Source organism: Filicampus tigris, chromosome 18, assembly GCF_054856515.1.
Source record: "Filicampus tigris isolate MCC_2025a chromosome 18, RoL_Ftig_1.0, whole genome shotgun sequence".
NCBI lineage: Eukaryota > Metazoa > Chordata > Actinopteri > Syngnathiformes > Syngnathidae > Filicampus > Filicampus tigris.
Genome location: NC_141234.1, coordinates 8,886,217 through 9,292,500, shown reverse-complemented (window position 1 = coordinate 9,292,500; position 406,284 = coordinate 8,886,217). Strand labels below are relative to the sequence as shown.

General features: G+C 41.8%; 28 protein-coding genes and 1 long non-coding RNA gene across 80 annotated transcripts in view; 15 read left to right on the top strand and 14 right to left on the bottom strand.

Moving 5' to 3' along the window:
• Positions 1 to 953, top strand: part of tomm7 (translocase of outer mitochondrial membrane 7 homolog (yeast)) — a 4,201-nt gene extending 3,248 nt beyond the window's left edge. Inside the window, exon 3 of the mRNA XM_086014625.1 lies at positions 703 to 953. Within this exon, the coding sequence (XP_085870751.1) occupies positions 703 to 718 (16 nt within the window). The 3' untranslated portion in view covers positions 719 to 953. The remainder of the gene's footprint in view (positions 1 to 702) is intronic.
• A 492-nt stretch (positions 954 to 1,445) lies between these two features.
• On the bottom strand, positions 1,446 to 5,570 carry il6 (interleukin 6 (interferon, beta 2)). Its single transcript, XM_086014651.1, has 5 exons — positions 5,114 to 5,570; positions 4,833 to 5,026; positions 4,648 to 4,746; positions 3,531 to 3,674; positions 1,446 to 2,011 (listed from the first exon to the last, which is right to left on the bottom strand). Exons 1-5 carry the CDS (start codon positions 5,202 to 5,204, stop codon positions 1,796 to 1,798), a joined length of 744 nt encoding a protein of 247 aa, XP_085870777.1. The 5' UTR covers positions 5,205 to 5,570; the 3' UTR covers positions 1,446 to 1,795.
• A 6,578-nt stretch (positions 5,571 to 12,148) lies between these two features.
• rapgef5a (Rap guanine nucleotide exchange factor (GEF) 5a) lies at positions 12,149 to 48,836 on the top strand. 2 transcript variants are annotated; one of them, XM_086014562.1, is made up of 26 exons: positions 12,149 to 12,516; positions 18,640 to 18,690; positions 20,162 to 20,268; positions 20,744 to 20,865; positions 20,942 to 21,119; positions 25,355 to 25,436; positions 25,525 to 25,573; positions 25,720 to 25,793; positions 26,566 to 26,709; positions 31,055 to 31,194; positions 32,927 to 33,027; positions 40,199 to 40,277; positions 40,381 to 40,525; positions 41,074 to 41,165; positions 41,280 to 41,310; positions 41,725 to 41,803; positions 41,896 to 42,045; positions 42,147 to 42,244; positions 42,486 to 42,608; positions 43,475 to 43,653; positions 43,763 to 43,853; positions 43,948 to 43,998; positions 44,070 to 44,157; positions 44,445 to 44,509; positions 44,858 to 44,912; positions 45,228 to 48,836. In XM_086014562.1, exons 1-26 carry the CDS (start codon positions 12,373 to 12,375, stop codon positions 45,344 to 45,346), a joined length of 2,637 nt encoding a protein of 878 aa, XP_085870688.1. In that variant the 5' UTR covers positions 12,149 to 12,372; the 3' UTR covers positions 45,347 to 48,836. The 2 variants fall into 2 exon arrangements, with proteins under 2 accessions (XP_085870688.1, XP_085870691.1); XM_086014565.1 differs by lacking the exon at positions 12,149 to 12,516 and adding an exon at positions 15,161 to 15,738.
• Positions 48,837 to 49,645: 809 nt separating this feature from the next.
• Positions 49,646 to 56,166, top strand: cdca7l (cell division cycle associated 7 like). Of its 2 annotated transcripts, none has more exons than XM_086014617.1 (10): positions 49,646 to 49,848; positions 50,191 to 50,334; positions 51,216 to 51,316; positions 51,536 to 51,755; positions 51,871 to 51,933; positions 52,477 to 52,665; positions 53,353 to 53,505; positions 53,660 to 53,809; positions 55,024 to 55,160; positions 55,314 to 56,166. In XM_086014617.1, exons 1-10 carry the CDS (start codon positions 49,831 to 49,833, stop codon positions 55,333 to 55,335), a joined length of 1,197 nt encoding a protein of 398 aa, XP_085870743.1. In that variant the 5' UTR covers positions 49,646 to 49,830; the 3' UTR covers positions 55,336 to 56,166. The 2 variants fall into 2 exon arrangements, with proteins under 2 accessions (XP_085870743.1, XP_085870744.1); XM_086014618.1 differs by lacking the exon at positions 49,646 to 49,848 and adding an exon at positions 49,941 to 50,107.
• A 316-nt stretch (positions 56,167 to 56,482) lies between these two features.
• Positions 56,483 to 74,568, bottom strand: sp4 (sp4 transcription factor). Of its 3 annotated transcripts, none has more exons than XM_086014579.1 (8): positions 73,456 to 74,568; positions 69,542 to 69,710; positions 62,634 to 62,704; positions 61,521 to 61,868; positions 60,094 to 61,300; positions 59,771 to 59,969; positions 59,055 to 59,254; positions 56,483 to 58,433 (listed from the first exon to the last, which is right to left on the bottom strand). In XM_086014579.1, the coding sequence occupies exons 1-8, from the start codon at positions 73,459 to 73,461 to the stop codon at positions 58,174 to 58,176; spliced, it is 2,460 nt and encodes an 819-aa protein (XP_085870705.1). In that variant the 5' UTR covers positions 73,462 to 74,568; the 3' UTR covers positions 56,483 to 58,173. The 3 variants fall into 3 exon arrangements, with proteins under 3 accessions (XP_085870705.1, XP_085870706.1, XP_085870707.1); XM_086014580.1 differs by having other exon boundaries at positions 59,055 to 59,248; XM_086014581.1 differs by lacking the exons at positions 69,542 to 69,710; positions 73,456 to 74,568 and adding an exon at positions 62,953 to 63,677.
• Positions 58,201 to 74,771, top strand: sp8a (sp8 transcription factor a). Of its 4 annotated transcripts, none has more exons than XM_086014583.1 (11): positions 58,201 to 58,353; positions 59,083 to 59,172; positions 59,792 to 59,975; positions 65,460 to 65,521; positions 65,864 to 65,946; positions 66,581 to 66,633; positions 66,704 to 66,798; positions 70,269 to 70,305; positions 70,659 to 70,728; positions 72,830 to 73,106; positions 73,503 to 74,771. In XM_086014583.1, exons 10-11 carry the CDS (start codon positions 73,071 to 73,073, stop codon positions 74,634 to 74,636), a joined length of 1,170 nt encoding a protein of 389 aa, XP_085870709.1. In that variant the 5' UTR covers positions 58,201 to 58,353; positions 59,083 to 59,172; positions 59,792 to 59,975; positions 65,460 to 65,521; positions 65,864 to 65,946; positions 66,581 to 66,633; positions 66,704 to 66,798; positions 70,269 to 70,305; positions 70,659 to 70,728; positions 72,830 to 73,070; the 3' UTR covers positions 74,637 to 74,771. The 4 variants fall into 4 exon arrangements, with proteins under 4 accessions (XP_085870709.1, XP_085870708.1, XP_085870711.1 ...); XM_086014582.1 differs by adding an exon at positions 66,018 to 66,114 and having other exon boundaries at positions 70,659 to 73,106; XM_086014585.1 differs by lacking the exon at positions 66,581 to 66,633 and having other exon boundaries at positions 70,659 to 73,106.
• A 743-nt stretch (positions 74,772 to 75,514) lies between these two features.
• Positions 75,515 to 89,390, bottom strand: itgb8 (integrin, beta 8). Of its 4 annotated transcripts, none has more exons than XM_086014907.1 (17): positions 89,029 to 89,390; positions 88,890 to 88,919; positions 87,543 to 87,628; positions 86,435 to 86,606; positions 86,240 to 86,346; positions 85,679 to 85,818; positions 84,329 to 84,494; positions 83,659 to 83,817; positions 83,458 to 83,553; positions 82,275 to 82,367; positions 81,472 to 81,612; positions 79,710 to 80,118; positions 79,364 to 79,586; positions 79,173 to 79,279; positions 78,244 to 78,354; positions 77,380 to 77,543; positions 75,515 to 76,919 (listed from the first exon to the last, which is right to left on the bottom strand). In XM_086014907.1, the coding sequence occupies exons 1-17, from the start codon at positions 89,270 to 89,272 to the stop codon at positions 76,797 to 76,799; spliced, it is 2,571 nt and encodes an 856-aa protein (XP_085871033.1). In that variant the 5' UTR covers positions 89,273 to 89,390; the 3' UTR covers positions 75,515 to 76,796. The 4 variants fall into 4 exon arrangements, with proteins under 4 accessions (XP_085871033.1, XP_085871034.1, XP_085871035.1 ...); XM_086014908.1 differs by having other exon boundaries at positions 78,244 to 78,351; positions 89,029 to 89,389; XM_086014909.1 differs by having other exon boundaries at positions 88,890 to 89,179.
• On the top strand, positions 83,718 to 109,132 carry tmem196 (transmembrane protein 196). 5 transcript variants are annotated; one of them, XM_086014920.1, is made up of 8 exons: positions 83,718 to 83,837; positions 83,920 to 84,043; positions 84,981 to 85,059; positions 92,252 to 92,364; positions 105,687 to 105,743; positions 107,420 to 107,555; positions 107,634 to 107,752; positions 107,826 to 109,132. In XM_086014920.1, exons 4-8 carry the CDS (start codon positions 92,302 to 92,304, stop codon positions 107,895 to 107,897), a joined length of 447 nt encoding a protein of 148 aa, XP_085871046.1. In that variant the 5' UTR covers positions 83,718 to 83,837; positions 83,920 to 84,043; positions 84,981 to 85,059; positions 92,252 to 92,301; the 3' UTR covers positions 107,898 to 109,132. The 5 variants fall into 5 exon arrangements, with proteins under 5 accessions (XP_085871046.1, XP_085871045.1, XP_085871043.1 ...); XM_086014919.1 differs by lacking the exons at positions 83,718 to 83,837; positions 83,920 to 84,043; positions 84,981 to 85,059 and adding an exon at positions 88,728 to 89,407; XM_086014917.1 differs by lacking the exons at positions 83,718 to 83,837; positions 83,920 to 84,043; positions 84,981 to 85,059; positions 105,687 to 105,743 and adding an exon at positions 99,566 to 99,696.
• A 276-nt stretch (positions 109,133 to 109,408) lies between these two features.
• polr1f (RNA polymerase I subunit F) lies at positions 109,409 to 113,237 on the top strand. The gene is made up of 4 exons (XM_086014911.1): positions 109,409 to 110,016; positions 111,125 to 111,266; positions 111,520 to 111,728; positions 112,367 to 113,237. Exons 1-4 carry the CDS (start codon positions 109,715 to 109,717, stop codon positions 112,980 to 112,982), a joined length of 1,269 nt encoding a protein of 422 aa, XP_085871037.1. The 5' UTR covers positions 109,409 to 109,714; the 3' UTR covers positions 112,983 to 113,237.
• Positions 113,238 to 115,623: 2,386 nt separating this feature from the next.
• snx13 (sorting nexin 13) lies at positions 115,624 to 152,917 on the top strand. 9 transcript variants are annotated; one of them, XM_086014906.1, is made up of 30 exons: positions 116,950 to 117,019; positions 117,703 to 117,776; positions 126,352 to 126,453; positions 129,348 to 129,419; positions 129,567 to 129,654; positions 133,046 to 133,100; positions 142,187 to 142,299; positions 142,371 to 142,473; positions 142,567 to 142,656; positions 143,942 to 144,063; positions 144,244 to 144,362; positions 144,507 to 144,611; positions 144,693 to 144,781; positions 144,870 to 144,953; positions 145,033 to 145,171; positions 145,252 to 145,340; positions 146,472 to 146,571; positions 146,635 to 146,828; positions 147,295 to 147,399; positions 147,518 to 147,688; positions 147,772 to 147,841; positions 148,314 to 148,456; positions 148,556 to 148,663; positions 148,746 to 148,856; positions 149,058 to 149,219; positions 149,281 to 149,352; positions 149,433 to 149,578; positions 150,338 to 150,406; positions 150,478 to 150,590; positions 150,761 to 152,917. In XM_086014906.1, exons 9-30 carry the CDS (start codon positions 142,579 to 142,581, stop codon positions 150,994 to 150,996), a joined length of 2,625 nt encoding a protein of 874 aa, XP_085871032.1. In that variant the 5' UTR covers positions 116,950 to 117,019; positions 117,703 to 117,776; positions 126,352 to 126,453; positions 129,348 to 129,419; positions 129,567 to 129,654; positions 133,046 to 133,100; positions 142,187 to 142,299; positions 142,371 to 142,473; positions 142,567 to 142,578; the 3' UTR covers positions 150,997 to 152,917. The 9 variants fall into 9 exon arrangements, with proteins under 9 accessions (XP_085871028.1, XP_085871032.1, XP_085871031.1 ...); XM_086014905.1 differs by having other exon boundaries at positions 126,352 to 126,476; XM_086014901.1 differs by having other exon boundaries at positions 126,352 to 129,276.
• Positions 116,951 to 126,101, top strand: twist1a (twist family bHLH transcription factor 1a). 2 transcript variants are annotated; one of them, XM_086014913.1, is made up of 4 exons: positions 116,951 to 117,019; positions 117,703 to 117,776; positions 124,190 to 124,813; positions 125,631 to 126,101. In XM_086014913.1, exon 3 carries the CDS (start codon positions 124,213 to 124,215, stop codon positions 124,783 to 124,785), a length of 573 nt encoding a protein of 190 aa, XP_085871039.1. In that variant the 5' UTR covers positions 116,951 to 117,019; positions 117,703 to 117,776; positions 124,190 to 124,212; the 3' UTR covers positions 124,786 to 124,813; positions 125,631 to 126,101. The 2 variants fall into 2 exon arrangements, with proteins under 2 accessions (XP_085871039.1, XP_085871038.1); XM_086014912.1 differs by having other exon boundaries at positions 116,969 to 117,019; positions 124,172 to 124,813.
• On the top strand, positions 118,018 to 124,184 carry LOC147132359 (fer3-like protein). Its single transcript, XM_086014921.1, has one exon. It carries the CDS (start codon positions 121,178 to 121,180, stop codon positions 121,589 to 121,591), a length of 414 nt encoding a protein of 137 aa, XP_085871047.1. The 5' UTR covers positions 118,018 to 121,177; the 3' UTR covers positions 121,592 to 124,184.
• Positions 152,918 to 153,023: 106 nt separating the features above from the next.
• Positions 153,024 to 154,264, bottom strand: LOC147132356 (distal membrane-arm assembly complex protein 1-like). Its single transcript, XM_086014922.1, has 2 exons — positions 153,783 to 154,264; positions 153,024 to 153,711 (listed from the first exon to the last, which is right to left on the bottom strand). The coding sequence occupies exons 1-2, from the start codon at positions 153,988 to 153,990 to the stop codon at positions 153,647 to 153,649; spliced, it is 273 nt and encodes a 90-aa protein (XP_085871048.1). The 5' UTR covers positions 153,991 to 154,264; the 3' UTR covers positions 153,024 to 153,646.
• A 1,946-nt stretch (positions 154,265 to 156,210) lies between these two features.
• LOC147132355 (uncharacterized) lies at positions 156,211 to 161,090 on the top strand. 4 transcript variants are annotated; one of them, XM_086014545.1, is made up of 10 exons: positions 156,211 to 156,353; positions 156,418 to 156,619; positions 156,689 to 157,720; positions 157,829 to 157,954; positions 158,168 to 158,237; positions 158,461 to 158,549; positions 158,669 to 158,732; positions 158,802 to 158,889; positions 158,958 to 159,574; positions 159,664 to 160,590. In XM_086014545.1, the coding sequence occupies exons 3-8, from the start codon at positions 157,637 to 157,639 to the stop codon at positions 158,804 to 158,806; spliced, it is 438 nt and encodes a 145-aa protein (XP_085870671.1). In that variant the 5' UTR covers positions 156,211 to 156,353; positions 156,418 to 156,619; positions 156,689 to 157,636; the 3' UTR covers positions 158,807 to 158,889; positions 158,958 to 159,574; positions 159,664 to 160,590. The 4 variants fall into 4 exon arrangements, 1 of the variants encoding a protein (XP_085870671.1); XR_015082075.1 differs by adding an exon at positions 160,644 to 161,090 and having other exon boundaries at positions 158,168 to 158,732; positions 159,664 to 160,489; XR_015082076.1 differs by having other exon boundaries at positions 158,168 to 158,549; positions 158,689 to 158,732.
• LOC147132354 (uncharacterized) lies at positions 158,327 to 171,806 on the bottom strand. Of its 3 annotated transcripts, XM_086014546.1 has the most exons (14): positions 171,296 to 171,806; positions 171,030 to 171,231; positions 169,930 to 170,960; positions 169,697 to 169,822; positions 169,372 to 169,484; positions 169,096 to 169,184; positions 168,913 to 168,956; positions 168,756 to 168,843; positions 168,151 to 168,687; positions 167,911 to 168,061; positions 167,010 to 167,124; positions 166,025 to 166,940; positions 165,896 to 165,961; positions 158,327 to 160,684 (listed from the first exon to the last, which is right to left on the bottom strand). In XM_086014546.1, the coding sequence occupies exons 4-8, from the start codon at positions 169,743 to 169,745 to the stop codon at positions 168,839 to 168,841; spliced, it is 300 nt and encodes a 99-aa protein (XP_085870672.1). In that variant the 5' UTR covers positions 169,746 to 169,822; positions 169,930 to 170,960; positions 171,030 to 171,231; positions 171,296 to 171,806; the 3' UTR covers positions 158,327 to 160,684; positions 165,896 to 165,961; positions 166,025 to 166,940; positions 167,010 to 167,124; positions 167,911 to 168,061; positions 168,151 to 168,687; positions 168,756 to 168,838. The 3 variants fall into 3 exon arrangements, 1 of the variants encoding a protein (XP_085870672.1); XR_015082078.1 differs by lacking the exon at positions 158,327 to 160,684 and adding an exon at positions 165,519 to 165,828 and having other exon boundaries at positions 168,913 to 169,184; XR_015082079.1 differs by lacking the exons at positions 167,911 to 168,061; positions 168,151 to 168,687; positions 168,756 to 168,843; ... (5 more) ...; positions 171,030 to 171,231; positions 171,296 to 171,806 and adding an exon at positions 167,438 to 167,904 and having other exon boundaries at positions 167,010 to 167,354.
• A 796-nt stretch (positions 171,807 to 172,602) lies between these two features.
• Positions 172,603 to 175,869, top strand: btd (biotinidase). Of its 2 annotated transcripts, none has more exons than XM_086014560.1 (6): positions 172,603 to 173,347; positions 173,791 to 173,940; positions 174,019 to 174,170; positions 174,230 to 174,407; positions 174,626 to 175,162; positions 175,418 to 175,869. In XM_086014560.1, exons 1-6 carry the CDS (start codon positions 173,126 to 173,128, stop codon positions 175,721 to 175,723), a joined length of 1,545 nt encoding a protein of 514 aa, XP_085870686.1. In that variant the 5' UTR covers positions 172,603 to 173,125; the 3' UTR covers positions 175,724 to 175,869. The 2 variants fall into 2 exon arrangements, with proteins under 2 accessions (XP_085870686.1, XP_085870687.1); XM_086014561.1 differs by having other exon boundaries at positions 173,198 to 173,347; positions 173,861 to 173,940; positions 175,418 to 175,868.
• On the bottom strand, positions 175,779 to 192,139 carry ankrd28a (ankyrin repeat domain 28a). Of its 2 annotated transcripts, none has more exons than XM_086014559.1 (29): positions 191,982 to 192,139; positions 185,944 to 186,027; positions 185,305 to 185,383; positions 184,495 to 184,565; positions 184,138 to 184,338; positions 183,976 to 184,063; positions 183,138 to 183,280; positions 182,967 to 183,074; positions 182,771 to 182,875; positions 182,235 to 182,313; positions 182,048 to 182,162; positions 181,748 to 181,830; positions 181,607 to 181,670; positions 181,459 to 181,527; positions 181,183 to 181,323; positions 180,989 to 181,100; positions 180,824 to 180,850; positions 180,488 to 180,562; positions 180,134 to 180,335; positions 179,678 to 179,765; positions 179,437 to 179,554; positions 179,098 to 179,317; positions 178,924 to 179,011; positions 178,759 to 178,842; positions 177,602 to 177,750; positions 177,441 to 177,523; positions 176,986 to 177,068; positions 176,811 to 176,902; positions 175,779 to 176,744 (listed from the first exon to the last, which is right to left on the bottom strand). In XM_086014559.1, the coding sequence occupies exons 1-29, from the start codon at positions 192,006 to 192,008 to the stop codon at positions 176,446 to 176,448; spliced, it is 3,177 nt and encodes a 1,058-aa protein (XP_085870685.1). In that variant the 5' UTR covers positions 192,009 to 192,139; the 3' UTR covers positions 175,779 to 176,445. The 2 variants fall into 2 exon arrangements, with proteins under 2 accessions (XP_085870685.1, XP_085870684.1); XM_086014558.1 differs by lacking the exon at positions 191,982 to 192,139 and adding an exon at positions 187,844 to 188,406.
• Positions 192,140 to 192,899: 760 nt separating this feature from the next.
• On the bottom strand, positions 192,900 to 196,751 carry LOC147132351 (uncharacterized). Of its 6 annotated transcripts, none has more exons than XM_086014781.1 (8): positions 196,354 to 196,751; positions 195,373 to 195,504; positions 195,159 to 195,284; positions 195,007 to 195,042; positions 194,773 to 194,925; positions 194,559 to 194,684; positions 194,325 to 194,357; positions 192,900 to 194,025 (listed from the first exon to the last, which is right to left on the bottom strand). In XM_086014781.1, the coding sequence occupies exons 1-8, from the start codon at positions 196,574 to 196,576 to the stop codon at positions 193,409 to 193,411; spliced, it is 1,446 nt and encodes a 481-aa protein (XP_085870907.1). In that variant the 5' UTR covers positions 196,577 to 196,751; the 3' UTR covers positions 192,900 to 193,408. The 6 variants fall into 6 exon arrangements, with proteins under 6 accessions (XP_085870907.1, XP_085870909.1, XP_085870908.1 ...); XM_086014783.1 differs by having other exon boundaries at positions 195,400 to 195,504; XM_086014782.1 differs by having other exon boundaries at positions 195,373 to 195,501.
• Positions 196,752 to 196,829: 78 nt separating this feature from the next.
• LOC147132350 (progranulin-like) lies at positions 196,830 to 199,479 on the bottom strand. Its single transcript, XM_086014789.1, has 5 exons — positions 198,833 to 199,479; positions 198,570 to 198,707; positions 198,314 to 198,496; positions 197,381 to 197,521; positions 196,830 to 197,084 (listed from the first exon to the last, which is right to left on the bottom strand). The coding sequence occupies exons 2-5, from the start codon at positions 198,705 to 198,707 to the stop codon at positions 196,947 to 196,949; spliced, it is 600 nt and encodes a 199-aa protein (XP_085870915.1). The 5' UTR covers positions 198,833 to 199,479; the 3' UTR covers positions 196,830 to 196,946.
• Positions 199,480 to 199,638: 159 nt separating this feature from the next.
• fam133b (family with sequence similarity 133 member B) lies at positions 199,639 to 203,867 on the bottom strand. Of its 2 annotated transcripts, none has more exons than XM_086014787.1 (11): positions 203,680 to 203,867; positions 202,814 to 202,911; positions 202,320 to 202,398; positions 202,058 to 202,177; positions 201,950 to 201,979; positions 201,762 to 201,839; positions 201,332 to 201,430; positions 201,164 to 201,205; positions 200,972 to 201,043; positions 200,200 to 200,250; positions 199,639 to 200,106 (listed from the first exon to the last, which is right to left on the bottom strand). In XM_086014787.1, the coding sequence occupies exons 1-11, from the start codon at positions 203,701 to 203,703 to the stop codon at positions 200,011 to 200,013; spliced, it is 789 nt and encodes a 262-aa protein (XP_085870913.1). In that variant the 5' UTR covers positions 203,704 to 203,867; the 3' UTR covers positions 199,639 to 200,010. The 2 variants fall into 2 exon arrangements, with proteins under 2 accessions (XP_085870913.1, XP_085870914.1); XM_086014788.1 differs by having other exon boundaries at positions 201,164 to 201,202; positions 203,680 to 203,862.
• A 1,163-nt stretch (positions 203,868 to 205,030) lies between these two features.
• On the bottom strand, positions 205,031 to 230,072 carry cdk6 (cyclin dependent kinase 6). Of its 5 annotated transcripts, none has more exons than XM_086014685.1 (8): positions 229,679 to 230,070; positions 228,514 to 228,861; positions 225,025 to 225,160; positions 220,815 to 220,982; positions 213,437 to 213,546; positions 208,347 to 208,397; positions 208,131 to 208,266; positions 205,031 to 207,430 (listed from the first exon to the last, which is right to left on the bottom strand). In XM_086014685.1, exons 2-8 carry the CDS (start codon positions 228,735 to 228,737, stop codon positions 207,278 to 207,280), a joined length of 978 nt encoding a protein of 325 aa, XP_085870811.1. In that variant the 5' UTR covers positions 228,738 to 228,861; positions 229,679 to 230,070; the 3' UTR covers positions 205,031 to 207,277. The 5 variants fall into 5 exon arrangements, with proteins under 5 accessions (XP_085870811.1, XP_085870813.1, XP_085870812.1 ...); XM_086014687.1 differs by lacking the exon at positions 229,679 to 230,070 and adding an exon at positions 229,253 to 229,364; XM_086014686.1 differs by lacking the exon at positions 229,679 to 230,070 and adding an exon at positions 229,157 to 229,341.
• Positions 230,073 to 239,053: 8,981 nt separating this feature from the next.
• Positions 239,054 to 250,280, top strand: hepacam2 (HEPACAM family member 2). Of its 4 annotated transcripts, XM_086013719.1 has the most exons (11): positions 239,725 to 239,798; positions 243,074 to 243,158; positions 243,662 to 243,740; positions 246,930 to 247,289; positions 247,422 to 247,709; positions 247,927 to 248,226; positions 248,829 to 248,954; positions 249,044 to 249,065; positions 249,156 to 249,190; positions 249,269 to 249,342; positions 249,432 to 250,280. In XM_086013719.1, exons 3-11 carry the CDS (start codon positions 243,683 to 243,685, stop codon positions 249,540 to 249,542), a joined length of 1,374 nt encoding a protein of 457 aa, XP_085869845.1. In that variant the 5' UTR covers positions 239,725 to 239,798; positions 243,074 to 243,158; positions 243,662 to 243,682; the 3' UTR covers positions 249,543 to 250,280. The 4 variants fall into 4 exon arrangements, with proteins under 4 accessions (XP_085869842.1, XP_085869845.1, XP_085869843.1 ...); XM_086013716.1 differs by lacking the exon at positions 239,725 to 239,798 and adding an exon at positions 239,054 to 239,148 and having other exon boundaries at positions 243,123 to 243,158; positions 249,138 to 249,342; XM_086013717.1 differs by having other exon boundaries at positions 239,760 to 239,798; positions 243,123 to 243,158; positions 249,138 to 249,342.
• On the bottom strand, positions 250,238 to 252,264 carry LOC147132346 (uncharacterized). The gene is made up of 3 exons (XR_015081977.1): positions 252,147 to 252,264; positions 250,453 to 250,519; positions 250,238 to 250,339 (listed from the first exon to the last, which is right to left on the bottom strand). It is a non-coding gene; the product is annotated as an uncharacterized LOC147132346 (long non-coding RNA).
• Positions 251,950 to 307,849, top strand: vps50 (VPS50 EARP/GARPII complex subunit). 8 transcript variants are annotated; one of them, XM_086013709.1, is made up of 29 exons: positions 251,950 to 252,113; positions 252,896 to 252,964; positions 256,940 to 257,062; positions 257,829 to 257,900; positions 260,709 to 260,762; positions 264,680 to 264,750; positions 265,635 to 265,752; positions 266,163 to 266,198; positions 266,600 to 266,682; positions 271,198 to 271,240; positions 272,126 to 272,224; positions 274,112 to 274,252; positions 277,600 to 277,732; positions 281,402 to 281,493; positions 281,565 to 281,659; positions 283,088 to 283,186; positions 284,040 to 284,130; positions 284,429 to 284,614; positions 286,318 to 286,436; positions 287,710 to 287,816; positions 288,533 to 288,654; positions 291,596 to 291,673; positions 292,095 to 292,175; positions 298,324 to 298,472; positions 299,222 to 299,318; positions 300,150 to 300,308; positions 303,038 to 303,159; positions 305,566 to 305,755; positions 306,917 to 307,849. In XM_086013709.1, the coding sequence occupies exons 1-29, from the start codon at positions 252,081 to 252,083 to the stop codon at positions 307,034 to 307,036; spliced, it is 2,982 nt and encodes a 993-aa protein (XP_085869835.1). In that variant the 5' UTR covers positions 251,950 to 252,080; the 3' UTR covers positions 307,037 to 307,849. The 8 variants fall into 8 exon arrangements, 6 of the variants coding, with proteins under 6 accessions (XP_085869835.1, XP_085869838.1, XP_085869836.1 ...); XR_015081976.1 differs by lacking the exons at positions 251,950 to 252,113; positions 306,917 to 307,849 and adding exons at positions 252,357 to 252,663; positions 303,800 to 304,881 and having other exon boundaries at positions 305,248 to 305,717; XR_015081975.1 differs by lacking the exons at positions 251,950 to 252,113; positions 306,917 to 307,849 and adding exons at positions 252,357 to 252,663; positions 303,800 to 305,379 and having other exon boundaries at positions 305,566 to 305,590.
• A 6,785-nt stretch (positions 307,850 to 314,634) lies between these two features.
• On the bottom strand, positions 314,635 to 348,793 carry calcr (calcitonin receptor). Of its 2 annotated transcripts, none has more exons than XM_086013714.1 (22): positions 348,494 to 348,793; positions 331,146 to 331,210; positions 329,478 to 329,619; positions 329,015 to 329,116; positions 328,430 to 328,515; positions 328,188 to 328,323; positions 328,001 to 328,111; positions 327,767 to 327,879; positions 327,182 to 327,254; positions 326,980 to 327,090; positions 326,237 to 326,349; positions 325,040 to 325,199; positions 324,841 to 324,954; positions 324,652 to 324,764; positions 323,649 to 323,740; positions 321,629 to 321,755; positions 319,415 to 319,568; positions 318,638 to 318,698; positions 318,438 to 318,504; positions 318,085 to 318,303; positions 317,065 to 317,106; positions 314,635 to 315,637 (listed from the first exon to the last, which is right to left on the bottom strand). In XM_086013714.1, exons 2-22 carry the CDS (start codon positions 331,191 to 331,193, stop codon positions 315,419 to 315,421), a joined length of 2,403 nt encoding a protein of 800 aa, XP_085869840.1. In that variant the 5' UTR covers positions 331,194 to 331,210; positions 348,494 to 348,793; the 3' UTR covers positions 314,635 to 315,418. The 2 variants fall into 2 exon arrangements, with proteins under 2 accessions (XP_085869840.1, XP_085869841.1); XM_086013715.1 differs by having other exon boundaries at positions 324,841 to 324,951.
• Positions 348,794 to 356,006: 7,213 nt separating this feature from the next.
• On the bottom strand, positions 356,007 to 358,120 carry tfpi2 (tissue factor pathway inhibitor 2). Its single transcript, XM_086013720.1, has 5 exons — positions 357,966 to 358,120; positions 357,698 to 357,868; positions 356,658 to 356,837; positions 356,405 to 356,578; positions 356,007 to 356,262 (listed from the first exon to the last, which is right to left on the bottom strand). Exons 1-5 carry the CDS (start codon positions 358,036 to 358,038, stop codon positions 356,192 to 356,194), a joined length of 669 nt encoding a protein of 222 aa, XP_085869846.1. The 5' UTR covers positions 358,039 to 358,120; the 3' UTR covers positions 356,007 to 356,191.
• Positions 358,121 to 359,178: 1,058 nt separating this feature from the next.
• On the top strand, positions 359,179 to 360,131 carry gngt1 (guanine nucleotide binding protein (G protein), gamma transducing activity polypeptide 1). Its single transcript, XM_086014624.1, has 3 exons — positions 359,179 to 359,327; positions 359,411 to 359,509; positions 359,690 to 360,131. Exons 2-3 carry the CDS (start codon positions 359,414 to 359,416, stop codon positions 359,813 to 359,815), a joined length of 222 nt encoding a protein of 73 aa, XP_085870750.1. The 5' UTR covers positions 359,179 to 359,327; positions 359,411 to 359,413; the 3' UTR covers positions 359,816 to 360,131.
• Positions 360,132 to 360,895: 764 nt separating this feature from the next.
• Positions 360,896 to 375,353, top strand: LOC147132341 (putative acyl-CoA dehydrogenase 6). Its single transcript, XM_086015124.1, has 9 exons — positions 360,896 to 361,132; positions 366,921 to 367,041; positions 371,132 to 371,261; positions 372,744 to 372,850; positions 372,945 to 373,112; positions 373,203 to 373,376; positions 373,888 to 374,049; positions 374,136 to 374,286; positions 374,771 to 375,353. Exons 1-9 carry the CDS (start codon positions 360,899 to 360,901, stop codon positions 374,859 to 374,861), a joined length of 1,338 nt encoding a protein of 445 aa, XP_085871250.1. The 5' UTR covers positions 360,896 to 360,898; the 3' UTR covers positions 374,862 to 375,353.
• A 179-nt stretch (positions 375,354 to 375,532) lies between these two features.
• On the bottom strand, positions 375,533 to 377,410 carry bet1 (Bet1 golgi vesicular membrane trafficking protein). The gene is made up of 4 exons (XM_086015125.1): positions 377,149 to 377,410; positions 376,808 to 376,914; positions 376,668 to 376,724; positions 375,533 to 375,760 (listed from the first exon to the last, which is right to left on the bottom strand). The coding sequence occupies exons 1-4, from the start codon at positions 377,165 to 377,167 to the stop codon at positions 375,605 to 375,607; spliced, it is 339 nt and encodes a 112-aa protein (XP_085871251.1). The 5' UTR covers positions 377,168 to 377,410; the 3' UTR covers positions 375,533 to 375,604.
• Positions 377,411 to 406,284: the final 28,874 nt, after the last annotated feature.

Genomic DNA, 406,284 nt, shown 5'->3' with positions numbered 1-406,284 from the left:
AGCCTAAACTTATTGATGGCATATTATTCAAATAATATTATTTCAAAAACATGGCTGGCGTCGTACCACTGCTTTTCCTGAGGGAGACGAGTCTTGACTGTCGCCTCGACTCTCTCTGAGCTCTTGCAAAACTGCCAGTCATGTTGTCATTTCTCGTGGTAAGACAAAGTGGTATCACGGGCAAGTGCCTGATGTTGCAATGCATGCGTGTGGAAAAATACCACTGAATTGTTGGCATAGTTTGAGTGAACTGCTGACATGTGGCAGCACTGAATGGCGTCATCAACTCATTTTGTGTCAGCGTTTTCTCTCGTACGTACGTACGTGCGTGTGTGTGCATACGCGTGCAACACTGCAAGTAAGTTCAGAGTTTAAGAATTGCAATTATGCTTACGCCACACGTTTGGTTGGATTTTCTGAAGATGTCGTCGTGAATGCTTAAAAGACTGCAAGTCAAGGTGTCTCGTAAGTTAACAATTCTACCGGTAATTGAATTACATAAACTTTAGTTCATATTGATTCATGGTTCATTTCATGTATAATACATCTGGTATTTTTTTTTTTATTGTAATACAGATGAATTTATTGCTTGTGTATGTTTAAAATTACATGGGAAGAGAACCTTGACAAAAAAATAGCATATTAAATCGAACGTAACAATGAAAAAGTATGCATCACCACCTATTATTTGCTTATTTTCAGTTTACTTTGGGGTTGAGGAGCGACAACGTCCACATCAACAAGCCTCTCCTGAAGATGACGTCAACCACCTTGCAATGAATGTTTAGTTTTCCATATTCGTCTCTGAAAGTCATAATTCATTGTCTGTCAAATGTTGTTCTTTATACAGTATGTTGATTTGGTCACAGATATTTATTGGTTGTTGTTATGGCACCCTTTACTTAGGTTTGCTCTGTGTTCCATGTTTTTGTCAATAAATGTCTGACAATAGATACATAAGTAAAGTGTCTTTTTTGTTGTTGAAAATATATACAGATGGATCTCAATTTATTCAAATATCATGGAATTAATTTTTTAAAAATTCCTGTAAAGATTCACAACACACGGAGTGGAATATTTTGTAAGTTTTTTGTTTTTTTTTTCATTTTGATGACTCTCAAAAATAAATAGAATAACCCAACAAACCAAAAATGATTTTCAATAGAGAATTTGTTTCGGTATTGGTCAAGTTAAAATGATAATCATTTCCTGTTTAATGAATCTGCATAATTTTTTAACTCAACTACAGGACTACATTTGTGACATAGACTTTGATGAAACTTCAGAAAGATATCCAAGGTCTTATAAATGGGAATTATTCATGAAATTATATTATATTTAATACTTTTCTTTGCAGTCAAACAAGACACCTGACAAAGTGTTATTTTAAAATCAAGGAGCTACATTCATAAGTAGGCAAATACATTTTTATTCATTTTTACAAAATACATTCAGTTAAACAAAACTCTTGACATAAATATATAAATATAGTTACCATTCCTTCAAGTATAAACACACATTAAATATGATAAATATACAGTCTTCAAATAAATTACTGCAATAAATAAGGTATTACACCCAGAACAATGGGTTTAAATGTGAGCAATAAATAGTTTCTTCAAAAAATAAATAATAAAAAAAAAAAAACGTCTTAGTGCGTCATTCAAAAACTCATGAATGCATCATCCCGTCAGTGGATTACGACACCTCAGTGCAGATCTGATAAGCACTTCCCTTAATTTGCTTCATGTTTTGCCCAATTTTCCTGAGACGGCCTTCATTGCGGATGTGACTCCTACAACGTATTATACATTGCGACCTTAGCAGGTCTTCCCCTCCGCCTGTGTTTCCGGTTCAGCGCCCTCTTGCCGTCAACCATGTAGATGTAGAGCTGCCGCAGGATGCTGTGTGCCGTCATCTTTCTGTGGAAAGCATCTGGGTTAGCCAGTGACCCCAGCAGGCTTTCCTCTTGGCTGCTGCTCAGGCTTGTTACCTCTTCTGGCTTTTTCATCTGCAGGACGGAGTAACCCAACACATCGTTAACAATGTTTTTTTTTATTTTACATTTTAAGTCATATTTATAATTGTTTTTATTAAATTTCTTTTTTTTTTTCTCAGCCCTGCTATGTATTGGTCAAGCCAATCTATAGCATTGTGAGGGAAAGAAAAACTGACCAAAAGGAAAGTTATAGTGCTATTTTGACCGACTGTGGGTAAAATGATAACAGTCACTATGCTAACGTATCGCAAAGTAGCATCTCAAGCACAAAGGTAAATCGAAAGGATTTTACATTGTGCTCAGGAACCATTTTAAAATGAAAGTCAACCCGAACATAACTTTTTCAAGAATATGTCCCCAGCAGGCCCACTAGTTTGCAACACGGCATTCTGATTAATTTTGTGTTTGTGGAATATAAGTTAAGTAGCAAAATGGACTCGTTTTTAGCCCTCTCTGGGGGCGGCCATTTTGTCTTCTGTCGACTGAAAATGACATCACAACTCCTCACAACTACCAATCACGGTTGACCTGTTTTCTGAATCTGAGCCGTGATTGGTTGTTGTGAGCAGTTGTGATGTCATTTTCAGTCGACAGAAGACAAAATGGCCACCCACCGAGATGGCTAAAAACGAGTGGATTAACATTTATTCTACAAACACAATATTTATCAGAATGCCTTGTTTCAACTAGTGGGATTGCATAGAACATATTCTTGAAAAAAAATGTTTGTGTTGACTTCACTTTAAAGAGATTACCTTGAATGCTAACATGCTAACAGTTAACATATCGTTATCTTAATTTTGAATGGAAAAACACAGTGCAGTTGCCTCAGCTCAACTTGCGAATCATCATGACATTGACAACTGAGAATTTACACAAGCATAAAATAAATTCCAGTTCAAACGGATTTAGTTGCATTCCTACATCTTAAGTTAAATTCAAGATTTTTTAAAGACGTTTTAATTGCATTTAAAATTAAATTTAAGACCAACTTCGCAAGGTTCTAAATGTCTCATGTTTTCGAAAGTTGTTACAGTACACAAGCCACATTACTGTTTTGTTGGTTTCGATATCGTAATTGTGTGATATTACGAGAGTCATCCTGTCAATTTTTTGTTTGTTTGTGAAGATATGAGTCGACAATAATCAAACCTTACTTCTTGTGTATTAAAAAACAAGACTTCTGAAAAATAGATTCAACACTTTCTGCCTTGCTTTTAGATTCATGGATTCAATGTGTTTTCGGACTTTTTAACGATCCGCAGGAATCCTGTTCAGGCAATTCTGCTCTAATGCTAACAATGTAGGAAGTTGTCATTCAGGTAATGTGGGGCAACACCTTGCCGAATGACCACCATCCCATGTGCGCTCCAAGTTATAATGCGTTCCAGAGTTTTTGTTTGACAAGTGTGACTATCATTTGTCTTATTTTATTACCTCACCCAAAGAGGGTCGATAAAAGAATTAATAATGGCACCGGAATCGTTATATCAATTCCTAACCCTAAATTGTCGACCTGCGCATTACCAACCTTTTGTTTGATGTTCCAGAGCAGGAGTACAGTGTAGTGTTTGGCCTCGGACAGAATTCTACTGCCGGGATATTCCTTCTCCGCGAGCTTCAGAAGACTCGTGTAAGTGGACAGACCTTGGGCCAGCTTGTGGAGACAAGCCTCCTGGAGAGAAGACATCAAATCAACGTAAGCCAATCAATCATTCATGAACAGTGATGGGGAAGTAAAACATCGGTGCCTCGAGATGTGAGTGACCCGACTCGTGGGTTTTTCAAGTTACGAGCCGTCATTCAGACTTGTTTTGCTTTGACTCGCGAGGGCAAACAGATACAAGCGCTGTAAGGTGGCAGTAAATTTAGTTCAGATCACTTCACAGTAAGCGGCAGTTTGACAAATATTGAACTATTCATCTTAAAACAGTCCTCAAGCTGTTTAATGCCACCCGCAGTTGAAGTTTACTGTCAAAATAGACATGAAACAAAGACAGTTATACATTGTGTGTTCAAAACAATCACATAGCTTTGCCGTATCAAAGTGCATTTAGCGTAATGCTAACAAACAATTTATGCTTGCCGTTAGCACCTATAGAAATGGCGGATATCTGATCTGAGGCACCACTCTCTGTTTTTTACTTGCTGGAATATGCGTTTATTGGCAACTTTGAACTTTTATTCCGTACATTTGAAAACAAATATCTGTTCACCCTCTGCAGACGACCACACAACAACAACAAAAAAGACGTAGTTAGAAAAATTCTGTCTCATTGGAAAAAACGACATTATAGTAAGGTGTATGTTTTAGGATGAACTAATTTAGCGTTTTTTGTTAGCCAGTTCAAAATGTCAGCAAAGTAATGAGGATGCATTGTTTAGAATACACAAAATTCAAGCCTATGCTAGCAACCAATTAAACAACGTGACATGGAAAGTGATTTTTTTTCACTGTGGCAAGTTATGAAAAATGATATTGTACTGTATATAATCAACCATAAATTTCATTTTTACTTTTGTGCTTAGGTACATTTCAGTCTGTTTGCTTTTACTCAAGTAGCCTACGTGAGTTGAATCAAAGTCTTTTTCAGTATTTATGCTTCTACAGTACAGTTTTTTTTTTTCTCCCCACTTCTGGTTCTTACCTTGCTGAAGTTGGAGCTGGGGCAGTTTGTTGGAAGCTGGGCTATTTTGTAGTCCTCCAGTAAATCAAACTTGACATTGTTTTGGAATTCATCTCCAAACTGAAATCGGAGTTGAGGAATAAGAATAAGAAATTAGCATTACAGACAGAAGAAGACAATGAAGAGGCTTTTGAAGTTCCACTTACAGCTTTCTGGTGGTCTTTAGCAGCAGCCAGAACCGATTCCCAAACGTGGGAAGAGCTCAGCAGCTCGGAGGCCTCCGTTTCCTCCTGACTTGAGGTCTCGCTCGATGAAAAGACAGCGGGTGCTTCTGTAAGCGGAGCTCCGGTGGCACGCAGTGCCACAAAGGCCAGCAAGCCCGCGGCGAGGATTTGCGCGTCTATGTGGAAGTATGAGAAAAGCATGAATGGATGGCAAAAGAGGAAGAAAAACAGGAAACATTCATCACTGCAAGTTGTTGACTTACACATTTCAGAGGGCATGTTGCGTCGCTGGCCGAGTTGAGATTCCTCTTGTGTTGACCGCCCGGTCTCGTGGAACTTGTCATGTCTTGACATCGCCCCGCCATTATATATTCTACTGACCGCAGGGATTTCCTAATACCTTCCGGCTTCAATTATCCATTTGTATGACTGATATTTATTTCATTTTTTTTTTGTGGAACCTCCCGAACGCATTGTGTCCAATCAGTGTATTTGTGGCCTCGTTTGTTGTACATAGGCCTACATCAGCACATATTTGAATCTGAGATGATTCCTTTCCATAATGTTTCTAGAAATACTTCCGAGCTGAACGACAGTCACCGCATCAACAACCACATCATAGTTCGCGGCTCAGCTTTGATGAAGTGGAAATTTTTAGTTACCTTTGTGCTGACCTTATTGTTGGAACTTCATTTTGTAATGGGAAAAGCCAGCCTCAGTCCAAATCTAATTATACCAATAATGTTGATTAGTCATCATTCCTTCCCTTGAGGGATCATATTAGCGATATACAAAACAATTAAAAAAAAATTGTCGACTGAAAATGACATCACAAATGCTCAGGTAGCGACCAATCAGTGTCAGAAAACAGGTCAGCCGTGATTGGTCGTTGTGAGCAGTTGTGATGTCATTTTCAGTCGACAGAAGTGACAAAATGGCCGCCCACAGAGCTGGCTAAAAACGGGTGGATTAACTCTTATTCCACAAATGCAATATTTATCAGAATGCCTTGTTTCCACTAGTGGGCTTGCGTAGAACATATCCTTGAAAAAAAGATCTTTTGGTTGACCTACGCTTTAAGTTTTACCAAAACTCTATTAAATAAATAATACAATGTCAGGTAAATACTTAATGATATAAATGAACAGAAGTACCTGAAACAAGGTGACAAAAATGGAACATGCAGTAGTCTATCACAAACCTACGATAATACAGTCGCATTAAAGCCATAATGTTTATTTTAACACCGCAAGGCCGTGAATATAAAACCGTTCGAGTGACGCTTTAACAACCTTTATTGTGGTTGTTTGCGGTGGTGACGCAATCTTCCCATCAGTGAGTTGAGTCACTGATTAAAAAGAATAATGGCCAAACTTTCGATACTCATGAGTCACTGTACTTTAATGACTTGCAGCCTATCGCAGAGGTGACCAGCCTTTTTGAAAATTAGAACTACTTTTTGGCTACCAGTTTGAAATGCACTTTTCTCCAGCGAACGCTATGAGTTATGGTTAAGGTACAGTGCTGACCTTTGACCTGGACTAGTTTTTTTCTTTTCTAATACTGTCATAACTCTGCACAATATCATAGTGGTTTACTGTATTTTATTAGCCATTATGATGGTACTCGGAGAGCCAAGTATTTTTTGAGGTGGTACTTTCTGTGACTCGTCGATTAGTATTACTCAGAGTGAAAAAACTCGCAGTGTTGACACTGGATCTGCTGTCTTGAGGCTGTTGTAAAAACGGGCTTACGTGTTCATGTTTGATCATTTTCATTTATGTGACTCAATCCAATTGATTCATTTCCTCAGACCGCTCATCCTGTTGAGTGTCACGGGGAGATGGATCCCATCTGATTTCAAGTGAAAGGCAGACTACACCCTGGATCCCACCAGTCAATCACAACAGGCATGTGTGAATTTACTACGTAGAGTATACTGTGTGTATTTTTGGAAAACATTTTTTTTTTCAGATTCCCATTTCTGAATCCCTGTTTTTGGACCAAATTCATTTGGTGTGTGTAGAAAACACACATTTAAAGAAAATCAAAAATACAAATCACCATTGCCTGCACAAAAAAAATCCTAGTGTGTCATAATGTACATTGTGCTACAAATAGTAATACAAATACAGTGTGTTAAAATAGTTTGAATTACCTGTAAAGTGAAAATAAATATTTATTTTAAATTCAGCACACAAGAGATTTTTTTTTAAATTCCAAGTACATAAAATGAGGCTTGAAAATCATGAAAAAACTAAAATAGTATGAAATCAAAGTTTAAGAAAAATCGTCAACCATACTGTACATGAATACAGGTAAATATTGCAATGAAATGAGTTAAATAACAAAACAAAAAGATTGCATTATTTGAAAATATTTGTTATATGTTGGTGAACTAATTTAACCGTTTTGAGGTCAAGTGTGTTTGGAGAGCTACTGTACAACAACGTCTCGTGTCAAACATCAGGCCAGACTTTCCTTTCCTCTTCTTTGTAGCTTTCCAATTCCTCTCATGCTTCTAGTGAAATCTTGTGTCACATTATTGTCTCATCATGCTTTGCCGGGCTTAAATTGCGATTTCACAAAATCGAGTCTCCACATGACTGTTCCTCATTTTGGCCTTTCATTGTCAGTGAAAAATACCAAAAGGGAAGTTTGGGTCATTTTTGGTTTCGTATAATGTTGTCATTGTGCTCTCTGGAAAAATTGTGTTATATGTCACGATTGCATGTTTGCATCGGAAACTTCATTTTGTTTTGCGGTCTTTTGTTGCTGTCACGACGTTTGCATGCATGAATCCCCTAAGTTGGCCTTCAAAGAGATCTGAATAATGCATTAATGCACTTTCAAAGTTTTCTATGAAAAATAGCACTCTAAAAACCTGATCATAATAACAATAATATTTTGAATATATAATGCACTTTATGTCAGGGAAATCGGCACACAGCAGACAGTTAAAAACAAATTACAGTAAAATATAGCAGACTTGAAAATAAAATATCGCAGCAAAAAAAAAAAAAAAGCAAACAGCTTGAAACATTTCTTTGCTTCACTTATCTGTCTGCAGCTCCTTTTGGTGTGCGCATCATGGCCACTTGGGGGCAGTATAATACAACAACAAAAAAGTCCAAAGTAATATGTCGCCCTCTTGTGGCCGTCCGTCCCCTCGACCAGCTTCAGCCTGCATTTGGAATCAGCATTCAGTTTGACTGTAGTCTGCAGATTACTATTTATATCGCTAGATGGCAGTGTACAGAAGAGAGCACCCTTGTAAAACTTTCTGCAATACTACTTGTCCTCATGAGGGTTGCAGGTCAGTTATTTCCTAGCTGACTTTGCAAGAGCCGAGGTAAAATTCTGGATTATGGCAACACACAATGCAGAGTCAGGTAGTTAGGAGCGGGTATGGAGTTAAATTGGAAAAATTGGACACTAAAGTTTGACTTTTCCATTCATGCAGTATGTATGCAAAGTGTGTGTAAAGTATAGGATTTATGTGAAATGCTACATGTCATTGAGTAAACATTGTGTGTGGAAGCAGTTGACTACTAAAGAAAATGTACACACTAAAAAATGCTGAGTCATTTTCCCAACCCACTTACTGGGTCGCTGTGGATTTTGAGCAGGTTGGGTTACTAATTGCAAGTCTTTATTTGAATTCAAGTGGCGCCTCGAGATAAGTGACCGCAGTTTTTTCCAGTTATATGTTCTTTATCCTCTGTGTAGAACGAGTATTATTAGTGCCATACTGATGAGCTAAGGAGTTGAGTTATGAATCCATTCAATATTTTTGAGTGATATTTTTCCTCACTAAAATACACATTACAATATTTGTTGTGGAAGGACAGAACCGATTATTGATATTTCCATTCATTTCAACTGGAAAATATTCACAATGCTTTTTTCTCTGTTCAAAGTGGGGTCACGGAACGAATTCAGCTTGTATCTCAAGGCACCACTGCATTCTTTTTTTTTTTCCCCTGGTCTTCTGCTTTTAGCTCACTCTACCCCCTTCCGCGGATGTTGAAATCCATAAGAGGAATTGTATCTCGGCTCGGCTAAGCTCAGGCGGGCACTCTTCAATATTTAATCAAGAGTGCATTTGTTTGAACGGCGTTCTCTGAGTAGTGCGTGCGCGCGTGTGCGATAAAGGAAGACGTCCGACCACGTGTGTGTGCGGACTCTGAGTTTGTATGCAGGACACAGGCTTGGGGGAGGAGAAAGAAAAAAAAATGATGGGACTGCATACATACTGTATTTGTGTGTGCGTCGTGACAGTTTGTGGATGAAAGGCTTTACCCAACTCCTATGGTAATTGCTTCACTCTCTCTCTCCCTGCTCGTTCCTCGTGTTCCTCATCCCCTCTTTCCCCTTCCCATTATAATCCATCCTCCCTTTTCCGCCTATGTGCAACCCGCAGGTGTTATGCTGGGATCATCTATTCAACATGCCATTTTATCAGGTTTATTTGCTGTGTGTGCATCTGGTGCTCTGTATGCACAAGTACCGGTGGCGGGTCTCAGTAGAATCCCTAGGGCCCACCAAGCTGTTTATTTCATCTTCCTACACAGTCTGAGGTGTGTATGTATGTATGTGTGTGTGTGTGTGGGGGGGGGTGTCCCTTTTCTTGTTTTTTTTTTGTTTGTTTTTTTTTTGTCCTTCTCAGCAATTTAGTAAAGACAACATAAGAAGGCCTGTGAAAGTGTTGCATTTATCCAAAGAATGGATGGAATTGCTTTTGTTGGATTGTTTTTAATTGTCTTATCATGGGGCATTACGAGGATTTATTTAATGTATTTATTTAATGTATATATATATATATATATATATATATATATATATGTATATGTATGTATATGTGTATATATATGTATGTATATGTGTATATATATGTATGTATATGTGTATATATATGTATATGTGTATGTATATATACATATATATGTGTAAATATGTATATATATATATACATACATATATGTGTATATATATGTATATATACATATGTATGTATATGTATATATATATATATATATACATATATATATATATATATATACATATACATATATATGTATATGTACATATGTATACACATAATAATATGACTCACTGTAAGGGGCTAATTATCCCAGATTACAAAACCTATCAGAAAAGTTGAGCTGACATCTGAGTTATGCAAGTGCACTGGAGATGAACTGTGCACAGCTTGTCATGTCACCCGCAGGAGCAAGTTCAGCTTCCTTCAGAAATCTTCAGTTGGGAAAAAAAAAAAAATCTCTTTCAAACTGTGTTCATTTGAAATCTTCAATGAAATGTTACGTATTTTCACATTCTGCGGCAAGGTCCCAAAGCGAGCGTCACCCTCATCAAGGAAGCATATGTGCATATGTAAACACCCGCCCTTGCTAGCATGCTTCAATCTGTGTCGACATTTTCATAGACTTCATTTGTACTGATTTTGTAGGTTATCCCGACCTTTTACCTCCTTCACAACTCTGACCCATCCCCCGAGTCAAATTCTGTTTTCTCCTGTTCTTCCCTTCGTGTCTCTGGTGTCCTTCAACCTCCATGGTGGCAAGTTGATGCAGAACCAGTTTTGACCTAACGGCAGCTTGGGACCCTGGTTCCAGCCCTGCGGCAGCCCGAGGCCCTGCTTCTGGTGCAAACTCGGCGATAACATGCAAACTCCACAAAGGACATCAGAACTGTAAGCAGACGCGCTCGCCACGACTTCACCGAGCTTCCCGGGAAACCTTTTAATTGTGATCAAACAAAATGCACAAAACGTCACCTTTAAAAAATGCGGAGCCGCTTCGTCCGAACGTCACCAAACGGTCCTCTCATGTTTCAGCTCACCTGCCGTCTGCTTCAGGTTAAACTGGAATGCGTAGCAGAACCCCCAAACATGCACACGCGTCGAAGACTAGCTTTGTTTATCTTTGGAAAAGTAATAAATGTGCTGACGTTATATTTAAGAACAAGTACAAATGTCTGTGTAAAAACAAAAGACGGGTAAAAGTATAATTACTGATTTCGACTCATTTTCTGCAGTAAAAGTAAAAAAAAGCACAGACTGAAAGGTACTTATTATGTTAATATGTACAAATATTAATTTTGTTAACTTGGCACAGTAAAAACAAGCCAATAGCCAGCTATTCTTGGGTATGGTTTTTATGTTATCAAAACAATGCCTCATAGCTTGGCTTATGATGTCAACTGTCAAACTCAATATGCTAAGTAGCTAATGGTAACAACTGAAAAAAAAATACACTTGAACTATTTGTGTTTTTTCATACGGGGCGGATAATCTTTGAACGCCAGAGGCTTGCGGTTTTTAGGTTGGCAGAAGACACCGCGTGAGCCGCAAATCATTCGTGGTGGTGACAGCATTAATAGGCTGCCAATGGAACCGGTTCCCTTGTATTTATTGGTGATATGAATGCTGTCAAAAGCAGCAGGATGAATTCTGGAGTGTGTCAGGTGATATTATCTGCTTCACAGTGCAAATGGCCAATGACTCAAAGCATACTGCCAAAGCAATTTAGGAGTTTTTTTTTAAGGCAAAGACGTGGAATATTATGCAATTGCCAAGTCAATCACCTAACCTGAATCCGATTGCCCTTGGATGCAGCAGCCCATCATACTGCAGTGGTGTGTATCCATCCTTAAACTTGAGTAGGTAATAACACCTCATGGGCATAGATTCTTGATCCTCTGCAAAGAATGACTAACATTACTGCCATACTGGAAATCCAACAAGGTATCTGCCTCTCCAGTACAGCACTACAACCGTATGTCTGTCTTATATGGCCCCCGGGTGTCCAAGGCATGCACAGTGGAAACAATCGGTCAAAACCTTTATTTAATCCAGAAAATGAAAAAAAAAAAAAATGAGAGGGAGACTCTAGTCTTTTTCAAGGGTAATCTGGCCATGAAATCAGAGTACAATTCACCTAAGAACACGGTCAACATCAAAGAATACATCAAAGAACAGTACAACAAAGAGAAAATTACTTTTGAAACCCTATAGCATCCACCCAGAATGGAAAGACGTATATACTGACCAAAATGTACAAAATGCAAGCGCTTCAAAACAACAGCAGTCTATACCCGAATAATATGGAAGATTTACAAAGTCATCGTGCACTTATTGAGTGCCCCCTGCCCAAAAATAAGAGCATCAGTTTTTACTAACGCAGAGAGGGAAATGCCATCCATATGAATGGCGAACGTGACCCCCCCCCCCCCCCCCCTCCCCACCACAATCACGCGCACGCCTAGTCACGCTGCTTGCTAACCTGAGGTGCGCCACTGTGCCGTGCTGCGGAACAAGCCAAGTCGCTCGTTGAACGCGCGCGCGACCCTTTTACGTTGCGGATGCACGTCGCCGCTCCGTGAGACGCGGAAAGCGGCAAGGTGGGGGGGGGAGACCGACGAGGGGGGCTAGTTAAATGGCGAACTGGCGGCGGCGACGGTGCGCCCGTTGAGGAGCCACTCGAGGACACACGCGGCCGTCATGGACGACTCGGAACCCGCAGAGGACGGCCTGCTCGCGGGCTTGAGGTGGAACCGGAGCGCGCGGGACCAAGCTCAGCTCAAGCACAAAATCCGGGACCTGCCGGGACTACTTAAACACGGGCTTCACCTGCGGAAGAAGAGCGTGAGTGTCCCGGTGTCCTTCCGCGTTTGATGCCGCACGATAAAACTGTCGGGTTGTTTTTAAGCGAGGCTGAGGCTGCTTTTGTACACACGTCACGACTTGTCCCAAGCGTGACTGTCGCAGGGGAACCGTGCGTGTTTGCGCCTTCGTCCATAATTACTCGAATTGCTGGTAAGACACCATACCTTCACACTCTGGTAGTCAAGGCAACCGCCCTCAGGTTAAGCTGCACACCCACGGTTGTACTAATGATCATGTGTATCATCATATACAGTAGGTAGATTCAATTAAACTGTCAGTGAATTCATCGTCGACCCGGTGGGGGGGAAAAAAACACAAAAGAACATCCATCATTCACAGCCTAGACGAGTTAAAATGACGTGATAAAATCATCACTGAGGATCATAAATCTTGCTGCAGGCGCATCCTCAGTATATTATTATTTCATAGTGGTCGCAATCTTGGCTCTATTGACCTAAGGTGATGTACTGTCTAAATATGAGTTACTGGACTGTACTGGTATGGATCATTATTCATAAGTAACGGATTTGCAGTTGCTTATTAACATTTTGACTTGTCTAATTTAATTCGCCTCTTTGAGTATATATTTTTGTCAAATTCCTGGTAAAGTGCAATCTCCAGTATGTATGGTATTTATTTTATTGTAGCATCTCTTTAAACAGACAATGAACGACAACTGTCGGCTGTAAATTGTAGAAATGCACTGAAAAGACAATTCTTGAAAATGAGGAAACCAAAGTCGAAGACAAAGAAATTATAATACCTTTAAATACCAATTTAAAAAAATGTACTCAGCTGGATCATTTGGCCAAATTTGTCTATGTTCATACTGCCGGTCAGTTATGATTATGTCAATGTGAACAGTAAAATTAAGATTTTTTTTTCGCATGTGGATATGAATAAAATGCTTACGTGCTCGTCCTATACGTCATCAGAAGGCGAAAAATGTCACGATTTTTCAACAAGACAGACTGGCACGTAAAGTAACGGCAGTCAAAGGAGCAGAAAATAGTGGCCAAAATAAGATGCTTTAGAACTGATAAATATATGGCCACAAAATGGGCGATGATGAGCACACTTGATTTCTCAGGTCAAGTGTCCCATTTGATTTCCTGTCTGTCAGTCAGGCCAAACTGCGCAGCGACCATCAATAATACATTAATGGTTTTATAGCAGGTTCGAAGAGTAACACACATTGGATTAGTCCACTGTGGAATTTTGTCGTGCAACCTTCTAAGAGATAGTTAGTCCATCTTACTACCTTGCAATTATGACAGATCCCAAAAAATAGATACTAAAACATCAATAAAACGTGAACCAATGGAGGATTAGTTTGTGGTATCATATCACAAGCTTCAGGACAAAATCTTCACGCTACGCTGATTATTTTACCTTTTGCTTGACTCATTATAGCTTCTGGCAAATGGCTCACAATTTTGCAATAGGACATTTGCATGTGTAGTATAAAAGTCTTTTGGAGTGATTATTTGCTCATGAAATACAGATTTTCAGCAAGCCTACTTATAAATCTGTCGTCTTGACATAATTTCCAGTGGTAAATCCAGTAGAACAACTGCTGTGATATGTTGTAGTGTCTCATAGCAATATTACACAGCCCTAACTGCATTATAGATTAATTTAGGATAGATAGAAGCAGGGGCGGAGCCAGAACGTGGCTAATGGGTGGGCCTGGAAAAATCAGGGTGGGCGTGAATATTCCTCTCACTCAGCACAATCCTCCTGTCCCGACACATCGTATATTCAGATAAAATGACAAACCGAATAATATGAAGATCTTCAGATCTTCCTTAGACAACCACAATGATGCCATTCTTAATATTCAATAAAATAAAAAAACACAACGTAACACAAATTCAAAAATAATTTAATAATTGACTAAAAATTTAAAAGTGTGTTGCTTTTTTTTTTTTTTTTTTTCACGAATCTCACTGGGTGGGCAGTCTGTCAATCTGGGTGGGCCTGTGCTCCGCCCCTGGACAGAAGTTAAAAAAGGGGTATTAAAGAAGTAACAGACACAAAATCCACCCGTTTTTAGCTAGCTCAGGGGGCGGCCATTTTGTCCCTTCTGTCGACTGAAGATGACATCGAAGTTGCTCAGGTAACGACCAATCACGGCTCACCTGTTTTCTGAAGCTGAGCCGTGATTTGTCGCTGCCCGAGCCCTGAGCATTTGTGATGTCATCTTCAGTCGACAGAAGTGACAAAATGGCCGCCCCCTGAGCTAGCTAAAAACGGATGGATTTCTCATGTTGCACAAATCAGAATGCCGTGTTTCAACTAGTGGGCCTGCACAGAACATATTTTTGAAGAAAGTATGTCAGGTGTGACATTCTTCTTGAAAGAATCATGAATCATATGGATGCGAGCATTTATCAGAGGCAACCGCTCTGTGCCAAGTGGTGTGCTCACAAGCGTGTGGGAAAATCCAAACTTGGAGATGTCTTTCATGTTATCCCATGAGGAAGCTTCCCGAGATGAAGGTTTGATGAAAGGAAAAGTCACGCTGTGCACCAAATGAAGCTGTAGGGGGGGGGGGGGGGGTCGGTTGAGAAAGTCACATGTGCAAGTCGCATCCATCCATTTTCTTCCGCCTACCAAATGTCGTGTCGCGGGGGGCAGCCGTTTGATAGAAGCCCAGACATCGAGGCCCGACTAATGTAGATGACCCCTAAACTTAAATGGCAAGGTATGTTGTTGTTGTTGTTTTAGCAAAGTTCCTCCTTGTCTGTCCATTCATTCATCGTCGCTTTGACGTCTCCATTTGGATTTCCTTGTGCGCGAGCGGTCTGTCAAGGAGTCAGCAGCAGTGCGAACGTCTGCGCGCGCGCGCGCGCGCGCGCGCTGTTTGCAATCTAATCTGAGAGCGATCCATTCCCGGCAGATAATGACCTCACGCTCTGCCGCTGCGCTCTTTTCTCTTCGCTCGCCCAGACAACACTTTGAAGTCGTCGCGCAGATAAGCGTGTCAGCATGTGCGCGCGCTTTATAGCCCTCATCTCTCTTCTCCGCTGACAACTAATGTGCGCCCCCGTGTTGGCGGCGTGTGTTTTGGGGAGGGGAAGGGAGTCCAAACACAGAAGACCTGAGCGCGCACAACAGTACGAACGAGTCACCGAGTGGTGAGTTTGTCAGATGAGACGACTGAGGGGAAAAGCAGACTTTGGGAACGTTAAACATTGGGTAAGTTGAGAAAAAAAAAAAGGAGACGGCTGACTTGCATTACAGTTCAGTGGTGCTTTAAGATACGAGTTTCATTTGTTCTGTGACCACAGTTGTAAATCAGACACATATCTCAAAGCATCCATAACAAAAACAAACCAACAGTCATGCAGACACAAAAGAAGAGTTTCATAACAACTGTAAGCCACACATAAAGCTGAAGTGATATTAGTTGTTTTTCGCAGAGGATAAAGAAAATGTGCCTGTTATATTGTCCACATGTATTGCAATTGGAAGTGGCATTAAACACTTTTTTGAAGAAGAATTGTTCTCTATATTCCAAGATGCTGCCTGTTTTGAAGTGAGTGTTGTTGAGTTCATTGGCAACATTCATCGCTTGTATATACATTTGTTGCTTGCAATTCCCACCCCAAAAATCAGCTCAAGTCATAAATCAGGTCACCACTGTAGTTTGATAGTTTTATTACTTAAAGGGGAAGTCAACCCCAAAATTGTCTTTACAAGAATATGCTCTACGCGCCTCCACGAGTCTAAATCCACCCGTTTTTGTCCATCTCAGGGGGCGGCCATTTTGTCACTTGCTGTCGACTGAAAATGACATCACAACCGCTCAGGGCTCAGGTAGCAACCAATCACGGCTCACCTGTTTTCTGAAGCTGAGCCATGAGCAACTGTGATGTCAATTCCGGTCGACAGCGAGGGACAAAATGGCCGCCGCGTGAGATGGACAAAAACGGATAGATTTGACTACTTAACCCACATTCCACAAACAAAATCGATTCCCTTTTAAATTCCTAATTTGAACACATTGTGGACACGAAAGCGTAGCCAAAATAGGCGTTGTGTCCCTCCCAAATTGACATCTCCAGCTGTGATGTTTTGACTCGCCTGTCTCTTTTAGCGCGAACCCGTTGATTGGTCTCTCTTCCCGCTGTCTCCGTCGTGTTGTGCGTTCTCTTTTTAATGAACGCAATTGAGATGATCCCCCCCTCAGCTCATTTCACTCCCTCTCCATCTGTCACGCTCGTATCCGTGTCATGTATATTCATGAACTTTTGTCAACGCGTCGTACTGTATCCTCTCTTCCTCCCTTTTCCGCGACGGTATATTGCTTCTCAGTCGTCTCCTCATTCGACGATCTTCTGAATTCATCACCGTGTGGGCGGCGAGTTGCTGATCTCTGATTTCGAACCCACAACTTTGTCAGCCGTCTTTTACTACCTGCACTCCTTGTCTCATTGTTTTGACTGGTGACATCGGCGGCCACGATCCTGCACGTTTCAAACGTCATTTCAAAGCACTCCGATGTCCACGGTGCGGCTGCTCTTGGAGCTCTTTTTTTTTTTTTTTTTTTTGCCGCCCGCCGCAAACATGCTGCGGCGGGGAAACGACAGCGGATGACAACTTGGTGTACAACCACTAGAATAATAATGAGGGCCGAAGTCAAGAGGAAGCGGGCTACTCGTGGCCCTATTTGTTAGGTTAGCAGTCACTGGAAAAGATATAATGCCCAGGCCAGCGGTATATTGATGGTTTGTCCGCTCTTTGTTATGTAGAAATATTTATGCGGATTAATTTTGCGTTAAAAAGGAAGTCAACCCAAACATTTTCTTGACAAGAATACGTTCTATGCAGGCTCACTAGTCCAAACACGGCATTGTGATGAATATTGCGTTTGTGGAATAGGAGGAATCCAGACTTTTTTTTAGCTAGCTCAGGGGGCGGCCATTTTGTCACTTCTGTTGACTGAAAATGACTTCACAAATGCTCAGGTAACGACCAATCACGGCTCAGCTTCAGAAAACAGGTCAGCCGTGATTGGTCGTTACCTGAGCCATGGGGAGCTGTGATGTCATTTTCAGTCGACAGAGGAGACAAAATGGCCGCCCCCTGAGCTAGCTAAAAACGGGCTCATATACCACAAATGCAATATTTATCAGAATGTCATATTTAGACTAGTGAAGGCACATAGAACATATTATTGCAAAGTTGTTGTTTTTTAACAACCTGCCAAATTTGAAATGGTAAAAAAAAAAAAAAATTGCCAAATATATAAATAATGAAAAATCAATTCGTCTGTTCTGAAACCACGCTTTGTTCAACTGTCAACTGTCACTTGTATGACCTAGAAAACGCGAGCATCCGTCTTATAACATACATATCGTCGCTGTCCTGTGAAAAACATATTTCCAATTTTGGAAACTTTTTCATTTTTCACTTTAATGCGATGTCTGTAACGCGCATAACATGATTCATGTAAAAATAAGAACATGGAAAAAAAAAACGGAGATAAATGTTTTTCCACACGACAGCAGCGATACAACATACACGTTTGAGCTGCAAAAATATTGACTTGACACCCGTACGCCATTTTGCAGCAGTTAAAAAGTGAATATTTTGCCTATGATTGAATTCCCGGGAGAAGCGGTCCATTATTCCAAACAAATCTCCCGCTTCGCTTTCCGGGCCCTTTCATTTCTTTTTATGTGTCATTTGAATCCGTTTTTTTATTTTCACGTCAAGGTGCCAAACGCAGTTGCCGCCGTCATCATCCGTAAAAAGATTAAGAGGCTATTTCCTGGTAGCAGAAGTAGTGGTAACTTGGGTGTGCCCAGGGCAAAGGCTTGCCGAGAGAGGAAGAGTGTCATATTTCGTCGATTTTTTTTTTTTTTTTTTTAGGTCAAGATAGTCATCACCCTCACACAAAAAGTGCCCTCTTAGGTAAAGTCAATCACAGGTGAATAAAAGGCGGGTGCCGAGTCTATTGAATTGTACACACTGTGACTAATGTGTTTGGCATTGGAAAAACTGGTCTTGCTCAGGTTGGACTTTTGTTTATTCTGTGTATTTGCACGCACGCGCGCGCGAGATCTCATGGCTGCGTGTTTGGTTTCTCAACAGCAATCGCCCGACACAGTCCCCGGACCAAGCGCCGGCCCCGCGGTAAATAAGGTGAGGGCTGTCGCGCGCACACGCAGATGATGTCATCGCTCGAGTTTAGCTAGGAGGCTACGGTGTGTTTGTTTAGCCTCAACGCAGGTGAGCTCGGTGCCGATTTTCACCTTGGGCCTCGTTTTGGGGCCGTTCCCACAATTTGCGGCAAATGCGAGTGTGAGTGTTTGTAAAATGTCGATGATTTTTAACATCGTGTTTAATTATTTTTTTTAGATTTCATTTGGCATTTTCTGAAATTACTTCATATTTAGTCTTTAAAGGGTAAGTCAACCCAAGCATATTTTTTTTCAAGAATATGTTCCCAGCAGGCCCACTAGTCGAAACACGGCATTCTGATTCATTTTGCGTTTGTGGAATATAAGTTAAGTAGCAAAATGCAATCATTTTTAGCCATCTCTGGGGGCAGCCATTTTGTCTTCTGTCGACTGAAAATGACATCACAACTGCTCACATCCACCAATCACGGCTGACCTGTTTTCTGAATCTGAGCCGTGATTGGTCCTTGTGACCAGTTATGATGTCATTTTCAGTCGACAGAAGACAAAATGGCCGCCCCCGGGAGACGGCTAAAAACGAGTGCATTAACACTTATTCCACAAACGCAATATTTGTCAGAATGCCCTGTTTCAACTCGTGGGCTTGCATAAAACACATTCTTGAAAAAAATATGTTTGCGTCGCTTTAAAGTCAGTTTGTTGTTTGTATTTTGTTGTCAAGCGAATGAGGACTCTGAATGGGGAAAAAATAAATAAAATGCAAAGCGGTAAACTGTCACCATTTGTCAAATCTGCAGGATTCAATTTGATAAGAACCTTCATTCAAAAAGCTCCAATATGAGCTTTGCATTGTGTTTGCTGCTGTCTTTTTTCCCCCGGCATTTACTTTGTCGTTTTGTTTTGACAAATTGTCTTGCCCGTGTTGACAAAATATGGAGCAGAACACCTAGATTGACCTTACAGGAGTGCATTTGAAAAAGGTCAAATCGAGTCCACGATGCTGCCGAGTTGAACAACAGACGCGTGTGGTCTGTGGCCCATGTATGGTCCAAGCCGTGGAATATTTGTTGCCTTACTTAATTCATTTTTTTCCTCTCGAATTGGTTGGTTAAAATGTATTCTTTTATTTCATGTATTAAGCAAATATATGAATTATTTGGGATGAAACAATTCACTCAAGCCTCGATTCGATTTTCACTTCCCGATTTTCGTTTCAATTGGATTTTTTTTTTAATCGGTTAATTGGTCTGAATCGATTTTTAATCGATTTTTATTTTCCGATTTTCGATTCGATTAAAACAACAGTGAATTGGTTTGAATCGATTATTAATCGATTTTCGATTAATCCTTGCATCCCTATTAAACTTGAATGAAGCGTCTTTTTGTGTTCGGCTTTATATTGCATTGTGAAACTTTTCCATACTCTTATGTTGTTGTTGTTTTTTTTTTTTTTTTCGTGTTGTTTGTCTCAGTCGTGCTCCCAGAGTTTTCCATGTGCCGGCCGAGCTGTGAGAAACGGTTTCCTTTCCCATGGACCATACCCGGCTAAAGACAAGATCCACCTCGCCAGAATCATACGGTACACTTGACCATTTTCCTTTGCATGCCATTCCTTTGGGATTGATCGACGTGTGTGATGAAGCATAACGACCGATGAACCGGTCAGAGTCGACATCAGTCCTGACCGACCTTGATAATGTAGTTTCGCAGATGTAATATCACTTTCCCATTCGGGAACGGCCCTTGAAATGGATGTAACGAAAACCGATATTCGGCGTTTTGACGAATGCCGAAATCGTCGTTTTTGAGAAATCCGATTCCTGACAATGGGTCAATTTCAAACTGCGTTGAAATTGAAATTGTTCTATCAACATATGCACAAAGACATTTCAACAAAATGAGGAGTTTTCATTTCGTGGGGAAATTTTGCTGCCAATTTTTTGCCGCCGAATACCGCTCGTCGGCCTCCTTGACTAATAATCGGTATCGGCCCTGAAAAAACCTCATACGGGTCTATCCCTAGCACATTTGTGAGCATTTTGTGTGTCCGACAGGCGCAGTTATGTGGGCGTGGAGCTGGTGCAGTGGCTGTGTGAGCAATGCGCCTACGTGCGTTGCCGGACCAGCGCCGTGCGCGTCTGGCAGGTGCTGCTGGAGCTGGGGGTCCTCCTCTCCGGTAAGGCCCAAAATGGCAGAAACATTAAAAGCGAGCCAGGAAGATTGCCTCCTAAATGAATGCTTGTCTTTGCCAGTGGACCAGCGAGTTGTCTTCTCAGACTCCAACACTTACTACCAGTTCAGTTTTGAGGAGTGCGACTCGACCTCCTGCGACTTTCGTGCCAATGAGGGGGATTGGCCCGAGGCGGTTAGGCTCCTCCTACAACTTGCGCCCTATGTTCAGTTTCGCTCCGCCGACAGAACCGACAGCCCGTAAGTCTCGGATGACTGGTTGTGTTGTTTTGGGGAATAATGGAAATCACGATTATTCAAACGATCATTTCCTTTTGGGTGCAAAACACGCACGTTTTTAAACATAAAGAAATATAAGACACATAAATGTAAGTAAGTTCCTTTTGGATCTACAAAATTATTTTTGATCAAATTCAAAGTTTGAAATTCAAGTATGATTTCCTTGCGTAAGCAAACAAACAAAATTTGAAAAATCGTTTTTTCTTTTAATCAAGGCGCAAATGCCAATTTGTCGATTTTGTGTGTATTCTATTGTGCATTGATGCATTTTTTACAAAAATGTAGTTTAAGCAGTCAAAATGATTAGTTCATTTTACAGGTTTTGTTTTTGGACGTTACAAAATGTTATTGTTTGTAACAAGGACAAAATGCAGATGTTAAAATCAAAAACATTTTGGTTTTAAAAAGAGTCATTCCGATTGTTAAAACAAAAACCACCGACTCGAGTTTTTTTCAAAGTAAAAATTGTTCATTTTCTCTCGCCAGCGATGTAACGATTCACAAAATCTTTCATTTTCTCCAGCTAGCGTTGTAACGATTCACTCAAGCCTCGATTCGATTTTCAATCCTTGATCTCGATTCTTTCATGTCGTCGCTGTCATGTGAAAAACACTCTCCATTTTTTTCCCCATTTTCTTATTTTTACATGAATCATGTTTCCGCGTGACAGACATCGCATTAAAGTGAAAATTTAAAAAAAACTTCAGCGTTTTTCACAGGACGGCGACGATCCGAAAGAATCCAAACCAAGAATCGAAAATCGAATCGAGTCTTGAGTGAATCATTACCGTGCTAGCTGGAGACAATAAAAGATGTTGTGAATCGTTCCATCGCAAGCGAGAGAAAATGACCGATTTTTACTTTGAAAAAAAAAACTGGAGTCGGTGGATGATCTGTGCGCAGGAGCAGGCGCGCGCCTGCTCACGCCGCACGCTCTCCGACATCTTCCTCTAATTCCAGCACGAGTCCAAATCCCTTTTCCGAGTTGTAAATCCTGGGTGTGCGCACCCCTCCGCATCCAGCGGGTGTCAGCTAAAGTTAATTTTGCCTTTCCGGTCGGTGCGCGGGATTCCTGCTGAGGCTGCCACTGAACTCAAACTGCCACTCAGATAAATGAAGAAAAGTAGCACGTGCGGCATTTCCAAAACGCCACCCCACAGCAGCTTTTTCAATCGGAAAAGGTGCGGCTTGGGCACCCTGAGAGTGAACAGCGAGCCCTGCTGCAAATTTTAACTCTGTATTATTTATATATATATATACATATATATATTTATATATATATTTTTTTAAAATAGTTTTTCCCCCCTATACACTGGCTTTGAAAATCTAGGAAGAAAAAGTGTGCTCTTTTTGATCCTAACTATTGGCCCAAATCATCGGTGCTGAGGATCTGCACAGATGCGATTATGCACTCAACGTTCTCATTCTCGGTCTGGCGCTCTGGACCGCCGTTTCTCCTTTGATTGCTGCATTTTTTGCTCTGCTGGCACCCGCTGCCCGTCCACCGCGCACGCCCCCGCCCACTTCATGTCCTTCGTCTGTCTCTCTCTCTCTCGCTCTCCAAAACGTATTGCTGTAAATGACAACATCAGTAGTTGTGTCGGGAAACACTTGCGGGTAGGGATGTGACGATTCGCCCAGGGCCCGGTTCGATTCGATTTTCAGGTCCCGATTTTCGATTTGATTCGATTTTTTTAAAACAATCGCTACCGTGCTTGTGGTGTCCTGCTGCGGCCGTCCACAAACGAAATGCGCAGCGACGTTTGGCGCAAGTGCATAATTTGATCGACACATTCGAAATGTGCTGTGCATCTGGAAAGAAAAAACGCTTCAAGGCATCATTTTCTAGGGGGGTAACATTTCGGTATGGCATGTTCGGTTCGGTCCACTGTAATTTCTTAGAATATCACCCGAATGGTTCACTTTTATTTATTTTTTCTAAATAATTGACCATTTACTTGTCATCTTTTCAAAATAAACATATATATTTTTAAAAAAATGTTTTTTTTGTTTTTGTACCGAAAATATACCGAACCGAAGTTTCCAAGAAACTGAACTGAACCGAAATGTGATTTAGCGTACCGTTACACCCCTATCATTTTCTAGATTTTTTTTTTTTTTTTTTTAAATAGATTTTTCGAGTAATCGAATAGATTAATCGATCAATCCGGGCAAATACATTTGAAATCATTCTCGATTAATCGTCACATCCGTACTTGCAAGTAAATCTGCTGAAATAAAAGTATACTTTTGTTTTATATTCCCTTTGTGTTTTTTTTCTTTTTTTTTCTGCTGTCCTAGCAAGAAATCCTGCCGGTAGGGATGCGACGATGAATCGAAAATGGCTCAAAAATCGATTCAAACCGATGAATCGAATAATCGAGACAAATTGAACCGGGACATCTGAGCACTCACGAGCCCTATATAGCGACACCTAACAAAAGACATAACATCCCTAGCTCATTAGAATATGCAAATTTAGACTGCAAAAAAAAAAAAAAAAAAAAAAGATGTCTTTCAATTTGTTTCCATTCCAGCAGCAGAGACAAGCACGGTAGCGTTTAAAAAAAAAAAAATCGAATCGAATCGGTTCTTGAGTGAATCGTTGCATCCCCACCCGCCGGCAATCATCATTTTCGGGCATCCATCACGATTAGGCATAAATATTATGCACTTTTGAAACGCCAAACCGATTTTGTCATCGCCGGGTGTCATAACCGTAATTGGACTTGAATTCCGATGAATCGCGCAGCCCGCGGCATGCGAGGTGAACACACACCTCGCGGCATCTTTTTACGGCAAACACGGAGGCGTTGCAAGAGGCAGTCATGCTAATCCGCCATCAGCGATGCACTGGAGAGCGGAGAAAAGGCAGTTGAGCCCTCAAGGGCCTGCGCGGATGTTAATTGCACACGATGACATCATCCTGAGCCGTTTTGCTTGTAAACTGCTCAAGTTGCAACTGTCACTCTGCGTTTGGTCCATCGACATTTTGCTTTGGTGTCTCATGCCTACACGCGCGCGGATCGGAAAGCATTTGCTTCGGTTCCGCCCGCGGCCGGGATCCTTCTTCCTCCAGAACAATTGCACGTTCCGCTGGGTTCCGTTGATATGAGAATTATATGCAAATGAGCGCTCACTTCTGCGAGAGAGTGTTCGGCCAGGAAGGCCATTCCGAAGTGCTGCTTTTCGAATGTCGACATATCGGGTGAGGGGCCCTCGGGCGCAGGTCGCCGATGAAGACAAAAGCGTACGGCCGTGTGTTATTGCTGGGGGGGGGGGGGGGGCTCACACTGTTTCCTGTGTACATCACACGCCAGTGCCATGTATGCAAGTTATGTTTTCACATATTTGCAAAGAGTGGAAAACCCCTTTGGAAAATGTAGAAACAGGGCGCATGGGGTGAATTGTCTTCTACATTGGTAGTCAGTTGGGATGTAACGATTCATTGAAAATGGATGAAAAATCGCTTCAAGCTGATTAATCGAATAATCGATTCACATTTGAAAAGGATGGAAAGCCAGCCCCTTTGGAAAATATAGAAACAGGGCGCATGGAGTGAAATGTCTTCTACATTGGTAGTCAGTTGGGATGTAACGATTCATTGAAAAAAAATCGCTTCAAACTGATTAATCGAATAATCGATTCACATTTGCAAAGGATGGAAAGCCCCTTTGGAAAAAGTAGAAACAGGGTGGATAGAGTGAGTACATGTTTTCTACATTGTTAGTTAGTAGGAATGTAATGATTCATTGAAAATTGATTAAAAATCGCTTCTAACTGATTAATCGAATACTCGATTCACATTTGCAAAGGATGGAAAGCCCCTTTGGAAAATATAGAAACAGGGTGTATAGAGTGAGTAGATGTTTTCTACATTGTTATTTAGTAGGAATGTAACGATTCATTGAAAATTGATGAAAAATCGATTCAAACCAATTTGTCGAATAATCGAGGCGAATCAAACTAGGACATCTCAACGCTCACAAGCCCTATACAGCAACACCCAACAAAAGACATAACATCCCTAGCAAGCCATGGTAGCAAATTTTTTATTTTTTTTTCAAATCGGAATCGGAAACCGAAAACGGAATCGAATCGGGCCCCGAGTGAGCGTATGGTTACACCCCTCGTGGGTCGGTCTTTGGATCGGACCGCAATGAATTAAGTGAAGGTGTTTTTGTGGTCTCTCCAAGGTCAGAGGAGGACTCTGAGGGAAACCGGGACGTCTGCGGCGAAATCCTCCAGATGAAAGCTCTAGAAAGGCTCACATCCACAGTACGTGCGTCGATGTGTGCGCAAACGGCTCCGGCCCAGAGTATTTGACGCTGTGCAATTTCCTCCCTTTTCTCGCCACGTCCGCCAGGTGCAAAGCGAGTTGGCCGCCGCTCTTGCCCGAAAGACGCGCAAAGCTCGTGAGTAAACACGCAGTCTATCGGGACAACTTGGCGTCGCATAAAACGATTACCCCCCCCCCCCCCCCCCCCCCCCCCCCCCCCCGCCGCCCACCCACAACCCCCACGCTTGTCTCTGATTTTTTTTTTTTTTTTTTTTTCTGCAGTATCAGAGCAGGACTCTGACGCGGCCGAGACGAGCCGGCAGGACGTCCACTCGCCAATCGCGGAGCCCGGCCCGGTAAAACAGACATCCGTTTTCGATTTTTTTGGGGGGTCGACGTGAAACCAGACACGAGCACAAAATGGTCCACGATGACGCGACACTGCGGGACAGCGGTGACTCAACTCTTAAGGAAATGAAAAGCCCCTAAAAAAAAAAAAAAAAAAAAAAAAAATCAATAGACTAATCTCCTGTTAGAGTGCTGGGATGCCCGATTCGAATCGATTCATCGTCCATTTTGATCGATTTTTCGATTCATCGTTCCATCCCTACTCACTCCCTGCAAATGCGTTTTCCACCTCGTTTTCAGGCATCATGAGGCACTTTGCTCTTAATTCAGCAAAGCCAACATGCTTAAAACTTTCAAAATCCCGATTCGAGGAGAGGCCAACACACTCTCTTCCCCGCGCGCGCGCACGCACGCGCACGCACGCACACACACACACGCACGCACTCCCGCCCACTTAGGCTGATAATCACTCGCACTCACTCTTTCTCCGCCAGATCTGCTGACATGGAGACAAAGAGAGAAACGCAACAGATAGCGGGAATTAGAATGTCGAATGAATAGCATTTGGAATAATGAGACTTTAGAGACATAGATAAAGAGTCCCTGGATGACTTTTTTTTTTTTTTTCCCCGTTTTTCCTCAAATGGGCCGAGCGAAAGTCATCACCAACTTCTGGATCAGGCGCAACTTTCCGATCCATCGCGCGAGCCAAGTGCGACTCTTCCCGTCATGTCTTGGGACTGCGGCTTGAGATATGTGTTCACGCCCTCCGTGTCGCAGCTGGGCGGCGGCGGCGGCGGAGGAGGCGGAGGCCGCGAGGAGCTGACGGGCCGACTGGGCTTGGAGGCCGTTCAGCGATTGGCCAAGGACGGCTGCCGGCTGCTGCAGAACCACAACTACCGGCTGGCTGACAGGAATCAGGCGGTGAGTCGCCGACGCCTCGCATGCTAGCCGTGGGCACGAACAAGAAAATGTTGAAAAGTAAGCGACAAATCAATTCCAAACAAAACTTTCTAAAATTATTATTATTTTTTTTTTTTTTTTTAAAGTGCAAATGTATAAATCCAAGTATGGTTTCCTTGCATAAACATAGAAATGCATGTTAATAATCGTTTTTTTTTGTTTTTTTTTTTACGATTGTGCCAATTTTGTAATCGTGGAGTTAGGGCCGCGCAATGAATCGAAATTCAGTTACAATTACGATTGTTACACTCCTCGATTATAAAATTGTCATAATCGTAAAAAAACGATTATGAATATCATCATTTACATTTCGATCCAATAGGGGTGGACCGATTATCGGCGCCGATATTTGGCTTTGTGACGAATATCGATAAAAACTCTGCCGGCCGATAATAAATCAATAGAAAAATGGAAACCAAAAAAAAAAAAACGATTTGTGGAAGTTTAATATTTCTGTCAATTTGAAATTTACTGTAAAAAAAAACTACATGGAGCTATTGTTTACATTTTTCCTTTCTCCTTTTTGAGATGAGATGTTGACGATCCTGGGTGCTCCCTGAACTTTTTGTTCGAATTTTATAACAGAGATGTTGATTGTCCAAAATTTCTTATAATAATGATTTAAAAAAAAAAAAAAAAAAATCACCGCTATGCAAACCTGAAACATTGTTCAATAAACACGCTTAAAGGCGTTACAACAAAGTTAAGAGTACATTTTCGATTTTGACGCCAATATTTTCCTTTTCGGCCTCCTCGACTACTAATAATCGGTATCGGCCCTGAAAAAAAGCATATCGGTCTATCTCTAATATCCAATATTTTTTTTACACAAGGAAATCCTACTTGAATTTCTACATTTGCACCTTTTTTCCAATTTCTTTGGTAATAACACATTTGATGACTTTTGTTTGATCCAAAAGGAATTATATCATTTATAGTGTTTCAAAAAAATGCAATTGTCTTTATATTTCTTACGTTAAAACATTTTCATGTTTTGTACCCAAAAATAAATCATCGTTAGAATAATCGTGATTTCACTTACTACCAAAATAACCGTGATTCTTTTTTTTTTTTTTTTTTTTTTTTTTTCATAATTTATTTCACCGGTTTTGATATCGGAGAAGACGAGAAGGAACGACTGCTTTTCCTCGACTAGGTTGTCATTGCGACCTGGTTTGACTTCTCTTTTTCCATGACAGCCAAGGCCTGACGAATTAGCACGGTCTGTTGCCATAGCGATATGATTCATGTGCGCATCACTGCCTTCTATTCACCGGACGTGAGTTTGATTTCATGCAATTCAGCGAGACGGCATTCTGCCCATAAGGTAACATGCACGTATAATTGGGGATGGACCGATTATCGGTCGCGCCGATTATCGGCGCCGATATTTGGCCTTTTTCCAAAATCTGATGGTTGATAAAAAAAAAATCACTTTAAAACTGTGTCAACCTCAAGGGACTATTTCTTTAATTTTCAGTTAACTTTATAAGAGATGCTAGGAACACTCTGCGCCTTTTGCTTTTGTTTTAAAAATAAAAACAAAGACAAGTGAAAGTGGAACATTTCTGTCATTTTGACGTTTTGGAGAACTTTATTTCCTGTGTAGAAAATTATCGGGAAATTTTCATTGACGACATACCGATGACCCTGGGAGATCCCTTTTTGTTCGAATTTGACAGCAAAGATGTGTATTGGCAAACATTTATAATAATACTTTTTTGAAAAATGAACGACGCAAATCTGAAAAATTGACGAAAAAAGACGATTCAACAAAGTTGACAGTGTTATTTATTTTTGAAGCCAATATTTTCCTTTCCTTTTTACTAAGCATGACACGATTCACTCGAGTCCCGATTCGCTTTCCGATTCCTGATTTTCGATCCTTTTTTTTTCCTTTTTTTTTAAAGTCGCTACCATGCTTGTCTCTGTGCGCTAGTCTGCTGCTCCGGCCATCCCCCAATGCAATTTAATCGATTTCTCGATTAATCGGCACATCCCTACTTTTCACCGAAAATGAATATCGGCTCCAAATATCGGTTATCGGCTTCCCCGGCTACCAATAATCGGTATCGCCCCTGCTTTGTGTGCATTGCTGCCCTTCCAATTAATGTGCTGGTCAACAATTGCTGCGGTTGTGTATTGGCTTTTCATTTTCCGATCCGTCATTTCCAGGAATTAGGCACTCGAGCTATCATAACACAGATACGACACACACACACAAGAGTGTTTCCTTTTTGTCTTTTCCATGAGGCCCGCCCGCCCGCCTTTCCTCCGCACGGGACGTCATGTGCGCACACACACAGCAGGGCGCGTGTCGTTTCGCCTCCGGCCGCTGTTCCCAAATCCAAATCTCCGCGGCGTTAAAATCTGCCCGCTGAAAGGCCGATGCGGGGACCCACCTGGCTTGAACCCACTCGGGAGAGGAAAGAGGAAAACGAGGTTTTCGGGCCACTGACAAACAGGATGCACAGATGGTCGCAAACTGGATTTCATTTCAATATTATAAATTGAGCTGTATATGTTCAGTTGAATCCATATTCAACTCGATTACGTAACACGCCATCAACACACATACACGGCCTTTCAATTTCCTACTTTGTATATGTATATTTTTGTACTTTCTGTGCCTTACATGTTTATCTGGCGCCCCTCTACTTTTTTGGGGTGTGTTTTCTTGCGATACTCGCATCACACAGCATGACCACTTTAAGCGTTGCACACACACACACTTCCTTTTGATCTTATGTTTGTGTGTGTGTGTGTGCGTGTTCACTCCTCCACTCTGGGATTGCTTCTGTTGTTCTTGGCTGTCTAAATGGTGGCTCTAATCGGATACATCAACAATTCGCTACTTTTATCGCCAATGCGGCAGCACATTCCCACAGCTCTTGCTAATGTATTTATAATCAGACCGCTTACATAATCGTTGCATTTTTTTTTGTTTTTTTTTCCCCCGTCGTAGTCGGTTCAGTTGAAGATGTAAGGGCGTTTGTGCACAGATTACATTTGGCATCAAAAATGGATTTGAGACCTTACAGTATGACATTTAGTTCCCGAAGACATGAAGTCTGCTTAAAATACGCATCGGTGCAAAAAAAAAAAAAAAAAAAAAAAAATCAATTAATCGAATAATCGATTCGATGCAAGGTGCAGGTCTGCTTCCACTGAACAAGCAAAGTCATGCCCGATTGTGTCCTTTCATGCATTTTGTGCTATGGATGCGATGGCATGTATGTTTGATAGGGATGTAACAATTAATCGAAAATTGATTTAAACGGCTTAAAATATACAGCCATGCAAAAAAAAAAAAAAATCGATTAATCGATTCGAGTCAAGATGCAGGTCTGCTTCCATTGAACAAGCAAAGTCATGCCCGATTGTGTCCTTTAAAGCATTTTGTGCGATGGTATATATGTTTAATAGGGATGTAACAATTAATCGAAAATTGATTCAAACGGCTTAAAATATGCAGCCATGCAAAAAAAAAAAAAAAAGCGATTAATCGATTCGATGCAAGATGCAGATGTTTTTCACACACTAGCGCACAAAGACAAGCATGGTAGCCATTTAAAAAAAAAAAATCGGGAACTGAAAATTGAAAAATGCGAATCGTTCCATCCCAAATGTTTCATACCATTTGCCCATCCATACATTTTTGAAAAAAAAAAATCGGGAACTGAAAATCGAAAAATGCGAATCGTTCCATCCCAAATGTTTCATACCATTTGCCCATCCATACATTTTTGCTGTTCGATGTTCGTACCCGGAGAAACGTCATGTACTTGATATGATACCCAGGATGCATCTGGGCTGCGAATTGAGACTGGCCGTCGCAGCAACCGCGATTGTCTGCCGGGCCCTCGGGCTGGCGGTGTGCAGCCAACATCTGGCGGAGAGACAATGCTTCTTGATCTCCTCTTCTGCTCCTGACGTCTTCTTTTGATCCTTTTGCTCCACCAGTATGCGATGACCCCCCCCGCCCCCCGCCACAAGCCCCCCCCCCCCCCCCCCCGCCGATTGTGCTCCCTTTTTTTTGTCGGCCAAGGTCTCGTCTGGTGCCAGTCGCAGATCGGGTTGCGCTTCCTGTTTAAAAGTAAAGCTCGTCAAGTCTCACCCAGCATTCGCCTGGAGAAACTCCAAACATAAATTGGAAAAAAAAATTGCCGATGAGATTTGTTGTATTGGCCTTTTCTACGATGTTTTTTTCCAATTATCGCTGCAATATGCTCGCAGATGAAGAAATGAGCCCTCTAGAAGTCAAATGTGAGTGTTTTCGTTCCGTTTTGTCCACTGTGTTGATCAGGAGGTGGTTGGACGGGTTTGTCTGAAGGAGCGAGGACGGGACGTGTTGGTGCTGCAAAGAGTGACATCGTCGCTGACGTCGCCATCCGAACGGCCCTCGCCCACATCGTCGGCGGGCGGGCCCCGAGAGGAAGACAAAAGGTCGGTCGAACTTGCAACCTATCGCCTTAGTGGGCGTGTCTCTACCTCGACTCGAGGCATCACTTTTGACGTATTTACCAAAGTCATGTTTTGTTGGTTTTAGAGATTGTAACGATTCACTCAAGCCCCGATTGGATTTTCGGTTTTCAGTTCGCGATTTTCGATTTTTTTTTTTTTTTTAAATGGCGCTCGTGTGGTGCTGCAGCCATCCACAAACGCAATACACAATTATGTTTGGAGCATGCGTGTAATTTGATCTACACACTCAAAATGTGGTATGCGTCTGGAATGGGAAAAAAACCCAAACATTTTTTAGCACTCTAAATTAGCATATTCTAATGAGCTAGGTTTGTTAAGTCTTTTGTTAGGTGTTGCTGTATACGGCTTTGTGAGTGCTCAGATGCCTGAGATCCATTTGAATCCATTATTCGATTAATCAATTTTTAATCAGTTTGAATCGATTTTTAATCGGTTTGAATTGTTTTTAATCGGTTTGAATCGATTTTTTATCGATTTTCAATGAATCGTCACATCCTTTGTAGGTTTGCTTTCTCACATAAAGTAAATGGTCTTTTTTTTTAATCAATTTTTAAACGCTTGAATCATTTTTGAATCAGTTTGAATCGATTTTTAATTGGTTTGAATTGTTTTTAATCAGTTTGAATCGATTTTTTATCGATTTTCAATGAATCGTCACATCCCTTGTAGGTTTGTTTTCTCCCATAAAGTAAATAGTCTTTTAATCGATTTTTAAACGGCTTGAATCCATTTTTAATCAGTTAGAATCGATTTTTAATCGGCTTGAATTGTTTTTAATTGGTTTTAATCTATGTTTAATCAATTTTCAATTCATCGTCACATCGCTTGTCGGTTTGCTTTCTCCCATAAGGTAAATAGTCTTTTAATCGATTTTTAAACGGCTTGAATCCATTTTTAATCTGTTTGAATCGATTTTTAATCGGTTTGAATTGTTTTTAATCGGTTTTAATCTATTTTTAATCGATTTCCAATGAATCGACACATCCCTTGTAGGTTTGCTTTCTCCCATAAAGTAAATAGTCTCTTAATCGATTTTTAAACGGCTTGAATCCATTTTTAATCAGTTTGAATCTATTTTTAAATGCTTTGAATTGTTTTTAATCGGTTTGAATTGATTTAGTCATCGATTTTCAATGAATCGGCACATCCCTTGTAGGTTTGCTTTCTCCCATAAAGTAAATACTTTTTTTTTTTTTTTTTTTTGGCAAGTGCATTTTCTTTCGTGTTTTTTCGTCCTTGTATGCTCAGACTGAAAGAACGACTAAGGGAGTGTTAACAGACGCAGGTTAGTAAGTGGGTGTGTGTGTGTTTAGCAATAGTTCCCTCCCAATTGTCTGCTGTTGCTATGAAAGGAAGTGCTCAAACTTTGGAGCTTGTACAGCAGATGACAGGAGGCACGTAGCCGGCAAGTTTTTCTCCCCAGCTGCGCAAAAAACGCCGATGCACTCAAACTGCCGAAGAGCCGAGCTATGAGGGCGGCCGCCAAGCAAGCGAGTCTTGCCCAGGCCGAGGAAGACTTTGATGAAGACGACGGCGATGAGGACGGGGGGGCTCCCATGCATGAGAACGTCGCCCGCGCTTTCGATGTTCCCCATTTTCGTTATATCGATGACGATGAGAATGTCGCGGGACGGATCAGCGGAAGCGGGTCGCGCCCTAGCGAGGACCGTTGTCATCGGTCTTGGTCTTTCAGGTATGTGGTGGTGTCGGGGACGCCGCTGAAGATCTTGGAGCATCTGCTGAGTGACCTGCGGCTAGACGACCAAAGGGGGGCGCCCGAGAGCACGGAGAGCGGTACGTTTGCCTACTTCCTAATAGGGATGGAACGATCAATCGAAAAATCGAAAATCAAACTGCTCAAAGTATGCGTTTGTGTAAAAAAAAAAATCCCCAAAAATCGAAAGAATCGATTTTTGTGATGGTTTTAAAATGAGCCATTCATCGAATCGCAATCGGGACCCGAACAGGCTTGAGTGAATCGTTACATCCCTACCTTCTAATCATATTAGTGATTTAATCTGGGAGGGCATTTCTGTATCATAAGTACGCGTGCCTTTGTGGAAAAAGTTTAAATTCCTTCTCTGAGCAGGCTCGTATCAAAATTTACTCCAAGTGTATCAAATCAGTTTTCGATATTGAAATGAATTGAAATGTCATCAGTCACATGTTTTCGTCTGTTAGAATTAGTGCTGTCAAGCCATTAAAAAGTTGTAACGAATTAATCTCAGCATTTTCCATCATTGATCGCGATTAATCGCATTTTTAATCGACATTTTTTTTTTTTTACGAGGCTTGGGTCAGCTATTTACTAGAGTAAAACGAATGTGCGGCGGGGGGGGAAAAAGAAAAGTACATTTCTTTTCAAACACTCTCCTCTTAGCTTTCTTTGATCCTTGAATACGATTCCTTTCCCGTAAAATATGACTGGCCCAAAATCTTTGATGACAAGCAACAAGTCGGAACAAAACCCAGCGCGTGTACGTTTTGTGTTTGCGTGCGCACGATCCAGCACTCGCGCAACAACCACATTCTGGTGCCGCCTGCAGACGTTGGAACTATTCCAAGAGATGAAACGCTCCAATGGCGATTGTGAAATGAGCCCCTCGGGGGATTGCAGACATTGCCGCTGCTAAACAACTGGAGCGGGCTGATGATTTCAAAGGATTCCTGCAATTAGGGCTGTGCAATTCATCGAATATCAATTCCGATTATTACACTCCACGGTTACAAAATTGGCATTATTCGAAAAAAAAACAAAAAAAAACGATTAGTGTAACCACAACTACTAGGATAGCTGGCAGGAACCAGGCGGTGCGTCGCCGACCCGTCACATGCACGAACAGGAAAATGTTTAAAAGTAAACGACAAATTCCAAACAAAACTTTCTAAAATTATTATTATTATTTTTTTAAAAAGGTGCAAATGTATCAATACAAGTACGATTTCCCTGTGTGAACATACAAACGCATATTAATAATCTTTTTTTTTTACGATTATGCCAATTTTGTAATCGTGGAGTTAGGGCTGCCCAATTAATTGAAATTCAATTCAATTACAATTACGATTATTACACTCCACAATTACAAAATTGCCATAATCGTAAAAAAAACGATTATTAATATAATCATTTACATTTATGTCCAGCACACTGTTTACACAAGGAAATCATACTTTTGTTGATACATTTACACCTTTAAAAAAAAATAAAAAAATTCTATAACTAATTTCAGAAATGTTTTTGGTCCAAAAGGAACTTACATAATTCTAGCGTCTTTATATTCCTTACGTTAAAACATTTTCATGTTTTGGGCCCCAAAAATAAACGATCGTTAGAATAATCGTGATTTCAATGTTTAGCAAAAGGAATCGCCATCACATTTTTCATCATCGAGCAGCCCTAAGAAAAACATTTACGAACTCTCTGATGAAGACAAACAGACACATTTGTCAAGCTTGTTCGAGCCAAACAAGCTAGCAAAACTTTTTTTTTTTTTTTTTTATGCAGAAGTTTATTAAGGCAGTTAACAGGAACAGCTTTGAAGAATGACTTTTTGGAGATTATGGACCACCAATGCAAGAAGTGTGTATAAATGCTGGAACCACCAATAGGTATTCGTTTGTGTCCAAATATAGAACGTAAAGTTTAAAAAAAAAATCATGAGAAATCGAGTCATTGGGCACGCTAAAACGTGGACGCTACGTCATCCAGCATTTTTCTTCTGGCTCCACCTCTCGGTACAAAAACATGTGGAAAATATCGTGGGAAGAATATCGAGATTTCACTCGACTGGGGTTTTAAAACTGATTCTAGCACGTTTTGGACTTCATTTTGTGAACATCGATGTTCGATTAATTAACTTTGATTAATCTGAGCAATGGGCATAGGGATGTAACGATGAATGGAAAATCGTTTCAAACGGCTTAAAATCGATGTAAAAAAATCTAAAGTAAAATCGGGATGGAAATTTTGATCACAAATTGATGGTTGGAAATTTTTTTTAAAATAAAGTTGATATGGAAATTTTGATGACAAATTGATGGTAACAGTTAAAATCTATTTTACAATTGTTTATTTTCCAGTTAAACTAACTAAAAAATTATTTGTTCATTTTCAGGTTTTTGTGTTTTGTAAAGTTACAAAAAGTTAGTTTGCAGCGATGGCAAAATGCAGATCTTAAAACATCTTTTGGCTATATAAACAAGTCGAAAAAAAAAACCCAGAATCGAATGAAAATCGGGAACTAAAAATCGAAAATGGAATCGGGGTGGGTTTTACGCGAATCGTTACATCCCTAATAAGCTATTGTGAAAAATTTCTATCAATTTTGCGGATTGTCGATTGTGCCCTGTCGCAACCGAGGCCGCGCTTTTGCGTAAATATCGAAATGCAAACGATTATTTTTTTTTTGTCGCTTCGGCCGCTTTGGCTCCGCGCGATGCCCGGGTGACACTTTTCCCGTTCTTCTTCTTCTTCTTCTTCTTCTCCTGTGCTCCTTGGCCGCCCGCTGCCACTGCGCAAATACGATTTGAATTTGACGATATTACGGATCTTCATCTCCTTCCTTCCTCGCCTTACAGATTCTTACTTCGGCCGCCCTTGGAAAAAACCCTCTTGTTCATTTTCCTTTTCCAGTACGTTTCGAGTAAGTCGAGTTGTATCTGCGCGATTCGCTTGGTTTCCATCTTTTCCCGATGCGCCTCCCGCTCTCGGAATTGGCGAAAATCGGCGATGTCTTCCTGAATTTCTTGGTATAATCTCTTCTTGGCCTCGGCTTTGCTCTGCGCGGTCTCCTCCTGTTCCTGCGCGTACAATTCGGCCAGGTACTTGAGCATCTCCTGTTCTTCGGACTTGGCCCGCTTCTCCTCCTCTTTGATCTTTTGCCTCTCTTGCATTTGTTGGTCCAGGCCTTCTCTCATGCGCTTGTTGTTGAGCACCCGCTGCCGCTCCTCTTCGGCCTCCGGGTCCCACAAGTCCTCCGTCTTTGCGCCGGCCTTGGCCCTCGCCGCGTCGCTCAACGCCGGCTCCTTCATCCTCACCATGACTTTGGTGGGGTCCATGTTGGTGGGCGTCTCGGGGAGGCTGTGCGTTTTCTTCAGCGGGTTGACTTGGAAGGTGACGTGCGGCTTGACGGACCGCTCGGCTTTCAGGAACATCTCCGTCAGGAATTTGTCCCGATGGACAAAATTGATTTTTTTTTTGTCGTCTTTCGACATGGTGCGGATCGGATCGGGCCGGGGGCGCGCCGGGTTTTTTTTTTTTTTTTTTTTTTTTTTTTAAAGCCGGGGTGCGCCGGTCCTGTCGGTGTTTGATGTATTTTTTTTTTTTTTTTTTTTTTTACCCAACCCAATACTCCAGTTGATGAGGCGCGACTGTGGTTTTGATTTGTGATGCACGCTAGCGTTGCAGCGCATTGTTACAAAGGCGGCGGCGATGCCATCATAAATGACATCAGTGATCATCGCCGCCATCACTGAGAAGCTGACTCCAAATGTGTTGATTGCAACGCAATTTGGAGGTTTTATCATAAGGCTTGCGTTTCCACGCGCAGGTCAGGTTCGTCTTTAGGTTTTCGGTGAACGCTGTTGACGATTGACCAAAGTATGTAATTTGATCTACACATTGAAAATGTGGTATGCATCTGGAATGGGGAAAAAAAAGTCAAGAAACCAGTTCTTAGAATTCCAAATTAGTATATTCTAATGACCTAGGTATGTTATGTCTTTTGTTAGGTGTTGCTGTAAACGGCTTGCGAGTGCTGAGATGTCCCAGTTCGATTCGAATCAAATCGATTCATCGGTTAGGGTTAGGTTAACCCTTGAATCGATTAATCGGTTAGGGTTAGGTAACCCTTGAATCGATTTTTGATTAATCGGTTAGGTTAACCATTGGATCAATTTTCGATTAATCGGCTAAGGTTAGGTTAACCTTTGAATCGATTAATCGTTATGGTTAGGTTAACGCCTGAATCGATTTTTGATTAATCGGTTAAGGTTAGGTTAACCCTTGAATCGATTAATCGTTAGGGTTAGGTATCCCTTGAATCGTTTTTCAATTAATCGGTTAAGGTTAGGTTAACCCTTGAATTGATTCATCGTTAGGGTTAGGTAACCCTTGGATCGATTTTCGATTAATCGGTTAAGGTGAGGTTAACCCTTGAGTCGATTTTCGATGAGTCGGTTAGGGTAAGGTTAACCCGTGAATCGATTTTCGATTAATCGTTACATCCCTAATTCCTAATGTTGGATATTTCTTTTTCATGATTTTCCTTTGTCAGACAAATAATTCTACTCGCCATTCGGTGTTTGGTGTCTTGCTCAAGGGCATCGTGACAGTAATCAGGATTGTGGACTAGTGGAATTTTCGACTTGCCCGCCGCGGGACTTCAACCGTGACCCTCATGTATCTCCTTCCATCCTTTTTCAACTTCTGTTGCTTAGCAACAACCCTGAGCTACTGCCGCCATGTTTTATGATATGCCCGACGCCGCGACTACCGTTGGATGACAAGACGGGACCTGAAAGAAATGGAAGGTCACCGAACGCACTCTTCACTATCATGGACGATCAATCCCGCACTTAAATCAGTACTGCAGTGATCAGAATCATTTTTCAACTTTTTTTTTTTTTCAGGGCCGATACCGATTATTAGTCGTCCAGGAGCCCGATAACCGATATTTGCCGCCGATATTCATTTTCCGTAAAAAAGAAAATATTGGCATCAAATTAAAAAAAAAAAAAAAAAAGCCCTATTACATCTTCATAAGAAACCAAGTTGTTTTGAGCAACTACGCATAGAGCATCGTTGTTCCTTTGTAGCCGACCTTGCTGCGCATGCAATTTTTTTTTTTTTTTTTTGGAACAGGCCGGAACACGCTTCTACGGAGGGAGCAACCCCTCCCCATGCATGCACATAACAACACACACTTCAACAACAAAGTACACCCACGGATTAGTGTGATTAGTTCAGCACGCAGACACTTTTCTGTGCGTCTCACGCGAGATGAAGTCCCCCAAGGTTGGAGCTGGATTGGGGGGGGGGGGGCGGGGGGTTTAGTTGACGATGCGTGAATGTTTTTAACTTTGTAGGCACACGCAGGGGGCATATGTTGAAGAAAATGGAGATTTATCATGGTAGAGAGTGTACACGGGGCAAGCATAGCAGGAAAATAGTAGATGTGGAATATAACTGCGGGAGAAGACAATGAGAGGTCGTTTTGGTTAACTAGCTAGAGGGCGGTGATTGTTTAGGGTGCAGGGGGCGAGAGATCGACATCAAAAGTGGGGGGATAGCCAAGAGTCAAGAAAGAAACAGTTTCACCTTTTTGGGACTCATGCGGAAAAGAATGGAGAAAGACCGATATGGTTTTTTTCAGGGCCGATACCGATTATTGGTAACCAAGGAGGCCGATAACCGATATTTGGAGCCGATATTCATTTTCAGTGAAAAGGAAAATATTAACATTATAATCTCCCCCCCAAATAAAAAATTTGAAGCTCTTTACTTTGTTTATTGAAAATTTTTTTCGATTGGCATAATGTCGATTTTTTTTTTTTTTTTTATTACAACAAGATATTTTTGACAATATACATCTTTGTTATAAAATTCTAAGAACAATTTAGGGAGCCAGCTCACAACTTTAAATTGATTTATTATCGGCCGTCAGATTTAAAAAAAAAAAAAATTTTTTAATCGATAATCGGTCTATTCCTAGAAAAGACACAAAAAGAAGTCACAGACAAATTCTTCAACAGGTAGGCTAACGTGGAGCCAAACAAGCTTGGTTTATTGCCCAAAAAGATGTCGCTTTTTTTAAGACAGCCAACAATTTCAGGATTTCTCTCTAGCACAAAATATCCTCGCAATTTATGCTTGAAGTGGCAATTTTTCTTGCCTACCTTTACCTGCCGTCCTCCGGTACGCACCAGAGAGCCAAAGTAATTAGCTCTTAAAATGTGATGAGCCGTGATAATGTCGCCACTCTGACATATTTCCCTTGGCTGCCTGCGCTTCGACTTTGTCCGTACGTGTTTGGATCGGAGCTGTGTGTCTGTAATTGTAAATTATCGCTAGCAACCGTGTTGTGGGGCAATTTCCCTTGAGGGCAAAACAAACTGATCAACTCAAAGTGTCAATCAAAAGTGGGCTTAGTAGTGTGATACATTTCTGGTAGTAGAGGGTGTGAGGGTTCATATTTTCCTGCCATTCTAAATGATGGCGATGTAACGATGAATCGAAAATGGATTAAAAGTTAGGGATGGACCGATTATCGGCACCGATATTTGGCTTTTTGACGAATATCGGCATTGGCTTTTTTAAAAACTCTGATAATAAATCAATTTGAAACTGTGGAAATCAAAACAAAGATGTGAAAGTTGAACATTTCTGTCTTATTGAAATGTTCGTTTACTGTAGAAAACGACATGGAGATATTGTTTTAAAGTTTTCATTTATCCTTTTTAAGACAGCCTGGGTGCTCCCTGAGCTTTCTGTTGGAATTTTATAACAGATGTATATTGTCAAAAATTTCTTGAAATAATAATTTTTAAAAAAATCAACATGATGCAAATCTGAAACATTGTTCAATAAACATGCTTAAAGACATTGCAACAAAGTTAAGAGTACATTTTGATTTTGATTTTGATACCAATATTTTCCATTGAAAGTGAACATCGGCTCCAAATATTGGTTATCGGCCTCCTTGACTACTAATAATCGGTATCGATATTGGCCCCGAAAAAAGCATATCGGTCTATCTCTATTAAAAATCGATTCTAATCGATTCAAACCGATTAATCAAATAATGGATTCGAATCGAACTCTGACATCTCGGCACTCACAGGCCGGATACAGCAACACTCAACAAAAGACGGAACATACCTATATCGTTCGACTATACTCATCGGGAAGTGAAAATCGAAAATTGAATCGAAAGTGAATCGTTTAATTGTGTTTGCCCTGCTTCAGAACTGCTGTTGGATGACTTCCTGTTAACCTACCTGGTGTTCATGACCACCTCCGACCTGTGTCAGGCTCTGCTGGGACAATATCCTTCAAAATCGGTCCACCAAATCGGGTCCACAAAATCCTTCAAGGCTCACCAAAATCGGGTCCACCAAATCTTATGTTGTCTCCTTGACTACGCTCACCTATAGCAGTGCGCGCAGCAGGGGCCAGGAGGAGGGCAAGGATACCCTCTACAGGAAGCGCAAGGTACTGCAGTTGGTCTCCCACTGGAGCCGACTCTCCAAGGACTTCCTGAAGGAGGAGGAGCATGTGCGGGCTTTCATGAAGGTAACGCCCACATTGCGGAGAAGCTGACAGACCCCCCCCCCCCTCCCCCCGTCGGTGCATAACCGCACGCTCGCCAAATACGCCGGCTGTTGCCGCGGAAACCAAAGTGAAGTGTTGCCGTGGGTCTAATCTCGTATAGTGTGCAACCGAGGCGACGGTTGCCTAGTAACAGAAATGAGAGATGGGGGGGGGGGCTCAAATTGGGTATTCAGTTATATATTTAAAATTACATTTCGATACAATGGATACCTGGAAAAAAAAAAGAACAAATATATTATGCTGCCGAAGGGGTGCCAGGCTAGATAATTGACTTCAGGAAATTTTCCGATTATTATTATTTTTTTATTTTTTTATTTTTTCTTCTCTCCACATCCCCCCAGCCCCCCCCGTCCCCATAAGGAAAATATAATTTTCCTGAAAAAAAATGGGGGGTTTGTAAAAAAAAAAAAAATAATCGGAAAATGTTTTACTTTAAAATTTGACTTTGCATTTGGTTTTGTTGGCATGCCGAACGATCACCTCTCTATTTGATAATCGTGCTCTGCTAGACTCTTTACAGGTGCGTCCTCGAAGATCTGTACGAGTTCCCGACGCTTGAGAAAGACCTGAAAGAGTTCCAGAAGCTTCTGCGCCGTAGACAGTAAGTGCAAATAATGCAAACGCTCTGCATCGTGCCGCTTGCGGAAAGATTGGAATTGATGAATTCATTGTCTTTGACGCCGTCCCTCCTCATTGCCTCCTCGATTCGTTGCAGCACAGTGGATGACTGTCCGCCAAACCAAAAGGTAAATAACATGCGCCGGCCAATAAGTATTACGGATGTAACGATTCACTCACTCGCCCTGATTCGATTTTCACTTTCCGATTTTAATTCGATTCGATTTTTTTTTGCGGGGGACAAAATGAATGGCTCATTTTAAAAACCATTTTGTCACTTTGTGTAACTTTACCCGCAAAAACTTGAAAATGACATCATCAAACGACATTTTTGTCCGATTAGTTTCTTTTATGAAAAAATCAATAACATGTGCTACAGATTTGACTGTCATCATCAATTTTGCGACCAAAACGTCCACACAAATGGATCCTTTTAGTATTCGAAGCAGCCGAACTCGATTCTCGCATCGATGGACTTTCGCCGATTCGTTACACCCCTAATAATCGGAACACCGCGACGTGGCTCTTGCGTCCTCTGCCAGAGCAAGCAAATGCACCAGCAGCTAAGCCTGAAGGAAAACCGCCTGCAACTTCGCACGCCGCCATGCGAGACGAGAGAAGGTAAAAGAAGATTTGAAAATGGGCATTTTCCGAATTTTTCCGGGCGTGTGACCTCTCAACGCCCCTTTCGTGGGGCTCTGCTCACCCGCCAGTCATCTGCTGCGTTTACGTCAGCGCCGATTCGTACCTGAGCGTCCACACGCATCCCTCGCTGGAGGCCCACGAGCTGCTCGCAATCGTCAGACTGAAGATGGACAAGTCGGAGGACGACATGGCGCTCGCCGTCATCTCCCACACCGGAGGTGAACGCCCGCCGCCCCCCACCCCACCCCTGCGGCCGCCGCGCACTCGATTAATCGTTTGGCTCGCGTTTGTGTGTGTGTGTGTGTGTGTGTGCGCGCAGAGCGCAGGATGTTACAGCCCGGCGACTGCGTGTACTCGGAGTCTCTGACGCCGCGGGGCAAGCTCGTCGTGTGCCGCGGGGATCCGGCTGAGATCTTGGTGCGTGGATGCGGTGCCACCGGATGGTGGCGAAGCGCTATTTTTGTCCAAAACAAACCCCTCGACTCATTCCCGCATCGAGTTCCTTGTCGCCGGCATGGCAGCGAAGCGCCGTTTGCGTCCAAATGAAACGCTCGTCAATATAGTTACTTGACATCAAAATGGCAGCAAAGCACTGTTTTTGTACGAGCCGAGCGCTCGGATTCACCTGAAAATGAGCAGCTTTTGATTTGCCCACCAGCCCCCTTTGACGGAAAGCGCCGAGCTCGGCAGGAGGCCGGTGCGCCTTTTGGGGATCAACACCTGGGACGTAGCCGCAGCTCTCACACACCTGGACTGGAGCCTCTTCAAATCCATCCATGAGGTATAAAACCACGCGTGTAGGGAACCTTCCATCAAGGGGATGTCACGATTCACGCGAGCCCCCATTCGATTTCCGATTTTCGATTTTTTTTTTTTTTTTTTAAATCGCTACCGTGCTTGTGTCCGTGCGCTACCGTGCTGCTGCAGCAGCCATCCACAAACGCAATCACGTTTGGAGCATCATTTCATCGAGACATTCAGAATGTGCTACGCATCTGGAATTCAAAAATTTAAAAATGCAAGACATTCTTTTTTAGCACTCTAAATGCCCGGGTTCCATTTGAATCGATTCTTCGATTAACCGCTTTGAATCGATTAGAATCGATTTTTAATAGACCGATATGCTTTTTTCAGCTCCAATATCGATACCGATTATTAGTAGCCAAAGAGGCCAGTCGCCGATATTTGGAGCCGATGTTTGTTTTCAGTAAAAAGGACAATATTGGTATCAAAATCGTAATCTTCTTTTTAATCAGTTTGAGTCGATTTTTGATCAGCTTGAATCCATTTTTAATCGGTTTAAATCCATTTTAACCGGCTTGAATCGCTTTTAATCGTATGAATCGATTATTAATCGTATTCAATTAACCGTCACATCCCTTGTCGGTTTGCTTTCTCCCATGAAGTAAATAATGACTGTCGTTGTTTTTTTTTTTTGCAAGTTTTTTCGATTCGTCGCGATTCAAATCGATTATTCGATTCATCGGCGTCAATCCATTTTTATGCATTTTCGATGAATCGTTACATCCCCACTAACGTATCGCAACACTTGCCGTTCAACTGTACTCGAGTAATATACATAACAATAATATGATATGAACATAAAGTATAGCATTTTGCTAACGGTGCCGATGTCTGGTCACGCAGCAAGAGCTGGTCTACTACACCCTCAGGCGCATTCCCGGCGGGGCCCACACAGCGGCGCTCTCCGTCCTGCTGCAGCGCTGCAACGAGGTCCAGCAGTGGGTTATGTCTGAGGTGCTCATGTGCACGTCGCTCAACAAGAGAGTGCAGCTGCTCAAAAAGTTCATCAAGATCGCCGCTCAGTAAGCAAACGCACTCACGATGGGCGAGAATCCCTTTTTTTTTTTTGTTTGTTTTTTTTGCCGCCGCCGCCGCGATGACATGCTCGATGTTTGTGCGCCGCCGCGCCAGTTGCAAAGCTCAACGGAATTTGAACTCCGCCTTTGCCATCATCATGGGCCTCAACACGGCGGCCGTGAGTCGACTCAACCAAACCTGGGAGGCGAGTGTGAGGCGCTAACGTTTGCGTGTTTACACTCTTGATTTGTGTTTTCAATTTGATTTTTTTTTTTTTTTTTTTTTTTTTTCTTGGAAAGAAATGTCCCGGGAAGTTCAAGAAGCTTTTCGCAGAGTTGGAGCTGATCACGGTGAGGGCAAATGTACGACTTCTCTTTCCTTTGCTTTTTATCATTGTCATCTCGCTCTGATTCTCTTTCAGGATCCGTCTCTGAACCACAAAGCCTACCGAGAAGCTTTTAAAAGAATGAAACCGCCAAAGATCCCGTTTATGCCGCTTCTCTTGAAAGGTAATCTCTCTTTTTTAGCACATTTGCGACATAGTGACATAAAGACCTAGGGATGTGACGATTAATCGAAGAGCCGTGTAAAAATCGACTCAAACCGATTGATCGGATCATCGAGCAAGACGCCAAACACGAAACGGCGAGGAGAATTGATTCATTGTCTGATGAAGAGAACTCATGAAAAATGAGGGATCGAAAATCGATTAAAAATCGATTCAAGGCTTCACCTAAATGGAATCGTTACATCCCTATAAAAGACCTTCGATTTCCCTTTGAATCTGCTCCCCCAGATATCACCTTTATCCACGAGGGCAACAAGACCTTTCACGACAACCTTGTGAACTTCGAGAAGCTGGTGAGTGAGTCTGCCTTAACATTTTCTACTTACATCATCGGAAATTGGCCAATTTATCGCTATTTTCCCAAGATAGGCGGATAAAGCCCTGGCGGCTACGTTGATGGCATGTTGCTTTGCTAGGCGTACCGAAAAAAAAAATTGCATTATTTTCATTTCAGATGTACTTGTCAAATAATGCTTTTGAGAACAGTGGATTACGCCTTTAAAATATGGAATTTAAATATAGAATGGTTTTTACTGTTGGTTTTTTTTAGATTAAAAATACACTAAGCTTCAGTATACACATTGAAGGTGATTTTTTTAAATTTTTTTAATTGAAACTGACATCTTTTTCTCCACCATCAGCATATGATCGCAGACACAGTTCGGATGATTCGACACTGCCAAAGCGACCAAACAGGTGAGTGAGGAGGAAAAAAAAAATACGAGCATGGCTCCCTCGCTTTTGCACTTTTGAAAAGATTTTGTTGATGCAGTTGAACCATTTGTGTTCAAGTATCACTTGCTTAAAAGGTTGTAAAACTATTGCCGTTAACCGTTATGGCATTTTCCATTCATGTTAGCATTAAGCTAGCATTAGGCTAGCTTGCTTGCTTTAACTACACATGTACCGTCTTTGTTGTAACAGCTTGAAATGTCTGGGGTTTTTTTTGTTTTTTTTCTCCAAATTTGCCACAAAGCCCCTTTTTAACGGTTGCGTTCATCTGTGCGGCAGGCAACGAGGTGATCGGCGTGGACAGCGCCGAGTTGCGGGCCAGCGTTCACTACCTACACATCATCGACAATCAGCAGACGCTCTTTGAACTGTCCCACAAACTCGAGCCGCGGGCCTAGCGCGCGGGGGTCCGCCCCGCGGGCACAGGGAAGTAGCACGGCGCCGACGCGGTAACGCAGGGACGCTGCACGGCTAAGGTCATGCGCACGCGCGCGCGCGGCAGCCAACGAGCGGTCGAGGTGCCAAGTTGACCACGAGGTGCCATTTCTTTGGACGTAACCACCACATTGATCTGTGTAGAGAAGGATGTATTTATCTTGTACAGTATCTATTGGACTTCATATGAACTTGATTTTTTTTTTTTGTGATGAGCTTTTGCTAGGGAGGTAACGATTCACTCAAGCCCCGATTCGATTTGCAGTTCCCGATTTTCGATTCGATTTAAAAAAAAAAAAAATTTTTTAATCGCAACCATGCTTGTTTTTGTGCGCTAAGTGTGCTGCTGCAGCCATCCACAAACGCAAAGACGTTGGTTGTTGTTGGTTGCATAATTTGATCTACATGTGGTATGCATTTGGAATGGAAGAAGAAAAATTGAAAGACCATTTTTAGCACTCCAAATTAGCATATTCTAATGAGCTAGGTTTGTTATGTCTTTTGTTAGGTGTTCCTGTATAGGGCTTGTTAGTGCTGGGACGTAAGTGTTCGATTTGAATCGATTAATCGGCTCGAGTCGATTTTTAGTAAATTTTCAATTAATCGTTACATTCTTAGCTTTTGGTTATTTCGATTTTTAAACAATTTTCGATTAATCGCCACATCCCTATCTTTTGGTTATTTCGATTTTTTATAGATTTTTCGATTAATCATTACATCCTATCTTTTGGTTATTTTTCTATTTTTAATCGATTTTCGATTTATTGTTACATCCCTATCTCTTGGTTATTTTGATTTTTAATCGATTTTCGATGAATCGTTACATCCCTATCTTTTGGTTATTTCGATTTTTAATCGATTTTCGATCAATCGTTACATCCCTAGCTTTTGGTTATTTATGAGCCCGTCAAGCGGGCGGAATGTTTTTGTTTGCGCTGTTGCCTCGGTATACTGTTGGCCTCGTCATTTCAGTTGCAAAAAAAAAAAAAAGCCAATTGAAGACTTTCACGCCATCATTTGCTACATCGCGGATGATGTCGCCTCCGTATTTATCCACTTCATACAAGATTACACGTGCGTCGAGGATCTTGTCACAGCTGCTAGGTGTACCGCGTCGATGTTTGTTTTTTTTTTTGTCCTCCCTCGTGCCGTTGTTTTATGTACCTCAAAGAGACGAGTCAGTGTTGAAGCATTCAATCGAACAGGCGCCCGCGTTTGAACCTTTCGCCGCCCGGAACGTGTTGAGCGACGAACGCGGCGAAGCGCCACTTTAATAATGTACAGTTTGACGCCGAAACGCACTTGACTGACTCCGAAGCCGCGAGTTCTCCCGAGCAACTATCGATTGTCAGGTTTTCCTAAACATCAATTCTGTAAAATGACTATTTCTCTTAATTAGGTCATTGTGTTCTCTTATTATAACGCAGTCGAAGCAAGTAGGAGTCATCTGACAATTCAAAGAGCAGTTTCGAAGGCCTCCCGCTCTGTCTGAGGTTGCTACGGAAACAAAGGTATCAAGTAGCTGTTCTTTATCTCCAAGGTGCAGATTGTTGTCCGACTTCAGGATCATTTTTGACAGCGCCTCTTGACAAGAATTGTATCAAAAGGTTGGCTGCTTCTACTGCTTAATAAGGCTCATTTGATTGCCACGATCAAATGCTTTAAAAAGCGCCTCACTTTTTGCGCGACTGAACTAGGTGACCAAAAATGTCAAATAGTAATTCAGTCTCTGTCTGACCGGTGATCAAACTTGAACAAATGAATGTTTGTGGAGACTGAATTTTTTTTTAAACTGATCTTACCGGTTGATTTAAAAAAAAAAATTTTTTTTTTTTTTAAAAAGTCTATACAAGGGAGTGAATTGAACGGGAGTCAGCACAGTGCCACCATTTAAAGTGACTCGTGATTAACGTCAAGATTTTGTGCGTTCACTGACTGTGGGTCTTTGGAACTGTTCATAATTGCCTCCATCTTGATTAAGGCGCCGGTTCAAGCCGAAGAAAAACAGACGCAAAGCATGACTACAAAAATGTCCGAAAAAAGCCAACTAGAACATCCAAGCTTTATTTGGGGTTTAATCCGAGGCACTTCTTAGTGCTGGAGCTGACTCGCATTTAACAGGAGTTTGAAATGTGATTTATTCGGAACACTCCCCCGGCTGCATTGAACCTCATTAGATTGCGTTACTATACCTGAAAAGTATCCGAATAAATTCATTTTTTTTCCATTCATTGAAAAAAACATCACCATGCAATATGTAAACACCAGAGTTGTTCCTATGCCTTTTGGACAGTTGATGTCAAACAAACTTTAGGTTATTTTGATTTTTAACTTGACTGTGTAGCTCGAAATAAGCTGCGAGGTAGTAGTTATGTACGTTTTTACAAACACACACTCCACTCGACGTGTTCAAATGCAGTTACATTGTGCTGTTACGTTATTCCTGCTAATATCTCGTTTATTTATGACTTGCTCGTGTGGCCAAATGTAATGCCCCGAAAGTTCAGTTCTGAATGTCCATGTACTAGTACACTCTAGTTGGGGACAAAGAGTGCGCTAGTACTGTACTAGTAGAGGACCTTAAGATGGATATTGATGCTATGGAAAGCAATTAGACCCTACATTATTCGGGTAGGCGTTACAGTGGTAATGCTGTAACGTTGTATTGTCGCCACTTGAGGGCGCCAGAGGAGCTGCTGTAGAGACGATGGTCCTCTCCCGGAGGCGTAAAGCAAGGGTCCCCAACCTTTTTTTCCTGCCACGGACCGCTTCATACAAGTCTATCCCCTTCGCGGCCCTGTAACTATTCGCCGTGGGGGCACTTTCCAAATACATTTGTTTATTTTACTCATTTGCCAGCGTGCGTATTTAATATTAGCCTTTCGCGACGGAGACAAGTTGACATGCGTGAAGAGTCAGTCATAGATGGATGTAACGGAGAGAATCCGGTCACTTTTCAAAATAAAATGTTTTTCAGCCTCGGTTAATAAGTAAACCGGAACTACTGTACTTTTGTTTTTGTTTTTTTTTCATCTGTGCAACCCGCCGCAGAGTGGTTGGGGACCCCTAGCGTAGAGTACTGTGAAGGGAGAAGGAAGGTCTCCTCTACGTAACAATTTAATGTTTTAAACAGTCATGACTGTGGAAGGTTTTCCTTAAAGCACCATTGTTTGAATTTAAAACCTGTTTGCATGATAAAAAAAAAAAAAAAAGATTTAACGCAATGCAAGGGAGGGCATGTTGAAGGCTTTGTACTTATGTAATATGTGTAAATTTATGCCTATGTACTGTTTATTTATTTGTTTCAAGTGGTCATGCGAAAAAGAAAAGCGAACCACAAAGCAATACATTCATGTCCACTCGATGTTCTGAAGCCACATGTCTTTTCTATAGAGGTGTTTTACTATGTGGACCTTTTAACTGAAATGAATAAATTATACGTTTTATGTGTAATCAGCAGGTCTCGTGTGAATCTGTGCATCTGTGGTGTGTGGAGTCTTTGGCCAATGATATGCCAACAAAGAGCTCAGAGTCTGTGGAAATAGTGAAATTATAACGCTTTCTTCCTGTATTCATGCTCAACTTGACACAAAGCCCACCTGGCATTCATCCGGAGTCTCAAAGAATGTGTCTTGCTTTAAGGTCTCACCCAGATTCGACCCTGCTCAAAATGATGAGCTTTTAATATCAAAGTATGCTTCAAAGAACTGGGACAATATAGCAATAACGCTATATTCTTCACATACTAATGTATGTCAAATCTTGAATTACACACGTACAATTTCCTATAATATATTAAATATAAGGCCATCATTCAATAGTGAGCCAAAGTTGCAAAGGGGGCTTTTGCACAGGGTGCCATTCAAGCAAGGAACGCCACTGACTGTGCTCATGACGTTCTGTGGCATGAAATGAATAAATATTCCAGTTCAATCTTAGTTTAGAAACTCTAATACTGTAACTAAATCATCCGAATTTGCTGTGTGCGAGTCTTTTCCAATTTCGACAGATGAATGACTCAATGTGCCTAATTGTTATACTGTATATATTTTGTAAAAAAAAAAAAAAGGCTCAATGCTTCCGGCAATAGGCCACGCCTACACCCTACTTTCGCGCGGAACACCAGACTGCTCCATTTGTTGTAGTAAAAGGGTGTTGAGGAAAAGACAACTTTTTTTAATATTGTAAAATATTTTTAGGAAATTCAAATCAAAGTGTAGTTATAAATATAAACGGTCAACGTAATAATTACCAATGGATTGCTACGGATATAGGATTACTTCTTCATAAAATGTAAAGTTGCAACTGGCGATAACGCCCCTTGGTTTACAGTCAATCAACTTACCTATGTTAATGTTTAAATCCATTTCGACTCCCTGCTGTTGTAATTTCCCAGTGGGAAAACAATAGATTTTTAATTGGAAATTTGCTGTTAAACGACGACAAAATGCCGCTCGAGTCAAAGGTAATTGTTTTTAAGAATCTTTGTTGGTGTTTCTCACTGTTTCCCGTCGGAAACGACAAGTCTTTGTGAGTCGAATCAAATGCAGCTTGTCCATTCGCCGGTGACAAAAAAAAAATACCCGAATTCAAGGTGCTGGTTAGCTAATTGTTGTCTCTGTTGTTAACTGTTGGGCAGTCGCTAGACGACTCTAAGTGAAGAATAGCACGTAATAGCAATAGACTTAGTTGTGGCTCAACACAAACGAATAGACTCTCAAAAAGTTTGTAATACATTCTGAAGTTTCCTCGGTATTTTACTTCATTCACTTTCATTTATCATTGCTCATTGTGTGTCGTCCTCAAGGCGCTGCGTTTCAAGTCCAAGTTTATTACTGCCGACCTGGCTCGTCTGTTCAGTCAGTCGGACAGCGAGGAAGACTTTGAAGGCTTCAGTGAGGAAGATGCAAGAGTCGACAGAAGACATTTTAACATGCAATTCAAGACGAAGGTAACACTCATAACCTCCAAGGCTTGGCCTTAACTCAAATGTGGTGGGCGCAATGTTTAAATTCAGAGGTGGGCATTCCGTCCCTGGGACGGACGCCCATTTTGTGGACCGGAGGACGGAGGTAGGTCTTCGTGTGTCCCTCTAATCGTCCTTAACCGGGTAAAATACCGGCGGACGTGTTGTGTTGGGTTCTTTTAAAAAGAAAGACTGCCAGCATAACACGGTGCAGTGCTCTTTTTCATGTGCGTTCCCTCCCTGCAGCCTACAGTATTGTAGCCTATAGGCATAGTCTGCCTTCTAGTGGACGCCAATTTCACTGACGGGGAAAAAAAAAACACTGAAAGCTATGACACGGAAGTGGAAGACGTTCGTTCTCCTCCTAAAATAACACTGGTTTATTTTATGAAAAAGTGCAATAAAACCCAATAGTATCGTGTTAATGTGCAATCTTAAAGTGGAAGTCAACCCAAACATATTTGTTTCCAATAATTTGTTCTATGCAGGCACATTAGTTGAATCAAGCCATTCTGATAAATATTGTGTTGTTGGCATAAGAGTTCATCCACCTGTTTTTAGCCATCTCTGTGGGCGGCCATTTTGTCACTTCTGTCGACTGAAAATGACATCACAGTTGCTCAGGTAACGACCAATCACAGCTCTCCTGTTTTCTGAAGCTGAGCTATAATTGATCGTTCTCGTGGGTAGTGTTTTTGCATATAGACACTATGTGTTAAAATAACACACTATGGTGTTGAATTTACACCAGTGTCTCGCGTGACACCATACGCCACCAATGTTCCTGCCATTTTAGACACATTTTTCCTGATTATTTTTTATCAATTCCAAAATGTACGATCTCAGGAGTTTCCATTTTTTGTCAGATGGTGGAGTCAGAGGATGGCAGTGATGTGGACACAGGCTTCTATTCTGATGGTGAGGAGACACCAGCACCTAAGAGAGGAAGTCTCCTCGTCGCTCTCAGGTGTGTGTACTTTTAGTAATAGCAGTGTTGAGCATGTACTGTATTTCGCACATTTGATCTAAAGTATGCAATACTGCACTGTTTCACTCTTTGTTATAAACTGTCAATGATTTTCACCTATGAGAACAAACCGCTCTAGCTAAATAAGTTCACAAAAACATTAGAGCCTGATCATTTTATTGACATCCATGTCGATCACATATCAATTTGTCTTCTCAGATTTCCAGTCAAACAGTCGCCCGCGCCCAAAAAGGAGCCAAAAGCAAAAAGCATCATAAAGCCGGTTAACGAAACCGTGGCACAGAGGGTGAGGCAGAGGATGAAGAAGCAGGAGGATAAACAAAGACAAGCGAAGACAGAGAAGGCGCAGGGAGAAGATGAGGATGTGTGCCAAAGCCTCAGCAAGCGGGACAAAAACATCCAGGAGAACAAGGCCATGGTTGTTATAGTAATATACAGTGCCCATACAATGACAAACATTATGACGCTGTGCAGCTGACTGTCATAATGTAAACGTCGACAGCTCATTTTTCTTCTTGGTTGTTGTATTCCAGCTTGCCAAGCTATTTGCTGATCTCACCACGATGGCGGACTTGACTTTGCCCGACACCCCTCAAGTGAGCACTGCCGCTCAACTAAGCCCTCCAGTTTTATTTGTAGTGCTTAAAGCGGAAGTCAACCCAAACATATTTTTGTCAAGAATATGTTCCCAGCAGGCCCACAAGTTGAAGCACGGCATTCTGATTAATTTTGCGTTTGTGGAGTATAAGTTAAGCAGCAAAATGCTCTCGTTTTTAGCCATCTCTGGGGGCGGCCATTTTGTCTTCTTTCAACTGAAAATGACATGACAACTGCTGAAAACAGCTCAGATTCAGAAAAGCAGGTCAGCCGTGATTGGTCGTTGTGAGCAGTTGTGATGTCATTTTCAGTCGACAGAAGACAAAATGGCCCCCCCCAGAGATGACTAAAAATGAGTGCATTTTGCTGCTTGACTTAAGTTCCACAAACGCAAAATTAATCAGAATGCCGTGCTTCAACTTGTGGGCCTGCATAGAACATGTTCTTGAAAAAAATATGTTTGGGTTGACTTCCGCTTTAAACAAACCACATCTGATCTCTGCTTCCTAATACGAGCTCTTGTTATGTTCACATCAACGCAGAAGAAGAAGCGTTCTCCGGTGAAAACAACGCCTCGCAAGCGCAAATTCGAACAGGACCTGAAATCTGGATCTGAAAGGAGGAACCCGTCCCGTAAAGCCCGCCCCCCTGAGAACTTTGCCGTGGACCAAGTGTGCGAGCCATTACCCCGCAGCGGTCCCAAGGCGATCGACCTCAGGAGACTGGTCGAGGTACAATGGGAAACTCCGCAACAACTCCACCAAGCGGGAGCTCCAGTTGAAAACAAATGTCCACCTTCTTGTTAAATCCTGCGTCCGTCTCTAAATAACTACATTATATAACTAAATGCATTGTTTGATAACAATTAAACTGGTGAATAGGAATTCAAGCCTAATGCAGCGAACACCAGTTTAATACTGGGGATACATTCTGGACACAGCCGCAACAGGTGAAAATCCTCATTGTAGCGGCCACATTTTTGTTTTTTTCTTCAATCCATCCCACACGCTTTAAATATTTAAGCATATCAAAGCACACTCCTTAAAGTATTCCTTATCATCTGTTCTCACATTCGCTGTCAAGAGACTGTCGTGCAATATCACTTTGAGGAAATGACAAAACACTTTTGCACAATTGCACAGTTCTTAGAAGAGGACAAGCGTGCTTGCGTCAAGCTGTTTGTCACCCTCGGTTAATAAATGCTTCAACATTGTATATTTAATCACCAAAATGTGGTTAATCCGCTGTCTTAATGCTAACAACAGGCCATAGAAAGGTTAACATAAATTAGCACGGATATTACAGTAATTAAACTTTCAGACTACCGCTGCATAAACACAGAGAGAAAGCAACACAGGCAAAAACAGCATTCAGTAGTTTTAACCTCTCATTGTTTAAGCTGGTCCCGTGATTGGCAGGTGGATGAGGAAAGTGCCGGCAACAAGCCAAAGAAGAAGAGGCGGAGCCACCGTCGCAGCCAGTACGAGTTCAAGTCAATCGATGACATCACCGACAGCGACTTGGACAACATAGCGTACCGCAGCAAAGACAAGATCTGGGACAAGGACAATGTGAGTCATCAACACGTCGATGGTTGTTGTGCAGGTGCTGCCGTACAGGGCGGTCCGCTCAACACGGCAAGGAACCAAGTCTAAGTGCTTTGTTATTTGTCTGATGTCAATTTCCCGATCTGTACTTGTGTAATGCGTGCGTGGTTGCCCTCAGGGAAGCTCGTGCCACCAGTGCAGACAGAAAACCCTGGACACGAAGACTGTGTGCCGCAGTGGGTTCTGTTCTGCGGGCAAAGGCCAGTTCTGTGGGCCGTGCCTGAAGAATCGCTATGGCGAGGATGTGCGCACCGTCTTGCTCGACCCGGTCAGTATCAACTACTTGGCCCACACAATGAGAGAAATGACCCAATTTCATTGAATTGCTCCAAAAACGATTTATTTACTACAAATAACATACTGCATCTTTGTTCATCTATCTATGCCGGCGACGTGTAGTGACTGGCAGAACAATTCAATTGATAGCAGAAGGTACAATTAGCCGCCTGTTGCCATGTTGACGTTTTTGTTTGTTGTTGAGGTTTTTCTCATGCATGCTTTGGAAAATTGTTTGAATTGAAGACTTGTCTTAGTGTTGTGTTTAAGGACGGGAGTGCATAACCGTCTTTCTACCCTTAAAGCCTGGAGGGCATATGCGTCTTTTTATTTTTATTTTTTTTTATCCAATTTTTGTTCTCTTAACCAATGAAATGCATCAGAAAATACACGTGATGGTCTCCTGAGCCCGCATAGGATGTTCTGGAATTCTTTCGAGTCGTGATGGCGGACGCCATCGATCGCGGGAGCTTTGACACGAGTAACGGCAGTGATATAGACGATGCGCTTGTGGACTTTGAGCCAGAGATATATGATTAAGATGTATGTTTGTAGACAATGACAATATTGACGTATTTGTTACAAAAGAGAGGATGGTAATTACCACCTGATTTTTAAAATGAGAAATAGTGCTTCTCTTACATTGACACTCTATTTTACATCTTCGATTGAAACAGTAAAGATAAATAAATTCGGGCCTGTGTGCAAGCCACATGTCTGAGGTCTCAAAATCTTTTGGAATTATGTTTCTTATTTGTAGGTGTTGAATTTCTGGGAAAACTTGAGGTTTTCAAGGGTAACTCCAAAGACGACCGACGGTTTTGGGGAGCTGTTGAGCCAGGCTCTTCAGGTTTTAACGGGTTAATGGTTCATAATTTGTCTTTAGTCTCTGGCATTTCTTCTGCTCCGTAATTTGCTTTGCCATGAAGTGATGACTTCAAAATAAAAACCAGAGACACCTTTCTCAGATGCCAAAAGATGTCGCCTTGGACAGAGTTGCATTTCAAACTATGATGTACAGTGGACCCCCGCTATTCACGCCCCCCCCGAGTATGCGGCGATCCACTATTCCGAGAAAGAATTAAACTGAAACGGGAGCTAGTCTCTATCTTACTCGAGTGTCCTGCAAGCAACCCCGCATCATATTATCAAGGTTTCTATTCACGCAAAAGACAGTCGATGAAGACAATCTTGTCCTTTCTTTAGACATGGTCGTGTCCCATCTGCAGAGGAATGTGTAACTGCAGCCTGTGTCGAAAGAAAGAGGGGCGCTGTGCTACTGGCATTTTGGTCGGGCTCGCCCGCTACAACGGCCACGACAACGTCCATGAGTATCTGGAGAGGTACGCACACAGCATCATCTTATTGACATCCTTTACATTGGTGCGTTAAGTGTGGAGTTTGCTGATCAATTTGTATTTTGTTGCATTTGCAAATTAAGGTAAAGTTACCATGCCAAGTAAGTGAAGGTTTGCCTTGTTTTGTCGCCATGCCAGAATTCAGAAGGAGCTGCAATAAAGTGGACGGAGAGTCTCCGCATACAGATGATCCGCTGCAAAGTACTGTAGAACTCATTCATAAATGTTTATTCTTTTAGACAAGTGTTTTTTTTTGATCAAACTAGAGTTACATTGTTATCCTAGTGTAAAACTAACAGTAATTAGTACTGTACTTTTTTTCCACCCCCCCCCCAATTGGTTTTCAACCTTGCATTTTATGTTCGTTTTCCTCTGAGTGTTTTTTTTTTCTCACCAGAACAATCAAGCAGTTGCAAAACCTGCAAACGACTTTGTAACCACTGTGTACAGTTGTGCCTCTGGTTGTAACTCAAAATGCTCAAATCATAACCATAAAACACCCAAAAAAGGAGAGGAAAAATAGCACTTTACATAATTGTACTTTATAAACGCATACAGTAATAACAGAATTAAAAATAATTCCTCCACAAGCGGACAATATAATACTGACGTCCAGATGTTCAGGAAACTGTCAAAAATTCTCAGTTGGCTCCTAGTACTAGTTGTTTTTTTGTCGTGGATAAGGATTATGCTTGTATTATAGTTTCTGTCTACACGTGTTGCTTCACTGTTTGTTTTCAGACATCCGTTGCTTCAATGCCATAACACCAAAGCTTGTTTCAATAGTCCATTTTCCTTCGGCAAAGTTATTTGGTTCTGGGGTGTGTTTCAAATTTGTGCTCTCAAGTAAAAGCATCAAGTCATCTGAGCTAAGGCTTGTATCTCAAAAAAGTGATGAGTCAGGTCACTTGTATGTCAAGTTACCCCTGCATTAGGATTCTAGTCATTTTACTGTAATATTGCTCTAATAAAGGCTGACTTTTGTTTGGTATTTTTCTGTTTGTGTGTACTCGTAATAAATGCAGATTCTCAACCAGGCTGCTGTGGCAACACTAGTGTGCCGTGAGAGGTCATCAGGTGTGTTGCGGAAAATTTTCCAATTTCACTTAATTTGGTTGAACAGGCACTGAGTAGTAAATCGTAACAAGATCGTTATTTCGGGTCTTTTTTTTTTTTTCTTTTTTTTGATGGTGTGCTGTGAGATTTTTCTAATGTAAATTGAATGCTTTAGCTCAAAGGCTGCGACACTGGGAAACCTGAAGCAGAGCAAAAGTCAATATGTTGGCAATCAGACAGGTAAGGCTGTTTATAATCACTTTATTGTCACGTGTTATGCAGGCAAATCATATTTTCTGCTTGACGTTAGGTCTTTTTTTTTTTTTTTCCCCCTCCCCCATTCTTTTTACCGACATAACACATTTGTACAAACCAGTTTTAGAAATCTCCACAAACCGGAGCCTTTGAGGCTAACCTGGCAAAAAACCCAATATCAAATGTCATGGCGAAGAACACGGTTTAGAAAAAGATTTACAAATGAGATGTTGCTAGAAAATATCAAAGAAAAAACAAGTTGGTTGTCACACAAAATATTACCAAAAGACATCTAAATCGGTTTGGTATCAACTTTTTTTTTTGTTTGTTTTAGTTTGAAACACATTTTTTTTTTGCTTTCTTTTATTTTCTCCCAAAAAGAAGAAAAACATTACGGCGCAAGGAGTAAGAAAACAGAAAAGAACAAAAAAAAAAAAAAACAACTGAACCATGCCATACACAACTTGAGAATCAACACACACAAATACAAGTCCAGCAAGAAGGCAAATATTACAAATCAAGAATAATAAATTAGCTTTACACAGTGGGCTGCTCTGTGTTAACTGGGAGGGGCTGGCTTTCAAAGCAAACTCTATAAAATATACTTTTATTTTTTTGTTGTTTGTTTCTTTTTTTTTTTTGTAAATAAGACTGTACGCACTGGACTAACACTGAGCAACACCACCAGAAACATCTCATCACCACATAAACAGCCGGAACGACATGGCCCCCCACAGCTCACCGCACCTTGCCTGTGCTCCATCTCAGCGCCACCCACCCACTTGGTTCACTCTGACCTTCCCTCAGCTTGGGTTAAGGCAGTCGTAGGTCACAGAGCAGGCTGAGGGTGGCAATCAGACGAGCACAGTAAACCAAAAGCGTCATCGCTGTCCCTTCCAGCCGCTTGAAAACAAACGCACAATAGTGATAAAAATGCCAGGAATTACCAAACAACCGCTCTCTCGCGCATGTGTGTGTGTGTGTGTGCTCTTGTTTCCGCCAAACCCTCCTCCCTGACAATGTAAACATGTTCCACTAGATTGTCGTTAAAGTATTGCTTTCATCTCACAAACATAGTTGTAGAAAGCTAGATTGTTTTCTTTCATAGAAACTTTTTTTTTTTTTTTTTAAATGGCCACTGCCGCAAGAGGAATGCATTATATATAAATCTTTCCATATGTGCTTTTTCTTTTACTGCTCCTTTCTTGTTGAAGGGATTCATCTTTTCTTTTGTAACAGTTCATGAAGGAATCCACACCTGAATCGGATGGGAGGACAAATCTCAAATTAGGTAGATCCTCTTCATGACACGCACCCAAACTAGTCATAGGTTGAGTCGCACACGCACACTTTCCCAAGACTGCCACGGCTCCGCAACAGCCCCGTACCTTGATTGACCCTCAGCCCTGTCTGACAGGTAAGAAACAGGTACACTTACTTTGTGCATAGAGATAGATGTTAGCACGAGAAGAAAAAAAAAAAAAATCATTGAATGTTTTTCTTGTGTTCATTTCAACACAACTCTCATCCCCTCACCACCATAGAGCTTATCTTTCATAACTACCGGTACTTAATTGTCGTTGGCGTTTGACCGTGTTTTGAACGATGCTAATCTCGAGTCTTTTTTTTTGTTTTTTTCAGTCTGTAAAATAAAAAACAGCCGCACCGGGGCGTCAATGAGAACTGCCTATTCAAACTCCTCCTCTTCCTCCTCTTCCTCCAGGTGATTGGAGGTGTTGGGCGTTTCGGGCTCGGAGTCACGGGAGAGGGTGACGATTTGAGGGGAGGCCCGCAGGCCCTCGGGGGCGTCGTCCTCCATGTTGTCGGTGGTGATGATGGCCACGGCGGCACCGCCCTTTTTGTTCTGGTGGGTTTTGATGTGCTTGGAGAGGTGGTCGCTGCGCATGAAGCGCTTGGAGCATTCGGGACACTCAAAGCGCTTCTCTCCTATTGGAGGACAAACTATCTTAAAAGTCATTCTTTACAAAAGGTCAAATCATTTTTCAAAGGACTCCCTTATCATGCTGACACCAATACCATAAGTGCCATAGGAATGAAAACAGTTGACTCTATTTGAGAAATAAGTTGTCATTTTCCAATAACAATTTTATTGTTTTAAATTTAAAAAAAAAAATCTAATGGAGTATTATGATATTAAAGTAAAATTCAATAGGAGAAGAGAGTTAATCTGGTGTGCATGCCTTGACCACATGGGGGCAGTACAAGACATACGGATTTACTGTACTGAAGTCTCTCCTCTCTTGGCCCTTCAGTACGGCAGTAATTAGTTCTTTGCGGAGGATAAAGAATATCTGTCTGTGACTGTTGTGCGGTCTGTCTACATGTTGATGAACCCGTCTGCTTAAGGCTGAAATGATTTGTTAAACTTCAAGCTAAGGCTTGCAGACCTCAGTTTCAGAACCACTGGCAATGACAAATACGGTCTAACAATGGTACGTTACGAGTGGGCGAAATATGTTCACGTCCAAATTTTTCTCTTGAAATGTCACGGTTCATTTTCAGCACCCGCTTTAGGCTCAAATATGCTTGCGTGTGTGACCGTGGCACCTGTGTGCGTTCTCCGGTGTCTCTGCAGCTCGTCGCTCCTGGTGAACCTCTTGCCGCAGAAGATCCAGTTGCAGACAAACGGCCTCTCGCCCGTGTGCCAGCGCAGGTGGGCCCTCAGGTGGGAGGTCTTGCCGTACACTTTCCCGCAGCCTTCCATGTGGCAGATGTGCTGCTTCTTCTTCGTGGGGTCGCCACTGTTTCTGCGCCAGAGGGCAGGAGTCTTTTTACTGCAGCACTTGAGAGTTAAGATTGCATAATTTCAGCTGCGGGTTCAAGTTTCACTTTGCTAGATGCTGATTACCAGCTGAGTTGTGCCACGTCTGTCCGCGTCAGTCGTTTTAATTGTAATTGCAGCATATTTGTCAATATGAGAGAGTATCTCACAAAAGTGAGTAGCCCTCACAATTTTGTAAAGGACACTTTGCTACAATCTTAAAAGTGTCACAATTGTGGATATTTTCGCTCAGGGGTGTACTCGCTTTTGTTGCCAACGGTTTCGACATTAATGACTGTGTTGAGTTATTTGGAGGGGAATGTACATTTAGACTCCTCCGTGAGATTTTTCGAAACTAAAATATGTGCCTCGGCTCAGTTGAGGTTGGGAAACGGCGCGCTTCACTACTAGAGCTAAATTTGACTTGATTTATGATTCAAGTGTGTAAGCCAAAGCACACCACATGATCCATCCTAGACCAGCTTACTCACATACTCCCTACCTTGCCTCGCCATCTCTGCAGTTTGGGCAGGAGCAGGCGACTCGGCGTAGCCTCTTGCTGGGCGGTCCCTCCTGGTCCGAGGAACTCTGCACAGATCCTAACTGGTCTGGACTCATTGACGAGCTGGACGCCACGTTCCCCACGGTGACCGTCACGGGGGACGACTGAACCTTGACCCCATCCTGCCCTTGTGGTTGACCTTATGGTGAGAAATGACACACAAAAGCATTCAAAAGTTGTTTGTTCGCTTCTGGCTTGGCGATACAAAGTAAGGTTCTGGACTGGCGTCCAAAACTGGACGAATTCTATCAAGGCACCCTTACCCTGTAGACCTGTAATAGTGAGGGGCACACCCTGCACCTGAACGCCGGCGCCGCCGAGCCCAGCGATGCTGACCGTCTGCACGCCCGATCCGGGGTTGATCTGAGCTGCGCTCAGCGTCAGGGGAGTTCCGCCCAGGGAGACCAACCCTCCACTCCCCACAGTTGTCCCGCCAGCCACTGGGGCCAGCGTAAGCTGCTGTGGCAACGCCGCTCCCAGGCTGCCTTGGAGCGAGACGCCACCGGGGAGCTGCAGCGTCTGCCAGGCGATCTGCCCGGAGGGGGACAGGGTAGGTGTGCGAATAAGGACCTGGGCTGGATTCTGGAAGGCCTGAATGGGCTGCAGGGTTTGACCAGGGGCCAGCTGGAGAGTCTGAATGTGCTGCTGCTGCTGCTGCTGTTGCTGCTGCTGCTGCTGCTGCTGCTGGCCTTGGTTTTGACTCGGTGCCTGGGGCTGCAGCTGGATCTGCTGCACCAACTGATGTCCCACTTGCCCCACGATCACCTGCTGAATGGCTCCCGGTGCGTCCGTCTGGCTTTGGACCCCGTTGGCCTGATTCTGACTTTGAGAGTCCGCCTCTGTGTTTTGTGCTTGGTTTTCATTGGTTGCGGCCTCAATACCAGCAGAGACCACTTGCGTCCCGTCTGACACGCCATCCCCTTCGGCGACTGGCGTTGGCGCTGCCCCAGAGAGCGCTGTCGTCGTCATCAACTGGTTGCCACTGGCAACAGAAAAAGTGCCATCTGCTGATTGGATAAGCTGCACGGCCCCGCCTCCTCCGACATTATTGATCACAGGCAAAGCCAGGGTCATGCCACCAAGGTTGATGGGTACCGTGGTCATGACAGGAGTCTGAGATCCCTGAAGGGTCTGCAGCTGCAGGGGGAAAGACTGAGCGGGACGGATTTGCAGGGGGACCGTCTGATTGGCTGAACTGGACAGGATAGCCTGCTGGTTGGCGGTCTGGAGAATGGCCTGAGCCTGGCCTGGACTCGGACTCTGGATGAGCTGAAGCTGCTCGGGCATAGTCCCGATGGAAGCCTGCTGAGCTGGGTTGATATGGATCTGCTGTCCATCGGCGGTCTGCAGGTGAGGGATGACCTGGTACTGGACCCCGCCTCCAGCATTGGGCAGGTTCTGAACCTGGATTATCTGGAACTGCTGCTGCTGATTGGCGGCCACGCTGTTGGTCCCAGCTACGGCTTTCACCTTCGCATGGGAAAGAAGCAGTTAGCAGAAGACAAAAATACAAGTGGCGGCGTCATTAATCAAATGAACCCCTGCTATTCGGAAAGTATTTGACACCACCCTTGTTTTGCTAATAACAGAAAATAGGTTTCAAACTAAAAAAAAAAAAAATAGGAGATTTACAAATGCCGGATTGAGAATATTCAGGGGCTCAGTTTAGTAACACAGAGTCATCCCTGACCTTGCGTCCAGGTGAGCTGTCATTAGGAACGGTAGTGGCCACTGTTACAGCTACCGGCTGGTTGGTGTTCTCCTTGGCCATGGTAGCTGGCGCTGTAATGATCTGCCACCCGTTCCCCGTGAACTGAGCCGGGACCAGTTCCAGCTGCTGGGGAACCAGGGCCTGGCCCCCAGATGTGTCCACTACAATTTGGCCCTGGAGCTGACCTGCTTGCAGTTGAATCTGACCAGCCTGCAGCTGGATCTGCTGGGGCCCAGCCTGCACCTGGCTCCCCTCCGCTCCCCCCTGCCCGCCAATCTTACTGCAGGTGGCCGCCAGCAGAGCCAACGGAGAGGGCTGGGAGGAATCCTAGGAAGGGCAAAGTGGGAGAGTAAGGAGAAGGGACAACTCGGGACTCGTATGCATACGCAAACAAGCGCCACCTCCGAGTCAAGAAAGCCAACGGGGAGGGATGGGCTGAAATTATTCTGCACGCAAACACAAAGTGTGACACAAGACGGAGGAAGAAAAGGCGAGCCATTGGTGGTGAAAATATGGTGTTGTGAAGAGAAACACAAAGCTGACAGAAAGCGAGCTGTCAGTAGAAGTGGGCGGTATTACAGGAAGCGAGTGGGCGGGCGTGTGAGAACCACATTTTCTCTTTTTCTCAGAACACTGCAAGAAAATGCCGCCTTCTCTCTCTCTCCTCACAGGAAGTAGGTCGCAGAGCAGGTTGATTTTGCAACTAATACAATGAGACTGCAGCAAGACGTGCGCGGACAATAGGTGCATTTGAAAACGAGTCCCGGACAATCATCCGCAAAATATGGACTGGAAATAGAAGTCTCATACCAAAGCCGCAGGAATCCATAAGCAGAATTAAAGCATTCTGAGGCTAATTCAAAGTGACACTTCCATAGTACAATGGCTGAAGTGTGACAGCCGCGCAAAGCTACTCATGAGGCTTTCGGGGCTGGCTCTCAGCTGGGCTGCACACAAGCAGGAAGTGGAATTGACGAGGGGAACGCCCCCAGAGGTGTCTGGCTTGCTGGCGGGCTGGGAGCGAGAGAGCGAGTGCATGCATTTTCTTGGCCCGAGGGCAAAACAAAAGTAATCAAAGTCCTTTTTGAGTACCTGCGATCCAGAATTTTTCCCCTTTTTTGATGCTTTCCCTCCTTCAGTTCCAGATGATTCCTTCTTGGAGTCTGGGGGGGGGGGGGGGACAATTCGAAAGTTACAATTGCATAAGTCAAAATATCATCAAGTGTGCCTTTTATAAATAGATGTGCAGGATGGGCGACCTCAGTGAAATAGAAGCATATAGCCAATATAGCGCGACAATGGTGCTATTGATCATTAGTAACCTCATCAGCAACATCACAGGCTTCCTATCTGCCAGACAAGGGAGGGAGAAACGGGGGGAGGAGACGGGATTGAGGAGGAGGATACCTACCACTCATAACGCATGAATATACCAAGAGGGAGAGGGTGTAGTTCACGGTAGAAGGCCGGCCGGCCGGGAGCGGAGGCGGAGGACGGCCTATATGTTGGGCTCTGGGCCGTGTCGGATCTGCCCGTTTTCACGAAACCACCCACCGTCCAGGAAGGGCGGTGCCAAGCGGAGACACAGCCGAACGGCCCCCACCCCTTCCCGGTGAACAGAAATAACGGAGAAAGCTCCGGCCGTCCCCCGCAAGGCAGCTGCGCCCCTCGCACACACGTCGCACGTCTCTTGAGCCGGATAGAGCGTCCGTAAACGCGCAAATTAGCGCTTGTCAGGTTGGTCTCCACAGCGGCGTTCGCAGTGTGTCACCGAAGAGGCCCACCCACTTCCATTTAAGCATCAGGACAACACCCCTGTTGTGCCGTGGCCGCTTGCCGCCGCTGCTCCCGGCACGTCGTCGCCGTCCGTGAGCCTACCGAAAAGCAGCCACTATTTGTATTATATTCGTATTCCGCTTTTATTCGTTCACACTTTCATTTTTGGGGCTATAAAGGGGGAGATACGCTCAGATAGCTGTGGCTTTTGTGGGCGGACACGCTCCTCCCACTTATTCAGATTGGTCGACGGGGTTTGGCGTGCGAGGGTTCAGATGGGAGTTGTATTTTGCTCAAGCCTCACCTCCTCCAATGCTATTGGGCGAGTGGGACTACATTTCCCATGACTCCCCGGGGCCGCCTTCGTCTCGCTGGTGGAATGGTGCTAGTCATGTTGGTGTGAGAGCGACAGGAGGGCGGTGACTATTTGTAAAGGCTTTAAATGAGGAAGAGAGGCGTGTATGGAACGGTGTGCACTACTGGGGAAAAAAACAAGACCGTGAATGCTCCTACATTTTATTCTGCGCAGACAAAAATAAAAGATTATTCTTAATACATTGGTCAACAGCAAATTTTAATCAGAGATGGCCTGGTGTCCGTTAATGTATTTTTGACACTGATTTAAAAAATGCCTTTACTTTTTTCTAGCACATCTGGTGTTTGACATTTTCATTTTTTGTTTGTAAGTTTGACCTGTAAAAGCTTGCACAATACGGATTTTTGCCATGCATTGTGATTTATAGCTATGACCTTTCGGGGAAAAAAATCCACCTGTTGCTGACCCTAACCCTTAATTCACAAATATTACGGAATACAGTATATTACAATATTTTTGTTGATATATTATTAATAAAATGAAAACCTGATGTCCTCAAGAAAAAAACAAAGGCTCTCTATTTGTTGTTTTTCCCATTGTGTCATCCACGTGGACTGGAAAAAGCAGCAACAGGCCTGACAAAATAATTATAAAGTACAGCTTTTTGTCTGTGTATATTGTAAAAGTAAAAACTTGTCAGAGAATAAATAGAAAAGAGAAGTACAAACCCCCCCCCCAAAAAAAGTACAGAAATGAAGTGAGCAAATGTACCACCACTGTTGTTTTTGCTATTCATTTGTTAGTTGTATTATGCATTGAATTATTTATTTGAGCCCTCTGATCACTCCCCAAGTCTGGACTTCTTCCCACTCCTTTTTGATTATGGAAAACAAGTTGTCTATTGTTGATTGTTTTGTTTTGATGGTCAAATTACCGTTCAGATCAAATCAAATGATTACATCAGTTTGACTTTGTAACATCCAAGAACAAATAAAAAATGACATTGTGGGCGAGGTTGTATAATCATAAGTAAAAAATAATTAATTGAGCAAGGTATTGTTATTTTTACTGTAACACTCTCCATTATTTGATTTTTGTGTGCACAGAGCTGACTCCCACGCCCACAAGCACACGCTTATTAACTGCGGCTTAGCAGCCAGCCAAGTGCCCCCGCCCCCGGGCCACCTTGCGAGGCGTCGCTAGGCAACGAGGGTTGGCCTGGAAAAAAGGGGAGTCTCCTTGTGCGAAATTATTCGGTACCCTGTGCATTTCAGAGAAATTTGACCATCAGTATGGATCATGCCCATCTCTGTCCTTTTTAGAAAAAAACCCATTTAGATTGAATAAATGTGGTGTTTTCTTTGGAAATTCAGTCAAAGCAGTCAGGAAGAGTATGTTGTTCATACATTCCACCGCTAGATAGCGTCATACACAAAGCAACACAGTACTGTATATCTGAAAATGTATTTTTCCCGTGTATTTGATCTTTGTTTTCATTCAAAATATCGTTGACGCTAAGTTTAGCAAAATATCATATACTAAATAAATTACAAGTATTCTTATTTTTAGCGCAGAGTAAGTAATAGTACCTTAGATAACTAACTCACCAGAGTTACTGTCATCACATAGATGTGCTTCAGAAATACTTTTGACTCACAATATTGTCCATCTTGATGATTGCATTTTGTCATGAGAGCTCTGATTAACAGTATATTTTTGGTTGAGTGATTTTTTTTTTTTTTATTCTCCCCCACCTCTGTCACAGTAATTACACCACAGCGTGAGCCGATGCATGTTATGCACTAATGTCCTCAATCTTTTTGCAGAAGCGCGCATGGGCGGCGTGCATTTGTCGCTGGAAGCAGTGGCGTCAGGGTGTCTCCTCTCGGTAAGGTTGTAAAGACAGAGGGATTTATGACTGACATGAGTTTTGGCACAAACTGTTTTTGTGTGTATGTGTGCGTGCGTGCTATTCACCAGTGACTCACAGAATTGGACTTTTGGCAAGGGTACAGTTGTAATGAGTGGCTTGACGAGATTGCATCCTATTGTTTGAATGAAGAAGAAAAAACAAAAGCCGTTCTTGTCTTGCCTGACGTGCGAGAGGATTCCATTTTTGTGTGTGAGAGTGTTTAATTTGCATAGGAAATTGCTTTAGCATTTCAATAGGGCCTAATGTATACATTATACTGAAACACTTCCACAGTACGGATTTTGCTTTTCCTCGCAGCTCAACACGAGTCATCTGCTTCTGTGAAGTTTCACGGGCTGAGAATTTTCAGAATGCGTCCATTGGCGTCTAGACAAGGACAGGTATTTACAATCACGTCAGCTCCTAAAGTACACCGAGTACACCTTCTTCAGTACTTCACATACTCGTACAGAAGCCACCAAATGACGGAACAACTCATGCAGCAGTGATGCATGAGAGTACCAATGATCCCGAGGGGTCGATGAAGACAAGAGAGGAGATGCCTGCAGGTAGCACTGCCGGTCGCTTGAACTGAGTGAACTCTGGGTGGGACCGATAAACCAACATCTACTCCAATTTGAGTTTTAGCTCATGGAAATGTTATTGTCTTGGTCCTGTCATGGATCAAACACCTGTTTTGAATTTTGCCATTAAGCCCCTTCAAGTTGTCAAAAAAAAAAAAGAGAGAACTGCGATACAGAACCAGTGGACTGGTTCCACTGGTTCTTCAAAAGTTGGGAGGTCAAATTAAGTTCACCTGTGATTATGGCGCATTTTTGTTTCCTGAAATTGTCAGTTTTGATGGTGTGACTGAAAAGTTTTCTGGGTGTGAATGAGCTTTTTTTTTCTGTGTGTGAAGTTCCTTGTTGACTATGAAAGATGAAATGTTTTTTGGGCCTATCAAACTCTATATTATTGTTATTATTATTATTATTATTATTATTATTTATTTGACTTTGTTCCATTTCCACCCAGCTGAACTGAAAAAGTGGATGACAAAAGGACGAGCTGTGTGCTGCTTTCAGATGGTGAGCAGGCATGTGGCTGGACTCCCTTTGAAGCAACGTGTGTTTATGTTTACATGTGTGTGCACTCCAGCCCACTTTCCGGCTTTGAAGACGATGCCCATGAATCGAGGACGATATTTACAGTGGCCCTAAGTGTAGGGTGCAGCACGCCATAAAGATCCAAAGGTAAGTGTGTCAAATTGTGCATCAAGCGTGCGTACTCCTGCACAGGGCCTGACCCGACTTGCCGGGGCTGGCGGAGCTTGACGCCATCCCCTCGTTTGGGGCCCGTCTGTGTATGTCCTGAATGACGGCTCGGAGGCACGAGTGGGCTTGAGGTGGCAAAAAGAAAAGAAAAAAAAAGGTTGACGGGAAACATCAATAAAACAGCGGTCGCGAAACCACCTGAAGCTGCGTCGCTGAAAAGCCGAGTGTGTGTTTGTGTGCGCGTTCACCTCTGCCCTGATTGATGACCTCACACGGGCAATTCCACATACAGTGAGCGTCACGTGTGCGCTGCTTTTTGCTTTCAGGAATAAATTAATTGCACGGCAATTTGCATGAAAAAGCGAGCAGGCCGTTTCCGGTCAATTTAACAGCGGGTCAGCAGTAGGCGCCCCCACCCACCTCCTGTTCCTTGAACCTTAAATGCAATGGCAGGCATTGTGGCGAGGTAAAGCGCAATGTGTGGGAGGAGCAATAGTTAACCAAAAATATGGAATGAATATATGGAATGGAATGGAACGGTGTGGGTGTGTTGGCATGCAGGCTGTTAATCTACATTCATGCTAAAATGTTTTGATTCTCCGGGCAGGATTTTTTTTTTATCCAGTGGTAATTTCACCTTTTACGTACAATCATATTTGCTTTTGGGCGACTACTACAGAAGAACTGATTAAAACAAGATTCACCGCAATAAATTCAGTTTTAATGTGAAAAGCACACTGTGACGGTTACCAAAGGTGATGTGCAGGCTCACCGTTCAGTTGTATTTAACTTTTATGTGCAATATGTTTGTGCTGAATCTTTAAGCAGGGTTGTTTTATTTTCCTATATTTTAAAAGCAGGGTTAATGTTCATTAAAATAGAAAATAAAAATGTTAAAGTGACCGACAAACATATTGAATAGAATTTTTAAGAATCTAACCTCTGTCGACTTTGAACATTTCAGTACATGCCCGTGTTTTAATGACGATCACGATCAGGGGTGCGACATAAAATTATGGCGGGCTTCTAAAAATTAGCACCAGAAGTGGTTGTTTTTTTCTTCATTTTTAGTTTTTTGTTCACCGACCTCACGGATGAACTTAGACTTAAGGCACATCTGGGCAAAGCTGATCGTTCATGTCATTTTAACATAGCCGAATATTTTTTTTCAGTTTTTATTTCCTAATTACAGCAACAGAATTATATCAACGGCAACTTCTTCAAACAACGCAATTGACTGTTTTATAAAAAGACGTTGAATTAATACAGTGTTCGTAAATACCACCCACCCGTCCTACAAAATGATTATACATTGATGGCGTCAGACTGCTGGCTAGTGCACAAGTGGACCCACCCCCTCCCACTAGGATGACCCAGACCCCCCCCCCCCCAAATGCTGAAGTAGCAGTGATCAAATCCAAATCCAAGTGAAAAATGACATCTGGAAGTACATGATTATGCTCCTGGGCTTGTACGCATCAATCAAAAGACACCGTGGACACGCACACACACACGCACACTTGACCACACGTTAACCTAGAGAAGACCTGAAAAATGAAGAGGAGCAAATTAATCTCGCGGCGGCCACTGCGGCAGTGAGGGATGAAGAGCGTCATTGGCGAGGAGAACGGGGATCACGGTCAGAGCAGGATTTAATCAAGACGGCGGAGTGAGATAGCAAGTTTGTGTACGTGAGCTTGAACAATTTCTCCCTCAGTCCTTGAACATCATCAGCTTTACTCGAGGGACAAAAAATAAATACGTTTCAAATGAACCCCGAAGGCCCACGCAATGAAATGAATTGACAAAGACGAAAACGACGAAATTAGTTACTTTTATAAACGTAAAATGTATTTTTTTTTTTTTAAAAGCATTCTTGTTTTTTTTCCCCCATTTTGTTAACATAAATGCTTTCTCACTTTTAGTTTACTTTGTTAACTTGAATAACCTTGCTTTGGTGTCCTTCTGATGATTCCCTCCGCCCCACCTTTGACCAGAGAGGTCAACAACCCCCTTTAATTATTTTGTCACTTTGAATCACGGCCTCCTAAAAAGGGCCACGAACTTAACATTTTCTAAAGGGAAGCGGGAGCTATTCATTACAACCACGATAAGAAGCATGATTATGTTCTCAAACCTTTACGTATTGGCCTCTCTCTGCAGCCTGCTGAGAGGAAAAATAAAAGCATGCCTTCAGTATTACCGGTGGCAGAAATGCGCCCTGTGATTTACTTGTTGAATTCACATTCAAGCCAGACTTGTCGCCTATGAATATCTCATTTTAATCCTCATTTCATGAATGCGAGTTACTGTGCGTCGTATGTAAATGCGCCGTATACATGAATGTGAAGTAGGCGCTTTCGCGGCATAATTGTGAGGCGGGAATCCCCTCATTGTGCTGCGTCGACAGATGAGATGACATCCCTGACCCTTGCACGAGTCCCTTAAAAAATTAAATGCCCGCGGAATGAATTGTTCTCAATTGCAAGCGCGTTTGGGAGCGCTCGGCCGACTGCAAAATTAGCATGCCAAGGTGTGGGGAAAACCCGTGATATCGCTTGTCTGTTTGTTGTTGTTGGTGTTTCTCTGGTTTTTGTTTGTCTAGCTTGTCAGATCGCTTTTGTTCACGCATAATTAGGCAGATTTGCGTAATTGGCAAAGGCAGTTGTTCCAGTTTACGAAAGGCGATATTGTACACGGGAATGTTCTCATTGTGGCAAACCTGAAATGTTGTCCATCAGCTCCACGCCGGGTAGCGACAGACATGCCCGCGTGTTGATTGCAGGGAGCCAAAGAGGAGCAGCTCCAGGCACATGCATTAAAATTCTTCTTCCCCTTCTTGAAAACCAGAACGCAGCTCCATTTGTTTGGAGGGGAACCATTTTGATGGCCTGCAAAGACAAATTCATGTCGGTCAGAGGTGACCTGAGCAAAACTAAGGGTCTTGAGGAGAAACATATTCCGGGATCTTCTGCAGATCTGTCATCCATATGTCCCCGAAACGAATCCCCTCCATGTGTTAGGTAAAGACAAAAAAAAAATCAAATCAAATCTCTCAGAGCCAGGTTGGGTGAATAAGGAGGTTTCTCCAGCATGGCGATATTCCTCTCGGCCAGGAACTGTCAGACGCATCGGGCATTGTGTACAGGCGCGTTATCGCGGTGGTCGCCTCGCCTCTTCTCACGCACTGAATGAAGCAAATGCTGCGGGATCTCTTTGTAGACGTGATTATTGATCATCTGGCCCACCTTTAAGGGGGGAAAAAAACAAAAAAAACTCAGGTGGCAACTACTTTGTAATGCTCATTAGTCCAACTACAGTATGCGCTACGTATAGAATTGTTTGGTAGTATGGTCAGGCTGTGGTGTTTAATAACATTTAGAAAAAAATGGTTTGTCTTTCATATAATCAGTAGTTTTTCCGCTCTTTTTTGTTTTTTTGTCTTACAGCAACACAGATGACGCTCAAGTGGAACATGGAATACAGGTGAGCATTTATGCCCCCCCCCCCCCCCCCCCATAATATAACATACTTTACCTAGTATACAGTGCAATGTGCTTAAAATGGCGGCCTGGCCAATGTTTGATGACCATTGCGATCATTTGGACAAACTTCAATTCGGAAGCAGCGAACATCTGTACCAGTTTATTCCCTAGAAAATGTTGACACAAAGCCTGGACATGCACCACAGGACTGCACAGACGATGAAAGCGTTTTGCTTTGTATCTTGTTCTTCTACTAATTGATTGCATAACCCCCCGGTTGTAGTGAATATATATTTTTTTTCACGTTTAGCCGCTCCTCTTTTGACTCGGTCACCCCCCTTCTAATTGTCCCAGCAGGGGCAGCTGAGCAAAATGGCCGCCCTCCAATTGCAAGAGGATCCCTACGAGGGCAACAAAAGAGGAGGTAAGCGCAACTCTGAGGGGAAATAAAAGACGCCACCCATCAGTCTTCCCCCGAGACGTGCCAGATCTTTATTTCACTCTTTTCTTCTCTGCATTTTCTGTCTCAGTGGCCACAAAGTGAGTGGAGAGTGCGCGGCAATCTTTTTTTGTTGACGTCTGATGGCGCGCGATAATGTGGTCATTATCATGGCTAAAGGAACAGGTTGGGGCTCAGACAGGGTTTCATTAGGGGGCCTTTCATGCTGGCGCGCACACACACACACTTTCAGTGTGGGAAAAGAATGCGAGGAAAGGCAGGACAGCTGTTTGGGTGGCTCATGAGGATGAGGATTAGGTTGGAGTGAAGATGGCCTACTGTAAAGTCCACCTCGTAAATAGAACAATGCCCCAGGGAGGCAAAAGCAAGAGGGACTCATTTGGTCATGTCCACTGGGAGTGTAGAAATAGCTACAACTACAACAGATTAAAAAAAAATAACAATTTATTAAAAAAAATATATTAATCTGAAGATTTGAAAGTTTTCACAAATGAATTGTCCCGCCCGCATGACCGCAAAGACTCACATAACTGACACCAAAGCAGCACCATTTTAACCGGTTGAAATCATCACATCCCCTTTACATTTACATCGTATTGCATGTCGTTAAAAAAGGAAGCATCGTGACGTGTCAAAGTAAATGACTTTTCAGTCTCTTTTTAGCGTTTCAAGCGTAACTGCAAAAGAGGGAAAATGTATGAAAATTATACATTACGTACATGGTACTTATAAACAACAGACTGTGAGAGCTACGGTTCCAATCACTCAGTTAGCTCCACTGACTTTTATTAGGCTGTCCCACAAGAAGATGTAAGCATCAAAACATTAAATAAAAATGAGTTATTTGTCAATTCAGTCGTCAGTGTCATGCCGGCGAGGCTTCGAGTTGTGATTGATAGACTCACATGATTGATAAGAATAGGAAAAGCACAGGAAGAGGTGTTTTGGGGGAGGAATCCCACATTTGTTTTGTTGAATGACGTGAAATTGCAGAGGTAGTGCAGTTGGTGTCCTCCCTTCCCTCCCCCGGGGCTGACAGATCCGCCCCAGGGACAGGATGGGATGGACCGGTCCGGCCTCTCCCTCTGCCAGGTCTCGACATCTTTACAAGCGTTCGCCTTTAACCACACTTGTCTATTTGACACGTTCAGCCAGGCCATTTCACACATTTGGTAAGAGGCTTGTGCGCAGCAGGGTTAGCATAGTTTATGTTTTTTAAATTTTCATTTGTTTTTAATTCAGTTTGTCGTTTTTAGAGCAAGCTCGTTAGGTTTTCGTCTTGCGTTTAAACAATTCTTTCATTTGGGTTTTTATTAGTGTCAGTATTAAGTGTTTTTTTTTTTTTCTTCTAATAAATATGGAGTGATCTTCCTTCTTCTGTACATACACGAATTTGGCTTCCAGTACATATTTTGTATTTAAGACAGAGCAGTCCTTACATTAATTCATCAATTTTCCCATTAACACCTATGGACAATTTTCATCTTCAATGAAGGTGTGACTTGGGAGGTGTCAATCAAACAATAAAAGCTTCAAAACCGATAACGTTTAGTTGTTAAAATAACACTCCATTTTGAATAAGGTGCTTTTCTGGGGTAACAGGTCAGCATGAGGACGCAGAGATGTGCCTGCAAATTAACGCAAATGATTGACACCTCATAAGGAATACTTTCTGGCTGATTTTCCTCTGGCATTCTGGTTTCACTTATCTGAAATTAGAGGAAAATTGAGTTTTCCCCCCCCCCACCATTCATATTTGTCCTGTGAAGTCATAATGACAGTTTCAACATAAATAACAAAAAGTCATTCTTGGACGAGGAATTGCAAGCCCCTCCTTTGACTATTTTTGATGGGCTCGCCTCACGAAGAATCACTGCTATAAGTTGTGATTAAAAAAAAAAAAGTATTTGTTGTTGGTACTTTAAACCCAACTGCTTTGGAACGCAATTTAGGATTTAAAAAAAATGACATTGTTCTATCTAACTAAAATGACTATTTATGAGTGTGTAGTATTAAAATACTCATCTTATTTTCACCTCTCATTTGACTTATTGTGGCACTCCAGTACTCTCAAATCGTCGCGAATCATTTATCATCTCGGACGGAGATCCCACTGCTTGCAACGAACACCTTTTTTGCACGGAATTTTACGACATCCTGGAGCTGCTAAGTGCAAGAGACAACCTGCGTTGGCCTCTGATTGGTCCACAGGCCTCCAGGCTTCCAAGGCACGAGGAAGCATCAAGTACAAAAGAGCAGACAAACACGAACTGTGACACACGCACACAAAAAACACAGACGTGGAAATGACAGCTCAAACCATGGCTGCAACACTACTGGGGGTAAGTTTACATTTGTCTCTATTACATTAAAAGTGTTTAAGATGTGTTAAGAAGTGTTAATGTGGACAAAAAAGTGTCTGTATTGGAATCAAGTATCCATGTCTTGACTTTAGTGGACTTCTGTTGTTATTTATTCATTCAAGACCTCTGCATGCTAATAAGTGTGGACTATGGAACACTATACACTTTTTAATGATTAAAAAGGCCTGATGGGTATTAATTAGATCGCTTGAGTTTTAATGTTATCATAACTGTTTACAGTATCTGTTTTATAGTCAAATAAACAAATGAAATGACTGCTCTTCTCAAGGGGCTATACTGAACATTGTAATTGAATTGTTCACCTTACATTCATAAAGTTCCACCCAGTTGTAAACACTCTGTGCGTCCCCACAGGAGGAGCCCCGGCTGGGTAGCACCCCACTGGCCATGTTGGTCGCCACTTGCAGCAGAATAGGTGAGTCAAGTCCCGCCAGCTCCACCCCTGACCTCTCCTCCGGCATGCCCACGGGCCCCTCCAACGGCTTCCACCCGTGGAAAAGGAGCGTCCCGGCGGCCACTTGTCTCACCTCCAGGAGTAACGTGGTGGGATTCTCGGACACCTCGAGCGCCTTCTCGGTGACCAACACCAACGAGTTTCCCGCCTACCAGACCTCGGGGCAGTCCGACGCAAGTTTTCAAGAACAGCGGTCCATGTTTCTCACCAAGTTCCCCTCCTCCGTGGACGGGATCGCTGGGATATACCCGCGACTTCACGCGCATCCGTACGAGTCGTGGTTCAAGCCGGTGGCGGAGGTCGGCAGCGGGCCTTCGTCTTGGTGGGACGTCGGAAGCACTTGGGTGGATACTCCCAACCCAGCCGGGATGGCCTCCTCGCAGGGCGGCTACGGCTCCTCCGAGAACAGCCCCTGCGCCGTTCAGCAGCTCCTCCCCGGCACGCAGCATCTGTTCGACGGCTTCAGGCCACCCTACTCGGAGTCCAATCCCTCCGGATTCTCCCCGGGGAGCCCGGTGGTCCCTCCTCCGGCGTCTTCGCGCGCCTCCTCGCGTCGCTACGCGGGCAGAGCCAACTGCGATTGCCCCAACTGCCGGGAGGCGGAGAGGCTCGGTCACGGCGCGGCGAGCCCCCGGCGCAGGGCCGCGCACAACTGCCACATCCCCGGATGCGGGAAAGTGTACGGCAAAACGTCCCACCTGAAGGCTCACCTCCGTTGGCACACCGGGGAGAGGCCGTTCGTGTGCAACTGGCTCTTCTGCGGGAAGCGCTTCACGCGCTCCGACGAGCTGCAGAGGCACCTGCGCACGCACACCGGGGAGAAGCGCTTCGAGTGCGGCGTGTGCCGCAAGAAGTTCATGCGCTCCGACCACCTGAGCAAACACGCCCGGACGCACGGCCCCGAGGGGACTGAGCACGGAGAGGAGAAATCCGGGGTTGGTAAAGGCAACAGTGACACGGACAACAGTGTGGGCGGAAGCCCGAGACAGTCTCCAGACGTGCACCTGACTGTCCACACGAACGAGGTGAAATAAATAGCTTTTTTTTTTTTTAAACATAAAAAATATAAAAAGAAAAATGAAATGGCACTTTATGATGAATGTCAGACTAAACACGCATACCTCATGTTATTTGTAGCCTTCTAAAAAATAAACATCCTCTTGTTTTTACTTTGCTTCATTGTTTGCATTTACTTGTGATTACTTGTATCATTTGTTGGTTGCATGTACGTCATTTATCATCACTATTCTTATTTTAAGTGCAAATTAAGTTCGTATATCTGGAATTATTTCTTTAGTTCTTGATTAGGATTTCGTAATTTGTCTTGTACCTCACTGCAGGTATCAATTAAACAGGTCAAACGAACTTTTCTCGTTGGGCAGCTCGTTTGTCACAATGGACTGTGTATTACAACACAGCAACAATATCCTAAACAGGCCAACTCACTTTAGATATCTCTGCATATTGAAACAGTCAAACAGAGTTTCGTTTTGTTGATCAATTACATTTAGACTTGTGATTGCCGTGAGAAATTATCCAATTTCACTAAATTAGTCGGCAAATGACTTCTTGTGCAACTTTATTCATCAATGCATTGATGAATAAAGTTGCACGTATATAGTGCCAGCGATGTATAGTGACAGGCAGAACGATTCAATGATCTTCCACTAGATGGCAGAAGGTACGTAATTAACCCGTGCATCCGCTTTTTGTGACAGATTCTTTTTGTAAAATATGTGCCTAGGCTCAATAAATGTTGGGAAACAATATTTTCGACAGCGGTCGCAAGGGTTTTGCTTAATCTCCATGTCACGCTTGAGTTTTGTGTACATCGCCATCTAGTGTTCAGATCACGAAATGTATTGACGGCAAAACATTTTTGGGGGGCCACAACTGCACGCATAAAACGACATTTTTGAAAAATCTTGCACTTTTTTATTGTGATAGAATGACATGATACACATGTCACAGTGGACACCGAAACCACACAAAAGTGCTTCTGTTACTTCAATGAGATGATTCACTTATTGCTCATAGCTGATGGCCATTTTTTTTTGACAGAAACCAACATTGCAACTCATGTAGACTCATTACAGAATAGTACAACTTACATATCAATTAAGAAAATACATTACAATAAATAGTAGTGTTCCATAGCAGAAAAAAAAAGATGAAGCAGCTATTGCTGTAAACATCGCCTCAAATTAAAAATCACACAAAGGAAAAAGACTGGAAAGTCATCTAGTGCATGAGGAGAGGAGTGGAAGAACACTTACACTTTGGATCGCAGTACCTTTCGAGCTTAGCTTGGACATGTACCAAAGAATCAAAAGTACAAAGTCATCAGCCCGGTTCAGTTAGTTGTGGCAGATGACCAACATACAGCAAGCGCACTTCTCAATTTGAGGTCACATGTTCATGCTTGTGATTTTCTGTCGTTCCCGGTCAATGTTACACTTGTATTGTTATTCCAGTGGATTTGTTACTGCCCCCTTAATGCCCCCAGTTTAGCACAAAAAATGTTATTTCAATCCCACTGAACAGCTCTCATGCCCTGTAATGAAGAGACACCTCAGTAGTATAATGCAAAACAAGTGCAAGTCTAAACAGATTGACAACTTCAAATCACAAGAAACCCCTCTGATAGGAAAAAAAAATGCAATGTCGTTGATCAGCTAACGCAAACAATGAAATCAATTTACCAAAAACCTAACACTAAATAGAAAATAGTCACAAGTGCACGTCATAAATTAAACCCAAAACAAGTACCGTGTGCAGACAGTATTAACGGTGAAATAAAAAGAAAAAAAAACGTTGTACCTCATGTTGGCCACAAGAGGGCAGTCCATGTCTGAGCCATAATATTTGGAGCACAACCTTATGACTTGAAGCCCTCTCACCACACATACACGCAAACACATAAATTCGAGTGGTAATGACTGCATGATCACCTTTGTAGAAGACGTAGTGCTACTACACATTGAATTTGGAGGACTTGTGCTTTTTTTTTTTTTTTGCAGGCCCATATCCACAATACTGTACTGGCCATCTCAGTCCCAAAGTCTTAAAAATAAAACAACAATCATTACATGGAGGTTTTAAATTACTTAGTACCATCAGACTTTGCCCATCTGCAGCAAAGTAGAACCGTCCAACTCTCCTCCAATGGAATGTGTCCACTTGCCCCCCCCCCATCACTGCCAGGGTTCGCCAAGGGGCATCTTGACATGGACGGTCATCTCCACCGAATGGTCAGGCGGTCGATCTCTTCTGTAAGTTACTGTCTTCTCGTTGCTTGTAGGGATGTAGGACAGTTCCTGAAGGGCGATTAGGTAAATGCAGTTACATACTTTGTGACACGAACGTACATAACAACTTGGCAGTGTTAAACAAACGTGCGGCGCTTCATCGACTGCATGACTCAAGAGCTTCTAGCAACAATCCGAGTGCGTCCCAAGATGTATTTATGAATCGTAGTTGAAGTCCCATTGTGAACTGCAGTAAGTCAACGAAGTCCAAAACAGCTTTGACACCCCCCCCCCCCTTTTCCTCAGCGCTTCCGTAAATCACGTGAGGTTGCATATCCCAACGCTGTGTTTACGAAAACTGGGAGGCAAGCGGAAATGTAAAACGCAGATGTAAGTCTGTTGCCTCGCTCCAACCCGGAGTTGAGCGGACCAATTCTGATCGGAAAATGGTCTTTTTTTTATTTTTTATTTTTTAAAATTTTAATGTCAGGTTCTGTTTGCCCCTTGCTGTGCTCACTGGTGATCTTACCTTGCCGGTGCAGATATATTCTCCATCCATACTGGCATCTCCTGGCGACCAGCCTTTTTTCTGCAGAAGCAGCCTGGACACTGCCACCACCACCAGCCCGCACAGAACTGTCAGTGCGCACACACTTAGAAAGGTCCCAACCAGCCGGCCTCTACTGGCACACTCTGTGGACACAAGCACAGGTGTCATTTTTAGTCTGATTCCTAGCATATATTCATACGTAACCTTTGTCACTGTCACTTTTTTTTTGGGGCTCCCCGAATCGCCTCATGAATCAAGTTCTCAGAACCTGAAATCGCGCGCAAATAGTCTGCGCTTGGCCGCACTGTGCCGCAGAAAGAAGGATGCACGCCCGCGCACAAACCGCGCTCTGAATAGTTGGCTATTAGCTGCGTCTCTGCGGGGACCATGTGTAGATGACAGCCTCATGGCTCAAAACAAAGAGCCCAAAGACATTTAGTAACAGGGTTGCCATGGAGACCTGGCTCCGGCTGCACCCGGGAGGAGCAGGCGTCAGCAGTGTCCCGTCGGGTTGAGGGGATAAGGGGAGATGGAGGGAACATGCACAATGAGCAGTTTTGTTCCAAAACTCAGGCGGGGACGAACTGTAACACTTGGATGTGCAACGTGTGTGAAAGTGTAAACCTGAGCGTGTGTATTTCAGAGTGTGTACGCATGTGCGAGTGTTTTTGCAAGTGAGAGTCAAGAACGAGGGCTGGGAAGAGAGGGGAAATGTAAAATACAGCTGCAACACTGACAGCAGGCTTGCTGACTCAAATGCACCAGAGTGCAGTTGACCTGCAATAGGAGCAGAGCTGGAATGAAGGCAAGTGTTTGTGTGTGTGTGTGTGTGTGTGTGTGTACCTGCTCTTGTGCTAATGTGAAGCCGGTTCCGTCCAGACTCTGAGCTTGTTTGAAACCAATAGCGACAGCTGTCACTACTCATGTACATACATCGAATCCACTTGCCCCCTGCTTGACAGAGAGATAAAGATCTTTTACGTGATGTTCAGTGTAAACATAGTGGTTAAAATCCCAATCTGTTAAAAAAAAAAAAAAAAACATATTTGAGAAAGCCTGTCTGTGGCAAATGCTTAATGCTGTAATTGGAAATCCATATTTTTCATGCTAAATAACAATATACACTTTAAAATATGTCAAAAATTTACAATAAATACTTGGTCACTACTTCGCGGATTTCCTCTATTGTGGGGATGGTATGGTACGTAACCCCCGTGATGGACGGGGGATTACTGTACATGACACAGTATATTAAGTATCAAAAACATAAAGTTGAAGCACTAACATCGTTAAGATAAACAAGCTACATCAGCAGAAATTGGCCACTTGATTAGGCTCAGCAAGTCGGGGCACTGCCCGGTTTATCGTCCCCGTATTTGCACATGAAAATAATGTATCCCAACATTTTGTATCCCGCGTATAAAACAGGGTTTTGCGCCTTGTTAGTTGAGGACGAAAACATATCACTGAGGTACAGAAAATAATTGGATCACTTGTATAATATAAGGGATAAGCGAAAAACCGTGGTTGATAAGGACGTGTTTTACCGTACCGAACGGCTCTCAGTTTTTAGTAAGCCAAAATAGTTCTACTAGTGCTTCCTTGTGATTCTATTTATGCACTGAATTGCCTTTATTAGTGAGGAAAAATAGCGTACGAGTACATACAACAATTCATTGCACTAGTGGGATGTTGAATAAATACTCAAACGGCTTGCCATACTGTTGTGCAACGGGAAACGCCAAATGGCAACATTAGCCCAAGAGCTCTACCTGACATCATGTCACCGATGTAAACGACGTCTGAGTCGCAAGTGCGGTTGCACTGTCCCGCCTCATGCTGTTTGAGACCACGTGACATGTGACAGTCCACGCACTTCCTGAAACAGACACACAAAAACACCGTCAGCTCCGTGAACACAGCTACCCATCATGCTTTGCGGTCGAAAAACAAAAGGAAGTACCAGTTTGATTGGCAGGAGCTTTGACAAGCAGGGCATCTCTCACACAAGTCTCCGGAGTATCTGTGATTGTCGCACACACACCGGCCGCACGCACACGTGCCTCGTCCGCTACACAACGAGCCATCGGGTGATTGGCAGGTCGCTGTGGAGACGGGACAACCGCAGCTATCGCCTGTCCAATTGTCCTCACACGCACATTCACCCAACACGCACGCACCCCGCCCTGGCAGGAACAGACAGAAGGAAGACATTTTTTTTTTTTTTTTTTTTTTACAACAGTTTTATATTATTATTATTATTGCTTTTTTTAACGTGCAATTCTGTGTTTAGAATTAAGAAAACGTACCTCCGCACAGCAGCCCGTCTTTATAAGAACAGGAGAAGTCATCACTCTCGCAGTATTTCCCGTAAATTGTGCCAAGTCTACTGTGCTCGCACACACACCTCCCACATTCACACGCCCCACGGCCGCTGCAGTCCACGTTCGAGCTTTCCGCTCGGCAATTCCAGTTTGATTCATTAGCAAGTCCCCGATGCGGCTTCTGCTCCCGACCGGTGCCATCTATTGTCCCCGCGCATGGCGAGCGGCCGCTTTCGTGGCAGCGTTTTGCTGGCCCACAACCGCACTGACATTTCGAGTGGATCCTAACAGTGGCGGATTCATTGTAGCCCACGGGCCGAACCGTCACTTGAATGTCTTCGTCTGCACCGTGGTCAGGACAGGAGTTCAGGCCAATGGTGATGTTGAAGTAGACCTGTGTTGAGTAAAAAAAAAAAAAAAAAAAAGTAATCAAAATCATGTCAATGGACAAATTAGGTTCATAATTGGTTCAAATCGGGTGTAGGTGCGAGTTACTCTATTATTAATAGTTGGTATGCTATGATATGTTCCATGCGCCGAATCACGTTTTTGACCACGAGGTAGTTATCCTTGTTTGTAGTGTCATTGGGAAAACATCTGGATCAGCCAAATCAACAGATGCTAAACGTACCTATTAAGGGTTAATTGATGTCAATTTAACGATGAATCGTGGAAGAAATGACCATTGGACTAGGCAGATGAGGCATAATCTGAAAGTTTGAATATCTGGAAAATTATCTTTTTTTTTTGTAATTATTCCAATTTTCCAGGCTTTTTTAATGAAATTGTCGGTGGTGTGCCAAAATGTAAAGACATATTTTCACTGCTGTTTGTCAACCCGTGGGAGACCAATTCATGACTAGTGGGATTAATGAAAGTTGTACCCTTCCCAGATTTCCTTCATTGTTGGATGCTTTTTCCCTTAGATGTCAGAGGCTTATAGGGGAAAAGGAGGTTGAGCCAAAAATAGCATCTTTGTTGCCCCACTTGATAAGGACGTTTAGGCGCTTGAAGGCTATTGAAATGCCAGCTTCTGTTAAGACTGTATGTGTGCGAGTTGAAAAGGTTTGAGCCTTGACAAAGTGGACATTCTACAGTTCCACATTCAAAACAAAACAAGGAAAAACAAAAAACCCCCAAAAAACTGCCACAACTTTTGCCAATGACGCTCTTGCAAAGGAAACATTTTGTCTACACTTATCAAAGTAATTTAATGGGCGTACACTGTTGATATTAATTAGAATGGAAAAGTATGCACATTTTTCATTTTATTTTTATCGCTATGCAGATAACGAGTGGATACTTTCCATAATTCATTTTCTCCATCCACGGATTAAAGGGCTGAACTACTGAGGCATGATTCAGTGGGAGGAAAGGAGACTCATGGGGAGATTAGGGAGTGAAAACAAAGCAAAAAGACAAAACAAAGACATTGCTTAGCATAACTGAATGTCACATTTTTACACAGGGTTGTGTAATAATGTGATACAATCCTGCAGTTTGGCAGTATATTCTGAGCTATTTCCAAATACCCATATTACAAACAAACAAGTCATGGAATCACATGGCAATTTTTTTTTTTTTTTTTTGCATTTAATACAGCATTTAGCCTAATCCGCTCAGTTTGGATTATTTTCCCAATCTTTCATGATGTGTATATTGTGTGATGAAACTAATCCAATACAACTACGGTAAATAAGAACACGAATGACAATGGAAACGTGACTGTTGGTATTTGCGGCTTTACCGTCTGATTAGGTTGCACCCCCAAGCAGCTCTGCTCTTTAGCAGTTGCCCCTTCAGGACAGATGGGGGTCACAGAAGTCCAGTACCTGCTGAATGCCTTGTCGTCCACTGACACCGATAATGTCACTTCTGTCAACAAGCTCTATTTAAAAAAAAAAAAAAAAAAATTGAATTAGACAATGCTCTTGAATTCAGCCAAGATAAAACCTTGCATACTGCCATAGGAATGCAGATGCGAGGGAGGATAAACAACAGTGACGATGGGAAATTTGAGACCAAAAGCGATAATTGTGACCATTGAAATTTGCAACTTGTCCTCAAAATGCCCTCATTGTTGTGTGTGTGTTTTTTTTTTTTTTTTTTTTTTTTTTTTTTTTTTGCAAGAGGCTTATGGGAAAAAGGAGGTGGGGCCGAAAATATATCTTTGTTTTTGTACATGGTCGGGACACCTAGTTTGTGGGAAGGAATGAGGGGGGGGTGTGGGGGTTCCGATGGCTATTACAATAGCAGCTTCTGTTCAAATTCAGCTGCCTTGTGTGTGTGCGAGCGTGCACCCAGATCTGTGGATTCGGACGATTCTTGAAACAAACAATGGAGCGCTGTGCTGGAAGCGAGATTATAGGCCAGACTGCAGCCAAATGAATAAACCACCAGTCACATACACACAAACACGCGTACACACACACTAGTCTGTTTAAATATTCGCACTGCTGCAGTCTCTTTTCCAACCTGGGCCTTCTTCTGTCATCGGAAGTTTGGACATAGAGAAGAGAAGGGAAGTCTAAAATAAAATTGAGTGTGTACCTTATACGAGTCCACAACTAGATCGATGAGGTTTGGAGACTGGAAGAAACCTATCTTCCCCAAGTAGGAGCCAGGTAGCAAGCGCACTAACTCCTACAGACAGAAAATGTTGCAGAAACATTTGCGACATATCATATCCAAGACAACATTTTTGTTTTTTGCGGAGGTGGCAAAAGTACTCACATTCTGTTCTTCAGTAGAAGAACAGATATGTGTTGGGGAAAAAAAAAATCTTCCTAAAACAGTACAGACTGAAATGTGCTTAAGTTCCAAAGTAAAAATGGATGTTTAGTGTCCATAATATTCAATACCAATTATGATTACTTGACACAACAGAAAACCCTTCTCTGTACACAAGATAGTTTAAAAAATAGTCTCTTTTATTAACCTACACAGTGCACGTACTGACTAATAAAAAATGTCACGTGAAGAGCTAAATAGCAAAACAATGTTGTTACCTTAAATGGCAACAGCACAAAGCTAATGTAAACTGACGAGCAAAGAATGGTAAATTAGCTAATGCTAACGACTGAAAGAGAAGGCTACGCTTTATGTTTATGTTCTTTTTTTCAGAGTAATAAAAAATGTCACATGTTAAGAGCTAAATAGCAAAACAATGTTGTTCCCTTAAATGGGAACAGCACAAAGCTCATGTAAACTGACCAGCAAAGAATGGTAAATTAGCTAATGCTAATGCTAACGACTGAAAGAGAAGGCTACACCTTATGTTTATGTTCTTTTTTTCGGGTTTGACGGAGAAAATTTTAAAATGTTATTTTTTTAATGTCATATCATCCATGGAGGTTTAAAACACTAAAATGTTGACAAAGTACGCAATAGAGAGTACATGTACTGTATGTTTCCAAATGTAGGAAGTGAAAGGGACAGTATATATCGAAGTATTCTTACTTTACTTTTCCACCACTTGTTTTTAGTAGCAGCTTGAAGTCTTATGTGAGTTGTTTTTATGATGCAAGGGACACATGAATAGTCTTTACTGTTACCTTAATGACGGCACTACATAGCAACCCCCCCAGTTGTAAGCACTTTGCACTCATTCAACCAGTGACTAATGATGGAGAAGGCTACCATATAAGCTATAAGTGAAAAAGGAACGGTATGACCGTTTTTTTTTGTTGTTTTTTTTTGCAATTTTAACATGTCTTTACAGCCTGAATATTACCTCATACCACTGGTACTGCTGTTTCTCCACAGCAAAGATGGAGTAAATGTGGTTGTCCAGCAGCTTGTCAGACAACTGGCCCAGACTCGGATGGTCCTAAGGTAGAATGTCAAAAGAGTCAAATTCACTTTGTTGTCCTGTTGATATGACGTGCACAAAATCATCTGCGTTGCCACTGTGGGCTTCTCCCCATGCACTCACCATGCTGGTGCTCTCAGTGTAGATGTTGTTCTCCAGGTGGCACAGGCCGTCGTGCGGAGTGACAATTCCGGCCAGTCGGCTGTCCAGGGCGAGGTGAGAAGGCTGGTCGGTCATCAGGAGCAACAGACGTTTGGCCTCTGGACGCCAACCCACAGCTTTCTGAAAAGAGACAAAGCTAAGTAGGTGGAAATAACATCCGCATACTTTCCCTCCGGCAGAGAGGCGGCGTTTTCATCACTGATATGTTGTTTTTGTTTGCAGAATTACACTGAAATGACTTCAACCATTTCCGCATATCTTTGCGGAGTTCTCGGGAGAGAAGAGCCCCCCTGCATGGCATGACTCAAAGCCCCCCTGCTGACATAGTATGAGCTACTGCCACTGTGTGAGTGTGCGTGCATGTGTGGTGAGTGTGTGTCAGTCATAGCCAAGTCGGGGCGTCTTTACTTGGGATTCCAGTGGTGCTCTCCGACGCTGAGTCACAATGCCACTTTGGACCGCAAGAAAGGTCTCCCTTTCGCTATTGAACTGACTGCTAAAATGTAACAGTCTCCTGTATTTATTGAACTATTAAAAAAGATCAGGGCCCAACGCACGGAATGAAAGTAATTTCTTAAAAACTTGAAGTCATCACTTTGGTTCATTAAGTAACCAACCAGGACTCACACACCTGGCACACAGCCGCCTGCAGCATTGCGTCCAGGCCTCCCTCAGGTGTGTCCATGTTACCCGAGATGCGTTGGCGTTTGATCACGCGTGTGAACTCGCTCATATTTCCAGTCATGCTTAAGACGTGGTGGAAGCCGTGGGCCGGTCGGCAGCGGATCTCGTAGTCGCTGGTGGAAAAAGCCCGAAAGAGAAACAGTTATCGATTGTGGCGTCGGCATTCAAAAGCCTCTTGTTTCAGTCTCCCACTCAGTGCACTTCAACATTGGAACAATGCTGCGTCCAGAAATGCTAAGTCACACTGAGTCAGATGGCAAATTCTCAGACTTTACATTGGTAGTTGTCTCCCTGCTTTGGTCTAAAAATATCTTTGCAATTAAGTTAGTGGATGATGGATGGAGGTCAGCATGTCTGCCTCACAGTTCTGAGGTTGGGGGTTCGAATCTCGGCTCCCTGCCTTCCAAAAACATGTCATGTACCAGTGAGTGTGAATGGTTTGTCTACTCTGTATGTTCTCTGTGACTGGCCGGCCGGATAAATGGATGAAACATAAACATAAATGCACAACCCTCCAGCCATCCCTTCACCTTTCCTCGGCATGTTATCTAAAAGAGCTCTTACTGCCTTATCACGCCACTTGAACCTTCTCTTCTCAGATCTACTTGAGCTTCCCAGAATCTTCAAAAGCAGACTGAGACTTCAGCTATCGGGCTCTTCTCATCTTCCAGATATACAGTACGTATTTATATCTATTTATACCTCAGAGCAGATGTAGAACCGTCTTTTTTTTTTTTTTTTTTTGATGAAAGGGGGCCGGCCCCCTCAGGCTTGTGACCTGAATCATCTTTTAGTTATGCTGCCCTGCCATAGACCTTGACTGCTGGGGGATTTTCCCATGATGCACTAATATCCTCCTCACCATCCCTGACATTCATTTCATATTAGTATAACTTGCATCTCTGCCTTTTATTTATTTACGCCCATATACAGGAAATAACGTTAGTATGAATATTATTGCATTATAAATTTCCTAGCAGTAACACAACATATTATTGATAGCTACATTACACTCTGACTACTATGGTACCACTGTCGTTATGCGTATCAGAGAAGCAAGCGCCCCATAATAAGTCTTGGTTCTGTTTCGAGTACCCTTCCGTTCATGTGCAAATGCGCACAGTACACGAGCGAACGTCTTTGACTTATTTTCTCCTCTACATGAATGACTGCTTTCAAAACAACATTCAACACGCCTCGCACAGGATGCCGTGAAATCCAATCCTCACTAACTTCAGGACACCTGTTGGAATATTGTTTCAATATGCTACTCCAATCAGCAAATGATTCTTCCAACCTGCAGGGGTTGTTGATCTTGGTGGGATGGACGTTAATGTAAGGCGACACCGGCTTGTCCACGAAGGAGCCGAAACCTAGCCAGAGATCTGAGGAGTACTCCGTCATACGCAGGGACAGAGCGACGCCCACCGTCTTGAGCTGTGAAGTGGGGAGAGGAAAATGTGCATACGTGATGAGGAGAACGTTTATTTACATCCTTAAAGCTCCCTCGTATATTTATACTGCCGGACGCGCTCCGGCCTTCGTACGCTGCTTCTTTTGAAAGATTCTCTTTACTCAATTCTGTCTTTACTTTAAGGCCCGTTTGAGTCAAAAGTTCAACACGAAGGAAAAAGTTCATTAATTGAATAGATCACAGAGATTCTAATACAGTATTCATGCCCCGCCAGAAATGATTAGAAAACAGCGGCGGCTACACATCTTTGAGGGGGTTTAAGAAGGGCATTTTTGAGCTGTTATGTGGAGGCGAAAATGAGTCTGCAGTAATTCCTAAATCCCGCCCGAAGGTCTTTCTCATGCGTTTCGTGTTCATAACGCCTCCGTTGGTGGAGGCACTCACATGATCGAGATTTTCTTGCATGGATGCGGATACGTCCACCAGGTAGTAAAGATCCACCGGATACCGCGGCAGCTGCTTGACGGCGACAACGAAGCTAGCCTCCGAACCTGGCACGCACATGGACACGCGGGACCAAATTACAGGCGCGCTGGGCTGATTGAGACGATGCGGCGTTTGGATCGGGCTGCGGCCTACCTGGCGTGAGCGTGATGCTGACGTCTCGCGGGGACACTTGTGTGCTGCTGACGCTGGCGTTGACGTCCACTTTGACGTCTGATTTCTCGGTGAACTCTGGTCCGCAGCCTCTTCTGAGCAGGTTCACCTGCAGGTCACAACGAAGGCCGGCACCTGCTCCCTCCAGAAAATCCTGTCGTAAAATAGTACGAGTGAAATCCAATATCCGGAATAAGAATAAGGAAAACAGTTTGTCGAGCTAATAGTCGTATGAGGAATAGGCAGGTGTCCATAGAGCTGTAATGGTTTCCTTAATATTTCCTGTGGGAATTTTTTTGGGGGGGTTGTTTTATAGAAATTGGCATGAAAAAGATGTGATGGCGTTTTCTGTGCTTGGACTATAATTTGACTTCGGTAACAGTCATCTGACCCAACAAAGCAGCAGTGTCATGCCTAGTGGCTTTGGAATGGATTAGTGGCCTTTGCTCAAACGTAAGCATTTTAGACCGTGCCGATATGTGAAACGTATCTATTTCCTTACTTTGTCACATAGAAAAAATACTGAGCACATAGAAACAAAGTAAGTGCACTTTGTTATTTATTTCCCACTCCTGGTGAAAGGTGTTTGAATGCTTTCACACACCATTGAACACTACCCGGTGATGCTGGAAAAAGGTCACGGGTCACATGGTGGGAAAGCACCTGAAGCTTGTAAACACATTCGTGTGGACTGTGTAGTCTAGCCGGCCATGTGTATGTTGCTTGATGCGTTAGTTCCCAAACAGGCTGCCGTGTTTGGACCTTTTTTTTTTTTTTTTTTTTTTTTCCACATCCCCAAGGCTGGGCAGTGATCCTGGGTGGATGCTTTATGAGACAGAACTCCCAGGCCGACGCACACGATCGCAACGATGACTAGACTAAACATACGGGTCAAATGTGGCTTTGCCTCTGCTTGCTGCTATGTGAGAAAAGAATAGAAATGGCATGGAAAGATTTGCATGTCCACACGAGGGTAGCTGAAAACATCATGCTCACATCTGGGGATGGTCTAAAAAGCAAAAGCGCGTGCATCACCCGAGGAATGCCGGGGACGCGCTTATAAGTACGCGCTTTTTGACACATTCCATACCTCCTTGAAGCACCAAGAGCACTGTGGTCCACGTCCGAGACACTCCTCGCAAGACGTAATCGGAGCAGATGAGCACAAGTTGTCGCCTACAAGGGAAGATGGCGACAAACGAAGGAGAAGAAAGGAGAATTTGCATATGGAATTGGAGAGGGTGTGGAAAGTGGAGCCTGCCGGGATAAGCGTTGTGATGGTGGAAGCGTCACTTCAGTATGCGTCAGGCTGCGGAAATGCAGTGAAGTGTGGGAACAGGTGCTCGTCGATTAGGCCACATTAGCACATTACAGGAGTCGATCGGCTCACGTTATGCACGCTCACGTTTTGAAAGGAGCCGAAACTGTGACTGCTGAAACGAGAAAGCACTCTTTATGCAGTCGTAATATTTCTCGAGTGACTAAAGGTGGCATTAATGATTCATTGAGATGACGTATCTGCTGAGATCCCTTTTTTTTTTTTCAAGCGCAGGATAAAAGCCGGGATAAAACGGAATAGCTGCAGGTTGTTCTGAGCGTCGCTAAATTGGCATTATGTCACAATTAGCTCAACATTTAACTGGTCGCAGTAAATAATTTTTTTAACCAATCTTACAGGAAAATAGGAGGTTTGGCTGTTTGTTTTTTAACCGCCAGTTAGGAATACTTTTTTTTAATCTGTGAAATTAGTTACATCTATGTGAGATCACATCTTCATTCACCAGGTGAATAATGTGGCTGCAATAATCACAATGTTATGAGATGCTTTGAGCAGCATTGGATGGATGGCTGGTCTAAGTTTTCTTGTTCCCTCAAAAAACTCAACACACAGCCATTATTGTCGCAACAAAAGCGAGCACACCTCTGATTGAAAATCCATCTATCCATCCATCTGTCTATTCACAGTTAGGGGCGTGCATCTCGCCACAAAAGACGGTTCGATAGGTTTTTGATATGCAGGGTGCGAAACAATTCAAGGACAGTTTGAAAGTGGAACAATCCGATTCAGTTCAACTGTGTGGGATTTAGATTCGATATGGCACGGCTCAGTTAGTATGATGTAATGGCTTTTTTTGGTTGTCATTTTACATACATTTGAATGAACCTGTAATGTCAATATGGCATTTCCTTCTGAGATATGAGAGTAGAAAACGGATGGATGGATTTTTTAATTTTTTTTAGTAGCCTGAAGTAATCAATATGAAAAATACAACAAAGTCATACTAAACGATAAAAGAAACAAGAGCCCCCGCAGCGGAAAGTACACGCGTGACTGTGGGTTGAAGTGATGCTGCACAGGGAGACCATGAGACAGAATGTAGGTTAATTGCAAAGATACAGTATGATTATAATTGGACTCTAATGAGGCTCCACTCACCAGGATGGGAGGTTCCAGCGCAGACAACCACTATGAGCAGGAGACACAGAGGGACGCTGCCATATGTTAATGGCCAGGAAGTCATATTATCCACGCCGGGTGGTTGATCGGACCGAGCGGTGAAGCTGCGCGGACTCACTGGTGGGAGTCTGGAGACCCGGGACCGTGTGTCCTCCGCCTCGCCAACAAAAGCCGCGAATGGCGCGCCGAGCCGCGGAGCATTGTTCCTCAGCCAATAACCCTCTAATCCCGGGGAGGTATTCACATCCTCCGGTTCCAATCAGCTTAGAGGCGCGCTCCCCCGCGCACCAGCGCCAGGAGGGCAGGTAAAGAAACGGCTTTTGTGCGGCAACGGTGAGCGCCCGCGCCCACCCCCTCTCCATCCACGCACTCCGTCAAGATCGAGCCGGAGCTGCGGTCCACTCGCCCACCCCAAATAAGTGGCCGCCAACGTGCGCCAGCATGCTGACTGAACATGCTGCACGGGGCAGCGAGTTATAGCCGCTGAACTGACTCAGGTAGGCGATGCCATGGCAACGAGCGAGGGAACAAGAGAGAGAGAGAGAGAGAGAGAGAGAGAGAGAGAGAGAGAGAGAGAGAGAGAGAGAGAGAGAGATCGAGTGCACCGCTTGCAGACAAAGCCATACAAGTCATTTGGCCGAATGGCTTGAATGATGATTTTAGCATTCTTCTTTAGCGTCATAGCTTGAATGTGTGATGCGACTGTTGATAATAAGACGTTGCGTGATTTAAATTGCTTGGAAAGGGATCCAAAGCTGTAATTTACATTGTTGACTAAATGATTAAATTGAGATTAAAATGAGATGTGTTGGAAAATCAAACCTAATCATGGATAGCGTGCTGCACTGACATTAGCTAGCAGGCTAGCTATTTTGCCGCAAAGTCACGATAACAACTGTAGTGTTTTTTGTATGCCTATAAGGGGCGCGGCCTTGTGAGTGACACCGGGAACGTGGCAAGTTAGTCTTTGTGTGAGCGCTGAGATGTGAGTTTTGGCCTTCTGTAGCTGCTGGCAAGTCTTCCCATTTACTCTCATGTACAGATTAATACACGACTGAAAGTGCGTCAGGAACTGTGGCTCTCTTTGCCCGCACGTGGGGGTATTACAGTCCTTTAAGTGCTTCAGAGCAACTCAAAATCTGTGGTATAGAGACAATGTTTTCAATTTTTCATGAATATACCCCTCTCACATTTAAATTTATTAAAACTCACTTTATAAAGTTTTTCTTTAGCACCTAATTTCTTTGCACAGTCCCCCCCCCCAAAAAAAAAGGATCCCAGCATGCTTGCTTCAAGCTGTTTGTCACTCCAAGTTAAAGATTACTGTAAAACTATAATACATAGAACAAAAGAGAACTCTACAGTGCATATTTAAACACCCAAATGTCCAAGCAAACCGTAATTTAATCTAATGAAATTCAACTAGCTAAATGCTAATTTATATGCAAAATTCCATTGACGGGTTAGCGGAACTTAAACACAATGAGCAGAGACACATAGTTTATAAAACACGTTAGGTCAGAATATACTATAATGGATTGTCCATGTTTTAACACAACAGGGATATAGACAGGAGCAGTGTGGTGCACTCCATTTGAACTATGGCCTCAAATTGAACACTTGTGTTTATATTCCTTCTTCTGGGAGCCATTTAACCGCAGCGAGCGCTCCTGTGTGTGTGTTTGAGGATGTGTGTGGATGTTGGGGTTCCAGGATGGAGTGGTGGGGGTCAATCAAAGCTACGCTCTCGTGAAGGGATTCACATGCTGGCGCTAAAGTAGTAGGAGGAGGAGTGTTTTTTTTTTTTTTTTTCGGTCCATTGTGCGCGGATTCTAATGACATGGAGTAACCTTCGCTGGCCGCTCTTCTGAGCAGGAGCCAAAAATGTCCTAAACAAGCAGGAGAGCAGCAGCTGTACGCCGACAAAAGACACAATCTGGAGTCCGCCATCTTTGGTGTGATTGGATGTGTGTCTCCTCGCGAAGCCCACCAGATAAAAGAGTCATGTTGTGATTGGCTCGCTGCCCAAACTGCGACTGTGAGCGTGCCAATAGACCCGATCAATACGCAGCCGGCAAGCGCGCACACTCACGCGGGTCCCTTATCTGATCCGTTTGACCCAATCTGTTGTTCACAAGGCTGGAGCTGGGCCGACTGTGTCCTCATTCATTCATTAGCATAATTTGTCAAACAGGAATTTGAGGGTGGGGGTGGTGCCATTCTTGCTACCCCCGCAGTCACTCTCAATTATGGTAATGATGCAAACACACACACCGCGCTGCGTTTACTTGACGGCCGAGTGAAAACGGGAATGTTTTATTTGGCGGTTTGACGACAGCGCTCTCAAAAATGCAAAAACAAGGGACGATGCTCCTTTATGCCTGGCGGGTCAGTAGTTGGGAATGTCACTTTGTAAAGAAACACTTGTGCTGCAACTGCTTGGACTTCTTCCTAACCCAAACCTTTTAGGACTGCCTTTTTTTTTTGGCATCAAATTAAATTGATCTAAATTGGACATAATCCTTTATGTGGGCCGTGTCCTTTTTAACAACTTCCACTTATAGACCAGAGATGGTGCTTAAAAGGGGAATTTGTCATATTTGTTAAAACTTCCAGTATAAATCTGACATTATTGAAAGGATCTGTGAAAGAACAGCCCTCACTGGTTCTGTCTTCTACTTCTAATATGATTTTTTTTTTTAAAGAAACCACCACATCTGAGGAAAACCAACCAATCAGAAATGGACAATGTGACTGACGAAGTGTTAATTGTTAAAAAAAAAATATATATATATACTCAAGTATAGATAGACACCCGAAAAGTCAATAATAACATATAATATTATGTAATAATAATAATAAAATTAAATAACAAAATATGTGTACATGTAGTTGTAGTATTTGTGCGATACAGAACCTCCAGTGAAGTGGCACAAAAAAATCATTAAATTTTTTCTTTAAGCAAATCACCCAGTATGTTTCTCAGTATGTTTGAGTTTTTTTTTTTTCTTTTTCTTTTAGTTAGCGCTCACTATGGCTCCCAAGAAAGTGAAAAGTGTTTCTGATATGAATGAAAGTGTTTGAAACCTAACCTCCACTAAAGAACGACAGAGGGCCTGCCTGCTGTAGCAGCTATGGCGCCCGGCGGGGAGCTAGCACGCACATTTCGCCATTTCAAGTTTCGGCACACGAATCTACTGCATTGCTCAAGAACAAGTGTTGATTTTCAGCTTTTTTTTAAAAATGGCATTGTCATCTCATTTTCAGCTCAAATGAACAGTGTGTGAACCATGTCTAAAATCCAGATTCCAAGCCCCTCTCATAAAGTTCTTCTCTTCCAGGGCGAGGGTGGTCAAAATATGAATGTGTCCTCCACGCCGCCAACTTGATAATGGACTCTTGTGTAAACACACCCCTGGCCTTGCCAATACTGCTCAACGTCAGGATGTTGGAGGTAGATCCTTGTCATAATGATGACACTAAACACTCTTCCCCCAATCTACCTTCCCCCCCCCCCCCTGTGGTCCTCTCCCAACATTTGTTTGTGTTAGCAGTCGGCTAAGCTTTCCCTCACGCTGGTCTGGTCTCATCATTCTCCAGCGGCGCACACACAAATACCAGTTAGCATCCACATGTGTAGCACCTCTCCCCCGCTAGCACCTGCCCACCTTCGCTTTCCGTCTCCCCCCCTTCAAAGTTGACTCCCCTCACTGATTTTTTTTTTTTTTTTTCTTCTTTCTCTGAACTGTCTCCCACGCTCTTGTCAGCCGCGAACTAGATACGCTGATGGGAGGACAAAGTCGGGGTTAGAGGTTAGATGGGAGCAAGGCAGGGATTCCCATCCATGCATAAACCCACAGCAGCTAGCCCAAATGAGCATGGTGAGAGAGTTATGTATGTATATGTACATATACACGCCTGCGTGTCAAGGTGACATTATGAACGAGTTATTTTGCGTACACAGTCACCTTGTCTGGCATATGAACTGCCTAGAGGCACTTCACTATTTTGAATGTCACAGTGGGAACTTGAAACCAAATCTCAAAATACTTACGTATTTCATCTTGATTTGTGACGTGAATAAGGTGCGCATTAAAAAAAGATAATAATAAGTTGGGGAATTATTATGAGGAAACTCTAGAAAGTTGTAGGGGAAGCATTGTAAAAGTTCTCTCTGTTGTGAAAAAAAAAAAAAGTGTCAATGCACAATTGCAAGGAATTCAGGAATGGAATTTAGTGATGCCCATGACCGCTAATCCGGCAGCTCATAGCTCTGCATTCTAAACAGAAATAAGCACCTAAAGGCTTTGTTTCCACACGGACATCTTTTTCCTGCCATCTGAATTTATATACTCTCCTCCAAAAAGTAGTGGAACCGTGAGGCGGATTCCTTTTCATTTTTTTTTTTATGTATCCTAAAAACATTTGTGTTTGACATCAAAACTTGAACTTGTGTGTCATTTCTTCCGCCAAGCATGAACCTTTTTCCATCACCTTGGTAAAGGTCTTTGTCTCAGTTCATAAATTTTATTCCAGATTTTTTTTTATTTTATTTTATTTTTTTTAAGTTGTCTCTGTGCTTTGGCCTTTTTGTTCTTCTTGCAAATGAGTGCCTCTCCTGTGTTGCCGCTGATGTCACTAACAGGTGTTTTACGGTCTTTCTTTCAAGCACTCAAAACGTTTCAGTTGTCAAGGGCCGTCCTTTTCCATGGTTGACCTTTCTGTTACTTATAACACCTGTGGGTTCGTTCTTTTTCAAAACTTTCCAAATGGTTGTACTGGCTAATGTCAAATGCTCATGCAATGGCTCGGATTGATTTTTCATCTTGTTTCACCTTTAATGACTATAAATGTCTATTGATTTTAGAAACAACGAAATGGGAGGACAGCAGGACGAGGGTTAAGCAATCAATCGAATTAAAATCAGCATAGCAATGTAGTAGAGTGCAGTTTTCAAATTGCAAAGGCTGCAATTCCGAAACAAAAAACAACCTTTGCTACTTCAGTTCGTTGGTAGACTTTATTTTTTATTTTTTGTATGTTTATCTTATTTAGCCATTTGAATAGTTTGTAGAAAAGTGCAGAGCTTAAGAAGGGCAGTCCGCATGTTTTTGTAATTAATTGAGATTAATTTCAGGTTAATTTATTGCTTGTTTGTTAAAAAAAAAAAAAAATAATTAATCAAGTATTACATCGCAATATTGAGGAAAAAAAAAAATCTAAGGTTGTTTTTCAAAATCGTTCAGCTTTAAAAAGGACACACCTTGGCAACAAAACAGAGCTGTCAGTCACATGTTCATATTCTTTTGCTCACTTGAAAAACGGATGCATTCAAACCAACTTCTAAGTTGTGAATCAGATCCAGATGCAAATGAAAACTTTGCGACTCTCTCGCCTCATTCACTTCTTTTGATGTCAAATCCAAACATCTTCAGACTCCAGCCAAAATGAAGGCATTGGCCTCGCTGTTCCAATACTTTTGGATGTGGGGTGTATGCACAAAAAGAGAGCGGGTAAAAAAAAAAAAAAACCATTAAATACAATGTATGTGCAATAAATCCACAGCTGCTGGGTGAAAAGCGAAAAAGCATTGACTTTATTGCTCTTTCCTCGCAACTGATAAAATATGTCATAAATACCTCAGGATGTTATTGCTCTTTAGTTCCGCATCAATACCTATAAAATGTGTCCACTTGTTCCTCTAAAATTTTGATTTGTCACACCCTTGTTCCTCTTTACCTACAATGAAACCCCTGTAAAATAAATACCGCATCCAATAGTCGCAAGGCCCAAGAGCTATTATCCACTTGAATGCAGCCCCTACCTTAACAAGTGTGCTGTTTGCACACGTGTTTTTCCACATTGAATCCACAATACCTTGAACTTGGCGGATGCTACCTCATCAGTCAAGTGTCAAGGTTAATATCCGAATATGATCCATTACTATGTCACTTTTGCATTCTGTGGTCGGATGGAATATTGTTAAGGTGAAATGTACTTGACTGGTTACGAAGAGCATAATTGAATACTTTGTTTGCGGCTTAGTGGTTGCGAATGATCATTTGAGCGTCCAAAAACATCCGCCCTGTGTACGTAACCGAGGAAAACCCCCGTAATTGCTGTCATGTCACTGCTGACATTTTGTTTTCACCGTCTGTGGTGTTTATGGCCAAATGCGTTTGCGCAAAAACATAGGCGGAATGCTGCACCTCATGCAACCGCGAGCATGACTTTCATCTGCTCCACTACCACAGTGACCAGTGTTTTTTTTTTTTGTTTTGTTTTAACAAACTTTTAGCCCCGAGGAAATGTAATTTCCCTAGGCAGATTTAAAAAAATGGATCTTTGAAAGCATTGTCCATCCAATGAAGGGCTAGCACTTCAAATAGATAAAATAAAAGGTTGAATATCAGCATTTTAACTTCATGCATATTGCAGTATTCTATATTAGGAGATAGAGTTGAGCACAACAATTTTTAGTATAAACGGTGCCGCAACACATGTAGAAATACAAATATAACCGTTTTCACAGTCGTATACTCTTTATCTACTGCGACGAAGAACATATAAGTGCTGTACTGATGAGCTGAAAAGGTGAGGAGATGTCAAAATGAAAATTCGGTGTTATACTGCCCCCAGGTGGCCAAAGCTGGCACACCGAAGAAGCTTTTATTCTAATTATGTAGTTACTGTATGTTTTTAAAAAGTAAATGGAATATTTTCCCCGTTAAAATACACATGACAAAGAAAATAGTTTTTGGGGGGGCAAAGGCTGGAAAGGATTAATGGCATTTCAGGAGGGTTTTTTTATTGTATTTTTTTTAATCATATGAAGAAAGAGCAACATTTATGTTTTGGGGAAACTTCAAAGTGCTTATTAATTAAAAATGGAACGTGGCATGTAAGTAGTCGAAAAATCGGCCATCAAATACAATACAACGCCAAGGTCTTTGGCTAAAATGTCCGCCAGTTGAGCGCAGACATTTATCAAGGCCAAACTACGGTGTTAAAAAGACATTCGTTTGGCTTGTGAGCAGACTACTTCCTGGTTCATGGACGGTGACAAAAATCCTGAATCTCCACATTGATCCAAATCTTCACCTAAATTCAAACGCTTCGTTTTTGCTGCCACCTACAAAGCTTGACAAAGATATTTTTAGGTACACGCATCTGTTTCACCGTCAACCGCTTTATTGCAGTAGTTTTTGCTCAGTGTTGCTCACATTTTCATTTCGATTAACACCCAAATATAAATATTACCTCACAGTAACAACAACAGTCATGGCAAATTAAAAAAAGAAAAAAAGAAAGAAAAAGTCAAAACTGTTCAGAATGACATGAAAGGCCAGAATCCCCGAGGGCCTCGCTCATTCAATGCCCTCTTCATGCCCACTTTCACTCACCAGGGAGTCTTGGAGAGTCCCGGAGTTTCTCAGCCACATCCTGGGTGCCAGCTGCCGGGAGGCGTAATTCTGTCAAGGCCAAACAGAGCTGCGCGGCTCTCTGCCAACCTCAATATGAGAAAGAAAGGTCACCAGTTTGTGGTCCTGGGGCCTAGATGTCTGTAATCAGGGGGGAAACACATTTTGGACTACAGCACCGAGGAGTAACCATCACATGCTTGGTGGTTTGGTCTTGTCTCGTACACACACAAACAGTGTACGCTGTGATTTTGTGTGGGTTGTGTTGGTGTGTGTGGAGATGTGTGTAACCAGACCGGGCAATCGTGTTTGTAATCTCCTCTGATGTCCAACTCCTTTTATCCAGTAAAAAAAAAAAAAAAAAAAAGTCTTGCTGATAACTGATGACCAATGTGGCCCCAATGCAGCCATTGTTTGCTTCTTCCAGTCATGCAGTAATTAATGAGTTGCAACCTGTATTACTGAGTGGGCCGGTACAAAGGAGAGTCACACACACCAAGAAAATCCCCTAGGAAAGTGGTTTTCAAAACCACCCAAAACATATTGACCTCTGTGATCTCCAATATTCAAATACCGCAACATAGTAGGCACGTGTGTTCATAAAAAAAAAAAACGCAGCACGGTTTGAACAGTAAAACTTGTGCTTGAATATAGGAAAAGAAAAATGAACTGATTTTGAATAATGATTCATTACACTTACACTTAACATTTTTTTCTCAAGAATATGTTCTCCGCAAGCCCACGAGTCGAAACAGGGCATTCTGATAAATATTGCGTTTGTGGAATAAGTGTAAATCCACTCGTTTTTAGACATCTCTGGGGGCGGCCATTTTGTCTTCTGTCGACTGAAAATGACATCACAACTGCTTGCAACGACCAATCACGGCTCAGATTCAGAAAACAGGTCAGCCGTGATCGATGAAAAAACATGTTTGGGTTGACTTCCGCCTTAAGGTAAATTGAAATTGTATCTTTTTTTTTTTTCAAACAAGCAGTTCTAAAAGATGAAATGCCAATGTATGTATAATTTATGCCACTGTCGCATTATGCACAGTTTGGACATTTAATTCAGTGATTCATTTGCGTACCACTAGAGGGAGCCGACATACCGCCCTAGGAAATATTCCAGGGTTATTTTTGTTTAAATGAGCACAGTGTTAATGTTCAAAATGCATAGCGTTATTGCATCATACAAATATATATATTATAAGTATATATAATGTACTTGTTAGGATTTTTGATCAATTTTTAATCCTAATCTTCTGATTTTAATGTGGGTCATCGTGGTAGTACTTGGAGAGCCAAAGTATTTTATTTTGGCTGGTACTTGAGAACCACTGACCTGGAGCATATTCAGTTTTCTTAAACACAAGGTGAAGTAAGCCACCCATTTCCTTCCAATTTTCTGCATGCGGCCTTAAATGGGAAATGAAGATAAACCCAATCGGTCATCTTCCCAAAAATTCATTAGTGAATGCTGTCGGTTTCTCTTTCACCTTCCTGCTCCTCCCTTCCCGAAAACTGCGTCCAAGATAATCTAGTAGCGAGCTGATATCAAGGACGGTCAGAACTGTCAATGATGGCTTTGTAGTATCGGGCGAGAATTCACAAAAGCCACACTTGAGTAAAAGAAATCGTGGAAAAATGAGAGCGTCTTTGATCGTGCGCACGCTCTCTCAAAACTCCCAGAATACATTTTGTATCATTACCTTGTGGGGACGGGGGGGGGGGGAAGACTCTGACAACAGTGGCGTGTAAATGGTGTGGCGTACGTACTAGTAATTTATGTGTCTTTGGCTGCACTGTGCCGTCTGTATGTTTTAACAATAGACTGGGACCCAAATCAGTCACTTGAACCGCGGCGAACAAAAAGCCTCAGTGAGCTATTGCGTCACCTTTACAACTCTACGTGTGTGTGTGTGCGAGTGAGCATTTATTTGTCCAAGTATGGTTGATGGTGTGTGGCTCTCCCACTCCCTGTGCGTCATTCGGCATGATGTCACCATAAAGCAGAAAGTGATTCTCTGTAGTGGACTTGAAAAGGTCCATGTGCTTCCCTATCGTCCTTCTTTTGTCCGCATGAACACACAAACACACACACAGCTGCGAAAGTGGACTTTGGACCGCACCGTCGTCCTATGGGAAGTTTGGGGGTTTTCTTCCCAGTTATTCTGGTTAAGCGTGTCATGCCGTAAGCTTCTCGCGTGGTAAGGCCAAGTCACATGAGGAAGGGAATGATAACGTCGGGGTGATTGTTTGACACGTTGGAAACACGCAAATCCTGTCAACTGAGCAGGGAGTGTGTTGCTCATTTAACAAGATTAGGATCGCAGGGAGACGGCAAAGTTCTCAACATACTCTGAATATTCCTTTCAGAAACAAAGATGCAACCTCGTCTGCATATTTCATGTAAGACACATAATATTTCAAATCAAAGGTACACATATGAGTACGTGATGATGCGAACTGTGCTTCGGCCATGTCGGACTCTGGCAGGCTGCATTTAAAGAAAAGAAAGGAGCCACTTTGTCTTTAATTGAGGTAGGCTCTGAGCACTCCCACAGCGGCGCAGCCCTCGCCCTCGTAGATCCGCCGTCCCGTGCTCGTCTGCAAAATTACTCAAATTGAGTCATCACCACCGTACAGAGCTATTCCATGTGACACGCTGGATTTACTTTTTGTCACCTCAACGTTTTTCTTATGACAAAAACAAATGAAAATAGTTAGGTTTGATACTTTTTTTGTTGGTCTGTTTATTTAACACATCTAAAAGAAAAACTCAATCATATCATCCGATTCTGCATTTATTTCACTCAACTAATTACATAATAATTTGAGTTGGTTGAAGGACAACAGGTATACAATTTACCGACATTTTTCAGCAATTCTGACAGCTGTTTTAACTACTCCAAAACAATTTGAGTAATGCCAACTTATTCCAGGTCGCATTTTCTTCCTGCTTTCAGCCGCTTTTCAAACTCATACTTTGCCGCTGTCAATCTGGAGTCTCTGCGTGACTCACCCTGTGAGGTGGCGCCCTCTAGTGGCCTTGTTTGTCAAGAGCCCTACAATTCTCCCCTCAAAACCGAATGACATTCTGCGAGAGGAATCTAAAAGTGAATTATTTCACAGATTTGGTGTGATTTGTCATCTTTGTTTAATCTGCGTGTTATCCTCCAAAAAGAGTGTATCATGCTCCCTGTCCCTTTACTTACGTTGTCATTTCATCCTCAGAGGGAGGGCAAAATAGTGGAGGACGGTTTAATGTTCGAGCTCCTCACACAGGATGGAGGCACAGATCCAATTTCACTGAGATGAGAGGAAATTTAGAGGCCACTGACTCGGCACTGGGACTCTCTTCGACTGTATGTAAGTGTGTGTGTGTGTGTGAGGGGGGGTGCGTCATAGTGGTTCCTGCTGTGATGTGTTTAATACTTTATAACAACTCTGTTTACTCTGCAGAGGAGCTAGCCAACGCAGCATATGTGACTCAAATGCTGAGCGATACATCTCAGGAAATACAGGAAATAGATCCCAAACACTATGTGGACATGTTGACCATGACAACCCAAAAACGTGGCAGCCATTTTAAGTCTGTTTTTTTTTTTTTTTTGTGTCTGTATGTAATTCTGTTAGTCGAGACTCAATCAAATGTTATCATAGCAACAAAATTGTCTTTATAAAGAACAAAAAAAAAAAAAATCAGCACAAATTTCTACATAAGATTTGCATTGTAAATATATTGGAATGAAAAGGACATCAAAATATTAGAAACGGCTCTCATTATAATACAATGCAAGTCTAAATCAATGTTGTAACCACAATAATAAACACATCCTTAAATGAATAGATCTTATATATGTCACACTTTCAAAAAACGTGCACATTTTAGGTTTAGGATACATTTTACTACAATGTATACATATACATGTCTAAAATGATGATATCCGTTTATATATTTCATCACGTTATCCACCTCGTTTTTTTTTTGTTTTTTTTTTTAGTCCATACACTTTCCTTAGTGCCACAGCGATGCCTTTAATGACACTCGTATTGAGTGCACAAGGACACCCGGAGCGAATGCAGCATCATTAAGCAGCACCTTTGACTTTTAGCATATGCAGCTAACAAGCACCTTTACGGTGACAAACGACCTCACGACGTGGCCATCATGTAATGTAAGACGTTACATTGATTTCTACTGTAATGGCCCCTCATCTACGGCCGCTGCATTGTGTCTGTATGGTTAGCATGGACCGGAAGCGTGCGTGTCCACCGGGAGGACACTTGTCGTTGTTGTCATCGTATCTGGAAGAGTGCTGTTATTTTAGAAGACTATTGCTCAAAGTAAACGATAATCCTTGCAAAGACTGCGATTGCTGAAGTAATGTCCGCGAATCAAGTCGGCCGCGTTCTCGGCCGCGTTCTCGCCCGCAGCGGCGCAAAACACCCTTTTTGCACCCGCTTGCACGGGTTTGTGAAAATACCAAAACTTAGTCCAGCCTGCCCCTGCGCATAACGTGGGACTTCACTGGCAATGCAATTTTAAAAGCTAATCAATGTGTAAAGCTGCTAGCCAATCAAAAAAAATGACATCTGAATACGACCCCAGTAGTGTTGTCATTGAGCATTGTACTACTACCGTCTCCGGCGCAGCTGTTTTCTCCAATGCAGCTACTGTCTACCGACGCATTAACACTAACGCTATCATCATGGGGCTTCACGGGTTGTTTAGTAAAAAGTCACACACAACCGCACAACGGTCTGACTTCATGATGTCACAACTGCACTGATGCAATGGAAACAAAGTCAATCTCTGAGTGACCCGCAGCCTCTTTGCTTCATTTCCCTCCTCTGCTCTTGTGGGAAAGATGACAGATTTTCACTGTCCTCTCCCAGCTATTACAGACCAGTCATCTAATGATTGTGGGCCCACAGTGGCAGTGGATGGCAACTGGGAAGCTTATAATGGGCCTCGAGGGATAGCAGGGTCCCTGGCACCTCCTGCTAACTCCTTTCTTTATCCACTTAAGTGGAAGCAAGTTTATATATCTTCAATAGCTGCACTCGCTTACTTGCTGCCTTTGGCTTACTTGTAAGTTATCCGTCTGGGGCTTCTCATGCTTTTATTTTCCACACTTGATCAAACTTCTACCAAAGTAATCTTTTTCAAATATGTTCCTCAACTTGTTTTTACTCTCTGTAACCACCAAATAATATTTTGTAAAACTGGATTTATGACCGCTGCAGGAAAACTATGGCGATACTATATGTTTTTATCGAGTCGTTATTTTTTCATTTCTTATGGACTTTTTGGTGTTTGAAGCGGAAGTCAACGCAAACATATTTTTTTCAAGAATATGTTTTATGCAAGCCCACGAGTTGAAACAAGGCATTCTGATAAATATTGCGTTTGTGTTAATAAGTGTTAATCCACTCGTGTTTAGCCATCTCTGGGGGCGGCCATTTTGTCTTCTGTCGACTGAAAATGACATCACAACCGCTCACAACGACCAATCACGGCTCAGATTCAGAGAACAGGTCAGCTGCGATTGGTGTTTGTGAGCAGTTGTGATGTCATTTTCAGTCGACAGAAGACAAAATGGCCACCCCCGGAGATGGCTAAAAACAAGTGCATTCTGCTACTTCATTTATAATCCACAAACGCAAAATTAATCAGAAGGCTGTGTTTCAACTAGTGGGCCTGCTGGGAACATATTCTTGAAAAAAAATATGCTTGGGTTGACTTCCGCTTTAAATGAATCTAGACATCCCGACATTTGATTGAATACATTCCTATGGAAGATGTTACAGATTGCCCCTGTAGCACATTACGTAAAATGTTTAAAAATAGTCTTGTGGGTTATAATCCGAAGTGCAAACAGTTCTTTTCCTCATATGTCACTGACTGAAAGGGTTGTCATGCAGAGCGCGAAATGCAAACACATTCCATTAGTCAGTGTACAGTAAAAGACGCCGCTTCATGTTTCTCTACAAGCTGCTTTTACCTTCAAGCTAGTCAATACTATGGTTGATTGATCAGTTAAAAAGCCGGCAGTGGCGCGATAAAAAGATAGCACAAACTCTGATGTCTTCATGCATTGATTTTACATAGGAGCCGTGGCTGAGTGCGATTACTCGGGAAAGCCTGCAATCATTGGGGGCTTTTCCCTTCATCATCCATGGTTGCTAAAGAAAACTAAAATCATTCATTCAACTCTTTTTGGAATGCTGATTTAGTTTGATTTTTTTTTTTTCTGGACATGTTTGCTACTTAGTGTGCCTTCCTGTTTTTTTTTTTCAGTTGTGTAAATGACTTTGAAGAGTTTGATTTTGAAAAAAAGGCACAACACATGCGGCAAAGCTACTCTGTAACATCCGCTAACCATCCAGGCGAAACTCAGCTGCTGTCCAACAATATAGTGCTTGTCTCTCAGTTGACATGCATCACTTCAACATACATCCTTGACACCAATTCCTCTTTGGACAGGGTTTGGTGGCATCTAAAGGTGTTTCATATAGCACAAAAAAATGCATATGGATGAATTTTTCAACAAATAGCTGGATATAAGTTCCACAAGAAAAATCTAGAATCAACGAGTTTGTAAAATGCCGATATATCTTGGCCACAGTGCTGCACCTCATTTTCAGGATGCTGGCTTTTTTTTTTTTTTTGCCTATAGGCCATCTTAAAGAAGAGCAACAAAAAGATCTTCCTTGCCATGATGTGCCACATTGAACCTCCAGTGACCAATATGAGAGTGCCATAGAGCCAAATTTGACACACCTGCTCCACATTTACAACGGAAAACTTGTAGCATAAGTCATATGACACTGTGGAGGAAAATGCCTAAGTGGGCCCAGTTTGTATAGTTTCACTTCGGGGTGTAGGCACTTTTGTTGCCAGCCATTTCAACAGTAATGGCTGAGTGTTGAGTTATTTTGAGGGCACAGTAAAAGTAGCCTACATGGGTATACAACCCGCACACCGATTATTTTACATTAGAAGTCGATTTTTTGGGTGTGTGTGTAGAAATTTGTTTAATGAATATATGAGTTTAACTTTTTGCAAATGATGTATGAATGAACGTTCATACATGAAAACCTATTGAGATGCACCTGTGTAGATGTAAATAATCAGCAACGTGGATAGGTTAACGGCGTGCGCACTCGCGTGCACGCGCCTCTTCGTGGCCGTGCCCGTGCCGTGGCACGTCGCGTGAACGTCACATCGCAATCTTCTCATCCCTGCTGCCGTCAAGTGGCGCTCCTCATCTCTCATATTCTTCAAGTGACACTTTTTGTAGACTTTGGACTCTCGTTATTACTTTTGAACAACTCGAAGCAACTTGTTTGGATCCGGGAACCCCTTTGCCGATGTAGTTGGCGCACGCACGTCGCGCTCCCGGCAACCGAGGAGCGGACTTCTCCTGCCGGAGGCGGAGAGATGCCCCGGGCGGGATGTGCTCCAGCCGCAAAATCCTGTGGAGCCTTCTCCTCCTGTCCGTGGTGGAGGTGGGCCTGGGCGTGGCCAGCATCGTGCTCGGAGCCGTGGGCATCAGCTGGGGTCGGGGGGAGCACAAGCCGCAGCAAGGCGACGCTTCGCCCGTGTGGAGCGGACTCTGTGTACGTGACTTTCTTACTTTTACTAAGTGGCACGTGGACCAGAAATAGTCATCGTTTTATCAGTTCGCTAAGATTTACGGTGCATGTCGTCATTTTCAAGATAAGAATAACACAAAAAGTGGGTTGTCTGGTGACATCATCTTTCTCGTCAATGCTGACTTGTAATGTTTTTGCAAGTGTATTTTTGTAACCTCCTTTGTGAGGTTTCTTTTGCCTCACAGTTCCGAGGCTCAGATTCTGGCCTTATATGAAGCTTGCGTTCCAAAACATGCATGTATGAAGAGTCTAAATTGACCAGAGGTCAGAATGTGAGCACGAATGCCCCTTTTCCATTTTCATATATGTTGCTGAATGACTGCTCTAATAGGATAAGCTGTGCTGCATAGAAATGGTTGGATAGATTTGGACATTTTCATCATTATTAACAGTAGCCGGAGGTCATTCTGCAAACTTTTGACAGTGAAATGTCAGTCGATACGTTTAATCTCGCTGACATACTTTCAGTATAGTTCATTTTCTCCCTTTAGCACTCGACATAAAACAGCTCCTTCTGCAGTTTTCATTAATATTAAATGTTCTCATTCCATGTTGACTTTCTGGAAATACTTTTTTTTCCGGATTTCTTAATACACTGATATCAACTTACATGCAATCAATTGTCATGTAAAAAAAAAAAAAAAAAAATATATATATATATATATATATATATATATATATATATATATATATATATATATATTCAACGTGCCTTAAAGTTAAGTGTCAAAGAAAATCATTCTTCTCCCTTGTGCACAGTGCACTGTGAATGGATTGACCTCTAGTCAGTGTGAGTGTTCGGGAGATTTAAAATACATTCATTCCTCCATATGACTTGAGCCTATATCGCTGCTCTATTCGCTTTTTTCACGACTAAACATTGATCGTGATGATCTGATTATTACAGTAAGGAATTGCTCCATTATCATTCATTGCATTGAAATGCTTTTGTGCTTCCATGTGTGGTCAGTGCAAAGGGTAGGATAGTTCTTTATTTATTTACTCATGAATCTGCATTTTTCTTGCGCGTTATCACCCTCACAGCGTTATTTTGGCAAGGGTGTGCAGGAAGGAGTAGCTGACAACACAAGCCGAGAAGCCCCCCCACTGTTGATTGGCTAAGATAGTGTAAAATGGAGCAGGTGACTTTGCTTGTGTCTGGGATCTTTTTTTTTTTTTTTTTTTTTTTTTTCCTTCATAACAATGCTCATGCCAACTAGCATTGATCAAAACGACTGCTTTCACCTATAAATGACAAGGCAAAAAGACAGTGGATCCTCAAATGTTATTATTTTTGGTGATGCTGGTTGACTGCACGTTGTTGTAATATTTAAAAAGTCCCCCATAAGATATCACGTAAAGTGAATTACATCGATCCCGATTTCAGATTTCGTTTTTGATGTGCCTGTTTGGTGTCGAGTCCTATCATGACTGCCTCACGATCGATGGTTTGAATCTCAGCTCGGCCCCTCCCTCTGCCTGCCACATTTTTCAAAATACCTGCTGCGTGTTTTGTTCATTGAAAACTGGAAATTGCCCCATTTCGTTTGCATGGGAGGGTGTTGTCTGTGTGTGCCCTGCGATTGGCCGCTCGCCAGTCCATGCTGTACATTTCAAACAGACAAGCACTTTTTATGACGTTTTCGCACCTCAGACCTCTTTCGCACTCGCGTCTTGTTTCTCCTTTTTTCAGTTTCTGCTCTGCGGCATGTGTGGAGTGTTGTGTGCTCGAAAGAGGACCGGCCTTACTGTAAGTACAGTAAGCCTTCCTTTGTTTATGCATCCCGTCTTGTGCCTAATACCTGCCCATTTCTCTTTGGATGGAGACTATTTTTGCTGCAGCAAACAGGAAGAGGACTCCAGCAGCTTGACACATGGGGAGTCTCGATTATTATTTCATGCTTTTTAACCCATTTGTGTCTCTTGCTTCATCTGGCTCTGACACTTAGTATCACTTACAAGGTTCTCCGTCACAGATCTACCTTCGGCCGGCATCTTCTTTTACAATTTGGCATCTTGTGTCTTTACGGCACTAGTGCAAATGTGTGCGTACAGTGAGAGACGTCTGAGGAAAGCAGAGGCGGCAAGCGGTCACCTCTCCTCTTCTCTTTCCGCGTCTCTTTCAAGTCCTCGTCTTTCCTCGCCTTCCACTCTGGATGTCTGCTTGTCTGGCTAATGATGGATCAGTGTCAGCACATTGGAACAGAGACCTTTGTAGCCACCTCCACTTATCGCCGCTTTCTCCAACTCTTACAGCCACTCATGTCTTCATCTCTGCACGCTTCCTTTCATTTTCAATAGTCAGTTCTCCGCCCGTCGCGTCCCGCCCGCGGCCTCCCTCACGCCGTGCCTTCGGGCCAATGGTTGCACGAGCGAAGTCTGGTTCCCGAGTCCAGGGCTGAAATTGGAGATGTCCTTTTTTAAATGTGGTTGGAGGCAGTGAAGGCACCTCCGCTCACTCCAAAGAGACAGAATACAATGCTCAGCAAATCAACTTGACCTGATGATTTGACTTGCCGAATAAAGGGGCCTGCGTTAAACTCATCCTGGTTGGAAAAATGATTGCCGGGCTGCGACTCGGAGCCTGCCCAAATAATGAGGTACCCGGCAGTTTCAGTATACTTACAAAGGAAATCAAACAGCATTGTTTTTACCATTAACTTTAATTCAGGTAACATGTGCCCCCAATTTACATGCGGAATAAATCACAAAAAATCTTAAATATATAAATACCTTTACCACCAAATCAAACTCCTGTAAACAAGTGAATGCATAACAATAATGATAGTAATCAATTCAATTGAATTACAAGAGAGACAAGGAGTGTATTATATAAAAATGCTGATTACTTGAATCAAAGGAAAAACCTAAAAGATACATATTGTCAACTAGACATGCATAATATGCAATGCATGTGTTTCTGAAGTGCATATTACTTACATTGGATACAACTTTGTTGTCATTACATTGAAATGATGATTAAAAGGCACAAAGAAGCTGTAAATGAGTTTAAAATGGCATGTGGGAGGGTTATCATAACTGAAAAAAAAAGCCATTTCTGGAGGACTTGCGTATGAATGATGAAGTGCTGAATGGGGAAAAAAAATATGGAGATGTGGAATGATTTTGGTGAGAAATGTGGAATGATATGGAATGGTATTGAAAGATGATATTGACAAAGATGGAGTGATGTGGAATGATGTGGTGAGAACATGGGAATGGGAATAATGCGAATCTGTTTTGTTGAATGTATCATTGTGATTTTTTTGGTGGGTGAAAACTTTAAAAAAAAAAAAAATGCGTTATTCTTTCACCCAAATTGCAAATTTAAGGATGTCATGAAGATTGACACTTTTACTGTCTGGCTCTCCCATCTTTATTATTTCGATTTTCTTCCTCCACTCAACTGTCCTCTTGTCTTCTTAGATGATTTTGTTCTCAGCCTGCTGCATCTGTGGTCTGATCGGCGGCATCCTCAACTTCCAGTTTGTCCGCGCGCTCAGTAAGCGGCCAGATTCCATGCAATCCGTCCACCTTGCTGCCATGACGCTGGCCTGCCTGGGTAAAGTGGACGCGCAGCGTGACAACCGCCAAGCGCACGTGTGACGATATGCCTTCGAGTTTCCCGTCTTGTCCCTAGGGATCTCCTCATGTACATTATCCACTTGGCTCACCTGCCGTCTGGCGAGCTCTGAGCAGCAGAGGATGTTCCTGGAGAGAGAGCACTCCCTGCACCATTCGCACGAGATGACAGAGAAGGTTGCGAAAAAAAAAAAAAATGGCTTCCCTTTGGGTAAGTTGCGCAATGACGCATTGCTTGTGCGTTCAACAGGATGTCCTGGACAACTCCAGTAACGGTATACCTCAGATCTCCTACAACGGACACGCCAGTGCATCACCATGACGACGACTTGAATCACTCGCTGTCAACGGCGATATCAAGCCTGGCTCTGTTGCAGGCTGCAAATGCTTTGACGTATAACGGTATCAAAATTGGACTTTGCAGACAATGAAGTGAGATTTTTTTGTTTTTAAATAATCACGTGATATCATCGAACCTTTAAATGAATGAGCGGTATGGAAGGATTTCTTTTCTATACTGCCTCAAAGCCAATCATTCGGCCTCTATCTCAGTGTGACTTTGATGTAGGAGAGAGTGAAATGTTTAAAATTTTTGGAATGCTGAATGAAAATACAGTGAGGCACAATATACTGCTTGTACACTGACCATAACATTAGGCATATGATGAACAGAACAATATAGTTATAATTCCCATTGTGTGTAAAACTGCGCTACATTCTAATATTTGGTTGTACAAGTTCATCTCCATAAATCTGAAATTATATGTGTCGAAATTAGGTTGAATTGGCCTGCTGAAAGGTGTAAGAATCGATGATGTACGAGTTTCAGTTGTTTAGTTGAGCTCCTGAAATGAACTTTTGTTTTTTTAACTCTTTTCTTATGTAGCAGTAACATCTCTCAGTAAACTCACGGCCATATTATCCTAAAGGCAAAAATATTGATAGCTATATTTGATAACTAGAGTATTGGATATGGATAAGATTAAGATTAAGCAGGTGTACCTAATAAAATGACCATGTCAGAAATGTAGACAATAGGTAAACATATTTTTTATAAATGCTTCTTATCAAGGGTAAGTCAAATAAAAGTCTAATACAACATCTGGAACTGAAAGGAAAAAAATGCGCGCGTGTGTGTGTGTGAGAGAGAGCGAGAGAGAGAGAGAAAGACCTCAGGTCACCTGAATGATCTTATTGTGGTAGCGCAAGTGAGAAAAGGATACAGAATCAATGACCATCTGTTGATGAACAGAGTCGGCGCTCCCCTTGAACCGACCTTATGTAACATTGGTGTAACTCACACTGAGCATCGCGGCTAATTACAGCAGGCACGAGTCACTGATTATTTGTGGTTTAGACTTTCAACAACGTTACATACTGAATTACCATTTAAACCATTTTACTGTATAAATTAAGACAGCGCAGTTTAGCCTACTGCATAAAATGATTTCTTGGAATGGAATGGGATTGCACAATGACAGTATTTGTGTCCCCCTATATGGTAGTGGTTTGGATTCCTGGTGTTCATCCAGGCAGAGTGGGTTGAAGCTCCCAGTATGGGACATTTGTGGTTTCTGCAGTTTCAGTCGGAATTACTGGAAAGAGGCCTCATGACTTCCTGTGTCCTGATCAAGACACCCACGTCACTTCAAATACAACAAAACTTTGTTTTATTTGATCTAATTTCCCTTTGTCCGTGTTCACCACAACTGTGCTTTATACATTTGTTGAGGACTATTTTGTTTAATAATTTTACTGTATTGGATCCCATTAGATTTTGACCGTTTGCCTAATATTGTAGTCAATGTTTGTACAAATAATGTTGGACACTACATTATCGATAAGGCTTCTCAGTTCTCTGCAGTTCAAAATGGCCCCTTCCCTTGTACTTTATTCTCCATGATGAACTCATGATAGTATAGTGAATGTGTTGCACCACCAAAACAACAGAGGCCAGCTTTTTGTTTGAACATTTGATTTTCTTGAATTTACTGTTTTGTGAAAGGAAGTCATCTTAAAATAGCTTTATGTTTACTTGACTGTTTATCTTTTCGCCAGCAGAGGGCAAACTAAACGAAAATTGAACGATCCTCAAAGCGGAAGTTGGCACTCGTTGACTTTCCGGTCCTCCTTGGCAATATGGCGAACTTGAAGCATGTCGAACTCGACCCAAAACACGTGAAGATGTCTGGTGAAATCCCCGAGACTTGCCCTCAGAACCTGGCAGCTGGAGAGTCTTCTGCGGCGCGCGTAGTTTTGGCCGAGATTCCGTGTGCTATCCCGTCTTTTGCCGCTGCTTCCGAACTTGTGTCAGCGCCTTACTCGTGTCTGGTGATGAACACACACCGAAGACACGTCGTCCTGCCGCCCGTGTTCTTGAACAAGAAGAAGACAGCATTACGGGAGGAGTTACAGGCCGAGCTTCTCAAGTTTTCACCGAGGTAACAACATCATGTGTTGGTTCACTTTATTTGGTGATTTAGCGTGAGCGTTTTTCTAAATCACAGCAACATTTGTTGCCTGGCTTTATAAAGGTTGAGAAACACTTTTGTGGAGCATGTTGCAGTCTCAGACTGTATTTACAAGTAGTGATGGGTCAATGGGGCATCAGGTATCGTTTCAACACACTGCAACACTGTATTGATATGAGTCAATACTGTGTCAGTGTATACTGACACCTGCTGGACCTTAAACATCACTACAGGCAACTTATTGACAGACTCAACTGACAGTGATTTAATGACCTAGTATACACAAACAATATTTGAGTCTTGTATTTGCTATTGTTTTATCTCGTTTCTGCATTCAAAATATATTTGATATTGTTAGATGCATTGAATAAAAGTGAATATGTATCATAATGTGGCGTTTTAATGGACCGTGTGAATGATGATGCTCATGGACATATTATTTATATTCAAATGGATACATTTTCCAACGTTTTGTAATAAAATCTGTTGCGCTTTTTGGATACAATGTCCCCAGCTGTGGAAAAGACCCGCTCACCTGGGACATATGATGCTGAGTACAGAGATTCTTTGGAGGTGCTTTTGTTGCAATACGACATTACTGTCCAAAAAATGCGACAGTTAACTTGCAAAACAAAAAAATATTATATGAATAGTAAACCTGGCGTGAGTCACTTAGAAATGTTTTTTTTTTTTTAGTCAGCAAATCAAATGGATGCTGTCACAAGGAAATCAAAACTAATACATGAGATCAAAATGGTAGCATCAAAAGCAGAGGCTTTTTGTTTGGCAGCCTGCTCCATGATCCGTGTTGAATTTGCCCAAAAATTCAAAATCGCCCACGAATTGACATTTAGGAAGATGCATCATGAGTTGCGCTTCCCCACAAAGGCAGTTTGGTGCATACCTGTCCGTTCGCATACCTGTCACGTGACTTTCTTAAAGCGCTACATAAGCGCACACACAAGCGCTTACAGTTCAAACCTCATTTAAAGAAAGAAGCAATGAAATGTTTGTGACCTGTACACTGTGACTTTGAATGTGTGTGTTGACCAATGGATTGTCATGCTTTCTCCTGCAGCCTCCAAGGTGTTCCTCTAGCCTATGACAATATACAGATTGTGCGCCGCCATGGAGACATTTATGATGACAGCGGCTACATCCACATGGACATACAAGCCAACTTTATTATATTTCAACCTAAAGAAGGACAGAGGTTGCTGGTGAGTATTGCAATTAATCCATTTGAAATCGACATTGCAATTTAGTAGAATGCAATATGGGCAAGGGGAAAAATAAATTGTGCTTCATTTCATTCGGTCACTGGGCTGAGAACACACCTTGAAAAAAAAAATCCATCTTAAGTATCAATATTGAGGGAGTAAAAATCTCAATGAAAATAAGCCCTAGCTGCTTTTGTCTTTTTCTTGGTAAAAGTAGTGTGAGGAAGTTGTGACTCCTTGTGTTTACCTCCAGGGGAAGGTGAATAAACTTGGTGTGAGCCACGTGGGCTGCCTGGTCCACGGCTGCTTTAATGCCAGCATTCCCAAGCCTAACCTGGTCTCTGTGGATACCTGGAGAGAGGCGGGGCCCAGGATCGGAGCGGAGCTGGAGTTTGAGGTGATTGCACTTGATGCTGACACTGCCGGTGTGCTGCTTATAAGAGGAAGGCTGAACAGAACCAGGTATGGATACTAGGGCTGTCCACTTTCAATTTGATCAGGCTATCGAGTCATTGGTTGGATTTCACAACAAATTTCTCTTATTTGTCTTACGAGCCCCACTGTATGCGTTGAAACTGCTGGGGTTTGTTTTTTTGGCTGGGGGGTGTTTCTGTGATATAGAGCGACCACAAAGAAAAAAACTACAAAAAAAACCACAAACACCCCTATACATAAAAAACTCTTTTTAAAGTATTCCTTAGCACCTGTTTTCACTCTCACTTGCACTTCTCCAAATAAGATGTCAAGCATGCTTGCTTCAAGCTGTTCAACACTCCCAGTGGAAATTTAATATAAAAGAAATTTACAGTAAAATAAATTACTGTTAATTGTCTGCCTCCAAAAATTTTTATTGTAAAATACATTTATAAAGCAAAAGGAAACTAAACATTGTCTATTATTCAAACAGCAAAATGTTCAACAAAACCATATAATTTCTTTGAAATTAAATCTGCTGTCTTAATGCTAACATTAAAAAAAACACTATCGCAGATTTTCGTTGTTTTGTACCATTAAAGCATCTGCTCCAAAATGTTTATTTTGTTTACCATTCCCAAAGCTTGGTGTTTGTCTTAAACAGTTATACTGTTTGTTTACATCAGGGTTCAGGAATTGTTGGCTATTGCCGAAAGCTCCGATTCGGGCGTCACCGTCGACCAGGCCGAGCTAGAAGACGCAGAACCATTCGCAGAGCCCGCCGAAGAGTCTATTGTCCAAGACTCCAAAAAGAAGAAAAAGAAGAAAGAGAAAATCAAAGAAGTGATCGAAGAGGAACTGGTGTCACCGTCGCGCCAAGACGATGGTAACGCTGCGCTCGCGCTGAATGGCACCGAGAGCGACGCAAATGGTGAGAAAAAGAAGAAGAAGAAGAAAAATAACGAGAAAATCAAAGAAGAAGTGATGGAAGAGGAAGCGGCGGCGCTGCCCTGCCAAGACGGCGGTCACGCTGCGCTGGCGCTGAATGGCACAGAGAGCGACTTGAATACTGGGAAAAAGAAGAAAAAGATGAAAAAAGAGAAGAGGATCAAAGAAGAGGAGGAGCAGGTTCAGCTCTCTCCCGTGGAGATCCACGCCAGCGACTCGAGCGGCTATCACAGTGACAAGCCCAACAAGAAGAGGAAACGCGAAAAGGAGAGCCAAGTCACAGCAAGTGCTAGTCAAGATGCTGAGGAACAAAAGTTCAAGAAGAAGAAGAAGAGAAAAGGCGACATTGCTTGAAAAATGGATTTTTATCTCATTTGGGAAGTCAAAACTGCGATGCCTTCATGGATGAACGGTGTTCGCCAGCATCTGCAGTTGCCATCCTTGGCCTGATGGGGGCGCAAAACTGCTTCACAAAGCAGCTCAAGTGGACATGGATCTCCTCTGTGCCTCTCCACAATAAAGGCTATAAAGAAACAACGATGTTAAATATTAAGGACGACAAACCGCAAGTTTATCATAAATAAATAAAATCTAGTCTATTTCTCGTAATTCAGAATTGAACTTCATTGATTGATGCCAAAGTGTAATTGCTCTGTCCTGATTTATAACAGCATCAAATACTTTTCGGCCATCTTTTATGCTGACCAGCGAGTGTCGGGTGATGAAGCGTCGAGAGACAACTTAAAGGGCCGCGTGTGTTTTCTTTACCTCCCGCCTCCCCACACACACACAAATCCTGCCTTTCAGCGGGGAGTCTTAATTAGTGGTGAGGTGCAAAAAGCCGCAGAGCTTATCGGGAGCCGTCTAAAGGGGAGAGATAAGGTGATGCAATTAAATGGTCGCGGCGACATCCGTCACATCTGATCATCTGTTTCTGTTATCGCTTTATGGGCTAGCCTATTGCTAGGCTGCTAGTCGACGCTCAATCTTTCTTTTTTCTATAAACCTTACACATTATAATTCCATAAGAAGGAATTTTTTAAAAAGTTAGCCAGTTAACAGCTAGCAAGCACTACGTTCTTGTTTGCCACGTCACTCAACAGGCCTGGCCCCGCCATCACAGATACTACAGTATAGGGCCGGATGATTGTGGTGTCGTACATGGACGGCGTTGACGTGTAGAATGAGAACAGAAGAAAGTTGTGATTCAACTTTATTAATATAATTTGTTTTAACACCAACTGGGAAGGATTTGTGCCTTTGAGTAGTGTGATCTTACCTGTTTGAACGTGTTCCCGCAGCGTTTGTGTGTGACCATTCGTCTTCAGAATATCACTCGGTTAATTTCCCGTTAGCATTTGAATGTGATCCTCCGTTGTCTTTAGCATTAGCACAAGCGCTGTTTTAAAAATGAAGCAATTTGTATTTCAATAGACTATCCTCATTAGCTTTTCCTCTCCACCTGTTCTTGTCAGCACCTCACAAGCATACATTTTGGTTGGTATTACGCGGTAAGCTTCAAAACATATAAAAATAAACCAAATATATGGACGCTGCTTTGCATACTTTGGTCCCTCGCGGGGCTTGGCGGAACGATGGACAAGGGACTAATGTAATCTAAATGATTTGTCCCTCGCTGACCTCCCTCTTGCCTTTTTCCTGATCTCCACTGTGGCCCGCGTGCACCTGCACCCCTCCATCGCCTCCCATTCATCTTGTCATCCCCGCTATCTCGCCCCAACGCAGACTCCCCCTTCTCCTCCTCCTCCTCCTCCTCCTCCTCCTCCTCTTTGCTCCCCCCACCAAGCCTTCCCTCTCCTCCTACTTGTTCCCCTGATTTATTGGAGGCGGAGTGCAGTTCACACGCATTCCACTCCAGACTCCCCTCCTGCCACTGGGCCCTCATATCTAGGCATGCTCGTTTATCTTCATGATCCTCTGATGGCCAGAAGAAGAAGGAGGAGGAGGAGGGAGGAGTGTTTTTGTTCTTGAGCAGGCCAGACAATCTTTCCCTCACACCTCTGTCTGTTTCACAGTGCGCGCGCGTGTGTGTCGGCGTTGGCTGCGTGTCTTTCTCCCGTGTCAAAGTTTCCATGCCTGGCGGGCTCCTGCAGGAGAACATTCCCCCGCTGGAGAACACACACAGGCGCAAACCGAGTGCCACACACACACACACACACTCGCTGGCTCGCTCAGCCGCGCAGCCGCGCATACGCACCTCGGCCCCGATCCTCAATCCGCAAATCTCCATCCTTTGGCCCGGGTAATTAGCTCCTCGGCTCGGTCCCCGAGCCCCAAATGGCGGCAGGTCATAAAGCTTAAGTGTTCCACCAGTCAGAGCTGCGCAACTGCGGCCATTAATCGTCCGACGCGACCCGGGCCAGGGTCGAATCGTATCAAAGCGCTTCAGTCGCAGTTGTACTGACATCCGTGAAATCCCTTTATGGCCCTTTCAAAGGCATCGCTGGGAGATTTTTAGCACCTCTGCTTTGCATCAGCCTCATTTCAATGTTCAGCTCAGGCCTTCAGGTAGGCAAATATCTACTCGGGTTCCAAGGGTCCACACGCTACTATACAAGCCCACACACTATTAACCCAGAACGTAAACATTACTTGTGCTTGTGGAGCCGGATTCCGATATTTTGGGCGTTTCCCTGGCACTGACTGACCTGCTCATGGTAACCACGGCGATTAGGAAGCGATTGGCTGTTTCTGCCAGCTCATGGTTTTGAAAAGTTTTTTTTTTTTTTTTTGGCACCCAAAAGCTAAAGAATTTTTTGTGGGAGGATAACAAAAACCTGTGAATTAACCCGAGATGCTGACTGATGACTGAATTTAGCTTAACGCCCAATCAAAAGATGAAAAATGCTGACGTCAACGAAAGGCAGTAATATACAAACTCATAGAGTTTGAGTTACATAGGTCAGTAGTGCAGATTGGCCCTGGGCAGATTAGGTTGACGTGTCAACACAAAAGAGGCTGAAATCTGATTGGACAAAAATATCTACTGTAACACCCACGTGCATATGCTGGAAGCAGTACGGTCCAGAGAAACAAACCACGAAATGAAGAGACTGAGCTGAATTAAGACAAAAATGTAAAGACATTCCTCCATCACAGGCATCAACGTTGAAGGTGAGTACCTACTTGTTTTTGAGTTTTGCTTCCATGTGCAGTGACTAACTTCCTTTCACGCTTGTGTCGCAGCAAACCCTGGCACCCTAAGACCAGGGTCTCGTTTCTCTGCCATGCGTCCTCAAAGGGTGAGTAGTTCGATTTTACTGCACGCATCAAATGTCCCTTTGCACATGTTAAAATGTTCCATAAACAGCATGCACAGACATGAAAGGTATTTTACCTTGGAACGCAAACATTTAATTTTCATTTCCTATGGGGGAAAAATGGAGTACAAAACAGAACATGCTCACATTTCTTTTATTTTTTTTAATTTTAATTTTTTCTTTGCACTTGATTTTGATTTGACGGTGACAACATACACCTCAGGGACGACTGTTAACAAATATCTCCAATATGAAAATACTCATTTTGACCTCTTAAGTCTAGTGATCCTCTGTGGGTGGAGTAAGTGTATGTGTGCGTCACCCTTTGCAACTGAACCCTGCTGAGGGGGGAGAAAAAAAAAAAAAATCATTTCACAAGACAAATAATACTCGGACTGGAATCCCAAAAAGTCATTTAAATTGAAAAAATGTCTGATAGAGGAGACCAGCCAGGTATAACAAGCTAAGTAAATATCTGGCTCATCTTAATTAAACTAAACAAAGCTAAAAGCTGTTAGTCAGTTAATAGTGATATTGCTGCGATACTGTAAATGATAGTTATGAACAAAGAAAATATGTTGCCCTCCATAAATTCCTTAGTATCATTAAGCTCCCACATACTGTCTATTATGCAAGAAAAGTCAAATACTCCCTCATCCCCCGAGGGATTGCAGTGCACTCAATGGCATGGCCAATAACTAAAAGGCGTCTGGACCAGGCAGCTTCCCTGCTGGGTTGCACAAACATTTTCCTGTTTGGGAGCCACAATGTTCAAAAGAATGAGAGCCGAGCTCACAGGCTCCTCCCTAATGCAGCCATGCTTCAGATTTTTGAAGATTTGAAGATCCGAGGGAGATTACACTCTTTCCACCATATTATCACCCACCAAGCCTTATCAATGACCACATTCGGAATGCTATGACCCTTTTGCATTCCACGACAACTGGCTAATTAATAACGATAGAACTCTTTTACAGAAGACAAATATGATCATTAAAACATTTTTTTTTTTCCTAACAGGACGTCATGTCCCCACCAGTGGGTGAATTTCAGACAACTCCATACTACTAAGCAGCAAAGTGAAATTAACAAAGGCAACATAATCAGGAGGTAATCGCTGTTGTCTAGACAGTTGTTCATAACTGCCGAGCACAAAGGCTACCAATGGATTTTTTTTTTTTTAATCTTATTAACCTTATACAAACACCGGCCACAACATTAGGCATACCGCGATAGCGAGATGTAAATTAATAAATCAAAATTGCGCAACATACAGATATTAATTCCTAAACATCTGGCAATAAAAGTAAAAAAACTCCCAAGTGGAATTGTCAAGTTTGCTCCGTATTAGTCATATATGTGAAGGGTGTACTCACGTTTATCAGATGTTGTAGCGAGTTAGATTGGTTGATAACTAGATTTGTCACCCAGCACGTAGGCACACGCAGTTTGCCGGTTTGTTTTTTGCTTTTGATTGTTTCATATTTTTGGCTTTCAAGGTTTTTCATTTCTGAAAAAAAAAATCCGGTAACATTGCCACCGTGGCAACAGAACTTGATTATTTCTGACAGCTTTTGAATGCAAAGTGGAGACAAATGTGGAAACTTGAGTTTGAAAAGTGGGGCGGTTTGCAATTAGAATTTAGATTTCCCAATGTAGACTAGATTAAAAAAAAAAAAAAAAAATCAATCAGATGTCAGCTTCTATGTTAATAGCAGTTGGACTAATTTCATATTTTCTGCAGAGGCCCTACTAGCTGGCCCAAAATAACTTCCGCATTTTTCCATCCTCAGATTGGTGGATCCGAGGAAAACAAATCCGACGAGGAAACGCATCTGTGGCGATCACACAATCAATAATCATCAAAGTGAGTATGATGTTTTGTTTTTTTTTCTTTTTCCCAATGCTTTTGTTATGTTGTTCGATAAATATTGATTCCGAAGTGAAGTTTACAGTTGAAAATATGATTTGAAAAATCAAAACATGGCACCTTTAGAAAGCTTCTCTCACAAGTGGCCAGGCTCCTTTTGGGTAAATAAACAGTCCGAGACAGCGGAGGGGGGGAGAAGGGAAGGTGTTGACATGTTGTTGGATGGTGGGTGGGACAGCAAAGGGATTTTCAAGTGTGTTGCTGGAGAGTTTAGGCATTGGATTAAGAGGAAGCGAGGGAGGGGTCACCCCGAACGGAGGAGCTGCGGCTTGGCGAGTGGGTGGCGTTGAAGGAAGCGAGATGGAAGGTTGCTGGGTGTGTTGTCGTGGAGATATATGGTAGGCCCGCTGGCTCTCATCCAGCGGCGTCCATGAACCACACACGCTTGCGTGAGCCCCACCTTTAACTGGCCACCCAGCTGTGTAAACATCCCGCGATTGGCGATTGGCCGGCCGCCTCAGCCAGTCCGAGGCGAGGACGCTGTGAAAGGTGAGACAAGCGAGCCAATGAGTCAGTTTGTGGGAAGAAGGGAAAGAAAGACTGATTGGGTTCATGGTGACACACTAAAGAAGTAGAACGTTGGTCAAGAGTTAAACTCATCGACATTACTCACTTCCTTGCCCCTCCCTTTTTCATGTCCAACTCCAAATTAATTCCGCAAGAATGGCCTTCATCAAGTTCGCTGCGTAATTCCCTTTACAGCATCACGCACCATTGCTTCGAGCCTTTGTCATCTCCCGGCATATATAATGACCCAATATGATTATAAGGGAATGCAGAAGGTTGCTTGTAGGTGACCTAGCGCCAAAAACAACATTACTGCACATTGCATGTATGCACTCTATGGGCCACACACGCAGAGGCTTTTTTCGGATGTTTTGCCAAGTGTCTGCGTAAGGAAAAACAAACAGAACAGAACAGATTAATGGCATTTCCATTCGTTTCAATGGGGACGCGTGATTTGAGACGTGGACGTATTCAAAGGATTTTACGGCAAAAACTCCGAAATGAATGCGAGGAATGTAAATCCCAGGATAAAAACAGCATCATTTTAATTCATAAAAATGACTCGCGGACAACTTCCCTGGTGAAAGTTAATTTAGTGAAGTTTTACTTTCCAACACAGGACCTTCATTCACTACCTCCCAAATCTGTCACTCACATTTTTACTGTCCGACGTGATGTAGAGTATATGACTAACATCCAATAAAAGAGGGATTTAGTGTTAAGTGCTCCCTTAGCTGCGACCAGGCATGTGCAGAATGTTGTATTTATGAGCAAAGGTGGGCTTCCAAATGTTTAAATCTGTCTGCAAATGTGTCGTTTTTTTTTGTTGGGTTTCCCCCTCCCCCCCCCCCCCCCCCATTTTTATCGCTTGCACGCCAGATGTCATCACAAGCTTTCAAGTACCACTTCTTTGTTTGGATGTGTCCGACGGCCAATGTTTACTTCCACAAACATTGAGTCACGCCAAAGAAAAAAAAAAAGTCATCGTTCATTTCACACCGCGCGACCGATAATAACGGCGCGGAGCAGGAAGCGGCTCATTATGAGTCCGTCTTGTGTCTTTCCACTCAGACAAAACTGGGATAAACCCCCGTAGGTGTGTTTGCGCGCCTCTTTTCGGGGCTTTACTCCTTATTTAAGACCAATATTTACCCAGCAGCCCCAGGGTGAGATTACCTCATATTCTACCGCCCAGCTGCTCTTTCTCAGCGTTTCCACGACGACCGGCGGAATGTCCCATCATGTTTATCTGCCCGACCGAAAAACAGCCAGGCAGCGGAGGGAGATGATGACAATCCAGTCGTGCGAGCGTGCACAAGATAAACACTCAGATGAGTTCGTATAGAATCATTTGTGGATGCTTTTCCTTTAACCAGCCCGTTTATACCACGGATAACATCTCCAAATAAGCATTTAGTGTCGACAGGTTATAGATAAATAATACAATATAACTCACCCTTATCTGAATGATTTACTGTATGTTCCTCTGTACAAAAACAACTGTGAATAGTTTATTGTATTTAAGTGCATTACATAGCACAACATGTAAAAACAAGTACTATTAAGACATTAAAATCGCTCCACACACACACAATTATGTCAGCAGTCAATGCTGTCAAACTCATTTTTGTCGCAATCAGAAGCCACTATTTGCCTGTTCGACTATTTGCGCTATTCTTTAACGAATTAAAACTAACTGAATTAAACATTTTCTTTTCAATAATATGTTCTATGCGTCTCAACTAGCCGAAACGCGGCATTCTGATTCATGTTGCATTTGTGGAATGTGAGTGAAGCAGCAAAATCCGTTTTTAGCCATCTCAGGGGCGGCCATTTTGTCCCGACTGAAAATGACATCCAGCAATCACGGCTCACCTGCTTTCTCAGCTGAGCCGTGATCGGTTGATTTCCTGAGCCCCGAGCAACCGTGATGTCATTTTCAGTCGGCAGCGAGCGACAAAATGGATGGGCAAAATCGGGAGGATTTGACTACTTATCTTATATTCCACAAACACAATATCAATCAGAATGCCGTGTTTGGACTAAGCGGGGCTAGAAGGTATTATTGCAAATAAAATTTTGGGGTTGACTTCCTCTTTAAAAAAAAAACAAAAGTTAAAGTGAAATAAAGATGAATTATAATTAATAAGTAATCAGGCCAAAATGTTTGATGAAAATTTCGGATGGGCGCCAGGACAAATTTTGATCACTTTTAAGATTGATGTAAACACTTTGAACGGCATCATCATGCTTATGACCAAGCATTCTCTCGGGCGAACACAAATACACATTGGAGGCCCCTTCGGCACCCCCCCTGCACTGTGGACACTCCTCTGCCATGGGAACTGACCGCTATTTGCTCTAATTTGCAACAGAAAGCTTTTTTTTTTTTTTTTTGCTGTGTGGTGACTGTTCGGGAATGTTCTATTTGGTCTTCTCCCGCGGGCTCTTGAAGTGCTAAAAAGTCTGGTTATTTAGCCGGCGAGGTAGGCGGCGACGCGCAAATACGACGGCGTGACCCTCTCGTCAAGAGGCTGCCGTCCTCCAGAAAGCTCGCGAATGGCCTCCAGGAGGACAATCGCGTCACTTGGAGAGCTTCTTCAAGCCGTTTCGGGCATGGGCGCGCCGGGGTGCCGCGTGCAGGTCGCTTCCTGAAAGAGTCGGATGAGGCCTTTTGGACTCCGGCCAAATAGGATCTCGCCCTGTCGTGCTTCATCCGGATTCAGACAAAGGCTGGTTTCTACTTGTGACGGATGCTCTCCTCCTTTGCGATAACGCGCGCGTAAAAAAAAAAAAAAGGGATCTTATCGGCGAAACGTTTGGACTTGGGGATGGAGATGCCCGGTCGACGACTGGACTCCGCCTTGGTCCGCTTTGACGTCGACCTGGTGGATTTCCCGCCCGAGCAGCAGGCGGACGACAGTGCGTCCAGCGACGCGTCGTGGAGCCCGGAGCCCGCTTCGCGCACGGACGATCACCTGGCGGTCGGCCAGGGAGGAAGAGGAGGAGGAGGGGGAGGAAGAGGGCCCGGCAGGTCCAAGCGGAGGAGGATCATCACGGTGGTCCAGCGGCAGGCGGCGAACGTGCGCGAGCGCAAGCGGATGTTCAGCCTGAACGAGGCGTTCGACGCGCTCAGGAAGAAAGTGCCCACGTTCGCCTACGAGAAGAGACTCTCCCGCATCGAGACGCTGCGGCTAGCCATCGTCTACATCGCCTTCATGAAGGATCTTTTGGAGAGCGCTTGATGCCCTTGCCGCCGGAATCGCGATCCATGACAGTCAGCAGCCCCAATTGTGTGTAAAGTCACCAGATGAGACCAAATTGACCAACTAATTCAAATCTATCTTGGATTTATTAGTTTGAATGTTTTTGATGCGTAAAGTGACGTTTAAATCAATAGTCACGCTTCGGTCATAATAATAGGTACACCTGCACATTGTCTTCTATATTGTAGTGGACTTAAGTGAAAGGTTTTTTTTTTTTTTTTTTTTACATTTTGTAACTCAGACTAGTGCAATTTTGTATTGTGAGGATTTACGACTTAAATTAAGAAAACAAAAAAGGGAATAAATAACTTAATTTAATTCAAGTCAATCCAATGGAGATGGCGCCGTATCATCTTTTTGTGTCCAAAAATGCAAATTAATAGCAATAATAATTTAAAAAAACAAACAAAAAAAAAACCATTATGAAATTTGTTGAATTGCATTTCATTGTACAGGAAAGGTGTTTTTAACATTTTGCCCCTCTCAGGTTAGCAAAATAAGGTAAGCAAAAACTTGATTCCATTGCATTCGACTGTGCATGTGTACCTAATGAAGTGTGGATTATATTTCATTCAACTCGTATTGTATTCTCATATTTACCTTTTTTTTTTTTTTTTTAATGAATACAAACCAGCACGTCTACCTCACAGTCCAGACTGGGATTCTTAGGTTGGAAACGCCACCGAGTTCAATGAATTCCAAAAACATGCGTGTTAAAGGCTCCAAATTGTTCCCAAACGTGTGAGTGGATGGCCTTGCAACCAGTCTAGAGTCTCTACCACCTCTCCCTCAAAGTCCGATGGCTCCGGCACCCTCGAGCCGAATGACAGGCAATGCAGAAAATGAGTCGATTTTATCTGCAATTTTACACCAGGTGAGACATCAGGCAGGTGAGGGTGTCTTCAGCACCTTGGAGAGCGAAACACTCTCACCTGTGTGAGGGAAAACTCGAGTCCGAAACTGAAAGTTTGACCGGCACTGTCGCCGAGCTTTATTATCCGTTCCAAGTGCAAATAGAGATTTGCATCACAAATAGGGGTTGGATATTATCTTTGACGCTGAGGTGTAAATTGGCTGATGCAGAGCCTGTTGCGATTAAATGTCTTCGCAGTATTGGTCGACCGTCGCAAAAGGGACATCGTTGTCACTGGCCTCAAATGGACTGCTGACATTGCAACCTGAGAACGTTCCTGTTCCTGTACTGTACCATTTTTTTTCTATTGTTGCAGAGATGGCAAAAATACTAATAATCTGTACTTAAGTAGAAGTGCAGTACTTTGGTAAAAATAAGGTCAAAGTCCCAATTCAACTCCTGTATTTAAATAGAGCATAGACTCTGAAACGTGCAACAGAACCAACACATTTTTCCTTGTAACCTTATCAAACAGAGGTCCTCAATCCTGTTCCTCGAGGTCCACTGTCCTGATCCCCTTTTGCAACACATCACATCAAACGATCAGATAATCAGCAAGGTTTGCGGAAGCTGGATATCGATCCTGATCGTTTGAATCGGGTGTGTCGCAGCAGGGAGAGACAACAGGCAGGACAGCTGACCTGTTGAGGAACAGGATGCATGACCCCTGTTATAGATTAATGGATGGATGATAACTATATGAAAAAAACAATATTTTGATAACCAGTCCTTGACTTGAAATTTTGAGTTCACCCAACACTTTTATTTTTTTTAAATTATGATTATAGCAGTGGAGGCAACTCAGTTACTTCCCATGACTGTTTTTTGGGGGGGTGGGCCCCCCAGTTGAGTGCAGTCATTAGGCATATGGAGGATACATTGCCGTAGATTGGAGAATACATTAATTGCACTTTGAAGGACACCCCTCCCTATCTCTGACAGTTCCAGTACACATTGCACCTTGAGGAGTTGGTTTGTACTCTTGACGCTTGGGGGACGTACACAGCTTGAGAGAGCACATGTAGAACCATGCCAAGGGAATCATAAGTTAGAATGGAGTCATCGGGGTGCTGTACATTGTGCCAGATATCTTCGAGCCAGGAATCATGTTTGGAAACTGGAATTGGCTGTCATGACTTAATTCGGACGAAGGGTAAAGACGATAATAGAGACGTTTGACTATGTACAGATATGCATACGGGATATATGCGCGTATATCTTTTTAAAATGCATTGGCACATTTACAGGAAGTTATAGAAGTGGGCAAGTTACGAAAAAATGAGCATCAGTAAAGAATATTCAGCAGACATTTAGTGCGGAAATGCTCCTTGAGAAAACGCCCACAAATTTTGCGCACAAAGTTACAAAAACACCACCACCCCTTTGTCTTTTTTCGCATTCAAGCCCCATAGTCTTCCTCTGATATTAACGCGAGTTATTCCTGCAGTGGTATTATGTTACACCCCTTCCCGCCCAATCACAGCGCTCCCCAAAATCCTCCATCTCGCTCCCCACTATAAGAGAGTGGGAGACACCTCTCCGTGCACGGTGCACCACATTTGCTTTTAAATCAGCACGGACCACTATATATCTATATATTTTTTTTATTATTTCTGGTCACGTGGGCTTTGCGAACTGGAATAAAGAGGGACAACTGGCTCTAGAGCATTTCGGAAGGCTTTGGAGAATGCGGGAAGACGACTCCTCCCCGATGGACAGTGCGGGGAACAGTGAGGAGGAGACCGAGCGGCAGCTGCCGAGGAGGGGCGCCAGGAAACGGCGGGCGGCGGCGGCGCGCAGGAGCACAGACGAATTGGACGACGGCTTGGACGTGGAGATTCCCAAGAAGAGATGCAGAAAGAGTTGTGAGCGTGGAAGCGCGAGTGGCGGCGGCGGCGGCAGCGTGGCGAGCGAAAGCAGCGAAGCCAGCAGCAGCAGCAGCCCCGCTCGCTCCATCGACGATCTGCAGAACCAACGCGTCATGGCCAACATCCGAGAGCGCCAACGCACGCAGTCGCTCAACGAGGCGTTCACGTCGCTACGGAAAATCATCCCCACGTTGCCGTCGGACAAGCTCAGCAAAATCCAGACGCTCAAGTTGGCCGCCCGCTACATCGACTTCCTGTGTCAAGTTCTGCAGAGCGACGAGTTGGACGCGCGGGGCTCCAGCTGCAGCTACGTGGCGCACGAACGTCTCAGCTATGCCTTCTCCGTGTGGAGGATGGGGGACGCCTGCTCCGTGTCGACCGCAAGCCACTAGTTGGGCCCGTACTGGACGGGACAGCATGGTAAACTGGATTTAACTCTCTCGCAACTTTTACGCACAACCTCATGTAATGTACATTCAGATTTGGAGTTGGGATTTAATATCCCGTTTGAGCCCATCAAATCTAAAACAACTGTGGGCAAAGTAAGGCCCGGGGGCTACATACGGCCCGCTCTGTTCTTTAATCCGGCCCGGCGAGCACATACAATAGAGGGCTGCAGCTTTTCATGCATTCATCTATTTCCTCCTAAAGTTGTTACTAAAATCTATTCATTCATTTTATTCATGGCAAAAAATAACTGGTGTAATGAACAATTTTACATGTATCATTTATGCACCATTTTGAAAAAAAACAGTGTCAGGAAGTTGTTGATTAAATCAATTTAAATTGAATATAAAAAAATATATAATTAAAAAATTAGCGTTTTTTTCACTATCCTAACTATGTCAATGTTTTACGTATTTTAAATTACACTAAAAAAAATACTTTATTCGATCATGTACATTGGTATCGCACGATCCAAATGTGATTTTCACCTTTTTTCACTTTTCACCTCTTTTGGAAAATGATGAAATATGTTTCATACATTTTAGTTGTGTGCCACATGTTAAAACTAAGTACATTCATTTGACTTTTTTTTCAATTTATGACCTGCATGGAACTCCTACGTGGCCCTTAAGCACAAAAGTTTGACCGCCCACAAAATTTATAAATGTTGCTTTACAACAAAGACATGTTTACCATACAATTAGAAACATAATTAATTCAAATGTCAATTTGTCAATTCCAAATGTCAATTTGTGAGCTCTTCCAAATGACAGCAATATTTCTTCGACAGATCATCCACGTTGAACAGCGAGTGGCTCACTCCACCTCTCCTGACAAGACTGAACCACGGAACAGCGCAGCTGAGGCCCAGCTGCTGAGCTTCATTCCTCCTCCGAGAGCGGGATGTGCGATATTTCCCGTTGCAGGGACTGTTATGTTTGCAAGGGAGCACTTATAGGACAAGACGGATATGAAGGGAGACCACTGCGACTATATGAATGTTGTAAAAACAAAATGAGCTTGAGGAACTTGCTCTGTTTTGAAACGGGAGAGAAACAACACAATTCCTTTTACATTCCTCGTGACAATGTTTCACAGCAAATGGAGTATTTGTATTTATTTTTCTACTGGTGAGAAATCCGTTTGCCCCAATTAAATAAGGGAGTTATTTATTTTGGGGTACCACAGAATGCTGAATGGATCTGTAGTCTGCACATTCTGAACCTTGTAAATATTTTGGTAATAAACAAAATGAAAGTAACTTTGCCGGGAAGTATTCATTCATTTGTCCCCCAACAATAATAAACTGTTGATGTCCCCCCCCCTCCTGAAACTTACCTGAAAGTATGGCAACAAAGTCATTTCCGTTGGCTTTGGCCTTTTCCAGTTAATCAAGAGCGTTTATTTACTTTTGTTGTAGCAGAATCCCCAGCTAACTAAGCCACGGTGGAGGGGGTGAAAGAAAACATCTCATACCTCCGGATTACTCTGACGTTATTTCTTGCACTCAGGGATCTGCGAGCGCCGTAATTGGCTGCTGGGCTGTTTGAACGGAGCGGCTGTGGAGCAGTGGGAAGCTGGCATGATATTCCCAGATGTCCTCCCAGTCGCAGGTCAGCATGGGAGACTCCCGCAGGTGCTTTTGCAGTTACCCTCACGTTACGGGTCAGGCGCCAAAATGCTGCGATTACACATACCTGAAGAGGAAGAAGCTCGCTAGCTAGCTAGCTAACTAGCTAACTAACTAACTAGCTAGCTAGCTAACTAACTAACTAGCTAGCTAGCTACGCGCGAGCCACGGAAAAGCTATATTGATCAAGGAAACCGGGTCGCCAACCTTTCTTGAGTACTAATTCATGCGAAAGGCTATCGATTTGACACTTCTGAATAGGGCCTGAATGATAATGAAAAATAATCCAACCGGGATTTGATTCCCCCTTGAGATTGCCATTTAATATGTGATTTCTTTTTCAAGGTCCATTACAATAATCAATTGTTCAGCACTACTTGTGAAATAACAAATTTGCTCAAATTACCTTTAATTAGGTTCCTATTAATAATGACAGTCATTTGCGTGAAGACACTAAACATGTTTGCGCAATATGTATCAAGAATTGACCATTTAGAATTAACTTTATGACTATAAATCTACGCAAGTGCTTTTGTTTAAATAATCACTTGTACAACATCCCAAGCAAATCGCAATGTGCCACCGCTGCTGAGCTATTTTTAGAACAGGCTCATGTGGGGCTGCTGTGGGCACCATGCTGTTGACGCCTGCCATCATTATCGATGTCATCAAAAAAAGTTATTACACTATAGAGCTCATTAGATTGTGTGCGTGTGTGCGCCTAATGTTGTGACCAGTGAGTCCAATCCATCATTATAAATCTTAAAGACCCTGTACAGTGAATTCAGAGATTTGTCTCAAAATACATTACACATGTTTTGAATATTATTGCTGAAAACATCGACTAAGAGCTATGTAGTACTGAATTGTGATGCCAAACGTTGTGATGCGAAATGTTTTTCACCATTTTAGTTTTCCGGACTTTTTGGGCGTGGCTGAAATGGGACTTGGCACAAGTCTCCCAGGAAAAGGGATATATTGCAGCTTTTAGCTTTAAGCGGGAATGTTTTTGTGGCTGGAAGACTAAGTAGCATCCATTTCCCAGGTGGTAGAAGTGTAATTTGATTGACATATGACGGTGGGGCGTGGTTTCAGCATTTGAGAGTGGAGAGCTTACTGAAGCCTCAATTTATATACACTGGGAAAAAAAAATGCTGTGCATCATTCACTCAATTTTAAATTCTTCAAGCGGTGGCACGAAATATAATTATCTGAATCCAGATACATTTTTTTTAAGTGTGCACCAGGCTCCAGATTATTTTTTGTGCACCCACCTGATGAAATACAGTTGAGTAAATCCAACCATTTTTTTCCAGTGTATTTGGCAAATTGTTTTTGGTATTCAAAGATTTGATGTCAAATTCGGTTTTCGGATATGGACTTCTGTGTAACCGCGGTACAAAAAACAAAAAAAATGCTGACATTATGATCAACCAGGCACACACTTGAATGCCAGAGGTGAGCCAAGCGATGCTATCAGCCAGAAAAATCGAGGCAAATAACGGCAGCATTGCTGCGTTTTTGTTTTTTTTTGTTTTTTGCATTGCGGCTTGCGTGCAGAAGGTAAAGCCATCAGCTCTGACCCGAGGCCCTTTACCAGCCACCGGGGGAATCAATTCCCACCCGTGGCTCACCGTGGCAGTGTTATCTTAAACTTGAGGCCGTTGCTCTGACATGCAGGAATGTCACCTCCGAGGCTTCCAAACGCACACGCAAACAGGTCCGGCTACACACATTTAGGTTATAGCCACGCACGAGGAGATTTTTTCACGGTCGAAACATTCCGCAGTGAGAGACGGAACGAAGGTTCTTGCGCCTTAACCCCCCCCTTTTGACGTCCGAAGCTAAAGGGATGACTGGTTGTTATCAGCGTGAAGGGCATCTGGCTATCTGTTCTTAACAGTGCACAGATTTACAGGCTCTTTGATGGCTGAAACACACACCGTCTCCCCAGCCGTTAATCACCATTTCGATTGGCCCGCTTTGGATTTGCTGTCCTTAAACTGATGTGAAAGTCAAAGGTGCCGCCCGCGTTTGTTTTGAACATGACAAGCCGTGAATCTTCGCCCAAATGAACTTGGCGCGGTAGTCTTTGTCGGTTGCGTTTCAGCCTCTTATTTCCGCTTGACTTCCTTCAGCTTTGCGTCTCGCTCACTTCCACCTCTTTTATTTTTTTATTATTATTTTTTTTTGAAGTTTCCCATAACACGGTAACAAGCCCTGGTTTACATTAACCCTCAACACCACAAGACAGCCGAGGGGGTTGGGCTCACACGCACGCGCACACACACATGCGCAGCTTATTTTGCATGCAGGACTGGACTCCATTAGAGCTAATTATCTGTTTCATCTCAACTCCAAGCAGTGTGTGTGTGTGTGCCCAAGTTGAAGTTAGTGTGCACGTGGTCTCTTTTTATTTGCATCCTGCCGCTTTTGTTTCCCCGTCTCAAATCAGCACACTTACCTCAGGGCTCTCGGTACCCCTTTTTGCATGCCGCGGAAACACCGTGATGGCTAAGGCACAATTATGGCAATCATTTTGCACGGGAAATTTCTCACAAAGTACAATTTTGACAGCGGTGTCGTGGAAAAGATGCAGGATGCAGCTTCATGTTGACAGTATGAGTAGCGTTTGGATTTTAAATAGAACCTCCTCACACGAAGGCTGTGCATACTGTCTGCGTCTTTGTCCTGGCTGCTCAGTACAATATGGCCACTAAATCATCAAATCAACAATAAAAAAAAAAAAATTAGACAGTGAGAAGTGGAACATGTCTGCGTCATTTTGGCGCCATCAGAATGAAGGGTGAGTACAATTTATGATGTTTTATGTTTCATGACACAGTGGGTAACTAACTTACTTCTCCCACTTGACAGCTCAGAAGTGTTATCCATGAAGCAACTCCACTTCACTTAGATGCTTACAAGTCTGCCAAACGTCATCCAAGGGTGAGTAGTTTTTATTTTTCATTTTGCCGTGAGCAGAGAAATCCCAAATTGTCTAAAAAGGTACAAAAGAAGCTCCGCAACTCACACCAACGTAGCTCTTTGGAAAATAGGTTTCAATTGGATGAATGCGAAATTTTTGCCAAGCAGGTCTCAAGCCAAAAAACAAGTGACTCGAGTTAAACGAAGACAGTGCGAAAAGGAGCAGACATCTTGCGACATCTTCAGAATCCACAAGGTAACGGCCCGTTAAGTCCTAATTAAGGGGCAGGATTGCTTCGGGGGCTTTATAAAACAGGCGGGGAAGTGACACAGCGGAATTGAACGCACATTCCCCAATTAGTCGGCAACTCACCCAGGCATTCCCTGAGGGCGGCGCCAACTGCACCCGTCATCCCTGACCTGCGGCCTCTTAACTAACCCTGTCGCCCACACTGCCACGACCTCCGGCAGCAGGAGTGTCAGCCATCTACCGCCACAAAGTCACTATTCGCTGGACAGGCGGAGGTGTGTCGGATTGAAAATCGTCCGATCAGACAACATCCAAGTGAGAAAACAAAGACGCCGGGCAAATGAAGGGAAGGAACGTACACGAAGCCTCTCGGTTGCCCCGCCCCGGGGGCTGTTTATCTTTCAGATTGAGTTAAACGCAAGCCTCTTCCAACCGTCCACATACCAGACAATATCACAGTGGCTCAGCTTTAGGAACATAAACATACAAGCTTTATCAAAGGCCAGCGTGGCTCTTTAAAACGCATTGGCTCTTTCTCCTAACTTAATTTACCGCGGCCTTTACGCAACGCTGCTTTATTGGATTTAAGCTGTTTGAATATCTTATTCTGCCTGAAAATGGGGGACTTTCCGGGTTCGAGTGATGACTCTATTTCCGTGTTTATTTTACACTGGCGGGCTCATTGAAAATTATCAGACGTTTTTTGGAAACAATTTTATTTTATGGCAAGCACTTTGTGTGCTAGTCTAGTCCATTGACTGGTTTTTTTTTTTTTTTTTTGCCTTGTGCTGAAAAAAAATGTTGCCTTTCCACTGACTGTTTGCATCATCCGGTGTTATGTAAAGTTTTGCGGGTTTTTCTCCCTGTTGAATGCAATAACAGTTTATTGGCGTTGCGAGGGACCCGTTCGCGAGGGAGGGGCGACTTGGCAGTGTCGGTCCAAGGGAAGCTACAGTACAGTATGCCGGGAGAGAACGAGAGCCTTCCCTCTGGTCTTCAGGGTCGGGTGGTCTTTTTTTTTTCGTCAAGCACCCTTTTTTTTTTACTTCTCCTTCCTTAATCCTTCTCTAATATGTTGCCATCTTTTCTGCCTTTCTTTCTCCCGGCCTCAAATCCCCTCCTCTCCACCCTCCTAATATCTGCAATATCATCTCCCCCTTCTAATTTCCTCCTCAGCACACGAATACAAAAAACACCCAGTGCGCCTCGGCATTGACTTCTTAGAGTGGTGCCGCGGTGGGTGATTGGCCCTTGAAAAACGAGGAAAACCACACCAGACAGTCAAAGATGCCGCAACTCTTAGAAAACAAAGTCTTGCTGATTCAGTGATTAACGCCCGACTAAGAGCGTTTTTGCTGACTATTATGACTTGTGCGTTTTACAAACCTGCCTTTTGTAATCTAACGACTCTTTTTCTATCTTTTTTTTTTCTTTCTGTGAGCTTCGAAAAGCAGTCTGGTAAATAAGTGCCAAAGTCCACACGCATACGCACAAAGTGCAGACGTGGGACAACAGGAAAAGTGTAAAGTAACACCACCTGAAAGAGGCAAAAGGTCCCCTGAGACCAAAAGCTCATATAAATGCAAGGCGGAACACATAAACACTGGAGTGTGTGTGCGCATGTGTGCCATACCCGTTTAGGGTAAAGACGTTTTTTTTTTTATAGCAAATGCAAATTGCACAGTGTTTATCAAATAATAAGCAACACACCACTAGGGCGGTCTATAAAAGCCGCACCTGCATCCCGATCGATCCCAATCGTGTCCGTATTGGCGAAAGAATGGTTTTCATCGACTGCTTTTATGCATAGCTTCTGCTTTACTTCATCTTCTTTACTACTTAGTAAAAAAAAATCCAAGGGCCCCATCGTCAGGAGTTGGCACAGGATGCGGACCCTCCCCCTAGCGCGCATTGGTACACTGAAACCCGAGCCGCGGGAAGTGGCCCTGCGCATCATCACGTCAAGGCAGACAAATAACTCACCGTTTGAAAAGTGCTCTCGTTCTGCCTCTTTCCTTTATTTTCTCTTTCCTCTCCATCGCTCAACTCTTGTCGTCTTCATCGTCTTTTATTGTTTTCCTTTCGGCTCTCACGAGGAGTCACCAAACCGTCGAAGGGGGGGGGGCGTGTAAAAAAAAAAACCCTACCTGTGTTATCTCAATACGAGCTAACATTTAAACTCAAAAGGAGCTGCGGCTGGCTGGGGTTTAGTCGGCCCCCAAATTCCAGGAAATATTTTCTTGCGCCATTCCCTGAAGATTTGCGGTAGTCCTGCCCACAATATCCCTATAATGTTTGAGGTGGAATTTCCACAAAGGATAAAAAGCAGGTTTATTTGCACAGTTTGGAAAAGTGAAACATTGATCTTCCTTATCGCTGCGTGGTTGTATTATTTTACCTTGCAAATGCAACTGTGAAAATGCCGCGGGAGGGAGCGATATTGTGCTGATTTGAAGGGGAGAAGAATGAACAAAAAAAAAAAAAAAATACTTTAGCATAATGGAACAATATGAGCCAGCGTAGATTAATATTTGCCAATTGGTGTTGAGTGTTAGCGATCTGATTGACTAAAACATTGAGGACAGACTTTACTTTGTAATGGAGTGTTACTATTAAACGAAATGTTATCGGTTCAAAGGTTTATTTTTTTTGCGATGCGGTAGGTGCCAAACAAATGACTGACACCGCATAAATCAAGCCTTCTGTCGCTGTGGTTTCTTGTGTATCAAATTAAAGGCACAAGATGAGGTGGCGGATTTTTTTTTTTTTTAAACACATTTTTCACTGTCAAGTCATAAGGACTGCTTGTGTAATTTATTGACATTTTTCCAGCCCCAAATTCTAAATTGTTCTGTATGACTTTAGGGGCTTTTAAATTTATAGGCTACACTGCACTAAGACGTAAATGAATCAAATGCTGATGCAGAATAAAATTAGTCCGAATAAGAATGACGCAGTCTTTGTGCGCCAGGAAGTGGCCACTTTCCTCCCCTTGCCACCACTGTGACAGTGTGAATTAAGCTGAGGTCAACGGGGAGAAGGCAATGTTAAGTAGCGTTTGGAAGAATAGCATCCAAAACTCTCTTACCCCTCGGGTAACTGCCGCTTGGAACAATTGGGGGCACACACACACACACACACACATGCTGAAGTAAACATCTTGCTGCTAAAATACTAAAAGTGCCCTGAGGAAGTTGGCCCGGTGGCCTACCAGAGTGACCCTTGTTACCGAGGTGATTAGATATCGCAATGCCTCATCTGCAAACATTTAGCCAGTGTCACCCCTAATCTGCATTGTGGCACCCTGACACCACGGGCAACACACCCGAGGATGTGACAGGATGAGGACATTTGACAAATGTCACGCAATTTACATTTTCTCCCTTTCTTCTACCAGGTTTCCAGTTGGCGAAGAATGAAGTCATCTACAAGACACGCTACAAAGCTATGAGGTGGATTTTTTTTTTTTGTGCGTGAGTGATAGTGAGAGATTTTTTTTTTTTTGTGTGCAGGAGGTTTTTGTGGGGGAGATTTGTTGTTGAGTCTGAGAGTTGGTTTTAAATTGTGATAGTGCTCTTTGGTTTTTGGCCGAGTTTTTATCATATTCCCAAGATAAATTATAAGTGCATTCAAATTCAAAGTGTATCGAGCATGACTTTTTTTTTTTTTTTTTTTTTTTTTTAAATCATGAAATTACCGTAGGTTGTCACATTCCACCTCCTCACCCCTGACCCCTGACACACCGGTCTTCTTCCTTTAGGCCAAACCATCATGACCGCCACGCATTAGGTCACTCATTGGCTTACTGCAGTTGGGCTGTACGTTCACTCTGGAAGCAAGTCAATGACTCCTTAGAGGGACATTAATAATTCACTTGAGGCTCCGCAGTGCATGGAACATTCATATGTTCTCATGTATATGTGCACATAGAACAACCCAGAAATGTCCAATTATATATCCCTGTAAAGTTACCTGATATACGGCTGGATCAAGAGACCTTCTGTTTCCTTGAAAACAGAGAAGCGGTAGCCATCGCTCACACACAGCAGTCCAAAAGGGACGGACTATTTATATGACACTTGTGTAAAAGGCGCGATATAATATATGACAGCGTGTCAGGCCGTTGGGAAAGTAAAACCACCGTGGCGCTTTGTCATCACTGTCAGCCAGAACAGTCATGCCGAAAACATTCACGCTTTTACCGGAATAGCGAATGAGAAGATCCTGCCATCCATGTTCTGCAGCGCTTGCCGTCATGAACTGGAAGCTGTCCCAGCTGACTTTGGGGTCGCCAGCCAATGGGCAGGGGACACATGGACAAAAGACCATTCTTACTCAGATTCACACCTATGGACAATTTATAGTATTTAAATGACTTATTCACCTTTTTGGAAGATGGAGAACATGTGGACTATTTTAATGTGCTGGAAATCACCAATTCTGAAGCATAGAATCTGGATCCAAGTCTCCTTGAATGAAATATATCTTCAAATGATGTGCATTTGTAATTGTAAGTAAGATGTGTTGCTTGTTTTGTAAACAAACAAGCAAGCAAACAAACAAACAAGCAAACAAAAAAAAACAACACATTCACATTGTATTTATTCAGTGTGTTTCCTATACTTCACATGCGCCAAGTGATTTATTTGATACATTCCAGTACTAGCGTCTTTTTTCTGACTGTCCAACGTCACGTTCCAGGGAGCCCAGAACAGATTAGCAGCGACCTCTAGTGGTCAACTGCAGCCATGTAATAGTAGTACTTCGACCTAAAACACATGCTTCTTGTCCATAGCAAAGTATAACGGAATTGTTTTGTTTTATTTTACTGAAAAAATACAAATATGCAATTAGACAAGGCCCACGTTTGGGACGGGCAATCTCTTCAAAATGCTACTGGTACTGTTAATGCAAAATGAATTATTTATGGAGCAGAATGGATGCAAATGGTAATTTAAACTTGTTCAGTTGACAGAGATGCAATGTCAGGCACAGGGCGACACAGAAAGACAAATGAAACACGAGAAGGCCGTGGTGATTTCTTTAGGATGCATTCAATATAGATGCCCCATGCTCTTAAATGAGGGGGCAACCTCGCATTTGTTTCGACCGTTGTAGCTTCCAGGTGGGAATTTCACCCCATTTGAGATGAATATTGTTACCTACAAACTGCAGTCAAGCAATACATCTCAAGGTATTTTCAAACTATGCTTCTTTTCTCCCCCTCCCCTCATCACTACAATATTTAAGTGGTAAAGTAGGCTATAGCTTATCTAATGGATGCCACAAGGCAATAAATTATGTATTATCCCTTTTGTGGTCACAGCTTGATCATGTGATCCGTATTTTTCAGTCAAAGTCACTTCCTTTAAATATAGATTAGCCGTTGTTTTGCAACAATGAATGGCAGCAAAATGCTGTTAGACCACTATATAGGAAAACTAAAAAAACTATACTTGAATAATAAGTAGTACCTACGTAAATGGTTAAAAACAAAGAGTTCATAATTGAATAAAAACGTATTGAATTTAAGAGTTAAATACAACTGAAGTATTTCACGTACCACTAGAGGGAGCCCGCATACTCCGAGTTTACTAATATCACACTTGCAGAATCACTGGTCTTGATATTATTCCATTGTGCTTATCACATGGAAAGTTGTGGAAGTCAACCCCAGTCAGCTTTTAGTGTTTTTAATACACAAAGTGGCAATCCTACAATGAATGGCCAATAAGTATAGGTAGAAATGAGGGCCTCGACAAATTGCTGTTCTGTACTGTACTGAATGTTATTTATGGAGTATGTTCAATTTCTGCACGTGTCAGTCAGTCACGGGCGTGTGACTACGTCATCACGTCCCGTCCAATCAGGTGGCGACGTCCGCAAACGGGGCACTGGAGACGTAAACCTCACAAACATGGCGACGCTCGAAAGCGAATACGGAGATTGGAAATACGATCGTTTTTAACCGCGAAGAAAACTGTCCCGATCGCGTGTTACGATGTGGTGGGGTTGACCAGGGCCACCGGACGCCTTTTGAACGATGTTCGCAGAGGTAAGTTACAGTTGACGTGCGTGTTACTTGGAGTTTAGTAGCTTTGCGCGGATGCTTGTCAAGCTGTGGAAGCTAGGCGGCTAGGCGTTAGCCCAGCAGGTAAACACACACACACACACGCACACACACATGCACACACACACCGATTGTCATGGGAGAGGACGGACGCCGCACAGTCTCGGTGTTTCTACAAAGCTTGTCTGCTATAAATGGCACTCGACCCGGGATTACACGGCTAACGCGACACTAATACCATGATCTTGGGATATTCGTACTGACAACACTGCGCTGGAATTAGCTCAATGTAGATAGGGAGTGTTTGTATTATGATAAACGGCCAGCATCGGGAAAATTCGACATCACACAGATCGCAGGTGAGCTGGGTGTTGGCTTGTTTTTTTTTCAGCCAGGTGAGTCTTTTATCAACTCTGTGGGAGTCGGTTAACTGCGTGTATACAGTACAAGTCGTTGATCAAACTGTTAGTAATGTTGTATGATTTCCTTTTGATATCTGCTTGCGTCATTAAATGTGGTCGTTTAGCAGCCAGACTCTCGGGTCACATGAGATTTTGTCACAAATAATTATCACAGGTTTGAGTTGATGCTTTGTGACGAATGAGTAACTAGGAGATCTCTTTTATGCCTTTATACACTGGTATGTGGACTTAGAAGTGTCATTCGTAGCGTGACTAAACTCAGAATTTACCAAATCAATTTCCCCCAATTGAACTAACTTGAAATGCTGTTGCACCAAAATCACATTTTTGTAACGTTTATGACAAAGAAATAGCACTGTATTGTATCAAAACACAAGACAAAACCTTTAATAAAACTAGTCCTTTATCTGATGGTATTTTTGCTGCTGCCAGGGAAGTATGTTGAAGTCATTTAAGAAAATTCATTCAAAGACGCAGTTTGCAATGATAAACCAAAACACTTATTGTCATCAATGAGTAAACTGCATAATCATTCATCGCTGGCCCCATCTTATGCCTCAAATTTAAAATTTTAAGTTGTTTTTTCATAACTTTTCACGCCATGAATACTAACCAGAGACTGTAGCGACAGTGGGCTTGACCGAGGGACACAAACATTTGTAACTCCGGTTAGTGACCAAAAAAAGAAGATATTGGACAGCAGTACTTCTTGTCAAGGGAGATACTGTTGATGTATGAGGCGCAGACGGCTCCATACGACCGCAAACACCAGTGTCTTATATTACATTCCAATACAGACAACATCAAACCGGTAACATTTCGTTTTTGGCAATACACCATCATGAATATGTTATGCGAGCAATGTAGCAGTCTCGTCGTCCAGCCGTGCATGTGCGTTAGTGAGCTGCGGGGCATTTTAATAACTCGACATACACCTTCTCCTGCATAGTCACTCGTGTGTAATATTCTTAATCACAATGTTTTGAGCAGCTCCGATCAACCAGTCAGAGGACGGAAAAATGTCAAGTCACTCTTGGCCTTCGTGACGACTGGAAGCTGCGCGGCCAAGATGCACGCTATGAAATGAAGATAATAGACTGTTGGGAAAAAATGCAATTCATCAGTGTGGTAAATGTAGGTCAGTGCTTCTGATAGTGTTTGGGCCGGCAGAGAAGGCCTTGAAGGCTCTGACTGCACACCACCAAATTTATGGTGTAACTCTGTGAAATCTGGTCATTGAAGTTTGACCACTTAGTATTGTTTTTGCCTGCTTTTTTGGTTGGTTGTTTGCCGCAAAGCTCTACGCACCAACTGTACTTGAAACAGGCGGCCGGCGGGGTCTGCGTCCATGTGACTCACTCGGTCTTCCTGTAACACCGTCTGCTCGTGTTTGCATGATGACAGAATCCCATCAGAGGTCAATGAAAATGAGTCTTCCTTGGCAGAGGTAAAAAAGTTGAATTAAGGTGAGAAGAGCCTCTTCGTGGCACCTCTCCAGCGCTTTAAGTACACATTTAGCCTTGGTAACAAGGCTTTAGTTGCCACTGCAGTTTTCTTTGTGTCATAAAGACAGTATGTGGTTGGCAGTTTGTTTGACTCATTTGGGTGAGTCCTACTCTTTGTCCAGGTTTTTAGTAAAGTTACTTATCAAATTGTGGAATGCATTAGCCAATCTGCATCCTCTGCAATCAGACGCGAGCGTACTGATTTATTCCCGCCCAACGGGACCGGCCGCGCGCACGCTCGTAAACACGTTTGGTATTGATTGACTAGCATCTCAAACCACACACGCGTGACATGCGGGAAGCTGTTTAAGGTTCCCTTTCAAACATGTTGTCGGATCAAATTGGATCGCGTCAAGCTGTTTGGCTCCTGCCGTCTCTCCTCTGTGAAACGACTGGCTTGAAATGCGCATGCTGAGGATGTGTTTTTAACAGTCGCTCGTCCGACCGTCCATTGCGTAGCAAGTACCGCAATCACTTGTCGACCTTGTTTCCGTTCCCCGTTTGGCCCAACTATGATTTAAACTGACCTCAGCACGGCCGGCCCTCTGTCACACTTGGTCCGCACGTCACCTTGGACACCTCGGCCTCCTTCTGTCCATCAAAGCGGTTCACTGACTTGACAAACCGAGCCTCATATCGCTGTCTCGTAGCCACGCGGGGGCCGAGTTGTGTGTAGAGGTAACAGAAAAAAAAAACCCCGCATATAGGCATTCTATGGTTCCACAGTCTGATGTGGTATTCGCACTGCTGCTGTTGCGGTCACGCAGTCGTGCATCCGTCACATCGGAGGTTGTTGCTCGGTTGAGTTTGCGAGCGACAAAAGGCTTTTTTCTTGATCCCACTGGCTGCTTTCACAGACTGCAAATAACTTTGCGTGTCGGTCGCACATCCTACGGGAGTAGAATAAACCTCCAGCGCCTGTCACCTTTGGAAATGAGTCCGCTGTCTTGTGTATCCACAGAAAAAATAAATGAAGAGTACCCACAGATACGGAAAGACGAATACTCGACGCAGTTTTCAAACGCGTTGGACGGCAAAGTTTTATCCGGGACAAAAAGGCTTCGGCACCCTGTAATTAAAGGCTTCCTGAAATTGTCGGGGCACAGCGTGATATACGACACACAGGAATGAGACACTTGAAAATGGCAATGGGCTAGGCTGTCTCTCCATCCGGCTTAGGCCAAGAATGTGACCTAGACTCGATTCAGAAGTGCTCTGACTCATCACACCGCAATATGGCCCAAGTCCGCTCACACCTCCTTGTAGCTTCAGCTCCACTAATGAATGCTAATGTCAACGTTTGGTCTGACCTTTTAGCCGACAGGTTTGTTTTTGTTTGATAGAATTTTTCCCTCTGCGAATGCTTTCAAAGCTGACAATATCCTGCTCTTGGCCTACATGGCAAGACTTTGCGTAATGGATTTCCGGACGGATTAGGCGCGATCAGTCATCCCTGTGACTCTCTCCAGGCATTAACCGGGGATCTCCCACCGGCCAGTTTTAATTGTGCGAGCTAACATGCCGCGGCCTAATGACCGCGCCGATCAGGCCTGCAGCCACCCGTGAGATGGTCTCAAGTGTGTCAGGAATGAACTGAGTCACGCTTCCCTTTGTGGCAGCGGACCATTAACACAGAGAAAAATGTTGCACCGACCGCCCCCCTCTGGCCTCTGTGTTCTTACAGAGTGACTCATTTCTGTCTGACAGAATCAATTACTCAATTTATATCAAACATAAACGAACCCATGTCATGTATGGCAAAACTCTTGTTGAAGATTTGCCTTTGGGGTTCGATGGACAATGGTCCAAAACGGACGGCTAGAAACACCCAAGTGTTACTAAGGCTGAAGTATTGGACGATTATGATGTCTTATTTTAAGCATAGTGTCCCTCTACTACCCCCCAAAATGTAGCGCTAATTTCCCTCCGCGCTTCTTATTTCTAAATCAGCAGGCATGTGTCTGCTTTCGCGAGTGACGTCCGCCCGGCCACGTGTTCTCGGCGAGGCTTGGGTGTTAATCAGTGGAGCAGATGGTTCATGTTTTAAAGCCAGCGTAAGCTGTAATAACTCGCACCGTTAGCATCTCGCCTACTAGCGGCCGAGCATCGGCTCCGCCGTCATCTCATCGGACTTCGCCTTCGCCACCACACCGCTGATCTCAGGCGTGGCTCTCGTTACACATTTCAAGTGGATCTTTTTCATGCCGTTTTTTTTTTTTTTTCCCCCCATAAGGGCTGTGACAGCATTTATGGAGCCAAAATACAAATTTGCTGAAGCAGATTGAAATTGTAGTTATGTTGGCTGATATCATAAGTACACAACCTCTTTGCTTTTAATGGTTTATTATGGGTTGAAAGTATGTGTACTATGAGTGTCACATTTCAGCCAAGTCTATTGAACCTCACTAGACGCGTAGTAAACGCTTTCGACACTCCTGCTTTCTGTTTGCGTGCTGTCGAATGCAACAGCGTAGTGATTCTAAATGGAGCCGTGGCAGTTCCAGTCGATAGTTGAAAGCTTTTGGTCCTTACCCCGACAATGATGCCGCTCAAAATGTTGTTCTCAGAGTCGTTAGTTACCTTGCCGATGTCGGAAATAGAAACGGCCTCGCACCTGTCACTTTGTCGCGTTTTAACGTGCCATTTGAGGTTAACCAGAAAGACCACAAATCATTCTTTGTGTTCTCCCCACCTAACTTGACTTTCGAACAAGAGGGCTTGTCTAGCCTGTTTGGGCACTCGCTGCACCTCGGACATTTGGAGAGACATACCTGACAGATTTCCGAGTAAGAGTTCGCCTTCCTCGAGTGAGAGTTGGTCAAGGCAATACGGGCTTTAATCTCCGAATTTTTCTCACCAAAATTCAGTTTCTTAGTTAGTCGCTTGTCGAAAAAGCAAAGGAAAGGACAATGACGACTCGGCCCCGCCCCCCTTTTCTGAGACTTGGTTCATTTCTCCCGGTACCACAAAAAAGTTTTTTTTTTTTTGTGCATATTCTGAAGTGGTTAAAAATTTCTCAGGGTGTAGGTGTGTCTTCCTATTTTTTTTTATCCAGGTCGTCCGTCTTGACAGGCCATCGTTTAGTTAGTGAGAGAGGCTGTTATTAAAAGTAAAGTCAGTGTTGGGTCTTGAAGATTTTTCAGTGTGCCGCTCTGTCGTCAGCACGCAAGCACGTCGCAAATGAATCTACAAGAGCTGATTTATGGCTTATAAAGTCACGGGCACGATATCACTTGCATAAAGCGTATTTTGGCCCAATATGGTGGTGAGTCTTTGTTGTCGAAACTAAATTAAAAATGAATGCAACGAAATGTCACCACGCTACCGGAGGGACTCGAATCGCTGAATCCACTGGCGAAGCCAAAACAACGCGTCAGTGTTGTGGTCTGACTCAAGCCTGTGGAGTTCTAATGCAGGGCAGGCCAAGATCATCATCGGCATCAGCATGTCTGCTGCCAGAAGCCGAATGTTTCTCATGTCAGCGTTGCTGGTGGAGATAAATGTAACCTTCACCTTACCTACGACTGTTCGAGTACTTGAGGAAAAAAAAAAAAAATCTTTTATCTGTCCGGGTTGTGTCTATCAGCTGTAATGGTTGATTTAGAGAAGTGGTTCCTCGGCACAAATCCCTGCAGCACACATGTGGGAAAACAAGCCTGTTTTTTTTTTTTTTTTTCCTCCACACGGCTGTTCCGCTGTGTAATAATTTGGCTGCAAATGTGGTAAGAGAGTTGCGCGGGAAAACAGAACGCTAGATTTGAAATGCATGTGAGCAATCAAGTAGCGTGATGCTAATGTCACCTGCACTCTGGTTTGTACAATGTATCCAATATGGTGGACATGGGATGGGCTTCATTCACCTTGGCATTTCCACTAATACGGTTAAACGGCGGCGAAACGGTATTCTCCGGGCTTCCGGTTACAGTTAGCCATCCGAGCCGACTCGCCGGTCCAGAAAAGCGGGCCACCAGACTTGCTTGCTGGACGCGAGGGCTCCGTTTCCGCCGCTGACAATAACAGGAACAATATAGGAAGTGGCTTACGAGTATGCACAAATGCAACCTCACGAGACTTTGTGTAAAACTGTTTTGACCTCATGTTTGATAACTATTATATTACAACTGTCGTACTGTTATCCAATTCCGCCAAATCCTTCCTCAACGACATGAGAAATGAAGATATACTGTGATGTTCAACTTTGACGTAGTCTTTTTTTTAATGTGTGAGAATGTGCTCAGCCAAAGACGACGTTAATGCAACTGAAATGTGTACAAAAAGAGGAAGGCAAAAATGAAAATGCTCTTTCACTCGTATATTGCAAATTTGTGAAACTTTCTGAATGGGTGATAAATTGTACCCATTTGAATATCTTGCTAGAAATTCGATATATGTATTTTTTTTTTCTCAACATGAAGCCTATTGAACTGTTTGCTTCGTACGTCTAGTTCCTCAGATGTTCATGTTTGAAATGAGTGCCAGTGTAATACTTTTTATGTTGTCAATAATAATTATAAATCTATATTTGTTGTCACTTTTTGTAGGCCAGTCTGTCCTTTTGGGGATGGGGGGGTCTCGGAGTCGTGCTCTTCCTCATCACTTTCGGACCCTTCGCCATATTCTACCTGGCCTTTTATATCCTCTGCTTCATTGGCGGGTGAGTAGGCGCGCATTTCTTCACGTCTACATTCTGTCCGCCTGTCGCCCTTCACTGTTTTATTTGCGCAGTGGCTTTGCGGTCACTCTGCTTTACGGGAAGATCAACTCCGAGAAATACTTGGAGAGGTGCGAGCACTCCTACCTGCCGCCCCCGCAAATTGGTATTTCAAAGGTAAACTTGGGACTCTGATAGCGCTGGACGTCTTGCATTTTACTCCTCGTGATTTTCTTTTTTTTTTTTTTTTTTTTCCTGTCTTTTTGTCAGACGCTGGATGAGATGAAGCTGGAGATGAAGCCCATAAAGATCGACAGGCGTCTGACTGGTTCTAGTTTCATAGATGAACCTCTGCAACAGGTTTGCAATCACAAAGTACACAACTGTTGGACATGCGACAGTTTGGCAGAGCGGCGCTTTTTTTTTTTTTTTAAGTTTTTTTTTTTTTTTAGCTCTTTGTGACTGGTCAGCTCCTCCGTGTCAGCAACTTTAAACTGCCACATGAGCCATTCGAACCTCAGTGCGGTTTGAGTCTATTGTGTCGCTTTTATCTCTTGTCAGCTGAAGTAGTCTGCGCTATATGCAAACATTTTGCAAGTCGAATGAGGCAAAAGCGACGGGGGAAATGAGAGCATGCGGCTGAGGTGTCAGATTAGTATCAGCGTCATTCTTCTTTGGCAGGGAGTATTTAATGACGCACGTCCAAGCAGAAGGAATACAAACGCGCGCGCACCCGCATGCCTCTCAACTCAGCCTTACTTTGAGACTTCTGTTGTTTTTCTTGGTCTGCAATTGTCTCAAAGTGATGGAAGTTGGACACTCGTGTGAAAGCATGTGGCCCTCCTGTTCAAGGAGCCTGGCCGGCGGCGTTAAGTGGCGACACGGCACTTTGTGACGGTCAGATGACAGTTTGACACTGACTGGGATGCTCCCCAACCTTCGAATCCTTTAAGGATCTCGAGTGAGTAGGGTTTAAAAAACAAAAAAAAAAACACACAGTTGAGAGAGACCAATGTTTTTTTTCAGGGCTGATAACCGATATTTGGAGCTGATATTGGAATAAAAATCTCCCAAAAAATAAAACCTGTAATTTTGTTGGAGTCTTTAAGCATATGTTTATTAAACAATTTTTCAGATTTGCATAGTCTTGATTTAAAAAATATATATATATATATTACTACTATACATTTTTGACATTTTTTTTTTTATTATTGTAATTATATACATCTTTGTTCTAAAATTCTAGCAAAAAGTTAAGGGAGCACTCAGGGTCGTCAGCATGTCTTGGCAAGTTAAATGAAAACTGAAACAATAGCTTCACATAGTTTTCTACAGTAAATGTCCTCCCAAATTTCAAAATGACAGAAATGTTAAACTCTCACATATGTTTGTTTTGATTTCAACACAGTTTGAAATTGATTTATCATCGGCCATCAGATATTTTTTTTAAAAAATGCCGATATCCGTCAAAACGGCAAATATCAGCGCCGATAATCGGCCCGGCCGATAAGCGGTCCGTCCCTAAAAAACAGTTGCTGATGCTGACTTTCTTTAACAGTTTTTTCATGGGCGGTATGAAAATGACGCAAGACTATAATTAACAATGATAATCACCGTGTTTTTTTTCTACAATGATCCCCCACAGGTGATCCAGTTTGCTTTGAGAGATTATATCCAGTACTGGTACTACACCCTGAGCGAGGATGAGTCGTTCTTATCGGAGATCAGACAGACGCTGCAGAACGCCCTCGTCCAGTTCTCCACGCGGTACAAGTCACGCGCTCATCTGCCACTTGACTGGGGACACCCGCGAAACAGACGCGATCCGAGATGTATCGATTGAACCGAACGTGAATTCTGCAATTGCTGTTTGAATGGCTTGCATTGATTCAACTCTTGCAACGGAACTCATTCGGTATTTGTGCCTTGTCGCGTTTGTATGTCAAGGTCCAAAGAAGTGGACTGGCAGCCTTACTTCACCACTCGCCTGGTGGACGACTTTGCCACCCATTTGCGTGTCTTTCGTAAAGCTCAGGATCGCCTCCCAGACAGAGAGGATAAACAAAGTAAGCGCGTACGCTCATTACAAGCTAGGATCAGTCACATGACCTGTGGACTGCTGAAATTACATTTGAATGCAGTTTGTTTTATACCAGTTAGCGCACAAGGGCAGAGCGCAAGCGTTTGACAGACCAGTGTTGTCCGAACAGGGGACATAACAGAGGAGCTGATAGACTCGTTTTTCGAGGCCGAAGTGGAGATGGAAAGGAAGATTTGCCGAGACGTGGTCTGCACGTCTCTTAAGGATGAGGAAGGTAAACAAAGTCAGCTCTGTTGCATTCTCTGCGTAAAACAAAAAGCGAGTGTGATTCGCAAGGCCGATATTTGCCTTTCAGGTTTCCTTCGGGACTTGTGCGAGTTGCTTCTGTATCTGTTGCTACCTCCTGGAGACTTCCACAACAAGAACATGAGATATTTTTTAAGAGTGAGTGCGCATGAGCAACGGTCAACGTCCCCGCGGCATCGCCAGACCCCCCCCCCCCCCGGATTCACCCGCTTTGTCTTTTTCTCAGGAGGTGTTGGCACGCGGTGTCCTGCTTCCTCTCATCAACCAGCTGAGTGACCCGGACTACATCAACCAGTTTGTCATCTGGATGGTACCGTTTTGCCGCGTTTCCAAAGCTCAGACGATAGTTAGAACGCCGCGATTCTGAGCGCGCCTGGGCGTGTCTTTAGATCCGAGACTCCAGCTGCAACTACGAAGCCTTCATGAACATCCTGAAACTGACCGACAAGCCCGCAGAGCTGGAGGCCGTGAAGGACAAGGTGATGGAGGAGCTGCAGTACCTGCGCTCACTGGACACGGCGGGGGATGGTGGGTCACGTCATTCGCAGCTGGGTCTAAGTCCGAGACAAATCCTGAATTAATGTTGCGTGCTTGGCTTGTGCTTTTAGACATCAATGTGATCAAGAACCAAATCAACAGTCTTCTGTTTGTGAAGAAGGTGTGCGAGACCAGGATCCAGAGACTGCAGTCTGGCAAGGTCCGAATAGATTCTTTTTTTAGTAACCCTGAAGCGGTTCATTCAATATCCACCCTCATTTGGCCACAAAAAAAAAAGTCATTTCATCAATATGGTTTCTGCTTGAAAGTGGAAGTCAACCCAAAACATTTCTTTACAATAATATATTCTATGCAGCCGCACTAGTCTAAACACGGCATTCTGATTAATATTGGGTTTGTGGAATTCTCAGTTAAGTAATCAAATCCAACCGTTTTTGTCCGTCTCAGGAGGCGGCCGTTTTGTCTGAGGTAACGACCAATCACGGCTCACCTGTTTTCTGAAGCTGAGCCGCGATTTGTTGTTATCTGAGCCCTGCGCAACTGTGATGTCATTTTCAGTCGACAGAAAGTGACAAAATGGCCGCCTCTGAGATGGACAAAAACGGGTGGACTTGACTGCTTAACTCGTATTCCACAAACGCAAAATGAATCAGAGTGCCGTGTTTTGACTACTGGAACATATTTTTGTAAAGAACATTTTTGGGTTGACTTCCACTTTAAAGTAGCAATTTTGTTGCTGTCTAATTAAAACCACATTTATCAATCAGAATGCGGTGCGTAGACTGATGGAGGCGCATAGAACATACCGTAAAGAACATTTTGTGGTTGACTTCCGCTTTAAATAGCTGAAGCTCTAACAGCAGTTTGCTCAAAACCAGGGGCGGAGCCAGAACGTGGCTAATGGGTGGGCCTGAATATTTCTCTCACTAAACACAATCTAGGCTCCGCCCTTGCTCAAAACGATCCACTTTTGTGACTTTTACGTTCTTATTTAGGACTTTTGGTATCTTTTGCCATTTTAAGATATTTCTATTCAATTATTTGATTAGAATTGCCATATAGTCCTCCAGTTCAACTGAATCTTCTGGCAACTATGACATTACCACTCAACACGGCCAAAGTCACGCGTAAATCGGAAACAGGAGGTCACAAAATGGCCGTAGAAGGTCTGAAGGGTTCTTTTAGCCATCATGTAGTTGGTGTAGCAAACATAATCTTCACAAGTATCCACTGCATTGGTTGGAAGCCGTTTTATTAAATTTGGAGACGGGCTGGACAGTGAACACGACGCCGTCATCCCGACTGACTGGGCGCCGCTTCCCCCTTGCAGGAGGTGGACGCCTTGAAGCTGGCGGCCAACTTCGGCAAGCTGTGCGTCATCCCGCTGGATCACATCCTGGTCCACAACATAGCCCTGCAGTTCTTCATGGGTGCGTGCGTAAATGCTCTCACCGTTCCTCAACGTACTGGTGCTGATGGCGTTTTTATGGCAGATTTCATGCAGGCGGCCGGCGCCCAGGCTGAGCTCTTCTTCTGGCTCACCGTGGAAGGCTACAGGGTGACGGCGCAGCAGCAGCTGGAGGCCATGCAGCGCTGGCAGAAAGACGGCCGGAGGCAACCCAACGCCACCAAGGGGCTCCTCAAGGCGGCCGCTTTGGGCGTCTTTGAGCAATATCTCTCTGACAAGGTCAAAAATTCACCAGTGAAACGCCTTTAGACCGACATGTGCATAATGAATACAAGTGAAAATTATGCCTTGTGTTGTATGGCACGGGTCAATTGTAGTGTTAAAAATATTCTCGGGGCTATGTTTACATTGTTCAAGGTGGACAAAATGGGATGGGCCTGACGAAAGGTAATGGGGGGCGAGTTGCGCAACGCACTTCGGAAGCGATCCGTAGTGGGATGGGAAGCGTCTATATTACTGGACCGAGCATCCCATAAAGCACTTTGGCCCACCGGGAATTCACCCAGGGCCTTGATGGATGTAGCAAAAAAAAAAATTTTTAATTCAAATTATTATTATCATTTTGCTTTTTCTAAACATTTTGAGGCCAGCTGTCAGAGGCCATGAATACTTTTTTTTTTTTTTTTTCCATGACAAAATGTACCTAATTTACTTTGCGTGCTTGCTGTCCTCGTTCTCTCAGCAGGCTTCTCCCAGGGTTCAAGTAAACGAGGACTCAATAACACACTTGGGCGAAAAGCTGCAGAAAGATGATCCCACGCCAGAAATATTTGATGATATCCAGAGAAAGGTGTTCAATGTTATCCTTAATGAACTTTTAGCTTCTTTTGTTCTCGCGATGATAAATTAAAAAAATATATATATATATATCAATCCAAGTCTAGCAAATGGCGTTGGTTGTCCCTCAGGTGTATGACATGATGCTAAAGGACGAGCGCTACTACCCCGCCTTCAAGCAGAGCCCCCTCTACGTCCGCATGCTGGCCGAGCTGGACATGCTGAAAGAGCCCAGCTACCGCGGCTCCGATGACGGCGACGGAGAATCCTTCAATGGCTCCCCGACAGGAAGCATTAACCTGGTGAAGGCCTCGCTTCCTCCCGCAGCGCTGGCCGACGTCCGTCCACATGCATCTGTCGACTAAAGTTTGCCTTGTCTCGGCAGTCTTTGGATGACTTGACCAACTCCTGCCACGACGAATCCATGCAGCTCAACGCTTTCATCTCCGACACGGGTACGCACACCACATGTGGCGTTCCAGGCTGGATTTACACTGCGGCATGGTTTCCTTTTGCTTTCTAGTGGCACAATTTGCGTCATGGCAGTGTAAATAGAAAAAAAACAATGTGGATTAAAAAAAAAAAAAGATTGATCCTGTAGTGTAAATCCATCCTAATTGTTGAATGGATGTGCTGATAGCTCCTTTTTGTTTTATCATCCATCTTTTTCGGCGCCAAGCTCCATTTTTCCGTCTTCTCTCTTCGCACCTTCCATCACCTTTTTTTTCCCCTCTTCTTTCTTTTCTGTATTTGTCCCGCCAATTTGTCCTCGTCCCCTCCCTCCACGCCGCACTCTTTTTTGCACCCGCATGTTCTCTTCTATCCTTCAACCCACCCACCCACCCCTGCTCCGTTCCTTCCCTCTTGTGGACGTGTTGTCGGGTGGGGTAGCTGACGCTTGTATTCCCGGCTTGTGGGCTGCCGCAGGTGTGTGCAATGAGCATGGGAAGACGTACGCGCTTTACGCCATCACTGTAGTCAGACGCCACCCGGACGGCAGCGAGGATTGCTGGAAGACTTACCGGCGCTACTCGGATTTCCACGACTTCCATATGAGGATCACTGAGCAGGTCCGATTTTTTTATCTATTTATTTATTTATTTAATTTTTTTTTTAATTTTTTGTTTTTGTGCTCTTGACGAGCTCACGTTGCGACTTTGTACTTTTAGTTTGAGAACTTGACGTCCATCCTCAAGCTCCCGGGGAAGAAAACCTTCAACAACATGGACCGAGACTTCCTGGAGAAGAGGAAAAAAGACCTCAATGCTTACCTACAAGTATTCGTCTTCCATATCAGTGTCTTTTGAATTCTATTTATGACGCATATCGCGCCGTATCTAATATGTGCGTCTGTTGTAGTTGCTGCTGAACCCCGAGATGGTGAAGGCGTGCCCAACTCTTCTCCCGTACGTCTATGACTTCCTAGAGAACAAAGCCTACAACAAAGGCAAAGGAGATTTTGCACGCAAGGTAAAAAAAATAAAAATAAATACATTCTGTCAAAATATCATACACGCATGTAAGACTGCAAAAACCAGAATAACATTTGCTGCGTTTTAAGCCGTCGCTGTGGGTCACAGCTCGCAGCCAGACCCTCGCGCAGATTTTTTTTTTTTCCTGAGAAATGCCGCTCTCTAAAACCATCGCTTGTCTGTCGTGTTCACACACCAGATCGACACATTTGTCAATCCCCTGCGGAGCTCCATGAGGAACGTGTCCAACGCGGTCAAGTCGCTCCCCGACAGTCTGGCCGAGGGCATGAACAAAGTGTCGGACAACATGGGCCGCATGTCCGAAAGACTGGGCCAGGACATCAAGCAGTCCATATTCAAGGTGCTTGCCGTACTTGTGCGCTTATCGTGACAAATGTGACGATTTGTCCCTTCTCCCCCAGGTGCCTCCACTTCTTCCCAAGTCGGACATCGACCCCGAACACTGTCGAGTGTCCGCGCAGCTGGACGACAATGTGAGTGGAGCCGCTCGAGTGTCTGCGATGATTTTTTTTTTTTTGCACCAATCTCCCACGTCTTGTGTGTGCACTCGCAGGTGGATGACAACATCCCGTTGCGCGTCATGCTGCTGCTGATGGACGAGGTGTTCGACCTGAAGGAGAAGAACCAGTGGCTGCGCAGGAACATCAAGAACCTGCTGCAGCAGCTGATACGGGCCACGTACGGCGACACCATCAACAGGTTCGTCAGTATTTGAAAAGTCGTTTTACAACCCCTATATGCTTAAAACACATTTAAAGAGGAAGTCAACGCAAACATTTTTTGTTTCAAGAATCTTTTCTATGCAAGCCCACTAGTTAAAACGAGGCATTCTGATAAATAGTGCGTTTGTGGAATAAGTGTTAATCCACTCGTTTTTAGCCATCTCTGCGGTGGCCAGTTTGTCTTCTGTCGACTGAAAATGACATCACAACTACTCACAATGACCAATCATGGCTCAGATTCAGAAAACAGGTCAGCCAAAATCTAGACAAAATGGCCGCCCCCGGAGATGGCTAAAAACGAGTGGATTAACTCGTGGATTAATTTATTCCACAAACGCACTATTTATCAGAATGTCCTGTTTCAACTAGTGGGCCGGCTGGCAAAATATTCTTGACAAAAAATATGTTTGGGTTGACTTTCACTTTCAACTTAAAATTTCAACAACAAAATGTTCAACCAAACCAAATGATAACACAAGTCCACTAGCGTAATGCTAACTTATAATGTGAAATGAGCCATAGACAAGCTAACAGAAATTAGCAAAGAAGTTAAGGTCATTATAAACCTTCAGACAACAACTACTAACATGCAACTGCGCAACTCTAAATGCAGACTTGGCTTTATGACTGTAACGACCCAAGCAAAAAAGATCGCAAACAAATCTGCAATATTGGAGGACTCCCTGTAATAGGTAGAAGAATGCACACACCTCACTATTTATTGCTTTACCTCCAGGAAAATTGTGGACCACGTGGACTACTTGACTTCCCCGGAGCAGGTGGCAGACTACGTCAAAAAGTTCAGGTAACTTTGTCGCTATTTTCAGACAACTAAAGGCATTTGCAGGAGCAACCCTAAATTGCAACCTCCTCCAGAGACTCGTATTGGCCGAACGGTATTCTGGCTGAGACTCCGCCCCGTCGGGACAAGAGCATCCGGATGAGGACGCGAGTTGCTGCCAAGACCAGTCTGCTGGGCATCATGCCAGGTGATAACGCACACACTTCCAGAAATGATCTTAGCCGCGTATTGGCCTCTCCTTTAAATGCGTGTCTGAACTTGTATTGATCACATGATATGAAAATGGCCCATTTGCATGTAGTGCACAGCGATGCCGGAATGTGATTTTGACATGCGCCCTCCCGTGTGTCCGCGCAGACGAGCTGAAGCACATCATCGGCGCGGAAACCACACGCAAGGGCATCCTGCGCGTCTTCGACATGTTCCAGTACCAGCCCATGAACCGGCGGCTGGTTTACGTCTTCCTGGAGGGCTTCTTGGAGACCATGTTCCCCCAGTACAAGTTCCCCGAGCTCTTCGTCAAGCTGCACTCCCGCTCGCCGCGCATCCACAGATACGGGCACAAACTCAAAGGCTCCTCGCTGAAGAGGTGACACCGGTGGACCGAACATGATGGACACGGGACAGAAGTCGACGCGCGTGCGCGCACACACACACGCACACACACAGAATTAAGAGCTAAACGTGGCATTGGGGGAAGGGGCTTAATGTGAACTTTAAGGTGTGAAGCCCTCGTGTCTTCTCATTGAAAACACTCCAAATAATAATAAGAATACGGATTCCATTACACATGCATCCCACATGACAGCGTTTTAGTCCCCCTTCAGTTTTGGATGTTTTTAGTTTAGTATCGCAGAACTGGGCCAGTCAGTGCTGCCCCCCCGGCGGCCCGCGAGTACTGTACTGTTTTTAAACTACAGGAAGAAGTGGCGTCGACCCACACCTTGCCTTGCCTTACCTTACTTTTCGCTTCTACTCGCTCCCCACTTAATGCTGTGGACATTTTTTTAACTGCAAAAGCTGCACTCTGCGTTCATAGCAACCAAATATGTCAATAGCACTGGCTGAAGAGGCGCGATTATTATTATTTTTTTTTAATGTGACTGAACAAATATAGGACGAATGAATTTTATTATTTTCACGCCTCTGTGCTTTCTGGGGGGGGGCGGGGGGGTGCGCATGTCGCATTGGAAGCCCCAACCCCCTCCCATTACTTTCCATCCTGACCCCTGATGACCAAAGCTCACAATGTTGTGCTCTGTGAAGACGTATGAAGCGAAATGATGCAATGTCGACCTCACGCAGTGTTTGTGTGTGCGTTAAGGCGCAGCTGTCCATGCAAGCACACCAAGTACACGTCTACGGAAAGCTGTTCGAGCATTTATCAGGAATCATTGATATCCATCTTAAGGTTCATATTGCAGTCCGCTCTTCGTCCTCACTATTAGGAGTGCACTGAATTGTCTCAACGGAGCATATTAGTACTTAAACCTCAAGCTGGATGTTAAGGATATTGACTATTTTCTTAAATGGCTTTCCGTAAACATCAACGAATGTATTTTCCGCTCTAGTGTGCGTTTGGTGCAGATGTGTGTGTGTGTGTGTTTATGTGTGGTCCAATTGTGGGAGTGAGTCGGCCTTAAGACAAACGCGTCCGCAGTGTGAACTGACAAGAAGCTCCTCCACTCGACTGAATCCTCTTCTCGTTGTGGACAAATATTCCAAATCACTTTTTAGACGGCAGACAGCAGGTCTTAAATTTTGTGCAATATTACTTTTCTTGGATGCATGTGCATTTTGAATTATTGTATAGTGAAACAAGAGATTTGTGTTCTTTAAAAAAAACAAACATGAAATGTTTCTCCTTCTTAGCCCAACAACTTTAACATTCCATTGTACCTTTTTTCTTTTACAGACTTGTTTTATAAGTCACATTGTTTTGTTTTTTTTTCCCCCCAAAGGGCGTGGGCATGTTTTCCCCCTGAGGATTTACCTTTTATTAGCGAAGTAGCTTGTATGGCTGATTCGGATGGGACAGGCCCCGCCCCCTGCCCTTTCCCATCCACTAGCCGATGACGAGTGGAATCGCTGCTCATGAGCACTTATAGTAGCAATTGTGGGGTGAGGGTCTCCCATTGGCTTGGACGGAGTACCCCGTCCCTGCAGTCATTGGCCAGAAGTCAGCCACAGTGGCCTCTGATTGGCTGATAAACTGAACGGTGTGAGAAATCACCTGTAACACTGCACACCTCTCCATTTAGTGAGGCTTTTTTTCCCCCCTCAAACCCAGAATCCATAAAATATGTGCATATATGTGTACAGTTTGTCAATAGTGTGCCTAAATGTACTATTTTCATATTTTTTTCTTTAACCTAAAAAACAAGAATGTCATTACTTTAAGCGACTGAGATACTTTTTTTTTTTGCATCACACTTACCAACAACCTTCCTTGAAGAGCAAGTATGCTCAGATCAGTATAACACTAATAAAAGGTAACTCTGACTAACTCACAAATACTGTGTATGGTGTCTGTGTTTTGTACCGCGTTACGCATTTGGTCAGTCTCTGCTGTCATAAACACTATAAAAAAAAAAAAGTATGCTACATTTACAACCTAAACTTTTAGTCCATGAAACTTTATTGATTCCCAACAGTTTTCTCGATTTGTTTCAGTGTTTTTCTTGGCTGCAATATGTGTTGTAATGTCAATATAATTTGCCCAGGGCCTTCAGAATAAGTTGCACAGGCCAATTGAGCAATGGGACTTCAGCAAATCACAGTGATATATTAAGATGTGGATTAAGTCAGGTAAGTCTCCAGTGAGGGCCCAGGAGCCAAATGCAACGCCTGCCACTGCCTAAGTGAGATATAATTTTGCTCTTCTCTTATTCGTCAGCTGATGTCACATGAGCTTCTTTCTGTACCTTCACATCATCTGACAACCATTCATACTTTTAATCAAATGATATTTCTGGAAATATATCCATGTGGACAATAAGGGCGAAGTGATATGTCAAATAAAAAGACTTGTCACTTATGTATGACTAACTCTTGACAAATCAAATTGCTGGGTCGAAATCAGCTGTTGTCTAAGTAGGAAGAAATCCCCTGGTGATCATATAATTGCTTTTATCTCGACAAATGACAGACACAAACACTTGTATCTACGACAAAACCAGTCAGTCGAAGTGTGTCCTTCATTGTCCCAACATTATTCGCAATCCATGGCCAAGCTTCCTCACTTCACGTCTTCTTTTGAGCTTTACCCACAGGGTCAGTGATGACGACCACTCCCCACGCGGCCAAACCTGGTCAGTAGAAAAATAAATGTCACTTTTAAATTCTTGTCTTAACGCCATTCACGATGCATTCAACTTACTTAAAGCGAACGTAATCTGTGCGACCGTCCCCATAGAGGTCGGTCCGCCGAGACGCATCACTCTGCGGGCACCGTTGAACACGTACAACCCAGACAGGATCAGACCACTGCCGCAGATGAGTCGACAGCTCCAACAGCTCTTAAAAGTCTGCATGGACTTCGACATTGGGACATTTTCTCCTCCTGGTGGAGCCTCGGGTGTCGCCATCCTGCTACGGTACGAATGCTAAAGCTAACGACTAAGGCGCGTGGGAACGTGACGTCTAAAGTAGCCGATAACTGTTTAGAAGGTGCGCGGAATGAAGAACACGCAGCGCAGACACGCACGGACTGTATATTCAACGTGTCTCATGTTTTTCAGCTAAGCTCGATGCACGTTTGTTTCAGTAGCGCCTGTCAGTGTCAACATACTGTGACCCCTGCACGATGTAAATCGCGCATGCGCAGAAAGTCGGCCAACTTTGATCGCTAACTACGGCAACTACACTAAGACCAAATACCTATGTATAATGCCAGCGCAATCGGCAGTGCAGTTATTTAAAAAGGTATATTACAACATACTAATAGATTCTTTTGAAGTGCCTTTAAAAGAAGTTCAATTAAATGCGTACACTAAAGAAATGAGTGTTGAATAAAGACGAAATACGTAGAGAAACACACTTTAGGATTCTAAATTATATCAAAGCTATTATATGTACGGTACATGTGCGTTTGCGCAGTAGGGCATGGGTGTTAAATTTGAAGTTGCATTAAAAATGTAATTGAAGCGCAGAACTGGGCAGTATGGACACTTTACCCTTTTTTGCCGGTCCGTCCTCCGTCTGCGACCTACCCTTCCGTCCTCATCGCTCTGTGCTTTTTCATTAAAATTATCGTCCTCGACCTTCTACAGCGCTTCCGTCCTTGCAAGAAATGCTTTTGGCTTGGTCTTTGGTGTATAAACATAACACACAGTTTAGCAACTCGCTAGCGATCCATCGTGTACACGGCCGTATATCTGTCAAAGTAAATTCAATTAGGTGTTATTGTTACAGGGTGGTCCGTGTAGGTCAGTGTACCTTACGTTCATTCTATTTTTAATTGTGAAACGCAAATCAAAAAACAAATTTGGGTTTGTATTTTCAATTTTCATTTTTGAATCAAAATTAGGATATTCATTTTAACGCCTCTTTAAAAAATAAACTACAAAATATGTGGAGTTTTCTGGAAAGGTCTCGAATATCCGTATTTCCAGTTTCAATATTAAATTTTCAATTTTTACGCTTTTCAGCCGTTGGTTCGCGCTGCAGGAAGCACAGGAAGTAGTGTAGTAGTCACTAGCCTCGCTTTCAGAGCGAGAAAAAGTTGGCTTGACATTCTGATATTCAGTTTGAGTTAGGAACCGTCCACAAATTTTATTCGCAATGGTATCAAAAATGGATAAAACTTCTCCAAAATGACCTATACAAAATACAATTTGAGGTGTAGTAGACTTTAATTTACCAACTACTTTAGCAATCAGAATAAGAAAAAAAATGTTTCATTTGATTTTTGATGAATATTTGTGTCTCTTTAGCACTATACTCATCATTGAATTGGCTCCAACTTCTCCCAAATGATCTATAAAAGGAACATTTGAGGTGTAGTAGTTAAATGCCTCCCTTTGCTCATCTACTACAGACATCAGAATTACAAAATGTTAATTAATTGATTTTTGGTGAATAGTTTTGTCAATTTATGACACAAACAAACATAACATTTGTACACTGTCCCTAACTCGTGAATATCGAACGTCAGGCCAACTTTTTCTCGCTGAACTGCACCCCAATTGTAATAAAGTGGTAGAAATGTTCGCATGAGGGAGAAATTTAGCGCGACCATTTTTCTTATTAAATATCCTTAGGGTTTGAGGGACACCATTGTGTTGGTAGCTGTAAGTGCGGGCTCCACTAAATAGACGAGACTGAGACGGCTCCGAATTGAAGGGTTTGCAATCGTTTATTTTACAACGTCAAAACAGTAACTCCCCTGGGCCACAAGAGGGCGTCAGGGTTAGCGCATCCAATGAGTCTCTACCATAACATCCCCCTTTCTGAGTGCATCTTAAACTATAATGTAAATTCGAAATGTTTCAATGTAGATTGTAGAAAGGGAATCTTGGACCAGAGGTGGTGTGAAGGAAGAGCCATTCAGAGGAGAACTTTTGGAATTGCTCTGTTAGGATCATGTGGTGCTGGGGGGAAGCGGTTGTGCAGGAATGGTTCCGATCAAACAGATCCACATTCCACACCAACTAGCTCCCAGGGACGTGTTGGGAATTCCGTGGGCAGCAGTGTTTCTCTGTGTTGTAGTCTGTCTTTAGCACATGTGGCACATTCAGACACTATGTGTTGGTAGCTGTAAGTGCGGGCTCCACTAAATAGACGAGACCGAGACGGCTCCGAATTGAAGGGCTTGCAATCGTTTATTTTACAATGTCAAAACAGTAACTCCCCTGGGCCACAAGAGGGTACTCAAGGTTAGCGCCTGCAGGGCAATTGGCGACAGGTGTGCAGGAGGTGAATCACGTGCGGTGCAGCAAGATGGCGACCGGTGAGGTGGGCACGCGAGCAAATGTGTGTCGCCGTTTCTCACGATGGCATTTTGTTTGTTGCAGGATTTACACTCTTGATTCACGCAACGGCGTTTGACCACAGCACGTCGCAATTCCCTTCTCTTCGTTTCATTGAGCAGCGCCGTTGAACAAGCAGAAGAAAAAGATTAGCGGACCTCAGGCCTGCAGGTATGCATGAGTTGAATCATCAGGTGCAGTCTCCAGCTGCGGCAAGATGGCGACCGACCGTTTGGGCTTTTCTCAAGTAAGTGAGCACGCTAGCAAATGTTTGTCGTTTGTTGCCGTTTCTCACGAATGCATTTTGTTGTTGCAGGATTTGCACACTTAAGGGATCCAACGGCGTTTGAGCACAGCACGTCACAATTCACTTTATTTTGTTTGATGTATGGATCTTTGTTTCTTTTGAATTATTTCAAGTTATTTTGTTTTGTTTTATGCTGGCCAGCCTTTTTTTTTATTTTATTTTTGTGAATGTAGCTAATAGCTTTTTACATGGCAATTGAATTGTTCAGATTTTTTTTGTTGTTGTCATTTTTGGTATGTATGTATTACAGGTGGTATGTAAGGATATTTGTCTGGGGCTTTCTAATCTGGTTTTATGAAGTTTACTGTCAGGCTCAAAAATGTTTTATTTTTATTTTGGGTTGCCTTCCCCAATATGAGGTAGGCCTACTATTTGTGAACCCTCTCCATTTGTATTAATGTGGCGGCTTATTTACCAATGTGCAACTTCCTTTTGAATGTTTTGTGAATGTGGTTTTATCTAACCCTTGACCTAACCCTTGACGGCAATTGTCACGAATTTGCATCCAAACCCTTTGCGCTCCAAATCCGAAATCGCGACTGAATTCCGCTGGTTTGAAAAAAAAAAAAAAAAAAAAAGGGAACAAAAAAAACGCACACGTCGGGACATTTTGGAAGTATTGGTTTCTCTGATTTCTGGTCGGCGGGGACACTTCATCCTATTTGGACGGCTAAGCTTGCCCATGGTACACGGCGATTTTTGGGCTGAAACTTTGATTATCTGTCTGAGGTAAGTTGTGCTAAAATGAAAATATGAATGGTCTTAATGTGTACCTGTATCACTAACATGAGAGAATGCCGATGGCGAGTATCTTTCAATAAATTTCACCAATTTCGGTTTGATGCTAATTTGCCGTAGTCAACCACAATGGCGTAATTCCGGCAGCAAATTTCCTTTAGAAACTGACATTCTAATTGGTATCTGTAATTATTACAAAAATAACATGTTCAGTTATAAATGCAATTTCTGTTGATTGTTTGTAGAACTAAAAACAAATGCAGAATCCTTCGATACAAGGCAAGCAGGAGGACCCAAGACCAGGTGACAATAAGTTTGGATGCAGTTTCAGCTTGTTTGACGTTTTTGGATGGAACTGTTTACACGTTGGTTCCATCTTGTCTAAATTGATTTCTTTTTTTTATGTCGTAGTCTGATTGGAAGGGCTGGATTGTGCACATGTGCAATGTTTGTCTGTGCCTCAACAAACTTTTGTCATCTGAAGTGACATGCTCACTGTCCACACTGAAAGGGCGCTCAAACGGAGAGGGAGGAAAGGTAAGCAAACTTTTTTTTTTCTTCAAAAAGTTCTTTCTTCAAAAGTTTTTTCTTTAAAAAATTGTAGTCATCAAGGAACTGATGTGTGGCATTTAGGGTAGATGCTAAATATCCACCCTATTTAGAGTGATCAACACAAATTGAACCTTTGACCTCCCTCTCTGTGTTCAGTGATTAATACAAACCCCCGCATCCTCCCTTCTTTATTTCAAGGTTGTGGAGGCACCAGATTTGGTGTGGGACACCAAGTCAAACTGGACCAGGATAATGACTACATGTACAAGTGGGGTTGTTTTTTGAGTCAAAAATTCAGTTAAAAGTATGTGTGCTTCCAAAATAAGCGGATGGTGAAAAAAAAATATGGGCCTCAAGTCATATGCCGATTTTTGTTTTATTCTGAACGGTACAACCTGTTACATCGGATGTTATGTTGTTTTAGTGGGTGCTCTAACCTGTCACTGTTGTACTTGTTCTTTTCCCCTCCCCTCGCTGTGTTGATGACGCAGGTTGTTGTCTGGCGGCAGTGGAGCGGGACGGTCCGAAGGCCGCCAAGAACCGCCGGACGAGGGTTAGCGTTCCACATGCGCACAATGAAGTGAGCAAGCACACAATTGCACGTTTTGCAGGGTGGCAAAAAGTGTTTTGGTCGAACATTGTACTCCACTCGTATGGAAATCTTAAATCAGTCTGTCTAAGCTGCAAATGTACTTGTAGCCCATGTTTTATGTTGCAAGGTGGAGCGGGATGGGCGAGAGGCACCAAGATCCACCAGATGAGGGTAATGACGCCGACCGATCTGGAAATGGAAGAAATGCGCAACTCCAGTTTGGTTTTGTTTGTATTGCAGGGTGAAGAAGCCGCTTGAGACGGGTGACGCCGAAGGCAACTAGAGCAAGACTAGAAATGCACCAAAGCAGATTTGTGGGGTGGCAGAGGTAGCAAAGCACATGGCAATTTGATAGGCAAGGGGCATATCATTATTTTATGTATTTTTTGGTTGCAGGTCTCAGATGGCGCTGGATGGACTGAGGAAAAGGAGCGGTTGAAAAAATGAAGAATCAAGCGTCACACGAGTATAATCCGCCTGAGGGGCGTCTGTAAATGGTGAACAGGAGGGGGCAGAGTAGTGAGCTTTGTGGTATGCCTTGGTCGCGCGTAGGTTGTCGTCGTCGTCGTCGTCGTCGTCGTCGTCGTCGTCGTCGTCGTCGTCGTCGTCGTCGTCGTCGTCGTCGTCGTCGTCGTCGTCGTCGACGAAAAGATCTGATAAGGGTAGGCGTGGACAGTGTTTCTTTTTTTTTCTTTCCTCAAGCCGATGGTTGGACACATTTGTCAGGTTGAGTGCTCTTTGGTAGTTGTAGTTGGTCAGCTGGTTGTTTGGCTTGTCTGGATCCAGACTCAGAGCAGCTTTTTGTTGTTTGAGGATGTCAGTTTGAAAGCTGGTGTGTGGGTAACAGTTCAGGCAGGCCTTGAAGAATTCTGTCACATTTAGTGAACAACACTCAACGTTTTTCAGTGTGTTTCACAGTTGTAGAGGCACCTGACCGGACAAGTGTTGGAGAGGAACTGCACCAGGGTAATGAGTACATGGATAAATATGACGTCCGACGGTTCAAAAGTCAGGTAAGGAAAGTGGACAAATGCCAATAAATGAGACTGTCCGACTCGGCAATGTGGCCCAAACATGGCGATTTGTGTTTTTGGCTGAACAGCAGAGCATCGCCCTTCGCCGGAGTGATGGTGGCAAATGTTGAGCTCTTGGGACAGGCGGAGATGACCAGCATGCTGCGTCTGTCTCTTCATCAGATCTTCGGCCATGATGAGTGACGGCACGGCTTTGTCCTTTTTTGTTTGTGGTATGGTTCAATTTTTCTTCCTCGTTGATGACTTGCGCGCTGTTACAAGGAAGCCGAGGAGTGGGACGACCCAAGAGTTCGGCAAGACCGGCCGGACGAGTGTCATCATGAGCGCACGATGAAGCGGGCAGCACACAACTGGGTTGCACGCTTTGCAGGCTGGACGGTGTGTCGGATGGGACAAAAGGACGGACGGACGGGCGAGTGGAACCATGAAAGTAGACACTCCAATCAAGTTGCTGTGTGGATTCAGCAGACCGGGACGAGTTCTGAGGCGGACCACTTCCCCGAGAGACATCGTCCTGGAGGATTCTGCATCGACAGACAGACCGAGCCACGTCCTGTGGAAGAACCGCTTCCCTGAAGGCGTCTGCCTGTCATGTTGAACTCTAAAATGAAATGCTGTTTGAGTTGACATTGCGCAGCAGCGCATTGCGTGAAATGTTGCGGGAAGGGGTTCCGTCCGCCGTTCGTGCTCACTTCACGTGGTGCTCATCAGGGGTTGTGGCTAAGCTTTGTCCACTGTGGGTTTGCTTGAAGGGCTCCACGAACGCACTTGACTTGTCGTTGCAGGATGGAGGAGCCGCCAGACCCAGGTCCCAAAACACATGGCCACTAAATCACCAGCACGGAACCGCTGCGGCCGACTGTGCCCGTCTCGCGCCCGCCTGATCGGCCATGAGTGAGCCTGCGCTCTACTTGAACCTTCATGAGATCTTCGGCCGTGATGAGTCATGTCCTGTTTGCTTCGATTTTTTTTTTTTTTTTTTTTTTTTTTTTTTTTTTTTTCTCTCTCTCTCTCCCCCGTTCTTCCCTGCCTTGTTGATGACTTACAGGCTGTGTTACTGGACGGCAGTGGAGTGGGATGGCCAAAGAGCTGCAAAGAACCACCAGATGAGTAATCACCCAAGCACACAATCGGGTGACAAACGCACAACTGAATGTTTTGCACGATGAACAATGAGACGGGTAAAGTAGAAACGGCAAGAAAATGAGTGACTTGGAACAAAATAATTCAATTTTTGATGTTGCAGTGTGGCGGCGCTTGGAGAGCGAAGGGTCAACGTAACAGGGAGAGTATATGTCTTTGTTCTTCCACTTGGTTTGTTCGTCGCCTCTGTCACTAATTCACTGGGTGTGCACTAACCAACACTGACTGCTTCATGGGGATTTTGGACTGAGCTGTGCGTTAAGGCAACAATGCTGCAAAAGTGTTTTGACATGTTTCGTTTTTATTTTGTTCCAAATGTGTCTTTGTACTCGAATTAAAATTGTAAAGTGGTTTGGAGTGGTCCTTTGGTTTGAGAGTACAAGTGACAAAACAAGAGGTCCTCGGGTTATGAACCAGATCCGTTCCTACGCTGGTCACGTGGCCTGAATTTCCACTTAAGGCGGAATTAACCCTTTAACACCATCTAAATTTCTAAATAGCCGACGTTCGTCTGCATCTTGCCTTTCTCCGACCTGTTGATGCTAGCTGGCTTCGTTTCCATTGTAATCACATTCCTCTTGGTTGAACCAGAATTGCTCAAATGCTGAAAAAAAAAAAGTTGTGTATATATATATATATTCACACACTATGGCGCTGGTGACAAAATGGCGGACGGCTCATTTCGTAGGCCTGCTCGGATTGCGGGTAATGTTACAAAAAGTTGCGATATACATCAGGCTATTGCCAAACTAGGCTTAACACACGTTATTCACATAAACATTTTATGTAACTAAGTTTCTCACCTTAATTCATTCTGTGCCCAACAGACGTCGCTTCCGTAACCTCAGTTAGGATTTTTAGAGGGTGCATGTGTCTTTCAAAACTCTTTGCGTGTAATTGGAAAAATACGTGTTTTATATGTAAGGTGTTTTTGTTGTGGGTGGGGGGCTAGACAAAACTAGTATATATACAGTACATGTGTGTATATGCAGTGGGTGTTAAATTTGAAGTTGCAGTAGAAATGTCACTGAAGTGCATTCAATTTGCTGATACGTGCGGAAACCCTGAAAAATTATTTCGTTGAGAGAATTAGTTCCTCATTACATTGCGCACACTTATGTGCATTGTAAAGTGCAATACACACTGGAGAGTTATACGGTTGGAGTAAAAATAGGTGAAAGGTTTCTTTTGTCTGCTAATTGTTAAGGGAGTGTGATGCCCACAAAGAAATGAACACTTTCCACACAGTCAAAAGGTACTTTATATATACACAGTACACACGTTGGAGAGAGATGCGCGCATCGCACAGACACATGGCACGTCACGGCGGGGCTCGACCCGTTGACCTCACGGGAACAATTCCCGGGTGACTCCTCTCGGCCAGCGCAGATCTGATGTGTTAACCGCCTCCCGTCCATTCATCTTCGACAGGCGAACGTCTCGAGCCGCGGGCGCCACATTCGGCTCGTCAAGTCAAAAGTGTGACGTAATGTTGTCCCGTGTCCGCCGTGGTCGGGTGGTTAGTGACACCGGCTGCGATCATGTTGGATGAGAGATCAAATCTGCCTACCTGCTGCGCAAAGAAAGCAAACCTTTATAGCGATTTTTAAAATGTAATTATACAAAAAAACGTACTTGTGTACATGCAAAAGGCTAACATTAAATATTACACAGTCAAAGAAGAGAAAGTTAGTTTGCACTTATTAATTGCATTGGAAAGAATTTCAGCGTTAGAATTAGAAGCATACATTGTACAGGTCAATGGTTAGAGTTAGTTGCATATATCGCACGGTCAGGGTGAGTTATATACATTGCACAGATATTTATACCTTCGCACGGTTAGGGTTAGTTACATATATTGCACAGACATTTACACATGACGCGGTATGGCGGGGCTCGCACCCTGGACCTCAGGTGTACGAACCCCAGACGCATTCCTCTCGGCTAGCGAGGAGCTGGAGACGACAGCCGCTCCTCGGACATCCATCCTCAACAATTGAAAGCGGGCGCCACTCGGAGCTCGACAAAGGTAAAAGTGTGCAGCGACCGGTCAACCGCCACAGCCACCGTGGTCGAGTGGTTAACGTAACACTGCGGCAAAGCCTCGGACTCGATTACGAATCCCCGTACCTCCACAACAGACTGTGAGGCAGTAGACATTAACAGGCATTCGAATTTGTGAATGGGTTGCACGTTAAGTATTTAACCACTATTTACGTTTTACAGTTGTTCTTTTATTATGTTGATTAGAATGCTGTGGGGGGGACCCGGTGGGACCCGGTGGGACGCGGCCTCAATCAGCCCCGCCCACCCCACGGACCGCGCCCACCCCGGGACCCCGCCCACCAGCATCCAGCAATGATACCAGAAGGACACTAGTAGACACTGGAAAGAGACTAGAAAGACACTAGTAGGGTAGGAGCTGGACAACTGTCTTTCTTAATGATACTAGAAGGATGCTAGTAGACGAAGGCCGGCCCCTACCCTACTAGCGTCCCTCTAGTGTCTGTTGGCATCCCACTACCATCATTAAGAAAGACACTACAACTGTCTTTCTATTGTCTACTGGCATCCTTCTAGTATCATTAAGAAAGACACTAGTAGGGTAGGGGCCGGCCTTCGGCCGGCCCCTACCCTACTAGTGTCTTTCTGGTCTCTTACCTAGTAGGGTAGGGGCCGGCCTTCGGCCGGCCCCTACCCTACTAGTCTCTCTCTAGTGTCTCTTATCTAGTGTCTGTTGGTGTCCCTCTGGTGTCTCGTCTGGTGTCATTAAGAAAGACACTAGTAGAGTGTCTTTCTGGTCTCTTACCTAGTAGGGTAGGGGCCGGCCGAAGGCCGGCCCCTACCCTACCCTACTAGTGTCTTCCTAGTCTCTTGCCTAGAGCTGGTGTCCACTGGCATCCCCCTATGATCATTAAGAAAGACACTAGTAGGGTAGGGTAGGGGCCGGCCGAAGGCCGGCCCCTACCCTACTAGTGTCTTTCTAATAGTATCTTATCTAGTGTCTGTTGGTGTCCCTCTGGTGTCATTAAGAAAAACACTAGTAGGGTAGGGGCCGGCCGAAGATACTACCCTACTAGTGTCCTTCTAGTCTCTTTCCAGTGTCTGCTGGTCTACCCCTCGTGGGCGGAGTCCCGGGGTGGGCGGAGTCTCGGGGTGGGCGGAGTCCCGGGGTGGGCGGAGTCCCGGGGTGGGCGGGCCTGGTTGAGGCCACGTCCCACCTGGTCCCGCCCACAACCAACACGAAAAAAGAACAACTCTAACACTTAATTTGTGTTCACACAATGCCTGTCAATGTTTACTGTCTCACAGTCTGTACTGGAGGTACGAGAGGTTCGTACCAGGGTCCGAGGCTTTGCCGCACTGTTACGTTAACCACTCGACCACGGTGGCTCTGGCAGTTGACCGGTCGCTGCACACTTTTACCTTTGTCGAGCTCCGAGTGGCGCCCGCGTTCAATTGTTGAGGATGAATGAACGAGGTGCGACGTTCATCCTCAGGTCCTCGCTAGGTGAGAGGATTGCGTCTAGGGTTCGTTCACCTGAGGTCCAGGGTACGAACCCCCCCCCCCCCCCCCCCATATCGTGTCATGCATAAATGCTTGTGTAATGTATGTAACTAACCCTAACCGTGCGATGTATAAATGTCTGTGCAATGTATGTAACTAACCCTAACCGTGCGATATGTGCAAATAATCCTAACCGTTCACCCGTACCGATGTGTGCTTCTAACACTAATCCTAACGCTGAAACTCCGCCCTGTGCAATTTAAATTCTGAGATTTAATGCCAGCTTTTTGCATGTACACAGGTACTGGTTTTTTTTGTAGCTCAAAAACAAATAATGCGAGGATCACACAATAATATTTACATTTTTAAAATTTAAATTGCTATAAAGATTCGCCTGTTTTGCGCAGCAGGTATGCGGATTTGATCTCTCATCCAACATGATCGCAGCCGGTGTCACTAACCACCCGACCACGGCGGACACGGGACAACATTACCCCCGTCACACTTTTGACTTGACGAGCCGAATGTCGCGCCCGCAGCTCGAGACGTTCGCCTGTCAACGATGAATGGACGGGAGGCGGTAAACACGTGAGGTCAACGGTTCGAGCCCCGCCGTAACGTGCCATGTGTATGCCTATCCCTCTACTACGTGTGTACTGTATATGTAAAGTATCTTTTGATGCAGTAATTGAAGGTTGGACTATGCGGGATGTGTTCATTTCTTTTTCGCCATTACTGTCCCTTCACTGGGAAAACAATTATCGGACACCTTCCACCTATTTTAACCCCAACTGTGTAACTGTCCAGTGTGTATTGCACTTTACAATGCGCAATGTAGTGAGGAATAACTAATTTTCTCTACAAAATAATTTTTCAGGGTTTCTGCAGGTATCAGCAAATTGAATGCACTTTAGTGACATTTCTAATGCAACTTCAAATTTAACACCCACTGCATACACACGTACAGTACATATATACTAGTTATGATTCCTAGTTTTTTTCCCCGCAAAACACCTTACTTTACACACTTTTTTTTTTTTTTTTTTTAAGAAAAACTCCCAACAGAATATTGTAAAGGCATGTGTATAGTAAATACTGAACCATTCCTTGTTTGACTATATTTTAGTCGTGTTGTAAGCCTTAGGCCATTTTAAAAAAATTCCTTATCATGGAATGTTTAGGAAAATGCCACTCTGCACATAATTTTTTTATAAAACACGGCTACATGTACTCCCTGGCCAATGTAAAAAAAAAAAAAAAAAAAAAAAAATGACCACTTGACAATTTTAATTCAAGTACACAGGCATGTTTGGAACATCCAAAAGGAAGCTTCGCATCCCTTCAGACATAACAAAATACAAACATGTCAAACCAACATTTCAGAGAACAAGTTATTACAACAAAGCATTGTTGCCTTGACGCACGGCTGGGCACAAAATGCTCATCATGCTGTCAGTGTTAGTCAGTGCACACCCGGTGAGTTAGTGACAGAGAGGAGACAAACACGAAACAAGAAAAACATACTCTCCCTTTCAAGTTGGCGCTTTGCTGTCTGAGCGCCCGCCCCTCTCGTTGGGGAACGCTACGAAAAAGAAGGACTCGTAACAGGCCTCGACATCCATGTCAACGCGCACGACTTTGACGCTCACCTCGAGAGCCGAGAAGCTGTTCATCTTGGAGCCGTCCTTCCTCTTTTTCATCACGCCGATGGCCTTCTGCAACAAGAACAACATTTTCATTGTGTCGCTTGCTTCCATATTTGCCATGCGTTTTGTTACCCTTGCATCCGGCTCCTCTTCCACCCTGCCGACTTTTGGGACTGTCACTTTGATTTGGACGCATGCATTTATACTTCTGGCCCTGTTCTGGTTCTCGCAGGTGACTCTCGTACCATTGCGGCTTCTCCACGCTGCTGCTGCAACAGCAACAGAGGATAGAGTTGTATGTCACGAGCCCGTTTCATTGCCGGTTAGCCCCACCCGGCTCATTGGTCATCCTGCAAAATATTCGGTAGAACCAGGTGGGCGTTTGTCACCCGATGGGCTGCTTGAATGATACTTCCAACTGATGGTTCTTTACGCCATCCCACTCCACTGCTGCCGAGTAATAGCCAGTGAAGCAGAAGAGGAAATATGAATCATACTAAAAAACTAATCATGGCCTAAAATCGTATGAAGGTTCATGTCGACTGCAGGCTCACCGATGTGAGACTGTCACATCCAGCTGACTTTTGACCCATCTGGCTCCTTCTCCGCCATGCGAAACTGCAAAAACAAACACCGCTAGTTGTCTCTTGCTACTGCTCGTCCGGTCCGGAGCCTCCAAAACTCTGAAACATGCTTTGTGTTGATCAATATGACTGACGCCTTCCTCAACAGCATACACCAACATCCTAAAACCGCATCAAGCTGCTCTGGATCCAGACAAGCTAAACCAAAGAGCACTCAACCTGACAAACGTGTCCAACCATCGGCTTGAAAAAAACAAACAAAAAAACACTGTCCACACCTACCCTTATCAAATCTTTTCTACGACGACAACAACCTATGCGCAACCAAGGCATACCACAAAGCTCACTACTCTGCCCCCTCCTGTTCACCATTTACAGACGCCCTTCAGAGGGATTCTACTCGTTTGCCGCTCGATTCTTCCTTTGTGAAACTGCTCCTCGTCCCGTCCAGCTCCATCCGAGCCCTGCAATCAAAAAACAAATACAAATTGTAGTTTGTGTCCCTTGTATCTTCATTTGCCATGTTTTGTTACCCTCTGCCCAGCCTTTCGATTCATCCAGCTCCTCACACGCTCTTGCAGACAGATTATACACTGGGAACTGGCTGTGCCACCTTCATTTGATGTGTGGAATCGCTCCGTCTGAGCTCTGCAACAACAACAATTGCGGTTGTGCCACCTGTTTGAGTTGCCAGGTGTGTTGTTACCTGGCATGGGCCTTTCCTTTCATGCGGCTCCTCTTCCATCCTGCAAAACAAGCATCAACACAGCACACCATGACACCTTTGGCCATTGCCATGATATTGCCACACATTTGCTTTTGTCACGCTGCTGTGGTTGGACGCGACCGGCTCAGTCCCGAGCGGCTCCTTCGCCATCCTGCAACGACAAGTCATGTGCGTTCGTGGAGCCCTTCAAGCAAACCCACAGTGGACAAAGCTTAGCCACACCCCGATCAGCACCTGCGAAGTGAGCACGGACGGCGGACGGAACCCCTTCCCGCAACATTTCACGCAATGCGCTGCTGCGCAATGTCAACTCTAACAGCATTTCATTTTAGAGTTCAACATGACAGGCAGACGCCTTCAGGGAAGCGGTTCTTCCACAGGACGTGGCTCGCTCGCTTGGTCGATGCAGAATCCTCCAGGACGAGCTCTGAGGCAGACCACTCCCCCGAGAGACGTCTGCTGAATCCACACAGCAACTTGATTGGAGTGTCTACTTTCACGGTTCCACTCGCCCGTCCTTTTGTCCCATCCGGCACACCGTCCAGCCTGCAAAGCGTGCAACCCAGTTGTGTGTTGCCCGCTTCATCGTGCGCTCATGATGACCCTCGTCCGGCCGGTCTTGCCGAACTCTTGGGCCGTCCCACTCCTCGGCTGCCTTGTAACACAGCGCGCAAGTCATCAACGAGGAAGAAAAACTTGAACCATACCACAAACAAAAAAGGACAAAGCCGTGCCGTGACTCATCATGGCTGAAGATCTGACAAAGAGACGGACGCAGCATGCTGGTCATCTCCGCCTGTTCCAAGAGCTCAACATTTGCCACCATCACTCCGGCCAAGGTCGAAGGGCGATGCTCTGCTGTTCAGGCAAAAACACAAATCGCCATGTTTGGGCCACATTGCCGAGTCGGACAGTCTCATTTATTGGCATTTGTCCATTTTTCTTACCTGACTTTTGAACCGTCGGACGTCATATTTGTCCATGTACTCATTACCCTGGTGCAGTTCCTCTCCAACACTTGTCCGGTCAGGTGCCTCTACAACTGTGAAACACACTGAAAAACGTTGAGTGTTGTTCACTAAATGTGACAGAATTCTTCAAGGCCTGCCTGAACTGTTACCCACACACCAGCTTTCAAACTGACATCCTCAAACAACAAAAAGCTGCTCTGAGTCTGGATCCAGACAAGCCAAACAACCAGCTGACCAACTACAACAACCAAAGAGCACTCAACCTGACAAATGTGTCCAACCATGGCTTGAGGAAAACAAAACAAAAACACACTGTCCAGCCTACCCTTATCAGATCTTTTCTACAACGACAACGACCTGCGCGCGACCAAGGCAAACCACAAAGCTCACTACTCTGCCCCCTCCTGTTCACCATTTACAGACGCCCCTCAGGCGGATTATACTCGTGTGACGCTTGATTCTTCATTTTTTCAACCGCTCCTTTTCCTCAGTCCATCCAGCGCCATCTGAGACCTGCAACCAAAAAATACATAAAATAATGATATGCCCCTTGCCTATCAAATTGCCATGTGCTTTGCTACCTCTGCCACCCCACAAATCTGCTTTGGTGCATTTCTAGTCTTGCTCTAGTTGCCTTTGGCGTCACCCGTCTCAAGCGGCTTCTTCACCCTGCAATACAAACAAAACCAAACTGGAGTTGCGCATTTCTTCCATTTCCAGATCTGTCGGCGTCATTACCCTCATCTGGTGGATCTTGGTGCCTCTCGCCCATCCCGCTCCACCTTGCAACATAAAACATGGGCTACAAGTACATTTGCAGCTTAGACAGACTGATTTAAGATTTCCATACGAGTGGAGTACAATGTTCGACCAAAACACTTTTTGCCACCCTGCAAAACGTGCAATTGTGTGCTTGCTCACTTCATTGTGCGCATGTGGAACGCTAACCCTCGTCCGGCGGTTCTTGGTGGCCTTCGGACCGTCCCGCTCCACTGCCGCCAGACAACAACCTGCGTCATCAACACAGCGAGGGGAGGGGAAAAGAACAAGTACAACAGTGACAGGTTAGAGCACCCACTAAAACAACAAAACATCCGATGTAACAGGTTGTACCGTTCAGAATAAAACAAAAATCGGCATATGACTTGAGGCCCATATTTTTTTTTCACCATCCGCTTATTTTGGAAGCACACGTACCTTTACCTGGATTTTTGACTCAAAAAACACCAAAAAAAACCACTTGTACATGTAGTCATTATCCTGGTCCAGTTTGACTTGGTGCCCCACACCAAATCTGGTGCCTCCACAACCTTGAAATAAAGAAGGGAGGATGCGGGGGTTTGTATTAATCACTGAACACAGAGAGGGAGGTCAAAGGTTCAATTTGTGTTGATCACTCTAAATAGGGTGGATATTTAGCATCTACCCTAAATGCCACACATTAGTTCCTTGATGACTACAATTTTTTAAAGAAAAAACTTTTGAAGAAAGAACTTTTTGAAGAAAAAAAAAGTTTGCTTACCTTTCCTCCCTCTCCGTTTGAGCGCCCTTTCAGTGTGGACAGTGAGCATGTCACTTCAGATGACAAAAGTTTGTTGAGGCACAGACAAACATTGCACATGTGCACAATCCAGCCCTTCCAATCAGACTACGACATAAAAAAAGAAATCAATTTAGACAAGATGGAACCAACGTGTAAACAGTTCCATCCAAAAACGTCAAACAAGCTGAAACTGCATCCAAACTTATTGTCACCTGGTCTAGGGTCCTCCTGCTTGCCTTGTATCGAAGGATTCTGCATTTGTTTTTAGTTCTACAAACAATCAACAGAAATTGCATTTATAACTGAACATGTTATTTTTGTAATAATTACAGATACCAATTTGAATGTCAGTTTCTAAAGGAAATTTACTGCCGGAATTACGCCATTGTGGTTGACTACGGCAAATTAGCATCAAACCGAAATTGGTGAAATTTATTGAAAGATACTCGCCATCGGCATTCTCTCATGTTAGTGATACAGGTACACATTAAGACCATTCATATTTTCATTTTAGCACAACTTACCTCAGACAGATAATCAAAGTTTCAGCCCAAAAATCGCCGTGTACCATGGGCAAGCTTAGCCGTCCAAATAGGATGAAGTGTCCCCGCCGACCAGAAATCAGAGAAACCAATACTTCCAAAATGTCCCGACGTGTGCGTTTTTTTGTTCTCTTTTTTTTTTTTTTTTTTTTTTTTTTTCAAACCAGCGGAATTCAGTCGCGATTTCGGATTTGGAGCGCAAAGGGTTTGGATGCAAATTCGTGACAATTGCCGTCAAGGGTTAGATAAAACCACATTCACAAAGTCGCAAAACATTCAAAAGGAAGTTGCACATTGGTAAATAAGCCGCCACACTAATACAAATGGAGAGGGTTCACAAATAGTAGGCCTACCTCATATTGGGAAAGGCAACCCAAAATAAAAATAAAAAACATTTTTGAGCCTGACAGTAAACTTCATAAAACCAGATTAGAAATACCCAGACAAATATCCTTACATACCACCTGTAATACATACATACCAAAAATGACAACAACAAAAAAAATCTGAACAATTCAATTGCCATGTAAAAAGCTATTAGATACATTCACACACACACAAAAAAAAAGCTGGCCAGCATAAAACAAAACAAAATAACTTGAAATAATTCAAAAGAAACAAAGATCCATACATCAAACAAAATAAAGTGAATTGTGACGTGCTGTGCTCAAACGCCGTTGGATCCCTTAAGTGTGCAAATCCTGCAACAACAAAATGCATTCGTGAGAAACGGCAACAAACGACAAACATTTGCTAGCGTGCTCACTTACTTGAGAAAAGCCCAAACGGTCGGTCGCCATCTTGCCGCAGCTGGAGACTGCACCTGATGATTCAACTCATGCATACCTGCAGGCCTGAGGTCCGCTAATCTTTTTCTTCTGCTTGTTCAACGGCGCTGCTCAATGAAACGAAGAGAAGGGAATTGCGACGTGCTGTGGTCAAACGCCGTTGCGTGAATCAAGAGTGTAAATCCTGCAACAAACAAAATGCCATCGTGAGAAACGGCGACACACATTTGCTCGCGTGCCCACCTCACCGGTCGCCATCTTGCTGCACCGCACGTGATTCACCTCCTGCACACCTGTCGCCAATTGCCCTGCAGGCGCTAACCTTGAGTACCCTCTTGTGGCCCAGGGGAGTTACTGTTTTGACATTGTAAAATAAACGATTGCAAGCCCTTCAATTCGGAGCCGTCTCTGTCTCGTCTATTTAGTGGAGCCCGCACTTACAGCTACCAACACATAGTGTCTGAATGTGCCACATGTGCTAAAGACAGACTACAACACAGAGAAACACTGCTGCCCACGGAATTCCCAACACGTCCCTGGGAGCTAGTTGGTGTGGAATGTGGATCTGTTTGATCGGAACCATTCCTGCACAACCGCTTCCCCCCAGCACCACATGATCCTAACAGAGCAATTCCAAAAGTTCTCCTCTGAATGGCTCTTCCTTCACACCACCTCTGGTCCAAGATTCCCTTTCTACAATCTACATTGAAACATTTCGAATTTACATTATAGTTTAAGATGCACTCAGAAAGGGGGATGTTATGGTAGAGACTCATTGGATGCGCTAACCCTGACGCCCTCTTGTGGCCCAGGGGAGTTACTGTTTTGACGTTGTAAAATAAACGATTGCAAACCCTTCAATTCGGAGCCGTCTCAGTCTCGTCTATTTAGTGGAGCCCGCACTTACAGCTACCAACACAATGGTGTCCCTCAAACCCTCAGGATATTTAATAAGAAAAATGGTCGCGCTAAATCTCTCCCTCATGCGAACATTTCTACCACTTTATTACAATTGGGGTGCAGCTCAGCGAGAAAAAGTTGGCCTGACGTTCGATATTCACGAGTTAGGGACAGTGTACAAATGTTATGTTTGTTTGTGTCATAAATTGACAAAACTATTCACCAAAAATCAATTAATTAACATTTTGTAATTCTGATGTCTGTAGTAGATGAGCAAAGGGAGGCATTTAACTACTACACCTCAAATGTTCCTTTTATAGATCATTTGGGAGAAGTTGGAGCCAATTCAATGATGAGTATAGTGCTAAAGAGACACAAATATTCATCAAAAATCAAATGAAACATTTTTTTTCTTATTCTGATTGCTAAAGTAGTTGGTAAATTAAAGTCTACTACACCTCAAATTGTATTTTATAGAGGTCATTTTGGAGAGGTTTGATCAATTTGGAGAAGTTTGATCAATTTTTGATACCATCGCGCATGAAATTTGTGGACGGTCCCTAACTAACTGAATATCGAACGTCAGAACGTCAAGCCAACTTTTTCGCGCTCTGAAAGCTAGGCTAGTGGCTACTACACTACTTCCTGTCGTTCCTGCAGTGCGAACCAACGTCTGAAAAGCGTAAACATTGAACATTTAATCTTGAAACTGGAAATATGGAAATTCAAGCCCTTTCCAGAAAACTCCGCATATTTTGTAGTTTATTTTTAAAAGGGGCGTTAAAATGAATATCCTATTTTTGTTTCAAAAATGAAAATTGAAAATACAACCCTAAATTTGTTTTTTGATTTGCGTTTCACAATTAAAAATAGAATGAACGTAAGGTATACGGACCTACACGGACCCTATCCCGTGCTGTATTAAGAGTTTAAAAAAACCCAAACAGAAATCATGTATTTGAATTTTAGGGTTTCTATATTAGAATGAGTCGCTTACGTTAAGAGTCTTTCCTCTGAGACCCTTTCAACATAAAAGTTGTAATTACACTAAAAAGTGGACTTGCATCACATTTTCATACGCTCAACTTCAAACATTAACCTTACATTTCCGAGAGGATTTTTGACCTGTCGGTTGCTTCACACGGTGTGGGTGTGAATTAAATGAGCTAACTGTCAGCATGTTGCCGGACGTTGCATTTTTGGTCACTTTAGCGTTCACGTTGGGCTTCGGTCAAACAGAGGCTGCTAGTTCGGACTTGACATACGTTGCTGCTGTCTACGAACACCGCGTGATCCTCAACCCGGACCCCCGTGTCCCTCTTTCTCGGCTGAATGCCCTCCAACACATGCGCCAGAACTTGGCTGTATATGAGGAGCAAGCCGCCCTGGCTGCCCAGCAGGTACAGCATTTTACATGAAAGCTGTTTTTTTTTTTTCAATTATTATTTATTATACTGATTATAGTTCCTCAAAGGGCAATTTTAATTATACATTTTTTTTATTTTTAAATCGTAGGCTATGTCACGTTTACATTCCTCTGGGAGTTTTATGACAATCACTTTTTCTGCTGATAGTTAAAAGTTAAACTTTAGCCAATATATACTAACTTGTAGCAAAGGTGACGATGGATTTTTGTTAACCCACCAAATGCTGAAATTATTCTGTAGGGCCTACCAGGAATTTACCACCGGGCTACACAAAAATGTGCCCTTACCTTGATTTTATTTTAACTACTATCTACTCAGGTATACTGTACTGTACAATAGACAACCTGGTGCATAACATTGTAAGTGCAGTTAATGGGCATATCCTGGATGGATACTACCCTGACTTTCTGTATCAGGGTGCCCAGATCATCGTCTTTCCAGAGGATGGTCTTCAGGGTTTCAACTTCAGCCGTTCATCCATTTCAGGCTACCTCGAGACCATTCCTGACCCCCAAGAGGAGATGTGGAACCCGTGCACAGAGTCAGGAAGGTTTAATAATACAGAGGTGCGCAACACGCTTTTGTTTTTCATACTATAAATGTCTTAGTGGTGTTCACGTGAGCATGTGCTTTGTGCTTACCAGGTTCAGCAGCAGTTGAGCTGCATGGCTCGCCGCCACAACCTCTACGTGGTGGCCAACATGGCTGACGTGCAGCCATGCCCCCTTCAGACAGACGTTACGTCTTCCTGTCCCACAGATGGACGCTGGCAGTTCAACACCAACGTGGTTTTCAGGTGCAAAACATCGACAATCCTTTCCAAACTGTATATGCTTGAGAAATGTTCTCATGCAGGTCTGACGGACTGTTGGTGGCACGCTACCATAAGCATAATCTTTATTTTGAGGAAGCTTTTGACACACCGCCACGGCCTGAGATCATCAGTTTTGAGACTCCCTTTGCTGGGAGGTTTGGCCTCATCACCTGCTTTGACATCCTCTTCTATGAGCCCAAAGTCACTCTGATGGAGAGGGTGAGAGGACGACACTTACTTGAAGACTATGAATTATCTGTCGGCATAACTGTGAGTTGTTTAAATGTATCCTGATTGGTTAGAGTCCCAGATGTACTCTCAAACTCAGCCTGGACAGGACATGAGACTTTTAAAAATCTACCTTTACACAGATTAGAAATCGTAAAACATTATTTGTTCATTTTCACCCTAAATAGTATTTCAATTTCATCTTCCAGGGTGTGCGGCAGCTGATCTTCCCCACGGCCTGGATGAACCAGCTGCCCCTCCTGGACACCATTCAGTTTCAGCGGGCGTTCAGCCTGGGCGCTCACGTCACGCTGCTCGCCGCCAACATTCGCAGCGACCGCCTCATCATGACTGGAAGTGGCATCTACACTCCTTTTGCAGCAACCTACCATCACGCGCGGAGCGGCGACCCAGAGGAGGGCCGCCTGCTGGTGGCCAGGATCCCCGTGTTGGGTGTGGCCACGGAATATGGCCGAGTCGAGGGGACAGCCGCAGATTCAGGCTACTGTCACCATGATGACTGTCCTTCCTCTCCGCCAACATCCTCCACTTTCACCTCCACCATGATGCATGATCTGTTTAAATTTGCCCTCCTTGACAACACAGAAGGCCAACTGAAGGTGTGCGACGGCGCTTTTTGTTGCCGCCTCCAGTTCCAGCGTTCTCCACAAAGTAATAGTGATGAACTCTACGCGCTGGGAGCTTTTGCTGGAACTCACTCTGTCAACGGGCGTTATGCTGTGCAGGTACATTGCAAAAACTGGGCTTGCAAAAAACGAGGGGGGGGGGGGGTGAAATGATAATTTTACTTCGGAAGATTTCTTTATGCAAATAGTTAACAAAGCTATCCTAAAAAAAAAAAAAAACACACGTTTTAAAACTAGTAATTATATGACCTACACCTATGGAATTATGGTGTTTCATATTTTATTAATTTTTAGGACACACTCTCATACCTGACCTTGACTCCTTGACCGTGACCCACTAAACTGTACTTACAGGTGTGTGCGGTGGTCCGTTGTGCGGGGTCGGAGGCCAGCTCTTGTGGACAGGAAGTTGAAGAAGCGGAGACAAAATTAGACTTTGTTCTGGAGGGAGAGTTTGGGACCAAATACGTGTACCCGTCAGTGCTGGTGAGCAGTTACGTCCTGGAGCAGCCGGAACATGTGGAGAAAAGCACAGAGGGAAGGGTGACTATGAAACATTCGAACACGGCAGGCGGGCTAGTCACCGCGTGCTTGTACGGACGCGTCTATCACTTGGATAACGATCCCGCTGCGAGTCTGTCAGAAGACAAAACTTATTAAATGACCACTTGAGTGACACAACGAAGAGTTGTGTAAACAATAAAATCATGAACAGTTAATAAAAACAAATACCTTTATTTTATTTTTTTTTAACTTCCACTTTACAAACATTGCACCATATAGTTTTCATCTCATACAGGAAAGGTGCTTATTCCTGAAAAGGCAATATTTAATGATTACGCACTCATGCACTTACTCACTCAAACATCAAGTAGTTGGGCTGCTGATTCCACAACAATCCTTCATAAAAAGAAGTTGCATCCATGCCCTTTTCCAAGCAACCTCCTCTCGTGGTTCGCGGAGATCACTGTGTGTCGAGGTTGCCTGAAGTTCGAAAACATGCCCTGAAGAAGGCTTGTCATCCACCTGGTCCCATTTAGAATATGCAAGTTTTTGTTCCTTAGACCAACTTTTCTGTTGTATTGTCTTGAAGATTTCTACAATTCTGATGTGATAGTGACGATATTAATGAAGTCAGGTTAGTCGCCACTGAAGCACTAGGTACCAAATACTCACCACTGCTTAGGAGAGAGGATATTTTGTGTTACTATTGTAAGGGAATAAAGTAAGCATTGCATTATTTCATATTTAAAGGTTTACCAAAAAGATATACACTCTAGCTTTATTTTCCTCCCCTTTTGTGTTTTTTAATCGTCAGTGATCTGTTAAGGCTCCTGAGTGACACACTGGCCTTCAAACACTAGAGGGAGCGTTAGCAGTCCTCAGTAGGTCTCTGAATCCGAGTCGTTCAGTTCTTCATCAGTAGTGACACAGGACAGGGGGCGCTCGGGTCTGCAGTACGACGCGCGGTCCGGCCTCAGGGGAGGAAGAGTTTCAAAGGCCACGCCCTTTGCGACGTGATTGGACACTGGGTGATGGTTGATGACCGTGTGCGGCAGAGAAAACGCCGGCAGAGTTGCTATGGTGACCATAGGCGAGGCGGGCATCATGGAGTTGAGGATGAGTGCCAAGCAGTCGGCCACATCGCGGGTGGGGGCGCAGGCCAGAGCAGGTGTGTAACCTAAAGACGGGGGGGGGGGGGAGGGCGTGAACACGGAGGAGCTGTGCTTCAAACGTGAATGCTTACCATTCTCATCCACAGCTTGCACGCTTGCTCCTTTTCCTAGGAGTTCCTGGACAACAACCGTTAAACCGTTTTTGGCTGCGACGTGGAGCGGCCTGCGGGGGAAGGGGAGGGAGGATCAAAATGAGAGGAGGCTGAGGAAGAGGGTCTCTGCCTGTGAGCCGACGCGGCGACTTACGTGCGCAGGGAGGCGTTGGTGCAGTTGATGAGATTCTTATCTCTGATCTTCTCCAGGATCAACAAAGCACACGTCTCATGACCCTGACAGAAAAAATTGAATAAAGTGCGACGTAAAAGTAAATATGGAACTTGATCAAAAAGGATGAAGATATTGATGCTCAGTTTACCCTTGTGAGGATAGAAATAATATCATTAAATTAACAAAAAAAAAAAAAAAAAAACAATTCACACCGATGGGCAAAATAAAGCCTTCAATTAACCTAAAATGGATATTTTTGAAATTTGGAAGAAGCTGGACTACACAGAGAAAACCTACATAAATCTATGTAGTACATTTATTGTACAGTGTTCTATATTTTGTAGGCATGTTAGTCAAATTTAAATTATTATTAAATGCAACCCGAAAAATCTCCAGAAATTCCAAGCACCTGTGAGCGGCCTAAAATGCGTTACCTTGCTACAAGCCAAGTGTAAAGCTGTGTTCCTGTCGGTGTCCTGCAGAGCGAAGTCTGCTTTGCTGCTGCTCACCAACACCTCTGCAACACAATGCAGTAGGAAGAGTTACATAATGCAGTTCGCAAAGTCAAAAAGGCGAACACCGTGCCTGCACTAACCCACGGCATTGGTCTGCCCGTTGAGAGCCGCCATCATCAGCGGCGTCCTACGTGCGTGCCCGTCCGCAACGTTGGCATGAGCCCCGTGACTGAGCAGCAGGGAAATGCATTCGACGCGGTCTGCGAAAGCGGCGGCGTGAAGCGGGGACCTGCATCAGCGCCAACATGGTACGCGGTATCACAACACGTTATCGGAACAGCAAGTAAATTTCATTTCTATAACACTTTTCACGGAGAGGACTCACAAAGTGCCTCACATAATTAAAATACAGTCATCGTGGATGCTGGGCGGAAATCTAGTACGTCCAAAATCCAAATACAGTATAGTCTTTTTTTTATTATTATTATTATTTTTTTTTACAAATCGATGCGATTTGTCTGTCCCCACATCATCTGTTGGTCTTATTTATTAATTGTCCATTTACAATCTTATTAAATAAATAATAAAGTATAATATTTAATACATTAGTTGAGAACTCATTTATAAATCTTGAATGCAGTGTTGTAAACCTCCACCTTCTGCTGTGCCGCATTATGGTGCCTCAAGATTGAAAGTCTGGATGTTTTTAGACAATGCTGAGTAAAAACCGTTAGGCTAGATGGATTTGTGTAAGCCTGTTTTGTCAAAAATGCATCACTGTACAGATTTCTTAGTATTAACTGATTTTAGGCATTGGTGGCTAGTCCAACCACTTCAATCAATGTTGGTGTAATAAGCGTGTTTTGTTTTTTTTCGAACGGAAAATGCATTTTCAACTGCTTTTTTGAAAATCTACACTGAAGACATACTCTTGGCTCTGAAGGAAGTGAATTCCACAATTTTCGGACAATGGATTGCAAGGTTCTATTAACTTTAGTTTTAGCGATTTCAATGGAAGCATCTAATGTAAAAAGGATGGGCCCAAAGACTGAACCCTGAGGAGTACCGCGGAAGAGTTACACAAACTAATTCACGGGGGGCCAACAACCATCGAAAAAGATCAATTTAATAGAAAGGAAACAAGTTCAAGCGTAGCCATTCCCTCAGCCTATCTGAGAATGTGATGATCAATAGTATCGACAGCTGCACTGAGACCAGAATTGATCATTTACTGTCATCAGAGGCAATCTAAATGTCGTTCCAAATGCCAATTTTATCATCACTCCGCGTCTCTCACCTGCCCTTGGAATCGATGGAGTCGATGATGTTTGCGCCGAGGGAATCGATTAACATCTCAGCCACTCCTTCGTTGTCGTTCATACTGAAACACACAACACCCTTTGTCACTTGCGCTTGTGACCGCATCAGGCATTCATGCGCGCAAACAGAAGTATTTGCTTACACTGCACAGTGCAATGGGCTGAATGTGTTGCCTTTTATCTTCCTGAAGACCTCCTGCTCTAACAACAACTCCACACAAGCATCACATCCTGAAGGGAAAAGAAAACAAAAAAACAAAGTTAAACCTAAAATGTGATTTCTTTTAAGCTTTCAGTTGAAGGATGAACTTGAGTACCGCTGTAGCAGGCCCAGTGTAGTGGTGTGTAGCCTTTGTTGTCAGTGAGCTGCAAGAGAGCATTTGAGGTGCCGGGCGCCTGCAGCATAGCGCCGAGGACGCCAACACGGCCGCAGGCCGACGCCAAGTGAAGGGGGGAGAGACCGCGAATGTCCTTCACACATGCGCTGGCCCCTCGCTGAAGGAGAGCCTCCACGCACTCCTCCTGGCCTGTCACCGCCTGTGTCGACATTACATAGTTCAAATGGTAAATGAGCGCCCTGGTGATCCATCATAATGTAACACCGGCAGCGTATTACGTTATAATGACTCCACACCCACTAACATGATTCATCTCACCCCTCGGTGGAGGGCCGTCCTGCCCCAATAGTCCTGAACCTGAACGCTGGCTCCTTGACTGAGCAGCGAATACACACACTCAGTGTGTCCATTCAGCACGGCTAACATCAGCGGGGTCCTTCGTACACACGTACACACACACATAACAAGCATACCGTGACAACTAATTAGGACTCTGGCTAAAGTGTTTGCATAAATCTTAAAAAGAAGGCCAGCATGAAGTCAGCCTTCCATAACTCACTGCTTGTTGACATCTAGTGCATCCAAATTGATGTGCTGGTCATTGTTGCTCATGAGGAGACGCAGGCACCCTGAGTGGCCATTTGTAACTGGGAGACACAATCACACACACACAGGGTGACAATGGATTCACTTCAAAATATATGCACTCTTATTTTTGCTCATATTTTCCTGGAATTAAGGTAAAATATGGAACATTAGCTAGTTGTAAACTATGGTGTAATTGCTTTAAATATCACTGGCTAAAACATAACTTACACATAGAGCAAGTGAAGAACAGAATAGACTGTTAGAAATAAATGAATACTATTACATAGAAAAGATGTTAGAATTTAGGTTGTAAATGTGAGTCAGTGTACAGCCCACCACTCATATAAGATTTGTGTTAAGAACTTTTTTTTATACATGAAGTCCCCTTGTGATATTGAGGCATGTGAAGCGGACTTATTTCTTCTACCTGCAGCGTGTAGAGCCGTCATTTTGTGGGAGTAATCACAGGTCATGGGTGAGGCGCCGCGGTGAAGCAGCAGCGAGACACACTCCTGGTGGCCTCTGGAGCAGGCCAGGCTGAGAGGGGTGCGGCCTTGGGGGTTACGGACGTCCACGTCCGGCATGGAGGACAGGAGGACTTCTAAGGCTCCGCAGTGTCCGTGATAAGCCTGGAGAAGTGAAGGGCATGCACGCATATGTACACTTTTTTTGTGTAAGAATTAGGGCACGACCGATATGAATATTTTGAAGCACATGCTGATCATTTTAATCGGTCAAGCCCTAGTGAGGATCACAAACGCCAAAAATTCCTTGAACTTACCGCCAAGTGGAGTGGACTGGTCTGCCCGTGGCACTCAGAGTCACTTGGGAAGTCTGTTCCTGATGACTCCATTAGCTGAAAAAGGCAGATGGTAAAATGAAACATAAATCACATCAGACTCAGGATTGCATTCCAATGCTATGCCACATGAGTAAGCCTGATTAAAATGATGTCCACACCAATTTAAAACCACAACTAAATAGCTTAGTCTTGATTAGATTTGGTTCAACACTACTTCCTTTTGTTATGGCATTGATTTTAAGACTTTGAGCAACGCCTCATCTGTCCAACAGAGGGTGCTACCTTCACATTAGCTGAAGTACTCAACATTCTTACCACGTCAAGAGACGTTTCACTTGCCATCTAAAAGAAAACACAAACAAAGAGTATTTACTATTATCTTTTGGATTTCAGTTCATCCCTCAGAATAACTTTTGGGGGCATTTCGGACTTTATATGAATAGTTTAATGATTTTGCTACACAATGACTGAGGTACACACCAGCTCCAGAGAGAGTGTGCGGCCATAGGCTGAGGCATAGTGGACTGCACTGTACCCCTGTTGGTCCCTTACACCTGGCTCAGCGTTGTTCCTCAAAAGGTACTCCACGCATCTACGGCAATGGGAAGTATAAGAATGTTTACTGAGCTATCAGGCACTGAAGATGTGTGAGGGTTACAAATCAGGTAACGTACTTTCCGTCAGTGTCGGCTGCAGCGGCGTAGTGCAGGGGGCCGCAGCCTCTCTGGTCCAGCTCATTGACGCTTGCCCCCGAGCCCACCAGGGCAAACACACAGTGGTAATTACAGTTGGCTGATGCATAATGAAGTGGAGTCCTATGATGGTGAGAGGGACGGTGTTGTTTATATCCTAAGCAGGTTAAGATTTCTTCCTCTCACTATGCACTCATTCAGCTTTTGTTTCGTTTATTTTGCAGTCATGTCAAGGCACTATTGGGGCTGCTAGCTTACCTTCCATAGTTGTCTTTTTTGTTAAAGTCTGCTCCAATATTTAGCAGCAGATTCAGGCACTCCAGGTTCCTGAACAGTTCAAAAAAGGTATGCCATTAAATAAACTCTTACACACACTGCAAATAAAATGGATGAAATAAGGACACACCCTCCAGCTGCAGCAGCATGTAGACAGGTCCTTCCGTAATCATCGGGAGTGTCGATGTCAAATCCTGAGACAAATACGTAAAGGCAATCAATGTACTGTCAAGAAAGTGATTATTTCGGGGCCCTAGAAAGGTTGATGTACCTGAGGACAGCAGCTTCCTGCAGCAATCAGGGAAGCCGGTGAGAGCTGCCAGGTGCAGCGGGAACATCCCGTGAATACCTCTCCTGGAGAGACAAAAGGTAGACAAGTTGTTACAAGACAAGGATCGTAGAAAGACAAAGACACCTGGTACATTGGGATTTAGGATACATTCATACATGTTCAAAAGGTCTATCCTTATTTTGTATTTAGATCACACTAACAAAATAAGGCTATGACACAAATGGTCTCTTCTGTAGCGCCAGATCCTACAAATATACTAAAGGTTTTTCTTTTACGGACTTGGCAAGGCAGGCTCTGTGTTTGACCAGCGCCGTGATGATGAGCTCATGGCCATAGCGTGCGGCGATGTGGAGCGCAGTGTTCCGGTCCCTGTCCACGCAATCAATCTCGGCTCCTACAAACACGTAAACGTGAGATACACTGCTCCTATTACAACACACAACCAAGTATTTGGTTCCCAGCTTACCATTTTGGATGAGGGTCTGAGAGCAGGAGAACCTTCCATGGGTAGCCGCCATATGGAGGGGAGTCTTCCCATCCTTACTCTGCACAGATGGACAACAGTGTTTGTGGAGATAAATATGAAAGCTCAGCATCGGCACTGCAGTACATGTCGAGGGTCAGTGCAACTAGCTCAGGCTTTACTGTTGTAATGTAGTCGAAAATTGAGCTAGCTATCTGTGAATATCACCCACACGTATCGTATATTCCTCGAGTAACCAGCAGCCTTGGTAAGCCGCTGGGCTCCCCCACCATGCCGCATATGCTCGTGGGTCTCGAGGCTCCATGTGTCCTCATATCAGTTTCCATCAGTACTACTAATGTGTGTCATTCCGCCACGGAGGAGCTAACATACAACCATCAGCTCACAAGCTCCGTGGGGAATTTACCGCCCTCTCAAATGGGTTTATATTAGCAAGGTGTGTAGTATAAGATCCCGTACTAACAAATGCTGCTGATATCAGTTAAACCTGAGCTTTTAAGTGTTTGCAAGGAGCCCACCCGCATGTTGATGTGCGCTCCATGGGCCAACAGCAGCTCTTGGCACAGCGCCCCTTGGCGTGAGGAGGAGGCAAAATGGAGGGCAGAGAAACCCCTCTCATTGACCTAGAGGAAAGCAACAAATCCCTAAATTCAAAACACATAGTCACCAGGATTCATTTTGAACACAGATGCCCACACACACACACACACAAACCTGGTTGACACTAGCCCCCGCCTTGATAAGCTCACTGACCACCACATCCTGCCCGTTATAACACGCCAAATGGAGCGGCGTGTTGCCGTAGGCATTCACCACATTCACCTAAGAAAAACACATTTTAATATCTTTTCAATGTCTTTGCTAGGTGGGAACCTAAGTGCTGACCTGGACCCCCAGGCCCAGCAGGTAGTGCACAGTGCTACTCATCCCGCTGGAGGCTGCTGCATGCAGCGGTGTGTAAGCCTTCTTATCCTTACAGTCCACCTCAGCTCCGCTGCTCACCAGTAACTTCACTACCTCCAGGTGACCTGGAGGAGGCGCAACACACAATGGGATTGGACATACATTTTTCTAGAATTCACACACGATGTGTACAAAAGAAGAAAGCAGGGGCGGGCAGACTTTAGTGCGTAAGGGCCATTTTTGATTTTTAAAATTGACAGCTGGGTCAGGTTAATGAGGGGGGAAAAGTGTGTATGTAAAATAGTTCATTTAAAAAAAATAAATCAATAAATATTACATACATACATACATAAATATATTACATAACTATTTCATATATTTAATATTACTAAATATTTATATTTTAGTAATTATAATAAACCAATATACACAAAAATAAAAGCAGCATTTAGTGATTATGTAAAAATTGCTTATTTCATGATTATTGGTATTGTATTGTTTACAATAAATCAACTCAACTGAACCGAATTTAACAAAATGAGAATTTAACCAGTTTTAGAGGACAAGGAATTTTTGTCTTTTTTTGTTATTGTTATTAATTTGTCTATTCTATATTCACTGCCAATATTTTTTTTTCATAGATGTATGTAGTGTTTACCGTAATTTATGATAACACTATTGCGCTAGCACAAATTAGGGCTAAACTACGCATGTTCCGATTTGCAACTAAAATTGGATTACGTCAGTACTGTATGAACGCAACCCCGTCATAAACCCGGAATGTAAATCTAATCTGCGAGAAACCGTGGCGTGATCTTACCCATGTAGGCAGCCCAGTGGATGGCCCTCCTATCCTTCTTGTCAAATGCATTGATGTTAGCGCCTCTGGACAGCAGCAACTTCACCATCTGAAGACCAAAAGTAAACAAATCTCCACCACTGACCACATAAGGAAGTCCACTATACTGTATGAGAAGCCAACCTCAATGTGTCCACTGAAGGCAGCGTGGTGCAGAGCAGTGCGTCCTGCCCGGTCAGACACATTGACATTGCTAAGCAGCGGGACTAGCGCCTCAGCACAGCGCACGGCCTTGTTGCTCGCCGCGACGTGGAGTGGCGTCTGCCAGTTCTTGTCCCTGGCGTTGACATCGGCGCTGTGCTTCAGCAGCACGGCCACCGCATCCTGCGCAGACGGTTGAGAGGACGGCTTTTGATCGAAAAACTGAATGCTCCTTCATACGCTCTCAAAGGCAGAAGTGTGGGGATGTTGATCAAACAGACAAAGAGGAAACATGGCTTCAGTAGAGTCCAACTGAATGCGTGTTTAGAAAATGATTACCTCACTGCACGAAGCCACAGCACGGTGAAGAGGGGTCAACCACTTGTTGTCTTTGGCATTAACTCTGGCTCCTTGGAAGAAAATAGCAGATGACAGATTAGTATCAATGTGAAATGAAACCACTGTCAATAAATCTAAATTATTTGACCGTTAAAAGAACTGAAGGACAAATCAATTTGCTTCCATGACTGGGAGTGGGAGGGGTCTATTGAGCCAATGGTGCCTGGAGGATTTAAAACTCCCTGGATCCTCGTTGACGTGGCTTGGGGGGTTAAAATAGCCCTTGAAACTGCACCTGTTACTTGCTCTTCCCAATATTGAGGAACAGGGTAGCTAGCATACATGTAGGCACGTGCGCAGGCACACACCCTGCTCTAGTGTCGCGCCCGTGCTGACACCAAGTCCCGACGTGTGCAGTTGATTTACAGAAAGCCAAGAAGGTACAGACAGACCTTCTCAGATGACTTCAAAAATCATAATCAGCGTCACCAGTTGCTATTGGACACCATGACATCATGTCACAAGGCAATGAGTAGACAGAACTGGAGCATGTGACCAATAAAGATGGAAAAACAGGACATTCCGCAGAATTGATTTGTGAAATTATTAAATTGAGTGTCTTAATCCCATTTCATGGATCATCTCAGCATCGCAGCTGAAGCTCTCAAGGCCAACGGATGGATCTTAAATGTTGATCATCAGATTTTTTTTGTTTTTAATGATAGACGATTTTGCAGTAGATTTTGATTGAAGCGTTGACAGAACAAATTGCTTTGAGAGACTTGCAATAAGACGTTGACGTTGGTTTACCTGAAAGAATGAGAAGTTCAATGATCTCAGTGTCACCCAGGTAGGCTGCAGCATGTAGTGGTGTTCGCTTTTCAGTGTCCTGTTACGCAATCCACACACAGGTAAACATGAATGCATTACGCACGTTGTACGATTAGACCTGGGTTTTTTTCTCGCCGTTTTGTTAATCAGGTAGCCAAAATTGACATTTTTTCAAAAAGCTCCTGTGCTGTATCTTATTGGACTCTGCAGGTGTGCCTAATGTTTCTCTACTAGTGTCTAAAATGAACTTGGGCACTGTACACACTCTCAATTCACTTAGTCTTTTCTCCCCTCCATCGCTGCACCCTGTGCACAGCACCCCCTACTTCTGTATTTCAGCAGCAGAGAGTAATCATCAAAGTGGGGCTATAAACAAGTGTCATGTGACTGCAAGAGGTGGGGGTGGGGTGGGGTGGGGGGGGGCAGTGTTGCTGACTCCAGGAAGTGCCAGTGTGATGACCCCAGCAATATTGACCATCACAGAGAAAACAAAGCCGAGAGCAGAATTAGGTGGATGATATATCCTTAAAGGCGGAGATCAGGGAAGGACTGGGAAACTGTCAAGGTTGCAAAAGAGAGAGTAAAAGAGCCAAGGAGAGAAAGTGGTGCTTGATTTACCTGAATATTGACATCCTCTTTCTTGAATATGAGGGACCGAACTTCATCTGGATCCACGTTGAAGATGGCTCTGAGCAAGGACGGCTACAACAAGAACAACAGATTTATTGCCTACCCGTTATTGCTGTCACTACGTTTTTTCCGTGAGCGTTATACGAGAGGCATTTGTGTGCGAGTACCACCAATAATTCCAGGTGGTAGGTCAACAAATGGTTGCACATGCCAGATTTGTTTATGACAGATAAGAAGCAAAGCTCGCAAAAACCTGACAAGTTGAAGCTGTGGTCAACATGACTTAATGACAATAAAACGAAGGCGGCTGCCTTTCTATTTATGAATAGACTTACGCTGAAAAGTCCTCAAATGGAGAAAAGCGCAAAGGCCAATACAAGATGCACTCTGGTTCGTTTATGGATATACACATTTGCCTTCTAATAAGAGAGGAATACAAATCTAACATTTTGCATTCAAATTGTCCAATTTAAACACCGAATGTACCCCTACACTATTAGTGACAACAAACAAAATATTTATGGAAATAGATTAGACTGTAATGTTCTTTGAATTCTTACTAATGTATTAAAACCACTGTCATTTTCTTGACTACATAAAGCATAAAAATGCATTCGTACAACTAAAGGCTTCCACTTCAATGAAAGACAATCGGGCACTGGATTTCCTTCTTGGTGATGCTCTGCCAGACATCTAACTGCTTTCTTCAGTTCCTGTTTGTTATTGAGACATTTTCCTTCAGTTTTGTCTTCGGCAAGTGAAGCGCATGCTCAAGACAATTATTTGGCCTAAAAAAAAAAAAACTCTTTTCTTGCTTTCACAGTATCCTCCGGGTCATTGGCCATCTGCACTGTCAAGTGCCATCCACTGAGTTCTGAAGCATCGGAAGATTGCCTGAAACATTTTGGAATTCATTCTGCCGCTCTTGTCAGCAGTCACATCATGAATAAATACGAGGGAACCAGTTCCATTGGCAGACATACGTGCCCACGCTATAAAACCATCACCACGCTTCACCGATGAGATGCTATGTTTTGGATCGCGAGCGGCTCCTTTCCTGTTCCTTGGCCTTCATGTTTTGGAGGCTCGCCAATAGTTCACGTCTTGTGGTGAACCCTTTGCATTTCACTCTGGCCAAAAAGATGAGAACTGCGTCACAATATTTATGGACCTGACTGTATCTACCCCTCAAAAATAACCCATCATTGTCAACTGTATTTTCAGTCAACCATTGTTTAAATAAAGGCATTAATAATACGCAGGGTACTTTAAGTAGTGCTTTATGTGCTGTGATTTTACTGAAAATGGCAGATGATGAGGTAGCCTGTCAACCTGCACAAGTTCTGAAGAAGCTTCCAAAAACCATTGCCAGCCTCGGATTATTATTACTCAGTAGAAGCGAGTCAACCGCACATTGACACACATCCTGACTTCTTGAATTGACTTTTCTCCCAATTCAACTCTCACTTTCTCTCAGCTCAAAACAAGTGAGACATGTTGATGATTGTCGCATGCTAGTTACACAGATGAGATGAAGTGGAACAAAGATAGTGAGATGGTACATCCTGTCCACCCTCTCAGTACTCTTATTAAAAGTCCATACTACAAAGTGCATTCTGGCTGCATAGAAATGCTTATGTGATGTTGGAAACTACAATGGCTTTGGCAATAATCTCTCCAAACCAGCATTCATTAAACTGCTGCTAAAATTAGCATGAGCGGAAGTGCACTGTATTTTTATACAATAGGGTCAGACAGTGGGTCTACTTACATAACTAATGTCCCATTTTAACTCAGGTGTGACACACAAGCAGACTTGACATCTCAACGCACATTTCCATTGACAAACTGAGTCAAGAACAGAAGCAAAAAGACGAGGCCACCTCACCTTGTCCTCCAGGACAGCGGCCCTTCTCGGGGCATGATGTGATCTGCGGTCGAGGGTCGACTTGGCCTCAGGAGGTGGGGGCGAAAAGCAAGGCTCATCCTCCTCCACCTCCTCCAGCACCACGATACAAACACGACTCGCCCGCTCCGACCGCATGAGGAAGCGGCGAACACAAATACTGCAAGTCCCTCACTCACAAGAAACACACTGTTCCCTCTTACGGATGTGCCAGATTGGTAGCACAGGGGTCATTGACAATTCCCAAAGACATTGCCACTTCCTCGGAAACAACCGGTGCACATCTTGATGTAAAATCCAAGCACTCCAAGAGCTCCGTAGCACGCCTCCTCTCCTCCTCGCTCTCTGTCGCTGTAAACAGAAGCAGCGGAGACAGCAGGGAATTCCTCTGCGTAATGGTGTCGGCAGGCAGCATGCGGCAGAATGACGGCGCTGCCTAGCGGCCGACACAAAGGTGCGGGTCCTCGCTGCCGTTGTGCAGGCGCGCTCACATAAGAGCACCGGTGCATGTGCGGGGATGCAATGCGCCTTTCAGGCAGACTGCTGAAGCCAGCTCTTTCCGGAGATGAGAAGAAGGGGGTGAGAGAGGCACGGGGAGGGGGGGGGGGGACTTGGGGGGAATAACTGTGGTCAGTTACCTAAAGCTCCACAATCACCATGAGTCCTGAAGATGAATGGAGAAAAGGGGGCGGCGGAGGGCTGTTGAAAGGAACCCAGCTGACTCGTTTGATGTCATATAAACACAAGGAAAGGAATCATCCAAATTCATATGATTTTGCTTTGTCCGTGCAAGTTCCAGGGAACACATTTGATTAAGTAGCATAAATTGGCAAAGCAGATTCATTCTGCAGTATCCTCTTTGGGTGTATTATCAGTGGCATTGCTTCAAAAGTCTCCTCATTATGAAAGTGGAACAAACAGGCTCTGTGAGAGACTGCGAGGGCAGCTAACAAGACCAGTCTGTGCGTGTTGTTGTCTGCGTGCGTCACTCTGCCTCATATTCAACACACATCCTGAAAGCAACAACCCTGCCAAGCCGCACAGGCCCATTAACTGAGAGGCAGCGCAGATGAGACAAACAGAGTAGTTCCAAATTATGAGTCAAACGGACTCACCCTCTGGCACTAATACATACGTCAGGTAGTGAAACGTAAAGCGCTGGTGATGGCAAAATGTGAAAACATGAGCACAACACGGGGAGTTCGGAGAAGACGTGTGGCTGATAGTATACAATGACCTCTGCTTTGACCCTGTGCCAACATGCACTGTGGGTAATGTGATCCTAGCTGGGACTCTTCAAAGGCGAGCATGTTGCGCAATGATGAAGACACAGACGTGCATCTATTTGAATCGGGTATTGGAGAAAAAAAATATTTTGCATTACTAATCAACAAAACGTGCATGTGAGGTGCTGGTATAACAGTTGGATTGCCATTCTCATGTTCCACACTATAATATCTGTGACTGGTGAGTGACGTGGGAGTCAGGGAATGAGTGCAAATTGGGCTGTGTCTATGCCTGACCACTTACAGGGGCAATATGTTCTAATTAGCAGCGGTAGGATATATTAATTAAATTAGCTAATATTGAAAGCTTGTGTTGGCGATAGTAGATGTGCTCATTTCATTTCTGACCTATCAGTGTGGAGTGTGCATGCTCTCTCCAGTCTCCACGCTTGCGTGTGTTTTGTCCAGTTTCTCCGGCCTAGTCCAATGTTTCAAAAACATGCATGTTGGGTTCATTAAAGACTCTAAACTGCTTAAATGTGAGTGTAAATGGGTATTTGTTAACATGTCCTCTAAAGTCAGCTGGGATAGGCTCCAGTGCACCTGTGATCCTAATAAGGACACGCGCTATAGAAAATTGGTAGACAACTATAACAACAGTTATTTGAAATATTGCAACTACAACATTAGATTTTTTATTTAGAAGTGTTGCAAAATGAAACCACTAGACCATTTGGCCATAATTTCAGAAACACTGCTCTAACAAAGCCCACAAATCTTCATCAAAGAATGAACAAGCCTGTGAGTAAATACAATTGAGTACTAAATATTTACACTGCGCTAGGAGGCTCTCTGGCTGCCCGCCATTATCAACACAATACTGATGTATATCTTGGAAATGCACAAAAAGACCAGGGTAGTGGGTAGTACCAAATAAATCTACTTTTTTGTGCATGCTCTTTCTCCATCCACATCCTGAGGCTAACATCTCAAGAGACCAAAAGTACATGCCGCCCTCTAGAGGACAAACATCATGACAGTGACTTCGCCCCCGAGTCAGTTCCTGTCCTTCCAATTTCTATTTCCAGCTCTTTGTCCAGTTTTCTGTCAGTAATCGCCACAGAGAACAATGCAGAATGAAGATGGGGAAATTAGTCACGCACTCTTCCGCCTCTTGAGTACATACCAGCTGGAAGCACCGTACATGGACACATTTTTAATCTGATATATGATACTAATCGCAACTAAAATGTTGTTCCAATTGCTACAAGTTGTCACTTCATAATTTCATAAATATAATACGAATAATGTAATTATATCCAAAACAACTAGCAAGTTATTTTATAACATACATCATCAACAGACAATCACAGTATAGTACACAGGCCTGTGACTCCAATTCTGGCCATTAGCCAGGCCCATTAGCTAATAATAATTACTGGATTGAACTTCAAGGGGATAAACAACACAACACTTGTGACCCAGTTGTTTCTCTGATCTGTTAACAACATCTGCATCCTGTGATTAGTGTCTAATTCCATGGCTGAAACTAGAGATCATTTCTCATTGTCTCAGTGGTAGCACAAATACCCACAGTATATACTTAAGTAAAAGTACAGATCCTTGAATAAAAAGACTTAAATGTAATCCGAACTGTTTACTGAAATGTACAAACTAAAAAACATGTTTACTGCCCATTATTCGCAAAACCTGCTAAAATCCAAAATCATTTTGCAGCTGACATGAAACAATTGTTAGATTAGCACACGCATGGGGAATATCTTGCATCTCCGAATCTGTTGCTGTTAATGCTTCTTGCATGGTCACTATATGTCATTGCTGTCCCTGTGTGACTTTACCACTCTCTATTTACACTTTTGTAAATCTTTTTAAACCCTGTGATCAAAAAAAAAAATAGCACGGCTATTCTGACAGTAAGGACCAGAATGTACAGCTGTTTTAAAATGTAGGGCGCAAAAGTTAAGTCAAAAATTAACTACGTCATGCCACTTGAAACATGTACTTATGTAACTAAGTACTTGTGCGTCCTAGTTACTAGCCTGCCAAATCTAGCCATGTGATTCTAAACCTGTGTGCCACGGGATATCTGTCACGTTTGAAAATGACTACATAGACCTTTGTTCATCTATCTATGCTCGTGTCGTATAATGGCAGGCAGAACAGTGATAGGTTTGAAAATGTAATGAGTAAAATTAAAACGTCAATATTAGGAATTCGTTACTTCACACCATTGTTAACGTGACCGACCCCCACGCTCAGCTGCCACATAAAGACAGCCGACAAACTAAAACCGTTGTAGGTGGACACGTTTGCAATCATATATTAACAGTCTCTATCTTTGAGCCTTTTCTTATCGTCAAACTGATTAAATCGATGCTAACAACTAGCGTTAAGAAGTTAGCCGGGTGCTATTCCAGCTGTTTTCACTGACAAAGGGACAATCGATCCAATAAAAAAAAGCCTCGGCATTTTGAATGACTGTAGTGTTTAAAATAAGTGGGTCAATTGAATTAAAGTTTTCACTTGGTTTGAAGTGCCTCAATTCAACAGGCATCTTGATATGAATATCCTTTGTTAGTATGTGTTCACTGATTTGTTTACCGTTAGCCGCTAGCTTTTCAAGCTAGCTCTGGCGTACTCTCATTAATGGACATCTGTTTTTTAATGTCTACAAACCCCCCGCCTCCCAATTTTAAATAACCACACTTGCGTAGCGAGCTGATTCACGTTAGATAATTATGTTATTCACCGCAGCAGGCAGCCTCTGTGAAGGCGTTCACCAAGCATAAAAACCAAGCTAGGAGGTCTGAACTTCTAAGAAAAGTACAACTAGGCGTGTCGTTAATTTCAAAATAGCAAAAACGTGACAGTACCTGGTCTTGTATCTTCATCACAGCCATAATCCCAGAGTTAGAGGAACGGAATCAGCAGACCGGTCAACCCTAACCGGGGAAAATACTGAATGAATTTGGAGCCCCCCTCCCCACACACACACACGCCCACAACTTCCTTCCTGCCATGGACCGACCACCACTCCACGGCACGAGACAAAAACTGGACCTGGGCCACATGTTTTTCTGAGTGTGTGGTTGACTTTTGGAGTATTTAAAAACATGTATAACGGACCAGCTGTATATATCTACAGTATAAATCTGGGCCACACTACATTAAGTACCGTACTTGCCTACATTTAGACAACCTAATTTGTTTCATTATTATTATTTATTAAAATTAACCAAAAGTCAATTCTCCATTTCATGGCGTTTCTTTTTTTCTGTTTGATGTAATTTTAAACTGTATTAACTATCGGACAGTTTCTTTAACCAATCAGATTTGAGATTCCGTTAGTATTTTTGTCCTCTGGTTGGCTGGGCAGAACAAAACTTGTTACAACCAGCTTCGCCTTCTGTTTTTCTTATTCCGATCTGTTTCCAGCTGCGCGTTGTATTGAGTTTTTGTAAAATATTGAGGCCAAACAACCTAATACACAACCAGCCACTATATATTGTAGGTGATCAGTTTACTAGATTCTGAGTCTTTTTTTTTTGTATTTTAATATATATATATATATATATATATATATATACCTAATCTTATGAAATAATTGGTTAATTTGTATTTTGCAAATAAAAATGAGAACATCTAGAAAAAGTACAATAGTTAACGTTTTATGTGTTGAGTTATAATTAAATTACACAGAAAATTTAAATTATTTTATTATCTAGGAATGTCCTGGGCCTCCTGTTCAACATTTGCCCACCCATGGTAAAACCTCATCATGGAAGCCACATTTATTAAACATTTTTCTTTTTTTATTAATACGCCAGTTAGTGATACATGATAAAGAAAGCAAATTCTATTGTTTCCTCTCTTGCATTTCAAACCAAAGCCACTACACTAAAGATGAAAACAAAACTTCACTAGTTTTAATACTTGAGTCCACACAAACAAACTGAGGAAGCATATTTGTATCATCAGTCACAATATGAAATAATAATTTGCAACAATTAATCAACAATACACAACAACAACAATCTAATTAGAAGCGCCAACGATGTGTTTGCATGCTATGAGTGGTTAGCATATCTGCCTCAGTTTTGAGGTTCAGGTTTTGAATTTCAGCTCACCGCTTTACGTATGGAGTTTGCGTGGGCTTCCTCCCACTTCCCCAAAACATGTTATGTTGACTGACAACTCTAAATCGTCCATTGGCGTGAGCGTGATCAGATGGGTGTCTATTTGTGCCCCGCGATTGTGGTTGGCTGGCAACCTCACCCACAGTATAGAAAAGGAATGACTTCTAAGATAACGGCATGACATTCAGAGGGTTTCGTCTGTGAAATCGCCAATGATTTTTCAACCGGACCCCGCTAGAAAACTGCTTGCCGCACATTCCGCATTTTTTCCTCACGGTATGACCCTCCAGATGTCGCACTAAACTCTCTGCATCCTTTATTTGTCTCCCGCAAATGCCACAACGGGGCTTGCTTCCCAAGTGAGTCCACACGTGTGATTTCAGCGTGTAGATGTAATGGAAAGTCTTCCCACATACTTGACAGGTATACACACCTGTGTCAGTCTGGATGGCAGATTTCCGTTTTCCATTTAAAGTTAAAGGTTTTTTCCTACGCTTTTTCTTCTTCTTCGTCGTCGTCTTTGATATGAGTGGTTTCAAATCTGAAGAAGGGACTTCTATTTCATTGAAATGATGGGCAGAAGTGTCCACGAAGAGAAATTTTAAGGCAGAACCTTGGTCCCCAACTCCTTCCAGACTTTGTTGTTCAATATGGTGGGTTTCTTCACTTTTAACTGGAAGTAGGCCGAACTTTTGATCCCGTAAGACAAACTCCTGCTGGCACCAGGGATCAGAAGTAGGTGCAACATCCGCTTCAGAAGGGCTGAATGGCACATCTTTTTCTAAACAAGGAGGCGAGGAATAGCTTTTATCATGCTGCACAGTATCAAATTGTACTTTAAGTTTCCCAGTAATTACTCTGTGTTATGCAATGTGACATTATGCGATGTATCTTTTTGTTTTTGTAGATTTTGTTTTCCACACTGGACATCTCTAACTTTCTATATCCTTAGAACAAATTGTAGACCAGTGATTCCCAACTAGATTGTCTGCAGCACAAAGTGTGCCATTAAGAGTCCGTCAATGCTCTTCCACACGACGGTTACATAATAAACCTTTTTATTCTATATTGTATGCGTACCTGTCGAGCGCTTTGGATGATGTATTGGATAACCTGCAAAGCAAAAATGTACATAAAAAAATAATTAAAATAAGCAAGCATCGCAGAATTATTGTTAAAGCCGCAAGTAGCGATAAATGGGCCTTTCTCTTTTGAAGGGGGAATCCTAGGTGATCAAATTTTGACGCAGTGGTTCCTGAACTTTTTACACCAGGCACCACAGATGTAATTTTTTTTGGTTACGCCCCTACTTACCATGTATTTTAGAAATGTGTCCCAGAAAGCTTACTCTCCGAGTTAAAATCCTCTTGCAGTATGCACAATGCCAGTGACTTCTGTTCCGGATGAGATCTTTGCACGCGCAAGCTACAATGAACCTGTCTGGTGAAAAAAAATATATGTATACTGAACATCACTAACATTTCAACATGGCAAGGTTATGTACATCTGATTTCGGTTTTATGCTTACCTATTCCATTGTCAGTGAAATGAATAGAAGAGGAGTAATGCTTTTTCATCAAATGTAACTTTGTAGCCTCAATGGGCTTTATGCAGTAACGACAGTTGTCACCTAATGCAAAGTTTAGAAAGTCTGTGTAGGAGGTGAAGGTCCCCTCCAAATCTGTAAATAAAAACAGGTTCAAGTTAATCTACATGTTGCAATGAATGAGAAACTAATAACTGAATGTGTTTATCACATTACGTGAAGGGCTTGATACATTTGGGTCAGGACCAGGACCTGATGGAAAGAAGACAGCAGGAAAAAAAATTAATGACTTGAGTGTCTACAGAACAGAAATAGTATTATTGCATAGTGTCGTTCAATACATTGCTGAGTGTTGAGCACATACGCACCACAGTCCTGAGATGTGGTGGTCTGAAACTGGACGCCAGCCTTCCTGTGTGGAGTTTGCAAATAATAACTGAATGTGTTTATCACATTACGTGAAGGGCTTGATACATTTGAGTCAGGACAAGGACCTGATGGAAAGAAGACAGCAGGAAAAAAATTAATGACTTCAATGTCTACAGAACAGAAATTGTATTATTGCATAGTCTCATTCAATACATTGCTGAGTGTTGCGCACATCCGCACCACAGTCCTGAGATGTGGTGGTTTGAAACTGGGCTCCAGCCTTCCTGTGTGGAGTTTGTAGGTTCTCCCTGTGCTTGTGTGGGTTTTCTCCAGACACTACAGCTGCTGGCCACATTCCAAAAATAGGCATGTTAGGTTCATTGAAGATTCTTAATTGTCCTTAGACGTGAATGAACTGTTGATATCTATACTTTGTACTAATTACTTTATCAAAATGGGCTTTTTTCTTTGTTGAACCTCCCAGGATGACAACATATTTGGAGAAGACATCCTGCAAATGTGTCGTGTTTTATGTGAGCCTAAAAACAACTATCTTCTGCAATTCAAAACTCCGTTTAATCTGGAAAAAAAACATACACGCAAACCTCGATTGAACAATCAGGAACTAAAAGCATCACAATTCAACGATCGACGGCACTTTCACGATCACCACAGCGACGTTAGAAGGTAAAATAAAATACTATCTTTTAAGTCTTTCAACCATACTAATAATTACAAGATTATTTATACTTTAATGTAGAACCAGCTTCTATCTCTATTTTCTACTGAATTATGCATTCAGGATGCCCAGCGGGACCATACTGCCACTCAGAGGTCAGTCTTGGTGCAACGCCAGACATCGTGTGAACGTATCGGCCATCTTGAGTACACTACACGAGCTACAATAGCAGGAAGAATAACAGACTTGTTACTCTCACGCGAACCCAAACCGAAAGTAAACCCTTCTTTTTGTATGCGTCTTTAATAATGTATACTGATGGCTGGTGATGCTACAAAAGCATTCTGAACATCTTTCCTGCAGCCTTGAAACTTTGTTGGTACCGTAATATCAAGCTATCGGAGAAGCCTAGCAAATTTACAGTACATTTATATTTCATTCAAATTTTAAGACAGTGGAATTTAAGGCGGCGTGGTTGCATTTTACATTGTGTCCACATTAAAGATTGAACCAACCTTTTCGTGGCAACTTATTGGCTTTGATGAGAAGATCTAGAATCGAACAATGGCGACTGTTTTCTTCCTTCAAGCGGCATGCATGTTCCTCGTACTCGGTCACCGTTTTGTCAACGGCGCCCAAAATTTCAGTAGCTACTGCCTGAAGTCGTTCGGAGATAAATGCTTTCAGCTCTTCCAGTTGTCCCATCTTTCGACCCTTGACGTAGTCGTGGACGTCCATGACAGGAAATGATTACCTGATTGTGACGTAATTTCTGTTCATTCCCATCAAAACAAAAGTGACTAGCGAGAAGAGACGGAAGTCACCTTCCTACGTACGCGACATCGAATTTTTACGTCAGTGGTAATTTACGCTAACGGCGCATTACAAATAAATAATTATCCATCCATTATTAGTATAAAAAACATTTTTAGCTCGTAAACAAATGTCGTAAGTAGCTGTTGTCCTAAACCGAGGACCTTATTATAATGCCATGATGTAATACAGTACAGTACAATGACAAGACAACACACATTTTTTACAAGGCATGTAGTTCATTGAAAAGCAAAATTACATTCTAAGCGAGAACTGTCACAACAACAACAAAGTGTCATCGGTCATTTTGAGCATGTTCCTGTATCCATGTTGTGGATGGACTCATTAAGTTTCTTCTGCTACATGATAAGGGGGAGATGTAGCATGTGTATCCATATTCACAGCAGTGCTGACCATCTGCACAACATTGGCCCTGAAAATCAATGGCAGTCTGTAGTTAAAACGAAATCATTGTAGGAAATACATGTGTCCAAAAAATACAATCATCAAAAAGTTTATAAATTGTTATCTTGAAATTTAGTATCATTTTATTTCAGCTACATCAGATTGCAACGTTAGCTGCCTATGCAAAAACATGACTGCACTGGAGGGGAACCGGGAATCAGCTGTGAAGCAGGCATTCCTGACTTTAGAAAGAAATGCCAACACCAGATATTATTTTTTTTTGACCATTTGTGAGCAATATTCAAGTTAAGAACGGATCCATACCAGTGGGTAGGGACAGCAATTCCAGGATTCTGATGACAATCCTTTGCAGCAAGATGTGCCTTGCGGGCAAAAGAACTTTGAACTGCAGCGAATGACTCTAAACTCGCTAGCACTGGCATCTACGATAGCTGGTACATGAATCTGCAATAAGATAATATAACGATGTACAACATGTTATGTTAATATTATACAGGCTTGCTTGAACACAAAATATTCTTGTATACCAACACATTTTGTCTGAAATAATGAAACATCACCAAACACTATCCCATGACACACCACAATTTGTTGTATTAAACCCATTCCAGACTTCCAAGTCGCAGTTGTGTTGTTGGTAACTGTACGCCCAATTGATAAATCAATACTAGAAATATATTTCTTAAAAAAAACAAGGAGGACTTACTATAAGTCAGATGTGGGTTTTTTTTGCCATAAGTATCGGTGACTGGTATCGGTAACCTGCATAAATACACGTTACCTTTAAATAGGGCTGGTATCAGCCCGATACAGATAGATGGTAAGGGTACTCGCCCCTTCCTAATTCTTTTGTAATATTTTTCTAATATTTTTCAAGGCTTTCAAATAAGCCTCTTTCATTTGTTGCTTTTTGTTTTGGTAGTTAACTAGTTTCATTCTCCTCTTCAGCACTTAAGATACATGCTTTAGAGGGTTTGTCTTAAGATTGACTGGTCTAAAACATTCCACTTCTTGCCCCTAATTTGATGTTTTGACAGTATGTTTTATTTTTATTTCGTATCTTGCTTTTTTTCTGAAGACTTCCAAGTTCATTTTGTTGCTGCCATAATGTGTTACATCGATGAAAATGAAATGAGACCATCCCACTTATACAATTAAACTCATTTGCACTTTTCAACCTGTGATATTTATGAAGTGCCAGGAATTCTTTTTTTAATACAACTTTCACTCACCCACCTTTTCAATGTTATTGGGGTATGACAATGGTTGAAGTTGGGTGTCAGGAGGTTCACCAGCACCTTTTTTCAGCAGAAATGGAAAGTCCATCCATGACGTAGTGACTTTTTCACACTGCCGGGAAGCCAAGTTACAGCGAAACCCTCGAGGGCAGCAGTGGGATAAGTCGGGGCAGCACACAGCCTGGAGAAACCCAGGAAATACAGGATTAGAAACGATGGGAGAATTTTTTTCTGTTAAATTTCTGTTAATTTACATTGGGGTATCCACAGCAGTTGTAACCCTGCTCGGTCTGGCAGCAGGTTGTGTGATCTGAGCAGACGGTTTCGTCAGGACATGCGATTTTACAGGACACAACGGCCCCTAGTGCCAGCCACACACTGAGCCTCAACATCTGGAGTACACGACAAATACAACAGGCATTCTAAAATCACGAGCAAAGAAACGCCAATCTGAAGCTTTAGTCAAAATTTACATGACAAGGAAGAGTTAAACCAAGCAGAAAAAGTGTTAACTTACTTTGTCTTTTCAAAGTTTCCCAACAACTTCCTGCTTGAGGATTGGCACACTTCTGTTTATGTTAGATCGAATCTTCTCACTTCTCCTCAATGAATCTTAAAACTACCTTTTACGTCACACCCACTACATCATGTGACTTTTACAACGAAGTCAGCCTCCGCCCACAAATGTCGTTCACAACTCTTAAAATGGACTTTGGCATTGTGGTTTTACCTCCATGTTGCCTAAATCGAACCACTTCTTGGGAGGTCACAGCCACAGTGAAGCCTTGACCTGCTGTTAGTTGGAAGTTTAGTCGAGGTTTGTTGTTGTCATTGCAGTTCCCAGTGGTTCAAAATAGCAAAACATCACACCTCCATTTAGCTACATGTGATGGAATATGATACTCAAACAATGATGCAATTCCACATCCTGAAAAATGGGGACAGTGGTGTGAAAGATTGAAACTCAATTCTCCTGTCACGTTGTCTTGAAAGCAGTTGACACTGTCCGATAAGTATGTCATACTAGACACGTCTAATTATCAAATTATGGGCTGCTATGTGCAAAGTTGTAGCAATACCCTGCTTCTGGGTTACAGTAAGTGTAAAAGGCAACAGCAAAAATTTAATTAACCCCAAGGTTTGCATGTTTACTGCAGTCAAGTTTCACATTTTGTAGCAGGTAGGTTGTCTGTTTTGCAGTTTAATAATAATGAAAATTACACATGCTTGGTAACAGTAAAAGCAAATGGCAAATGACGGATGGAGGTAGTTGCGCTACTAAAGATAAACCTTCAAAATGTCATGCGGAAGTAATGGCAATGATGGCTAAAATGTGACTTTATTCATGAACTCCCAGTTCATACATGTGCACTGTTGTGCAATGAAGGGAGACGTGTTTTATGGTACAGGTCCAACTTCAATATGAGGCTGGCGTGACATCAAGCGGTCAGCTCGACAATGCGAAGGAGGATGCAGATAATTCCTCAGTTGCACTGGAACATGGGCGGTGGCGTGTACTGTCAACAAATCCCCTAGGACCAAAAAAAAAAAAAAGAAGATGCACCTGATTCAACAAGGCTTCACAACCTCAGCACAGCACTGCAATTGTCCCAATCTGAGCTGGATGTTTCTGGTGGTCAGAAAAAAAGTTTGAAAAAGCAAAAAATGCAGGAGTAATGAACAGTTGAGTCACAGCTAGTCCAGCTCAGAGTCCGACTGAGATGCCGCCTTCCTCTTCTTTTTCCCGCTGTGCTTCTTGTGCTTCTTTTTCCGTTTTTTCTTCGACTTGTCCTGTGATGAAAATGTTGTTGTTTTTTTCTCCTGTCAGTTAAAACAAAACAACCTTGTTTCAATGTGCTGCAACTTTTGCTACTGTATTCTTACTGTGATTTTCTCCTTTTCCTCACTACTTCTCTTTTTCTTCTTGGCATCAGTCTGAGAGGAAGAGGGAAACAAAAAACAAAAAAAATCAAACCATAGAAACTAGGGAAGTCATGCAATAAAACCACTGCAAAAACAACTATGTTTCACAAGAATGGACTTCTGATTGCAATTGAGTGGCTCGACCAACAGCCTCCAAATATATTTTGGGTTGCACTGTGAGTGACAAAGAATTAAACCACACTGTCATCATTTTACAAAAGTCCATTATCTTAATCCTAACACACAATGCGAAACACCATAGAAGGGCGACCGAATCAAGCATCGATATTGATGGAATAATAAACCTTTAGCTTTTATATTTGAACACAAAGTGGTAGAAACACAGAGAGGACAATGCAACACTCACAGGCATATATTCTTTATCCTCTGTGAAAAATGACAACTATTATTGCAGTTCATTTGTGATGGTCTTTTCAGTTTTATCATATGTATGCGTTATGTTACTCTAAAAAAAACCCCAACAAAGCTAAAGCAAAAGAAAACAAACACACAGAGGGCATGTTATGTGGAACTGACTTTTTAATTGTTTGTCTACAAATAATAATCTGGAGTGCCTGCCTCCTTGGATGTCGGGGTAACAAAAGCCATATTTGACATTTGGATAAGGCAGAACCTGCCCCCTCAAACCACAGTGTGACGAGTGTTCTATAATTCTTGCTCATTTGAGTATATTGATGGAAGAATGTCACTGATGTGGAACTTTAATGCTTACCATTTCCTCTCCGTCTGACTCGGCAGATGACTTTGGCTCACTTTTTATTTTCCTTCGACGGTTTTTGTCATCCTAGGCGACAATATTTAGTACCTTAATCAATAGTCATAATGAATGGGGGGGGGGGGGAAATCATGCATACCTTGTAAGCATAGGTAGGTGCATTTAACATTTGAATAAGTTTTAAATCACCTTATTGTTATCACATTCCTCCTTGATTCTTTTCTTTTTCTTCTTGGGGCAAAAAGAGCATTCAAGGTGAATGTTGGGATGTTGACAAAATAACATCACGGTCGTTCATTCTCAAATGAACAAGTCACAGTTGTGTTATTGAAAGGAAGGAAGAAAGAGGAAAAAGACCTTTCTTTCAGCATCTGAGTCTGCATCGGAGTCACCCGATGCTCTCCTGGCTGACGACTTCTTTCTTTTACGCTTTTTCTTCACTGTCTTCTTTTCGAGCTGCGGACAAACAAACACATGGAAGTTCAGATGAGGTTCAACAGTGGTCCCAGATCACTACTGATATGCCGCATTTCAGATAAACAACAGTATGCATTCATACGATAAAATAATTCCCCAGAAATGCCACCCTGGGCAAGCACACATATTCCAAATACCAGAAACCGCCACTGGTGTTATTCCATTTATTTCACGGTGGCAGACTTAGATGTGAAAATATGTAGCGACCCCTACCCCAAAACCTCAAGTTATTTAAAATTCATCTGCAGTTTAGATTTAAGACAAAAATTGGCACCATTGACCAGTTTAAAAGCCTATGATTGTGATTTACCTCATCTTCAGATTCTGAGGAGGAGCTGCTGGAGGAATCAGAACTCGATGAGGAGGAGGAAGAAGAAGATGAAGAATGCTTGAGCAGAACACAATAAATGCGGGTTTCATTAGATTTGAGGGAACTTGATTTAACTTGAGTAAATATAACAACAAAAAGTGCGCTGAAAATTGGAGGTCTCCCCTCACCCTACTGGATTTCTTCTTCTTCTCCCTTTTCTGGACACAGATTGTAAGACCAACATGAGTTATTCAGGATATTAAGAGAGACATTTTTTTAATGCGTGTAAACTGCACCTCCTTCTTATCTTTCTTCTCCTCTTTTTCTCGCTCTCCTGCCTTTTTGTCTTTTTCTTTGTCCTTGTCGCTTGCACCTAACAGTTTTTCACGGTTCTTTGCCAGCTCTTTCTTCCATCTCTGTGACCAAAGAAGAAATTCAACAAGAGTCCAGAGACAAGTATTGAACAGCTAAAATTCAAGATGCTGATTTTCATCACTTCTTGCTTTGGAATAAACCACAGACACTGTTGGTGAATGAGAGAGAAGTCAATTTTCACACCTCATTCATTTTGTCCTCAAAGTCAGCCAAGGCTCGTGAGCCTTTCTTCTTCTTCTCCAGCTGCTCCTTTATCTCTTCCCTGATGAAGACACAGCAAATGATTTAATTAAGTATACCAGTTGTAATACGCATGCGCTTAGGGTTAAACCTGGGTCCCTAAACTTTTGGAAATAGAGGTACTTTTTGGGTAGTGATTAATGTCAAGTGCTACCAGTTTTATACAGGCCACAATAATTATCGACAGCGATTTAACAAAGAGGGAACAGATGAATATCAATATGAAAACCATTTCTGTAAATCTCCATGTCTTTACATTATTAAATGATCATTTCTACAACATTCCTATGAATTCAAAATGTCCCATAATTGATGAGCTCATTTCTATTATTTGCTACGGGAACCTTTATCTGGAAATCCGAACGAAATGACATTGTGATTGATCTTGAAGGTTGAACTGTATAATTTACTAGGCAGTGTTTCTCTCATAAACCCACCATGTCGGCCGAGGTCTGCCTAAATAATCCTGTATGGTCGGTCCAGAGTTTTGTACTGGCCCCCTGGATCTTGCAGCAGCGATTGGATTTACATAGGCCTGGAATGTCAAAGACACCACACATTGAGCAAATCGCATGGAAAAAGGGTGTAAAAACAGATACTTTAGTTACCACGTGAAGGAAAGTAAATTGTTACAGAAGCAATTTTCACACTTGAAAATGTATTTCTATTACAGCAGAAATGTCATAAGTGTAATTATTTGGATGACAAACGTTTCTCTGGCCATAAAAATAAGACCAAATGAAAAACTAAGTACGGCAGTATTTGAGAGTCCATTTTAGTGCCACATGACAACAAATTCTTACTCCGTTAAAATATACCATTTTATTGCACGCCGTTCGTAACATCAAACCGCGTTAATCGAGGACCCCAGTGCGTCTCATGACAGGAGCATTGTTAACAGTAACTTCCCAACAAGAGGTACAATAAACAAACATCGACATGATCCCCACGCCGTGGCCATTTGTTTTAAATTCTTTTTAAGGGCCACACCTTTTAAAATTTGATTTTGAACGACGTTTAAGTCATGCTAGCTTTACAAGGCTAAGCGTCGCAACAAATTAGTGAGCTAATGTTAGAATCTTCTGCAGCTACGCGCAGCAGTGCTCAAGCATGCACACGCAACGTACTTGAGTCATTCATGGCCACGTCGTCAAATTAATTACAGAACAACAAATAGGGGATGCTGGCTTACGGTTTAATTGACAATATTCTAGGCCTATCATTAGCGAGCCTTGGCTCTGTTGTGCTGAGCTGGTCGCAGGCTAATTTGTCGGATTTATACGAAAACAGCACAGTAACTCACCACTCGATTATCTCTCTTGCCCATTTTGGCTTATTTATAGGGGAGGAATCCAACAAAAAACATGGACATTTGTGTTTTCTTCTTGGTATCTGGCGAGTGTCCACATAAAAACGGCTTTTGTTGCCAGACGCTTTGTCTCCTTCTGCGTTTAAAAATGCGTCGAGCCAAGTTCCTGTGTGAGCCGTTGCTGCCACCTTCTGGTCATCTTTAGATTGCACGTAGATTGATTACTCGCTAAAAAATAAATTTGGAAGTGGTGTTCGTTTGGACTGCTTTTACTATAGTATCCACCCTCTAGCAGAGGTGGCAAAATTACTCAAACTGTGTAAAAAGTTAACGTGTAAAAAAATGCCAAATCAACCAATATTAACAAACTCACCTTACGACTGGGTGGGTTATTTTAAACGTTTTGTCGTCATCAGTGGATATTGACAAAAAGTAGTGAAGTAGAAAGTACAAATATCAGTTTTAAAATGCAGGAAATCAAAGTAAAAAGTAGCCAGAAAAACACATACTCAAGTACAGATTAAAAAAAAAAAACCCCGACACATAGTATGAGCACACCTGCACAATCTAGCCTGTATTTTTTCATCACTGCAAACCAAAAGCATGATTAAATAAAGTTAAATATATAACTGACAGTGACGGGGGTCAAAGCGAGCACTAACTACGGAAATACAGATGCATCTTATGTAGTAGTCTTGCACACATTTCGCGTTGAGCAACAATTACATGCAACCCCCCCCCCCTTTTCTTATGTAGGTGTCAGCCATGCTACAGTTTGTAGCTTTTTGAAGCTCGCTCATGCTTCCTTTAACGCTGCTGTGTCATCTCCTGACTCTACTTTTAGTAAAACTTCCAGATGACACCCAGACCTCATTTATTATACCCCATTTATTTGCAGGGTTACTTTGAAATTCCATACCGGTAATTAGAATCCAACACAATTTTCATAAAAAGCGGCTTTTTATTCAGCTGGTGTAAAAAAATAAGAAGAAACCAAATCTTGAATTCATTCAATAACACCATGATTGTTTTGTTCAGAGTCCCAATTTGACGTGCTGAAAATGTGACGCAGGAACGTTTTATTTGAGTTACAAGATGAATCAAGCTTTACGTTTCAAAACAGCGAAACCTCTACAAGCTCAAAAGCGGAATTCAGTTTTACTCATGTTTGAAATGTGATACTGTTACTGGCTAAGAAAAAATATACAGTGATTGTATCAAGTTTAAAAGACTAAAAGCAGTCATTACCAAAACCTCTATAAATCTAAAATATTTTGAGCTTTCGTTGCAATGTATGTCACAACATCAGATATGAGTCATTTCCAAAAAGAATGTTCACACAGTGCTTAGTCAAGCTGATAACATTGATTTGTTGATTATGTTCACCAATTAAAGGTTGCTTTTGTGGTAAAACAGTTCATACAGGCAGTTATATTCATACAGTAATGACTACAGTAACACAACGTGATAAATAGGACTGACTGTAGGATATGATCAATGGCATGATCATTGGACAGCTTGAAGAGAACCTGAAGGAGTTGTAATGTGGTCAGTTAGTAGCCGGATGATGTGCAAACTGTGCGAAAGGTTTGGACACCCATACCAAAAACCTGAGAAAAAAAATGAGTCTGTGTGCATGTGTGAAAAGTATGTGTGTGTGTATGTGTGTGTGTTGGTGTGTGTGTGTGTGTGCTAGCAGCACGACCAGTTAAGAGAAGGTACACCAGTGTTAAAGTATTGTTACTGTTCTGCGAGAACTATATAAAAAAATACATCTCTGCAACTTGCTTTTTTCCTTGACGGTAAAAAAAAAAAAAGTAAAATAAAAATTGAACATAGCGGGACATATTGATAAAATAATTGGGGGTGGGGGGGAGGCGGGGGATTTAAGATATTTGTGCATTATTTAAAAAAAACTAAACAAATCCAAAATGCACGCACACACATTTGCAGCCACTTTCAAGCTGAAGGAAATTCAACAAGCACCCGCAGAACCCGCCAGACATTTTCAACAGACAAAATACTCTTGCCATACAACATTCCGCTGACCCTCACTTTGCTACCTGATCCGCTTTTGTGACATTTCTATGGGCTGACATCGCAAATATCAAACATTTTCTACAATTACTGCTGCACTACAAACAGTACAGTATAGTCATCTAGCCATTTATACATTCCTTAAATCATCAATTTATTCTCACACAGGTTCAGTAATCCTCTATAGAGTTGGTGTAAGAAAACTTTATGCCCCGGCATCTTAAAAATCAAGTACTCAACTTGATAAAACATGCATATAAGACTTAGCAATAAAATTAAAATTAAATACAGAATATTGGTAGCGTAATTCTATGCCAAATGTACTGATGAATCGTGCTGGTGGGACTAAAGCCACCTATTGCAAGCGTGTACGTTACTGTCACTTGAATTTAAAAAAAAAAAAAAAAAGCTATTAAGAGACCTTGATGGCTAACTATCACCATTTCAGAAACATCAAGGGAGTGGCAAGAACTTTCATTTTCATCATTGCCACAGCACCAGTATCAGCCCATGATGATGATAAATGCCTTTAAGTGTGCTTGACCCCAAAGTTGCAAAGACCATTAGAATCCCGCTACTGGTCTGCAGTTGCTCGGGGCATCCTCTGGATGGCAGTATAACGTTTGTACGGCCTGCAAAGATGACGGCAGTAAGTGGCAGTTAGTCATGACTCATGAGTTTGGTGTCTACAGGGGTATCAGTGCACACTTGACGTGTTCGTAAATGCGTCCGTGCTTGTGCTTCACAAGTCCATAAAGTAGAAGAAAGATTCATTTTAGGGTCCCCCTCCAATCGAGAAGACTCCGAAGGGGGCTCAACACTGGTCGCACAGTGGCCGCTGCATGGAGTCTACAGTCCGTTCACTGATTAGTCCCGGTCATAGAAGTGTCTTTGCATTGATAACGTAGTCAATCATCAACATTTTAGAACCTAAAAGCAGCGATTTCAATCCATCGGTTCACGGAAGGAGGATAGCTGTTGTGCATATCCAGGGCGGAGTGTCCTCATTCCTAGCATTACCTCCTTCTGAGTACTCTCCTCGAAGGGTTTAAAGTATACTGTACCCACCACCTGATCGTTCATGCTTTGTTCTGATATACCACAAGGAATCACAGTGGATTAAGTTTTAACGGCGAACTGTAAAGGTACAAATATAAAACACAAAATCACACAACGATTGATCCCCTTTTCATGACAACAACAACGTTCACGGGTGCAGCCTACACCTTTGGGTGAAGCATGACTGTTGGTAACAAATACACACGTATCCTCGGGATCTTAAATTCAACTTGTAAACAAGGAAGCAACACCGAAAAGATAGGACCTCATTTTGAGTGGTGGCAGAATTGTAAAGTTAGATGTAGGCAATTTGTGATGAATATTTGTCTTGCATCATTTTGTGTTTTATACTTCAATTTAATCCACTTTGCAGCTCATTTCACTGCGCTAGGAGTCATATTTTAAAGCAGTTTGATTGAACAATCACGCATGATCAAGACCAACGAGCGGCTGGGTGAATACTTTGCATGGACACGGTGAGGGACAATGAAGACTCTCAGGCAGTCCTCTCCTCAATAGTGGGCTTGTTGCTGGGGATAGGCTGTGCCGCATACACACTTCTACTGATGCTGTCCACACTTTGGAAATAAGGGTGGGTAAGTGCAGCAAATGCAGATATCCTCCTGGAGGGATTGAAGGCGAGGAATTGCTGTATAGAGGACAGGGGGGGGAAAAAAAGGGAAAACATCAAAATTATCCCCGAGCATCATGGACCATGAACAAAAAACCTGATCGACAAAGGTGTAATACGCATGCCGGGCCAATAGTTGGCGATGGGATAAACACGAGGCAGATGTTGGACAGTCAACAACTCACGTGGGTGCACACCTGGTGATTGGCCACTGTATATCAATTAGCTGCAACAGAAACGCTGTGAGCGCCAATGTTCTTATCGGGGAAAAAGATTTTCAGCCACCACATATCTTTACTCTATTTTTTAATTGAACCACAAACAACATGGCGAGATCGTATTATTCGAATCCAGCTACCCAAGCCAGCGCAATGTACTGCTTCGTTGACAAAGGAAGGAAATAGGCGAGAATAAATGATAGAATGTGGACAATTAAGAGGCTAATGGCAACGATCGCATTAATCATTGGATTGTATTTCTGGGACAGAGACTCTCCACATGCAAGGCTCCAGGTCCAGATGGCTACCTCACCGACTTTATGAAACACTTCTGGTCATTGCTATTTGGTGATTGTGGGGCTACATACTAATGGCATTTCAATGTTGAAAATTGATTTCATATCCGAGTAAACTGAGTTACAAGCACGGTCGCACAGTGAATTCCATTCGCAAGTCACGCTACCACTGAACGTGTTCAATACTACTTTGTACCTACGTACCAATAAGAGGGCCCGCCCTTGCTCATCTATGTCAGGAACCAAGTCTTCTATTGGCTTAGCAGGCTGTGGGGTGAAGGCACTCTGTGGTAGGGCCACCTCCTGGGGCCAGTCCTCTGCTGAAGGTACCCCGACGACACTGTGGGGATGACAAACGCGCTCTTTTCGTCCACTCGAAATGTTGCGAGCGCTCATCCATACTGACAGGCAAATACTCACTCAAAAATCTTTCCCAGTTGATCAACATCTGAGTTACCGCGAAATAGAGGTCTGCAAACAAGAAGAAACGTTTGAGTGTCACGCGCCCCTGCTCAGTGGAGTGTTCAGGTCCAGCAAGCCCCGATTGTGCTGGCCTGAACAAGATCAGAAGGACGGATCTACATTTACAAACTAAATCGGAAAATGTGTTCCATGACATTGTGTTCATTTATTGCCAATGACCTATCCTGGCTCCACGGCTTCCAGTCAGTGTATGTGGGTGTTAGATTTTTTTTTTTTGTCCAATTATATTTGTAAAGTCATGTCAATTAAACTATGTAAACAATTAGCAACTGCTTCTTTAACTTATCAGATTTATAATTGGTACTCACTTTGGCATTAATGTTGGTCAGAGCAAACTTGTTACAAGTATAAAAAAAAAAACAAAGCCAAATTTGACTAGCAAAACACATTAAAACATTTAATAAATCAGCATGAGTATGATGACATTTGTTTGTGATTTTTTTCATGTTTTTGTCTTGGTATTAGATAAATTTTGATTCTGAATTGCTCCAGAGGATTTAAATGGCACGCTTGCGTACATGGATTAAGTCAGGTAAGTCCCCACTGAAGCTGGCTCAGGTACCAAATCGAAAAGAATTCTAAAGCTGACATTTCTGCAGATTATATATAGCTAAGCATACAAAGCGTTAATTCTGTACTTCTTGGCCTACTGTGGTTTGGAATGTACGTAAATGAACAAAAGATATAGACTGTATATGATTTTTTGGGGGCCTGGGGAAAAATCGAAAGAGTGACTCTTAAAGGAAGAAGTCCCCACACTTGCATCTCCATCTCGTGCATTCAGCACTGTGGAGTTGTATTGGTAACACAAGTTAAAAAAAAAAATTAAAAACAGGGGGGGCGGAGAGCAGCAAGACTGCTGGTGGTTCCTGTGGCTTTGGCCCGTCTTTGGAAGCCCGTGGGCGTCCGTGCCACGCACAAATTCCAGTCGTCAACATCAGACCAAGTTCGCCGTTGGTAGTGCGGGACGGAAAAAGCCGAAGCATCCTGTGTGCATTCGCTCGCTCTCGCTTTCTTCGCGAATGTAAGTCATGAAATAGGAGGGAGAGGCGTGTGAAAGAAAAATGTGATTACCCGGACAGAGAAAGAAGCATGGGAACTCGACCTTCCTGCTGAAGGAAACAAGGAGGTGTTGATGTCAAAGGCTTAATTTTAACAATACCCTTTGTGCCCAACAAATGCGGTACTTTGTGAAAATATGTAAACATGTTCTTTTTTTAGTATGCAACAGAAGATTTAACAATGCACATCTTAACTGACAGGCGACTGCAGCATGGCACGGCGATCGTCACATAAATCAAAGTGTTAATTAACTTACGACAGAACTTGCCGCAGCTCTTCATAACCACCACCATTAACCGGCGAGACTTTGTACGTATGATCTTTTACGACTTCTTTAAACAGCTTGGAAACAAAACGCCACCTATGCGGCTTTCTAAACACTTTTTCCATCCATGTCAGATCACACCAAACCCGTTTGGAAGATTCACCTCCAGCAAAGCCATCGTGCCAAAACAAGTAGGGCTGATAATTCCGAGAGGTCCATTTTTAAACCTGCTGTGGTTTGCTGGTTTGTTAGTGATGGCCACAGGCATGCACACGCAGGCAAGAGTCCGGTCCACATTGGCAGACGCGGTGCTAGTATTGACACTGGAATTTTTTTTTTCCCTTTGTGAGATTTGCATGAGCATATACTGTTCAGTATTTATGCCCCCCCCACCCCCTCCTATTATACACACACATGGATATGCTGGGTTGGGAGAGTAAGCTGAGTCATGCTTCCTTCACTGCCAATACTTCTCTGTCCCACATTCCACTGCAGCAACCTCTGGAATGCCTGTGTGTGTGTGTGTGTGTGTGTGTGTGTGTGGGGGTGTGTGGGTGTGTGTGTGTGCGTGCATGTGTGTGCGCGCGGTTGCACGTGAGTGTCAAGCTGGGTGGGAAATAGAGAGAAAAAAGAATGTTTGTCTGATGTGGTGATGCATCTCCCCCCCCCCCCCCCCCACCTGGTTTTAAACTGTATGACATGCGCACAAGGTGTTGGTGGAGATTTATCAATCGAAAAGCCTCTGGCGTAACAGACTGTGAGAAAGTCAACATGGATGTGCGGCTTCTGCCGGACCATTAACACAACACGGTCGACCTTTTAAGATTAGAGGAATGTCAACAAGCAGGCGGTTTTCTCTTTCTCATTCACTTGCATCCATGACTCACCCTGACACTATCCGAGCCATGCAAATGTAGACTTGTATGATATTTGCTCAAATTCCTTTCACAACAATGTAGTCATTAGAAGAGGCATTAAACATTGGTATGTTTGACGATGAAAGGGGAACATGCCCAGGGGTGATCGCTGATGTTTATGGGGGCTTTCACATTTTCTTCAGGTTATTTGCATTGCACAGGTTGAGCGTGCGTCTTACGCTGCAGCTTAAAATGTCGGGAAAAATGCTCGCAAATTCACTTTTTCCCCAATGCAGTGTGTATTTATACAGTTTACACAGTCACATTTGTCCATATTTGCAAAAAGTCACAAAGCAATATTCATGTTTGCATTTCTATGTTTCTTGGCAGTATATCAGGTTCAGTGAGTTTCTCTTTTGGTTTTTGATTTACAGCCAATAATTAAAAGATAATTGAGGGTAAATACTGTCCTGGTTTCCAACTGACTTCATCGCTACTACTAGTATTCTGTGTAGAATTAAATGCGCATAAGGCTTTCGGTTTGCTTACATGACGTGTGTGCGTTCATTGGCCAAACATGAGATATTTTTTTCTTTTTGTGTTTCAGTTAATTTTTTTTTTTTTAAACCACATTTCTCTTAAGGGGGAAATCAACCCAAACATATTTTTTTCAAGAATATGTTCCCAGCAGGCCCACTAGTTGATAAACGGCATTCTGATTAATATTGCGTTTGTGGAATATGACTTAAGCAGCGAAATCCACCCGTTTTTAGCCATCTCAGGAGGCGACCATTTTGTCACTTCTGTCGACTGAAAATGACATCACAACTGCTCAGGGCTCAGGTACCGACCAAACACAGCTGACCTGTTTTCTGAAGCTAAGCCGTGATTGGTCGCTACCTGAGCCCTGAGCAGTGATGTCATTTTCAGTTGACAGAAGTGACAAAATGGCTGCCCCTGAGATGGATACAAACTGGTGTATTGTGCTGCTTAAAGTGGAAATCAACCCTAAAAACGGGTGGATTAACTTTTATTTCACAAACCCAATATTTATCAGTAAGAACTTGCATAGAACATATTCTTGAAAAAAATATGTTATGGGTTGATTTCTTCTTTATGAGAGACTATGCCAAAAGGACACTGTGAAAATAAATTATTTAAGTACTACAGTGATTTCTTGAGGTTTATATGTTGAATTTCCAAGTTATCGGATATCTCGAATGTATCCTGAAGGGTTAAACTCACAGTTGGACATCCGTCCGTACAGGAAAGCACCAAAAGTGTCTGAATGAAACAACGAAAAGCTAATTTTGAGTGCATGGGGATATCAACGCTAACAAGCAATCTGATTAATACAAACAATTGATGTAGCACCTATTCTGATGGTCAAATAAAATAATCAGTGGGGATCTTTCTTCATTTGACCTGAATTTCCAGCAGCTCAAATTTTATTTGTTGCGGGAAGACTGCAAACAATAGATTACTCTTCCATTGTTCTGCCTCCAGTCTTTAACAGCATCTCCCAGGTGCCCTTTAATCTCTAACAGGTGGCCTTTTAAAAAGCCACCTTAATCACGTTGAGAGAGGGAGTGTGCACGTGGGTGTGTGCGTGTGTCCATTACAGTGTTCTCTGCCTCGCTCTCGGTCCTCAGGGACAGTTGGACAGTATAGAGTGCTATGAAAAGTGACATGTCACAATTGTTTTTTTAATAGTAGGCTACTAGGCCTATTGGACTACAGAACATTTGACAAAAGAATTGGGGAAGTCAAACAAAGCTTTTGCACAAGGAATATACTGAATTTTCTCTTATAACCGGACACTTTATAGTGCTTGATGACGCTCCACTTCATTTGCACATCTTTTGAACTTGTAATGAAGCCGGAGGTCGAATGGACGTGACAAGAGTTGAGAGTTGTCTCACGCAGCGGGAACAGCGCCGCTCGGTTTGCTCAACGCTGCTTCGTTCAGATTTCTCTTTCCTGTGCATACTTGTTCACAGTCAGTCACATTTTGCCTTGCCGCCGCATCTCGTGCGCACGCTGCGGGTCAGCGTGTGTGTGGTGGCAGTGCGGGGACGGTTGGGGAAGGAAGTATAAGTTGCCATTCTTATCTACACGAAAGCAGACCATACAAGTCTGTCAGTTAACAGAAACATTTTATCATCCTTAATTTTTAAACTAGTGCTAAAATGATTATGGTGATCCTGCGAGGTTTTAAAAAAAAATGGGAAGAAGCACATTTTTTCAAAATGTTTTACAGAAAATGATCTTATTAGGATGGGATGGCTTTTGCTGTGAAGTCAGTTAGACCACAAACTGACAAACCCCTGCTGTATATCAAGAAGCGGCGTCTCGACTCATGTGCTGCAACCACAGCATGTTGCCAGTCATTACTGGAATAGTTTGATAAGCCAACGGTAATGCCACTTAACTCTCGCAGCTCAAACGGCAAAATGTCATTTAAAGGAAGCGCACGCAAGTTTAGGAAAACGACCAATTAGTTGACCTTTGTTTCAAAGCAGCATGATTTGTTGGAGGAAATGAGAACGATATTAGCCTTTAAGGCAATTTACAACTTCAATACTCAACATGGCTGCAACCATACAACTGTGACCAGTTAACTGCTGCTGTTTTGGTTAGCAACTGGGTTAAGGGGTTCATTTGTCAATTTGAATGATAGCATTGTCTGCCTAGCAACTAAATGCGCCACGGGGTCTATTCGAGGGACGGACACTATTTGAGGAAATACTCTAACTGTCTGACAGAAATTTATAGCAATCCTTCCTCCCTTTGAGATTTTGCAACTGGTACAGTCGATTAAGTGTTAACACGTTTCGCCTCACCTTCGTCTGAACATCTCAGCAAAGATGCAGCCGACGCTCCACAGGTCCACTGGGGTAGCGTAACTAGACTGCAGCAGCACCTCTGGGGCTCGGTACCACAGTGTCACCACCTGCGGCGTTCATGGAGAACAGTAGAATCAAATGAGAAGAAAAAAAAAAAAAAAATCCATACCAAAATTAAGTAGAGCTTTCCATTCAAAATATAACAATCCATCACAGTTGCTTTACTTGAAGCATGATTTTCAGGTTCCTTTGTGCTTCTCTAAAGGGAAAGCAGTGACATTGTTCCCAGCGACAGAAGGGAAAGCTTCCAGATACAACTCAGTGACCCCCAAGTTATATTGGAACGGTTCCAGGTGCTTTCCTAAACAGCGTGACTTATCATCAACCTGTTGCTCTTGTTCCACCTCCTCAGGCACCGCAGCACGCTGATCAAAATACAAATGTGAGTACCGGTAAGCAAAGTGAGTGCAGTGAGTCGCCTGCGTGTATAATGGTTGTTTTCAATTTGGGTTTTATGGGAGAGAGGGAGAGAGAGAGAGAGAGAGAGAGAGAGAGAGCACAAGGGTCTTATATTATCACTTATCAAGTTATTTATCAATGAGCTTTAAGAATGATCTTAACAAGTGTTAAGTATTGGATGAGGTCTTTTCCACGGTGCGGTGACGACTCAATTTAGGGAGCTAGCATATCTGACTAAATGGATCCTTAGGCCAATCAAAGGTATCAGTCGCATTTTTACTTTGAAACCGACACTATTAATAGAGTTGAGGGTTGCGTTTCGCAGATGTGAGGTACTCTCATCTCCTGTTTCCTGCTTGAGTGGAAATGAGGGAGGAAGCAGGGGCAAGTAGGCTCTGAAGGCCTGGCTTTGAAACCCCAGTGACCAAATATATACAGTGATAACTCATATTCGGAAGACTCCGGTATATCTTGTGAGACGTCAGCTATGAGAACCAGTCAACGTCGAAAGAAACCTTTCACTGGGTATATAAAAAAAAAAAATTAAAAAAACATGAAACACTGTTATTATGATACTGTCCAAAATGCTCCATTTAGTTTTATTATTGTTGCCATTTACAGGCTTAAAATGTATGCGTTTTGCACTCACTGCAATAAGTATGCAGCCCTACAGATTTAAAAGTAGTTCAAGCACACATGCATGCACATGGAGCCTTCTAAGAAGAACCACAAACCTGGAGCTTGCAGTGTATCCGCTGCAGTGCAATTCAGTTATTCGAAAACCTAAAATCTTACCCACAAGCGCAGATACCGCCGGCATTTATATCACTCACGCGGCCCCACAAACAGACGTACGGAAACACACCGGAAGATATATGGGGTGACTGACAGTGACTGAAGTTCTTGGATACAATTTTTGTAGCAGTTCATCTATGGCCGGGTGGTCTCTCATTATGCTTCTGAGCTGCGTAATAACAGTTGCTATTGTGAGCGCTTCCTAGATAAGACCCCAAAACGTTAAATTGTCTTTCTCAACTCCACCCTGCGCTAAGATCAAATCCCACTTTCTTCAACTTAAGCCTGACATGAAGCTGCGCATATTGGAGTGGGAGAGGAAATATAATTTGACAGTGCTGAAGGCACAACCCTAACCCTTTCACACACCATTTGTCGCTTTCAAAAAAAAAAAAAAAGACACATCGTTCTTCAATTATGAGTCCTTTTTCTATGACACAGATTTTTATGGAGATCTTTTATGGCATGAAATTTCCGGGGATTTCTGCCTCTTTTCCATTATTGTCTATTGTTGTAATTTGGTGTTGGGCTCCATGTCTTCCTGTAGTCCATCAGTAAATGTTGCATGAATAAATATACAGGCAGTACTTTGTACATAGGGGGCAGGAAGAAGGAAGTTCGAGTTCTGTTCCTACGGTCTGCTGTTCTACGTTGTCCGTATTTCTATTGGCTGCTTTCTTCCCTTCTTCCACGTGGTAACACAAACAACAGAGTGGGGGGGTCGGACAAAGCTGAGGGAGAAAAACCTAAAAGGTTTGTCAGTGTGTGTGTGGTGCGTGAGGCTGACTCCAGATTAAAGGACGACATTCTGAGAATTCCTTTCAGCTGAGAGCATCCTCCCCCTCACCGCCGCTAACACTGTCCTCCACTCTCACTGCTGAGCTCGCTGCCCCGGAGGACCTCCAGACCTCCTGGGTCAGACCTCCGCGGCCGGACCGCTTGCAGAGCCTGGCCGTGTGCCATCGGCGTTCTGTGCTAGCGCAGCGGCGGAGGACAATAAGTGTGCATGCGTGCCAGTGTGTGGGTGTTTGTTAGTGAATGTGGGAGTGGTTGCACGTGACTGTGCGAGCACCTGCGTTTGCCTGGATGAATATGCTTCATTGCCAAAAGTGTTTGCGTGAGTGTGTGCGGTGCTCCAAACGAATGCCAGTTATCAAAAACATGTGTCTGATGTTTTAAAGGCTAATTGCAGTTTATTATCTATCATCCCTGTGGGTAATTTAACATTAAACATACTCAAGATAGTTGATAGCAAAGATCAGTTGAATGCATGTGGCACGGACACAGCCATTGATTTATCTGACACCGGTTGTAAATAGAGTGGCCGAATATAATCACACACACCAATATACAAGGAACATGATTAAAAAGCTTGAAATTGTCCATTATTTATTGCAGAACAAGTGCGGGAAATGTTTGGTGTTGTGACGTTTCTCAGCTTGTACACATTATCAGTCTTAGGTCAGACTGTGATTACATTCCTGAGAGCAATTCAGCACAAATTAAAGTCTCCCGAAGTGAATCTCAGAGGAAAGGGGATAAAAGGTTCAGGGTGTGTAGGCAGGCCGCATATGGGAAGAGCAGAGGATATAGAAATAATTATAATACGAGGAAAAACAGTCGACAGGGTTCTGGGCCTGACAGTCCCAACAGGCCCCATTTAGTCCTGTAACAACAATATTTCATGACTCGCTCACTACTTTCCCTCTTGTTCGGCAATTTATAGTCGCAACAATCGCGCCGCACCTGGCCAAGAAAGGACATAAAAGAGATATTAAAGGCGATATTGATATATGGCTAGAAGGAAAAGTGCTAGAGCAGCGGACAAACTGTTACAGTAAAACAGAGCGTTGCCAAAGTATGCACAGCATACAGGAATGCAGCATGGGGCCCTCAGCAAGTGAAACAAAGACAGCACAGTCAGTGGCTCTCTCTCCCCTGTGCTACCACATCCGCACATCATTAGCTGGAAAATTCCAGATATATGCCGTCATTTTTTTTCTCCCCCCCCCCCCTCCTCTTCCTGCTATGGACACAGCTTCCATATCCCGTTGCACTTTTGTGTGTGCACATGCACGACTCCCGCTGTTTAGAATACCCGCTTGGCGACCTGGAGCGACGCCAAGGAGTGGTGACAACTCAGAAAGTTTCGGCCGGGGTAGAATCCGGTGCAATATGCATGCGCACACACAAACACACACAAAAGAAGTGTCGTGCATGTGAGGGTGAATTTAAAAATAAACAGGGAAAGCAAAGCCATGACCTGCATTTGAACATATGCGGCATATCTGTGTGTGCATGCTAACTTTGGGGGGGACAGCTCATTCGCTCTTGGCCGCAGTCAAAGCATAGAAGCTTTTCCTTTTTTCCCCCCATGTGGAGCTGTTTGAGGAGATATCTAAACAATCCCAGGGTGTGCTACACGTGCTCTCCTGCGTTGACCCCCCCCCCCCGGTCCCTGCCTGGTCTTCATTATAAATAGCATAAATGCATTCAAGGAAAAACAGATAAATTCATAGAATACTGCACTGACAGGCAGATATTAGTGTTGCAAGTCTACCGGATATATAACATGGCTCATATGGTAGAGATTTTAGAACATAACCGTTGATTGTGCTCTTGAAAATACATTTATAAGAAGCATTCCTGTGTTTTGAGTGCAGGAAATATGGTTTTAATTTGTGTCGCCTGACATATGCTTCAATTTTCGTAATTGCAGAGCGATGCCTTAATTTGGGAAAATACCTTTAATGAGGGGAAAAAATGACTTGTCAGTTTTAACAAGAACCTATATAGGTGTCTATCTTCGAGAATACTTACTGTGATAAGTTGAATATTTTGTGTAAATCCTACACGGATAAACATCGGGTTAAGACAAAAGCATGCTTGCTGCAAATCTTGCTCCTGTTAAATATAGCAACCCCAGGATATTTTCGGACTCAAAGCAGAAAAACAGTAAAGTCGAACAACAACTGATAAGTCTGTTGTCATTCTCCTTAAATCCAATTTGGCAAGCAAGGGCATCCACATGACATGCATGAGCATGGAAGCTAATTGTTTTATCAAATTACATTTTTGGTAAAATGAAAAAATAGTAAAAGTACACATAACACCTAAAAGAGATTAGAATGCTTACGCCTTCAAAAAAAATACCAAAAGCTGGGGGTTGAAGCTTGATGTTGGCCCCGTTAGCGAAGGTGCAACTCTTAAAGAAAGAACCAAAGAACCTAAAGAAATAGACTCAATGACCCTATAAAAATGCTGTCATACATAAGCCACACCAATAGGGGGCGATGTAACTTTCAGACCCTCCATCAAAAGTATTTCTATCTTCACAAAGTGTATGCAGAAAACCAAAACGTTTGTGTGAGACTAGAATTGATGAGTCGAGAATCTTGTGGTTAGGAATGGTTGGATTCAAATAAGCACATTTGCTTTAATCAAGCAAAAACTGCATTGTGATCTTGATGAAACAAACATGTTACGCCCAATACAATTGGGAAGCTGGTATGAGCCATCTTGGTTTAGAGAAGAAAAAAAAAAAGGCCCACCTCTTTCCTCTGTGACATGTCAGATGAACCCGTCAGCTTTGGCCATCTGCGTGTCATTCAAGGCAGTTCAATGAAGCCGTAGGCAGACTGGGTCATTAAAATGCCATTAACAAAGCAAGTGCCCCCCAGGGACGACCAGAGGCCGCCTAATCGAGGCCTCTGTACCACCCCAATGGGTGGTCTCCCTCTCTCTCAGGGAGGGCCAAAATATGCAAAACTTGGTAAAACGGTGATGTGGAGGAAGATGTCAGTCACATGCAACCATGCACATCTACTTTCACACATTTTTGTCAGAATAACTAAACATAGCAGCCTCCAGAGCAGCACTGATGAATCTCAGAGGTTTCAACATAGGTTTTCTGTTAAACCATAGATTTACAACTACCGGTCACAGTCATAGATCACGAGAATCTGGAATGAGAAGCCATCTTTGTCATTTCAAGCGGAGGACACACATCCCTTCAGTGTTACGCTAACACACCAATTCAACCACCGTTAGAACATGTGCATGTACAAGGTTGATTAGCGTGACGATGTTAACGCTATTATCGTAATCAAGAGCACAGTCTGAGTTTCAGTTGGAAAGACTGAGACAAAACAAGGAGCAGGGGACTTCTTAACAACATTATGCAAATTGCCACACCAGACACTCATTTTAAAAGTGCAAAATGAATCACAGAGAGAAGAGTCTTGTTCCCTTAAAGGGGAATGCAACAATAAGTTTTCTTTATAAATAACCTCTTCTATACAGCCGCGCCAGTCTAAACATGGCATTCTCATTACAATTGCGTTTGTGGAATATGAAGCAAAATCAGACCGTTTTTATCCATCTCAGGGGGCGGCCATTTTGTCACTTGCTGTCGACTGAAAATGACATCACAACTGCTCAGGCCTCAGGTAACAAACAATCACGGCTCACCTGTTTTCTGAAGATGAGCCGTGATTGGTCGTTACCTAAGCCCTGAGCGACTGTGACGTCATTTTCAGTCGACAGCAAGTGACAAAATGGCCGCCCCCTGAGATGGATTAAAAGTGGTGGATTTTTCCGCTTAACAACAAACACAATATTAATCAGAATATCAAGTTTAGACTAGTGAAGCTGCATAGAACATCTTATTGTAAAGAATATTTTGAGGTTGACTTCCTCTTTAAGCAACAGCAGTTCTCCACAGCCCACTTGTCTGCCAATAACGGTGGAATTTGTTGACTAAATAAGTAACTGCTACTCTGTGTTGGGCAAGGGGGAAGATCCTCTTAAACGGTGTGGCGCTTTGTGTACAGTGCATGCAATTCTCTCGTCTTGTAGATTATAGCTTCTATTTGCCGTGAGGAAGCGCAGAATGGCTCAATGAAGGTAGTGTGCGATTGTGTGCGTTTTGGGGACTATTGACGCTTTAGACACAGGAACATTCATCTGGAACCGAAGACCCGTGCAGCAGTTCTACCACACGCCGTTCTAAACTCACACAGTTGTATTATTGTGGCCTTTGCTGTATAATCAAGGAAGGAAATGAGTGTGTGTGTGTGTGTGTGTGTGAGTGCAAAGCAGCTCAAAACTTAAATGCCTTTGTGTGCACAAATGATTTACGGGTCTCAATATGTGTCACTCATACCTGAAGGTGAATTCCCTTATTAGAATGCAACCTTAGAAATGGAACCCTTGCCAGTAATAAGAGCAATGACCAGAACAAAAACCCCACTGTACAAAACACATTGTGGAGGCATTATGTAAATTTGAAAGTCATTTCTGAATACGGCATTTTAGATACTGTTATGCTTCGGTGCGTCCCTAAAGTTGCCCCTTGAAAGCTGCCTAAAAAACAAATGATCCTTGGTAGAAATTTGAGACATCAATCCATAAAACGTTTGTTAACGTTGTGTACCTTTTAAAAGCCCAGTTATAAACTGGGGAGCAAGAAAATAAAGCTCAATAACACAAGTACATTCACAATTTTATAGCTGCTAAGAAAACGTCACTTAATAATTGAGGAAAAAAAACGTATTGAGCAACATTTGCCGCCTGTGTGAATCTTTAACGTCTCATTTCTCCCTAATTCAATGACTACCAAAGAGTCCTTCAGTCTCCATTTTATCTGGTCATCGGAGCCCACAAGCTCAGCAGTGGGACATCAAAGTACCGACAGCGGGAAAGGGAGGGGTCCCTGTGTCTCCTCATCTGTTCCATCCCTGTCCACTATTGCCACTGATGGATTCCTGAGAAGGGGCCACAGGGGCCCTTGGCTCTCACTTTACACTGAGAAACTCGATCATGTGACTCAGTGCAGCGGAACTGCCCGCTCATGTCCTTCACGTGAGCGCCCGCCACATCACATTTACATCGAACTCCCAAAGCATGGGAGGGGACTTGACGGCAGCGTGTCTGCGTCCTCGTTATAATAACGTGAATGAGGCTCACTGTTACTCATGTTTCGTTCGATTGAAAAAAAAAAAATGGAGACGAAAAACAAAGCTTTGTTTAACTCGAAATCCCAAGAGGCTTCATCTGGCGCTATCTCTCAAGGTAAGTAACTGTAAGATCAGACTTAATTAGCCTCGAGATATGGACTCACCACAGAAGTGAGCGCCATCTGGAAGCTGTAGATGCGGGCCAGGCCGAAATCGGCTAGTTTAATCTGTCCTCCGCTGGTGACCAGGATATTCTGGGGTTTTAGGTCACGGTGAACTACACGGTGTGAGTGCAGGAAGTCCAGCCCCTGGAGCAGCTGATACATCATATCCTGGAAGAAAATAATAAGTCAGTAAGTTTTTTGTTGTTGTAAATAATTACATTTGAACAGAGACATTCTCACTGGCTAAACACATGCAAAATAATGACATTACAAGAGTATAGAAGAGTATATTTTAGTGATCTTATTTAATTACATGAGAAGGAATAATTTTCGAAACACCTTTTTCAGTATGACTGAAAAGGGGCAGTTTTGCTAGTACACTACAAAGTACAACCACAATATTAAACAAAAGTAGATACTTAGATATAGTTGCAAAATTAATCTGTTTCGTGACATCATAACACAATTTACTCAAATATCACATTTGTTTGCCCAATTGAAACAAATTGAAACGCCATTAATCGGTTCCAGCCCCCAACAAAAAGACCAAGCGACTCATAACTTGAAAAACTTTTATGTTGGGGTGAAGTGAACATCAAATTGCGCCCAGTGTGTCCAGTATACTGTGTATTAAAATGTCATTTTAAAAATCATGTCACATTCACAAAGCAACAATTGCTTTGGCATCAAATAGCCTGAATGTCCTGAGCTTCACTAAAATGGCAGCCACAGTTTGGTAGTAAAGGAGTTAACGGAGGAGGCCTGTGTCTTTTCTTGTTGACTGTGGCAGATGTTTGATAACTGACACACACACAAATGAGAGAAGGAGGCCCTTGCTCTACACAAGCATGGAGCTCTGTTTCATAGCAGCTGCTCCGCTGGAGTTAATTGGCGTTCCCTCTCATTTTATGACCACAGGCTGACCTCAGAAATGGCCATAGGCGCTGCTGCATCAATAACGCTTGAGCTCAAGTAAACTAGCGCGGGAAGAACGCAACTATGTCGAACCAGCTTAGACTTGTTCCTTCCAAACTGAAATGCTCCCAAAACAGGTCTTGCACCTGTAAACAAGTAACGAGCATTGATAAAGAAAGTGGCGGTTTTGGCTGTCGAATTAAAGCTCATAGCAAAAGGGCAGACCTTTGGTTTTGGATCGCTTATGGTATTCCAATAAAAAGACCAGCTGACATATCCAAATTCAGAAAGGAAAGGGTTGGATGTATACTGTGTATGAAAGCCACTACAGAAAAAAAAAAAAAAAAAAAACACTTTTTGTGGGTCTTATCCCAGCCTTTACATACGTACTCTCTCCTGTAAATACACACATGCCCCTTAGCCCGCCGGCCTCCCACCCTCCCCAAAAAGTCCCCAGCCAAGACCTCACAAGTGACATGGAGCTGAGCCCACAGCTCTATTCACTAGCTGACCAGCTGGTGAGTGAGTCAAAGAGGCCTGCACACTCAAGCAGAAAACATTAGCAAGCGGCGCGGGGCTGGCTGCTGTGCTGCGCAGGAGATGGGACACCCCACCGTGTACTGTGGACACGAGGAGCCCAGAGTGGGCGCGTTTGTATACACACAAGCTGCGTGTCGCCCCGGCTCTATGTTCACGTCAACACGGAACACAACATTCCCATTTGTGTGCACCCTAGCTTGTCGGGGGTCGAAGTTTGTGTGTGTAAAAACGTGTGTGTGAAAATGTTAAGTGTGTGCGGTAGGGGGACTTGTAGGGGGGGTCCTGACCAAGGGCAGGCAGGATGCATAAACAGACCTTCCTTTCTACATCTCCATCCAGCCATGACCTAGTGAGGAGGGCAGCAGACAGACAGGGTCATAGAACAGAGGGAGGCGGTTGGTTATTTTGTGTGCGTGTGTGGGGTGTGTGTGTGTGTGTGTGCTGACACAATAGCACCCCCCAGTCAGTTCCTCTCTGCTTTAAATAACCATTTCACCGTGCTTCCTTTCAGCAGGATTTGCTAGTAAACACTAATTACCTCAGAAGTGTGACTCTTGGACAAACACACAAACAATGATGGCCCGCTTGTCCTCAGCACCTTCCTCTGTGATATATCAATTTCCTCTACAATGTCAAACAACACAGCCATCATAGTGGAAAGCATCGCAACTAAAAATATACTCAGATCTAACGGCGTTAGAAAGTTGAAAATTAAGTTTAAAGGCCCTTACCATTTTAAACAAGCCAGTAAATCAACGGCCATTAGAAGTCAGAAAAGTCCCGGGGCCAACTTGGCTTGGAAGAGACAATATCACACAAAAAGGCAAAAGGTTTGACCCCCCCCAAAACAGGGGTACCAGGAAAAAAAAAAGGTAATAAGCCCTCTGCAAGATGCAGCCACAACATGGCTTTCTGGGTATGCTTCCTTTTCTAATGCAAATGTACCAAAGGCAGCCATATTGTTTATTGTAGCGAGGCACAATATGGGACATCTGCCGGTTAGCGTTAGTGTAATGCCCTCCCCATGCTTCATTAACCTCCCCCTTTATAGGCTCAGAGAATAGAGCTGTGGTAGTCTGGATGATGGCAGCGGAGAAGGGTGGGTGACACCCAAGCGCTGGCCCGGCCGAGCCACACCGAGCCTTGGGTAGCTCGGCTGCTTGATGTCCTTCCAGCTCATTTAATTCCTGGAGGAGGGCCTCTTTCATCAGTGAGCATGTGGTGGGTCTTGAAGCCGAGTGGGTGGTGGGAGGGAGCGGGGGCAGAGGTGGACAGACTGGCAAGGAGTGGGGTAACATTTTTTTTTTTTTTTTTAATGCTAGTTTAGGGTCAGCTGTATCTGAGCTTTGTTAACATTTAGGAGATTTAATGTTTACATAAATAGGCAAAAGTCTACCAAATCTGATTCGATCCGATGAATTTGCTGTCGAGTGGAAGGCATTTTGGGGGTGAATAACTGGGCCTCTGTCCTAGAAATAACAAGGGATGGAGCCAGTGTCATATTGTCGATCCATCATTGCCCTTTTGTCTTCCAATGGCTCCAGCTGCATGGATGTTAAGGCGGAGCAACGCAGGGGTGAAGAGGAGCCCCAAACCAACTCAACAGGTGGCTCAACCTCCACCGATCTGATGATGGCATTAACAGCAGAGCTGTCAAGCAGGGAATATTGTTAAATAATGACATTTCATTCAGAAATCAATGGCCCAAATTCATAATGCATGACTTATTCAAAGAGTACAACAATATTTGTTGTTGAATTAAAAACTGAATCGCGGTATACAATGTGTGATAAAGTAATACAAGCAAAAAATTACAGTGCCAGACACTACATTGTCTTTAGCTAACTAAACCCCTGATTAAGGCTGCAGGTCAGATCCACCTGTTTCGTCTATGCTTACACAGTTTATCATCAATACTGTAGCGCGACAGAACGTTCACACGTAAACTTGGCCCTGGGGTGGTAAAAACTACAAATACTCTCGCTTCCACAAGGTCTCCATTTCAAAACTGACACTTAAACTCAGAGGCACAAAAACGGAGCGATAACTCCCCAGTATTGTACACGTTAAGTCACGGGACCTAAGGGGTGAAACACGATTAAGAGTTTTGTCACAGCAGTCACAGAGGAAGGGTTAATGGCGCGTCCAGTTCCGACCTTTGGGCAAATTGTAAGTGAACTCTCAGTGGATTTTAATCGAGAGCGCTGGAGTAACCGATGAAGGGACTTCCTTAGGCTCATAATGGCCCCACAGTATAACTGCGGCAATCAAATGCAAAACTTGCGCATAAAAGCAAAAATCTTTAAATTCGATCGCTTAATTCACACACTTGTTTCCTGAGCGCAGACGTCTTGCAAAAAGAAGGCCAAGTGAAAAGAAGGAGCCTTTAATTTGGAGTCCATTTGCCACATGTGCTGGCCTTTAAAACGCCCTGGTAGTTTTGCCGTTGCAGAGAGCTGCAGTCTGCCTGCCATGGCTTTGACAAAAAAAGCTCAGTCAGTACCAAACAGACATGGCTGTGGTCATGCAAGCCCCAGAGGATTAGAAAATATCTCCTTTTCCATCTAAAATAGAAAATCAAGTAATGACTCAGACGTAAACTTGCCTTAATGTACTTTAGTGATTTGATAAATATTTCAAAATACATTTGAGGAAAAAGTGACACTTTTGAGCAAAACAATTGAAAATTAACTATCGAAACTTGTTGCCGTTCGTCAACTCTTAAAGTTGTAGATTAGTAGTCACATGTCATTACCTTGATGGTTTCTGGCGGCACGCCGGGGTCGGGGGCTTTCTCTAGGTAGGTGGTCAGGTCTTGATCCACATGCTCAAAGACCAGAGTGAGTTTGGTTTCGCGGTTAGTCCGAGACACTGTACACACGTCAAAGAGCCTGGAAGAGGAGGAAAAGGAGCGATCAATATCGCGGATTGAGCTCGCATAAGAAAAAGTCTTAAAACGAGTAAAGTTCAAATCGATATGTTGGACATCACACATAACGCCAGCAAATCTTGTGGGATTTCATCTCACTGGCAATCTAAAGGATTATATTCACAAATGTGTTTTGTTTTTTTCTTTTTTTGGGAGGTCACCGCATATAGTGTACAAAAAGTGGGAACCAGAAGTGGAACTTACTGCAACATAGGAAAGAGTCTGGCAGTTCAAAACGCCACAGTATTGCTTTGCTAACACCTTCCTGTTCTTTCTCCATGCGTGTGCCTTTCAGGCAAAGTGTAAGTAACAATACTAAAAATGACCTGGTTTTTTTTTGTGTTTTTTTTGTATCAGAATAACTTAGAAAATAATAACATAGTCATTTCTAACCAATTGACCCCTTGTAAAAACAGAGCTTTCAGCCATTGAAGGCTACCAAATCCCAAACATCAGCGGCTATGATTGTACCAAACTAGGCAACAAGATAAAGCCAAGAATCCAGATTATGTCAGCAAACTGCCAAAGGAGGCTTTGGTGAAAAGCTAAAACAAAAACTATGCAGTATGTCCCCTTCAAAGAGCTGGGGAACACAAGCAACATTCCTCGAGCAGCGCTATGACAACTCCTGATGCTCTTTGGCATGTTAAAGGGAGCTGCGGCAAGGGCGTCATCTTCCATCATAGTGGCGCTCTTTGCAGGATAAGGGAACCGAAATGGCAACCCAGTGGACATGTTGACACTGATTGGTTATTGGCATCACATGACCTCATAACGCATGTCCGGTTTAGTCTTTTTAAATCAATATGAAATATTAGGTCAGTGCAAGTGAATGTTTAAATAGGTAGACATCAATACATGACAGGGAGTATTTAATATGTCTCTTGAAATCCCTTACTGGTAAATGGGATGAACATTTGAAGTATGAGGATTTTACTGTGTCATATTACCAAATTACAATTTACTTAATCTACATACCGGTAGGTTATATAGTGCTTGCATGTAAAAAATCCTGAATTTCTTTTTCAGCCCTGCAATGCTCTCATAAGAGCAAGATTTGAAACACTCAAGTCAGTGCTGCGAGGTGATTCGTTCAAGGCATAAGTACTGCGTGTGATGTCAAAGAATAGATGACGCCCTCCTCTTGAAGCGGTGAGGTTAAACGCCCCTCACAGCTCGATTGTCGGCCTACAATGGGGGCTCTCAGCAGACACTGAACATATGGAATGAATAATGGAGCTCATTACCAACATCCAGGGGTTGCCGGGAGTCTCACAGAAGGTCCATAATGCAACTGTCCTGGTTTGAGCTGCTTGGTTATATCGTTTGGCTAAACTGGTGGGTCTCCGCACCAATTCAAAAAACTTTCAACCAATCTAATGCCCTGCTTCCACAAAGGCAGATCTACCCACTAAACTGAACTGAGAGAAGTGTTTTAAAATTAGGCATGTTTGTGGTCAAGGTAAAAATAAGCCATTGTGATCGTGTTAGGACAACGCCATGATCGCTCATTGTTCATTTGTGCATTGAGTGGTTTTAGAGGCAATAATGTGAATGCCATGTTTCTGTCATGTCCATTGAGGAGTTCCCCGGTGCATAATACAGGCACAGATAACTGACTGGTGATTGTTTGAAATGAAAGTGACACAAAATGGCCTCAGTAAGCAGTTGACAATGGAATTAATCAAAACCTACCACCCCAGGGGTGAAACATGGGCCAAATGGAAATGGAAATTGGAAACACATAGTCAAGCTATGAAGTGAAGTGAATGATTCATACTCTGGTCAAAACTTTGAGTTAGTGTTTTGTTTTGGGTAGATCTGTATTACTGGAAATGGAATGACAATGTCGCAACAACTGTAAGATGTTGTTGTTCAGTGATTCATTAAAACTACAAATTCAAGCTGATTGCATACTCCCTCGATACAGGTGTATCTAATGTTCTAAATGTATTCTTGTTTAGAATGTCCTAGAGCAGAGTTTAACAAGCATAAGGTCCAAAATATGTAGCACGTCAGTTCTCATTTGGTCGACGTGGTGGGGGGGATAAAGTTGGAAACTAATTAATTGATCATCAAGCCGGGACACAGCTGCTTCCCAGCTTCTAAGTCGGATTTCAAATTAAAAAGGTTTGGGAAATGGCTAAGAGTAAATGAAGTGCACTTATTTAGCACTTTATCTAAATGGTGCCCAAAGAACTTTACAAAGCCTCACATTCACCCATTCACGCAAACATTCATACACAGATGGGTGCTGCTGACATGCAAGGAGCTACGAGGCCCACTGAGAGCAAATTACGAAACATGCAAGCTCCACAGTCGAGCACCTGAGCAGAGTCTCAAACCTGTTTACAATAGGATGGACATGCTAACTATTCTGCTACCTAACTGCACACATTTTGAAAAATAAATGTTGGCTTGGGGCAGTATGGGTAACAAAATAGTAGCTCAATAATATAAAATTTTGAATGAGTTGTGATTTTGTGAAAAAAAAAAATGAACAAAATGAGCACTTGCACTTAATGTTGATTTCTTGTTCAGCAGCTTTGTGCCATCCTTGAATTGTAATTTTTATGCAAGCGAACCCTCTGGACTGAAAAAAAAAAAAAATACAGAATGTGTTTTTTGTTGTTGTTGTTTGCTTCAAAATCCTTGTTGTTGGATTAGGATAGTGGATCTTTTATACATGCATTGAAATATGTATTATCAAAAATTAAATCTAATAAGAGCACATATTGTGCATGTACATATGTATTTTGTCCATATTTAAAATAGCATATTAATCATACACTGATTCGGAAGTGTGTGGTCCCCTTCCGCCACCCAATTACACTGATGAAAAATTGTGGCCTCCTCCAGCATTTTAGTTGCCCATCCTTGGTCTATATGTGTTACTCCACCGTATGTGTTCAAATACCAACTGCTTCTCTGGTGTTTTTCATTGTACGAGCTGAGGGAATTTTCTAAGGCAAAGCTATGTGATTGTTTGAAATACACAGCACGTAATTCTCTATGTTTTATGTTTAGTTTGTCAGTAAACTTCAACTAGGAGTGGCATTTAACAGCTTGAAGCCTCTTTTTCAACGAATGTTCACGATCTGCCAAAATGCTACTTGTCATCAAGTGCGTTGACTTCACTGACCCAAACAGTGCTTGCATCTCATATTTTGTTGCAGTGAGGGAGAAGGGAATGACTGAATAATTCCCAACACAGCCGTGGTGAGCAGCAAAAAATGTGGACATATTAGAGCGGGTTGTTTCTTAACATAAGTGGTTAGGCCACACGGATACACACCTTTTCTCCCCCACACTTACCTGACAACATTGGGATGCTCAAAGGCTTCAAGCTGCCTCAGTACCGCCACCTCCCGGATGGTTGAGAGAGGCATCCCCTCTTCCTCCGTCTGGACACGAACTCGTTTTAAGGCAACAAATCGTCCCCCGTTCTTCAGATCTCTGGCTTTGTACACTTTTCCATAGGCGCCTTCTCCAATCTCGGCCACGGCCTCATACTGCGTACCCATCGTTTCTTTGTCCATTTTTGCTTATTTCCCCCCTCTCCTCGTCTCTTGTTGAAAATACTGCGGGGATTCCCAGAGAGGCTGACGAGCCAGACTTTCTCACCAAGCCATATTCACAGGAAAAAGTGGGCACGTGCAATGCCTAGATGACAGGGAGACACGGACGGAGGTAGACACCATCTTTGTCAGATTTGGTCAAAATGTGCACCAGGTAGCAATTACAGGACTGTCATCATGTTTTAATCCGACTATCACTACAGCAGCCTCGTTGCCTCCCAACTTGTACTCCTCCTCCTCCTGTTACGCTTACCATGTCCTCCTCCTCTTAAAACAAAGTGAAAACACACCAAAAAAAAAAAAAAAACATTACTTTACCGTCAGCGTTTTTATGCTAGCTCTATGGTTAAACACACTGGCTGGTGCGTTCAAAGACTCACCGCACATGCAAATGTCCCCAAACCTGGACTGTCTTGTGTTTAAGGAAATTGAAGAGAATCAAAAGGGAACACGCAAAGATGAAATACTGGCCTTACACGCTAACTCGTTCTGAGTACGGTATCAATCTGCTTCCCCCATGTCCATTTTCAGCAAACTTTGTTATGAGCTAAAAGTTTGTCACTGAGGCCACCCAAACGTAGCGAGCACGTGGCTGTCTTCTGGCTGCATTGTCTAAACTTCAACAGTTTCAAGTCCTTTTAAAACGCTAAAAGAAACTCGCTAAAAAAACTTTCATCAAGCCTCGTGCTATTACATCAAGACATTCGTTCGCGGGGTTTTATTAACACTTTCATTCTCAATAACGGCTACGGCTATTTTTAACCATTTAATTGATTAAAAATAAAAATAAATTCAATCGCGTGGTTGAAATGCTCCTTTTTGCCTTCTAAATATAACTGGACACCAGGGCAACATATACGCACACTTTTGGTATCACATTCAACATAACATTTAGTGTTTACCTCGTTTTATGTTGTCAACAATATGTCGCAACGTCGGCATGTCCAATAAAGTGAGGAGGCAATGGTGTCTCCGAGAAAAAAAAAAGTCGCTCAAACGCATCCCTGTCCACTGTCCTCCATGCGGGGGCCACACAGGTAGTTTTGTTGGACGGTGCATGCTCTAACCCCCCATCCCTCAAACTGCACCAACCCAGGCAGGGACACTCAAACGGGGGGAGGAGGAGGGGGACGAGGAGGAGGGGAAGGGGGTGGAGGCGGATGGTTGTTCGAAAGCTACACGCACACGTTATACACACACCACACACACATTGCCTACAACTGTTAGTGGGGTGGGGGGAACGCAGGACAAAGGCAAACGCGTGATACAAGCCCTCCAAAGCCACGCTCCTCTTTAGATTTCCCCCTTTCTCTCCCTTTCTCGCCCCCTTTTTCCCCTTCCATATATCCCCCAAACAAGCCCATGCACCATGCAGCAGCCCCGCTCGGCCGTGTGAGCTCCGTCTCCGCCTGGCTTTCCCACGCCGGCTGAATGTGGCCTGACCCCCTTCAGAGAGGTTTGACACGGAGCGGGGACATTTCCGCATTCCTCCCCGACTACAAAGGCACACCGCCTCCTCTTTGCTCTCCCCTCGGCCTCCTCTGTGCTTTACCATTCATAGTGCTCCTCGCCGGCGGGTTTTGTCTCCCGTGTCAAACTCGGGAGCGCCGCAGGGGTCGGGGAGGGGAGAGTGGAGGTTTATTGGATGGACGGCCACACTATCTATCTCCCCTCACAGCCATTGAGGAGCTCCTGCAGCAACAATGCGCCACCGGGGGGGGCAATGTGGAGTGCTCAACCTGGATGGTCCCAAAGGGGTCAGGTTCAAGGCCCGGGGCTTGATCTGTGGCATGGGTCTACTCTGGTGGTCATTTGGACTACAGTATGTCATGCAACAGGCCTGCCAACAGTAGCCTGTACCAGGTGGCAAAAGTACTCAGTCTCTAAAGTAAATAATGTAAGTATGTGTCAAAAACATACGCACACACACACCAGTCCAAGCAGAAGTACTCATTTACTTAACTAAAAGTTAAAAAAAAAAAAAAAAAAAAAGGAAAATGCAGTCTCCGAAATATACTTCAGTACAAAATGAAACATTAACTCTGATTGTCAATTGTGTACAACACCAGTTTTGATAACTTGGCAGTTCAACTTTTTTTTTTTTAAACCAACAGCTGGCTATTGTTGACTCAGGCTTTTATGTCAGTGGTTCTCAAAATTTAGTACCACCTCAAAAATACCCCAATAAAACATCTCCAAGTACCACCATAATGACCAACATTACAATACAGTCATCTACTAGGTCTAAGTGTTCATCAAACCTGAGGTAGAGGTTTTATTCATTATCCACTGTAACATTATGCACAGTTTGAACATTAATACTGCACTTAAATAAAATAAAAAATACTAGATATTAGGTCTGTGTACAAAGCAAATTCCAAAAACTGTCACATTGCACAAGTTTTTTATGTTTTTCACCATTTCACTATCTGTAGTGTGTGTATGTTCCTTCTTCAAAAAATGTGAAAAAAGTACAGATGATTTCTGTCATGTTAACTATATAAACTTAATTTTTTTTTTCCAAATTAGCTTATCTTGTGTACACAAAGATTCATCACCTACCGGTATATTGTAGGCTTGTTTTCCAATGTTTTCTTCTCATGATGGACAAAGTTGAGACATGAAAAGACCTGATGCCAGATTATCTCAATGAAAGGCCAGTTAAGGGCGTGTAAGCTGCATTATCATAACTATAGGGAAGCATTTATTGTATGAGAAGATAATCAGGAAAGACACATGAGGACAAGCGAATTCCGTGATTGATTTCTTATGCGGAGTTATTGGTTTCTTATGTGCAGTTATTCTACAAATGACTGTCGCTGGCCAACTCTTTAGACAAACTTGATAAATTTGCATTCGAAGAGACATATGAAAACAATGTGCCAATTACTGTAAATGTGGAAATTTAAATTTTTTTGTCATCATCGTTGGTGTGAAATCTGCTTTGAGAGCCATCCCCTGGGTTGAATATATTAGCATGATTGCTTCTTTTCTTGGGCTGCAAAACAAACCAATTATATTCGCTGTGTGTGGTGAAGAGACCTTAAAACATTTACGCAAACACATTCTGAAAGTGAGTGTTGGATATCATTTCCATCATCAACTACTATGTCAGTGTTTGACAAAGTAATATATTTTGTATCAACTTTCCACAGTCTGTGTTTATCTTGTGAAAGGGAATCACTTTCTGGAGAAGAAGGAGGAACAAGACAGTCATTTGGGAGCACACTGTCTTCTTTATCTTCATCAGTTTTGAACGCGTGAAACCTTTGGAATTGGCGATTATATTGTGGATGATGTATTATGTCTGTCTTGTTTTAAGTGGACAGAACAAACTAAACCGCAAACTCAAAGCTAATCCCAAATGCGATCCAAATGTACATAAATCGCCATAACAATACTTGACAGAGGTTGCAATGTGAACGAAGGAAAAGTAATTCCAGTGAAGGCGAAAGTGTGTATGGTCAGTCAAAATCTGTCAGAAATCTTAAACACTCCCATCCACAGTCATGAATCACAATGCAAGTTGCTGCAAGGCCTCATCTGGCAAATCAGCCCTGTGTTGTGAGAATCTGCCACTGGCGTCCCTCATGTGGAGGAATGTTGCTTGACAGAGCCACTCCTTTAGATTTTATATAAATGTAATTTAAAAAATGTGCTGCGTGCACATTTTCACACAGTCAGCATCACATTAACTATCATTGGATGCACGCCGCATTGCTGTGATGTGCAAAAAAAAAAGACTAAAAAAATATATTAAAAAAGAAAAAAAGCTTTGCGAATGTGCAGCTTGCTTGTGTGTCATTCCTCGAAGCATTCATCTTTCAGGAATAGTTCAGGAACTTCGCGATCCCCTGCTTCATCATCTTAATGGAGACAAATTTCAATTTTTTTTCACAGTTTAAAACAAGTCAAGTTTATTTATACAGCCCTTAATCAAATAAAGAGTCCAGAGTTCCAAGAGCAAGTAGACAAAAGACCAGGCCTGGCCAACCCGAGGCTCGCGAGCCGCATGCAGCTCTTTGTTTCTGACTTGATAAGCAAAGAAATCACTGTCAGCAGACAGTATAACATTTCAAATGCTAATAATAAGAAATATGATACTGTCAAATTTGTGACCAAACCGTGTATCGTGAACTTTCCAGCAATACAGTGTCAGTGAGGCTTAAAAAAAAAAAACAGTTGGTTTAAAAATAACACAATTTGGGGTAATAAATGGACCGATCCACTCCTTGAGACAATTTCACCCAACTTCCAAAAAATGGCTAGTTTTGTCCAAAAACAACCCCAAATATTGGGCTGTTTTGTACAAAACAACGCAAGAAGGTGGGTCAAATTGACCCAATTTGCGGGTGGGTCCATTTTTGACCCCAAATTGTGTTATTTTTAACCCAACTGTTTTCAGGGTGTGTCAACTTTCACACAATTTTGCAATAACTATCATATTGTGACGTCAATACCGTGATAAAACCAAATCGTGACCTCTTGATATTGTTACAGCAGGATTGTCTGATGAAAATGGAAGAAAAAGAACATTTTCTGTCTTACATAAATTGAGCAATACGGTGTATGTGGAGGGATCATTTGAACATAGTGATGGAATGGATTACATTCAACTATCAAGGTACCAAGTTGATGTGTATGCTGTGGCTCTTTGCGCTAACAGTCAAAATTGTGGCTCTTTGCCTTTGTTTGGTTGGCCACCCCTGCAAAAGACAGTTAAATCAGAGCGCAAACACTATATTTGTGTCTCTCTGTGTTTGATTGTATCCCTGTGTGTTTTTTTTGTAAGTGTGCGTGTGGCAGCTGCTCATCAGCTCAGCCAAGAGAGAATTACAAGCCTCCCATGGGGGACCTGAGAAGCCAACAAGGGGCAGGTGACTCACAGTCGCTCCCAGATCTCCTTACACACATGCACACACCAATACGCACGCGCACACATGCATACAGACAACAGATGAGATTGATTGTGGGCCCTGTGTACCACTTAATAGGGTCGGGTTTGGGGGGTGGGGCTAGGGGGAATCAATGCAAAAGGTAGACGGTGAAAAGTCTGAGGTCTCTAAGCAGACAGCTGTCACACCTGAGGGAGGATTCTATCACTTGTGATATTGGATGCCTTTTAAAGCGGAAGTCCACCCAAACATATTTTTCAAGAATAAGTTCCCAGCAGGCCCACGAGTTGAAACACGGCATTCTGATTCATTTTGCTTTTGTGGAATATAAGTTAAGCAGCAAAATGCACTCGTTTTTAGCCATCTCTGGGGGCAGCTTTATCATCTTATGTCCACTGAAAATGACATCACAACTGCTCACAATGACCAACCACGGCTGCCCTGTTTTCTGAATCTGAACCGTGATTGGTCTTTGTGAGCATTTGTGATGTCATTTTCAGTCGACAGAAGACAAAATGGCCGCCCGCAGAGATGGCTAAAAATGAGTGGATTAACACTTATTCCACAAAGGCAATATTGATCAGAATGCCCTGTTTCAACTAGTGGGCTTGCAGAGAACATATTCTTGAAAAAAATGTTCGCGTTGACTTCCACTTAAAAGTTGGAACAATTCCCACTGGTTGATAAAAATCACTTTGTAAAGCGTTTAGCCTCATTTTATGCCGACATGACATGATGCCAGCCGACCAGCCGGGCTTTATATGTGTCTCTCTCACTTGATTTCCTGTCTTCCGCTTTCTTGTCAAGCCAGACTCTAGTCCCAAGTGTGTGGCGCACGTAAAGCCCCGTCTCTCTTCTTCCCTTGTCCTTGTCCCTCTCGTCGCCCCGGCACAGGCCCCCAGACACAAGCCTCTTTCTGTTGGGCCATCGCTATGACAACCAAGCCACTAGCTTGAGGAGGCGACATAAAAACCTGCTCTTTTGCGGGGACACAGGAACACCTGCCGCCTCCAGAGATGGGGAGGGCCAGAGCACATGGAGACACACATACAAATCCATGTGGTCACTAAGGTGTCACACACATATTCAGTACTGTACATGCACACAAAGTTAGACACGGAAGATTAAACAAGAAATTAGATGTACTGGAAGACTTCACTTCCTTCTTCCAATAAACTGGCTGCACTCATTGAATGAAATAATCGGAGGGAGTGGAATACGGTATAAACTAATTATCAAATATCGTTCAGGTTGGTCCGGTTTCAGATTCAGACTTCATTAGGTGAAATAATTGCGGCATGGTAGTTAAAGAAAATCTAAAATGCACTCTCTTATCTGTAGTTGAATGAGTACAAAATGTTTTTGTGGTCAAAAGACATGATTTCATGACAGTAAAGCAGTATTTGGGAGGAGCAGCGTAGTGGTGTCAAGTAAGTGCTTTACTCTTCAGCAGGCTGCATCACCATGGTAACGCATGTATTAACCCAAAATCCTTCTGGTCTTACCACTTGGTAATGTGTTAGAAATGTTTCTGAACAATCACTGGCCACTTCATTAGGTACAGATAATGAATGATAACCATTGCTTAATTGGTTGCTAAATAAGGTGATCAAAACATTGGTAAGAACTCTCAGTATGACGCAGTGCAGTTTGGAACCACTACAAACTACAGACAAAAATAAATAGTATTCAACTAAAACTTCTCTAACAGTGGCAATCCACACTAAGAATATGCACTAGTCAACAATTTTTTACTTTTTAAAAAAAGAATTATAGATTTTTTTTACAACCCCTTCCTTGTTTTTCTCTAGCACATCAGGCCTATATAATAATAAGAAAAAGAAGAATGCAATAACAATAATATAATATATAATAGTATTTTTTATGAATCAAAGGTATGGTTCAGAAACAAATGGATTTTTTTTTCCTGAAACGTCATATCTTTAAATTACAATGCATGGTAAAATTCGTAATGCGCAAGCTTTTGTTTATTTTTTTTTAAAACCAAAATTGAAATGATCTCAAAAACCTGATGTGCTTGAAAAAAATATACTTAAAAAAATCTGCATCAAAAATACATTTAGCCAATTAGATTTACCCATTTAGAGCAAACACCCCTCTAAATGTGCTACAATCTGAATATATATTGGAATTACTGAGAAAATCCAGATGTCCACTGAGGCTTAGTGTGGTCGACTCGTATGTATGCGCGTGTGCCTGAAGTTGCGGTTGGAGTGTGTGTCTTTAATCATTTAAACAAAACCAGGATCCTGTCTAAGTAAACAATGTGAACTGTTTGACCCCAGGAATAAATGATAATTACATCCTCTCCAGTTGAATACAAAGACCAGATGCTAACCGTGTGTTTGGGTTTTTGTTAAGCGTGAAAAAGGAATTAATTGTGCAGAGCTCATGTCATTCATTACTCAGGAGTCTAAATCTCCTGCATCCCCATTAACTCAATCAACAAGTGTCGGTTTAATAAGCTGAGGCTGCTGGCTTGCGTCCTCCTGTTCCAGGCGGAATATTCTGGAAGGACTGGCAAAAGAACCTCCAGTGCCTAGCTGCTGTTCATTAAGAGTATTAATGATTAACTGAGAGTACTATTGTCCCCTCGGGTCCAGCTGTCCTTCCTCTGCCTGATCCACTTCGATGCCTCTGGGCCACTGAACTCTATTCATGTGTTTAAGTGACAGCTGCTCCTCACTGTGTGCTCGTTCAATCACCTGCAGATGCTGGTAAACAATGAAGCAACAAGTAGACGATTGAAAAGATTGCTTGTTTAGTAAAATCCACAGTCTTGCATTGCATCATCTAGTAATATGTGCAGGTGGAGACTTAAAGAGGAAGTCAAACCAAATATATTTTTTTCAAGAATATGTTCTATGCAAGCCCACTAGTTGAAACAAGGCATTCTGATAAATATTGTGTTTGTGGAATAAGAGTTAATCCACCCGTTTTTAGCCATCTGTGGAGGCGGCCATTTTGTCTCCTCTGTCAACTGAAAATGACATCACAACTACTCAGGGCTCAGGTAACGACCAATCACGGCTGACCCGTTTTCTGAAGCTGAGCCGTGACTGGTCGTTACCTGAGCCCTGGGTAGTTGTGATGTCATTTTCAGTCGACAGAAGTGACAAAATGGCCACCCCCTGGGATGGCAAAAAAGGGGGGGATTTTGCTGCTTAAAGTGGAAATCAACCCTAAAAACGGGTGGATTAACTCTTATTTCACAAACGAAATATTTATCAGTAAGAACTTGTTTCAATTAGTGGGCTTGCATAGAACATCCATCCATCCATTATCGATACCGCTTATCCTCATAAGGGTCGCGGGAGCCTATCCCAGCTGTCTTCGGGCAGTAGGCGGGGGACACCCTGAATTGGTTGCCAGCCAATCGCAGGGCACACAAAGACATACATCCGCACTCACAATCGTGTGATTGTGAGTGACTAGGGGCAATTTAGAGGGTCCAATCAACTTACCATGCATGTTTTTGGAATGTGGGAGGAAACCGGAGTACCCGGAGAAAACCCACGCAGGCACGGGGAGAACATGCAAACTCCACACAGGGAGGCCGGGGCCGGGATCGAACCCACGACCTCTGAACTGTGAGGCCGATGTGCTAACCAGTCGTGTACCGTGCCGCCCTGCATTGAACATATTCTTGAAAAAAATATGTTTGGGATGACTTCCACTTTAAGAGAGACTATACCAAAAGGACACTGTGAAAATGAATTATTTAAGTACTACAGTGATTTCCTGAGTTTAATGTATTGAATTTCCAAGTTATGGGATATCTCGAAAGTCTCCTGAAGGGTTAAATTCACAGTTGGACATCCGTCTGTACAGGAAAGCACCAAATGTGTCTGAATGAACTCATATCACGCAAACCCAATATTAATCAGAATGCCGTGTTTCAACTCGTGGGCCTGCTGGCAACATATTCTTGAAAAAATAAAAGGCACATATTATAGTACATTTCTTTTATGTCAATTTGGTTTGGATGACAATTTTAGCCTTGTCTTCTGTCGTTGCGTTTGGGTTGACTTCCCCTTTAAAAACAGTTTGATTTCAAAATGACAAAAATAGGATGTGCATTTTGGCAAAAGCAGCTCACCGCTAAGTTATATTAAGACACTTGGGAACTGATTTCAATTGTGATGACCTCTTTAAGGAATTTACCATCCCTATTTCATAGTTAACCAACCAATGGGTCAACATGGCTTGTTTTATTTACTTCACACCTCTCATCGCTTACATCAGATGCTTGTGGCCTTTACATTCAAAACAAGGAATACCTCCGTCTTATGATATCGCAGTGAGATATCCTTATCCACTCATCTCCTCTTTTCTAACAGGAACTATGGCATCTCTTATCTGAGCAATGTGCTGGTGGGAACCACTAAGATACGAAGATGTGGGCAGACCTCCAGATGTGACCCTGCACACTTTTCCTTCAGTATATGCACATATAAGCCCCAAGGGGTTCATGTTGAGTGACGAAAACCTTTAGTGTTATTCCATGACTGGAAAAGGGGGCAATGCAATTCCTTTATACATGTTTTTTTTTTTGTTTTGTTTTTTTTGCGTGTGTCTAACTTCCATAGCAATTGGAACAGCATGCAGGCCGGTTTTGCTTTACGGGAAGGTGGTTAAGTGACATTAATGCCCCCGTTACATCTTATTGCTGGCAAATACAGCGTTGTTTTCCCTTATCCCGTGTTTTACGATGGTGTGAAGCATAAAGGACAAGCACAGACCTGAGCAAAGGGAGGACTGATTTCCAGCTTCTGATGGCAGTGTGTCTTAGCAGCCAGTTTATTGCAGGAGCGAACATAGAGGTGGCTGTGTCCATTCAACTCTTTATGCATGCACGTGCAACCAGCCACACAAACACATGCCCTCAGACACCAGTCGAGTTTGTGGCATTTGCACTGAGGTAAACATCACATTTTTCAGAGATGTGTGTGTTGGATGAAAGACATTTTGCGTTTCTCAGTCTACGGGGAAATTAAAGAGTCCATGCTGCGCTGGAATAAATGTTCACTTTCATTTCCGTGCCCGTGTTAAATTTGAACTAAGGCATTCGACACCATCACGTCTGGAGTTGACAAATTTCATATTTTAGGGCTTTGCTCTTTTCTCATTTGCTCCACATTTCGCACAATAAGAGACTGAGTGTTACACCTGCTCTATGTGAGAACATTTGTTTTTGCACTTTCTTCATAGAACCGATCCCAGCCAAAGTGAGCGAATGTCAACACTGATGCATTTTATCAGTGCCAACTACTGTTAAGAGTCACATGTGCTCCAGTGACTTGGATTTTTAATAGACAATAATTTCTAGTGTACAAGCATATCCTTCGATTGACATTGTCAAAGTGTGTGTTTGACTGGCGACAGAAGAGGATCTGGGTTGCAGACGGCAGGATTTGACATTGGCTTACTTCCTGTCATTGACTGCGGGTCACATGGTGAGTGCGTGGGCGCTAGATAATGGAATGCGTTAAAAGGGTTCGGCTCCTTCCACCAGACACAGTGTCACACACACATACGCACACGCCCCCCCTCCCCCCCGCACACACACACACTAAAGCTAACAGCTGGATGCATGTGTGTCGTATTCTTAATGAAGTGAAACTAAGCATTGCTTTGCATTAGTTTTCATATTCATTGCATATTGACACACTTTAAATTTCCAGATTATTATGAATGAAGTTCAGTCTCTGTTTAGGCACTCGGTTCCTGAGAGCAAAGGAGCCGCCGCCGCCGCCTGTGAGAGATACAAAGGTTCAATGGTGCGGCAGTCAACAAAGTGTCATTCCTGTGCAAACTTAAGTGCATAGCATGTACAAGCATACACCCACACACTGCACGACATGTGCATCCAGCATTCACAGTTTCCTTCTGTTATAAATCTTAGCGTGTGAATGGAGCTTTGCCATCCAATCAAATCACTCGCATACCATGCAAACATCCCCACCCCTTTTCTTTGCTGCCCAGCTACTTCTGTTAAATCTCTCTCACTCTTTCAAGGGGAACATTTGTGTATGGGAAGCCAAAAAGCATTTTAGGTAGTAATCAGAAGCGTGACATCCGCTCATCAACAAGCTCAAAGGCTCTAGTGCGTGTGCCCACTTTCACTTTTCATTGAAGAGTTGATAGAGTGACTGTGAAGGTGTTTGGATATGCGCTCACCCTTTCAGGCAGAATCAAAGTCCATTTCTTAAAAATATATAGCGCTATTTATCTTCTATATAGCACTTGTCAGAGAGAGAAAGATATGTGAGCCTGTATCACAGTGGGCCAATGACACCCCATGTGGCCCCACTGTAACGACTGCACCACACACACTCACACACACGTGCCAATAGTGTGGCCTTGATGTGGGCTGCTGTGCTGTGTCTACTTTGAGTGCCTGCAGATGGAGGCCAAGGCTTCCAGTGAGCAGGAATGATGGTGAGGGAGAAGAAGAATCTACAAAAGAGAAAAAGATTTTCGCTGCTAGGGTCCTTCCTTGGCCCAAGCACCACCACGTTGCAAAGTTTTGAAAATTGGTTGTTTTTACAAAATCCCCTTAAAGGTGGAAGTTAACCCTCCTATTTTTTTTTTTTTTTACAATAATATATTCTTTGTGCCTTCACAAGTCTAAATACGGTACTCTGATTAATATTGTGTTTGTAGAATATGAGTGAAGCAGCAAAATCCACCAGTTTTTAACCATCTCAGCAGCTGGCCATTTTGTCACTTCTGTTGGCTGAAAATGACATCACGGTTTCTCAGGGCTCAGGTAACGACCAATCACAGCTCAAGCCCTGAGTTACTGTGACTGTAACTTTTCGGTCAACAGAAATGACAAAATGGCCGCCCCCTGAGATAGCAAAAAATGGGTGGATTTTGCTGCTTAACTCTGTTTGACCTGCATAGAACATATTCTTGTAAAGAAGATTTTGGGGTTGAACTCCTCTTTAAAGCGGAAGTCAACCCAAACATATTTTTTTCAAGAATATGTTAGCAGGAGGACCACTAGTTGAAACACGGCATTCTGATTAATTTTGCGTTTGTGGAATATAAATTAAGCAGCAAAATGCACTCGTTTTTAGCCATCTCTGGGGGCGGCCAATTTGAGTTCTGTCAACTGAAAATGACATCACAACTGCTCATAACGACCAATCACGGCTGACCTGTTTTCTGAATCTGAGCCGTGATTGGTCGTTGTGAGCATTTGTGATGTCATTTTCAGTCGACAGAAGACAAAATGGCCGCCCCGAGAGATGGCTAAAACAAGTGGATTAACACTTATTCCACAAACGCAAAATTAATCAGAATGCCGTGTTTCAACTAGTGGGCTTGCATAGAACATATTCTTGTAAAAAAATGTTTGCCTTGACTTCCGCTTTGATAAACAAATACGTCTTCCTTTATAGACTTGGGGAATTAAATGTGCCTTTTGACGTACGTCAAAGAAAATAATTGTATCACAAGTACATACGGACGTGACAGGATGATGAGAATGACGGTGAAGAGCATGAGCTTGCAGTTCAGTCAAGTAGAGCAGTGGCAGCAGACACAGCCTGGGAGACTGGAAATGGAAAAAATGACATTTTCAAGTACAGGAAGAGGGCCCCCATTTGAGGTTGTGTCGCGTGTGCGTGACTCAGCTTTGGCGCCCTGGTTCTTGGAGAGCTGTCACGCCAGGTCACGTTGTGTTACATCTGATAAAAAGCACAAGAGTTATGTTTTACGTGGGAATCAATTTGGGTGTATTGAGGAGAGTCACAGATCAATCGAGTGGTTCAGTCATAATTTAATAGGACAATCCCGAGTTTAGGGCGCATTTATGAATTCTTCCAATGCATCATCTGAAACAACAAAATACATTATTTCAGCATTTTTGTGACCTTATACCGGGATTGTTCTGCTCACTCACCAAGTCAAAAGGTCACAGCAATAGGTCTCATGTGTGCTTCACCGAAGGACTCAAATAGAAAATATTACTCCTGTCTGTCTTGAAATTAGCTGAAGAGAATGACAAATATCCCTCAAGAATAACCATTGAAAACATTTTTTACAGTCACATGATGCAAAAAAATAACACGAACAAAAACAAAAAGGGAGAGGCAACAACATGCCTTTTAGCAGTTCCATCTAATATCAAGGCAGCATCATATTTATTTTCTAAGATCTTATTGTATCAAACTGGATGTTGAACCTATTACCTCAGTTTACCTCATAAACCAATTGGGTTGGGAAGTGGTGCCGTACAAGCATGCAACGCCATGTAAAAAGTTGGCGTTGTCTAAAAAATGTTGACTAAATTAACACTGAAGTGCTCCAATGACGACTTAATGGCTCTTTTCACATGATTGGGACAATGCAATGCCTCCATCTATTGGCTAAGTAGCAACTAGCAGAAGAAGAAAAATAGAACAATTAAGCCCCAAATAACGACGAACAGTGATGAGCTTTGTTTTCTGTCTGTACTTTTTCAAATACTCTAATAATATCAGAAAACATATAGATGTATAAAGTAGAGCCACATAAAGTAATAGGTATTGCTTAAATAGGAATAAGATGAGGTTTTCCGGAATCCTTTATAAGTTAAATAATATACAGCACAGACATTCGTCTCGTGAATGTCTACATTCAATTGAATTACATTAGGTACACATGTAAATTAATTTTGCACAACTAAAGTCTAGATTTGGTCTGCAGTGTGTTCGGAAAGTCACTGTGCACTTATGATTTTATTGTTATTAAAATACATCTTCCCAAATAGAATTCAGGAGGTACATTGGGTAGGATTAAATGGAACAGTCCCAAAATGAGAAAATGTCTTGATGTTTTCATAAGGTAATTTTAAACCTCATTTTATATACTTGATGATTTTTTGTAATCATTCAAATTTGCCAGGGTTGTTAACACCAACCTTTGTGTGATGTGTCAACTTTAGAAAATGTTTATTTTCACCTTAAAGAGACTTTAGGAATGTCAAGATGTTACTTAAAACAATGCCTGTACAGTCAATAATGGATTTATGATGGTCGAGACACCTGTCACAGTGATTTCAAATGGTTAAAAAAAAAAAAAAAGAGCAACTCCTGAAATAATACAATACCGTAACTGTAAATATTCATATCTGCGCCTTCTATATTTCTGAGTGTACTGTGCAATTGTATGAGTGTGTGTGTGTGTTATATAAACCTCCACTCCTGATTGTTCATTTACTCTCCATGGTACCATCACCAAATGCGGCGTTCATTTACACTGCCAACAATGGCTTCATTCATTAGATGCGTGCCAAGTTTCGTCACATGTTCAATGACCATGCTACCCATCATAATTTACAACAAATACTGTTGGGATCTTCTTATCTTTCTGTCTTTTTTCACTTCCCAGGAGGGTGAAAACGATATAAAAATGTTGTCAAACCACATATCTCTTTCAGCTTGATGTGGCTCTGTACCTTGAGGACAACTGAAAGGTCAGTGATGGGAACACTTGAGCACCTGCAGTATCGGTTTTGCCATTTACAAAAATCATGTAAAAGCGTGATCGCTTTCTACTCTGTAACGAAACCAAATTTGAGCAATTACAAGATTGATGTCTATCTGGTTTTTCTGTTCCCCACCCATACACTTTAAAAGATTGATGTAAACAGCTGGTGTTAGAGTATACAAATTCAGCTTCCATTCTGGTGTCGAAACTATTCATTTACATGTACATGTCTCAGTTTCTGTGACGAAATGAAACCCTCAACCTCGAGGCAGGACTATGTGTGTGTGTGAGGCCCACGCTGTCCTGCCACTGAGCCAGGTGGACCTCTTCTTCTTCCCCCACCTGATGTCACGTGGGAGGGGCCTTGCTGCAGAAGCTCGCTCCTCTCATTTCCCTGGCAAATGTTGTCGCCACAACCGGTCACACTTCTCTCCTCCCTCCTCAATCATCCCTCTGACGCCTCCTTCGTTCATCCCTCATTCCTCACAGGTCCCAAGAGGATAAGATGCCATGGAGGCCACGCGTGGAATGGCACTTTGCGTCTGCTCGCTGCTGGTCCTCCTAACAGGTGAGCGATGCTGTTGGGGTGATGTGATTGATGGACAATGTTGACATGTAGGAAGTTTTGTTGATTTTTTTGGGGGTGAGAAAATGTTAAGTGAGACATTTGTTTATAACAATTACACACAACCGAGATGCAGTCGTGGTACAAGTTTTCATTTTTTAATTTAAAAAGGAAAATATGACTTAAAAAATACAAAAACTAACTCGAAAGGGTATCCTCCCGGCTCGTCGCCATGAAAGTTCAGCTCTATTTACAAAGTCGTATAATATTTTACTCTAACTGGAATATGCTTTAAGTAAATTCCGCGGCCTGTATCTACTTTATTTACACATGCTTTCCATAATCCTCGCTGTAACTTCGCCATTTGAATGTCGCCAGGTCCAGAATAATTTTTTGAAAAGTCAGTGGAAACAAGAAGTGAGCAACACCGCTGCGTTGTGACTCATTTGGAGACAACCTTACATAAACACAGCATCAAAAAATGTTATGTGTCGCCTGATTTTAAGTTTGGAAAAGCAGATACATCCTTAAGGTGATGTGTTTGTCTTATCTCTGAGCAAGGTGGTAGACCTCCACTTGCATTTTGACACGCACCGTCTGACTTTATTTAGTATCCAAACAGCTTACATGGTTGTGAAGGTGATAAGAGGCAGGTGTGTGTATGTAAGGGCCTTCACTTGTAATTGTTTGAAAGTGAATGTGTGCCCTTCATTACCTTGGGAGTGTGTGTGCATGTGGTACAATCTTTACCATCACTGCCGCAGTATATGACCACAACAATGACCACTTTGTTTGGGGACAACAATTAAGCAGCGGGCTTGGCACACTTCACCTCATTTTGTCTTTTCAGTGTGTCCCAGCTGGTGTAAAAGAAGGCACACGCCTGCTTGTGACAACACACACACGCACACACAACACATGAAACTCGCCTGCAGGCCTGGGATAGTTGGACGTGTTGCAAGGGTGTGGGTGCTGCATCTATTATTTAGTACATAACGGCTAGCAGAGTAGTTAAGCCATTGTGATAAGCAGCATGGAAACATGGAGTAACAGGAGGAAGTGGCATTTGGTCAGAAAGGGTGTGTGTGTGCGTGTGTGTGGGTGTGTGTGCGGGTGCGCGCGTAAAACTTGCTATTTTTTACGGCATATTTTTTATGAGTTAATTACTACATGACATTGCTTTACAAGCACATACAAAAAAATAATAAAAGTTACGTTTAACAAATAATTTCATGACAGCATTTTGTTCTCTTGGCTCCGTAATGACTTTGGGATCCATACAAAACTTTCCCTAATTTTAGTTGCCTGACTACAAGCACACCAACCTGCTCTGATTAGATTTGAAAAACGGATAAGCTTAACATGCAAATAGGATTTTCCATGTCAAATTGAAATTCCTTCCATTTGCATCAGGTCTGGGTGAAGCGTGTTGGAATATTGATGAACTTTTAATGATTACTTGTTCTCTGCCACACTTATAGTTGGATTCTTTAAAAAAAAAACTGTAAAGAGCGGAATCTCACCGTGGAAGTTATCAACAAGTAGAAAATGTACATGCGGATATTTTTGGCTAATGTTAGCCTTAAATGAGCACATGGTGGACCTTCACTTCGCAACTTAATTCAGTTAGCAACAAGATTCGAACAAAAAGGAAACACATTAGAAAAGACTCACCATTGTACTGGTTTGTGTATAAATGTTTGGCTACTTCTAGTAAAACCTCAGAGTTTCATAATTCTGCTACATTTTCAGGATGACTGAAATTAAAACACCCCCTCACTCAAGTAACTTTATTGACCTATTCAACAATTGTATTTTGCTGGTAATTTTTTAGAAATGTGTAGAGCAGCTTAACATAAACATTTCAAAATAGGTTAACTCAATTTATTGTTCTCAACATTAGATCAATGAAATATCTTTGCGCAGAGCTAACAACAAGCAGTTTCGTGGTACAAGGTTGACATAAAAAGGACAGTTCGAAGATCCCAATGTAAGCAAACAGCGATAGTCTCTTTGCAAGTTAGTGCCTCGCAGTACCACCACCCCCTCACATGCTGTTTGCTCTCAGCCTGGCATCCAAACAGAAACAAACGAAGAAAAAAAAAAGACTTCATTCCACTTTTCCAACTTACGAGACGAAAAATGTGCAGAGAAAGCAATCGGTAGTTGTGAAGAGCCCCCTGCCAAAAGACACCAGCCAGTTGAAATGAAATATTAATGGTGCTTATGTAACAGCAAATCTAAAATTCGAGTTGTATTAATTGTGATGAACTCACAATATAAGCACGGTTTGAAACATCAGTTGCTGACATGAGAAGTTGTTGAGCATCGTATTGACAAGCTTCCCTGGCAACTACCCTCAACAGCAGACAGCAAAGTGATCAACAGTTATCCAGCGACTTTAGACAGCCCGTGTTTGTTTTGTGCGGCGTTAGGTTGAAAGACAGGTCTTGTCCTCGTCAAACAACAATGGCAGCAGTGAGCTGTGTCAATATTAACTCATTACAGTTTGAGGATCTGGACAACTTGGAGAAAAGGATGCAGATAGTCCAAATAACCTCTGAGACCAAGCCTATATTTGGTGATAGAGACCCAATTAATACTTTAGCATGAGCAATTTAAACTCCTTGGACTTAGTTTTATACATTCCAGCACGATTCAATGACATCAAGATCTGAATTGCAAACGCTTGCTTTACAAATGTTCAGTTCTGATGAACCCAGTTAAGGAAGTAGTGTACAGTAATGCAGAACTATATGTTGATACTGTTGTTTTATTGTTTCCCTTCAACTTGGAACTATTTTACATATACAGAACTATACTCATTCACAATATGTGATGACCATCTTATACAATGTTTCTGTTCAAATGTAAAAAAAATTACATTTGGCCATCTATTTTATACATCAGTTTTTTTCCCCCATTGCGGTCAGAGGCGAGAGGATGTGATAAAAGTGTAACCTATAAGACCAACACATTTATGTATAGTAAATTTAATATTGTTTATTGGATATCAAGAATTTATTGCTTGTATTTGTTAAAAAAAATTACATGGGATGAGGTCCTTGAAAACGCAATCGCATATTAATTCTCAATTGCAATATTGAGGAGAAAAAAAAACATTTTTCAAACTTCTTCAGATCTACGACTTTGTACGAAAATCCTACTCATCTTCATTTTTGCTGCTCATAGACGTCAGTGCAAAGTTCATCCATGTCACTTCATCAACCCGGCATGGCATCGAGGGAAAGTCCATGCGCCTGCCCGTTGAGATGTACTTCCATTTGGATGAGGCGGAGATCCAGGGAACGTGGTCTCACACCACGACGAGCGGCATCAGGACCACTCTGGTGACGTTTACCAAAGAGTCCACCATCACTGACATGATGTACCGCAACCACATCCTTTTCAAAGAGCCCAATATGTCTTTGCTGATACGGAAATTAAATCAGCGTGATGAGGGAGATTATCACCTCAACCTCAACATAGAGTTTCTTAACAAGTCGGGGCAGGTTTTCAAAGAGGAGAGGACGGTGCGTGTCACTGTGGATGGTGAGTGTACTCTTGTTTGATGCATCAGTTAAAGTGGAAATCAACCCAAACACATTTTTTTCAAGAATATGTTCCCAGCAGGCCCACTAGTTGAAACACGGCATTCTGATTGATATTGTGTTTGTTTCTTAGTTCCTGTGTCCACACCGGTAATTGAGACGGGCCCATCTTACGCAGTAGTTGAGGACAAGGCCAACGTTACATGGACATGTTCGGTGGAGAGAGGAACAAGGGTTGTGTTTCAGTGGTACAGAGACAATGTCCTTCTGGGTGTCAGTGACAGATATCACTTTTCCAAAGACAAATCCACGCTGCTGATCAGTCCTGTGAAAAAGGAGGACAAGGGAAGTTACCGCTGTGTGGCTACCAACCCTGTCAGCCAGGAGAGATGCAGAAAGGCCTCGGAGCTCACTGTTTACTGTGAGTGGACACTCTCCTTAATCGTGTTCAATTTATGCCTTTCTGTGACTTGTGTCCAAATTTGACTTTGGGCACATGGGTTTAAACTTGAAATTGCACTAGTTTTGAGGCATATCTTTACAAATGAGTTTTTAACCAAACCCAAAAATAATATGACTTTTCAACTTTTCACTATGTCTTACTTTTGTTTTCCCTGACCAATTTATGTCATCCCAAGATGGCCCGTACAACTTGGAGGTGAACTCTGACCAAGGCCTCCGCACAGGAGAGGTGTTCACCATCAACCCTGGAGAACTGGTCTTCTTTGACTGCCAGGCTGATTCCAACCCCCCCAATAGCTACGTGTGGATCTCCAAGCGGCGCAACACGACGCAGGTCATCACAGAGGGCCCGCGGTTGGAGGTTCTCTCCTACAGACTGGCCCAGGCTGAGGAGTACCTGTGCCGGGCCTTCAACAATGTGACGCAAAAGCAAGACGAGACCCAGTTTACCTTGGTGGTCGCCAGCCTTGGAACAGGTGAGTAGAAAATGTCAGCAAGCAAAATCAGATGTGGTTTTATTACGTGTAGTACTACCAATTCTGTGCTTGGCAGGGAAGTGAAACCTGATTATGACTACCACGAAACACGAACAACGTATTCATATCTCTGTTGCTAGGTTTCATTGCCTGGAGTCTGTATTAAAGTTCAGTGTGTGGGAAAGCAAACAGAGCATAACATCTGTTGTATTTGTTGACGAGGTTTTATAGCATGCGGAGATACTGTGTGCCGAATGGAACGATATGTTGTCACGGTGATGTAGAGAAAAGGCTTAGCGATGGCTCCCGCTGATTACTGGTTAGGGTTTAACTCGGCTACAGATGCCGCGGTGAATTGAGTTTCTTTTGTTTTTAATCAACGACTCACATTGACTAACTACACACATTTGAGTGACATCAATTTCAATTCGTTATGCTGCTGGTTTTATGTATATGCTGAATATGTAAAGGGCACCGTTGTTTTTGTTGGCAGTGGGATTGCAACCTTGCCCCCAAAGCTGAAGTCCTTTCAAATTACCTAATGCAGTCCAAATGCAGTATAAATCTTAGTACAAATATATCCCTCCTGTGTTTGTTTGCAGGAAAAGAGAAGCACACCCAGGATAATAATGCTGTATCCCCGCTGGCTGTTATTACTGTGTGTTCTTTGTTCATCATCGGCAGCATGCTGCTCGTCTTTTTTAGGAAAGCCTGTCACCCAAAAAGAGGTTAGATGGCCGTTTATGGTGCATTTTCCTACTTTTTTTTTACTGCTTTTTCATGTATTAATGTTTCCTTATCCCTCTTTCCGTCTTAGTGCTCATGAGAATTTATAACAGGTAAGAGCAAAAGGAAACTATTCAATTAAATCACGTGGTTCAAAAACAAATTTGGTATAATCTTTTATTTAGAGTACCTATTTTTGGCAGACCCATCTCTGATCAGAAACGACCACATCGATCAGGTAAGACGCTGCTTCTAACACAATTCTTCTGTACATGTGTATTAGTCATCACTGTGCAAAGAGTATATTCATCAACAGGCCACGAGGATGCAACTGAAGACTTTGGTATCTATGAATTTGTCTCCATACCTGGAAAAATGGAATCTACACAGGTATTTTCCCCCCTTGTTCACATACACAGATTTGTCCAAAAAGCATGAAGAGCTGTTAAATGAATGATTTTCTTCCAACTGTCCCGCAGGCATCATGCAGATCTCTGGCTCGCCTGGAGTCAGTTCAGGATATGCACACCACAATCTACGATGTGATCAGACATGTTCCTGAAACCCCTGGGCAGAGTTTGCTCAAGTGACTTTTAAGTCCCTCAACTAAAAAAAATCATACTTGTTAATGTTTTTAGACTCTTGTCAAAGCCCAAGGCACTGCTTTTAGTGACTCACTGTTTGCACAAGAGCTGAGAGAGACCTGCGCGGGTACACAATCTTATTGTGCACTGTTATGGTCCACACTCTAGGACGGATAATTTATTTTATTGTAAGGATTTTTTTTTTGTTATGGATTTTCTTACATTTTATTCAAGAAAATCTGTGTAGGAAGGACATTGTGTGTGTGTGTGCGTGTGCGTGTGGGAGAGAGAGAGAGAGAGAGAGAGAGAGAGAGAGAGAGAGAGAGAGAGAGAGAACGAGAGAGAGAGAGAGAGAAATCATATTTAAAACCTATTGCTTAATTTTCTAAATCAAAAAACGTTAATTTAATGTTGTTTCTAAAAAGACAGTGAGTTTTATGAGACTAGTGTTTTATGAAGTATTTTTGTAACTTATGTTAAAGAACGAGTGTGATGAAAAACTGTAAATATTGTACATAGGTAACACTGATATTCATTTATAATATGATTTTATTTCTCTGTTTCCTTGAGATCTATTAATTCCTATTTGAAACAGTTAACCCTTTTTCGATAAATGTAGCATTTATCTGCATGGATAAAGATGAATGCTAAATAAGGGAAATGATTGCTTTTGAAATGAATGTACAGTTTGCATTCACATCTCTGTTTTTTTTAATTTGAATAAATGTGACTTTTTTTTTTCAACATGATTGCATTCTTATAGAACTCCAATAGCAGTCCAGGCTGAAAATGTCCACTTTCACCTTGACACATGGAAACCAAGAGCCACTGTCAGTTTTTTTTTCACTTGTGAAAAACTTGCAATCGCTGCAGACTAGTCGGCTTGGTAGATATGATGCATTGGTATGCAGTGTACCTGCTGTGATGGTGGCACACAGGCGGGGGCAGGTGGAGTGCGCTCAGCATGCTGCCTCTGCTGGCACCTTGACACGAGAAGATGAAAAATGAAGTGCCTGTTATTGGTGTATACAGTATATGAGACAACCAAACATAAAATACTCTGAGGTCACAGGTTTACATTTTGGATACTTGCTGGGAATTATTTAAAAAACAAAAACAAAAAAAACAACAACAACAACAAAAAACAGGCATCAAAACCAAGTAGTTCTCCAGAGGTGCTCCATATGTGGATAATGATTAATCCCCTTGTCAAGAAATGTTAATATTCATGAGAATTTAACATGACAGATCCTGAATAACAATAAGCGCTTTATTAAACTAACCTCTAATTACTTTATGACCTCGTGAGTGATCGCTTTATTAGTGGGTCATACCATCTGTTCTATAGCAGCGTATTCTTGAAGAGAGGCTCCTCACTTTGGCTGAAAGCCTGCAAACACCTAAAGAGAGCTTGCTCACCTTCATTTGACTGGGAAATAGCCTGGGGCTTCATTAATCCAGTGCGACATTCTACACTGTATTACTGACAACCATTCACAATTATGGACAAATAGAGTCTTCAATTAATCTAACATGCATGTCGGGAGCCTGCGACTGGCTGGCGACCAGTTCGGGGTGTAGTCTGCCTTCGCCCATTGACGGCTGGGATAGGCTGCAGCAACTCCCCGCGACCCTATATAGGATAAGCGGTTTGGAAGATGATGATGGCATGTCGGGAGAGCCACAGTTGTTTTTGTTTTGGGTTACCCCACCAGAGGTCGCTACAGCGAGTCATTTAGATTATTTGTTTGGCACAATCAATTCAGTCGAGTGAAAATTTGTTTTTAACAATAAACAACAAAAGAAGGTGTTGCGAAGAAAGCAGCAGCTTTTTGTGATCGTTTGCTGTGATGACAGTGCAAATTGAGGTAGCCACGCAAATATAATTATCATATCAAACTGCTATTAGTTATAGGGGAGAGATAAACTGTTCAAATGTATCACCTGATCAAGTGGGCGAATGCAATTTTGTTGTGTGCAATCTGAGGCTTATTTTACTGACCGTGACCTCATCTGTAAGGACTTGAGTTTTAGAACCATGAGAGTCAAAAATGAAAAAAAAGGAAAAAAATAAAAGGCAAATTGCAAAGATGCTAGTTTGCTTCCCGCCTACTATGGAGATGTCCGAGACTGTGCAACAAAACTACATAATGTAATATGATATGCATTTTCCAATGAGGGATTATAAATAAAATAGGAAGTACCATCAGTAAATTAAATTAAGTGCATTCGTATGACCACGTCTGCAGAAAGAAAACCAATGTAAAACGAATGATCGATTTGTGTTGGATACCGTGTTTTTTACAGTTGTTACGGTAATGTAAGGGCCACTGACACGAAAACGTCTGTCAATTAAAAAAACAAAAAAACTGCCTTTCCCATGATGCTTTGGAGCGTGCCAGACAAGCCACCTCCTTGCTCACATGTCACGTGACTGCCAAATATGGCGTCTGTCACCGTATTGATGTAGGTCTGTCGCTGAGATGACAACATAGGTCGAACAATCGCCATTTACATGCTCTTTGGACACATTTCAGCGCTACGATGCAGAAGATCAAGTCTCTCATGACCCGGCAGGTAAGCGAAGTGAATCTACATAAAATGACGTACCCGGCGTTTGTATCCGACACAGCTGGAGAACTTGCTAGCATGGCGGCTAAGGTACTAATTTGACAGGTGTCAATCGAGTAATCAATCCAAGTGCACGTTAACCGATGCAGCAGCTGTCTTGACATCAAAACACACCTGTGCCAAAAGCTCATCATACGATAATGACTGTACGTTTGTATAGATCGGACATAACGATGCGATCATAGTGTATTATTTGCTGTCCTTTTAAGATAACAGAACAAATTGTCTTTTGCGATTTTGGGGGTGAAATTTATTGTCGATGATAACCAAACATAGCAGAGACATAAAAAAAATTGCAGGACATGTTGACATGTTTTTTTTTTTCCATCTCGGACTAGGTGACATACCCCTAACATCTCTGATTTCTGATTCTGAAAAAAATTGGTATAGCTTTTTTCCCCTTCTGAGATTTGCTTTATTTCTCCTGGTACCAAGCTTTGAAACGTCTTTTTTTTTTTTTAATGTTGGTGGCATACGGTCCACAGAAATTATGGAGGTAAATGTATATATTATTATTATTATTATTATTATTATCATTATTATTATTGTTGTTTTAATTTTTACAGCTGCAATAGCACCTTGAGATCCGAGCACGACCAACCCAGGTCTCGGAGCAACTTTTTTTTTTTAACCCAAATTGGTCTCAGTAGAGCACTGCAACCCGACCGATATTTTGATGTGTGTGTGCGTATTATTTATTTTAATGTAACATTGTTTATTTCTAACAGGGTCTAAAAAGCCCTCAGGAGAGCATGGCAGACCTCAGTCCTGTGGAGAACTTGAGGATCCCAAGCAAGGTACATTTAAGCAGTATGGATATCTTACAGTGAGGCTACATGTCTAATTTATTTTTCTTATTTTATCACCATAATAAAACTGAAATTAGTGATCACTTCTGCAGTTTTATAATAAAAGCATACCTTTTACAATACATTGACTGCAATGGAGGTGGTTCGAATTAACCCAGGTTTAAAGTGAGTATGGGTCAGTGTCCTACTGGTTCGTTACAATTCACTCCCAAGAGGTTTTTAGAAGCATAAATGAAACTGAAGGCCAAGATTTATTTCAGTTAAGGACTCCATCACCATTCTACACGGAACCCAGAGTGTGAAATAAGTTCCACTCCAGTCGCTCTGTCTTTTTTAGGGGGTATGGGAACATAGTCAGTCAGGCTTTGCTACCGAGTCCATTCACTGTTTGGTTCAATGACTTTATTCTTGGAACATTGTAATTTTTTTCTCCCCAAAACGTAATTCTCATCACATTATACATTGTTTCTTATATTATGACTCTATTCTAGCTTTGTAACATCTTGACCTTTTTCCTCCTAACTTTACAAATTTATTACTCCTTCATACTTGAAAGCATGCCACTGTGGGGGAACATGACAACAGAGGATGCTCATTGCTCGAGTATATGCTTTTGCACACTGGCTTTTATTTTTCATCACTCTCACTGCTTCACACCATTTATTTGTCATGAGTCATGATTCAAATCATTTGACTTCCACCAGGATCCGAGAGCAACATCTGGCTCGCTGATTGTCGATGAATGATGCTGCATCACCCTCATTGAGCATGACTTGCAAGTTTAAGCAGGGGATGAGCAGGGTTGTTGTAGTCAAGGTTGCAAAAAGGTTGAGTCTCCCTCTCATGAGTCATGGGAAGAGCTAAGAATCAGACAAAAAAAAAATCAGAGAATGTACAAAGTTTACACACCCCTGTTTGAATCCCAGCTTTCGTGAAAGCTTTAATGAATTGATTTACATATCATAGAAATGGAAAATTCCTAATTTTATAAGTACACGATGAATAAAGTTTAGGAAGCCCATTTAATATGCAACAATTCCGTTTGGTGGAATTTACTCTAAAACATTTTCTGGCATCTCGAAATTCATTCACGATTGCTCGAGTCTACTATGCAAGCTGCGTTTACCCTCTTTCATCAGCAGGGGGCCCCCTTGCTATACGCACCACACAGCAGGTCGATTTGAGAGGCTGCATGGACTGTAATTGAAATGATATTTGAAGAATGACCTTTTTTTTAAAATTTTTTTTTTCTTTTTTTACTTTATAAGATGTGGACAGTACACAATGAAATAGCGGTCAGTGCCTCTGCCTTCCAGTTGAGATCCGAGGTGCAAGTGTTTGCATGAGCGTGTGCCTCAATCCTGTGGTAAAAATTGGCCTTTGTAATAATCTGCATGTATTCCTCTGAAGACTCTTCCATCTTGGAAATAATAAGATCCCTCAGTTTGCTAACCTAACCTTCATCTCTGTCTCACGGGATTTTCCATGAAGCTGCCATTGTTTGTGAACTTTTGTTTCAACAAACCTGCTGGTTGTCAAGGTCCATTTTATCCTGGTCCTGATTGTCAACATTCAGCAAGCACTCGAGACTTTGATATTCCCTTTGATTCTTTGAAAGCGTCTGTTGAGTGTCCTGCAATTTGAATGCAAATAGATTTGTAATTACCCCCCCCCCCCCCCCCAAAAAAAAAGAGACGTTTGCACAGAGGATGGAAGGTCTTTCTTTTTTAGTTTGTCATACCTCGTTCAAAGTGAAATCTGATCAAAGCCTAGGGTGGCGGACGACTATGAAGGGTAGGGGATAGAAGAGACATGTTTCATTTTTTGTTTCGCTCATTCATCTGTCTTCTAGTCCCTCCACTAAAACTTCCACCAGCATGAGTCATCCAACCCCCACCCTTCTTCTTCCCCTTTGCCGCCCCCTCTCACCTTCTCTCCCATTTGAGTTGATTTCCCACCCACCTTCCTTATGGCGGACCGTGATCTCCTGCGCCTTCACCCCTCGTTTCCAATCTCAACGCACTCGCCCACACATTTCCCTTGGGGCTCGTGCTCTCTTCTTCACCTGAGTCAAATCGCACGCAGTGCTTCATTCACACACTTCCCATCATCCAGTCACGTTATATGAATGTTTTCCCGCCGCACCATATCCATAATATGATGATGCTTTGGCTTACTCAGCATAATTGTCTTATATACTGGAGATGTGAGTGGGAAACGCACACACGCACCCACAAACTTGGATACAGTCACATGGGCGGCACACTTGGCTGCCTCTCTGCACACTCAGACTGATAGCAGTGAGGGAACTATTTGGTGCCTGGTGGGTGTGTAACAAGGTTCTCTTGATCAGCCTCATCGTATGAGGCCCAATGAGCTCGACTGTGGTCGAAAGGGCTGAATTTGAATCGACGTTCCAGTGTGGTATGCAATTTCAAATCGCAACGCTAGATTTATTTATTGCTTGTGTTTGTTAAAAATATATATATAAGGGGGGGGAACTTGAAAAAAAAATCTCATATTAAATCGCAATATAGATGAAAAATTAAATAGGACACACATGAATTGCAGAAGTGTCGAACATCCAACCTTGCCAGGTCTATTTTTAGTTGCAATAGATTTTTAATGTGCTGATGCCTCAATGTATTGATTCTACACATAAAAGAAGTCACAGTCAGCATTACCTTCCGGCACGTGAGATGTTTTATTTATAAGTGCACTCAAATACGGTACGTGTGCATGTTCTGTATGTAAAGCTTTATGAATTCAGATATGCCTCTTTTGGTTTGTGCTTCACTACTTTATTCATCTCATCAGCTTCACCTTTTGCAAGCTGACATTTGTGGGCTTTTAGTGACAGCTGTTTGATAGATTGCCATGGGCACAGATACTTAGAGAGTTTGAATGAGAGGATGAATCCAAATTATTTGGAAAATAACTTGACCTCTCTTTGAGTGCCAAGTCGTATATTGTGCTTGTTTTCAAACGGAGTATTTTTCAGCCTCGCTCATCATCATTTAAATGGAATAATTCTGACTGGTGTGAAGTTACATTTTGAGGTTTTATCCCAATTTTCTTTTGTGGTTTTTGAGGTTCCAAACTGCTTCTTTACAACTACCTTAAAGAAGAAGTCAACCACAAGAAAATCTTTGCAATAATATGTCTAGTCCAAACAAGGTATTCTGATTAATAATGTGTTTGTGTGAGTTAAGTCACAAAAAACATCTTGTATCCATCTCCCGGTTGGCGGCCATTTTTTTCACTTCTGTGGACTGGAAATGACATCACAGTTGCTCAAGGCTCAGGTAACGACCAATCATGGCTCACCTTCAGTTTTATACAAGCTCTCCGACCTTTGTTATACTGTAAGCAATTGCTAGTCAACTTTTGCCTTGTTCTAAATTGCAAACTCAAGCATTTCATCACGCTTTGTTTTTGACCTACGACCATATAGCGGCTAATTAACGTTGTCAGCGGAGAAGGGGTTCAAATCTGAAAGATTGTGGAGCAACAAGCCTTAGCGCATGCACAGCATGTTAATCAATAACACTCTTACGGTTCTCACAAGTGCTCTGAAGGGAGGGAATCTCCTTTGGTATTTTTTCCAGTCGTTCATTTCCTCGCTTTGTTCCTCCCAAGCCCTACCGATATCCCCCATGAGAGCGGCCCAATGAAATAACATGTAATCTTCTCCCAAACCACACTCCTATTCCCTCTCCTTTTCTTCCCCGTTCCCCATGTTATCCATCTAATTTTCATTCAACCGCTTTCTCACTTTGTCCTTCTGCCCCGCCTGTGTGTCGAAACTCCTCTGGCTCTCTTGTTCCTCTAACGCAATTTCTACTGCTTTGATGATTCTTTTTTTTCAAGGTTTTGTTAATTGTTTTGAACTTTTCGAATTGTATGTTTCCCTGCGCCGGAACTTTCTGAATGGGAAAAACAAATTGTCTCCGGGTGTTTCAGGAGGAGCTGCGCGAGCTCAGGGAGCAGCCCATCGACCCTCAGGCCGAGCAGGAGATCATCGACAGTATCGAGGAGATCTACTTCTCTAACGACTCTTTTGACATGGTGCAGCATGAACTGCAGGTGGTGTAAAAACAGTCTCTGTTTTGAAGTGCTTGACTAACTGAACGAATGACAAGTCACTCTCCTGTAAAATCGACGGGGAGACCGGCTCCCAGTTTCCGCTCCCCCTCGATCCGACAGTAATTCCATCAAGGCCGGCGTGTGCGATAGCAATACAGTCTTTGCGATGCTTCTGAAAGTGCGATCGTTTTGTGCGCTTCCTGGTTTCTCATCTGAGCTGCTGCCACTTCCTCTTCTCGTTCCATTGACATCCAGACTGATGGATTGTATCCACTGAACAGAAGGAGGGTGTGAAATCTCATTAGATTTATCTTGGTCTCACCACACCACCTGAAATGAGACTCTCAATCAAGGGGAAAGTAATTACCTATCATCCTTTGGGGCATGGAATTGTAATATCTTCTTTACCCAGCTGAGTTTGTTTGCTGTTTACTAAATAACGCCCTCTGCCTTCTTGTCCCATCCTACATACAGTATGATCTCGGGATATAAATTGAGGTAATCATTTCCGTTTCATTGAATATAACAGCAAGTCAGATCAGTGAGACAATCTTGATCTCATCTGAATGCTTCATGGGCTATATTTTAAATTAAGATACTTAGCAGTACCTCCTCCGCTCCGGAGTGCCAAGACGTCTTGTGCCTCCCTACTTAGAACTTTTTCTAATGAGGATTTGTTTTGAAGCAGCAGGACACATAAGTCTTGTGATGCGTCTGTCAGCGGCTGCATTACAAATAAACTTTGTTGTTGTTTGTGTTTGTTTAGAAACTCCCAACAGAGTTGAACCTGCTGCAGTTGGAGGAGTACCGAGACAGACTGAAGAGACAACAGGCAGCTGTAAGTCAGACACACACACACACACACACACACACACACACACACACGCACGTTCATGTAGTGTAGGTGGTTGAAGAACTGAGCTGAAAATAATACGCTTCACATTTTGAAATTGTACTGTAGAAATGAATACAAACAGAAATAGTCTATTCCAGGCTCACATTGGCAATGTTTACATTTATTCAGATTAAATGCCTGATCGGAATAAAAATGTACGCACTCCATTGGGAATATTATGACCCGATCAAACCCATTCTGATCAAGACTTTATTCCGAATGAGAGAGGTGGTTTATGTCGATTTCTCCTCCGATCCGCGCACATAAACACTTCGAAATTTCGGAACAAACCGTCTTTACCGCGCATGTCTGTGACGTCAGTATACGCGTTTCTGTTATTCCCGGAAAGTTGAGCGAGCGAACGACACTTTGAGCGAAAGACTGAACTGGTCCATTTGCAGCTCCATTAGGAAGTATGAACTCGACGTAATAGCCCAAAGGGAAAAATAAAGTAAGACTAACGTTTAAAGTAGAAATGGGCGTCTTGATGTTTTGTTGACACCCAAGTTGCTACGGCTTCTTCTTCTACTACTATTTCTGGTATATTTGGTCAATCTGTGCGCGTCGAAAGAATTTGTTCTGATCGACGGTGTGATGACGCATGAACACGCAAATCTTAATCGTATCAATATTTTTAGTGTCCACGAAAACAGTGGATCCGATCATAATTTTAATCCGATCGGATTAAAGACGTTTTGTAAACGTAGCCAGTGTTACCATCATCTTTATGTGGCCTGCAGCCTGGTGAGAGCTGCATGTTTGTAAACACTTGGACTACATCCTGTAGCTTTCCCCTCATATGTCACACTTAGCTTCCAGGCACCTCAGGGGAATAGCCATGGCAACTGTTCCACTGACCTGTCACGCCAAAGCACTGCAGCCGGGTTGTTCAGTAGCACCTCCAACTGTTAGCCAGTTCAGTGCCGTGGGGGCATTTGCAAATAAAAATCTTCAAAGTAGAACTGAACATTGTCTAGCAGCATGTAAGTGGCTGCTCACCTGCAACCCTGATGAGGATAAGCGGTATGGAAAGTGGATTGATGGTGGGGGAAAAAAAAAAGTGATAAAACACAGAGCAGTTGCTTTTTTTTCCCCAGTCTGTAGTGCTCTGAAGTTGAATAAACAATAGAAAGACTGGGCCTCGTGCTCAAATATCTCGTGTGTTTCTTGTAGCACAAAGCATCAAGAGGAAAATAAGAAAATTCCTCATGGGATTCGTATGAAAGCAAGCCTCTTCTTGGGCGCCTGCGTATGGTAATGAATTGCGCAAATTGGATGCTCGTGGCAGGTGACATGCGGTGAGCTTCTGGAAACACCCCAGTAAACAGATTGCAAGGCAATGTGCAAAACGAAAGGCCAAGAAATGGCTTTTGAGTAATCTTTACTGTTATTTTCACCCGACCATCAACAGATGGGATCGTATATGCATGCAGAATGATTTTTTTTTTTCTTCACGCCACATGAGAGTTTGTGTGCGACCCTAAGGAGCTGATGAATGTTTTTTTAACAGGATTTTATCAGCGAGCAAATCAATGAATGATTACTTGAGAGCCGCCAGATAAGGAATAGAGTTATTGTGAGGTGACGTCATAAACGTGAGCAATATGCGATACGGTTCATCTCACCACCGCTGATATGCTTCTGCCAAGAATGAAAAGACCATCTCGGTCCGCGGGTGGCTTATGTGTGTACAGTCACAGTGTACACAACCAGACTCACTGGTCGCACACATCATTACTTCCGAGACGTGTAGTCGGTGTGTGAAATGAAGCTTATCCCTGTGCGGAAGCAATGATGGTGCTTTAATGCGCTCGCCGCAGGGGTGCCCTGTGACTGGCTTCCCTTTTGTCAGAACTGCGATGCAATTCTTTCAGATTCCTAATGAGATGGCTGACGGATGCATAAACTGTATATATTAGCTGATTTACCTATATCCTCTTTGCTTTGGTTGAATAGGCATTTTGTGTCATTTTGGGAGAGAACATCTGCCTTGTCCGTCCGCCACCGCATCTGCGTTTAATTGGCATCTCTGACTCACTCCCGGCAGAGGTTCATCTGCTAGCTAATTGCCTTTGCGCACTGTGAGACCTCAGGCGTTGTGAAAACTGGCGTAATCCAACGATGCACTTTGACTTGCTCCACAGAAGCGATGGCTGAGCTAATACCAGAGGAGGCCATGTTAATAACATGGTGGAAAAGCTGATGTCCCTCTCATGTCGCTGAAAACTTCGTGAGGCTTTGATACCTTTGCTTAAACCCCATCTGGTTGCTGAAATTCTCCTTGGAAAGGGACTTTCAATTTAATGTGTGCGTGCGCGCGCGCGTACGCATGTGCATGTAGTGCTGTGAGGGGCAGTGAAGTGCCTTAACACCAAATGTACAATTTAGGGGAGCATACAACTCATTATATGGAACTACTTTGAACCACTGACTCAGTAAATTACACCACTGCTCTAAAATGGATACAGCTTATGCACTCACTGGCCACAATTAGGTTCACTTTAATATTGAAATAAGATGCGATATAGGAGCTATGTTATGTGTGTGTGTGTGTGTGTGTGTGTGTGTGTATATATGTATATGAATATTTATTTATTTATTTGTATGTATGTATGTAGTTTTTTTTAATTCTAGCTGCACTCTTGATTTTGAGATAACACTGCCCAAGTTGTTTTATAGGGCGACATTTGGAAAAGGTTTCTCTATTTTAACACAGCCGTTCTCATCTCTGCTCTCTCTCTTTCTCTGTAGGTTTCTAAAAAGGTTGCTGATCTCATTCTGGAGAAACAGCCTGCTTATGTCAAGGTAAAAACAAAAAAAATCTTACTTTGAACAGCTTCTTTTTGTTGTTCCGTACTTGAATTAAATTCACTGAAAATCATTCTTCACCATTATTCTTATATGGTTTTAAATTTCTGAATTGGACAAATTGTTGTCATACTGTATTAGAGTCTCAGTTAATGGCAATCCCGGTGGACCGTGTGAAATTACAGCAGTGAGAAAGATCGAAGAGGCGTTAGAGGCTTTTTTTTAAAATTCAAAATATCATCCTGAATGAAATTAAAACTTAATCCCAGAAAATCCCTTTTTTGCTCCTCAGATGATGTTGCAACAACCTGAAATGCGTGTAAGAGATTTCATGTTAGTGTGAGAGAGATAATGTGGTAAAATAAGTCTCTTTTGGTCGTGTCGTCATCATCTGCTTTCACTCTGGTCATTCTGCAGCAAGAGCAATATTTTTTTGACTGTACAGACTTGGAAGTCATGACCTGGGAGTAATTATGGAACGTAGCACCCCACATGGAGATTAATTATTATTAATGTTTGATAAGCTTGACCAGGCTTAACATCACTATATTTCCTGGATGCGTGTATTTCAATATGCACCATTGATGGTGCCATCACTCTTCCTTCAAAGTATATCTGCATGTTTTTTGTGTTCTTTTTTTCCCCCTTAAAGTAGATCCAATAAATTGGTTTCATCACTAATCTCGGCGATGCTTTTGGTGCTGGAAATATGTGTCAGATTGCATCAATGCAATCTTCTGACTGCTGTTCTCAAGCCATCTGAAGGTCAGCCTGTGAATAGTAAACCGGTCATTATTTCTGTGACCCTCCTGGTGACTCTGCCGCGTCCAAATGACAGTGGAACTTATTAGCCGGGGCATTCGCCTCCACCCATCTCAGTTTGCGAAGTTGGTCTGCGAAATGCCCTCTGGAGTTCAGAGGGCACTTTCCATCTCCGCTGCGTTTATGTCATAATGAGTCAAAAGAGAGATTTCATTTTTTTTTTTATGATTTAGTATGATGATGATGATTTCCCTGCATTACGGGCACTTCCTTGCTTTGCATAATTTCTGCCTCCTCCACCTCTTTGATTCTACTTATCTGCTCTATGTGATCATTTTCACGATGTAAACAGAAATGCGTATTGCTGCATAACAGGCGGCCCCCGGCCACAGTGCTTCCTCTCGCCAGCGCTCGCGTGCCGTGTATCGCCCTTCGGTGGAAACATAATTTGTCCAGACGTATAAACCCCTGGCTCGGAGCTATAAATGATGGTCTGGTAAGCATCTAATGTGATTCATAGCAATAGAGGGAGTAGCCTTCTGCTGGAGCTTGCGTCTGATCACTGTTGACACCCGCTAGCTGCACATGGCCTCCTCTTGCACTCAGAAAGGATGGAAGGTTACATAAAGGCCAGAGCGATTGTCATTGATCAGCTTCCAGTGTTTGACTTTCATGGGTGTATTTTTAAGGTGCCTGCAGTTATTTGGCTGTCTTCTATTTGCTTACCTTTGCACCTTATGTAAGGCGATAGATACACCAGAGGATGCACACATCTCATTGGCAATAATAAGGGTATTGTGGAATTTGCTCAAAATTACAGAGCCACAAAATTTCGGGGGATAATTGCACTGATGAAAGTAAGGTTAAGTTTGGAGAAAGAAGTTTTTACAATTGTCGACTGAGTTGAATCTTACATTTCGGTATATTCAACTTTGAACCATCTTTTCCTTGGTTGAATTCTGTAACTGCTCCCTCCAAGTCATCTTAGAATTTGTTTGAGATTCCAAGATGTAATTAATTTCCATGGAGGAGCCTTAAAGGGGAAGTCAACACCCAAAAATTGTTTACAAGAATGTTTTCTATACAGGCTCACTAGTCTAAACATGGCACTCTGATTAATATCATACAATTCAATACAATTTTATTTATATAGCACATTTCATAACAACTAGAGCTGTAACAGAGCACTCTACAACATGATACAACAAAATGGAATCAATAAATTAACATAAAACATGATATACAATAGACACCCTAAAAGAGACAAAAATTTCAGGTCGGATCAAAACATTTGTGGAATATGAGTTAAGCAGCAAAATCCACCGGTTTTTGTCCATCTCAGAGGGCAGCCACTTGCTGTCGACTGAAAATGACATCACAGTTGCTCAGGGTTCGCCTGCTTTCTGAAGCTGAGCCATGATTGGTCGTTAGCCGAGCCCTGAGCAACTATGATGTCATTTTCAGTCGACGGAAGTGACAAAATGGCCGCCCCCTGAGATGGCTCAAAACAAGTACATATTGCTGCTTAACTCCTATTCCCCAAACACAATATTAATCACAATGCCATGTTTATGTGAAGGCGCAACGAACATATTATTGCAAAGATTTTTTGCGGGGTTGACTTCCACTTTAACCTGGTTGCTAAACCCAATCAGAAAGGAATGGGCTGGGGCAGGGACTCAATTATTTTCCCACTGGAAACACATTCATTAGAGTTAGCCGTGCGCCTTTCATTGTGCTCCCGAGTTGCTGCATTTGAAGAGAAAGCTTTATTCAACCTTGGTGGTCAAACCTGCCAATTACAATTGAGGTCCCAAGGCTGTTTCGCGAGGGAGATTATAAACTGACAGGAAATAGATCTGTCAGGAAATAGATGCCTAATATCACCTAACCGTGTTTGCATGTGGATTCTTGCGAAATGTCAACTCCGGGGGTCTGTGCACTTTGGATCGTAAATGCCATTCATTTTTGTTTCATTGCATTTCCTTGACAATGAAGCAGACTTACGGCATGCCCCAAACGCCAGCATCATTATAATGTACGGGCATAGTTAGTAAAAGGAGCTTGTGCATAGTCAATGTGTTGGAGGGTCGCAGTGAAGACCTCTGATGAATATATGAATAACAAGGCATTGAGAGAGGGAAAAAAATATATAGTCAGACTATACATTTTTTTGCTTGACCTTTACTTGCCATTGCTGCTTTCCCAGTGCTTGTTTGTGGACATAGTAGGCAGGCTCACCTTTCCTCGGTTTCTGTTTGAGGATGTACAGGCCATTCAGCCATGAACACGGCAACCATTTCTTTTCACGTTTCACTTAACGTGGTTGTGTTGGCATTGAGAAAATCAAGCAACTACTACAGTTTGGTGTTCAATTCCAAATTCCTCAGTGGATTGATGAATGTACTGAGCTGAATATGAATAGCATTCTCACATAATTGGTGTTGATCAATTTGATTGTGTGGGAAGCAAACTATGGTTGGCCAATACTGTATGAGGAGCAAATGGAGCCTTTAACAAGGCACTCAAACACCTTCGTGATGAGGGATGTGGTGCAGTTGCACAGGCTCGCAGGCCTTTCATGCTAATAGCGTGGTTGACCTTTTGACGCTCTTGTGAATAAGATCATTGATATTTTCCTGGGGGTGGTAAATGGACATAAGTGTTTTTTTACAGGATAGAGACGATATACTGTATTAGAACAAGCAGAGTACATACATGTTGCTACAGTGTGCCGTGTACATTTTTTTTCTTAGATTTTTTTTGCCCCCTCCCAATTTTCGCTCTGCTTGTTTTTCAAAGGTCTTCGTAATGGCATGATAAATCAAAAGTAAAATATTGGCCCTTGATATAATAGATGAAAATTAATTAAAAGAAATAACTTGGTGTAATTCTTTACATTTTTGCGTGTTTCTGCTCTTCGGAGCTATGGTTTATTTATTCTGATGGTGTCAAATCTCTAATTTCATAACACAGCAGGGGCCATCACACCCTAATGTGTGCTTACACTGCAGTTGATGTGTGCGCGGTTCAGAGTTAAAGAGGCGATTTGTTTGATAAATGGCTGCATCAGAGAAATCAATCGTTGCCACGGGCTCCTTTTTAACGCTTAGAGAAATTTAACTGGGAAGTGGTTCGGTTTATGTTCACAGGAACTGGAGAGAGTGACGGCGTTACAGACCAACCTGCAGCTGGCTGCTGTTATTTGCACAAATGCAAGAAGGTAATGCTGGGCTTTGTATGCTTGACCGCATTTAATCTTCATGGTCTTGTTGCTTTTCATGAACTAACTCACTATTGCTTGCTTCTTTATCACGTCCAATTGATTCACAAAGCATAAGATAAAATAATCATTTATAAAACAAAACAGAACAGGTTGTTAAATAAATGAATTAAAGGAATTGAATAGGAAATGAAAAAAAGATGTTCTAGGCAATTCCTGTTTTGCTCCCTGGTAGAATGATGAAAAACAGTCCTTTCAGACGGATACTATAGTATGTTCTTGTAAGGCCAAAAAAAAAAAAAAAAAGGTAATTACACAGTATGTTTAGTGCAAAAGAAAATGGCTCTCACTTTGTTACCGCACAATCAGCCTTGCAATCAAAGCTCTTTGGTTTTGAGATGAATGTGTTGTTCAGGGCCAACATTCTGTCTGATATGCAAATATAGCCAACCTATTTCTTTCATTTTGAAATGCATTTATCACACTGCCTGCCTATCTAAATATATAAGTTGGTACTTTTAAACCTTTGAGAACTGGGACTTATTCCATATCTGCCCTGCATTTGCTTTATCACTCCCCACAATTGGTTCACACTCTTGCTGGATTAGCAATAGTAAATGACTGAAATCCTCCCTCTGTACTGTTATTCATTCATTATTCATTATTTGTCTTTCTTTCTTTCTTTCGTGACCACATGTAACAGTTTTTTATCCTGACTAGTCAGTAATTGTTCAAGAGTGTTGCCCGCATTCCTGAATATCATGAAAAAAATAACAAAACAAAGCAACACTATTAGCAGAGTGCATTACAGCCAAATGCTTCATAAAAAGAATATTAATCTGAGCACCACTATCATTTTTTGGGGGATAATTTTCTCTGCTTAGGCAACTGAGTGTGTCAAAGGAGGGATTCACAGAAGCAAGCTTGGGCCTATTAGCCAATCAGAGAAGGCGGCAGCTTCTAACAGGCCTGCTCAAGTCTCTTCGGACCATCAAGACGCTGGTAAAGTATACTCTCTACTGTAATTCTGCCCTTCTCGCCATCTAAATCTTGAGAAGTTTTTATAAATCACCACTAAAATTGGAGTGTCCTTTTAGCACTCTTCAGTCTCTCCAATCTCTAATTTCCAGATGCAGCCTTTCGTCTTTTTACTTTATTTGGGGGAAAAAAGAAGATAAACTTATCATTCTGAGGGACTCTCTTTGAAACTGCATGCTTTGGGATTTAGTCGGACTGCAATGAATCATTTTTATTATACTGTGTATTTATATTATCGGCAAACATGTATTGCTTAAAGATGTGCATGTTACAGGCTACTTTCTGTTCTTTTTGCTTTGCAAAGAAACCAAAGCACTATCATAACAAATTGTATATAATCGTACAGTGTTCAAGTGTTGGTCTTCCCTTCACAGCAAAGAACAGATGTACGACTCAGCGAAATGCTCGAGGTATAGTAAAGCCCCCCTGCGCACATTGACACACATGCTTCTGACTGACTTGAAAGGTCAAATATCATTCGAGATTCTGCATTGAAAGCTGAACTCATACAAGCGCTTGACCCTCTTACAAATGCTTCTCTTTTAGGAAGATCCGCTAGAGTAAACAAAATCAATATGACTGACATGGAATTTCATGCCTTGTTATCTAAAGCGTATCTAATAGCCATTTTTCAGAGCACAGTTGATCAAACCTTGACTGGGAAAATAAACCTATATTTGGTAGCATCATCTTTAATGCGATGAAATAAAATACATATTTTTAGATTACTTGTTTATTTTTTACCACCATTTGACTTTAGAAGATCTTATGAATTCTGTTTGTAATGACTGACATTGTTTCATTTCTCCAGGAGGAGGACTATCCTGGTGCTATCCAGCTTTGTCTGGAATGTCAGAAGGCTGCCAGCACATTCAAACATTATAGCTGCATCAGGTATAGTACTTTACAGGACGAAGAAGTACTGCAATCTGAAATGTCAAAGTATTGACTTCATTATTTATGCCGTAGTGGTGGAATTCAATGAATCTCGTTTGGAAATTCTCATAAGAAAAACAACTTACTAGTGGCTGTTCACTGCTATTTCTCGTTAGTATTTTCCACGATGGCGAGCAATTTTTTATTCAGGTGATTATTCGAAAGGGCCAGGATTTTTTTTTTTTAATGCAGCAGCCAATGAAATTGTTGTATTTCATGTCTTCCATTGTGAAGGCTAATTCCAGGTCCGTGCGTTTCGTCAGGTGACATGTTTTTAAATACCCTCCAGCTAAACCCCGCATCACCTGAGTCTGAACTCAAAGTGCCCGAAATCCAGTGGTAAACACAGCAAATGTCCTTTTATATTTTATAACACTGGCTGCACAAATACTAGTGCAGTTCGTTCACTGAATTCACATTAAGGGTTGAACTTTTGCCTTCAAATTAAACACAGCAGTTGCAAATCTGGCGCAAGAAGCATTTGAATCCCACTAACAACATTCAGCAGTTAAGCAGAGTGGCTCAGAAAACACTTTGATGTTGAACACTCCGTTTGTAACAATTGGGTTTAAGTGACAGGATGACTGATGATCAGTAAGCACACATTATACACTGGAAATTGCAATGCTGAACACTCCGTCTTACTCCTCCCCCTGCATCTGCTCTTAATTTGCTCGGATATCACTTCTGTCTTCACCGTGACATTAATTTGTCATTATTGGCATTGTATGCACATGGGGATGCTAGTAGAATATATGACAAAGAGGTGGCTGCATACAAAACAGTACAGTACATTATTGGACGCCAACTATATCACCTAGAGATTTTTTTGTTGACACTAATGTAATTAACGTCGGCTTTTCGCTGATTATGTCATTGATATTTCAGTTCAGCACTATGATTTAAAAAAAGAAAAATAACCTAATAAAATATAAACACCAGCAATAGATGGCTCATATGCCGACTTTATGATATATATCTAGCTATCTAGCTATCACTGCTGTCAATCAATTACATTTTTTTAACTAATTAATCGCAAAACTTTACATAAGTGATTGCGATTAATCGCATTTTTTCAACTACAATTTTCTACGAAGCTTGGAACAGATATTTACGTGAGTAAAGTCTTGGAATTAATGTGGGGAAAAAAGTATATTTCAATTCAAAGACTGTTCAAATACCTTTCTTTGAATACGCTTCTTTACCTGTAAAATACAACTATCCAACGATACACCAGACGTACAACTAATATGGTATTTGAATTTGGCTTTGCAAAGTGCGCAAATTATTTTGGATTTCTCCAATGAGCCGTCAAGCTACTTTTTAAAGTAAAACTATGTAAAAAGTACAGCTTTGTCTGACTTTGCGCTAGTGACTCTCCTCTAAGTTTGGATGCAAAGTGAGCAGAGGTCAGCTGCCACAGGAAGTAAATAAAGTTCACCGAGTTAAATTTTTTTAATGCTTCATAAAATTAAAATTAATCTCCAAAGTTAATGCTTTAAGTTTGACACCCCTAATATATATATATATATATATTTTTTGTTTTTGTTTTTCTTCTCCAAAATCCCACCTGTGCCCCTGAGTAAAGTGAATAGTCTGTGCAACCCCTGAATGCAGCTTTCAATGATGGTGATGGGGAACAAAGGAGACGAATCTGCCCTTGGCCAGACCGTCTTCGTTCTTCTCAATATGGTGTAGTAATAGCACCCGATAGTAGCTTTCAACATGAGTACATTGGTGACACACACAGCCATTATCATGCACGTTTTACTCCATCTCTTTGGCCCTGACGGCATCGCCCACTCTCAGCAGCTTGTCGCCGGCCGTATGCACTTTGATTTAACCTTGTAGCGACAGTTTGCCATGCGCCACTGAATGCCCTATGTGGGTGCTTTGTTGGACGGCCGCCTCCCCTTGTTCGTGTCCCTTGCCTTTTAAAAGTCAATATTGTTATATGAAGAACACTGTTCTGTCTCGATGCATTTTCACGAAATAGCTCACATCGGCGGCTATAGGGCAGCTCGCGAGCTCCCTGAAGTCAACAGAGTAATTCCACACCGTGAGCCCTCTTGTGTTGGCAGTAACAAAAGTTAAGCTTCCTGCTGAATGCAGGTTTATGAGCTCGCAAAATGGAAAATGAAATGAGGGATCCTAATTGGTAGATGCCAATTAATATACCGGTAAAGTGGATTGGATTACTTTCCTATTTCAATAGTGTTTTCATTAATCTCACCAGTTCCAAAGAATAACCTATTCAGATTTTCTGGGCTGTGTGAAATTTTTACACACAGTTTGGTCTGCAAAACAAACACAAATCAACCCCCAAAACTTTCTTTGAGCTGTTAATTTCCACATTGTGACTGCGTATCCATTTTACCTTCATGCTGTTGTTCACCTTTCAAAACCGCTTTGGTGCCTCTCTGCCTGCCATAACAGTGCCGCTTTCATGACCACAGCAAAAAAAAAAAAAAAAAAATACAGCATTCCCACTGAATCGGAGCTTCCGGGCCAGGCCCTTGAAGGCACGGATAGCCTGATTGTCCAGTCAGCAGTCTACTGTGGAGGGACTATCCTCAAGGCCCCGTGGGCAGCTATTGTCACTTCTAATTGGAAATGAGGTGTTAAAAAAAACACTCTCATATTCCCTTCTAACTACATTTCAGTCCTCGAGTTGCCTGCAGGCAACAGGTTGTTAATTAGGTTTTCCTCCTCATTTGTTATTTATGTATTCTGTCTGATCATGGAAGGGTGCCAGTATGTAAGTAGGCATCTGATTCCACGCTCAAATGCACAAATAAAACACAAATACTGGCCAATGTGTTTTGCCATGTACAGTACTGTGTGTGTGTATATGTATGATAATCGTTTTTCCGATGCATCATTCGGGTTATTAAAAAGATTCTGAATAGATTAATAGGTATTAATAATCGATATATAAAGTTAAAAAAAAACTAAAAGCATGCGCAAGCGATTACGTGCGTTTGTATGTCAGACATCTGTGCTAGGCTAAGCTAATACGTGACAAGACGGCGGAACAAGCAAAACCTCTTGTGAGCAGAGCGAAGTCAAAGTGTGAAATATAAATCTTTGCTCTCCCTTGAGTTTTTTGTTTTAAAAAAGGTACCAGTATTTTACAAATGAACTGTAAAATGTAAGCCAATGTAGTGATGCATTGGAATCGCAATGAACGAATCGTGGCCCTCTGAATTGGATCGAATCTTGATTCCCACCCCTAATAAATAAATATATATATATATATAGATAGATAGATAGATAGATAGAGAAAAGCTTGTATGTATGCCCTTGCTCACACTAGCACATGACCGTGTGGGTGTGTATCAAAACGAAAAATAAAGACGTGCAGGCATTTCTCCAGTTGGCCTCAGCTCCACTTTCAGTTGGACCGCCTGAACTGAAAGCCGTTTGAAGCATTCTCCCGGGAGTTGAGTGAGGACATGAGGATGCAATTCTTCAATAGTCGAGGCCCGTTTATATAGATCAGCACACCTGTCTGTACTTGAGCCAAACTTCCTGCATTGTTGTGTGTTATGTAACAACTCGTTAACCTTGACCGCAGTGTCCGGATTTTGGCAGCGCAGCCAATGTCGCATTGCTGTCGGACTGACTGCTGATTATTTGAGGTTCATGAGTGTCCTTGTAGCGTCAACTGCTCTAATAGCTGACAACTCTGACCAAGTTACAAACTGTCAAACTGTTTTTGCCCAATCAAGGTTTTTCGTGAAGCAAGTTTTAGAATCTCCTCACTTGTGGATTTTCTATGCGAGCAACCTGCAGGGAGCCAATCTCTATTTTCTACTCTACTCACTTCTCCCCATTCTCCTTCCGCGTTAAGCAGGCATGCTTAATTAGCAATTTTATTAAGGACACTTTTTCCCTTTGGGCAACTTGCTGTCTCATAAGGCCCAACACAAGAACGGGATGACCCGAAAAAGACCCCAAACAAAGCAGGGACAGAAGCAGGGAGGCGGTGGAACAAAGGAGGATTACGGATGGGTTCTGCACAGGGGGTAGCCCAAGGGAATTGGATGGGTGTCCTGGGATGGGCAAAATAAGATGGGAATTGTATTGTTGCTTCTCTGCATTCTAGTTGAAAGAATTTTCTGGCATGACATAACATCTTAAGATGCTTCAAGGTTGTACGGGCGTTTTATGTTTGTCATATGCAAGCGTTATGAGTGCTATCAACTTTTGAAATTGGAGTTGGAGATCACCTTTGCCCTGTTCTAAAATATTTACTGAAGCCATTGCTAAAGTTTTTTTTTTCCAGCCCTATTGCAATTTCCATTAGTATTGAATATTTTTTTGTTACCTGAGGAATACTCTCTAGCCTATTGAAAAGATAAATATAACAACTGAGGGCTGAGGAGTTATTGTTTTGGGATTTTTTTTTTTTTTTTTTTTAGTTTGTTGTAAAGGACCTTAAACACAATATTCAACTTTTTCCCTCCACAGTGAATTGAATTCCAAGCTGCAAGACACTCTGGAGCAAATCGAGGTACTCTCTCATGCTCGCTCACTCTCTGCCTTATCTGTAATTGAGTTATTGAGAACCACTATATGTGAAAATACTTTTAATGCTATTTAACGTTTGGCTCTATGCTTTCATTTTACAAAACGATATTTATTCAGACAGGGGTTTGACTGTTTAATTCTGCCTCTGTCCAAATATTGACAGGCTGAAAAGTCATTATTTTGAGTGCAAAATAACGTAAATCATATCAGTTTCATCTAGAGCTCTGTAGCGATATTATGGCGTGATAAAAGGCGTGCAAAGCAATTTTCTCTGCACCACCGCCTCTGCGCTTGAATAGATTAATTACTTTTGTTTGTCTGTACACAAGAAAACGGCATGCACGTATGCACACAAATATTGCAAAGCCATTGGTGGAAGTGCTTGCTTGTTTACCTGTCAGCTTGGGTGATAAACAAAAGAAAATCCTCTAAACTCATTTGACTAATCACTTTGTACCAAGAGCAATCCCCACACATCAAGACGATGACGGTTTTGCGTAGCGAGTTTGCAACTGTGATGTAAAACACACATGCTGAAGGAGAATCTATGTACTATGGCGTGAACATGTGGATTATAATCATGATAATTCTTTTTGCGAGTGTTGTAGTATTATCATTGTAACTTTAAACCACGCCAAAAGGTTGATTCAACGTGGCAAGGTCGTAACGCATGCTACTTCCTATCTTCCGACCCTCTTCCTCACATTCGTCAAAAACGTCCACTCTCATCCACATCCAATTACCGTATCCTCTCCTTTGTGTATGAGCCACACATCTGCACATCTATATCGAAATCCCTGGTCTTAATGTTGATAATCCCCCTGTTTCCTTTTCCCACCTTTTGTCATCCATCTGTTTCTGCCTCTAGGAGCAGCTTGACGTTGCCCTGTCAAAGACTTGCAAACACTTTGATGTTGCACACTATACCAAGGTCCAGCTGGCCTACACCCTCCTGGGGAAGACACAGGTGAGGTGTTGCGCTCCTATTCAAGGTCATGGAAATGGTCCAACACCACGAAATGTGTCGGTCCTCTTGCCTTAATCCTGGTTTCTTTTTACTGGATCATTTGAATAAGGGTGAATGCCATGCATGTAATTTAGGAGCTAATTGACATTCGAGTTGTGCTGATTCGTAGTTCTGGCAGAAGGTTATAATCATCCAATATATCTTTGCCAATGTTCCTATCTTCCAAATAAATATTTACTTGCATGCACAATGTAAGGCACACAGCTCACAGAGCTCTCATCTGAATTGGTTCAATTAATTCTATCAATATTTGATGAAAAAATAAATTGCCTTTCTGCCACAGCACGACACACAACTGAAAAGAGATAGACTGTTCAAAAATCTTAAGCAAACCCTAAACTCCAACTTTTCGAGAATTCAGCCTAATTTGCAGCTGGTAACAAACCCAAGCAAGGAGGTCAAACTGGAATGCTGCAGCTGTTGGAGTTTGCTCTGTACTCAGTGCACGCAGCACGTGGGTGGGAAACAGCCCCGAGCCCACTCAGTGTAATGAAAAACATAAATGTTTCAAAATGGGTAATGAACTCTTACCCTTAATGTAGTTCTTAAAAAGCTAAAATCCTAACACGGAAAAAAGCTCGGCAACCTTATTTGAGCAGGATGTACAAGTGGAGGACTATTTTCAGCTGTGTTCAATTGGAGGCTTATTAAGTATTTACAATGGCATACTATAAGGAGATAGGAGAAAGTGCACAGCCCATGTTCATCTTAATGAAGGAACATGTCACATAGAGCAACATTGTGGCTCACTGATGACTTTTTAATAGATCTCGGACAACAATGCATCTTTCTGTCGTGGAGAAAAAGCTATTAGGCATTGGCTGAAATGCCAATGCTTGTTAAATGAGTACTCACCACCGAGCCGCAAAACATTTCTCACTTTTCTCACCGACATTTTCACTAGCCCTGTGTATAAACGTTCAGCTCCAAGGAGAGCACATACAATACGAGGCAAATGGATTTTAATCGGTTTATTCGGTCATTTAAGTGTAGCCCCTTAGTTGTTGAAACTTGAATGCCGTATTTATTACCTAGCAATTGGAAATGTAGAAACTGCTGTCTCAGGAAATATATTTGTATTTAAAAGGGGAAGTTAACCCCCTAAGTTTCTTTGCAATATGTTAACTAATCTAAACGTGGCATTCTGATTTGTATTGTTTATGGAATATGAGTTAAACAGCAAAATCCACCTGTTTTTAGCCATCTCACGGGGCGACCATTTTGTCACTTCTGTCGACTGAAAATGACATCACAGTTACTCATCAGGTAACGACCAATCACGGCTCACCCCTTTTCTGAAGCTGAGTCATGATTGGTTGTTTATCTGAGCCCTGAGCAACTGTGATGTCATTTCCAGTCGACAGAAGTGACAAAATGGCCGCCCTATGAGATGGACAAAAAACGTGTGAATTTGACTGCTTAACTCATATTCCACAAACGCAATATGAATCAGAATGCCACGTTTAGACTATTTAAGGCGCACCGAACATATTCTTTTCATGAACATTTTTGAGTTGACTTCCGCTTTAAAAAATATTTAAACAGTGGGCAGGTGGTTAACACATCTGCCTCGCATTCAGAGGTTCTGGGTTTCAATCTTCACCCAGTCATTTCTGGGGTTTTTTCTGGGGTACCTGTAGAAAGTGAATTTTTTTAGTTTCAAAAGACAAAGTGCACACTTGACTTTTGGTCTACTGCCAGTGAATGTTGTTTTTGAACTTTGGTTTGCAATATCTGCTGTAAGCCTTTTTCTTCGCAGAGCCACACGGGCAGATGAAAATCTTGGTATAATCATTTTCATAACCGCGTGTTTGGCTTTCTCTGCAGACTGCCATGGACCAGCTGCACATGCACTTCACCCAAGCCATCCACAACACTGTGTTCCAAGTGGTGCTGGGATACGTGGAGCTCTGCGCTGGCAATGCCGATACCAAGTTCCAGAAAATGCAGTATAAGGATCTGTGTACGGTAAGACACCGATATCCACCAGCACCGTGTATATGTGTGTGCAAAAGAAGAAAGGGCAACTTATCTGGGTGTGTGAGGTGACGGTTGAAAAGCGCTATATAGTGAAGCGATGTGATACCGTACTGCACATAAATATAAATCACGGCATTGCCAAGTCATAACGTATACACGTTCCTTTTCGTGTTTGTGTCTGAACTATCATCTCGATCCTACTTTCAAATAAATCCCATAATGCTGTTTAGAAGCCGTAACTCGGTCAATTTATCATGAACTTACTGGGGAGAATTGCTGTGTCCCCCAGAGATTATGCCGTAGAAGGTTATTGGGAACGGCTCCCTATGCCCGTGTGGAGTGGACAATTTGTTTCTGTCCCTTTTCACACCGTATTCAACTTCTGATAGTTTTCTTCTTCACACTCGACTTGCTTGTTGACTTCTTGCTGTTGGGCTTGCGCAGCTGTCATGCGGCAGATTTTGCAATGCTCTCCCCTTTACGTGTCCTCTCAGTGCTGCCTCTCTTGTTTTTTCATCACCGGCTGGACTTTTTTCCCTCTATATGCAGTCAATTTGACTTAACAAAAAGCAGGATTTCAGGACTTTTTCGCTATACCGTACATGTTGAACTCTGACCAGCTACAAAATTAAATACACCTATGCCGTCTAATGATAGCCACTAGAACAGATGTGTTTTTATTTGCTATACATATAGGATTTTGACACTGGCAAATATGGGTACCGTATTAATGATACATTATTATAATTGGCATTGTTACAAAACTGCACCGTGACATGATGTAAAAGTGTTCTGGTGACCTAATTTCAGACAGTTACATGAGTTGGCAACATTTTCTCTACTGTTATGTGATGATTAAGAGCAATCCTTTTCTTTAGTTTCTTGCTCGCTTGTTTTAACACCTCACAAACCAAAGTGAGCAGTTTTTGCACTTGTCTTGAAAAATGAAAACTTTCATCCCTCAGTTGAGAAAGTAATTGTGGCGGAGCAAACACATTGATTCTCTGTTCCCATTATAAGCAAAGGTTGAATGATGTGAAAGTGCACGTTAGACCCTCTGAACTCCCCTTTTTAATTGTATGACTTAAAATTCAAGAGCAATGGGAACTCTCTGAGAGGTCACTTAGGACTACGGTAAGGCCATATTAATTTTACATCAGCATCCCATCATTATTGGCCAGACTTGCTATCAATCTGCTGGACGTCTCTTGCTGGAATTCTCTCATTCCAATCTTTGGAGGTGAAGTGGCTAGAAATTTTGGACTTTTTTTTCTCTTCAGTGTCATACCTTAAGTTTTTGATTTATTTAGGAATGTATTAACTGCACATTCATTCTCTTTTTCTCTTGAAGTTACTCCAAGGCTTTTGTATTCATGCAGGTGGAGTTGATTCTTCATATTAAACAATACAGAGCTTCTACATCAGCATTTTTTTCGCTTGATGGAAATCGATGTCTTTGTTTTAAGGTCTCTCACGATGATGAACCTTCTATGAACCTCGCCGTTATGTGGCTAGTTTTTGAGAAGACGCACGTTGAGCTGATCCAGACTGAAACGGGGAGTTCAAAACTGCGTTCCCATGGGAAGTCCCCGTCTTCTTGCCAATTCTCTAATCTGGTTTAGTCTTCATCAAAACACTTTGATGATGAACTGAAGCTTCAGGTTATTGAATAATCGAAGCACTTTTAAAATAAATGGCGGCTACTGCCTTTTTGATAGATAGACGAAAATGTTTTCACTCACAACAGTACGACTAGGTGACTCCAGTCCCACTGTCTGATTTCTTCTAATGGTTCCTTCGCTTTATCTGTCAGCTGAACACAAGAGGACACTCAATGTAGCATGTCGAAAATTGAGGTGAGCTTCAAATAATTCAGAACGGTGTGGAGCCAAAGTTCCTGCTTCCCTTTAAATGAATTGTGTTGTGACCTGGCAGTGTTTTTTGTAGTTTTGTCAACTAGAAAGACATTAATGGAGGACATCTATAACATTTTATGTTCCGTTCTGTTAGTAATGTTACACAAAAGTGGAAATTCTCTTCCAACCAGTGACTAGAGTGACTCAAGTGTCACTCATTTGTTTATTATCATAAGTGAAGTGTGCAAAAATGTATACCAGTGCTTTATCATTTTTAAAAGTCTTTTTGAACATTGAAATAAACAATTAAAAAAAGGCAACAAAAATACACATTTTATCATCGAAACCTACTTGAGAGAGATTGTGCACTGTTTTTAATCCTTTGCATCTTTACATTTTTGGATTTTTTAAAATTAAAAAACAAGTTTACTCCCCTGCTTACCCACGGGTACCCATAAAATCCACACTGAGTTGATACGGTATTTTTAAATATGCATGAGCACATGCAGCTTGGTAGATATGAAGTGCATCATGTCAGGTGTCTAGCTGTGTTCAGGAAATCAAACGGTGGCTCTATTCTGTCAAGAAAGCTTGATTCCAGCAACAGTCATTCAAACGGCAGCATAGATGTTCCACACCACCCAGTTGCTCACATAGTCCACAGCAGTGAATGTGTGTGGGTGTAACCGAGGTTGTTTTCCTCATCAAACCCACAGACCCACTTATACTCACACACCTCTTCCTGTACCTTAGTTGCTTGGCAACATGCTGCTGACATGCTTGCTTGACTTGTGGAAAATATGGAGCGTTAAATGTACGGCACATCTAGGTCTTGAAGATGTCTCCTACATTGCATTGTGTGTCTGTGTATAAAATGTTCCAACATTCCTTCCATCCATCATCCTGGGCAAGGTTGGAGCCTATCCCAGATTTTACTGACATACCCAATAGTATTTTAGCACTTAAACATATCTGAAAAAGAAGGAAGAAAATATTTTTACAAGAAATTAGTCAAATGCTGTATGAGCATGCAATGCTCACATTTTATTCATTGTTTGTACAAAAAATATCCACTGAAGCTTAAATGTGATCATTACGCGTTCGTTTAATTCCTATTAAAATTAACTTCATTTACAGATATTTGAAATTCTTAGTCGGTCACCCCATGAAAGGACAAATCAGATATACAGTAGGTTCATTTGGCGCCCTTTTACCGGTAATTGCAGATTTTTTCCAATGAGTCCATGCATTAATTTGCTCTTCCATCAGTACATTTCTCGTGACACAGAAATTAGATGTTTCCCGACAGTGTCTGAATAATGAGCCCAAGCATTAATTAGATATCATATGAAGCACAGCCGCTTATGTTGTCATTGTATTTTAACTTCGTTTTTGCCTCATTTTCTTTCAAGTGAAGTAGATTATAGCAATTCATGACACAAAACGGCACCGGTGACTGTATTATCTCTCTGTTTGCAGCATATCACCTTGGACAGCTACATTCCGTGTCTCACGGATCTATGCAAGGCATTGTGGGAGGTGATGTTGAGTTACCACCGCACGATGCAGTGGCACGAGGAGCACGACAAGCAAGTGACCACGCCCACTCCAGGTACTCCACTATGCCACCTTCTGTTTGATTTTATGTTCTGCATTTGAAGTTGTAACATTTAGAGATGCTTGTTTTTGATCAGCTGAATGATTTGATCATTTCTAGAAATATCCATGAGGAATTACAATCTGGCTTTAGAGATAAACACAGGCTATATATATATAAGTACAGCTTTTGATACTGTTAATCATGGAATACACTTGTAAATCTACTTCACAAGTTGATTGGTTTGTGTTACTGTTTTAAACTGGGTTCAAGCCAGACTTAACAACAGATACTTTTTGTTTTTAATAAGTTTTAATGAATACTCATCCATGAGGTATGAATTGATATCGAGGTGCCCCCCAAGGTTCAATTTTAGGTCCACTTATTTTTTTTTATTATCCACATGCTACCATTTGGCATCATTGGGAAACTCTGGACACACTTCCAGTTATATGCATGATACACAATTGCCTATACTGTCCCTGTTTAGCTGTAGTTTAAACACTGGGCCCTATTTTCTTACCAAAGAGCAAGTCAAGCGAAAAGTGCAGTCAACTCTGCGCATGAGTGGAGTTTTCTTTCTTTTGGTATTTTCGTCGACTGGCACAGTTACAAATCGTTTGCGCTTCCTGGGAGTGAACACAGCCGACTTGATTCCCGACCAATCGAAGCGGCCCCCCTCCCTCCTCCATCTCCTCTTATTTCTGGTCTTCCTATTAGGAATACTGTACCCTTAGACCTATTCCAGAATTCAGCTAGACAAATACTGACAAAGACCAGCAAGAGAGCTCAGAGGACAGCCACACATCAGTGATTACTGTAATTGATATGACTCAGTTTTAAGAGTTGTTGGATGACTGTGTGAACACTGGATGAACTGTGAATGATGCAATTCTGGAAATGTGGAAATGCGCCGTGTGTGACTTTGGCTTTGCTTCCTTTCAGTGCTAATTGCAATAAGCACCTTCAGCTCCTACCATTTGATGGTTATTGTCGCCTATAAAAAAGTTGACCTATATCGTATATTATGTTTTAATTTACGATGTATTTCACATTCTAAGAAACTGCCCTCTAGATTCCAAAATTCAACTCTCCCATAAAATTAAGCAAATAATTCTTAAAACAAACAAGGCAAATTCATCTTTATGAAGTGTCAAATTAACTAGTTCTCCTTTTCTTTGTTAAATCAGATGACTTCATTCCATTGCCCACATTCCATTAGATGAATGGGGATATCCTGTGGTTTTGAATGATTGGAAACATACTAAGTCCTTTTGATATTTCATTAAATGTCATCTTCCCTATGAAGGAAAGGACATGCACCTCGTTTCCTGCCAAGAGTGCCATCAATCATCTCGGTAGTTGATTGGCTTTCACCTCTGTATAAAGGTGTCCCTGGCCATAGCTTTGTCTTGCATAACAGTCTCTCTTAATATGTGTGTGGTCAGTCACTGTAGTGATTTACAGTGCATATGCCGTCTCATTTGTTCAACAGTATTTTGAGGTGACTTTGACCTCCAGCTCACACTAGAGGCCACCTGTGTTGTAACAATCAAGCCTGCTTTAGATTGCTCCTCCTCCAGTGTCTGTCCTCTTTAATCTAACTCTGGCACTTAATATATTGAGTTGTTCACTGTAACGTTTAACTAATGAATCTTGTCCCTTGATAGAAGGAGAGCTTTTCACTGGCTGTCACTCCGGCTGTGATCATTTTTTTATTTCTATCTGACAAGATAGATTTCCAACTGTAGCTCATACCTGGACACGTTTCAGTCACACTGAAGGCCATCAAGCACAAAGGTTAAGTGTGTGTAATAATAAATGAAAATGGCCAATTTGTCTTTACAGGCCATTGGTATAGGCCTTGGATCCTGTGTTGGAATGATAGCAGGGTGATTGTTTTCCACCTACGTTGCGGTATGAAGAGTATATTTGCTGATTGGTGTTTCTTGAATGTTTGTATTGCGATTGTCAAATGTAATGGGACTTATTTCGTTGTTCATCTAAAAAAAAAACTGAATGATGTTGACTATAGACAGTCAAAAGCATTTAAACATTTTTTTTTTATAATTTTGCCTGCGGCCAGGGACGCCCTTCCGCAGAGGAGAAAGCCAATCAGCTATTGAGATGATTGCCAATTGAACTTTAAATTGCGCTTTTATCTGAAAACGCATGAGAAAATCTAAATCATTTCCAGTTGGAAAGATTGTGATCATCTGAATCTGATCACGTGGACTTTTACTTATTCAACAAATTGGTTCATGCAGTACATAGAGGTTCTACCGCATGTTGCATAGCATATGTATAAATCAACATTTTTAAATAGGAATTGACTTTCTATCACATTTACATAAATACTGCCACTGTGCCATTATCATTACCATTGTTACTCATGATAAATGGCGGTGCAGATAACATGAAGAGATGGGGACATCTGTCATTTGCAATTGATTCATGCACATATAGTGAGTGACAGCCTAGCTAAACATGAACAAAAACACATTACTCCTTGTCTCATTTGTTTCTGTAATGATTGTAATCATAGGTCAAGAAGAGGAGGAGAAAAAATTGATGTTTATAGAAATTTACAAGGTTATTGTTGTTGCAGTATTTTTTTTTTATCATGATTGTTTTGTTACTTGTATACAAACAATGGGTGGAAACAGATTGTTTGGATACAATAATGTAAATAACTGTTACAGTGGAAGGCTTTGATTTGTACGGATTATGATGAGAAATGTGGAATGGCGCAATTTAGACCGACTTGATGTTAAATAGTTTCATTTATCCCAGGAAGTTGTTACAGTAGACTTGATTCCTCTTGAGATTCCCTCCCCCTACTTTTCTTGGTGTGGTAATTTGGTTTGAAATCTAAAGTAAGGCGGAGTAGAGCTTTCCTTCTGTTAATTGTATTCCTCACAGAGAGATTAACTCCTGTCCGGTGGGTATCACAGTGGTGTGCTCACATACGATAAACGACAGTGTGAACATATGTGATGCGGGACAGCCTTCTCTACGTGCTTGATATATAGAGCATTTGCAATAAAAATCCTATTTCACCATATGACGGCGAGGGTTTTATTGCACACTGCATATCAACGCGTTTCACAATGACCTGCTTTTCAGCGGCACAATTTATATTTTTGGTGTATTGGCGCGAAAGAACAACCTCAAAGGCTCCGACGGTTTCCTCTGGGCTCTGACAAATCCATACTCGCTGATCCCTATTGAACCAAGGTTTCACCGTCTTTTTTTTTGTCGGCAAGTTTCTTTGTCTATTGAAAATGACCTTGGCACGCCCATCTCCAGGTCCTCTCATCAATCACTCTTGCTTCTTGCTCTCCATTCTGAGTGGTCTCGGCCGACGTGAGGTGGTGGGCCAAACGAAGGATTTGGTTTCATTGCACCACCTGACCTGCAAACAAGGCAGACTTGGTGTTGAGCATTTCGGTCAGGAAGAATTACCCATGCTTCAATGATTTCATACTTGAATGCACGCGAAAAAAATGGTTTAAAAATAATCAAAGGTTTTTTTATGTCTCTCTGGCCTTCTGCCCTTACATTATGTCATCTCCTATTGAAATGAGTATATTCAGTCATGTTGAAAAGACACAACCAAACAATAGAAAAGTGGAAAAATGTTTTGTTTCTCAATCTTTCTTTATTCTCCTCTCAAATGCATAGAGGATGCAGTGGCGACAGACTCTGATGAGTTGGTGATCGACCGCACCTATGTGAAGAAGAAGCTGGAGCACGGACTGACACGGATCTGGCAGGTTGGCTGCCAATTCTCTTCAGAGGTTCCATTTCTATCCCAAATGACACGTTTTTTTGCTCTTGTCATCAGGATGTCCAGTTAAAGGTGAAGGCTTACATCCTGGGGACCGACATGTCTAATTTCAAATATGATGACTTCATTGTGGTGTTGGATGTCATCAGCAGGTATTATTTAATGGTCTTGCTTGCTCATTTGTTTTTCATCATTACTGTACATTACGTTTTGAATCATTGACCTTATAAAATATGGATTAATTCCAGGAGGGATACACTGTGCTCATCAATTACTAGTTTTTTTTTCTCCTTAATATTCTTGTTCCCGTCCTTAGTTACACTATTATTTGTTCACAACATCAGATAAACACAAAACAACCTTTGCACACAAGGCAATGCCCAAATTCAAACAACAATCCAACCATACAATCCTTAATTATTTTTTACTTAACCTTAATTAGCCTGAACCGATACAAAGAAGAAAGGCACATCTGCTCAGTGTTTCAGAAACTAGTCAAGCGTGTTTTGAGATAAATGTGTGGAAGGAGTCAGCAGTCTTAGGAGGACACTTTGTCTTAATTTACTGCGTGTCTGCATCTTTGTTTTGAAGGATTTTGAACCAAATAGATTCTTAGAAAAGACGCTTGCCGTTAATAGTTGATGTATGCCATTTAATGTGTAATGTATGGTGTAAATGGAAGAATAATCTATGTAGTACATATACCTGCCCAAAAAGTCCCTTTTGATCTATTCTTAAAGCGGAAATCAATCCAAACATTTTTTTTTCAAGAATATGTTCCCAGCAGGCCCACTAGTTGAAACACGGCATTGTGATTAATATTGCGTTTGTGAAATATGAGTTAAGCAGCAAAATCCACATGTTTTTAGCCATCTGAGGGCGTGGCCATTTTGTCACTTCTGTCGACTGAAAATGACATCACAACTACTCAGGGCTCAGGTAACAACCAATCACAGCTCAGATTCAGTAAACCGGTCAGCCGTGATTGGTCGTTGGACCTGAGCCCTGAGTAGTTGTGATGTCATTTTCAGTCGACAGAAGTGACAAAATGGCCATGCCCCCAGAGATGGCTAAAAACGTGGATTTTACTGCTTAACTCATATTTCACAAACGCAATATTTAATCACAATGCCATTTCCTCAGTCTTATGAGTGACAGCTGGCGAATGCCACCCATGTCTGTTGACAGGCTCAGCTGTCAATCAGCACACAATTGCACACTATGCTGCGGTGCACTTGCTCCCTCTGCAATTGTACATCATCAAACTTTTGTTGTTTCACATCGAACGTGGCACGAACGCTACAATATGGTCCAAAATGGATCAGTTTGATGGAGGCCCATGAGAAAAACTGTCAGGGAACTCATTCACACCAAAACAACATTGGGCACCCATCTGCATCTACGCTGTTGAGCTATTGACTGTCAATCCCCCTAAATTGGACCTTTCGCTTCATGCTCAGTGGAGTTGCTGACCAAACCGTTTTTGTACTCGGCACCACCATGAAATCCAGTTGACAATTCATATTCTTTTGCTCCCATCTCTTAGAGATTTGTCCATAACTCTCCGCATTCTCTCCTAGGCTGATGCAGGTTGGTGAGGAGTTCTGCAGCAGTAAGTCGGAAGTCTTGCAAGAGTCCATTAAACGCCAGAGTGTCAACTACTTTAAAAACTATCACAGGTGGGGTAATTGTGACTGTTCTCACAAACCTCTCTGTTGCTCGCGGTGTTGCGTTAAAAGAGCAGCCAATGATCATCACTTCCATCCTAACGGCCTTGACTGAACTCAGTTGACATCTCATTACAAGTTGATACTTAATGAGCCGGAAGCACATTTATGTCGTGATTATATAACTCTTGAATATATATGCTCTCACGATGGCAGCGCTACATCATGGCAGAGCCTCATCTTGATCACCGTTGCGATTACTTTCTAAGAATCATTGATAATCGTAAACCAGACTGGTATTAATCTTTCTTACTATGACAGAGAATTGGAATGCAAGGAGGCACGTGGGTTCTATGGGGTCGCATGCCTGTATAAGGGAGATTAGTCGTAGTAGTCGTGATCTCAAGGTGAAAGACCCACTGAGAATTTATAAGATGGTATACCGAAGTCTTTCAAATTTGTGGTATTTGCAGTGACATTTCGCACAGATACAGTGTGAATCAGCATGCCGTTTTTTTTTTTTTTTTTTTTTCCTGCTTCATAGCTCGCTCATTGCAATACCGCATCCATTTAACAGGAATTTATCATTATCAGGGTGAAAACAATGGATATTTGCATGAGCTGGACTCTCAGTGAACATATGTTTGATGTTTTCAGCTTTTGACCCATTTGCTTTCTCCTTCCGCATGGCCTTCAAAGTGCATTGTAAAGTGCCTCGAGATAATTGAAAAAAATGATTAATTGAATAACTTTAAATGTGTCATTTAGTCAGGCTATTATCTATTTTGTCTGCAAAGGCTTTTAAAACTTTTTGAAAAGCTGTGACTCATTCCTTTTTTTTGTACTTTCTTTTGTAATTTCTTAGGGCACGGCTGGAGGAGCTGCGTATGTTTCTTGAGAATGAAACATGGGAACTTTGCCCTGTCAAATCCAACTTTAATATCTCACAGCTCCATGTAAGTTTAGCTCGTTCCTTGTCATCCATTGCAGATGCCAAACACTGCTAGGTATAAATAAGGAAATAAAACAGTTAATGCTGGCTCATTTATCAGAATCATCTTTATTGGCCAAGTATGTAAAACACGAGAAATTTGTAAGTAATTTGCTCTCGAGAAATTTGTAAGTAATTATATAAGATCAAAAGATGATACAATTACAAAGGGAGGTAATCTGAGATTCAATCATTCTGAGATTTCATCTGTTTTACTTTTTTTTTCTTTCTTTTTTTGCCCTGTCACATCTTTCATGAACCAGGAGTTTAAGTTCATGGACCAGTGTCGCTCCCCTCCGCTTTCCCCAAGCAGACAGGGTGCATCCTCTGCCATCCATATCCAAGAGGAACTATCTCTGTTCCAGCAATTCCTGCAAGACGGAAACCCCTTTGAAATGCACATTGAGCAGAAAGAGGAAGAGACAGAGGATGTGCTGGCATCTAATGGGGTGAGTGCCAAAAGACACCATATTGTATTCAAAGACTGAGGTGAGAAAATATCTGGTACCCTTCAGCAAAAGAAGAACATTTTAATCCCACCGTGGTAACTGAAATAACAGTGTGTGGTCTCTCACCAAAACAACAATGGATCCTTCTGTTGTCCTTGAAAGGGTTCTGTGTAAACCTCTGAACATATAACATTCTCGATGATAAAATAATTAGTTGGAATGATATACGTTATTTACTGTCTATATTTCAAACGATTGTTCATCATTCATTATGTACAGTATACAGTATATAGAGATTTGTCTTGTGTTGACAGTTTACAGCGCCTACCCTCTGATTGAGTCAAGTCAACATCAGTGAGATGAATATGACTAATTAATGAGGCTACCTGTTGAGATACACCACTGTTTATAAAGAGACAAGTTGATTAATTGTCACACAATCACTGTGGGGCTTTCGGAGGTTTGTATCAGCACCCATCCACCGATTGAAATTTTAAATGACATGCGTGTTATCAGGCACTTGGGATTCTGTTTGCAAAGCGTTTATGCTTTGTGGGCCAAGAAACTCGGAGATAGAAGTGAAGTGAACTTCACAGTCGTGTTGTTGTTAGAAATGTCTGAAATTCAAGCTTGCCAGGCTTTTTTATTTTATTTAAGTAAATTAACTGCAAGCAGAACACTTATATGCAAACAGCAAAATGTGTTTGCTGTCTTTTACTGTGAGAGCATTTAATGAGGACTGTGGACATAAGATATATATATATTTATATTAGAGGACTTCAATTTCATTCCAGTTATTCTAGTACATTTTCATCTGACTGCGTGATTGTGATGAGATGAGGACACCAATGACACTTTATTGTGATAATGACCCATATGTGGTGGAGGGACAGAGCACTTGTCCTTCAGTGTACAAAACATTCAAATTGACAGCTACGCTAAAGAGCCAGGCACACGGGTGGAGTGATTGGTTCCTTGCACACTCTCTCTCCGCCGGAGAAGACTTGGCTTCCTGTGTTTGCACCCATATATCACACTAATAGAGGTACACTGTTCCAGTGTGGACAATTTTGTAGCGTCTCCTTAAAAAGAAAAAAAAAAAAAAACATTCAGTTGTTCTGTCAAGGTCTATTTGTGAATGATACTCCATTTCTCTTCCTATTACACTGATTATTTTTATACGGCTATATTATCCTTTTAAAGTCATATTGCCTTATCGAATGTGTCAGGCTTTCAAAGCCCAAGCGTTGTGCTTAAGCCCGTAATACTCGAGCTGCTGTGATGCCTGCTCTTACAGTTTAAGGTGGGCCAAAAATAAATATATTGAATTATTTCTGGTAAGCTGCGACCAAATTCTTATCTGGGAGGGGTTTCATTTTATGACTATGTTCTCAAAAGGATAGAAGCTTATTATTTTTGCAGTTGTATGCCACCAGGACGCATGATTTGTCTTTTTACTAATTAGACATTTCGGAAGTTACGGGCCATGGAAGAAGTTTTTATCCTTTTAACTACCCCTATAGAAAACCCAGAAAATGTCCCATTTTGCTTTGAGTTACAATATGGCCATCTCTATATCAATGCGGTTCTAGTTTACAAGTCTCTACAATAGGTTCCCCTTGTGTATTTTTCTATTTGGCCTTTTCTCTTTTCTAGCGCTGATCTTTCTTTTTTTGTGTCACATTCTTTTTGCGATTTTAAAGTACGAGTCTGACGAGCTGGAGAAGAGCGCTTATCAGGATTACGACAGCGACAGTGACGTCCCCGAGGAGCTCAAGCAGGACTACGTTGACGAGCAGACGGGAGATGTTCCCCTCAAGAGGTCAGTCGCACTTTTCATGCTGTGCGGTGACACATGAGACACACAGGGGACCGCGAGTGGAGTTTCATAATAAGTTCATGCGTCTATCTTTTCTGCTCCCAGGTATTTGACATTTACTGACACTCCAAAAAAAAAAAAAAAAAAAAAAGAATGATCAAGCTCAGTTGTATAATGAGGATAAGCGGTGTAGAAAATGGATGGATTTGTTATTTCAAGTCTACAAATCACCCACTCCTTTTTTTTTGGTTTTAACACTCTGCATATGCATAATTTTAGCTCACCTCTTTGTGACCCTGCTGTGTAGGCAGAAAGCTTGCCATGAAATCATGAAAAATTCTTTTTCTTTCCACATTGGTCATTATGGACCAATTACCGTAGTTGCTATTAGGGCTGGCAAGATCAATCGACTAGTCCAGACTAGTCCATCGACGGCTAATTTTATGATGAATGTTTACTGAGGGTACCATGCTCGAGTGGCCGTATAGGAACTGGAAGATTGCTGCTTTGATTCTACAACAATATCAATCCAAGCAAGCTATTGTATATATATATTATTAGCTTTGATGGCATACTTACAAAAGCAGCTCTTGTATTGGACCTCTTTATAGTGCAAATGTATCCAATGTTAAGGTCAGTGAGTTTAGATGCATTTCTCTTTTCATATAAAGTTGGATCACATCGGGTTTCAACAGACTTCCATAGCGAACAAAACGTGCAATACTATTACTTATTCAGGAGCTTGTCAGTTCAGAGGCATTGTTATCGTATGTTGTATTGAAAATGTCCTGTCATGAAATGCAAACTCGCATATTAATTGCACCATTATGTATGTGCTCGGAGTTGAATGTCATTCTTTCACAGGTCCGATACTGTTTTGCCCAGGCACTCGCCGTCACTTAACCCCTGCATTTTTTTGGCGGGTGTTTATTGGCCTAAAGCCACTAAAATGCTAATATCCCATTATTTTAAGCAGGAATACCTAATGTTTCATTATGAACTGGGTCGTTTGGTCACGTCTGGCAATTAAATGCCCAATGTAATTCTTGCTGGTTAATGTAGCTCAATGATGTGTGTCAGGAGTCCAGGTCCTCATGCTCACCAGTTCAGAGACCTCACCCTAGGGGTCCTTTTGTCCCTCCGACATTGTGTAATGGGTTCTGATGGATCAATTAGAAACATTTCCACCCTCAATGAAGTTGTTGTCCAGCTCTTTTGCAAAGGAAAAATAAAGTTACCACCTCTTTTGTCATGTCACGTCTCCTTTCCGTAACAGTGTGTCTCGCGAGACTATACGAAGCAAGAAGAGGTCAGATTACAACCTGAATAAGACCAACGCCCCGATCCTTACCAACACAACCCTCAACGTCATTCGGCTTGTCGGTGAGTCCCCCTTTTTCTGCATACATGCACATCCCATGCTTGGCGTGTTCTTGGGAGTGGTGTGGACAGATCAATTTTGGTAGCTTGTGCTTCTCTGGACACCAATATTCTCACTAATTAAGTCTTTTGCACATCAGCACGTTGCGCTCTCTGCTGCTGCTTGTGTGACTGAGAAGCAGCAACAATGGTTAGCCTTTGCCCTGAGCTCTGCCCTTGCACTTCTAAAGAGGTACTTAGATGTCCGTGTGACATTACTAAGTACAGTATGCAAATGGGATGTGATCCAGCTACGGCCCTCATGGTTCAACTGGGATATAATTTATTGTAATTTCACACTTTTAATCTCCTGCAAATTTGAATAAATAACAGGAACTTTTCATTTATGAGAAACTGACTTGCCTGGAAAATGTCCACTGTTTGATACTGGGTTATAATTTGGATAAAAGTATTAGGACGCTGCAGGAACTGGGTCCAGCATTTATAGCAATCATTTTTCCCTTTTCTAGGAAGATTTTCTACAAGATTTTGGAATATGTGGCTAGAATAGAAAAGGGATTTCCCCAAAATGATATCACAAAGTTGAAAGACCTGAACACCTGGAGCTTTAAGATGTAATGAAAGTCAACCCTTGATTGTTGATCTCAATCATGATAATATCAAAAACGTAAAAGGATTTCCAGCACGTTCTAACGGCTGATGCTTTTGTGTCTTGTCAGGAAAATATATGCAGATGATGAGCATTCTGAAGCCCATTGCCTTCGATGTGATCCACTGTGTGTCGCAGCTCTTTGACTACTACCTCTATGCTGTTTACGCCTTCTTTGGACGAAATGACATGGTACAGTATTGTAGTGACTCCTCTATAAAAAGACTCTTTTTTTTTATTTTCAGTCAGTACTCAGTGGTAGGGTACGTGCATAGTGAGGTTGCGTGAACGAAAAAATTCTGCACCACTGACTGAGATTTGGACAGAGTAACCTGAAGGCTCTCCCTCATTTTGACAGATTATTTTGCCATAACAGCAACAGTAGCTCCGCTGGGAGCTGAATGCTTGCAGGCGAGAGAAAATTCCCTGGTCAGTCTTGTAGATTTATGATCTCACGGGTGAATTATTCCCTTATTCCAAAACTCTCACTCGCTCTTAAATGGAGCTTGTGGCTCCAGTCTGCATTTTGGCTCAGAGCACAGATTCTGATTTAAGAATAAAATGGCCCAAGCATAAACACATTTACCCCGTGTAATTTTACCTTTGGACTTATTAATTAATGCCATAAATTGTCTGTGGTATTCACCCTATACAACTACATCTGTGATTTGTAGGGTGAAACTTCCACTGCAAATTATCCTCCCTACTTCCCAAAAGAAGCTGTATAGCAAAGTATGTGCAGTTTGAATGAAAGACAAAGGCCAAGGGCACTGTACATAGACGCATCCGCAGAGGAGGAAATGGTGTCAAATAAAGGAAAACAGAGTCGTTTAAATGCTTAAAGCGGAAATCAACCCAAACATATTTTTTTCAAGAATATGTTCCTAGCAGTCCCATAAGTTGAAACACGGCATTCTGGTTAATATTGTGTTTGCGGAATATGAGTTAAGCAGCAAAATCCACCCGTTTTTAGCCATCTCCGGGGGCGGCCATTTTGTCACTTCTGTCGACTGAAAATGACATCACAACTACTCAGGGCTCATGTAACGACCAATCACGGCTGACCTGTTTTCTGAAGCTGAGCTTTGCTTGGTCGTTACCTGAGCCCTGAACAGTTGTGATGTCATTTTCAGTTGACAGAAGTAACAAAATAGCCGTCATCAGAGATGGCTAAAAATGAGTGGATTAACTCTTATTGCACACACACAATATTTATCAGATTGCCTTGTTTCAACTAGTGGGCTTGCATAGAACATATTCTTGAAAAAATATGTTTGGGTTGACTTCACTTTAACAAGAATTTGCATGATGTTGTATATGATCTGGTTGTGGTCGCCTGGTCATACTAGCACTACACAAATAATCTGTGTGACCTTGAGGCTTTTTTAAAATGAAGTCTTACTGTGGCTGACATAATTTAAAGGTAAACGAGAGAGGCAAATGAAATGTGAAAGTCGAATGTAACAACTACGTGTATGTTGTTGCTTTCCACTGGTTTGAGTGTGAATGGTTGTCTGTCTTTATATGTTGTGTATATGTCCAATGCGTAGTCCTTCACAAAAGTCTGGAGGGGTTGGCACATCTGCCTGTGACCCTGAAAAGGATATACAGTAAAAAAAAAAAAAAAAAAGTCTGGAGGGGTTGGCACATCTGCCTGTGACCCTGAAAAGGATATACAGTAAAAAAAAAAAAAAAAGGATGGATGATGTAGGTTTTATGTTCATTGGATTATCTCTGTGAAAATACCATCTGAATGATAGGTTGCAGTCCACCCCCAACTCAGCCCAGGCCGCATCTTATATACTGTGCTTCACAATGAAACAAAACACATTTGTTTGCCGTCACCCTTGAGAGAAAATGTAATGGTAGCAAGAGGAAAAAGACTTCCCGTTGAGCTGAAAGAGATAAAGAGGTGGAATGCTCCACAGGGGCTGCTCTAATACAAATTATTAACGCTTGTATGCATGTGTCATGTGGCGGTAAAATAAGATAACATGCTAGTTTCATCTTCAAACTTCTTTGTCCATCTTCCAGCCGCTGCAACACATTATTTCTGTTATTATCTGCTATTTTTGAGTACCATTTTATGAACCATCCCATTACATTAACGGTGTCACTTAGCGAGGCACCTACAGTAAAATGCTAATCACTCCATGAATCTTTGAAAAGCATTTATGCTATGCACATATGCTGCTATTTTGACCCAGGAATTACTCTTTCTGCTCTGCCAAGATGGATTTGTTTGACTTCTCCGGTTGAAGAGTCAAGGTTGATTAATATTCAAAAGGGAAAATACTGCATTATATGTGTTTATTTTGGCTCAAAGAATCTGCTGAACTAAGTCTGTCACACACATGCGAAAGATGCATTATTTTCTCAGAACAGACTTCATAAATAATCAGGCGTTCATCTGTTTGGACTTAGTGGAAAGACCGTTTTGGACTCCACATTTCAGACTTGGATGCGTCACTAAAATATCTCCTTTGGAGAGAGACAAATTACAGATTAAACAGAGGAGATGAGCGTGCATGGATGTGTACTGTGCAGATAGAAATGGCAAATATGAACTGAGTCTGACAATGTTGCTCTAGCCCCTATCCCACTGACGGGGGAACGTTTCCGACTGTTGGCAAAGGTAGAAAAATGCGCGTTTGTGTCGGGGTTCTTTCAAGCTCGCAATTTGTCCGCCAAAGGGTCGTCGGACGTTCGTCAGACGTGCGCAGGTACTTCTATAAAAAGGGGAAACATTTTATGCAAATTTTTGAAGTAAGACCAAAACTTTTCAATGTTTTTCCTGAATATTTTTGGACACATTAACCACCAAATGGGGCTGACAAAGTACATCAAAGGCTTCAAAAGGTTTTTAAAACTAGCCAAACTGAACCAGACAAGTGCCACAATGACTCGGTATTCTCTATCAAGTTTTGTGTCCTGTTTGAATGATTATGTAACTTCACTTAGTTCACTAACTGTCTTATTCTTTTTTTGTGATTGTCAGTTCAAAGGCACGTAAAAGTTGAATTCCGTTTGGAGTGGATTCAGATCTTTTTGTAGTTCTGACTTCATCCTCAGTGTTTTAATTTTACTGTTTTTTTTTTTTTTCCCATTTCTGTGGTCCCTATGTCATCTATAGCCTGTCCCAAGCCCGTCTTTGCCAACTCATGGTGGCAGAGAGTCGGGTATGGCCCGAATGGTGGGCCCAGCTTGTTTGGTAAGAGTAGAATGAGGCCCGCCTTGCGCATCCACGCCCTAGTCAGCACTTGTGTGGTGATTTGAAGGTGTGCGTGATCTGCTTCCTCAACTGACACCAAGTGCATCTGAAAGTAACTTCAGACTTTTTTTTTGTAGTGCTTCCAGTCTCTCCACCCTCTTTTGTTTACCTGTCCTCTGCAGTAGTTGGTGTGAATGTTTTATTTTGACGTGTGCTCCTTATAGTCACCCCCTCCCCTTGTTGAAATAGGGTCAGCTTGAAACCCAAAGTAACGATTCTCCTGTCTCGGACAACGTGACATGAGCGCAGATGTGTATGCGTGTGGCATGCCTTCACACTTTCCTGAAGTGTGCGCTCTCATACAGCAAGGTGTTGCTGACACTAACATTGCGCGAATGTCCGTATGTGTGTCTGTTCACAGTATGAATCATCGGGTCTGGGCCTTATCAGCAGCAGACTGCGAACCACACTGAACCGGATCCAGGAGAGCCTCATTGACATGGTACGACTTCAGCACACCGTCTCCTCACTCTCATGCGTCCGCTTTCTCCTTAACAATTGCTCATTACCTCATTGCCGGGCTCATTTTCTGACACAAACATGCTCTCTCCTCTATGGCCTCTACATTTCTCTCCTTTTAATGCTTTTTCCCTCTATTCTCTCTCACCATCCCGGCCATATACGCGGCCTTATTGCCGAGAGAGCCCGCAGCTTATGTTGCCACCAAATACATTATGGGTCATCATTATGTGGCTACTGGTCACTCACACACGCATAGCTCCCTCTCTCTAAGTGACCAGAGCTGGCCGGATTCGTACGTGTTGTTCCATTAGGGCCTTCAATGATGACAATTAGTCTGATGCTGTCCATACTCTCATGATACCAGAGCTTCCCAACCCCCCCCCCTGCAGTCTGGCTCGTCTGATCTATGATGATCCCAACGCCGTCTTTTTCACTTCTGCTTTTTAGTCGTCTCCATTTTCCAGGTTTTAATCTGGGATGCATCTGCATTGCCGCTGAAGTTTTGTTTCCAGGTAAAAACATCGGAACTTTTGATGACATTTTTGGCTTGGTTTTAAAAAGGGTCTCCTGTGTGCTGTCAGAGTTTATGCAAATTATGTTCACTCTGCCTTTCAGTTGTGGATATGTATTGAAAATATTTAAAACAGGAATTGCTTTTTTTAGGTGCGTGTGTGTGGCTGCATTTATTCGCCTTGTGTAAATCAATGGGTGCGTATTTTATTATTTAAAATAGAATTAGCATATATATTATGTTAAAAGAAATCAGTCTTGGAAGTGTACACAGCTCCTGTGTTAGAAAAATACAAATTGGTAACTTTTTAATCACAGGACTGTGGCATTTTGCCACAGTGTCTATAGGACAAACAGTAAGAGAAGGTTAACATTTCAATTACAGAGGTTGAAGTGCATGCATAAATACAAAGATACAACAGAAAAAAAAAATTTGCTTAAACCAAAATTCCCTGCTTGCATGCTGAATGGAGTATCCTGCAGATGTAAGCGCGGACCCCTCCCCCCACCGAAAAAAACAACAACACCAAAAAAAAACATATATTTGACAGTGCAGCACAGTGGCATTTTGCTGTGATAGCAATGTGGGCTTTTCACCGCAAAGTTCACAGATTCAGGGATGCCCTGAGGAGGAGGCAGTAAAAAAAAGAAAGAAAAGTTAAAATGGCAGAATAAAACGGAGCAAAACAACACTGAAAGGGGGTGTTACTTGTTTCAAGAGTGTAATGTGAAGATTCCTCACAACACATACAAGATGTACACCTCAGTAATTAACGGACTTGACTACAATCTTCAGACTATCTTCAGAACTGTGAGAAAAGATTGAAAATGTTGAAAGAAACAATAAATATGCCAGCATTAAAATTCACTTGAATAATGGATTTTTTCCTACACCCTATACGTTGGTAAAATTGTTATAAAAATTATAGTATTTGTCAAAAAAGTATTATATATCTATGGTAGATATTTATCATACATTACAAGCATTTTAAACATTATTAGGCAATTTCAATAGACATTGATTCATTTGTGTATTCAGGAATAGCAGGAGCCATCTTAGACCAATGGTTCAATAATTGAAAGTGCGATTGGAAATTACACAGTTGAATACAAATCTTAGCAAAACCTTTTACAATTTTTTTATATAAATAATGCTCTTACTGTTTGCGAATTACACAGCCGTGCTGAGAAGGAAAAGTAATTGTCGGAGTTGGAGAGATTTCTTTGAGTGAGCTCTCAACGGCCGGTAAACAAGTCGGCTTAGTGCGCTTAAGGCCAATTCTAATGAATTCCAATGAACTCTTTCAAATAAAAGTACTTCATCTTGGTGATTTGTGGATGATGGTGAACGTTGTCAACAAACTATTTAGTGAGTTTTCTGTGAAGGAATCAGGAACGCTGTCAAGAAAAATCACATGATCACAATCTAATTAATTCCCTAATGAATGAATTCGTTTTTGTTTTATTTGGCTTGTATGTAGTGCAGGTGACTTTACTTCCACCCTACTGTGGTTGAGTCCACAGGCGCAGTCTTGCGCTTGCATGCAAATGCACACACGATGTACTCCAGAGATTGGGCAGGTTGGACCTCATTTTTAAACAGATTGTAAAGTTAATTATACACTGCATTTCAATTGAGCTGTCAAATCCTTGCGGTTATGCTCCCCTGATTTGACGCCGCAACAGTTTGATTCTAAAGCCAGTGCGCTGGTAATGACTCAGAGTCCCACATGAATGGTGGCGGGGTACCATCTCATTTCATCTCAGGTACAGAGTGGCCTTACCTTAAATTGAAAGATCCGCAGGGAAAAAGAGTAAAAAACATCATCCCCTAGTTTGTGCTGTGTTGCTCTACCTCCCTCTCACCTTTTTTTCTTTTTCTTTTTTTTTAAATCAGTGTGCCTTCATGATAGCTTGTTGTCATTTTGAAATATAAAGCTTGCTCAAGGAAGAGCGGGAAAAATGTTGCGTCATTGTCCGAGGCACATTTGCTGATTTAAATTCTATGTTCGACTGCATAGTCCTCTTTGGATTTTAATTGATATTTGGAAGGGATCCGCTGCACCGTATAAACTAATGGTATCATTAATGATGTTTCTGGGGGAAGATTTGATGACACGACCGTATCAAATTCATGGCCGTTGCCCATCTGTGTCCACGGTGTCCCTGGTTGAAAGTTCAGCTGTGACAGATGTTGAGAGCCCCTTGCTTTAGGCAACATTTAGAGCTGCCACACACTTGGATTTTCAATGAACAACAGATTTCTTAGTCTTGTCCTCCTTTTATCGCCTTCATTCCCACCCCGTTGATGTTAATAATTATAGGCTTTTCGAACTTTAATAGTGCATTATTTTGTCATGAGACAGGCTGAGTTATAATATCACTTGAACTAAAACCATAATGCATTTGATCATTGTTCGAGGCTACAGATTTTGAATGGGGTCATGAAATGTCGTCAAATGTCACTAGTGGTTTCACACGCATGTATTCAGTCACACATTGTACTCTCCACCCAGTAATTGGATCGTCGCCTTTCAGAGCGCATCACTGCCGACATCAGTGTCTTTGTTGTGGCCTGCTCACTCGCTTCTAGTAAATGGTCCAACAAGCCAGAAGGGACTGGCGTTTGACAGCGGTTATGGATCATAATTAAGCTCTACGGTACAACTGCATTTGTCAGAATATCCCAAGTATTGACATTTTTCAGGGGGTTTTGAGTGGAGTGCACAAAGCGTCCTCTGAAAGGTTCAGCAGTAGGTCATGTTCCTTGGCTGTGATAAGGAGACAGTTGATCCCCTTGGAGGCACTTTCCATTGCTTCAAAGTTCCCTAAATTTCCACTGGTGACTCATCACAGCTCCTGTGGGAAGAATATATTGCTATGCATGAATGCGCTGGAATTTAAATATTTTCAACTCTTGCTCCTTACACCTTAGGTTTATTCATTGCGACAGCTGGAAGGATCCGGCCATCCATACGTTGAAGTGTCTTTACAGTAGTGGCTTTAAAACCAATTAGATAGCTACTCTTCGCCAAACAATTAGTTGAATTAACGGTAAACATAACTATGTCCGTCTAACAAAACACTAACAGGAAATTTGCCCATTTTGGGGTATTAATGTTGTCTCTGAATCCCAAGTCATTTTCTTCATATGATTCCATTAATATTTGTCAGCCTAGATGGCTCCAAGGGGTCAGTGGTTGTCAAAACAAACTAAAGACCTTTCGTTGAACATGTTTGATGAGAAGAAAATTTCAGGTAATTGTGTGGCAAAGAGGTGCAAAAAGATCCACTTGACAGTAATTGCCTTGCAGCCAGTCCACTTGAGCGGACCATAAATCTCCACGGGATGTACTGGAGAGGAACAAGCAGTCAATCATGATAGATTGAGACACTTCACCTAAGAGATCATGTTTATAACCCCCCCCCCCGCTGAAAGCCTCATTTATGACAGCTGTGATGATACGGTTTGAATTCAGTTACCCGTAATTAATAGTCCTTTTTTCTCTTTTTATTCGAAAATGGCAAAAATGCGAGAGAACCGATACCATGAATCACTTCAGAAAGTCATCGTATTCTCGGATTTGTAATTTTCAAGTGAACAAATCCTGCTGCTTTATCGTTTGATCGGTTTTAAGAGGAACAACGGGCATAGACTCTTATCCCATGTCTGATCTCCCTCCTCCGTCAGCGCCTTACCCCTCTATGTTTTGAAATTGATAGCAGCAAAGTCTCCCAATGTCTCCTTTATTTCCAATGGGGATTCAATCCTTTATTTTGAAATCATTACACAAGGGTAGATAAGCTCCCAAGCTTTGATGGCCTCGTCGTCTTTTACCGAGCTGGTGGTCCACACGGGAGAAGTGTGTGTGTGTGTGTGTGTGTGTGTGTGTGCGTGTGCGTGTGTGTGGTATTAATACCTACAGACAGAATCCAAACAACTTTCCCTTTTGCACGTCCACAGAATATGAATGACCTAAAGAATATTGACGCAAGCTCTTCTTTATTACTCACCGACAGGCTCACGTAAAGAATTCGTTCTAGAAGCTTTGAAAAGGATGTTATACGATTGCCGGGAAAACTTTTCCATCTTTTCAGGAGCTGGTATGATCAAAGATGTATAACTTCATGATATTGCATATACCAAGAGAGGACAATGTATCTTTATGAAGGGGAAAAACTGGTTGTACAGTTTGTTCTACAAGACTTATTCGTGTTGAATAACTGCAGTATTGTTCTATTTATCGACATATATAACGCATGTTTGAAAAATCATTGCTGAAAATATTTGCCCGGCCGCTTTATTTTATTCAATGGGAGTCCTCCCTCTGAAGTGTTTAAATGACAGCAGACTCCAACGTAAGAATAAGACAATTCTTACTTGTTGTATTTAGCGGTACTAGTAAAGATCTCCTGCTACTCCGTGTCCTGATTAGATAATTACGATAATCAAATAGACGTCTCTGGAACGGAATATATTAATTCATTTCTGAACACTGTCGCGTCTCCTGTACCGTATCAATTATTAGTTTTAGACTGGTTTACACTTTGGTAATTTGGTCTGGGCAAATTGGGCACGTTTTATTCCTAGCCTTCATTCATCTTGTGTTTCTGAACGACTGAATGGAGACAAAACACATTTAAAGTCTTAAGCAGCTGGCTTTGTTTGCCAACAACCGCAAAGGCGACTGACTGTTCTTGAGTCATAAATTACACAGGATTAAGAAAATGTGGATTATTAATCTTTCAGTTGTTGGAACATTTCATAGAAAGTAAGATTTTATTTGCAAAAGTGAAAGCGCAGCACATGATTTGCGTTGGTCTATAAAATGTTTAACCCTTGAAAGGACACTCATTGAAATTCAGCATTTCAACTCTAGACTTTTATTGTTGTGCCCAAGAAAGATTGCTGCAGTTTTAGTGTCTCATGAGTCGTGACTTTGAACACTTCTAATCTGTTTCCTGTCTGGAAATGATGTTGCAATGTGAAATCAGGTTTCCTTCTCCCAAGACTTTTTTGCATGTTTCTTCTGGCAGTTAAGGATGAAGCTATATCTGAATAACTAGTAAAAGTAGAGACTTTAATAGTGGATAACGGATGTTGTTGTGTCAAACACTGCCGTTGTGATGCCCACATTTATTTTTAACTTTGTGTTTTGTATTTCAACGTAATTAGAATCCAAGCTTTAATTCATTCTTTCGTTTGCACACTTTTTTGTTTGAAAACCATTACAGTGTGCGCTAATAGTGGTCGTCCAAAGCATTAGAGCCACAATGCCCTGGAGTGTGCTTTGTGAGAGGATGATGTGGAACACTACTGATAGCAGCGGAGCTCAGAGTCATTTATTAGTTGCCTGATTGCCATTGATCTGCCGGAGGCCGTTTCAGAGAAGCAAAGCGCAAAGGTGCTCACACGGCCGTGTTGCTTCTCATAGACATGCTTCATAGGGAAAAAAATATACGCAGTTTCACTGCTCTTTTTCTTTAGTGCTCTGCCTTAATGGTCAGGTCCTAAGATGTTCCGCAGCACATTTTCACGCTATATAAATGCTGTATATCATGGATTAACTCAACAGTGAGGCATAAAAAAAAGCTTTGTGCATCTCTTTGTCTTGCAGGAGGCAGGCAGTGAAAATCCAAGTGTGCACGCTTCCACAGAGGACAGGAAAGAGAAAGTGCCGAGCCCCCACCTCAGCCAAATGGTGGTCCTCACCAACAGCGGCACGCTTTATGGGCTTGCACAGAGAGTGGTCGCCACCGAGTCCCTGTAAGTATCCCTTCAAAATATGTAAGCAACCTATGTTAACGTTCAATATAACTAGATTAATAAAAGGTCAATTTTAGTGCTGTCAAGCAATTGAATTTGTTTCACTAATTAATCTCAAAATGTTCCATAATTGATCGCAATTAATCGCATTTTTCATCTACAATTTTTTACGAAGCTTGGAACTGATATTTACTTGAGTATAATCTTGGAATTAATGCGGAAAAAAACGTAAAAGTATATTTCCATTCAAAGACTGTTCTAATAGCTTTCTTTGATCCTTGAATATAATTCTCTTCCTGTAAAATACAACAGTTGAACAATGCACCCAACGACGTACAACTAACAGGGTATTTGAATTTGGCTTTGCAAAGTGTGCCAAATATTTTGGATTTCTCCAATGAGCCGTCGAGCAACCTTTTAAAGTAAATCTACGTAAAAGTCCGTCTTTGTGACAATGATTCTCCTCTAAGTTTGGCTGCACAGTGAGCAGAGGTCAGCTGCAACAGAAAGTAAATAAAATTGAATTAACTGAGTTAATTTTTTTTAGTGCATTAGAAAATTTCAATTAATCTCCATAGTTAATGCTTTAACTTTGACAGCCCTAGTAAATGTCTATAAAAACAGTAAGCACATTTAAAACTCATAAGGTCGAGAGGACATTACTAAAGGTGATTAATAAGGGCTATGATGAGTTAGAATTAGTATTGTAGACTGATTTTAACTGCAATAATTTTGGTCTTCTTTCTCAGCGTGTTTTTGGCTGAGCAGTTTGAGTCGCTTCAATCCCATTTGGACACGATGATGCCTGCTGCCAAGAAGCCCTTTCTGCAGCAGTTCTATTCCCAGGTAGAACACACAACATCCTGCTCCTTTTTGTCCAATTACCAGAAATGTTATTTGTCACTGTCAGCAACAGATGACTCGATCCAAATCGCTAATGTAACAAGAATGGCATCAACCAAGCCTTCAGTCGTGATCAAACGTGACCCGTTTGACATTTAAATGTCCAAGCAGCTTATTGTTACATGAGGTGATAATTCTTTACAAAGTTTTTTGTGCTCTTTTGAGTTTAACTGTCATATTTTTTTCCACTCTTATTCTCGAAGCACTCACTCCATTTTCAACTAGCACTGACTTTTACTCCTCAAGAAACCAATTTCTGCTCTAGTAGCAACGGCCGAGTAACTGTGTGCTATTCTCTCTGCGTTCTGCAAAGAAAATGATCTGTCACTCAAAATTCAGCCAGCTGCTCTTTTCCTGCCACTTCCTTTTGCAGGCACTTGACATTTCACATGTTTAAATGATGACTGAATGCCATGTTTTGAAAATGTTATTGCATATACACAAACCATTTGCATGCACGAAGAGATACGGCCCCTTACTGCTTATATTTGGCCTTCTCAAATAGCACCACACTAGGACTCAAATTTTCCCATAGTCATAAAGTCATGACCCATTAGAATGGCGTCAATGCACTTCTTTTTAAAAAATGGATTGAAAGAACGGCCATTCCTATTATGGATGTATTCTTGTCCGAAGATTATATGTTAACTTTTTCAATTAAAATGTATTCCTGTCATATTAAATGCTGTCCAAAAAAATAACAAATAAAACATTTTTTTTTTTTTTTTTTAAATCGAATTTGACCAATTGACAATTCAGTGTTCCTTCTCTCAGACTGTGTCTACTGCCAGTGAACTGCGGAAGCCCATTTACTGGATCGTGGCAGCCAAGGCCATCGACTATGAGCAGATGTTGCTCCTGATGTCTGGCGTTAAATGGGATATTAAAGAGATCATGTCCCAGCATAACATATATGTGGATGTGCTCCTAAAGGTAATGTTCCTTGTGAAATGTGCACATGGTGTGACATTATTGCATCCCACATTGGATTCTATCCATTTTCTATGCCGCTTGTCCACAACATGTCATGAGTGAGCGTTTACACCAATGGACAGGTTTGAACATGCATGTTTTGGGAATGTGGGAGGAAGCCAGAGAGACAGGAGAGCCTCAGACAAGATTCAAACACCAATTTTTCCACTGTACTGCCTTTGATTTTATCAATGTTATTACTGGAACCAGATTGTCTTGATGAACAACATTCATGGTGCATCTACTGTAGATATACATTAATACACTGTCCATCTTAAAACCAACTTAGACGGTATGTAATTTTTGACTATACCTCAAGATCAATAGTAATTCATTTTACTCCACAAACATTAAATGCAGGATTTGACAACAAATGCACATTTGCTATTATGTTTGCTGTAACTTAGTCATTCTCGTCCTTGCGACGAGAACTCAAGATTCTTTCTGTCACACCGGCAGAGAAAAAATGGAAATTTGTTTAGTGGTATTGAGCCAAATGGCAACAGATCATGCTGAGCAAACCTTTTTTTTTTTTTTTTTTTTTTTTTTTTTTTTTTAAACTTTTCCAGATTGAATTTGTTGCCAAAGAGGTAATATGGAACTGATTGTAATCCAATGGAGTCAATTTTTGTTTGTTTGTTATGTTCTGTTGTTGTGCCCACGGAGACCTGTGTTCATACTACATTGGTCTTGTCTTGCATTTTTTTTTTTTTTTTTTTGCAGACAGTTATGTAAATAAAATGAACATTAAATCAGTTGTGCCACTGAGGTGTAATATATGAGTTAAATTAATAACGAAATAAAATATGAGTTAATTATAACGTTAATTAATTTACATGAAAAGCAATTCTTTGTTCCATGCACTCTGATTTCTAAAAGCTATCATTTGCGATGGCGTGAACCATTTGGAACATAGTGGAGCAAAGAGCTCCTCTAAAGTTTTAGACATTTTGTGTGTGTCACTGAAGTGAAAGTAACCCACTAAATATGCACCTCCATGCATGCTCATTTTGCATTGGAAGGGGAAGGGGGAGGGGGAGGTTCAACTGAGAGGTCAGAAAAGGTTATCCGAAGTGTGCAGCTGTGAACCGGACTCACATCCCTGTTAAGGAATGTGTTAACTCACATACCCGCCCCAAAAGTCCATAGATGATGTATTTATGAATGGAGTCATGCATAATAAAATATTCTGCTCAGAGGGAAAAGTATTTTGTCCCGAAAAAGGAGTTCAACTCACCTCTTGAATTCCTGCATGGCTCACAGATCTTTGTCTGGCTCTGGCAGTGCTGCGCTTAAGCCTAACTAATTTAGTTCATGAGCTAAATTGCAATCCCCGAGTCACTGGCCGGGATTAAATCCTTCCGGTGTCAAAATGGTCCACTTGACGGACTGACATGGTGCATATTACAACTGGCATGTACCTTTCCCCATCGGGCACTAATAACCCACTCCAACAACTTGTCACATACACATAATGCAAGCGCATTGTGTCGTGTGCATTGATTGAAACGAGCGTGCCACATTTTTTTTTTTGTTATACTGCTCGCAGAGAGAGATTTTATTCATGAATTCAGGTTTATCACCAGCATTCAACAATGACATTGATTTGCATATAAAGTGGCATGGAGATGCTGTAGCCTCCAAATTACTTCATTGAGAAAATGCTGAAGTAAGAAACTATTGTGAGGCTATTTAAGATGGAATAACATTTCATTCAAAGATACCAAATTAAATACAGTTGTGTGTGCCAGCTATCAAGGTTCTGGTTTTTGCTTTTTCTCACCCATCCTTGTGTGGATTTTCTCCAAGTACTGTGGCTTACATGAAGTCTCTAAATTGTCCATAGGTGTGAATTCTCTACACATGCCCTGTGGTTGACTGGTGACCAGCATTTTGGATAAAGGTCAAACGTCTTGAACAACCAAAACGAGTCCGCTTACCTCGATTCGCCTTTTCCGATAAATAGTGGCTGCCAGATGTATGTATGAAGGTATAAATAAATGGATGAGGATGTGCGCATGATAAGCGTACAGCAGGGGTTCTTTCATGCAAGTGAATGCGTTATCTGCTGTAAACGCTCTAATACGTGCATCTTACTGATGACCCCGACATGCGCCCAACTGCTTTTCTATTAACTCATTCAGTACCAGACATTTTTAGAGCCTCTTTTACCCTAAGGTTTGAAAAGAATTTGCAAAAATATAAACAAATTCCTGGGATTAAATGGTTGGACTGTGAAAAGACGTATTAATATGTCTTTGGGATTGAATGAGTTGAACTGGTTTAGTTGGAAAAGTAAGATTGAAGGGTAAATATTCTAGTCACACCGTACGATGCTCACTCTAGAGAAAAAATGTTTTGGCTTCTATTGAACTGTGTTGTTATACTGCTATGTGTGTGTGAAGTACTGTCTTACCGTGACATTCATTGGGGTGCCATAAAATGGCGGCAAAGCACTGTTTTTGCCAAACCGAAGCTCCTCACCTCATTTCAACAAAATTCCTTGGCACCAAGATGCCACAAGATGGTGTCAAAGCACTACCTTTGTCTAAAAGTATGTTCCGATCTGGTATATACAATATAATCTCTGATGATGCAAAAGGGGCTTCGACTAAAGTTAGTGTTTATATTGACAATATTTTGTCTGTTGACTTAAGATGATGACTTTTTTTCTTTTTCTTATACAAAAGGAGTTTGAGATGTTCAACAAGCGGCTCGGTGACATCTCCAGACACGTGCGCATTCCGCTGCCTGTGTCCAATGTCTTGTGGGAGCACTGCATCCGCTTGGCCAACAGGACTCTTGTAGAGGGGTAAGACAGTCATTTCGTTTGTAGCCTCTCAAGCAATATCTGCAGTAACCCATGTCAGTCCAGTCAAGCACTACTTTTAGATCATCCAAATATAAATACACTGTGTGTAAGTATTTGTGTGTGTGTGTGTGTGTTTGTGTGTGTGTATATGTATGTATATATATATATATAGATATAGATATAGATAGATAGATATAGGGGTTTAAAAAAAAAAGTTGAAAAAAATTGTACACACAACGCAACATTTACATATTTTGACACCCACATAAATCCAAGAATCCTCCTGTAGATGATGATGCTGTCCTGCGCCCAGAAGCGCATACAGTCTACGTCCAGCCCACACAAGAGTGGTGCAGACTCTCTTTGCAGGATTCCTTTGGGATTACCCTTTCACAAAACAACTCTACATTCATCCCGTCTCCCTTGCTTTGCTCTGCTGCCGTCTCTTCCAGACTCATTCGGGAATTGCATGACACGGGCCACTCGCGCTCTAACTGTAAAATGCTCTTGACACATCCCTCTGCAATGCATTTCATTACTTTTTTTTTTGCTTGTACGCACCAGATACAGCTTTTGATAGGTGACAGGAAGGGTCTGTGTGTGCGTGTGTTTTTTTTTTTTTTTTTTTTTTTTTTTATAGACTACCTGCGTCCTCGTGGATGAGTGGACGTGTGGAGTGGCTTGTTAAATCGGAGGTGTGATGAAGCCCTCTCATCTCTCACGACGCAACCTTTCTGAGTGATGATGATGCGAGGCTGCAGTCAACCTCATTGCTTATGTCCTCTGGTGACGGGTACTTTCAAAAGTAATACACTTAAAAAGTGTGTTAGTGACATAAAAATCTACATTATTGGGCACATCCCCGGAAAGGGAAACTTAATGCACTTTTCCTCACTTTGAGTAAATTTAATTTTGAACTTATACACACTAATCATGGTAATGTCTCTTTGTCTGCCTGCATTCATATTGTCTACCCTGCCCCTGTTTTGCTTTCCTCACATTTCTCTGAGCATTTTCACAATACAGAACCCTGCAAATGTATTTCCTGCATATATTTGAAACAGGTAAGGTCACCATTTTGTTCCGGTTCCCCTTCAGCTGATCAAAGCTCTTCCTTGGGAGGCATTAAAAGGCATATGCTGATCAAAGATAACGACACTCAGTGATGCTCGCAGCAAGGTCGAAGTCGTCCTGAGTTATTTTAACTTGAAAAGTTAAGGCAGCAATACCTAAACATGGATCATGGGCTGATACCAAGGCTTTGGTTCATCATGAAATTATAACCTCCAATCCCTGTCACTATGGTGCCTTGACCCTCACCTGCCTGTTCCAGTTTTGATGGCCGGCTGTTTAATGTTAAAATAAGACTTAACTACACATTACTAAGATGAGTAAAAATCAAAAACAAATGCTTCTTCTGGAGAGCTTTTCTAAGGCTCCAGGTGAGAACACAGAAGAACTGAAAATGATTGAATGACCAAATGCCAGGCTCCCACTTCTGTGAATTTGTAGTCATTATACACTTAATTATACGGTGAGATAGCCCTGATATGTAAATTTTCAGAATAATGCCACTGTATTTTAAAAAGTGTGGAAAGCTCAAAATCTTTATTTTATTTCGATACGCACAAATGCATTAGAAGAACTGCACACTCTGTTTAAAATGAAAAAAAAAAAGTAATTTATTGTTTCTTTTCAGTCAGAAAGTGAAAGCTGTACCAGGTAGTGTCTGCATTTTTCTTAACAAATTAAAACACACGCATGAAGAGTTACCTTAGCTTTGCATAAGAATTGTTTTCTGAGAAAGCAAAATTAAACATTACCTAAACAGGAAAAGGTTCAACCAAACCATATGTACATCTAACAAAAGCTAGCTAACATAAAATGCGAAAACACATGCTAATGGTAATTAGCACAATTAATATGGTAATTATAAATGTTTAGCTGGGATAAGCTCTAGCTCACCTGCAACCCTAATGAGGATAAGATGGGTGGATTGATACCTAATGTTAAATTAAACTTTAAAAGAACATTCACCTTGCTTAAAAGTTTGCCCTTTAAACTTTAAATCCTCTGCATTTTCCACAGTAAAAGAACCAAATGGAATTGTTTTGCAGTCAAGCGCAGCCAATCCACGTTTGGCTAATGTCAGCTTTCTGATGAGATTCAGCAGCAAGTTCCGAGCACCGTTGGCTTGTGGCGCCTCCACGGCACAAGGGGGTCTGTGATTTGCCGCTCGAAAATGAAAGCAGCGCCGTGCCATCTGGCAACGCGAGCGCCGCGAAATGCGGCTGGCGAGCCCGAATGGGGTCTGCCCGCGTTTAGGATGGCACGAGTCAAATAATGAGACATTCTCCAGTGGCCAGACACATGTGAATTTCCTATTTCCTGCCCGCTCTTTTCTAGCTATGCTAATGTGAAGAAATGCAGCAACGAGGGCCGAGCCCTGATGCAGCTGGACTTCCAACAGTTCTTGATGAAATTGGAGAAGCTGACTGACCTCAGGCCCATTCCCGATAAGGAGTTTGTCGAGACCTACATCAAGGCCTACTACCTGACGGAGAATGATATGGAGCAGTTCATCAAGAACCACAGGGTGAGGCATATCCTCAGTCGCGCTTGTAAACGTAGACGTATCGCTTTCTTGCTGAGACGGACTGGCAGTTTACCTCGGGGGTAGCGTTGCTCTTTCGACTGTCAATTTGAAGCATGTTGCTGACAAACTTAAAGCACCCCCGTAAATGGGTTCATGCTAATGTTCAACTGTGTGGCCAAAAGGATGCCTGTTGTATCAAAGCTATATAATACAAGGGTGGGCAAAGTATCTGCCTCGGGTACCCATTTTTTTTTTTTTTTTTGTCAGGAAGACAAACAACAATAGTTGATACTTCGCATTGTATCAAAACAGTGAGAATTTAATCATGTCCAATCACTAATTAAGGACACAAAAAAAAATTGATTTTGCTGACAGAATCCTGCAAATGTATTTCCAGCAATATGGCGCCTGTTACCAGCGTTAGCGGCGAATGGTTAGCAGCAATACACAATTGCAGTTCCTACTGATTATTTTTAACAAATCAGGCTCACTCAAACGCTCCGTTTTAGTCGGCATAATTGCTACTGTGGGTTTGATGTCACTTCGTCCCATAATCACTCGCTAATGTTTCTAGCGAGGAAAATACAGTTTGCTGCTATGCACAGCTTAAAACTAAGTACAAAAATGTTCATGATCTCAATATGAAAGCCAATAGGTTGTTCATTATTATTATTATTCATAATTGTTCTTTAAGTAAATATGTATTTATTCTATCCAAATACTCGATTATTCAATCGAATTTTCAATAGGATATCTGAATACCAAAATATTCGACCGCTGCTGCTCTAACTATTCTGTATTTGTTGCATTTTTATCCGTAATTGATTTGTTTTTATGTATTTTTATTCATTATTTAGCTATAATCGCTAGCTGATTTTTTTTTTTTGAAGTAATAAAATACTTAAACAATTTTGCATATAGACCTACGTTAAATGTTTTAAATTAATTTAATTAGGAGAATTATTCATGAACTATAATCAAATGAATGTGCATAAAGCATAGCAATTAAAATGGGAATCAATCATTGTTTATTGTTGTTGTTATTATTATTATTATTATTATTATTTGTTTATTTGTATTTTTTTTTTTCTTTTAACCTATTCTGGTATAGGACCTGGCCTAAAAAATAAATAAATAAAACACATCTTCTTTTCTTGTCAGGAGTACTCCATGAAGCAGCTCGCAAACCTGGTGAACGTTTGTCTGGGCTCCCACATAAACAAGAAGGCCCGCCAGAAACTTCTGGCCGCCATTGATGACATTGACAGACCCAAGAGATAGACCACATCTAAATGTACCAGGCAGCTTGATGAGATGTAAAAACAGTAGAAACGACGGAGTCCTTTGACATCAACCAAATGATTTGTATGATGGATGTAGTAACTTCAAGTTCATATCTGTACCACAGTGCTCGTTGACCCCATTGTTGGTTTTTTTAATCATAACTTCTCTGCAGTTGTTTTTTCCAGTTAACTACAAGGAAAACTGGAATTCACCGTGTAATAAATTAGGTGAGAACTGTGGATCCGTTGCAAAAAATCACATGATGGTTCACATTTATTTTTATCGATTATGTCTTACTAGTTATTCACGCACTCCAGCTAATGAGAACTAGGTAGTTGATTTTGTTTGTTTGTTTGTTGTTTTGTCAAAGAATCTTTAATATAATTGTCATTTACAGTTAGATTGTATATATGCACCACCTAGAATTGACTGTGTTCATTATTTTGTGGGAATGATGTGATTTTACCTTCCAGGCACCATATTATGAATTTGCATTGGAATACTGCAAATGGAAGAAAAAAAAGAATCTATAAACGTAGGTATTCCCGATCGCGCATCATCTTTAGAGAAAAGAAAAGTGCAAATGTGAATGTTTTCAACAATGTCTGTATTTATTTCCGGCTCTTTGTCTTGTTTTGGTGTTTTCTATAACAACCAGGATGCGTGCTGTGCTGTTTCACTCTTTATCATGTAATGCATCAAATGAAACAAATACAAATAGTACTTAACCATCCCAACAATATGTCAGAGCTGGAATTAGGGTTGAACCACAATTATTGTACCATAATAAACCAGTGAATGCACACGCTGCACGGAAATGTTTGCTTATATTTGTTGAACTGCCTCACATTAGCCGTTTCTATTCAAATGTGCTTGTCTTCTCTAATTAAGTCATTAGCAGCTGCGCATGCTAGTTTGGAAGCACCCTGTGATTAATTGAGACACGGCAAGAGCAGCGGCCATGATATGAGTACACGCATCACGCGGGGAACTTTAATTTCTTTCCTGCGCTCTCCACCCACACTGTATTTCCCAGTTGTTTGCACATTCAAAGCTTTTATCGGGCTGAAAACGTCAAGAGGCGTGCAGAGAATTTGCAGAGGTCATCACATCCATTATGATGGAGTGGTCCATGCATGATTCATGGTGCACATCTTGAGAGGCTCACCAAGTCGTCGCCTGTGACCCTCATACTTTCTATACTCAAGCAAATATATATCTCGAGATACTTGCGGCACTTCACCCATTCTTTGTCACGGCTCGAAGTTCAGGGAAATATAAAGGGCGATTTTTGCGCCTTCTTTGCGACAATAACGGGCAATAATGCAGCACTTTACTGTATACATCATTCTGGGAGTTTATTTATTTATTTACACTCTGGTGTCTGCATTTATTTCACACCGCACAAATTCAGACATTAGCAGTTATGCTCCAGATTTTAAATAGTAGGCACACTTGATTTGCCTTAGTGTGTCACAAAAAAAAAAAAAAATAATCACATGGCGGACCAGGTCTGGCCTCTAGGCCTTGAATTTGATATTGTATTAAAGTGTCAGCAAATGACTGCGCATGCCTCCGAGGGTGGTGCTTGCACAGCTTTTCATAACGCAACCTTTATTGGTTTAACTCTGAATGTCTGCCCTTTATACGAAGTGAAGCCACTAAACAAGCTGTTCAGAGTGAGGAAATGATGTATACAGCACTGTCTCATACACGAGTTCAAGTTAGACACAGCTCTGGATAATCAAATAAACATTATTTAGTTGTATTTAAATAACTTAATGCCGGTAATTCCCTATCTTGTTGACTGGCATTAGAGATGGAGACGGCTAATTGGATGTGCTGCTTCGACTGTGAAAACAGCGCCTTGAGATCGTTGTTCCAGCAAGCAGCCATCGCTAATTTGCTGCCTGACTAGCTGAGCTCAGGCGGAATAAATGTTGTGTGCTCGATGACATGAGCAGAGCGGCGAGAGCGCTTGAACGCAAGGCGCTGCACTCAACGCTGACAACACGAGTAAACACTTTAGGTTCAACTGGATAAGAGATTCCTCACTATGGGTAAATAGGGATTTTTTTTTTTTCCACCTTGAAAATAATGTTTTTTTTAAACGTAACAAACATATATGTAGCTCTATGTATACTGTATATTCACTTTGATCAAGCGTTTTTTTTTATTAGGTCTTACTATATTGTGTACGTGTATATAGTATATTAACCTTTCTTGGGACTTATCAATGGTTTAATTTTGCAGCTTTAACCATTTTTACCCTCAGAAACACGACTCACATCTGTGAGTAAAGATGAGCATGCGTAAATCACGTAGGCGAGTATGAAGCATTCTATTATGCCACTAAATAAAACAAGAAATTCTTCACAAATTCCACATATTACTCAGTGTCCTGACCCCTCATCGTCACTGCAAACAGGATAATAGAGACAATCCATTTTTTTCCCACACTTTTCCTGATTGGGTTCACGAGTGAGCTGGAGCCTATCCCAGCTGACTTTCAGCGAGAGGCAGGGTACGCCTTTGATTGGTCGCCAGCAAAAAGGAGGTCGGATTGTATAGACACACTCACATACACACCTATTAGTATATAAAAAATACAAAAAAAATCAATATACAAATATGCTTTAAATGAGGAATTACATTAAAAAAAAAAATTCTTTGAACTTGAAGCCGAGAGAAGAAACCTCAAAGAGGAGAGAAGTGGTTTGCATTTCTAGCGGACCGCAACGCAATGAAAGCAATACATCCTCATATACTGTACACTAAGGTCGTGTAACAAATCTCATCATGTGTTGAAAATGTGCTTCCGAGCCAGAATTACCATATAGACTAATATTTCACACGCCAATTTATGCTGAGTTCTCTCATGTTGCTCTTATAAGCGTGCATGTTGTATCATGGCAAGGACGGGCATGCTCTCCGGTATGCTTCATTACCGCTAAAGCTGCTTTTAAAGCTTTATAAAAACATACAGAAATGACATATACAGATAGAAAGTTTTTTTTTGCCACTTTTTATGCGTTAATTCAATGGACATTGTGCTGCTCCTTTTGCGCGTCCTTCAAAAGAGCCTCCTCATGTATCCTATATGGACCGCATAAACCACAGCGAATTTGGACAGGCTTAATGTGAATTTTGAAAACTTTTGTAGCATGCAAAATTGTTTTTTAATAGACCTCATACAGTTTATTGATGTGTTTTTCTTATTCAGTGGCCTGACTCTCCTCACTCTTCAAAAGGTCTGCTCTATGCATGACGAAGACTTTAACCTGTGCTGTTTGCAAGCAGCACAGCTTAAAGGACAGTAAAAAACAATGAAAAAAAAACAAAAACGCTTTATTGATTTTTTTTTTTAATGAAAGTTGTGCAATAAAGGGCAGTTGTGTCATGGAAACCCCCACCAACAGGCAAGTGCTCCAGGGCCCAAATAATTAGCATTTTGCATTACAAATCTCATTAGCATGTAACAAGGGAACAAGTGCTGAAGGGAAGATATGATTGAGGAGGTTATCTTCCCGATGAAGTACAAACTAAAGATTGGATAGGAAAAGAATCATGAATACTCACACCACTGTTCTTTAAAAAAAAAAAAAAAAAAAAAAAAAATTCCCCCTGTTTTTCAGAATATTTTTCTCTGTTTTTGTTGTGCGTGTAGCACTGCGGATGACACTTCACTGCCGCAGCTCTCCTCCTTAGACTGTTGGAAAAATATGCAATTTAACAAACGCTCCTTTTTCTTCATTTCTGTCACATCCACTTTTGGACTGAGAATGCCTCGGGTGTGTCATTCTTCTGCTCCATCGCAGAATAAGATGAATTTGGCAAATCCGTGATCGGCTTCGGGGCATCCTATTATGTGTATCAAGCTTTCGATAATGATCATACAGAGAACATTGTCTTCCAATAGTACATCAAATGGGGCTCGGTCACACAATGCTCATTTAGGTTTATTGTTAATGAGTGTTGCCGCATAATGCTGAAGGAGATATTTCATAACGCAATCTTTGCCGCGATGTGCAGACTTGTGGGATCTCTGAAAAATATTGATTGTCATGTGCTTTGTGGATTCAAACTCGCCGAGCAACAGCTGATGATTCATCCATGGAAACAGTGAATGCACTTGATACGCTTGTCGTCTGAGGCCGGTACAGTATACTATTTGCACCCAGCCACTGTTGTTAAGTTTACACTCAGTCGGGCTATCACTCACGAGCAGATAGCGGCTGCGTTGCAGATTAGACGGAGTGAGGAAAGATTTTGACGGTTTGATTTTGTTGTCTTTGAAGCGGCTCCACCGAGCCCAGCAGGGGAGCCCGACTGTCACATTATGCAGGCGGCCATACTTTTATGTATGGAGAAAAAAAAAAAAAAAAGAACGCCAGGGGATTATTTATTTTTTTTAAATTACCATCACTTAAAAGAAAATACTGGTGGGAATGGGCTTCCATATTCATACATAATGACTCTGAGGATTTGTCTCTTTACACCACCAACAAATTATCTTTCTAAAAATATTATATACGTGACTGATCTTATAGATCTGCGACACGGTTATGAATATAGCGATTTCTATCCGTACATCACAGTCTACCATTTTAGTGTGCATTTAGTGTAGACACTGATTTGAAACCCAATACACTCATTTGTGCTCATCCCTCATTTCAATTCTTAGCCATCCAATGTCTAATTAGATCTGCGGTATATTGGGAAAGGTCATTTAGCTTTTTGGCACAAATTATGCACCCAGAAGATGATTTCCTGTAAATGTTAACTTGTTTCTTTTCATTTTGCTGGCTTATTAGATTTTTATCATACTGTGCCAAAAATAACCAATTCCTCCAACCATTTTGTATCGATTGCATTTGTCAGATGGCAAAGAGGAGGCCGACACACACCTGCGTGGTAAAATGTGTGTTTTTTTTGTTGTTGATTTTTTTTTTTTCCAGTTTCAAAGCTCTTGTTTTACCCACTCAAGACGACTTTTACTGCCAATTTTCTGCAGGTTTCCACCACATTGAAGCCATCAGGAGGCTCCATCAAATGCCAGACAAAGCCAAGAGCTGACATTTCACAAGTCTACCTCGCGACAACATGGAGGTTATTCCAAGCTGTGACTTCCTGCAGAATGCGATCCCGCTCATCCATCCATTTTGAGCAGAAAAACATGATGAAGGGGTATGTGCATGCAATTATGGAGATTTCCATCTCATTGTGTCCTCATTGCAGCACAAGTCCTCCATCTAAGCCCTCATAAGCAAAACACTTTGCATACAATTGAACTTGAAAATTATTATATAAGATCTATTCCAGGATTTAATGTTTTTTGTTATTGCCAGAGTTAAATATACAATATTTATCAGAGGAGCGAAGGTGCAGCTCCACAGGCGTCAAACTTCATCATTATCATCATCATCACCTCATCAAGCTCATAGGGCCAGTGAATGAATTCAAAGGAAGATGGTTTGTCTTCTTCTTTTGGCGGCGTCATTAGGATTCAGCGGAGCCTGAAATTGCATATTTTACACTGGCATCTCTAGCAAGGCAGAAATTATCGGCATAAAAGGAGTGAATGCGGCGCCCTTAGTACGATAACAACTGCGACTTGAGGTGTTTAGAAGAAATGTCTGTCAATTTGGTCCTGCTTCAGCCAACAGAGGCATGTGCTGATGGTATGAAAGGAGACTTTAGTATGAAAGAGGTTGGATCACAATGTACAAGTAATGAAGTACAGCGGTGCCACAACAAGCAGCTCTTTGGCACATGGTCAACAAATCTGTTGGAAGTTTACTGTCAAACTAAACATAAAACAAAGAAAATTACACATTGTTTATTTGAAACAGCCAACTTTGCCTTAAAGTCCGCTAGCTTAATGCTAACCCATGATGGGAAATGCTATCATCGTGTGTTAGCATTTAGTTAGCTGGGATCCAGTGCTGGGACAGGCTCAGTTTAATTTTTTTTTTTCTTTTTTTTTTTTTTACTCAATTTTAAAGCTGCTCTTAAAATGGGCACACTCCCTGTAAGCTAAAGTCACCCTTTGAAACCCATATTGAAACTCTGACTTTTTTTAAAACCCAAAGTCACAGGTTCTTTACATTTACATTTTTACTCAATGTAGCCCAGTGGACACTGAGCCAAAGCATTCAGAAAAGCTGATAAATAAATAAGAAAATTATTAGTTATTAGAAATAAATACTTTGATTTGCATAGTGTTCTGTGAATAAATTAGGGTTCAATTTAGGAAAAATGTTGTCTTCGATACTCTACCTGCATAAAGTACCTCGATGCCGATACTGACAAGGTACCTTGACAAAAATCTAAAATCAACAAAATTATGACTGACAAAAGAACTTCAACTTTTATAAAATGTGTTATTAATTCAAAGTATTAGGATATGCCTGATAAGAAAATAAAATTTTAAACATTGTTAGACATTTATGAACATTTGCACACATGAGGGAGGGTGAGATACAGTAAATATATTACACTGTTTCTTTTTATACTTGATTATTAATATTTTATATACTACATGTAAATTAAACTTTACCCTTGTATGGTGTTCGTATTTGTTACTCAGCCAGTGTTGATGGGTCTGGTGGACCCGCTGGAGTTTGGTGTTTTTGAAACAACACAATCAAATACATTTCTTTTAAAATACTCAACAGACGTTTACTATATACCAATTGCAAATTATATGTATGTATATATATGTGTGTGTGTGTATATATATATATATATATATATATATATATATATATATATATATGTAGATATATATATATATATGTATATATATATATATGTAGATATATATATATGTAGATATATGTATATATATATATATATATGTATATATATATGTATATATATATATATATATATATGTAGATATATATGTAGATATATGTATATATATATGTATATATATATATATATATATATATATATATATGTAGATATATATATATATATATGTAGATATATATATATATATATGTAGATATATATATATATATATATGTAGATATATATATATATGTATGTATATATATATATATGTATGTATATATATGTAGATATATATGTATATGTATATATGTAGATATATATATATATATGTTTATATATATAAATATATATATATGTATTTGTATATGTGTGTATATATATATATGTATATGTATATATATGTATATGTATATGTATAGTGTATATATATTATTTAACCCCCTGTCTAAATTTCAAGACTTTTTTTTTTTTTTTTTACTTCTGTACAACTAGGTTTTTTTTTTTTATGTTTTAGATAAATGAAAATAAATACACAACTGAGATATGTTATTTTTTATTTCTAGCTGGCAACTGAAAGTTTTGTGCCAACACTGGTCTCTATTTGGGACTACTTATAATTCCCTCCACCTTGACGGAGATGCCAGTTCCACCACCTTGCTTCATTGCAGGTATGGTAACAGTGTTTGCACCTTTTGGAATTATGGCCAAAAGTGTAACCTTGGTTTCATCGGACCAAAACACATTTCCCCACATGTGTTTGAGAGAATTCTGACAAAGAAATGTGAGGAAAAGCATACCAGAACAGCTAAACTTTATTTTGGGTTAATCAGAGGAACTGTAAATGGTGGCAAGTGTGTGCGGACTCCCCCTTTACTTGAGTTTGAATGTGATTGGCTAATTCAAAATACAGCCATATCCCTAGTTAAGAAGCTGTGCACAGTTGTGCAACCAAATTATCTCAGTGGCTTATTTTTACATGTCCTCCCAGAATAAAAATAAAAAAAAAGAATTATGCAAGTCATAGGTCACAATGATGGGAAAGGTTTTGAATAGATTTAACTTAGTCTCATTTTTTAATATCACAAAAAACTGGCATTTCAAAAGAGGTCTGTAGATGTTTTCGTTATATCCACTGCATGTGTGTGTGTGTGTTTGTGTGTGTGGTAGGGTACCACATCTGCGCTCATTCGTACACAGAATCTCCACATCTAGTTTATGACCAGCATTCTATACCCTTTTTATGTAGTAGGTGAGATTAAAAAGGATTGTGTTGCTCACTTGCTGTTGATGATCATCACGATCACACCAATATCATCACATCCTCGCTAACAGATTACATTGTCATCACAGTTATTTCCGTCTCCTTTTGACACGTCAAAAGTCTTACAAGGCGTTGTCACTAAGCAGCTGCAATAAAGTGATAGAAGTGACTCCCTCTCCTTCCCTGTCGCTCTTTGAACCCCTCGTCCACATTACGGCCGGTGGGCTGAACAAGCTAGTCTCACATTCAACACTAACCATGTAGCGTTTGTTGTCAAAACGATACACTGTTGCTCTGTTGTTTCTTCCGTGAACTGCTCAGGGGATCTCGCCCACTTTCAGCGCCACCAGTTCAGAGTCGTCCGTGTGGCGCCCGTTCAAGTGTTCGCTGTTGCCGTCTTGATGGTACAAAAAGGGAGGGACCTCTGTAATGGAGGTGGCCGTGTACGACGTGGAGCGCATGGAACAGTGGTCCTTTCGTCTTTGACCCCACTCGGTCTTGTACTGCATCCACTGTCTCTTCAGAGCGGCTTGTACCTGCGCACAAGCACGCAGTCGATTTGAACTACATGGACGCAACATACCTGTAAAGTTTGTTAGTTTAATTTTGACCACCACCAGATGGTCACATGCAAAACAATTAGATTCAGCAGTGAGCCCTCTAAAGCTGAACACAATCCTTATACTGCTTTTGGTTTGTTTCAATTCTAACTTTTCTTCATGAGAAATAATGATAATAATAATAATAATAATACATTTATTGAAAATGTTCATTATCGTACACTGTATGTGAGACCATCCTATTGCTGTCATTTCTGACGATGCCTGAACACACTGGTGCAAAAATGGTCTAATTCAATAAAATGACAAAACTAATTGTCGTTATGAGCCAAGAGAGTGACGAGAACGTCCATGTAGAGCATTGCGCTTGGCATCACAAAGACAGCGTGAATGTTGTTCGTCTCACTGACCTCGCACCACAAAGGCGCCATTGTGTACGTAATGCTGGTTAGGCAGTTTGGCCTTGAAATTAAAAAAAAAAAAAATATTCAAAAAAAAAAAAAGGGCGGGGGGGCTGAATGGAACAAAACTCCAGAAGTCCAAGTCCTGATTAAGGGGCCGCAGTTGGTCGGTTAAAGCAAACAAACATTTTGATTCCATCGTGACAGTTAGTGTGTTAGATCACCCTCATTTAAGGTCGACCTTCTAAAAACGAATCTTTCAAACATCGTTCGCACGAGCTGTTTGTGACATTAGAGAAGATGAGAACCCGACCTCATTTCAGACAAGAGCACAGCCACTGTGATTAATTACACATGCTGAGTACTCAAATCTGCACCTCTTCCCTGCATCGTTCTCTACATTGAATATTTACCAATATTTCTTACAACTTGTCCATTTCAGGTTCAAACTCTCATGTGACTTCTGTAAGCCTTCACCACATTTAGCTTTTACACTAAGACCTTGAACTTGAAAGCAGCTGTTGTACAATGAGACGCTGCAGACGTCATTACCACCTTGTGCTCAGGTTTGATGGATAAATCTAGTCTATTCAGTTAATCAACTTGTGAACAACGTACCTGTCAATTTATTCGTTTTCCCCGTATTTTGTACGTTTTTTGATCATTTCAAATTGTGTACGCCGCATAACAATTTTTGTACGGGAACATTTTTTTTTAAAACTCATTTTTTGTTAGACCGATCTCGTCTTGCTCATTTAGGCTCTACATAAAATGATCTCAACCTCCTAAATGTGTCAAGCAAGCACTTCCTCACTGAAAGATTATCACCTGTATGAACTAGTTTATGGCCACACTTGTGGTTAAGGCTGATTTGGCAAGATAACAACTGGAATTTCCCCATACTGTGTACTGGCGTGGTCAAACAGAGAAAAAGATAAGAGGGTGCATTAATGGAAGTCTTGCTCTGCTCTATGAACACAGCAAGAGACGAATATCGCTCACCTCGCCATTGAAGAAGCAAAATATGGTTGCCACCAGTAAACCCTGCAAAACAAAAGCAATTGTTAAATATTTAATAGCACAAGTTAAAATATGATGGGTTTTTCTAATTAAATTTATATCTCAAAACTTTCATAATCAATTAAATGTTTCTCCACCACCTTATAACTGTGGTAAATTAAGTTTACAGGAATGCATGATGTGCATATACCAAAGCATTTGAATGGTCTCATGCTATTATGCACATGGAATATATACAGTAATTCAGTTCAGTTTCGTAAGTTTAAGTAGAAGTCAACCCACACATATTTTTTTCAAGAATATGTTCCCAGCAAGAATATAGCCCACTTGTTGAAACACGGCATTCTGATTAATTTTGCGTTTGTGGAATATAAGTTAAACAGCAAAATTCACTCGTTTTTAGCCATCTGTGGGGGCGGCCATTTTGTCTTCTGTCAACTGAAAATAACATCACAACTGCTCACAAGGATCAATCACGGCTGACTTGTTTTCTGAATCTGAGCCGTGATTGGTCGTTGTGAGCAGCTGTGATGTCATTTTCAGTCAACAGAAGACAAAATGGCCGCTCCCACAGATGTTTAAAAATGAGTGGATTAACACTTATTCCACAAACGCAATATTGATCAGAATGCCCTGTTTCAACTAGTGGGCTTACATGTATTCTTGAAAAAAAAAAAATTGTGTTGACTTCCCTTTTAAATTCAGAAACATGTACAGAATTATGGACACGCTTGTTTGAAGCTTAATTTTGAGCACTTTCCAAATACTTCTATCAACCCTGAATACATTCAAATTCAATTTTCAAGCACACCAAAAGGATCCAAACTTAACATGCTGTAAAGCACGTGGCGAGTGAATTGACTTTCTCCATTTTTTTAAAGATTAATTCACTTTCACACAACTTTAGACACATCGCTTAGTAATTGTCCTGCCAATTAATCATCATTTAGAGGCAGAAACCTAATTGCTGCGTGGCCTTTGCGCTGTGTGCGGTCGACATACCTGGTAGTGCATGAGTATGTGCATGATGTACTCGTAGACCTCTCCCACCAGCCTGTTCTCCGGCCTCCAGGGAAAAATGACAAATTGTATTCCCAGGAGGGGCACCAGGATCAGCGTGGCCCTCACAGCCTTCATGTACATGTTGGACTCGGCACGGTGTGTATCTCTCAGCTTGGTGACCAGCACTCTGATGATGTTGAGCAAGAAGAAGAGATTCACCTGCGGAAGGAGGGAACATTCACAGAGGATTTATGGAAACAAAATGCAAATGAATAGTGTCATCATACGCCAGCACGCATTGCTTTGACAATCTACTGCGACACATGGCTATAAATAGAACAGCGTAGACTTACAAGGAGAGCCGCCACTATGGGACCGTGAACTGCATAAAGAAGATGAGTTTCCACACTCATCCAACAGCTACAGAAAGAGTAAAAAAAAAATAAAATAAAATACATCAGTTAATGTGGTCTGAGGTCCAAAGCGTACATCAATGCGCTCACAAAAAACAAGTGTGTATCTTTTTGTTGACAGGTTTGGCAAACGTACTCACTTGTCATCAAAAAATTTTGTTCTTGCCACAGCATGGATGGATGCAGGCACGAGAGGAAAACCTTGGAGGATGAAACGATGGCAGATACATGAGGGCTCAAGGGAAATGCTTCTATTTGTCATGAAGGCCAAGTACGCAGTAAGTACTTTTCATGCATCAACGCTATAGAGTCGAGGAATCATGTGTTTATGCCTTCGATATAAATAATGAAGCAACCCTGAAAAAAGCAGTTCTAGCTGGTTGCTGGTTATCAGCTGCCTCGTGCAACTGGTACCCCTTTAACCACAGACCAGATCTTTATTTGTTTCACAGCAACTTGATAATACAATATCAGAGAGCAAGAAGACCAAGCTCGCTTTGCTTATCCTCAAACTAGAACAAAAGCTTATATGGTTTATAATTAACGCATATTACCTTTTATAACTGCAAAGAAATTACATTCTAATGCTTCTTTCTAATTAAATATTTTGCTTTGCAGATTAGAGTCTGAACCATTATTTTGCCTTTTTAAGTTGGTGATAAGCATAAATTACAGTGTGAACCTTTTATTTACAAATGATCTGATTATATGATTTCTGATTTGCGTAAAAGAAGGAAAAGATCAACTTTGTCTAAAACCTTCCAAATCAGGTTATTTTCCCCTCGGGGGTTCCGCTGTCCACCTCACACTTCGAGCCGTGAGCAGGTCCATCTTGGTCAATTTTATTATTTGTATGAGCAGCATTTGAAAATGACCTCAAAACAGGAAGTTGCCGAAACACACCGAGGTCGACTCACCCCAGCCAAGGAGGTAGTACCAGTGCAAATGCTGCTCCTCTGCAAACACAGCCACCACGATGAGCGTGTGCAGGTAGATTCCTTCACAGAGCATCCAGAAATAATTGCATCCCAGCATGTACATGTGGAAGAAGTGCAACACCTTGCAGCCTACCTGCAAAGATGGCCCACATAGGGACGTATAAATCATTCGATCAGGTAGTTCAGTTTAAACAACCATTGATTTTTCGATACTGCTTATCCTCATAAGTTTTGCGGGTTTTATGGCCAAAACTAATTTCATTAGGCCTTACCACATTTTTCCACATGCATTTGTGAGAGTTCAACTCAGATTTTGCTCAATTTAAAAGCAAATATTTATTTCAATTTTTTTTCCAGTTGAGTTTTACAGGTTATAGGTCACATTGATGGGGAAAAAAAAACAACCTACGTCTAATGTCTTTGCGCCACAAAAAAAAGGGTGTTTTTTGAACAGGGGTGTGTAGACTTTTCCTATGCACTGTATTTCAAGTAGATGACTTTTAGAAGCATTGTAATTCTTCCTGTGAGCAAGCTGATACACAAAATGGATGAATGGATGTTTTGCTGTCTACTTTGAGTAAAGGTGGATTCCGCTTTTCTGACACCGCAACTAATTGCCTGTCTCAGGGGGCTTTTTTGTCCAAGGCGGACAACATTACTCACCATGCTCCAACCTTTTACACAAATGTCCTCCTCATTTAATCACATTTCTGTGGACTCCAAACAGAATGCAGATATTCCCTTCAGAACCTTTTTGAATTGCAGATGAGCAAGATTTGTCTGCTGCCACGGACAATGTTCTGCTTTGCAAATCAAGCCGCGGTGGATCATGTAGATCTATTCTCCTCGTGTCTTCAGCTTGGAAATTGTGAGGGATCTCTTACAGCAAAACATAGCCAAGTGAAGGAAAACGTGTGCTAGCCTGCTACAAATCAGTAATTCTAAGTCACAAGCAGAGAAATTAGGCGTACTAATTTCAATATTTCGTCTGTAAATGCAAATAGGCTTGTCTGAGTCCCTCAAAATTGGTGCAAGTGATTGCTTTGTACGATTCCTCTTGAAAACTAATATCCCGTTTCACGTATTCCATCCTTTTGATGAAGGGCAAAGAGGTTTTTGGACTGCCGTGTCGCCTCCTACCACTGCGGTGCTTTTAAGTGCTTCCACTTTGATTCGAAAATCATTGCGACTAAAAGATATCATGACATTGTAGCAGCAGGTTTTCGTATCAAAGGCAGATGCATGTGCTGTCATGTTGTTTGTCTTAGTCTGGCCAAAGATTCTGTGCCGGCTACTGGGGCTGCGTTTCCGGAGATTCAACGCCAAAAATTCCATTCCTCTCCCCTACCTCTCCCATCTGCATTCAAGTATTTTATTATTTTTGGTGTATTGGGTCATGATTTTAATTGTTATGTAAATTACACAAAGCCATTTTCTTACATTTTAATTTTGAAAGTTGAGAGGAAAAAAGAATAGGGATGATGATTTTGAGAGCTGACTAACATCTTTTACTCATTCCAAACAGGATTAGTTCCTAAAAGGTTTATTTATGTTCTGTCCTAGTAGTGAGGCATTCCTGCAAGACAGATTTATCATCAAGTACTAAGATGACTTTGGAGATTTGAATAACTCATAAAATATACAGGGATTTTCCAAAACAAAAAAAAGACATAGTCCAGTAACACACAGCTATACAATGTCAACTTTTGCAGGCAAGAAATAAGAACCCTAAATTCCACACATAGACAAACTGCGCTGTAACCGTGTTATCACATCAGTTGCCCTGAGCATAGAAACATTTTATCATTTGCATTTAATATAAAAAGTGTGCACATCCCTATTCAAATGCCATATTGTTTTTTCATTTGGAGACTCAAAATGGACCGTGTTTGGGGTTGCCTAGAAACGTGTCCGGTATTTACCTCACCTTTTGCCTGAAATCAGCTCTGATAAGTTCCAGTTATCCATGATGGTAATGAGGAATCGAGGTTCAGAAAATGGATGGATGGATTTTCTAGCTTCATTTTTCTTTCGAGCATGAATAATGAACACATTGCACCTAATTTCCCACGGTGGAACTAATCTTCCTAATAGACAATGGCATTCGTTTATTGAACAGTACTGTGGAAATGCTCCAGCACAAACAAATTTCGTTGTGCTGCATGTCAATATTTGATATATGGTGAAACTCACAGGGTTTCGGCCAACTACTTGAGGATTGTTGACCACAGCGACTAAGTAGATGATGGTCAGGGCGGAATTGAGCACGTAGGAGCAGAAAAGGTTCTTGTGCAGCGTGATCCTTTGGCAGCTCAGACTCCTGAGTGATGAAATGATTAGGAGTGATATGTCAACATGATGACATTTAAGGACAGCATTATGCACTTGCCGCAAATAATATTACAGTGATAAAATCTTATCTGAACCTAAAGCGGGGTGCGAAAGCTGAGAGATGTTGCAACCAATCCAAATTCACAGCCTTGTGAAAATTTGAGCCTGTGTTTTGTATTCTTTGTCAAATAGCCTCCTACAGGCCTAAATATATAAACATATTATGTTTGTGTTGACAGGGGTGCACATGTTTTTACTCCCATGAGTACAAGGAGATTGTCTTTGGTACTCACTAGTGGTTCAACGGATCACATAAGCCACGGTTCGGATCGGTCACGGATTTTGAGTCACGGATCAGATCGTTTTTCGGATCAGGGAAAAAAAAAAGATACGTGGAACTTTGTCTTCATTTATTTTATAAAACGCTTTTGCCGATAAAAAAAAACGAAAAACAACTAATGTTTGATACTGCCGTTTAGGATTTAAGAATGCAACGTAACGCAGGATACATTCTTATGTATACGTGTTTTTTTTTTTTTTGATAAAATAAATGAAGACAAAGTTTTATTTTTAATTTTATTTTGTTCATTATGAAAAACACCATGACGTGTAATGTAAGGCACCTTCCTTTAACCAATGACCAAAATAATCTAGGTCCGCAATATAAAAAATTAAAAAATAAATAAATAAATAAAATAAGGAAGCCAAGCAACAGCTGTTGAACTACCAGCCAGGCACTTGTTGTTAATGATAACACCTGTTAGCCACTAACGCCGGAGACTTGTGCCGTATCATACAATGACAGCGTAGTTACCTAGTGGTTTGTTAGCGCCCTAAGTGCTTTGTTACAGCTCTTGCTGTTATGAAATAACACTGACATAGCGCGATATAAATAACATTGTATTGTATTGTATAAAAGATGATCCGTTGCAGCACTAGTGTGTACAAGTACGCAAAGGCGCGTCGTGACACACGTGACATTACACATCAGTAATTTCTGTTGCGTATGCGTCCCAGTTATGTGCACCCCAGTGTATTGAAGTAACTACTGTATATGTCTTATATATCTATATAGACTTTTGCGAAATATGTAAAGAGAGGGGTGGTTGTGCACTCCGTGACAAATTTCCACCTAAGGCGCCTGACACTGATGATCTACATGTTGTTTTGCAAACTGAATATAGCTTCAGCCCTCCACATTCCCATGTAAGCCTCACATCTGGATCTTCTAACATACCATCAGGCCTCCAATACTTGAAAGTATTCTGCTCAGAAGAAAGCTGAAGTAAGCAGAAACAAGCCCCGATCCAACTTGTCTGGTTGATTGATTTTCCCTATGCAGGTCTGATGATTAGTGATCCTGCTTCTGCTAAGCTATGAATGATGGCGTCGAAAGTTTTGCAGCACGCTGAGGGTGTCGGACAGGATCCAGACTCCATAACCGCTGCTTTTAAAATGGCAGCAAACGGTTTACAAGTGCAGAGTTCAATAATAGCAGGGCCAATGGAGAGCTGTTATGTATTATTGAACAACAAAAGGAACCCCAGTTGCCATTAAATTAAGTAGCTAAATAAAATTAAGTACAGTCAGTAAAGCGGCATGTGATTTGGGTCGGCTAAAATGAACACTTACTAACTAACCTCTTCTGTGAAACATCAACACAATCTAGTTGGAAGCAGGTGAATATAAAAGACACTGGCGACAAAACACGTCGCATCCTTGCGAGGAAAAGCGGCAAGCGAGCATTTGAGGTCAAAGCTCCCATTCATTGTCATCTCATCACATCAGCATTATGACAAACTGTGTCTCGATGGTGCCACAGCTGCCGGTACATTTCTAAAACAGATGTGATATTGGAGGGAGGTCGGGAATGTCACAGTACCTGAAGTAGAAGAAGATGGTCAAAGAGATGAGCAGGGAGGCTATAGATATGGCATGACCAACAATAGCCATATAAAAGAGGATGTACGCTGACTGGAAACAAACACATAAACAAATAGGATTTCATGTTACGGCACTGAAAAATGTTCCCAAAAATGCAAATCACTCTGTTTTTGGTCGTCATTTTCAAACAAGCCAATTGTGTTAAATGTAAATGAAAATGAAGGTCACACTAAATCAAGTGATATGAAGGGCCCTTTTTATTTCAATGTCAAACGTGTTACAGTATATTATTTTAAAATATGGAGGTCTGACTGAGACATCATTTTTGCAAGTTACAACTGAGAGGTGGAAAAGTGCTCACACACAGTACAGTAGTACCGATTCAAATGTTGTACTTAAGTAAAAAAGTACAGACTCTGAAATGTACTTTAGCTATCAAAACAACACGTTGCCATAGTTTTGCTACAGTTGTCAAGTAAGTACCGGTAAAAAGTACCAGATTAGATAATTTTGGTATGTTGAAACCTTTGGGTTTTTATCCTGCCAGAAAACACAACACATTCACCACAAGTCATTCTTGTAGCCGACAACGTCAACAAATTCTCATAAATAAGGCCCTGGATGGGAAATATTTTTGTTTTTTTGAATCTTTTGCATCATTGTTGAAATGCTCCGTGGTTGCTGTTTCTCTATGCTTTCCCCGAGAGCTTACCCAATCGATCACGATCTTAACCACTGTTGACTTTACCTTAAAGCTTTCTTACATTGCCGTAATCCACTGAGGTTTAAAAAAATGATTGAGTCGATTTTGACAAAGCAGTAGCAAGAAGTGCCGATCGGTCGTTAGAAAAATGAAGACTAAAAGTGCAAATACCTGATAAAGTAACAAAGTTGTTAAATATCTTTCAGTTTAAGACTGAAATACAAAAACCAAAGTGCAATTTAAGTTACTAAAATATTATTAAACAGTCTTTGCTAACGGTTCACATTATCAGCGTTACCTTCAACTTTGCTTTAGTATTTTCATTGCAGAGGGTATAGTTTGACCAGGTTCTGTTGGTGTCAGGGTGGCGAAACCACTGCCCATCATCCCCGCAGTACTTGGTTGCCTTTTCTGCACATATAAAAAAATATATATATTTTCCATACAAAGTGACTATTACAATTACTGATACTGGCATGCTGCTTACCTGTTGGGTCAAAGTCAACAAAATAATTGGGGCAGTTTTGGGAGGTGTAGGTTCCTGCCGGCGTATCCCCCCAGCACAACCAGCCATCCCAGTTGCGACTGCAGTACACTCCTGCTGCGCCAAAAAGAGTGTTAAAAAAAAATAACTTGACCTAGGATTATTCATATGTTACCGATGTGAAGAGGAATGAGGTCATTACTCGATTTGTTATAAGGAGGATCGCGTTTCATTTTCTCAAAGCATTTATACTGGCTGTCAAGGATTTTAATCTTCTCAAGATCCTGCTCCTCTGGGTCCACCACTGTGGTCTTGTCTGCAAAGTCTTGCTCCGTGTCCCCTGAGAGCTGCGCACTTGCCCCCTGCATGGTCAGTCAGGATCACACATACTGCATGTATACACAAAGGCTACATTTGTCCAATCAGTATTAACAACCTCAGTTATGCTCGTCAATATTCTCGTTCATCCGGATCATTTTATTCGTCATTCTCAGGGCATTAAATCGATCGATCTGTTCAGATTGTCTTAGAAGCTCTTTTTCGATTGTCATCCTGTAGACTATATTACAGATCTTGTAACCAACAAAATATTCTGATACATTTCAAACCTGCTAGCATTCTGAGACAGAGGCTGGTTCACCCCAAAGACTGGATACCCACTACTCAGAAAACAATCTGTTCTATGCTGTCAATTGCAGTGAGGAATGGACTGAAATATGTACTGGGGAAACCAAACAACCACTGAGCAGGAGCATGTCATAACATAGACGGGCTACCGCATTAGGTCCTGACTCAGCTATCTACCTGTCCCTCAAAGAGAGAGTGAACTATTTGAGGACATACAGCACAGTAAATATTCTGGGCAGAGAAGACAGATTGTTTGAAAGATGAGCGAGAGAGGCAATCTACATTAAGGTTGAGAAACCATCTCGAGAGAGGCGAGAGTGCTAACGACACCACCTAGCTCCCACATACGATGCCATCCTTTCGTCGCTTCCAGAGAGATTCAATGATTAAGCCTCTAACAAATAACAAACAAACAGCCACTTTTGCCTCCACAACCAACAACAGAATGGAAAATTAGCGACTCTAATTCCACCTAAATGACTGTTGTTGGTTGGCAGACGCTCTCTTCAATGCATCTTAATGACTGCATCCCAAAAGAGTGAAGCCATTTGAAATTTTGAGTGCGCCTCTATCTAACGGGATAAATAGTTGGGTTTCCAGAGCTGTCCTATCGAGCCTGTTGCGTGACCTGATGAAGCCTGCTCGGATGAGAGTCAAAGTGTCTTCTAAGACAACAAGAACAGTCCAGTCGCAATCGATTTAATGCCCTGACAGTCTCAGTTACAAATAAACTTTGATAGTAAGTACACTAATTATCCTATTCCTAAATCACCTCCAGCTTTTCCTGAATGTCGATGGCACAGAGTGTGAAGTTGGTCCATGTGATATTAGACTCTGGGTGGCGATACCATTGCCCATCTTCTCCACAGTACTTGGACGCCTTTTCTAAAGAGAGCGCAGCAATGCATTAAACATGTCACACCACGTACTGAAACCCTAAATTAAGATACTGTATGCCACTAAAGGCTCAATTTCAGCATTGGGCAAAGCTTGCAAGTCCACAGTTTGGACAATCAAAGGATTAACCCCCGTGTGTGTGCTTTATTTCTCATCCTTCAACCAATATACCGGTACACACTTTCTCTCCTCTGATCGTTTTCAAACCATCAAAATCTAGTCTCTGTGACTTTGTCTCCAAGATATCTAACCTTGCCTGTTAGTCTGATGAGTTCATTTCTAATCTTATCCTCCCTGGTCAATCCTAAAGAGAGCCTCTTCATCTCCACCTGCAGGTCTGCCTCCTTTCATCTCTTCAGTGCTATGGACTCCCACCCTCTGTCTTATAAATGTTCCCCTTATCCTAGCAGGGAATCTTCTGTCACATAACACACCGGTCACTTTCCTCCACCTTTTCGAACCTGCTTGGATCTGTTTCTTGACTTCAGGAAATTAAAAAAAAAAAATAAAATAACGTTTCCCTGTCACCCTCAATTACACATTACGAGGACTTGGAATCAGGGGTTTGTAATTGTATATTTAAAAAATGCCAGTGCAAAAGAAAAACATATTGCTAACCTGTGGGTTGTGGATACGAAAAGTAATCTGGGCAAATTTGGGTGGCGTAGGTTCCTGCTGCAGTATCGTCCCAGCACAGCCAGCCGTCCCAGTTCCGACTGCAGTACAGCCCTGCAGCAACAACAAAAACAAACGTGCTGTTTGTGCTACAGACATGATAACAAACAGAACATTAAATCGTGACACTTCATCAGCTTGTTACCTGATTCATTAAAGGCGGGGTCTTGGCTCATTTTCAGAAGGCATTTGTGTTCACGCTCAAGCAGCTTCTGCTTCTGTTTGATCAAAAATAAAAGTATGCATCTTTCAAAAAGTAAGATGAATTTGTTTGGAGCTATTTTTGTTCATTTACAAAGACTGATGAATCAATAGCTCCCGAGAAAACTGCAGATACTGTAAAAGCAAGTGCACTTAGACTTAACATTGTAGTCTCTGACAGGAAACCTGAGGTCAAACTCAAACAATGAACAAAAAAAAAAACATCATAAAAATCAATTTCTTCATCCAACTGTGATGGCTGGAGACATTGTCTTTCCTCAAATAACTAGACCTTACTCTTTTATTTATTGTGGAGTGAAAAGGAAAATGCATTTGCCCTACAATAGTTTTGTATGTCTGTTACGTGCTTGGAATCCAAATGGAACTTGACCTACTACTGCATCTTGCGCTCATTTAAGGGGTTTTATAACTGTGTCCTGTCCTCGCACATTGTGCCGTGACACCTTGGTTTTGCGTTAGTAGAGGTGACCTTCAATGAATGTACAGTATAAAACGAGCAAGACATCACCCTTGTCGTCTTCCCATAGTTGCTGGTGCAGAGGGTGTAGTTGGTCCAAAATCTGTCGCTCTCTGGATGGCGAAACCACTCGCCGCCCTCTCCGCAGTATTTACCTGCCTTTCCTTAAGATGTAAAATTTTCCCAACTTTCAGCACAAGATATTGTATTTCGTATCCGCGTAACATTGACGTTTGTGTCCAACACATGAGTATGAAGACTTAAAATGCAAAGTCGAGTGCTCACCTGAGGGTTCAAAGTTGAGAAAATAATCAGGACAGTTCTGCGTGGCATAGGTTCGCGCCGGGGTGTCATCCCAGCAAAGCCAACCATCCCAAATATGACTACAGAACAATCCTGTCACATTGGAACACTGAAGTCAGAATTCAACTATAGAGACATAGTTGTTTGACATACACTACAAATACATTACCTGTTTTATGATGAGGTGAATGTTGTTTCATTTTCTTGAGGCATTTTTCTTTGTTCTCAAGTATTTTCGTCTCTATATTTCTAGTATTTTCTATAGTTGGTTCATCTTTAACGTCCATGAAACCATTGTAAATGTCCTGCATGCACAGAGAAAATAAGACTTAGCCAAGACCGTGTTCTCACAGGATGACAGTGGTTGCTTCTTTCAGTGCCTTGAACGCAAAAAAACTTGTGTGCAAACACCTCGGTTATGTCCTTTGAGGCTTCTTGGCAAGTGGATCCTTTTTGGACCCATTTACCCCATCGGTCACAATATTTAGTCACGTTTCCTGCAAATTGATACAAACAAAAATGGATGATTACTGAGGTCATCAAGCTTTTATGAACAAAAAAAGTCTCATCTCCAAAATTATGAAGAGATTCTCCAAAGTTGCCTAAAGTTCCATTTTCTCTGACAGCTTATCAATTGTACATGAACAATGTTCCACAATTCTGAAGTCACATTTGTACCAAGCGTTACTAATATAACTCAGGAGGTGCAATGACGAAAAGACAGATTACTGCACGTGTTTGATGAAAGGCATCTTTTGTTCTTTCCACTCTATTCCCTGAATGATGATTTATCACCCAACCTATTGACTGCAGTGTGTCCAACTTCAACCTTTACCACTGCAGTTGCCACCCCAACTGAAGCATGCCTAAAGTTGGTTTACAGATCAGCCACCGGCCTTTGGCTACTCTTAGAAACAAATAATATGTGCTGCTTGGTCGAAAATTGAGCTCAATCGGATGAATTGCTGTTTTTTGAACCAATGTGAGAAATCTTACCGGCAGGATTGTGGCTGGGGCATCTCTGTGTTATAGATGTACCGGCTGGTGTTTCTTCCCAGCACAAAAGGCCATCCCACATTTTTCCACAGAAGGTACCCACTGAAGAGAGAAACAACAATTTTAGGACTTGACTTTGGCAGATGTCTATGACCAAAGCATTCACTCAATTCATGACAGCATAGAGGACCCTCGCTAGTGCCATTTGAATGGTGGAAAAGACCCTTAGTGACAATCTAAAGCTGCGGTGTCAAACTGCACAGGTCACATCGTAGCCAAATATCTAGTGGAACCCTAATAATTACCGTATCACATTACATAGCATTTAGTTACTATTGATTTTATGAAAAGTAACAGATGTTGGACAGAAGTTAATGACAATTTGAGGTGCGGGTCTTGGTCTTGAGTTTGACACAGGTGCTGGATCCCCAGCCTGATGTAGCAGTCAATTTGGGCCTCTCACCTCTTCTGTTTTGCTGACTGTCTTTGTTGGACATATTGAGACATCTGTATTGACTTTGTCTTGCCTCTTCCCATCTCTCTTTGCTCATTCTCGGCTCGAGTGATGATTCTGGAAAGGACACGGTGCCAGCTGACACCATGCACTGTAGGGATGATATGAAGGATTAGTGAGAGCAAGCAGAAAGAAAGCATGTCCTCATGGGATCCATGCCGATATGTAAATGATAATAGTTATGATGTTATCTAAATGTGTCAATTTCACACCTCTATGATAATGAGATGTCTGTTGTGTAATCTAAAAATTCAAATGGGATGTTTCAAAGCTGATTGAAGGATTTCTCCGCTTTGAAACTTTCATCATTCACCATTTATGATATTCCTTCAAATATGTTTGCCAAAGAAACCACTTTGCTTCAAAGGGTTCTTATCTTGGCCTGTATTGTTTGCATTTGGAGGTAGCAAAAGATGAAAAAGCCTGCAGGGTGAAATACTGATTTTGATAATGGAGCTCACTGAAGGGAAAAAATCCATTTTGTTATGACTTATCTTGCGAACTTCAATCTGGGGAAAAAAAAGCTTCTTAAAGGACTAATCCCAAGCATTTCCTTTCTCTTATATAGTTCAGAAATTTTAAGACTTTGCCAGCCAGTCCCCGCATCCCTTATCACAATAGAGACGCACAGCTTCATTGTCTTTGGGGTGGCTTTTCTCATCGGACGACCACATGTGGTGCTTGAATGCCGATTCTTGCGAGCGTTGAGCAAAGCTGTCACTGTGCGCTGACGTCCCATGTAGCAGTTTAGCAGCCGTACATATGATGTCACTCCAATCATTGAAGTAAATGACGTCATACATACGACCACCAGGCCACCACCAAGATCAACTGAAGGAAAAGTACCAAGGACTCGTTTTACCAGTGAAATAAAGACAATAAGACTTAATATACAGTAATAAACGTTTCATATAAAGTTTACCGGTAGTTCATTTTCAAAAGGATGAATTATAGATTAACCGGCATCCCCCTTCCACTCCCCACTTTATATCTATAATATTTCTGCATTAATTACCAAGAAAAGATTCCACTCCAACCTTTTTATTGGTTATTGTAACCCTAATAATGATAATATAGAAGTAAATTTAAACTAATGCAGATGACAGAACAATTCTGGATGGGTGCCCTTTACTTAAAACTTGCAACCTCATTCAAGTGTGAACCAAATATTCTGCTCTTCTGGAAAGACAGACACACACACAGCATGTTACATAATCCCACTGCCTTCTTTTGTTGAAATATTTTCATATACCCGTTTAAAATTTAAAATTGGCAGCATTCTTGAAATGAGATGTGACCTTGTGCTTCAATAGAAAAGAAAAAACAATTAGTAGTTTGGTGTCAACTTAGACAATGCGAGATGTAAATACCATGAAATGACCTATTAGTTCTATATTTTGTCAAAGTTGAAAATGGTGACCATTTACAAACCACACATGCACTCTTGTTTCCGAACCTGTTTTAATCTACTGGATAATGATCAAATATTAGGGTTGAGTGAATATCAATTATGAGATTTTTGCTGAGAAAAAGTCACTCGACCACAACGTATTACATGTCTAATGAAAATTGAATTCCATACTAAGACATTTTCTTCATAGACTTACTTAAACTTACCACTAAAAGACAGCAAAGGCTCCAAGGGCAGCAAACAGCTAATTTCATATCTTCCCCTCCGATGTCTGTAACAGGACAAGAAAGACAATTGCAAAGTTCATCAACCGGCTTGTGAACCGTGAAAGTGACTGATTGAGCAAACATAATGTTGTTTCGGATCAGGATTATGGCCTCTCAGGAGAATAGTGTAGCTGGGAATCATTAATCTGAAATGCAAAGCAGTGGAGTCGAAGGCCTGCAGGTGTGTGCGAGACAGAGACGAAGCGTATCTATGAGTAGGGGGGGAAAACACAGCCATAGTTAAATGTAGAACAAATGGAGGTAGCGCAGACAGAGGCACGTTGTTAGTACTAGTAAATCATCTGATGCTGGGCTTCAGCAGATCTGACGGTTTAAGCGGCTGGAATTCACATTCTGGTCACTTTCTCCGTGTCACACAGATTCACTACAGGAAACCCATCGGTCAACTGTTGGGGGAACAGTTAAGACGATCAGGGAGGTTATCAAGGTTGTCCGTGGCGACCCACTAAGCAGCCTGTTCAGCATGGACAACTCCTGCAAGTCACTGTGAAAATGCCACTACCAAGAATGTTTTTGGATGGAAGCCTCTCATTCATAATAAATACCTTAGTATGACAAAGAAAAGACCTCCGCCAAGGTCCATGCCCAAAAGAGTTTCTTAAAAATGTTCCATTCCCTGTCCCCAAATATGAAAGGGTTTGCCCTTGGCGGGTAAGTTAGGTGAAAATCTCTTTTCTGAGCAGATTTCTTATAAAAAAATATTGTATTAAGTCAAGTGGAGCCTTATTTACAGAGAAGTCCAGAGAGGAAATCTCTGATCGCAGACGAAAGAACTTTCTAATCCCTTTTTTATAATTTCCTCAGATATCAAATAAACTCACAAAGAAAGCATTACAATTCTGTCTTTGCTAATTAAAGTTGTCACTTAGAGCTGATGGACAAATCAACGCTTCTTTTCTTCTATTTGAGCTACAAACGTGGGTGGGTGAAGTTCTGCCTGAGGTTGAGAGAAGCATGAATAAGAGCGTGCGACTGAAAGCCTAATTGGTAAAAGCTGAGCCCAAAGGCGAAGCTCAGATTTTTACCGGCGAATCTACATCCCTGCTCTCACCTCAAGTCACAAGTCAGTTAGTGACTGTGAGCACAAGGTCTGAATTGTGTTTTCACCCTGAGAGACAAGTTGATACGGAAGCCAGCAAAGGTGGTTCAGGCACCTTTTATGCATTCCTCCTGGCGAGTTACCGGGAAACTGGGAGGAGACCCTGGCGTAACCTAGAACATGCTGAAGGCACTTTGTCTCTCAGCTGCCCTCGGAATGCCTCAGTGTTCAGCTTGGTGATACTAGAGGTTGAGTTCTGGTCTGGATCCGGATAAACGAAAGACAATGGGTGCATGGATAATTGTCAGAGAACCAATCATCAGACGTAGAAAACAATTCATACCCAAGCATCGAGGTGTCTGTTTTTACTTCAAGGGCAATTTAACACTTGAGAGATGTAGAGAGCGCTGGTAAGCTCAGTGATGGATGCTAAAGACAGCTCAATATGTCTGGATAGGAGAATCTCTGTTACCCAATCTCTATGAATCTTTTTGTGTTGTTGTTTTGACCAGACAAAATAGTATCCTCTTGCCAAGAATATTGTAGCTGTGACATGTATTACCGTGAAATATTTTCCCCACCATCTTACGTAAATGAATTTCTCGACTTGAATTGTTCATATGCAAAGTAAATATTCCAATACGTTGTGTGATCATTATGGGTTGGATGTGAATAGAAAGATGACTCACAAGGCAGACCCCTCATCGGACCATGTATCCATGATGCATTAAAGACAACTTAAAACTCGAGATTGAGTCCAGGCATTTGTTAGGAAAGCGGGAGATTTAACTGAGAATGACAAAGAGAGTGCTTTGATGTAATCAGACATGACGTCGAAGACCATTGTGCCGTCTGCCTGTCCGGTCATTGTTTACTCCATGAAGGTTGTATTAGAATTCCCGGTAAAGTAGCAGATTCGGCTAATTTGATAGCATTGATCTTTTGAGGATTGAAGAAATGTAGCAGTTAGGATTTAAGAATCCGGGAACATTTCTGCAATGACTCACTCTCGGCCCATCTATAATTGATTAGGCTGGGCATGTGACAGTTTAGCCAAAATGGTCCTCTGCAATGGACTGTCCCACCACATTACTCTTTTCTCTATTCCATATGTCTTAAACACTGACCCCAGAACACCTTATCCCTAGCGCAGTATGCATGAAAAAATGTGAGGTCATGCAATGAATAAATGAATATACATCTTACTTTTATAAACTAACAAAAATAATTACAAAACTAAATAAAAACTAACTTTAATAACAATAAAAAACAGAAGATGGATGGATGGATATTATAAGGATTTGACCCAGTATGGTGGGTCAGATTTCTTAAAGCTGCTAAGAAATCGGTTACCAGGTTATCCGTATAGCTGTGGTTAAAAACAATAATAGTTATACTCCCAATCTTGAAACCCGATCTACCAACATTAAGGATGCTACATTAAACCTACTCCAACTTTAGAAACAACAAAACTCCAGAATGGCGACTAGCTTCAGCTCTTCAGCCAGCCCAAATCCTATCTTCAACCCAGTCTGATGGGTAAATACAATTAACCCAACCGTTAGTTATCCAATCTGCTCTAAATCCAGTGATTGGGTTCGGAAAGCAACCCAATGTTTTTTTTGGGGGGGGGATGTGTACTGACTGCCTTGTCCCCCGACCAAAGTGGCGGACTGCTACAGTTATGTGATGAATTATATTGTAACCTGGTACATCAATTCATAAGTCCTGGTTTAATCATTCTGTAAACGGACACTTTTCTAGGCACATCTACACAATCTACTATGAGATAACAAAATAGAAGAACTGGATCAAAAAGTCAATTTGACACAAGCGAAGCACTTCGTCTAGATGTAAAGAGGCGTTTCTAACATGCTGCTTGGAGTGTCATCCCGCCCATTTCATTTTCATCTCTAGAGCACCAATACACTTCAAAGATGCATCAATACATTTTCATATCTTTTTCTGTTCCGGCTCTTTCATTACGCTGACCAAAGCAGACAGAGTCACTGATGCATTTGATTTCTACTCGCGGTATAGTGTGCACTGACATGCACCGTGACAGCCCATTTGTGTTTCTGACGCGGGAGCACTGCAGCGGGGTCTCACAACCCCGGCTTTCTTGTGTCACCATCACTGCCCCGTCACTCTGGATAAGGTCATGTGACATCACTTTTCCAGGCTGCGATGGAGTACAATTGAAGAGCGCTCGGATTAGTTTGATGAGTGAATGAACATTGACAGATTGTGGTTGTCACCCAGTGCGTGTCGTACGACTTGCGTGTTATAGGCGGACCTTCACGCTGTATCGACTGAAGAGCGCCGCAGAGTGTCAAGCTCAATTTGTAAATGTTCTATTAGAGTCAATTGGATTGTGTGAAACCCGCTATTTACATATTTATTTGACGACAAATGCTCAGTTGACCTTGTTTTCTTTGCTCAGCAGACATTTATTACATTCTATATTCAGTGTGAGATCAAATAGTTAAAATGACCAGTGAAGGATTATTTCCAGGGAGTACAACGCAGTGAGGAATAAACAACAAACATGAGACCGTACCAGTTTCTGCATGCGTTTATGGGACTGTCATCTCCTCCAGCATAACAAGAGGCAGAAATGTAGTTTTTAATACCTTTCCCAGGAGATCACTAGTTCCCATGGCACTTGGAATTAAAAGCTACTGCTCATGCTTTATTTATTATCTTGCTTTTGGGCACTCTACAGGAAAACATTTTCTTCCAGCATTTGAGCATTCTCGAAGCCTGTCGTTTATTCTCTGGTGAGCAGGAAAGAGTGGTTGCAAGCTGTGAAGCAGAAGAGCATTGTACGCTTTTGTGTTCCAGATGCTCAAAATGAGCCTCCTGTGATAAAAGGACTCTCTTTGGTGGCTAAGTAAACACTTGATTTATACCTCTGTTGAAAAAATAAAAGTAAAGACTGACAGAGCAGTTGGATTTTTTAAAGAGATTAGCGGCAACGACATGGATGTAGTACAGAAACATTCTTATGATTAACTTCTGAGACCTCATTCAGATCCATTAGTAAAATGTCCATGCTGGTGTTGTGCCCTTTTCTGAATTCATCCGTCAGTCTGATACAGTGCATCAAAAGGCAGGCAAATGTGTGTCTTTTCCCCATTTTGCTTTTTTTGGGTTAAAAACAATGACTAGTGTCATGGAGCAGTCTGTTGAAAGATATTGTAAATAATCATCTGTCAAAACTTCATGAGGAATTTATTGGCCAGGTGGAAGAAGCTGAGGAATTTTAGATGGTGACAGTTGGAAATTGCATATGACTGAGTGCTTCGGCTGAGTCACAATAACAAGGCAGAGGTACTGTACCACACGTAAACTGCCGAAAGGGTTTCATCAGCCTGCATCATCTTGTTTTCAAATGGACAGTAAACTCCCAATCTGCTGAGTAAACTTACTATAAGTTAGATCACACTACCAACAAGTGCCAACCAACCTATTTCAAAAGTGATGGGCCATCAACCATGCAAACAAATGAGGAGGAAGCTGTTTGTGAACAAATAATTTAGTAATTCCAATTCGTCTACCGATGGCAACACTGTAATAAATAACTAAATAAATAATCGGATGAACTCAAAATTTCAAAACAACAGTCTTTGATTAAAAAAATGTCATTGTGCAATTCAACTAAATATTTTAATTTTTGCTCTTGTGGGCTTTACCCGCAAAAAAAAAGAAACGAGAGTTTACAGAAGTGTTGTCTAGATTGAGTTTGTTAGCATTAAGTTAGGTGTGCAAAGCAAAGTGAGTGTTTTAAATACATAACATGTAATTATCTTTTTTTTATTTTTTGCTTGACAGTAGAGTACCTGTTGCGAGGCAGTTGTCATTGCTCCAAAGGCCACTAAAAAAAATTATAAACATCACACCCACCTGACAAGTGTGGCGTTTTAACCTTGCATTTGTGTGCAATACAATACATTTTATTGGAAGTGTTTAGTAAAGTGTGTCGAAATTGTCTTTATGCTCCGTTTTGGGTTACAGAGATGGTGTGTGTTACTTTCAAAAGTGCAACATATCTGAATCAGATGTTTTGTCTTGTTTGCTGTGCAAACTGCAGCAGAAAAAAAGGAAATGCAGAATTGGCGTAATTGCAATTAATTAGTGCTAATGTCAGCAAATCCTGAGGCCACTGAGATGGTGTGAGTAGAAGAGACACATTTGAAGGGAGGACTGCTGATAGATTTGGATGACAATACACAATCTAGAGCACCTTCTTTTTCTAATAATGCACAGCTGCATCCTGACTATATTTCCTTGATAGAGGCCACTTGTTAATTTTTAGGCTCAACAAATGTTCATAAGAAACGTGGGACGGATTTGTACCTTTTATTTTGTAAATCAGTAAAATGCATCTCATATGCATTCGCAAACTTTATTCACCCTAGAATGAAGCAGCATGTCAGCGTCAGGACACTTTGCAGCTACCTCACCCTGATACCAGTAAACAAAAAAAATTTCTAATACAGGAGAGGCTCACTTCCTGACATTGACATTTATTTCCAGCTAAGTGTGTCATAGTAGGAAAAGGAAGTACATTATGTCAAAACAAAGGCATTAGTTTTCAGACCACCTTCCTTCTCACCAATGTCCACTTGACCCTCCCCTAATTGCTCATCTGCGAGGCCACCACTGATATGTATTCCCCTCATGTATCACAAGTAGATTAAAAACCATGCATGTGTCAAATTTGACATTTGACATCTATCGTGGCAAAATCTAATTTCTCTCTGTTTTCAGTACATGTTGGCATCAAAACACATTACCCACTTCGGGGATTAAAAATAGAAAAGGAAAATGCATTCTGTGCCTGTCAAGCTCTTGTCAAAGCAACGGGTGGCGTTATGTCAGCTAACTGCAACGCCGTGCTAGCAAATCGGAAGCCTGAGGAAAGTCGTTACTTGAATAGTCACCATAACAAAATGAAAGTCACACATGTAAACAGAGTATTACTCAAAAATAGTGATGGTTGAGCCTTATAAGACCATAAAATGCCTTTACATATGCTGGCATGAAAAGAGTTGTCCCAAATCATAAATGAACACAAACACTCTGTTGTCGCAACTTGAGTCGTTCTCACTTGGGCACAAATAAAGGTGTTTCTTTTCCAATCTTTCCACCAATCAGTAATAAAACGGATGAAATCCCAGCACTTCAAACCGTATTGAAGGGAAATGTCGCACAGGTGTAACATGGGAGTATTGGCAGTGAAGAGATTTATTGTACAAGACTGAGATAAAAGAGAAGCTCCACTGCCTCAAGGACGACATACAGGCACAAAATGAATCCCGCAGGGGGAGATCAGAGTCCCTAAAGGCAGACGTCCACCCAAATCCTTCTACTCAATCTTCAACTTAAACAAGGCAATTGAAAACTAGCGGTGAGAAAAGGCTTATCCGCATAGAGCATGATGGGCACTCAAGGGGGGGGGGGGGGGGGGGTCCATAGTTCTGTACACTGGAATAGAGCAAACAAATCGAGCCACGTGGGAGGAAATAGTAGCTCAGTCTCCAAATCTTTTACCGTAAGCTTGCTGTGTGTCTACTGTTTGTTCCCCCCTGGTGGTACAACTCATGTAACGCCTCCCCATACCTCCCAAGCTTCTCCGAGGTGTTCCACACTAGAGACGTTTCTGCAGAGCGTCTGATAAGACCAATTGGACTCTTATACCCATAGCCTCACACAGCAGCACACAACAGTGGTGTATTTAGACAACTCCTTACTACTACATACATAAAAACCTAAAACATCACTCTTGCCAACTATAGTATGTAGTTGCTTCTATTAGAATAACTTTGTTTTTTTGCTGTGGTGTAAATGAATCAACATAAATTGACAGATTTTTTTTTTTTTTTTGGTGATACATTTGCGCAGCCATGCGGTCAAAATTATCAAAAAGTGGCATCTCAAACAGTAGTATGAATTATATTAGCCAAGTTCAAATGTTCGTCTGTTATCACGGTTGTGTTTGGGACACCTTGATCATGACCGATGGGAAAAGCCACAAAAAAACAAAAACATAAATGGACATTGGCAGATGCCATCATTGAGCTAATTTCCATATAAATTGTTGTTGCTTCACTCATTCTTTAGACTTGGCAAAAGGAAAAAGACAGCAAAGAACTTCAATTTCTATGTGGAATTGAAACGGTTGTCAAAGAGTTTGAGGTGGGAGCTAACTTGGAAAGGCAATTTTGCGCAACCAGTCACAAAATAATGCCTATTTAAAGATTTTGAGGCACATGCGTGAAATACTCATTTTAACCCGGGTAGATTTTATTAAATTCCAATGCACAGTGTAATATATACACAGTAGGCGTAATTATGCATTGTTTTTTCGCATTGTCATATTTCTTATTACTTTACTTACTGATTGGCTGGGACAAATCTTGCAGTTTTACGTTCTCGTTTTCAATCAACAAAGTTATCTGCTGCTTCAGCTTGCCGCTCAAAATGGCCTTTATGGTGTGGAATATTGCTTGTATGTGCTGCACAATCCCATTGCTCTATTCTAAAAATACTGAGTAATTGTTGAAAATAGCATAGGATTATTTATGTGCGATAAACGGCATTTTAAATCTGCCCTGGTTCTGTTTATGCATATTCAAAAAAAAAAAAAAAAAGGACTTTGTGTGTGGGTGTACGCCATGCTGTTTTCTTCATTTCTCTCGGTTACAGCTTGGCAAGTGAGAAAATAAACATATTTCCCAAGATGCTTGTATTCCTATCTATAATCATATTTTAGTGATTTCATTTAATTAAAAAATATATATTACGGATATGGTTTAAGAAGGGCATAAATAGTGAGCTGATGGATTTAGCAGCCGCAGGAGTCAGTTAGAAAGCTCATGGTCGAAATGTTTTTAAATCTCTATTTCACAATAATATGCAGGAAATAGTTAAATTATTTACTAAGCCTTTTTATCCCATAATGATTTTTATAAGTGATGAATTAGTCCTTTACAGTATATTATACAGCGGAAGCAGCATTCATGCTGTTAATGTCTGTGAGGAGTACTTGGATGACACACACAGATGCAGAAACTTTCCTAATGGGTCAATGTTAAAGACTTGACAGATCCCTTAAAGCGGAAGTCAACGCAAACATTTTTTTTCAAGAATATGTTCTATGCAAGCCCACTAGCTGAAACAAGGCATTCTAATAAATATTGCGTTTGTGGAATAAGTGTTAATCCGCTCATTTTTAGCCATCTCTGGGGGCGGCCATTTTGTCTTCTGACGACTGAAAATGACATCACAACTGCTCACAACGACCAATCACGGCTCGGATTCAGAAACCAGGTCAGCCCTGATTGGTCATTGTGAGCACTTGTGATGTCATTTTCAGTCGACAGAAGACAAAATGGCCGCCCGCGGAGATGGCTAAAAACAAGTGCATTTTGCTGCTTAATTTATATTCCACAAACGCAAAATTAATCAGAATGCCATGTTTCAACTAATGGTCCTTCTGGGAACATATTCTTGAAAAAAAATGTGTTTGGGTTGACTTCCACTTTAAAATCAGAAATAAATTGAATAGAATTGTTTTTGTCCCAAATGGCAGGGGCACTATAAAACTTTGTTGCAGTATTGAAGGCCCAAACTGAATTTTCTGTTCAACTGATGAACACCAGAACACACACGCATCCCTCCAACTGTCTCTTGCCATAATTGCAACCATGCCAATTCTAATGTGTTTGTCTGAATACCAACACTTGGCAAAGTGAGGCAACAATAACTCAGAGAAAAAAAAAAAACCTGGCACAGGGGGATGAAAACGGTAAATTCTAATTCCATCTTGATTGGTGCTGCCTGAGGAGATTTTATTTATTTATTTCTCATTAATGAAACGCGGGGTCGCTCGAATCATTTCCATACGCCACTAAACCGATTTTTCATTTGCTCTGAATAACAAATTGAATTGCTATCACTGTGGATGCATGTCTTTCGCACAAGTACATAGTTTGTTTTCGACAAACATAATCTGTTTTCGTGGTGCTGCAACTCGTATTGTTTTCCAATAAGCAATATACAGTACATGTAGGAAATGCTCTGATAACAGACACTTGTAAAGCATAGAAAGTGTGATGTACCTTTTTCATTCGCATCATGCTTTTAGTCCGTTTTCACACTGCATTTGTCTGCCTAACTCAAACCTGACTAGTTGTAAATGTCAGACGAAACAGAGGAGAAAATCTCTTGTACCTTTGTCATGCCCTTGCATTTACAATCAAACCACACTATGTTGACTTTAGCAAAGCCTGGATTAATGTTTTGAGTTCCGAGTGGTGACTATGACAAATGTGCCCTTTCCAAGTCCTTAAATTTCCAACATTCATTTTCACGACCCTTCTAGATTATGTTCGGAACTGATGGCTGCACAAATGTTGTCCAAGACAGTCTTTTCTCAAAGAATGGGTTTGACATTTGGGGATACACGATAATTAACTTTCAGTATTGACTTACTGGAAATAAAAACCATGATAAGTTTTTTTTTGTTGTTTTTGTCCACTAAGTGTTGTATGGAGCTAAGCATGGACAATCTCCATCCATCCATCCATCCATCCATTATCTGTACCGCTTCTCCTCACAAGGGTCGCGGGGCGTGCTGGAGCCTATCCCAGCTGTCTTTGGGCAGTAGGCGGGGGACACCCTGAACTGGTTGCCAGCCAATCGCAGGGCACACAGAGACAAACATCCGCACTCACAATCACACCTAGGGGCAATTTAGAGTATCCAATCAACTTACCATGCATGTTTTTGGAATGCGGGAGGAAACCGGAGTGCCCGGAGAAAACCCACGCAGGCACGGGGAGAACATGCAAACTCCACACAGGGAGGCCGGAGCCGGGATCGAACCCACGACCTCTGAACTGTGAGGCGGACGTGCTAACCAGTCGACCACCGTGCCGCCCATGGACAATCTCTGATTTAAATATTTTGTCAAAATGTACTGACCAGTGTTGTTGAATATCTCAAATCCTCTATCATCCTGCGGTTTACGCTTACAGAAAACAACGGCTATGGGTCAAGCTCTTGATGGGTTCCATCTTCTTCACATGAGCTGCTGGAGGGATTTTATTGCACACGGCATGCTTTTTAATGAACACACAACCTATGTTTTTCCTCTTTTCTGTGTACCAGACAGCTTTACCATCAAACAATTAGAGCTCAGAAGAAGAGAGTACATTGAAAATTATCCCACTGTTAACTAATGAGGAGATGTGCACAGGCACATACGTAATGTTCTGTACTGCGACTATGACAGCCTGGCTTATCGCAATCTATCAGTCGTATCGAAATTAAGTTTCACTATAAAAGCTCACCATGCACAACACACTGCTTTCTTTTATTGTAAACGGCTTTTGAAAGTATCTGTGTTGAACTGGATGGTTGGAAATACAGTACTGAGATGGGGTATGGGTCTGTTCTTCCTTAAAGCAGAAGACAAGTCAAACATTTTCTGTGCCCCCACTAGTCTAAAAATGGCATTCCAGACTCCTGACTAGCGATTTCTTTTTTTGACAAAAACAAACAAATCCAGCAGTAGGAAATGGATGACATTAGCACTACTCTCCTTGGTACTTATGCAGCATCGACATTTAAAATGATCACTAATGTGCCCGCTCACACAAATGCTAAAGGCAAAAACAAAAAACAAAAAAAAGGAAAAACGAGTTCGTCACAGGGTCTTCATGCCATAAAATCATCAATTTACAGTTTCTTAATCTTTTCCAAACATCGCTTCACACAGTTCGGTGTCGCCGTGGTGCTCCATTAAGCAATGCTTGTTGCATTTCATTTTTTTTCAGCCAGCGGCATCATTAGTGCAGAAGTAAAATAGTCCACGAGAGCGCACTGGTATCTGTGAATTGGTCATTAGGAACTAATTGCGAAGGGACTCCAGAGATTATCGCTAATAAATACTATTCAATATTCGTTTTTAACGGCATATCTACTCCCATCCCATGAAATTCCTTCATAGATTTCAGTTTTCATAGCCCCTCTTCGCAACCACACATTTTTGTGTTCTTTAAAGTGATAGATGACTTGAATCATGCAGGATATTTACATCATTTTCATCATTAGAATAAAGATTATAGAAGTTTGAAAGCAATCATCTGGAGGGTCCATTATCCAGTCAGTCCTTAAATGGTAGTACTGTCACTTTACTTTAGAGTTAAACTATGATCATGAAGACAGATCTTGCAGGAGAAGGAAAGGCTCAGAGTGTGCTAGTAAGACAGATGGGCAGGGACCAGGCTGACTTCCACTGTGTTCATACTCTATGTTCAAGGTAATCCTTCTTTTTATAGATGCGCTTGATGATCACAGTGAGGGATGGGCCTCCACTTTTAAAAAAGGCTTGCCCTCCAGTCCACATTTTCACAGGTGTTCGCATTTTCACGTGTTATAAATACCGCAACATCGTAGCTAGTTTCGTATGCCCATCTATGGTATTTTGCATTGTGTGTTAGCATGAAGCCAGCAGTCTTTAGTAAGTTGTATGGGTTGGTTAAATACATCATTTGAAATTAAACTTAGACGAATCCATTTTTTAACCCTCCATTTTTTGTTCAATTCAAGACAAGAATTGTATCTGGAAAAGCTTGCACATCAGGGTACCGCCGTATAAGGTATCATTGTAGTTTTGCTACCAAATGTGTTTCTATGAAAATTTGAAAAGTTTCATAATCAGACAAGAACTTGAGAAAATTAGAGCATTTTTGTGTTTTAGATGGTGGACCTTACCCGTAAAGCTTTGAACGGTACTATTTTTTTAAATACCACCTTTTGAAACAAAGTTAGTAGGTGCTTCACAATAAAAAGTCAATGAGCAAATTAAAAGTATTATGCAAGCTATACAAGTATAGCAAAATACAAAAGAATAATGATAATTAAAATCAAATACACAAAAATGTAATGCCCACAAACTTTTGAATATCAAGTGGTTTTTGAACTGATGTATGATTTTAATACTATGTAGAAAAAGAAACTTTTTTTTTTTTTTTTTTGCTTTAATTCATTGCATCAACAACTTCGGGCAGAGTCACAGCATGATCACAGATTTGGAAAGCCCTCATCAAAACTTTGTATTCCCACCTCCCATTTGGACCCTCACATCATTTGTCCCCAATTGCACTTATATGAAATTGGAACGGAGACACAGCAGCGCTATGGGAAAGCAGCGATCAAAGTATTTAGTTGCTGGACTTGAGCCGCAAGTCATTAACTATCGTTCTCCTCAGACCACTGAGTAAACTCTACGGGGTCAGAGGGGTGGGATGGCTTGTGGGACTGACGGTTTCAAGCTGCACACAGGCAGGGAGACAAAAGCAGGGCGGTGGGTGCCCTTATCACAAAAATGCACCCTAACCAAGAGAACGGCTATAATCATCTTCATCATATTAATATACAAGCTCTCCAACAGAATACAATTATTGAAAATGAGGGAGGAGAAATTAGCAACCACAAAAATATTTCAATTAGCATTAGGCGAGATAAGGAACAAATAGAAAAGCACATCAATGGGAATAAACAAAGATAAGGCTAAGTGAGGGAGAAAAGCTTTTCAGAGAACATTGCAGGAGCGCTGTAAATTCATCTCTTGGCACAAAAAAACCCTGAAGTGTCTTTTGGAGATCCTTTAGTCAGTCATAAAGTCTAAACATCTTCCACCGCTGCTTTTTTAAATGTGTGAATCACAAGCATCACGTTCTCTGATCTTCAGATGAAAACCAGAAATGTGGAAATAACCCAGAAAAGGCCAGTGATAAAGGCAAGGGTTGCTTTCTACAAGATTGCGTCTCTTTTAGATTTTTTTTTTCTAGGCTCGCCTCCATTATAGTTCAATTGAGGACAGGGCTCTTGAATTCTTCCACACCAAACTCGTTCAAGTGTGCCATCCAAAAATATATTTGGGAGAATGAAGTATTGAGATGCAGGTAGAAACAACCCCAAATTGATAAATAATAATTTCTGACAGGGGTGTCCAAACATTTTCCTCCGAGGGCCATATACAAAAGTATAAAACGATGCATTGGCCGCTTTTTGATTTGATTTGATTTTTTTGTACTTAAACTTATTAAACACCTTCAAATCTGTCAATCAATCAAGCAAATATACTTTGTTTATTACCATGTAATTATTTTAGCAATAGTTTGGATTACATTGATTTATGATGCATTACATAATATATTGTACTTTGATAATATGTACATGTGGTAGGGGTGTAACGAAAACCGAATTGAATGGGAAAATTGGTTCAGATTTATATGACTGACTCAAATTGAATTATTCCAATTTAAAAAAACTGTATCGAGATGCGTATCGATTGAATTGTCTTTTATTGGAGAGATACGCACCCATGTATTGTATGTACCTGTATATACATAATGAATATGTACCTGTACATATGTACCTGTGAAAAACACTTATGTCCAGTTTGGGGAAGAAAAAGAAAATGTTCACGTTAATCCGATGTCTGTAACGCGTAAACACCATTCACGTAAAAATAAGACAATTGAAAAAAAAAATGGACATAAGTGTTTTTCACAGGACAGCTACGATATACAGTACGTACTGTATATATGTATACACTATATGTATATAAGTAATCATTTAAAGTATTGACAAGTTCACTCATATTGTAAAATGAGAACAAAATAGTCATTGCTCATACCCTCTCAAACGGACCCGTGCCGTATCGCTTCGAATCGTAATCCCTCTGAATCCAACCGAATTGAATTGTTCCACTTTGATATGAAGCATCGTTGAATCGTACCGCGCAGCACCCCGTGTATCGAGATATGTATCGAATCGTCTTTTATTAGAGCGATACACACCCAAAATATGTCGTCTTGTCATAGACTAGTAGCTTGTTGTCAAATTATTACATGCCCCTTTTCAGTCTCTGTCAGTCACAATTTCCCCCCAAATCTTTTGGAAATTAAAGTGTGATTGCTATAGGTTGCAAATAAGTTGATCATCATAGTTATGCCCTTGGCTCACATCAGCACATTTTTTTCCTCCTTTTTCTTTTTCTTTTTCTTTTTCATTCCTTCTCAACACTGACTGCTTTTTTTTTTTTTTTTTTTTTGGCAATTGTTTTGACAACCACCGACAGTTATATACAGACAAAAAAGCCAACCACGGAACCCGAACGGCCGAAGCAGCATCTTAGAAAGCGGTCGAGATGACTTCTTAGAAAGGCAGCTCAGCAGTTTCCCCGGATGCGGGCAATCAATCCTACAATCCTTAATACACACGCTATACGACTGTTGACCCCGCTAGTGATAGCGAGTGGAAGAGAAGAAACTTAAACGATGGAGGGGGGGGGGGTGGTTCGGGTGTGGAAGAAGGATGAAAGAGAGCTGAATGGCAAAGGAAATCAATAAGCCGTCTGGCTGTGTAGGGATCATGTAGTCAAAATGACCAATGTCTCCTAACGCACACACAGTACTGCCCTTGGGGGCGGAGCGTTAGCAACATTCATCGCTTCCTTTCATTCCATCCCTCCTCAAAGGCCACCTGCAATTTAGACAAGCCCAAAATGTTACTTTCCGTAATATTTCTTCAAGCCACACGATTAATTCTGTTTGTCCTCCAACTGTAGAATCTCTTTCTCCATTTGTTCGTTTAGTAACTCTCATGGTTAAAGTTCTTTCAATGCTCTTCACACTAATGTCTCTTGATGCTTTCATTATTGTGCAAAATATCAGGCACATTTATTTATTTTCTGAGTTTACCAAGCCAGGATACTCCGACTCCACCTTCAGGCCGGGCGGTTTTCGCATTCACAAATCAACAGTCCCGAATGCTAAACAATTGCTCACGTGACCTTTCATGTTTTCTTCCACATGAGGCAAATGATGTTGTATTAAAAGATGACGCTTTTTTTAAATTGTTCTGACATTTTGCAGGGATGAATATAGAGCACAGGCGTGTCTGGCGTGTATATCAATTTAAATGTCAGTGTTGATCATAATAATAAGGTGGAGACAAAGATCTAGAAATGAACGTTGCACATGTTGAGGATTGGACGTGAACACGTGGAGCACATGGAACATATTCTTGCAAAGAACATTTTGGACTCGAGTTCTCCTTTTAAGGATGCATGCTTGTATATATTGTACGTGTTGTATTTATCATAATTTAGCTGAGAATGCTGTCATTGACTATTCTCACTTGAACTTTGTGACTAAAAACCCTAACTGTACATTTTCGCTCCAACTCTCAGGCTTTTTTTTTTTTTTCTCCCAGCAAGATGCGTTCAAAAAGACACACACACACACAATTTTGTCAGTTCTGTTCTAGCACCACCTATTGATAATGCTGTCGCAGTTCACTGTACAGATGTTCTTAGTGAGAGGTTGGATGATTATTTGTAGCTTCGAGGGGACGGACATAAATTGTATTACAATTTAAGATACTTTTATAAATCAAATGTATTTTCGTCTTCAGTGAGTTCAAGCATAACTTTTACGAATAATATCTACCCCATCCAGCACCAAAGATGGCAAAAGTACTCAGACAGATTTATGTAGACAGAAAATCGACTTAGTTATAATACCAAAGTACTGCCCAGTGCTTGATAAACAGCTTCAGATACTCCGATAACAGCAACCATGAAATTCAATAATATGACAACAGAGCTTCAGCGACATTATTTGCTTTGATTGAAGTCCATAGTTGAGTAGCATGGAAGATGGACAAGGTCACACATAATCCGCTAGCGGGTTCAACTTGCTCAATAGCAAAGCAAACGTTAGAGCGGGTAGAAATTTTACTGCGGTGGAAATGTAGCATGCCGTCTAATGGCTTATCACCGAACAACACGTCGGCAAAACAATCAGTGAGGTGTTCACTGCGCTACTGATGATGTTAGCAGAATAGCTTGTTAGTATGGGGAGGGGGGGGTCAAAGGTGATGGCTTTTCGACTGCGGCACGTTCAGACGTTCTTGATGAGCGCTGATGTGTTCTACAAGTCGAAGCTACGGAGTCAATTAAGCCCCGTGTCAATCGAGCCAATTAAGATGGCGGCGCAGACAGGAAGAGTGACGTGCGAGCGCCGCCGATGAATAAAACATGCGGCATTAGCGTGATTACTGGAGCGAAATAAGATCAGGTAGCAGGTAGTCTCCTGACCTTCACTATTTGACGGATCTCAGTTACAATTTGTCAGCATGTGTGCGCGAGCGCACTCCTGCCCATTTGTCCATTCTTACGTTTGAGTGCCACTGAAATGTGTCACACAGATGATACATTCTCAACGGCCTGCGTGGTTTTTTTGGGGGGTTTTTTTTGTTTGTTTTTGTTACGATTAAGCCTCTCTGTCTCTTCCTCTGACCTCTTCAAAGACAGCCGGTTGGGGAATGATGAATGACAAAGTGATCGGCGAGGCACACAAAGCGGCGAGACACGTTGGCAAGTCTGCAGGGCGCTGCACATATCTCAGTCTGCCTGTCACCGCCGATCTCCTCATTGATGTCTCCCTCATTCTGAGCTCTTACTCTCATCCCCCTCATCTTCCTCCAACAGCCTGCCTCCGTCTGTGGCTATTATCGTCTTCTGTAGCGCACACCAGGGTTCGGGATGTTCTTGAAAACCCGCGCTTGATTCTTGTTGTATGTCATGACAGCAGCCAGTTAACACGGTCGAGTCACCTCACGTGAGAAACTTAACGTTGCTTATGGGCTCAGGTGACCTGGTGCCTTTGCTTTCTCTATTTGTAAATATGTGATCAGTCTAAAAGTGAACGCATGCATAATTACCGGTAATTTTATAGCAAGCTGCTCAAGTGACTCATTATTTTTAGTTATTTAGTTCCAGTATTCTTTGAAAGGAAGGGATGTACTCCAAATATCCTCTAACTTGAATATTGCATTCCACCTCTGAAATTAGCGCTTTATATTGACGAGAGAACAAGTAGACTCTGGTATTTCCCGATGAAACTATGTCCAGATCCATAAGAGTCGATTGCAATACCACTGATTCCTGCAAGGACTCCCCGAATGAGTTTTACTCCTCCATCCTCATGAATCAGGCACAAGCATGATCAATCACATTCGCTCTATTTTTACTTTGCAAAAATAATGATAAGCAATCGGGGGAAGTTGCTTCACACAAATTAGGCTTCAAAACGCTCCAACAAATGAGTTCAGTTTTATTTTAACAATGTAAATAATGACTTACCGTACTCCGAGAGATATAAATAGCAGCAGCCACAGGAATGCTTCAATCGGGGGTAAAAAGCATCTCCTTCCAGCAAATCGCAAAATCAATCAAAACTTTTCCGTCCAGAGTGATTAAAAGCCCCAATTATCAAGCAATCTTGCAGTTTTTTTTTTTTTTTTGCGGGTGTCTTGTCTACCTTTCACTGGGCATAGCCTCAGGTCTGTGTGCACGGAGCAGTGCGCCAATGTGTGGCCGTGAGGAGCTGTGACAGCCTTCTGACTGGCCGCTCCTCTTGCACCGGCGATCAGCAGCCTCCGCTCCTCCTCGTCTCGGCTCCCAGTGCGCGCTTATGCCTGTGTATGTGCGTGGGTGGATGCGCGACGTGGACACCCCCCCCTAGCGTTTAGTTTAAATAAACCTGCAGGGAGCGAGGGGGGATTACATGTGTGTATGCCGTATCACACCTAAATTAAACAACACCGACTTAGAAATATCACAATTGACATGTCATGGTGATGTTATGCAATCGGCTTGCCTCATGTACAATATAGTATAAGATTTTTTTTCAATAACATGCATGAATCACTAGTTTTACTGGCTTAATGCGGATGTCAACCCAAACATATTTTTTTCAAGAATAATTGAAACACATCTGATTGATTTTGCGTTTGTGGAATATAAATTAAGATGCAAAATGCACTCATTTTTAGCCATCTCCGGGGTCGGCCATTTTGTCATCCGTGGACTGAAAATGACATCACAACTGCTCACAGCAACCAATCACGGCTGACCTGTTTTCTGAATCCGAGCCGTGATTGGTCGTTGTGAGCAGTTGTGATGTCATTTTCAGCCGACAGAAAACAAAATGGCCGCCCCCGGAGATGGCTAAAAACGAGCGGATTAACACTTATTCCACAAACGCAATATTTATCAAAATGCCTTCTTTCAACTAGTGGGCTTGCATAGAACATATTCTTGAAAAAAAAAAAGTTTGCAATGAATTCCCCTTTAAGTACAAAATTGATTAATACTCACTGAAAACTGCTGTTTTACTTTTGCCAAAGATTTGATAAATTATTTTGACCCAGCAGATTGAGTTGAATATTAGATTTAGGCGGGCTGAAGCTAGTTACCTATTTTGGATGGATTTATGTACTGCAGTTGAAGTAAATTAATGATGTAACTTTCTTAGAAATTGTCAGTGACGGTTGGATGACCCAGCAGTTATAAAGGGAAATCAACCCCAAAATGTTCTTTACAAGAATATGTTCTATGCAGGCCCACTAGTCGAAACACGGCCTTCTGATTAATATTGCATTTGAGGAACATCAGTTAAGCAATAAAATCCACCTGTTTTTGTCCATCTCAGGGGGCAGCCATTTTGCCAAGTGCTGTCGACTGAAAACAACATCACAGTTGGCTCAGGCAATGACCAATCATGACTGAGCTTCAGAAAACAGGTGAGCCGTGATTGGTCGTTAACTGAGCCCTGAACAACTGTGATGTCATTTTCAGTCAACAGAAGTGACAAAATGGCCACCACCTGAGATGGCTAAAAACGGGTAGATTTTGCTGCTTAACTCATATTCCACAAAGGTGGTAATAATCAGTATGCCATGTTTAGACTAGTGAAGGTGCTTAAAACATATTCTTGTAAAGTATTTTGGGGGGTTGACTTCCACTTTAAGAGTTTAATGTAATGTTCAGGACAAAAGTCTAGTTACAATATCCAAAGTAATTTGTGTGTAAATACAGGGCATTTTTCTTGTCTGTTAGTCCATTGTGGAAATGTGATTGTTGGAAAAGAGACAAAGGCAGAACATCTGTTCAACCAATATTTTAAATCGACTGTATATTACTCTTGTCTTTTTGTTCTTAGTGACTTCACAATCAGGCATTTGTCCGTCGTCACAAATATAACATTAATCTGTCTTACTCGCATGCATGAGCATACACAAAGGCTCTCCCACAGGCACGCATGCACGCTAGTGGACATGTGGCTGCATATTATTGATGTTTTTTAACCGCACCAGCTCTGTAGCCACGATGATGAGCAATGATGATAAGATAAGTGAACATTTGGTCATCTCGCAGCAACTCTGACATGTACACTATACAAAGAACAAAAATGGACAATTGGTCATTTAATTAGGGTAAAAATGAAGCCAGGGAGTTCATTCGTCGACATGAACATGAACTCGGAAGTAGGCTTGCATATGGCACATTCCATTTTTTCCGCTTGTCCAATAGTTTGAGTTTGCCTTACATATTTCGTGAAGCAGGAAGTAGACTGACAATTAGCATTTTTTTTGTGTACATTTTGTTAACAGTTGAACCTTGGAGGAGGTATGCACTCGACTGAGTGCTACTTTGGTTTTTCCTGCTCCTCCAACAAAAGTCATTCTGATCGCACAGCGCCATTATCTCATTAGCTGTGCCTGCTGGCATACCCCCACATAGAGTAGTCACATTTGCTGACAGAATTAGTCCAAAACCCCTCATTACAAATGTTGGGTTGATGGCCGGTGGATCAATGAGAAGAACTGCGTTGTTTTGTGAGACGCAGTCTTTGATTCGGGGGAATAATGATGCACACGAAAAGACTGAGTGAGCGCAGCGGCGGCTCTGTTAGTGTCGCTCTCTGGCATGAAGAAATGCCGTATTTTTTATTTTAGTCCTGGAGAGACTGCAATCCAACAAGCCGGGCGATGAGACGTGACTGATCGTGCATGTCGATGATGAAACGATGCAGTGCAGGCAAAATGCATTTTATAAAGCATCTTTCGCAGACAAAAGTCACAAAGTACATGTCAGGTACACATGATATGGAAGTAAAAAGAAAGTAAACTCACATGGTTAAAGAGCAAAGTCTTCAAATCTTTTCCAAATTGTTCTACTTATCAAAGCATTCCACAGTTTTTTAGGAGGGTGCGTGGGACACTTAATAGATTGACATTGTTGACCTCTAAAGTGGAGGTCAAACCCAAAATTTTCTTTCGAATATTATGTCCAATGCAGCCCTATTAGTCTAAACATGGCACTCTGATTAATATTGCATTTGTGGAATATGAATTAAGCAGTAAAATCCACCAGTTCTTGTCCATCTCAGGGGGCGGCCATTTTGCCACTTTCTGTCAACTGTAAATGACATCACAGTTGCGCAGGGCTCAGGTAACGACCAATCATGGCTCCGCTTCAGAAAGCAGGTGAGTCGTGATTGGTCATTGCCTGAGCCCTGAGCAACTGTGATGTCATTTTCAGTTTGCAGAGGTGGATAAATGGCCACCGACTGGGATGGCTAAAAACGCAGCATTAATCAAAATGCCATGTTTGCATATTATATATTATAACGATTTTTTGAAGTTGACTTCCCCTTTCAAAATAATCTGCAAGTATGTTTTTTGTTGCAGAGTGTTTGCCTTTGGAATAATGTCTGATTTTAAGGTTTTCGGTAAATAGGAGGATCTGTCCGTGTCCCCGCCTAATCACGTCGTTGCTGTCATACACACTTTGAGAATTTGTCACAGTAACAATCACATTATATTTGTTTCTCAGGCTTTTGTGGACTTTCTCTAAGCTGTTTACCAAAAGGAAATCCTGCCTGGGGTTTTAGGCACAGACGAGGAGATCCATGCAAAACAGGTACTGATGTGGCCAGTCACGCCGGTGTTGTTTTTCTGTGGTAGCGTACGTTTAGCCTTCTGTTTTGTTTTTCGTGGTTTTTTTTTGTTTGTTTGGTTCTGTCCAGGACTATACAAATAAGTGTATGTAAATTTAAAGCCTCATTTGTACCTATAAAAAAACTGTAGTTTCATTCATCCATCCATTTTCTTTGCTGCTTAACTTGATTCGGGTCACAATAGTAAACAATGCATTAAACAAGACATGGTCAAAAGCTTAAGGAATAGCGAGGTCAGTGAATGAACGTGCTAAAGACATTTTCATCATAACATTGACTTGAATGAAATGTTGCCAATCATTTGAGTGCCTGACAAAGTTACAAGAACAAAACACACAGTTGAAAGGTAATGTTGGCACCACAATACAGCCCAAATTGCGTCCAGGCTGGTCCACCAATATCATTAAGCACTGGCGTAGGTAATATGGCATTTTTGCCAAACAAGCGTACACTGATTTTGATCAAGTTGTTCAAAACAGAAGCATTTAAAAGTTGGGCATTCAAAACTTTGGAGAAATGACATGACGTTGACCCTGCAAAGGTTAAGCTTAGCGTAGTGTCAAATATTTCTAGCTTTTTTGTGAGTATCATATCATGTAGCATTTGGTGATTCCACTAAACAATATACAGTAGATGCGTGCCGCTGGCGAGCTGCGTCTCTGCTAGTTCTCAGCAGGCAAAGTAGATAAGAGTTTAAACAGTTTGCCGCCCGCTGTTCTAAAATCCAGTTGCTATCACCTATTCAAAAGACAATCTGCTTGTTGACAGGATCCTTCCCTTCAGTCTTACGGAAAAAGCGTTCACTTGTTTTGATCTGAACAGTTTTCCTCTGCACCGGCGCGTCTCACTGATGTGGTTGGAAGAGTTGGAGGCCACCGCGGTTGTTCATTTTCATAGTAGTCTGCAATAACAAATAATCCCGACACTTGAGTGAAAGCAGCGGATTTGTTTACAGCCTCGGGTTGTCTGCTATAGTCTCACAAACGAACCACGGATGAATCTTTGCAGTCAAGTCCACAGAACGCCTGGAATCAGATGGAGTGCAAGAGTTGGAAATGTGGCAACTTTGCTAGAAAAATCAATTGCCGCAGCGATACTGAAGGCAAAGCAGGGTGTAATCACTTTTGGGTTTAACGAGGAGGTAGCGGCTAATGGGAAGTTCAATTACCATTGCAAATAGGTGCTCACGCACTAACAAATTAAATTGGAACTGCAACCAATTCTCTGTTAATCATCTATTAATCATTTTTATTTAAATCTGCCTGTAAGGTGTTGTGTGCTAGATTTTTTTTCCTGTGTAGACAACATCATTTTGGCAGCAGATGAGAAGTGAAGAGCAGTACATATACAGAGTTTTATCACCAGATATACATCAATCATTATGCAGTGATAGGATCTTATTTACCCAGAGTAGGGTGAGGGATGCTAATTTTAGGATCACATGACTGCTTGGGGGCAAAATGATTAATGGTTTAAAAAAACAACAACAACTAAATGCCTTCGGACAGCAATTTACTTGACATAAAATAGTCAACAAACCGCCTAGCTAGAAACAAACAAAATATGACATTTCCATAAAATGAGTAAACATTTTGGCAGATCTTCTTTTTTTTGTTTTTTTTAATGCCAATGCAAGGAAAACACAAAATGGAGAAGAAGAAGAAAAAACAGACACTCCTACAAACCCACATTGTTAAATCGCTGCAATGAGTCACCACCTGAAAAGCTTTTCCAGAAACTCCATAGTGCAAAGTAACACTGGGCTGTAAAATACACGATTACTTACACTTTTGATTTCATTCTAAAATGCAGTCATGTCATTTAAAGCAATGTAATTAACTCTTCATTGTAATTTAATGGAAATTCTGTTGCGGTACTGACATGTAATTTAATTAGTTTAATGCATTAAAAGTGCCACCAGGGGTCAGCAAGTAATCTCTCCCTCTTTAAAAGTACACGTTAAGCCGAAGCAATTCTCAAACTTTAACATTATCATGATTTAATAAATTGACAAGTACTTTAAACTCTGTGCTTCATCATTTCACCCTTTGATGGTTTTTAGATGAGTAACCAAATAGCCTCATATAAACAGATGCAAAGTGCAAGACACGTTGTCAAAGTCAACATCATGCATGCAATTCATCTTGGTTTAAAGAAGAAAAATGTTCCACATTGCAAGTGTCTATTAATTACATCTTAACAAGCGCTAAACTGCGCTGCCTAATGTACTGCGCCGAACGAAAGTTGGACCTATTCATCACCACACTCCGAATCCACATTGGATCTATTGTGATCACTATCATACTGTTTAAACCGGAAGACGCCTTTTGCATTTGTCATCATTAAAGTGCGTTGGAATTGCTTTGCAACCTTCCACCAACCGCACCAGCTTATCTCTGCATCGCCTCACCTCCTGAACACACATTTACTGGGATATTTATTGTCAGGGAAATACGGACAGGAAGGAAATGTTTGTCTCACATGGGAGGAGTCTAAATCCATTATGTGACAGGTTAAACACGACGCAGATGTTGAGGAGCCGAGCATAATGGGAAAGTCCTTGTCTCGTGAACAAATATCAAAATAGCTTTGCATTGTTTCTTAATGTCCCGGGACATTTAAAGCGGAACTAAACCCAAACATATTTTTTTTCAAGAATATGTTCCCAGCAGGCCCACTAGTTGAAACATGGCATTCTGATTAATTTTGCGTTTGTGGAATATGAATTAAGCAGCAAAATGCACTGGTTTTTAGCCATCTCAGGAGGCGGCCATTTTGTCTTCTGTCGACTGAAAATGACATCACAACTGCTCACTGTGACCAATCACGGCTGACCTGGTTTCTGAATCTGAGCCGTTATTGGTCGTTGTGAGCAGTTGTGATGTCATTTTCAGTCGACAGAAGACAAAATGGCGGCCCCCTGAGATGGCTAAAAATGAGCGGATTAACACTTATTCCACAAACGCAATATTAATCAGAATGCCCAGTTTCAACAAGTGGGCTTGCATAGAACCTATTCTTGAAAAAAAAAATGTTTGCGTTGACTTCCGTTTTAATGATCAAATATTACTTTATACCCACAACACAGGAAGGAGTTTCCTCTCCTGGCTTCTATAAATATTTGTGGCGATGATAAAATCTCACAGCCCTTCGGAAATTATGATGGATGAATCGGAGCTCTGAGGAAATATCTCCCTTCCATTAATATGAGATTTCAAATGCGTCACAATTCAACTGTCAAATCCACTACGCTGCTATAAAAATCAACTATGTATTCCATGCACTAACCCAGGTTCCATCTTTGCAAGATGCTTCATAGCCTAACGTTAGCTATCGCTACATTACTTGAACTTCTGTTGTCTATTGAGCCAGCAGCTGCCTCCCCTCCAAATATGCAGCAAGGTCTGATTAAAGCTGGCAACGGTCATGATTTCTTCCTTCCTCATTATGTGCTGAGATGACTAAGTTCCTTAGAAGGGGCTAGCGGGAAGGAGTGAAAGTCACCAGAAGCCCTTTGTCTGAACTTTTTGTCTGCACAATTCCGTTTCTTTAAACATAATGAAGGGCCTCGTTAGGTGAGACAGACTGAGTTACTCAAATATGACGGAACCTTAAAAAAGTATATTTTTTCTCATGTAAAATATGTGCATTTACTTAGTCGTGTGCTTGGGCACATTTTGTGTAAAAAAAAAAAAAAAGAAAAGAAAAAAAAAAGATTAGATTGCTCTGTTGCACTGAGCAGACTGCCTCATGTCCTGTTCTATGGTTATCAGTACGTCATCAGACAAAAATGTGCTTGTCTTTGTATGTAATTTCTTGCAGGAAATAAAACCAAACCACTATACAACCAAATAGAAAAAAATACTTTATAAAATAATAGATATTTCTACAAAATTGTGCTTCGGACAGTTACAGTTAAAACATTTGTTACATTCATACAGTCTCAAAAATGCAGCAGAACATGTTGCAGTCAAAATCAAAAATACAGGAATGCTTACTGAGCAACAATACAAATGTGTGTACAGGAGTCAATCGGTCTACGCTTGCAAGAAAGTGATGCGATTTCGTCTCAAGCGTCGTATTTTGCCTCTGCTGCTCTTTTTCCCTCCTGAAACAAAATTTGGTGAAACGTAAGTATTATACTGTTAAAGTGGATTTCCCGAGTAGCAAGCCACTTTTGAACCCTGCATTCACAATAACCGAGCAACAGTAATAGAATTTCTTGAATTTCTACCAAAGCCTGCCCACACCTTTAACACACACGTCCATGCAGCTCTGCCTGGAGACGAAATTGTTGCTGCTCCCCCCGCAGCCCGAGTACGTGAACTCCTCGCACATCTTGGTGGCCTTGTTGTAGTAGTAACGCGGTATGGAGGCAGAACATTTGCCTTTGTCAAGAGGGTCCAGGCACAGCACAGGCACCGCTGCAGAATAATAATAATACACAATTATTGAGAGGAAAAATCCAAAATGTTCTCACTCGAGGCCTCTGAAATCACTCACTTTTTCGTGGGTTGCAGTACTCGTTGCAGGAGGTCAAGTCAAGGAAGCGGTTGTCATTGCCCTGGCAGCCGCCGTAGTAGAAAAGCTCACACTGCATGCTGGTCATGTTGAAGAAATAGCGGCTGAAGAGGGCTCGGCAGGGCCCCTCCTCCATGGGAAATCTGCACATCTGAGGGATCTCTGGTTGGAGGACAAACGAGAGGTTGGATCAATCTGATTCTGGTTTACACTCGTTAGGAACATCTGGCAGAGACGTATGCTGTAAAAAAAAACATCACTTGTGTTTTTGTGGGGGCTATAACAGTAATTTAATTTGAAGGGAGTTGTTTTCACTTAAATCTTTTCGTTGGGGGGGCCAATACAAGGGACAACAGTTGTGTAAATGCTTCGCTCTTTGTCGTGAAATGCGGGAAAGCCAATTTTAGCAGCAGCAAAATTTAAAATATTTTGTTGAATTGAGTGAAAATTTTATCGGTTTATTGCCTGGAAATGTTTCAATTCAAATAACTTCATTTTCAACAGAAATAAATCATCTGTAAGCCCTTTGTCTTTAGAGTCTGAGGGTCACAGTTTGAGTCCTGCGGCGAATAAAAAAAAGCCAACTAGATGTTGGAAAGATGCCACTACTGCCGATGTGCTCTTGAGCAAGCCCCCTCTATCCTGCTACCAACTTGACCTGCAGCCAGGCACCCCCCTTGACTCTGACTTTGCTTCTTGCTTGACCTTTGGTGCTATCCTACCAGTACAATTTAATAATGGTAGCAAATTAATCATAAGGTAACCAAAATATTAGAAACCTCTTTTTATGATTGTATTTCATTGATTTCTCATGTATTTATAATAATCGAAAATTCTACAAGGGGGAATTCAACTCACACCCTGCTGTGAATTTGGTGCATGAAGCGCTATATAAGTGCACACCATTTACCTCGTATCAAATTGTGCAAGTGTACCTAATAAAGTGGCCACTGTGCGTACAATCGAACAGCATGGTGAATTTGCAGAACTTACAAAACTTTAGCTCACATATATGAACTTACTTGGGATTCTAAAGCATGTTTTGTGGCACTCATGATAAGTCTTGAAGTTGTTGGCGTTGCCTTGGCACCCTCCGTAGTAGAACAGCTCGCACTTTTGAGTGATGGTGTTGTAGTAATAACGTCCCATTTCGGCTCTGCATGGACCCTCGTCTACTTGGAGGAGGCACACACCTGAAACAAGCGCACAAAAATACACACACACACGCTCTAGTTGAAATATTCACAACAATGCAGAAAAAGAGCACAGAGTTGCGCGTTCGCGTGTTACCTCGGGGACGCAGCGCCAACGCTTTGTAAAAAGAGGACAAAAAAGCAAACAAGGCCAATAAGCAAAACTCCATTGTTCTTCCAGTGTGTTTCGCTGCTGCGACTCTCCGAGACAACGCCTGTTTTATAGTGTTGTGTTTCCCTCAAGGGGGGGAAGCTCAGGGGCGGAGATGCAGTGACTCAGTGTGATCCCACAAGCAGCTGGTTGAGTGCCAGGAGAAATTCATAGATGACATCACGTGGATGTTGCAATCATGACGAAAAGCAATAAGTGACTAATTGCATATTCAAGCTATACAGTAGGAAATCAAAAGTTGATTTATCCTCCTGGGGGGGGGGGGGGGGGATCTCTAATGAAATGAGTGAAAAAATATGTACTTTATCAAATTGTGACGTAGAACGGTTTCGGCCTGATAATTAAAAAGTTAATAATAATGAACAACTCACACAACCACTTATCCCGAAAATATAATTTCCTGCTTTTTTCATTGTGACTGTTTCCTTACAAAACAAGTCATAAATGTAGACTCATGATCAGGATTTGTTTTCTCTGGCATGCTTGGTTTTGCGAGGAGAAAGTAAGCGCCGGTAGTCCTCGTTTCCGTTGTTCATAGATTACAAGAGTTGTGAAACGTGTAGGTTTGCGAGATAATGCCAAGAATCGCCTCTTTTGGCACATTAGTCCACCTTCTTTAGTGTTCATCGCCTTTCTTATTCTTTTGAAGTTGATGTCGGTTGGCAAAGCTTTGTGCATTATCAGCAACAAAAGTATTCAAATTTTAAAATGATCACTCCTGAAAAATCACTATATCCCATCACTGGTGAGATATATTTAGAACTTGTCTGATATTTGGGGTCCACGTGATGCCTGAGGGTACCATGTTGGGGACCATTTCGACCTCCTAGTTGTTCTTTTTCTTTTTTATCTGTGATGATAAATATGCAGTTATTCGTCTTCATTCATTTGCTCCCAGGGTGTTGCAAAAACTGCCTTGCTGCAGACAAGAATGCACCTTGGCAGAAGAAGGTTAAATACTGATAAGCCCTTTTATCAAAGTGATCCGATAGAAGGCACGCCACCTATGACTCATATCTAGCTTAGTCCAGAAATAAAGTTGGAAAAAGATTTTGCAGCCTTTACATATCATTCAAAGAAGACTCCCAAAATAAATGTGAATGATGAAATTTACCCTCCTGCCAAAAACATCCTTAAGATCCAGGCATGTTCCCACAGCGGTCTTGTTTCAATCAGATTAGAAGATTAGGATCATTCATGCAGATTAGTTTATAAACCAGATTTAACGGAGGAGAGGGATTCTTCTGCAGGACTGTCCCAGTGAACGACTGCTGCCTGCAAGCAATCGTGAGTAGCGTTTCAAAGATTATTCCTAGATGCTCTTCAGTGATTTATCTTGAAACTTTTTCATGTGTTTTTTCCCCTGTTAGACAATGCCGGTCATAAATGTAGAGGACCTGACAGACAAGGACAAGGCTCTGATGGAAGTTAACCAACTTAAAATCGAGGTGAAACTTCAAAGGTGGTTGGTACGTTTCTCTATTTTTAATGCACTAAATGAATAATTCCGTGCTTGCTCGGTGTGATGTGGCCAGGCTTTCAGTATTTAAGGCCATAACGGCAATTGAGAGAGACAGACAGGAGGAGTGGTTTAAGTAGAATAAATTGTTGGATCATATGGAATGATATCTGCTACGTGTTCCCTTTAGACGTCGAAATGCTGTGAGGAGATCAAGGACTACATTCAGGCCGGAGTGGATGAGGACACTCTTGTCAAAGGCATTTCAGAGGAGAAGAACCCCTTTAAGGAGAAAGGTGGCTGTGTCCTTTGTTAGACTGAACATGAAGTGTTCTTCATATCTCTGATTAGCCGCCAAGGACATTTTTCCTGCCCTCTCAAGAAGGATTTGCAGACTGAGAAGACTAGAAAGGCATAACGAACAAAAGATACAACTTCTTTGTAAATCACATTCCTCAGCTTCTAGCCAGAACTATACAGGCTGTCTTTTCCATTTCACTGAAATTATTATTTATTTTTTTTGTTATATAAGTTATATTTAATGCTTCCCTCTCATCTGTAAACAGAATAAATAATCTAATGTGATGCCCAAACAAAGTCACCTCATTAAATGTGCTTGTTTATAATTCAAACTGACTCCATTAATCGTTTCTGAAAGTTCTATCTTAGCAGTATGGACTAATGTAGAGAGATATCAGGGCTAGAGAAGCCAAACATTCCAAAATATACTAATAATAATAACATTAAAATTAATTATAAAAAGAATAGAATCAGTGGGGTGTAAAGCACAGTTGATGCATGGGGCGGCCACATGGATATGACGCCCCTTTTAAAAATATTATCAATTATGTGGATTGGATGGAAGATTGTGCCATACATTATTGTATGCCCCTTCTAATGGTTTCATTTGATGCCCCTTCGGAGACGATCATCACTTGGGTTGAGTGGTTTGGCAGCTGGGAGATTTTTATGGTTGATATGTGTCTGATGTATTGCCTGGCAGATATTTTGCTACCGTTTTTCTTTTTTCATGAAATTGCGGGGTGGGGGATTTCAGGGGTGGTGGGGGGTAGGGTACGCCTACGTCAGTCCTCCCCTTTGCACCGCACGCTACTGAATAGAACATAACTTTATCTGTCACCGGAACAATGAAAATCAGTTAGGTATCTCACAATTTGCATGGCTGTTGCACCACTCACACTCATTATTATTATTATTATTATTATTATTATTATTATTATTATTATTATTATTATTATTATTATTATTATTATTATTGTTATTATTATTAATTGTATTTTAATTGTAATAATTATATTTTTAAAGTGTAGTAAATTTCTTTTTTATTCATCTAAAAATGTATTTTCTTTTTATTCGGTGTTCGACTCAGCGCCGTGATATGCTTCTGCGCATGCGCAACAGAACCAAAACAACAATGGCGCTCCGCTGTGGCTATGTGCGTTCAAATGCGCTTGTTAGTATCCGTCCTTACTACAAATGTGCTTCGTTTGGCGTCCGCTCGTTTGCTGACCACGCGTCGTCCCAAAGGGTTGCAAGCAGCGCCCCGGAGACCTCGATCGACCACGTACTCTACACACGAGATCACTTTGCCTTAAAGGAATCCCTCAAAAAGGTACGACCATTCGCAGGCTTTTTAGCGTCATGAAAACAAAAGTTAATGTTGTCTTGTTTGTGACACTTTGCGTCTATTTGGGTCACGACGATGGAGTGTCCGGTGTTACTGTAAATCAGCTGCATCGCATTAAAAGTGGGTGAGAGGTCAATATGTAGTCACTATAAATACGCACTCGCCGGACACATTTTTAGGTACACTTGTATTGTTTGCAATCTATATAAGTTCTCTAGCCAACATTATGTCTTAAGTAAAGTGGTGATGCTCTGTTTTGAGGTATTGATTTAATAATATACAGTAGGGGGAATTGACACCTAGCTAAATTAGATTTTTTTTTCCCAAGAAATTGAGTCATTGCATCGCTGGAAGACCCACCATGGTTCATGCTTGGAAATTACTTTATTCACCCTAAGCCCAGTTCATTGGCCCCTCTTTGGAAAACAGAATCAAAACTCAAAGTTTCCATCTGCATTCTTTACTGTCTGGATGGTGTTCTTTGGCTCAGACTCCGTTTTTTTGTCCTCTAAATAAGGCTGGTGGAGTTGGTGGCAAATAACTAATTTGACCACAATACTTTCTCCCAAGCGTTTTCTGAGTCATTAAGATGTCCATTTACAAACATAAGGCATGCGTGTACATGTTCCTTCTTAATAATGCTTACTCGTGCAAGTTTTCTGTCCATTATGGTGCAGTGTGTTACCAACTGTTTTCTTGGTGACTTCATCCCAATTGCCTTCAGACCACTAACAAGTTCCACTTTTTTGAGGCTTCCCTCTTACCTTTCTCATCATCATCCTCATTGCACCACGCAGCATCTTGCATGGATCTCCAAACAGGTGGCAACTGATGGTCATTTTCGGTCTTCCACTTTCAAATAATAACATTCAGCAGAGGGGGAAATTATCATGTCATGTCCCCCCACCGTATGCATTATTGTTGTAGTGGTGTAAAACTACATTGCATCATATGAAGAGTTGCAACAAAATGGGTGAATTAATATCACTATTAATGCAGATTGTTTCATATACATTAGCGCTTGTGTTGGGCATAATTAGTTCATAAAGGTCAAGCCAGTGATTGCATGTGCAGAAATTGCATGGGAAATCAACTCCGCCTTCCTATTTCAGTAATGATCAATCCCCACCCGACTGGTTGCAGCAACACTAAATATTGCATCACTCCACCTAACAGGCATCGCTTAATGTGCCTTAAAAAATATCTGCCTGGATCCTAATACATGTTTTTCAATGTTCTCTCATGGCTCCAGCTTCACCAGTACACAAAATCATTACACTCTGACCGTGATTTTGACTTTATACTGGATAGGGGTTTTAAATTTAGCAGTCAGGTTGTGTGTGCCCTCCTATTTCTATTGTCTGCTGATAGTCTCACTCCCCAGATGCTAACCTAAATCAATGAGGTTTACAGTACGCCATCTTAAATGTATGGCGAAGCAATAGTATGTTGTTTGCTTGTGTTTCCTCTCAAAGAGACGGTTGTGTTGAGTGCGTGGGACTCTGGGTTTTGTGAAGCTGCCCATCAGATATTGTGGAGCGATACGCACAACATTTCACAACTTTTTTTGTTTTGTAAGACTGGGAAGGTGTGGAAAAATTTGTTGAATTCTGCTATAAGAGGTCATGTTGCGTATATGAGGGTTCTGTTTGTTTTATTTGTGGGTGATAAAAAAAATGTCCACCCATTACTGACATTCATACCATTAGTTATTTGGACTATGATAAAGCAAAGAAAAACAAGTCAAAGTAGCAAAGATGTTCTTTTTTTCTTCTTTTTAACCTATTTAACTTGGCAAGATCCTCAACAGTCATTGTAATTCTGCTATATGCGACTAAAGAGTAAAATTACAGCTTCTTATGACTCTCATTGTAATATTATGACTTTTTATTGTAACATTACAACTTTACTTTGGTGAAATGTGGACGTTATTCCCTTAATTCTTCACAAGTGATTATGAAATTGTGACATCCATCATCCATCCTGTCACGTCCTGCAACTGCTTGTCCTCACTAGTGTCGTGGGTGAGCTGGAGCCATTCCCACCTGACTTTTGTGCCGCTTTACGAACTGTGTCCTAACACTTGCCACAGTACAACTTTCCTGTCGTACTGTGCTAAGAGCATGTGGTGATATTTTACCAAAAATGAGAGGTAGCATGGTCACTTTCTAAATAATAAAAATCTATCCCCAAATACGATAAAAGCACAAGTGATAAAAAAAAAAAAAAACGATGAAACTTTATATCAAGTCAGTCCACAACAAAGGATGGGGAAACACAGTATTATAAGAAAATATCAATATCAATGACATCATCGATTAATCGCCTTATAGATTGTAGTCATAGTTGAGCAGTCTACTGTATGTTTTTTCTTATAATTTTCTTCAATGTTGGTCTGGTTAAATATTTAGTGAAAGTTATGGTCGTAAAAAACAACAACAATGCCTTAGTAATCAGTCTGTCTATTTTTAAAAGCAGACAGATATTTGTAGATAAGACGGGCAAAAAATAACAACTGCAGTCTAATTTAGGGCAGACAGCAGAGATGTTGCTGTAAAGGGAGGGAAACGTACTGTGTGACTAAACATTCAAAGGATGCCGGGAGGTTGAAAATAAACTAGCGCTGGCAATATGGGGAGGATGAAAATGCGAAAGGGAAATACAGAACAATATGCTGTTAGGCCAGGAAAAGGAACTTGAGGCAGCATGGTTTAACATAAGAATCCTCTGTAGCATAACGGAAGTTTGTAAAAAATGGAACTGTATATAAATTGAGTCATAGGAAATCCTTCAGTGAGTATTCAAGGTCAGACTTGCACCGTGCCAACGTTTCCACTGCCCGTGCTGTTCGCACTTGGATGTTGACGGTGTGTGCAACAAAAACAAATTATAGGTGTAATATGAGAAATACTCCTGTTTTTGAATTGACTGTTGTGTGTGAACATCTGCTTCACCATTTCTTAGCGTCAATAAAGACAACACGTGCACCTCATTTATGCCAGCATCAAATGTTTTTTTCTTTTTTTACCTCCTTTGCAAATTTTCTGGATTTGCCGTGAAAGGACGTTGGTAAGTGAAGATGGTCTGAATGACTTTGATTCGACAAGGAGGACTGAGTGAATGTTGACTGCTCCGTTAGCTTCTTGTGGTAGCAGCTGGTTAGTGAATACGGTCACACTTCTGGGCCCTGCTTTATCTTTTTATATTGGTGAATACTTTAACCACATTCCTTACAGTTAGTTGCTCTAAATGATCATTTCCCACTAAGTATTGTGCTTTATTACTTCAATTTAAATGCATATCAATTCCAACCCATTTTGGCGTAGCCGTGTTTTGGAATGCTGCACTGTTAAGTTAGCATAACAATTTTCACAGAGAAGGTCACGGTTGTGTTTTATGTCTGGTTTACACCCCACATCGTGATCTTTCTGCAATACCTGATAATGCATCGCTCTTGACCCTGGATTAGCACACGGGTCTGCTGATGTGAAAGCGTCCTGGTATGTAACACAAATAGTCCACAATAACCTTTGTGAAAGCATGCAGCATCCCTCCCCAACGTGCTGTATGTTTTCCGTTCCAGTGCACGGTTGTCCCTCCCTTTCCCTCCTCAGGATCTGAACTTTGAACACGGACGACTTAACCTTGGAATAATGGCAGCCACTGCTTGTGTTTTAGTGTTTGCCCTCACGAGTGTAACAGCAGGTTCGTTGGGGCCCGAGCTTTTCAAGGTTATGCTTTCACTCGCTAGTGCAGACTTGTCTTAACGGCTTAATGTAAGAACAATAAAGGAGGAAGTAAAGTCCATAATCCTTCAGGAAGCGGAGCCGCCTCATTTGCATCGTGTTATTGGTTGAGGCTTATTTGATGATTCCCAACACCACTAAATATCGGTTCTATGTACGTTATTGCTGATTGCCACCAAAACATAACTCACATTTTGGTGGTTTTTTTTCAAAGAATCCAGTGGGAAACCATATTGTGGCATATCAAGAGCAAATTGTGAGGCATTTGAATAAATACAGGTTTTTGAATCGTCCTGTTTGTGGCACCTGAAAACGGTATGGATCTAATTTGATATCTAAAAGAAAAAGATAGAGAGACGACACGCAATATTTCATACTGACCTACTCCTGGTCAGTTTCAGCGGAGTGGCCTTTACTTTGGGTTCCGAGTGGCCACAAAAATAGTGCTGTAGGAAAGTCACAATAGGTTGGTCATTTCAAAGCACTTTTCCAGGTGCGGACCACTTCCCGTTTTCTCAGATGAGTCATGTTGCCAAAATTTACCCGCTCCAAAGATAATTTTAAAAACCAATTGTCCACCTGCTCTTCACTTTTTTCGGACTGTGGTTCATGACTCACAGAATCTGCTGCTCTGATAAAGACGAGATGAATCATGACACTTTGCCACTGAAGAGTGATTGCTCTCCAGGTTGAAGAATATTATGCAAAAAAGTGGAATCCATTGTTTCATCCTCCTTTTGTGAGTCAATTGTTTGACATAATTGTTATACAAGCAAACATGATGCTGTTAGGTTTGACCTTCTTCAGGTTGACCTGTGGATGAGAAAATGCATACTTCCACCCACTTCCTACTAGAGAACCTCAAAGCTTTAGGACGAGGGCTGACTATAAACTTTTGAATTGAAGATGTTGTCGTGGAACCATTGGGAATAAAAATATGACTGAATTTACTTGATCGAATTGGGAAGAAGGAAACTCTGACTTAGTGGTTAGCACGTCCAAAGCACGTAATGGGCGATTAGTTGATTTCCAGATCCAACCGTTACTGCGGAGTGGTAACGTTGACGCACCCACCCCAGCTAACTTGCGTCCAAAGTTAGCCAGGGGGTAGGATCGAGTTCCCTCGTAGGAATCAACAATTAGTCACTGACGACACAACTATCTTTTGACTTCGAAATTCTGCCAACCTCTTACCACAACAGATGCTTTCTGGTCTGCACTCCCGAGGATATGATCCTCATTTGAACTTCAAACATGCACTGTTTTTTTTTTTTTTTTTATTATTGTTGTTGTCGTTGCCAAAGCAAGAGGCACGCTCGCTCATTTTTTTTAAACACTTCAGTACTTTGTTAGAACATTTTAGGGGAGGCCCGTGTCTGTTCCAGCGTGACTCTGCCCCAGTGTTCAAGGCAATTTCCAAAATGGCATGGGGCCAGAACTTGAGAGCCTCAAACGTGTTTATTTAAATTTATGGAATTAGTGAGAATTGAACAAGCTCCCCCACAAGTCTTTCAGTAGTCTTCCTGTGTTTTGTTTCCCGTACGTGTAGCTGTCTGAATGCCTTACCAACGTTATCTCTCTGGTTCTTATTTTAGCGCTTGTTTTACACTTCAGCGTTCTGGTTTGGGAATTGGGCCAAATCACACATCTGCTTTTGGCACATCGTATGTGACCAGCCGAGCCTGTAAAAAGTATACACAAGGGGAAATACCCATGTGTGCTGTCACTGTATTCATCACCGCCGGCGTTATAGATTCACCGTGTAATGCATTTTCCCAGGCTGCTCTCTATTCATTGATATGTAATGCATTTTGTGGCTGTCCGCTAGAGATAGATTACATAGATTTTAGGGGGAGATGTGTGCACCGCACAGCAGGAAACCAATGTATGCATGTCATGCCATTGAATGTAATATTTCTCTTGTTGTGGAGATTCTTTCGGGTCGGGAGGAGAACTAAGAGAGCAATTGAGCCATTTGTTGTTAGATATCACACAACGCTGAATATTCACGCCTGTTTTCCCCATAGATCATCGACCAGGAGATCAACCCAAATGTGGATCAGTGGGAAGCGGAGGGAAAATTCCCAGCCCATAAAATCTTCAAGATCCTAGGAGATGCTGGTTTTCTTGGAGTCAGCAAGCCAGTTGGTGAGATGTGCATCCTAGTCTGTCTCTCCCATGATCAGGTCTAAAACTTCATCAAATTCTTTTTTCTTTTTTTTTTTTTTCACTTGACCCAACAAGCCGTAATTTCTAATATGGAAGACATTTGTTTGCTGTAAAGAGATCTGGAAAGGCGTTCAAGGTCCACCCTTGTGTTAGTAACCTTGTTTAGACATGTTTGTCGGCAAACTGCAAAGTATATTTGAACCCGTCGAACAGCTTTTCAAATGCACTTGGAGCTTGAATTTGTTTGTTGGCATAAAATGTCTCCATCACAAATGCGTGGTTCGCAATCGCACTGAAACATTTTCTCACACTTAATTCAGATGGAATGATTAAGAAAAAAAAAAAAAAAGATGTAGTAGTAATGAGTGAAAGTGATTACTCATTTGGGGCCCCAATCCCAGTGACGTATGTTGTCTGGATCACTTGTCATTTCTATGATTAATGTGCAGCATATCAAGGAACTGAAAATGAGCCAACATGAACAACACATCAATATTTTGATTAAAAAAAAAAACATGTTAGAAAATGATAACTCTGTATTTTATCAAAACTGGACCAAAAAGAATTTTAGTAGAGGTGAGCAGTTCGCTGGTGCTTCTATTTATTTATTTTATTTCTTTGTGACTATTCAAGCATTCTGATGAGAATCGCTTTGAAGCGTCCTGCAACAGCTGTTGGCTAACATCTAAACCAGATGTGCACCCAGATGCGTCACTGATGGAGTCGGGAGTTGCGAAGGGTTTCTTTTTGATTTTTTTTTTTTTTTTTTTTTTTTGCAATTTATTTTTTCTTTCCTCATGCTGAAAGTCAAGCGTTCACGCAACTGTTAATTCTGCAATAAAAATGTTTCATAGTTTTACGACGTGCAATCTGTGCATTTCGGGCACTTTCTCACCGTTTCTCAAACTCTCCCAAAGATCTGAACGAGTGACTCGTTTGTGTGCTCTTGTGAAAATGCAAAAGTGACCGAAATAAATGTCTGAATAAATACATCATTCAAACGAGTTAAGATTATATTTGGCATTTGAACTAATTAAAAGACATATTTTTTTTGCAGCCCTTCTATGGGGAATTACAATGTTTTGTTTTGCTGTAATCACATGAATGTGTTGCTTCAGAGCATCAACAGTAAACAATTAATGCACTTTAAGTCTGTGGAAGATTTCACCAGGCGTGTGTAGGTCAGGCGAGAGGGCGGGCGAGGGAATTAAAATGTGCTGAGTACACACACCCCGAGCATTAGTTGACAGGATTAGAGAGCAATGACCTGGGGGACGACTGTGCAACGACTCAATTCAATTAACAGGTAGCAAAGAGTCTTTGCGGTGATGCACCGCACAACAAACCCATTTATTTGATGTATTTGCCATGGGAGCACAGGTAGACAGGAATTCGATGAGTCTAGCTCTCAGGATGCAAACAATGTAAACATGGTGATGGGGCCAAGGGAAAGCAGTGTTCACAATAATACTGTAACGTGGTTCAGTTCTCTATACATTGACACTTGTCATGTAGTTGCAGTTGATAAAGTTAACTATATAATACAGCGTTTGAATTTAACTTTAGCTCAGACGCTTACAAAGCATCTCGTTTGTATGTTACCATATGTTATTTGTTATGTCTTGGTGGCATCTAATTACAACATCTTCATTTGTTATGTAATCCATAAAAATAGAGATCTGCGTATGTTCCGCAGTAGATGAAATATGTTGCTCTTCCCTCAGTGTTACTTTAAGAAACAACCACCGGCATGTTGACATGACCTACATTTCTCATAATCTAATTTAAACTACATCGAAAGTCTAGCTTGAGCAGACATGCCCTGTAGCTTCCCCCCCCCCAAAAAAAATCTCCTGTGGGTGCACTGATGTCTCAGTTTGGCATTGATGAATCTGAGTTTTCTCTGCTGGCAATCATTTTTGCACCAACGCATTTTTGTTGTTGTTGTTTTTTTTTTTCAGGCCTTGAGCATATGATCCAAAATAATAAACAATATACTTGGATTTGCGCAGTCTGTTTATGACTTTTGCAGCCATGATTTGCGTGCGCACGGAAAGTCCACGTTACCTGTCAAAACATGGGAACAGGAAGTTTTCCTAAGAGAGCCGCGTCAGGGGGAGACGACAGTGATGACCCCTGGCACCCTGCCTGGCTTCCTCTGTCCTGACAGGGAAGAACTCGTCTTTCACACCATGGCAACGTTAACCTGGTTGACAGATAGGAACTGGCAGCCAAAATTGTTTCCTATCCGTTTCGCTAAAGACGCTTGTATGATTCCTGCTTTAGTAATAGTCTGACGAATGCATTTCATCGTTTGGTTTTCCCCACGCATATTACTAACACTGTGATGTTGCGGTATTATACTGACTATCCCATCAATAATGAGACAAACATGATTGTATGATGTACATCTGAGGTGCAGGTATTATTTTTTGGGTCCACTTGGGGATTGCTGTCCTCACGTTACACTGTAGTATCTGTGACTTTGAGCGTGCGCGGGTGTTAAAAGGCGGGGCCTGGCCTGGTGAGTGACATGGGCGTCAGTGAATGAGATTGTACAATTGGTTGGCTGTCAACTGGCCAAGCCACTTGGTATGTGCTCAAATGTATTTGATACTTAATTTTTCAGTTATCATGACTTAAGTCAGCACAGTCGGTTTTAAATTTTTTATTTTTTTTCCCCCTCCCCTGAAGTTGCGTTCCCCTGCAGGGTCGCCACGAGGCAGGATACCTGCAGGTTCGCAACCTTTGCTCCAGTTCAGCCCGATGGTGCTGGATTGGGTTGAGTCAACTCGGATTCAACACCAAATTGGTTCCTTTACGTTGAGGCCGATTCCAACGTTTGGCATAATACATTTCCGATAAATCTGATAAATCGGCCGATTAAGAAAAAAAGATGACTAAACGTATTTTCTGGTCCTTTGGTCCTCACGCTTACAACAATAAAGAGATAGATTCCAGGCAGGCCTTAGCAAATACGATATGCTTGAGAGCCCCACTATCAAATTCCTTCACTTCATATCAGAACATATTTGTTTGACGGTGGAACGACAGCAATTGAAGGCCGAAGCTGAGGAACATCTGCTGCTCAGGAGAAGCACGAGCATATTGGATTGACTCTTGAGATTTGAAGCCTACTTGTTTGTTTTTCTTTTGCTTGTTTGTTCAACTAGACAGCCCGCTGTTCAGTTTTAAGCGGGATAAACCTCGGCGCTTCCTTCTGTCCACATGATCCACCGCAGGGTTTCCAGCGTGCACTATCGTGCTCCAGCTGCACCTGTTTCCTCTTAGTTTTGGCTAGCTCTCTTCCTACCCCCACACTTGAGTTTGCTTGGCCTACTATCGCTCACTCCAATGCCTGTCCCCAATTTTCCCTATTGTCCCATTAATCCCTTGGTCTATCGCTGACAGTGCTTTTCATTATTCCATAACCAGTCAGGCGGGTGGTACATATGCAAGGGTTGCAGAACTGTGTGGTAAATTTGCCCTTAATTGTTCATTGTCAGTCAGTGCTAATATCCATCATACACTGGACGGCTTAAGTTAAATTAGTTTAGTGCCAGGATGTATTTACCAGGGCCAGCATGAGATGATGATGTCCATTTTTGTGTAGGGTGGCATTGTTTTTATTCAGGATGTGGAAGTGTGTGTGGTAGTTTGATAGGAATGCACTCACCAGCCGTAACAATCGGTAAACCATCTGCACAGTGATATTTGATACACAAAACTAGGGCCCCTATTGAATAATTGGACGGCCGATTTTATTGGCTTATCTATTTTTAAATCGTCCATTTTTTTCACCTTAACACATTACAACATAAGACAAAGATAATGACATTCAAACCCCCGCCCCCCCAATAAAAGTTCCTTAGAAGTAATGTGGTTAAGAAAACAGACTCCAGTTCATGTGAGGTGCTTTAACGCGCTTTAACGATTTGTCTCCATGTTAGCTACCCTAAACTGCAGATAACTGACTCTTGCGCATCTCCCCAACAGTGATTTTTACTTGCCATTAGTCCAAATCAATGCTAAAAGATAATGTTTAATTGTGCGGTATTTTTTTTGCTAGATTATGGAGGCATGGGACTGGACTACAGCTACAGTATAGCAGTGTCCGAGGAGCTGGGTCACATCCGCTGTGGAGGCATCCCCATGGCCATCGGCGTTCAGACCGACATGGCTACGCCTGCGCTGGCCAGGTAACAATTCCTAAACCTCCTGCACCGCACGGCTTAAATCCTTTGTTCTCGCATCCGCCTACGGCTTTGGCATCATGCCTATAAGGAGATGCTTATTTAGCCTTGCAGCTAATCTGCCTCCAACGCTGGCCTCTTTTACTTCGAGGATAACAATACTCAGTATGACAGCTTTGTGGGGGTTTTTTTCCCCTCACAACACTAAGTAGTAGCCTCTACATACACATACAGATGTGTTTCAAGCAACAAGTAACACCTGTATCACAGCAACTGAACCAAACTTGGTGGCAATGAAAAATTCTTAAAGTCAATTTTTATTGAAGTCAACCCAAACATATTTTTTCAAGAACATGTTCTCAGCAGGCCCATTAGTTGAAACACGGCATTCTGATTAATTTTGCATTTGTGGAATATAAGTTAAGCAGCAAAATGCACTCGTTTTTAGCTATCTCTGGGGGCGGCCATTTTGTCTTCTGTCGACTGAAAATGACATCACAAGTGCTCACAACGACCATTCAGGGCTGATCTGTTTTCTGAATTTGAGCCGTGATTGGTCGTTGTGAGCAGTTGTGATGTCATTTTCAGTCGACAGAAGACAAAATGGCCGACCCCAGAGATGGCTAAAAACAACTGGATTAAGACTTATTCCACAAATGCAATATTTATCAGAATGCCCTGTTTCAACGAGTCGGCTTGCATGGAACATATTCTTGAAAAAAAAAATGTTTGCATTGACTTCCTCTAACAACCATACCCCAAAATGTAGCTGTGAAAGAGTTGTGACTGATACAGATTAATGGGCCTTATTCGCTAATACCATATTATGAAAACAAAAATCCTTCATATGTATAAGACCTTTTCTAAATTAAATAATAATTCAATTATAATTTTATTGAGGGTTTAAGAATTAATTTGATTTAAGAATTTAATTTAAGAGGCCCATGAAACAGTTCAAGAAACATACACATGTTGATCTTTTAAATATAAGGGGAGACTCTTGTACCAGTAAAAGTCGTTAGTCGTCCATATTTATGGAAGAGTGGGGATGGTGTTCACTGGGGGAGTTTGAGTCCAGGATGTTTTACTTTTGTCACTTCTTTCCCTTTGGTTTTGTTTGTCGTACTTTAATTAAATCGCCTTGGACTGGTCTATGATGTATTGTGTATGTCTTAGTGAAATTTCTCCCTCTTGTTGCCTGTTGCTGTTATTCTCTTGCAGTAAAGTGACTTCTGATGACATGAGACGAAGCTCATAGAGCTAGGCGAGTACCGTCTCATGAGTTTAATTAGGGGAACAATTCTTGCCCGAAACGAGGTTAAAATAACAAGAGTATTGAGGAAAAAAATGGATGCAGCTGTAATTGCCTTAAGCATGGCAGGATTGTCTTAAAACATTTTTTTGGGTGGGGGGTGGGGAGCGCTTGTCTGAAAGTCAGTGTTGTTGACTTTATAAACCAAAGTAGTAATATATCAATTGCTTGTGCAGGTTTGGTTCATCTGAGCTCAAGAAAGAGTTTCTGCTTCCGAGCGTCCTGGGGAAGAAAGTTGCCTGCCTCGGAGTTAGCGAAGTCGGAGCAGGTTCTGATGTATCGAGTAAGTTCCTGTCTTTGCCTCTTGAAGTCATAGAGACAATTGGACCACCTTCTAATGTCTTTTTTTTTTTACACTCTACCTGGCATTGATCCAGATATTAAGACTAAGGCGGTGAAAAAAGGAGATGAGTATGTGATCAATGGCGGTAAGATGTGGACCACCAGCGGCACCCAGGCGGACTGGATGTGTCTCCTCGCCAACACCAGTGACGGCCCCGCACACAGGAACAAATCCCTCATTTGTTTGCCCATGAACCTGCCAGGTAGGATCAGCGTATAACGCCGGCGCTATCAGAGCAAGTTGTCATCGTCGTGGGTCTGCTTATCGTCTTTTCTCGCCTCCCCCATTTTAGGAGTGCACATCGCTCGGAAGATCGACAAGATGGGCATGTGGTCGTCAGACACGGCCCAAGTGTTTTTCGAGGACGTCAGAGTTCCCTGCAAGAACCTGATTGGCCAGGAAGGCATGGGCTTCACCTATCAGATGCTCCAGTTCCAAGAAGAGAGGCTCTGGGCTGTGGCCAATAGTGAGAGAGCTTTCCTCCTCATTTGTCCTTTTGCGCTTCATGTCATCCATTTCCCACGTCCGTTACTGTCAGCGGCACATTTTTACGATGATTTCCTTTGCACTGCCGAGCAAATCAACAAGGAGGTTGAGTTCACTTGAGGTCATGCCATCAATCTCGCGTAAGGGGGGTTGGTTTGCGTTTAATTTTGACAAGGGTCAGATAATGTTTTCTGAAGAATTTGGCAGAAGTGAAACGGTACATGATGGAATTTTTTAATTTAGCCGTGTTTATTCAAGTGTTATGCATGTGGTGTGGGAGTGATTTAGAACTGCAACGTGTCATACTAAGAGGTGTTTGTGACATTTTGCAACTTCAGTTAGCTACAACTGAGCATTTTTTATACTTTATGCAGAATATTTGGGCATTGTTGGGAATTTTTAATGCCTAACTAATCATAAAGGAAAAAGCAGGACATTCTCGCCAATAGTAAGTGTTCAAATCCTCATGTCTTCCCTCTGAACACCTCCAGTCCTGACCACAATGGACGTCATCATTCAGGAGACCATCGACTACACTCGACAGAGGAAGATCTTCAATCAGCCGGTCCTCTACCACCAGGCGGTCCATTTTAGGCTGGCCGAGCTGCAGACGGAGGTGGAGCTGCTGCGTGCCCTCCTTTACCAGGCCACATGTAAGGTCTAATAATCTTCCAAATCCAAATCCAAATCTCAAATATTGAATAAAACACCTGTATTCCTTGCTTTGTGGCGGGCTCAGCATTGTATGTCAAAGGCAATGACGTCACCAAGATGGCGTCCATGGCCAAATTAAAGGGGGGCCGTCTGGCCAGGGAAGTGAGTGACAGCTGTCTCCAGTACTGGGGAGGAATGGGCTTCACCAGTGATGTGCTGGTCAGCAGATTCTATAGGTATTTATTAATATGTTCAATATTTTGTACAATTTATGCGCAATACATTTTAATTGAACAATTATGTCAAAGTTTCCCCCCCATATAGTTAAAAACATTGTTAATGTTGAACGTGTACATATTGGCTTACAATAATATGTAATACTTTTTAGGAATAAAACCTATGCCTTGATTTTGATGAACACTTAAAAAGAAAATCAACGCAAACAGATTTTTTTTCAAGAATATGTTTTATGCAAGCCCACTAGTTGAAACAAGGCATTGTGATAAATATTGCGTTTGTGGAATAAGTGTTAAGTGTTACTTGTTTTTAGCCATTTCTGGGGGCAGCCATTTTGTCTTCTGTCGACTGAAAATGACATCACAACTGCTCACAACGAGTGTCACAATGATCATGTGACATTTGGTTGTTCAAAGGGCGTGTGGCACTGTACATGGAAAAAAGAAAAACTGACACCCTTTTTACTAACTTTGCACTTTTCAGAGATTCCAGGTTAATGTCCATCGGTGGAGGGGCAGATGAGGTTATGCTTGGAATAATCTGCAAATACATGGACATTCTACCCAAGAAGTGATGTCATCAAGGATTTTCTCATCAATTTGCTAGATAACGGGAACTTGTAGAACAAATTTTGACGTGAAACCAGAAGTGTTTGATCATAAGAAGTCCGGGTCATTTTGGTTGGATGAGGTTAAAAGAAAATCCTGGCATTTAACGTGCCGTGTGAATAATTCAGTTAATGCTTTATTATGCTTTATTAAGGCATCCAATTTGAAATTTGTAAATATTGATTCATCACTCGACAATTTTTTTTTATGTCAGTGTGTTAAAAAAAATACAATGTCCGTTTTAATTGAAGGAAACATCTGATAAATGTTTATTGGTTAAAAAGATCATAAAATGTTTATTTACATTGACAATTTCACATTTTTTCTGCTTTCTTCCACAGATGTCACAAGTCTGTAGTATACTGTACCATTCATTTCTGTGAGTAGATAAAATGTCTCTCAGAGAGAATTGTATAACTTGTATTATGCATTATAAAACTAAGAACATACACAGAGCACCCATTTCTCCTTTTGTGAACTATGGCATTTCTCAACTCATCAAGTTATTTTCAACTGTATGTCACGATGCTGAATCTCATGACACCAGTACCTGTACACAGATCTAATTTTGCAACATCAGCAGTGTATATTTGGGGCATAAAATACACAGAATAATATAACCATTTGGCTTCATGAATCATCTTGGATCGTTTTTATTGAACTTCAGTTATTCTAAGGTTTGTGTTCAAAGTTCGACAAGATCCAGCTGTCACCTCAACTTGATGAACCAGTAGAGTACAAAGAAAACAAAAAGGCAGAAGAGCAGCATGTAGCACAGCAGTTTGGTCTGACTGCCTCTGGACAGCTGTTTGACTCGGCCGATGGTGGAGCCGAGCAGGCCGCCTGTTGAGTCGAAGTCTGTGTCCTAGTGGGGGAAATGGGGACAAAAGAAATCTTCAGTCTAAAAAATTCACTACTCATTAACAGACAGTGGGTGAAAGTAACTACTGACAAGCACAATTTACCAGAGATTGACAAATGTTGTTAATATTATAAAAAAAGGTACAGTTTATTTACAAGTTCCCAGGTTGTTATTTGTGACATGTTTTTCATCATAAACAAAACCTGCCCTGCCTCAAAAGTGAGCGTGGACAATTTTGACAACTATGGTTATACCATTACTAAAGTACCATGACACCTCGCGGTCAAAAATGACCAGTTTGTTTCTGTGCACTTTGACAGAGAGCAAACAGTTATCCAAAAACAAGTACTTGAACTAATAAACAGCTTGAAGCTCTTTATTAGCTATTCCTGCACAACATGTACAGTATTTGTAGGTGGAAAGAACAAATGTCAGACGAGTGCACTGCAAATATTTGAGCTTGTCTGACATTGAAAAGGCTGAACATTTGACAAGATGCTTTAACAACTCCAATGTTTTTCATGAAATGTATTTCACACTCCAACTATTTAGTCTACATAACGAATGTTGACTCAATAAATAGTCATCACATACCAGTCATCTCTGTAAGGCTGATAACACTAATCTGTGATTCCAACACTTGAAAAAGTGAATACAAATTAGCCGCTCACAAATTCCTTTTAGGAATCGGGCAGCTCACAATAGATTCACTTGGTTGTTTAAAATTAATTTCACATTTGATGCATGAGCAGGCACCACAGAGACATAAATTGACTATTTTTCGTAATATGGTATGTCTCCTTTTTTAAAATTTACTAACACATTATTTTCATAACTAAAGAATGTAGATTTCAACGATTTTCAAGTTGACTAATCAGCCATTCTTTTGAATACGACAGTATAAACTCACCATCTCATCCAGCATTTTATTCTGGTACTTCACTTCCGTTCCTATGTCGATAGACAGCTGAAAACAAACGTGTAAGTACTTAAGTAATCATGAAGTAGATATTTAGGAGACACAGCACGGTCGCATTTTAACTTTCTTACACTTTTCAAAGCGCTGACTTTGGCTCTCAGTCCCTCTTGTAAGTGTTCATTTTCCTCCTCGTACACACTGTATCCACTTGCAACATAGTGTCCAGATGCTGCATCACCTTGATGACATAAATCGGGAGTACGTGTTTATTAGGCTGATATTCATTCACAAATGCATTTGGAAAATTACTAATGACATAAACGTGGGCCACGAAAAAACAATTTTCACCTAATTAGCAAGGCACCTGCTAGCTCGCCGACACAAAAATTAACATGCGTTGCATTCTGTACATCATTTCTCTATCGGCTAGCTAGTGCGGAATCCACTTAAAACGTTAAAAGGATTTTCTTACCTAAGCCGGCGCGCCTCATTGTGAAACACTGACGTTAACGCTGTATATCACTCTTTGTGTGAGTAAACTATTTATTTAAGAGTCATGAATATTACACCATAGACGAATATTGTAGTGTTGTCAGTCTGTCTGTTGCTTCCTGTACACGTCAGCATCCGACACGTCATCCTCGTCAAACGGTGGACGAGGAGGACCACAAAGATAGCGAAAGCGACATAAAATCTTGTTTATGAAACAGCGGTCTTCGAGAGCCTCTATCGAACCAGATTTGGATGTCTCCGTCCTCCAACACACCTGAGTAAACGATCAGCTCATCAGCAAACTTGAATGTCAGCAACAAATTCTTCGGAGGCAAGATATTCCCTAACCATGGCATCTTAGAGTAGTGTTCTGAAACGTGACCACCATAAATTGGGCACAAATATGAAATATCATCAGGAGGTTTAATAATGGGGCTTAAGTGCACATCGCTCTGTGCTGTGTGGAAATTTCAACAAGCTCCTCCACACTATTTACAAAATCCAAAGCTGCCATTTAGTACTGTTTTTCTTTCCATAGCCATCCATATATTATCCACCACCTCGCTTTGCACCAATATTTCAGAAGACAGCTTTCATTGATATGGGAGATTAGAATGACAACCATGACTTAGATATATTGAAAGCCACTATTTCATAAATAAACATCTCTAAGCCCCTATATCTCCCATAATGCCGCTCAAATCTCAGCCAGCCCGTCCCTATGGATGCCGATGGGATGTATTGCACTGTGATGACCTTGACACAGGTGTAAAAAAAAAAAAAAGACAAGTATTGATTGAACTGTGAGTGTGTGTCTGACTTGCCTTTGTGGATCTGTGAGGATTAAATTCATCAGATGGTTCTTTAGACTGGGAAAGGACATTTGGATCTAATCCTTGCAGAATCTTGCAGGATGCAGAGCGCCCCCTAAACCAGCAACAGCGTCATGTAAGTTGTCGCGATGTGGCAAGAACGAATTTTGCACAATTTTTGCATCATAATACCAAAAAAAAAGAAAAAAAATCCTTTGTAGCCATGTCGTCCGCGGTGCTTTGCAAAGTACCGTCGAGGTGCAAAGCATATAAAACGAATTGAACTAAAATATTGTGTTGTATAACAAGGTGTAAGAGTTTTGACATGTACGGTGCAACCAGACCATGAAATGGAATTTTAAATTGAATTCTAGCTGGGCTAATGTTGTTGAAGCAGAACAGGACTGGAGAAGGTGACGAGTCCTAACCTGCGTAGGGTTTTCCATTAATGATCGCTCTTGTCCATCCATCCATCCTACATTGTTCCTATATTGTTTGTCCTCCCTAGGGTCACTGGTGAGCTGGAGCCTTTATCCAAACTGACTTTGGGATTAGAGACTGCGTTCACCCAGGACCGGTTTCATTGCTCTTGTGATCGTCATGTAATTGCAGGTTAGGTGCATTATTTTGTTCGGAAAGCAACACAGTAAAATGTGTAGGGACCATTAAACTGAATCTTTGCCATTTGCATCCCTTAGGAATAAAATCACATAAATGAACAATAAAATTAAATGTGAAATACAATTTTATTAGGCAGCATGTTTGATATGCTTGCGCTTTCAATAAATGCAATTTAAAAGATTAATTTAAGCAACATTGAACACTGGAAACACAGCATTTGTTGCCTGTCCTGCTTCCTAAAATGTGACTTTAGAATGTAATATCATAATTTAAATACTGTAGAGATATTACCTTTTCTGCATATATATCATCCTCCTAAAGCCAAGTATATTTTCTTAAAATATTTACACACTCCTGTTTTTTTACGATGTTATGTGTTTAATTTTGTTGTTGTTGAGTCACTGTAATGTTCTTAGTGTCAACTTGCTAGTTGGCACAAAATGCCATGTGGCTATATTTCATGTATTGCTAATTCTATGCTAAAACCTCACTTTTTTCAGTCGCGTTTCTCAGATGGGGAGTGTCAGTAAACAATCACATGAAAATGTTAAGTTTCCTGACAAGGGCCACGACACATTTTCAATAGGCAGAAATTTACCGGTAAATTTATTTTTCGAGCGACAGAACAAGCAAATGGTACAGATTCTGTAGAATGACCGATAGATTTATTGTTATGCCGTAGCCTAAATCTTCACACAAATCACTCTTAACACACCCCACACCACAGGATAATCACTTGGAGGCACCCGATGAGTGTGCCCTTGCTGACTTTGATCAGAGTGGAGGCAAAATCCTCTAATTCTCTAATTATCTCGACGTGTGAGGGTGGGAAAAAAAAATCCCATACTGTTGCTTCAAGTGACTTTGGCACATTTATGCCTTAGATACATGGCAGACAGGGATGAAGAACAAGGTGTGCTAATACTCCAGGTCAATAAAAAGATGGGGTTCAGAAATGGCCGTGATCGAGGTCACGTCATCATTAATAACAATCTCAAGCTCATCCATTATGCATGAGGATCTCCCCAGCCTGTAAAGTATCTGACTGCCATCTGGCAAGACAGGACTGTAATTAGCCGAAAATGAGAAGTGTTCACCTCTTACCGCATAATACTGCAGATTTAGCAGCCTAATTTCTCCGGAGGACGCAGCAATGAATGAGTCGGGAGGAGAGGTGTAAGGAAAACTCGCCGCCAGGAAAGATCAAAAGGATGTTATTGCGCTTCTTACTAGCCGTCTCGGGGGAGAGGATTTTTGATTCACACTCAACGCAGCTTTGAAGCACCGTTAAAAGAAGTCTGCTGACACCGTAGTCAGGCTGCAAAATTGTCTGACTTGTGAATTGTCATGAAACGAGGATTTTGATATTGACTGGAATAACGTGTGGTTCCGTGCGGCCTTTCATTCATCCATAAATGGGTTTTATGAGACGCAAAAGGAGAATGAAATTGTGTTATTTGGGGCAGTCACGGGATAGCGAAATATCTGCTGCTCAGCATCACAATAGGCATTATTTTCCTGACTCGTATGTGCAGACTAGCCATATCCTAGAAATGTGAAGGACATGTGACTGACAAACACAAAAAGAGGGGGGACGCTGGGAAACGATTTTCCCAGCGTACATTTAATCATTCAAATAAAGCATTGAAAATTGGCTTAAATGAGCGAGAAATGCGGCCATTTAAAAGATCACATTTTATCTTCGGTGTTGCTGAATCCCCCTGAGAGCATCGGCGTCACTCCTCATGAGCAAGAGTATAACTCAAAGTAAAATAAGACGTCGCCTCACTGGCACCATGTTATTATTCACTCCTATCATCGGCGCGCGAGCGTGTTCGTGGGCAAGTGTGTGTGTGTGTCCATTCTCGGTATCTCCTTCAATCCTATTAAGTGCTTGCCAAATTCTCACATTGGCATGCTCAAATTGAACTTAGATTCACAATTTGATTCTAACAGGGAGTCCCTAGGCGAAGATTTAAAACGCCATTGACGACTGAAATTCAGCATTGTTGACATCAGTTTAAAGCCCCTGTAAAGTGAAAATCAAAATTGCGAGAAATTAAGCCATTCTCGCCGCTCTCACATCTGCTGAATGCGCTGACACTACCTCATCTCTCAGCTGTCAGTCAAATAGCACTGCTAGTCCTGGAAAAATCACGACAGAGGTCGTACACATCACATTTTGACGAGGATCGGAGTAACCATGAACTTTTGTTCCAATCCACCTGCTTGGGGTCCAAATGGGGCTGTCGTGGCATTATAATTCCTCTCATGCCTACTTAGTGTTATTCTAGTTTACACTCTGTGTTAGACTGGGACTGACGGGGAAATCATTAAAGCAACTGGTTATTTTTCCTTCATAAATGCCGCACACGCACGGGTCCCGGGCTCTCACACGAAATCATTTGTGCCTTAGTTATTATCAGGAGGTTGAGGCAATCTTAAAATAGTGACTAATTGATTAGCTAAGGGAATGGCAGTGCAATCATTCCGTTCTGTTGCGAATCAAATACAATAACAACCTTTACTGAAATCATGTTAATGCCAACCTGTTTACCCATCCTTCCTTTTCTCGAGCCTTTGTCCTGGAGCCTGCCTAGCTGACTTTTGGCGACAGACCAAACCCAGAACCTGAATACTGTCAGACAGATGCCCACGCTGCTCCTCTACAGCCTAAGAGTTTGTCAGTAAGGCAATAGGTGCTGCCCCCTGCAGGGTTGGATCATCAATGCCAAGGTTAGCGACGACACACCACCAACATGTACATTATTCGACTTCTTTTGCCCAATTATTCAAGCAGTGGCCCTTTTGCCGCTTGTGTGCATGAGAAACGTTCTGAGCAGAAAAACAACATATTCGCAAGAATGAGTCATAAAGCAGCCAGCAGCAAAAATATGCCTTTGATCATGCAAAAAAAAACAAAAAACTTTTTTTTCCAACATCATCTGCTGTCCTCATCTTGACAATTTTAACAACTTTCAAAGTTGAGGATGTCATTTCATGGATGTGCGGATGCACCATTGAGACATTTAAAAAACAGCCCTGTGAGCTTAACTCAATTGTCACGGGCACAAACAAGGTCTTCCAGCAAAGGAGCGAAACTAAATCATCCGACCCTGATGTGAACTCAATTAAAAAGGCGTTCTATGAACATAAAAACAGTTTATAGCACACGTGTCGCCAACGTTGTGGTCGAGTGCACTTTGCCTCCGTACAATAGGTCACTTCCCAGCTCGATTGGCCCCGCAATAATTGACTCAACGCCTCGTCGGTGCTCAGCATGACTGCCTTTGACAAATAATTCATCGTTTTCTGAGGAGTGCAACGAATGTCTTTATGGTAATCGGTCTCTGGGGATTTGTGGCGCTTATGGAATACTTATTGCAACTTGAGTGGAGTCGGCAGTGGAAACAAGCTGTAAACATAGATAGCTTGAGATACTGTATTGATCCTGCAGGGGAGACGTTGTTAACACTGGCAAGATGTAACCATGAAATAAATACGGCAAGAGCTCAACAAAAAAACATGTAATAATAGGTCAATTACTGGGAGCACATTATTGTATTTTGCTAAATGTGAGCAAATTTGTCTGCTGCTTCCTTAATTGCTAGAGAGGTTCTTGGCTAGAGACGAGTCAAGCAGCCCCATCTGAATGCTGTTTGTAATGCTCCACATAACACCGTGACCCACTTTTCAACCCGCAAAGTACAATTTCTCTGCCTGAAATTTAATCTGATTCAAAAGAGCGGTCCCGGTATTATTTCTGGTCCATGTTTTTCCCCCCCAAAAGAATAGAAGAGCTCTGGAATTTGTTATGGTCCCTTATGGTATTATTGTATCTTTCTATGGCAGCAAGCGTGTAGTAAATGTGTCATGCAACGATGCCCATTTAGAACACAGTGGAAGCACAAAAATAGATACATATATACAGTGCTCAGCATATATGAGTACACCCCCCCCTTGAAAAATGTAAAGATTTTATTCAAACTCTCAATGCACATAAGAACAATTTCCAAAATGTTGACAAAATATTTTTTGTACAGTATGTGTTCAACTCCTAACATGAAAGTAAGGTTCATAATATAATGTATAAATTTAAAAAAATCTTAAGTTTAATCAATTTAATGAGTGCAAAAAAATGAATACACCCCACAACAAAAACGACTCGATCTAGTATTTTTTATGGACAGCAACATGTCTGCTGGGCCTGGAATGAACAAGTTGTCAGTCTTTTTTCTTGGGGTCTACTTATTTGTGCAACATGGTCTTTAATAAATTTAAGAAAATGACTTTTTTTGTGTGTACAAATGAACAAATCTTGTTTGCATTCAATGGCCCACATTTGTGGGAGTATTGTAGTACAGTATACCACAGAAAATCTTGATTCTGAAATCAAACTAAAGGTGTTCTTGCAAACCTGTTGGGGTGTACTCATTTACATGCTGGGCACTGTACATATAAATCATGCGTGGTGCGTGGCGTAATTGCACAGAGGTGGTTTTGACACGGATTGAAAGGGAGGTCTGCGCCACTGTGGGAGTGGCCAAATTTAATCATGGCCAATCAAAGCAGCTCTTATCATTACCTTAACATGCGGCACCCTGGTCGTGCACTGGAGTCTGTGCCATAAAGTGGGCACTTGCAAACTCCATCATGAACTGATAAAAGAAACAGCAATAATATCAACAAATATTTTGCGGAATTGGTTGCAAGATAATTTTTTTGTGCAGTACATTTTAAACGTTGCCCTCATTCAGCACAAGCCCACCAACATTTTCCATTGGTGTTTGCGCATTGTCAAAAACGACAACAATGTGTTCTTTACCCACATTGTTTATTCCGTTTTGAAAAATGACAGTTTCGAAGCCTCGAAACATCTGCTCACACAGGGAGCTACTTTATTTCTGCAAAAGCATCCTGATTAATCATAGACCGGCACTTAAGCGACTTGTTGGGACCCGAGTTGACAGCATGCAAATGAAGTCCCGTTCCCCACCGCAACTCTGCAACAATGAGTCATCGCTTGATGTGGTGCAAACAAACATTTTTTTTTTCCTTTATCAGTCAGCCTTCAGAGAAAGATGAGCACTGAGGTTTAATGAAGCCTTAAATGAGCGGAACTAAATGAGTTCTTTAGGAACTAATGTGCTAAATTGTGACTGATTGCATGAAGATGTTAGGCTTATGGATGACAACAACGCTAGAAAATCGAAACGTCTGTGCGCCGCTCACTGTGTTGCAGTGCAGCTCATCTTATTGTACCATTGCACTTAATGTTGTGGTCTCTTGTTCATTTAGTATATCACATAAACAATTCAAGTTCAGGGACACCCAGAGGAAATTGAATGAGTTGATGGCAACCTAAGAAAACAAGGCGCAGATGCAGTTGATGGCTACTCGTGAGACAGCGAGTGGAACGGTTGAATCCGAGGCCTCCTGCGCATCGCATATCTTCCACATGAGTCTCATCATTGCTGTTTGTCACCTGATTCATCATCCAAAGCCTTACTTTGAAGTCCAAGATAAATAGAAGATATACAGGTCGATGCTCGAAAGTGCACAGAGGTGCTTTGAATGCTTTTTTTTCCCCCCCAGCAGTTCATGTAAATAAGCAGAGGTGGCAAAAGTACTCACACCCTGTACTTACGTAGAAGTAGACAAAAAAGTGGTGGTCAAAGTAGAAGTACCCGACTTTTACTTTCAACTCTGCCATCTCAGGGGCGGCCATTTTGTCACTTTCTGTCGACTGAAAATGGCATCACAGTTGCTCGGGGAATGACCAATCACGGCTCACCTGTTTTCTGAAGCTGAGCCAGGATGTAAGGGGGCAGAATTCACATCCTTTTTGAGTAACGAAACAAATGTGAGTGAATCCACCTGTCAAAAGTTAAATATAATCACATTGGGTTTTTTTTTGTTTTGTTTTTTTAATAATCACATTATGTGCAGCATAGGAGGTTGAAAAAGCCATCAGTCTACTTTAACCAAGTAAGGAGTAGTAAGTTATTTTTCAATGTAAGGAATACAAGTAAAAAGTCATCCAAAAATATTCAAAGTGCAGATACCTGGAAAATCTACTTAAGTACGACAACTGAAGTATTTGTGCTTTGTTACTTCCCACCCCTGCAAATAGAGACGCTAATATTCGTGTTTTGTAACCCCATGCTGTGAAGAGAACACCAAATGGACACTAATCACTTTGTGTGCCGCCTGTGTCATGCTCTCACCATCAAGTGTTTGCAAACAGTGTGAGCACTTTGCTGCGTTTCTCACTCCAACTCGGCAACAAAATGTTTGCATAAAAACATGTGATTTTGACGGAATGTACCTGAAACTTTGTAGACGTGCAGGAGTGAGCGTAAATACAGTTTCTTCAGCGTCTACTTTTTTTCCTTCTTATTTTTGGAAGAGATAATAACTTCTTGAATTACTAAATGCATACGCGAGGAAAACAAAAAGAAATACATACTGTACAATCACTGGTCACAATGTTAGGTCCACCTGCACAATCTGATGATTGTGGTTTATTATTATCCATGCAGCTCTTGTATTTTCACATTTTGCAGGTGTGCATCAAGTGCAAGCAAAAAACGAGTCCTTTGGTCCAGTGTTACCTTGACAACATCCTCTTATAAGTAACACGGTAATGTGATTTTATTTTGGAAAATACCCGTGTTACACAAAACAACATAGACGAAACACTTGCTGATAACCTTTTTTTTTAATAACAAAAAGTGCAATACTGTACTCTAGTGGGTGTGGGACTACAATACAGCAGGGGCATTTTACCACGGAACATTCCAAATTTGCACCTGAATCGGACCATAACATACGCTAACAGAGTAGTATATTCACGAGGTGAATATTTGTATGAAACCCACTCGTGGGCTATAAATATAAGATAAAAAAAAACAACAAGGACGATGGTAACCTAACTGAGCGTGCCTTGTCTTCCTGTGGTGTGACGACGTATTCTATTCTTACGCCGCTTTGCAATTGCATATTGCGCCATTCATAACCTCAAAACGTCGTATGTCGAGATTCGTAGCGACTGATGCAGTCGCAGTTGCTTGACATACTTGTCATTAAAATACTACATACCGTATCTTAGCTCTCAATACCTTTTTTTTTTTTTACATGAGAGTAAAAAGCAAGTGAGAGTTTACTGAGAGTACTGTCTCAGTAAGGAAAGAAAGGAAGAAAAGTGACGCATACACCATGTGTTGAATTGACAAAAGTTGAAGTCCTAGAAGGGTGAGCATCTTTTTTTGTTCAACGTTTCAACCAGAAGAGGATGCTGCTGTCTCAATTATGAAGCAAAGTAAGGGCCAAACTGCACACATCCCACCCTTTGTCTGAAAACAAAAACCAACAGAAGACAAATCAAGAGTGCGTTAAGAGTTTTATATAAATATAAACTTTAAGGAAGGTCCCACAAACTGCTTCTTAAACAATGCACCAACAAAAAAAAAGTTCAACATGAAGTGAGAATAAATCTTTGATAGTCTTTAATTAATGCTGCTTCCAAGTTCGTAGTTACATTTCAACACTAGTTTTAACAGTTTACATCAAGAAAAGGTGCCCCCCCCCCCTTTTTCCTTTTTGTTCTGCAGATGTTTGAGGCGGCTCCTCAAAAGGATTGTGGGAGGCGTTTTTGGACTGTGAGTAGTTCTCAAATGGCAAAAGACGTTTGAGTTGAGATGATAAAACGATGACTTTATATTTACTATTGGGGACGAGCAGGTAGAGAGATAAACACCAGAAATGGTTACCGGACTGCAGTCTCAACTGTTACCAGCGCTGAACTACGTTTCAATAAAAAGGGATAAGGAAGCTATTTTGAGGAAATTGTCTTCGTCGTGGCAGCGCAGCGAAGTAGTGGTTAGCATGTCACCCTCACTGTTCTGAGATGCTGGATTCAAATCTCGGCTCAGGCTCAAAACCACTCCAGTTACTTGGGATAGGCTCTAACTCACCTGTGACCCCGTTTGAGGACAACTGCGATAGAAAGTGGATTAGGGTCTCCTTTATCTCACTCAATTCCTTATATTGTTTTCAACATGGATCATATTTGTGTTATATGAACATATTCGTATTGTAGATACAAAGTTGCAATTTCCACCATGCAGGCTACAATCACTTAGCACTAAAGCATTGGTTTGCAATTTTTAAAATTCAATTTATTACGGTATTCTGAAAATGTGAATGAAGATGTCGTCTAGCTTTCATTTTTTTAGGCCCCCCCAAAAAAAACAAGATGAAGTTGTTTGAAGTGTACAATTTTGATTGATTAAATGAAACCAAAGAAACCGATGACTCCTATTGTTACCTTCCTGTTAACACGCAATAGTTTGCTCAAGAGTCCATGAGAGTGCATCGGCCAAAGGTGATATAAAGACAAAAAAATATGAAAGAAGAAAGCCATTTAGTGGTAAAGTAGAGAAGCATAAACAGACGGCCAAAGAAGGAGCAGTGAGAAAAGTAGAGCGAGGGATTGAGGACGAGTCAGCGAGAAGAGAGAGAGAGAGACAACGTGGCAGCAGCTTGTGTCTCATAGAGGAGGAGAGGACTCTGGGTTCACATGAGCATGAGTGCCCAGTCTAAAATATTATTATATAATGCGCTCAAATATTGTGTGCGCTCAAAATGATTTTATATCATCAGATGTACTGTAATCATCACCGTCATACAAAATCAGTAGATGTCTAATAATGGACTTACGTCAATGTAAAAGCTGTTCCGCAATGTCTTGCAACTCTTACGGCAGAAATTAATGAGTCTGGTGAGACCAAAGTCATCGTGTTATACTTAGTAAATGCACAAGCCTCTAACGGACTTTATCAGAAAAATCAGGCTGTCCCATTTAGATGGAACTTCCTGTTTAGTTCAAGAAAGTACAATTTTGCCTTTTCAAGAATCGAGGCACTTCTAACATTGACCTTGGCAACTAATGTGACCAATAACACGATTCGGAGTTCACTTATTTTAACATTTGCATAAAATCAGTACTGCAAGTCATACAGTGCCGCTCACTAGTGCTTTTCAGCAACCCCCCTTGAGAATAGAATTCATTTTTGCTACTTATAGAATTATTTGACTTCCAAATGCCAATGACCATATGACTATACAGTGTTTATGTGATTCAATATGTACACCATTTTATTCACAATTACTATCACAATACGATATGGCTGGCATAGATAAATGGACAAAGATGCATTACTGTAGCAGATAAACGATTTTCGGACCAATTAAATTAAAACGGGCGTTGGAAATTAGAGCTCGGACTCTCACCCAAAATCCGCGTTCGCTATGCATTTTGACTTGTACCAGCGAGTCCAGAATCAACTCAAATGGGTTACTAATTGTACTTTTGCCGAAAACACGTCATGGTCCAAAAAATAAAAAATCCAATTTAATGATCAAGGTAAATAGTGCACTTATAAAGTGTTTTCTCTTCATCAAACGTTTACAAACAAATATTCACTTATATCATTCAGACATATCAGTGTAGACTACACTTGCGCATTGAGGCAGCGTATTAAGCCACGGAAAGATTTCCCTTTTTAGTTTAGAATAACTTACTTTAACCTCCACGATCATGCACTGTACCCAGGCCAACGGCAGAACCCAAGATGGGTTTTTTTTCCTCTTTGGTCCCAATATGCTAGGATCCGTTCTGCCTCGATTGTGATTCTGATTCGATTCTGATTCACCGTTGGTTTTCAATGTCCAATTGGCAACTCAATTTGCCATCTCCGATTCATGCACGGCCCTACTGGGAATCAATGTTTTGCATGTCAAGACAAGATGAGGTATTATGTTTATGGTAGGTTAGTGCATTAATTATCAGGAATGTACAGAAATTGCACAGAAAAACAGCAGTTGGCTGGTGACCGGGCCAGGGTGTACACCACCTCTCACCTAAAATCAACTGGAATAGGCTCCACAGCTTGAAGATCACGCGCAATAGAAAATGGATAGTAAACGCACAGCTTTCCAACTTTGCCGACAGGAAGAAAACCATTAAATCTAATCTGGATAAAATATAAATAAAATATGAAGAAGGTAGTTATTGATAACTATTTTACCAAGTTGCTATTGACCTGTTTTGTCCCAACTGCCTATTCTTAATGTTTTACATAATTCTCTATGGACCAACATAAACAAATATTTGTGAAGATTGAATGTTGCAAAGTCCTAGTCTCTTTATGCGGTGTCTGAAAGGACTTCGAGCATGACCCAGGAAACATCAATTTGCCGCTGAGCAGACGGCAGGTAATTGAGGGCTTCACCTCTCTCGGGCAATTGCACACTTTATTGCAGCCGAAATGGGGGGGATTCTCTCAACAGGCAATCATAGGACACGTGCCTGTAAAGACAAGTAATAGCTGGAGAGCCACTGTCGGGAATTACACGTGTCTATATGACTGCTTTTGCCCTTGCAGACCTGTGCACCTGCATGATTTTATTTGTCTTTTTGATTTCAAAATGGACACGGGTAGATTTTGGGCATCCATCCATCCATTTTTTTAATTACTGTAATGCTTGTCCTCATTAGTGTTGCTGTAGCCTATCCCAGCTGACTTTTAGTGAGAAGCAGGGGACACCCTGGACTGGCTGTAAGTCAATTGCAGTTGTACCAAACCACTGTACACAAAATATAAAATAATGATAAGAATAATTATGAAAACATAATTAACCAAACAAAATGTTCTCTATTTAAAGCGGAAGTCAACCCAGACATATTTTTTTCAAGAATATGTTCTCAGCAGGCCCACTAGTTGAAACACAGCATTGTGATTAATTTTGCGTTTGTGGAATATAAGTTAAGCAGAAAAATGCACTCGTTTTTAGCCATCTCTGGGGGCGGCCATTTTGTCTTCTGTCGACTGAAAATGACATCACAACTGCTCACAACGAGCAATCACGGCTGACCTGTTTCCTGAATCTGAGCCGTGATTGGTCGTTGTGAGCAGTTGTGATGTCATTTTCAGTCGATAGAAAACAAAATGGCCGCCCCCAGAGATGACTAAAAAAAAGTGGATTAACACTTATTCCACAAACGCAAAATTAATCAGAATGCCGTGTTCCAACTAGTGGGCCTGCTGGGAAGATATTCATGAAAAAAATATGTTTTGGTTGACTTCCGCTTTAAAATAGACTGCGGCTTCAATGGCACTTGACATACAGAATGTGTAGTGTTTATTCTCGGAAGTAAGATGACTAAAATTTCAAGTAGTAAGACTTCAAGTATTTTACTGTTTTCACTTTTTGCTTAACTGTTTTCAAATTGGTGACCAAAAAAAAAAAAAAACACACACACAAAAAATTGTACACTTGTCATAGACATTAAGACTGTTTTTTATTGTTCATATGTCCTAAATTGTCATCATGTGGAGAGGTCCTGTGTTCATATCACGTTTCTCCCGTTCTTGGGTTTCTTTGGGTAATTCCTCCCGCATTCCAAAAACATGCATCGTCTTTTTCTTCAAAAATGTTGGGAATAAAATTGGTCTTATTTTTATCCGCGGCTATACTGATAGCCTGGTAACCCATTTCTCAGTAGATTGAACTCATCAATATGGGTCGTTTTTTTGGTTTTTTTTACATCTTGTTGGATCCAAATCTTGACCCAATATGCTCAATCAAATCCTCAACCCGATGGGTATTTTTGGACCCAGGGCTGGGTTAGCCATTTCACCCAATTTGGGTTGACTTTCACCGAGCAGTTTTAAGCATGTATCCCAGCTGTCTTTGGGCAAAAGGCAGACTGGTCAATCCTGCCTGTAATAATAATATCTGGAACGGATTATTGTACTGTATTTCTATTTCTCTGTTATTCCTATGGGAAAATCTGACATTTATGTGTCTTATTATCCGACTTTTCCCAGATTGTCACTGTATGCCTTGATAAGTCATCATTCAAAGTGCATCATCAGTAAACTGACTAATTGTATAGAGCCAATCACAAACTCAGGACGAGAAGCACGCTTCAGGGTGGATTTGAGGAAAGTGAGGGTAGGGTGGGAACATGGTGATGTAGAGAAATAGTGGAGGAGGACTTTAAATCGGCTTTTTTTTTATGTTCTCCTATTCTCTCAGCAGTGAAAGTTGAGACCAAAAAAAATTGGTCCCGCCTCCTTTAGTGTCCATCCACACGTTTGTGTTTCCACCCTCAAGGCGTCACCATGTGCATCCGCCCACCTAAACACACCCAGGATGGCACCAGGCTCATCCCTCTATCCGCCCCTCTCTCCTTCACTTTCTCCCGCTTGCGACCACCAGGGGTGCAGGACGTATACTAAAAACAAGCCTTTGGCTATGGAGATTCCACATGAGCTTCTTCATTCCTTCTCTCAGCTGAGTCTTCTCTCTGTTGGTGACAAGCTCTGCAGGCTGAGGCACACCGGCGGCTTGGGGGGGGGGAGGGGAGAGTTTTAGACCTTTTAAGATGTCTGTGGAGAATGAATCATAGGGGCCTGCAGAGGGGGAGATCCACTAGAGACACATCTGGCAAAAGGGGGGGGGGGGGGAAGATAGGGGAGGTTGCAGCAAAGCAATGAAATTGTCACCTTAATAACGACCCAGGATCAAAATCAAACGTTTCATAAAGGAGATTTTAAAAAATAATTTCAGAGCTTTGTAGATGCAAATGGAGGAGGCTGTAAATTAAGCATATGATGTCCCTCCCTAAACATTGTTGGAGCTCCCCACAGTAGGCGGGCAGAAGCAGCTAAACGCCAGCGCTCCAGTCACTTTGGCTGCTTTTGGCCTTGCGATGAAGTTTTTCTCTTTGCTTCGGTTAGAGCCACGAGAAAAGCTCCAGTAAGGGAGTTCGACCCAGCCACGTCATCCGCAAGTCTTTGTGGAGCAAAAACGGCCCATTTTCTAGCATAGCACTAAACATTTGATCTAATCGAGAGACGAAGGCACTGAAGCCAGGACACCGTTAAACTGATATCAAAATTACATACTGACATGTTGCGCAATTGTTCTCCTGATGTAAACTTCTCAAGTAACACTCTGTAAATGATATTCAATGACTTATATGTTCAACCTGTTATTCAATGTTAAAAAAACAACAATGTGGACACCTAATTGTTATTGTATCACCATCAGGTCATCATAATGGAGCATATGTAGAGAGGGAGCGGTCAAAGGAATGATGTTGGAAGAACACATTAACGTGGTTGCACATTTTAGACCACGCCAAGACTCGTATATCAGTATTCTCATAGCACTGATGCTAAAAACTATTAATATTAAAAGCTTTAAACTGAAATGATAGCATTGTATGACACCAATTGAGAGCGTGAGTTAGTATCTGCTTGATAAAATGAATTTCTGTGCATGTGGCAAAATGTGGCAATATGTTCCATATCAGGTCTGCTGGTGAGCATCGCGCTTTTCCTCTTTACCTTCAATGGTAACCTTTTGCGGTTCTATCGCAAAAAAAAAAAAAAAAAAGACATCCACACCATCTTGAGGCATCTTGGTGCGAAGGAATTATGTTGAGGTTTACTGAATAGTTTAGTTTAGACAAAAGCTGTGCTTTGCAACCATTTTGCGGCATTTTGGTGCTACGGAACTATGTTGTAGTGAATTGAGTAGTTTCAATTAGACAAAAAAAAAACATGCTTGGCCAGCATTTTGTGGTATCTTAGAGCTAAGGAACTATGTGGAAGTGAATTGAGGTTTCACTTTGACAAAAGCTAAACACTAAGCTACTGTATTTGAAACCTTTTGAAAAATCACAATATAATGACGCTCTTTTTATTTACACTGTACAGTATGTTTGCAACATAGTAGTTTTCTTTCATTTACAATTCCAAAGGGGTGTGTGTGTGTGTGTGCTTTTCTAAAATTTCAATGACGTTTATTCACTGCATGAGATGGACAAATGCTCCGGAAATAATTTTCAACACAGCTGCATTATTCCAATGCATGATAAGCAGGTATACTAATAAAGTGACCAGTAAACCTGATTATCACCCTTTCATTTTCTTTGGTCACATAAATATAAACACAAAACTCGGACTTTGCGCGCGCGCGCGAGAGTGTGTGTGTGTGTGTGTGTAGGGGTGTGTGTGCATGTTGACACTCGGCAGTGGAGGGCGTAGTGAGAGCAAACCCCCCTGATTCTTGCATTGTGGTCATGCTGTCTGACACAGGCTAAGAAAATATGGCAACATGGTGTCGTGACACACAGGCACACGCTCACCTGAGGGTGAGAGTATACACACACCAGGGTGTGAAACGTCTGTCAAGGTGAGGACATTTACCATATTTGTGGCTGAGTGTGAAGAGTAACTTTTAAAAATGACATATTATGCTCCTTTTTTTTTTTTTATCCCACTAAGACAGTTCTCAGGTGTCTTAATCAAAGGTTTCTGACACTCTTCTGTCAAAATACAGACAGAGTAAAGAATTAAGACGTATTTAATAGTCACTTGACACACTGCTTGAAATTATTGTACAATCAGCTCAATGATGTTTCTGACCCTCGATGGACTATTTTTCAAATAAGTGACGAGCAACAAATCTTTTTGGGTGGGAGACATCTGATGATTCGGAGCAAGAAATGTTTAGTCCTTTAAGTCCAGTCTGCAAATGGCCACCAATTAACCATATCCCTGACTACTATAAAGCGAAAGATGCTCCAACTCAATACATCAGCCGATTTATATTTAATATAGGCTTTCTCATAGGCCCTGCCTAAATAATAATAATGATCATAGGTGAGCGAAAGAGGTTAAATCACCTCTTTTTTTTTTTGTCTTTTTTTTTCTTGCTCACCAGTCAGGGCCTGTCTTTCCACATTTTTTTTTTCCAAAGTGCAACAGGCAGGTCACTGCTCCCCCCTCCTTTTAGAATTAAGGTCACTTAGGTCACAATGTCGCGCTTCTTCTTCTTTAAATTTGGTTATTCATAATAAATGTACTTAGCCAATATTTTAATCAAATAAATAAAAGAAAAATTTCTGGTATGTTTTTCCTATTTACAAAAATCAATTAATCTATTTAATTGGATAAATATCATGAGGTCAATGGAGTGTTGTATAATGTATACATTTTAGGGGAATAAAATGGCTATATTATTTATATACAGGATTCTTGATAAATTATTAATGGGACCCGGTTAAAGAGCAGGGCCATGGAGCAAACTTTCTCACCGCTGATTTTGAATGTTGAAGCTTTTCAAACCTCATTTTCCCTTTTAAAATCTATTGCATTCCACAGTAGGAATTTGCCATGCGTTTTTATCTAAAGTGAGCATAAATTCGGCAAGTGACAATTGTATTATAGCAGTGCTTGTAATTAATACTATTTGATAGTTCTTGGGCGGTCAGCTGTGTTTAGCCGTTCGCTGCTCAGTGCATATGCAACGGGCGTTTGAATAAAGGCTTTTGCAGAATAATAAGAGGAGCAGAAAGTTCAGGGAAAACCAGACATGTTCTCGTCCTCCCCTCCTCCATCCAAAGCTCACAGTGGACACGTGGAAGAATTTTCTGGTCATCATGAAGTTCAGCTTGGAAAAAAGAATGAGAGAGAAAGAAACAGAAGAGGTGGGAAAAGAAAAGATGTTTTTTCTTCTTTCCCCCTTGCTCAGACTCCTCCCCTGCATTATGAGTGGCTGCTGGAGATCATCTGGGCTACAAAGCAAAGTAGGTGGCACAGGAAGAAGAAGAAAAAAAAATCAGAGGCTGTAAAAAAAATGGAGATGTGGCAGGATATAATAATAGTATATAGGAAATAAAAAGAGAAAGGAAGGGAAGGATCGAAAGTGCGTATGAAATGGAATGATTCTAAATGAAGACTGCTTTGAAAATGGACATCAGTATTAGCACAGAGCCTCTTTTTTTTTTTTTTTAAAGCGACTGAGACATGTCCATACCTGCTTCACTGCCCTGTTTAAAACAAGTAATGACTGAAAGTCAATAAGCAAGACCCCCAATGTGTTTAACACACCTCCATTCACCTTCTGTGATCAGAACTTTGTCATTCTTCACCTTTTCCAAGAAGGACACATATTACATAAATTAGTAGGATATCCAACAAAAAGCATATTTCCAACATTTATTGAGGTTCTTATTTGTGTTTGAAATTTTGGGAGAAGCCCACTTTTTAGATGCTTTTCATTGGATGGTGACACCATCATTGTCTTGTGAACTATTAAAAAAAAAAAAACATCTAATTTGTTATCATTGTAGTTTACAGTAGTGTACTCCTTCAGAGTACAGTTGTTGCTAATGTTTTGATCTGAAATAATAGAAACACCTGTGTATGACTTACATGACTAAAATACAGTCGTGATAAACCGAAATGTACCTACGGTAGTTGATTAAATGTCAGTGACAGTTTTATTACCTCTGTCAAATCTATGTTTTTATTATTAATCTAATGTGACTAATTCATTTTAATTGAAAAAAAAAAAAAGTATAATGATTATGCACAGTACTGTTAATCGTAGGGACCCTTGAAAAAACAAGATGGCAGCCTCTCCCCCACAAGCAATACCTTTTTTTTTTTTTTTTTTTTTTTTTTTTAAATTCCATCAATGAGTTCGACAAGGAGAAAGAAGTGGAAGGAAACTCCGAGCAGGCTTAGCGGCAAGGAGTTGAAAGGGTATTTTAGAAAAATAGAGAAAATGGCCCCGTTTTCAAGATAGGCTTGAATGCAAGAAGAAGAAGGACACCAGAGAGCAGATTCTAACCAGATGCAAAATGTTCACAGTGGACGTCAGCCAGCAGGCATGTGCTCATGCTTTAACTATGTAATGGGCCGCCTGCTCTACCCTTAAAACTCCCTCCTCCTTGAACTCCCCCTCCCCTCTATTTACTTAAACCAGCCTCTCCGTCTTTCTCTCCTACATGTTTTATTTTTCATTTCTACACTTCCCCAAATCATGCTTATCCAATCTTCATCTTTCACACCTCGCCGTCTACTTCCCCTTGGCTCACTCACAAAAATCACCTGCGGTTGTTCATCAGAATAGATATGTTTTGAAAAATACCATGCCATGATGATAAAGCCATGTATCTTTTAGTCTGTTCTTGTTCATACATCTTATCATCCCAGTCAGCAGTCCACAGGTCGCTTTTGAGCAGACTACTCGCAGTGATGGTGATTTTCCATTGAGCGGTCGTCAAACGCAAGCGAGACAGAGAGAGAAAATCCAAAAAGAAGGAGGAGCTCTCCTGAAGAGAAAGAAGGGAGGGAAACATCTGCAATTCTCAAATGGAATTTCTTCCATCATTGTCCAACTCTCTGAAACCACTCACGACGTGTGTTAGGGGCCTCCACGACGCACATCGACAGAAATCGTTTTCAGAGTGCATCCCATAGATCGGATTATTACACTCCAAAGTAACTGTTAATCGTTTTCCAGTACCAAAAAGAAATTATTGGAGACATGTGAGCAATTTTTAATTTTTAATAAACGAGGTTTATTCGATCAAGCGTCTTAACAGTCATGCAAGAAAAACACACTCACTTAACTTTAATGCCAAATGAAGGACGTTGCATATTATGCTGATGCTCAGTGTCACAAAAAAGCCACAATGAGCCACAGAAAACTGGGACATACACTTTTGCAGTCTTGAAGCTGCTAGCAAGATTCACCTGAGGCAGCTACATCTCTAGCATGACTTTTCATGATGGAGTATTGCCAAAATCGAGATGTTACTACTGGTTTGATGTTGTGTTTTTTGTGGAATGTACATTCAATTAAAACAGCAGTCATTTTACAGCACTCCATATGTAGCCGTCCATGTCTCAAACACCAACATGATGTTAACATTATATACATTTGTAATCGTACAACTTTAGACGTGTATTATAAATGTTGTGATCATACATTTAAAAAAAAAAAAAAAAAATTTACCAACAGATAGTCCCCGCGAAAGATACCAAGAGGTGCGACCCACTCGGGCCTCCGTGATGTCATCAGGCCTGTCCAAATGGTCACATAGATTGGGGGGCTGACTTTATAGCTTTATTGTGGAGAAGTCAGCCCCTACAACTTAAAGACTAATGCGCCCACCACATGCACCTAATGTGTTCCAGGTGCCAACACACAAACACTCTCTCGTGCTCATATAACCTTATAATTAATATACCTTATACAAAAATGGTTACAATCCACACACGTACATTCATTTTCATAAGTACAACTTAATCTGAGACATATGTAGGTGTAAAGTGTCACGATCCGACAAACATATTTAGTGGGCGACGCAGGAAGTATTTGCAGTATTATTAAAAATGTCCAACTGAGCAGCAAGTTCCCATGGAGGAGTGAGTTAGTTATTTAATTGCGTGCATCCACACTAATTTACTCTAGATCCTTTTTTATAGCATCCCTGCGGTCTTTGTGAATTAATTTACAAATAGTGCTCGGAGGACTCTATTGTCACCATAGTATGGCATTTTTAACTTGGGCCTCGTAATCTCTCTCATTTGTCTTCATTCCTAGCGCAAGAACAAGCTTGATATTCATGAATATCCGTGCTTCTTCTTCCCAGTCCTGAAAGGAGGAGCCATGAAGTAGCAATTTTCCAAACAACTGTTTATCGCTGGACCTGAAACACTTCCTCTTTCCATTTTTTTTCTTCCCCCTCCTCCACTCCCTACTCAAGAGTGTTTTCTCTGGATAGCAATTGAACTGAGTTCTAAAAGCAAAGATCCAGACAGGCTGGGGAGAAAAGAATGTATATAAAGGTTGAGGCATGATGGGCAGGGAGAGAAATGATGATGTGGAGCTTGGGAACGCAGTCCTCAGCAAGGAAAGTCGCTATTGGCTCTCTGCTAAAAGTTGCTTGATAGCCAATTCAATGTCATTGGCTCTTTAATTCTGTAATTATTTATTACTTTTTTTTTAAAGAAAATATTCTCAATTTATCGCTGTTAATTGGGGGGTGCGCAATTGATCTGTAATATGACAAGATTTAAGTTGTAGACAGGATGAGCGTGGGGGGAGTCAAACATGGCTAGTTGCTTCTACTTTTTAAATTATTTGCTAAGTTGGCAACACCGCAAGTGAATCAGTTTGACTTCAGTTGAGTTGTACATGTCATTTGTGGAATTTATCTCACCCCATGAAAATCAAAATCAAATTAAACCAGCGATTTGGACCCACTGTGCCCCGGCACATTGGCATGCTGTGAGAGATCATCGGGTGTGCCGTAAGAAAGTATCCATTTACCAATGACTTCATGCCAAGCCGACAACATTCTGGTATTCTGGTAATTCTGAGAGCTAAAGAAGAAGTCACCAGGTTGGTTCTGGAGCATCCTTTATTCGGGTTCCAGTCCTCTGAAACGCCCTCACCATGGAAATTAAACGGCTCCCCCTGTTGAAGTGTTCAAATCTCGAATTAAGATTTATTCCTCCACTCTCGCATTTGTTGAACCCATAAATGATATGCAACTAGTCTTTTGCCTTGCCTTACATCTAGATTTTGGCCTGTTTTACTGCCGCTTCTCCGTTTTTGTTTGGTTGTGTGCAATGAGATTTTGCTCATGTCAGATACGTAACTATCAGTAAAAGTCATAAAACACTGAATGAGACCCTGGAGACATGTTAAGGTGTCCAATATTTTTATATTTTCCTCTTCATCCATGGTCTCGTTTGGACATAGCTTGTCAATGCAGGAGACTCCTACTGCTACAGTAAATGTATATTATCAATTATCAGTACAATCATGGCCGAATTGAATGTTGACCACATACATACTGATTGGTCATAGTAAATGTTGAACAGGTTTAACATTTATGATCATCAGTCCGATTGTTTTTTTTTTTTTTTTTTAATCGGAGAGGGGAGGGAAAAAAATCACTCACACACCCCACGCCAGAGGCTAATCAGTCAGTATAATCCTTCTAAGACATCTATGATCGGGCCTTTACTAACTTTGATTAGAAGGGGGGAATTGGGCTCAAACTACGCCTGATGATTGGGTACGTGTGTAGCACACATCAGAGTTAGGACACAAATGTTTACATTTATCACACTTTGCTGATGGAGGGATAGGCTGCGAGCTGGGAAAGAGAAATTCATAATCAGTTACTTTGCACTGCCACAAGGACTTCTACCTTGTGGGTGAGACTTTTTCTTTGTACCGGTAGTTTTTTGGGGGTTTTTTTTCAAATTGATTTTGGTTGATGCACTTCAGAAATCAGTCATCGTCGTTCAGCAAAAAGTCTTTGAGTTGCCACTGGTTGCTCTTTCCACCTCTAACAGGAGACGTCTTCCTCCCATTGCTCTTCCCTCCACTGTAGAAAGAACGCCTCCTCCCACAGGCTTAGCGGGTGGAAAAAATGACAAAGCAGCAGACTCAAATACTTGAGTAAAAGTGCTCACAGACACCCTGATCCGATGGAAGGGAGGGGGAAAAAAACTGTTTCAGTTGAATTTTTCGGATTTGTTGATTCCGATGAGGAAGACAATGCAAAGACGTGAGCTTGAGTTCAACATGGAACCCAGGAGTGTAAAGTTGCAAACAACACGTGGAAGGCATTCAACTGTAAACTGTACACGTACACACACACGCACCTCTTTCTCTTAATCTATTTCGATCCTGTCAGGTTTGTGAGCATGACTCCATGACAGTTACAAGTTTTTTCACGTCTGAATATACTAATGCAAACATTTTTCAGACACCCTCGTGATAAAAATGGTTAAAGTTGAAACACCATTGGCCCAATCTAGAGAGGAAGCTTCTGTTTTCCCCCCAATCACTTGAGTTGTTCATTTGAAGTCAGACACACATTTTGTCATCCGTCCTTTTCCTCCGGCGATATCTTTTTAGCACACGATTGTTGAAGGCGAAAGAGGCTGATTGCCCTCTGCAGGCACCCACCAATTGTTTTTTGGGGCGGGTGGAGGTTTGAAGGCTTTCAAGGTGACAAACACCTCGACTCATCAACTTCTCATTTCGGCTTACCGGGCAGAAAAAGGCACAAGCCTGCGGAGGGGTTAATTACATCTCTAATCATCTTGAGTTAGCCCCATTTAATCCGATTGATTGTCCCAGTAGCCATTGTAAGGGTTTTCAAAACAGTTGAAGGAAGAAGCATACGATCACTGGGATTAGTCAACCGACCTCGGGTCGAATCTAGAGTCGGTTGTCAATCATACCGTGTATTTGAACTTCATACGGCAAACTGAAATCAAAATAATTTCTTTACTGCATGAAAAATTCTCTGCCTGGGCTACCAGAATCCACTTTTTTTTCCCTTCTGTCCATCTGTGAAATCATTCAAGTGGTGAAGGTCTGCAGTAGTCGTTTCACTTCCTAGTTGCTACCCTGACTGCTGCCGTTATTTGAAAATTGAGTCTTTTTATACTATAAATACGATACTACCCACTATATTTGATTTTTTTTTTTTTGTTCACTTTTTAGCAACACTAGTAGTAGTAGATGTGAACTGAGTTTGGGAAACCCCTCAGACATCAAAGAAACTGTGATCTCAGGTTGTCTCTATTTTATTAGATTATATAATTTTTCTTTTTTGGAGGTTGGGGAGGGGGGGGGTCATTTTGGCTATACTTGAACTCTCTACATAAAACTAGGTAAATGTCTCACAATATTAATTCCCGCATTCAGGCAAAAAAAATGGAAGGTTCAGATGAATGTGAAAAGTACAAGTTTGGTATGTGAGCCTGAAGAGAAAGCAAAGAGTTTCCATAGTGGGGAAACGCAGCAAAGAGTTTCCTCCCTCGTGAAAGCTGAGCCAGTCCACATTGATCGCACCAAAATCAAAGGGGCGGGGCTAACGTAGGGCTGGGAGGAGCGAGCTAATGTGATGTCTCTCATTTCTATTTATGTTCATCTTTGAAGCTTTTCCTTTTCACGTTTTCCTCAACTTCAATCATATTTTCATTGATTGATGCTTCAAATGTATTTTCTCCCTCAACCATCCGTCGCATTCTTGAGCTCACCCTCAAATGGTCCAAGTGTATTCTAGAACTATTCTCTGGACCAGTTGGTCTGACTCGCGTGTTCTTTGTCAAACTTCAGTGTTTACCACAGAGGTTAGTTATGGATGAAGCACATTGTCTCTTTCTCACTTCTTGTGTCAACCGGGTCTCACAGTGCATTTTCCCAGATGTGAAATGATATATGGCCGTGTTCAACTTCTCTACCTCAACCTAGCCAGAGAGAGAGAGAGAGAGAGAGAGAGAGAGTGAAAGAGAGAAAACAAGAGAGCAAGAGACTCCAGACAGCTGAACTCACTTAAATGTGTTCCTCATGTGCGCAGTAATATGCGGAAAAGATTTCATCTCCCCTCTCTTTAAGCTTAACCCTTCAGAAGCCAACACCCTCTAATATAAATATATACAGGGTGACAAAAAAAAAAAAAAAAAACAGGCCCTGAAAGTTAAAGGCTGTAAAAGTTAAAGCATTAACTATGACGATTCATTGAAATTTTATAACTGTTTTATTTATTTCCTGTGGCAGCTGACCCCTGCTCACTTTTCAGCCAAACCTAGAGGAGAGTCACTGTCGCAAAGACGTACTTTTATGTAGTTTTACTTGGAAAAAGTTACTCGATGGCTCAATGAGGGGATCCAAAAGGATTTGCGCACTTTGCAAAGATAAATTCAAATACCATTTTGGAGTCATTTTCTCTGAAAGCAGTTGTATTTTTGGGTAAATCGTTTTTGTCTGTGGAATGAAAGTAAATTGTTTTGTTGTAGTTGAGATAAATTAATGTAGAAGTTGTACCTTTGTTGGAGTTAAGTTCTGTTGTTGAAGTCTTGACCTTATATGGTCCTTTTTGTTTAGTATGCCCCTCAATGGCCAGGTAGGGCTCTCCTTGGTGAGGTCAAGGGTTAAAAGCAAGATGGCCGCCTTAAATTAGATGTGTGTGTGTGTGTGTGTGTGTGGATAATGAGCTTGGCATGCAAGCAGGGAACGGTTGGATAAGGTTTTTCAAGTTCGGCATTACCTGAAAGCATTATTTGGATATTACGAAGCATTATTTGGACATTTGGAAGCATTATTTGGAATCAACCTGTACATGCCCTTGAAATTTATTGAAAAATGGGTCAAACATACCATATTAGTTGTATGTCTTTGGTGTATCATTCAACAGTTGTATTTTACAGGAAAAGAATCGTATTCAAGGATCAAAGAAAGCTATTAGAACAGTCTTAGTAATATACTTTTTTTTTTTTTTTTACACGTTAATTCCAAGATTTTACTAAGTAAATGTCTGTTACAAGCTTAGTAGAAAATTGTAGTTGAAAAATGTGAAAGTAGACAGATGGATAGATAGATGGACAGATTGATAGATGGATGGATGGATAGACGTGATTATTTTTAAGTCTGGACAAATGTGTTTTATTGCATTTCAATACAAAACAGTAAAAACTTCCTGGCCATAATTGACCAAAAGATAAAGCACCATTTGAGGACATTTTTTTTTTTTTTTCAAAACTGTATAGTTTTTTATTTGTTTTTCATGGCTTTTGAGTGACAAGTGCGATCACTTGTCACTATCTGTAGCACATTTTCTAACCTCCAACCCCTACTAGTGGTCTACAGTCCACAGCAATCCACCTTGCTGGTGAATTTGCATGTTTGTCCAATGTTGATGCTAGTTGTTGTCCTGCAGCAAGTCATTTGATCGAGTTTGGTTTGCTTCAAACTTGTGCTATAATTGCAAGTGCTAACAGCTCCAGTGGTTTTTGTGCTTTGAAAACGATATACCCAGCACGCTGTATGTTGCCCACCGGTTCGACATCCCTACCTAGCGGCTACATTAGCGGAGGCAACGTTACCATCAAAATCAATGCATGGACAATAAAAGTAAGTCACAACTTGCTCCATTCGCAACCAATTTTCACGAGGTTTACTTTTTTATATATATATATAAATACTGTATATACATGCATACAGTTCTGGAGTTTGAATGTCAGCCATCCTCTGTGGACTTTGCTAGTTTCCCCCTATGCTAACATTCTTGGCTAACCTCCTTCATTCCCCCCCAAAAAATATCAACGGTAGGGTTTACTGCAGACTTAAAATGTCCGTAGAAGTGAATGAGAGTGTGAAATTGTCATTTAGTCATTGTGTTTTGGGGGTTACAAATGGTGGTTGTGTTTGATTGCCGTTAGACGTTAAAGTAGACCTAGCCTGTTGTGCAAAGTCAGCTGAGAAGATGAGGACAAACACTGAATTGAATTGATGGTTGGATGGACACAGGTCCATCTCCAATGGTCATTCTGACACCACTTTGTCGTCTGAACAAAAACTTTTCAAAAAGCCAAAGGGCAAAATAATGATGCTGACTAAATATCAAATCAAGAGGTCTCTCAACTGTGACAGAATCAGTGGCAATCAGTCCTGTGCTCGAATTGAAGTAACGAGTTTGTCGCACCATTTCCTCCTTGTGGCCACCATTGAACTCTCCAAAGCAAAACGAAATGCCTTAACAGACATTCTCTTGCTCTTTCCTCCTTTCCTCTGCTGTCAGACCACAGCACAGCACTATCTAGCAATTAGTTGCCTGCCTTGGACTCGGGCAACATTGTATAGGGATATTTCTGTCACGTTTATTATGCCTTTGCTGACCAGACTGTGAGTCATGTGGACACACAGGCAAATCTAACCATGGGTTACTTCCAGCCAAGGGAGGTTCCTGCTTTGAATTCACTATCCTGCCTTTGACTCTCCACTTTCTCTCGCAGCTCTTGAGCTTTTACACTGAAAGAGAAGCTTTTCGTGAATTGATTTCACTTTTACAGTAGTTTGACAGACCAGAAAAAAAAATCGAAAAAGCAGCCTATAGCAAGGGCACAATTAGTATGTGCACATTGTACTTTTTCTTATTCTGAAATCTCTTTGGCAACATCCATTCTAAGCCCGATTTTCACTCTCGCACTCTGCAAAAGTGACCCAGCAGCTCTTTAATAATACCTCCTTCTCTTCACGCATCCCTCCGCCTAGCCGGTAGATGTGGTGGTGACCCGATGCAGACGTAGACGAAGAGAGGGGGGAGGGGGGGGACTCAGCGTTACTGTTTAAGGACCAAGTGAAAGAGCAGTCGGTCTGTCATTGGGTGGATTCTGCTTTCGGTCTCAGCATGCTGATATGCGCTCAGGCCTGTCGGGAGGAGGATTCTTTGACTCTGCCTGCTTTTGTGACGGAGCTTCATCACGCTTAACAAGTGACAGTAGCTGCTTCATATGAGGCGATTGCTTCAGTGCTAAATTTTTTTGTTTAGTTCATTTTTTTTTTCCAGCTCAATAAAGTCTCCTGAGCCAAGAGCAATGGTCAATACAACAAAAACTCCAAATGAGAAGCATATTATCCTAAAAAAAATACTGATAACTCCGATGACATCAGTAACAATGGTCAACAGCATACTTGAATAAGACTACTACTGACTACTGAAACATTATCAGTAGTCAGTAGTCAATCTTAACATGAAGATTCAAGAAGAAATGAGGGAATAGTATGTTTGGAAAAAAACATGCATTTGCTAATTGTTTTAATAAGGTATGAATTGTTTCCCCTTTACACTAGAAAAGAGTCACAGTTTCTCCTCCTTTGCGAAAGATTCACTGCAGAGAGAGAGGGAAGAAAAATCGACCAAGAATACAGACTGTAATTTGAAAACCTCAACCCTTGAATGTCTGCTGTGCATGTGTACGTACGTGCAGCGCCCTCTTTAATTAGCGCCTCCAGAGTCAGAGAGGGCAGAGTGTCTGAACCTTCTTATGCATCCCTCTCTACCGTTCTCTCTGGCCATTTTGGATCATCTCGGTACTTACCTCTCTTGCCCCGTGAGTCAATTCAGGACATTATACTATAGGTATGTAAATGAACGCTATCCATCCCGTTCACCACCGCTAACTCTATAGAAAGTCAGGGGAAACATTCCGCAAAACTGTTACAGTCAAACATGCTTGCGATCCATGATCCCCTCACTCTTTCCTCTTTCCCTCAGAGAAAGAAAAAGTACACGGTTGGATAGTGGTATCCACAAAGCTTCTGTATTCATCACCTTTGATTTATTACGCTCAACTTATGGACATATTTGTATCTTTTTGGACTCTGGAAAAAGTATAGGAACTGACCCCGGAATACAAATATAAGTCCTTCAGAGTGTACCTTAGTATGTGGAATACCTTGTGGGACCGATATTGTGTCCTGTTGTACTCCACCATCACTATATAACAGGGGTGTTCAATCCTGTTCCTCGAGGGCCGGCGTCCTGCCTGTTGTCCATCTCTCCCTGCTGCAACACACCTGATTCAAAGGTGCCGCCAGCCCTCGAGGAACACGATTGAAGACCCCTACTGTATAATATCAACTCAAATAAAGTAATTATTGGCTAAAGGTATTGGCTGTAACTCAAGCACCTGTCTTTCCAAAAAGGGTAAGATCCATTTGATTGATCATGTCTGCTTCACAGTTATGAGGTTCTGGGTTTGAAAATTGGACGGATGGTAGGTAGGTAGCGAGAATAATACTTTATCCATTCGGGACAAATTAAATGAACCAAATGAACAATGTATCAAAGCACTTTTGAAAGATGATCCGAACACATTCACACTCCCTTTTCAATTAGAACAATGTGATTTAAACAAAATATATATTATTGTTATTATTTCTCCTGCCAGCTAGCCAGCAGTTGAACTGCCACCCCGGACGCACTCCACCTACAAATCCCCTGCGTTTCCTTTGGCTTCTGATGAGAAATATGAAACCCAGAGAGGTTTGGTGGGGGGGGAGACATCCAATGGCAGTGCAGCACATCTGGAGGAATCCGTCTGTGGGGCTCACCCCACAGTATTTACAATATGAGGTAAGAAATGTAAAATGGACTACACCAAAGAGGGGGGGAATGCTGATTTTAATTATGAATCTAATTACACAAAAAGGGTCATCTTCTCTGTCTAAAGTTGACTTGTGATGTTAAAGCTGGGAAAAGGGAAAGGTGGCACTGTGGTCGTTGAAGAGCATTTAGTCACAAAATAACCGAGCTAGAACCAGAAAGCTTTTAGAATCTGGGTTAGCGCTGCAAAGTGTCAGGTAACGTCAGCTTGCAGTCATGACCCACACGACCCCTTGTCATTCTTTAGAGAAAGAAGCACTGCTGAGGAAAAACTCAACAGTCCCCACTCAATGCATACACAGTATATGAGGGGCCTTAGTGAAATTATTCAAGATTACTTCGCGCACTCATGAAATGAATGAAATTTAAAGAATAATAATAAAATGCTCTCATGCAAGTGATTTTTTTATTTTTTGAGCACATGAAATGCTCTTATGCGGACAAATGATTTTGCTTACCTATACATATAAGTGAAACCCTTTCTATTGCATGTTTTTACATCAATGAAACACTGAAGAAATGCTCTCATACATGCAAGGGTCTTTTTTTTTCCACACACACGAGCATGTAAAAAACTTTAACTTACATTAGTCATACTCTTACATACACTAGTGAAGTGCTCTGAAACGCACTACTGAAACGCTCTTATACACAAGTGATTTTTTTTTTCCATTTACTGTGCATGCACAAGTGTTATATGCTTTTACATGCACTAGTGAAATGCTCTCACACACACACCATTATCCACCAAATGCTCTCATATAAACTGATTTTTTTCTCATATACAGTTAACTACACTACTTAAACACATATTTCACTTTATTATGCATAT

Bases quoted from the DNA above. Each gene is read 5' to 3' on its own strand.
- twist1a (XM_086014913.1), top strand. From the start codon at position 124,213: ATGCGGGAAGACGACTCCTCCCCGATGGACAGTGCGGGGAACAGTGAG.
- itgb8 (XM_086014907.1), bottom strand. From the start codon at position 89,272: ATGGAGAGGGGGTGGGCGCGGGCGCTCACCGTTGCCGCACAAAAGCCG. The intron at 82,368-83,457 runs GTAATATTCAGG...TTCTGTCTGTAG, and splicing joins AGCAGTACCAGTGGTATGAG to GAGTTAGTGCGCTTGCTACC. The intron at 76,920-77,379 runs GTAAGATCACCA...ATCGCCCTTCAG, and splicing joins AATATATCTGCACCGGCAAG to GAACTGTCCTACATCCCTAC.
- sp4 (XM_086014579.1), bottom strand. The intron at 61,869-62,633 runs GTACTCAAAAAG...TGCCCTTCCTAG, and splicing joins GGAAAAATTCTGGATCGCAG to GATTCCTCCCAGCCCTCTCC. The intron at 58,434-59,054 runs GTGCCACGGTCA...GTCCTCCAATAG, and splicing joins ACACCGGAGAACGCACACAG to GAGAGAAGCGCTTTGAGTGT.
- LOC147132354 (XM_086014546.1), bottom strand. From the start codon at position 169,745: ATGCTCACTGTCCACACTGAAAGGGCGCTCAAACGGAGAGGGAGGAAA. The intron at 169,185-169,371 runs GTACGTGTGCTT...TTGATGACGCAG, and splicing joins AGTCAAAAATCCAGGTAAAG to GTTGTTGTCTGGCGGCAGTG. The intron at 168,957-169,095 runs GTGAGCAAGCAC...TTATGTTGCAAG, and splicing joins TTCCACATGCGCACAATGAA to GTGGAGCGGGATGGGCGAGA.
- LOC147132351 (XM_086014781.1), bottom strand. From the start codon at position 196,576: ATGGACGTCCACGACTACGTCAAGGGTCGAAAGATGGGACAACTGGAA. The intron at 194,926-195,006 runs GTAATGTGATAA...TTTTATTTACAG, and splicing joins AAATGTATCAAGCCCTTCAC to ATTTGGAGGGGACCTTCACC. The intron at 194,358-194,558 runs GTAAGTAGGGGC...TTTGCTTTGCAG, and splicing joins ACACATTTCTAAAATACATG to GTTATCCAATACATCATCCA.
- LOC147132355 (XM_086014545.1), top strand. From the start codon at position 157,637: ATGCAATTTCTGTTGATTGTTTGTAGAACTAAAAACAAATGCAGAATC. The intron at 157,955-158,167 runs GTAAGCAAACTT...CTTTATTTCAAG, and splicing joins CAAACGGAGAGGGAGGAAAG to GTTGTGGAGGCACCAGATTT. The intron at 158,550-158,668 runs GTGAGCAAGCAC...ATGTACTTGTAG, and splicing joins TTCCACATGCGCACAATGAA to CCCATGTTTTATGTTGCAAG.
- bet1 (XM_086015125.1), bottom strand. The intron at 376,725-376,807 runs GTAAGAAAGTTA...GTTTGTTTTCAG, and splicing joins AAGTCAGCGCTTTGAAAAGT to CTGTCTATCGACATAGGAAC. The intron at 375,761-376,667 runs GTGAGTTTATAC...TTCCCCCACTAG, and splicing joins ATAAAATGCTGGATGAGATG to GACACAGACTTCGACTCAAC.
- ankrd28a (XM_086014558.1), bottom strand. From the start codon at position 187,999: ATGCGGTCGGAGCGGGCGAGTCGTGTTTGTATCGTGGTGCTGGAGGAG. The intron at 181,831-182,047 runs GTCCGTAAAAGA...TTGTCTCTCCAG, and splicing joins CACAGAGCCTGCCTTGCCAA to GAGAGGTATTCACGGGATGT. The intron at 179,318-179,436 runs GTGAGATGAATC...ATGTCGACACAG, and splicing joins GGACGGCCCTCCACCGAGGG to GCGGTGACAGGCCAGGAGGA.
- LOC147132359 (XM_086014921.1), top strand. From the start codon at position 121,178: ATGGAGATGCCCGGTCGACGACTGGACTCCGCCTTGGTCCGCTTTGAC.
- fam133b (XM_086014787.1), bottom strand. From the start codon at position 203,703: ATGGGCAAGAGAGATAATCGAGTG. The intron at 201,431-201,761 runs GTAAATCACAAT...GTTTGTCCGCAG, and splicing joins CCTCAGAATCTGAAGATGAG to CTCGAAAAGAAGACAGTGAA. The intron at 200,251-200,971 runs GTAAGCATTAAA...TCTTCCTCTCAG, and splicing joins AGTCAGACGGAGAGGAAATG to ACTGATGCCAAGAAGAAAAA.
- tmem196 (XM_086014917.1), top strand. From the start codon at position 92,274: ATGTGTCCTCCACGCCGCCAACTTGATAATGGACTCTTGTGTAAACAC. The intron at 107,556-107,633 runs GTAAAGTGGACG...TCTTGTCCCTAG, and splicing joins CATGACGCTGGCCTGCCTGG to GGATCTCCTCATGTACATTA. The intron at 107,753-107,825 runs GTTGCGAAAAAA...TGCGTTCAACAG, and splicing joins CGCACGAGATGACAGAGAAG to GATGTCCTGGACAACTCCAG.
- sp8a (XM_086014585.1), top strand. From the start codon at position 73,071: ATGACAGCTCAAACCATGGCTGCAACACTACTGGGG. The intron at 73,107-73,502 runs GTAAGTTTACAT...GCGTCCCCACAG, and splicing joins TGGCTGCAACACTACTGGGG to GAGGAGCCCCGGCTGGGTAG.
- btd (XM_086014560.1), top strand. From the start codon at position 173,126: ATGTTGCCGGACGTTGCATTTTTGGTCACTTTAGCGTTCACGTTGGGC. The intron at 173,941-174,018 runs GTGCGCAACACG...TGTGCTTACCAG, and splicing joins GAAGGTTTAATAATACAGAG to GTTCAGCAGCAGTTGAGCTG. The intron at 175,163-175,417 runs GTACATTGCAAA...CTGTACTTACAG, and splicing joins ACGGGCGTTATGCTGTGCAG to GTGTGTGCGGTGGTCCGTTG.
- LOC147132356 (XM_086014922.1), bottom strand. From the start codon at position 153,990: ATGGCGACACCCGAGGCTCCACCAGGAGGAGAAAATGTCCCAATGTCG. The intron at 153,712-153,782 runs GTAAGTTGAATG...TCTACTGACCAG, and splicing joins ACAGATTACGTTCGCTTTAA to GTTTGGCCGCGTGGGGAGTG.
- calcr (XM_086013714.1), bottom strand. From the start codon at position 331,193: ATGAAATTAGCTGTTTGCTGCCCTTGGAGCCTTTGCTGTCTTTTAGTG. The intron at 329,620-331,145 runs GTAAGTTTAAGT...TCATCCCTACAG, and splicing joins GCCTTTGCTGTCTTTTAGTG to TGCATGGTGTCAGCTGGCAC. The intron at 327,880-328,000 runs GTGAGCACTCGA...TTACATCTTAAG, and splicing joins TCTCAACTTTGAACCCTCAG to GAAAGGCAGGTAAATACTGC.
- tfpi2 (XM_086013720.1), bottom strand. From the start codon at position 358,038: ATGGAGTTTTGCTTATTGGCCTTGTTTGCTTTTTTGTCCTCTTTTTAC. The intron at 356,838-357,697 runs GTAAGTTCATAT...TCCTCCAACCAG, and splicing joins AACATGCTTTAGAATCCCAA to AGATCCCTCAGATGTGCAGA. The intron at 356,579-356,657 runs GTGAGTGATTTC...ATTATTCTGCAG, and splicing joins GTACTGCAACCCACGAAAAA to CGGTGCCTGTGCTGTGCCTG.
- vps50 (XM_086013707.1), top strand. From the start codon at position 252,427: ATGATAACCAAACATAGCAGAGACATAAAAAAAATTGCAGGACATGTT. The intron at 266,199-266,599 runs GTATAGTAAAGC...TCATTTCTCCAG, and splicing joins GACTCAGCGAAATGCTCGAG to GAGGAGGACTATCCTGGTGC. The intron at 303,160-305,565 runs GTAAGACAGTCA...GCTCTTTTCTAG, and splicing joins AACAGGACTCTTGTAGAGGG to CTATGCTAATGTGAAGAAAT.
- il6 (XM_086014651.1), bottom strand. From the start codon at position 5,204: ATGTCAAGACATGACAAGTTCCACGAGACCGGGCGGTCAACACAAGAG. The intron at 4,747-4,832 runs GTAAGTGGAACT...CTCCGATTTCAG, and splicing joins CTAAAGACCACCAGAAAGCT to TTTGGAGATGAATTCCAAAA. The intron at 3,675-4,647 runs GTAAGAACCAGA...TCTTCTCTCCAG, and splicing joins CCAGCTCCAACTTCAGCAAG to GAGGCTTGTCTCCACAAGCT.
- polr1f (XM_086014911.1), top strand. From the start codon at position 109,715: ATGGCGAACTTGAAGCATGTCGAACTCGACCCAAAACACGTGAAGATG. The intron at 110,017-111,124 runs GTAACAACATCA...TTTCTCCTGCAG, and splicing joins CTTCTCAAGTTTTCACCGAG to CCTCCAAGGTGTTCCTCTAG. The intron at 111,267-111,519 runs GTGAGTATTGCA...GTTTACCTCCAG, and splicing joins AAGAAGGACAGAGGTTGCTG to GGGAAGGTGAATAAACTTGG.
- hepacam2 (XM_086013716.1), top strand. From the start codon at position 243,683: ATGGAGGCCACGCGTGGAATGGCACTTTGCGTCTGCTCGCTGCTGGTC. The intron at 243,741-246,929 runs GTGAGCGATGCT...TGCTGCTCATAG, and splicing joins GCTGCTGGTCCTCCTAACAG to ACGTCAGTGCAAAGTTCATC. The intron at 249,066-249,137 runs GTAAGAGCAAAA...TCTTTTATTTAG, and splicing joins CTCATGAGAATTTATAACAG to AGTACCTATTTTTGGCAGAC.
- rapgef5a (XM_086014562.1), top strand. From the start codon at position 12,373: ATGGACGACTCGGAACCCGCAGAGGACGGCCTGCTCGCGGGCTTGAGG. The intron at 12,517-18,639 runs GTGAGTGTCCCG...GTTTCTCAACAG, and splicing joins TTCACCTGCGGAAGAAGAGC to CAATCGCCCGACACAGTCCC. The intron at 31,195-32,926 runs GTCGGTCGAACT...TTGGTCTTTCAG, and splicing joins CCCCGAGAGGAAGACAAAAG to GTATGTGGTGGTGTCGGGGA.
- LOC147132341 (XM_086015124.1), top strand. From the start codon at position 360,899: ATGCTTCTGCGCATGCGCAACAGAACCAAAACAACAATGGCGCTCCGC. The intron at 361,133-366,920 runs GTACGACCATTC...TTTTCCCCATAG, and splicing joins TAAAGGAATCCCTCAAAAAG to ATCATCGACCAGGAGATCAA. The intron at 374,050-374,135 runs GTAAGGTCTAAT...TGGCGGGCTCAG, and splicing joins CCTCCTTTACCAGGCCACAT to CATTGTATGTCAAAGGCAAT.
- snx13 (XM_086014898.1), top strand. From the start codon at position 136,030: ATGATAAACGGCCAGCATCGGGAAAATTCGACATCACACAGATCGCAG. The intron at 136,078-142,186 runs GTGAGCTGGGTG...CACTTTTTGTAG, and splicing joins CGACATCACACAGATCGCAG to GCCAGTCTGTCCTTTTGGGG. The intron at 150,591-150,760 runs GTGATAACGCAC...GTGTCCGCGCAG, and splicing joins TCTGCTGGGCATCATGCCAG to ACGAGCTGAAGCACATCATC.
- cdk6 (XM_086014685.1), bottom strand. From the start codon at position 228,737: ATGGACAAAGAAACGATGGGTACGCAGTATGAGGCCGTGGCCGAGATT. The intron at 220,983-225,024 runs GTAATGACATGT...ATTTTCTTCCAG, and splicing joins TGCCGCCAGAAACCATCAAG to GATATGATGTATCAGCTGCT. The intron at 208,267-208,346 runs GTGAGTATTTGC...TCATCCCCACAG, and splicing joins CAACTGGGAAAGATTTTTGA to TGTCGTCGGGGTACCTTCAG.
- LOC147132350 (XM_086014789.1), bottom strand. From the start codon at position 198,707: ATGTTGAGGCTCAGTGTGTGGCTGGCACTAGGGGCCGTTGTGTCCTGT. The intron at 198,497-198,569 runs GTAAATTAACAG...GGGTTTCTCCAG, and splicing joins ACTGCTGTGGATACCCCAAT to GCTGTGTGCTGCCCCGACTT. The intron at 197,085-197,380 runs GTATGGATCCGT...ATTGATTTTCAG, and splicing joins ATTGCTGTCCCTACCCACTG to GGCCAATGTTGTGCAGATGG.
- cdca7l (XM_086014617.1), top strand. The intron at 51,317-51,535 runs GTGTGTGTACTT...TTGTCTTCTCAG, and splicing joins AGTCTCCTCGTCGCTCTCAG to ATTTCCAGTCAAACAGTCGC. The intron at 51,934-52,476 runs GTGAGCACTGCC...ACATCAACGCAG, and splicing joins CTTTGCCCGACACCCCTCAA to AAGAAGAAGCGTTCTCCGGT.
- gngt1 (XM_086014624.1), top strand. From the start codon at position 359,414: ATGCCGGTCATAAATGTAGAGGACCTGACAGACAAGGACAAGGCTCTG. The intron at 359,510-359,689 runs GTACGTTTCTCT...TGTTCCCTTTAG, and splicing joins TGAAACTTCAAAGGTGGTTG to ACGTCGAAATGCTGTGAGGA.